At 36.6% G+C, this 576,716-nt stretch overlaps 2 protein-coding genes across 6 annotated transcripts; one reads left to right on the top strand and one right to left on the bottom strand.

Annotated features, from left to right (window-relative positions):
• Nucleotides 1–137,936: 137,936 nt before the first annotated feature.
• Nucleotides 137,937–306,516, top strand: IMPG1 (interphotoreceptor matrix proteoglycan 1). Its single transcript, XM_044003434.1, has 19 exons — nucleotides 137,937–138,019; nucleotides 139,888–139,909; nucleotides 140,993–141,056; nucleotides 166,070–166,303; nucleotides 173,159–173,325; nucleotides 173,591–173,619; nucleotides 189,129–189,199; nucleotides 192,217–192,317; nucleotides 193,689–193,844; nucleotides 205,966–206,024; nucleotides 213,837–213,857; nucleotides 216,639–216,883; nucleotides 221,784–221,860; nucleotides 223,258–223,618; nucleotides 254,020–254,561; nucleotides 259,989–260,208; nucleotides 292,254–292,464; nucleotides 299,045–299,125; nucleotides 306,411–306,516. The coding sequence occupies exons 1-18, from the start codon at nucleotides 137,937–137,939 to the stop codon at nucleotides 299,082–299,084; spliced, it is 2,703 nt and encodes a 900-aa protein (XP_043859369.1). The 3' UTR covers nucleotides 299,085–299,125; nucleotides 306,411–306,516.
• A 5,663-nt stretch (nucleotides 306,517–312,179) lies between these two features.
• On the bottom strand, nucleotides 312,180–529,657 carry MYO6 (myosin VI). Of its 5 annotated transcripts, XM_044003763.1 has the most exons (35): nucleotides 529,437–529,657; nucleotides 437,234–437,376; nucleotides 426,472–426,541; nucleotides 421,932–422,005; nucleotides 416,943–417,072; nucleotides 414,779–414,884; nucleotides 411,408–411,463; nucleotides 406,339–406,436; nucleotides 403,115–403,279; nucleotides 399,354–399,434; nucleotides 397,701–397,709; nucleotides 396,289–396,469; nucleotides 391,498–391,642; nucleotides 383,600–383,757; nucleotides 379,918–380,009; nucleotides 376,653–376,725; nucleotides 374,696–374,823; nucleotides 370,489–370,584; nucleotides 369,846–370,019; nucleotides 366,394–366,432; nucleotides 363,518–363,611; nucleotides 360,550–360,680; nucleotides 360,375–360,452; nucleotides 354,244–354,373; nucleotides 350,970–351,060; nucleotides 349,978–350,128; nucleotides 343,675–343,883; nucleotides 343,007–343,085; nucleotides 338,613–338,773; nucleotides 332,830–332,868; nucleotides 331,584–331,687; nucleotides 323,756–323,887; nucleotides 320,216–320,242; nucleotides 314,642–314,860; nucleotides 312,180–313,080 (listed from the first exon to the last, which is right to left on the bottom strand). In XM_044003763.1, the coding sequence occupies exons 2-35, from the start codon at nucleotides 437,348–437,350 to the stop codon at nucleotides 312,881–312,883; spliced, it is 3,837 nt and encodes a 1,278-aa protein (XP_043859698.1). In that variant the 5' UTR covers nucleotides 437,351–437,376; nucleotides 529,437–529,657; the 3' UTR covers nucleotides 312,180–312,880. The 5 variants fall into 5 exon arrangements, 4 of the variants coding, with proteins under 4 accessions (XP_043859698.1, XP_043859699.1, XP_043859700.1 ...); XM_044003764.1 differs by lacking the exon at nucleotides 332,830–332,868; XM_044003765.1 differs by lacking the exons at nucleotides 332,830–332,868; nucleotides 397,701–397,709.
• Between the last annotated feature and the right edge of the window lie 47,059 nt (nucleotides 529,658–576,716).

The following is a 576,716-nucleotide window of genomic DNA, read 5'->3' as shown; positions in this document are numbered from 1 at the left end:
ATAGAAAACACAAAGTATTCATTCTAGTTCACAAACTCCTTGATAGAGAACTGAACCTGGGGTTGCTATTAGGGAAACATCCTGAGAGTCTAGTGAAATCCATCACTCCACTCCCTAAAAAAGATAAATACTTCTAAACTGTTAGAACAGGCAACCCCTTTGCCATTGGTGCTGCACTGTCAGATTCCCTCCTTCCTCTCCATCTGTCCACATAGGGAATCATACCTTTATTTGTTGGTGCTCTGCCCAAAGGAAGACAAATTTGATTGTGGAAACCTCAAAAAGATATGTTGGGGTTTATGGGCTAGATTTCTTTTTTAAAGGACTATGCCTTAAACACAAATTATTCTGGCTCTCATTGATTTATGCTCTGTTGGTTCAGAATGTAAATAGCAATTGTTTCTGTTTTGGCCAGAAACCCTGAGGATCTTCCCCTCCCAGATTGATTTTTTTTTTGACTAGGTAAAAGTGACTATTTTTTGCCTCATTTCTTACCTCGCCTTAACCCCTCTCCCTCCCTCCCTCCCTCCCTCCTTCCTTCTCTCTCTCTCTCTCTCTCTCTCTCTCTCTCTCTCTCTCTCTCTCTCTCTCTCTCTCTCTCCCTCCCTCTTTTTTTTGTGAGGCAATTGGGGTTAAGTGACTCGCCCAGGGTCACACAGCTAGTGTTAAGTGTCTGAGGCCGGATTTGAACTCAGGTACTCCTGACACCAGGGCCGGTGCTTTATCCACTGTGCCACCTAGCTGCCCTAGCCTTAATCTCTTAATAGGTGTTGCCTCAGACAAATTGAGACCTGGGAAAGACCTTAGCTTAAAAAACTCAAGGTATCCCACTGCATCCTGGGCCCTCTCTGGTCATCCTGATCTACATCTTGCCACTGGACCCAGATGGCTGTGAAGGAAAGAGTGAGGCTAGTGACTTTGCCCTGCCTCACTTAAATCCAATTCATTTGCAAGTTATGACACCACCTTCCCATTGTCATGGTCCTCTTCAAGAACAACTGGGGTAATAGCAGAGTATGATAATCTCTTACTCCCCCTTCTCATGGATTAATCCCTTCCCTGCTAGTCCAGTCATAGAATCAGGGGGTTGATTTTCTGCTTTTTCTAGAAGACATATGGTTTAGGAACTCTCCCTCTCTCAGATTCTTAACCTCAGATTTCAGGACATCTGTAAACCTGAGTGCAAAAACGGAACTATTCACACCTATGAGAGCCTGTATCCATGCAAGCATCAAAATTTAAATATTAGCATAAGAGAGAAGGCAGTAAAGGTGAGCTAAAGGGTAGGAATACAACCAATGCAACTATTGTGCAAGAAACATACACTGCTATTTCTACCCCCAGAAAGGCTATATTCAGTTATCAAATTTAACTAGGGAAAGTCATTCAATATTGTTGATGTTTTTCTAGGCCAGCCTTCATAAATATACACATGCAGAACAATTAAGTATGTAGAGAGGAAAGGAGGGCACTATGTACTCAGAAAAGTTGGCTAAAATTTTAGTGGACTACTGACAGAACCACCATCAACTCATTGCGAACAAAAGTTAGCAACTTGGTGGGGGAAAGGGGGATCATTGACAATATTCTATTTTGAGGGAAATGAGAGCTTTTAGAAACAAAAAAAAAAAACTCTTTAGGCAGAAATGAGTAGCTTATGGCCAAAACATTTGTCGTCTTGGTCTTAAACACAGGACAGAAGAAACTAGGATCATAGGATCATAAATCTGTAGCTAGAAGGGACCTCGCAGATCATTTAACACCAAACTCTAATTTTACAAATTCAGAAACTGGGATTGTGGGAGATTTGGTGGTTTGCCCAAGGTCAGATTAATAGGAAACATCAGAGGCAGGATTTGAACTCAGGTCTTCTGAGCCAGTGTTTTTCTTTGTACAAAATGAGATAATATATGTAAAGTGCTTTGCAAATCTTTAAGCACTATAAAATATAACATTTCTGGGGAAGCTAGGTGGCTCATTGAATAAAGAATCGTCCCTGGATTCAGGAGGACCTGAGTTCAAATCTGGCCTCAGACACTTGACACTTACTAGCTGTTTGACCTTGGGCAAGTTACTTAAACCTCATTGCCCCACCCCCCAAAAATAGTACAAGGGGCCTTTGTTACTACATGGTTAAATTTTCACATACACAGAGAAAGAATCATACTTAGGATACAGTTAGAAACTTGACCTATGATTTCACCAGTATCAGGAACTCCCATGTGAGGAAACTCCTTCTACCAGTGCAGCTCAGCACCTTCTCTGCAATTTAGAGTTTTAGAGAGCTCCCTAGAGCACTGGTGAGATTAAGGGATTTACCAAAGGTATTGGTTCTTTGCTGTTCAATTATTTCAATCATGTCCAACTCTTCATGACCCCATTTAGGGTTTTCCTAACAAAGATATTGGAATAGTTTGCCCTTTTCTTCTCTACCTCATTTTACTGAAGAGGAATTGAGGTAAACAGGATTAAGTGACTAGCCTAGGGTCACACAGCTAGTAAGTGTCTGAGGCCAGATTTTGATTCATGAAGATTAGCCTTCCTGACTTCAGAACAGGCACTCTAACCATTGTGCAACCTAGTTGTCCTACCCAAGGTTACACAGCTAGTATGTGTAAGAGGCAAAATTGAAACATCAATTTTCCTGATTCCTAAGTCTCTTCTATATACACTATATCATACTGTCCCATTCCTTTTGCTGTGTGCGTGTGTCTCCTCTTTCACAAATATTTTAGAAAACAAACTTTATGCAGCAATTTTTGCATAGAATCCCCTCTACTATAATACTAGGCAGTAATGTACTGCTTGGTGCCACTGTAACTGGTACCCAGAAAAGGGCTGAGAGAGTTGAGATGGACCCTGCAAATCATTATGTAAAGGCATAAGCCCTGTGGCAGAGATGAGGCTGAGAAGTTACAGATAAGAGATTTGCTCTAAGCAGAAACCAGGCAAAGAACTGAAGCAGAGAATTCATCATGAGGGGCATCCCAGGCCTGAGTAGCAGCCAATTAGGGACTAGTAAGCAAAGGAAAGTGTGGACAAAGTATATAGGCAGCTTTCAAAAATTTGAGGCGCATTCCTTCAACTTTTCCCTAGCTTTCACTATCCTACTCCAAAACCAAGAGTTGGACTCTGGACGGTATCATCACCCCCTACTATTACTTTTTCATGATCTTTGGTGTGGGGAAAGGTTCAGGGATATCAGAGGGCAGTGTATCCAAATAAGTATGCCACAATTTTTCCATAACATTTTTGTTAGGTTTTTAAAAGCATAATGTGGCTACATACAGTTGATCCCTATGTAGTATAAAGAGGTAGTTAGTGGGGTGGGTAGGTGGCACAGTGGATAGAGCACTGGCCCTGGATTCAGGAGGACCTGAGTTCAAGTCCGACCTCAGACACTTAACACTTACTAGCTGTGTTACCCTGGGCAAGTCACTTAACCCCAATAGCCTCACCAAAAAAAAAACAAACAAAAACAAAAAAGAGGTAGTTAAGATTTAGCTAGGGGGCAGCTAGGTGGTGCAGTGGATAGAGCACCAGCCATGGATTCGGGAGGACCTGAGTTCAAATCCAACCTCAGACACTTAGCACTTACTAGCTGTGTGACTTTGGGCAAGTCGCTTAACCCTCACAAAAAAAAAAAAACCTTAGCTAGGAGAGTTCCCAGATGTGGAATGGAACCAAAGCCACAGAGATTCAAGATTCAAGAGAATACATAGATGCATACATGCACATATATATGTGTATGCATGTATACACACACATAGAGAGAGATACACCTCAGAGCTGATGGAAAGTAATGCTAATATTATATGTGTATACACATATATGCAATACACATATGTGTATGTATGCATGTATGTATATGTGTGTGCACATATATATCTATACATATCTATCTCTATCTGTTTATCTATGTTAGCTTTGTTTTCCATCAATTCTGAAGCAAGACTACAGACACCGGCCAGAGAATGTTACTTCTTTGCCAAGACATTTGAAGCCATTTGGTTTGAGAGGGCAAGTAACTCAGGTAAATTAGAGAAAATTTCTGGCACATGTGTCAGAGAAACTTTGATGAGACCAGTGGGATGCTTACTTGAGCATAACATCACATAGTAGGCAAGTTATATATTATATTTCCTGACAAGTTAGTTAATAAAGCAACATCTTTTCTGTAGACTTAAGAAAGTCAGTGCAAGAAGCCATATGGGCTAATACTGCAAGACCTCATTCCACAAAACATACTATCAAGCACACCCAAAACCCCTACCCAGGTAACACAATTCAACTCCTAATAGTATGCACCATCATTTTACTCTTCCTGCTATCAACAGGAGGATGGCCAAGAATTCTCAAACAACTCAGATATTCTGCCACTCAGAGCTTCGTTTTCATCTCAGCATAGAAAGGAAGGAAGGAAGGAAGGAAGGAAGGAAGGAAGGAAGGAAGGAAGGAAGGAAGGAAGGAAGGAAGGAAGGAAGGAAGGAAGGAAGGAAGGAAGGAAGGAAGAAAAAAGACAGGAAGGCAGGAAGAAAAAAGAAAGAAAGAAATGAAGGAAAGAAGGAAAGAGGGAGGGAAGAAAGAAAGAAGAAAGGGAGAAAGAGAGAAAGAGAGAAAGAGAAACAAAGAGAAAGAAAGAGAGAAAGAGAGAAAGAGAGAGAGAAAGAGAGAAAGAAAGAGAGAGAGAAAGAAAAAAAGAAAGAAAGAAAGAAAGAAAGAAAGAAAGAAAGAAAGAAAGAAAGAAAGAAAGAAAGAAAGAAAGAAAGAAAGAAAGAAAGAAAGAAAACAAACAAAAATTGAGGGGATGATATTGAAACAAATAGTAATTCTTGTTGGCATTTTTTGGGCCACCATTTCTTGAATTCCCCTCAAGCAGACCCTAAAAAGCCTCTCTTCTCCTTCTGTTCCTAAATCACTAATAAGGACTTCTTGATTCCCCCATGTCTTCATTAACATTATCTTCTACTGCTTCTTAATGGATGGAGAAGAAGTAGGAAGGATGAAGAGAATTGGGAACTCAATTTTTTCAAAATAATTATTGAAATAAATATAATTCTTTAAAAAAATAATCTTCTATTCCTCCCTTCCTCATCATGTACTAAGAAGTTTCTAACATAGAAACTAATCATTGTAAAACTGCACATCTTTCCAAATTCTGGATCTTGATATCACAAAGTATGATTGTAAAAAAAGGTTGAGCTCATTTATCAGACTGGAACACATCCCCATTCATTTGTATGAAATAAATAATAATAATAATAATAATAGATAGAAAGAGAAAATTAATATTCAACAAACTTGATTCAAGACATTTACTGACTACAGGTGTATGACATATTGAATTGCTAGATTTCATAGGGAGGGACAAAGAGGGAGGGAAGAAGAAAATTCAGAACACAAAGTTTTAAAAAGTCAATGTGAAAAGTAATGATGAGCAGGAGGAGTTCAGAGAAACCTGGAAGGACTTACATGAACTGATACTGACTGAGAGGAGCAGAACCAGGAGAACATTGTACACAGTAACAGCAACATTATGTGCTGAACAATAATGAAAGACTTGGCTCTTTTTAGCAATGCAATGGTCCAAAAGAATTTCAAAGAACTTCATGATAGAAAATGTTCTCAACATCCAGAAAAAAAGAACTGTGGTTTATGAATGCAGATTGAACCATACTGTTGCTACTTTGGGGTTGGTTTTTTTCCTTTTTTGTGAGGTTTTCCCCTTGGGCTCTGACTCTTCTTTCACAATATGACTAATGCAGACATATGTTTACTGTGATTGCACATATATAACCTATATTAGATTGCTTTCTGTCTTGGGGAGGAGGGAAGGAAGGGAAGGTGGAAGAAAAATTTGGAACTAAAAATCCTATGAAAACAGATGTTGAAAACTATCCTTATATGTAACTGGAAAATAATACAACACTGAACTAAAAACAAAAAACAAAAAACAAAAACAAACAAAAAAGACATTTACTGAAGTCTTAAAGGAGATGGGCTCACTGAGTCCATTTGCACTCTCTCTAGGAAAAATGTATGCTGACTAAATGTCTACTTGCCCAAGTGATGGTGACCAAGTGGTACCTTTGGCATACTGACAGTTGTTCTGTATCATATAATTCTGGTTATTTAACAAAGTATGATCCCTCTCTAAATTTTACTTGGGAGACAGAATAGACTTGTTCTGCTTGATATCAGAGGGTAGAATTAAGAGTCATAATTGCAAATTACAAAGAGGACAATTCAGGCTCAATGTCAGGAAAATCTAACCATTAGAGCTATCTAAAAGTGGAATGAACTCTTCATTGGAAGTCATAAAGCAAAGGCTAAATAACCACTTGTCTGTTATGTTGTAGACAGAGTCCTTGTTTACCTGTGGATTGAACTAGAAAGGTCTCTTCCCTTCAGACTCTGCAGTTTTATAACATTTTCTCCTCATCTGTAAGTGAATTATATCTAATGCAAGCTACTGTTAAGTCCTAGCTACTCACTCACATCCTGCAGGTAACAAGCATCCCAGCTGAGAACAGTGTATAAATATTTCTTTAAAGCTTTAGCATCAACTATAATTAGTCACTAATGACATTAGATTGTTAAACTAATAATTTTTTAGTGAAATAGACTGTCAGGAAGAAACTATTTCTTTTGTAAGTAGCTATACAAAGCTGTGGTTTTAAGTAACCATCAAACCACCACATTAGAGGAATGTCAAGGTCTGTACTTGAATCCTAATTAAGTTATGAAAATCAAATATACATGTCAAATTCACAGAAACCTCCAGTGGTCAACAAAACAGCAATATGCCCATTTTTTTCCAAATATTATTCAGATAACTCCCAAATATCAACAAGACCAATACAGAGAAAGGGCATAAAGCAGAGTGAGTAGTAATTAGAGCCAAAGGGACTAAGCTTTCCCAGAAAAAATTTAATCTCAATATTTTCATTCCTGTATATAGATGAGAATATCTTGCCTTAGATACACAGTCACAGAGAAAATACATGTTTTTTCTTTTAACTTACCTCACTTGGGAAGAGGCTGAAGCTTGTCTCTGGTCCCACTACTTCTACCTGAAGAAGGGTAGAATTTTAATTAGTGGTGAGACTGGTTCCATCTGAAATTCCCTCTTATTTCCTGAAGTTCTCAGCACTGATCACAGCTGATACCAGCAGCACTTCATTCACACCTCCACAGATTCCCAGCCCTAAGGGACTAATTTTTAACCCACTTAAGAGTCAGGATGGCTACAGGTAACTTAAGTTCTGAGTTCTGCCTGTTACAATGCTCAAACCATGCCTTGGCTTCATATGTAACATTTGTCAAGTGAAGGAAGATGAAGCAAGAGAAAAAGCAGATGTTGCCCAGTACTCAAGGAACTCAAGGAAAATCCAGAAGCTCTGAGGTAAAGATTACCTTGTAGAGGTTTAAATGGGAACACTACAGGGGAGAGAGTCATGTACAAGAAAGGCCAAGAAATTTCCATCTGTATTTCCTTCCATGTCTTCTCCCATATAAACCAGCCACCAGAAAAGCAAAACACACAACAGACCCATTGAAGTTACCTGTACTTCCTAGAGCACCCCTATAAATCAATAAGAAGAATTTATTAAGCACCTGCAATGTGCCCAGCACTACATTAAGAGCTGGGGATGAAATGGTGAAATAGTCTCTCTTTCAAGGAGTTTACATTCTAAGACCTATAACCAAGAGTAACTGGGTGCTAAATGTAAAAATAGCTAGGGAATCATAGAAAACCCAACTCCTATAAAAAAGCACACATATTTACACTCAAAGGACCCTATCTATCCAACTGTGGTCTCTTCTATTGGACTAGTTTAGCATTCCATTTTAGCAATATGCAGCTATGCATTGTTCCCTAAAGAGGCTGTGAGTATCCCTGCTTTAATTATTTATGTCAAAAGCATCATCCACTTTCCTAGTCTCCCATATTCAGAACCTTGGCATATATATGAATAAATGTGGGTGTGGTTATGGGTTTATGTGGGAGTGTAGGTGTTTGTATACATACACACACACACACACACACAAGCTCATTGAGCCACCTCCTTTAAGATTTCAGTAAATGACTTGAAGCAATTTTTTCTATTGAGTACTTATTTTCCTTTTCTATCTCTTTTATTATATAGTTTATACAGGTGAATGGGGATGTGTCCCAGTCTAACAAATAAACTCAACCTCCCACACACTTACTCATATGCTTTTGTATAAAAAAAACTTCGTATGAAAATAAAATCTGAGTTAATTCCAATATTTTGTAAGTTTGAAATAAACACCAATTTGGTTTTATTATTGAGTTAATACCTTACTCTCCCTTATGCCACACAAATATACTGTTGTGATCTCTTTGGATCTGACTCTTTTTGCTACTGTAACGATTGGAATGACGCCACGTGCTGGAGACTTAGTGTAGAAGAGTTCCACCCATGAAGCGAAGGTCTTTGAGGGCAAGACCAGGAGTCTTTTCTTTGGGGTCAGGAAGTGACTTTGGCTAGTGGGAGGAAGAAGGAAGAGCCAGGTGCTCTGACTCGCGCTCTTTCCTTTGGACTCTGGTGGAGAGCGGAGCTAGAAATGTGCTCTCCCTTTAATAGATGAATGTAGGCCTTTCTCTCTCTCTTTACCAAATTCTTATTCTCCTTAATAAATGCTTAAAAGTCTAACTCTTGCTAAAGCTTATAATTTATTGGCGACCACTCATTAGATATTTTAGACAGTTTAGCTAGAATTTTAGCCCTTAACACTACTCACATAACTACCCACATAATTCAGGTCTTCATCACCTTTCACTTGGATTATTGCAACAGCCATTAGGTGATCTCCCTGCCTCATACTTCTCCCTACTCTAGTACACCCTATTCACTGCACTATACACGGTGATTTTCCTTAAGCAAGGAGCTAACCTTGTCATTTACTTACTCTATCTCTAGGACAAAATACAAACTCTTCAATTTCATTTGTAAAACCCTTCACAATCTCACCCTAACCTATCTTTCCAGATTCATTATTCCCCTTGCCATATTTTGTGATCCAGCCAAACTGACCTTCTCTTTGTTCCTCACATAAGACACTCCATCTCTCATCTCCATGTCTTTGGTCTGGCCATTCTCCATGCCAAACATGCATTCACCCCTCACCTCTACCTCATTGAATCCCCCTTCCTTCAAGACACAATTCAAGCTTCAATTTCTACAATAAGCCATTGATATTTCCACCACTCCAAATGCTAATGACTTACCTCCCAAACTATCTTGTACTTAATTATAAAGTAGTTATTTGCAGCTAGGTGGTGCAGTAAATAAGAATGCTGGGCGTAGAGTCAGGAAGACTCCTCATCTTGAGTTTAAATCTGGCTTCAGACATTTACCAACTGTGTAACACTGGACAAGTCACTTAACCCTTTTGCCTCAGTTTCCCCATCTGTAAAATGACCTAAAGAAGGAAATGAGAAACCACTCCATTATCTGCCAAGAAAACCTCAAATGAGGTCATGAGTATTTGGACATGACTAAAAACAAGTGAACAACAAAAAAGCTATTTGGATTTATTCTCTTCCTATTTATTCTGTTCTCTCTCTCTCTCTCTCTCTCTCTCTCTCTCTCTCTCTCTCTCCCACACACACACAAACACACATATACATACATACACATGTAAACATACATACATATGTACACACACTTAGGTAGAGAGAAAGTGGTGAAATACAGGCCAGGAACCAGCTGAAATCCCCCAACATTCTCCTCTTAACAACTTTAAAATCATGCTTCAAATAAAATTCTTATCTGAAGCAGAGCCAACAAAGGTTCAGAGAGACCTTTTTCCAGCCTAAGACAACTTAGGAGGGCCACAGGAGAGGTCGATAACACTGAGGCAGGTACAGGCTTGAAGCACAGCAGGAGCACAAGCAGTGGGCCTTGGAGGCAGCCAGGACAGCAATAGAAGCTTCAGGAGCTCTTAGCCCAGATACAGTAAGGGGTTCAGACAACTGGTGAGAACAAAAGATTACAGGGAATCCTTTGCTGGCACTTGGTGCAGCTGGTGCTAATTGGCAACTGTATTGACAATAAGTAGTTCTGGGCTGTAATTCCAGGATAGCAAGGCATACTTGTGATCAGTCACAAGGAAGCAAGAGCCCCGGTCATAGTTCCTGGGCCAAGAGTAGTATGTGTGCCTGCAGGAGAGAAGGGAACCTAGTCACAATTCAGAACGAAAAGAAACACTAGTACTTGTGGCTACAGAGGACCAGGGATCCTTCCTGGGCAGAGGCTAGAACATGGACCAGAAGAACAGTAACCATACCTCTCCAAGGATCATACTAACTTGGAAGCACCAAAAACTTGCAGACCCCTAGAACTAGCTATGAAAACAACAGCACAAAAAAGCCAAACGTTTAGTGCAGTATCTCCCAACCCCTAGGTGAGGATAACCCAACTTTAACATAATTTTTTAAATGAAGAGACAGTCTAGGAAAATGATCAAACCACAAAAAAATAATTTGACCATGAAAAGCTACTCTGATGGCAAGGAAGGACAAGATATAAACTTAGAAGAAGAAAAAAATATAAAAATGCTACAATCAAAACCTTAAAGAAAAATGCTAATTGGACCCAAGGTCAGCAAAAATTGTTAGAATAGTTAAAGAAAGAGATAAGAGTAGTAGAGAAAATTGGAAAAAGAAATGAGAGTGAAAGAAAATTATGATAAGAGAATTAACAGCATAGTGAAAGACCAAAAAAAGGTGCTGATGAAAATAACAGTTAAAGAGAATTGTTCTAAAGTTAAAAGAAGCACAAAAATTCAGTGAAGAAAAATAACTTTTTTTAAAAAAGTAGAATAGGCCAAATGTAAAATAAAGTACAAAAATTCACTGAAGAAAATAATGCCTTGAAATTAGAATTGGGCAAGTGAAATCTAATGAATCTATAAGGCTTCAAGAAAAAAATAAAACAATGTCAAAAGGAGGAAAAATAGGAGAAAATGTGAAATACCTCATCAGAAAAACAACTGACCTAGAAAATAGATCAAAGAGAGAAAATTTAAGAAAGTTTTTATGAAGAAAATGGCCTAGATATCATATTTTAAGAATTTATAAACTGTGTGACCCTGGGTAAGTCACTTAACCCTCATTGCCCTGCAAGAAAATAAAAGAGAAGAAAAAGAAATTATAAAGGAAAACTACCCTGATATGTTAGATCCAGAGGGTAAAATAGAAATTGAAAGAACATACTGATCACCTCCTGAAAGAAATCTCAAAATGAAAACTCCCAGAAATATTACAACCAAATTTAAGAACTCCCAGGTCAAGAAAAAAATATTGAAGGCATTCAGAAACAATTCAAATATTGTGGAGCCACAGTCAGGATCACAGAAAATGTATCAGCAGAAGCTGAGGGCTTGAAATATGACATTCCAGAAGGCTAAGGAATTTGGGATTACAACCAAGAATAACCTATCCACAGCAAAACTGAGTATAATACTTTGGGGGAGGGGAAGATGGATATTTAATAAAATCAATGTCTTCCAAGCTTTCCTCATGAGAAGGTCAGAGCTGAATGGAAAATCTGACATTCAAACACAAGCCTCAAGAGAATCATAAAAAAGCATGAAAGAGTAATCATAAAGATAAAGGGATTCAATGGAATTAAACTTTGTACATTCCCATATGGGAAGGTGATACATATAACTCCACGAACTTTATCATTTTTAGGGCAGTTAAGAGTCTGCATAGACAGAGGGCACAGGTATGAGTTCATTATATTGGAATGATGTCCAAAATATGTATGGAGAGGTGAAAAGGGGAGATGCATTAGGAGAAGGGGGAAGGAGAGGTAGAATGGAGAAAATTAGGATGAGCTTTTATAGTAGAGGAAAAAATGGAGGGGGGCAATGTTTGAACCTCACTCTCATTGGAATCAGTTCAAAAAGGGAAGAAAACACACATACACATAATTGGGCATAGAAATCGAATATACCCATTAGGGAGATAAGAGGGGAAGAGGATAAGAAATATGGGGGGAAGGGGTAATAAGTTGGAAGGTGAATTGGAAGAGTCAGTCATTGGAAGCAAGACAGACTTTTCAGGAAGGACAGGATAAAAAGAGAGAGAGGATAAATAGAGAAGTTCTCCACCAGCCAGCATCACACCATCCATACTTGGAACCATTGGTTATAGCAAATGGAGAAATTTTGAATTCTGTGGATAACTCCAGTTATCTTGGCAGTATACTTTCCAGGGATGTCCACATAGAGGATAAGATTAATGCACCCATTGCCAGAGCAAGGCTCCAAAAGAAAGTGTGGGAGAAAAGAGGTATTAGACTGCCCAGCAAACTGAAGTTCTACAGAGTCATTGTGCTGACTTCATTGTTGTATGCCTGAGAGACCTGGACAGTATACCAGCACCAATGCATGAAACTGAACCCCTTCCATTTGAATTATATTAAGAAGATTTTGAAGATTACCTGTCAAGACAAGGTATTAGACACTGAAGTCTTCTCTTGAACTGAACTGTGAAGCACTCAAACTCTACTCCAGAGAATGCAAATCTGATTGGCTTGCCATGTTGTTAGAATGCCAAACACACACTGAACTAACAGACTATTTTACAAACAAGGCAAGTGCTCACATGGAGGTCAGAAAAAGCTGTACTAGGACAGCTCTCTGAAGAACTTTAGTATCAGTTTTGAGACATGGAAGATGCTGGCACAGCATGTTGTACCTGCATTAAAGAAGGACCTGTGTTATATGAGCAACATAGAATCTCAGCAACTCAAAAGAAACACGAGATGCACAGATTTAGAGACATCTCCATCACAAATGTTCATAGAGACTATTCGTGATCAACATGTGGTAGAATTTTCCATGCTCATATTAGACTCAACCACAGCTGGACACATGATGCCTTCACCCCAATATTTTGATGTCATTGGTCCTCTTTGAGTACTGTAACGATTGGAATGACGCCACCTGCTGGAGACTTACTGTAGAAGAGTTTCACCCATGAAGCGAAGGTCTTTGAGGGCAAGACCAGGAGTCTTTTCTTTGGTGGGAGGAAGTGACGCGGGTGAGTGGGAGGAGGAAGGAAGAGACTGGCGCTCAGTTTCGCGCTCTTTTTCCTTTGGACTCTGGTGGAGAGCGGAGCTAGAAATGTGCTCTCCCTTTAATAGATAGGAATCTAGGCCTTTCTCTCTCTCTTTACCAAATTCTTATTCTCCTTAATAAATGCTTAAAAGTCTAACTCTTGCTAAAGCTTGTAATTGATTGGCGACCACTCATTAGATATTTTAGACAGTTTAGCTAGAATTTTAACCCTTAACAGTACAAAGGATAAACAATAACAATATATAGCATAAACCCATGTGTATATATGTATGTATATTATACATATAAAGATACACACAATAGATATTATACATGTGCAACATATATACAAATATGTTACATGTAGACAACAAGGGAATTTGTTTTGGTTGACTATGAGTATTTGTTACAAGCAATTTGTTTTTCTCTTCTCTCCTTTTTTTTAAATAGGATAGGGTGTGAGAGGGAGAGAAAATAAATTTCTCTTAATTAAATTATTAATTAAAATTAAAAATTAAATTAATTAAAATTAAAAAAATAATTAAAACTGTTTCTCAAATAGAGAGGTGAGGAGATATGACAGATGTGGAATGTTGCATGCACTTTCAGATAAGTTGACTATATTGTTAGTTTTACATAATTGTTTTACTTTGTTATTATCACAAAGGAATGGTAGTCTGTAAAAACAAATATATCAGTAAAAACTTTTCAAAAGTCAAGCCACACACACAAAAATATACTATGTGTATATACATTTATCTAATAGGTAGGTAGAACATAGTAGGTGCTAAATAAATGCTTGTTAATTGATTGATGTCATCTTTCATGTAGTTAGGTGACACAGTGGATAGAGCACTGAACCTAGAGTCAGGAAGATCTACATTCAAATATGGTCTCAGATAATTATTATCTGTGGGACACTGGATAAATCATTTAATCTGTCTTTCTTAGTTTCTTCTTCTATATAATGGAGATGATAATAATACTGTGGTAAAAAGTGAAAGTTTTTAACAGTTGGTTAGGATAACTGAAGGACTCCAGTTTTTTGAAGGACCACCCTTTCAGGGAGGAGACCGTGATGAACCACCTGTGCTTCTGCTAAGCACTCCACTTCCGGGGTGTGAGCTTAAAGGCAAGGAGAGAACGGAAGTGATGTCTTTTTCTCTGCTCACCCGCTGACTTGCTCTGCACACACAGATGCTGACTCAGGTTCGACAGCGTGGTCCTTGGTGATCGGCCTGGTCCTCTGTAACAGCACGTGCTTCACGCGGTTCTCAGCCTCAGAGGTGGCCTTGGGAATTTGGTGAGTTCTATACGGAATATAGACTCAGCTTAGATCTAAGACTATTTATTTGTATTTCTATTTTCCTATCCCTCTAATCAACATCACCTTGTTTTGTTGGCTAATTAATTCCCAAACAATAAAAGCTCTAACTAAAGCTCAGAGGCGTCTTTCACTTACTGGTCTGGGAGATATATAAGGGAAAGGTTAAAGGGGAGTTTAATGCTCTTGTATCCAATTTTAAATCTCACAATACCATCTACTTTTGAGGATTGTTGTGAAGATAAAATGAGATGATATTTATAAAGCACTTTGGAAATCTCAAAGCATTCTAGAATACAAGCTATTATTAATATTATACAATTGACCCATTCTAAAATGCCCTGACTGCTCCTCTCTCTTTATCTAAGTTCTACCTTTCCCTCAAGGCCCAACTAAAGTCTACTTCCATTTTCTTACCTCCCTTGCCTTCAAATCACTCCTTCCTAGGAACTTCTGGACCATTCTGGACCATTAATTCAACAAACACATATTCATATAAACCTGCTTTGTACACGAGATAAAGTATGTGAGATAATTTCCTAACATTATTACTATTTAAAATTAAAAGAAGAAAAAAATCCTTGAAGATCATCTAATTCAATCCCCTCATTTTATAGGTGAGGAAACTGAGTCCCAGAGAGGTTATGAAACCCATCCAAATTCACATAGATAGTAAGGTACAGGGCCAGGATTGGAACCCAAACCTATTGACTCCAAATCCTATTCTTTTCCCACATTACCATGCTGCCTTGGAATATTATTATTCCAATTTTAAAGATGAAAAAATTGAGACCCAGAGAAGTTAAAGGGCTTCCTCTTTGTTAGATAGCCAGTAAATGACTCAACTAGTGTTCAAGCCTCATTCTCCTAATTTCAAGTTCATCATTCCTTCTCCTGTACCAGCTTGTGCCTTAAAATAATCACTCATAAACTAGGTACTACTTGGATACTATCCCTTACTGCTCTATAGTTGTTTCATGTTCATAAGTCTAGTCTCTCTAACCACATTGTTGCTCCTCCAGGGTAATAATTATGCCTTATACTTTTATTGCAGGTACTTGATAAATATTTATTGTTTCTATTCAATTCAACAAATATTTATTAAACACATACTACATGTTAGACACCAGGGATGCTGAAAAGAAAAACAACTCAATTCCTCCCCTCAGGAACTTATAACCTACAAGAGAAAAATAAAGGTAATTTTATCCTTTATTCAAGAAATTGAGCTGTTTATCAGCCTAATACAAATAGTAGTGGTTTTGCCAAATGAAACTCATCAGAAAAGGGGCCCCCAGGCCTAGGAAGTCACACATCCTGTGTTTTCAACTTATCCATGGATGACTGACTGACCCACCTTTACTTGTTCCAGGTCTCCTTGGAGCCAAATACAATTACATCTACAAGATGGTTAATCAGGTTTGGAATATAGCCTGTGGCTTTGAAACTGATAAAAACTAATTGGTCTTTGACCTTAATTTAGGGGTTTTAACCTTTTTTGTGTCCCAGACCCTTTTGGCAATCTGGTGAAGATTATGGATCACTTCTCAGAATATTTTTAAATGAATAAACTAAAAATACATAAAATTACAAAGAAAGATTAATATATTGAAACACAGTTACCAATCTTTAAAAAATAAGTTTGCAGACCCTGAGTTAAGAACCCTGTATTAATTTCACTAACACCAGGTCCTCATCCACTCAACCAATCTAGTGTATCCAAGGAGATAAACCTGAAATGTTCAACTGGAAAGTCACTGGTTATATTTATATATAAATATACCCTGATGCACCTCAGCCTCAGAAAGAACCCTAGAGGCTTTCTAATCCAATATAATTGTCTTCTCCAATTAGAGTAATCTCTTTAAGAGCAAGAACCATAAAGCTTTTTTTTTTTAAATCTGTGTCTCCAGCACTTAGCACACTTCTTGGCACATGGAAAGTACATAATAAATAATTTTCATTCATTCAATAATTCAAGAATTCTCCCCAACAACATACCTTGAAAGTAATCGGCAAGTTTTTGCTTGAAGACTTCTAGGAAGGGGAAACTTACTACCTTTTCAACCAACCTGTTCCACTGTGACAAATGAAAAGTCAGAGAGACATAATTTCTGGGTAATTAGTCATTTTAGTAATTATGTTGAGTGAATAATTAATAAAAAATGGTCATTTGGCTTTCACAAACCAAAGTCCCCTCATGGAGATCTTAAGTCTTCCAATACACTTGGAAGAGTGGGTGTTCCTGACAGATGGGAATCAACTCTGATTGGTTAACAATTAATGAGAAAATTAATATATTAATGAGGAGGTGAGAAAAAGTCTTCAGTTCCTCCTGTAGAGAGTGCCACCTAATCATGAGGCTGCTGCCTAGAGCAATCTGGGCAAAAGAATCCATCTCTACTGTTAAGGGCTAAAATGCTAGCTAAACTGTCTAAAATCTAATGAGTGGTAGCCAATAAATTATAGGCTTTAGCAAGAGTTAGACTTTTAAGCATTTATTAAGGAGAGTAAGAATTTGGTAAAGAGAGAGAGAAAGGCCTACATTCATCTATCTATTAAAGGGAGAGCAAATTTCTAGCTCCACTCTCCACCAGAGTCCAAAGGAAAGAGCGCAAGTCAGAGCACCCGGCTCTTCCTTCTTCCTCCCACTAGCCAAAGTCACTTCCTGACACCAAAAAAAAGACTCCTGGTCTTGCCCTCAAAGACCTTCGCTTCATGGGTGGAACTCTTCTACAGTAAGTCTCTAGCAGGTGGCGTCATTCCAATTGTTACACTACCCAAACCTCACTGGTTGGTTTTCCTTTTCATAAGCTTAGTCACCCTAAATTCTAATGGAAGATTCGAGGGATAGACAATGGGTTATTTACTAAGGGCAAGATCTCATTTATATTGGATTCTGTTTGTAAAGTCTGTTAGTTGGGTGAATTCCTACCCAAGATCAAAAAGTATGTACCCCAAGAATTTGGGCAATCTAGTCTATCAACAATGTCCTACAGATGCTGGCTGAATAACCTACAAGGAGCTGATTTCTGAAAGAGGGAACAGAAAACGGAAAATCTTAATCTCAATTAATAATTGGTTATTAATATAAGAACACCTTTTATTATTGGGGAGTTTATCCTGATGTTCAGCCAAATTTGCCTATTTTCAATTTTCATCCTTTGCTCCTAGTTCTTTCCTCTGGGACCAAGAGGTAGAAATCTGATCTTCCTTCCATATGACAGCCTTTCAAATGTTTAAAGACAACCATCATGCCCCCTCTAATCATTCCTGTCTCTAGGCTACACTTCTCTTTTTTTTCCCTTTTCCTTTTTCTTTTTTTGGGGGAGACAATGAGGGTTAAGTGACTTGCCCAGTGTCACACAGCTAGTAAGTGTCAAGTGTCTGAGGCCCAACTTGAACTCAGGTTCTTCTGAATCCAGGGCAGGAGTTTTATGCACTGTGCCACCTAGCTGCCCCAAAGGCTATACTTCTCAAGCACCTTCAATCAGTCCTCCGACAGCATAAAAGCCCTTAACCATGCTGGTTGCCCTTTTTTGGACACTGTCCAGTTTATCAATGCCCTTCCCAAAGTGTCATATCAATAAGGTCATCTCCACATTATTTAAGATAATAAGAAATTTTGGGCATAGCCCACTCAAAATAGACTTTGATTTAAAGCATTTGCTTATATTGCATTGCTTTGTGAGCTGCTAAGCTTTAGTGAAAAGAGTGATGAAGTGGAAATCTTGTATTTTAGTCCTGACTCTGACACTAGTTAGCTGTCACTTAATTCCTCTGGTCTTCACTTCACCTGAAAAATGAAGGAAGTGGGACTTTCTTGTTTATACAAGGCCTTATGATATAATGGAAAGAATAATAGACAAAGATTCAAGGTACCCTGCTTTTAATCTTGATGTCAACCTGAGCATTATGAGCAATATTGATCAAGTTACAACTTCCTTGGGCCTCAATTTTATGAACACAAAATGAATGCTCTTACATGTGTTGAAAGGCAGCTAGGTGCAATGGAAAGAGAGTTAACATCAGAGTCACTAGCACCTGGATTCAAGTTCCACCTCTGAAATACTGACTCTATAGGAGCAAATTACTCAACTTTTTACTGTGGGAGAGACCTTAGAGGAAATCTAGTTTGATCCTCGGCTTTTGAATTGGACTGAACCAATTATTTCATTGGGGCAACTAGGTGGTGGAGTAGTTTGAGTGGTGGGCTTTGAGTAAGGAAGTTAAAATCTGGCCTCAGACACTTACTAGCTGTGTGATCTTGGGCAAGTCACTTAACCCTATTTGCCTCAGTTTCCTCATCTGTAAAATGATCTGGAGAAGGAAATGGCAAACCACTCCAGTGTCTTTGCCAAGAAAACCCCAAACAGGATCATAAAGAATCAGACAAGACTAAACAAGGACTTAACAACAAAGTGGCCCATTTAAAGCTCTGTTACTTTTATAGTCCTCTGGAGAAGTCCATAACCTCCCTCAGTCCTTTATAAAAATATTTACAAACTGCATACTGTCAGAAAATCCTTGCTCATATCAAACTAATCTTTTCAGCATTTTAAGCTTTCAGTTAAACCTCTTCATGTAGGTGGTGCAGTATATAGAGTTAGGAAGATGGATTCAAATTCAGCCTTGGACACTTACCTTCTGTATGATCCTGGCTAAGTCGCTTAACCTCTTTTTGCTTCAGTTGCCTCAACTGTAAAAAGAGAATAATATCACCTACCTCTCAAGGTTGTTGTGGGGAACTAAACACAGTGCTTGACACATAATAGGCACTATGTAAATGCTTATTACTTCTCCATTCATTCAGAGTTTGTCACAACCATTTCCAACTATCTGCTGGAAAAAGTACTAATGCTTTTTCCTAATTGTGTCTTTACACTTTAAATAGATAATCCAAATATATATATATAAAAGGAATGTTCAGGCCTGATTTAGACCAACCTGATAATTCAGGTACCAGATTGTAACAAAACAAGATATTTGCCGATCACCTAGCAATTAATGAAAGGAGATTTACTTAACCACAGAAAGGATTTTCAGCAAGGATATACAATTATCCCTTCCACATTACTACTTTCCCAGTTGCAGGTTTGATAGGTCAGCATAAGAAATTAATTGGGAATTTTGGGGAAGTTTTGCAGAAGCCACAGATGATGCTTGAAAGCTAGTAGATGACACAGAAAAGGTTTAGAAACTCAGAAATGCATAAAATGTGTGTAGTATTGTATAGTATCATCATAATTTATCTTTTAATACCATAATAATTCAGACTTCTTCTCTGGTATGAAGGGAGAGCCAAAAATTTTATGCAGATTTTCCAGATCACAGGGATTGGTGGTGACGCATCAGATCCCCAACCTCCATGATGTGGAAGGAACAACTGTATATAACATCGATTCACATGGGCAAAGCTCCCCAGTTTCTTTCTTTCCCATGATGCCACCCAGGGGGAGAAACATGTGTCAAGTCTAAGGCACTCCCTTTTGAAAGACCAGGAAGAGATGTCAAAGGTTTAAGCCTTAGGGTCCCATAGCAATTAAATCTCCAGGATCATTTCATTACCTTTTAAGGAAAAACTAGTATCTCCTGCATGGGGTAGGTATTGATCCTGCAAAAAAGCACATCGGAAAAAAAAATCTCTAACTTCTTTGTTCTCCCAAGGCATGTAACAAAACATTACAAGACAAAAGGAACAAGGAGAAAATTAGCTAGCTCGTGGTAAGTCAGTAATAAGGTTTTCACAGCCATTCCAAAATCAATAAATAAAGAAGCTCACCACCTATAAAAGAGTTATTGCTCTCTGAGAAAGCTGATTTAGGTTCTCCATAGATTATAGTGTTGACCTCCTTTTTTATTTGCACTGTTCCATCTCCCCTGTTCACTACTTACTTTAGATAGTAAATACCCCTGAAGATAATTTCTATTACTGTCTGGGTCACTACAGGTCAATTAGGCCAAAAAGTAATCATTGTGCCTTTTCAATTCAACATTGATAATCTGAGTCCTTTGAGACTTAATGCAATTAATATGACCTAGTCAGGTGTTAAACTGTCAAAGTCTTACCAGAGAACAAGGAGAGTTTGTTAAAGTCTAGTAATAAACTCATTTCCTGAGAGGCAAGATCCATCCATAGGTTGGCTACCTCTTGAATTTTAAAAATCAGAAACAATTACTTAATGTCACCCTTCATTTAAAGCTCTATATATTCATCATGAACCAAGACAAGACCTAATGAAATTCATTAAAGTGCTTGCAATACACAGTTAATGCTTCTTTCTAAAAGTGTTTTTCCACTAAGAATCTTCCTCAATACAATCAGTTCCAATGTATAAAAATCACCACTCTATGCAAAATTATTCAATAAAAACCACAAGACTTACTTAACATAAACAAGAGAATGACAAAACATCATATGAAAACAGCTAAGAAGCACAGTGCAGAGTGCTGGACCTGTTATCAGGAAGACCCCAGTTCAAATTTGTTCTTAGATGCTTAACTCTGTGATCCTGGGTGAGTCACTTAACTTCAATTTACTCATCCATAAAATGAAAATAATAATATCCCCTGCCTCCCTAGGTTGTTGTAAGGCTAAAGGAATGAGACAATATTGTGCTAGGTATTAATAAATGCTTTGCAAACCTTAAAGCATCATAGAAATGTTAAATTTTATAAAGAAATTTCTAGTTTTCGATTTATGATCCTATCATTTTAAATACAGGTTCAATGTATATACATATATGGGGGGTACATGTGTATATGTACACACACAAATATTTCTGTATATACATATATGTGTGTTTGTTATTATTGTTCAGTCATTTCAGTCATGTTCGACTCTTCATAACCCCATTTGGGGTTCTCTTAGCAAAGATAATTGCCCAAGGTCACACAGCTAATAAGTGTATCAGGCCAGATTTAAATGCAAGAAGATGAGTCTTTCTAACTCAAGGGCTGATGCTGTATCCATTGCACCACTTAGCTGTCCCTCGTTACTTTTCTTTTTTTTGGTGGGGCACTGAGGGTTAAGTGCTTTGCCCAGGGTCACACTGCTAGTAAGTGTCAAATGTCTGATTCCAGATTTGAACTCAGGTCCTCCTGAACCCCAGGCTGGTGCTTTATCCACTGTATCACCTAGCTGCCCCACCTTACATTTTAGAGATGAAAAACCTGAGAGCCAAGGACATGAAATGGCTTACCCAAGGTCCTAAAAGTACTAAGTGACAGAGGCAGTATTCAAATCCAGGTTCTCTGACATCAAATCCTACATTTTAGCTACTATACCTCTCTGCCTGAAAAAATGAGATACCATTTTCTTGAAATGAAATAATAAAGTAAAAGTATATCAGATATATTCATCACTGCCTAAATGACTGGCAGCAGGTGGTAATAACAATAAACTTTCATTTATATAGCACTGTAAGGTTTTGAAAAATGCCTTGTAAATATTATCTCATTTTATCTTCACAACCAACCTGAAAGGGAAGTGCTATTATATCTATAAAAACAGAGATTCTTACTGATGAAGAAACTGAGGCAGGTGGTAGTTAAGTGACTTGCCCAGGGGCACACAAGTTTGTAAGTATCTGAGGCTAGATATGAATTCAGGTCTTCCTAAATTCATCTTTTTATGGACTCACTGTGGTATCTAGCTTCTCTAGCAGATGTCATAATGCAAAGTAGTCTTTTTTCCTTAGCCAGTAGATTATAATTCCATAAACCTTAAGCCCAAAGTCCAGAATCATAGTACCCTATTCTTCCAAAGCTCTAAACTTTCTGATCTTTGTTATATCTAGGTAAGTTTGTACATAGATAAATCTGCCATAGCAGTAAGGGACTGGAGTAGACCAGAAGTGTCAAACACTCAGGCCACATGTCAGAACAAGATTAAAATGCAATTGGGAAATATTTAACAAAAGAAATAAAAATACAACAAAACACGGATAATATTACATTTTAAATATAAGTCAATATGGAGCCCACAGGTCCCTATTTCTATTTGAGGTGTTCACCACTGGAGTAGATGACCTCTAAACTCCTTTCTACCTTCAAATCCTATGAAAACTCTTGTAAATTATACTGGTACTTGTCTTAATCTTCCTATTCCTTTCTCTCCTTTTCTTATTTTTTACTGGTACCTTCTCAGCTTCCATCTCTATAACAAACCCTATCACCTTGTTTTTCTTCATTCTTTCTAAAGGTGGAGGGGCTGGGGTAGAGAGCTATCTTAGATGGAGGCATAGGAGAGAAAGCCTAGAGTCCCTGGAAAGGAATGAGGCATGGCTGGCCTGAAAGCCCTCTTTAAATGGAGGTTATAAGAAGAGCCATCCCATCAGAAGAAAAGACCACAGGGACAAAGAGTACTTCCAATTTTACTGAAAAATCAAAACCCTACTCATTGGACAGACACTCTATGAGTATCTCACTAACCTCTGCTCTCCAAATAGGATGCTACTAAGTAATCATGTGGACTATTCACTTTTTTCGCCAAGGAGCACATGGTTTTGTTCTCAAAGTAGGAGGTTAAGCCAGAGCTACGTGAGTCAACCTTTTCTTTCTCCAAGTAGCATGCTGCATCAGAAAATCTCTAGAACAGTTGGAGGTTATGAATATTATCCATGAGCTATCTTCCCAGTTCATGTGTAAGCCCAGACTTAGCGAAGCCATGTGTTTGTGCTGTAGATCAACATGACTAATTATAGCTAGGAGGTTGAGGGAAAAAGGTAATAGAAATCCCCTACCTTCCCTTCCTAATCTCAAGAAAGAAAAAAATAAAAGAGAAAGGAGGGGTTCTGAAGAACAAGAAAGTAGAAGGATGGGGGAATTTACTTTTATAGAACTCAGAGATGGGTAACTAATTTGTACTCAGAGCCTCAGTCTTTGAAATCCAAATAATAGGTCACCAAATAATAGATCACCAGTGAGCATATTCTGATCTAGTTTCTTTCTTTTTTAATTTTTTTTCTGTTTAGAATTTTATTTTCCAAATTACATGTAAAAACAAATTTTGACATCATTTTTTAAAACTTTGTGTTCCAACTTCTTTTCCTCCCTCCCTTCCTGCCCCCCACCCCCAAGAACTCAAGCAATTCAATATAAGTTATAGGTGAATAGTCATGGAAAACATCTCCACATTAGCTAGGTTGTGAGAGAAAACAGACAAAAACAGAACTTCAGATTAAGGAACTGTCAAAAAATATATGCTTCAGTCTGTTTTCAGATAATCAGTTCTTTCTCTGTAGATGGATTGCAATTTTCATAAGTCTTTCAGAGTTATATTGGATCAATGGATTGCTGAAAATAACCACATCCTTCCCAGCAGATCTTCTTACACTATTGCTGTTGGACTCTTCTTACAGCCCCACATGGCTCCCTCTAAGCTGTCTTTGGATGGAAAATAATCTCAGCCTGTCTTTTTGTGGGTTTTGCTGCTCCAGGGGTTGATTTATTGCTCTTTTGGGGGAAATTGTGTAAGGAGCTCTGTTCATTTAATGTCTTTCCTCTGCCATCTTTGCTCCACCCCCAGAAGTCCTAATCTAGTTACTTTCAAACCATAGTATATGTCCTATGACATTACTGGAGTGATGATGACCCCCCCAAAAAAAAAACCTTCTTATAAAACAAAGAAAAAGGTAAACCAAACCAACTAACAAAGTGACTGCCTCTGATAGCATATGTGAATTTCCACACCGATAGTGCCCCACCTATATACAAAACTTCCTGATTTTTCTAAGAATTTTCCCAATAATTATCTCATTGTAGCTTCACATGACCCTGTGGTTAAAGTAGAATGGATGTTCTTATTACTTATTTGGGGGGAAACCAAGCCCAAAAGGAGTTGTTAAGAGATAGCTATACACCATAACCAAAATAGTTGACTTCCAGTCTTGTCCTTTTATTACTGAACCATAGTACCTCATAAACCCATGGATTTTCCCTACTTCTGGCACCCCTAACATAGCTATACAAAAATAAACATTGATCAGTTGTATTTTAGCTTCTGACCAAAACTGTAAAAGTAATCAAATAACTATTCATTACTACTCACCCATTATAGGGTGCTACTTGATCAGTGTAAATCTCCACTACTTACTGTACTTTTCAAAAAGCAATGGCAACTTTCAAGGAACTGGCCTTTAACTTTGAGATAAAAGGGATATGCCTATCTGGGGTTCTCCTGAAAACACTGCTTTTTATAGCTCATGTTAAGAGAATTGTTCCCAGGAGAATGGCAGTATTGAAAAGAGTTAGCAATTTGCTAGTACAACTATAATACCAATGGGTATTTCCTGTTGTTGTAGTTTCTTCTCATACCTAAATCTTAAAAGAAGTTTTCTTCATCAGTTATTAAACTCAAGGCAGGAAGGATAACAAACAATGTGGTCTTACTAATCTATTTTTGCCAGCAAGTTATTTGAGATTAGTTTTATGGGGACTGTGAGGCCATGCAGAGCAGTGGATGAAAGGATAGGCATGGATTTGAAATTACATGGGTCCAAACAGGATACTTATTGCCTGTCATTCTGGGAGTTCCTTTTCTTTATTCATGTTATAAGAGTTCATTACACCACAGATATAAAGATTAAAAGAAGCAAAGCAATGATCTAGTTCAACCTTGTAATTTTACAGATGAAGAAACTGAGGCCCAGAGCGTTTAAGTGACTTGCTCAATCAAGGTCAAACAAAGTAAATGACAGAACTTAAATCTAAATCCTCTGATTTCAAATCTAGCACTCCTTCCTAGCTCAACTGTGCCATGAAAGAAATTTTGAGCTATTTATCTATCTATCTATCTATCTATTTGTTTGTTTGTTTGTTTGGGGCAGGGCAATGAGGGTTAAGTGACTTGCCCAGGGTCACACAGCTAGTAAGTGTCAAGTATCTGAGGCTGGATTTGAACTCAGATCCTCCTGAATCCAGGGCCGGTGCTTAATCCACTGCGCCACCTAGCTGCCCCAATTTTGAGCTCTTTAGAAGAGAAATGTATCTTAAATACACTTTGAATTTTTCAAAACATTTTCACATCCTACATTTCATTGTATATCACTATTACCCCATAGGAGATCTAAAGAGGTATTATTTTTCCTGTTTTACAGATGAGGAAACTAAAGTCCAAAGTAGTCTAGAACTATTTTTATACACAATCCAGATCTGTGATAATAGTGTTTAATCTTCACCATAATAGAAGTAAATAACCACATGTATTAAACTAGAGGCTGATGTAGAATCATTAAGAACTCCTGATAACATACGTAAAGTGCTTTTTAAATCTTAAGAATATATAGAAAGGATAGTTACAAACTACTCTCTTTCTTGAAGGCACCTGACCACAACTAAATTTTGACACCCCTTGCCTACAATTAGTAATTAGTAATGGCAAAACCTAAGATGTATGGTACGAGGTAAACTGGAGAGACCTAATGCAACCAGGAGTCATATAGTTAATAATATTATAATCACTAAGTCCTTTTGGCAGAAGAATAAATTGCAAAGATTGGTCAGTCCACAAATATAGCTTGTACTGCTGTGAAGGTTGGCAATTAGTGGCAATACCTACAATTTAATCACATCCCCCAGGCATAATTCTCTAGGTCACAGAATTCATAATATTGCTTTAGGGGAGTTAAGGGGAAGGAAGCATCCAGCAGCTATGGACAGGAGAGGAGCTGAAAACAAAAGTTAAGCATACACAGAGATGGGCCCAATCAGATCCTTTCCCAAATGATGCTTGTGGAACCATAAAATGGTTGAGTTGAAAAGCAGTTAAAAGGTAATCATCTGGGGCAGCTATATATCACAGTGGATAAAGCACTGGCCCTGGATTCAGGAGGACCTGAGTTCAAATCTGGCCTCAGACACTTAACACTTACTAGCTGTGTGACCCTGGGCAAGTCACTTAACCCTGATTGCCCCACAAAAAAAAAAAAAAGGTAATCATCCACTCCAAATACCTCATCAAAATTTCTGGATAGCTCAAATTAAAAAAGGACATTGACAAGATAGAGATTGTCCAATAGTACCCCACCAAGATGTTAAAGGGCCTTAAGTCAATGGCATATGAAGATTTGCAGAAGGAACTGGACACATTTATCTTGGAGTAGTGAAAATTCAGAGGGAATATAAGAGCAACTTATATTATATAAGTATCTGAAGGACTATCTATCATATGGACTGGACAGTTTGGGAGCACAGTGGATAGGGTGCCAAATATGGAGTCAGGAAGAATCATTTTCCTAAATTCAAATTTGGTCCTAAACATTTACTAGCTGTGTGAAGCTGGGCAAGTCACTTAACCAGGGTTGCCTCAGTTTCCTCATCTGTAAAATGAACTAGAGAAGGAAATGGGAAACCATTCCAGTGTCTTTGCTAAGAAAACTCCAAATGAGGTCATGAAGTTGAACATGACTAAACAACAGTCATATGGATTTATTCTACTTAGCCCCAGAAAGCAAAACCAGAAACAACAATTGATGAACATTGCAAAGAGGTGAGCTTATACTGGAGATCTAGAAAAGATCCCTAATAATCAAAATGGAGCAGTCTGCCTCTAAAGGTTCCCTCCCCTTGAACAGAACTATTGTCAGAAGGTAAATGCCCACTTGTCAAGTGTCATAGTGTAGATTCCCTTTGTGTATGGGTTGGGCTAGATGAGCTCTAAGTTCTCTTCCAACTCTTAAATTCTATCATCTTACAGATGGAGAAACTGAAGTCCTTAAAAGTTATGATGAATTGCCCCAAGTCACAGAATAGTAACATGGTCATATCATAAATGACAGAGCTAGCATCAAAAAAAGCTGGACCCCTGATATCTAACCAAGGACTCACTGAGCCACAATGCCAGAGCATCATCTCAGGTCACAGCTGACAGGCTTACATGAGATTCCTTGGGGATGTAGGCATAGCCATTCTTTTTTTTGGCTTGACTTTTTGTCTTATTACACACAGAAATGTTTTGGTGGAAATCATGAATAAGTTGATGACTCCTTTATTATGTTGATAGAACAATATAAAAAATATATGTCAGGGCAACTTACCATGGAATGTGTTTGGAATACTAAAATGTTAAGTTGTCCATGTGTATGCAAAAGAGATAAAAAGCTTAAAAATCACCAGAGTAGTTTAAAAATACAAACAAAAATTTGTTTCCTGGGCACTGTGTTTGTACCAAATTGTGCTACTGATGCCAAAATGATGCTTTCCTAATCCAACATAGCAATTTGCAATGCCAGTGACCACATCTTCTCCCCCCCAACTTCTCTAAGCTTTATCTAATGTCTTCTGGCAGTAGTTTTTTTTCAAGCAATTAGAATTCTGATCATTTAAATGATGATTTATAATTGCTTAAATATTCATAAGAGGATGATCCACTCCGATGTCCTTAGAATTTTGTGTCCAAAATTATACACAATATGCATATGCAGACTTTATCTAAGTGTTTTACTCTATATCTATACAGGACATGCTAAGAAAGTGAATACCCTAGAAATGTGTTGTATATTAAAAGAACTTCCCTGAATTTCATCCCAACCACTCATTCATTCCTTTCTTAAGAGACTCCTTAATCCTGTGAGAGCACTGTGCCCCTCAATATTAATTCCCATTTTCCCATTTAGTCAGGTAACACTTTTATTCATTCATATATGCAATAAATATTTTACACCTACTCCATTTATGGGACAGGTAGGTGGCTTAATTGATAGAGTGCTAGGCCTAGACTTAGGAAGACTCATCTTTCTGAGTTCAAATTCAGCCTCAAAAACAGAGTCAGCTGTATGACCCTGGGCAAGTCACTTAACCCTGTTTTCCCCAGTTTCCTCATCTGTAAAATGAGCTAGAGAAGGAAATGGCAAACCACTCCAGTGTCTGCCAAGAAAATTCCAAATGGGAACACAAAGAATCAAACACAACTTAAAATGAATGAACAATAAAATAAAAACTCCATTTATATGTATGGAAATATATGGTTTTATATATATTATATTATATATACACATATATATGTACATACATATATAGAGAGAGATGTATAAACTCAAATATGCGTCAGTTTATCAGAGGCCATGATTAAACTTAGGTCTTCAGTTTCTAGATATATGGGCTCTTTTCACTCTATCACATTACCTACATGATTTTTCCTGAAAAGAATTTCCAAATCATCATAGAATCAGGGAATCTATCTGGAAAATTCATTAGAAATTACTCGGTCAAAACTCCTCAAAAATTTATATGAACTGATGCAAAGTGAAGTAAGCAGGACAAGGAGAACATTGCACACGGTAAATAATCAACTGTGAAAGACTAGCTACTGTTGACAATGATGCACAATTCCAAAGGACTCATGATGAAAAATGTTTCCAAAGAGAGAACTGATAAACTTTGAGTGAAAATTGCATCATATTTTTCTTTATTTTTCTTGGGTTTTGTTTGGGGGTTTTTGTTTGGGTTTTGTTTTATTTTGTTTTGTTTTGTTTTTCGCAACCTGGCTAATGTGGAAACCTTTTACATGATTTCATTCATATAATACGTATTGTTTTTTCTCACCTTCTCAATACATGGGAGAGGAACTAAAAATAAAAATAATTTTTAAAAAAAAAAAGAAAAATCAGGGCAGCTAGTTGGTGCAGTAGATAGAACACTAGCTCTGGATTCAGGAGGACCTGAGTTCAAATCCAATCTCAGACACTTGACACTTACTAGGTGTGTGACCCTGGGTAAGTCACTTAACCCCAATTGCCTCAACAAAAATTTTTTAAAAATAAATAAATGAATAAAAAAGAGAAAAATCTCCTCCCCAAAGCAAGTGTCCTCTCTCTACACCAGCAGTCTCCAAAGAGTGGTCAGGGAGTCCATGAGGTCAAATTCATTTTCATACTAATTATAAAATGTTTTAATTTCTAACACAGTAAATATCAAAAGATATACCCACAAAAACAAAAGCTCCTGTGAATAGGGATAATTTTTAAGAGTGCAAAAAAGTTCTGAGAAGAAAAAGTTTGAGAATCACTTCTCTACATTGTCTAGGACATGTAGTCATTCAACTTCTCTTTGAACAAAAATCTTCAGTGAAGAGCTTAAAGTTCACTTTCTCCCAAGTCAAGTCTTTTCCATCTGGGTCTACTTTGATAATTAACAACAAGCATTTAGTAAGTACCTACTATATGCCAAAAACTGTGCTAGCTGAATTATTAGCATGTACAGCTGATAACCAGTTGTTAAAGGCAATAGGCTCTGGATACAATTTTGCTGCTACGTGGCACAGTGCTGGGCCTGGAGTCAGGAAGCCCTGAATTCAAATCCAGCCTCTGGCACTAACTAGTCATGTGACCCTGATCAAGTCACTTAATCCTGTTTCCTTCAGTTTCCTCATTCATAATATGAGTTAGAGAAATAACTGACAAATCACTCCAATATCTTTCCCAAGAACATCTGAAAATGTGGTCACAAAGAGTCAGACATGATTGAAACAACTGAACAACAACAAAGAACTTCAAAAATAAGAACACTCTGGAAATGCTGTAAAATAATAATAACTGAAAAGGTAATAATAACATTAACATAGCACTTTGTTTTACAAATGACTTTATATTCATCATTTAACTCTCAAAATAGCCTTTTGAAACAATTTATTACAAGCATTATTTTCATTTCATAGGTAGACAACCTGAAATTCAGAGGAGTGACATGGTAGATATATTGTCTTCTCATCTTAGTTCTTTTAATTCATAAAATCAAGTGAAATCATCATATTTAGAATAGAGCATCAGGATAATATCAAATATAAGCATCTTAACATCATGGTAACAAATGAACTAATCAATACTTCAATGACCCATGATTTTATCCAAGTGAATATCTCTTCTACTGACTCATAGAATGTTATAGTGAACAAAGTATTTGATTTATCCTTAGGAAGTTCTAGGTTCAAATCCTGCTTTAATATTTACTAACCATATAATCCTAGGTAAATCATTTAATTTCTTGGAACCTCAGTTTTCTCATTTGTAAAATGGTATAACACCTATGTCTTATATTACTGTGTAGTAATCTTTTAATATTATTTTGAAAATCAAATGAGATAATGAATGCAAAGTTCCTCATAAGCCTTAAAGTGATATGTTCAGCCAGTTATTATAATATTCTATTCAAGAGTTGATGAGGCAAAAAAAAATCAATAACCTGTTGTTAATGCTGCCTCTGCAACCATAACTAGGCTAGTCCTTGAATGAAAGGCATGCAATCTTTTCACCAACCTTGTAAGAAAGGACTTAATTTAAAAGATTACTCTAATCAGGTCCAATTTTGCAAGATGAACAGTTATCTCTCAATTGTTTACAGGTTGATCACCCACTTTGTGTCAGTTTTTCATTTCAAACAAGCTTCTTCATAGCACCTAGAATGTCTGGTCAATTCCATACATTAGGGCCATCAGGGGACATTTTAGGAATATTTTAATAATCACAAATAATTGAATTATAAATGAATAATAAAATAACTATTTTAATCATGGTTAAAACTAATATAAAGGGAGGTAAGATTATCAGCTCAAAACTTAGAAAATGCTTTCCAAAGCCAAATACAAATGGTTCTTAACTGTTGGTGTTATACTTAACTATTGATCTGCTACACTAGCACAACTCATCAGGAGAGGGTTCAGAGTCAGAGAACCTGCATTCAAACCTCACTTCTGACACTTACTATATTTATGATCTGTAGTAGCTGCATGCCCCCTTTGGATCCCACTTTCTTTATTTGTGAAATAAGGGAATTGGAATAGATGATCTTAAAGGAAGCATAGGCTATAATTCTTTGTTAGTAAAGTCTATCAAGGAATCATGGAAGGGACCACCGAGGGTATCTACCCCAATCTTCCCATTTTACTGATGAAGAAGCTGAGGCCAAGAGAAGTTAAGCAGCTAGCTCAAGGTCACCTAGGCAGTAAGTGATAGAAGTGAAATTAAAATCAAAGTTCTCTGACTCTAAAGCCAAGAACCAACCAGAGTAAAATATGGAAATGGTTGATGATTTCAAAATTGAAAATTTATTCATTTATTCAAAAAGGATTCCTTGGACATCAAAACATACTTCCTTGGAGACTGTCCTTATTAGTAGCATTTTTTTTTTTAGTGAGGCAATTGGGGTTAAGTGACTTGCTCAGGGTCACACAGCTAGTAAGTGTTAAGTGTCTGAGGCCGGATTTGAACTCAGGTACTCCTGACTCCAGGGTTAGTGCTCTATCTACTGCACCACCTAGCTGCCCCAGTAGCATTTTTTAAACCAGTACTCCTTATGGTCCCAAGTTTTCATTATTGGAAGTGGGTTCACACCTTTTCTCCTATGTAGGATCTTCACCCCTCCCATTTCTATCTATAATCATATTAAAATACTCTTGATCACCATTGATCAGAGAAATGATAATTAAAACAACTCTGAAGTATCACTTCACACCTATCACAGTGGCAAATATAACAAAAATGGAAAATATTGGATGTTGGAGAAGATGTGGGAAAGCTGGGGAATTAATCCACTGCTGGTGGAGTTGTTAAAAGATCCAACCATTCTGGAAAGTGATTTGGAGTTATTTCCAAAGGGATATATAACTGTGCATACCTTTTGATCCAGCAATGCCACTGCTAGGTTTATATCCCAAAGACATCCCCAAAAAGAGAAAAAGACCTATTTGTGCAAAAATGTTTATAGAAGCTCTTTTTGTGGTGGCTAAGAATTAGAGATCAAAGGAATGCCCATTAATTGGCTTAACAAGCTGTAGTGTATGATGGTGATGGAATATTATTGTGCTATAAGAAATGACAAGCAGGATGGTTTCAGAAGGGCCTGTGAAGACTTTTATGAACTGATATATAATGAAGTGAGCAGAACCAAGAGAACATTATGCACAGAGAGAGTAATATTATTGTTTGATGAAGAACTGTGAATGAATTAACTATTCTCAGCAATACAATGATCCAAGACAATCCCAAAAGACCAATGATGAAGCATACTATCCACCTCTGAAGAACTGAACACAGACTGAAACATGCTATTTTTTACAAAACTTTCTAAGTTTTCCTATACAAAATGACTAATATGGTAATATTTCACATAATTGCACTTGTATAACCTATATCTGATTACTTACCACTTCAGGGAGGGGAGAGAGGAGGGAGGAAAGGAGAGATAAAAATTGGAACTCAAAACTATAAATAAAAATGTTTATTACAAGGAAAAAAGAAGCCAGTAGATATGTTGGGAGCCAGGGGTTCTCTTCCCCCAAGTAAAAGTTGTTTATGAAAGCAGCCATATTGATTTTTCTCAACCCCACGGCATAGCTTTCTGGACTAGAGATATATCCTCATCTCTAGGACCTTTATAAAGCCCACCTTGTCTTAGCCTGATAAGACTTATGGAAATTAATACCAACTCTCACTCTCTCTGTCCCTCTCTCTGTCTCTGTTTTGCTGTCTCTGTTTCTTTACCTTTATGTTTGTGTGTCTGTGTGTATGTGTGTGTGTTTCCATGTTTTTCTATCTCTTTTGATTCTTGGTCTTTGTTTCTTTATCTCAGTGTCTCTGTGACCTCTGTCTTCTTGTCTCTGTACATCTCTCTGTCTCTATATCTCCCTGTGTCTATCTCTCTATGTCTGTTTGTGTTTTTCAGTATTTCCTCCCTGTCTCTGTCTTTTTTCTATTTCTCTATCTGTCTTTTTCCATCTGTCTCCCTCCTTCTGTCTGCAACCCAGCTTAGCTGAAAATTTTTTTCAAGGTCTCTATCTTTAAGAAATTGGAATGCCTTTTTCTTTTATCTCTTGACAAATTCAATAACCACAGGAAACAGGTGGGATTTATTTGGCAAATAATTTCTTTATAAATAACTACCAGCTAAATTGTATAAACAAAATTAAACAGGGAAATCAAAATTGTCAGTGCTGGATGAAGCAGCAAGGAAGGGAAGTGGGAAACAGAAAGTGATGAAATGCATTGGCAAACTGTAAAATTCAGCTTCTCCATGAAATAAGACAAGAAGGTTGAGGTGGTCACAACTGCATCCTCCCAACTTGGGACCTGAGCTCTTAGTCAATGCCTCTACCAACTAAGGCTCCTGCCCACTATTCTCTTTCATGCTCATAGATTACATTCTAACTCTCTGTCAGGCCCATGTGGCAAACTTTTTGAAACTTCCTTTCACAGTTTCTATCTTCTTCAGAGAAATTTGTTCAAGTACATGGTCAGCACAACTGAGAACTGTGGATATTCTAGGCAGGTCAAGTCAAAACCATAGAAACTTGGAAATTTCTCAGTAGTCTCTCTGACAAACAGGCAGGAAACTTAGTCCTTGAGAATGTCTTGACTATGCCTTTGTGAGCATTCCAAAAGGAATACTATACATCTCATGTTTCCCTACCACCTCACCTATGCCATTAATTCTTTGAAGTCAGAGACAATGTCTTCTACTTCTCAGTATACTCAGAACCTTGCACAAAGCTTTGTACATGATAGGCTATCAAAAACTGTTTGAGGTGATGATGAGAAGTCATGTCTAGACACACTAATGTATATTCTGCCATAAAAGTGAACTCTGAGTTCTGACATCTGTAAAGATATCAACCAATTGCCAATTGCTAAATACTTTTATTGAATACAAGACTGAATTGATATATGTTGGATATCAAGAAATAAAAAACACAGTCTCTATCCTTGATGAGCTAACACTCTACTGGAGAAATAAGGCATAAATGCAGGATGATTTTTTTAATACCAGGCAACAATAGAAGTGTCATCACAAGTTTAACATCCAGGTGACTTGTCTAGACAAGAAATACTCCGAGTCCAGAGAAAGGGTAGATCTCTGTGGGGAGTCATGTTGAATACATGATTTATTGAATTTGGCATGTAATTCAAAATTTTTGTTTTTCACTTTCTTAATTAGAAGTTGTCCAATACTCCTTTGTGAAAAAATGCCAATAAAATGACAGCTTCCTGTCATTTCTGGAAGAGATTACATTGCTCACCATTCTGTTTTAGGCTTGCACATAATGTACTTCTTTCATTCAAATCAACTCATCCCCAGCAGCAAGAGACCACGGAGGAATTTTACTTGTAGTTCTGCTTCCCTCATATGTTATGCAATTCACTAGGCTGTGCTGCCAGGGAGTATTTGAGGCCCATCATCTAGCTACTTTCTTCCATCTGGCTTCCTTTTAAAGCAAACAAATGCACTGTCTTTGGAAGAAACAGAATGTAGTAATGGTCCCACACATACTGATCCTGACCTCATAGCAATGAATGATTTTAGCTAAAAATGTATGCCCATAAAATGCCATTTCAAAAGTATCCTTACAAAGCAGACCTGAGTTTTAAAACTGATGGCCTGTCCATGGCCCATTTATTTTAAGCTTTACCTAATACAACATAATCCTACTATTTTTTTAAAAGTTCATGATATCCTTTGGAATTTTCTCTTGAGTTATAATCCCTCATCATCATTTACCCGTTCAACATTTCAAACTATATGACCCATAGACATTGTTATTATTATTTTTTTATAAACAAGCCTTTGTTTTCTCTCCTCCTCCTCTCCCCATCACTGGGGGAAAAACTTGTAACAAATACATATAATAAAGAAAAACAAATTACCACATTAGCCATGTCAAACAATGTGTCTCATTCTTCCTCATGAGTCCTTCGCCTTTCTGTCAAGAGGTGGGTAGCATTCTTGATCTTCAGATCTTGAGAATCTGAGTTAGTCACTGTGTTTCTCAAAGTTATGAAGTTTTTTAAAGTTGGTAATATAGTATTATTGTATAATCCAGTAAACTATAAGCTCCTTTACATTGGGTACTGCCATTTTCTTTTTATATTTGTATTCCCAGTCTGGCACATATAATCAGTCCTTAATAAGTGCTTTATAAATCTATTGTCTAAATTGTTCTCTTGGTTCTGCTCACTTCAGCCTTTATCAGATAAAACTGACATTACTATTTCAAAGATGAAGAAAAATTAACAAAAAAACAACACTCATTAATGCAAAAAATAACAATAAAAAGGATTTAAAAGTGTAGGTATAGAAGGGCCCTTTTCTAAAATTATGAAAAAAAAGCTTTCTTAGTACAAGAGGAAAACAAGGAAGCCCCCTCTCCCCACCATTATTTTACATAGTTCTAGAAGTGATAGCTATACCAAAATGACATGAGACCAATATTAATGATATCAACATCAGCAGAATAGAAAAATATGCCTACATTCAAATGGCATAATGGCATGTATAGAAAACCCGATAGAACTGAAAAAAGAAATTAATCAAAATGATTAAGAGCTTCAGCAATAAAAACAAACTCAAATAGGCTATAAGTACTTCAGAGCAAGGCTAGCAAAGAACTGGAAAAGGCAGAGAAATTCTACTGAGAGAAGTTTATCTCAAGGTAACAAAAAGGATATTTGAAATTTGACTTACCAGGATATATATGGGATTCATGTGGATACAACTTTGGAGCACTCTGCAGAAACTATAGGATAGGGTAGGGACAAATATGAATATTTCAGCAGGGGGGAGGGGACATATCCACTGAGTATAGGTGGACAGTAGTAAAAGCAATGATTGAATTGCAGATTTCATGTTGTACCATTTGGATTGCTGAGGAGATACTTTTTTGCAAGTGAATGGGATATCAGAGTTTATTTCACAGATGTTAGGCTGTATTGTCAAGCAGTGGTCATGGATACTATATGGTGCAATTTGAGGAGCAGTGAAATGAATCAACAAAACAGACTAGATGGGCAGAAAATAGGGACAGTAAAGAACAGTGGTCCATTGTTTAAGGCATTCAAGAGCTGAATTGCCTGGGGAGGTACTTTCTTTTTTGTTAAGTACTTGACTGTAGAAAAGTTTGGCAGAAATTTGTTTTATTTTGGACATGTGACAGCTGGGCCACTAAGGCAATCTTTGACAAACTATAGAGAACAAAAGAGGTGAGATAAGATTAGAAAAAGATGAATGTTATCAGAAAGTAATTTTACACGATGTTCCACAGTGGATACATGACATGGATGGGAAGGGTGACACCATGGAAAAACTGAAGGGAAATGAGATCAGAAGATTTTCATGGCTATGGGTGCAGAAAGAATTCTTGGCTAAGCAGGATAGAGGATATCATAAAACAGACTAAACACTTTTGACAATATAGAATTGAGAAGCGGTTGTATGAATAAGTCAATAAAGATGCAATTAAAGATGAGGCACAGTGGAGTAGGAGGGAAACTTTATATAAGTATCACCAATGGGGCTCTGATGTCAAAAATCTAGAAAGAGTTGAGATGGTGTATAATACCAGCAGTCATTCTCCAAGGAATGGGTGATTGGGAGGTAGAGATGTTAGTTTTCAGGGGAGGATTTGCAAACTATGAATGATCACATAAATGACCATAATAATAGTTCCAAATCACTGGTGGCCTAGGGAGATGAAAGTTGATATGACTCTAGGGTTTCCCTCAATTTCGTGCAAGCTGGAAAGGATGCCAAAAGATGGAAGAATTTAATATTGGACATACTATGGGAACACAAACACACCAATTTACTGTTGTAGCCATGAGATGGTTTGGCCACTCTGGATGTCAGTTTGAAGTTGAAGAAAAAGAGTACCGAGGCTGCCCATTCTCTTTGACTCAGTAATCACTTTGCTGGGAAAACACTCCAGAGCTGTCAGAGAGATGAGGGTCCAATAATTATCTAAATATTTACAGCAGGGGCAGCTAGGTGGCGTAGTGGATAAAGCACTGGCCTTGGATTCAGGAGTACCCAGAGTACCCAGGTTCAAATCCAGCCTCAGACACTTGACACTTAACTAGCTGTGTGACCCTGGGCAAGTCACTTAACCCTCATTGCCCTGCAAAAATTAAAAAAAAAAAAATTTAAATATTCACAGCAACACTCTTCATGGTAGTAAAGAACTAGAAACAAAATGAGGGCCTATTGAGGGAATAAATTTTTAAAAGACCAAATTATGACATATGAATGTAATAGCATATTATTGTGAGGTAAAAGTTATGTATGTGAGGAACAAAGAGAATCATGGGAAGCTTTGTGGAGACTGATGCTGAACAAAAAGAAGAATGAACGCGATGGTTACAATTTAAATGCAAAGTAGAACTTTGAGTAAGTGAAAAACAAACGAAGGTTCTAAAGGAAAGATAATAAAGTAAGCTTCCTCCTACCAATAGAGAGGTGGAGGACTTGCTAGGACTAAATATTTCAAACACTGTCAAATTCAGTTACTGTGACAGATATTTTCCCTTATTTTTTTCATAATGAGATAGGGCACCTAGGTGGCACAGTGGATGGAGTGCCAGGCCTGGACTCAGGAAGACCTATGTTCAAATCTGGCCTCAACAATTCCTAGCCATGTGACTGTGGGTGTCACTTAACCCTGTTTGCCTCAGTTTTCTCAACTGTAAAATGAGCTGGAGAAGGAAATAGCAAACCACTCCAGTATCTTTGCCCAAAAAATCCCAAATGGGGTCATGAAGAGTCAGATACGACTGAAAAATGACTAAACAAAAAAACAACAAAAAAGGTTAAATCTGAAGGAGGAATTGAAATGACTGAGTTAAGAAAAAAAGGCAATAAATGTTGTGTTTGTTTTTTTTAAAGAAACAAGAATAGATAACTGAGGATATATACAAAGAGTGATACAGTCCTTTAAGGATAGTTCTAGGAACACAAAGAAGAGGATAAACTGAAGGTAACAATCAATAAATGCAAAGAACACTAAAAAGGGCCTTTTTAAAAACTATGTTGAGAATAAGAAGGAAGAGGACTAGCATTACCACTCAGTGAATGATAGATAGAGATAATTGATTAATGTTCAGTTTCCTTGTCTTTGTTATCTGTACTGAGGAGAATGACTTCCAGATTAGGAAGTTCAGAACAAAAATGGTTGACTGTGAATCAAAATCCAAGCTGAGTGAAGAGGTGATAAGACACTATTCAGATACTAGCAATAAGTTTCCATGACCAGGCCCACCAGGTCTCCCCATAGTTTGAAAAAACTGGAGATGTCATCGCTGGGCCACTAAGTTGATCTTAGACAAATTCTAGAGAATGAAAGAGGTGGGGTAGGATTTGAAAAGGATGAATGTCATTAAAAAGTTTAAAGAAAAATAAGATTCTTGAAAAAATAGACAAGTGAATTTGATTTTTCCTTTATTTCAGTCTTCTAAATGATGGTGACTCTTTTAAAAATTTAATTGAAGCTTTTTGTTTTTACCAGTCCTTTCTGGAAATAACCAAATAATCCCCTTTCTTCACCACCACCACTCCTTCTCCACCCCCCCTCCCATCACACACACACACACACACACACACACACACACTCCTCCAGGTAGAATTCTTCCTTGTAACAAAGAAAAAGAAGAAAAAAATATCTAAAAGGTTTATGTGAACTGATTAAAGATGAAATAACAAGGTAATCAAAATACACATAACCAGCATTGCAACAAGGAAAACAGAAATTATAAATTATACTGAACTCAGTGTAATTATAATGAACAAGATTGCTCATAAAGAAGAGATAAGCAAATGTACCTCCCTGCCTGTTTTGCAGAGGTGAGGGACTATGGGTGTGAAACAGTGCTTATGCTGTCAGACTCAGTTAATATGGTAGGGTTTTTTTCTTTCTTTTTTTCTTATTTTTTGTTACAAGGAACAGCACTCCAGGGAGAGGAGAGAAGATGAATATATTTGAAAATGAATGTGATGTAAAAACAAAAGATATTTAAACAATCAAGTGGAGATGGGATCTCATTAATTCAGGAATTACTTTCAGTGATATAGATCAGGATTAACTAATGCCTGCCCATTGTGTGTGACTTATAGCCAAGTCTTCCCAAAATTTCACCACATTGTGGGGGAGAAGTCTACCAAAAGTGTTCCTTCTTTATTTTCTCCTGATATTATAAAGGTACTACTGCAACACTCTGTGCACCTGATATATAGATATAGATACACATATAGATGTATGTATACCCTAATTATATATATATGACCTATTTTGACATATATTTGTACATATATATATATACTTTTTAAGAAAAAATTATTACACACATCTGACAATATAGACTATTTTCTCCTAGTAGTACCCCATATATCTGTCCTAAGAATGGGCATATGTCCTTATATGTTTTCTGAGAAACTGGATTTTTCAGTTATTAAGAACTGTACTTCCTTTTAATTATATTTTTGTTTAAATTATTATAGCAATCGTGTATGTATTTCTTTTGTTTCTGCTTCTTTTACCTAGCATCAACTCATACATATCTTTCCATTTTTCTCTGAATGACTTCTGATTTTTTTTGTTCAGCATTTTATTTTCCAGTTACATATAAAGATAGTTTAAAACATCTGGTTTCATAGGATTTTCAGTTCCAAATTTTTCTCCTACCCTCCCTTCACTCCCTCCTCCCCAGGACAGGAAGCAATCTAATATAGGTTATATATGTGCAATCACATTAAACATATTTCTCCATTAGTCATATTGTGACAAGAGTCAGAGCACAAGGGAAATAACACACAAAAAGCATTAAAAACAAAACCAGCCCAAAAGTAGAAACATTATGGTTCATTCTGCATTCCTAAACCACCGTTTTTTGTTTTTTTTTCCTGGATGTTGAGAACATTTTCTATTATGAAGTTCTTTGAAAATGTTTTGGACCATTGCATTGCTAAAAAGAGCCAAGTCTGTCACCATTGTTCATCATACAATGCTGCTGTTACTGTATACAATGTTCTCCTGGTTCTGCTCCTCTCAGTCAGCATCAGTTCATGTAAGTCCTTCCAGGTCTTTCTAAACCCCGCCTACTCATCATTACTTTTCACATTGATTTTTTAAAAATTTTGTGTTCTAAATTTTCTTCTTCCCTCCCTCCTCATCCCTCCCTATAAAATATAGCAATTCAAAAAAAGTCATACATGTGCAATTATGCAAAACATCTTCTCATTAGTCAGGTTGTGAAAGAAAATAGAAAAATTACCTGTAGAAAGCGGAGCTGACAAATAAAATCATACTTCAATCTGTATTCAGATACCATTAGTTCTATCTCTTTCGATGGTTTGCATTTTTCATATGTCCTTCTGATACCATTCTGTTCATCATTTCTTTCATGATTACTATTGTTAACTTTATTACCCTCCAACTTAATCCCTCCCCTTGATAATTACTCTATTATCTATCTTTCTTCACCCTATCCCTCCTTGAAAGTGTTTTGCTTCTCACTGCCCACTCCCCCATTCTGCTCTTCCTTCCATTGCCTCTCCCCCCACTTATCACCTTCCCCTCCCACTTTCCAAAGGGCAAGATATAATACTATCTCCTCTTGAGGCTGCAAATTATTCCCTCTTTAAGCCAATTCTGATGAGAGTTAGGTTCATTCACTCCCCTGCTCCTTCCCTAACTTCCCCTCTACTCCATAAGCTTTTTCTTATATCTTTTATGTGAACTACTTTTTCCCAATCCTCCTCTCCCTTTCCCTTTCTTCCAGGGCATTCCTCTTAACCCTTAACATTATTTTGAAGATGTCATCATTTGTCAGATAGGTAACACAGTGGACAAAGAACCAGCCCTGGACCCAGGAGGCTTGAGCCCACAACCATCCCCAGACATAAGCCACCCTGCCCTGCCTGCTCCACAAAAAACAAGGATATACAAAAAAATAAATTCTTTATAGATATCATCCCTTCATATTCAATTCACACCTGTGCCCTCTAAGTATATTCCTTTTAGCTGCCTTAATACTGAGAAAGATCTTATGAGTTAGGAGTATTACCTTCCCATGTAGGAATGTAAACAGTTTAATCTTTTAATATCCCTCATAATTTCTTTTCCCTATTTACCTTTTTATGCTTCTCTAGGATCTTGTATTTGAAAGTCAAATTTTCTATTCAGTTCAGGTTTTTTTCATCACAAGTGCCTGAAAGTCCTCTTTTTCATTGAAGTCCATTTTTCCCCTGATAGATTATAATCAGTTTTGCTGGGTACATGATTCTTGCCTGTAGAACCATTTCCTTTACCCTCTGAAATATCATATTCCATGCCCTCTGGTCTTTTAATGTAGATGCTGATAGATCTTGTTTTATCCTTACTGCAGCTCCACAGTATTTGAATTCCTTTTTTCTAGCTGTTTTCTCCTTGACCTGGGAGCTCTGGAATTTGGCTATAATATTCCTGGAGGATTTCCTTTTGGGATCTCTTTCTGGAGGTGATTGGTGGATTCTTTCAATTTCTATTTTACCTTCTGCTTCTAGAATTTCAGGGCAATTTTCCCTGACAATCACTTGGAGGATGGTGTCTAAGCTATTATTTTGGTCATGGTTTTCAGGTAGTCCATTGATTTTCAAATTATCTCTCCTGGACCTATTTTCTAGGTCAGCTGTTTTTCCAAGGAGATATTTCATATCTTCCTCTATTTTTTATTCAGTTGGATTTGCTTTACTGTTTCTTGGTTTCTCATAAAATCACCAGCTTCCATTTGTTCAATCCTAATTCTTAGGCAATTATTTTCTTGAGAGAGCTTTTCTATCTCTTTTCCCATTTGGCTTTTCAAACTGTTGACTTTTTTCTCATCACTTTCCTGCATTGCTTTCATTTCTCTTTCCATTCTTTCCTCCATCTCTCTAAATCTTCCTTCTATCTCTCCTACTTTCTCTTCAAAGTCTCTTTTGAGTGCTTCCTTGGCCTGAGACCAATTCATATTTTTCTTGGAAACTTTGGATGTTGGAGCTTTGACTTTATTATTATCTTCTTCTGAGGGTATATTCTGGTCTACCTTTCCCCCAAAGAAGTTTTCAATGGTCTGCTGCTTTCTCTGCCTGCTCATCTTGGCCACCTATTTCTTGGCTTTTAAGTCCTTCTTAAAGTGTATTGTTGCTTCCAGGACACATTGTTCTGAGCTACAGCTTGGCTTAGGGGGTGATTGGGCATCTTCTCAGCTTGCCTGGCCTGTGAGTAATCATGGCCACTTTCTCTTTGACCCAGAAACAGAAGTCTGATTGAACTCTGATTCTCTATGGTCAGAAGCTTGGCATGTCTGTGCCCTTCCCCCACTGGGCCACCACCACTCAATTCAGCCCGCTGGTTCAGAACCAGGGTGTTTCACCCCAACTCCAGCAGAGACTGCCTCCACTTCACACTGGCTTACAGGCCTACCAATGAACACCCTCACCAGTCCACTGTCTGAGCCCCAGAAGAAGGCATTGCTGGTGCTGAAAACTTTGACATGCGCTAGAGACACTGTCTGTTCCTGGCTGGGTCTGGACCATGCGCTGAGCTATTCAGCCCAATCAACAGGTGATCGCAATTGCCCTCTTTTGCTGAAAAATAGTCTCACTCTGTTCTTATGTGCATTAGGCTGCTCTGTTGTGTTTTTTGTTGTAGTTGTGGTTGTTGTTTATTAGGTTTGGCTTGGTTTGGGGTTTTTTCATGGCATTATTTGAGAGTGAGTGGACAGGTTTATCTGGAACTCATGGGAGTCATAGCCTCTCCTCCACCGTCTTCATGACTTCTGATTTTTAATTGTTTGCTATGCTGTTAACAAATTAAACCTAGGAGATTGAGGGGGTTGATATTATATATGTATATACCTGGAGAGAGAGGTAAAACATTATGAAAAAAGAAGTTTCTCCAGTTCATTTATTAAATAATATTTCATGACCTGGGGTGAGGATTGAGAGCTAATTAATTACTTAATGAGAAAAATGTTCTAATTTTAGGCATTTTTATGAGAATATTTAGCAATTTACTAAGAAAATATTAGAACATACTCCTTGATTGCCTTAGAACACAGGAGAATAACTAGGTAATGAACCAATTAGCATGCTGAAAGGTAGGGATTTGTGTGCTTGGCTACTTTTATAGCCAGCCCTATCAGCCATGAACTTCAATCTAATACACATACATCTGTTGCACATAAATACTTAAATACACACAGAGTCAAGCAAATACACATATACATGAAAATATTCATACAACTTGCCTTTACTTCTCTGCTTTTATGTCCTTTCTCCCTTTCAATATCAAAAATGTCTTCAAAAGACTTAAGTTGGAAAATCAAGACAGCAGAAAAAACAAGGGAGAAACAATTTAGAGATTATTGGCAGAGAATTCAAGACATTTCCACAATTTACTTTTATATCACATGAAGATCAAACCTCTTAGTCACTTTCATCAAGTACTGTGAGCAAGCTCATATGCACAACATAGCCAAAGTTGAAATAAAGAATGCCCTCCCCTTCATGTTTCTTTCATATTTATTCCCTGTGGCTCAGTTTTACTCATTCTTTACATATAAACCATTCTGGATGAACATATTATGAAGCCCCTCAAAACAGCAGCTGTTGACAATAGCACTGTCTAATATAAAGATTAGTTAAGCATGAAAAATTTAAAGTGATACAGAGTTGTGATTTTGGTTTCTTTTCCACAAAAGATTTTGTTTCTAATACATCCTAACAGACAGGTTGCCATGGAGACATCTACTCACTTAAGATATTCACCAGTGTCATGGGAGATACCCACTACAACATGAAACAATTTCAACAGAACAAACTGAGGTAGCTTGGAAAGCTGGGATTTTTGTTTGGCAGGGAAGGGGAATGGAAGTATTTCTGTAATCCTGTATTATAGTTCATGTGTACTAGGCTTTCTCTTATCTGGACATGCCTACCCCAATCTCAGGACTCAAACTCACATTTTGGACCTCTCCACATCTGGAAATATTCATTCTAGACTCTGCTATGCTGAAAATGTCTATTTCCCATGCTACACCCAACTGGTCCTCCTAACAAATGCTTGCCATTTCCTGGCCTGTGATTATCAAAGTCAGGATATTAATCAGATGGATTGTCTAGAGATATTCTCACCCCCAATAAAACCCCTAAAACTAGTCCGTATACTTGACCTCTCCTATTTACAGATGAGGAAAATGACTTGTCCAAAGTCAAACAAATGGCAAACCTGGGATTTGAGGGATGAGACATCTTCACATTGAACTAGAAGGAGTAACAAGAGCCTGACATACCTGGTTACTGGTTGTGCAGAGCACTATCTCACAGGATCATCAACCCCCTCCCTCCTCCTGTGATGGTCCTAAGATCATTATAAAACTGAGATAAAAATGTAGTTGCATCCTTGTCTCTACTGACTGAAATTAAAATGCATCCCTTGCCCAGAATCCTTCTTTCTTTGCCCTCTCTTTTTCCTCTCTATGTATCAAGATAGGTCTTAAGCTTTCCCTTTGGTTAGTTAAAAATTGGGACTGGATCTGTGGTTTCACTGGTATAGCAGGTAGATGAAGAAACTCACTCTACCAATGGAAATCAACTCCTGCTCTGCTCTTGGAGCCTTTGGGAGATCCATGGGGCACTGAGAAGTTAAGGAACTTGTCCAGGGTCATATGACCAGTATGTGTTAGAAGTAGAACTTGAGCTGAGGTCTTCTTGACTCTGAAGCCAGCTCTCTCTCAGATTCACTGATTAGGCAGCTAGATGACACAGTAGATAGAGCCATGGGGCCAGGAATCTGGTAGACTTGACTTCAAATCTAGCCTCAGATACTTACTAGCTGTGTGACCTTAGTCAAGTTGATTAACCTCTGTCTGCCTCAGTTTCATCCTTTTTTGTTGTTGTTAATCCAGTCATTTAAGTTACATCCAACTCTTCATGACCCAATTTGGGGTTTTCTTGGCAAAGATACTGGAGTGGTTTGTCATGCCCTTCTGTAGTTTACAAATGAGGAAACTAAGGCAAACAGGGTTAAGTGACTTGCCTAGGATCACACAGCTAGTGAGCATCTCAGGCCATATTTGAACTCAACAAGATGAGTCTACCCAACTTCAGGTCTGGCACTCTATCCACTACACTCCCTACCTGACCTTCATCATCTGTAAAGTGAGGTTAATAATAATAATAATAATAATAATAATAATAATAATAATAATAATAATATATATATATATATAAAAACAACTTCAAAGGACTGTTGTGAGGATCAAATGAGATATTTGCAAAGTGATTTGCAAACCTTAAAGTTCTATATAAATTGTAGCTATTGTTGTTGTTAATGTTATTATTCTGCACTATTCTACCTCTCACATGTTAATAAAAATACTCATGATATAGGTCTATTGTTTTAACATTTCTGGATCACCTACTTCTTTTGTGAAAGCCCCTAAGTCCCTAAACTAGCTGGAAAAGAGTAGGATATTTGCTATGTTTGTATAATAATGAATACTACTGTGAATAAGACATTTTATTGAGGCTAGAGCAACAAAGGAAAGAAGGAAGGAAGGAAAACAAAAGAAAGAAAATGGACCTTGGTCTCAAAGAATTCACATCTGACTGAGGGAAACCAACATTGACTGAGAGAAGTAGAAATAAGGTAATTTGCAGAACAAGGATGTAACAATGAAGCGACCAGGGGCAGCTAGGTGGTGCAGTGGATAAAGCACGGGCCCTGGATTCAGCAGAAACTGAGTTCAAATCTGGCCTCAGATGCTTGACACTTACTAGCTGTGCGACCCTGGGCAAGTCACTTAACCCTCATTGCCCCACAAAACAACAACAACAACAACAATGAAGTGACCAAATGAAGGATTGCAATTTCTCTAAATGTTCCCATTAATATATAATAGCATATTAATTACTTTGAGACTTAGAACTTCATAAAGCCTCTTGAGTAAAATCAACAGAAATACAAAAAGCAAATAAATCTATCCTTTTACATAGGAAAAAAAATAAATGAAAAATTAGACAGCCATGCAACTAACTAGATGTGCAACTTGTCAAATTAGTCAAAATACATCTTGGATAGGCTCTGCAAATGGATAACAAGCTGGACCCAAAACTTAGCTGAAAGTGACAAGGATGTATCAAGTTTAACAAAATATGCAGGAGTTTCAATGACTTCAATTATGTTTCATGGCTATGATCATGGAAATCCTTGATCTTAGAAGAATAAATTCAGTTTGACTCAAGATGAATTTAATTAGCACCTCTGAAAAGCAAGGTACTGTACTATCCCTCCCAGATTAAAATTGTAAATAAACCCAAAAGCCAATACAAAAATGCAAGGTCCTTATAAGTGATTTACAGTATGTTATCAACCATCACTGAGTGCGTAGAGTAGAGTGAAAGAGATTATTTAGCACCTGTATGAGAAGGAGGCAACCAGTCATTTGGAAAAGATGAAGCATTATAGAAGGACAGCCCAAATGGAGAGGAAGGCTTAGTGTGTTAGGTATATAGTCTCTACAAGAACTATAGAAAAACATTGACAATTGAATATGAGAAGCAGAGAGGTTTCAGTCTGCATTAGTTGAGAAAGTATTCAGACTTGTGATGTTATGGATAAACCAAAGGACCAGAGTATTATCAGGTAGAATATGTATAACATTGAAATAATTAGTTCAAGGAGTTTACAAGCAACAGAAGACTGAATAATATGTAAAAAGAATGCCACCCTAACTCCACATTAGTAGCTATTTCTAACAGTCTGATAGAAAATTATCAGCATCAAAATACAAAAATTAATTAGATGAGAAATTCATCAAACTGTTATGGTAGGGAACAAGAGAGAATGTTAATCTGTTAGTTAGGAATAATTGAGTCCAAGTGCTGCCACAGACAACCATCAGCTGTGTGTTCTTGGAAAAGTCATGTGTTCCATCACTGTATCCAGGCAACTCTCTAAGATAAAGATGTGTTGAAATATTAGTCAAGAGATTTTCCTCCCAGAGAATTACCTGATGAAATTATAGGTTTTTATTTTCTCTTTTTTCAGAGGTATAGTGGGAGAGAGGTATAAGAGAGAGGGGAAATAGATTTCTATCATTTTTTTAATTTAATAAAAAGAGGGGTGGGAGGGTTACATGTATGTAATGTTGCATACATTTTCAGATGAGGTCATTTTGTTGTGAATTTTGTTTAACTATTTAACTTTGTGACTAAAAAGCTTTCATGTGGTAAGGTAATCTGTAAATGTCTGCACATCAATTTGAGGTTTAGGTTGTGTGGGTTTTTTGTTTTAAATTACAGGTCCAGAGACCCTGCCTGAAATGGCTTTTCTGTTCAAAAGTAAAGATAACTACTGAGAAAGACAGAATTTATCATCTTAGGCCCTTTACAAATTGATAATGGACTCCATTCCCCCGTCTTCACGATACAGAAATTTTCATCCCTATAGAAAGGTTAATAAAAGACCCTACAAATCCCTTGGTCCAAAGAGATGATGGCATTTAGAGCTAAAAGAGACATTGGATGTCATCTAGTCCAACTGTTGAAGAATCCAGGGCCCACAAAGTTAAACAAGTTACCCACAATATCACAGGTAGGCAATGGTAGAGCAGGTATTCCCAAACCAGATTCTCTGATTTCAAATCTAGTACTCTTCCTACTTTATGAAGGATCCAGTGTCAAAAAAACAACACTCTATCTCTAAACATGAAAATGACTGCTCTGATGATCCTTCTAAATTAAATAACATTTCTATACATGGATGTGTATATACATACTGTCCATTGATATGACAGACAAGGTAGGAAAGTTTTTCTCTCTCTTTTGCCCTTCCCTTTCCTTTTGTTTTTAAATTAACAAGTATTTATTTTCTCCCACTTCCACCACCTCTCCTCCCCTTCCCTCAAAATAAAATTGAAATCTTTGTAACAAACATGCATAATTGAGCAAAACAAATTCCCATTCTGACCATGTCCAAAATATGTGTCTCTAATACAAAATGTAAAATAGATAATTTTGATTATGTAAAATTAGAGTTTTTGCACTAACAAAACTAATGTAACCAAGATTATAAGGGAAGCAGAAAACTAGGAAAGAGTTTTTGAAACAAGTATTTCTGATAAAGGCCTCATTTCAATATAGAGAAGTGAGTCAAATTTATAAAAATACAAGTACTTTCCCAATTGATAAATGGTCAAAGAATATGAACAGGAAGTTTTCAGACAAAGAAATGAAAGCTTTCTATAGTCATATGTAAAAATGCTCTAGATCACTATTGATCAGAGAAATGCACATTAAAACAACTCTGAGATATCACCTCACACCTATCAGAGTGGAAAATATAACAAAAAGGAAAATATTGGATTTGGAGTGTATGTGTGAAAACTGGGATGCCAATCCACTGTTGCTGGAGTTGTTAATCCAACCATTCTGGAGAACAATTTGAAACTATGCCCAAAAGGCAATAGAATTTTGCATACCCTTTGACCCAGCAATACCACTGCTAGGACTCTATCCCAAAGACATCCCCCAAAAGAGAAAAAGACATATTTTTACAGAAATATTTCTAGCAGCTCTTTTTGTGGTGGCTAAGAATTGGAAATCAAGGAAATTCCCATTAACTGGGGAATGGCTAAATAAACTGTGGTATATGATGGTGATGGAATATTATTGTGCTATAAGAAACAACAAGCAGGATGATTTCAGAAAGGCCTGGAAAGACTTGTGTCAACTGATGTATAGTAAAGTGAACAGAACTAGGAGAATGTTGTACATGGTGACAGCAATATTGTTAGATGAAGAACTGTGTATAACTTAACTATTCTCAGCAATACAATGATCCAAGACAATTCCAAAGGACTAATGATGAAGCATACTATCCAAAATTGATTGAACACAAACTGAAGCATGCTATTTTTCAATTTCTTTCATTTTTTTCTTTTAACCAAGTTTTTTTGGTACAAAATTACTAATATGGTAATGTTTTACATAATTGCACATGTATCAACTATATCTGATTGCTTACAGCCTTGGGGAGGTGAGGGAAAGGGATAAAATGTAGAAGTCAACACTCTGAATAAAAATGTTTATTATTTTTAAAATTCTCTCATTTTCTATATTTACTTCATCATATCTCTGCCATAGGATTTTAACCATATGTCCTCTGTAATCATGGTTAATCATTATGTTAGTCAGAGTTCTTAAGTCTTTCAGAGTTGTACATCTTTACATTGTTACTATTGCATCAATTATTCTTCTAGTTCTGTTCATATCACCAAATCAGTTCATACAAGTCTTCCCAGGTTTCTCAAAACCATCCCTTTCATAATTTTTATAACATGCTAAAAGGTAATTAATTGCTTTCCTAGACCATAATTTGTTCAGTTGTTTCCCAATTGATGGGTATTTCCTTATCCTCCAGTTCATTGCCACCACAAACAAAGCCCCAATATATATCTTTGTGTATTTAGGACCTTTTGCTCCCTTTTTTATTTCCTTGGGGTATAGGCCTAATAGCACAATAGTTGGGTCAAAGGGTATATACAGTTTAATAACTTTTGAATCATAGTTTCAAATTATTTTATTTTTTTGTCTTTTGTTGACATTTGGTTTTATATCACAATTTCAATTATTATCACTCTGTCATGAGAGCTCTCATATAACAAGTTTAGAAATTTAGCAAAATTAATAATGCAGTGACTTTTTGTGAAATTACTACAACATTCCACATCTGTGGCATCACCCAACCTCTCTATTTTAAGTATTTTTTAAATTAGTAAACATTTATTTTCTCTCTCCCACCCTCCACCCAAATGTAAAAAAAAAGAAAAAATACTTATACTAAATATACATAGTCAAGCAAAACAAATTTCTTCATTATGTGCATATAAATATTTACATCCAAATATAGAGATATGTGTTATTGATCTTCTGGGATCATGGATCTTTATAATGTTTGATCATAGTACTTATGGTTTTCAAAGTTGTCTTTATAGTGTTATAATTATTGTATAAATTGTTCTGATTCTGTTCATTATATTGCTTTTAAGTTATAAAAAGTCTTCAATGTAATTTATAATAATATTGATGCTATAGGATAAATTGTTCTGGTTTTTCTTATTTCCTTCTGCTACAGTTCATAAGTCTTTCTATATTTCTTTGAAAATCATTCATTTCGGGGGCAGCTAGGTGGTACAGTGGATAAAGCACCGGTCCTGGATTCAGGAAGACCTGAGTTCAAATCCAGTCTCAGACACTTGACGTTTACTAGCTGTGTGACCTTGGGCAAGTCACTTAACCCTCATTGCCCCACAAAAAATAAAATAAATTTATAAAAAAAAAAGAAAATCATTCATTTCTTCATTTCTTATAACACAAGAGCATTCCATTGCATTTACAGGCCACAACTTATTCAGCCATTCCTCAGTTGATAGGCATCCCTTTAGTTTCCATGGAGTTTTGGTACCACAAAATGAGCTGCTATATTTTTGTACATATAGGACCTTTTCCCATTTCATTTATCTCTTACGTATACACATGTCATATACTCTTCAGTAATATTTTATGTATATCTTTGCATTGTTTTCTAGAATGGTTGTGCCCATTTACAGATCCACCAACAGTGCATCAATGTGGTTGTTTTTCCACAGCCCTTCCAGCATTTATCATTTTACGTTTCTTCATCTCTTTGTCATTCTAAGTATGAAATGAAATCTCAGAATTGCTTTAATTTGTATATCTCTATTTAATAGTGATTTAAAATATTTTTTCATAAGGGTATAGAAAGCCTGAATTTCTTACTTCGAGAATTATTTACTCATGTTATTATACTATTTATCAGTTGGAGAATAGTGACTCTTTTTCTTATAAGTTTGAAACAACTGCTTATAACTATTGGAAACCTTTGTAAGAGAAACTTGTCACAAGGATTTTTTTCACTTTTAATACTAGCTTTGTTGGATTTAATTTTTGTGTAAAAAATATGTAATCAAATTATCTGTTTTATCTTCTGTAATACACTCTATCCTTTGTTTGGTCATGAATTTTTCTCCTATCAATAGATTTGATAGGTATTTTTCTTTCATCTTTTTTCTGAGACCTTTTATATCTAGGTCACCTATTCATTTGAAGCTTACTTTGACATATAGTGCAAGGTGCTGGTCTTAATCTAATTTCTCCCATACTGCAACTCAATTTTACCAACATTTTTCATCAAGTAATGAGTCCTTATCCCAGTAGCTAAGATATTTGTGTTTATTGAATACCAAGGTACTATATGCATTTGCTTCTATGTAACATATACCTAAGCTGTTTCACTGAAAGATATCTTTAATTATTAACCAGTACCAAAAATTTGAGAATTAGTGCTTTGAAGTATAATTTGAAATCTGGTATTCTAAGGCTCCTTTTCCCTACTGAATTCATTATCTCCCTTGAGATTTTTTTAACTTTTTGCTCCCATATATATCTTGGGAGGGGTGTGGGGGGGTATTTGTTTTTTTATTTCTATGATCTTTTGGTAGTTTGAGTAATATGTCACTGAAAAAGCAAATTAATGCAGGTAGCATTAAAATTGTATTATATTGATTCATTCTTCCCATGATCAATTAATATTTCTCCAAATATATAGTTCTATATTTCTAACAAAAGTGATTTGTACTTATATTTATATCGTTTTTATTTTTATCTTAGTAGGTAAATTCTAAGGTATTTTAAACACTCTCTAGTTATTTTCAATGGAATTTCTCTTTTTATATCTTTCTTTTGGGCCTTATTTGTACCATATAGAAATATAGATAATTTGTATAAATTTACTTTATATCTTGCAAGTTTGCTCAAGTTATTAATTCTTTCAAGTAATTCTAGTTGATTCTGTAGGGTTCTTTAAATACATCATCCTATCATCTGCAAAAAGAGTAGTAATATTGTTTCTTCTTTACCTCTGCTTGTTGTCTCAATTTGTTTTTCTCTTATTTCTATTTCCAGAATTCCTAATACTATGTCAAATAGAAGTTATGACAATGGACATCTTTGTTTCACCTGTGACTGTTGAAAAGGACTCTAGTTTATCTCTATTATATAGAATGATAACTCTTGGTTTTAGACATATGCTATTTATCATTTTAAGGAAATATGCTTTTATTCCTATGATTTCTGGTGATTTTAATAGAAATTGGTATTACATTTTATCAAAAGCTTTCTTTGCATCTAATGATGTTGTCATATAACTTTTATTGATTTTGCTACTAATGTGGTTAAATTTATAGTTTTCCTAATATTAAATCAACTGTGCAATCCTGCTATAAATTGAACTTGGTCTTGTTGTATAATCTTTATGATTACCTTTTTGGATAAATGTTACTTAAATTTCTTGCATCAATGTCCATTAGGGGTATAATGGTCTATAGTTTTCTTTTTCTCTTTTGACTCTCTCTGGTTTATGTATCATGACTATAGCTATGTCATAGAAGGAATTCAGTAGGATACCTTATTTTGCAATTTCTTTTGTTTTGGTTTAGTTTTGGTTTTTTGGCAGGGCAAGAGGGTTAAGTGACTTGCCCAAGGTCACACAGCTAGTAAGCGTCAAATATTTTAGGTCGGATTTGAACTCAGGTCCTCCTGAATCCAGGGCTGGTGTTTTATCCACTGTGATACCTAACTGCCCTGTTATTTTGCTATTTTTGTAAAAAGTTTATGTAATACTGGGATTAATTATTCTTTTGAAAAATGATAAAGGAAAGGGAGCAAAAGAGATAGGCAAGGAACAGATATAGCATATGGACACAGTAGGAGCAGGCCACGTTTCCTCTGAGATTCAGGTATTAATTAGGAAGAAACAAGGGTTCAATTTCCCAAGGGTTATGCAGCCGAGGAACCGGTGCTCATTGGTGGAGATAGGAGACTACTGTGAAGAAATGAAACAATCTTGAGGAAGAAAGAAAAAGCATTAGAAATTAGGAGGTTTTCAACATTCCACCCCAGTTACAGAAAGTCAAGCCTTCTCTCATTTGGAGGCCCTGAAAAAGTTTGAGACCCAAACCACAAAGAGAGGAAGAAGAATCAAACTTTACACTGGGAATATAGACTATGATTTCTGTTCCCTTGCTTTTCATTTCTGCCCTGAATAAATATTCTATGTTTCTAAACTTAATGATATCCTTGGTTTCTTAGCAAACATGAAATTGAATACTCTAGACACACACTCACTAGTGGTAGCAAAATGTTATTAGTTACTGAGAATTCCCAGAGTATCGGCCCAATCTGTCCTGTTGGAGGGAAAAAATCAGGAAAATTAAGTTATAAGTATATGTATTATATGTAATAAAGCCAATATTTTAAACATCAAGTAATCATTTTGTACACATCACTATGATTTAGGAATATGCACTGTATAACATTACAGTAGCCAAATATAACTAAGTGTATTTTTAATAAAATATAAATTTTAAAGTCATGTGCTCTCTGGGTATTACATAAATATATTTTGAATGACAGATTGCCATTCCAAGTTCTAATTGACCTCACTCAGGCTAAAGAAATCTCTTCCCTTTAGTCTAAACCTAGTCTCATTCCTGTTAAATATAAATAAGATGTACAGATCATCTTCTTTATGGTAACTTACTCAATTGCATAAAAATATTTTATCTAATAATAATATATTCATTTTCATAGTAATTCTTAGTTTTCATTAAACTTTCCTTTCCATTATCCCATTTGATTTTCATAACAACCCTATGAAGTAAGATGTCAGATATCATTATTCCCATTTGATAGATAAAAAGTGTGAGGCCCAGAGAACTTAGATGATTGGCCTCTTATCACATGGTTTATTTAGAAAGAGATAGATATAGGGGTATAAAAAGCTTTTCTAGTGCAATGCTTATTCCACTCTGTGATGAAGTAGAAAAGGCTATTATAGGGTATAATTATGCCTTTGGGCTGCATCCATGTCTATAGAACCAGACATACCTCTTAGATTTCTCTAAGCAATATTGCTCATAGGGTCTGGAGCTAGAAGGGACATGAGATCATTTACCTTAAGGGAACTTATATTAAGGGTCAATGGATACATTTTAGGGAACCCATGAATTTGAAACCTTTGATATTTTAAAAACTATATTTCAACAATGGTTTCCTCTGTAATCCCATATATTTTATTTTACTCATTTAAGCATTTTTTTTTCTGAGAAGGGGTTCATAGTTTCACCAGATTGCCAAAGGGATACATAACAAAAAGAAGGTTAAGAAACCCCAAGACTCTATCTTCTCCTCATATACACACATTTAATAGATATGGGACACTGAACCCTAGAGAGAGGAAATGATTTTTCTGAGGTCATTCAGGTTGTAAAACCAAATTTGAAATCAAATATCATCTGACTCCAAATCTCCTGCCTACAATCCAATGGTGGGAGTCAGGGAAAGGAGGTAATATACAAACATCAACATGTGTGACCAAAAGAAGAGAACTGTTTTGTAGCTAGCAAAGGTCATGCTCACATTACAAGGCTGTAAAAAGAAGAGCAGAACATGTGGCAGATGTAGCTATTTTCTGGGGCCACGAATGATGACCTTGAATTAAAACATAACAGCCCTGGACTAGGAAATTAGACCTCACTCCAAGTATCTCCCGTAGGCTTCCTTAGTCTTCCATGTACTTCTTAGAAGTACAGTAATACCTCACTGATCTTTGTTTCACATCCTGCAAACCTCTAGTATGCGAAATATAACCCCAAATCCATGAGTACAAAAACATAAAAAGATGAACGATACTTGAAAACTATATATAAACATGTAGACAGTTAAATAAATTAATGATAAATAGACAAAAGCGCTGAGCAACCAAAATATATACAATAACATCCATGCATAAAAGATAAAGCTTATTGATGAGAAGAGTCTTATTTTAGACAAAATTTAACAAGTTTTGTTGTCTTCCAATTAACAGAAGATTAACAAAACAAAAAAAAATAGATAAAGGGGGTGGGATGTAGGAAGTGAAATGTAGTGAAATTTTAGATGATTATCTTAATGACTCTCCTTGACCTTATTCAGAATCATTATCTGCTAAAGCCCCCCTCTCCCCCCCAAAAAAAATCTTTTCACCCTGCTACTTCTCCCAGGGTGGAGCAGTGGGTAAGGCCTGGAGTCAGGAAGACCTGAATTCAAATATGACCTCAAACACTTTGTAGCTATGAGACCCTAGACAAGTCACTTAACCTTGTTTGCCTCAATTCCTCATCTGTAAAATGAGCTGGAGAAGGAAATATTAAACTATTCTAGTACCTTTGCCAAGAAAACCCCAAATGGGGTCATGAAGTGTTAGACACACCTGAAACTTTCTCCCAGAGTGACATGTAGGACAAGCTTATTGTCAGGCATACCATCATCCTACCCCACATCATAATGGTAAAAGCAGAGATAGAACTTCATTCAAATGAATCAACTCACGGTGTCTTCATGTTCAATATCCTTCCCCTACTATAGCTAAGTAAATCTTTTGTCAACTGTGTTAATAAGTGTCTGATTCCATTCCAATATTAAAGCTAAGCTATACACTTGAAGATCTCCCTAGGGGAAACCCAAAATGTTCTGAGGCAGCTCATTGCATTTTTGGAGAGTTATAATTGTGAAGAGTTTTTTTTTTTCCTGGCACCAAATCCATTTTTTTCTTTGCATCCTATTGTCCCTGTTTCTACCATCTGTGCCTAAGCAATATAAGCCTAATTCCCCTCCTAGATGATAGCCCTTCAAATACATGAACATAATTATTCTGACCAACACTCCCTGCAGCCTTCTTTCTCCAGGTTAAATATTCCTAGTTCTTTAATTTATACTCATATGGCATGAACTTGGGGCCCTTTATCATCCTTATTTTTCATCTTTTGGTTCCTCTCCAGCATATCAATATCCTTACTAAAATAAGATCCCAGAGCTGAATACTATGTTATGTCTTTTCTACAATATTAAAAAAGGATTTTGTTAAATTTAATGCTAAAATTTAGGTAAACTATGACCCTAGTGATAATGTAGCTAGGTGGCACAGTGCATAGAGCACTGGAGTCAGGAAAATCTGAGTTCAAGTCCTGCTTCAGACACTTACTAGCTGTGTAACTCGAACAAGTCATTTAAAAACCTCTGTTTGCCTCAGTTTATTCATCTATAAAATGGGGATATTAATACTAACTACCTCCCAATGTTATTGAAAGGATAAACTGGTATATTCATAAGTGCTCTGCAAAGCTTTAAGTTTCATATAAATGAAACTACTGTAATTAATGTCGTTTCACGGTCTTGCTCAGGCTACATCTAAAATACTCTGATCATTTCTGGGTACTACATTTTAAGAAGAGCATTAAGAAGCTTTTGGTTGTCTAGACAAGGGTAACCTGGAGGGTCAAAATCCTTCAAATTGTCCTTTCTCTCCATACTTGCTGATCCTTAGTTCTCTTTGCTTTTTGCCAATAAGTCCCTCAGATAACTATAATGGTAACATGTTTTAGAGAATATTAGATTTTGGAGACGTTGCTTTCATTCCTACCTTTTTAACTCCTTAACTCATTGACTTTTTTTTTTTTTTGGTGGGGCAATGAAGGTTAAGTGACTTGCCCAGGGTCACACAGCTAGTAAGTGTCAAGTGTCTGAGGACAGATTTTGTGTAATTTAAGATTCTAAATGTGGTTTCTAATCTGTTCCCCCAGTTTTGGGGGAAACTGACTAAAATCACTGATAAAATGAGTTTAGGGGTTTTTTTTGTTTGTTTGTTTGTTTTGTTTTTGTTTTGTTTTTTAGTGAGGCAATTGGGGTAAAGTGACTTGCCCAGGGTCACACAGTTAGTAAGTGTTATGTGTCTGAGGCCGGATTTGAACTCAGGTACTCCTGACTTCAGGGCCAGTGCTCTATCCACTGTGCCACCTAGCTGCCCGGAGTTTAGGTTTTTAAGGGTTTATTGAAAGATAGAAAGAGAAAGATTGAGAACATAATTCCAACAGCATGGCAATCCTATCTTTTCTCAATTTTCCTGTGAAGTCCTCTACCGCCACCACCACCACCACCATGAAGTCAGGAACCAAAAAGAGACAGACCTCTCCGCGCAGGCCCTCCTTCCTCCTTCCTGTCCCCTCCCAGAAAATGGGAGGCTCCTCGAGTTGATTGGCTGGTAGCCTTAATAGACAGTACCCATGCGCAAACGTTACTTCCTGATGCCAAAGAAAAGCCTCATGCCCTTGCCCTCTGAGGCATTTTCCTCATGGTGGAACTTTCCTATAGTAAGTCTCCAGCAGGTGGCATCATTCCAATCATTACAATTTGAATTCAGGTATTCCTGAATCCAGGCCCAGTGCTTTATCCACTGTACCACCTACCTGCTCCCACTCATTGACTCTTGAAAGCCACACCTCCTTCCCTTTGTCTTCTTACTCATTTGTCCTGTCTTATGAACTCCCTTCTCTTTCTCCCAGAGGCTTCATCATCAAATTCTTCTCTGCCTATTGTCTGTTCAAATTTTTTCTTCCTTTTTTTCTCAGATTCTTATCCTTCAGTTCTAGCCTTTGTTATCTTCCTCCAACTTCTTACCAAGCCCTTGAAAATTCCCCTTCACCAAATTCATAACTTTAAGCCTCTCTTCCTTCACAACTCCTCTTTTTCCTTTTTCTTCAGCTCAAATCCTTTTCACACACAATCTTCTTCCATTGAAACCAAAAGTAGAATTATATTTCCAATGGTAACCTATAAGTTGTATAATGGCTATCATCCAGGGAATATCAAACTGACAAAGGAAGTAATCTGATCATGTAGTAAGTTCAAAGGCATATCATTCTAGTAGGCAGAATCAGTGCCTAAGTTAGCATTAAGGAAGTGACAACATAACATATGTTGAATTGTAGAGTGAAGTAAAGCTAATTTTATGGCTATCTAGTATTAGGTATCAGGCAGTAGCCCAACCAGCCATGAAAGACCTAAAATCCCAGATTCCCAAATACTAAAGACATGGTAGGTCCCATCAATGTATAACTAGGAATGTGCAGTAACAGTCTTATGTGAGGTCTATTTAGAAAACTAATGGTACTGCCCTCATAACATCCTTCAGGACAACTTTGTGCTTGTACTTTGAGAGGAATTTGGGGAACAGAAGATGCTTATGACATGAAGGATGGGAGTTATCTCTAGAAAAATACTTTGAGGGGCAGCTAGGTGGCGCAGTGGATAGAGCACCAGCCCTGGAGTCAGGAGGACCTGAGTTCAAATCTGGCATCAGACACTTGACACTTACTAGCTGTGTGATCCTGGGCAAGTCACTTAACCCCAATTGCCTCACCAAATAAAAAGAAAAAAGAAAAATACTTAGGAACCAAGGGAAGCTAATTCCTGATAAATTGAAACAATCAGAAAAGCAATACTCAACATATGGGCATGTGATAGATAATAGACAACTCAATAACACAACTGCTGCCCTCTTCATATAAGATGACTGATAGATTCTTTACTGTTTCCCATGAATTTGAAAAAAATAACCAAAGGAAAGCCTCCAGAATATTGCACAAATTCCTTATAGAATATTTATAGCACACATATGTAACACATATGTATAGAAAACATATATGATGAGAAAATATAGCTGTGTAGTTCTCTGTGCTCATGAAAGGACTGCCTGCATTGATAAAATTAAAAATCCATTGAAATATTGAATTAAAGAATAGGGGGGCAGCTAGATGGCACAGTGGTTAAAGCACCGGCCCTGGATTCAGGAGTACCTGAGTTCAAATCCGGCCTCAGACACTTGACACTTACTAGCTGTGTGACCCTGGGCAAGTCACTTAACCCCCATTGCCTGCAAAAAAAAAAAAAGAATAGACTGCCACATCAAGGAATTTGGGGCCTTTAGCTGATTAATTTTTATGAACCCTGAAATAATCACAAATTTTCAGAGGCCTGACATTAGGCTGTAGGTCTTCAAGCATTTACTTCAATTGTCTAATGATCTTGGTCTTGATCGAAGGTGGAACCATGAAACTATGCTTGTGGAGTGTAAAAAGAGATTGCCTCTTTCCTTAATGCAAGCTCTCCAGTGCCTCCTCAATCACAAGATTGAGGAAATGGTATACATTGGAAACAGCTCTAGGACTTTGAGACTCCTCAGGAGGTTTGTTATCTATGATATGGGACACCAAGGAGACCTTGTGCTCAGGTGTTATGGCACAATTGCATCAAGGACCACAAGTTCACAAAAGAAAAGGAGTCAAATGGAAAGGTCATTGGGCTCAAAGTCTAGGAAGCTCTGGACAACCCCTACACAGTGAGCAAAGCAAACTTGGAAATAGGAATATAGCAATATTCTGCACTTATTCTCTCAACCCATATGCACACTAACAGGTTGGCTCCCAAGAGTTTGGCTGGCTATATCTCACCCTCAGGATTCTATGGCTAAACCTCAAATGGAGTTCTTCTACCATCAGTTTAAGTCCATATGCTAGTTCCCCAAAATATCAATAGCACTGTACATCTGTATCTCATCATCAATAACAGTGATTATCACCTAACTATCAATTTACTGAGATGATAGCTCCTCAATATCATAAAAAATTAATAACAACTTTTATAAAGGGATTTTTTACTGGAAAGATATAGCAAAATCCAAAGAACAAAAATTTCCCCCTCTAAACTTACACACAGTCTCTCTTCTACCACCTGCCTCACAGGGAAGAGTGGGATCAAACTTAAAGAGGTGATTGCTAAACATATGTCCTACCATGAGTTCATTTCTGGTTATAGGATAACCTATGAAAAAGTTGTTCCCTTGCTTGCTTCTGCTGCCATCAGTCAGATCAGTGCCCACAGTCAATCTCTGTCTGGTCTGGATCAAGCAGATCACTTGTCAAGAGTGACCCTTTCTGAGGCTTGGCCTCTGGTGGCTCTGACAATCTTTTTGATGCTCATGATATCTAGTCTGTACTATCTCCTACACTCAGCAGGAAATAATGAAACACAACAGGAACAGAAATATAGCAGGGTCACGTTTTTTACAGCTTCTTGTGAGCTCTTGGTAGGGAGATAAGGGCCCAAGGTGCCTCCTTCACCTACTTGCCCATAGCAATTATTGCCTCACTGGCCACCCAATGAGGTTTCCCCTTGAAATCTTTTATAATCACTCTCAATTCTGGCTCAGCAGCCAACAAGGTACTTCTTCACCATGCAATGGATAGAAAGGAAATATTCTGATATCTGCACCTGTTCTGACGGTAAAGCAGGCCTTTTCATAACATGCTACATTTAGCACTTCCAGAAAAAAGGCCTATCGAACTCCTCAGATCAGTTGGCAGCAGGCAAAGCCACCTGCACATGCTCTGAGAATTGAACTGTCCAGCCCTCCACCATCGACCAGACCCAGTCCCATTACAGAACAAAGGAGAGAAAAGATATGATAAACACTGCTGAGAATGGGGAAAAGAAAGAGAAGAGAATGTATGTGGAACAATGAAGCCCTAGAGTCCCCAAACACAGGAGACAAATATCCTGATGATGCCAGAACCAAAGGAAGAAAACAGCCAGTCTCCATACTGCCCCAAAGCTTCAGAAGTTCTGATCTACATCTCCCAAGAGAGAGCCCTAGAAAAGCTGCAGAAGATAGTCACTGAGTCAAATGTCTATGTTGCTTGGAGAAAGATGCCAATACAAGCTGAAGATAGGAAATCACCATTTATGGTAGTCTTAAAAACTTCCTATTTGGAGAACCCCTTTGAGATCTTTAAGGCATGACAGGCTGCCTCAGCTCTACATATGCATGGCCCCTCTTCCTCTCTTTCCTGTAATCTGCTATTTCTTGAGTTTCTTAAGCCCCATAAAATCTAGGGAGCTGGTAACTTCCTACCTGTGACATGAGGTATGAGAAATCCATTAGATGTGACTGAGTGAGCCCTTGACCCTCTCTATAAAACCTATGGCTTTCACCCTCACCATTGAGCAACCTTCCTGATTATATCGAAGAGGACCCATGAATTCTTACACTAGGAGAACTGACAAGAACTTGGAGTAAACTTAATTTGAGCTTTAGAAGGTTTTTTTGCAGAATCAACAATTTCTTTCCTTCTCTTCCAGCCTGAAGGTTTTCTGACCTGAGATTTGACAACAACCAAGTGGTGGTTTGTTCCAACACTTCCAGCAGCTAAATTATAGATACATCCTGTCCCCTCAAGTAACTATTATCTACTTATGCAATTCTCTCTCCAGCAATTTGATTCCCAATGTATCTTCTGTCCTAAAGGCCTCCTTCCTTCCCCCTCCTCCCCTTCTTCATGAACTTCAGGTACATCAAGTTAGGCCAAAAGTATAACAAAGCAGATAGCATGCTATGCCTTGGACTCAGGAAAACCAGGATTCAAATCCCTCCTCTGTCACTTATCAGCTATGTAATCTTGGGCAAATCACCTAACCTCTCTGAGTTTCCATTTTCTCATCAGTAAAATAAGAAGGCTGGACCAGATAACCTCTAAAATCCCCTTTTCAGCTCAAAACTGATGATCCATTATAATATTAACTCAGGGATTATTTCATTTTTTTGTAGTATAGTGCCTGATACATAGTAGGAACTTGTACTTCTTGATTGATTGATCCTATCATCTTTATGCTTTCCCTTTTGTGAATTAAAGCATTTCATTTAATTATAAAGTATTCCAAATAAAGACATTGTTTTAGCATTACTAGCTGATCTGTCTCTTCTGTGAAAATCTCTACCTCTCAAAACCCACTGCAACACATATATAACTTCTATCAGAGATTGCTTTCTGTCTTAGGGAGGGGAGAAGGGAGGAGAGGAGGAAGGGAGAAAAAATCAGAAGTAAAAACCTTATGAAAACAAATGTTGAAAACTATTTTTACATTTAACTGGAAAATAATAAAATATTTTTATGTTTGAAAAAAATACAAAAAAAAAAAAAACCACTGCAACAGCCTGGGACAGTAATTACCCATGTTACTCCCCTTAAAAAATTAATCAAAAACTACACTTATTAAGCATTTACCCTGTGTCAAGGACTTTGAATTTTTTCCCTCTTTAAAATGTTCTAGCACTCTTACGGCCTTCATAAGATGATTTTATGAAGAGAATGAGAACTAATACATGGATAAAATGTTCATCAGATTTTAAGAGTTAAAAGGAACTTTAGTATATCACCAACCCCCTCACTTTACAGATGAGGAAACACACCCAGAAAAAGTAAGTTACTTGCTCAAGGTCACACAAGTAAGAAGGGAAATAGTGCAGCCTGGTTATAGGGTATCTATTTTTCATCCTTAGAGAAAATACTTAATGTTAAAAGCAGTCCTTACTTTTTTGTCATGCCTCATTTCAGATGACATACACATATTCTTCAATATATTCAAAAGCAAAGTTTTAAAGTTTATGTTCTATTCTGTGTTTTATTATTTGGACATTTCCCAAAATATTTCTCATCTGTTTCCTTTTTTAGTTCTCTGTGACCAGATCCTATGAATTGGATTATCAATTTCCAGGGTGGGGGAATGTAAATTGTGCCTGATTGGACTGCTGAGACAGCCTGAACAGTGGCACAACCTCAATTTGAAAACTGCCTCAGGTGGACCCTTTTCATACAAAATTGCTTCAGTCAATGTGGAATGCTCTTTTGCAGTCATATGATGCAGCTTCTCTCTGAATCATCTTACCAAAAAAGATTATAGAGCAATCTTTTCCTTTTTCTTCTGTTTTGACTTTGAGATGCACCATGCGGAGAATTGATTTTCTATGTCATTTTGTAGACATGAAGCCAAAACAACTGATCAGTGACACAAGTGTAAATTGTAGTTCCCCAAAATAAAATATCATAGTTGGCTTCCCTCTCTCCCATAATCCCCAGAATCAATCCTATTTTTCTTGGGAACCTATGGCCCAATGAGGCTGCCAAGGCAACAAAACCATAACTAGGACAAATAGAATGGGGCTTTGACTCAGGTCATCAAAATTCAGAAAGAAGCCAAAAGAACATTCAGTTTCCTCATAGCATAGAAACATCTGAGCATTAACATTGAGTTAGCAAGAATAATTAGTTAAATTAGGAAACCACCTGATGTTTGTTTCCTCCTCTAAGTAGGATTCCTGATACTATCTCTTTGGGCTGCCCCCATCCAGCCACAACTAAATTGAGATTCATTTCTTTGGGCACAAAGTTTGCTAGTTATAGCCCTAAAGAGCAATGATTATGTTCATTCATTCAATATTCATCATCCAATATTTGAGTTTCTACTGTCCTCATCTCTCCTTCCTAGGAACTAATTTGTATTTACTGTGTCTATACACACATATAGATGTGGGGAGAGGGGGGGGAAGGGAAGGAGAGAGAGAAAGAGGGAGGGAGGGAGAGAGGGAAGATCTACTAAATGCAATACACTATACCAGGTACTGGGGGAAATACAATTATAGAGTACAGATGGTCCCTATCCCCAAAATGTTATAATCCAGTAAGGAGAATTATACTTTTACACAGATATTTTTATATGCTGAAGGACCTATGATCTCATCAGTGTGGGTACTCTCTCCAAATGTGTAGATCATATAGTCCTTTCCTTCTATACAACTTTTATACATACCCTTCTAAAATCATCCACAAGACTCTACTCCACCTGCTGGGGATCCTCCTCTAGAACTCCTGACCTTGCATGGATTCCAAAAGAATATATAAACTTTCTGAATTATCCCTTGTTCTGGCAACATTTGCAGCCCACCTTTTCCTGGAATACATTTCTCTCACAATATATTTTACTCCTCTTCTCCCAAAAAGTTCTTCATGAGAAACATGTTGTAACATAATCCTGCCCACTATGCATTTCTCTATTGCCCTTTGAATGATCTACACCTTTTAGCACTGGAGATTATAGAAGTCTATACTTCACAACCAAAAATCAACATGTTGAGAACACTGATGATAAAGCAATAGCTTGAGGTACTGGAGGCCTCATTGAGGACAAAAAAATGAGTTCATGGGGGGTCAAAGAATAAAAGAGGCAAAAGGACAAGGGATTAGGATCCAAATTCATTTTCTTGAGTAATATCTAATAGTGGCAAAAAGTCTTAGGTATGGCCATGTAATGATTAAATGACAATAATCCATCTAACTGACCATTTGCTGTCACAGGAATAAAACCAGATGAGAGAATGCTTACCTTTAAATCAGCTGTTATTCTATGTCAATAATCTGTGCCCCAACTATAAAAATAAGGGGATTGGAATAGTTGACATTTGAGGTCCTTTCCACAGCTTCAGATCTAAAATCCTATGATCCTGATTGACATCCATCACTATTAGACATGCTTACTTGTCATTTGATTTAATATCATTTTCAATGTGTTAATTTTCCAATCAATGGAGTTAAATTAAATCTCAAATTATAACCTACATCTGATTGCTTGCTGCCACAGGGAAGGGAGAGAAGAGGAAGGGAGGAAGGGAAGGACAGAATTTGGAACTCAAAACTCTAAATAAAAATGTTTATTACTTTTTTAGAAATTCTAATCTAACACTCAATTTTCTTTATAAAGGTCAATACATTCTATGTCAATACTGTTTGCTTTTTGATAGGAATCCTTTTGAGTATCTTGAGGCACAGCATGGTACATCATAATAGCTGTACTATAGTAACAACAGCAACCATTGTAATTGGCTATATTGGGAGAGATTTTATAAAACAATTCCTATCCATCACGTAAGGCTGCCATGTGCCATGATTACTACCCCTCACACAAATGCATTCTGCTCCAATGAAAACCTGTAGCCAGTTCAGATCTGATACATTTCAGATAAGAAGTATTATTTGCCATAATCTCAGTTATCATAATGGTTTATTCCCATATTGGTAGTTCCTCAATTGGAAGTAGTAGAGATTTTGTTTTCCTTTCATACACAAATTAATTGAACTAATAAAAACATGATGCAAAGAGAATTCTTCACATATATATTCCATTTAACTCCATGATCCAAGCACTTCCATTGCAGAAACCACTTTTAGGCAGAAACTGATGATCTACAGAGCTGTTTTGCTGACTCCATTGTTGTATGTTTGTAAAACCTGGACAGTAGACCAGCAACAAACCAGGAAACTGAATCACTTCCATTTGCATTGTCTTAGGAAGATTCTGAAGATCACCTGGTAAGATAAGGTACCAGACACTGAGGTCCTTATTCAAGGAGAGCTACCAAGCATTCAAACTCTACTGCAGAGTGCAGCTCCCATGTGCTCACCACATTATTCAAATGAAAAAAATACATTTGCATAAAATACTATTTTATGGAGAACTCATACAAGCACTCATATGGAAATCAGAAGAAGCAATACAAGGACACTCTCAAGATCTCTCTGAAGAACTTTGGAATTGATTGCATGACATAGGAGACACTGGCTATATATCACGGCATGCCCGCATCAAAGAAGGGCTATGCTCTATGAGTGAAGCAGAATTGCAGTAGCTCAAAAGAAATGTGAATTTCAAAATCTGAGAGACATATCCACTCTAAATGTTCATGTGGACTATTTGTGCTCAACTTGTAGAGCCTCCCAAGCTCATATTGGTCTCACCATCTACAGTCAGACACACTGTTTCTTGATTTCAACATAGTGGTGTCATTTTTGTTCTCTTCAAGAACAAAAGACAAAAACCAAGTCACTTAACCAATACATACCAATATCCTTAGAGAGCTAAAAGCTGGGTGAACTGTCTGGAAATTTATCTCTAGATTTCCAATAATTAGGAGGAGATATTAAGAAAGCTCAACAAATGGTTTCAGAAAATCCTGGGAAGACTTATATGAACTGATGCAGTGATGTGAGCAAAACCAGGAGAATATTGTGCACAGTAACAGCAATATTATAAGGATGATCAACTATAAAAGACTTAGATACTCTGATCAAGGCAATGATCCAAGACAATTCCAATGAACCCATGATGAAAAATGCTATCCACCTCAAGAAAGATAATTGGTGAATTCTAACTACAGATTGAAACATAGTATTTTCATTTTCTTTATTTCTCTTATGTGTGTTTCTGTTTGTAACATGGCTATTGTGGAAATGTTTTACATAACTTCAGATATACAATTTATATCATATTGCTTGCTTTCTCAAGGGATGCGAAAGGACAAAAAGGAAGAATTAATTTGGAACTCCAATTTTTTAAAGTGAATGTTAAAAAAATTTTAATGCAATTGGGAAGTACTTAACAGTATTTTTTTTTTATTTAAAAGTTCAAAACACTCCTAGAAAGAGAGGGGTTGTCTGAAGATAGGGGTTTTTTTAAAGGTAGCCACATACAACAGATAGAGAATGAGATCATACTCTAGTTCTAATAGTACAAGAGCAAGGATTTCATTATGCTGAGCTAAGAAGCTTATCAGGTGAGTACCTATATCCCCCTGTGGAGGAACCATTTAAGTTCTAGATGAGGAATGCTTATGAGGCACCACAGAATTGGCAAGAGCTTTATGGGGAGAGATGGAGGAGGTTATGAAAGCCTCAAGAGAATAGCATTAGACCTCATATGCAGTCAAATATCACAGGATCCTGAAGTCAGTATCAGAAAGAATACAGAGGTAATTTGGGGAATCAGGGACCCTGAAGTGAACCTAGTCCCAGTTCATCAATACCTGTCAACATAAAGAGTGGAAGTGCTCACATTTTGTGCTAGGTATGCACAGGCTGCTCCAAGAGCTCATCATCAAAGGAACAATGAAGCCAGAAGATGAAGTCAGAAGGTCATGGAAAGTCTGCTGAAAAGTTTATCAGTAGCAAAACTATTCTCATTAGAAAGAAAAAAATCATGAAACCAAAAGTTATAGCATCCAAAGTGTGGTAGGAGCAACAACTATTATTAGTCTATACGTATGGAATGAATTTTTGGGATAGTTGAGCAGTCCCATTTTCAGAGCTAGGGCTGGAGAAAGAGAGGGAGAAGAGGGAAGAGATAGATAGACATAGATAAATAGATAGAGACAGACAGACACACAAAGACACAAAGAGACATATAGAGACATGGAGACACATACAGATAGAGCCACCCCACACACACACACACACACACACATGGATACACAGAGGCAGAGAGAGAGAGAGGGAGAGAGACAGAGACACAGAGACACAAAGACAGAGAGAGACAGAGACACAGAAAAGGACACAGAAACAGACACTGAGAGAGATAGACAGAGGCAATCTATAGTAGCAGAGGAAAGAGGATTGAATTTGGAATGAAAGGATTTCCATTCAAGTCCAGGTTCTGCTATTTTACTTACACTTAGACAAGTCACTTACCCACTCTTAGAACATAAACGAGATGTATGAGGATATTACAGTGGAGGTACCAGGAAGAACACAGACTTTCAAAGGATCACAAGTCAAGTTGTTTATTACTCCCAGGCATACACTTATATAGTTTCCAAGCTCTTCATGTTGAGGAGAGCCAGGAGGTCTAGGTCTCTGCCCTTCTCTGATTGGTGTTTTTTTTTGGACAGATTTATAGGGAATGAGTGAGAGGATAATTTTAGCGGGAGTCAATCAAGCAACCAGCTGATGACTTGAATTGAGGACCTCTGTCCCTTATCAATCACAAGAGCATTGTGATTAGGAAAGTTTGCTAACCATGCATACCTGAATTAGATGTAGCTTGAGAAATTGATTATAATCGGGGGAGATTTGCATGCCTTCCCTAAATGAAGCTGACTATACCAGTACTGTATGCTTAGGAACTTCCCAATACATAGAGGATTCAATGGGTGATCAAACATGGTGATCAAACTTCTGTCAAAGTCTAGCAATAGGCCAAACCTCAGAATGGGGTTAAGTAAGGTCATAGACTAAGACCCAGAAGAGATTTTAGAAATAATCTAGTAACCTTTAAGAAAACTGAGGCCAAGAGAAGTGAATAATTTGCACACACTCACAAAGCTAGTAACTAGAAAAGCTGATATTCAAATCCAAACTCTCATGCCAAAGCCATCACTATTTCCATTAAAAAATTATTTCTGTGGTTCCTTTCAGGTCTCAGTGCTATGATTCTGATAGAATTAAATTTCCTATATAAATGAAATAATTCCAAAAAACAAAAAATTAAATTAAAATTTAAAAAGAATTGGAATCATTCCTCTTCTTCCCCAGATATTTTAAAATGGTGGGAGATCAATAAAGAGAGGACTTTTCTGGGGGCAGCTAGGTGGTACAGTGGATAGAGCAGTGGCCCTGGATTTAAGAGGACCTGAGTTCCAATCCAGCCTCAGATACTTGACACTTACTAGCTGAGTGACCCTGGGCAAGTCACTTTAACCCTCATTGCCCCGCAAAAAAAAAAAAAAAAAAGGAAAGAGGACTTTTCTTGTCTGCCCCTCCCAACCCAATCCTATACTCTTATAATCTCCAGAAATGTATTTCATCCTTGCAACCCAGAGAGATAGTACAATCCCCATCTTTACAAATGAGGAAATTTCTGAGGCTAATGAGGCTAATTAAAGTGAAGTTTTATGTCCATGTTCACACAACAAAACAAATGTCAGGCTTGAGTAGAAAGCTCACTAAACTTGAGATCAGAAATCCTCCTATTTTTGGAAACTTAACTTCAACCCCCTTTAATTATTAACTATATGACCTTATGCAAGTCACCTAATATCAATGAGTCTCAGCTTCCCCATCTGTATAATGCATATATCATATGAGAATTAACTAATACAGTCTCCATAAATATCCTTATATTTAAAAAGCACTAAAAAAAAGTAAGTTGTTACTTAGAAAAGTCAAGTCTCAGTAGCTTGATTACAATTCTATTCTCCTTGTCTCTATCAGATATGCCTAATTATGGTGATCCTTGGGTATCTATACCAATGAAGAGAAAAAGAGGCTGGGAGAGTATTGAAAGAGTCATGTAAAATATATTTTATGAATCTATTCTCCTCTGTAGGTTTACCCTTCCAAATTTTGCTTGCCTTAGGCTGATGTTCAAATGCTTGCCTTCCATGGGAATAAAAAGAGGAAAAGTCAGTGACTAGACTTGTGCTATCTGTGACAAAGATTAAATCATGGATTACATATTTTTATAGATAATACAACAAAAAGTTAGAGTGTCACATATATACTCACAATCAATAGAATCATATTACTTGCTCCTTGCCCCAAACTTGCTTATTATGGTGTTTATTTATTTCTTTCCACTATATAACTGTCATTCAAGCTTTCCAAAGGAAGATGGAATTGTATTTGTGCCAGGGCCATAGAGCCTTCAGATATGTCATAACAAGGTTTCTTGGATTCTCTATCAGGTAGCCCAGTCTTCAAAACAAGCTTTATAGCTGGGCTTTCTTTCCACTTGGTGTGGCTGAGATAAATGGTCTCAATGAATATTTATATCTTAAAGAATGCAACTTCAGTAAGGTTTCTAGTTGAGAAGATAAGGCACCTTGGGAACTTGAGCCCTTCAATTTGCTCCTTGTAGGAGTGATCCATCATCCTTTCTTAGGAGAAGTTTACTTTAAAGCAGTTATATGCAAATTTGTAGCCCCCATTAAAACATCTGTTTCAAAGCACCTTACTGAGAAACTGGAGGACATACACAGGGAAGATGTGCTTTGAGTACAGAAAGAAGACAAAGGAAGTTTTGATGATTAGGCCCAGTGCTTGTTAATACTATGTTTTATTCTGAGACATTTCTCTAAAAATCTCAAAGTGCTTTGAAAAGGAACGATAATTAAGTTTCTGGAATGCTGCTGGTAAGATAGGGGATAGGTGTTAAAGTCTGTTTTCAGTTAACTCACTTCCCAAGATAACTCTGCCTCTCATACAAGGAGCTAAAAAAATCAACATGATTTCCTTCTTCTCTTTCCTACAAAAGAAGATTATCAATGAGTAGAATGGCAGCTAGACTATTGATATAATCAAGGGAAGTCTCTGTTCCAACTTGACCACTCAACATTTTGAATTTAGAACAAAGACATTAAAAAATATAAAGGACTTTATCTTGGAAATCATTAACCCCAACAACCATATTTTACAGGTGAGGAAACTGAGTCCCAGAGAGCTCAAATGTCTTATCCAAAATCACAAAGCCAGTAAGTGGAAGAGTCTAGACTGGAACTTAAAGCTTCTGGTTTTCAACCTATATAACAGGAGTTCCAATTATTTAGAATGTTGAACTCTAGGCTTTTTTCTGTGTCGTTTTTCCTGGGCCCTCTTTAACTTGAAAGTCAATTTTCTTTCCATTCAAATGAAGTCTGTTTTGTTGCTGTTGTTGTTGTTGTTGTTTTGTTGGGCAATGGGGGTTAAGTGACTTGCCCAGGGTCACACAGCTAGTAAGTATCAAGTGTCTGAGACCGGACTTGAACTCAGGTACTCCTGAATCCAGGGCCGGTGCTTTCTCCACTTCACCACCTAGCTGCCCCCCATTGTTGTTGCTTTTTAAATGCAACTGATGAGCTTATCTAATTGTCCTAGCCAGGTCATTTGACAAATATTGATGGAAAGCTAAGGATGTATATTCCATCCCTATGTATATTAATAAGTATTTCATGGTCGGGGTGGGGGGTTAGTGAGGGAAGAGGGAGGAGTTTAGAATTTAGGACTGGAAAAGATCTTAGACACAATCCAATATTATTATAATAATAGCTACATATGGCTACAACCATCTCATTTTATAGATGAGAAAATTAAGAAATTAAGTGATGTTTCCATAGATAATAATAGATCCAGGATTGGAGTTAAAATGCTCTGAATACAAATTCAGATAGTATTACTATAAACTTAGAGCTGGAAAGGGCTTTAACAGTCATCAAGTCTTATTTCACAGATGAGAAAACTGAGGCCCACAGATCTCTCCTCCTGGACTGAGATAATTCCTTTGACATCAATCAGCTCTGATTAATATGTAATTGGTGATAATGAGGACTAGCTTAAAGAGTAAGAATGAATCCATGGAAATACATAGAAACATGCAGTTTTGCTGCCCTTACAAAATTGGAAGCAACCACAGAGATTGAATCCAACCATTTATAGATGAAATTCAAAAAAGTGAAGTGACTTCTCTGAGCTCAGAAAGTAAGTGATAGTAGCAAAGTCCAGATTTCTCAACTCCTAACCTAGCCAGTCCCCTTTTCAGTATGCTACACTGACTCTTACTTAAAAACTACTAGAAAAATCATTCAAGGCATGTTACGTTGATGGAGCCATATATAATGTCACAGGATCTCAGAAAAGAAATGGCCCACAGACATCATCTAGAACCTGTGCCTGCCTGAGAATCCCTTCTGCAATATCCCTAGTAAGTGATTCTCTAGTTACCACTAGAATAATGATATCATAATTAGGTAACTGGGCTTGGCATCTAGAAAGCCAGGGCTTATGTCCTACCTCAAAGCACTTGATGTAGGCTTCTTGGGCAAGTTACTTCACATTGCCAGGCCTCAGTTTCCTCATCTATAAAATGTGGGGGTTAAACTTGATGATCTCTGAGGTCCCTTCTTGCTCTCAATCTATGATCCTGTGACCTGAGACAGGCCATTCCATTTTATTTATAGTTCTAATGGTTAGGAACTTTTTCTTAACATCCCTATGCTTAAATTTGCATCTCTTCAACTCCTCTCCACTTCTACTAGTTTAGGGAACATGGAACAAGTCGATTCCTCCTTCCCTATGACAGCCCTTCCAATACGGGCCAGTATACCAGATAGCCTACCATCGTACCTCAAAAGTAAATGTAGGGGCAGCTAGGTGGTGCAATGGATAGAGCACCAACCCTAGAGTCAGGAGGACCTGAGTTCAAATCCGGCCTCAGACACTTAACACTTACTAGCTGTATGACCCTGGGCAAGTCACTTAACCCCAACTGCCTCGACCAAAAAAAAAAATCACAAAAAAAAAAAGAGTAAATGTAGTTGCAAAGCTATTAACTATTTCATAATGGATTTCCCTAGCTTGCAAAGCAGTAGCTGCTCAGACTTCCTGCCGAAAATAAGAGTCAGCATTATTCTTGCTTACCTTCATCACTATATCAAGTCTTCTCAATATAGCCTCATTCTTTGCCCATCCATGCAATCACCAGAAATTTTAATTCTACTTCTTGGTCTTTGAGCTCTGAGAGATGAACCTTTTAACTTATCTTACTGGGAATCAAGCCTCCAAACTATTTCCTACAAGCTCCTGGCCATGTCTCAGTGCAGTTATTCTTCCCTTCCTCTATACCTCCATCTTTCCAAAACCCCTTTATGTGCTGTCTTTCTCCATTAAAATATAAGCTTTTTGGGGTCAGGGCGTTGTCTTGTTTGCTTGTGCCTAATACTTGATCGACTCTTAAATGCTTTACCTCCCTGTCTTTTATTGGAGACATAGTTTCTTGAATTTGGCATCATTTTAGGGTAATCCATCAGATAAGAAGCTATGTCTTAAGATACATTGGAGTTTTCATGAAGAACATCTAATTAGCATTCATTCTTCTCAAAACATTTTTGTTTCTATAGAATCTGATTGAACAGATAGAGAATCTCAGACACATCAAAATGGAAATGTCAAAAAGCATGGGTTAAAGAAGCCTGGCATATTTGAGCCATTTTACAGGATTATTAAGTCCCAGTTCTATTTTTCTAGCAGTGATCTTGGGGACTCTGGCACAATTTGCCTTTGGTCTTTTGTACCTTTTGCGGCAAAAAGAAAAATGAATTTTAAATGGAAATTATTATCCAATTGGACTTAGTGTATTAGAATAAAAAGCAACGAGTGATAAATAATGAAACCCAAAAAGGAACACAGAGTCCTTGTCCATGAAATGGGTCACTTTCAAAATTGGCATTAATTTTTGGAGAACTCCACATATACAGTATAGAAAGGAATGGATTAGACAGCAGTTTTTAGAGCTTATACACCAAGCCAGAAGCTTCTAAGGCAACCTACATGGAACAATTTAAAAACATTAAGAGGCTTCATCTGCCTAAAGGCCTGACATGACCCTACCTCCCTCCTACCTAATGTGAAATTCTCATTTCTATATGTTTTACAAATTAGGAGACTGAGACCCAGTGTATAAAGTGACTTCCACAAGAAAGACTGGAACCACAATCTCCTGACTCCTGCCACTCTTTTTTTTTTTTAAGTGAGGCAATTGGGGTTAAGTGACTTGCCCAGGGTCACACAGCTAATAAGAGTTAAGTGTCTAAGGCCAGATTTGAACTCAGGTACTCCTGAATCCAGGGCTGGTGCTCTATCCACTGCACCACCTAGCTGCCCCCCTGCCACTCTTTTATGAGATAGATAGATGATAGAGAGACAGACAAACAGACAGATAAACAGAAAGATAGGCAGATAGATAATGGAAATAAACATATATACATACATATGTTTATTTCTATCTATGTATATATATATGCATATATATATGAAAATCCTCTTATACTGATATACATTGACAGCTTATCAATAATTTTATAGGCTTAGAGAATTTCCTGGGGTCACTGAAAGGTAAATTTTAAAATATGAGAATGTTAATATGCAAGCTCCTTGACAAGAGAGATCATTTCATTCTTTGTATTTGTATCCTCAGTGCCTAGCACAGTACCTGGTACATAGTAGGTGTTTATTAAATGCTTGATTAAGTGACCTCCCCATAGTCAAAGAGCCAATATATCTCAAAAGCAGACCTCTATGCAATAAAATCTGTCCCACCACATGTTTTTGTATAGCCCATGTTTTTGTATAGCATGGGTTTTTTTTACATTTTAAATATAACAAAACTTCATTTTAAAACTGTAAAAAAGATTCTTAGCTCAGACAATGCAAAAACAGGTGGCGTACCAGATGTCATTGGCCCACCACCTATAGTTTGCTGATCCCTAAGTCTATACCATGCTGACTCCCTTACATGATTATACTAATATAAAGGTCCTAATAGGTTCCACAGCCAAGGGGAAGTATACATTATCTCCAGAAGACACTGATACTTTAATCCATGAGATCATCAATATGGGTACTCCCCCAGCCTGGTCAGATCTCAACCTCTCAACGTTTTTCTTATCCTATGCTATCATTGTCCATGTCTTCCCATTAATCTTTCATAAAATACCTACACAATGCTTACTCTTGTCCTTTTTTTGTTTTTAATTAATTAGATGTTTCTCTATTGTTATCTATGCCAACACAACTAACCTTATTCAACAAACCCCAGAGTGATTATTAATATCTTGATGAGGTATATAACAGAAACACATGCTTACCAAATATGTTTACAACTTAAATAGATGAAATGTGGTCAAAGTTCAAGTTGAAGAGAGATTCCCTGTAGACACTCACCAGATGTTGCTGCTTACACATGACATCATGTTGTTTTGATCAAGCCCCAGAGCATTTCAGAACCTCTTTAAAGAAGTGTCAAATCACTAGAGATTGGCCTTCTGTGTGTGTGTTGTTTTTCTTTTTGCTAAAATCTACTATAACCTGATTTATAAATAATTCTGGCTTGATTTTTTAAGATAGCATTATCAGGAGATACTATTTAAAATAACTGAACATATTTCATGTTTTCATTCATTTTTATTGACTTTTAAGTTTTGAGACAAAGGGTCCTTACATTTTTCATTGTATAACTTTTTAAGGATTAATATATTCTCCATTTTTATACTATCTAATTATAGTTAAAACATTATGATTGAAAAGATAGTTATGCCACATCATCCCTACAGGAAAAACTAAATGGATGAAGAGCATCTGATATATATGATATATAAATGGAAGGACAACCTATAGAGATCACCCATCAGCATATAAAGTGTGCCTCAAAAGTCTCAGTGCAATTTTAAGCTTTAATAATTTCAGAAGTATAAATGCTATACACATATAAACTGCATCATTTGAAAGTATCATTTTCAAAATTTGCTGTGCTATGCTTATGTACTTTTGTTTCCTGACAAAGTTTCTGAATGACACTTTCTCAGTCGTCTTGCTTGATCACCTTAGTCACCTGACATACTACCATTAGACTGTTTCCTGCGGGGTCACATCAAAACTATCATGTATGCATAAAATTCTCATTCTTTGGATGAACTTAAAACATTGGCAAAAGCCAATGAAAGTTTTTACATGGTTCAAAAATCAGCTAGAATGATGTATAGCACAAGACCACTGCTATTGTTGAACTCTAATAATAAACAGCAGTGTTTTCTAATTTTACATAATCATCCTTTCAAGTGTAGTTTTTGTAAGTTTGCATACTTATTCTTTGAATACTTCGTTATACATAAGTCTGTCTATACTTCTAAAATAATTAGAGATTAAAACTCCACTAAGTCTTTTGGGGCAGGAGTATTTCTTGGTTCAACCCCACAAATTGACAATGAGCTAAGCCCAGTTCTTAAAATGTGAAATAAAACAAGTTAAGTTGCTATTAGGAACTCAAAATCTTTTTCTAATGATCCTACTCTCCTTCCCATCTTTTGAATACCAAGAGTATGGAGTCATAGACTTGCAGATTATCTCAAAAACTGCAGTCTAGGATTACTTGAAGGACAACAGAGAGGAACATGTAGACATAATCAGAATGTAATGCATCACAAAGATGGGATTCCACAATATTATCTATTCAAAAGGTGTCCAAAAAGAAATACACAATTGATAGAGAACCTCTCTTTGCCTCGGTGTCCTCTTCCTTAAAACAGGAATAACAATAGCATCTACCTCCTGGGGTTGTTGTGAGAATCAACTGAGATAGTAATTGTAAAGTGCTTAGCACAGTGCCTCCAACATAGTAGGCATTATATTAATACTGGCTATTATCATTATTATTAAGACTGACATATTCTGAACTGTAAAATGGCATTGAGAGAAAGTATATTGCAAACTTTAAGAAAACATTATATAATTGTGAGTTATTCCAATTTTTCATCTTTACATACATAGTAACTAGTATAATGTCTTTCACAAAATAGGTGCTTACTGTTTGTGTAAGAGATCAGTTTCAGTCAAGTTTCATGGATGGAAATGAGTTTGTGACTGAGGAATTGAGTAGGTAGTCAGGATATAATTGAATTTTACATAAAGTATTCTTTCTACATATGATTATGATAAGGTTGAGAGATGCTATGTTAGCTTGAAAGGATAGAGGGTCATGAGTAAACTATGTGTTGTGATAGGAATACTTAGAAAGTTTGAGTATGAATAGGAAGAAGTCAGTAGGGTAGTCAAGACTGAAGATGCAAAAGAGAGAAAGTGAGTGATGCAACAAGATCCCCAATGAGTCAAGAGAGGTTGGAAAAGGCACAAGTAGAGGGATTGGCCTTAATTAAACCAAGTTCACCTCTTTCTCTGAGACAAGGACGAAAGAGAGAAAGGATATGATAAAGACAAAAAGGGAAAAAAGTTAAAAGAGCTGATTCATGTTATCAAGGGGGTCATGATTTTCTTAACAACATAGGAAGCAAGATCACCTACTATGTGTGAAGAGGAACACAGGTAAAGTTGGGGTCTTGACCATCCAATTTCCATTGGAAAAACTTGGACCATCCTCTATGAGGAAAGGGAGAGGAAGACAATAATAGGTAAATGAATGGATTGCTGAGTCAAAGAAAGGGGTAATGGTTAAATAACGAGAATTTGTACTGGACCTGATCAATTTGGTTTCATACTTTTCCCAGCAAAAATTAGCATCCTGGGACCAAGAATGAAGACAGAGCATAGTGGGTATTGCTCCAAGACAGGGAATTATCAGAGCTAAGAATGTGAGGAATTCTAGGGTAGTGGTACATTGCGATAGGAAGCAGGGGAAGAGACAGACTAAAAGAAGATTGATGGGACCAAATGTCATAATGACATGAAAGAGGAAATCAGCAGGAGTGAGGGGAAGGTTGAAGAACTGTGGCCTGAGTATCAAGCAGGTATCCAAAATTCAAAGAATTTTGTCCCACCTCTGCCATAATCAATGAATAGCATCAGGCAGAACATTTCATGTGCTTCCTACCTTCCTGCTATAGGAATGATCATGATGACAGCTATATGATACTTTGAACTTTTCCTCCCTCAAACTCTGTCTGTAGGACAGCAATCTCTTTTTGTGTGATCTAATGCCTCTGTTCCTTTCTCTCCAGGTGAACTGTTCTGCTTATATTCAAAATACTAATTCTCCATTGTCCTTCTGAGAATGAAGGACAATGATATATTTTGAAACATATGGGAGGGGGGTAATAAAGAGGAAAAAACCAAAAGTCCACAATTAAATGTATCTTCTTTCAATGAGCTAATTAATAACTTGAACAAGGATGTGAACCTTAAAACCCCCACTCAATTTACTTTCAGTTAATTAACACATATGTTAATTGCATATTGGAAATTTAGTTTTCCCCTTTTGTTTTGCACTCTGGTGAAGAAACCCAAGTGAGTGCAGGACCAGAGAGTAATCATGGCACAGCTCAGAGAACAGGCTATCACTTAGCAAGAGGTCCTAGTAGGGAAAGGGGATTCATAGCTCAATGATTACGTGAAAATACAAATTCAAATAAGCAAATTACTTATCTGGGAAGAAAAATGGAAGCTGATAGGAAAGTGTGTCTGGCACAGATAATGGTGGAGATAATCAAATAAACAAGAGCAGGAATCAAATAGGAAAGGGAGAGGAAAACTAAAAAGATTTACAGGAATGCAAAGCTCAATTCCTTCAGGAAAAAGGAAAAGAGACTGGGTGGAGCACAACTGAAGAGGAATAGGGGGTGGCAATGCAAAATATAGCAAATAGTATGGAAAGATATATACTGAGTTAACATTTAGAATTGATGCACATTTCTCCAGAAGCATTATCTTTTCTGAGAAGAGAGCACCTCAACCACACACCTCTCTCATTTCCTTACCTCCACATAACTCTACTTGATTTTTTATTCATTCAACAAGCATTTTTAGCCTACCTATATGTTCAAGACATTGTTCTTGGTTGCTGGGGGAATAAAGACAGAAATGGAATAGCTCTCTGATACCACACAACTGTGAACTCCATACAACTGGAACAATAGAGTGACTACCAAGCAAGGTAAATATGAGTTCAACAAAAGTCAACTATTGAATAACATTTGGACTTTGCTTTCTTGGTCTTCTCTGAAGAGAACGAGGTTAGAAAAGATCATAGGATTATAGATCTACAGCTGGAAGTGGCTATGGAGATCATTAAGTCCACCCCCCTCCCCATTTTGCAGATGAGGAAACTGAGGCTTAAAATGATTAAGTGACTTTTCCAAGGTCACACAATGACAAAATTGGAATATGTACCTAGGTCTTCTAACTCCAAATCCAGAATTATTTCTACTATAAAATGTGTATGTTCCTTTATAGGTTACTAAACCATTAAATGGAATTTTCCTTTATCATTTCATTAATGGTATTAGAATTGTCACCAAATAAATTGTGTGAAGTACTAATGAGAAGAGACAGAAAAAAAAAGAAGAAAACAATCTGGCCTTTGGCATCCATTTCATGAACCTGAAATTCCAAATCAATTTATATTCATTCAACTAATATTTATTGAATACCCACTCTGTGCCAGAAATTTTGCACTAGATATAGTGGAAATACCTCTCCCATATATATTTGCCCTCTGCAGGTTTATTCTCTCAGAACAATTAGCCTATCTTATACTCCAAATGTTCAAATGGTGATGTTGCTCATTAACTCAGAAAATGGTGGCTGATGCAATTCAATTTCATGAAATAAATGGTGTAACTAGTTTGGGGAATTCATATCAACATGAATCTGTCCAAAATGCATTTAAAGTTGCATATTTATTTGAATCAAGTCAACAAACACATTGATTCTTGTGCATTTTAGTGCAAAAGTGAAGATGAGGAAAATAGTACATGTCAAAAAATATGTTGGATTGCATGGTTCATTATTAAAAAATGAAAGAGGCCAAAGGTTTATAAATTAACCAGAAGTATCACACTTACAAAGCATAAATACTTTCTTCAAGAATGGACTTGGACTACAATAATGTAAATAAATGAAAAGATCATTGACAAAACAATTAAAACTAAATTCTACAAATTTATAAGGGATATAGTTGGTCCAAAGAAGAGATGAAAAACACCTCTCCCTGCTTCTTGAAGGGGTCAGAGCCCACAAATATGAAACACTGTACATAAAGTCAGATTTTTTGATGTGTTGATTAGGTTTTTACTTATTTTTGTTCTTCATCTTTCTTTCTTAAAAAAATTCTTTGTAATAAGTAATGACATTCTAAGAGAAACAGGGAGAAAATACAAAAGGGAATTTAGATGATGTAAAAACAAAAAAATCACCAAAACTTATTTTAAAAGAATACAGTTGGTTTGGAAAGCATTTAATACCACAAAGAATAAAACTGGCTAAATCATAACAAGTAGGAGATGTCTGGTTTGCATTTAAGTGACTGAAGGGTCATCCATCTATATGGAGTAAGATCATTAACTAGTTATCTATCTATATCTGGGATCAGCAAAAAAATTTTATACACACAAACTAGACTTTAGTAAAGCATTTGACAAAGTTTCATGTTATTTTTATGGAAAATAAAGAGATGTGTGTTAAAAAAAAAAAGATGAGTAGGGCTAAGTGGATTTTGAACTGATTGAAAAGCTAGATTCAGAGAAGTCAGTTGTGGTTCCATTTCAACTAGGAAGTGGTCTTAGGTAGAATGTCCTAGGGATATGTGATTGGTTCTGCATTGTTTCACATTTTCTCAGTGAGTTGGACAAAGATGGCATGCTTATCAAATTTACATATTTGTACATCTATGAAGGTGGAAGGAATAGCTAACATACTAGATTACACTGTCAGAATCAAAAAGTTCTTGGTAAGCTGAAACGTTAGACAAAACCTAATAAGATGAAATTTAATAAAGTCTTATATTTGAGTTAAAATGGAAAAGGTATGACTCAATAAAAGTTTGTGTGGAAAAAAATCTTGGACCTTTATCATATTGCAAGATCAATATGAATCAATAGTGAAACATGTCACTCAAGAAAGCTAATGTGTGGGACACCAATGCACTGTTGGTGGAGTTTTGAACTGGTCCTAATATTCTGAAGAACAATTTGGAACTATAGCCCAAAGGGCTATAAAACTGTATATATCCTTTCACCCAGCAATACCACTACTACCTCTGTATCCTAAGGAGATCAAAGAAAAGAGAAAAGGACCTGTTTGTACAAAAAATATTAGTAGTAGTTCTTTTTGTGGTGGCAAATAATTGGAAATTGAGGAGATGTTCATCATTTACGGAAAAGCTGAACAAGTTGTGGTATATGAATGTGATGGCATACTATTATTCAATAAGGAAAAATGAGCTGGATGGTATCAGAAAAACCTAGGAAGACTTACATGAACTGATGCAAAGTGAAATGATCAGAACCAGGAGAACATTGTGCATGGCAAAAGCAACGTTGTAAGAATGATCAACTTTGAAAGAGAGCTACTTTCATCAAAATCCAAGACAATCCCAAAGGTCCCATGATAGAAAAAAAAAAATGTTATCTATCTCCAAAGAGAGAAGTGATGAACTCTGAGTGCAAATTGAAGTATATTTCTATTATTTTCATTATTTTTCTTGGGTTTTTTTGGTGTTTTGCATAGATTCACATCTATTTGTTATTCAATCATTTCAATTGTTTCTGGCTTTGTGATCCCATTTGGGTTTTTTTTTTTTTTGGCAAAGGCAGTGAAGTAGTTTGTCATTTCCTTCTTCATCTCATTTTACAGAGGCAAACAGGATTAAGTGACTTGCCCAGGATCATAGAGTTAGTGTCAGAGGCCAGATTTAAATTCAGGTCTTCCTTGACTCTAGGCTCAGCACTTTATCCACTGCACCATCTAGCTGCCCTTCACATATATAAATCTATATAATATTGTTTACCTTCTCAAGGATTGGGGAAGAAGCAGGAGGAAGGTAGGAAATGTGGAACTCAAATTTTTCAAGAATTAATGGTAAATTTTTATTTGTAATTGGGAAATATTTAACAAAATTTTAAAACAATAATTCAATCTTAGAATAGAGTAATTCAGTCCTAGACCCCAAGATTAGGGAGATAATAATACTGTTGTATTTTCTCCAGATGAGGGTGCATCTCTAGCATTGTGTGTCTAGGCAACATTGTAGAAAGGATATTGAATGGCACATAAATGGGCATGACCATAATGCTGAAGTGCCTTGAGTTCATTTATTATGATATGAGGTCAGGTTGAGGGAACTTCAACTGTTTGTCCTAGAAAAGTTAACACTGTTGGGGGCATGGTAGCTAACATCTTCAAATATTTGAAGGTCTGTCAAATGTATGAGGGATTTAAGTAGTTCTATTCGGTCCCAGAGGGAAGAACTAGGAGCTTATACAGGAAAATCTGAAAATTATATAGAGACTTGATTTAAGAGGTAAAACCATTGTCCTAATACAGTGATTGAAAGGTAAAATGGAGTCCCTTGAGAAGGTCTGGGTTCCCCCTCACTAGAGATCTTAAGACAAAAACTAGATGAGTATTATTGTATATACTATAAAGGATATTTGTTTTTAGGTATAGATTAGATTATATGCCCTTAGAAGTCCCTCCCAATACCAAGGTTCTCTGATTCTGTTTTTCTGTTCTCATGCCATACTTTTTGAAAGGTCATTTCCCCTGTTTTGTTTTCCATTACTTTGTAAGTCAATAATGCTTGTTCCATGCTGTTTTGAAAATGAACTTGTACTCTAAACCAGTGTTGCCCTTGGTTTCCATGTATCTCTGTCTGGTGAAGGAATCAACCATTTTCTGGCTAAGCAAATGTCTGGACTTTTTAAACTTCTTTGTACTTTGCCCAAGTCAAACTATCCTAAAAGATAATGGTCTTCAATCAGTATCATTACTTTCATCCTTTTTTAGTCATTTATTTGCATGGATCATCTTGAAGCTACTATAATCATATGCAATGTCATCTCATTTTTGTCCTGCCTTCTAATTTTGTGTGACTTTTGCCCTTTTCTCTAATAAGACATACATGCATACATACATACATACATACATACATAAACTTGTCAATGATCTTACTCAATACAGAGAAATGACACTGTAGTGCCTCAAATGTTAGAAACCAAACATTTCCCACTTGTTATGGATTAGTCATAAGGCAAAAGAATTTATACTTGCCATCCACGAGGAAAATCCAAGTGCATAAGGAATGTTGTTTGTCTAGATGATGACATTCAGTAAGATGAAAAGTTTAAAAGTTTCAGCATACAGAACTTGGAGAAATAACAAAAAAGAAAAAGTGAAATGGGCTCAGAATTCAAGAACAAAAAACTGGGCTGGATTGCCTTTAAGGAAATTATAGAGCTCTTTTAATGATCCCTAAGGTAAAGGTCCATCATTTTAAGACCAATATCCTAACAGTGTTGTGAGTCATACAATATAAACTCCAAAGAAATAGAAATTAGTTTCATTCAGAGGGCAATGGAAAGGTTCATGTTGGGGGTGTGTAGGCTTCATCACATAACAAATAATGAACCAGGGGCAGCTAGGTGGCGCAGTGGATAGAGCACCAGCCCTGGAGTCAGGAGTACCTGAGTTCAAATCCAGCCTCAGACACTTAACACTTACTAGCTGTGTGACCCTGGGCAAGTCACTTAACCCCAATTGCCTCAAAAAACAAATAAATAAATAAATAAAATAAAATAAACAAATAATGAACCACAAAGAAGAAATTGAATAAAGAATGTCATCAAATAATTAAATGAGCTAAAAATAAGGTAGGTTAATAAAATGGTAAGAATGAGGAATAGCTGAGGCATTGCTCACCTACTCCTCTGATAACATCTCATGATGTTAAGGGACATAGAAGAAAGTCCTCATATTGGGCAGAGTCCTCTGTGTTGACCTCATAGGAGAACATGAACCAGGGTTCCACAGGATAGGCTAAAATGGATGGGTTGCAATCTGCATCACTGAAAGGAACATCTATATCCATGAGTTCATCGATCCATTTAAACATTTTTTTTTTCATTTAAGCATTTTAATTTCTTTTGAATGGTTCTGGAGATACATTTCAGTCATGGGTCTCATACCACCAAATCCCAGCAATATATTTGAGAACATATTTCCATCTTTATATCAACAGTATATCTTGCTCATTGCCATACATTGTGCATTTGTACATAGGGCTCTTAGACAGTGGGTTTTATTACTGACTCATTTCTTAGATTTTGTCTTCTGTGAAATTCTTATAATTTCTACTATTATTTTGTTTGTACATTGTAGCTGCTCCCTATAATATTTAGCTTAGTGAATGTATGAAGGCAGTTCTCTACCCCTACCCCTCTTTGTCCTTCTAAAAGGCAAACTGAAAATCAGTAAAGCATGTGTTTATGAAAAATGGAGAACAATGAATAGATGTAAAGAGGAACCAGTTTCCAACCTTTCAATAGCTATCCTTTCCCATCATCATTGACACAGTAGTAAAACCACTATACGTGGATATGACCACTTCAATACCTAATGTGTTATATGAGAAAATGAGAATGAAAGTTAAGAATATCAAGTCAGAGAAAATGGTTAACCCTAACCATTAAATACAAAAAGTGTAAATTTGTGCTTGAGGTTAGCCAAATTTAATGCCACTCGGTGATCCATTTTAAAAAGTTTTCAGAGAAGACAATCCTGAAAGAATAGAAAAGAGAACGGACAGTATAATCCCTAAAAATACTGACAGTGACTGAGAAAATATCAATAAATATTAACAAATAGTCTGTTTTCTCAACCCTATAAAATCTATTTGTGGAAAAATCTGTGCACTTACTGAGAATATCTTTGATGAAACCATATAAAGGGAATAAGTAGCATGTCATAAGCAATTTGTTATAGTAGATAACATCTATCAAGTAACACATTTGGCTGAAAGCTGCTAAGAATAGAACATTCCAATGTGGGTATTGTTTATTGATTACAAGAAAGCATTTCACTGAGTAAAACAAAACAGAACCTTTAAGGTTCTTCTGACAAAGTGTCTTCTAACAAAGTGTCATACATAAACATCATATAAGATTCCTTCACATATACAATCATAGACATAACTTTTTTAATGATCCTCATTCAGAAGACATCAACAGAAGAAAAAAAAGTAAATGAAAACGTCCTCTTGCCATATGTACGACAAAGAGTTGGATGAATAGGCTATTTAGTTAGGTTAACAGAATATATATTTTTGACAAATTGGACTCAGAATTTAATAGAAAGATGAAATCATGTTGGTTCTCATTGGGATACCACATGTTACTTTTAGTGATACCACACTGATCCTTAGTACAAAAGCCTATCTTTTTGAAACCAATGTTCTCCTAGAGCTATTCTAAGTATTACTAAGAATCAGAGAACAGAATCTCAAAAGAAGCAAAATTGGACACAACCCAAAGAATAGTACAAAGACAAATGATGTATCTAAATAGGTCACATAATGTTCCCAATGATGAATTAGGTAAAAGTGGCATAAAAGACATCAGCAAGGACAATTATAACTAGAAAAGTAGTTGAACAGCTATGTACTGAAATTGAAGAATAACAGATGGCCAGCCCAAATATTGTACTGAAAAATAAATATTAAAATGCCTATATGAGAGTCTTAAGGTCAGTGGGTAGATCCTTTAGGGAGGTACATTGATAACACTAGCAGAGAATAAGAAGCATGAATGAGTTGTGATCTCAGTAAAGGTAGTACTCACATTGATGAGACCAAAGACAGATATATTCATATGGACCACTTACTGCATGATAGAGTAATGCTACTAATAAGGGTTAAATAAGTGAATGAACAAGTCCCATTTTCCCCTTTTTACTTTAATTTTAAGATAATTGTGGTGTCCATGAATGTGATGTTTAAAATCTAATGTGTGATAGCCTTACCTGCCCCCGGGGCAGGGGAGGCATGGGGAGAACTAGCTAAGTTTACTGATAAATTTGGCAACAGTTTAGACTTTTAAGTACTTATTAAAATGCATCAGAAGTTAGTGAAGATAGAAAGAGTGAACACAGGACTCTAAAAGAATGGAAAAACCTAGCTCTTATCTATGAGGGAAAGACAGAGAGAAAACTCACCTTCACCAAGCAGCTCACACGTCCAAAGAGGGCAAGTCCTAGCCGCTTCTCCCAGAAGCCCCCTGTGGAACAGGAAGCAGGGCAGTCCCCACACATAGATCCAAGCTACTTGGCTGGCCCATTGATTGACATGACTTACAGGCAGTCTATGAATACAGTTAACTTCTGGATGCCAGGCAGCTTCCAGACACTAGTCACATGCTTTCTTATCAGGGAGGCATCATCCTGGTTCCCACAATGTCTTTCTCAGCAGGGGGTGGCACCCTTGTTCTCTCTTTGTTCACCTCTAATATATTTTAATAAATGTTTAATACCTAAACTGTTAACCTGTTGTCCTAGTTAGCTTTCCCCAAAGGGGAGCAGATAGGGGAACCATACACATTTAGTTTTACCTGTCACAATGAGCAAGGTTTCAATGGGCTTCTTATTTAGTTAATTGGAGTAAGAACCTGTCAAAGTATAGAAATGGGATGTGAATCAAGGTGTAAGAGTAACAACACATCCTGCAAAACTGTTAACACTAAGATGAGGAAGAAACCTCAACCCTTGCTCCAGTCATCCCATTGACAGGACAAACATTTTTGCAGCCATAAATCCATTAAGGAAGAAAATAATTCTGACGAGAAACAAAATAGGAAGTTGTATAAAAAGAACGATACGGATGCACAGAGAATGTATTGACCAACTTTCATCTTTAAAAGACTTAAAGGGGGCAGCTAGTGGATAAAGCACCAGCCCTGGATTCAGGAAGACCTGAGTTCAAATCCAGCCTCAGACACTTAACACTTACTAGCTATGTGACCCTGGTCAAGTCACTTAAACCAAATTGCCTCACCAAAAAACAAACAAAAACCTAAATAAATAAAAGGCTTAAAGAAAATAGCAGCAAAGACAGGTAATGGAGGACACATGTGTACAAGGATGGTCCTTACCATCCTTCTTCACTTAGCTTTTATTCTTGCCCAAATTCATTTGCATGCTAATAAAAAAATCTTTTGGAAGTGAGATTTCAATATAACTGTCTGGGTTTTTAAGGCATTAGACCCCCAAATAGTTTGTAGGAACACAGGATCTCAAGCAAGCATGCAACAAAAGTTAAAAAGAATGTCCCAACCCCAAGTCAGATATTTGTCTAACCATATATCAGCAGAAGACATGAAAATTTAAAAGAATAGACTTCATTAATCCAACTTGAAGTATTCTGTAAATCTTTATTAGTTTTCCCTAGTTACATGTCTTAGCTTAGGTAGAATCTTCAAATTAGAGGCTAACAAGACTTTTACAAGGAATATTGTTTGTAAAAGTACAGTGATGACTAATAAGTGTCAATACAGCTTCTTCAAGAACTGGTTCTTCTGAACTAACTTTATTTTCTATTTTAATGGGATTACCAGATTGCTATATCAGAGGAATGTCATAAATATAGTATAATGTACCTGAATTACAGCAATATATTTTACAAGGCCTTTCAGACAAGAAAAATGGAGAAATGTAAGTTGTACCACAGTACAGTTAAAAGGGTTAAGAACTGATTGAATGATAAGACCAAATGAGTGGTAATTAATGGTCCAATGTCAAACTGGAAAGAGGTCTGTAGTAGAGTTCCCTGGAGATCTCTCCATGACATTTTGTTGTTCTTCATTTTTATAAATTAACTGGTTGAAAACAATGACATATTTAATAAATTATCAGATGTCACCAAACTAGGAAGTTTAGCCAACAGAGGGATGAAAAAGACACTGTTGATCATGATGGGCTACATTAACAAAGCAAAGATAGTAATATGTCATTTAATAGAGCTAAATGTTAGATAAATTTAATAGAGATAAATGTGAAGTTTTAATGTAGGGATCAAAAAATATGAGTCAAGAATTAAAGAATCTTTTCAAAGCAGTTCTTTGTATGAAAAAGACCATGGGAAGTTAGGGCAATAGTGGACTGCAAGTTCAATATGACTTAGCAGTCCAACAAAGCATCCATAAAAAAGCTAATAGAAGTTGATTGTGGCCAGAACAAGGTAGATAAGAATCCAGCTACACTCTGCCTTGGTCAGATCAAATCTGGATTTTCTTTCAGTTCAGGGTGTAACAAGTTGAGAAACACTTTGAACACATATTACTTATGTTAAATTGTTTACTGTCTCAAGGAGGGGGTAGGTGAGGGAGTGACAGAGAAAATTTAGAACAAAAATTTGAAATGAATGTTAAAAATTGTCTTTACATGCCACTGGGATGGGAAATAAAATATTATTTTAAAAGACCATCATGGGGGGCAGCTAGGTGGCACAGTGGATAAAGCACTGGTCTTGGATTCAGGAGGACCTGAGTTCAAATCCAGCCTCAGACACTTCACACTTACTAGCTGTGTGACCCTGGGCAAGTCACTTAACCCTCATTGCCCTGAAAAAGAAATCAAAAAACAAAAACAAAACAAAAATACTATCACTACCTCATTAACCACCATATCCCCTCAGACCCCAATGGAGGTAGCCTTAGGATCCTTAACCTAAGAGCACCCAAGACCACTGATCCTGCTTCCAATTTGGACCCTCCAGCTATCATTGGGGAAAAGGGGCCCACCTTCCTTGCCATCACCAACCCCAGATGCTTATTAGCTGTCGCCAATGGATAAGGAAGCCCAAGATTCCTAAGGGGGAGGAGTAGCATGCCCCAAACCACACATCCTGCTTTTGATTCAGCCCTCATAGCCATTATCCTGGGAAGCAACCCCTGTGGGCATGAAGACCTAGAAACTACATTTGCAGTTGCTGCAGCTATAGCTATTGAAGACCAACAAAAGAAAGTTCTTTCCACTAAAATCCTTGGCAGTGGTTCAGCATCAAACGTCTGATTTTTGATGGAAATTACATTAAAGATGATGCAGTACCATCTGCTTTGCCACTGCATCCTAAGGATCATCTGATCTTTCCATCCACCTTGCAGCTGCCACCTCTTATATATTGTCTTGCCCATTAGAACATGAGCTCCTTCAGAGAACATTGTAATATTTTTTTCTGTTTCTATCCCCATTGCTTGGCACATCCCTTTGCACATACTAAGTATTCAATAAATGCTTTCCATTCATTTATATGAGGTTTGGTTGCAGGAGCTAAAAACCAGCTCAGGTGTCACCTTCCCAGATGCTCCAAGTTTTTTATGATCTCTCTCTCTCTCCTCACATTTTCTTATATCTTGCCTCAATCTTTCCTTTGCATTAATCACACTCTTCTTCCTATCATATTTATTTGTACACATATTCTATCCTTCTTTTAAACTGCAAGCTTCTTGGGGACAGAGATGGTGTCGTTTTTTAATCTTTGCATCTTCAATGCCTAATACAGTACCTGACACAAGAAAAAGTCATTTGTACATTCTTGTCCAATGAATGGGCCATGATGCACAATTCATCAAGCCATCTATCCTGTGTACTTTGTCATCTACCCTACCACTCTTGTTTTCCCTGCCTGGAATAGTACTCTCAGAACCAGAACTTTGGAAACCATGCCCTAAACTCCCACTCCCTAGGAGAATAAATATACTCCAATTTGAAATGATTAATGAGTATGTGAGTACAGCTCACCTAAACTACTAAATCCACCTAGGAGCAGACCATGCTTCATGTCCTGTCCAGCCATTTAACCTGGGGAATTTTGCCATGGTGAGTAGATTCTCCCCTCTCATGCTCTCACTTCAAATTTCTACCTTTTACTCTAGAAATGGTAATTAAATCAATGTTATCATTGTTTCTGGAAAGACCATAATAATAACACATCAACAATAACAGTAGCATTTATGTTACGCTTTAAAGTTTACAAAGCACTTTAGATATGTTATCTCATTTGATCCTCAGAACAATCCTATGAGGTTAATAAAATTATTATATTTATTTTACAGATGAGGTATCTAAGGCTTTAAAAAGTTAAATGATTTGCCCAGGGTCACACAGCTAGTGTCTGAGGCAGGATTTGAACTCAGAGTTTCCTTACAAGCAACCTTTCTGCACATGTCACAAGTGACTCTCCTATGATTCCACCCAGAAACCAACACTTCCCAAAGCAAAACCCTCTTCTTAGCCTGTACTTTCTTACTTGTGTTGGAGCCTTAAGAACAGGATCAATCTCATTTTTATATTTCTATTCTTACCTTCTAGTGAAGTATCTGGTACACAAATGTTTTTTATGCATCTTATTCATTCTTTTTTTTCAAAATGAGGCAATAAGAATAGATATAAATACATATAAACAAAAGTAAAAACTTTTCTAAAAAACAAGACCTATTTTTCACTGATATAGGGAGTCCCCATTTCTTTTACCAAAGCAGATAGGCATTCTCTGAAAAAAATTGCCTGGTACACTGAGATTGACTAGTCTATAGTGATAAGGCTAGGATATGATAGAGACACGATTTGAACCCAAGTCTTCCTAATTCTAAGACTGGTTCTCTATCTACTGTGCCATGTTGCCTTTCAACAAAACTCTATCTACCTAACAATAATAAAATAATTATATAGCATTTTACTTATTAAGAAAACAATGGAGTGAGCTCCCAAACTCCTGACATGATCACTCCAAAAAACATCCAAATAAGGTCATAGGAAAATGCCCAGAGCAGCAAAACTCATGGAAGAATGTGCTGAAATCATCTTCTAAACAAGAATGGCTTGGAAGGGCAGAAGGAGGGAGCTGCTGTGCTGATACAGGAGTCGGGCCCAAACCCACGATCACCCTGACACAGATCCAGTCTCATGAAGTCCTCACCAGAGAAGGAGACCCCCAGAGCCTCTGAATCTGCTGAAGCACCAGTGTCACCTGGAACTAAGCTCACAGTCTGGTGAGTGGGCTGAGCCCTGGGCAGGGGAGAGACTACAGGGGTCTATGCTAGTGCTAAGGCAGAACTTGAATTTTACACCCCTACTGAGAACCAGGTGGTAGGCTCGAGTAGAAGAGGCCCAGGTGGGGGAGGGGCAGATGCTCGTCAGAGCTGACAACCATAACACACAAAACTGGTTTATTAGCAAGTTGGTCTGGGGTCATCTAGGACCAGGAAACAGGCCAGGTGAGGGAAGAACCTGATTCTCCTTAAATCATACCACCTGGGACTTCTTAAGCTTGGGATACTGCAGCCTAGAAACAGTGCCCCACTTTAAGGAGCTAAAAGTCTAGTAAAGGAAAGGCAAGATGAGCTGACAGAGAAAGGTGAGGACCATAGAAAGTTTCTTCAGTAACAAGGAAGACCGAGGGGCACCCTCAGAGGAAGATGTCAACATCAGAGCCCCTATATCTAAAGCTTCCAAGAAAAATACGAATTGGTCTCAGGCCATAGAGGTGCTCGAAAAGGACTTTGAAGATAAAATTAGAGAGGTAGAGGAAAAAATGGAAAGAGAAATGAGGGTGATGCAGGAAAGACATGAGAAAAAAGTCAACAGCTTGAAAAGTCAAATGGAAAAGGAGGTACAAAAGCTCTCTGATGAAAATAATTGCCTAAGAATTAGGATTGAACAAATGGAAGCCAGTGACTTTATGAGAAACCAAGACACAATAAATCAAATCCAAATGAATAAAAAATAGAGGGCAATGTGAAATATCTTCTGGGAAAAACTGCCGACCTGGAAAATAGGTCCAGGAGAGATAATTTGAAAATTATTGGTCTACCTGAAAACCATGATCAAGGAAAGAGCTTAGACACCATCTTCCAAGATATTCTCAGGGAAAATTGCCCTGAAATTCTAGAAGAAGAAGCTAAAATACAAATTGAAAGAATCCACCGATCACCTCCAGAAAGTGATCCCAAAAGGAAAACTCCTAGGAATATTATAGCCAAATTCCAGAGCTCTCCGGTCAAGGAGAAAATATTGCAAGCTGCCAAAAAGAAAGAATTCAAGTACTGTGGAGCCCCAGTCAGGATAGCACAAGATCTAGCAGCTTCTACATTAAAGGATCATAGGGCATGGAATATGATATTCCAAAGGGCAAAGGAAATGGGATTATAACCAAGAATCACCTACCCAGCAAAACTCAGCATTATCTCTCATCAGAAAAAAATGGGACATTAATGAAAAAGAAGACTTTCAGATATTTGTGATGAAAAGATGTGAACTGAATGGCAAATTTGACTTTCAAATACAAGACCCTAGAAAACCATAAAAATAAAAATTGAAGCTGGGGAACATACCTGGGGTCATACAGTGGGCGACTGTCTTGTGTCTGAGGCCAGGTTTTGGCTGAGATCCCCATGGGCCCAGGGGTGATGATTTGTCCACTGTATCACTTAGCTAGATGATAACATCTTTAGGGTTAAATTGAGGGGTGAAGGGAATTCATTGGGGGAGGGGGAAGGGCAGAAGCAAAATACTACATGAAAGTAACAGGAAAAGGCTTATGGAGTGGGGGAGGAGATGGAGAAGAGCAGGGCAGTAAATGAATTTTACACTCATCAGAAAAGGCTCAAAGATCTTAAACTCATCAGAGCTGCCTCAAGGAGAGACTAACAGACACACCAAACTGGGTGGAGTAATCTATTTAATCTGGGCAGGAAATGAACCTAACACTCATCAGAATTGGCTCAAAGACCTCAATCTCATTAGAATTGGCTCGAGGAGGGGATAATGTACACACTCAATTGGGTGGAGTAATCTCTATAACCCTGCAGGAAAATAGGAGGGGAAAGGGATAAAGAGAGAGGGACAAAAGAAGGAAGGGCAGAGTGGGGGAGGGGACAGACAGAAGCAAATCCCTTTTGAAGAGTGATAGGATGAAAGAAGATGGATAATAGAATAGATATCATGGGGAAGGGAATAGGATGGAAGGGAAACAGTTAACAATAGTAACCATGAAAAAGAGAAAAGGGGGGGAAAATTGTACAAAAAATATTTATAGCAACTCTTAGTAGAGGCTAAGAATTGAGAATCAAGGGAATGTCTATCAACTGAGGAATGATGGAAAAAGCTGTGCTATATGATTGTAGTGGAATGGACTTGTGCTACAGGAAATGACAAACAGGATGATCCCCGAAAGACCTTGAAAGACTATTGAACATCAATGTATAGTGAAGTGAGCAGAGCTGAAAGGACATTGTGCATAGTGACAGCAGTATTGTTCAATGAGTAATTGTGAATGACAACTACTCTCAGCAGTGCAATGATCCCATACAATCCCAAGGAACTAATGAGGAAGCTTACTATGCACCCCTATAGAAAGAACTGATAAAAAGAACACTTGTGGATCGTACATACATAACCTAATTGTGATCTTGTGGAGGGGGGAGGAAAGGGAGGGAGAAAAATTTGGAACTCTCAATCTTATGAAAATGAATGTTGAAAACTACCCTTACATGTAAATTGAAAATAAAATAAATGTTTGTTGAGAAAAAAACAAAGAAAACAACAAGGGGGTAGCTAGTTGGTGCAGTGGATAAAGCACCAACCCTGAATTCAGGAGACCTGAGTTCAAATCCGGCCTCAGACAATTGACACTTAACTAGCTATGTGACCCTGGGCAAGTCACTTAACCCTCATTGCCCCACCAAAAAAAAAGAAAAAGAAAAAAGAAGCCAATGAGGTTTTATCTAGCCAAAATACATCACCAGCAGCAAGGGGATTTTAAAGATAGTAATGTAGGTCAGATGGGTAGATAATGAAACTTAACTTACTTCTTTTGTTTCACTTTCATTCTGGATCAAATTCATTTCCATGCAATGCCAGAGGGGACACTAGAGAATTTCTAACCCTAAGTCAGCTAGCTGTATGGAATAAAGGACTCTAATTTATCCCCAGATTTGAAGGATCAAAAAAAAAAAATAGGCAATCTTAGCCAAAGAGTACTTTGTCTGGGTGTTTTTTTTTTTAAACTAAATTAGTTATTCATGATCTCTGGATAGAACCAAAGAACTGACAGCCTATTCTTATCAAGGAAGGGTTTTCTAGTCATTGTATCATAACAGATGGGAGGTGAGACTGCCAAAATGTCATCCTGAAAAGAAAACCTCTGATGCTAGAGCTGGGAAAGGTTGAATGGCCCTGCAAACAATGGAAATGCTCAGAAGAAACCAACAGAGCAATGACTAGCAGAGACAATGCACCCAGCAATGACCATAAGACTAGCAGCAACCATGAAGACAGCAGAGGAATAGACCCAAAAGAGTGCAGAAATGCATTTACCAGCAGAGAGGACTTTAGCAGCCTTGAAGTAATAGAATCATGAGTTGCCCTTCAAGAGTATGAGTATGCTAACTCTGTGTATATCCTTGTACATTATACCTAGAGGCACCCATCCTTTCTGCTAATAAAATACTTATATATGGGAAAGTGTGCCCTAAGCTTACAGGGATAAGGGTCTACTTATTTTTTTACTATACTATTTCATGAAATTATTTTGTTTTGAACTAATCATATCCTTGGGCAGGTAGGTTGTGCAGTATATAGAGTGCTCTGTCTAAATCAGGAAGACTCATCTTCCTGAATTCAAATCTGGCTGCAGACACTTAGTAGCTATGTGATCCTTGGCAAGTCACTTGAACATTTTTGCCTCAATGCCTCATCTGTAAAGTGAGATGGAGAAGGGAATGTTTGCCAAGAAAACCCCAATTGGTCTCATGAAGAATCAGACATGATTGAAACAACTAAACAACAAAAAATTGCATCCTCTGATTATTTATTGGCCAATGTGTTTCCAGGGGCTCACAAATTACAGTTCTGAGTGGATAAAGATGCACAAAGCACCAGAAACCTACAGTATTTCCCCCCATGGGTTCTGAATTCCAAGAGGATGCTAAACAAGTGCTAAAATATAATGATTTCATTTGAGCCTTAAAACAACCCTGTGAGATAAGTACTACAGATAGAATCACGTCCATTTTGCAAATAAGAAAATCAAAGTTCAATAAAGTGAAGTGACTTGTCCATGGTCATGCAACCAGTACTATCAATATTAGAGATAAGATTTGAACTCAGGCCTGCTTGATTTCCAGGATCCTCTCTACAATGTCACTTACTTCTTTTGCTTCACTTTCTTTTTTTTTTTTTTTTTTTTTGGTGTGAGGCAATTGGGGTTAAGTGACTTGCCCAGGGTCACACAGCTAGTAAGTGTCAAGTGTCTGAGGCCGGATTTTAACTCAGGGCCTCCTGAATCCAGGGCCGGTGCTCTATCCACTGCACCACCTAGCTACCCCTTTTGCTTCACTTTCATTCTGGTTTAAATTCACTTGAATGCAATAGCAGAGGGGATGTCTGAGAATTTCTAGCTCTAAGTCAACTAGCTATATGCAGCAAAGGACTCTAATTTGTCCCCAGATATGAAGAGTTATGTCACATTGACACAATCTGCAGCTGTACAAAGATTCCCACTAGTGCTGAGAAACAATGAAGTTGAAAAGAATATAGGACAGCATAGGAACTGATTCCAGTTGAAGGATGCAGGATACTAATCAGCTTTAGGGGTGAAAGACTGTTACAAGAAAGGCCACAAAAAATATCCAGAGAGAAGCCATAAAAGAAATGATTTCTCCCAAAAATGACCACATTTTAACATGTTTCACTTCCAAGTTTTCAGTCTCAGAACACAAATAACTAAAGAACAATTAAATGGTGCACCTGGAGTTGCTACATATATTGCCAGAATTTTTTTTTACCAAGTTTGTCACTGGAGTGCACGTACAGCACAAATAAAAATAATGCCACAGGCAGGAAAATGTATCCGTGCAAGATAGAAGAAAGTCAAGGACACAGCCCTAGGGAACTGCAGGGGGAGGGGGGGGGGGCACGGAACATCAGCAATGCTGAAAATAGAGGGGTGAAAGTACTGAACTGCACATAGGCAGGAATATGATTTAAATTATGCTAGTGCCATGCTGTATAAACCAATAAAGGAGGTTTAATCACTGCAACAAAAGTCCAAGGTTAACAGAGACAAACTTCACCAAGAGATCTGCTGCAATAATCCTATAAAAGATGACTTGGGTCAGCAGATATACCCAGACTATTCTCTAAACCAGGAAAACTTCAATGGAACAGACTGAAAAGGACTCAGATACACATCTATCTAAGGGGAGGCAGGAATAGGGAGAAATGAGCTCTTAGACAGACAGATGGTATTCTTGAAATTATAATGAAAACCAGCTCCAGGAGGAGAAAAAAATCTTTGACAGGAAAAAAGAGGAGAGAATAGGCTTATTATTAACATAATGGGTCCCCAAGTCCAAGTACAGTCTGGGAAGCACAAGGTGTACAGTAAATTTCAAAGAATCCACTAACTTGAGCAACAATGAACTTAAATTATATTTTAAAATTCTTGAATCTAATGAAGTTGAAAGGAATAAATGAGCAATAGTTAATTCCAACTTCCTAATGACCTTCTTATTCTTTTACGAAGAGAACTCAGAAAAGGGAAATCTTTCCACTGGACAGAAGTAACTATAGGAAAAGGAATTTAGGCCCTTCCATAGTGGGATGGAAAGAACTACAGAAAGATTTCCTCCCCACCCCCAGCAGCATAGGAGTAGGCAAAAAAGAAAAAGAGTTTCAATATGTCTTTATCACCTTCCATTGCTGCTATGATTAATAGAATAATGAAGATTGATCTTATTTTCAATAAGAGGTATATTTGTGTATTCTTTTTGATGTTTTGCAAGCCTCTCTATTCCCTCTACTATGTCTACTCCTTTTCAAGGCAATGTTTGTCCTTTTCGGGACAACCCATATATCAGAAGCTAGACCATGATGGAGCCCCCAGTTGGGGGCAATGATTTGGAGACTACATGGGGAGGCAAGTGGCTGCAGCTCCCCATGGACTATTTAGGAAGCAACAGAAAAGAGGAAGGTGCTGATGGTTGTCATATTAGAGACAGAGCGACTAGCTAGGACAGTAATTTTACAAAGAGGAAAAACATTGTGGTTGCATGTAGCAGGGAGATTAATGAGTCATTAAACATCAATATTCAATAAATACTTATTAAGGGCCTGATAAATGCCAGGGATTATGCTAAATGCTGAGGATACAAATAAAAAGAAAGACAATCCTTGCCTCAGGGAGTTTATAATCTAATGAGTAAGGACAACATACAAAGGAATCTGAAAGGGGAGGAAGCAGAGGAGGTCCCAGATGAAGAGACATGATGGACAAATCCAAAGAATTCAGAAAGGAGTACCACTGACAGAAAGAGTGAAGGAGATTTGGAGAGTGATAATTGAAGAGAAATCTGTATGAGGGTAATTTTAGTGAGGGGGGTAGTGAGGTAGGATGGGGGAAAAAAAAACAAAGAAAGAAATGAAGAATCAGAAAGCATAGGATTGGGGCATAGAGCTGGTGGAGCCCTGAATGTGCATTTGAATTAGGTGTAAGGCAAGCTTTGTGTGAGATCCTTGGAGGTAGTATAAAATATTCAGTTTTGTGTTAAATGCGGTATCATGAAGAACTAAGTTCAAATCCTGTCTCAGATACTTACTAGCTGTGTGACATTGGACCTCAGTTTCTTCATCTGTAAAATAAAAATAATAGCCCCTACGCCACAGAGTTGTTTTGCTATAAAATGATATTATACTACTGTCTGCTCACCCAGTCTAAATACCAGAAGAATAAACTGTGAGCAAAGACAATAAGATTACATTCTGTTTCTTCTCTAAATCATGGGTTCCTGAGCTCCTCTTAGTGTTTGCCTAAGAAGAGATTGAGGGAGACAGGGTGATCAAATTGTAGGGCTCTTATCTTCTAGCTTATTAAGCTGTTTCCTTTGTTGTTTTGTTTTTCTTAAATTATACTATCATTTTTATAGTGTTGTTTCACAAAATGCACCTTGTTTAATGAGAAATGTGCTGGTTTTTAATGATCTCCTTATTTCATTCATTATATGGGTACTCTTCAGTGGTAGGCCTGCCTCATTTTCCCATCCTACAATATTATTTTTTTTTTCCAAAATTCTCCCTCCACAGGGTTTCTCCATATTCCTAGAAGTTTGTTTTTTTAAAAATATTATATATGCATATAATATTAAAGTATGTGTATATATGTCTATTTTCCTATAATATATATGAAATCATATATGTGTGTATACATACACATACACATATATATATACATACATACATATTTCAGGGTTTGCAATAGAATACTTCGACTGTACGCAATTGTATCTTGGTCTTGAAAGATGAACAAGCTCCTCATTTTACAGTCATCCACGTCCCAAGTGTCAGATCACTCTATCCACTGTACCACCTGTGTGCCCTGAAAGCATCACACTGCTTCCCAAAACGTGATTCAGCCTGATCTCTCCCTTTTGTTCTATTCTGGACTTGGCTCAGAAAACAGAGTGATACTTTACAAATTTTGATATTTTCATTCATATAATAAAATTATACATCAATATATCCATGATCTCATTGTTGATAGTAATCTCTCTATTTGGCAGTTAGATGTTGCAGTGGAGAGAACGCCTGCCCTAGAGTTAGGAGGACCTGAATTCAATTCTGACCTCAGATACTTCCTAGCTGTGTGACCCTGGGCAAGATATTTAACCCCATTTGCCTCAGTTTTCTCATCTATAAAATGAACTGGAGAAGGAAATGGTAAGTGACTCCAGTATCTTTTCCAAGAAAACCCCAAATGGGGTCATGACTGAAATGGTCCTAGATTGATGAGACAGTCACTGACTCATTTATTACAGACGCATATCCCATTTATTATATCCCTTGGCTTCTGGAGCACTTGACAGATTGAGCTTCCTCTGAAGCGGTATGAGCATAGCCTATACCAGAGTCTCTAAGAGCATCTCTGTGTGAATCATCCAGCCTACCTTGGTGGAAAAAGCTAAAGTTAAATTATGCCTTTGTGGACAACTCCAACCTGACATCCTGAAAGCAAGGCAATTTTCTTAGTAATACAAAATTAGCTCATCTGTCCCACCTGGAGCCTCCACAGTGACATCAGACAGACCTGACAGCCCATCAAGGGTATCTTCTCAACTCCAGGAAAATGAAGAAATCCTCCAAGTCATAAAAAAAAATTTTCTATATGTATACCATAAAACAATACTATCTAAGTATCATGATTTTTCCCCTGAAAGAAATGTAGTTTTGGTGTATTTTATTACTTAAAGTCAAAAAGTAGGGCAAAAAATAATTAGCATATTCATTTATAAATGCAAATGTACTACTTAATTAGCTTAGTATTTCCATTTATTTGCTTAGCAAACTTTTATTTTTACAGATACAGGTGAAACTGTATTATAAGAATTCTATATAAAATAGTTGAATGCCCCAAGTGATGTGTCATGGCCATAGTAACAGTTCTTTGTTGAGTCAGTTACAACAAATCACAGAATTTTGTTTTGTTTTTTGTTTTTTTGGTGAGGCAATTGGGGTTAAGTGACTTGCCTAGGGTCACACAGCTAGTAAGTGTGTAAAGTGTCTGAGGCCGGATTTGAACTCGGGTCCTCCTGAATCCAGGGCCGGTGCTCTATCCACTGTGCCACCTAGCTGCCCCCAAATCACAGAATTTTAAAGCTGACACATGTGTAATGTCCCCCTTTGGACCCCTTTAGAGCTTGCTCAGCAGACATACCATACCTTTGGGATAGGCCTGCTTCTGGGTATGTGTAATGGAAGGCCTCATCTCCTCCAATCTTCTCATTTCAGAATAGTTGCAGATATCTTCTCACTGCTTCTTGTTGGCCATGATGACTCAGGAGTTTTTACTGTATGATGATGAAAAGTCTTTAAATTGGTTGCTGAGCCAGAACTCTGTGGATATACTAAAAGGGAACTCCTTGCCTTTTGGGCTTCTTCTTCTTCCTACCAGTTTTGAAGGACAAGGATAGTAGGGAGTGCACTTCCCCTCATCTGGCTGGCTTTGAGCTCATTGTCTTCTAGTAAAGTCTATGCCCGAGATAGGGCAACTGACTGGTGGTGTCTTCTTCCCTGGCATCTGAATATCAGGATAGCAGCTACCAGAACAGTTACGGTAGCAACAACAGCAAAAATAGGTTGAAAGGAAGAAAGCAGCCCACACAGAGAGAGACCACCAGAAAGAAAGAGTCCATTTGGCATTGATCAATAGTGCAGGTAAAAGCTAAAATAGCTAATTCGCAGTCTTGAAAGGAAACTGCCCATTTCCCAGGGAAGTTTGAATATTAGTCTCTCAACTGATTATTCTAGTAGTAAGTTGCTACACACTGTTCTAATCATTCTATGATGATTTATTATTTATCATTTCCTTTTCTGTGTGGTAATAAAATTACTAATTCTATGCCTGCTGTCCTTAGTATACATTTTTTTTTTACTTTCCCCCCATGCTGGGGAAGACCCTTAGACTAGAGTAAAAAAAAAAATCACTTTTCTTTCAAGAAGCCAGTATGGAAGCATGAATCAATGAGGAGAATACTTCTCCTACTAAGTGGTCAGGTTCCCTAAGTTGAGCATGGACAAACCTCAAGGGCAAGCAAAGAACAGTAAAGGGCACAAGTCAAAGGAAGAAAGGAAGGAATGAGGAAGTCAGAAAGGAAGGAATGAGGAGGTTGGGAAGGAAGGCAGGAGGGAAGGAAAGAGGGAGGGAAGGAACCTTTTTATTTGTCAGAGGCTCCCCTAACATGAATGGCCCAGGTACACTTTGGGGATCTTTTACTTTTCTGGTTCACTGACTTAAAATGAAAACTGGAATCTTTGTTATCTGGAACTCCTTTGAGGCTAGTTCCCTCTGTAAGCACTCAACTGAAGATATTTCCTCAGTCCTTATTTTATTGACCACCTGGTATATACTTGCTCCCCAATGAGAGTTCTGGTCACACTATTATCTTCTTAATCCTCCTACCCCTCTGAATGTCCCTTCTGAGACTCTTTTGTTGACTAATCATCTATATCTTTCCTTCCGTGTGTGTTCCTTGGGCTCAAGGATCTGCCTAAAAAAGTTCTTAATAAACTGTCCTAAAACTATTATAAAAGACGAATCTTAAATCTTTGTGCTCTAAGCTAGCAGAGCCCACTCCTTATCTTTCCGGGGGAAATTAGCTCCTTAGCTAATGACTTTCAGCTGAAGCCTGAAGTTTAAAGAAGAAAGAAACTCTGTGCATCATATCTCCAATGAATCCATTCCTGGCCACAAGCGACAGAGCTAAGTGACTTGCCCAAAGTCATGCTGGAGCTAGGATGTGAAGCCCTGCCTTCAAATCTAGTTTCAATTCTACCACTTACTACGAATAGTATAAAGGTAAATATGGGTCTAATAAACAAAAAAGACTTAAGAAAGACAAGGATGAAACTCCCTGGGACAACTCATACTGAGAAATTTTGAAAGACATCCTAAAACTTAATATTCTCTGTTTTTTATTGTGCATACCAATAGGGTTTAGAATTCCTATAGAGTAACTAAAGACTTGTAGGCTTACCTCAGAGTACAGTACATATGGAAGGAACAATAAGACTGCCTCTTAATCCACAGTAAACCAAAGAAGGACATAAATGCAGATCTAGAGCAGAGAGTTGAAAAGGAAGTAGGTAGGCCAATTACTAGGTTCCACAGAAAGAGAGAAGCAGTAAATAGGATATCTGAAGGTGTTTTCCCTTAGAAACATTGCTCTTCATGGTGGTAATTTCACTAAAACCTAAATTAGTATTGTTGATATGCTTCAACTATGTTACAATTTTGTTTGACTTTTGTGAAGTGATCTAAAGACCAAACAGAATGATGCATTGTAAAGAGTGATGTGTTTTGGGGCAGCTAGGTGGTGTAGTGGATAAAGCACTGGCCCTGGATTCGGGAGGACCTGAGTTCAAATCTGGCCTCAGACACTTGACACTAGCTGTGTGACCCTGGGCAAGTCACTTAACCTTCATTGCCCCATCAAAAAAAAAAAATAAAGAGTGATGTGTTTGGATTCAGGTGATCTGATTTTGGATGCCAGCTCTGACCCCACCTGTGGGAACTTGATTTCCTCTTTGTGTTTCAGTTTCCTCTTCTGTAAATTGAAGGGGTGGACTCAATGGCCTCTAAACTCTCTAAATTTCATTCAATAAGGAAATCCTAGCTTTACTATTTATTACTTGTGTTTGTTTATATCATTTAAATTTTCTTTAAATTTTGTGTTTTTTTTTATATCAGTCATTGATTTATCTACCACCTTTCATGCCCACCATTAAATTCTCTCCTATAAATGTGACAGTGGTGGTAGTTGTATATTGAGTCGTAGAGAAGGCAAGCAAATATTTGCATTGCCATTTTTGTCATCCAAGCTTCTCCTGTCCTCAGGTATTACTCTTCCATCTAGGGAATGATTTTCCATTCAAATCAAGCCCATGAAAATAGCAGGTGCCCATCCTCAATGACATGCTGTCAAGTCACTGCCCTACCATTGTTACTAGCTTATTTTGCTAGAGTAACCACAATATTCCCCATACTTTGGAAACCTATAAAATTAAAACAATAATTCATATCTACCTCTGAGCCCCCAGCCAAAGCATGCACTCTGGCAAAATACTGCAGTTTTAAATCTCTCCCCTCCTGATTTTCTCGGTTTATCCATTCAAAGCTGCATTAGAACATTTTAGCAATTCAGGCAGTTAACAGCTTTATCATATTTTCCAACTTAGAAGATGGAGTAAAGTTTAAACACAAAGAGGTAAATAAACTTAAAAAAACATCAATAAGCCTACCTATCTCCAGTGGCAAATATTACTCATACTCTATTAGAGAGGAACAGAAATAAGAAAGAAATTGAAGAATCATTGCCTTAATATGCAGTTCTATAGAGTTTCTGAAACATAGGTTCTCCTTCTGCATGCCTTATGCATGTATCAGAGGATATAAGCACTGGCAACCTCATAACTATACCCCTTCTTCCACTTCTATGCTGTCTATGTCTGCAATGTTCCCCCTCTCCCAGATCTCTCTGCTTCTTCATTTTCCTCTTCCTACAACTACAAAAACCATTAGGGGCTAAATTATGAGTCCAAGTTAACCTGTCTGACACTCCCAAGTTCAGGGAAAAGTGCCCTGAGGTTTTTCTCTTTGAGATATAAGGAGGAAGGGGCAGCTAGGTGGCGCAGTGGATAAAGCACTGGCCCTGGATTCAGGAGTACCTGAGTTCAAATCCGGCCTCAGACACATAACACTTACTAGCTGTGTGACCCTGGGCAAGTCACTTAACCCCAGTTGCCTTACCAAAAAAAAAAAAGAGAGAGATATAAGGAGGAGAACACTAGGCCATTCCTTCCCTATCAATAGACATTCCTCTGTAGTGGCCTAATTTCCTTGGAAATTATGAGAAAAGCATGGTGAAGATAGCAATGTATTTTTTTTAAATCCTCTAAGGATTCAAAATGTTGCATATTCTAGCTTTCCTAAATCTATCAAAAAGAGGAAAATATGTTTCATCTTCTGCTCTTTGGGAATAAGACTTATCATTCCAATTTAGATTCAACTACTTCTAGGAGTTGTCTTCATCTGTATTATTATAGTTATTATGAATTTCCTTGGTTCTCCTTAATTTGCTCCACATCAGGTCTAACAAGATTTCTCATGTTTCTCTGAAACCTTTATTCCTAATTTATTCATAACACAACAATGTTCTATTACACTTCTAGTAGATACAGGATGGACTCAGTCAGAAAGATCTGGGTTCAGTCCTGCTTCTGATATGAGCTGTATGACCATGACAAATCATTTATTTCTCTGCAACTGAACCAACTCTCTGACTATACATCAAGGATACATTACCAATCTATATTGGTTAAGTGAATTTCAGCCCCAGTGAGTTCACTGTACCTATAAAAAGAGATATAGATGTATAGAAAGATAGATAGATAAAGATTAGATTAAACGATTTATTTGGTCCTTCCCAAATCAGTGAGTCAATAATTATTTATTAAGTGCTTACTATGTAAGCATACAGCTAGTACTATATAAACATTAGCTGTTATCATTATTATGTATCACTATTTTTAGATACTTGTTTTTTCTACCAGAAAAAGTGCTATTATGAATATTTTGGTACATGTGGGACCTTTCTATCTGCCTTTGACTTCAGCGGCATATATATTGGGGAAATTATTTAATATTTATAGGTCTGAGAGAAGAACCAAGATGTTAGAGAAAAGGCAGGAAGTTACCTGAGTTCTCCCTAGTTTCCCTCAAAAGAACTTTAAATCAAGCCTGAAATGAATTCTGGGGTGGAAGAAACCACAAAAGTATGGGGGGAAACAAGTTTCCAGCCCATGATAATTTAGAAGAACTGCAAGAAAGGTCTGTCTTGGTCTTTTACTTGGGTAAAAGGGGAGTGCAGCCCAATATAGATGGTTTGGGGGCAAACCAGCAGGAGGGCCCTAGCCCCAGCACAGATCAGCAGCTGAGACCTCTTGGTCCTGACTCAGTAGCCTAAAGGTACAGTGGACTAGCTGTGAGGTCTCCAGTCCTAATGTAGCAGGCCAGGTAGGCCTGGTGGCCTTGACACAAAAAGTCAACAACTTCGCAAAGGAAGTACAAAAAAAATGGGAAAAGAAGTACAAAAATTCACTGAATAAAACAACTGCTTAAAAAGACAAATTGACCAAATGGAAAATGAGGTACAAAAACTAACTGGAGAAAATAATTCCTTAACAATTAGAAGGCGGGGGGGGGGGGGGGCAGCTAGGTGGCACAGTGGATAAAGCACCGACCCTGGATGCAGGAGGACCTAAGTTCAAATCCAGCCTCAGACACTTGACACTACTAGCTATGTGACCCTGGGCAAGTCACTTAACCCCCATTGCCGCCCACACAAAAAAATTGAATTGGTCAAGTGGAAGCTAATGACTCTGAGACATTGAGCATCAATCAACCAAAATCCAAAAATTGAAAAAAAGTAGAAAAAATGTAAAATCCTTCACTGGAAAAACAAGTGATACAGAAAATAGATCCAAGAGAGATAATTTAAGAATTATTGAACTACCTGAAAGCCATGACCAAAAGAAGAGCCTGAACAGCATCTTTTAAGACATTATCAAGGAAAACTGTCTTGATATCTTAGAACCATTGGGGCAGCTAGGTGGCATAGTAGATAAAGCACCAGCCCTGTATTCAGGAGGACCTGAGTTCATATCGGACCTTGATACTTATTAGCTGTGTGACCCTGGACAAGTCACTTAACCCTCATTACCCTACCAAAAAAAAAAAGAAGAATCTTAGAACCAGAGGGTAAAATAGTAATTGAAAGAATCTACCAATCACTTTCTGAAATAAATCCCAAAATGAAAACACTCAGGAATAATACAGCCAAATTCCAGAATTCTCAGGTCAAGGAGAAAATGCTGCAAACAGCTAGAAATAGTTCAAATATCAAGAAGTCACAAATAGGATTACACAGGATTTAGCAGCTTCTACATTAAGGTTTGGAAAGCTTTGAATATGATATTCCAGAAGGCAAGTAGCTTGAATTAGAACCAAGAATCAACTACCCAGTAAAACTGAGAATAATCTTTTTTGGCGGGGCGGGGGGGGGGGGGAGGGACGTAGCACAGAATATTCAATGAAATTGGAGACTTTCAAATATTCTTGATGAAAAGACCAGAATGGAACAGAAAATTCAATATTCAGATACAAAACTCAATACAAGTATAAAAAGGTAAATAGGAAAGAAGAAACATATTCAATAAAGTTAAACCCTTTACATGCCTACACAGGAAGATAATACTTGTAACTCTTAAAAATAGTATCTCTATTAGAGAAGTTAAAAGGAATATGGTTAGACAGAGTGTGTGGGTATAAGTTTACTTTGATGGCATGATATAAAAAAAATTAAGGGGCGGAGAAAGAGGATTGTACTGGGAGAAGAGGAAAGGGAGAGGCAGAATGGGGTGAATTATATCACATTATATCAGGCAAAAAAGATCTATTATAGTGGATAGAAAGAAGGGAAGGGGATGAGCATTGTTTGAACCTTACTCATCAAATTTGGCTCAAAGAGGGAATAGCATACACACTCAGTTGGGTATAGAAATCTATCTTACTCTGTAGGAAAGTAGAAGGGTAGGAAAAAGTTCTCTTAAAGGAGAAGTTAAGTAAGTTACAGGAAGAAATAGGGAGCAAAACCATACCAGTGGAGGACCTCAACTGTCTCCTCTCAGAACTTGATATATCAAGTTTAGTTTTTATAAAAATAATAAGCAAGAAAGACATTAAGGAGAAGAATGAAATCTTAGAAAAGTTAGACAGACCTTTGAAGAAAAATGAATGGGAATAGAAAGCAATATACATTTTTCTCAGCAGTTTATGGTACCTTTACAAAAACTGACCATGTATGAATGCATAAAAAACACAAAATAAATTATAGAAAGGCAGAAATATTAAATTAATCCTTTAGGGATCACAATGCTATAAAATTACATTTGAAAAAAAAACAGTGGAAATAGATTAAAAATTATAATTGTAAACTAAATAATCTAATCCTAAAGAACAAGTGGGTCAAAAAACATATCATAAGAAAATTTCATTAAAACGAATGACAACAATGAGGCAAAATAGCAAAATTTATGGGATGCAACCAAAGCAATACTTGGAGAAAAATTTATTTCTTAAAATTTTTACATTAATAAAATAGAGAAAGAAAAGATCAATGAATTGGGCATACAACTAGAAAAAGAGAACAAATTAAAAATCCCCAATCGAGCAACAAATTGGAAATCTGGAAAAACAAATGTGAGATTAATGCAATTGAAAGTAAGAAAACGGGGCAGCTAAGTGGCGCAGTGGATAGAGCACCGGCCCTGGATTCAGGAGGACCTGAGTTCAAATCCGGCCTCAGACACTTAACACTTACTAGCTGTGTGACCCTGGGCAAGTCACTTAACCCCAATTGCCTCACTAAAAAAAAAAAAAAAAGTAAGAAAACTATTGAGCTAATAAATAAAATTAGGATCTGGTTTTATGGAAAAAAATAATAAGATAGCTAAGCCACTAGTTAATTTGATTTTTTAAAATAAAGAAGAAAATCAAATATCCAGTATCACAAGTGAAAAGGTTGAATTCACCACCAATGAAGAGAAAATTAAAGCAATAATTCAGAGCTATTTTGCCCAATTGTATGACAATCTGAGTGAAATCAATGAATATGCATGAAATTATTAATTGATCAGATTAACAGATAAAGAAATAGAATACCTAAATAACCACATCTTAGAAAAAGAAATTAAACAAGCCATCAATGAACTCACTAAGAAAAATTCCCCAGGGCAGGATGAGTTCACAAATTAATTCACCAAACATTTGATGAATACTTGATTTCAATACTATACAAAGTATTTGGAAAAATAGGTAAATAAGAAGCCTTAGCGAGTTCCTTTTATGACTGAAATATGGTGCTAATAGACAAACCAGGAAGATTTAAAACAGAAGGAAATATATGTATTATGTATATATGTGTGTGTATGTGTATGTAAAATTTCCCTAATGAATATCAGTGCAAAAATTTAAATAAAATACTGTAAGGAGATCACAACAATATATCACAAGGATCATATACTATGGCCAGGTGGGATTTATATCAGAAATGCAGGGTTGGTTCCATGTTAGTAAAACTATCATCATACCATATCAATAACAAAACCAAAAGACATCATGTAATTGTCTCAATAGAAGTTGAAAAGGCATTTGACAAAATATAGCACCCATTCCTATTTAAAAAAAAACAAAAACAGTATAGAGCATAGGAATAAAGGAAGCATTCCTTAAAATAATAAGCAATATCTATCTAAAACCATCAGCAAGCATTATCTGCAATGGGGATAAATTAGCAACCTTCCCAGTAAGATCAGGGGTGAAGCAAGGATGTCCATTATCACCACTATTATTCAATATTATACTAGAAATTTTGGCTTTAGCAATAATAAAAAAGAAAAGAAAAAGAAGTAAAGGAATAATAGGCAATGAGGAAACAAAACTATCACTCTTTGCAGATGTTATGATGAAGTACTTAGAGAATCAAGTAAAAAAAAGCTGCTTGAAATAATTAACAACATTATCAAAGTTGCAGAATATAAAACAAACCCACATAAAGCATCAGTATTTCTATATATTACCAATACAGGCTAGCAGCAAAACTGGAAAGAGAAATTACATTTAAAATAACTGCAGAAAAATATAAAATTCCAGGGAGTCTACCTACCATTACCAACCTAGGAACTATATGGACACAATTAGAAAAAACTTTTCACACAAATGAGGTCAGACCTTAACAATTTTTACAGTAAGTATCTCTAATAAAGGCTTCATTTCTCAAATATATAGAGAATTGAGTCAAATTTATAAAAATACAAGTCATTTCCCAATTGATATTCAAAGATATAAACAGGCAGTTTTCAGATGAAGAAGTCAAAGCTATATCTAAATCATTATTAATTAGAGAAATGCAAATTAAAGCAATTCTGTGACTTGTTTGGCTAATATGACAGAAAAGGAAAATGATAAATGTTGGAAAAGAGGTGGGAAACTTGGGGCACACAGAGCTGTGAACTGACCCAAGCATTCAGAAGAGCTATTTGAAACTATGCCCAAAGCACAAACTATGTATACCCTTTAATCCAAAAATACTACTACTAGGTCTGTATCCCAAAGAGATCATAAAAAGGGGAAATGGACCTACATGTACAAAAATATAGCAGCTCTTTTTGTGGTGTCAAAGAATTGGAAATTAATGGGATGCCCATTAATTAGTGAATGGATGAACAAGTTGTGATATATCAATATAATGGAATACTATTGTGATATAAGAAATGATGAGCAAGCAGATGCCAGAAAACCTGAAAAGACTTACATGAACTGAGGCAAAGTAAAGTGAGCAGAACCAGGAGAACATTGTACACAGTAATAGCAATACTGTGTGATAATCAACTGTGAAGGACTTAACTATCCTTGACAATATAATGATCCAAAACAATTTCAAAAGACTCATGATGGAAAATGCTATCCAAATTCAGAGAAAGAACTGATGGAGTATGAATGCAGATCAAAGCATAATATTTTAACTTTATTTTGTCATGTCTTTTCATTTTTGGTCTGTTTCATTTTTATAACACGTGTAAAAAATTAATTGTGATTTGAGGTTTCTATGACCCCATCTTTGCCTAAAATTAGAAACCCCATGTGCCCTGACATCACTCTGGCATGTACCCATGTGCCTGCATGGGTCTGGCCAAATTATAATGAGGGTAGCCCTGCTATGACTGGAAGCCGGGAGAGGGCAGTCAGATGACCTCCTGTGTCCAGAAGCTGAAGGGGGGCTGGCAGTTGTAGAGTGGCTTGTTAATTCTATCAATCAGGGCTGCTGGCCTATTAGCTTGGGGCTGTGTATCTGTCTGCCCTGTTTCCTGGGAGCCCCAGGGGTTGCTGGTAAGAAGAAGGGAGGAGTTTCGCCATTCTGGCTTGGAACTGGAAAGAGAGCAAGACACAGCTGTGTGTTCTACTGAGCCCTGGGCAGTGGTGTGATGCAGGTTGTATTGTTTTCCTTCTCCCATTCCTTTTTTTTTCTTTCCCTTAATTCTACTCATCTTACTTGTGTTTTTAAGTTCGCTCTTGTTAATAAACCCTGTTCTGTTTTTGAAAGAGGCTGTTAATCTCTTTTCTTGCCCCAATATTGCAAGGAGCAGCCTAACTAACACTCCCCAATTAAAATTTGGCCCCTATGCATGACTAATATGGAAATATGTTTTACATGATTTCACATATATAACTGAGGTCAAATTGCATGCCATTTTAGGGAGGAAGGGAAGAAGGGAGGGAGAGGAAAAATTTGGAAATCACAATTTTATTTAAAATGAATGTTGGGGGCAGCTAGATGGTGCAGTGGATAAAGCACTAGCCCTGGATACAGGAGGACCCGAGTTCAAATCCGGCCTCAGACAGTTGACACATTACCTGTGTGACCTTGGGCAAGTTGCTTAACCCCCATTGCCCCACAAAAAAAATTATAATAATAAATCAAATAAAATGAATGTGAAAAAATGTCTCTACATGTAATTAGAAAAAATAAGATACTATTTAAAAATTTTTAAAAATATAAGACTCAAGTTAATTCATCTTTAAAATAAGGGTGTTTGACTAGATAATCTCTAAAGAGTTCTTCCAGTTCTAAATAATATATGATCTATAACCTAGTTATCACATGTGACATCTTCAATGGGTCCTCAGTTGCAAACAAATTGTTTCAGAGGAAGCATAGTATTGTGTAGCTAGTCTTGAATTTACAAAATCTGGATCCAAATCCTGCCTCTGACACTTATTAGCTGTGTGATCATGAGAAAGCTGCTTAACCTCCTGGAGCCTCAGTTTACTCTTCTGTAAAATAGAAATAATACTCTTAATACCTACTTTGCTGCACTGTCATGAGGCACAAATGAGATAATATGTATAAAAGTGCTTTACAAATTCTAAAGTTTGTCAAATATTATTGGTAAATATGTCAGATATCATTTGTAAATATGAACTTCAACTTATTCGCAATTTGGATACTTCCTGTACTATTTCCCAGTTGCTAAGTAAGGGAAATGTTTAGGCATTACCAGTGTTTACAACTTAATAATTGTCACCACCTGCAGATCAGCTCCTGAGCCCGGCTCAGTAACTGGCCTAATATATTCTAATATATTATATTCAAGTAATAGAAATACCTGCACAGAATTCTTTACTCAAGACATTTTTACCTTTTCTGTATAGAGTTGTCACTCCCATATTACATCAATTTAGAAGCCAATTCCTTCATGTTTCCCCTTGTCTTTTATCCCTGCAGATAAAAAAATAGGCTCAGTCAGCATAAGTATATATTCTGTGCCTTAGAACATATTAGCAGAGCCAAATACAATAATAGAGGGAAAGAAGGAATGATGTGGCACTCACATCTGCAAAACAAGAAGAAGTCTGGCTTTTACAGGATTTATAGTCATAAATAGCTGCCAATTAAAGCACTTGCCCAAATACTTGATTTGATCCAAAGCTATTATTTTGCTAAGCATTGGGAATACAAATAAAGGCAAAAATGGAAAAACTGTCCCTGCCTTCATGGAACTTATGTACTATTGAGAAACATGAAAGGGAAAGGCTCTTATGCCTCTAGGGTACTGGGAAGGCACCTTGCAGAAGGCAGTAAATTTTAATTGTGTCTATAGAGGTATCAAGAGGTAGAGGTGAGGAAGATCATTCTAGGCATGGGAGAGAGACTGTAAAACCATGGATACAGGAGGCAAAGTACCCTATGAAAGAAACAGCAAGAATAATTAGTCTACAGAATGTATATAAAAGTAAATTAATCAATAAACATTTATAAAGCATCTACTATATGTCAGGCACTATGCTAAGCACTAGAGTTACAAAGAAAGGCAAAAGACATTCCCTGCCCTCAAAGGGTTCACAATCTAAGAGGAGGGGAGGGTCAACATGCAAACAACTAATAACAAACAAGCTATATACAGGATAAATAGGAAATATTCAATAGAAGGAAGACACTGGAGCTAAGAGGGATTGAGAAAAGCTATCTGTAAAGGCAGGATATTAGCTGAGACTTGAAGCAACCCAGGAAAGACAGAAGGTAGAGATGAGGAGGAAGGGCATTAAATGCATGAGGGTTAGCCAGTGAAAATGCCTGGAGAGGGAAGATGTCTTGTTCAAGAAGAAGCAAGGAGGATAGTGTCATTGAATGAGAATATAAGATATATATGGGAGAATGTAAGGTATAAGAAGATGAGAAAGGTAGGAAAGGGCAATATTACAAAGAGCTTTTGACAGCTAACAGGATTTTAAAATTTTGACCCTGATGATTGGGAACCACTGGAGTTTATTGAATAGAAAGGTTACATGGTCTGAACTGCACTTAAGGAGGATCATTTTGACAGCTGAATTTTGTATAAACAGGAGTGGGAAGAGACTTGTGGCAAGCAGACCAACCAGAACACTATTGAAATAATTCATACATGAGGTTATGAGGGATTGCTCCAAAGGAGTGGCAGTATCAGAGGAGAGAAGTGAACATATACAAGAGATGCTACAAAGATAAATCAATAGGTCTTAGCAAAAGATTGGATTGGTGGAGGTCGGGGGGAGGAGGTGAGAGAGAATGAGGAATCAAGGAAGATACTTAGTCTGAGAGCCTGGGGGATTGGGAGAATGTGGGTGCCCTTGAGAATAATAGGGAGGTTTGGAAGTGGGTAAGCTTTGGGGAGAAAGATGATGAGTTCAATTTTGGACTTGTTGAGTTTAAGATTTCTATAGGACATCTTACAATTGTATATAGTCTACATATTATGTTTACAATTCAAGATGTCTAATAAGCAGTTGAATATGTAAGACTGTAGGTCAACAGAGAGGTTAGGGCTGGAAAAGCAAATTTGAGAATCATCAGTATAGAGACAATAATTAAATCCATTGGAAATGAGAGGATCACCAAATAAAATAGTATAGAGGGAGAAGAGGGCTCAAGACAGATCCCTAGGGGACACCCACAGTTAATGGAGATGACCTAAATGAAGATTTAACAAAAGGGACTGGAAATGGATCAGTGAGATGGGGAGGAAAACCAGGATATAGTAGTGTGCTAAAAACCTAGAGAGAAGAGAACAGGGTTATTGACAGTGTCAAAGGCTTCAGAGAAGTTAAGAAGGATGAGAAAAGGTCATTGGATATGGCAACTAAGAGATCATTAGTAACTTCAGAGAGAGGAGTTTCTGTTCAATAATAATATTTGAAGCCAGAATGTAGAGAATTAAGAAGAGTGAGAAGAGAGGAGAAGCGCTGATTGTAGCCAACCTTCTCAAGGAGTTTAGCCACAAAATGTTGGACAGATGTGGGGTGATAGCTGCAATAAATGGATTATATAGGAGGTGGGTTTTTTTGGGATGGGGTATAAATGAACATGTATGTAAGCAGTAAAGAAAGCAGCCAGTAATAAGGGGCATATTGAAAATAAATGACAGAGTGGAGATAATAGAAGAAGCAATCTGTTATAGAAGACAGGATAAAATGTGTTTACTTGTGCTTGTAGAGTGTTTAGCCTTGGCAAGGAAAAGGGATACCTCTTCATATAAGCTAAGGGTAAAAGAGGAGATAGTGGTAGATGGCATCTGGGTGGTATAAGATGAGGAGAAGGGTAGAAGAGGGAGTTCTTAGTGAATAGTCTCAATTTTTTTCAATAAATATGAGGCAAAGATCTTAGCTGAAAGGGTGGAGTGAGGGGAAGTCATAGGAGGTTTGAAGAGGGATACAAAAGTTTGAAAGAGTCCTGTGGAGAGGGAGGTGGTGAGTGAATTAGGGAGATATAAAAAGATTGTCTTGCACCAATGAGGGCCAATTGAAGTTATACAACACTTATAGAAGATCCAGTATAGAATCAGCTAAGCCCTTTTCAGGGCTGCTCATCTACCTTTGGTGTCCACCTTCATCCAGCTTAACCTGTGGCCTCAAAAAGAAGTAGCACATGCAGGAGCAACACCCTGGTAATTAATTTCAGCAGATGGGCTAAACCAGATTGAGGATAACTGACAGGCCTCAAACCCATCGGTGAGTTAGTGGAATGTCCACCTGAAGCATGTGAAGACTTCTTCCAGTGGAATGGAAAGATGAGAACAATTTGTTCCAATGGCCATGAAGGCAGCTGAAGCAGGCTCTGTAGAGCACTGAGAGCTGGGTCAGACATTGCAGATGTGAAAGTCATCCACTGCATCCTAAGCCATTTCCAGTCATTTTGACTTTTGTCTTGCCACTGGACTTTGATGATTCTGGAAGAGACAGTGGGGCTAAGGACTTTGTGACACTCTGCCTCACTTAAATCAAATTCATGCACAAGTCATCACCCATCATCCACAATTTTGACCCAATATTGAAATGTCATTGGTCTTCTTCAAAAATGAAGGACAAACAACAAAAACAGTCGATCCCACCAGCAGAGTTTCCTGATTTTCTCCACTTTTGTTCAACAAGATAAGGCAGTGGTTAGTGAGAATGATCCAAAGTTGATGCTTGGTACAGCAAGATTGTTGATAAGATAAGAGGATGAAGGGAACAAGATTCAAAAGAAGAAAATAGTATAGAGTTAAACTGCTTCACCAAAGGATCAAGATGGGGACAGGAGAGTATAGCTAGTGCAGTAATGGCCTGGGAAAGAACTGAGAGGTCAAAAGATTAGAGTTCATGGTTCAGACAACAAACAGGGTTTGGTTTTGAAAGGCAGAAGGATTGTGATCAGATAATAGAATTTCCAAGTTCGTGAACAAGGAAGTGATATCTTTGTGGGTGGTAGCAAAATCAAGAGTATGACCATCTAAACTGTTTACATTCCTGTGTGGGAAGATGATACATCTAACTCATAAGAACTTTCTCAGTATTAGGGCAGATGATAGGAATAAATTTAGACAGAGAGCACAGGTGGGAATTGATTATGAATGGATATCTGTAAAGCATTTATTTTTTGTTTATCAGGTTTTTTTGGGGGAGGGGTGGTCAGGGTTGGGTGGCATGCCTAGAATCACTGAGTTGGTGACTGTATTGAGTCTGAGGCCAGATTTGGGCTTGGGTCTTCCTGGATCCAGGGTGGGTACTTTGTCCATTGTGTCACCTAGCTGCTCTATGATGACATCTTTAGGGTAAAATTGAGGAGGGAGAGGATTGCACTGGGGAAGAGGGAAAGGGAAAGGTAGAATGGGGTGGAATCTCACGTGAAAGAAGCAGGAAAGGGCTTATGGAATGGGAAGAGAGAAGAGGGAGGAGTGGGAAAGTGAATGAGCCTTACATTCATCAGAATTGGCTAAAAGACCTTACTCCCATCAGAGTTGGCTCAAGGAGGGAATAACATACACACTCAACTGGGTGGAGTAATCTATCTAACCCTTCAGGAAAGTATGTGGGGAAAAGGATAAGGAGGGGGAGGGTGAAAGAAGAGAGGGCAGAATGGGGGAGGGGTAGTCAGAAGCAAAACATTTTTGAGGAGGGATAGGGTAAAAGAGGATAGAAAATGGAGTAAACATCATGGGGAGGAAATAGGATGGAGGGAAATAGTTAACAATAGTAACAAAAAATTTTGAAGCAGAGGCAAGAGTAATGGAAGATGATGACTGATGAAGATTGATTGATTGATTGATTGAATGATGATGATGACTATTGTGAAGAAAATTCTTTATCGGGTATAAGGTACTATATAAATGTTATCTATTATTGTTGTTGCAATAATCACCTCATGGGTTTATTGTAAGGAAATCTCTCTTTAAAGTTGTAGTTTACTATTAAAAAATAATGATCAGGGGGCAGCTAGGTGGCGCAGTGGATAGAGCACCAGCCATGGAGTCAGGAGTACCTGAGTTCAAATCCGGCCTCAGACACTTAACACTTACTAGCTGTGTGACCCTGAGCAAGTCACTTAATCCCAATTGCCTCACTTAAAAAAATAAATAAATAAATAAATAAATAAATAAATAATGATCAGGATGCTATCAGAAAGACCTGGAAGGACCTGCATGAGCTGATGCAAAGTGAAATGTACTGTATACAAAAAAACAGCAATATTGTGAGATGATATGCTTGTGAATGAATTGGTTATTTTCAGCAATGCAATGATACAAGACAACTCTGAAGGTCTTATGAAAAATGCAATCCATCTACAGAAAGATAACTAATGGATACAGATTGAACCATAATATTTTTGTTAGTTCATTTATCTGAAGTTTTGTTTTTGTCTGTTTTCTTTCACAACCTGGCTAATGTGGAAATGTTTTGCATGACTGCTCATGTATGGCTTATGTTGAATTGCTTGAGTTCTTTGGGGGTGGGGGGAGGGAGGAAGAGAATTTGGAACACAAAGGTGTTTTTTAATGATGTTGAAATTTGTATTTTACATGTAATTTGGGAAAATAAAATTCTAAATATTAAAAAAAGAGTATGACCATCTTTATATATAGCCAAGGTAAATCATGGGAAATTATTAAGGTGAGGAACTTAGAAATGAGGGTATTCAAGGTAGTGTTAATATGTATTTTAAAGTTGGTTAACATGAGGGCAGGAGTAGAGAGGAGAGAAAAAACTGTGTCAGGACACAATGTGTCACTGTAGGAGGAAGGGAAGTATCCTGGAAAACAGTAGACAACAGCTTCCAGAATTTTGACTGGATTATGGTTAGAAACTGAGTGAACCTCAAATGAGGAGAGATTAATGAGTAATGGTTGTAGGGAGAGAACCTATAAGTGGCACCTATGATCAAACAATTCTCCAAGTCACCCACCTCAAAGAATGAGTCAGGGAGAATGAGTTCAGCCAGTACCTGAAAGAGTGGCCTGGAAGGCTATGTCTTTAAGAGGGAGCCAGGTCTCAATAAGAGCCAGAAGATGGAAAGAGTGAATTGCAAAAAGACTAGAAAGATAGGAAAGCGCCAGGTTGTAACGAACTTTACATGCCAAACAGACAACTTTATATTTGATTCTAGGAAAAATGGGGGGATTAGAAATTATTGAGCAGGGGGATGACATATGATTTAAAATCACTATGACAACTCAGGGAAGGATATAGTGTAGAAAAGCTTGAGAGAAGACCAATTAGGCTATTCTAGACAAGAGGTGATGTATAAGATGGGTTGTATAATTGGAGAGAAGAGATGTCATGAAAATAGAAATCACAAAATTTGTCAATGGGTTGGATATGTAGGGTGAATGAGAGAAGTATACCATAGTTGCAAACACAGGAAACAAGGAAAATGGTTATTCCTTAAGAATAATTGGGAAGTTTAGAAAAAAAGGATGCTTTGTGGGAAAAGAGGGTTTCTGCTTTAGACATGTTGAATTCAAGATGCCTATGGGACATCCACTTTAAAATATCCAATAGATATTTGGAGATGTGGGATTAGAGGTCAGAATAATTAGCTAGGTGACTTCATGGATACAGCACTGGGCCTGGAGTCAGAAAGACCTGAGTTCAAGTCCAAACTCAGATATTTATGAGTTGTAGGACCTTGGGCAAGTCATTTAACCTGTCTGCCTCACTTTCCTCAACTATAAAATAGGAATAATAATATCACCTACATCATATGGTTGTTTTGAGGATCAAATGATACAATACTTTTTAAATGATCTGAATAAGGGCTTGGCACAGAGTAGATATTTGAGTGCTTATTCCACCCATCCAAACTCGGACTAGATATATAGATCCTGGAATCTTCTTCTGCATAGAAATGATTATTTATTCTATGAGAGCTGATGAGATCACCAAAGGAAATAATAAAGGGAAAAGAGAACTGAATTCAAGGCAAAGCCTTGAGGGACACTCAAGTTTCGAGGGCATGACAAGATTGAAAAATTTTAAAAAGGAGATAAGAAGGTGTGGTTGGGGAGGAGGAGAACCAAAAAAGAAGACCATCACCAAAAGCTAGAGAAGAGAAAGTGTCCAGTAGGAGAAGGTGATCAGTCCTATCAAATACCGCAAATGGGTCAAATAATGAGAATTGAGAAGAGGACATTTAGACTTAAAAATTAGATCATTGGTAAATTTGGAGAGAGTGATATCAATTGATTGACAGAAGGGGCAATTTGCAGAAGACAAGGTTGTATGGGATTATGTAGAGGGGGCACATGTAGAAAGGTTTGCCTTGGCAAAAAGGACAAATCTTTTTCAGAGATAGGGGTGAAGGAAGAGAGAGAGATGATGTCAGAGGGATAGGAGATATTGTTGCCATTGTTGTTGTTGGTCCCTCATTCTCAAAGAGGACCCAATGACATCACTCAGTGAATTGGAGTTAAGGGAGGCAAGGTTACACAAAGTCAACAGCCTCACTATGTCCTCTAGGGTCATCAGAAGTCCAATGGCAAGACAAAAGTCAAGACGACTGGTGATGTCCCCTCAGGATATGAGATCAGCAGAAGGGAAGAAGAGAGAGCATTTATCCAAAAGCCTTAGCTTTTTTTGGTGAATATGAGTCAAGGTCCTCAGGTGAGAGGGTAAGGGGAAGAGTGCTCTGGGAAACGAGGAAAGATGAGACAGTAGTTTAGAATAGTTACTATGGCAAGTGCTATGATATTCTGGTAAATGTTTAACAATTGACTGGGGAGGTGGGGAAGAAGTGTATCTACAACCCATTTAAATTGAATCTGCACTATTAACATTTTCTCCATCACTTTTTTAAGTCTAAACAATTAACAAAACAATAAATAATTCAAGCACTGATTTGTAGTGTTTCCTCATTTCTGAAGTATAAATGCTCAAGGTGAAAATTTAATAATAAGCTGTCTCATAAGCCAATACAAAAAGATTCTAGTAAATCCCTGGTTGAGTTAGACAGAAAATCAGTGATAGAAGAATGACAGGTTTGTGTTGCTATCATGAGGGTTCAGTTGCAATTAGAAAACAAAAATCTGAAGTGGATCTGATTAGCATAGCTTCATGACTTCATGAAACTACATTTAGAAGTATGAGAATAGGGGTTAAGGAATAATCTAAGATTGGGGTTATGAAAGTCATAGGCACTAGGACAAGAAGGGAAGGGTTTTGAAAGTAGAAGATAGTGTAGAATCGAGCTGAAGCGACAAGAGGCCAATATTGAGAAGGGAGGAGAATGTAACCAGTACAGGAGACATGGCCTGGGAAAGTATTTAGTGGGGAAGAGCTTGGAGGTCTCACTGAGGATGATGAATGGGGATAAGGATTGAAAGGCATAGAGAAAGCTGAAATAATATATATAAAATCAGGTGAAGGAATTTCAAACTTTATGAACATGGAAGTAGAACATTTGTGAGTGATGAAAAGATCAAAGTATAACCATCTGTATTGCATGTAGCTGAGACAGAGTGGATGTGCAAATTAAGGAACTTGGGAAATTAAGACTATTCGAGGAAACATCAGTAAGTATGTCAAAGTCCTCTAGTATGGGAACAGTGGTTGGGGATGGTGAGCCATGCGCTGAGTTCATTGATAAAGAAGGAGGAATGACCCCCAGAATCTGGATTGAATGATAAATTTGGAACAGATAGGAGGTTTCTTTTATTTCACTTCAGTAAGGCTCTCTTCAAGAAGCAATGTGGCACACTGAATAGGGAAATGACCTTGAAGCCAGGAAGACCTGAATTCAAACCCCACTTCCACATGTACTAGCTGTGTGACCCCAGGCAAGTACTTCTCAGTACTTCATGCATTTCTCAGACATGTTGCTGACCTGTATTAACAAGAAGTTTCCTCATCTGTAAGTTCCTTATACAAATGAAATCATAGGTCCAGTCTTTATGCCCCAAAGTTCTTTCAAGATCATAGGTTTCCAGGTACAAAGGACCTTAGAAGCTTTAGGAAGAATTCTATCCCCTCATTCTACATATGAGAAAACAGACTCAGAGATTAAGTGACTTGCCCAAGATCATCCAGGTAATAAGTAAAAGAACAAATCCCCTGTTCCAAAAAAAAGGTCTATTTGTAGCACAGTGTCTTTCTTGAGAGAGAAAAAGGCAACCTACCAAAATAGTAGCGGGCAATAACCAATCTTGATCCCTGAAGACAGTTGATGGAATACATTTCCTCCTTTTGGCAAAAAACTGAAGCACAATTTGAATATTGCATCCAATATAGCTGTTCTTGCTGTCCTCACTGTGTTGCTTAATCTTTTTTGATTGTTACATGGCAGGGGAAGACTGAGGGATTATGGTGCAAAAAATATGTCATTAGTAACACATTTTTTAAAAAGGTGAAAAAAAAAAAGGTCTCATTCTCTGTAGTTTTAAGGGGCTTCCAAAATAATAGGAGGCCATGTGTGAGGAAAATAAAAGTCAAAAATACATCTGGACAGGCAGATTTATCTTCCTTATACAGTCCTAATCTCATAGATTAAGGCCCAAGAGAGGTTTCATTTACTACACAAAATTCAGTTTATAATGTGTCACTGAACAAGATTATTTCTAACTATTTCAAGGACTCAGACACTAATGCTTCTGGAAAATCCCAGACCAATACAGAAGGGAGATATCCCATTAGGACCAAGTGCATTGATAGAGCTATGTATGGTCCCATAATCAGAATGCTAAGGCAGGTTTGCTGATTGGATTGCCAATACATAACTAAGAAAGTATGAGAGCGGGCTCAGTCAGTATTGTCCCTAAGTGTCTCATTTTCACTGTAGTGGTCTAAAAACAATTCCATTTAAAGCTCTCAAAAATTAGCATAAGCAGATGACTAATTAAGAATTCAGTGCCTGTGTCACGCACCTTCGCATCCCACTGGCTGCTATCAGAGGTGAGCTTCTTGCTAATGAAACATCAGCCTGAGTGAGAAACAGAGAGACCCTGGCATAGCCGACTAAATATTCATTTGTTCTTGAAGATGTCTGTGGCTCCCACAAGGGCTTTGGAGAAAATTAAATGTCAGCTGCATTGGCATCAAGTTTCGCAACACCATCATTTTGAAACCTTTTGTTTGCCCCAGATTCAGGTTGGTTCTGTAGCAGTTGCATTTAATGGTCCATCCACTTCTTGCTGATGCCACAGAAAGTCCAGAATTTCAGTGTAATTTCAGGGGCAGAAGAATTACAGTAAAGCCACAATCATGAGAGATGTGATATAAGGTAGTGAAGAGAGCAGTGAAGTTAAGCCAGAAGACGTGGGTTTGAGTCCTGGCTCTGTCCCTTACTAGCTTGTGAACCTGGGCAAGTCACTTACAGCTTTTCTGAGTGTTCATCTATACAATGGGCACAAGAACTCTTTACCTCCCCATCTCCATATATTTTAAAGTTCAGACCTGTGGTTTCATTGGCATAAAGATTTCCTAGTGAGGAAAGTCTCTCTACCAATTCAGATTGTCAACTGCTCTGCAACTTTGGGAGTTGCCTGGGTCATTAAAAGGTTAAGTGGGGGGCAGCTAGGTGGCGCAGTGGATAAAGCACCGGCCCTGGATTCAGGAGTACCTGAGTTCAAATCCGGCCTCAGACACTTACTAGCTGTGTGACCCTGGGCAAGTCACTTAACCCCCATTGCCCTGCTAAAATTTAAAAAAAAAAAAAAGGTTAAGTGACTTGCCCTGAGTTATTTATCCAATATCAAAGATAGTGTCAGAGACTGGAATTGAACCTTGTTCTTTCTTGATCCAAGATCAGACCTCTAGCCACTGTACCACCCTGCCTCTTTTTTACATCCTATGCCACAGAGTGGTGTGAAGATTTTAATTGTCAGGGGAACTATGAAGGCTGATCATAGGATCATAGATTTAGAACCAAAGGGGCCTTAGATACCAATCTAGCCTAACCTCCTTCTTTTACTCATGGGGGAGTTGAGGCCCAATGAGGTTAAGTGACTTGCAGGTGTGAGCTCTATTTCTTGTAACCTGTAATACTAGGCAAATTATTTAACTTATACAAATCTCATTTCCCTCATTGATTAAAAATAGAGGGAAGGAAGGCAGAAAGGAAGGCAGGCAGTCCGGAAGGAAGGAAGGGAGGGAGGAAGGGAGAGAGGGAAAAGGAAGGGGGAAGGGAGGGAAAAAGGAAGTAACTGAGAAAGTGAGCAAAGAAAGAAGGGAGAGAGGAAGGGAGGAGGAAAAGAATGAAGAGATGAAGAAAAGAAGGAAGAGAGTGAAGAAGTAAAGGAGGAGGGAAGGAAGGGAGGAAGGAGAAAAAAGAGAAGAAAAGGAAAGACAGGAAAAAAAAGAGAGGACAAGGGGAAAAAAAAGAAGATTTGACCAGATCTGGTCCTCAAGTCTAAGATACTTTCTCTCTCTAAATCGTAGAATCCTAGGATCAAACTAAATATTGTACATAAAGGCACTCTGTAGTCCTAAACCACTGTTAGCACAATAGTAAGGACATTGACATTGACCATTGAGGGTATCTAGGGGAAGGCAACAAGACAGTGAAGGGTCTTGAGTTCATGATATATGAGGATCAAGGAATTTTAAGTCTGGAGAAGACAAGACTCAGGAGTCACATAACAGCTGTCTCAAGTATTTGAAGAGCTGTCAAGTAAATGAGTGATCAGACCTGTTCTGGGTAACCCAGAAAGACATAATTAGGATCAATGGGTGTAAAGTGCAACTAGGCAAGACTCTGGATTCACATCAGGAAGAACTTTCTAACAATTAGAACTATCCAAAAGTAGAATGGTCTTCTTCAGGAGCCATTGAGTTCCTTCTCACTTGAAGTCTTCAAACAAAGACTTAGATAAGGCTGCTTCAGGGGACTTGTTTGGAGTGTTACAGGGGATCTTTTCACAGGTAGGGGTTAGTGGAGAATGACCACCGAGGTCCTTTCCATGTCCTAAAGTCTGCAGTTTTTGTGGTATTGCTCCATGTTTTTGAGAACTAAAGCTTAAGTCTCTCTCATTGTCTCAGTCACACTATGGGAAGAGAGCACTGGCATGAGATGGAATGGTGATGTGACAGAAACCTTGTACAAAAGTGGAAGCAACAAGGGACCTGAGTCAGAAGACTAGTTTCAAGTCCTCATACTACTCATTACTATCAGTATGTCCTTGCTTAATATCAGTATGCATTTGCATACTATCAGTATGAACTTGCCCTTTCTGAGTCTGTTTTACTCATAAAATAGGGATAATATTTAGTCCCACCATTTCCATCACAGGAGACATCATGACATAGTGGATAGATGTCTTCAAAGGTGGGGTGGGAAAGAAGGGGAAAGGGAAGAAAAGAAGCATTTATATAGTGCTTTCTATGTGCCAGGAACTGTGCTAAGTGCTTTTCAAATATATTATTTGATCCTCACAACAACCCTGAGATAGGTACTATTGTTATTCCCATTTTACAGTTTAGGAAACTAAGGCAAACAGAGGTTAAGTGACTTGAACAGAGTCACACAGCTAGAAAGTGTTTGTGGCTGGTTTTGACCACATGTGTTTCTGACTCCAGAACTATCGCTCTGTCCACCAAGCAACCAAGAGGACCTGGATTCAAATCCCACCTCTGACAAATAATGGTTATGCCATTTCACTCAAATTCTCAGCACTCTAGGAAATAAAGTAATCAAGTACCTATTAAGCACCAGGCACTGTGATAAGAGCTAGGTAAGACTATAAATTGCAGAAAACTTCTGCACTGGTAGGAGTTTAATGACCTATACCAATGACATCACAAGGTCTAATCCCTATGCCTAGTAACTTCACAGGATTATTGAAAGAATCAAGTGAAATAGAAATAATGTATGTTACCACCATATTTTGAGTTCAGCTTCCTATATATTTGCATATGTATTTCTGTGTATATGTATGTGTGTGTATGAACTTCTGATTACTTCATTGGCATGTTGATTTTAAGGAAGTTCAGTTTATTCAGGGCTATTCCTGGGAATCAGTTTGAGGATATATTCCCATGCCCTACAGAGGGAACCATGTGAAAAGTAATTCAAGGAGGTTACCGAGACCCCAACATAATGTGAGGGATGCTGCTAGGAAAAAATTATAAGTTCTATATTACCATGGCTCAGAAGGACACCTTAGGGGAATATGAGAATGATCCCAGCATCTGGAAATAGTGATGAATGAGACTTGACAGATGCTATATCTAAATGGCATAGTGTGAAGTCCCCATCAGAATCTCTGCAGAAGAACAGAGTACCCATCCTGCAGGAAGCTGACCCAGAGCCAGAGGTTCAGAGTGTGAGTAAGCAGGTCATTGAGAAAAGTGGCTGTTAAGAAAGTGCTTTGGGGGCAGCTAGGTGGCGCAGTGGATAGAGCACTGGCCCTGGATTCAGGAGGACCTGAGTTCAAATCCGGCCTCAGACACTTAACACTTACTAGCTGTGTGACCCTGGGCAAGTCACTTAACCCCAACTGCCTCACCAAAAAAAAAAAAAAAAAAAAAAGCAAGTGCTTTGTAAGTCATAAAGCACTGTAGGAATTTGAACTCGAATGAATTTTTTTAAAGACTAAATTTGAGCCTGGGCTACTCTGAGTAAATGTAAGATAGATGATAGATGGACTGATAGACAAATAGACACATATACATATATACACACATACATATATATGGAATACATTTAGATTAATTTTAGACTATACCCACACATACACATATATTTGCAGTCAACTCTAATCATAGCTAATACATACAACAACAAAAGGCAATGTGCCATAGTGACTAGAGAGTCAACCCTGAAGTCAGAAATACATGGGTTCAAGTCCTATCTATGACACATACTGGCAAGTCCCTTGAATTCTGAGTGCCATCAGACAACGCTATAAATTTCAAAGCAGACACTAATCTGCATTAATAGAGGGAATTTCCTATTTGAATGGAATCACAGGTTCAGTTCCTGTCTCTAACACACACACACACACACACACACACACACACACAACTTGTCATAAAAACCCACTAATATAAGTGAGTTAAAATTTGCAGAGTACTTTTCATGTTATCTTACTTGAGCCCCATTTTCACAGATAGGGAAATTGAGGCTCAGAAGTGGTGAGTGACCTGCTTTGGCTCACAAAGTTGATGAGTCAGAGATGAGATTTTAATTGAGATCTCTCCTGACTTCAGGTCAAGCAATCCATCCATTCCTCCACATTGCAGTTCATTTTTTTTTATATCCATAAATCATTATGTACTTTTAAGGGTGTCTAGGGGAAAAGAATTATACAATTTCCTGCAGGATCTCTGCATTTTGGGGGATGGTGTTTAATCTCTTTTTCCTTTGAATTGCTATTTCTCACAGGACTTACTCCATTGTGAATGATAATGAATGATATCTCTGTGTTTTATCACCTTAGACTATGAGTTGTGGAAGGACAAAACCAAAGAGCTGGTTTTTTGTGTTCTCTGTAACTCTCTCAACACTTTGCTGCACAGTGTAGGGGGGTGGCTGATTTTATGATCCAATCAATGTGGTCCTACAAACCACAGCATAAGGTAGTGGGCATGTGCTGGGGGTTTTGTTCCATTGGTCTATTGTAACAGTTGGCAATATGTGCTTACAGTTTCCCAGTTTTACCTCTAGATGGCAGTTGTGTGTTAGGTGAAGTCATGGCCAATAGAATGTGATTGGAATATCCCCAAAAACCTGAAAAAGGGCAAAGTAAAAGGGCACTATCTTTCTCCCCAAAAGTGATTTCTTAAGAATAGAAATACTTGAACCATTGAAATATATTCTCAGATGAAAATTTAAGTGGTCTAAACAGGCCATTCTCATCAGTGGTCATCATCTCTAAGGATCTGATAAAGTCAGGCAGTAACCTCCTTCCTTCCCATTGTCTACAGGCAAGAAGAATCCCAATTCAGTTTTCCCTAGTGTTCTAGGAGCACAAGTACAGAATGTTCAAGTAAAGATGTTCCCTGGTTGAATGTCAATTAAATTGAAGATCATAAGGGACAAAGATAGAGACAGAGAAATGTAAAGGTAAGGCCTTTTCAGGTACAGATAGGCTGTGCCTTTGAATAGCTCAATTGAATTTTTCTCCAGGGCACAGCTTGCCTCTTTAACTCTAGTCCCAGCCACAAGTTTACCAAATAGGAATCTGAGAAATTTAACTAGATGGTCACTGTAAGTTAGGTTAGGGTTCCTCACCAAGGGAACCAGTTCTGAAGATGAAAGAATTGTCAAACAAGAAAGACAAAACCTCTTCCACCCACCTCCAAATACTGCCCCCTCCAGGTAATAATAATATCAGAACCAAGGTCCTGAGAGAGATAATCTGGAAAGGTTTCTTCCAATCCTAAAGTAAGGGGCTAAATCGTTTCTGAAAGAACACACTAGTTCTCCATCTTAAAATTTCTTTTTTTTAAAAAAGTACTGTAAAACCTCAGCTGAAAGAGTAGAGTAAAACCTGAGCCTGAGGATAGAAGTTGTTGGGAATGAAAAATAAATCAAAGTAGCCTAGTTCTCAGCAATACAATAATCCAAGACAATGCCAAAAGACTCATGAAGGAAAATGTTCTCTACATCCAGCAAAAGAACTATGGAGTCTGAATGCAGATTGAAGCACACTATTTTCACTTTTGTTGTTATTGCTTTGTTGTTGTTGTTGTTATTGTTTCTTCTTTCTTGTGTTTCTTCCTTTTGTTCTGATTCTTCTCTCATCATATGACTAATGTGGAAATATGTTTAACATGATTGTAAGGTATAACCTACATCAGATTGCTTCCTGGCTTGGGGAGTGGGGAGGGAAGGGAAGGAAGGAGAAATATTTAGAACTCAAATCTTACAAAAGTGAATGTTGAAAACTATCTTTACATGTAATTGGGAAAAAAATATATTATAAAAAATAATAATAATAAGTTCAAGTAGTCTAGTGAATTAATCCATCCAGCACAGATGGTTACCTTGTGAAGAGCCAGCCCAGCAGCCAAACAACCTGCCCAGACCATTCTTGAAGCAGAGCTTTCTCCTATGAGGAGCCAGCCCAAGGGGTGAGCAACTTGCTCAGCCTAATAAATCCAGCCAAAATGCTATGCTTTCTGAGCAGCCAGTCCAGAGGCTGAGGATCCTGCTCAGCCCTAGGCACTGAATTGACCTGTCCAGAAGTCTGTGCCCTGCCTATAACAGGCATAGCTGAGCCACTTTGTCTAGTTAAGATACCCCATGCTTTGTAGGAATCCAGCCTAGCCTAGCAGCACAATGATTCATTCAGCACCTACACCAATTCTGTTATCTGAAGTGAACATCATGAATGCTTCCAGAAAGAGGACCTTAAAGCCCTACTTCTCTGTCCGTTGTGAGTTGCCTTAGCCACATATATTTCCTACATTTCACAACTATTGAACTTCAAGTTTACACCTACTCTCCCTACTCTGGATTTTGTGGGCCAGGTTTAGGGGGACCCTGCATTGTAAGTAGTGTTCTGCTATTCTATTTAAGGAATGTCCTTTTTTTAAGATCTAATTGAATCTCCTGGCTGACTGATTATAAAAGAAAAGTACATTAGTGTAGGCTCATTAGTTAACAGTATTCAGAGTAGTCTTCAATCAGAGTGGTCATTGTGCCTGTAGTCATCTATAAGGAGGTGGCAAGCCTCCTCTTGGGGACCCACCCTCCCATTTCAAGTGTACCTTGGGAGAGAAAAGCCAGAGGGGTTCCATATACATATGAAAAGATATCCAGGCACAGTGGATAAAGTGCTTGCCTTGGAGTCAGAACAACCTGGATTCAAATCTTGCTTCTGATAATTAGGAGCTTTGTGATCAAGGTCGTTCACTTAACCTCTCAAAATCTCAGCTTACTTAGCTGTTAAACAGGGACAATCATACTGGTAATACCTCTTTCTTGGGATTGTTAGGAGATTCCAATGAGCTAATATACTCTACAAACCTTAATGTCCTATATAAAGGTTAGTCATGATAAGGGTGATAATAATGTCCCGTCTGTCAGTCTCAAATGAACTAACCCAATGGACTCACATGAAGAGTGAGGGAACTCTCAATGTGAGGGAAGATCTCAAACACTAGATGAAGGGAATTGTCTGGTAATTGTCTTATATTAGTATCTTAGGTGTGATGGTGAAAATAATTACAATAGACACAAGTTGGGGTAAATAAATTATCAATTTATCAATTTCTACAGGTACAGGATTGATCAACCATCTCCTTAATTCTCGTGTTCCCAAGATGGCACATGTGGTCCCCCAAAGTTAGCATTTGATCCCGAGAGAGTGAACATAGCTAACTGTTGAAGTTTTTTATTCCTTTTTGAGAAGAGGTGGGTCGTTATACACCAATGAAATCTAACTGGGTTATTACACATCAAACAAATCTAATTGGTCAGTACCATTCAAATCCAATTGGCCAAAATGACTTGAGGGTGGGCTATATTAAAATGAAGTCTGAGGATGACATGAGAAATAGGAATGCAAGACTTCCACTCCAACTGGCCAAGACAAAATCCATTCATCTAGGTGTGGTTTAATCTCATCAGTAATTCCTTGGGCTATCTAGAGAAAATAATCTAGCTCTGCCTAAGGATCCTTTTATGAGCTTTGTTTAGGGTTGGGTTTGATGTGGATGAGATTTGATGAAGTCTCTCAAGGAAACCTTGTCTTTGGGTGGAGGGACTAAGAGAGGACTAAAAAAGAGATCTCTGGGTCTCCCAAGATATTGATTATTAATAATTATTTCTCAAACAAGTATAAATGTGCAGTTACAATCCTCTTTTTAAATTTATTTTAAATTTATTGAATAAAACAAGTATTTCTATAACATAGTACAATAAAAAGATGATTACATATATAACTGCAAATCTATTATGCACAACTTGTTTCTTTCAAATATACAACAAAATTATCATGTAAATTTCTTTCTTTTTTTCCTTTTTTTCTTCCTTCCCCCTCTACCCTAGAGATAACTACCATGAAATTTAAATAGGGGTGCATGTATGTTTGTGTGTATGTATATATTATATATGTATATGTGTGTGTGTGTATATATATATATAATTCTATTTACCAGTTCTTTATCTGGATGCAGATAACTTCCTTTCATCATATGTCCTTTATAGTGAATTTGAGTATTTATAATAGACAAAATAACTTATTCATTCAAAGTTGTTCCTAAAACAATATTGTTGTTACTGTATACAATGTTCTCTCAGGCCTGCTCATTTTGCTCTTCATTATTTCATAGTATTCTTTCCATGTTTTTTCTAAAATCCCTGAGATCATCATTTCTTAAAGCACAGTAGTATTCCATCACAATCATATACTACAATTTATTCAGCCATTCCCTAAATGACGGGCATCTCTACAATTTCCAGTTCTTTGTCACCACAAAGAGAGCTCTCAGTAAGAACCCATCTCAGAAATATTGACAAAGATGGCTAGATCAGATCACTAGCACTGAGTCCCTAACTTTGGTCCTAATAGGCACATGTTATTTGCCTCTATCAGGGACATCAGCTTATGAGTAAATGTTAGAGCTGCATCACTTGGGCAATTGCTTTCATTTTGGCACAATGAAACCCTTACACTCTCAATAATCACATGGCAATATCTGGGTTATCAGCCTATGACCACATGATTGCAGTAGTTTTTGTTGAGTGTTCCTGAGTTTGTTTACTTCCTGAAGAATTTTCCTTGTGTCATGTCAAAAAGCATTTATTAAACACCTACTAAATGCCAGGCACTTTGCTAAGTTCTAGGGAAAGGCAAAAGGCAATCCTTGCTCTCCAGGAGCTCACAGTCTAATGGAAGAAATGGCATGCAAAAGACTATGTTACAAACAAGTTATGTAAAAAATAAAGAATAAATAGGAAGTAATCATCAGAGAGAAGGCACTAGCATTAAGGGTGACCCAGAAAGTCTTCTTGCAGAAGGTAGGATTTTAGCTAGAACTCAAAAGAAGCCAGAGAAGCCAGTAATCTGCACCCTAAAGCTACAAGGTATTTCCTTAATGTCAGATTTGCATCATTGACACAGAAGAAGGTGAAGAGAATGGGAAATGGGTGTTGATAAAAACAGAGCCAAATGAGGTAACTGGCAAAATGCCGAGACACAAAAGCTGGCACTTCTACTATATGGTTTTGGACACAGATCCAAGTGTTATCAATGATGATTAATCAATCAACAAACATTTGTTAAATGCTCACTATGTTCTAGGCACTGTACTAAGTGCTTGGAATGCAAATACAAGAACCTTACATACAACTGCCATCTAGAGGTAGAAGTGGGAAACTGTCAGTACATGTTGCCAAATGTTTTGAAACAGACCAATGTAACAAAAACCAGCAGATGCTCAATCAACTTTATGACACCACCTTTATGATCTACTTTCCAGGACCAATGATTAGATCATGAGATCAGGGATCATTTACACTACATAGCAGTGTTATGAGAGTTCAGAGAACATAGCACAGTGGGTCTTTGGTTTTGTTCTTTCACAGCTCATAGTCTAAAGGTAGCATAAAGATATCATTAACTGTCATTAACAATGGAGCAAATGTCTGTGGGGAAAAAATCAATTCAAAGGAAAAAGAAATTAAACATTATCCCAAATAATTCAGAGGTCCTGCAGGGAATTATCTAATTATTTCCCCCAAGAGAAGAAATTAAATGATTCCAGCTCTCAAACAACTCACATTATGATAATGATCTTGGCTTTATTAAGGCATAGAAATGGGTTCCCAGCATATGACTTCCCACACCATTACTGTTCAGAAGATCTCAGATAAATTGACAATGCTAACCCAGAATATGAACCTTCGCTCAACCAGGCTTAGACCCTGACCCAGATTCACCCACACTGGAAAGATGTGTTTCTCTTCTGCAACTAATGGGTCATTTCTGTGAAAACTAGGAATTCTTCAATTCACCTCACCCAGGATAATTTTGTCCCAAGTAAGTTTGTTCCCAAAAATCTATGTCAAATAAGGTATCACTACACTTAGCACTTTAAATTGTGTAATTGTTCTGGTGCTAAATATGAGATAATAGAATGAAAAATGTGTACTTTGTGGTCTTACGAATCCTTTGATTCATGTAAAGAAAAAAAGAAAGGAAGTCTCACAGTCTTTAAAAAGATAGATACATAATCAGGAGACATGGGTTCAAATTCTGATTCTGAATATATGTAAACTTGGGCAAGTCATGTATTCTTAGAGTTGAAAGAGTCCTTATATGCCAGCTAGTCCAAACCATAACCACAAAAGACCACATACCCAACAAGTGTTCCTCAAAGACCTGAGTGAGGTGATACACACCAGAATGAGGCAGCCCATTCTACTTCTAGCTAGCTCCCCTAAGAAATTTTTTCCTTACGTTGAATTTAAATTTGCTTCTTGGCAACTTCCATCTCTTCCTCCCAATCCTGCCTTCTGGGGCCAAATCTAATTTCTCTCCCAAGTGATAACCTTTCAAATGTTTGAAGATACCAATCACATCCTCCCAAGTCTTCCCTTGCTCAAGCCAAGCCTCACTAGTTCCTTCATCCTGATCTTTATATGGCATGATCATGAGGCCATTTGCCATTCAGGTTGCCTTTCACTAGAAAATCCAGTCTATTAATGTCCCTCCTAATCTGTGTTGCCTAGAACTGATCATAATATTCCAAATGTGGTCTGACCACAGTAGTATACAGAAGGAGCCACAAAATGGCACTTTGTATTATTCTAATAATACAGTGTTTTAAAGATTGCAAAGTTCTTTATATATGCAATCTCATTTGATCCTCACAACAACCCAGTGAAGTAAGTGCTATTATTATCTCCATTTTATAAATGAGGAAACTGAGGCAATCAAAGATTAAGTGATTTTCCCAGGATCACACAGCCTGCAAATGTCTGAAGCAATATGGGAACTCAATTCTTCAAGACTCCAGCACCATACCCACTGCACCACTTAGCTGCCTCTCATATCAGCTACCAATTTGCTCTCCTATTGTTCTATTTACAATTATTGGTGTCAGAAAAGGGTAAGGCCCAAGTCATTTCATTTCTACTTTGATTCCTACTGAGGTTTGAGGGGGTTGGATTGCTTGTGGGTGAAAAATCAAAGGCCAAGCTAGGGTGAGCTCTGCAGAGCTAATGCTGGAGTGAGGGCTGACCTGCAGACCTGCTGAATCTCCAGAAAGGGGAAAGTTCTTTGTTGTCATCTCAGTCCTGCTATTTGGAAGAACCTCAGGAAATAATGAGGGTGGATGAGGACATTGGTCCTTTCACTCTTGGTTGCTGTGATTAAAATGGCCACTTCTTTGCTTCTGTCTTGCTGAAGATGGGACTACAGCCAGCTTTTCTCAGATTCTATTCTTTGCCTGGTTCTCTCTGCAGACAGCTTTTATGTGCGATCTTGTAACTGTTTGTTGATGGGAGAAAGGAGAAAGATCAAAAGGGTAAGCTCTGAAGGTCTGTCCCTACCTTAGAGGGCACTGCTTTAAGTATTACTGCTGCTCTCCCCCCTTCAATTGCTTCTCTCTCTGCTCACCATGTGTAAGTAATAACGGCATATGAACTGTCTGAGATTTGTGCATTGGAACATTGGGTGATACCTTGATTAATAATGAAGGAGCTTAGCCAAGGCCACAAGAGATTTGACCTTAGACATTTTGTCTCTGTCAGAGGTGATAGGACATCACCTGCCTCAGGCTTCAGCCAAAGCAAACAACTTGCAACTCTGCTCATTTTCATACTTTTCTTAGTATTGTTATCTGCGTCTGGCATACTCTCCCTGCCTTGTTTCCTTGCCTCAACATGCACATTTCCATCAGTTAGAATCCTTCAAGATCCCACTCAAATGCCACCTCCTCCAGGTGGTCTTTTTGGATCTCTCAAAATAGAATGTATACTCCCTTCCTATGAATCCAGTGTCTTGAATTGAGTAGACAGCTAAGATATCGTTGCTGAGTCTAGTTGAAACGAATCTTCACCGAGGCTACAATTGGCTTAAGGTAACAATAGAGTGAACAAATTTTGAATTTCCTGAATTCAGGAAGACCTGAGTTCAAATCCGGACTCAGACACTAGATATTTACTAGCTGTGTGACCCTGGACAAGTCACTTAACCCTCATTGCCCCAAAAAATAAGAAAGAAAGAAAAAAACAAAAGAAAAAGAAAATGTAAGTGGAAGGCCATTTACAGTGACCTTTCAGAACCTAGGGTAGTGCCTTATACATAAATAGTCCCAAAAAATGTTTGTTTAATTTAATTTTGTCACAAAACAATAATTTTGCTGGCTCTATGGTTTTATAGCCTTTTTCTTTCTTTTTCTGACAAGAAGAAAAAAATTAGTATTTTCTTAAAGCCTACTTTTTTAACAAAAAAATATAAAGTTCACTCTCTTAATGATGCCAGATGGGATGTGTGAAAGTAGGTGTTTCTGTATGGTGGTCATTAAGGGCTCTATTTGACCCATTTAGGTCTACTCATTTGGAATTATTGCTGCAGCATCAAAAAATCACTACCCTATCTATGCCTTACTTGTACATTTTTAGTGCATTATAGGAATTCTACCAGATTGGAGAAAAAGAGGAAGAACTTACCCCTTTAAGAATCTATGATTTGGGGCAGCTAGGTGGCGCAGTGGATAGAGCACCGGCCCTGGAGTCAGGAGTACCTGAGTTCAGATCTGACCTCAGACACTTAACACTTACTAGCTGTGTGACCCTGGGCAAGTCACTTAACCTCAATTGCCTCACCAAAAAAAAAAAAAAAAGAATCTATGATTATTGACAAACAGAAGAAGCACTTCTGAATTAATTAACAGTGAGTTGCAATTAAACACAAAAGCACTTAAAGGAGTTAATGTTGGTCCCTGAAAACACTGGTTGAGGTATAATAGATGTATATCATTCCTGTTTGAGAGACACTTCTCAAGGTTAGTGATCATGTGTTGTAATTAAACAGAAAAATGCATAAAGGTGCTACCACAACATGAAAAATGGCTTAAAGATCAATTAATAACTATTGCCATTTATTTGGTTGTTTGATTGTTTTATTCAAAAGCTGGCACATTACCCTTTAGGTAATATATTTCACTAAGAAGGACAGTATGGTGATGTCATTTTCACTAATTTAAAATTTATTTTTTTTCTCTCCATTTAAAGAAAAACTAAATTGATCATAAAGTATGTTCCTATTATATCTCCTTGAAGATGAGCATATACTGTATTACATGGACCCTCACTGCCTGCTATATAGCCTCAAGCACATATAATACTTAATGTCTCTATATCATGGACAAAATAGTATGGGCAGAGGAACTGGTAACTAAAGTATTTCTCTGGAAAGCTCAATGTAATAAAGTATCTTTTCTCAGAACTTTGCAATAGCAAAGTTAAAGTTCAAAGTGCCATGATTTTTTAAAATGTGTTGTTGTCAGGATCCCGGGAAATTCAGGATAACTATCATCATTTCTTTATTTCTTTAGAAATAGATGCATTGAAAAACATGGCCATTAATAATTATAATAGGAAAACCTATTTTCAGCTAAATAAAAGAGAACAATGTGAATAAAATAGAGAAGTATTAAGGACTCTGCCTCCAGTAATTTTCCAAAAGAACTTGTCTTTTAAAAAGGGATCTCGACCTTCAAAATACTAATGTGTGTTGTGAGATTGGATTCTGTGTCTCTTTCCCAGTCTGTCTGTCCGACACATACATACACATACACAGATTTTGTTGTGCTTAGCAAATGAACAGGTGGGTTAAAATGTACAGCAATTAACTTTGTTGATATTTTAGATCAAAAACAAATGTGCTACCAATGTCCAGGCTCATGGACTAGAGCTCATCTCAGAAATGGCCCTAAAAGATCAATATCTCTATGCCTCGTATTACTCAGAATTTATAGCAGAAAATTCCCCAAGATGCTGAGATCTAGGTTTCTGAGATTGTGGGTAACAGAGTACCTAGCTACTGTATTTTACAGGCACTCAAGGTAACAAATGTACATCAAGTAAAGGACTGCTTTTATTGTACCCCATAGAAAATGCTGAAAATAAAAGAGATTCACCAAAGCCCATAGAAAACACATAAAGTAGAAACTTTTCTTTAAAAGGAACTGAATTTGTCACCAGGAGGACAACACTATGGCATTTCAGTGATATCCTTCTCTTCCATAGCATCTGAAACAGTGTTTCCCAGACTCATAATACCTCCTTTTCTACAATTGATGTTTCCACTTCCTTTCCTCTTACTCCCTTATTTAACTCCCTACTAATCATTCAACTGAAATTGCTCTCTCAGAAGTTAACAATGATCTCTTAATTACTGAATCTAATGGCCTTTTCTCTGTCCTCATCCTTCTTGAGCTTTCTGTATTTTTTATATTGTTGAACACTTTCTTCTCTCTAGGTTTTTGTGATATTGATATCTCCTGGTTCTCTTCTTACCTGTCCAACCTCTTTTTTTCAGTCTCCTTTGCTAGATCTTCATCATGTTTGTTAAATGTAGGTATCCCCTAGGTCACTATCCTTGGCTCTCTTCTCCATTCACCTCTATACTATTTCTTTTGATGGTCTCATCAGTTCCCATGGATTCAACTACCTTCTTTATACAGATAATTATAAAATGTATGTCTGGCTCTAACCTCTGTCCTGACCTCCCAACTTGTAGGTATGTGAACCTCAACATGTCCAGAACTGAACTCATTATCTTCATGACCACCCCCAACCTTCCCTTCTTCCTAACTTCCCTATTACTCTCCTCCCAGTCACTCAGGCTCACAAATTAGATGTCATTCTTGACTCCAGAGTCTAGCCCTGAATATCCATTAAGTTGCTAAGTCCTGTCATTTCTACCTTCATAACATCTCTCATACATATCCCTTTCTCTGCTCTGACACTGCCACCATTCCAATATAGTATCTCATCATTTCATGCCTGGATTATTGCAATAGCCTGATGGTTTGGTTTGGCTGATTTGAAATCTCTCCCCACTACAGCCTATCTGGACTTTTGTTTATCTATATTGATTTTCCCAAAGCATGTCTGACCATGTCAACCTCACACACACACACACACACACACACACACACACACACACACACACTTCAGTCAACCTCAGTGGTTCCCTGTTGCTTCTACAATCAAATGTAAAATCCTCAGGTGCAGCTACTTGGCACAGTGGATAAAATCTATGGCCCTAGATTCAGGAGGACCTGAGTTCAAATCTGGCCTCAGACACTTTACACTTACTAGTTGGGTGACCCTGGGTAAGTCAGTTAGCCCTCATTGCCCCACAAAAAAAAAAGTAAAATCCTCTATCAAGTTTGTAAAGCTCTCTATAATCTAGGTCCTTTCAACCTTTCTAGTCTTCTGGTCTTGTATCTCACACCCCACCATGTATTCTGTAATCTAATGTTACCTGCCCCTTTCTGTTCTTCATACACAACATTCCATCTCTGGTCTCCATACATTTTCACTGCTATCCCCCTTTAGAATGATCTCCCTCCTCATTTCCACCTCCTGCTTTCCCTGGTTTCCTTCAAGTATCAGCTAAAGTTCCACCTTCAGCAAAAAGCCTTTAGAAATCCCCCTAAATGACAGTGAGGGAAGCTAGGTGGTGCAGTGGATAGAGCACTGGCCCTGAAGTTGGGAGGACATGAATTCAAATCTCGCCTCAGACACTTACTATCAGTGTAACCCTGGGTAAGTCACTTAACCCCAATTGCCTTAAATATCCAGGGCCATCTCCAGGGGCCCTGACCTATATCTCATCACTGGACCCAGATGGCTCTAGAGAAGAGAATGAGGTTAGTGACCTTGCATAGCCCTCCCTCACTTAAATCCAGTTCAGTGCAAGCCATGATATGAAGGACAAACAACAACAACAACAACAACAATAAATGATAATGGCTTCCCTCCACTGATTATCTTCAACTGAACCTATATGTATCTTGGTTATACTTAGTTATTTACACGTTGAATCCCACATTAGACTGAAAAGGCTTTGAGAAGGTACCGTAATTTGCCTTTCTCTGTATCCCTAGTCCTTAGTACGGTGTTATAAATTGAGCTTTGAGAGAAGCAAAGGATTATAGAGGCTCAAGTAAGAAGGGAGCACATTCCAGGAATGGGACATCTTTGTTGTTCAGTAATTTCACTTGTGTCCCAATCTTCATGACACCATTTGGGGTTTTCTTGGCAAAGATATTGGAGTGGTTTGTCATTTCCTTCTCCAGCTTATTGTACTGATGAGGAAACTAAGGCAAGCAGGATTAAGTGACTTGCTTGGGGTCACACAGCTAGTAAATGTCTGAGGTCAGATTTGAACTCATGAAGATGAGTCTCCCTGACTGCAGACCTAGCACTCTATCCACTGTACCACTGCTAAAACTGGGAGTCAGAAGAATAGAATGCAAGTTCAGTGAACAGCAAATAGGCCAGTTTTTCTCATGCATAAAGTAAATGAAAGGGACTATGTGAAATAAGTATGAAATTAGAATCTGACACCAGACTGTGTAGGCCTTTAAATACCAAAAAGAAGAGTATGTATTTTATTCAAGAGGCAATATGCAGTTCAACAGAAGATAATTGGATAGGAGGGTGACATTTATAAAGCATCTTAATAATGCAGCATTTAGTGCAAAAACCACTTGATTTGCCCTTTTAGGATCTGAGTTCTAATCCAGGCATGTTGATGATTTGAATTATTTTTTTATAATTTACCATAATTTCTCCAATCCAGGCAAATGCATTTCAAATACAAACAATTACAAGCAAGTATTATAATTTTATTTTGAATTAAAATTTTAAACTATATTTTCTTTGCTTTATGTGTAAAAAAAATTACAACGAATCAATTGTTACATCTTGTTCCTTCAAAGTATTCTTAAGTCTAGTGTTTTAATAGCTACATGACTTTGGACAAATCACCTTATCTCTCTGGGCCTTAGTTTCCTCATCTGTAAAATACTGCAGTTGTACAAGCTGATTTTTAGATTCAACCATCTCTGAACACACAATAATATAGAAGGATTATTTATGTAACAAAGGTAGGGTAAAGAACAATTTATTTCATTGTACCTCTCTACAGCTATCCCTTGACCTATTCCAGCTAACAATGATTTCTCTCCCTGATATGTGATCTTCAGTTTAAAATGACTGCTCCATCTAGTATCATTATTAGTTAAGTAATGATTTTTTTAAATTGGCTAAAATTTGCTTCTCCTATTGGTTTGAATAAAAGAAGGACACAGGAACTGTCATTTAGTGTGAGGCCTGAGAGAGTTCACAGATCTCTAGAAGCAGAAAAGGCAGATATTTTTCAGGGAAGCAACTTTCATCTTCCAATTGATTATTCTGTATTTGTATCATTTTGGAAACATCTTACCCTAAATGTCAACCTTCCTTGACATCTGACAGAATCTCCATAACTCTGTGCCACTGGATAGGTGAAAAGCTTTAAAAAAAGAAAAAAGTTGTCCCTAGCAGGATGATTTCAGAAAGGCCTGGAAAGACTTATATGAACTGATTTATAGTGAAGTGAGCAGAACCAGGAAAAAATTTTGCACCATGACAGCAGTATTGTTTGATGAAGTACTGTGAATGAATTAACTATTCTCAACAATAACAATGATCCAAGACAATTCCAAAGGACTAATGATGAAGCATACTACCCACCTCCAAAGAAAGAACTGATATTGATTGAACACATACTAAAGCATGCTATTTTTTACTTTCCTTCATTTTTTCTTTTATTCAAAGTTTCTTATACAAAATGACTAATGTGGTAATATTTTAAATAATTTCACATATATAACCTATATCTGATTGCTTACTGCCTCAAGGAAGGGGGAGGGGAGGCAGGGAAGGAAGGATAAAATTTGAAACTCAAAACTTTAAATAAAAATATTTATTATTATTATTTTTAAAGTTGTCCCTTCTGTCAATGGCCACTTTTTAATGGATTCCAGTGCCTTATTTATAATGGATGTCCAGGAGTCCTGAAACTGAGGTTGACAGATGCTACTCCAGAAGGTTAATAGGATGACAGTTCTTCCACTGGTCCTTAAGAAGGGATTATGTTTGAGCAGAAGATGAGCAGATTATTCCAGAAACAGAAACTGACGGCCTTTTCCCAGAAACCAGCACACCTATTTGGTCTTTTGTGATAGACCGGAAAACCTAGAAGATTGGTGGTTCATGATCTATACTTTGGTACCTGTTACACTGATTCCTCCTCAGGACTTTGACATAGACAAATGCATGAATCAATAAGCTTCATAACAGGAAGAATTTAAAGAAAGACTTCTGTTGGCCATTTCAGTTATTCTTTTGCTTTTAAAATAACACCCATGACAGGAATAAAAGGGATTTTTTTTTCCAACTGACTGTCATCAGAAGTAGCCCATGATCGATAACAAGAATGCATTTGGAAACTGGACTGATATTTTGTATTTTGGGACTTTGTCTCCAAGTTCAAGGATTCCAAGGTAAGTTCTTATTTAAATAATTGGTGTCTATGCTAATTATTTTTTTATATAAAGTCTTATTGGAAACAAACATTTAAGGTAAAAGAAGCCACAAATTATTTTGAACTGGTTGAACATTCACAGCAAAACCTTAAGTTAAATTGCAATAAGCATTAGTTGCTTTAAGTTAGAAGTTACTTGAAAAGGAGAATTGACTCAAAAAACCTTGCATTATGTGATTTTACTGCAGACAATTCTTATTATAAGATGCCGAATACATTTCAGGCATGCATGACAAGTAGCAGTAGCAATGTTATGTCCCTGAAATAGATACTTCTTGGTTTCTTTGTGAAGACTCTAAATGTGAAGTCTAAAAATATAATTTATATCATTTGAAATTGCTCATGAACAGGCATCACAACCTTCATCTAATCAAATCATCTGAAATAGGAAGATTTCTGTCTAAAAATCCTTTTTCATTAAAAAAGGGGGGGGTCTCCCACGATTGCAACTAAGATATGCTCAAAAAGATTTTTTTTTAGTATATATGGAAAGAAAGCACGCGCGCGCACACACACACACACACACACACACACACACACACACACACATACACACACACACAGTCCTTAGGGCTAATCTGCAAATGCCTAACAAAAGAAAACACACAGTTCTTAGGGCTAATCTGCAAATGACTAATAAAGAAAACAAGTCTAAGAATTAGCCACAATATAGAAAAAGAAATTATGTATACTAGCAGACATCTGTTTCAGGATATAATTGTTTTCTCCCTCAGTATGATCCCTGTGATTAAATGGTTCACAACCTTTTGAAGACATCTGGAATAAACCATTTTTAAAATCTATTGCAGTGATTGCATGTCTTTAAGAAAACTGCAACAAAAAACAGAACAGATTATAAAGCATCTAAGAGAAAGCAAAAGCAGACAGTACCTGTCTGGGTTAACTAATTAATACCTGCAATTACCTCTAAGCACCACTTTCTTTTCAATCATTGTCTAATTTCTCTTTGACATCATTGAAGAACATGCAAGTTATTTTTTTTTTAATCTGGATAAGTTTGTGGTTTACATTTCCTTAATCTTTCATCATTGATATAATCTATTTAAAATTCATGTTACAGGGGTATTTTTACTACATAAGAAAATAGCCTACCTACCAAATAAACAATTCTTTCCAATTAATGTTGGTGCATTACAAATAGTAAAATTTCATTATTTAAAGATCAAGATGCCATGAAACATATCTAACATGAGCTATGCCTGTGTGTGTGTGTGTATATATATATATATGTGCAAATTAGTTTGAGTTGACACACTGCACCACTCAAATCAGTTTTTAAAAAATAAACTCTTTAGCTTTTAAAAGTAACATAGCTTTTGTTACTTAAGAAAAGTTATATCAGTGCTTTGAGGGATTTTTGCAACTATCATTTCCCAATACAACCTTCTCCAGTAGAACCCTCTTTTTTAAAAAAGAGAGATTGTTCAGCAAAGTCAAATGATACAGCAGTTATGTGCCATAATATCCTACTCCCCTTCCCTCCAACTCCCACTAAGAAGAAAATGTGTTTCATCATCTGTCCTCTACGACCAATATTAGTCATTGCATTAACTTGAGATCAGTTTCTTTTTGTTGTTATGTTCATTTCACATTATTGCAGCCATTGTATATATTGTTTTCCTTTCTTCACTCTGCTTCAGTTCATACAGGTCTTCCAGTTTTTCTCTGAATTATTCATTGTCATTACTTCTTATGGCACAATGCTATATGATATTTGTATACCACAATTTGCTAAGATATCCTCTTAGTTGAATGGTCTTTTAATTATCTATCACATCTCTTTTGACATACAATATTTGTTGACAGGTATACTAAGAAATCAAATGAGGTAAGTTCATGAAAAAATATAATTTATAATATGCCTGCATCATATACAAAGTCTTAAGATGTATCAACTGTCCTGACTTTTATACTCTAAATGAAACTTGAATTACATGCCTGAATTAATGAAATTATATTTATTCCAAAACATACTTTCCTATGTGCGATTAATTGTTGGGTATGGATGTGTCTACACACAGAATGGCTGGGGAAAATGGGGGATAGAAAGTAAGGTTAAATCATTAAAATAACCTTTTTTTAAAGAAATTAATTTATATAAGCTTTAGCCAGGGTCATACTAGTAGGCTCCAACATTTTGAAGGCTTTATTTAGGTAGGTCAAACTCTAACTATAGTTTCATAAAACCATAGATTCAAATCTTTAGTCTTTGGGGTTTCAGAATTTTCCATGAAATGAAATTACTTTTAGCTTTCCAAAAGATGCATAGTTCTATTCATTGTCCCAGAGAACAATGGTTTCAGTACACTTCTAAGACCCTTTTTTTCCCTAGGAAAACATGAGTTCCCTAAATACCAATGTTAGTGGCCATTGATTTTTCAAAGCACCCTCCACTCTGCTCTTATCCCTCCATTTCACATAAATCATTTCATTTAATTGCTTATGAGATTCTGTGGAGTTTTCCTCAGAGAGGAAGAGATCAAATCCACCCTTGCCAAACCCAGTCAAGGAAAGTGTTTATGAAAAGTTTGGGCCTTTTGTATCACATTTGGTCAGAATACAAAATGAAACCTTTAACTAAGTTATTATTAGTTCACAAACTGCAGAGTAATTATTTTAGTAGCTGTGAAATGCCAGAAAATTTGCATGGAAAGATACTATGCTGCCTTCTGATCCAATACTCCTGGGACATGTTCTCATTCCATAAAATTACATGGATAAGAAAAAAAGAAATTTTTCTCATTGTTCCTCTGAGTATAGGTCATAATCCCTGTTCCAGAACTGGCAGCAGAGCAGTCCTTCTGAAAGGTATAGATTAAGACAGATCCAATCACATTACCTCTGCCCCCCAACCCCCACCCCTTTTGCTGTCTGTTTGTGCTTCCCATTCTGGCATGGTGTGTCATTTCAGAGCCTCGAGGCAAATAGACAATATGGCACCTTCGAAGAATCTCGCTATGACCAAAGGAAGCCAGGTAAATGAAAGGTTCTTTAACCATCTGTCCACTAATCTGTGGCAGCACACCTGAAACCACTCAAGAGACTTGAGCCTTTCTTTAAAAAAATACAAGTAACAAAGGCAGCTAGATAGTGAGGTGGATAGAAAACTGGCCCTGGGAGTCCAGAGGACCTGAGTACAAATCCAGCCTCATACACTTACTACCTGTGTGACCCTGGGCAAGGCACTTAACCCTTATTGCCTCAAAAAAAGGAAGGAAGGAAGGAAGGAAGGAAGGAAGGAAGGAAGGAAGGAAGGAAGGAAGGAAGGAAGGAAGGAAGGAAGGAAGGAAGGAAGGAAGGAAAAGAGAAAGAAAGAAAGAAAGAAAGAAAGAAAGAAAGAAAGAAAGAAAGAAAGAAAGAAAGAAAGAAAGAAAGAAAGAAAGAAAGAAGGAAGGAAGGAAGGAAGGAAGGAAGGAAGGAAGGAAGGAAGGAAGGAAGGAAGGAAGGAAGGAAGGAAGGAAGGAAGGAAGGAAGGAAGGGAGAGAGAAAACAAGTGTCATGGCTACCTGGTGGCCCCATATTATATTAATAACAGAATAGTAAGCATATGGGCTAATTATGTAACGCTGAACTGACCTACTGCTTTCCACAGTCAATCTTCAATCCTGAAAACCTGGCTGCCTTCTATATCCCCTATATCTGAATATTAATAATCCTCTGAAAACTTTTCAGGTTATAGTAATTGCATAGCATCTGCTTCATAAATTTGGAGATTAATTAGACTGTCGTGGGGGAGTAGATTTTTTAAAAGAGATAACCTATGTGGGGGAGGATGAGCATTAGATTAGGAGTCAGAAGCTCAGGGTTCAAATACTAGGTCTGCTACTTATATGACCTTAGGCAAGTTATTTCCCTTTTCTGGGACTGTTTCCTTGTTTGTAAAATGACAGGGGTTGGACTAGATGACTTCTAAGGTCCTTTCTAGGATTCTATTACATAATAGTTGATTATACACTGGAACCAAACAGAGCATGTATCACAGAAACCAAAAATAAATGGCACCATTTTGTTTATTACAAATGGCCAGGGGCAGCTAGGTGGCACAGTGGATAGAGCACCAGCCCTGGATTCAGGAGGACCTGAGTTCAAATCCGGCCTCAGATACTTAACACTTACTAGCTGTGTGGCCCTGGGCAAGTCACTTAACCCAAATTGCCTCACCAAAAAAAAAAAAAAACACACAGAAAAACAAAAACAAATGGCCAGCACTGTGTAACAAACTGTTGGTCATTTTGTCAGGATCCAAGGTTAAACTCTGCAATCACCATGGTTTCTCCTCTCATTCCTGCATCTCTCTTAGAGGATCCCAAACTTCTTTCTCCTATAAGAAGTAGAGAAATGTTACCACTGGGGTTGGGGATGTCAAGACAGTTTGGTGTAAAGAGTAAGGGGTCACTGAACAACATTGAGTTTCCACCTTAGAGACCAAGAGCTCTACTTATGGTGCCTGTAGTACATGTGGTCAGACAGAAGGAGGGAACTTTGAATCTTAATTTATGATTTCAGCCTAAATAGCAAAAGAGACCCAAGTCAGCCAAAACCATTGTAATTGTGGAAGGGATGGAGGAGGGGAGGAGAACAAAACTTGAGAGGGTATGTACCTCTTCTCTCAGTCCAAGGTAAAGTACATGCCAAAATCCTGCTTAACATAAATTATTCTGCTATTCTTCCCAAACCCCCCCCCCAGCAAAAATTAGAATTCATATGTGGAAATGCTACATCAAGTTCCTAACTATAGCATGGCCCTCTATAATTATTTATTGAAATCCTACTCCCACTGCTTGTACCCCTACTTGAGTCACAAGGGATGGAGAGCTATACAACAGTGATAAATGTTTCTAAGTATGCATTTTTATTCAGCAGACAAATATTCTCCCTTTTATATTCAGTCATTCTTTAGGAGACAAAGCCTTCCTGTGGCCCATTGTAAAGTCATCTTAATTCATTTGGTATCCTCCCCTCTCCATTCAGCCATGCCTATTCTCTTTAACAGAATGAATCTCCCACTTTCATAATTGCCCTTCAGAGAAGGCTTAAGAAAAGACACCAAAAGGCAAAACTGAGGAGAAAAGCCAGGACCACAAATTAATGAGTCTTTTCCTCTTCAGAAATCTATGTATTTCTTACCCCAAATGCCACTAATTGGGCTAATTTGGCGCCATTGTTATTCCTGCTGTGTTTATGAACAAACAAAAGACACATTCAGTTAAATACCACTCTGAAACATAATGGACTCATTACTGACACTTAATACTCAGATCCACACAGAGCAATCAAACTGTTCTGCAGACATTAATAATACTTTCAGAAGCCTTAAAAATGTATTGAGTACTTTTCTATATACAAGCTGAAAGGGGCTTTTACTTAGTTCATTACCTCCCAAGGTTTTTCCCCATTTTCAGACAGAGTAACTGAGGCCAAAAGTGCTAAAAAAAAATGTTCAGTCATACAAGATAAAAGTGGTGGAGCCAACACCCTAGATAGAATAGAACCCTGGAGAGCTGCCATCCATCTTGTGCTCCATCTATTAGAAAAGACTCATCTCTCCATCCAACAGCAGACTCGTGTTTAGAATTAATCCTTTTCCTTCTTCCACATTCAAAAGCAAATCTGTGCTGCCATACAGGTGATTGTTAAAGAATGGTCCTGGATCATATTTGCTGCCTGATCTTCCCATCAAAGTTGTGCATTAGGAACCAGGAGACCGAGATCTCAACACAGTGATTGCCCCCTGATTAACTGAATAACCTTGAGCACATCTCACAGTGCCCCTCATCTATACGATAAAGAAGATAGCATCACCCCATGTACACAGAATCATTATAGAGCAATTAGGAAGCTTTATCAGCTCCTCTGAGATACTAGACTATTATATATTTCTGTGGTTGTTTTTTGTTTTTGTTTTTTTTCCTGTGGTTGTTTTAAATACTTACCTCCTGCTGTGTCATAGAACTCCTGGACAGTCTTAAACCTAAGCCAAATTGTGGTTTATTTGTTTTTCTCAGATCTGTGATTTCATTAGCCCAAGGAAGTCCAAGTGAGGAAATTCCTTCTATCAAGGCAGTCAAGCATTTGCTCTACAACATATAGTCTTAGAGAATTGTCTGGGATATTATGCAGTGACTTGCCAAGGGTCATGTAACTAGTATGAGCCAGAGATATGACCTAAGCTCAGCTCTTCCTGATTCTATGCCTTGATCTCCATCTACTACTCCATGACCACCCAGACAGGCATAAATCTTGATGATTTATTTGCTTTGAAGTAGTAGGAAATTGTTCTTGGCTCAAAATATGTGTGTCCTATCCCATTCCACCATTCAAGGTTAAAACAATAATAATATCACAGGTACTTATGTAAAGCAAATGCAAGAATTATAAACACATTTTAGTGTATACAAATCCCCCACTGAAAAGAATAGGTGCACACTTATAGAAACCTGAAAGCAAAACACATGAGCATAGAAAACTCATGTGCTTAGGGTAATTCACTATTCTAGAACTGTAAGCGAACTTCAGTGTATTCCTTCTATCTTATAAACTGTCCGAAAAAGTTCCTTGATGAACAGAACTTCTGTGTTAACTAGATTTACCCCTCAACAGTATCATTTCCAGTTTCTGGCTTAGCTAATGCCTGGAGCTGAAATAGTATTATGCTTCTTTAGAAAAAGGCAACTTGTATCCTAAGATGGGCAAAAGCCTCTCCAACCCTGCTCCTTTTCAAGATTCTTCTCCTCCTTCTCTATCTTCCACAACAAGTGACAGACAGTGTAGAGAATCATCTTCTGTCTTTTCTTCTCAGCAGAAAATCACTAACAGACAAAAGTATATTCTATTTCTTATTATTCTCTCAGCAGAAGGTGGCAATAGAGAGCATTCCAGATTCTCATTATCCAGCCAATCTTCCCAGCAATGTGACAGGACAGAGAGTGCTGTCTCTGTTTAACAGAATTCTGAAATCTATCATTTCATCTCTTTCTCAGCCCTCTCTCTCCTCTCTCTTCCTCTAGTTCTTTACCCCTTCTTTCCTCTCCTCAGGTTCAAGATATGTAAAGAACCTTAATTTAGCTGATTGTTTACTAACCAAATTATCATCTTCTCACATAAACCACATTTGTCCTACAGCATAGAAAAATTATCATGTCCATGTTTGCCCAATTATTAAACCAAAAGTTCCCCAATTCATCATATAGAGATCAATGAGGCATACATTTTCTCCATTTACCCCAGCATGCTACTTGAATAGTCAACTTATTAGATTCAAATGAGCAAATGCTGTCTTAGAAATTTTAGTAAGACTTGATGTCAATAACTACTTTTTTTGTAAGGCAATTGGGGTTAAGTGACTTGCCTAGGGTCACACGGCTAGTAGGTGTCTGAGGCCAGATTTGAACTCTGGTCCTCCTGAATCCAGGGCTGGTGCTTTATCAACTGCACCACCTAGTTGCCCCCAGTAACTACTTTTCTTACAACTTTGAGCCAACCCATGCCCCAGACAAGAAATGGTCAAGGCAGGTGTAATTCAGCAACTACTTTTCTCAGAAACAGACTTATACTATCAGACAAATTGACATGGGTCCCTCCCTTGTAAAAAATATATATGAAAAAATGTTTAATAAAATAGTTTAATACAAAAGACTGAGGGCTTTTAAGGACAAAAATGAAGACCAAATATAATTTTAGTTTCAAAAAGTAAACTGTTATCTTAATGTGATATAGAATTAGTGATGATGCCTAAATATATATCTTTTCTATGAGATTTTTCTGTAGTATCCATTCACATGCCACATCAGATGGCTCTTGTACTAATTCCAAGAAGCCCTGAGGGGATACTGGGAGAGGAGAGGATGAAGAGAACACAATGAGTTAAGGATTAGGTCTGTTAGTCAACAAGTATTTAATAATGTTTACTATCCTCACTTAGACTCTATGCATGCACTAGGGATACCCGCCAAAAAATGACAAAACCATCCCTTGCTCCCAAGGATTATACATTTGAATGTGCAGTTAACTTGAAGGGAGAGAAAATCTGGGAGGCTCCTAGAAGTAAAGCTTTTATTTGCCAACTTGATGTAATTTGTAAGATACTAAAAAATCCTGCTTGACCAAAAACATCTACCCTCACTTCTGCCACGCAACCTGAAATTGCTGCTTTTAACCGCTCCTTTTTTTAATTGTGTTTTTAGAGCAAGGATTCCTAACCTGGACCCCAAAGGTAGTCTGTGGATAGATTTCTGGGGTCTCTAAACTTGGATGAGAAGAAAATTTATTTTCACTAAGCTTTAGTTTCCTTTGTTATTCTATGTATTTTGTTTTATGCATTTAAGAATATTATTCTGGGGGCAGCTAGGTGGTGCAGTGGATAGAGCACCGGCTCTGGAGTCAGGAGTACCTGAGTTCAAATCCGGCCTCAGACATTTAACACTTACTAGCTGTGTGACCCTGGGCAAGTCACTTAACCCCAATTGCCTCACTAAAAAAAAAAAAAAAGAGTATTATTCTGAAAAGGGGTCCATAGGCTTCATCGTACAGCCAAAAGGTATACAGACAACACAAAGTGTTAAAAAAAAAACTCTCTGGAAAGACCCTAATACTAACAATTTAAAGGAGGCCAATTAATACTTTGGTGTATTTTTAGACCTTCTAGGTAATTTCCACTCTAAGTCTATAATTAAATAACTAGCCCCTTGCAATGAATGAGTAAGTGAGCACTTAATAAGTGGATAGTATGTGAAGCACTATGTCAAATACTGAAAATACACATAGAAAAGCTAGACAGTCCTTGCTCTCAAGGTGCTCCCATAGTAATAAGGGGAGATAACACATGTAAGAAGTTCCAACTACAAGTCAGACTGAAAGGGTGTAGCATCAAAGTACATTGGTAAGGCATCTGGAAGTGTGGTGCTTGAAAGCAGAGAGCAAGCCTTACAGGAATAACACAGTAACACAGATCAGGTAAGTTTAGATGGGCAAGACAAAGAAAGAAAATGGTCCTGGTTCATGTGGAATACAACAATGAAGAGTCCTAGACAAGAAGGGAGCAACGTGAGGACACTGGCTGGCTATTGATGGGGGCCACAGAACATGGAAGAAGACTCTATAAGGAGTGGTAGGATTAATACTTTACTTCCATAATAATGAACTGAGATAAGCCTGCATTGGGACTATTAATCAAAGAGCTTGGTGAACAGCTGATTTACATCTGTAATGAGATTTGAATTGATGCTAGAATAAATAGATGCAAATTATAAGAACAGAAATTCAGTTTAGGTGGCATTTGTGTATATAAAACATCAACTTAAGCAGTTCAAGGCAAAAGTGTTTCTCTCAGTCAACTCATTAGACCTGTATGATTCTAAAAATAAGCTGTTTGGCTGATTTTTTTACACAGTTCTGCTTAAAGGCAGAAGTTGTTTTAAAGACCTCCAGGGTCCCCTTTCAGCTCTGAGATCCTGTGTCCCAAATATGAATTTACTTCTTCAGGACATTTTTTCCCCTTAAAGTGATTCATTAAATATAATCTTTGTGTATTGGCCCATGATGTTATAGTCATAGGTAAAGAATTCCCTCTTAGTCAACAGAAATATCACCTTCTCTTGCCCATTTGTACAATGCTCAAACTCTACATTAAACCAAAAACACGTACATGTTGGTTCTTCTAGGTATTCTTGTTTAAATAAGGCTATCTGGCCAACTAACGTTCTCTTAGTCTCCCTGGGCCTTATCAATTACTATGCAACTGCAACTTTAAGACTACTCGGGCCTTTTTATTGACTCTGCAGCTGGACCCATCTTGCTTCAGCTTTGCCTCCTCCAATTGGGGTAGTGAAGTAGTACAGTGGATAGAGCATTGGACCCTGAAGTTGGGAGGCATCTGAGTTCAATTCTACCTTAGACACTTACTGGCTATGTGACTCTGGGCAACTCACTTATCCCCAATTGCCTTAAACATCTGGGGCCATCTCCAGTCATCCTGATATATATCTTGCCAATGGACCCAGATGGAAGCCCTCTTTCATTAATCCTATTCCACTGCAAGTCATGACATACCTTCCAATGTCATGGTCTCCTTTGAGAATGAAGGACAAACAACAACAAATTCAATAAGAACATGAGTTCCTTGAAAGACTATATAACTTTTCTATTGTATCCCCAGGGCTTAGCACCATGCTTGACATATAGAAAGAGTTTAACAAATGCTTTATTCATTTGTTCATTTATTCATTCTAGTTTTACAGAGTGCCTGAAAGTGGTTAAGTTTCGTGGCCCAGGTCACATAGTCAATATGCAGCAGAATTCACCCTTGAACTAATGTAATATATATACCTTATTCTGCCTTATTCAATACAACACACTGGATTAGACTCAGTTCTGCCAGCAAGTGTCTGTATGACCTTCACTAAGGTATTTATCCTCTCTTTTACCATCAGAAAAAAAATAAGCCTGGAAAGTATTATTAAGGATTATGCAGTTATGGGCAAGACTGTAAGAGCAGTATAAAGTAATCTCTATGATACCTTCCCTACTTCTAAAATTGATTCCATTATTCTGTAATTTAACCTTTTCTTGGACAAATAAGGGTCATCATCATGAAAAACCTTCTTGTCTTCGGCTTGCCAATGCCCTTGGTGCCAGCTCCTCCTTCATAGCTTGGTTCATAGACATATGTGACTACTATCCCTGCAGCTCTGAGTCCTACCTGTTCCCACTATCTGATCCTCCATATCTGTAGAGGTGGGCTAGGAAATTCAGTCATTAAGTGTGTAAAGATTGTTGAATAGGGTTCTGAGTAAAGGTTTAAGAAATAGCAAGCCTTTCTGACAGCAACTTAGGGTACTCAAAGGTCTTTCTCTGGTTTGATTCAAGTTTATCTGCTTCTGGCTTAGAACTACATTCTAGAGTTTTCTGACCTCCTAAATACATTGGGTGTTTCTACAGAGAACCTGCTATAACAACATTTATTACATAGATTCAATTAAATTCATTTCCTGAAGTGATATTATATTGATGTGGGAATTGATCGTCAGGCACGCCAAAGAATTACACAACCCAGTGACTCCATTTCTAAGTTCTATTAAAAAACTGTAAGGCCACAGAGAGAACACCAAGGAGAAAAGTGTCTCAATTAGGGAGATGGAAATGGTTATATTTATAGTGAAAAAGGTAGGTTATTTCCTCATTATCTTAGTCTCCTCATTGTGGGAGGTTCATATGCAATTTTGGAATTCTTGGGGTCCTAAGACATTCCCCAAGGCAGGTACCTTTTTCACTAGGGATATGTTTTTGGGGTTTAAACATCATAAGGTGAACTTAAGGACACATTTTGTCCTTCTCCACATGTTCCTAAAACTGTTTTAAACTTGCCAAATCCCAAGGGTTTCTCTTTAGAGGATATCTTTGTCTTAAGGTCTGGTTTCTAGGTAGAGTTTCTGTTTCCTGTCATCCAGGAATGCCAATTTAAACATTCCAGTTATTAATGACTATTTAGGATCCCTGGCTACTGTTTCCTTAGGATTCTGTTGATAGTGTTTGTTGATAAGAACTTGAACCCTCTGGTTACCATTGATAAGAACTCAAGTCTTAGTTTCTCTGTTAACCCTTCTGGCCACCTCCATCACTGTCATATCATTGTATTTATTTAAATTATGGGGTTGCCAACTGTTTTTAGTTAAATTATTGGGGGACTAGGCTACTATTGCTACTTATATATTAATTGCTATTGTACCTGTTTGGGCAATATTATTAAACTGTATTAAATATTAGTAAAGAATTGACTGTGTGGTATTTAATACAAGCACAAAAACCCCCAGTGACATTTTGTCTTATAACAAAGAATACAAGAGCATACACATGACCTTCTGATATATAGCCAAGCTGGGCATCAGTTTTTTTTTTTCCTGTTCCATTGATATGCTATAGCATATATAAAATCAGACCAGGAATTGGTCAACTCTACCTTGCCTACAGATGAGTGTAAGGATCTCACTGCCCACCATTGATCCCCAAAGGTATTCTTTTATAGAGATTGACAAACTACTGAGACATATTTTCTAAATATCATAAGTAAGCCAGACAAGAATGCCACCAAGAACTAAATAGATTTACTAGTGTATTATATCAAACCTCCAAAGAATAATTAATTCCAATATTACTTAAATTGTTTGAAAAATAGGAAAGAAAGGATTCTGATGAAAATTCCTTCTATGAAACAAATATACTCTTGATACCTAAACCATAGTGAGAAAACAAAAAGAAAGGAAGCTATATATCAATATCCCTGATCAATGCAAAATATTTTAATAAAATACTAGTAACAGAGCTATAGGTTATATATAATATAAATTTTATTTATATATATGCAAAAGATTATATAATATAACCAGGTTGAATTCATACCAAGAATTCAATGTTCATTTAACATTAGAAAGACTATAAATATAATGGGCTATATTAATAAGAAATACAATAAGACTCACATTATTATAATAGGTACAGGAAAAGCATTTGACAAAATTCAATACCTATTTCCATGGAGAAAAAAAACACTAAAAAGAATAGAAATGAATGGACCGTCCCTAATATGGGAAATAGTATCTCTCTAAAATGAAAAACCATCATTATTAGTAATGGATATAAACTAAAGTTTATTCCAATAAGATCAGGGATAAAGCAAGAATGTCCATTATCATCACTTTTATTTGGTATAATATTACCTATAGCAATAAGGCAAGAAAAAGAAATGAAGGGTATAAGCATAGGCAAAGAGATAAAGCAATTATTTTTTATTACTGATAACAAAATACAAAGGTTTTTTTAATTAGAAAGTCAACTTTAGCAAATTATCAAAGGATAAAATAAATACATGCAAATCATTCACCTTTCTGTATATCACCAACAAAATTCCTTTCAAAATAATTATAGAATGTATGAAATATTTGAGTCCACCTACCAAACCCCACACAGAAACAACTGCAAAACACTCTTTACAGAATAAAGACATATATAATTGAAGAGATATTAGTTGCTTGTATTTGTGGCCATATCAAAATAATTATGATTATGATAATAACCATTATTATTTAATGCCATATCAAAAAACAAATTAGATCTAGAAAAAATAATAGAAGAAGAAAAGTTCAAAAATCTCAAAGGAAATAATGGGAGGGGAGATGGCAGTGAAGGGACCTAGCAGTACTAGATTCAAACTACTAATCATCAGAACTATTTGTTACTGGGTAAAAAGTAAATCACTGAAACAGATTGAAAATTTGTGAGAGAAGACATAAAAGGCACAAGTAAATATAATAGAGATGAAATTTTAAAATATAATAGGGATAAAAACAAGTGAGTAAATATGAGAATATTAAAAAACATAATAGGGATAAAAATAAACTTATGAGTAAATATAATAGGCATAAAATAAAAATATAATGAGGATAAACTAAAAATCCTAAAATGAGGTTGAAAGTTTACAGAAAATTACAAAAACTACCCAAATAGTGAAAGTACAGAATGTGACTAGGCATCGGAAAGTCATGAAAAAGCCTTGGGGATTTTAATGTACTACAAGTTCCGTATGAGTCAACATTGTGATATGGCAGTCAAAAACACTGCTTTAATAGAAACATAGAGACCAGAAAAAGAGGGATGATAGTTTCTGTATACTCTATCCTGGTTAAACTACATGTCGTGTTCTGTTCCAAGTTCCACATTTTAGTAAGAACCTTGATGAGTTACAGAGCAGACAAAGAATGGAAGCCAATATGGTGAAGGGCTTTACAATCATGCTGTTATATGGGAGGGTTGAAGGAATGAGGGATTTTTAGCCCGGAAAAGAGAAGGCTCAGGGGAAGCACGATAGCTTCTTTCAATGATTTTAAGGCCTGTAATGTGAAAAGGGGATTAGACAGAAAGCAGAACAAGGAGCAATGAGGGGAAATTGCAGAAAGACAGATTTAGGATTGATGTAAGGAACACTATTAGAGCTTAGAGCTGTTGAAAATGGAATGACTGAGTAAGGGAATAAGTACAAAGGAAGAAAGATAATTGAATTATGGGACCTCTAAAAGCCCTCCCAATTCCAAAATTATGTAAATTAATGATTATATGACTAAAAAAATCTATGCACAATAAAATCCTTCTATAACAAGGCTAGCCTATTAGGTTGGTAGAATTCCAATACAAGTGACTTAAAAGGGTCCCAATATACTCTCATTACCTAACGAGATTTTTACCAAAGAAAATGCAACCATTTATTTATTGAGCACTTTTATTTTTATCTAATTCCAATTATGTCTTTCATCTTTGAATAATACTTGTCTTTTAATTGCTAATAGTCATAAGAGCATTATGCTTCAGTTGATTCAAATCCAACCGTTGAGGTGGAGAAAGGCCTTGTACCCTGAAGGATCTAATTTACTTTTTGTTTGATTTCTAAGAAATTATCTTTTTATTCTAATATTATTTAGGCTTTAACAAATTTAGTCCTGATGTTATTCTTTATCTTTCAAAATAAATGCAGCATTGAAATTCCACATATTTCCATTTTTAAAGTTTTCTTTTTAGCTCTTAAAAAAAAGTCCCTCATTCCAAATCAACACAACTTAGAAAACCAGCTATGGAGATAATGTTTTGTATAGGTTAGGAAATACATTTATATGTGTATATGGGTATATGTATGTATATGTGTGTGCATATACAACATACATATACATGTATAATGTGTGTATATATAACATTGTAATGTTATACGTACATGTTTTATATGTGTGTTATATACAGTATATGTTATTATATGATATGCATATTATAAATATATAACATATTTTATATACTACATATAAATCATATGTACATGTCACACATGTACATACAGAAATAAATAGCAAAGAGGATATCAAACATGAAGTCACAGGATCTGAATTCAAATCCCTAATCAATCTTTGCCACTTAATAACTGTGACTTTGGGCAAGTGGCATTCTCCCTTAGCCTATTTCCTCATTTATAACATGAGGAGATTGGACTGGATGGTCTCTGAGGTTCATTCCAGTTTTGTGTTTAAGCCATTTAACTTCCTGGGACTCAGTTTCCTTGTGTAATTTCTAAGGTGCTTTCCAGTTTTAGATCCCTTGAAAGCAAAAGGACTACAAGTGAGAGAATATCAGAATCAACAATAGAAAATTAAAATATCAAACAACAAAACCTAATTGGAATTAATAATAATTCACATTAATATGATGCCTTAAGCTTTACAAAACACTATATACTAATATGTGTGTATATTTATATACACATACACACATATGTAATATGTTACTCTATAGTATATGTATAATATAATCTTAGTATTCTTTAAAATGTTGCCATTTGACTCATACTAAAGAGCTTAATAATATCTCATTTGATGCCTCAGATTAAGGTGTTTTTTTTTTCCATATAGCTGGGGTATTTATTGTCATCTAAATAAATGTTTTCCTTTCTTTGTAATCAGTTTCCTACATATCTCCACCCCTATTTCAATTAATCTCTAAATTCATCTTCTCAAATTCCTCCACATAAACCCAGCAGGCAGCTAGACATCAGCTTTTTATCAGGGTCTTAGTAATTCAGCCTGGAGAATTGTGTGGACTTGTGATAACTTCAGTCAGAGGAGGAAGACCCTGGGGAGGTATAATCTCTGATGCCTGAAGTGCAGTAGCTTGCTCCTGCAGTTAAAAATCCAAGCTCCCCCACCTCACCAACACTACTGCTAGCAATAATCAGGATTTGTCTCTCTGCCTCCAAGAGTCAACACTTCACCTGCCCTGTCTTCCCCAATCCAAACCCTACACTTGAAAAATGAGCTCTAATCAACACATGAATCCAGAGAACCAATGATGAAGAATACTACTCACTTCTTCACAGAGAAGTAATAAACTTAAAGTACACAGTATGATATACATTTTTTAAAAAATGATCAATGTAGGAATTTGCTTTGCTTACTATGCATATTTTAAAGAGTTGAATTTTTCTTATCTTTTTGTAAGTGGTGAGAAGGGTGTGGAAGCAAAAGAAAATAAATACTTGAAAAAAATTTTAAAGAATGAATTCTAGGCAGCATCCTCACCTTATCTAGTCCAATCCCTTCCCAGAGAGAAAAAGTAACTTGACCACAGTCACACAAGTGGTAAATAACAGAACTGTGAATTTGAGCTTATGTTCCCCTGGCTCTAGATCCAGTGAAATTTCCACTATGCCAAACTGTACCACTGTTCACATGGCCCCACAGGGATGAATTGCCATCAGTACCTTCAAGTGTTTACAGGCCACACTGCTGGTAAATGGATATAGGGGGTTGGAATAGATGACCTATAATTAGGCCCGTTCCAGTTTTAAATTCAATGATAAACAGATACATTTGCCCCCTGCCTTCCCCTACCCAACTCTTACAAATTCTTATCTCCTATTAATTGAGCATGAGATAAATGAAGGGAATGAAAAGTCCAAGAGACAGACATTCTGGGTAATTAATAATCAATTTATTAATTAGGCTAGCTGATAATCAGCAGTTTCTCTCAGTAACAAAGACACCTAATGGAAATACAGAATGCCTTAATACACTTTTAGAAAAGGGGGTCAAGACAATCCCAAAGGACTATCGATGAAACATACTATCCACCTCCAAAGAAATAGCTGATATTGATGGAACACAGACTGAAGCATGCTATTTTTAACTTTCTTTTATTTTTTCTTTTATTCAAGTTTTCTTATACAAAATGACTAATATGATAATGTTTTACATGTAATGATTGGAATGATGCCACCTGCTGGAGACTTACTGTAGGAAGGCTCCACCATGAGGAGAAGGCCTCTTCAGGGCAAGGCCATTCGGCTTTTCTTTGGTATCAGGAAGTGTTTGCTCGTGGGAAGAAGAGGGGGCGAGCCTGAGCCTGACACTCTGGCTCTCTTTCGTCAGGACGCTGGTGGAGAAGGGAGTGGGAAATGTGCTCTCCCTTTAATAGATAGATGAATCTAGGCCTGTCTCTCTTTGTTCACCAAATTCTTATTCTTAATAAATGCTTAAAAGTCTAACTCTTGCTAAAGCTTATAATTTATTGGCTACCACTCATTAGATATTTTAGACAGACTAGCTAGAATGTTAGCCCCTTACATACATAATCATACATATATAACCTATATCTGATTTCTTACCACCTCAGGGAGAGGACAAAGGAATCTATTTCTACCCAGACCACTCTGGGTGGTTTTCTCCTTCATGTGCTGGGTTCCTCTAGACTCCTATGAGGGGCACAAGGGCATGGGCTTAATGCTTTGGGGCCAGAATTCACCTAGATTAAATACTGTTTATACTGTAAACAAAAGTAAGGTCTCATAGTTGTGTGAGGTTCTCCCCAAGATCATGGAGCACATACCCTGAGGATCAGGCAGATCTCATCTCTCAGCCTTGTCCTTTGAGACTGCCTAAATGACCTACAGTTACTGGTCCCTGAATAAGGAAATAGAAAAGAAAAGCCTCAATTCTAATTTAATAATTGGTTATTAATTTAACAGAAAAATAATCACTTCTTTCAGGAACTAGGGGAAAATTGACTATCCCCATCAAATGGAGCTATATAGTTTTCATTTTTATGAAATAATCACAATAATAATGGTTCATGATTTGTGGCAAGCTATTGATTAAGCATTTACAAAACTGTTTAGGTATATTATCTCATTTGAATCGGGGAGGCTAGTCAATCTATTTGGGGGAGTGGCAGGGCAATGAGGGTTAAGTGGCTTGCCCAGGGTCACACAGCTAGTAAGTGTCAAATGTCGGAGGCAGGATTTGAACTCAGGTCCTCCTGAATCCAATACCAGTGCTTTATCCACTGTGCCACCTAGCTGCCCCAAATCTATTTCTACTGAACATACCAACCATCTTGCCAATCTCACAGGTTCTTAACCTAAGAATTATCCTCAAAGCCTCATTTTCCCTTACTACACATTTCCTATCACCAGATCTCATCATGCCGATTTCCATAACATTTCTTGTATCTTTCTCTTTCTCTCCACTTGGCACCATATAAGTTTAAGACCTCATCACCTCACCTCCATTATTGCAATGTCTTCCTGATTGGTCTCCTTGCCTCAAGTATGAGAGAATGGAAATCATCTTTCTGTTATTTCTATGTGTCAAAAAGGAAAGAAAGCTAGGATTTCAGAGACCTGGGCTCAGATTCTGACTCTGATGCTTATGAGCTGTGTATCTATCATTGAGTCACAACTTCTCTGATCCTCAGTTTCTTGACCTATAAAATTGAGATAAAAATGGCAACTTCACAGGTTATTATGAGGTTCAAATTAGATAATGTATGTGAAATACTTTACAAATCTTAATTATTTATTAAATACCTAATCTGGACAAGGCATAATGCTAGGTGCTAGAGATACAAAGACAGAGGAAACTACTGTCCCTGTTCTCAAGGAACTTAATAATATTTCAACAAACTAGATCTCAAGAGAAAAGGGAAAAAGATTTACAAATGCACTAGCTTCACTTTGTTTTTATGTATAAACCAGAAAGGCTGTCTCCAAAATTTTTTGATCATACATCTCTAACATTAAAAAAAATGGGCCCACATCCTCCAATATGTGTGTATTAACTTATTAATAAAAGGCTGAAATCACAGTAAAATAAAATTAATCCTATTGTCAACAGGGAGAGACTGGGGATTATTGAGTAGGGAAGTGGCATAGTCAGACCCACACTTCAGGAAAATCACTGTGAAGGGATGGATCAGGAAGGGAAGACCAGAAGTAGGAAAACCAATTCGGAGGCTATTAACATAGTGTGGGTGTGGGGCAGCTGGGTGACACAGTGGATAGAGCACCAACCCTGGATTCAGGAGGACCTGAGTTCAAATCCAGCCTCAGACACAACACTTACTAGCTGTGTGACCCTGGGCAAGTCATTTAACCCTCATTACCCTGCAAAAAAAATAGTGTGGGTGAAAAGTGATGAGGAACTGAATTGAGATGTTAAGTGTGTGGGTAAAGGGAAAGGGATGGATACTACAGATGTTAAGGAAGTAGACATGACAAGATCAGACAACTAATTGGGTGTATGGGATGAGGGGAAATGAGGACTCAATGATAACTTCCAGATTGAGAACCTGGGTGACTTTGTTGTTCAGTCATTTTTCAGTTGCATCTAACTCTTTGTGACCCCATATGGCATTTTCTTAGCAAAGCTAGTGAAATGGTTTGCCATTTCTTTCTCCAACTCATTTTTATAAAGGAGGAACTAAGGGCAGCTAGGTGGCACAGTGGATAGAGCACCGGCCCTGGAGTCAGGAGTACCTGAGTTCAAATCTGGTCTCAGACACTTAACACTTACTAGCTGTGTGACCCTGGGCAAGTCAGTTAACCCCAATTGCCTCACTAAAATAAATAAATAAATGAGGAACTGAGGCAAAGTTAAATGACTTGCCATGGGTCACACAGTTAGTAAGTGTCTGAGGCCAGATTTGAACTTAGGAAGATGAGTCTTCCTGACTCCAGGCCCGGCACTCTATCCCCTGTGCCACCTAGCTGCCTCTACATGTTCAACAAAAAGAGGGACATTGTAGAGAAATGGCAGTTTAGGATGGAAAATAATGAGTTATGTTTTGGACAATCTGTTGAGCTTTAAATGTCTAAGGAATGACTAGGTAGAAATGTCTAGTTGGTAATGTGGAAGTGGAGTTTAGGAAAGAGGATTAGGGGTGGATATATAGGTTTGGGAGTCAAGTGCATAGAGATAATTAATTAAAGCCATGGGAGCAAATGAGTTCACAACAATCCAGAGGTGAGAGAATGATTATCCAGGTGGAATAGGTAGCAACAGTGCCAGATACTGTAGATAGGTGAAAAAAGGATGCAGACTAAGAAGAGGCCATTAGAGTTGGCAATTAAGAAAACACAACTAACTTGGAAGAGATCAGTTTCAACTGAGTGAGGAAGAAAGTTGAGAACCCAAAGACTGAAAGAGGGAAACTGGGGAACTGGGAGACAGACTGGGGGGGTAAAGATATGACTACACCCATCCATGCCTACTCATCCTGTGTTGCTCATGCTTTCCCACATAAAGATGAAAAGGAATGAGGGGGTGGGTGGATGGAACAAACAGGGAGGGATGAGTAGTAATTCACCAATTACTACCACTGGACACAGAGCCAGCAGCTAAGATCTAGAGATAGGAGATGAGGTAGAAATCTGTCTGTACAGTTGCTAGAGGTGACTGAGTTGGGTTACAATCCTTCCTGCCCTGAGGATCCCACAACCTCGGAAGTCAAGAAAACTGGTGGGGGAAAGGGGATTGGATTGGAGACAAGTTCATGATTGGCTGGTGAGGGAGAGAAAGAAGGAAAAAGGGGAATGTGGGGACAGTAGAAATGTGACCTATATTCCTACCATCTGATTGGTTGATCACCTCCTGCCTTTGGGGTCAAGTTATGGCCCTTGCTTGGGACAGCACCAAACTAGAATATAGACAACAGGGGTGGCAAGCCTGGGGGGGAAAACTGTCTGACAAAGTTCTGACCCCCTTTCTTTCTATCCAGTCAAAGGTGTTGGATAGCATTTATTCTTCCATTGGCATCCTCGGAAGAGAGGTTGTTGAATGTTCTAATTCTTGGGCAGGATTCAATAAGAGAAACTAATTTAATTCCTATCAGCTGCTGGGGCAGGGGTGGGGCCTAACCAGCACTGATTCTTAATAGTATGGTTGAACAAGTTTCCACAGGAGATGGTCAATAGCTCTAACCAAGAGTTATAGGACAGATAAGGGTAGTATCCAGCCCCATGCCAGCTAAAAGTGGGCCTTTGGGCCTGAGCTTGGCAGCGTCTCATATAATTACTTTTCTTTTCTTTTTCTTTTTGCGGGGCAATAGGGGTTAAGTGACTTGTCCAGGGTCACACAGCTAGTAAATGTCAAATGTCCAAGGCTAGATTTGAACTCAGGTCCTCCTGAATCCAGAGCCGGTGCTTTATACACTGTGCCACCTAGCTGCCCCTCATATAATTACTGTAGTAAGGCTGGATTGTTTGTCTTGTTTTGTTTTGTTTTTTTCTGATTGTGGGGTTTTCTACAAGTGATAAATTTTTAGTCAAGAGATCTGAATTCAAATCCCAGACTACCTGCATGATGTTAGGCAGGTCATTTTCCCTCTCTAGGCCTCAGTTTCCTCAATTGTTAAGTGAGGGAATTCAACTAGATTCCTTGAATGTCTCTTGCATCTCAAAATCTGTGATCCTCTAATCCTACTTCAATAAAAGTAATTACTGGAAAGTCCCTTAATTTTTGAAGTCCTATTTTGTATCACTTATGCTAAAATACTCTATCAGGCCACAGATTAGGTTAAGTCAGGTTAAGATTCAAATTTACTGGGACCCAGATGGAGGAGGTATAGGAAGCAAAGTATACTTGATGCAGAACCCAAGTAGCTTTTCCATGGCATTTCATTTTGAACTGCCTTGAACAAGGTATTCAGAAATCTGCATAATATGTTGATACATATTCAGGTATGTTAAGCATTCAAGACATTTAGTTGGCTTTACTCTTTGGTGAAAATTTTTCAGGTGTGTAATTGAGAATTTCTGCTAATGTAGGAGGAGGACAGGGATCTAATGAATCACAAACAGGCAGAGAGTTTGCATAAAGACTGTTTGGCACTTAACTCTTTTTCAGTTAGGCCAGGAAAATGTATGCAGGATTGAATTATTCCTTTGCAAGAGGGCTGATCATTAATCACTGGTCCAAAAATGTTATCAGCTTTTCCTCTGTGGTCCATTGTTCTTTAAATGAAGAATTTCTCCCATAGCATTGTCAGTGAATTTTCTCTCTGCTTTGATTCTTTAATTAGTTCATCAGATATTGAGACTTTTTCCTTTAGTAATCACCCAGTGGAAAAACCTCCAGGGTAGTGAGTAGAGAGCAGGCTTTGACATCTGAAACACCTGGGTCCAAGTCTGACCTTGGGTATGTATTACCTGTGTGAACATGGACAATCCTCTTCACTCTCAATATCTCAAGGCCTTTCTCTCTCTCTCCCTCTCTCTCTCTCTCTCTCTCTCTCTCTCTCTCTCTCTCTCCTGTTTTATTGATGTGTTTTGCTTTTGCATTACATTTACAAATTACTCTTACTTCAAGTCTTTTGTAACTTAATAAAGCAGTCAAGTATGTGTAGGCCTCCATCAGTCACAGACGACCATGGTTCAGTGCCTTGAAGAGCCACAGGCCACAGTGTGGCTATGCAGTCCGATACAGGAGCCGCAGCTCCTGAGTGACTTATAACCAGTAACTGCTGCATCCTGTGTTGTATCTACCCCATGAGGAGTAGCTGGAGTGTCCTCTCCAGGGCACTGGCCTGGGCGGATCAATTGGAAAACAAGCTGTTGCCCATGCAGCAGGTTTTCCCTCTCCACGACATTGGTGGATCCAAAGGAGAGGCAGAGCCAATACAGTTTGGCACCAGTGCCCCCACAGGAGTTGCCAGAGGGATGTGATGTCCAACATCCAACTGCCTAAGGGACTCCAACTCCTGATTTTTCCTCGGGGTTAACTCCCGAAGCCTTTCCCATATACGGCTATAGCCGCAAGGCAGTCAAGTAAAACTATTAATATGGTGACCATCAGAAAAGTATATGTAGCATCTCATATGTATAGCAACCTCCCACCTCATTATTGTTTTTAAATTAATAGGAGGCTATTTTCTCTCCTTCCAACCCTCTACTCCACTTAAAAGAAAAAGAAAAACACTTTTTGCAATGAATTTAATAATCAAGCAAAACAAATCCATTTAGTGATGATGATAGATGGATGGATGGATGAATGGATGGATGGATGACAGACGGATAGACGGACAGACAGCTAGATAGATAGATAGATAGATAGATAGATAGATAGATAGATAGATAGATAGATAGATAGATAGATAGATAATCCATCTCATCCTGTGTCCTATCTCTGTAACTTCTCAGTAGTATGTTTTATCATCACTCCTCTGGAATCAAGGATGGTCATTGACTTGATTATAGTTCTTAGCTTCAAAGTTGTTTGTCTTTATAGTGTTGTTGTCATTGTATAGATTGTTTTCATGTTTCTGCTACCTTCATTCTATATCCATTCAAACAAATCTTCCCATACCTTTTTGAAGTCATCTGTTTCCTCATTTCTTACAGCAAAATAGTACTTCAGCATATCCATGTACCACAGCTTATTCAGTCATTCTTCAGTTGTTGGACACATTCTCTTAATTTCCAGCATTTCTCTAAGTTAAATAAAAATGACCAATATGCCTGATTAGAGGCACAACTCTCCATCTGATATAGATGTATATGAAACCAATGGATCATACCTATGTATGTATACATGCATATTTGTGTATGAAACCAATTAACCATATATATATGTATATGTATATATAAGTATATATGCCTCTTTATATGTGTGTGCATATATACAATCACCCTTGTTACATATATAAGCATGTTGTATGTGTACACATGTAAATATATATTGCATGTATATACACATGTGTATATTCAAAAATAATTTATTAAAATGTATATTTATATATCCATCCAAACATGTATATGGCCCCTTGCTTTCATACACACGCACACATGCCTACATATGTAGGTATATATGCATTCTCATGTATTTATATACCAGGCACTATGATAAAATTAAGGATTAAAAAGACAAAAATAAGTAAATCCTTGCCTGCAAAGGTTTGTTATTGAAAATCAGCATATATATGAATATAGGAAATTAAATGCAACATAAATTCAAAGTAATTTCCAGGGAGAAGGTACTAACCACTGGAGGAGGGAAGAGAGAAAACCAGTAAATGTTTTACATAGGAAGTAGCAATTGAGCTAAGCTTTGATACATAATTTAAAATTTGCAAAATTCTTCATATATATTATCTCACCTGAACCTCACCAATGAATTCAAATTAAGAAAATTAAGTCACAGAATTATAGAATATTAAATTTGTGCACTAGCCAGCTCCTTAAACATCTACTCCAGTTGTTTTACATTCTGGGAAATTGAAACCAGAGCTGAAGAGCAAAGTGTCCAAAGTCATCAGAACTACTAGAACCCAGTTTTCATAAATTTCATTCCGAGTATTCTTTCCATGTACAAGTTTTCCAGAATGTTTTCTGTTTCTATTTCAATCTTCTTTTTCTTCTCCAATGAACTTGCATCTCAAGTTCTGGCCTAACAATTATTTCCTTGTCTCTTCTGGTATTTGCCAAAATACTCTTCAAACATAAGATGGCATATAAATAGAAATAATTCTGTGATGTACTTGACCAATGTTTCTCATTCCCATTTACTCTGGTCAATTTTTTAAAAATTTATTAAACATACTTTCCCTTTTTCTTCTCCTTTGCAAACCTGCACTACTTCCAAAAACAGTTGACTGCAGCCAATTCATCATCATACCGGCTATGTTCACATTTTGTCAGCTTCTTAGAGGAATATTTTCTGCCTTAAAAATTTTTCCAATTATCTATTAAATTTGCTCCCTTTTTTCATATCAGATCTTTCAACTCTCAGTTCATTCTCATTAAACTTCTCCGCACTCCTGAATGCCTTGTGAAATAAAAATATCGATCTCATGAAAATGCATCCAAAGAGCCTTTCAGAGCTGTCTAATATCAACATTATAATTTATGTGGCCATGACAAGCAATATCTAATATGCTCTAATTGATTTTCCCAAGGGTTTCTTCATTAACACCAACAAAACTCCACTCTTTTCACCTTATTGAAACTGATAATATCCATGTTCAAATTCTGTAAACTTTATTGTTTTGCATGGGGTAGGAAAAAAAAAAAGAACTTGACTGTCAGAATGCTGACACCAGGTTTTACTCTTTCCTAATTGACCTGAGCTATCTAGCAACATTCACACTTCTCTACCTGATATTTAAGGCCTTCCACATGTTGCACCACCCTACTTCTCTGTCCTTATTTCATGTTACTCTTTCCCTACCACCAACACCATGCATACAATCTATGGTCCAATGAAATTAGATTATTCTCTACCTCTATAGTAGACCTGCAATTGCTCACCAACATTGGTTTCTTCACATAGTTCCCTATGCCTGAAGTGTCCTTCTTCCTCACCTTTGCCAATTGGACTTCTACCCATCCTCAAATTTACCGAAACTCAAATGCCACCTCCTCCACAGAGCCTTCCCTGATTCTCCCATTCTCAACATTCCTCTTCAGAATTTGCATGGTACATTTTTTTTTGCATCTCTCATGCTTCTAACTTGTATATGTTTTTATTAAAATTATCCCTAATCCTATATTATTCTTCTACTAGACTGGGCTCTTTGAGAGGAGAAACCCTATTTAATCTACATTTTGTATCTTTTCTAGCATTTAGCACAGTGCTTTGCCCTCAGTAGGTACTTAATAAATGTTTGTTGTATTATATCATTAGTGTTTCTCTTCACTGGTTTTTCATGACGCTGCCTTCTCCTGATTAACTCACTCCTTAGACTCAGCTGGATCATCTTCCATAAGCTGTTCCCTGTATATATGGGTAATCCAGAGCCCTCTCCTGGGCCCTTTTCTACTTTCTTTTTCTACTCTCACTTTTATGGCCCTCATTAGCTCCTAGGGGGTTCAAGTATCATCTCTATACAGATGACTCCCAAATCTACAAATTCAATCCTCAAATCTCTCCTGAATTCCAGGCCCATATCACCAACTGCCTGCTAGATATCTACATTTAAATGACCCATACACACCTCAAATCCCACATTTCCCAAAAAAAAAAAACAACCCTCAGGATTATTAGTACTAAACAAGAAGGTGAGATAATGGATAAAATGTTAAACTTAATTTATAAAGACAGAGGTTTAAATTCTGATTCAGACATTTAATACCTTTGTAATTCAAGATAAGACATTTAACTTCTCTCAACTTTAGTCTCCTCATTTGTAAGATGAGCATAATAGCACCTGCCTCACAGGATTGTTGTGAAAATCAAATGAGATAATAAATGTAAAATGCTCTGCTTACATTAAAGTATTATATAAATGTGTTATCATCATCACCATCAAATTTATGACTTCTTCTAACTTCCTTATAAAGTGTATACAACTTCAGAATCATCCTTAATTCTTCACACTCTCTCACTGTGTCCAATTAGTTGCCAAATCTTTTCCATTCTACTTCGAGGACATCTCTCCTTCATCTACCTCCTTTTTCTCCATTCATTTCACTTAGTCATTATGCTAGTTCAAGCCTTGTCACCTCTCAGCTGAACTATTGCAATGGCTCAGTCTCCCTGCTTCCAGCCTCTCCTCTCTCTAACCCATTTTCCACACAGTTGCCAAATCAATATTTATAAAGATAAATTCTATGTCACTGACTTGTTGAAGAAGCTTCAGTGAATTTCTATTACCTCTAGGATAAGTTATAAATTTCTCTTTTCACATTTAAAGCCCTTTATAAAGGATACATCTGGATACTACCTGCTTTTTACAGACTGATTTCATATTTCATATCTCATCACACATTTGACATTGCAATCCAACTGGCTAACTTGCCCACTTCCAAGTCTTTACTGAGGCAATCCCTCATGTCTACAATATCTATAATCTATCTCTTTAATCTGAGCATGAGGTTTTTCATCAAGAAACCACTAATGGCTGTCTCAGGTCAAGGAAATGTGGGAGTTATGTATGTTTACCCATAGCTTTCTGACCAGAGGTCAGAGGACCAAATTTCCTGAGGGTGAGCTTTGCTAGCTGAAGAGTATAATAGTAGAATAAATAGAATCCCTTTCAATGAAAAACAAGCTGGAGTTGTCGTGTCCTCTAAACAAAGTACCAAATTCAATTTTCAAGCTATTCAGGGGAGAGTCCTCCTGCTATTAGCTCAACACATAGATCAGGGATACTTACATAAGTCAAAGAATTAGAGATTGAACCTAGGTCCTCTAACTCTGAATCTAGAACGATTAGTGGCTGTTGGTATCATTCTATTCACTGAGGAACATAATACCGTTTGACAAAGTCAGCAAATGTAACATCAGATGTTTATCATCATTATTACTGAACACTGAACTTTATAGTAGTGGCATGGTGTAGTGGATAGATGGCCAGCCTTGGATTCAAGATCTAGTTACGAGACCTGCTTGTGACATATAATAGCAGTGAGAAGAATCACTTAAATCCTCAGAACCCTAAGTAACTTTCAACAATTTACATGGGTAGAGTTAGAGGAAGCTACCACACAGTAAGCTCCTGAAATTGATCAAGGAACTCACCAAATGGATCAGGCATACCCCTGATCAACTTCCCTTATACTTACTACTTATGTGACTCAGGCAAGTGATTTCAGTCTTTCTGGGTCTCTCTTGTTGAACAAGTTGTGCTCTGAGGCCCCTTCCATTTCTAAATCTATAATTCTAAGAAACATTAAGGACAATCCCTTCAAAATAAGCACATTTAGGTACTGACATATTTTGGGACACATTCAATCTAATTCAATTCTATTTTTTTTTTTGGTGAGGCAATTGGGGTTAAGTGACTTGCCCAGGGTCACACAGCTAGTAAATGTTAAGTGTCTGAGGCCGGATTTGAACTCAGGTCCTCCTGAATCCAGGGCCGGTGCTCTACCCACTGCGCCACCTAGCTGCCCCAATTCTATTTATTTTAATAAATACATAATAATATTTGTAAAGCACAGTGTCAGATAGTGCTTTAGTATCAGAAATCCCTACACCAATAAAATCACAGAGATTGACTTTCTCCATTTAATACTTCCATCAGTCCTATGATTTACCAAAAAAAAAAAAAAGATCACTATGCCCATTTTAATTAGAAAATAAAGTGACTTACCCAAGTCTCTACGGCTAGTAAATAGAAAAAATGTCTAGATAGTGTACCTGTCTCATATACAGTTATTTACTCACCAGGTATCGATTTTCTGCTCTTTCAGAACCTTCCATTAAAGAAAACTATGTCAAATCCAAGTACATGGAAGATGTCTTCAGTTTTGACAATACAAGAAGAACAGCAAAGGTGTCCAGAGTATCAACCATCAGAAGGATATTTGATGTGGCAAAGCACCGGTCAAAAAGATCCATAACCTTCCCAACAGGGATTAAGGTCTGTCCACAAGAGTCAATGAAACAGATCTTGGCCAATCTCCAAGCTTATTACAGACTAAGAGGTGAGAACACAAATGATCCATGCAAAGTCTCCATTGGCTTTCCATTCTCTTCCATTAAACTTAGCCATGAGTTTATCGGCTGTCTTTAATGTTAGTTTAAGGCTTTGGAACTGTATCCTTTACTCTTTGATCTTTACAAGGCACCTAGACAACTGAGCAGTAAGTAAAACTAGGTATTGTCATGTAGTGCATAGAGAGTTGGTCATGGAGTTGGGGAGACCTTACTTCAAATATGACCTCAGACATTTACCAGTTATGCGACCCTAGGCAAATCACTTAACTACTCTGTGCCTTAGTTTCCTCATTTGTAAAATGGGAATAATAATAGCATTTAACTTCCAGGGTTGTTGTGAGGACAAAATATGATAATATTTGTAAGTTACTTTGCAAACATTCAAGTACTATATAAAGGCTAACTACATCCATGATAATAATAATAAAAACCAAATGTATTTGTTTTATTCTATTGTGAGTCTTCATACAGAGTGGGGATAATCTGCAAATATAAAATCAAAACACATCAATAAAACTTTAAACAAAAAAATTACAAAGGTAAAAGAGCGTGTGTTGTTTAAAATAACAGCTCATGCAACAAAAACCATTAGGTCATTTAGCAGACAACAAAATTGCATTGCCATTTAGAGATTCCTTTTAATTTTGTTATTATGTAAGCAAAAAGTTAGATTTTTCACGTTGTTCTCATAAAATGAAAAGCACAAAATGTTTGCAGGACTGAGAAACTAAGCAGGCTGATTTTTAACTAAAAGTATCAGTTCCCCCCTGCCAAAAAAGCAGTCATGTGACTCCTAATACTATTTGGTGGAATATACATATGGCGGATCTAGCAAAAACCACTGAAGTTTGGAGACCTGGAGGAACATCTGAGAACACAGAGGTGTTCCAAATTAGCAGTGGTGAGCAGGTGATGATGCAGAGGTGATAACAGAATTTACTAGACAATTACCATTGTTTCCAAAGGAGTTACAGGACAATTATTGCCTGCAAGAGGTATACAACAGTGATGGATATCATATAATGCCCTAGAAATAATTATGAGATTTAATCACCCTGCTATGAGTGCCTTGGGTGATTTCCAAAATAAGGCAAAGGTATCTCATTTTGCCTGAGCTCCAAACCTATATCATCTTGCGAGTTGGAGATAAAATGTCTCTCCTATCTCAACCTCAGAAATTTACTCCCATCATAAAATGGACACTGTCATCCTGCTTTCTTTCAAGTCCATGAACTTGAAACATCTGGTGTAGGCTCCATCAGCATATGGTAGTGGGTGTTGATTGACATGCAGTTGTAAACCAAGGTAAAGAAATTTCAGAGCACTAGCCCCTTGCCATGTTTCAGAGCATCTGATTCTATGATACTATCAAGAAGTGAATTAATTTAGGGGATTCGTGTTGGGTTTTAGAGACACAATTAATTAGCAAAGTCACACAGAAAAAAACTGAAAGCCTTGCAGCACTTACAGGTTTCATTTCATTGAGAGATGAATATTTCATATGTTTACTCTCCTAATGGGAAAAAATTCCAACTCCAAGCACTTACAAATGCTAAGTTTCTGGACCCAATTTAGAAGAGCCCCGGCAATTGAGAATGAAGTGCATGATATTAGCTAGGGCTGTGAACTCTGGATCCCTTGTTTTCACAATGATAATTCAAAGGAATTTTCATATATATGCATCTGAATCACTCAATACACTGTTGTGAACCTTCTGTGCACTTATACATCTTCTAATATTTAACAAACAATAATTTATTAATGACCTGCTAGGAACAAGGCATCATGCTAAATGCTGGGAAGACACTTACCAAAAAAAGGAAAAGAAAAAAAACAGTCCTTGCCCTCCAGGTACTTAAATTCTAATGATCTATGATAATGATCTACCTGTCATCCCTTCTACTAAATTATGAGCTCCTTCAAGGCAGAAGCTAGGTAATTTTTCACCTTTGTATCCCCAGAGTCTTCCACAGTACCTTGCACAAAATAAGTACTTAATAAATGTTTATTGATTTCTTTTGGTCTAGATGTATGATTCTATCAGTGTAGTCAACTTCTAGCATAAAAACTCCTTCAACCATTACAGGTCAATTCGTCTATAACTTTTACACTTAAAGAGGTGTCTTGGGGCCTACCACCAATATGTATTCGAGGCAGGACTTGAACTCAGGCCTTCCTGACTCCAAGCTTGGCACAGCCTACTATGTCACACTGCCTATCTTGCTAAAAAGCTCAACTGAACTAGAATGAATTGGGTTTGGAGGATAACACCTGGTCAATTCCATATTATTTTTATAGAGACATAAACTTATATAAGCTCATGGTATCAGAGTCTTAGAACTGAAAATGAACTCCTAGTTCATCTGGTCCAACTCTTTCATCAGAACAAACTGAGGCCCAGAGAGATTATTTGACTTACCCAAGGCTATACATGGAGGAAGTGAATGTTACATTACCCCACCTCGGGATAAATAAACATAAAACCATCAACCACTGTTTTCATGTGCTACGATCTTATTTATGAGAGCCACAACAGCAAACTGAAGCAGCCCTTGTTAGTTGCTTAAGGGAAAAGTTATTCTTTGCAGCTGCTGAATTTCTGCTACACAAAGTATTCATTCTCATCTCACCCTTGATTAAGTTCCCATCATTCACTCTCTGGTTTCTCTGGGTAAAACAAACCACGGTGGAGATATTTTCCACAACAATGATAACCATTTTGGCTACCCCAGGTTGGAATATGATTTGATAATCAGTATGGAGTTTCTTTGCATCTTAACAAATTTACTCAGTAAGAAATGCTCCAGCTCCAAAGGGCTGTTTCTTTGACAGTCACTCAGTGATTGTTCTCAGATCTCCTGTCACACTATGATCTGTTCAAGTTTAAGAATCACGTCAAGGTTGCAATTGAGTCTGAGTTCCCATTGTTTGGGCTTGGGGAAAACACTTTGACAGGCCTCAAAATCAAAGGGGACATGAAAATGACTTTTAGTTACCTAATGAATAAACATGGTACACATTACTCTCTAACAATCTCTAATACACATTATAATGTTTAAATACTATTCCTAGAGCCAGGATTAGAGCTAGCAGTAGGCAAAATTGCAAAGAAGGCAAAGCTTGTTGTTGATACCTTCCCAATCTATACTGTTTTCCCCCTCTGCAATGCCCCCTTCCCCTCCGAAAGGGCTAGTACATCTATGCTCTATCTTCCTGCTGCCTGATTCACTTTTGGCTCTTTGTCGGATCTATAATTTCATCCACGTAAGCATGCCCTCCACCTGACCAGTCTGTAGTACACATATCATTTCATGTGATATTTATCCATGTTCTCCCATTAATTTTCTTTAAAGGATAAACCCATCACACCTACCTAGAAAGACCATGGTTCTCCTCCCATGGAAAGTTAATCCACTCACCTTGTGATTCCACCCTGCTGCTGGGCTGTGAGTTGTGAGAGCCAAATTGGATATACGGAGCATTAATCTTCCCCTTTAACTTTACCTAAGAAAAAGGAGCCACTGAGCTTTAATCTGTGATGGGTCAGTTTTGTATTTTATTGCTTGGGAATTAATTATACAATAAGAGCTGAAACCAATTAGGGAAATAAGGAAGGAGAAATACAAATGAATAATCTTAGATCTAAGCTTAGTCTATTCCTTTACAAAACTCACCGAATCCCAAACTGCCCGCAAGACCATAAATCCCTGAAAAGACCGAACACCAAACCACATGCACTCCTGTCAATCCCGCTCCGTCACTGCTAAATTTACGGCCAGAGAAAGAGAGAACTTCCATTCCTGCCCTCGCTTTTAAGTCCGCGTCCCGGAAGTTCCTCGCGTTCTCCTCCCCAAAAAAGGAAGTCCTTCAAAAGCCGCCTCAGTAGCATGCACAATCTCTCAAATGATTCAGCTAAAACTTCCGATATATATCTTTACCACAAATAATTTTTCCCACATTTCCACCTTTGTTTCATTTGAACAACGAATGAGTTTGCTCAATGAAACAGCCAAAAATAATTTCCTATGCTAACTAATAATATGTCAATATCAATATAGAAAAGGGAAAGAAAAAAGTTTTGTCCAGAGGGGCAGTCCCTTATGAACACAACGCTTTGACATTGGTCTTGCAGAGGGAGGGCCTCTGCAGAGAGTACATATTACAGATGGTATATAATAACAGAAGGAGATAACAAAAACCAACAAAACAAAAACTTTTCATATAAAGTCTCTGAGTTCTCTTGTCTTCTTGAAGTGGTAAGATGTCATCGGGAGGAAGCTAGATTCTGGTCTGGAAAACTGGGCTCTGGACTGAAAAGCTGGATTCTCTTCTTTAACTGTTTGAATTGCTGGATTTTTTACTAAACCTTAGCATAGTGTTGTCAACGATCAAATTAATAAAATCCATTACATTCCCTCCTTTATATAATAGAGGATTGAGGTAGTTATGCAATCTGTAACACTTCTTACCACCATGTGTCTGGATCAAAGCCAAATTTAGTAATGTGTTCATGACACCTGGAAAATGTTATGGAAAGGTTATCATAGCACATCTCATGGTTTCGAGACAGCCAGTGATTGTGCTAGGCCACATGTGTTTAGACTAAGGCAAAAAGTAAACAAGTTCAGTTAAATTAGGTTATATTAGGAGGGAGAGAGGACAAAACTGGACTGTGTCTAGCAATTGTGCTCTACATAGTCTCCATCATAAGCAAACCATGGACTTATGTATACCTGTCTCTCCTTTTGTTGCACATATATTCTCTCCAGGGCCTGCATTAAAGTTCACAGTAAGTTAGTCTCTGAAATGATAAGTTTCCATACTTCCTAAATCTCATATTAATTTCACCAAAGACAGTATAATGATAAAAATGCATGCTACGCTGCATAACTTAACAAGAACTGAAACCAATTAGGGAAATAAGGAAGGAGAAATACAAATGAATAATCTTAGATCTAAGCTTAGTCTATTCCTTTATAAAACTCACCGAATCCCAAACTGCCCGCAAGACCACAAATCCCTGAAAAGACTGAACACCAAACCACGTGCACTCCTTTCAATCCCGCTCTGTCGCTGCTAAATTCACTGCCAGAGAGAGAACTTCCATTCCTGCCCCCACTTTTAAGTCCATGTCCCGGAAGTTCCTCGTGTTCTCCTCCCCAAAAAAAGAGGTCCTTCAAAAGTTGCATCAGTAGCATGAGCAATCTCTCAAATGATTCAGCTAAAACTTCCGATATATATCTTTACCACAAATAATTTTTACCACAGAGTGAATGAGTGATTGCAAACTCACCAAACCCATCCATGTAGCAGCAATACTCAGACTATGTTCCACATCCCATTCAATCATACAGGCAACTATCCATCTACCAGAACCTTAGTATCTTGACATTTGATGATGCTCCTGCGCCCTTCCTATCCCCCAATGACCATCTCTTGCTCTAAGAACAATAATCAAAGGAATATTGACATAGCTCCTGGAAAGCATGTACTAATCAACTGCTCTATGGTTCCGTAATGATTTGAATGACGCCACCTACTGGAGACTTACTATAGGAAAGTTCTGCCATGAAGTGAAGATCTTTGAGGGCAAGACCAGGAGTCTTTTCTTTGGTGTCAGAAAGTGACGTTTGCTTGTGGGAGGAAGAAGGGGGGAGACTGGCGCTCTGACTGGGGCTTTTTCCTGAGGACGCTGGTGGAGAAGGGAGCTAGAAATGTGCTCTCTCTTTAATAGATAGATGAATGTAGGCCTTTCTCTCTCTCTTTACCAAATTCTTATTCTCCTTAATAAATGCTTAAAAGTCTAACTCTTGCTAAAGCTTATAATTTATTGGCGCCCACTCATTAGATTTTAGACAGTCTAGCTAGAATTTTAACCTTAACAGTTCCATATACCATCCCTCTAACTCCTCAGATCAAACTTCCCTTCCTTGACCACCATGCTCCTATATATTGATTTACTATTCCATCTACCACAGTGACTTTTCCAGATCTTTCCATTCCTCCTCAGACCTCCCATGGCTCCCACCTCCCCCCCCCCACCTTCTCATCTGAGAATCTTGCCTCATATTGCCCTAAAAAAAACATTGAGGCCATTCACAGAAAGCTCCATTTTCTCCCCTTTCTTTCATCATATTACTGAGATGCCTTCTGTAACTCTCCTCCTTTATACCTTTACAACCTTTAAAAAAGACCCCAGGAATAGCTGTGGGGCACATTAAACATAAAGAACTTTGGGGAGGGTCTCCACTTAAAGCTGAGGCATCTCCAAATGCCCAGGTATAGTTATGGCCCTGGAATAAGGGTCCTGAATTGGTAGGATTGAAGGAAGAGTGTCACTGAGGAAGAAAAAAGCCAGAAATGCAGGCAACAGAGATAATGATCACCTACATTCCAACCTTGATCAGACCCTGGACCTAAAGCCAGTGATTTTTCCTCTATACCACAATACCTAGAAAGTGAATATCAACAAACAAGAAAAAATTGGGGGGGGGGGGGATCAACACACTCCTGAGAACAAAAGAGTATTCATGTAAGCAGTATGTGATACAATGGAAAAAAACATCAGTTTCAGAGTAAAGGGACCTGAATTCAAATTCTGACAGCCATTTGTCTACTATATAACCTTGAAGAAATCACATAACTTCTCTAGGCATCAGTTTCTTCATCTGTAAAAAGAAGGGGTTGAACTAGATGACCTGTAAATCTCTTTCTATCTCTAATATATGATATTATCCTATCTTATGAAACCTTGGTGTAGGTGGGTATTGGGGATTAATTTGGAAGGAGAATTTTCCCTCATCCTGGGCCAAGTTTCCATGCTTGACCACCTTCTTTTGTAGTCTGTCAAGAAGCTGTGTGGGAAGCCTATCGAATCTTCCTGGACCGTATCCCTGACACGAGTGAGTACCAGAATTGGGTCAGTGCCTGCCAAAAGGACACTTACTGCATTTTTGACATTGGAGAAACCTTCATCAATTCTCAGGAGCTCCAAGAACTTCTACAGCAGGTGAGAAGAGGAATAGCTCTCTCTTTTTCAAGCCTACCTAAAATGAATTTTTTCCCCAAGATCCTCCCATCCCTACCTCTTTTAAGCTAAACAGCAACTGTCCAACAGGACAGGGTTGGCAAGAAAATCTTTGTTCTCTGCAAAATGATTACTTGGAGGTGGGGCTCTGGGGGGTAATAGCAAAGTGGGCCACAGATAACAACAGAACTGATGTTGGATTGGCCTTGTTTTCTAGCAAAATGACTTCTTTTATCTTTTTTTCCAGCGATTAAAGCATCATCGTTTCCCTGAGAGGTGAGTAACCCAAATGATAACTCACGTATATAGAATCATAGAGTTTACAGCTAGAAAGGACTTTGGGGATCATCGAGGCCGGGGATGATTAACAATATTTGTGTCATGTACCCCTTTGGCTATCTGATGAAGTCTGTGGCCTTTCTTGGGACAACACTTTGAAATAACTGAAGGAAAAGTTAAGTTCCACTTAGATGTTTAGTAAAAATAACGGTATATCTTTTTCCGCATCAAAGTTCATAGACCCCCTAGAAATCTATGGACTTCAGGTTGCCCAGAGAGGCAAAGTGTGAAGTAGGATTCAAAACTAGGTCAACTGATTTTAAGATCATAAATTTAGAGTTGGAAGGGATAAAGTCCCTTCCCCTTATTTTACAGAAGAATAAACTGAGGCCTAGAAAGACTGACTTGCCTATGTTGACACAGCTAACAAGGTTTTGGGGGGGGGTTGTTTGTTGTTTGGATGGTTGGTTGTTTTTTTTGAGGGGCAATGAGGGTTAAGTTACTTGCCCAGGGTCACACAGCTAGTAAGTGTCAAGTGTCTGAGGCTGAATTTGAACTCAGGTCTTCCTGAATCCTGAGCAAGTGCTTTTTCCACTGTGCCACCTAGCTGCCCCACTAACAAGGTTTTGAGGCAGGATTTGATGGGAGGTCTCCCTGCCTCCAAGCCCTATCTACTCTGCACTGCTATCTGTCTACTATCTAGGTATTTCATCTCCTCCACTATGACACAGAGACCCTGAAATAAATGGCCTTGACTCACAATTATAGATTTTGAGCTGGTGGGACCTTGGAAGTCATCTGCTTCAACTCCACTCATTTTCCAAATGAGAACCTTGAGGCCCAAAGAGATTAAGTGATTTCTCCAAAGTAATACAGTAGTAAAATAGTAAATAGTAGGGATGAAATTTTAATTTAAGCCCTCTAACTACAAATCTAGTGGAGTGGTTTGTTGTTTTTTTTTTCAATTAGACCACGCCATCTTCTGAAAACAATGTTAGAATGATGTAAAATTGAGTTATTTATATTTTAATAAGATTTTGTTGTTCAGTTCCGTCAGTTATGTCTCGCTTTTCATGACACCATTTGGGGTTTTCTTGGCAAAGATATTAGAGTAGTTTGCCATTTCCTTCTCCAGCTCATTTTACAGATGAGGAAATTGAGGCAAAGAGGGTTAAGAGACTTGCCCAGATTCACATGGGTAGTTAGTGTCTGAGCCCAGATTTGAACTCAGTAAGATGTGTTTTCATGATTTCTGGCCTGACACTTTATCCACTATGCCACTTACCTGCCCCATTTATAAGATTAGGTTAGCTATTATGAGCTTTGTATTTAAGAGACAGGTGGAAATATGTTCATTTTATATTCTGCAAAACATTCATGTCTCACATGAAATTAATAGAGCACTCAGGTCTATTATCACCTTAATCAGAGCCAGGACTAAGAATTTTTCACCAGAGCAATTCCACAAGCTGTGCCCAGGGCAAGCAGCACAAATTATGCCAAGTTCAGGGCCTCTGCCAGGGGAAGGAGTGGGAAGAAGATAACCCCAACCTGCCATTAGTCATCTTCTTATTTTAAGCAATTATCCTTGCTAAATAGGTCCTTAGCTGGGTTGTTCCTATACTGCTAAAGGACTATAAATACAATGCCCTGGGACAAAGCCCCAGAAGTCCCACCCTTGTTATGATTCTGAATTCAGCGAAAACTAAAAATCAGGATATGAGAAAAGTAAAAGAATTTTTACGTCATGGAAAATAATGAAAGAACATAACCCACATCAGTGAAGTCAAACTCAAAGAGAAATAGGGATCAGAAAACCATACATAAGGATTCCTGCAGGTCACATATTGACTTAGAAACCCACACATTAATATTATCTGTGCTTTATTGTATTTTTATTGATTTTGTTAAATATTTTTCAATTACATTTTAATCTAATCAGGACCATACTTGGGAGTGTTGTGGGCCACATGCATGTTTGATGCTTCTAAATGAATGAGAAATTCAGAGAACCAAGATTATTCACATTTTGGAATAGCAGAAATGCCCAAAACAAATATAAGGGAGACTCAAAAGGAGTTGTATAAGTCATTGCTGATTCTCTGTAATATCTTTCACAGCCACCCCTCACTTTTCACATTGTTACCATTTTAAACCAAGCTCGTGGCATGTCGTATAACAAAGAGTACAATAGCATTCTAACTGATCTCCCTACCTCCAATGCACCCACCCATGTTTTTTACATTTTACTCTCAATATGTTACTTCTCTATTCTAAAAGTAACTCCGTATTACCTACAGGATAAAGTACAAATTCATTAGCTTGGCATTCAATTTTTTTTAACAATACTTTTCACTACTCCCCATCCCAGTCAGTATAGTCTACTAAATGATTAAAAGACACACCTTATTCATTCCAGTCTCCTGGAGTAGAAAAAGCACTGGATTTTGAGTCAGAAGATCTAAGTTAAAATCCTGTCCTGGATACTTATTGGTGACTTTGGGCAAGTCATTTAATTTCTCCAGGTCTCAGTTTCCTCATCTGTAAAATAAGGGGGTTGGACTAAATGACCTTTAAGATCCTTCCACATCTAAATCTATGCTCTTCTGATCACATATACCCCCTTTCCACCTAATGAAAACTAATAGTGCTTCAAGACTTCCTGGCATGCTTAATAAGTGCCAGTTGACTTGACTTGTCTATAACTGAGAATCTCTGATGAATTTTCATCACCCACCCAAGCCTGATGTTGTCCTCTACATCATTTCTGGTTTTGCTTTTGGGGACCAAGCAAAACAAACCTCTTCCTTTATGGAAGCCTATCAAATTCTTGAAGAAAATTATCATGTCTCATAATGCCCTACTCCACCCCCATCCAAAGTCTTCTCTTCTCCAAACTAAACTTTTCCAGATTAAACCAAACTAAATTAATGTATTTATGTAGCATGGTCCCAAGATCCCCTCACCATCTTCATTGTGTTAAGGGCTAAAATTCTAGCTAAACTGTCTAAAATATCTAATGAGTGGTCGCCAATAAATTATAAGCTTTAGCAAGAGTTAGACTTTTAAGCATTTATTAAGGAGAATAAGAATTTGGTAAAGAGAGAGAAAAAGGCCTAGATTTCTATCTATTAAAGGGAGAGCACATTTCTAGCTCCCTTCTCCACCAGAGTCCAGAGGAAAAAGAGCGCGAGACTGAGCGCCAGTCTCTTCCTTCCTCCTCCCACTAGCCCGCGTCACTTCCTGACTCCTGGTCTTGCCCTCAAAGACCTTCCCTTCATGGGCAGAACTCTTCTACAGTAAGTATCCAGCAGGTGGCGTTATTCCAATCGTTACAGTCCCCCCTGTTGTTCCTCAAGAAACAAAATGTTTCCTTGACGGAACAGTAAAAAGAATATAATAACTATTGCTAACTAATAATATGTGAACAACAATATAGAAAAGGAAGAGAGGAAAGTTTTGTCCAGAGGGGCGATTTTTTTTTTTTTGTCCTCATGAACCGACGCTTTGACATTAGTCTTGCAAAGGGAGGGCCTCTGCAGAGAATACATGTTACAGATGGTGTATATTATAACAGAAAGAGAAAAAAAAACAACAAATCAAAACTGTTCATTTAAAGTCTCTGAAAGTCTTTTCTCAGATGTCCTCTAGGTGTAGTCGTGGAATGGAAGTCTTTTCAGGGGTTGATGTGTGGATACTGGTAATCAGCCAGGAAATTTCCTACAAAATTGAGCTTAATACAACTTTAAAATAGCTTTGTCAATAATCAAATCAAACAATGAAAGTTCTCAAAAACATGTCTAAGGGAATACAGAATCTTAGTTGTTAACACGTGAAACATACAATAAAACAAAAATTGAACCATTCTTTAAAATTACATTATTATTATAGTCCCCCCTTATGGAGAGTAATTGAGAAGACAATTGCTGCGATATTAATTTTTAAAAATAATTTTTATCTTTGTTTCATCACTTTTTGCATCATCTGCCTAATTATCCTCATGCCATTATGAGAAATTAGAAAATCTAATATAATTGGTAACAGGTGTCAAGGCCAAATTCAACACTGTTATTTATCATGACACCTGAGATAATTATGGGGGTTACCATAAAAGAACAGAGAAATGATGGGATATGAGCATTCCCACACTTGAGCAATATGTACTGTCCATGCAGTATGCCAGGCTTAAAATAGGTGGATGGAATATATGTCCATGCCACCGAACATATTGGAGGAAACTGAGTCAGACTTAATCAGATGCATGGGATTGAGATGTCCATGGCATCAGGCATATAGGAGGGAGCATAGAAGCCAGGTGTAGGAGTGAGATGGGTAGGATGAATACTTCCAGCCATCTGTACAATATTGTGGGGAAAAATAAAATAAAATATTAAACCAAGAGAATCCAACCTCAACATTAGTCAAAAGCTGTTCCCTTGGCCATACCTTGACTTCATGCATTTCTCCCCTCATGTGACAGTTCAGTGTCTGCAATGCATGTATTCCTCTTGTGATTGGATGGCATCTTGGCCAACTGGCATCTGATAACTCAGAATAAAGGCAATTAATGTCTTAAATGATAAGTTCCCATAATCCAAGTCTCATATGGATTTAAAAATTGAGGATAATAAATGATTGCAAAAAATGTGAATACATCTTGACTCAGAACACAATATATAATTATGCAACAATTTCAAATAATACCCCTTTTTTAACTTAGTATACAATTACTTTTTTGAAAAATCTGAACATATTTAAATACAAGTTAAAGCACAACAGAATCTCAAAGAAAACTTTTTTTTTTTGAAAAAAGAAAACTTTTACAAATGTTCCCCTCTTTTTTTTTTTTTTTTGGAATATGCTTATCAAAAATAATACTTCTAGAATCAATTTACACTTGCCATGGCAAACAATTTGCCAGGGAAATGCTTTAAAGAGTTTGATCAAATAATCAGTTGAGAAAAAATAACAAAAACAAACTCCTCAGAATATGGGAGCACAATACTCCTAGAATTAACATTGTATTATGAAATCAAAACCATGTTTCAAAATTAGATAGATGAATGAATAGAAGAAAATACACGTGGAATAATAAGACAATGAAATTCAAACTAGGGAAATCTAAATGAATATGAACTTAATATTAATAAGAGTGTTATAAAATATAAACTTGATCACATGACTATAAAAAGCTTTTACAAATATTCTCCTTGTTTTACAAACTAAGTATAAGACACAATCTCAAAAGCCTGAAAATCTCTATGAAAATAAACCCATACCATTAATTTCAAAATGTATATGTAATAGCATAGAAATCCTATGTAACCTCTGAACTGATACTATCACTCTGAATGAATTCAGAACACTTTTGATTCCGATATCTAAAATCCCCAATACTCATATCAATACCTTGCTGTTTACTTCTACATTTCTGTAAAATATATATACTTCCATGGCAAAAGAAGCGGAGTCTTGAACTATGGTGATGATTGTCATTCTTATTCAGCTTAAGTTTTTCTTCTTTAACCCCTCTATATTGTCTGTCAGTCTTTTCACCATACAAATGCTTTATAAGATTACTAATTAAAGACAAAAGCAGGTTAGCAAAATTATGAACAAAACGAGCATATCTGGAATTTAAAGGGTTTTCTAAGGTTGTCTCAGAAGCACAGCCAGGCTGGGGAAGGGCTGAGCCTGAAGCTGCAAATGTAGTTAGAGAAAGTTGAGCATGTGCATTAGATCTTTGGACTTCCCCCGGCAGGGGAAGCAATGGGCTTGGCCATGGGGGGAGTAGAGGGTGGGGTCTGGAGAGGAGGGGAGGGACCAGCACAATTTGAATCAGACTTGATTTTGAACTCAGGCCTGGATTCCTCTTCCCCCACTTTGCCTCCAGGCACTACGGGATTAAAAGCTTCTAGAGGGTGGGTCATTGCCTCCAGGAATGCAAAATTAGAGCAACAATTAGTGTTAGAACTGGGAAAAACTGCAGGAATCTCTTCAGGTTTCTCTGAAAAAGCATGGTTGGGAGAGGGAGAGATATTTCCTTGTGTGAGTATGTTGCTGGCTCTTTTAACAAAAATAAAAAGAAAAATAGAAAATCCACAAAAACAAAGCATTAACATGATCTTATCTCCCATTTGTCTGGTTAAACAGACTAAACTCAAAAATAGGGTAATTAGGGAGTTTGAAAGGTCCATTTGAAAAAATTTAAAGGGAAAACACCAGGCAGTTCAGCAGTACTCAAGATTTAAAGGGTTAGGGTAGGGGAAATTTCTTACCCAACCGAAAGATCAGAAGTGAGGTTCAGCTTTCCTCTTCGTGGTCAGCCATCTGTTAAGGGCTAAAATTCTAGCTAAACTGTCTAAAATATCTAATGAGTGGTCGCCAATAAATTATAAGCTTTAGCAAGAGTTAGACTTTTAAGCATTTATTAAGGAGAATAAGAATTTGGTAAAGAGAGAGAAAAAGGCCTAGATTTCTATCTATTAAAGGGAGAGCACATTTCTAGCTCCCTTCTCCACCAGAGTCCAGAGGAAAAAGAGCGCGAGACTGAGCGCCAGTCTCTTCCTTCCTCCTCCCACTAGCCCGCGTCACTTCCTGACTCCTGGTCTTGCCCTCAAAGACCTTCCCTTCATGGGCAGAACTCTTCTACAGTAAGTATTCAGCAGGTGGCGTTATTCCAATCGTTACAATTGACATCTTAATAGTCAATAAATTGTCAATATCCTTCCTAAAGATTTGCAACCAGCACTGACCACAGGATTCCAATGGTGGCCTGGCCAGGGAAAAGTACAATCAAGTGGTTTAAAAGAATGATAATTTTGCTGATTTATTTTATACTGCTTTTGGTGAGCAGTTTTCCTATGCTAATATGCTTCAGACCCACCATATACTTGTTGACTACCCTTTGGATGGCCCCAAGTTTAATCTTTCAGAGAATGACATTATATGATTCACAATTATGTAGCGTCATTAAAAAGAATATTGAGGGGGCGGCTAGGTGGCACAGTAGATAAAGCACCGGCCCTGGATTCAGGAGGACCTAAGTTCAAATCCGGCCTCAGACACTTGACACTTACTAGCTGTGTGACCCTGAGAAAGTCACTTAACCCCCATTGCCCTGCAAAAAAAAAAAAAAAAAGAATATTGAGGGGCAGCTAGGTGGCGCAGTGGATAGAGCACCATCCCTGGACTCAGGAGGACCTGAGTTCAAATCCTGCCTCAGACACTTAATACTTACTAGCTGTGTGACCCTGAACAAGTCACTTAACCCCAATTGCCTCACCAAAAATAAATATTGATCTTTAAAATATGCACCCATCACAAAAATTATAATAAAGAGTAACAGACACAAGGCTCTGAGTGTGACTAATTTGTAGCAACCCTAGCAATTGTCAATAAATGGGATTCAAGGCTCCTCAGCAGCCAAGGATGCAAATGACAAGCAGAGCAGATATTTAACTGAAACGGTAGCTGGTTATATAGGGTATCAGAAATAGTTCAGTGCTATAAACTAAACTAAGACTATGATTGGTCTAACACAAAGATGGAGGGTCAGCTTACATTTGGCTTAAATCACAATGGGGATTTCCAGAACTCATGACAAAAGGAAAAACATAGAGTTGACTAACATCTTTTAGAAAGTTTTCTGGTGGGCAAACATCCTATTAACAGGTTGGCTCACATTCCCCTATGGTCAGCTCACAGATTTTGAATCTCTGTGGTCAGGTTATAGTTCATAGGAACAGAAGAAGCAAACTTTTATAAACTCTACCACTGAGACCTATACAATCAAGTCCCAATCTGTCAGTGATTAGATACAATTCTCAATCAATAACTAATAAGTAATACAAAATAAAGTGGGGTATCAATTTTCAATTTCACAGTTTCAAAGAGAAACTTAAAGTCATGAAAATTACTGTCCAATTCCCAGATACAATCCAGCTAATTTTCTGCCACCAATTCAATTTTGAACTTAGTTCTTTATCTATCTGGAGTGTCTTTTTGAGATATATTTACTGATAAATTAATACCACATATCAATCCAATTACATATAATAGTCTAGATAATATGAGTTCTTCATCCACTTGGTTTTTCCTGTGTGAATTAAGCTTACAATCTTTTTAGCGGTTATGAATCTTATTTAGGATTCTCTGCTCTGCAATGCTCTGGGATTTATTAGTCATTGAAATGTCATCTGCAAAGACAAGTACTGGTTGTTCAGCATAAATTAATTAATCACCAAGTATATATTAAGTCCCTCCTATTTGCGAGATGCTATGCTGGGAACACAAAGACAAAAATGACAGTCTCTACTCAATGAATTTGTATTCTATCAGGAAAAAATCATAGCTAAGTATTGGGCAATAGCTGAAAATAGAGAAAAGATTCTTGTGCCAAGGATAATGACTTGTCATGTAAAAGGTGAAACAAAAATGACTAATAAAGAGTTGCTATCCAATATATATATATATATGGAGAAAATGAAAGCATATCTAGCTACCTTTGTTGAATTCAAGTAAGCTGGCCCAGATGAATCATATCTTCAGGTACCAAAAGAATTGTTATATCTAATTGATGAACCACCATCATTGTTTATTAAAAGATGGCATTGTATACAGTAATAGCAATATTGTTTTAAGAATACTTTTGGGCAGCTAGGTGGCACAGTGGATAAAGCACCAGCCCTGGATTCAGGAGGACCTGAGTTCAAATCTGACCTCAGACAATTGACACTTACTAGCTGTATGACCCTGGACAAGTCACTTAACCCTCATTGCCCTGCCCCCAAAAAACTACTTTTGAGCAAATAAGTCATTTTGACTATTATAAATGTCCAAATTAACAGCAAAAGACAAATGAAGGAATATGCTATAGAAGTATATATAGAATTTTACATCTTTTATATATATTTTGCATATGCATGTTTGTGTCTAATGATAGTCATCTCTAGGGCAATGAGGGGAGGGAAAGGGGGGAGAAAATTCATGTGCATAACCTTTTTTATCATATGTCATGGAAATTCTTGTTTTATTCCAAAAATTAAAAATAAAATAAATACATTTTTTTTAAAAGAAACAAAGCAAAGAATGGGAAAGCTTCCATAGAACTGAAGGAGGGCAAATGCTACCTGTTTTCAAAAAAGAGAAGAGAAAATAGTTTAGAAATTGTAAGTCAATGAGCTTGACTTTAATTTCTGGGGAAATTCTAGAACAGATTATTAAAGTGAAAATTAGTGAATATCTGGAAAGGGAGGTAGTGATCAAAAAGAGCATGACCTCATGAAAAACAATCATGACATCTTAACCTTAGTTCTCTTTTTTTGACAAGGTTACTAGTCAGAGGGATCTTATCAATACAGTTTACTTAAATATAAGCAAAAATGTTTGATAGAGTATGTCATGGTGTTCTTGTAGAAAAGACAGAGAGGTATGTGGGCAAGAAAAAATTAAGCACAATTAGATTCAGAGCTGTCTGAGAGGACAGACTCAAAAATTAATCTTTAATGATTTGACATAGACTTTGGAGGAAGTCTCCAGTGGAGTACCCTAGAGATCTGTGCTTAGACCTTGTATTTTAATGATGTGAATAAATGCACACATAGCATGCTTAGAAAATTTCAGAATAACACAAGCAAAAGAGAGGTAACACAATATTTGACAGAGTCCATATCCAAAAAAGTCCTTTATGGGTTAGGACATTGGGCTGAACCTAACAAAATTAAATTTAACAGATAAATGTAAAGACTTATTCTTGGGTTCAGAAAGAACATAAGATAAGGGGGATACAGCTAGACACCAGCTTACCTAAAAAAAAAAATATGAGAGTTTTAATGGACTTCAATTTCAATATGAGTCAACAGTGTGACATGGAGGCAAAAAAAATTAATGTGATCTCTCTTCTAAATCCTAAACTTTTGGGGCTGAGGACCCTTTTACACTCTTAAAAATTATTGAGGTTCCCAAAGATCTTTTGTTTATATGGGTTATATCTATCAATATTTCTTGCTTTAAAAATTTGAAATACATTTTAAAATATTTAATTCATTTTAATTAACAAGAAACCAATCATATGTTAACATAAAAACATTTTTATTAAAAGTAACCATATTTTCAAAAAAATAGTTAAAAGAGTAGCAATATTTTTGCACATCTCCTCCTAAATGTCTGGCTTAATAAAAGACAGATGGATTCTTTTATCGGCTTCTTCATCCAATCACTCACAATATGTTATTTTGGTTGATGTATATGAAGGAAACCCGGCCTTATTCAGATATAGAGTTGGGATATAGAGAATTTGAGTAGGAAAATGATTTCTTAGTATTATTATGAAAATAAATTGACCCAGGGGCAGATGGTTGGCACGGTGGATAAATCCCTGGCCCTGGATTCAGGAGGATCTGGGTTCAAATCTGGCCTCAGACACTTGACCCTTACTAGCTGCATGACCCTGGGCAAGTCACTTAACCCTCATTGCCCCACCCAAAATAAATAAATAAATAAATTGACCCCCCTGAAGAGTTTCAGGACACTCAGGAGTCTACAGACCACACTTTGAGAAGTGCTAATCTAGAAAAAGGGAACAAAGTGGTAGTGTCAAAGCCCATGCCTTATGTGAATGAAGTGAAGAAAGTAAAGATATTTAATAAAAAATAGAAGAATGAAGGAGAAAACAGTAGTTGTCCTTAAATACTTAAAGTATTGTCATGTGGAATAATAGTTAGATTTGTTCTGGTTGATCCCAAGGGGAAAAACAAAAAGTAAGGAATTGAACTTGTAAAGAGGAAATTTAGATTCTATGACAAGAAAACTTCCTCAAAATTAGAGCTTTGCAAAAGTGGAATGGGCTTCCTAGAGAGTGGGGTTCCTTTTGATGGAAGTGTTTACCAATGACTGGAAGGGTTTTGGTTATGTTATAGTGAGAATTCTTTTTTGGATATGGATTGGGGTATTTTGGCCTCTGAAGTCCTTCTGATCTTAGACATGCTGAGGTTTCATGAGCATCTTGAGGATGTCACCATCTTTCTATTTGAACTCAGCTGGACCTCTTACAACACAGTATCAATCACCTGTAATGATTGAAATGATGCCACCTACTGGAGACTTGCTGTGGGAAAGCTCCGCCATGAGGAAAATGCCTCAGAGGCATTGTGGCTTTTCCTTGGCATCAGGAAATGATGTTTGCTCATCAGTGCTGTCTACCAAGGCTACCAGCCAATCAACTTGAGGAGCCTCTTATTTTCTGGAAGGAGACAGGAAGGAGGAAAGGGAGCCTGCACGGAGAGCTCTCGCTCTTTTGGGTTCCTGACTTGATGGTGGTGGTGGCAGCAGAGGACTTCACAGGAAATTTGAGGAAAGATAGGAATGCCAGGCTGTTGGAATTCTCTTCTCAATCTTTTTCTTTCTATTTTCCAATAAACTCTTAAAAACCTAAACTCGTTTTATCAGTGATTTTAGTCAGTTTCCCCCAAAACTGGGGGAACAGATTAGAATCCACATTTGGAATCTTAAATTACACACACCCTTGGTGAACAACCTCATGGCTTTACTCCTCACTTGATACTGATGATCAAATGGTCTAGAATAAAGTAATTGGCATCATCACATCTTTCAGGAAATAAAGTATAATTTGAACGCTTTTAGATGAATGTGTCATTTTGTTTTGCTAAATTGAATGCTTTCTTAAAGTGAACAAACAGTAAACACAGTAGGCTCTCGTCTTCTCAGAATCTTTCAGTTAACTGTGTGATTTTTGAAATGCAGGCCACTCTTTTAAAAAATCAATTGTGAAAGCTATTTCAACAAGGGTTCCAATCTGCATTTGCAGATTGTTCTCATAAACAGTTTGAAAAAGTGGAAAAGTAGGTATATCTGTCAATAAGCACTTTTTATATGTCAGGCACTGTTCTAAGCATTGGGCTAACCAGTTATTACTATTTTTTTATCACCTTGCTTTGTTAATGTTCCATGATTCTTTTCTAAGCATATGTTATCAAGTCAAGTCAACAAACATTTATTAAGCTACAACTATGTGCTAGGCACTGTAAAGAAAGACAAAAAAGGAGACAGCTAGGTGGTGCAGTGAATAAAGCACCAGTCCTGGATTCAGGAGGAGCTGAGTTCAAATCTGAATTCATACACTTGACACTCACTAGCTGTGTGACCTCGGGCAAGTCACTTAACCCCCATTAGTCTTCCCCCAACAACAAAAAAAAAGATTTTAAAAAGTCCCTATTCACAAGGAGTTCAGTCTATCTAATGGGGAGAGAATATACAAACAACTCTGTACAAACTAGATGAATAACTGGATCAATTAAAGACTATCAGCAGAGGAACGACACAATTATTTAGGAAGATAAGAAAGGCTTTTTAAACAAAGTGAGGTTGTTAACTGGAACCTGAAGGAAGTCATGAAAATTAACAGCCAGAGATGAGGAGGGAAAGTAGTTCAGGCTTTTTCTCATATCTTGAGAATCAATCCCTCAAGACCCTCAAAATTTTATCACATGTTGCATGACGTTCCTCTCTATATTTTGGCTGATCTTTGTTCTTCCTATCTTTGTTTATTTTAGTATAGTGCTTACTTCCTCATATAGCACTTATAGGAATTGTGGTATTAAAGGCTAAATAGATCACTTCGATTGGTACAAGAAAGAACTTACTATAGTAAGATATTTTCTCATTTTTTTTCTGTTGTCTTCCTTTGAGTTTCATCTTTAAATGTTATTGGGATTATATCTTAATTACGTTTATTGCCAGGCTAGTACTTGTCTTTCTTCTATAACACAATATTACTTATAGCCTTCCACTATCTTTATCTATAAAATTTTACAAATTAGTTTTTACTCTAAACCAGTGTTGCCTTTCACTTTCCTTTCTCTGTTTAGGAAATCTATGGGGTTTTTTTTGCCTGAGGTCTTTTCTAATTTCCTTTGGTGAATGATTTACACTTATTATTCTTCATTGTAAAGTGGTGGTATTCTGTGTCAACATTTATTCCTTTGTCCTCTTCTGGTTTTTCACCATTTTCTGCTTATTTAAATATATCTGGATGGAGCTATTTTAACAGCATATTATAGGGGCAGCTAGATGGCGCAGTGGTTAAAGCACCGGCCCTGGATTCAGGAGTACCTGAGTTCAAATCCGGCCTCAGACACTTAACACTTACTAGCTGTGTGACCCTGGGCAAGTCACTTAACCCCCATTGCCCCGCAAACAAAACAAAAACAAAAACAAAAACAAAACAGCATATTATATCTTTTCATTATATTACTTTTAATTTGGGTCCTGTGTAGTTCTGTTGTATCCTGAACATCATGGATCTTAACCACTAAAAAACTGTCATCTAAAACATGGAAACAAGATTCCAAAGAAAAAACTATTGTAACTATAGTCAGAATAAAGTCTATTACAATCATGGACAGTGCTATGCAGAAATATTCATATATGACCCTATGCAGGATGATATAAGCAATGTTTTCTACCTCCTTCCAAAATATCTCCATCACTGTTCCATTACCTTGCCACTCTCCCATCCTGGATGATTCAAAATTCCTACCATTGGAATAACTATGTTTTAGTTACTCTAAACAACAAAGGCAAAGGTGCTGGCTGTAGAAGGTCAATGCTAATATAAACAGACTTCATCAGACATTTACAAAAGTCCTAATCCAGTGTCTTATTGCACCATTCAAGATAGAAAGGGTTCTTAAGAACTCAGTGAGCAGAACAAAAACTTTTGCAGATGTTAACTGGAAGGTTTTGCACAGAAGTCAGTTGAAAAATTATTTTGACCACATCACCTCATGAAGACCATCTGCTAAGGCATGTGTAACGGTGAGGATCCATTGGGTAAATCAATCAAATCACCCTACCTCATTTAAAATGTCTAGAAGCTAACCCCAGATACATTCATCAGATGAGTACACATATTGATTATTAACTATATATAAACAAGATAGGTGGCTCAGTGCACGGGCCTGGAATCAGGAAGACTCATCTTTCTGTATTCAAATCTGGCCTCAGACCCTTAGTAAGCTATGTGACCCTCAGGTGAGTCACTTGACCATGGCTGTAAACAGTAAGAAGGATAAGGAAATGGCAAACCATTCCAGTACCTTTTTTTTGAGGCAATCAGGGTTAAGTGACTTGCCCAGAGTCACATAGCTAGTAAGTGTTAAGTGTCTGAGGCCGGATTTGAACTCTGGTCCTCCTGACTCCAGAGCCAGTGCTCTATCCACTGGGCCACCTAGCTGCTCCTTATTCCAGTATCTTTATCAAGAAAATCCCAAATGGGGTCCCAAAGAGTCAGACAGGTCTAAAAGTGAACAACAATGAATAAGACCTTGACATCTCCTTGAATAAATCAAAGATATTTTAACTAGGTGCAATAGGAAGTCTGTTTTGATTAGGTAAGGGACTCTATCACATCCTAAGGATGTATAAAAGGAAAAGCTAGTCCAAAACTGAGGAGAGATTTTTCAGGTATGGGACTAGAGATGGAGTTGGGACATGAGGAGCTGAGATAGTAAAAATCAGCAGTACAGAGGCAAACAGAAAAAGAAGAAAGAAAAATTAATACTCAGCTGCAGCAGAAAAGGGAGTGACTGATGACAGCCCTTGGTGCTACAGGCATTGTAGATCGGAAGAATCAATTTGATATGACCATTTATACCCACTTTCTCAAGGACTGAGGGAAATTCCAAGGAAAAAAAGGTCTGTTCTTTCCTCAATTTTCCTTCCCCATGTCCATTTATCAACTCCGATGTTCTTCACCCAAACAATTTGGATAAACTGAATTTTGCTTCAAACATAAAGAAGTCAGGGGTTAACTAGATATACATATGAACAAAAATTAAGACAAAAAGCTAAATATGCCTAAATATTAGGGATTTTTCTAACTGAAATTATGATGGTATTCCTAACTTTTCATTTAACATAAATTCCCTAATGCAACAAAGAAAGAAACCTCATGCAAATAAGGGGCCATAATATAATTTCTAGATTTAAAATAAGCTAGCTAAAGTAACAGTGTTACACATTGAAGGTTTGGGATAAATGTCACCTAAAGGGAATACTCAGAATGATGAAATCATGGGTCCTTAAAATGTACTGTTACCTGGAAATCAATCAATTTACAAGCACTTGCTAAGTACCCATTAAATGCCAGGCACTATGCTTGGTACTTGGAATCAAAATACAAAAAGTAAAACACCAAATTTCTCCCATCATATTAACATACCAAAGTTGGAAAGCTAGAACCCCGAAACAAGTCTCTTTAGGGGGGACAGTGCATGAAAGGACAACTTTTCTGACTTTAAAACTTTGCTAAAGGTCAGCCATAGCTGTGCTGCTCTCTAGAGTTTGAGTGAAAATATCTTTCTTTAAAATAGATGGTCTTGAATTTAAAACATAATTTAACTTAGAAGCAGATTTTCAATTTATTCCCACTACTGCCATCCAGTGCCTATTAATTGTTATGTCTTTCATTTCTATTTTACTTCTAGAAAAGATGAAATTCTCACAGAGAAGACAGTAGAAAGTGAAAAGTCTGATGAAATCCCTATGCTTCCTACAGGTAAAGTTAGATTTCTTTCTTGAAACATTAATTTATAATATTTTATACTTTGCACCCAAATTCCCATAAAAATGTGGCATTTTCAAAACAGCCTTTTTTAGAAATCCATAAATAAGAAAAACCACTTTTTAGTAGCTCACAAGCTAGAAATTATGTATTGATGTGTATATGTGTTCAAATGTTGACAAGAATATGTTTCAGGTTCTATATTTGAATAGAGGTTCATAAAAAAACTGTACCTTAGAATCTCTACATATTTTACGTCTTTATATCATGACCCAGCAAGTTTATCTTTTCAACTAGCTTATCTTTTTGACCAATAACTAATGTGGATACTATACTGGCTCAGTGCCAATTATGAAGATATTACTTTATAGAACACATTCCTTAAGAGTTTTCCCCCCAATAGTCTTAGAAGGAAATAGCTACCTAATTATTAACATTACCAACAGCCAAAGAACATTGACTTCTAATATCATACTTCATTCAGAGGAATAGTATTAGAAGAGAAAATGCTATATGAAGATGATCCATGATAAATTTATTTCTTAATGTTGTTAAAATTTAAAGTAATCATTAGTATATAATTGAGATTCCTACTTTGAAAAGTTAGTCAGTACATTTAAACTTTAGTGGCATTTTTGTCATACACACAAATTGAATCTGCTAGTAATATGTATAATATCATTTGATGAAAATCAAATTCAACTTTTTTCATATAAACTCTTTCCCACTTAGTTTAAGTCCTCATTTATAAGAATTCTGAGAAGCAAATATCTTCCTTTCTTCCCAATTCATATACACCTGTTTATATGTACACATGTATCGCTATATTTATGTTCATGCATGTATCTGTGTATGTGATGCATCTATATGTATATGTATATGTGTATGTATATGTGTATGTGTATTATATGTGTATGTGTATTATATGTATATGTGTATGTATATGTATATATATAGCCTAAGAGGTCTAACCTTAGAGTCGAAAAGACCTGAGTTACAGTTCTGCCCCTAACACAATACTGTCTCTGTCTCATGGATAAGTCATTTAACCCTTCAAGGCCTCCAGGCAGCTCTCTAAGACTGTAAATTACAGAGAAGTTCTGGTAAGCATCACTGGAGGGAGTTCCCACAATGTATCTATATGTAGTTTTACACATATATGTAAATCATAATACATGGATATTTTGAGTTATTCATTTACCAGTCTTTCAGACTATTTCCCTAGTGGTCCTGAACTAAGATGAATGAAGTTCATCCTATACTGTAAGACTCACCCTTGGTTGTCCATAAACACCAGGGTTGGGGAGGATTCTGAAAGACTGGCAGACGGAGATGAAATGTTGAGAACTATTAACAAACATGCATACATATGTGCACACATTTATGTATATACATGGTTATCTATATGTAACTGCATATAAAAATTTGGTGCTAGGGATCAGATCTTGTGATTTCACTGGTTTAGGGAGTTCCTGGTACAGAAATTCCTTCCCCTGATGTAGATGAGCAATTCCTCCATAATTTATATAACATAGAGTCTTAGAGAACTATCTAAGCATAACACAGAGTAAGAGGTCTCTGATGTTACATGATTTCATAGGCACAAAAATTCATGTTTTCAAATTATGGCTTTGTCCCTTTTTCAAATGAAAACAGAAAACTAGAATAGAAAGTAAAGGTATGTAAACTGTGTATATGTACATGTATGGGTATGGGTATAGGTATGGGTATATGTATTTGTATGTGTATGTATAAATGTAAATTAATACATAGCCTACCAGGTATAACCTTAGAGTCTGAAAGACCTGAATTCCAGTCTGGCCTCTGACACATACAAACTAGTTCTGCGGTCATAGGCAAGTCAATTAACTCCTCAATAATTTACACCCCGATGTGAATGAGTTCATCATATTCTTTCCTAAAACAAGTTTGGATAGTGCTGATGGGGCACAGAGAAACCAGACATCTGATGTAGGAATGAGGGGGGAACAAAGCCTTGTTAACAAAAGAAGAAAAAGGAGAAAGAAGAGAAGGAAGCTGGGTATGGCAGAAAAAAAAAATCACTTACTTTACAATGTTGTCTAGAGTTAGTGTTTCTATTGTCTGTAAAGTTGATTCAGTCCTCAGTCAGCCCAGGTGTCTATAGTTCCACATATGGTACAGTTCCATGAATACTGGTCGGAAAAATAAGGTTCCCTCAGGGACTACAGGATCCTCAATCAAAAAAGACAGATTCCATAACATTCTGTATATTCTGCTTACTACACCTAGACATTTTCAACAATAAGGTTTGAAAGCCAAATTTTCTTTCTGGTTAACTAAGTAAACGAGAAAATTCAATTAACTGAAATGTTCTACTCCTCGGGCTTTTCAGATAAACAAGGTTTTACTGTATAATTTCACACGATGAAACAGAACACATTTATTTTCCTAAATATGATTATTTTCTTTGGCTGCAAAAGAGTCCAGAATCTCCTTTTTGGAAGGCCTTGAAAACAAGAAAGATTGTCTTGCATCTGAGATAGTTTTTAAGTTGGTGCAGGCTCTAGGGTAGAGATCATTAGTTGGGCCTAAGGCCCCTGCCAGATCCTTGGTTCATTGAATTATAGAGCATCCAAAAACAATTCACATATCAAATTCAAAGGCCATGGATAGCATCCAAAGAAATGTTTCTGAAAAACCAATTTCATATTGTTTTAAGTATGTGCTCCCATTCGATATTCACAAAAAGAGAAATTAATTGGCCCTCATTAAACAAAGTTATCTTACAATGTATATCCCAAGGACTGTTAAACGTGGGTTCTGGGGAGAAAGGAAGGAGAATTTCAATGAGGGAAAACTTAGAGCCACATTTTAACTCAGGAATATGCTGATGTTATCTTTTTTTAATAGGTTGAAAATGCACTTACCAACAGTGGGTATTGGAGTGACAGGGAGACTCCATGAACTTTTGCCCTTGTTCTAATTTAAGCTCTCTTCTAGGGTGTTCATGTGTGTGATTTTTTTTGAAGTCTCAGCAGGTGCTGCTAGCTTCTCTCCACTTCCCTTCACATCCACTCCTAATGGCTCACTTCTCAACAAACTTTTCAATGACACAAAGACTCCTGTGAAGGTGAGGATGTCCTGATATCTTATCTAGCTGTTCATTTTGCCTGCTTTTTGTGCTTTAGAGGAAAAAATGGATTGGCAATTCACAACTATTAGTGATGCCTATTTGTTCCCTCAATTAAAATAGGAAGATTTTGTTCTGTTCGCTAATTATATATATATATTTTTTTGCTCATGACTAAGAGAAAATTAGGTTCACTGTACTTGATTTGAAAGGAAATAACCATAGAGGAAGAATAAGAAGCAACTTCACTATCATATCACCCTATCATTCAATTTTGGACTGATAAACCCCACCCCAATGTTATCACAGTGCCTTAAACATAGCCAATATACCTGAGATCTAAGAAAATGCCTTCTTTCAATCTCCAGACGCCTCTCATTAGATAGGGCTTAAACAGGGGTATAAATCATCATATTTCTTTCTACTTACCTGTTTTATCTTCATATTTGTATACTCAGGAGCTGGTATATAGTATACACAAAAAATACTGCTGATTGAATGATTGATTGATTGATTCCACTGAGAAAAAATTAGGTACTGCTTCCATGTTTGACCCTCATATACCAAATTTCAGGGGGGCTTTTTAAGTTTTCTAGGCCTTCTCAGATTGAGGCATAAATCCAATGAAATCATGGTTACTGCTTAAGCTAACACTTTTGCAGAATCCTCAAGCATATAGTTCAACTTTTCAGGGAAACAGTGTTGATCTCAGTGATCTGCTAACCAACGTCCAATGCCATATTCTTAAGATCCAACCCCTGTCTTGCTCTATGCCCTAGAAAGCTAATGGAATCACAGAGCAATGAGAGAACCACGCCAGTTCCATATCCAAAGGTAGACCTACTTGCTCAGAGGTGTGCTGCTATTTTTAGACACTCCAGCCAAAGCTTCCAGTTGTGACCCAAATATGCCATTCTCCCTAAGAGTGCCTTTTAAGCCAACTTTTGACTTGAAGGTGCTTTACAGCCAATTTTAATATTAAGTTCAAGTTTGAACAGTCTCATTATATAGACCCAGGCTTCTCTTTCATTTGCACAGTGGTCCAATGTAATCATCGTTACAGCATAAGCAAACAGTATTGATAAAGCCTCAATGTAGACATGACTATACCGGCTTCTACAAAGGGAATAAATCTATTCTCCATTAGCTCTGAATCACAAACAAATTACATTGCTCTCTAAAGACAGCTAAAAATTATTCCAAATTCACCCCCCCCACAACAAAGTCCATTTCTCATTCCACAGAACTCCATCTCTAAGTCCACTGAAGTTTCTGGAATTATTTTTTTTCTGACCACTCCAATATTTAGAGCCATCCCAAAGATTTTGCTGTTGGTTTATGCTAAACAAAATCTACCTCTTTTTTCCATAGGACATAGAAACTGAAATCACTAATGTCATATCAGAAGAACCAGAGGAAGAGATGTTAGAATTTAGTGTCAACCTAGCAAATCAGAAGTTTAAGGCAGAACTGAATGACCCAAAGTCCCCACATTACCAGGAATTAGCAGCAAAATTTCAGCACCAGGTAAGTAGGTTCACCTTTTAGTGAATCACAGCTGATAATATAACAGTTAGAGGAATAGGTTTTTACCATAGACCAAATACATAACATTCCAAAGTTATAAGGAAAGAGATGGGGGGAACTCTAGTGTTCTTTTATTATAAGAAATTAAGTATATTTTATTTGAAGAAATATTCTAAGTTAATGGAGAAAGTTTGGAGGGAGGTCCACAAATACCTATATTTTCCTTTGTTTCAAACATCTTGGGCTTTGTGTTATGGAATCAAGTCAACTCAACAAGCAAATTTTGATTTGGTTCAAATGGTTTTTAGTCATGTCTGATTCTTTATGACCCCATTTGGGGTTTTCTTGGCAAAGATACTGGGGTGTTTCATCATCTCCTTTTCCAGGTCATTTTTAGAAATGAGGAACTGGAACAAACAGGGTAAAGTGACTTAGACAGGGTCCCACAACTAGTAAGTTTCTGAGGCCAGATCTGAACTTAGGAAGATGAAACTTTCTGACCCTAGGCTCAGTGCTCTATCCACTGCACCACTTAGCTGTCCCTTCATATTTATTAAAAATGTGTTGGGGGCAGCTAGGTGGTGCAGTGGATAAAGCACCGGCCCTGGATTCAGGAAGACCTGAGATAAAATCCAGCCTCAGACACTTGACACTTACTATCTGTGTGACCCTGGGCAAGTCACTTAACCCTCATTGCCCCACCCCCCCAAAAAATGTATTAAGTGGGGACGGCTAGGGTGGCGCAGTGGATAGAGCACCTGCCCTGGATTCAGGAGGGCCTGAGTTCAAATCTGGCCTCAGACACTTGACACTTACTAGCTGGGTGACCCTGCGCAAGTCACTTAACCCCCATTGCCCCACAAAAAAAATTTATTAAGTACTTACTATAAGCCAAGCATTTGTCTAAGAATTGGGGATGAAAACAAAGGCAACAAGGAGTCCCTGCTTCAAGGAGTTCATATTTTAATAGTGGAAACAACATGCAAACAGATAAGTATAGATATTACATATATATATATATATATATACACAGAGAGAGAGAGAGAGAGAGAGAGAGAGAGAGAGAGAGATGAAGACAGAAATGATAGAGATGGAGACACAGACACAGAGAAAGAGATAGAGACACAGAGAGAGACACGGAGAGATACACTGTCAATAGGATACATTGGAGATAATCACAGAAGTAAGGGATTGTAAGATTAAGAGGGACCAGGAAAGATTTCTTGTAGTAGGTGGAACTTTAGCTGAGATTTAAAGGAAGTCAGGAAGTAGGGATGAGGAAGGAAAGCATTCTGGGCTAGGGAGTAGCCAGTGAAGCTACAGAGTTGGGAGATGGAATGTTGAGTGCTGGGAAGTACAATGAGCCCAGTGTCTCTGGATCATTAAGTAAGAAAAGGAGAGAGAAAAGGCTAGAAAGGTGAAAAGGTGTTGCATTGCATGTCTATCTTCCCAAGAAAGTGTATGTTAAATTCCACCTAATGTCCTTGCTTAAGAATAAAGTGATAGGACTTAAAGAGTAGCTTTCTTAGTCTAAGAATAAAATTATTCCTAGAAAGGAGAGAAGAACTATTGATTAAAGAAATGTAAACTAAAACAACTCTGAGGTGCCACCTTATACCTTTCAGATTAGCTAATATACGGAAAAGGAAAATAATAAATTTTAGAGAGGATATGGGAAAATTGAAACATGAATATGCTGTTGGTGGAGTCATGAACTGATCCAATAATTGTGGGAAGAGAATTTGGAACTATGTCCAAAGGGCAATCAACCTGTGTATACCCTGTGATCTACTAGGTCGGTATCCCAAAGAGATCATAAAAAAGGGGAAAAGACCTACATGCGCAAAAATATTTATAGCAGCTCTTTTTTGTGGTGGCAAAGAATTGGAAATTATGGTGATGTCCATCAGTTGGGAAATGGCTGAGCAAGTGGTATGTGATTTTGATGGAATACTATTGTGCTATAAGAAATGATGAGCAGGCTGTTCTCAGAAAAAGCTAGAAAAACTTACATGAACTGATGCAAAGTGGAGTGAGCAGAACCAGGAGAACACTATACACAGTAATAGCAATATTGTATGATGATCAGCTGTGAATGACAGCTCTTCTCAGCTATACAGTGATCCAAGACAATCACAAAAGACTTATGATGGAAAATGCTATCCAAGTCCAGAGAAACTGATGAGGTCTAAATGCATATCAAAGCATATACCATTTTCACTTTTTTCACGGTTTTTTCCTTTTGATCTGTTTCTTCTTTCACAACTTGACGAATATAGAAAAATGTTTTACATGATTACACATATATAACCTATATCAAATTGCTTGAAATTTTAAGGAAGGGAGGAGGTGAGGGAGGGAGAGAGAAAAATTTGGAACTAATTTTTTTAAATGAACATTAAAAATTGTATTTACATGTAATTGGGGAAAATAAAATGCTATTTTTAAAGGAGGGAGGAAATAATCCATTAAAAAAAACAACAAGAAAATATACTTGCTCTCCAAAATAGAGAAATAGGTACAGAATTTGCATCTGGTTTAACAAATGTGCCCAAAGCGGTCAACCCAGAGGAAGTCCTAGTATAACAGTTGTCTTCTGTGCTCTGCTAGTAGTACCTTGCAATCTATCCAGTCAGTTTGATATATCTTATAAACTTATTTGGCCATGCTTTCTGTGTGGTAAGTGGAAGACAGGCATATTTCTCTCTATTTTACTCATTACCAAGTAGAAGTAAAAGAGGCAACATATATTAAGTTTGGAGTCTGCAAGACCTGATACATATTAGTTGCATAACCATGGCATTATTTACCCTCTCAGTATCCAGACATTTTAGGAATATACATTTGAAGCAAATTGTTAATCTGTAGTAATGTAGAGAATGTCCATACTGGGAATTCGTTATACTATATCACAAGTCTTAACCATCCCCTTCCTCCATCCTACAAAAATGCTAGCTCAGTGGCACACTGAAAAGAGTATTGGGCTTGGAGTCAGGAAGATCAGAGTTTAAATTCTGACTCATACACTCACTGTGTGACTATGGGCAAGTCACTTAATGTCTCTGGACCTCAATATCCTTATCTGTAAAATGAGATGTTTGATCTCAATAATTTCAAGGTGCTCTAAATCTATAATATTATGATTTAACTTGCTGAAGATTTCCCAGTGACTCAAAAAGTATTCTATAATTTATACTGAAGCAGTGAGACTCCTTAACCATTAACTAATAGTTTCTAAATGTCTACGGTAAATAATTGCTTCAATAGGGCTACCAGTATATGATAGTAAGAGGATATTTGCTCCAAGCTTTTCCTTCTTAAAACATCAAAGGCTAGTAACCATTCAACTACAGGATAAAAGGACATGCAGAAGAATCTGACATTCTAAACTTTATTCTTTAAGTTACTCACTTGCTTTTGGCTTCAGAAAAAAACTGCAAAAAATAATTCAAAATGCATTTGTTGGCCCCTCCAACTATACTATTATCTCCAACACTATACTATGATCTAGGAATACAACAAAAATATTGGAGGAATTTACTTTCCACTGGCACCACACATACACAGTTTCATAGATTTTGAGTCGCAAAGGACCTTAGAAGTCATCTAGTCCAACCACTTCATTTTATAGTTGATGAAACTGAGGCCCAAAAAGGTTTAATGACTTGCCCAAGGCCACATAGGTAGTAAGTGGCAGTTCCAGGATTTGAATCCAAGACTTCCAAATCTAAAACTAACACTCTCTGGTGCACTACACTGAAAACAAAATTAGGCTGCATTATCAAGATGGACCAACAGCTGAAATGCAGATTGAGCCTTGAAGGAATATGAAGATACTGAGAGGCAAGAATGAGGAGGCATGTATTCTAGGCATGAGGAAGGGCTTAAGAAACCATATGGAGATAGAGTACTGAGTTTGGAAAAGAGATAATAGCCCTCCTTGTATATTTAGAATGGAGAGTCTGAAAAAGGGGATTATATAAAATCTGGATGGAAAGGCATCAGGCAGCCAGACTATAGAGGCCCCTAAGTGCCTGCCTAAGTATTTATAGTCTTTCTTATAGGCAATGAAAAGTCACTGATAGTCCTTGAATAAAGAAGTAACATAGACCTGTATCTTGAGAAAATTATTTTGATGACTGTGTAGAAGACACATTAGATAAGGAAGAGACTAGAGGCAGTGACACAAATAAGGAAGCTCCTACAGATGTCAACATGGCTGGTTAGATGGAAAGAAGGGAAAGTTGCAATAAAAAGTTTCATATCTGATTGGACATAAAGGGGGAGGAAGACAGAAGAGTCGAGGAAGACTCCAAGCTTATTAATTTGAGTGACTAAGGGGATGGTTATGCCCTCAATAAAAATAGGGAAATTTGGAGAGTTTGTGGGTAAAATAATGAGTTCTATTTTGATTTACAAAATACTTATAAGGCATTCAAGAGAAGATATTCAACATATAGTTGATGATGTATGGTTAAAAAGGTCAGGAGAGAAATTGAGGCTGGACATCAGATTTGGAAATCAATTGCATAGATTTGATACCTGAACTGAAGCTGACTTGTGAGATAGGCAAGGAAATACACATAAAAAGAGAAGAGGACCTGAGAGAGACCTGGGGAACACCCATGCTAAAAAGACAGGCATTTACATGTAACTTCTAATTCCCTAAAACTGAATGTATCTAATATATGTGCATGATAAAACAAAGTATGGATAGCAAATTAGTAAGACAGGGATAGAGCTTAGCAAGAGAAGGAGAAGGAAGTTTATTGTGGCTTTCAAGGTACCTAGGAAGTGAGGAGAGTGAAGATGCCCATAGATTGCCAGGACATTTGTCCAAGGGAGTTAATAACAATAAAAAAAGACCAAGAATTTTGCTTCCAGCAAGTATGGAGAGTACAGAGGATTTTAAAGTGATTTTCATAGACTGTGCAATGTTTATATTTCTGCTATTGCCAAGTAGCTTTTATCTCTTTTCAATACACAGGCAGGTCTACCTCCTAGAAGAGACTGGAGGATCACAGATTTAAAGTTGAAAGGGACCTTGGAATATATCTAGCCCCACCCTTTCATTTTATAAGTAAAATGATGTCCAGAGAAGTTAAGTAACTTGCCCAAGATCTCCCATGAAGTAAGGGGCAGAGATGGGATTTGAACACAGGTTCCAAATCTCTCTCTTTTTCTACAATGAACCACTCACTTCCTTGGTTTTCAGAGAAAATGAAATAGTCCTTAAAACTGCAAACATAGACACACACACACGTGTGTGTGTGTGTGTGTGTGTGTGTGTGTGTGTGTGTGTGCCTTTACTATTAAAACAAAGAAAAAGGATCTGAAGAGATCAAAGGAAATCCTTGCCTGTGTGAAGAGGTCTAAGAGTGGAAGAAGCATACACAGAAAAATGGAACTACCAAGCACTTGGAGTTGAGAAACAGATATAAGATTCATCCTAGAGAAGAACCAGTTGTTTGTCCTTCCTAGAATGATAATTTAGATCCACAGATGCAGTCCTATAAAAGATTATCAAATAAAGATGAGAAGTATAAAGTAGTCTTAGTTATAAACTCATCTTTCAAAAAGTGGAAAAACCAGGAAGGAGAAATTATGTTCAAGATTTGAGTCTTTCCAATAAAGAGGAACTGTTTGCTGGAGTGTAAATGATGGGAAGCTTAGGGGAAAGTGACCACTCCACTTTAGAATGTTGTGTTAGAAGAGAGAAAAGTTGGGCATAGTCTGAAATGCATCTTAGTTTTGGGAAAAGTTGATTTCAAAGCATTCTGATATAGAGTAGGTAGGATCTCACAGATTAAAATTCTACAGGGGAACTCAACCTAGGAAGGATGGATGATAAACTATCAAGAACAGAAAATCTGAGGATACATAGGAAATTCATCAACCAGGTTAGATTTTTTTTAAAGATATGTATAGAAGATAGAAGTAAGGACAGGTAATGAAAGATAAATATCAAGTGTGACACCATCTTCTAAGCATAGTATCAGCAGTACTAAAGCTCAAAATGAGCTGAAGCTGATGATGAAAGCTAAGGATAACAGAAAGGGTTGCTAGGGTCAGGAGGATGGATTATGTCTATTGAGGAAGATCAAAGAAAGGAAAGAACTCTACCACTCTAGGGTTGGATGAAAAGATAATAACTGTCTACAAAGAGAAGGCAGAACTGCTGAACTCTTTCATGGCTTCTGTTTTCCTGGGTAAAGATAATGACTTCTTGACTGGAAAAGACTGAACAAAAATGGCTAATAGGAAATTGATAACCAAAATAAGTTAGCACATAGCAAGAGAATACTGATCTGCCCTGGATAATTTAAAGTAACCTAGCTCAGAAGTAGGGGACTGAAAGAATGGGCAGATGGGAGTGCTAATGCTTTGTCTTTGATCTTTGAGGGATCATGGAAGACTGGAGAAGGACATATGTTGTACTAGTTTCCAAAAAAGGGAAGAAAATGGAAACTGAAAAGTATAATCAGGGAGCCTAACTTCAATTCCTGGAATAAATTTGGAATTCATTACTTTTTAAAATAAATTTTATTGCTATATTTTATTTTTATATCGCCTTAATTTCCTCCTGTATTCCTCCCACTCCCTCTTCCCATAGAGCCGCTCTTTATAACATAGACTTTTTCTAAGGAAAAAACTAAAAGAAGAAAAAGAGAAAAAAGTCAGAAAACTAATCAATATATTAAAAAATGGACAATTTATGCAATATTCTACACCTGTGGACCTCACATACACATGTACACATATGGAATGGGGCTGGGGCAGGAGTTGTATCATTTACTTGAAGGGATGGTTAGAGAATATATGGAAATGGTGATCAATCAATCAAGAAGTATTTATTAGATACCTACCATATATCAGGAATAGCGCTAGGTTCTAGGGATACAAATAGAGTAAATAAAAGCAATCATATTTACAAGGAGTTTAATAGGAGAGAACACAAGGATATACTTAGGTATATACAGAATAAATATGAAGAAAATAAATTCAAAGTATTTGTATTATAGGAAGACAGAGGACTAAAATCGAGAGGTTCAGGAAAGGCTTCATGTCAAGGTGGCACTTGAGATGTGTCTTGAAAGAAAAGATGGTTATTATCTTTTTGATCAAATGCTTGCATAGAAAGTCATAGCTCTCAGATAATGGTCTTTTTGTACTTTACCTTCATCAGGGCACATCAGCTGTATTGAACTCAGCTCTGTGAAGGACATTGACAAACGAGAGTGTCCAGACAAAGGCAAACAGGGTGGTAAAGGGGCTCTTTCATGTTGAGGGAATAGGGATCTTCAAGTTTCCGAATGCAATCAACTAAAAGAGGTATTCAATTTTTTCTACTTGGCCCTAGAGAGCAAAATTAGGAATAATGAGTACAAGTTGCAGAGACAAACTTAGTCTTCTTGTAGATCAAAAACTTTCAATTAGTCCTATGCAAGAGTAGAATGAATTGCCTCAGGAGGTCATGGGTCCCTCTTCACTAGGGATCCATCAGTTAAAGTTAGATGACTATATTGTATAGGTTGTATTATATGTCTGTATACCCATAGACACATAGAAGAAAGGAAGGAAGAGGGAGAAAGAGAGAGAGGGAAGAAGGAAGGAAGGAAAGAAGGAAGGAAGGAAGAGAGAGAGAGAGAGAGAGAGAGAGAGAGAGAGAGAGAGAGAGAGAGAGAGAGAACTTTTACAGGTAAACTGTAGAGGCAATTCCTATTCAGGGACTTTTTGAACTAGATAACCTCTGAAGCACCTTCCAACTGAAATTCTGAGAGGCAGAGAATTGATCCACAAGTATTTATTAAGCATTTACTATGTACTGGATACCATGTTAAGGGTGAGGTATAAAAAGAAAACAAAAGTCTTTAGCCTCAAGTAGCTGACATTCGAATGGGCGAGCGGGGGGGGGGGGGGGTTGCGGAGAGAATGGAAGGTAATGTCAGAAGGAAGGCGCTAGCAGTACTAGGGACAGGAAAAAACCTCCTATAGAAGGTGAATTTGCCCACCGACTTGAAGGATGCCAGAGAGGCTGAGATTTGGAAGTGAGGAGGAAGGGTATTCCCGGAATGAGGAATTGCTAGTGCAAAGGCATTAAGAGAGGAGATGGAGCCTTTGAAACAGAAGGGTTCCTGGGACAAGTCCAAAGTATCTGGTGCAAGGTCCTCAATGCAAGGCCTTCTGTACCACAGGGAATACATAGTAAGTCCTGGCCAGAATAGTGACTGATTAAAAAATGGCCAAGTGCAGCAAAAATCTTGCCAGTAAAAGATGAAAGCAGTGACCATTAATGAGGCATTGGCAAACATTGGGAGAACACTGGGTTCCCAGGCAGGTGCTTGGGTTGCACTGCCCAAGATAAATTATCCTTTTCATTCAGCCTGATGGCATTTAATTATCATCCAGACAACTCTTGATGGTGGGATAAAATGAAATTCCTTTCCTGAGTCCTAGAACCTAGAAAATAAGGAAAATGGGGCTAAAAAAGGATTTTCCTATCAAAGTATGCCACTGTTAGAGAAACATCATGGTGTAGTAGAAGACACTCAGAGTTAGAAGAGGTGGGCAGGATTTTTCTCCTCCAATATTTCTTAACTATGTGATAGCAGCAGTCTTCAAAAATTCAAAATTGTGTCACTTGCAAGGAGATTTGTTCTCCTTGAGCCCAGGGAGCAGAACTGGGAGTCAGGCATGGAAATTTCAAAAATGCAAACTCAGAGTTAGGGGAAGGAATAAGCTTTGCCTAGCTAATATAAAAGCAAGCAAGATATCCCTGTGATGTTCTCAACCATACAATAGTTGACTCCCGATATTTGCTGTTACGTGGAAGAAGAATGAGACTTTTTTCAGCTTGACCTCAAAGGGCAGAACCCAGAGCACTGAGTGGAAGACTGTCTCTGGGATTCCTTCTAAATCTTGAGATTTCTGTTACTTATCAATCATAATAAGCAAACAAATACCCTGAGCCACCAGTGAAGAAAATTAGTGGAGCATGGTAGAAAAAAGAATAGACCGAATCAGATGACTTAGAGTCTCCTAATTCTGCCACTAACTGGATGTGTAACTAGATGAGGGTTAAGGGACTTGTCTAGGGTCACACAGCTAGTAAGTATCAAGTGTCTGAGGCCAGATTTGAACTCAGGTTCTCCTGAATCCAAGACTGGTGCTTTATCCTAGAGTCTCCTCATTCTGCCACTAACTAGATGTGTAACTGGACTAAATCAGCTCCCTCCCGTTTGCCTCAGTTTTCTTATCTGCAAAATGGAGGGACATATCAGATGAACTCAGTTTTAGCTTTGAATCTATGGAAATGCTCCTGTATGGATGTCATTTTTTAAAAATTGTTATTAATGAGGGAGTGTTGTTTTTGTGCACTCTGAAAACGCCACTAGCTAAAGAAAGGAAAATTCTGAGAAATCCAAAGAGATGTCTTTTGCCCTCCCCCCTTTTTCCTTTTATACTATCATTGACACACTCATAAAAAAGAAACCCTCTGGCTCTCAATATCAGTTGCCCTCCCAGATAGGTCAGTTATGTCAACATGCCCCACATCCCTCAAAAGCTGGATAGTAGAAAGCCAATCAGCTTAGCATTAGCCCCACTGCAGCATTGGAACAAGTCATCTGAGCCTAATCAGGAATTAATGGACAGCATTTGGTAGTAATTTAATTTCCATAACAAACCTAATGAGCAATTTGATACAAGTGCCCAAAAGGAACTGGCAGCTATTATCTGGAGGCCCTTACTTTCTTCACAAGTTCACCCAGCTGCTTCTTCAGGTCATCTTGTCACCAGTTATGATTTTCCTGTTGCATAATAAGTAGAAAATAGTAATGAAAACAATAATAATAATAATAATAATAATAATGGCTCACATCTTTATCCTATACTTTTGAGGTTTTCAAAGCACTTTTTCATAAAAGTAAATATAAGTGGTACTGTTGGCAGGTAGACCGCACAATGGATAGTGCACTGAACCTGGAATCAGGAAGACCCAAGTTCAGATCTGGCCTCAGACACATACTAGCTGAGTGACTCTAGTCAAGTGATGGAACTTCTGTCTGCCTCAGTTTCCTCTACTGTAAAATTGGAATAATAATAGCACCTGCCTCTTGTAGTTGTTGTGAGGATCAAATGAGATATTTGCAAAGCACTATATAAATGTTGACTGTCATTATTATTGTTGTTGTTGTTATTACATATTATAATATTATTATTATCTGCCTTGTATTTTCCACATTTTACAGATAGGGAGATTTAAGCTCATAGAGGTTAATGATTGTCTCAGGATTACACAATTATCAAGTATTAAAAGTAGGATTCCTCAAACAGGTCTTCTTTAATCAGTGACTTATTTTTCCACTTACAGTATTATTTCGAGGGGAAGAAGAGAGAAGTGGAGTGTAGAGCATATGAATCAGCCCAGTGATTACATCCAAATTGAAAGCTCCCAATGAGGAATTCCATCTACTGACACAGATTTTCATTTTCCCTACAACATACAACATTAGAAAATTGTCTAGGGGCACTGAGAGACTAAGCAACTTAATCAAGATTGCATAGCCAGTCTATGTTAGATATACTGGGAAACTTTTCCAGATTCTGGGGCTCACAGGTGGTCAGGATGGGTCAAATAGGTGAGCTTTCACCTTATCTTGCCAGGGCCCAATACTCCACTTGACAGTAGTCAATTTCTCCTCTTCCTTTCCAGCATTCCATTCTGTTTTGTCATCCCCTGTTAGAATATAAGCTTCTTGAGGGAAGGGACTGTCTTATTTGCTTGTGTTGGCATGTCCAACATTTAGCACAATGCTTGACTTATAGTAAGCATTTAATAAGTACTTTATCTGAGGGTCTACATGGAAAAGCAAAGAAAGGTGCCAAAAATTCTTCATGGCCTAGATTTGTCATTTATCTCAACTCCTCTGAGTCAATCTCCAAGCTCTAAATCCTATCATAGATATAATAAGCAGGTTAACATTCACTCACTTTTGTTCAGCACTTCACATGTTGGGGTATCTTTCATCTGTAAACTGGACCAAGAGGCAATTACCAGATTCTAGAGTGTCCTAGAACCTAACATACAGGTCAGTTAATATAAATGCAGTCTGAAGTTCAAAATGTATGACTTGGGGATTAGCTGCATTACTGTTCTGTTCAAGCAGCATGGATAATTGAGAGTGACTAATTACTCATTTTGGTAACAATGCAGCCTCCTGCTGTTGTGTTTGCAAACACTGCAATGAGAATGAAATGATGATATACACAAAGGATGGTGAAATGTCAAATCAATTAAGAAAATGCCTTACAAAGTACAAGGAAGCCAAAATTCCAAAGTTATTTTCCACAGCATCTGATATCACTGAGCCATATTTTTTTTTTATGTTTGGTATACATCTCCACATTAAGGCGAGTTATAACAACACATAATTATTCTAGACTTAATAAGGGTGATTCTCAGAATATTATGCCTATCTCCTATGTATATAAATAAAAACCTAGTAGCCAAGCACCAGCAAGAATCACCTATAAATGTATTCATAGCTTATTCAGAAAAAAACATTCCAGAAGACCAGGGCAGATCATAGATTACTCAGAGAATTAAAACAGGAAAAACAATAGCAAGGAAAAAAAAACCTTTGGACTGGATTTGGAAGAGTTATAACAAATCCAAGTGTTTTGGACTTAAGTATCATATCAGTTCTCCTTTCCTTATTGATTTATTATGCTAATGATTATGTAGTTGTTGTTATTTGTCCTTCATTCTCTAAGAGGACCATGATACCAGGATGATGTTATGACATGCTAATGATAGGACCTACCTCTCAGGATTGTTGTTGAGATAATATTTATAAAATGTGAAACACAGTACCTAGCACATAGTAGGTGCTACTTATATGCTTATTTCCTTTCTTCCTTATTTTGCCTTCCTTCCTATTAGATAACTTTCCAAGAGTTATTTAAGTCTTGCATCTCCCTAAATCATCCAAAAAGTTCTCCAGGCAGGTGTTCCAAGTTACAGGAGGCTTAGAAGACTAAAAGAAGGATCTCACAAAATGATTCTCTCTCTCTCTCTCTCTCTCTCTCTCTCTCTCTCTCTCTCTCTCTCTCTCTCCAGATGCAAAAAATATTTAAGACACTTCCAGGATTCCAAGAAATCCATGTATTGGGATTTAGGTAAGTATGAAAATCTAACTCTCTCATTTAGTGTTTTCCTGACCTTCTCCCTACTTTTTTTGTGTCTGCTTTTTTCTAAAAGCTATATCAATACAAAACACACATTATTCATTCCAACATTTGGATCAGTCTTATCTTAAAGATAAGATGCATTCTGGATAGCTAGATTTCCACAGAAGAACAGGAGTCTGGGTCACTTTGATATAAACTGAGTTCCTTCTGCCCTAAGGAAAGCACTCTATCTAGACTTTTCAACCATGATATCCTGGCAATATTCTTAATGATCCCCCTATAAAATTGGCTCATATGAGATGGCTCAAATAAGGATAGGAAGGCCTCTTTGGCCTGTAGCTTGGAGAATTATCATGCAACCAGATTTTCCAAATCCCTTACAAGAATACCACCATCTGTAAGTCCCATCAGGCGAAAGGAAAGGATGAAACCATCTTCCAACTGCCCTCACCATCAGCATTCTGGCGCATGGACCCACAGCTGATGAAAGCAGCCTTGTTTCTATCCATTAGTATCAAAACACACTAATGTAGTGGGTGGTTTTGGGCAAGACTTTTTGAAGCCATTCATTATGCCAAGCATCCATCTCACACCACCCCTCAGATGGGTTCACAATTTGCTATTTTAAAAATCCACTGCAGGTTTACAATTCAGCTCCAACATGAACTGAAAATGATTCCCTCTATCTCTCTAAGGTTAACAACAGGGAGAAGAGAGATTGAAGGTAGAGGTAAAGTTCCTTCTTGGCACACTCATTGTCTACTTTTTTAAAAGCCACAGGATACACCAAGTCAGCAGGAATAATACAAGCTCATAAATAGTTTTCTGTGTGTGCTCACTTGGTTGGTTTATTTCTTTCTAAGTTTCCATGCCCCACTGATTTGTGTAACTTCTAGAGAAGGCAATATTAAAAAGTGAATGTAATAAACAGTGAAATCCTTAATATTGACAAAAGTCGCTCATTTGTCTTCATTTCACGATGCTACTCTGTTGCAGTTCATATGAAATTATATGTACGAAACCAAAATAAAAATGGAAAGAATAAAATTCTGAATGTAGGCAAGCTGTTTCTAGACAAGTGCTGCAATGAAATTAGCAGATTTTTCATTTAAAGTTGTTATGGATGGCATAATAAGAAGGAGTCTCATAGGGAACTCAGATATATTGAAGTTGCTAAAATTATCTTCTCCAAAAAATGAAAAAATCATAAAAATTGATAGATAATAATAATAATAATTAGCATTTACATGGCATATAATACCACCTTGGTATATAGTGAATAAAGCTCTAACTTTGGGATCTCTGAAATATACTAGCTGAGTATTACTGGAAAACAGCATTTAACCTCTCATTTTCTTGGGCAAGTTTCTGTTAAGTTATAAAAAAGTTGTCATTGATGGAGAGAGTTTCCGTACCTAGAGTTCCTCACACCATAAAATCACAGACCCAGTCCAGATACACACACACACACACACACACACACACACACCTACAGACCTTTCAGTGCTCAAATATGTGTGTTGTTGTTTGTCCTTCGTTCTTGTAGAGGACCATGACATCAGAAGGTGATGTCATGACTTGCAGTGAATTGGATTTAAGTGAGGTAGGGCTATGGAAAGTCACCAACATCACTCTCTCCTCCAGAGCCATTTGGATTCAGTGTCAAGATATATATGAGGACTATTGGAGATGGCCCTGGGTGTTTAAGGCAATTTGGGTTAAGTGACTTACCTAGGGTCACATAGCTAGTAAAAGTCTGAAGTGAAATTTGAACTCAGGTCCTCCCAACTTCAGGACCAGTGCTCTACACAGGGTGTTCCAAAAGTCTTAGTGAAATTTTAAGCTTAATAGCTTAAGCCTTAATATCTTTAAATTTAATCTTTAAATAAAAACAGAGAAGGAGAACATATGAGAGTATTTTAGAGTTTGTAGAATAGTCCATATGCATTATCTCATTTGATCCTCCAAACAACAGTCAGGTAATACTATTATTCTCATTTTACTCTTGAGGAAACTAAAGCAAACAAAAATTAAGTGACTTGTCCAGGCTCATACCCAATGGGGCTAGATTTGGATTCAGGTCATCTTGACTCCAGACCCATAATTCTATCCACTGTGCCTTCTAGCTGCCTTGAAAAATCAAAGAATGAAAGAAGAAACTTAGATAACAAATTAATATACATATACATTAGGCTACAACTTCCCCCTATGGGATAGAGTCTTTTTAAGAACTAGATATGATTCTTAAAATAGGTTGTAAAAAGAAATGTGAAGATTTTCCTTTGAATCCCATTTTCCTTTGGCCACAGCTACTTTAAAACTTTGTGTGGCAAGCCTTTTAAGTCATGTACTTAGAGAGAAAATGATAATTGTATCTTTGTTTGGGGGGGGTTGTTTTGTTTTTGTGGGGAAATGAAGGTTAAGTGACTTGCCCAGGGTCACACAGCTAGTAGGTGTCATGTGTCTGAGGCCGGATTTGAACTCAGGTCCTCCTGAATCCAGGGCCGGTACTTTATCAACTGTGCCACCTAGCTGCCCCCAATTTTATCTTAATTAATATAAGACTAAGAGAGAAAAAGAATATTAACAGAAACCTCTCTCTTTCATTAATACTGAGTACTTATTCAAGTTATGGGCACGACCCCGTCTTCTCAAAGGCATTTCCAGTGTAGCACAAGCTCTGGCAGCTCTCACTGAGCTAGGAAGGCATGGAATATTGGCCCCTTAATGGACTACATGCCTATAATGTTCAGGCCAGGTCCTACCATCTGCAAAGGCAGCATGGGACTGAATGCCTGTTGTCCAAAGACGAGCCTCACTAATTCCATAGAATCTCACTCCATCATTAGGTTGCCCACAAACTGATGAATTTTTCAAGCAAAGCATCCCAAAAGAACAATTAAGCCAAGGAGGGTTAAAAGCTATATAGATGAAATTATAGCTCATAGGATCATAGACTTCGAGCTGCAAGGGGACATGAGTGGCCTTCTAACCTACCCTCTCACTTTAGATATAAGAAACAAGTAGAGATTTTAAGGCATTTGACCAAAAAGACACAGGTGACAGATCTGGGACTGAGACCCAGGTCATCTGACTCCAAAGCATTCTCTTGGGGTCAGATCCACCAAGAGACATTACACCAAGTAAGTTTCTTAGTACTTTAAATATAGAAAATTTCATTAATCTCATTTTCTAGCATCATTAACTATTCTTTTTTTTCCCAAAAAAACTCCAGGCTTCATAAACTGAAAGGGACTAATCTCATGTTTAGCATTTCATTCCCTACTGATGTCTCTTAATTGTTGAAATGTTATCTCAGTCAATCTACTTATTTGGTATCCTTTGTAAGTTCTTTTTCTAGCAAGGAAAAAGAAAACCAATCCTGCTTCCTTTTATTTCTGGTCCCCTGCTAAATTGGAGCACGAGCATCCTTTTCACTGGATTATCAGAATCCTTTCAATAATGTTTCTGCAGATTCAGATAACTTCATACTAGGTTTCCTTTGAGCATGATAAGCCCATATTCCATAATTATTCACTCAAAAGGAATAGAGGTTTCAGTTACACCTGAAAATGAGGCCGTGGGAATTATTTCATCACTCCCTCATCTGCTGAAAAACAGTAGTCAGCAGCAGAATTGGGCTTCTCTCACAAAACAAGCCAGACAGACCCTCATTCCTGTAATCAGGAGGCAAAACTCCCAGGAGAGCAGGCTAGTGTCATTTGTCCCCCTCAATGGAAATGAGCAAAAGTACAGATTAGCCCCAAGACCACTGCACAGGTCTGACCATGTCACCCCACCTACTCGATAAACTCTACTGCTTCCCCTACTGCCTCTCAAGGATCAAATGTAAAATCCTGTTTGACTTTTAAAGCCCTTCACCATTTGGCCCCTTCCCATCTTTCTCATCTTCTTTTTTTTTTTTTTTTTTGGTGAGGCAATTGGGTTTAAGTGACTTGCCCAGGGTCACACAGCTAGTAAGTGTTAAGTGTCTGAGGCCGGATTTGAACTCAGGTACTCCTGACTCCAGGGCCGGTGCTCTATCCACTGCACCATCTAGCTGCCCCTTTCTCATCTTCTTATACCTTTACCATCTCTACTAACTATGCCATCCACAACACTGGCACCTCTCATTGTTTCTCACATGTAACACCCAATCTTCCAATTCTATTCATTTGCATTGTCTGTCCCCAAGTGCCGGGAATTCTCTCTCCTCACCTCCCCTTCCTGATTTCCCATACTTCCTTCAAGACTCCACCCAAATTCTACCTTCTGCAGGAGACCTTTCCTGGTCTCACTCCAACTCCCCCCACCCCAATATTCCTCCTTCCCACAACCAAGTGCCTTCTGTCTGTGATCATTGTTGTTCAGTATTTCAATCATGCCTGACTCTTCGTAAACCCATTTGGGGTTTGCTTGGCAAAGATATTGGAGTGGTTTCCATTTCCTTCTTCAGTTCATTTTACAGATGAGGAAACTGAGGCAAAGAGGGTTAAGTGACTTGCACAGGGTCCCACAGCTAGTAAGTGTCTGAGGCCAGATCTGAACTCAGAAATATGAGTCTTCCTAACGCCAGTCCTGGTACTCTATCCACTGTGCTACCTAGCTGTCCCTAATCTCTGAGATTACCTTCCACTTAGATATCTTCTATGCACAATTTTTGCAGATATTCCCCAATTAGAATGGGAATTCCCTGAGGGCAGGGACCTTGCTTTTGCCTTTCTTTGTATCCTCAGTCTTTAGCACACTACCCAGCACCTTAGAAAATGCTTAATAAATACTTATTGGTTGACATGCTAGATAAATGATCCGTGGTCCTCTGGGGAGAGGTGGGAAGGCATTTCCATCCCTGTACAACAATCCTCATTACTATACATGTTCTCTAGGGAGTCTTAACAGATTAAAAGTTAGAGTCCATAGAGTTGACTTGAGTCCTATTTTGCTACTGCATGAAAGGTATATACTGAGAGCCAGGTGCATTTAGTACATTCTACTCATAAAGTACTGAGCTGTTGATCCCTTAATATATAGCATAGTCTTTTCCCATCTCCCTCTGTCATTTGAAATACAAAGGGGTAAATTGCATGTGTTTTTCTCGACTGAATGGTCATAAATGGCCAGAGTAATTTAAGTGAAATCAACAATTTCATTGTCCATATGACCATCCTTTAGGAGCTAGTAGTCATTGAGTGCAGAGCTCAGGTTCATGGTGAGCAGCCACACACTACCTAATCCTGCTGATTGAAAAAAACAAAAAATAAAAGATATGAAATAGCAAATAGCTATTCCTGTGGTGAGGCCGAGGTATGAAAAATTACTCTGAAAACAAACTGCTCACTGTATCAAATCGTAGGATTTCAGAGTGGGAAGTGACCCAGATCAGGAACTCTTAACCTTTTTTATGCCATGGACCTTTTTAGAAGGCTAGTGAAGCCTGTAGACCCTTTCTCAAAATAATATGTTTAAATCCATAAAATAAAATTTATAGGATTATAATAGAAACTATATTGAAATATAGGTGTTTTTTTTTATTTAAGTTCACAAACACCAGGTTAAGACCACCTTTTCTAGACCAACGTTTCCCTCATCGCAAATCCCCTTCTAGAATATCTCAGACAAGTACTCCCGTAAGTCACTGCTATAATACTCCCAGTAAGAGAGAATTCAAGGGCAGCTAGGTGGAGCAGTGGATAGAGCCCCAAGCCTAGAGTCAGGAAGTCTCAGTTCAAATCTGGCCTCAGACACTTACTAGCTATGTGATCCTGGGCAGGTCACTTAACCCTATTTGCTTCAGTTTCTCCATCTGTAAAATGAGCTGGAAATGGCAAATTGCTCCCATATCTTTGCCAAGAAAACCATAAATGGCATCACAAAGGGTTGGGCATTACTGAAACAGCTGAACAACAAAACAGAGAACCCACTACTACCTTGCTACTCCATCTCAACACTGAAAACCCATTCCATTTTTGGACAGTTCTAGTTATCGGAAAGTTTATTCTTATACTGAGCCAAAATCTATCTTCTTAATTATTCCACCATTACTCCTAATTATGCCCTCTGGGACCAGAGCACATTTAATTCATTTTCTTTTTTTTTTTTTTAAGTGAGGCAATTGGGGTTAAGTGACTTGCCCAGGGTCACACAGCTAGTAAGTGTTAAGTGTCTGAGGTCGGATTTGAACTCAGGTATTCCCGACTCCAGGGCTATTACTCTATCCACTGCGCCATCTAGCTGCCCCTAATTCATTTTCCATATCACATCAGTCCATCATATGTTTAGCATCAAAAATAAATAGCTAGAAGGGATTTAAGAGTTTGAATTCAACCCCCTCATTTTACAGATGAGGAAACTGAGATACTAGAAGATTAAGGGACTTGGCCAAGGTCACCCAGGTAGTTAGTGTCAAGAGTAGGATCAGAACCCAGATTTTCTGACTCCATTGCTAGCACTCTTTTTTTCTTTTTTCTTTTTTTTTTTTTTTTTTTGCGGGGCAATGGGGGTTAAGTGACTTGCCCAGGGTCACACAGCTAGTAAATGTCAAGTATCTGAGGCCGGATTTGAACTCAGGTATTCCTGAATCCAGGGCCAGTGCTTTATCCACTGCGCCACCTAGCCGCCCCCATTGCTAGCACTCTTATACCATATACCATGCTATCTCCCTTAAAGGCAGTTATGATTTCACTTCTTAGTCTTCAGACTCAACAACCCCTGTTCCCTTCAGCTGATACTCATATGGCATGGTCTCTAGTCCCCTCACTTTGCTGGTTGTATATGTTCTGTACATGCTTCAGCTAATTAATGTCATTTCTTAAAATGGTGGTACTCAGAACTGAACCCAACACTACTATATTGTCTGAAGAGGACAATATAAAGTAGAATTATCACTTCCTTCCTTTTGGGTACTATGTTTCTATTAATATAGCCTAAGTCTATATTTGGCTTTTGGACTTTGGGGGGGATGAGGAGGAGGGGGAATGTGGTTGCCATGTCACAGTGTCAACTCATATTGAGTTTGCAGTACACTAGAAACCTCAGATCCTTTTCACATGAACTACTAAATCAATGAACATTTATTAGGCACCTACCATGTGTCAGGTGCTGGCCTATTGCCAGGCCCCATTCTGCACAGTTGATTATTGGAACATAAATATAGGACACAGAGAGGCTTTCCAGAATACCAATAACCTCTGGTGTGTTGTTGTGGTTGTGGTTTTGGTTGTGGTTGTTGTGGTTGTGGTTGCTTCTGTTTGTCCTTCCTTCTCAAAGAATACCATGAATTTGGGATGATGTCATGACTTACAGTGAATTGGATTTCAGTAAGGGAGGGCTATGCAAAGTCACCAACCTCACTCTCTCCTCCAGAGCTAACTGGGTCCAGGGGCAAGATATGTATCAGGACTACTGGAGATGGCCCTGGATGTTTAAGGCAGTTGGGGTAAAGTGATTTACCCAAGGTCACACAGCTAGTCTGTGGTGAGATTTTAACTCAGATCCTCCCAACTTCAAAGCCAGGGCAAGCAGCAGAGCCAGGATTTTAATCCGGTCATCTGCTTCCAGATCCATTGCTCATTCTATTACCCTTGTTGGTGTCTTTACTTTTATCATCTAGTTTCAAGTTATTCTCAGAAACTACTTAAAGGCTAAAGGCCATGAATATCTTTCCCTCATGGAGCCAAAATGGAGTTGACAGAAAATAGGGGAACTCCATGCATGTATGCAATGTTCATTCATCAGTCTCTATAGCTCACACAAATCTTTTTTTTTCTTCACATGTTCCCACTTGGGGGTGATGAATTGAAGACCGAAGAAGGAAAGAGATGGGTAATTTGCATTGTTTCTTTTGTATTTAGAAACCCATTTACTAAGTATCAACTCAAAACTGGGCATTGTGTTAGGTACTAGGGACATGCAAAAAAAAAAAAAAAGGAAAATCTCTGTCCCCAGGAGCTTATGTGTCACTTGAGCAGCTTCCAATGAATCTATATCCTGGGGCAATAAAGTAAGCCAGCCCTTATTTCAGATATAGAACCTGAGTAAGGCAATGATAGGCCAATGTTTTCTTTGCAAGTTGAAGAAATCATTTGACTGTCACTGGCATGGTTTGGAGGAGGAATTTTTTTTAGCCTAAAAACATTCACTTATATCAGATAAATGGGCAAATTGAACCAGCAAATCAATCTATCCATTGATTAATAAGCACTTATTAAGCACCTGCTATGTGCTAGGCATTGGGTGCAGAATTGAGAATACAAAGACAAAATTGAAGATTTCTGCCTTCAAAGAGTTTTTATTCTAATGGGGCATTTATTCTAACTTACTTAACAAGCTAAACTTACCCTATAAAACTCAAGGAGTATTGAGAAATATTGTTGTTGTTGTTGTTGTTTGTTGTTCATTCCGGAAAAGGGCCATGACTTCAGGAAAGTGATGTCATGCCTTGCACTGAATTGGTTTTAAGTGAGGCAGGGCTGTGCAGTCACCAGCCTCACTCTCACCACTAGAATCGTTTGGGTCCAGTGGCAAGATATAGATCAGAATGACTGGAGATGGTCCCAGCTGCAGTGGGAGACCTTGACCTTTTTAAGCTAAGGTCTTTCCCCAGGTCTCAGTTTGCCTGAGGAAATTCCCATTCAGTGATTAAGGCTGGGTTAGAAATGAGATTGATATGTCATTGTAGAATAACATACCTGAAAAAGGCATCTGTGGTATAGGGAATTGTCCATCTGCATCCATAGATATGCACCCTGAATTTGAAGCGGTACAGACATTAATTTGCTATTTCCATTCCAAGGTCCGTTTAAACTGTTGAAAAACCTACTCTGCCTTGGAGAGCTCTGGAATAAGCAACCAGCTCCTACAATGAATTAGAGAATCTTGTCTCATAGATTGTGTGATCCAAAGAACTCCAGAAAATACCTATGAGCTTTTACTTAGGACCCTTACAACAACTCCATAGAATTTTGAAGGGACTTATTGTATAGAAGAAAATTTGACAACTGCATGATGATAAACTCCAAGAGGTCAGAGGACAGATTTTTTCCAAATAGAGTATTTGTAGCCCAGCTTCATGTAATATAAGACACTTCATTAAACCCCAATCATAACACTGAAGGTGCCTCCTTCTCAACATTTATTCCAAGATGACATAGAGAAGAAATAACTGTCTAGCTATTTTTATTTTAATTATAAAATTTTGCTACTCGAGAAGAGTAGATGATTAACATTCCTGGACACTAAATTACCCTTCTTAATTACAATTTACATTAATGGAGATATATCCTGCTGCCTTCTTTCCTTATACACATTTCAAAGATGAGCTCTTTAAAAAAAAAAAAAAAAAGACTGTCTGACTTTCATACTGATCGATTCTCTTTAGATTCGTTCTCATAAAGCACCAGAAGTGGGTATCTGAAAAATGGGCACTTAAAACAAGAAGCTACTGTCTATTACTAAATGAGTACCTAAAACACCCCTCAAATCAATTCTTTGTCGGTAATATCTATACTACAACCTATCATAGATCCTACAATTTAGGGACTTTAGAGGTCACCATTCAATTTATAGATGATGAAAGATGAGAACCAGGAGTTCAAGTGACTTGACCAAAGTCACATTGAGCTTAGTAAATAATAAAAACGACAGAGTCAGGGTTCAAACCCAGGTCTAATGACTCCAAATCTTGAACTCTTAGATCATTCTCCTGTGGTATCTTAAAACTCCCAAGTCGATGTTCCATTTAAGAACTAGTATTTTAAACCAACTTTTCAAAATCTCAATGGATATTTGAATATTTGTTATCTCTTTTTTAACATGTCCCTCTATCAGCAAAATTACAGCTGGTCAGAAGTTTTTAATAGTTTTGGGGAAAGGTAGATTAAGTATAGGAATTCCCTCCACCAATAAAAAAAAATGCATTAGGTAACTTACCTTGTGTTGTGCTCTACTAAGTGCTGGGAACACAAGTGAGAGAGAGGGGGGGGGGGAAGAGAGAGAGAGAGGATCCTTTTCCTCAAGCAACAATTTGTATGCTACTTACAGTGCCAGAGAGTTGCCTGGGGCAGTGACAAGTCCAGTAACCTGCACAAGGTCACCTGGGTAGTATGTGTCAAAGGAAGGACTTGAACCAGGTCTTACTGATTCTAAAACTGGTCTTTTGGCCACTATATCTCTCTATTCCCAATAGTACATCTACAATCACTGTATAGGTATCTAGTGTCAGTCTTTTTTTTTTTTTTCAGAAAAGAGAGAGAAAGATAAAGATGGGAATGACTTGAGGCATGGGTATACTCAGGGTCAGTAGAGGCTGAGGTTTCTTTCCCTCTCATGGCAAGGATGTGAATTGGTAGGTGCAGAAAGGGGAGAATAGATACAAAGAAGTTGGCATGGGAGTTGGGGAGATTTTAGCTGAAACTAAAACTTAGGAGAGTGGGATCCCTGAGGACTGGGATCCTATTAGAAATAGAAGCATAGCCCTTCCCTCAGGGAGTTCCCAGTCACAAGCAGTCAAGCACAAGTCTCACTTGGAGGGGCAACGATCTTTGAGAATTTTCTTGGCATGTAACAGATGGCTCTTGGTGGGTCATGTCTTTTCCTACCCTACAGCTCAAGCAGCACAGTTGCTCGACAGCTGGTGATCTTTAAGAGAGACAGCTCAGAAAGAGGAAGACCCAGCGGCAACCTGTCAACCATTCACCCTAATGAAATTGAAAACGAAAGCAAGAAGCCTCAGAGCCCGGAGGAGGAGGAACTTCAAGAAAGCAACCTCACTTTAGGACTGCAGCAACTAATTACCACAGCATTAGAGGAAGACAAGTCTCTGGAATTGGGGACAATTCAGTTTACTGATGGTCAGTCAATAGTTATAGCTGTGGACTTAGCCGGTAGATCAGCCATAAAATGCTACAGCTGGAAGGGCCCTAAAAGAACATCTAGTCCAACTTCATCCTTTTATGGATAAGGAAACTGAGGACCAGGGAGGGTCAGATGACTTGCCCAAGGTCACAAGGAATTAGTAACCTCATTATAGCAACATCTCATATATACAATACATAATTAGCAATCACTTGTCCTTTTCTAGGTTCTATAAGAACTAAGAATCCTTCACCTAATTCTTCCAATAGCTCACATGGTAGTCTTCCCAAAATCTTCACTCATACAGGACCGGGAAAATATCGAGTGATTGCTAAACATATGTTGTATATATAAGATGTTGCTATAATGAGAACCCCTGAAGAATCTGAGTCAGTAGCCCGGGAGTGAGGGGAAGGGTTCTGACTTGACCTCTCTGCCAGTGTCTATGAGATTAACCTTTGTAATTTTCATAACTTTATCACCACCCTTCATACTGAGATCAGAGATTTAGAACTGTAAGGGACTTTGGAAATCATCTATTCTAATACTCTTATTCTACAGATAAGAAAAATGAGGTCCAGAGAAGTTAAGTAACTTACCCAAAGTAACAGAGATAATAAGTGGAAGAAGGAGAATCTAAACCTAGTTCTTCTGATACCAAATCCCGAACACTTGTCATTGTACAATTTGGTTTCTAGCCCACTACTTCTCCTGGACTGTGACCTATTGATGTGGCAGATAGTAGAGCACCTGTCCACAATGCTTCTGCCACCTATTACCACTCAACCTTGGCTCTGCACCTGAAGAGGCATGGCAAGAAAATCTAGGGCTATACTCACAATTCATTCTAGTCCTTGGTCCATCACGCTATTGCAGAAAAAACCCCGGAGGCCAACCAATTTAAGAATCTTCCTGCCTCCATGCCTATGGTATAGTTCATGGAAATTCACAGGGACCCTAAATCAGACCCCCGTGGACCACCAGGCTCCATTGATTCAAATGCTTCAGGGAGACCTTCATTAGCATGATCACACCCCTAGAAATTCTCCTTCACTAAAGCTATCCTAGGTCCAGAACTGAATTCCTAATTAATTTATGGAATTGTTCAGTGGAGCAGGCATGCCTAATTCTTTTCATACTCACCAGGAAATGATGACAGTGGGGAGTAAAGTTTCAATCATGTTTTAGTAAGGCACAAAGGGTGAAGAGGCAAACAGCACAAAGAGTACACAGACAAACAGGGGTTGGGGAGGAGAGGTGGCCATACAGAGACAGTTGACTTGGTGACAGGGATGGAGTGGTGAAGGAAGGTAGTCATCATGGGAAAGACAATGCAGAGGAGCAGAGTCACTTATATAACCATGGATTAAAGTGAGGAGCATTCAGCTATATGGACACAAATGGAGATGGAGGAGTGCTCTGGGTGTAGGAGTTTGGGGTCTCATTTTATAGGGGTTTTGTCGGGAATAGACTTACCAGTGCCACCTTGGGGTTAGTTCATTAACATATCTGCATCATCTAAAAATTATCAGCAACATTTGGTGCTCTGCTGGTCTTGCTTAAGATTATAGAGTTTATCTGAAGCTTATAGACAACTACAGCAGGACCAAAAGGCTCTTAACTGGCTTTCTCTGATTTATCGTGTTTTCTAAGGATGTGGTTTTTAATTAATATATGATATAGTTTGTAAGTAACTGTTACATTCCTTTGATCTATGGAACAGTCTAAGTTTCAGTTCCCCTTTATAATATTTCTGCTATTGGGGAAGCTAGGTGGCGCAGTGGATAAAGCACCAGCCCTGGATTCAGGAGGACCTGAGTTCAAATCCAGCCTCAGACACTTGACTAGCTGTGTGACCATGGGCAAGTCACTTAACCCCAATTGCCTCACCCCCCAAAAAAATAATAATAATAAAACAATATTTCTGCTATTGTTACTTTATACTGGCTCTTATAAACTTACTATACTTACTATAAAGGGAGAGAGGTAGTCACAGGGAGCAGAATAAGATACAATTTTAACATAGGAGTCTTGATCCAAAGCAATTGTCTCAACTGTTAAACATTCCCTAAGAAATGGGTAGAACAGTGTCAGTTGGCTAGACAGCCAAAGATCTCAGTGTTTTTATTGAAATAATTACTACTGAGGGCCACTAGGTGGCGCAGTGGAGTACTTAGTTCAAACCTGGCCTCAGACACTTTTTAGCTGTGTGACCCTGGGCAATTCACTTAACCCTCATTGCCCCACAAAAACAAACAAACAAAACCAGAAATAATTACTACCTTATCCCCCCAAAAATGACCAGTCATTTTAGCAGTGTCTCAGATGCAATTTATGGTGTAGGGTAGGTGGGCATTGTATGTCAATCCCTATTTCCTCTATTAGTTTCATGGGTAGCCATAAGAAAATAATTCATCTCTCCAATAATGCCTTTATGGTGATGAACTCTTTTATATTAATCTAGGGTAAGTAGCCAGACAGAAGACTCAGTCTACTTCCAAGACTACACATTCACCACTTTATACACAGCCATTTACAGTATAAATTTTCCCTTTCATGGTATTTTATGTCCATTTTTTTCACTTTATGGATTTCTACCTTTACAAAATTCCTTATCATGCTGATAGATGCGATTAGATGGTGAAATGGATAGATTTTTGAACTTGGAATAAGAAAGACCCAAGTTTGAACCCTTAGATATTTACTAGCTTTGTGACCCTTGGCAAGTCACAACCTCTTTTAGCTTGTTTTCTCAACTATAAAAGGAGGATAATAATAGCTCCTACCTTGCAGGGCTTGTGAATATCAAGTAAAATGCTTTGTAAACCTTCAAATGCCATAGAAATGCTAGCTATTATCATCATCATCATCATCACTGTCAAAATGATAAGCAAGAAAGACTGACCTGTCAGTCATTTCCTGAGGGAGAGGATCTGTCAGTCCAGAGAACTTGCTGACCCCTTCTTTTGTGTGATTGTAGCTTCCCTAGCAACTCACTCCTCTTCAGAGATATGGATTTATTTTTATAAACAACTCATTCCTCATTCTTTCACAGGGGCATAGCCTTTCTTCAAACTCAACTTGCCAAATGGTTTCTTCCAAGGAAAAGTGAAATGCCTGCTTTAAGTTCACTCCCTGACTGAGAGCTTTTTAAAAAAAAAACTAGCTGTGTCTGGGTTTCATATTCTTTTGTCAGAATTGTAACAGTCCAATATAAATGTATCCCCTTATTGGCAAAGAGGATGATGGGAAGTAGTTTCCCAAAGCAGGAAAGGTAGACTCGAGAGGCAATTGCCCTGTCAGTATATCTAGAATTTCATCTCAGCAGCCAATTAGAAGTGTCCTCAGCAGACAGGAAGAATAGTCAGAGGATGTGGACAGCACAGCACTGAAATAGGGAAGGGGGGAGAGGAGCAGGGTGGAAGGGAGAGCCTCTCTATCATGTATTCCCAAGGTGGTACTCCCCATATTGTCCTGACAACCTCCATCCTGGTTCAGCCAACCCCCATATGTGGACCAAATTCTTCTTTCTTCTAAAACAGGCAATAGTCTCTCTTTCCCTTTAATCTAATTACTTCAGCTCTAAGTAATTGTCTAAGATAGCTTGGATTTTTGTTGGCCAATATTTTTATCACAAGTTAAAACCTTAGAAACTAAATTGTGCATTTAAAACAAAGGCAAAAGCTACCTTTGCCCAGAGGGAGGACGGGAAGTTAAGGGAGTAAATTACCCATGGCAATTTTCAGCTACCTACCTGGAGAGAGAGGGGAGGTAGAGAAATAAGGTGGCTTCAGTCTCTAACCCTCTCTGCCCCAGCTCACACATCTCCCACACTCTGTATTCATAACTCTTACTTACAATGATTTCTTCATTCCGCCTGCTTGCTAGGCTTCCCCATTCTTCTAGGAACTTTCCAGTGGAAATAGTACTGAGAGTCAAAAGAACATGATTTCCAGCCTGCCTCAGAGTTTTACTGTCTATATGACCTTTGGCAAGTCACTTAACCTATACGGGCCTGAGTTTCTTCATCTGTAAAATGAGGGTGCTAGACTAACTATTCTGTGAGGGTTCCTTCTAGCTCTAGATCCTCTGATTCTACCCATAATCCAAGGGAGGGAAGGCAATATTTGGGAGTCCAGGTCAGCCCTCTCCTTGAATCAAGTCCCCTTCAGGTATGGCCACAGGCTATATAGACTTCTGCCTTACAGAACATTTTTATGGCAAGGGTTGGGGCACACAGTAAGCCTTTCCAATTTGAGAGAACCATTCAGAATTTGAGCTCCCCTGGCATAACTTCTGAAAACCCAGGGTTACCTCTGTGCTTCCTACCACAAGATTAGGATTTTCCTGGAGGTGTGCATGTAATTAATACCTATAAATAGATCTTTGGGGGCTAAATATAGCACAGTAAAACTCTAGGCCACAAGAATTGAAATACAGACCCACAACACAATGGAAATGCTCTCATCCTCTGTATTGTATTTATTGTTACTATTTTCTAGATGTTCTGAAAAAGTCAACCAGGGCTTGGTTCCACATGACTCAGTCTGAAGAATACTTGATCCCAGTTCTTATCATTCTACTTTTGTTCATTGATAATTTAGGCCCTTTTGCCTGGCCACCTGGTTTTTGTGGTACCTCCTGGATTTGTAACATAGAATTAAACAGTATAAATCTCCACTGTGATGGCTGCTCTTCCATAAACATGAGGTCCTTTCCATTCACATCTGTTTTTCAATTAATCATTTAAATTAATGATAGTTAAGTTTGTATTAGATTTGTTTTAAGTCCTTATATCAGAGTCCTACTGGACTTTAACATAAGTTTGTCCTCACATTTTTCATCTCTGAGAGTTTTACTGTCCTACCCCAAATGCATCATGTTTTTCCTCTGCAGAGAGTGAAAAGCCTCCAGAGAGCTTGGAACATGACATCCAATCAGTAGTGACTGCTACCCTTGCTGAACATTCATTGGTAAGTGACCTCAGTTCTTTAAACAAGATGTGAAGCATTTAAAATCTTCTTACCAAAAAATTAAAACAAAAATCACTACCTCACAGACAGGCTAAGCAGAGCACTATGATAGAACAAATGAAAGGTTCGGTTTTAAATTCAGGTAATTTCAATATTTGGTTTTAATACCTGCCGTAGCTGGAAAAAAAGATTCCTTCTGAAGATACAGTGATCCAAATGGAAGAAGTGCCTCATTGGTTGCTCTTACTAAATCACGAAAATTCATTATTCACCAATTATGCAATCATTTTTGTTATCATTTAGCTAGTAAATTTACATTTTCCATGATGTCATTCAGTTGTTCCTGCAAATTAATCAGAATGTGTGGCATTTTTTTTTCCATTTTTAACAAATTTTATTTAATCATAGATATCTCCGAAACCAACATGTTATCTAAGTTTGGCTCTGAGCATGAAATACAATCTTGTTTATAAAATGCATACATATCTTCATTAACTAATGACCCCTATGGGTCTTTAACTTTAAAAAAATATAAGTTAGAGGAACAGATGCTTCCAGCATAAATGAAAGCAATATTTTAAGGATGAACCTTTGTTGTAGAATTTAAAGAAATGAAACAAGATTTGGCTGAAATTATGTACAAGTAGATTTTAAGTTAGTCAATCAACAGAACATTTATAGAATGCTTACTATGAGCTAGGCACTGGAATAAGCACTGAGAATACAAAGAAAGGCCAAAAAAACCCACCAAAGAACCACTCTTAGAAATCACTCTCAATACAGTATGTTCTTTTTTTTTCCTTCCTCCCTTTCTTCCTTCCTTTTTTCTTTTTGTTCTTTCTTCCTTCTTTTTTTTTTTTCAATATTGGGTCCCCCCAGCTCATTAACACTAGAAAGGCAGGGGCTAGTCAAGGGTCCAATTCCATCACTGATCTTCATGGAAACTTGGACCTACTCCATTTCCAACTTGGGCTGGCTGCCTCTTCCATAGGCAACCCAGAGACTTCCTCTCACTTCTGCCATATACAGTGTGTATACCTGCTCAGTATAGCCCATGGAAGGTCAGAACTCCCAAACTCAAGAGATCTGTCAGCCTCAGTCTCCCTGGCAGCAAGGATTACAGGCATGTACCACATCTAGCTAAGAAGTATATATTCTTTTTTTTTTTTTTTAGTGATGCAATTGGGGTAAAGTGACTTGCCCAGGGTCACACAGCTAGTAAGTGTTAAGTGTCTGAGGTCAGATTTGAACTCAGGTACTCCTGACTCCAGGGCTGGTGCTCTATCCACTGCGCTACCTAGCTGCCCCTAGTATATATTCTAATAGAAATGGTGGGAATGAAAGCTCATCTTTACTCTTTATCATCTTTACTCTCTCTTTCTAAACCCATTTTCCAGGATGCTACCTTGAATCTTGGGTTTACACTTGGTCATCCCAAATCTGAGACAGAAGAAAGATCAGAGCAATATTCATCAAGTGAATTTTCTACTGCAGTTGATGATGCTCTTATGGGATCTGAGAAGTTAACTCCACCGACCCTTCTGACTTACGAGCAATCAGTGGTTTCTGAAGCACCTGAATCTGGAAAGGAAACTATAGGCGAGGATGTTTTGACTGATCACCATTCTGAAGGAGTTCCCAGTCCTGTAGAGAGTACTAAAGGTCCTTTCTTGATAGACCAAGAAATAGAAGAGCCAACAATTGGCATCACAGAACTACCTCTTCTAGGATTCAGTACTGAAGGTTTATCTGGACAAGGTAAGTCATAAAGCCTACTCTTCTGAAAAGTAATAGTAAAAGTTATCTACCACAAAAGGTAAGCCTTGCAGGTCAGGGAGAGGGAGCCTGAAATGGGCAAAGCAGTAAAAAGAGCTGATGGATTCTAAAATGATTTAGATTATGCATAAATGAATATCTGTATCATATAAGCTACTATTTTGCATAAACTGAGATATTTGGTAGTTTCCTACCAGGACTTCTTAAATTTTTTCCACTCATGATCCCTTTTCATGCAAGAAATTTTTACACAACTCCAGGTATATAGGTATATAAAATAAGTATACATAACCTTTTATTGTTGTCAGATTTTTTTGTGACATCCACATTCAGACTCACAGTTTAAGAAGTTTTGTTCCTGTGCCTCTCATATAAGATGGTGGCAATAATGGAGATAGAAAAGTGATTTTACTTTTACTATTTTAAAAAAATGTTGTATATAAGTCCCATAATGCCTAGGTCTGTGAGTATTATCTGTCAGTCTGTGAGTTCTAGGGGACAGATGTTCTGCCCAAAAGAAAAGAAAGTCCAGGGGCAGCTAGGTGGCGCAGTGGATAGAGCACTGGCCCGGGAATCAGGAGAACCTGAGTTCAGGTCCGGCCTCGAACACTTAACACTTGCTAGCTGTGTGACCCTGGGCAAGTCACTTAACCCCAATTGCCTCACGAAAAGAAAAGAAAGAAGGAAGGAAGGAAGGAAGGAAGGAAGGAAGGAAGGAAGGAAGGAAGGAAGGAAGGAAGGAAGGAAGGAACGAAGGAAGGAACGGAAGGAAGGACGGAAGGACGGAAGGAAGGAAGGAAGGAAGGAAGGAAGGAAGGAAGGAAGGAAGGAAGGAAGGAAGGAAGGAAGGAAGGAAGGAAGGAAGGAAGGAAGGAAGGAAGAGAGAAAGAGAAAGAAAGAAAGTCCTGAACAGGACAAATTCTGAGATGTCATCCTGAATCACCTGGGTTTCTAATCAATGTATTTACTTCAGGAAAGAGCCGGGAAAGAAGAGGGAGGAATAATGGTAATTATTGTTCCCCAAGGAACTGGAACTTTAATGCATATGTAAATCACAAAAGAACCTCACAGCAGGGAGTGATGCAAGGATCTGTTGGAGCCAGCTTGTACCAGTTTGCAAAAGCTGATTGTTAAATTTTCAGTCATCATTTCCCCTTGAGAACTGGATAGCACTATAAATCGATTTATTGTTTGTTTTTTTTATTGTCTAGTCTTAAGAAGGTAATAGAGAAAGTGTTGATCATGTATATTAAAACTAAAAGGTGTGTCCTGTTTTTGGAGTGCTTGTTATTAAACACTCATCAACACACCACTAGATAGTGGATAAGTGAATGAACAAATGAATGAAAATAGTCATTAAGTGCTTATTATGTGCTAGGCACTGTGCTAAGCAATGAGGATTAAAATACAGAAGTTATAAATCTAGGATCCAGAATTGGAAGAGACCTCACAGGCCTTCTATTCCAGCCCCTTCATTTTACAGATAAGGAAATTGGGGCCCAAGGAGGTTAAGTGATTTGATCAGTGTCACACGGGTATTTTCAGAGTTGGAGTTTTCACTTAGGGCTTTTGATTCCAGCCAATGTTCTTTCCACCACACCAGAAAGACAGTCCCTTATGAGAAGTATATATTTTAATGGTGGAGACTATATATGGGTGGAGTGACCAGTCATTCAATAAGACAGTTGTGCTAGCTAAAAATGTATACATCATAACTATCAGTAAAACCTAGAATTTATTTAAATAACTCCAAACAATGACAACTCAAGATTAAGTGATTGTTGGTAAGATTTGGGAAAACTTACAAGAGAAATATAGTTGACCTGGGTAAAGAACTGAAAATTGTGGTTGGCACACTCGGGTTTCCCATTCAAGAGGCAGGGGAAAAGTTCTGGCAAAGGGAATTTTTTTATTGGCTTGTTAATTATGAAATATGAAATGGCCTAGGAAATCCATGAAGAAGAAATTTAGCTAAAGGACAAAGAGGTTTGTTCTTTAGTTTGGAAAATATAGACTGAAAGACTTCCTGTTAAATTTTAATCCCCAGCCACAGTCCCTACTTGGGCATAGTTGTTTAGTGTTTTGTTTTGGTTTGGTTTGGTTTGGTTTGGTTTGGTTTTTTTGTTTTGTTTTGTTTTGTTTTGTTTTTTGAGTTGAGGAACCTGACCTGTGATTTCTTGGATATATTTCTTGGATGTGATTTCTTGGAGAGTTTCTGGTGAGGCACTTCCTCCACCAAGGCAAGTCAAATCCTTTCTCCAATTAATATTCTTAATGAGTTGTCTGGAAGCACTGAGAGATTAGATAATTTACTTAGGGTAATGCAATCAGGGTGTGTCAGAGAAGGCATTTGAACTCAGGTCTTCCTCACTCTAAGGTCAGTTCACTATCCATTACACCACACGGCCAGCTCTTGACCACAGTCCTTATCCTAATTAGATTTCAAAGATAGTTGTGATAGCCCTTTGGGTTTTAATAAACTACTTTAAATTGGTCTTCCTCTGCTAAATCCATTGCATTTATGAGCCTTTATTATTCTACTTTACCTGTCCACACCTTAGTTTCCTTATCTATACAATAGGGGTGGTAATAATCTAACCTACTTTATGGGAATAAAAAGCACTTTGTCAACCTAAGAGTGTTATTTAAATGTAGATGGGTATAATAATTGAATATTCACAAAGTATCAGTTCTGGAAGGGACATCAGCTACTATCTCTGCTCCTCGCCCTACCTGGACATGAATGTTCTTCCTCTAGGTAATTCTAAACAAGTCTCTAGTTGAAAACTCCTAATGAATGTGCCCCCACTACCTCCTAAGGCAGCCCATTCTACTTTCAAAGAGCCTTAACCAGAGGTCCTCTGGGAGTGCCAATCAGCTCTCCAAAGCCAACGGTTAAATTTTCAATATGAGCATCTTAACTTGGAAATAGGCAAATATTACAAAGCAAGGCTTGCTTAATTGTTTCATTGATTGTCTAGACTTAAGAAATTGTTATAGAAAATGTCAATGATGCAGATTAAATTTTAAAGTGTTTCAAGCACATATTTTTTTTTTCCAGCCCATCCCCTGGCTCTAACTATAATAAAGATTTTCCTTACATTGAGTCTAAATGCATCTCTTTGGAACATCTGCCCAGTGATCCCAGTTCTAGTCCCTTCTTGGGACAGAGCAGAACAAATTTCAAATTTGAGTCTCCCACTCCCACTTCCCAAGTCTTCCCTTCTTCAAGTTAAATATCCCTAGTTTCTTCTTGGGCACCATGTTCTGAAAACTCTATAGTATACATATAAAAGAAGCATTTGAAGAAAATTTTTCAGGTGAGGGTAGAAAATACAATAGGATTAAGAATTTTATTACTGCTAACCTTTCTAATCAAACAATATATCAACATAATTCTTGCTGTTGTTATTATTCCATCTCTCCTAAGATGAAATGTGCAAACAAAAGACACAGTAAGGGGGATTTACATAAGAAAGGTCTCCAGGGACAGCTAGGTGGCACAGTGGATAGAGCACTGGCACTGGATTCTGGAGGACCTAGTTCAAATCCAGCATCAGACACTTAACACTTACTAGCTGTGTGACCCTGGGCAAATCACTTAACCCCAATTGCCTCAACAAACCAAAGAAAAAGAAAAAATAAAGAGAGGTCTCCAAACAGTTACCCTTTTTTCCCTCCATTTACATTGCCAATTTACTTGGGGTATTTGAACTAAAATTATAAAATGTTCTATTTGGAGGGAGATCATGGTTTCTGTTTATATAGACAAGCTTTGTGTTCAGTCATTCAGTCATGTCTGACTCTTTATGACCCTGTGAACCACAGCATGATAATACTGTCCCTGGAGTTTTCTTGGCAAAGATAGTGGAGTGGTTTCCCATTTCTTTCTCCAGTGGATTGTCAAACAGAGGTTAAATGACTTGCCCAGTGTCACACAACTAGTGTCTGAGGCCAGATTTGAGATCCTTGAAGATGCAGAATACAGATGAACAGATGAATGCAGAAGTCAACAGTCAGTCAATAAAAACTTATTAAGCACCTACTATGTGCTAGGCACTGTGCTAAGCATTGGAGATACAAAAAGAAGTTTTAAAAAATAGTCCCTACTCTCAAGGAGCTCACCTAGATTGCCATCACATATATATATGGGCCAACACACAGTTAGATCCTTAGAACAATCTGAATACAAGTGAAAAAATGCTAGTGAGTGAACAATACGGGCTGAGTGGGGTTTGTTGTTTGTTGTTGTTGTTGATGATGATGTTGTGGTTGTTACTATTGAAACATATCTGATAGTAGCCCCAAGTTCCCCAGTACAGGTTTGCTTCACTTCTGCTTTTGGGGTGTCTGAATTTCATTCTTCCTTCCATGCCAATTTCTTGGAGTCTCCAGAAATGTGCTGTTAAGAACTGAATTTTCACTTCCCAGGCTCTAGCTAAAAGGTCAGCAGTTCGGATGCCACAAGCAACCCAGCATGCTCCTTCTTCCAATTCCCTGACAGGTGGGACTCCGTGTCCTGAAGGGACACAAGCCCTTCCCAGATTGCGTGGAGGCAATTGCTGCTCTGCTATTTCTTGTCACAAATCCCCTGGTGCTGAAACAATTAAAACTGTAGCTTGTCCCTCAGGATCAGCTCCAGAGGTAGAAAGTTTGAAAAATAAGAATCAGTTCTCTGCATGAAGAAACCCAATCTGAAATTAAAGCCATCCATGGTAATTGTAATAAAGTCTTAATTTTAAAACCTATTACGCAGTTGTTTTGCACAGAGAATTGCTCATTTGCTTTAGAATTTTCCATCCTGGGCTTCATCCAAAAGCAAAGGTGGGATGAGTACAGAGAGGAGGGACTAAGGGAGTCTGGAGGAAAAGTTCACCTCAAAAAATACTTGGTTGTCTGACAAGCACATAGCATATACTCAGAGAAGGAAGAAGGAATGATGTTTTCCTTTCATTCACTCATTAATTCACTTGTTCATTCATTTGGTCTTCCAACAAATACTATAAGACTCCTACCATGGGCAGAGCCCTATGTTGTTGTTCAGTCATTTCAGTCTGATTCATCATGACCCCATTGGGATTTTCTTGGCAAAGACACTGGAAGTTTGCCATTTCCTTCTCTAGCTCATTTTACAGATTAGGAAACCGAGGCAAACAGGATTAAGTGATTTCCCCAGTGTCACATTAGCTGGCAAGTGTCTGAGGCTGGATTTAAACTCAGGCCTTCCTGAATCCATGCCAGGCTATAATAATAGCAACTTACTTTTCTACAGTGCTTTAAATTTTAGAAAGGGAAATATTTCCTCAATAACAACCTTGCAAGCTAGAGAGTATACATGTTAGTCTCTATTTGCACATGAGGAAACTGAGACTCAGAGAAAAAATAAATGGCAACACCACCAATAAGGACCAGATCTTGGCTCCCAATTTCCAATGCCAAGATCCTTCTTAGACTCACAAACTTAGAGTGAAACTGAAGCTCAGATAGGTGAAATAAATGGTAACACAACTAGTAAAGGCCAGATCATAAAACCATAGATTTAGAGCTGGCAGGTACCTTAGATGACACCTACCCTAACCTCTTTATTTTACAGATGAAAATACTGAGCCCAAGGGAGATTAAGTAATCTGCTCAGAATTACATAGGTAATTCTGATTCCAAATGTATTGCTCTTTCTACCACATGGCATTGACAAAGGCATTTGAACCTAGACCTTTAAACCCTAAAACCTTTTCTCTTTCCACTATAAAACTCCAGTGAATATTGTATAGAATACAAAATTGTAAGGAAATTGTAGGTGAGGGTGTACCAAGGAGTGTAAACACAGAAAGGAACATGAGTCATACAGTTTATTATTCACAAGTATATAGGTGTATAGCTCCCCAAACCTATAATGCCTTAAGCATGCAAAGGAACTGTGGGGTGAGTGCCATGATTAAAAGCCCAGATCTCCTAAGTCTGTGCCCTTATAGCTGCTTGTTATTTCTGGACAGATTCATAGGGACTGAGTAAAAGAGGGACCTCTATGGAAGTCAATCTGTGAGTAGTCTAGGCTACAACTCCCCACCCCACCACTGACCACAAGGGTATTGTAATTAGGCAAGGTTACTAACCTTCTACACCTGGATTAGATGAAGTCTGCTAAATTGATAGTTGTAAAGATCTGAATGACAGCAGGTTTTTTTTTTTTTAATTCAAGTTCCACATCTATTCCTCTTGTTGGGAAGGAAAGGCCAAGAGATAACTTATGACCAAGGAAGAAAAGGTCAAGAGATAACAAGAAAATATGGCATGTTCAATTGTATGTTGCATCTGCCTTACCTCATCCCCCATATCCATTACCCCAAATTCCAAGTTTGTGGTGAGCATGGGTCAGCTCATCCACTCACACTTACAACTCATGAGCCCCTACTAGTGTGTTTCTTTTACCAGCCAACCAAAAACATATTCATTCAGAGGAAAAGACATTTATTTTAAATAATTGACAAGACAGATTTCCCCCATACACATAAGGGTACACTATCTTACTGATGATTATAGTGACAGTGGAAGAAAAGAAACATTTTGCTTTAAATATCTATCTTATATTCTATGTTATTGAAGATTAAAGAAGCTATCAAATATTCACTTAGGAAGATCAGACTTACATAAAATGGATTTTGTGATGTGAATGATTGAGGTCTTCAGTGTGATGTGAATGACTCAAGGAAGATTGTTCTGTGTGGCAAGTTGGAAATGGCAGACTATATTTTTGCCAAACAATCTCTTTGCCAATCAGAGATCCATGCCAACCAAGAATAACAATGCTGTAAAATACAAACTAATCTTTAAAGCATTATGGAGGAAGAGGATGGAAGAGATTATGAAGATTATCACTTCACAAAACAGTGAAAAACTATTTAGGAAACAAAGAGCTGGCAGTTTCCTCATCTGAAAAATGAAGTCTATAATAAAAGATCTCTAAGTTTCCTTCTATAGCTAAATCTATGACCTTAAAATACTCTGGCCCTAACATTAATCTGGCCGTGCCTTAAATGATGAATTGTAGAGATTTTCATGATGGATTGGAATGTGAGCTCCTTGAGAGCAGGAAATTTATTTTTGCCTTTCTTTGTATCCCTACCTTTTAGCACAGTGCCTGGCGCATAAGAGATGCTCGAGAAATGCTTGTTGTCTTGACTTAGCAACTCAGTAAATGATCATATTATTGAGAGAAATAAGGAAGTCAGAAGTTGGGAGATAAAAGAGATAGCAAAGATAAATAATTTGCATTGTGCCACATAACTAGGCACAAGGTGATATTTGAACCCATGCCTTGCTCGCTCTAACTATAGTGCCCTGTCCATTACACTACACTGCTTCTGACACTATTCTACCAATTATTCTTCAAGGGATCTACAATGTCTTCATAATGGAGATAAATTTCTATCAGTGCAGAACACACCCCTTCTATAAGTCAGTAAATGGTCCTCAAGAGTCACCACAGCCAAAATATTCACTGTGCTATAGCCTACCATACTGAACATTTCCAAATCTAGCTAGGCTGGTCCTCAGACAAAAGAGATGCACTGTGAATTTTGAGCATTCTGTGAAATCTAAAAAAAATTAACAAAAATCTTTAATTTCTTTCCTACCCCATGAACAAGGTAGAAAAAATGGCAACATACTATTTACTAATGGTTGACAAGCTCCCTGTGTTGTCAGGTTCCTGAAATCCTTGCTAAAGTGTGCATATTCAAGTGAAATATGTTGAAATGTTGAGATAAACATTAATCTAAACTGTGTCCAGAAAAAACATAATAAATACTATCTGTAGATACAGAATCAGATTTTCCAAAATATGGTGACCAAAAGTAATTGATGCAAATAGACCAGGTTAAGACATAGTCAAATAGTGCATTATAATGAGTGTTGGCTTTGTAGTCAGAGGAAAAGGGTTCAAGCCTCACTTCCATCCCTGCCCTTCTGCTACTTCTGTGACCTTGTCCCAGTTTCTTAACCTCCCTGTCTCACTTTCTTTATCTATAAAATGAGGGGGTTAGTCTAAATTACCCCCAAGGTCCCTCCTAGATCTAAATCTATAATGAAGGGCTCTTTTGTTTGTTTTATGGGGAGGGACTTTGAACTTAAGGAAAAACATTTCCCTTCAAAGTTCCAGGCCTGATTTTCCAGTCTATACAAGAACAAAACTTCTAGTGACCTAAGCACCTGATTCCATCCTCACAAAGGAGCAGACCTTGCAGTTTCATTTGTCCTAGGGCAGAAATTTACTGACAAGAAACAGAACAATAATGGAGCAGACAAGCTGGTACTGATAGAGATGGCAGAGAGGGCAGAAGGCAAATGTGAATGAAAAAAAGATGATTGGAGGAAGGGCTAAGAGAGGGTGACAGGAAGACTGAATCAACTGGGGAAAGAATTGAACTAATCAAGTCATAAAGTAAAAGTATCAGACTGAAGAGGTGAGGGAGACTATCTGCCTAGGAAATATATGACTTGTCAAGGGAGATTTCTAGGCGCAGGACCCAAGGAAGATCTATTGAATACCTCTGAGCATCTAGGGTCTGTTTACGGTCAGGGATTGCTTTCTCCCACTTCTATGCTTAAAGGGAGCTTCCCACTACCTTTAATCCCAAATTCTAATTTCTTACCCTAGAATTGAAGGTCATCCAGGACACAGCCTGAGCTGGAACCTGACAGGGGAACCTAGAGAACAGGCCAGAAACCAGACCTAATGTGCTCAGTTGGACAAAACTGCACTGGGTTATATGTGTGTCTGTTTTTCCCAACATGCATATAGTTTGTACACTTAGCTCTTGACTCTTTGGTGAATAAGTTCAAATCTAAACTAATTTTTTTCTCTAGAGTCCCTTGCCCCCTTATCATATTCCAATTCTTGTCCTACCAAGCCTTAGCCTTTAGAGTACTCCCACTATCCATTGTCTTCACACTTATTCCTGTACTGTTGAACAAAGCAAAAGAAAATCCTAACACCAGACTGCTGGTTTAACTATCTATAAATTTATGCTTCATAACCCCAAAAAGGGCCCTCACTGCAGCAAGGCAAATTTTTAATACCTCCCTAATTAACTTAACTAGGGGGCAGCTAGGTGCATAGAGCACTGAGCCTGGAGTCAGAAAGACCTGAGATCAAATCCGGCTTCAGACCCTTAGTAGCTGTGTGACCCTGGGGAAGTCATTTAAACTTTGTTTGCCTTGATCCACTAGAGAAGGAAATGGCAAACTACTCCAGTATTTTTCCCAAGAAAACTCCAGGGTCATTATGGTTACACAGAGTTGGACACAACTGAACAACAACAACAAACAAAATCCTGTTCTCCACAGAGGCTTTTCCAGATCTTTTCATCCCTCCTCAAACATGCCATGGTTTCCCTTTTCCCCACCCCCTCAGCTGAGAACCTTACTTCATATTTTACTGAAAAAAAAAATGAGGCCATCTGCCAAGATCTCCCTCTTCTCCACTCTTCCACATCTCACATCGCCTAATGTCTCATATGAAAAAGTGGCCTGAGACAAACCCCTCTGCATATGGTAAGTAATATCATTTTCACCCCATCTTTTCCAGTAAATGTTTCCTCTACTATCCCCATGCTCTCACTGAGCTTCAATCTCTCCCTGTCTTCTGGCTGCTTTCCTGCTGCCTACAAATGTGCCCATATTACACAGACAATAGATAGCAGAACCAGGATTATGACCCATATCTTTGGATTCCAAATCTAGTGCTCTTGCCACAAGATCCCCACCAGTGGCACTGCCACCAACATCCTTGTCACCCTCATCTTCAGGTGCTATCAGTGGGGAAAAAAAGCTGTCATGGAGTCACTTGTGGATGATGGGTACTATCTCATCACAGGTTTTTCCTAGAAAGAGTTACCCAGCTTTATTATGGTTTGGTGTATTCCTAGAACTCCTTCCCATTTAAAAATTCCTGCCTATAAACTATTTTCTCTAGCAATACTATCAGAATTCAGCTGTAATCAGAGAACAAGTTGGACAATATTATAGCAGTCAGTGCTCCCTCAACCTTGCTTTTTAAAATTGTTGAAACGAACCCTCACTTAGACACGGTCCACCTTTTGGGGTCCTTTACTCGTAACTAAAACAATGGAACAGTTTTGGAAATTCATGCTTCTGATTTCACATTAAATGTCTCCCTTCTAGGGAATTCTGATTCCTTGGTTCATTGAATTCAAGTAATAGCTATCATTTGTATAGGACCTTACAGTTTACAAAGTACTTCACATACCTTATCCCATTTTTATGCTCACAACAGCTCCATGAAATAGGTGCAATTATTGTGACCATTTTATAGCTAAAGAAACTGAGGTTGGCAGAAACTAAGTGTCTTACCCTGGGTCCCTCAGCTGTTAAGTATTTGAGGAGGAATTTGAAGCTAGGTCATCCTGGGTCTATCTGTTATACCACCTTACCTCCCATAAAGACTGAAACAATAGCCAACATTTATACACCACTTTAAGGTTTGCAAAGAGATAGATAGGCAGACAGACAGACCTCAACAACCCTGTGAGGTAAATGCTATTATTATTCCCATTTAGCAGATGAAAAAACTCAGGCTGAAAGAGATAAAGTGGCTTTGCTAGAGCCACACAGCTTGCAAGTATCTGAGGAAGGATTTAAACCGAATTCTTCCTCACATCACATTTGCCTCTTTTCCCACTATATCATGCTGCCTTCCTTGTGAATTCAAAGTATAAAAAAAACCTTCCTTTTTTCATTTGGGTCATTTCTTGTTTTAGGCTGGTTTTCTTTTTGGAAGTTTTCAGCCCTCATTCACAAACTAATGAATTTCCTTACCTTTTGTTTCTTACCTTCGGGTAAGAAACATTTCTGCCCCACTGCTGTTGACTTTTTCTACTTGTTCCCAAAGTACAGAGCTGGGCACACAATCCAATTAGATGTTCAAGGTCATTTAAAGGTAATTCTGGACTGGAGCTTTCAGATTTCATTATCAGTGTCCGGTTTGGTTTGAGAAGAACATATACTATAATCTTCATTTTGCTCCAGGCCTACTGTTCTCCCAATTAAAAACAATCACCATTCCCCCCCTTAAATTGTCTTGCAACTCCATTCTCTGCCTTGCAGCTCACTCTTTCCAAACTCACATTTTTAGGAGTCTTGCCACCAATTATCAAATAATTCATCAGAACCACATATAGCCATCTTTCCTGTAAATGTATTAACCGTTCAAACTACTTTCTTTTCTATTCTCAGGCCTTTTTTGTCTAGTCTGTCCCGTCCCCTATATTTCTTCTTCCATGTTTTTCCATATTGACTTTACCTTTCTCTCATTTTTTCAATTCCTATCTTCCACCCATCAGCAAAGAACATTTTTAATTCATTCCACTCCTCCCAGTGAAACCTTTGTTGGTTTTTCTTACTTTGGGACTGAAGAGATCTTAATCTTTGATTACATTGACACAAAAAATTCCTGGTATTGAATCTACTTATTACTTGGAGTAACTTAGAGTCTGAGAGTAGCAGTGACCTGCCTCAGGCAACACCTATCACTTGGGCTTCAGAGAAAAAAGAAATCAAGGAAGATTCATGGAAAGAATACCCTATGAATTAGATCTTGAATGATGGAAGAGATTTCTACATATGGAGATGAGGTAGAGATATGCCTACTTATGTGGATCTACCCTATTGCCTGAGCATAGGAACTATTTTTTTTTTTTTTGCAGGGCAATGAGGGTTAAGTGACTTGCCCAGGGTCACACAGCTAGTAAGTGTCAAGTATCCAAGGTCAGACTTGAACTCAAGTCCTCCTAAATCCAGGGCTGGTGCTTTATCCACTGCGCCCCCTAGCTGCCCCCAAATTTTTTCAGGTGATTCATTTTTTTTTGTTTTTTGTTTTGTTTTGGCTGGGCAATGAGGGTTAAGTGACTTGCCCAAGGTCAAACAGCTATTAAGTGTCAAGTGTCTGAGGCCAGACTTGAACTCAAGTCCTCCTGAATCCAGGGCTGGTGCTTTATCCAGTAAGCCACCTAGCTGCCCCTAAGCACAGGAACTATTTCATTTTGTCTTTGCATCCTCAGAATTTAGCATAGTGCCTGGCACACAGTAAGTGCTTAATAAATGCTTATAGATTGAGTCACTTAACTTCCTTGAGCCTTAATTTCTTCATCCATAAAATGAAGGAGTTGGATTAAATGAATTCTGTGATCCCTTCGAGCTCTAAATCTATACCCCAAGGATCAATGGCAGGTGGAGTTCATGCCAGGTATGGAGGGATAGCACAAACAAAGGTATGTGAATGGGAGAGAACAGGGTGAAAACTGAGAGCAGAGAGTAGAATACCAGAAGGGGGGCGTTATGAGAATAAGGATAAAATGACAGAAGCAATCAGGTAAACTTAAATCTTGGCTCTGATATTTACCAGCCATGAGACATTGGAGAAGTCATTTAACCTTTCTGATCCCCCATTTCCTCATAAGTAAAAGAGGATAATAATACTCATCCTACCTATCCCACAAGGCTGTGATGAAAATCAAATTATTATATAATATATATACATATATATATTATATATAAGGAAGCAGCAAAGTAAAATGGAAAAAGCCTTGAGCCAACTCCATAGTTAGCAGGCCTGATATGAATGATGATCCAGCAAAGGAGAATGAGTAGAATTCAGACAATTCATTCCAAGCATGAAAGAAAGCCAGTGCAAATATATAGAGGTGTATATAAAGAGATCTCTCGATCTGTCTGTCTCTGGACATGCTGTCTCCCCTATTCAGTTGTGAGCTCCTTGACAACAGAGACTGTCTTTTCTCTTTATTTCTATCCCAAGAGCTTAGCATAGTGTCTGACAGATAGTAAGCATTTAATATATTTTTATTAACTAACTGTAATTCTAATGAAAGAAGGTAGATTCAAATTCTTTCTCTTTTGTTTACTAACTACATAATCTTATGCAACATACTTCCCTCCTCTGTGAAAATAAAGGTTTTGGACTAGATTACCTCTGATCCCTTTCTTCTAGCTCTATAAACTCTAAAATCAATATGCAAACTTAGGGATGATAATGCTATTTAATGGTATTGGATTTGAAATATCATGCTGTTGCAAAGCCATTCTCCCAGAAGATCCTCATTCTCATAAAACTCAATAGATCTAATATAGTCACAGATGCAAGGGTGTATTCCAATTCATAGTATCATTAACTAGCAGAGTCCTTTATAGGCCTTAGTTTCTTTAAATTGAAGGGAATACAATCTCAAAGATCCCTTCTATTTCTAATACTCTAAGATTTTCAAATTCCTTATGCTTTCAATTTACCAAAGTGCTGAATTAAAATTGGAAATTGGTGATTGACATAGTGAGATCTAAATGTATTTTAGCATTCTTTACAATGGGTGTGCTGTGGTAAGTCTATGGATATTTTCTTAGAGAAAGATTAAAGGCCTCCCTAGGGCCAGATGGATTTATAAGTGAATTCTATCAAAGATTTAAAGAACAATTTATTCCGTTATTATAGAAACTATTTGAGAAAATAGGCAAAGATGGAGTCCTACCAAATTCCTTTTATGATACAAATACAGTGCTGATACCAAAACCAGGAAGAGAAAGAGTAAATGCTCTGTTTTAATCAGATGGTTAATAATAATCTTTTGCTTAAATTGTTGAGACTTTTCTCTGAATGTTCACATTTATGCTGTCAGTTTTTTCAGATTGATGTAATGCTTCCAACACTTTGGCCCTGCAATATGTCCTATAGAGTTTTATTTTTCCTTTATGAACTGCTGTTAATATATGCTCTGACTCTGAATATTCCAAATACAGTTCATTACCCTTACTAAATCTTGCAAATGCTTCTACAAAATCTGCTACACATCTAATGTCGGATCAAAGCAGACGAAATAACTTATTGGGGGGAGGGGGAAGATCATCAAATTCAAGGGCATGAAATTAACCAGGCATCCTTTTCTAAAGACAGTTCAACTATTCCTTTTGCTTATCAACTAGGGTAGTGAGATGCTTAGAAATTTGAGTGAAATGGCTTCAACTGGAACCATTAAAACCATACACTTTCCCCCACCATGCCTTAAAACTGACATTTAAATTTTGTGTTTTTTTTTAAAGTGTCCTCATCTGTACCCTCTGTGGTCTCTAATGGTTCCTTCCAGCTAGTAAAGTATAATCTACTACAATAATAGCCTGAAAAGGTGTATTTCTAGAAAAGACACACATAACTCGACAAGATGGCCATTACTGTATTTTAAATGGCTAGAAATAAAATATTTGCTACAACTATAACCTGGCAAAAGCCATTGAAATCTGTACCAGTTTTCCAGCTAGGAGAGATTTCTATTTCATTAAAATATAAGCAAGTAAAAGTGTTAACCATCTGATATGAAGTGATAGTGCTTTGTAAATACAGACATGTCAAAACTCCTTTCCTTTAACAGATTCTTTTGGTCTATGGCACAGTATAGCATCATGCCTCATTTTCAGATTGGACACAATAGGGAACATAAAGGGCATCTTCAAAGTCAAGTAGTCAGCCATTTATAAGAAGACTGTAGGAAGTAATCACATTTGGGTCTTGAAAGCAATACTTTTAGAACATCGAGTTCTCAGCCCAACTTTTAATCTTCTTGTCCTTGGTTGGAGTCATTCCAAGGCAGATCTTCCATATTATTTGGACACTGTGTAGATTTGGGTATTCAATATAAACCCTAGGAAAGTGCACAATTTAGAGTCACTGGATCTGAATTATAATCCCAATTCAGATATATCACAACCTCTCTGGGATCAGATTTCTCATCTGCAAAATGTGGAGTGTGTAAACTAGATGATGTCTAAGTACTTTTCCAACCTTAGATCTATGACCCCATGATCTGATGAAGGCAAACTGTAATGAAAAATTAAGGCAATTACCTGGATAGCTAAGGCATGAACACAATATAAAACCAACAATATACAGATGGAAGATACCTCAAAGACCATCTAGTCCGACTCTTTCATTTTACAGATGAAGAAACTGAGGCCCAAGAAGGTGAAGTGAATGTTCAAGGACATGCAGTAGCCATCCTCAAAAGTGAGATTTGGGGGGCAGCTAGATGGCGCAGTGGTTAAAAGCACGGCCCTGGATTCAGGAGTACCTGAGTTCAACTCCGGCTCAGACACTTGACACTTACTAGCTGTGTGACCATGGGCAAGTCACTTAACCCCATTGCCCCTAAAAAAAAAAAAAAAAAAAAAAAAAAGTGAGATTTGAACCCATGTCCTCTGACTATGGAACAATTGTTTTGTTTTTTTCCATTGTACCACACTGCTGCCAGGCTTGCATCTGGAGTAGTTGTAGACAGATTGGCTATAAAAACTGACCACAATTTCCAGACATTATTTAGCTTATCACTACATTTTATATGTAGCCAAAGTGAACTCTATTCCCCATGAGTTCAAATTTGGTGAATTCAAGCAGATGGAAGAGATGATAGAATAACAAACTACGCAAATATCAACCATCAACTGCATATAAAGTACAACAGCAGGCATCAGAGAGAGAAAGAGGTTACATAATCTAGGGGTAATCATACCCTTACAAAGTCTGCTATTCAGTTGGGGGCAAAGACATCAACACCTACAAAACTATACACCATATTATACATTAAGGGTCATTAATAAGAGCATCGAAGGGAGAAGGTCATTTACTGACTGGGGGGGCAGAATCAGAAAAGGCTTCTGGTACAAGTAGCATTTGAATGGGACTTTAAAAATTGGGAAAACAATGGGGGCGGCGCTAGATAGCACAGTGGATAAAGCACGGCCCCTAGATTCAGGAGTACCTGAGTTCAAATCCGGCCTCAGACACTTGACACTTACTAGCTGTGTGACCATGGGCAAGTCACTTAACCCCCATTGCCTAAAAAAAAAAAAAAAAAAGTGAGATTTGAACCCATGTCCTCTGACTATGGAACAATTGTTTTGTTTTTTTCCATTGTACCACACTGCTGCCAGGCTTGCATCTGGAGTAGTTGTAGACAGATTGGCTATAAAAACTGACCACAATTTCCAGAAAATTATTTAGCTTATCACTACATTTTATATGTAGCCAAAGTGAAACTCTATTCCCCATGAGTTCAAATTTGGTGGATTCAAGCAGATGGAAGAGATGATAGAATAACAACTACCGCAAATATCAACCATCAACTGCATATAAAGTACAACAGCAGGCATCAGAGAAGAGAAAGAGGTTACATAATCTAGGGTAATCATACCCTTACAAAGTCTGCTATTCAGTCGGGGGCAAAGACATCAACACCTACAAATACTATACACAATATTATACATTAAGGGTCATAATAAGAGCATCGAAGGGAGAAGGTCATTACTGACTGGGGGGGGCAGAATCAGAAAAGGCTTCTGGAACAAGTAGCATTTGAATGGGACTTTAAAAATTGGGAAAAAATGGGGGCAGCTAGATAGCACAGTGGATAAAGCACCGGCCCTAGATTCAGGAGTACCTGAGTTCAAATCCGGCCTCAGACACTTGACACTTACTAGCTGTGTGACCCTGGGCAAGTCACTTAACCCCCCATTGCCCCACAAAACAAAAAACAAATTGGGAAAAAATTCAAGAGATGAGGAAAGATAGGGAAAGCGTTTTAGTTTAGAGGGTCAAAGTGAACAAAAGAGTAAAGGAAACAGTTTGTCTAGAGCCTTGTAGCATGTGGGGAACATGAATGATAGGAACAAACAGAAATTTCCTTTTCATCAACCCTATAAACACCCTTAAAACATGTCACCCATAATCTTGGCATTTCAGAGTTGAAGCGACCTCAAAAAGATATTTTAGTCCAACTCTCCTTTTTTTAAAAAAACCCTCTTCTAAGGCATTTTGGGAAGTGATTATCCAGTCTTACTTCAAGATTTCCAAGTAGAAAGAAATTGCTATATTTCCAAAGGCAGCCCTTTCGACTTTTGCACATTTCTACATAGCAGATAAATTTTCCCCCTTACTTCAAGCCTAAATTTGCTTTTCCTTCATTTTCCATCCATTTCTTCCACATCTTCCCTAGGGAGCTAAGCAAACAAACCTAATCCCTTTTCACAAGATTGCTTTTCAAATACTAGAAGTCAGTTACCATGCTCTGCCCCCCAAGACTCCCTCAAAAAATATTTTCCTAGTTAATCCCAGTTCCTTCAAAACTAAATTCTGGCCATGTTTCCTTACAAAATCTGATCACTGATTAATAATGGTTATTGCATTAATGAGTAAGCACCTTTATAAAAACAACAGATTCAACCAAGTGATATATTGCCTTTAATCTTAACTGCACTGACTCATTGGGTGTGGCTTGAAAGTCCCTAAAATCATGTCTGTTAAAAGAGTTGAATCAGAAATTCTATAGTTTGAAGTTTTCTCCTTTGGTCAAAGAAAGTTTAGATATGATACCCAACCCAACTATGTTACCTATTTATTATTCACATAAATTATGATATATTTATAGACATATCAGCATATTTGATATTTTGCTTTAATGTTTAATATAGACTATTAGAGTTCAAGGTCATCAAGTCTAACATCTAGAAATGATGTAAGTCCTAGACTGATTTATATTGGCTTCCCAGGCTAGTGATTTTCTTTTTTTCTTTTGCCAGAAATGAGGGTTAAGTGACTCACCCAGGGTCACACAGCTAGTAAGTATGAAGTGTCTGGGGCTGGATTTGAACTAGGTCCTCCTGAATCCAGGGCCGGTGCTTTATCTACTGCACCACTTAGTTGCCCCCCTGATTTATCTTTTCCTGGTATAAGATATACATGTTTGTTGCTGAGGAGAGTCATCAATTTTTGGTAAAGAACTGGACCATAAGTAGCTGATTTACTGACTTAACCTTTGCCCATTTCTACCACATCACTTAGGCCATGAGGCCTATTCTATCTACCCTGCAGCTCAACTTTCATTTCTATATTGTCTCCCTTCAATTACAGTGTTAACTCCTTTACTGAAAGAAACAGTCTAATTGTATTTGTATCACCAGTTCTTATCACAATGGTAGGCACACAGTAAGTTATTTAATAAAATTCATTCAAATGGACTTTGGGGCTAAACCATGGTCCATTCTTGCCCCAAGTCTCCTGAATTGGTAAATTGTCCTGAAGAAGGAGATGGTATCGAAAGCCCTGGAAACACTTCCCTAGCCCATGCACATGCTTATTTGTAAGGCCTATGTCATTGGTCAGGTATCCTATATGCCTAACCTACCTTGTAAATGGATTACAAACAATTCCTGCCTTGACACAGCCCTCACAGGGCTCTTGTAAGGATCAAACAATAGGATATATGCAAAGATTTTTCATGAACCTAAGTGCTATATAGATATTATCTCTTATTATCTTGAAAGTAACTAGTAATGTTTATTTGAAATAGATTTACTATGACCCTCACCTAGATATTCTTGCACAATAGACCCAAACATGCTTTTTCTCTACTATTCAGTCTTCATATTTCTACTGGTATTTTAAATCCTTGAGTTTTTAGGGTATTTTATTCATTCTCTGATTAAATTCAACTTTCAAGGCATCCCTCAGAGCATCCACACTGCTATTTTCTACTAGATTCTATCCCATGTTCTAACAGCCTTTCCCTCTGTTTACTCCCCCAAAACAGTCAGAGCAGTCCCCCTCTTCTGAAGTGATTCAGTACTCCTCTTTGTGGCCCTACTCATGCTTTTTCTAATCTATTCATTCCATCAGCCTCTGAAACTACCCTTGCTGTGTCTGAAACTACCCTCGTTTGAGACATATTAGGCTGGGCTCTAGGAGCCCCCACTTTCCAGGTCTTGCTGTCCCCCCAATCTTCAGAAAGAACAGAGGCTGCTAATCCTCCAATATGGTTTGAGTCAGATTCCTATTACTTAGAGTTGATTCAATTTGACTGTCTCATAGCCAAGTGCATTGGACACCCTCAGTCTTTCAATTTCTCTATTCAGCTCATTAATTTCAAATGCTATTTCCCTCCAAACCCAGTGTTTAACACCTTGTGCTGCTCTTCTGAGGAGAAGGTTATTGCTGGTAAATACAATTACTTTTTTATTTTTATAAAATTTCATGAGTAATACATTCGAGCCTTTAGCTTAGGCATCAGACTTGGGATTGTTGAAATGTAACTGGCAGAATTTCCTTACTTGTAATTTCACAAACCTGGGGGTTTTCATGATAAAATGGCCCTCTGTGGAATCTTCCCTTCCCAATAATTCTATAGTCAAGAGGCAGCATGGTATCGCAAAGCATGGGTTCAAGTTTTCCCTCTGACACATGCTAGCCCCACCGACCTCAGATAAGCCACGACCACCCCCACTTCACGCCACTCTAGACTGCAAATTAAAAGGACCTTCAGCTACTTTCTAAAATGTAGTCATGCTTTAAGTTGCTGATCTGCATCAGGGAAAGGTACATCAAAGAATATCAGATTTTGAAGAATCAAAATCTTAGGTTACCTGGAGGCTTAATGACCTTATATGCAAGAAATGGCATAAAGTGAGTTCATTCAGAAAATGTATGATTGGAAAAGGAGACAGACCTATCATATAGCAAGAGTGAGAGATGATCAGTGGACATCCCAGGATAACACTGGAACTCATGAAATATGAAAAAGACTTAAATGAAGACCTTCAGAAAATTGGATATCCTATATGGAGGATTTAGGGAAAAGAAAGACAAAAATATAGGTTAAGAAACTGTGGTCTGTATCAAGCAGAGGGAGTTCCTGCATAATTGAAATCATTCAATTATCCATTAATCCCTTCAGGTCCTAAGAAAACACAGTCAAATCAAGCTTTTAATTTTTAACCTGTTTTTTCGTTTCTCAAATTTCTTATTGTAATTCTTTTCTGAGCTTCCCCCTTTGTCCCAATTAGAAGGATAGGGGTGGTTTAAAAACATTATCTCTTGCATCCATCGTGTCCTTTTAATATGTTTTACACAAAATGGATGTCTAATAAATAATGTTTGTTGAACTGAATTTTCATTTCTTGTTTCCCGTAGTTTAGACCAATTCTTCTGATACTTACATATTAAATAAAATTTATTTTTGCTTTCCTATAGAATATTTATGCTCAAAAGCTGCATTTCTCCCCCTCCTTGAGATACTTCATTTGCTAGCCATAGCTCAATCATCTCTATTGCTCCTCTCAATAATGTTGTCCATTAGAGGGTGAGCACTCTGAAGGGACGTTAGGGAACACTTACTTACTTGGAATCTCTCATTTTACAGACACACACACCATATACACATACAAACCTGCATGTGTACATATATATGATGAGCAAATATTTACATGAACCCTCCTAATCGCCCTATGAAATGGGAAGGAGAAGTGGGTCCCATTTTACCATGATACTTTGATAGACGTATGATTTCATCAATGTGGGCATTTCTTCTCACATTTTATTCTGAAACTCCATTTATATTTTCTCATTCCTGTGTAACTCTTGTCCATGTCCTACCATAAATTCCCCCACAAAGGTCCATCCAACAAAACTGGAAAACCTCCTTAGCTCTTTTGACATTTTTTTGGTTTTGGTGAGGCAATGGGATTAGTGACTTGCCTAGGGTCACATAGCTAGTAAGTGTTACATGTCTGAGGTCAGATTTGAACTCAAGTACTTCCCTGACTCCAGGGACGGTGCTCTATCCACTCTACCTAGTTGCCCCAGCTCTTTTGCTATTTAATAGATACCAGTGGAAACACACAGAACACCCATTAGTTGTTTTCAATTTCAATACATGGCTAGGCCACCTCCTTTTCCAGTCATAAATCTCTCTGATGATATTCTCTCTACATAGAAAAAAACCCAACCTATCCATAGTATAGTGAAAATAGCACTGTGTCTAAAGTCGGTGGATCAGGGATCAAATCCCAGTTATTTATTACCTGTGCAACCTTGAGTCACTTAGCTCCCTTTGTCACAGTTTCCTTATTTGCAATGTGAGAGGATTAGACTAGGTGATCTCTGAGATCCCTTCTAGTTCTTATGATCCCATGTCTAATGCCTCTTTTCTAAGATTATGCTACACAACTAGGGAGATAGTTCATAGAGCTAGTTCCTCATTAAATGTATCTTGGACAAGCTATAGCTGGACAATGAACTGTGCCTAGAATTGAAGAGGAGGAAAAGAATGGTGTGGATTGAATTTGGGATATTTTGTTGTGATTTGACAAACATACTTTCCCCCTGGAACAAAGGGCTCTCAGTTGAACAGAAATATTTTCCTCTGGATGGATTTGCTCTAGCCAATGAATTTATGATCAAATGGCCAGCCAACTGCTGAGAAGCCCCTCATGCTCAACTAGCCCTAGTCCTTAGAAAGCGGACACGATTCATTGTCTGGACCATATGTGAAACCTTCTCAGCTTGGCTGGAACCTCGCTAGTATGGTAAAACCTGTCTGAGATTGCAATCCATTGGTTGACCTTCAAGAATTAGGGTCACAGACAGTCCTTAAGACATGGCCCCCAACCTACCTTTCTAGTCCTTGCTAGATATTATTTTCTACACAGTCACTACAGCCCAGCCAAGCTGATACTGCTGTTCTTCACACACAGAACTTGTGCATCTTTGCACTGGAACCTCATGCCCTGGAATGTACCCTTTTTTACCTCTATCTCTCAGAATCTGGAGGTTTCCTTTAAGGCTCAGCTCAAATGTCACCTTCTACCTTAAACTTTCCTGTTCCCCTAGTTGCTAGGGCCTCTCTTCTTCTACCAATCACCTTGCATTCATTTATTACATTTTGAATTGTAACTGTATATTTATATGCAGTCTTCCCTGCTAGGACCACTACATCCTCCTTGAGGGCAGGTACTGTTCTTACTTTTGTCTTAGTATTCTCAGGCTTAGCATAGTGCCTGGCAAATAGAAAGGGCTTAATAAATGCTTCTTGATTGATTAATAGGGAAATCTCAGTATATAAACTCGTTTTGCTGATGCAGATCAGCAACTTAACCATGACTAACAATTTTAGAAAGTAGCTGGAGGTCCTGAAGGGTCAGTGACTTGTCTGAGGTCATAGGGCTATTAATACCCCCATTTATTGTGAGACATACTACTTATAAAATGTTTAGTATAGTGCCTTGTATTTTGTAGGTGCTTAATAAATGCTTCCCCGTTAGCAGTCTGGTGAAACTTATGGACCCCTTCTCAGAAGAATGATTTTAAATGCATAGAATACCAAGGAAACCAATCATATTAAAATAAAGATATAATTTTCCACCCTGGATTCAAGTGATTAGCCAACTATGGCACAAAACCTAGGAATCCACACCAAAAAGCATAAGCAGGAGGTGTTATGATTTGTGAAATAACTTCAAAATGGCTTTTACTGAGTGATTGCTCAGTCTCATGAGGTTCTCTGTTGTAGTACCATAAGGCTATGACTACATAACAACATCTGAACAAAAGATTAGGCATCACAATAGGGTCCCTCCAGGGTTTATATGTTCATTTTATATGTCCCTTTTGCTTATGAGGTTATCATAATGTTACAAACAATGTCCAAAAGTTGACAGCATAATTCCTTGAGAATACATGGTCTCACACAGGATGCAACTATTTCCAATTATAGACAAGTTTGAGGAGCTCACCTGCCACCATCAAATTTTAGAAATGCTGTCATCCAATCTCAAAAAAAAAAACCCCAGTTAATAGAAAAGAAAGGAAAGTTACTAAGAAACCGAAAAGTTATTACATTAAAGAAAGCTTAAGGAATTTGCATTATTTAATCTAGAGGGAAATATGATGGGCCACTATTCTCTTTCTACATTGTGTATGAGATAAGAGGAAATTAACTTCCATGTTCTTATAAATAAAGAATGGATTTAACTGAGAAAACATTTAAAATGTCCTGAATAGTTGAAAGAATTCATGCAACTTCTCTAAAAATCTTTTAAACTATGAGACAGACATCCAGTCCATATGGTATATGATCATCTTTACCTAAAGATGGTAGGATCAATAGCAACCAGAAGGCTACTCTTAGCCTGTGGTCCTGTCTATCAGAATTTCCATAGGATCTGAGAGCCTAAAGGGACTTTATCTAAATGTTATCTATTACAATACTAACCCCAAAGCTCCAATATATCCAATATCTTCTATTCACTTGAAGTCCACCCCCTCACCTCAAGGAGTCTGCAGATAATTTCAGGGAGTCTGTGATCTTGAATCCAGGGTGGAAAATTATATCTTTATTTTAATATGATTGGTTTCCTTAGTATTCTATGCATTTAAAATCATTATTCTGAGAAGAGGTCCATAAACTTCACCAGACTGCTAACGGGAAAGCATTTATTAAGCACCTACAAAGTACAAGGCACTATACTAAACATTTTATAAGTAGTGTGTTTCACAATAACGCTAAACAGGGTATTAATAACCCCATTTATAATTGAGGGGACTCAGAGAGATAGAGGTTAAATGACTTGCCCAGGGTCACACATCTAATAAGTGTCCAAGGCTGGATTTGAACTCAGGTCTTTCTGACTGCAGGACCAGGAATGTATCTATTACTATTATCTATTACCTAACTGCCTGAAGGTTGGGGGTTGAGGGGACTAGGCAGGCATCCATGATGCACAAAAAGATTATGAACCCCTGAATTCTAGCCTCCATCTTTACATAAGAATATCATTCTTTGGGGGCAGCTAGGTGGCGCAGTGAATAGAGCACTGGCCCTGGATTCAGGAGGAACTGAGTTCAAATCCAGCCTCAGACACTTGACACTTACTAGCTGTGTGACCTTGAGCAAGTCACTTAACCCCAATTGCCTCAAAAAAAAAAAGAATATAATTCTTTGATGAAATCCAGGTATATTCTATCTGAGGCATTCCCCCAATCTATTTACTACTAATTTAGTAACTGTCCAGAATAAAAAGGAAATTAAATAAGACTGACATAATTTATTCTTCATAAACCCATGATGGGAGGTGTTGTGCTATGATCACCTATTCCCTTTCCAAGTACTTACAGTCACTTTAATGATCTTAGAATTTTACCATCAATCTACATCAAGTCCACCAGCCTATCACTTGATATACCCAACATAATAATAATTGCTGTTTGTTTTTAATTTGCAAAGACCTTTATTATTTTATCACACATGAACCTTACAATCACCCTGTAATACAGCTAATGCAGCTAATGATCATCCTAACTTTGCAGATTAGGACAGACTCAGATATGTTCAGTGACTTGTCCATGGTCACACAGCTAAGTTGGCATTGGAAGCAGGAATTGAATCCACGTCTTTCTGGTGGCACATTCGTTGGTTGTTGTCCGTCCTTTGTTCTCAAATAGGACCATGGCAGATAGCATGACTTGCATGACTTGCAATAAATTGGATTTAAGTGAGGAAAGGCGATGCAAAGTTACCAGCCTCACTCTCTCCTCTGGAGTCATCTGGATCCAGTGGTAATATATATTATCAGGACAACTGGCAATGACCCTGGATGTTTAATGCAATTGAGGTTATGTGACCTGGCCAGAGTCACATGGCTAGAAAGTGTCTGAGGTCAGATTTGAACTCAGTTCTTCCCAACTTCAGTGTCAGTACTCTATCCACTGCACTACCTAGCTGTCCCTGTGGCACATTCAATACTTTGGCCACTATACAATACAACCTGTTTGTGAGATTTGAGGTAATATTTATCTGCCATCTATTCCTTAGTAACCCTACTACTCCCCATTACCTCTCAAAGCTCATGGATAGTGATTTGACAATTGTGTCAGCGAGCCGTTTCAGTGCACAGGAATATAGTTCATTCAGACCAAGTGACTTGAACTCACTGATCATAGGTTTTAATTCTGTTAACCGTTTCTGCTCCATCCTTCCCAAGCTGAAGATCATTTACCTTGTCGGAGAAAAGAGGAGCAAAAAAAATTTGAATTCTGTCTTCACTACATCTTCCACTCTCCTCCTTAGGGACCAGCCCTAGCTATCTTTCCAATGGTTTTCCTCTTACTCCTAACATAGGTTTTTTTTTAAAAGCCTTTTTGTTCCCCTTATTGCATTTTTTTAAAAGGAAACATTTACTTTTAATGGCCTTCTGCATTTTTTCATAGGACTTTGCCACTCTTTTGTGTTCATCCTCATTTATTGGTGCTGGCATACATATTTTTAAAAAGTTAAAAAGTTAACTTTAAAAACTTAACAAGAAACACAAAGTGAATTTCTTGTGCAACCACATCTATCTCAGAGGAAGCTAAGTGGCACAGTCAATGGAGTGTGCCTGGAGTCAGAACGACTTGAGATTAAATTTGGCCTCAGACCCACTTACTAGTTGTATAACCCTGGTCACTTAACCCTGTTTACCTCAGTTCCTCATCTGTAAAATGAGCTAAAGAAATAGCAAAACACTCCAGTATCTTTGCTGAGAAAACCCCAAATGGGATCATGAACAGTTGAACATGACTGAACAACATCTGTCTCATTAAACACCTTACCCTTTTCTTCTTCATTAGAATCAATTATAATTAAAACACTGGAATTTCATTCTTGAAAGGCTATTATCTACTTGGTCAAGTCCCCTTTTTAGTGTTAGTATATTAGGTTTTACCTATTGTATCTCTGAACTCATGGAATTATATTCTCTTAAAGGCTAGCACATGTGTCAGATAATACCCACTATCTATCATAAATTCTAAAGTGGCATGATAACTGCCAAGTTTCCTGTCATTTCCAGTTCAATCAGTTCCTCTTTTTGTCAGAATTGGGCTTTAAACAACCTCTACCTACTGAAAGAGGGTAAAAAACTGTCAGCAAAGCAAGTTAGAATTTATCATCTCTGCTTCTAACACAGGGAGAGCAGCAGATGTCCAAAGAGTTGAAGTCCCCCAACACAACTATATCCTGATTCTATGCCAGCTTTGTGATCTGCTTCAGGAACTCATCATCCAAATCCTCCAGCTGGCCTGGAGGCCTGCCATGCCAAGCATTACCACCAGAGCTGATATTGCTTCTATTCTGAGTCTAATACTGACTGCCAAAGCTGATAATCCCACTGTGATATTGCCTCCCTTCCTCCATGTTTTGATACTTGAAATTAAAAGTAGAATTATTAACATGAACTTTTGTTGAAAATATTCTACTGTGCATAATTTTGTCCAAGTAACAGCCATAAAAAGGAAACCAAAATTATGCTAACAGGAGTCAAAGCTCACATAAGAAAACAAATGGCCCTAGCTTGGCTCATTTTGATTTTATTATTGCAACATAAAACTACATTGATATTTTCATAGGGGTTTCTATGGTTATATCAGACTATGACATAAGAATCAAATAAAACTATATCCAATATTTTAGTTTATTTTCTACTCATCAGTCTCTAAGCATTTATTAAGCACCTTTCATCTGCCAGGTATGGCAGGGAAACAAAGAAAAATTAAATAAGCCCTGCCCTCAAAGATATTTCATTCTATAGCAGAAGGCAACATTTATACATATAACTAGAGACAAAATAAATACAAAATATACTTAAAAACTAAATACAAGGTAATGGGGAGAAGCAGGGCAGGGTTAGGACAAATACTAGGCTTAGGGGATCAGGAAAGGTATCATATAGGAAGTTATGTTTGAGTTTAGCATTAAAGAATAGTAAGGATTCTCATAGATGAAGATGAAATTACAGGTATGAAAGATAGTCTTAGCAAATGCACCAAGATAGGAGTTGAAATATCATGTGTGAGGAAGAGCAAGATCAGTATGGCTAGATGGAAAAGAGAGAAAAGAAGGATTATGTATAATAAAGCTAGAAAAATAGGGTAGAGCCAGGTCATGAGGCATTTAACTGCCTCACAAAGGAGGCTATATTTGATTCAAGAGGTAATAGGAGACTCACTAGACCATTGAGAAAGGCAGTGACATATTCGGAACTGTTCTTTAGTAATAACCCTTGGCAGCCATGTCGACAATAGCCTTGAGAAGGGATAGACTTGAGTCAAGGAGACCAATTAACAGGTTATCACAATAGAAGGCCAAAACCAGAGTGCTAACTATGAGAGTAGAAAGGAAGATAGATGCAAGACACATTGAAGAGGTAGTATTGAGAAGACTTAGCCATTAATTGACTCTGTGGGGAAAAGAAGAGTAAAGAGTCAGGGATGACTTTGAGCTTGCAAACTTCTGTGACCAGAAGGATGGCAGTGTCCTTGACAGAAATATTGAAGTTATGGAGAACAGTGGGTTTTTGAAGGAAAACCTAATGCATTTTAGATATATTTTAGACATGCTAAGTTTGAGATGCCTACAGAAATCTAGTTCATAATGTCTAATAGGAAGATAGTGATATGGGACTGGATCTCAGGAGAAACCACAATTGGATATCTATAGATATGAGTTGAATATGTATGGAAGATAACTGAACCCATGGAAACTTATGAAGTGACCAAAAGAGAGAAAAAAAGCCCATGGCAAAGACTTGAGGAATATCCCCACTTGGGGACATCATATACATATTGTTTTGGGGTTTTTTTGCAGGGCAATGAGGGTTAAGTGACTTGCCCAGGGTCACACAGCTAGTAAGTGTCAAGTGTCTGAGGCCGGATTTGAACTCAGGTCCTCCTGAATCCAGGGCCGGTGCTCTATCCACTGCGCCACCTAGCTGCCCCCCATCATATACATATTAACCTAGCAAAACCATGAATCTCTCTGGGTCAATTCCTCTTTTCTTGCTTCAATATTTCAGGTTACGAGAAGGAGCAGTCACATAGGTAGCAGAAGTATCACAAAAAGCCAGTGAGGCCAGTGTATGTAGGAAGAGAGGGTGGTCAGCTATATCAAATGCTATAGAGAGATCAAAAAGAATAAAGACCGAAAAAAGAACATAGTTTTGGCAATTAAGAGATCATTGGTAACTGGAGAGATTTGTTTCAAGTTGAAGGTTGGAAGCCAGATTGTATTCATCCCTATTACCTGTCCTTGCCAGATTTCAAGGCATTAGTTAAAGAGTTAATGAGTGGAAAGGAAGTGAAGGAATGGAATATGGATGACTTCTCCTAGGAGTTTGGCTGTGAAAGAAAGGATAGATAGAGGGTGATACCTTGAAAAGAGACCACAGCTTGATAAGGTCAAATGATGGCAGTTGCTCTTGATCTTGTTTTTTAAACATGGTAGAAACTTGACCGTGGCTATAGGCAAGAGTAGTTGAGGCAAGATTTGCCCAATTCTTTTTTACCTAAAGAGAATTGACCACTTTTTGTACCCATAACTTTGATCTGAATCCAAAATGAAGTGTAATGAGCCTTGGTTTAATCATGCTTAAATAACTGAATGATCTCACTAAGACAGAGAAACAGCTAACCTTTGGACCTCTTTAGATGTTGCCATTTAAAGACTCAGATTATAAAATGAGGTGATGGAAGTTACTTATGAGCAGAATATATGACATAATGGAGTATTTACTTGAGAGTAGTCAGAGGCTATGCGTTATATAAGATACTCCAGAATGATTCAAAGCCTAGCAAATTAAAGTCATGCCCATGCAAAAGCAGGGTGATAAAGTCAACAGCAAGCATTCTAACTGCCACAAACTTCACCAACCCAAAGCATGAATAGAAAGGACCAAAGATCATATTCTGACAAGGGGGAACTAAACACAGTTTTCTAAGGCCCAAAGAAGCCAAAGCAAAATGCTGATAAGTCACAAAGCATTCCATTTATTCCTAATGCTTTTCCATAGGGGTTTGAGTGGACCTCTAGTATCAGGAGGTCCCCAAGGATGGTTTATCTCATAAGACTCAGACTTCCACACACTGCTGAGTAAATTCCAAAGGTGAAGACATTCCTCAGTCCCATAAAGTGCAGAGGTGAATGAGCAGGGTGTCACTCTTTAGGCTGTGCACAATAAAGAAATGGGCAGTGATTTGACAAAAATAATAACCACTTATATTATTTTACCCTTTGGATCTATTTATCACTCAAAATCTCAGTTTTACAGATATCACTGTAGTAAATTAGCTGACAGAAGATGCCAAAGATTGCATCACTGAATTCAGACAGTCCATTCATCATGCTTAGTATTTGGACTTCAACACCATTTCCCCAGTTATTTGCCAAGTTGCTCCTACAGCAATAACAGAAATCCTGCTATTTGGATCCACCCAATCCTTTACCTGTATGCAGTGCACTTGATTTATGAGTGCTGGCCTATTTTTCATAACCCACCACATCTTTCTGGGAGAGCTTTATTTAACATTTCAGGCTCACAGATAAATAGAATTGACTCAAACATTGCAATATCAGGGGAATGCTTTTCAATGATCCAGTAAAAACTGATCAAAGGCAGCAACTCAGAACTCCTTCTGAAATTTTCAGTCAATGTCATATGACAGGGTCATTAAATGTTGAGAAACCCAGATGGCTCCTTCACAAAAGTTATTTAGGAAACATAATAAGAGTGAAAGGTAGATTGGTGTAATGGGTAAAGGACCAGTCTTGGAGTCAAGAACACCTGGATTTGAGGTATCCTGCCTGTGAGACATACTAGTTATGACCCGGGGGAGGCATTTAACTTCTTAGATCTACTAAGCAACACTGAAGATGTTTCAGAACAAGTGTCCCTTTGCATTGGTAAAGGGAGTCCCTATATGAATGAAATCGTAGATTAATTTTTTTACGTTACAGTAGAGTGATTGCTGACCTGCAGAGGTAGGCAGTTTCCATGTCAGGATTTCTCTACTTTGAAGAAATCAGATTCAAACTAAATAAAAAAAAGTCATATTTATTCAAATATGCATAGCACCCACACATTCACACATCCTCAAATTCCCATCTGTGGGGACAATATTCCAATTGAATGTTATTATTAACTTGATAGAAAAACAAGCAATTAATAAGGATTCATTAAATACCTAAGTGTTAGTCACCACACAGGGTAGTCCTGGAACTAAGAAGAAACCATGTCTGGATATTTGGATCTAGGAGTCATCTCTGTAGAAATGATAATGGAGGGGGCAGCTAGGTGGCACAGTAGATAAAGCACCAGCCCTGGATTCAGGAGTACCTGAGTTCAAATCCAGCCTCAGACACTTGACACTTTCTAGCTGTGTGACCCTGGGAAAGTCACTTAACCCCCCTTGCCCCGCAAAGAAAAATAAATAAATAAATAGAAATGATAACGGAATCAAGGGACATGATGAAATCACCAAGAAAATATATATAAATAGAAAGGAAGAAGCCCAGGATAGATCCTTGGTGAATGTACACAGTTAAGAAATAGGACATGCATGAAAAAATATAGTTGTTCTACTTTTTAAACACTTTTAAATTTGATTTTAAAAAGCTTTTGTATTTTAATATAAAACTGACTTGAATTGTTTTTTATTCCTTTTCTGTTCTTAGGGGAACTTCCAGATATAATGGAATCATCAGGTGATGCTTCTGCAGAAACCATAGACAATCTTTGGTCTCCTTTTGGCTCAGCATCTCCCACCCAAATGGAATTTTTGCCATTTTTCACTGGTTGGAGTGACTTCTCTCAACCTGAACAAGCAGGCATATTTCCCATTGATCAAACAACCCTGCTTCCAGTGGTAGCCAGTCCCATCTATGGCCAATCTATTTCCAAAACCACAATTTCCTCAGGGACTTCAGGAAGCAGCATACACATTTTGGGTACCCAGGACAGTGCTCGAGAGCTTGACAGAATGGATGAGGTGACGGAGAGTACTGGCTATGCTTTCACCCCAGAAACCAGCTCAGCAGATACCACCTTAACCACAACTGTGAAATACATCACCACTAGCTCTATGACCACAGCCACCAAAGGGAAAGAATTGGTGGTGTTCTTCAGCCTGAGAGTCACAAATGTGCCCTTTTCTAATGACCTCTTCAACAGGAGTTCTCAGGAATACCAGGACCTGGAGCAACAATTCATACAGTTGGTGAGTGAACTCCTTAAAATGCCTTTCATTGCTTTTCCTCTGTTGTTTTGTTACTTTATAATATAATCACTGGCTTGGATAGCAATCCAGGTTAGAAGAGACATGCTTCTCTGACAGCTGCTGCTGGAGGCATTCAAATGGAAGGCATTTTGATCAGATCAGTCCAGTGAGCTTCCTTGTAAACAGCCAGGGCAGGTTCTGTCTTCCAGTCTAATGAGACGAGATTCATACTTAAGACTATTTAGTAACACTTCTGCCTAGCTTGGCTTCCAGAAAATAATCAAAGCTCTCCTAGTGAACCAAGCATGGGATCTAGAAACAATGCTTATAAATGAGCTTTTCCTAATTTGTAATGCCACAAGCTGGCTTCAGGAAAATCTGACAGAAAGTGTTCAAAGCTTGATTGGACACAGCTAAATGCATACTTAATGGTTCTTCCAAATTTCTGTCAAACAAAAAACGGCTCAAATGGTCGCTCTCCTTGATCCATCATGCAGACCTCAGTGAAGATGGCAACACAGACACTGGGTCATAAAGCATCTTAAAAATTTACCTGGTTAGTCAGGTTCACACTTTCTTTGGGGATAGGGATAAGAAATAAAACCTCTGATTTTACTAGGATAGGAAATTCCCACATGAGGAAACTCTACCAATGAAAGTTTTCATCTTCTCTGAAATGTATAGTTTTAGATACTTCCCTAAAGTACTAAAACAATAGGTGATTTGCCCAAGTTCACACAGCTAGTATGTTAGAGGTAAGATGTGAGCCCAGGTTTCTGAGACCAACTCCCTAACCTTTACAATCTCTCTTAATTTGTCTTGACACAGTCATTAAGAATATTATTTGAAAAATTCAAGTCAATTCAACCATCATTATTAGCCTATGTGCAAAACAGAGGTAGCATGGTGTATATAGTGATAGAGAGCTGACTTCAAAGTCAAAATGGCCTGAGTTCAAATAATACCTCAAATTCATAATGAGTGTGTGAATGTATTAGTACCTCAGACAGCTCTCTGGGATTATACATTATAGTTGCAGATTTGCATCACTAGAGTGAATTTCCTACCCTGATGAAATCTTGGATTAGTACCATCCTAATCCCCTCTTGTCAAAGAATGTGCAAGGCATTGTAGCCCTCTGAAAATATAAAAATGGATTAATTCCTGCTCTCAAAGGCATTATATTCCACTAGGAAAAAAACAGCAATAAGCTATGTACAAAGTGCCAAATCCCCAGTATTTGGGGGAGGGCAGGGCAATGGGGGTTAAGTGACTTGCCCAGGGTCACACAGCTAGGAAGTGTCAAGTGTTTGAGGCCGGATTTGAACTCGGGTCCTCCTAAATCCAGGGCCAGTGCTTTATCCACTACGCCACCTAGCTGCCCCCCAGTATTTCTAAAAATAATAAAACCAACTCTATTATATAATTCAAACTAGTCAATTCACCATAAAAACAACAACCTGGATAACAGCAGGTTCTGCATATGGATACTTGTATTTTATGAAATGGCTTCAGTTTTTAAAATGTTTTAAGGAACATTTTTGAGAGATACAGCATAAGGGAGTGTAAAGAGTCCTAGACATACACAGGTCAGGGAACCTGGATTCGAATCCTAATCCACATATTTACCAGTTGAGTGATTTGGGGCATGTTATTTAAACTAGAGGGAGATAGATGGTATAAGGAATAAAACCTAGAGTCAGAAGACCTGAGTTTGAATCCCACCTCAGATACTTCCTAGGCATGTAACTCTGGGTAAGTTACCTAACCTGTTGTTGTTTGTCCTTCATTCTCTAAGAGGACCAATGATATCACATGGGTGATGTCTTGATTTGAGCATGAATTGACCACCCTCAGTTTCCTCAAGTGTAAAATGAAGGTAATAGCACTTACCTCCCAAGGTTGTTGGGAAGACCAAATGAGATAATATTTGTAAAGTGCTTATCACATTATCTGATAAATAGTAAGCACTTAATAAATGCTCATTTCTTTCCTTACTCTCTGAGTTCAATCTAAGCTCTATCCAATGGGTATTATAATGCTTGTGTACCCACCTCATAACTATAGTGAGAAAAGTACTTCATAAACTTCAAACCAGTATGTAAATGAGATTTTTTTTTTAAAGAAATAGACTCTAAAGGGGATTATATTCTGTACGGGACAAATGCTACATTTGATATGGATTTGGACAATATTTTTTTTTCTGAAAGGACATCAACTTTTAGATATCTTAGAAGTCAAAATAACCAACTTTGTTCTATAAGTGAGGAAAGTGAAGCCCAAGGGTCTATCCAAGGTCATACAGCTGGTAATTGCTAGGCCAGTGATCTTTCCAATGATAATAGGATCATAGATTTAGAACCAAAAGGGACCTTACAGGCCATCAAGTCCCAATTATGAAATGGAATCCTGTGGAATGGAATGGAATGGAATGGAATGGAATGGAATGGAATGGAATGGAATGGAATGGAATGGAATGGAATGGAATGGAATGGAATAGAATAGAATAGAATAGAATAGAATAGAATAGAATAGAATAGAATAGAATAGAATAGAATAGAATAGAATAGAATAGAATCAACACAACCTTGCAGATACAAAGCTAACTATATTAGTCAGGGAAAACTGAGTGCAAGCCCTGACTCTAAGACATACTGGCTATGTGACCCTGAAGAAGGCAATTATCCTCTATGTTCTAGGCAATTCTCTAAGAGCAAGTAAGCCACAGAGAAGGTGTTAACCTGCTTTGGTAGAAGGGGGAGTCTTCTCATCAAGGACTTCTCTATAACAATGAAATCACAGGCAAAGTCCCTACTCCAAATTAAGAAAAGATATGTACAATTCATAAAATGCTTTCTTCAGAACAACCCTTCAAGGGGAGCACATGCAAATATCATTCTCATTTTGATAATGAGGTCCAGAAAGTTTCAGTGACTTACTCAAGGCCACACAGAACTGGTCAATGGAAAGAACTGGGATTTGAACCCAGTATTTTTCTGTGTGTTCTATGTGTTGTCAATCACTTCACCATTCTGTTGGTTAAACACAAAAATACAGCACCTCACACAAATACTAGAGTCCTTAATACTACCCAAGAGACTTCAAATGTAAATTGTTAAAGCTTGGTTGATTTTAGAATATTTCCAAATGGATGCTTCTAGATATATTGTGCTTCATTAATTTATTCATGAAGCATTTGTTAAATACATATTATCTTCAAGTAATGATCATGTCATAGTAAATAGAATTATAGAATTTGGGAGTTTGCAGGGCCTCCAGCAACTATATAATTTTGTTGTTCAGTCTTTCAGTCAAGTCCAACTTTTTGTTACCCTGTAGACCATAGCATGCCAATACTGTCCATGGGGTTTTCTTGTTAAAGATACTGTAATGGTTTGCCATTTCATTCTCCCATAGATTAAGGCCAACAAAAGGTTAAGTGACTTGCCCAGGGTTACACAGCTAGTAAGAGTCTGAGGCCATATTTGAACTCAGATCTTCCCGATTTGAGGCCCAGCACTCTATCCACTGAGCCACCTAGCTACCTCAAGTTAGTCTTACACAACAGGAATCCCTACTTTAACATTCCTGACAAGTGATTGTGCATCCTCTGCAAGAAGACCTCTAAGATGAGGCAAACCACCACCTCTTATGAGAGGCCACTCCACTCTAGGATAGCATCATTAGAAAGTCTTTCCTGACATTTAGCCTAATTTGGCTACTTTAAAGCTTCCTCCCATTGCTCCTGGATCTGACGTCTGGGGCCAAATAAAGCAAATTGAAGCCCATTTCCACATGATGGTCCTTAATCAATGCTATCATGTTCTCCTGACTTTTCTCTTCCCCAGAGCAAACAAGCCCACTTCCTACAACTGGTCCACAAATACGTGGACTCAAGGACCTTCACCATCCTGCTTGCCTTCCACTGGACCCTCTCCAGCTTATCACTGTCCTTCTTAACACACCCACTGAACAGAGTCTTTTAAATAAGGTTTGATAAGGGAAGAATTCAGTGAGATCATCAGCTCCCCATTCCCAGAAACTATGTGTCTTCATGTATCCCAAGACCACATTTAGTTTTGTTGACTGCCACATTACACTTCTGACTCATACAGATCATTCAGTCTACCTAAGTCCTTAGACCTTTTTCAAAACAACTGCTAGCTCTCCATACCTCCTCCATCTTGTACTTGTGGAGTTGATTTTTTGTGCCCAAGTACAACACTTTACATTTATCCCTCTTGAAGAACTTATTAGATTCAGCCCAATGTTCCAACCTGACAAGGTCTTTAATAATCCCAACTCTGTCATCCAAATGGGTAAGATTTCCTCCTAGGTCTGTGTCATCTTCAAAGTGAGCAAGAATACTATATATGCCTTTATCCTAGTCATGAATAAACATATTGAATAACACAGAGCCAATCACAGATGACTGGGATATTTCCCTGGAGACCTCCTGCAATGGTGACACTGAACCAATTACTCTTTGAGACTGATCATATAACCAGTTCAGAATATATCTGATTGTGTTATCATCTAGATAGTGTATTTGTCAAAAGTTTTGTGAAAATTTAGGTAAACCACATCATTCCTGAAATTCTGGAAACAAAAGAAATAAAGTGAGGCTGCTGGGTTCAAGACCATCTCTGAAATATATGTTTTTGTTCTTTTTTTTTTCAGGGCAATGAGGGTTAAGTGACTTGCCCAGGGTCACACAGCTACTAAATGTCAAGTGTCTGAGGTCAGATTTGATCTGAGGTCCTCCTGAATGCTTTATCCACTGTGCTACCTAGCTGCCCCCAATCTCTGAACTATACTAACTGGATAACAGTGAGCATGTCCCTTAACTCTTGGGAAGCTCTCTAAGATTTCAGGGCAAGTAAAAAGCATTGGTAAAGGGAGTTTCCTCTTTGGGGGTTCCTAAAACAATAAAATCATGAGTACAGTCTAAAGAAAAATGTACAAATCATTGTGTTAGATTCTAGGAACACAAAAACAATAATGAAATTGTGTCTGCTCTCTGAGTTTACTTCTGCTATGTCCCATTCACTTGGGTTTTAAGTAATCTGGTCTTCTGCCTCATATGGTACATGTAATTACCTGCTTGGCTATATCTTTAACTGAATTTGACTTTCTAGTTTTGATTCTGTATTTTCTTTTTCCAAAAAAAAATTAAACTTTACTCAATGCAATCTATCATGAAAACTGCCATCCATCTATCTCCATATAAAAAAAAAAAACAGGTAAATATCGGGTATAATCATGGCAAATGGAACACTAAGTGACAGTATTCAGTTCTAGTATCAACTCCCAGAAAAAAATAACTACAATTTATGCCACAGGTAATGAAAAGTGAGTGTACATGGAATTAGCAGCATCTGGGCACTTAGAAGATAGTTAAAAGCAAACTCACTTTTTGCCTTGCAGCTGCTTCCCTATCTGCGCTCCAATCTTACAGGATTTAAGCACCTTGAGATCCTCAACTTCAGAAATGGGAGCGTGATTGTGAATAGTAAGATGAAGTTTGCAAAGTCAGTCCCTTACAACATCACAGAAGCAGTGCACTGCGTTCTTGAGGAGTTCTGTTCCACTGCAGCTCAGCAGCTCAATATGCACATAGACAGTTATTCTCTCGACATTGAGCCAGGTAAGAGCTTGACACAAAACATGGCAGAGAAAGAAGGTAATGTCACACAGTGGAAAGAATGCCCGGTTTGGGTTCAGAAGACCTAGGTGAATATCCTGGAATTGCCACTAATAACTTAAGTGCCTTTATGACCTAAGTGGCCTCTCTGGCGTCCAGGGTCTTCAATTGTAAAAATGAAGGGGTTAGATCGGATGACCTTCAATGTCTCTTCTAGATTTAAATAGATGATCTTTTTGTTTTGTTTTGTTTTGTTTTGTTTTGTTTTGTTTGATGATCTTTTTCTAGATCTAAGATCTATGGCCTTTTCTCTCTACTGAGATAGTCCAGTAATCATACTTGGCAAATCATATCTCTATAGCTATGGCTAAAATAATTACAAAGAGAAGAAATGGCATCATGCAAATAAAAGCTTTACTACATTAAAAAGGAGGGGAGAAGAAAAACATACTTGCTGCTTCACAGCCTCAGACCTTTAATTTTCCCTCAGAACTAAACTTTTGCAATACACAGTAAAAATCCAAAATATGTAGCCTTTAGCCATGGTCATTTACATTCTGCAGAAATTCCAAAGCTCCCTTCTCTGAGGGCACCAACCTGGGGGCTCATGCCAAAGAAATCTTCCAAACACAGGTTTACAATTTCACACTAAAATTAACAGGATAGCCTTTTCATAACACAATTCAGTATGGAATTGGCAACATCCTGAGGAAAGAAAAAATATTCATTGGAATTCAACCCTCAGAAAGTCACCTGCATCTTAGGAGAAAATGGGATTTAAATTTTGACTTCCATTGTGCCCTAAAGTCTGCATCCATATAGAGGCATCAGTATATAGGGCTCCTATGTGCTCTGAGGATTCATTGGCTATGCCTATATGCCTACACAATAGCAAATAAGCATTTTGCCAAGGAATAAATAAACCAGGGTGTGCTGCTGCATGAGGAAGTTGTCTAAACTGGGACTAGTGTGAACTTTGTTTAAAAATTGGGGGATTATATTAAGGGAATATCTGATCAAGAATGCTGTGGGCACCATCTCTCTGCACTGAAACTTTCATACCAGCTAGCTAACTTTAAGGAAATCAATTAATCTGTCCATTCCTCTGTTGCCTCATCTGTAAAATGAAACTAAAAATATTTATACTACCTATCTCAAAGGGTTGTTATAGATTCATAGATTTAGAGTTGGAAGAGAATTTTTAGGCCATCAAACTTATAGGCCATTTTATAAATGAGGAAATTGGGACCTGGAGAATTTAAGTGACTTTCTCAGGATCACCTAGCTAGTAAATGTCTATAGCAGAAAAATAAATAAATAAAAAATTTTTAAATGTCTGTAGCAGGATTCAAACTCAGATCCAGTGAGAATCATCACAGATGCAAATTATATTTCCTTCTGCTTAGGTAGAAAGCAGATCAAGTAACTATCTCCTCCCCTCCCCCCCAAAAAAAATAGAAATCATCACCTGGTAAGCAGCCTTCTGGAAATGAGCCTCTCTGAACCTGGCTGGGCTTTTCCTTGGAAGAAAAGACCCACAAGCCATTATCATATTCACAAGCTAAGCCTTCCAGTTTTGTAGGACCTGCCAGAGCTTGTGACATGCTGGCATAGCCTTGAGAGTCCACAGTCACCTGAATGCTAGAGTGAGGCTTTGGAGAAGGACTTTAGTGGAATAAGTAAAAACATTTCTGACTGGCAATGAATCATTCCCAATAAGTCTCACAAATCAACAGAAGTTTCTATTTGGCTATGAATTAGTCCAGTGATGAGACTTTAACAACCTCTCTATTTCACTGTTGACTAACAATACAAAGAAGGAGGTGGGAGGGGATGAGGGAGAGATGCCTTGGACCAAAGCCAGAATGTTGGCTCTGTTGGGAAACACTTTACCTTGAGCAGAGGCAGCCTTTGTGCTGCCTTCTTTTAAATGCCACAGCATTTTAGTAAACATAGCTCTTAAAAATCCAGCAAGATATATCTGAGCATTCAGCATTGGAATTTGGTTTGCTTTCCTCCAAATGAGAAAGACCCATGAGGAAAAGTCACCCTAAAATGAGCCTAAAGGGGCCAGCTAAGTGGTGCAGTGGACAGAGCACTGGCCCTGGATTCAGGAGGACCTGAGTTCAAATCTGGCCTCAGACACTTAACACTTACTAAACTGTGTGACCATGTGCAAGTCACTTACCCCTTATTGCCCTTCCAAAAAAAAATGGGCCTAAAGACCATTAATATTATGACAATTGTCTATCACAAATATGAAACAAGGCAATTGACTTCAATTCTTTAATTAATCACCTACAATGTGAGGGATAGAGAAAAATATAAGTAGCCATGCTCTAAAAAAAAAAACCTTACAATCTAGTTGGCGAGAAAGCAAATAGAGATATTTAAAACATAATGCTTCAAGAAAGTTGATAATTGTACAGACAATAAATGCTGAAGCAGTCTAAAGGAGGGAGAAATCATTATGACCTTGGACATCCATCAGACAATGCTTCATGGAGGAGGTGGCATCTGAGTTAAGTTTTAAAGGAAAGGAAACATTTCAACAGATGGAAATACAAGGGGATAGGAGGTGAAGTTTAGGGCCTGGGAAGGCAAGAGCAAAAACATGGAGACATGAGAGAACAGAATAAGAATGGGGGAGACAGATAATAGTCCTGGCTGGCTAGGACATAGAAGGGGAATAGCATGATATAAGATTAAGTATGTAGGCTAGAGAGATTATACAGGACCTGGAGTATAGCTAGTAACCTGGGAAGCTCAGGGAAGCTCAGGAGACAACCAGGTTCCAATTCATGGGAAGAAATGGGATAATCATAGAAGGAAGAGCCCCCCCGATAATGGAGAGTTTGAAGGATGGAAAACAAAATAAAAAAACTCACAGTGGAAGGAAAAGATAGTAGATAAAAGGTACTAAAAAAAGAATAGGGTCAGGATAATATCACCAGGAGAAGAGGGTAGTAACAGCAGATTTGGGCTTGTGAATGCATTTTAAAAGCATCTATTGAGTACTTACTGTATACCAAAATACTGCACATAGGGAACATGGCTAAGTGAGCTTAGAACTACTTACTCTCAAGTAAAGCTTATCCCTTTATTCTTCATGTGGTTTATCTGCAATGAACATAGAGAAGGCAAGGCATGGTAATCTGTCATCTCAGCCAGGGAGGCTGAGGCTGGCGCTCTGAGGAGTTCTGCACTGCTGTAGGATCTACTAATTAAGTATCTACACTAATTTCAGCATTAATATGATGAACCTTGGAGAGAGTGGGAACCACCAGGTTGTATAAGTTGGTGTGAAAGAGCCCATATCAGAAATAGAGCAGATCAAGCCCCTGTGCCAGTCAGTAGTGGGATAGGGTCCATGGAACTCTATTTCCATAGTTGACAATGTTGTCCTAATCGTCATTTTTATAACATAAGCAAGTAAAAATCTGTGAAACAGGAAACCAATGAGAAGTTACATGAAAAACCATTCAGGCACAGGCATACCTCGTTTTATTTTGCATTGCTTTATTGCACTTTGCAGATACTGCATTTTTTTTACATATTGAAGGTTTGTGGCAACCCTGAATCAAGCAAGTCTAGTGGTGCCATTTTCCAATAGCAGGTGCTTACATTGTGTCTCACATTTATTTATAACCTTATGCAGCAACTCACCCTCTATGCAGTGCAAGAAACTAGGTGGTACAGTGAATAGAGCACTGGACTTAGAACCAGGAAAACCTGAGCTCAAATTCAGCCTCAGACACTAACTAGTGTGTGGGTCACTTAACCTCTGTTTGCCTCAATTTCCTCATCTATAAAATGGGAGTTATAATAGCACTTGCCTCCCAGGGTTGTTATGAGGACCAAATGAGATATTTGTAAAGTGTGTGGTATCTTCCTAACACATAGTAACACTATATAAATGTTAGTTATTGCAATTATGATGATGATGATGCACCAAACTTTTCATGAATTCTTTCTTGTACCCTGCCACTACTAACATCCCATCCCTACCAGGTTACTTTGTATCTGTTTGAATATGTATTGAACATAGCTATACATGTGGTTTTTGTATCTCCTAATAGAATATATGCTCCTTTAGGGCAGGGACTGTTTTGCTTCTACACCGTATTCCCAGTATCTGACACTCAGTAGGTTCTTAATAAATGCTTGTTGATTGATTGTAGTGAAGTGGGTTTGAGGAAAGTTCTGGGACAGCAGAAATGGTTCCAGTCCCTTCAGTTCAATTCACTTATCTATTAAGTCCTACTTTAAACTAGGCACTCTCTGGAAACATCATGAGGAATTGCCCCAACTGCATGACCCAGAATCTGTTCTAAAGAGACATAATATTAGATATCAGAAAATAATTAAAAACAAGGAACTATTTTAAAGGGAACCTATATGTACCTTATACAGATCACCGCTACAATCCATGAAATTTGGAGGTGAACTGGAAGCCAGCGTAATTTTCTTACCAGAGAAGTGGCATGAGGACTATGTAGAGTGGTTAAAAATTATTCTGCCGGGGGCAGCTAGGTGGCACAGTGGATAGAACACCAGCCCTGGAGTCAGGAGGACCTGAGTTCAAACCTGCCCTCAGATACTTGACACTTACTAGCTGTGTGACCCTGGGCAAATCACTTAACCCCAATTGCCTCACCAAAAAACAACAAAAAACAACAAAAACAAACAAAAATTATTCTGCCAGTGATGTTGGGCGTGGTGAGTGAAAATACATACAATAGTAAAATGAAGGGAGAAGATCTGCCAAGAAGATATTCATTTGGACCAGCTGGGACATGAGTAATGCATAAACCCCAGTGTGTGGTGGCCAGTAGAGCTAGAAAGTAATGACTTCTAGAGAGGATTGTGTTGATTCTTCTTAGTATATCAAAAATGATCAATCCAAAAGAAAGTAGAATATATGGAAATACCTAGAATTCAAGAGGCCTTCTGGTACAATAGAAAGGGTGCTGCATTTGTAGTCAAAAGACCTGGGATCAAATCCTCATCTTGACACTTACTACCTATAGGATTTGACTTGATAAATTGTCCACTAAGATAAAGTGGCTATGATTCACATAAGTGATAATGACTCTCATGAACAAAACCCTGGAATTGAAATCAGAAAGATGTGAGTTCAAATCTTGCCTCAGACACTTATTAGCTATATGACCCTGGGCAAGTCATTTCACCTTTCTAGGCTTGTTTCCTCATCCATAAAGTGACTGAGTTGAACTAGTTGATCTCCCAATTCTAATAGTCTGTGATTCTTAAAGAGCCCCCCCCCCAAAAGACCATGAAATCTATCCCCTTCCCTTCACAGAGATAAGGTAATCCCACTTTCCAAAATTGCATAGATAATAAGTGATAGAGAGAGGACTAGAACCCAGACCTCTTACTCCCTACTTTCCACTCTACCTATTGCCACAAAGAGTCACAACAGCATCAGTACAAAAGACAGTGAAGGTGGCTTTACTTATCATTTCTATTCTTCTTGCTTCCCGGAAGGATTTGAGGGAATTAAATAGGAGGTAGGAGTTGAAGACCTTAAAGAGGAGAGAGTCCATAGTGGTAGAGGCAGATAAAAAGGGTCCCCATTTTAAAGAGGCATCATGGGATAGTTAGGCAGCTAAGTAACACAGCAGATAGAGCACTGGGCTTGGAGTCAGTAACTGAGTTCAAATTCAACTTCAGAATCCCTGTGGAGAAGGGGCCACCATCCTCACCGCCTTCCACACCAACCACTGGCCAACTGCCAAATAAGTAGGCAAACCCAAGAACCTCCCTAATGGTAGACCACTGATCATGTTTCCAGTCAATCCAAGAAAACAACTCATGTGAAGATGCAAACTTGCAGCTGCATCTGTAATTACTAGAGCCCTGATTTCCTTAGTAGTCACAGCTACTAAAGACAGGGAAAAAAATCTCAAACTCAAAGTCCTGGGTACTGTCACATAGTTCAGCATCAGGGGCAGATAGTTTTATCAGTGGAAATGTTTCTAATGAAGATATCTTACTATCTGCTTTGTCACTGTGCCTTAAGAACCACTGCATTTTTCCCTCAGATTTGCTGCTAAACCCCCTCAAATGCATTGTCTCCCACACTGGAATATGAGCTCTTTGAGACAGTCTGTCTCCTCTTTTCTGTCTGTGGCTCCAGCACTTAGGATAGTGCTTTGCACACAGTATGTGCTCACTCAACATTCATTGTCTCCATCTGCACAAAGTGTGCCAAAACTAAGTAACTGCAGTATGCAAATAAAGATCTATCTCAATCAATAAACATTTAAGTGCCTGCTATGTGTCAGGCACTGTACTAAGCACTGAGATTATAAAAAGAAGCAAAAGGCAGTCCCTGCCCTCAAGGATCTTACAGTCTTGTGAGGGAGATAACAAGCAAACAATATATACAAAGCAAACTGAGCACAGTATAAACTGTAAATAATTAGGAGAGGAAAGGCACAGGAATTAAGAGTTAGGGAAGGCTTTCTGTAGAGGTGGGATTTTAGTTGGGACTTGATGGAAAGCAGAGCAGAGGATGAAAAGAGTTTCGGCCATGGGGGACAGCCAGAGAAAATGCCCAGAGCCCAGAGATGGAGTGTCTTGTTCATGGATCAGCCAGGAGGTCAATGTCACTGGATGGAAGAGTATAAAGGTGTAAGGTATAAAAAAGACTGGAAAGGTAAGAAAGGGATAGGTTATGAAGGGTTCCGAATTTTCTTTTGCTCCTGGAGGCATTAGAAAGCCACTAGAGGGCAGCTAGGTGGCACAGTGGATAGAGCACCGGCTCTGGATTCAGGAGGACCTGAGTTCAAATCTGGCCTCAGACACTTAACACTTACTAGCTGTGTGACCCTAGGCAAGTCACTTAACCCCAATTGCCTCACCAAAAAAAATAAAACAAACAAAAAAAATAAAACAACACAGAAAGCCACTAGAGTTTACTGAGTAGGGAGGTGACGTCTCCCTCCTAGAAAGGACGGTAAAGGGGCCACAAAACATAGCTATCTATTGCCCCCTTTAAAAAATGAAAGATAGGATAAAGATTTTAAAAGCACGAAGGAAATGTATTTGAAAAGACAAAAAGGAATCCTGATCTGAGTCAGGGGATTAGAAAGTAAAAGAATGTGGATGCACATGAGGAAAGACAGAAATAATAATGATAATAAATAACATTTATATAGCACTTATGATATGCCAGGCACTTTACAATTATTATCTCATTTGATCCTCACAACTGCTCTGGGAGTTAGGTAATATTATTATCCCCATTTTACAGTTGAGAAAACTGAGGTTAACAGAGGTTAAATAACTTGCCCAGGGTCACACAGCTAGGATGTGTCTAAGGTCAAATTTGAACAGAAGTCTTCCTGACTCCAGGCTTTGTACTCTAACCACTGTGCCACCTAGCTACCTGATACATAAGGACCACAAAAATACTTGGAGCTAAGGGGTAAGTAAATTATTTTTCCAAAGAGGGGGGAGCTGGACCCTCCAGGAAGGAAAAAAAATTCTTTTGCTCCAAGGAATGACGTGTATCAACAGATTCCATTAGGAGAGAAGAAATCCATCAGTGTGCTTCCTACTCACATAAACTCAGTCACCATGACATCATTAATCCTTAGACATAAAATATTTACCTAATGATAAGGCAAAAGCAAGAATAATTACACTATTGTTGCATTGTTTCAGTTGTATTGACTTTCCATGATCCCATTTTACAGTTTTCTTAGAAAAGATTTCAGAGCGGTCTGTCATTTCCTTCTCTAGCTCACTTTACAGATGAGAAAACTGAGGTAAACAGGGTTAAGTGAATTGCCCAGGATCACACAGCTAATAAGTGTCTAAGGCTGAATTTGAACTCAGGTTCTCCTGACTCTAGAGCTGGTGCTCTATCTACTGCGCCACCTACCTGCCCTAAATCATTACACTATAATTATCCAATATTAAGGCAAATGAAAATATAATCAATACTTCACAGTCCTTACATAAACTTAGGCCATAATTTCCCACCTTTAGTGTCCATGGGAGAAGAGTGGAAGGAGCATTGTTGACCATTGTTAGGAGTCAGGAAGCCTAAGTTTCAATCATAGGTATGCCCAGTAACTAGCTTTGTGCCTTTGGGCAAGTCACTTCATTTCTGTGGTTCAGTTTCATAATCTATAAAATGAGAGGTTTAGACAAGATAATCTCTGAGACTCCTTCCAGTTCTGACATTCTATGGTTTCTCATCACCACCACCACCATCATCTTCTTCTTAATAATCTTCATTATCATTATTCTTATTATATGATTCAGTGAAGGTGCCTCAATGATTTACTCTAATGGGAAGGAGCATATAATCCTTAGTTCACATTTATATCCACAGAGCAGTTTAATGCATAGAGATTCAGATGCATACTAAGATACAGATGCATAAAAATGAATAGTCACACACCATCTCTATGCTGTTATGCATAAGACTTCTTTCTGCCAGCTTTCTGCTATCATCAGTGTTATATCTGTTTGGATGGCAAGCGAAAGGAGACCCAAAATAATCCACAGAGCAGACTACTCCTGGCTAATCAAGCACAAACTATATTGCCAGTTCTGGACAAGAATATACATATAAATGTGTGTGTGTGTGTGTGTGTGTGTGTGTGTGTGTGTGTGTGTGTGTATAAAACCAAACAGACCCAGAAGTATCCGGGGCTATTGGGCCATATGTCAACATTTGAGTGGGGAATGGATGAATATTTCCATTTATCTCCTCTGTGAGATTTGAAACAGAATTCTAAGGAAATATGTCTGTATAGATATTTATAACACAGGATTTCAAAAAGTCAGTTTTAATTTCTGTATTTTCCTAGTTTTTAAAATGTATAGATGAAATTGGGTTTTTCACGATTGAAGAACTAGATACATTTTTAGCTAAATGAAAGTTGCAAATTTTTTAAATGGAGATTTTTGAAATCTTTTTTTATTTGGTCGCTAGGACATTTCCAAACTTTGATTAACTCTGCTTTGTTCTTTAAATATGATCATCTTTTTAAAATGTTAATGCTGTGGATAGAGCACCAGGCCTGAGGTCAGGAAATCCTGAGTTCAAATCCAGTCTCAGATACTGACTATATGACCCTGAGCAAGTCACTTAACCTCTGTTTACCTCAGTTTCCTCATCTGCAAAATGGGGATAATAATACTACCTACCTCCCAGGGTTGTTTTGAAAATCAAGTTAAATAATAACTATAAAACATTTAACAAAGCACCAGGCATGTAGCAAGTGCTATATAAATGTTAGCTATGATGATGATATTCATCCTATATAACACTCCATCTCTTTTCCACACTTTTCACTGGTTGCCCTCCATCCCTGAAATGTACTCCCTCATAATCTTTGTCTCTTAGAATTTCCCTCTTCTAATGTAAGCCTTTCCTGATCCCCTGATCCAAGCTTCCAATACTACCCTTTTCCCTAAAATTACCTTTTATTTTGTATATAGTTTATACATACATTAATATATATTAACATATATATACAGACATATATAAACACATGTACATACAAATTTATAGAAACATGTCTATACATGCATGCATACATATAAATATATGCATACATAATACATATATACTTAAAACATAGTACATACCTTATCTGATAGAATGGAAACTTCATGGAGAAATAACTATTTCACTTTATTCTTTGTGCTTTTTGGTGCTTATTAAATACTTGTTAAATGGTTGATTAACGTATTTAACCTTAAGACAATGTTCTGATTTGTAGAACAGCTAATTAAAATATCCTGCTATTATCCCTAAGATAAAAATAAAGGTAATTACTCAGTTTCCTTAAGAATAAGATTCCCCAAAAAGAGACTAAATCCCCCAATTCCAATTAACAAGAATTATTGCCATAATGTATGCCTAATCATTGCCAGTTTTGATGGTTATGGCTAATATGCAGTCATGTCAATCCAGCCAACTCTTAATTATAAAGTATGTAGTAATACAGGCTTGGGATAGAACAGATCATTGCAATGCCAAAGAATCCCCAAAGGTTATTGTAGCAAATTCAGGAAACCCTCCTGATTCCTGGATTCTGGATCTGAAGTTGGAAGGACTCCCTGCCTCCTGTTTGCTAGTGCTAATCCAACTTGTTCCTGAAACCCTACTTATTAGAAAAAAAAAAAGGAGATTAGTAGGTATTAAAAACCACTAGCCGGGGGCTGCTAGGTGGCGCAGTGGATAAAGCACAGGCCCTGGATTCAGGAGGACCTGAGTTCAAATCTAGCCTCAAACACTTGACACTTACTAGCTGTGTGACCCTGGGCAAGTCATTTAGCCCCAATTGCCCCATCCCCAAAAAAACCCCACTAGGTGCCCCTAATGACAACAATCTCTAGTGTTTAAGTATAACTTTCTCCTCCAATATAATCAGAAGGCTATAGAACAATGGATAAGAAATTATCCCCAAGATGACTGACCCCTGTGACCTGGAGGCAGGGTGATACAGCATAAAGAGAATTGTCCCTGGGTCCTAATGAGCTGGGATTTAAACCCCACTCTGACATGGACTACTTCTGTCATTTTCATCACCCCTCTGACCTCAGGTTCTTCATCTATAAAATGAGGGGCTTGGACCAGATCACATCTGACCACTCAATTTATAAGTCACTCAAACTCCCCAGATCTCATTTTTCCCAACTGTAAATTTAAAGGCTAAAATTCTGATTATGAATTGATAGATAATTTTAAAAGGGAGATGTGGAGAGACAATAAGCACCATTCCAGAGAATGTTGGCAACAGATATACTTTGGGAAGAGATCTCCATAGCCTATAGCTCTTCCCTTCTTCCCACTGCCCACCCCCCCAAAAATGGGGAGGGTATCCTATAACTTAACTATTTCCCACCAAACTGCTTCTCACACACACCATAATTAAATGGTTTGATTTTTCTTGTCTTCCCCTTCCCTTGCCAGCTCTCTGGCTGAAGTACTATGAAAAGGCAAAACTGATGCAAGCAAAGTTTATTTCCTCATCTTTACTTTCAGAGCTCTTTAAAAATAATTTTTTTATATTTTTAATTCATCTCAATTGAATTTTCATTTTTAAATTTTGTTATTCTCAACTTAACATGGACATGAATATTTTTACCAACAAGGAATAACAGAAAAAAGGATTATAAGTGAATCCATAAATCTCTACTATGTAATCAACCAATAAACATTTATTAAGTACTTACTATGAGTCAGACACTGTGCTAAGCACTGGAAATACAAAAAGAAGCTAAAGACAGTCCCTGCCCACAAGGAGCTTACAGTCTAACAGGGGAGACTACATGATAACATATTTGAAAAGCAAACTACATATGGGACAAATAGGAAACAAGAAAGAAATTAGTAATAGGAAATTAATTAGGAAGGCAATGGAATTAAGTGGGATTGGGGAAGGCTTCCTTTAGAAGGTAAGATTTTAGTTGGGACTTAAAGGTAGCCAGGGAAATAAGTAGGCAGACTTGAGGAGGGAGAGTGGTCCAAGCCAAAAGGACAGCCAGAGAGAATGCCCAGAGTTGAGAAATGGAGTCTCTTATTCATAGAACAACCAGGAGACCAGTGTCACTGAATTTGAGAATACCTGTCAGGGAGTAAGGTATAAGAAGACTGGAAAGGTAAAGAGCTCTACAAAGAACAAGTAGGAGGATTAGCTCTAGTAAAGAGTAAAGCTACTTCATCATGTTATTTAGGGATAAAGAAGGAGATGGTAGCAAAAGATATCTGAGTGATAGGAGATGAGGAAGAGGTGAGCTCTCTTTTTGTAGTGGCTAAGAATCGGAAATCAAAGGAATGCCCATCAATTGGGGAATAGCTAAAAAAGCTGAGGTAGATGATTGTGGTGGAATATTATTGTACTATAAGAAATGACAAACAGGACAATTTCAGAAAGGCCTGGAAAGACTTATGTGAACTGATGTACAGTGAAGTGAGCAGAACCAGGAGAATGCTGTGCTCAGTGACGGCAATATTGTTTGATGGAGAACTGTGAATGAATTAACTATTCTCAGCAATATGACCCAAGACAATTCCAAAGGACTAATGATGAAGCATACTATGCACCTCCAAAGAAAGAACTGATATTGACTGAACACAGACTGAAGCATGCTATTCTTTATTTCATTTTTTCTTTTATTCAGTTTTCTTATACAAAATTACTAATATGGTTATGTTTTATATAACTGCACATGTATAACCTATATCTGATTTCTTACTGCCTCAGGGAGGGGGAAGGGGAGGGAGGGAAGGAGGGATAGAATTTGGAACTCAGAACTTTAAATTAAAATACTTATTATCATTTTAAAAAGGAGAAGAAGAGGGAGCTCAAAGCAAATGGCTTCTATTTTTTCTGCAAAATATGAGGCAAGGTTCTGGCTGAAAAAGTGGGGGAAAGGGTGCCATGGGAGATTTGAGGAATGATGAAAAGATTTGAAGAAAGAGTCAGTGTAGAGAGTGGGATAGTGAGTTGATAAACTTGGTTAGCTTGGAGGGTCTCTTTCAGGCATTGTCAGTCAGTCAATAAGCATTTATTAAGTGGTTATCAAGAGGCAACTCAATGGCACAGTGGATAGAGAACTGAGCCTGAAGTCAGGAAGACCTGAATTCAAGCTTTACCACCTTCTTTCTGAGCCTGAACAAGTCACTTAACCTCTATTTGCCTTAGTTGCCTCTACTATAGAATGAGACAATAAAAAACACCTCCCTCAAAGGGTTGTTGTGAGGATCAAATGAGATAATGACTATAAAGTAGTTGGCATAGTGCCCAGCACATAGTAGGCACTATATAAATGCTCGGCATAGTGCCCAGCACATAGTAGGTACTATATAAATGAGTATTCTTTTCTTTGCCATGCTAAGCACTAGGGATACAAAAAAGGCAAAAATAGTCCCTGCCTTCAAGGAGCTCATATTCTAGTGAGGGAGCAACATGTAAATAACTAGGTAGAGACAAGAAAATCTCAGAGGGGAAGGGTGAAGAGTAGAAAGAGGAACTACAGGAAGCCAGAAAAGCCTCCTACAGAAGGTGAAATTTGGGCTGAGTCTTAAAGGAAGCCAAGAACACTAGCAGTTGAGAAGAGCAGCACATCCCAGCATGGAGGAGGGGAAGCCAGGGCAAAGTCACAAAGGCAGGGGATACAGCATGGTGTACAAGGGACTACAAATGAGGTAATGTAACTTTCCCTCTCCTCTCCCAGTTATCTCATGCTACACAATCCCTGAAGGACCCGGGTCCACTGTCCAGAGTAGTGTCCCGTGCATGTGTTCAACCCTCCAAAACCTCAGTGTCACATTTTTCCTGGATTTTGACCCCTGCTAGTTGCCAATGAGAAAAAAAAAAAAAAAAACAAAGCAACCTTCTCATCTTGAAACTTCACTCCTACCTTGGGGGGTCTTTTAAACCAATAAAAATAGTACCATCCCTTGCCACACTTTCTCCTAATTAGTCAGTTGCTCTCCGCCTCCATTATTTTAAGGAAAGTACATAGGCCAGCCATGTTTATTCCTTCATTCCTCCCTGGGCTTCCATTTGGACTTCTTTTGCCACCTTGCTTCAGCAACCTTCTTATCCTATAAGATTCCTCAGCCCCTCTACTCTTCTCACTGGAAGATCTTTCTATTACAGCCCCTTTCTCTGATTGGTTGTTTCTACCCAGGACCTTCATTTTAAGAATGAAGCCCCAAGCCAACCATTTTTAAGCCTTTCTTTACTCTCTAGTCCCCCTTCTTGACTGATTGGATTTTTTTTCTCTACCATACCCTCACATAGGCACCTTCTGTCCCTTTTACAACTTTTTTGCGTGTTTTCTTCCCTGACTAGAAGAATATAAGCTTCTGGAGTGCAGGGACTAACTTTATTTTTGCTTCTATTTATACCCCCATTGCTTAGCACAGTGCCTACTTAATGAATGCTGATCATCTTGACAATAATCATCTCCAGAATGAGGCAGCTAGCTCATTGTGAGTTCATGCTTCTACTATATTTTCCATGAGATTTACCCACACTTACTAACCCTTTACAGAAAATAATGTCCAAACCCAGTTAAAATGAACATAGACTTAAATGTCCCTTAACGAGTGACTTACATGGTAGAAATTTCAGGCAGCTGGGCAGATCATGAAAAGAATGCATCAATTGTGCCTTCTAAAACCTCCAAACACACAAAGCTAGCCCCATCAAAGAAATATAATCGATCTTCAAAATTACAGCAGCTTTACATTGCTTGAAACTGGGAAGGTAAAATTTTTTGTTTCAGGGTCTGATGCCCAACTTCTTATAGATATGCTCAAATGTATCTGTTTAACCCATTGATTATCCATCTAGGAGTGATAGAGATATGCAATGTGCAATATAAAGTTAGAAGTAGATTGAGATCAAATACAGGGATACAATTACTGCATATTATTTATTTTATTTTACCTATACAGATAAAATATCTGAAAGACAACATATCATAGCCAATAAGGAACTGACCTTGGAGCCAGGAATATGTGGCCAGATTCAAGTCTTTCCTCTGATATATCCTGGCTGGGTGACTCTGGGCTTAACTTCATAACCTCTTGGTGCTTTAAGCAATTCTCAAAAACCAAGTTGTAGAACAGGTTCTGACCTACATTGGTAGAGGAAATTGTCTTATCTTGAAATTCCTTATATCAGTCCAATCATAACTCCCAAATCTTTCCTTCATTTACTAAAGCAATCTCCAAGTGAGGGCTCCATATAGTTTATCTTTTTTCTCTCTATTAGCAGGAGAGTTTAGACTTAGAAATAAGATAATGGGACTTGCCCCCTGGAGCACCAAGTACTCAGACCAATACAACTACATAATCTGTTAGGTGGGATGTACCAATAATAACAAATGTAATTGACAGAGATTATTGAAGTAGAGATTGCTCTAAGAGACTGTTGTAAGGACTACCTCTATCATAATTGCCAAAGGGGAACAAATATATAGAAGGAAAAATTTGATATTTTCGAGTGTTCACAGTCCTTGGATAATTGAGACTTGGGTATTGGATGCCCTCAGCTCCCATATATAATTTAGATCATATTGACATATAAATTCATGGAAATTTTTTGTTGTCTTTTTTTTGGGGGGGGGTTGTATTTTGTAGGGCAATGGGGGTTAAGTGGCTTACCCAGGGCCACACAGCTAGTAAATGTCAAGTGTCTGAGGCCGGATTTGAATTCAGGTCCTCCTGAATCCAAGGCCAGTGCTTTATCTACTGCGCCACCTAGCTGCCCCCAAAATTCATGGAAATTAAATGCATATTTGTCCCCAAATTGGTGAGACTATTTGTAATGTTGTTTTGTATCCATGCTCTCATTAGTTCAGATCCTCCCACTAAGCTAGCTACATTTTTTCATCTTTGAGAAATTCTTGTCCAGTTCTTTTCATAAATCCCCTAAAGAAGATGCGTTTATTATATATATATATATGCATATATATATATATATATATATGTAAAGTATCCTTTTGTTGTTTTTGTTCAATCATTTCATTTGTGTCCAATACTTTGTGACCTAATTTGAGTTTTTCTTGACAAAATTCTGGAATTTGCCATCTCCTCCAATTCATTTTACAGATGAGGAAACTGAGGTTTCCAGATCAAAAAGTGATGTGCCCAGGGTCACATAGCCAGTAAATGTCTGAAGCTGGATTTGAAATCAGATCTTCATGACTCCAACATTTTATTTAAAACTTTGAGTTCCAAATTATATCCCTCCTTCTCTCTCTCCCCTACCCCTTCCCTGAGGCAGTAAGCAATCAGATATAAGTTATACACATGAAATTATGTAAAACATTGCCATTTTGTATAAGAAAACTCAAATAAAAGGGGAAAATGAAAGAAAAAGTGAAAAATAACATGTTTTCAATCAATATCTGTTCTTTCTCTGAAAGTGGATAGTAAGCTTCATCATTAGTCCTTTGGGATTGTCTTGCTAAGAAAAGTTAAGTCACTCACAGTTCTTCATCAAAAATTACTGCTGTTACTGTGCACAATGTTCTACCATTTCTGCTCACTTCACTATTCATCAGTTCATATAAGTCTTTCCAGGCCTTTCTGAAATTATCCTGCTTGTCAATAATATTCTATCACCATCATATGCCACAGCTTATTTAGCCATTCTCCAATTGATGGGCATTCCTTTGATTTCCAATTCTTAGCCACTACAAAAAGAACTGCTATAAATATTTTGTACAAATATGTTTTTTCTCTTTTTTGGCATTTCTTTGGGATATAAACTTAGCAGTGGTATTGCTGGATCAAAGGATATGCACAGTTCTATAGTCCTTTGGTCATAGCTTCAAACTGCTCTCCAAAGTGGTTGGATCAATTCACAGCTCCACCAACAATGGATTAGCATCCCAGTTTTCCCACATCCTTTCCAACACTCGACATTTTCTTTTTTTGTTATATTTGCTACTCTTTTAGGTATGAGGTGGTAGCTAAGAATTGTTTTAATTTGAATTACTCTGGCCAATAGTGATTAAGAACATTTTTTCATATGATTATAGATTTCATATGATTTCTTTGTAAACTGCCTGTTCATATCCTTTGACCATTTATCAATTGGGACATGGCTTGTATTTCTATAAATTCGACTCAATTCGGGGCAGCTAGGAGGCACAGTGGATAGAGCACCGGCTCTGGATTCAGGAGTACCTGAGTTCAAACCCGGCCTCAGACACTTAACACTTACTAACTGTGTGACCCTGGGCAAGTCACTTAACCCCAATTGCCTCACTAAAAAAAAAAAATCGACTCAGTTCTCTACATATTTGACCATTTTTCAATTAGGAAATGGCTTGTATTTTTATAAATTTGACTTATTCCTCTCTCATATATATATATATGTGTGTGTGTGTGTGTGTGTGTATATATATGTATATATATATGTATATATATATATATATGATACTTGAAAAATTCTTTTCTAGTTTTCTGCTTTCTTTATAATTTTGGTTGCATTGGTTTTGTTTGTGCAAAAACTTAATTTTATATAATCAAAATTATCTATTTTCCATTGTGTAATGCTCTGTATATCTTCTTTAGTTTTAAAATTGTCTCCTGTCCATAAATGTCAGTTAAACTATTCCATGTTCTCTTAATTTGCTTATAGTATCACTCCTTACGTGTAAATCATATACCCATTTTTACCCTATTTTAGTATATGGCGTGAGATGTTTGTCTAGTTGGTGTGGTTTTTAAAAGAGATTCCTGCATGTAATATTCATTCTCTGAGAATTCTAATACACAAAGATAAGTTATTATAAATAAAATTAAAGCCTTGTGAATATATTTAGTAAGAATGGGATAAGCTTCTCTAAGAGTTCTCCAAAAATTTTGTAATTTCATTGATTAGAAATCAGTTTGGAGTTTCTGGCAACTGCAGAAATTAATTTGTTTATCTTTCACTATTTCAATGCTATTGATTTTTTGTAGCTCCATATGAAGAGGTGTCTTTTTTATCCAAACCTTATTTATTTACTTTTGATTAGTAGAAGTATTTCTTCAACTGTCCCTTTCAAACTTTTCAAATGTGTTATAACATTCCCTTCTCACTTTGCCTCCTCCTCACCATTCTCTCTAATTCACATTTTTTTTAATTACTATTACTACTTTGAAATATTTCAATAAGACAAGATTTATTTTGTGAAAAGTTTCTCATTCCCTTGAGGGATATATGTATCTCTAGAGGTACATACCGCTAGGGTCAGTACTACTAGGGGTACATATATCAAGATTAGAAACTCCTGATCTAAGGGAAAGCTAGGTGGTGCAGTGGAAAGAGCACTGGCCCTGGATTCAGCGGACCTGAGTTCAAATCTGGCCTCAGACACCTAACGCTTACTGGCTGTATGATCCTAGGCAAGTCACTTAACCCCAACTGCCTCACCAAAAAAAAAAGAAAAGAAAAAGAAAGAGAAAAAAAAAAAAGAAACTCCTGATCTAGTTCAAACCTCCAATTTTATGGATTAGGCAGCTCAGATACAGAAAGGCTAAGATATTTGTCCCAAATCATACATGGTAAGTGCTTGCAGTCCTCCATGTATAATTCCCTAAACTTCCTTTTAAAAGTGCAGAAAAGTAGACTGCTGTTGAGGGACAACGACGGAGAGAGTGAAAGAATATTATTGCTCCTTCTAACTTTAAGAGAGAGAGAGAGAGAGAGAGAGAGAGAGAGAGAGAGAGAGAGAGAGAGAGAGAGAGGGAGGAAAAGACATTACCATTTTAGTTTCCTTCCAAATTCTGACAAACATCTGAATTGTTTTTTGTATCCTCTTACACTGTGGGGGTGAGCTATATGTTTCTCCAAATGCCACCTGTCATAGGACTGATACAAAGTGAATGTGGCATATTCCTTTGGTTACTTTGGATTTATAATTCACCTTCTGCAAACCTCCTGAATGATTGTATCCATAATTTTAAAGGTAAACAAATGTTAGAACTTTGTGATTCATCATTGAAAAACCAAATAAATCATGGTCAACTCAATATTCAGCTGGCATCCCAAGTAACCAAAGCCCTCTTTCATTCGAAATGTAATGAAAATTCTTCAGAAGCATAGAATTTTTCTATGCCAGTTATCTGTGCAAGTGGAAGGTTTCTGAAATGCAAACTCATACATAAGTTATCTTTTCCTTGCATTCGGAAAAAAAAACCTCCTAAAACCTATGCACATGAACCATAAAACTAGTGAGTGAGAAATTTTTTAATTAATTATAGGCTCACAGCCAAAGTAGGGATCAACATTCTTGCTGATATTTTCATCAACAAATTCATCATTTCTGGAAAATATCATATCTTCAGAACTAATCTACACTCCTAGAAAATGGTTATAAAGAGTCGCAAAGAGAAATTGTACCAGCATTCCAATCCAATAGATTTTATCTGCTAAGGAATAGTTATACTCAAATTCATTTTAAAACTGTCTTAGAAAGAGTTTTACCCAGGTAAATATTACAGAAAATTAAGTTTCTTCTCAATAAAATTTGCTATGTTCTTAGAACGTGAGAGCTATTCACTCATAAAAACAAATGCAGGCAACCCAAATATTCAGATGATCACTTTATAAACATCTGATTTTCAAACATCCCATAGAAATGTCCCATCTGAGTTATAAAAGTCAATACGGGTTCTGCATTACTGCTCTGATTTTTTCTCTTGTAACAGGATTAATGCAGAAATAGGATTAATGTTATTATGTGTATATATATATGTGTGTATATAAATATATATCTATATGTATATGTATAGAGATATATAGATATAACCTATATCAGATTACCTGCTGTCTAGGGGAAGGGGGAGGGAGGGGAGGGAGGGAGAAAAATATGAAATTGTAAAGCTTGTATAAACAAAAGTTGAGAACTATCTTTACATGTAACGGAAAAAATAAAATACCTTATACATAAAAAAAAAAGTCAATACGGAGAGGCGCTCACCTATCCAGCTGATACAAAGGAAAAATATCCAATCCAAGCTTCCCGGGGTTTGTCTCCTTTGCCACTGCTGACCCTATCTTGCTAAAGACTTCACCTTTCTCAAGCATCTGGACCATAAGAGGCTTTCTTCCTCATCTCCCACACCTCTCCTCAATCATTCACTTCTACAGATCTACACTACGGCTAGGAAATATCTCCACCTTTTACCTCCCCATACCCAAGATGTTAGATAAATAAGGTGGTACTATAGATGTTAAGCCAGTACAATACTAGAATGGGATTTGCAGATGACAACTTCATGGGTAAGGTTCCCAGTCAATACAAAGAGAATAGAGGAGATGAAAGTATGACTTTCCTACTAAAAATTCAACAACGAATAGCTTTAAAGCATTTAGCCAAACTTTGCCTTGTCCCCTCCTGGGCGGGGCAGGGAGGGCAAGAAGGGAATGAAAAGGGTCAGATAAACAGGGCCTGCATCAAAGGGGATTTCCTCAGAGAGATGAATTTCCATTTTATTAACCAGAATAAGCTATGGTTCCATTCTCAAAACTTTCACCCATGTATCATTACCTAAATCATATCATTACAGATTCATCCTTTTGACCTATGGCAGCCTAAATTCCAAATGTCATTCTTAAAAATGAAAATGCTCCCAGAAAGGTATCATGCTGTCACTGTCATGCATTAACTCCATAGCATTAATCAGACCAGACTAGTTTGAGATTTGAAGATGGAAAGCTTTGATAGGAAGAAAGAAAGAAAGAAAGAAAGAAAGAAAGAAAGAAAGAAAGAAAGAAAGAAAGAAAGAAAGAAAGAAAGAAAGAAAGAAAGAAAGAAAGAAAGAAAGAAAGAAAGAAGAAAGAAAGAAAGAAAGAAAGGAAGGAAGGAAGGAAGGAAGGAAGGAAGGAAGGAAGGAAGGAAGGAAGGAAGGAAGGAAGGAAGGAAGGAAGGAAGGAAGGAAGGAAGGAAGGAAGGAAGGAAGGAAGGAAGGAAAGATGAAAAGATGGGCTTACAGCTGTCACTGATTGGAGAAATCATGACCTTTGTCTTCGGTCTTTTCCAACATCAGGATCTTCACCAATGATTCCTCTTTATGTGACCAAAGTACTTAAGCTTCAGTTTTAGCATTTGACCTTCCAGTGAATAGTCTGGATTAATTCCTTTAATTATTTACTGATTTGACCTCCTTGCTTTCCAAAAGACTCTAAAAAGTCTTCTTCAGCACCACAATACAAAAGCAACATTCTGCAGTGCTCAGTTTTCCTTATAGTCCAACTCTCACAACCACACATTGCTACTGAAAAACAACAACAAAAACATATCTTTGACTATACAGTCCTTTGTCGGCAAGGTGAGGTCTCTCCCTTTTAGTATGTCTGTCCAGATTTGCCATAGCTTTCCTTATAAGGAGCAAGTGTCTTTTAATTTCTAGTGTCTTTTTCATTGCTGCAGTTGCCATCTGCAGTGATCTTTGAGCCCAAGAATATAATATCTGACACTGCTTCCATTTTTTCTCCCTCTGTTTGCCAGGAAGTAATGGGACCAGTTGCCAAGTTCTTAGTTTTTTTGATGTTAAGTTTCAAGCCAGCTTTTACACTCTCCTCCTTCACCCTCAGGAGACTTCTTAATTTCTCTTCACTTTCTGCCATGAGAATGGCATTGTCTGCATATGTAAGATTGTTGATTGTTGTGCTCTATCCACTAAGCCACCCAAAATAATTATTGTTACATTACCTTATATAGAGGAGACGTGGCTTACTCAATAGAGAGCTGCGTTAGGAAGGTCCACCTTCAAGTCCTACTTCTAACAGATACCCACTGTATGACCTTTCACTAACTCAAGACACTCTCACAGACTCTAAATTACAAAACAGTAGCTGATCTACTAGGAGGCAGCTAGGTGACTCAAAAGTGGATAGAATTTTGGTCCTGGAGTCAGGAAGACTTGAGTTCAAATTTGGCCTTTCTAGTTGTATGACCCTGGGCAAGTCACTTAACCTCTATCTGACTTAATCCACTGGAGAAGGAAATGGAAAATCATTCCAGTATCTTTGCCAAGAAAACCCTATGGACAGTATGATCCACAGTATTATCCACTGAATAAGCTGATCTACTCTGGTAGAGGGATTTTCCCCAGGGGAGTTTGCTCACTGGGAGTTCTTTACATTCATGAAATCACATGTCTAGGCCAATCTTGTTGTTGTTGTTGTTCAGATGTTTCATTCATGTCCAACTCTTTGTGACCCCATTTGAGGTTTTCTTGGCAAAGATACTGGAGTGGTTTGCCATTTCCTTCTCCAACTCACTTTACAGATGAGGAAACTGAGGTAAGCAGGATTAAGTGACTTGCCCAGGGTGACATAGCTAGTGATAGCTTAAATTTGTAAAATAGTTTAAATGATCACAAAATCAATGTGTATTATATCACTTAATCCTCACAGTAATAATATAAAGAATGTGAGCATTATTTTTATTTGCCAATGAAATTACTGAGATTCTGAGATGTTTACTTGCCTGATGTCATATACATAGTAAAATGCTAAGCTGTAGAAAAGGGGTGCCACAGATATATTCTGGGCCTGGAGTCAGAAAGACTCAAATTTGAATCCAGCCTCAGGTATTTACTAGCTATGTGACCCTGGACAAGTCATTTAATCTCTATCTGACTCAGTTTACACAACTGTAAAATAGCACCCACCTCCCAGGGAGACCCTTGGAATGAATTCATCAATGGGAGTAGGGGGCCAGGATGTTGGAGAAATGTTCTAGGATGATTTCCTTGTCTTCACAATTTACTGTGACAATATATACATATATACACATATGTGTGTATGCATGCATATATTTGCTATGACTACATGTGTGTACATATACATACACATACACAAATACAGATACATATATATTCACTTGATGACCGACCTCTTGGTGTTGGACCTCTCCAAATTTATCTGGAAAAATCCTCTGAGATAGATTTACCATCCATCATTAGGACTATAACTGAAGTCTTTTCAACTGAGTAAAATCTGTCAGAGTTTATAGCCCATACCTACAGCTTTCAAGAATCTAGGGTCACCTACAATGCCATGATGGGTCAGTAGAAGTAGAATTTAATGGAAAATATAAGGAAATAATCAAATAATAACTTCCTCTGTATCTTACCCTTCTGAGCTAAACCATAAGCAAACTATAAATTAGTGTCAATCATATATGTATGTATGTATGTATGTATGTATATATATACATAATTCTGAAATTAATTTAAACATCAGTCATTTTTTAAAGTCATCTACTCCAGTAGAATGTATGAATGTTCCATAGTCATCATTAGTTAGCTTCCTCTATAATCCATTTTGAAAGTCTCTTTCTCCTAGTAGAAAAATACCTTAATACCAGTTACACAGACAGAATAATACCTTAATACCAGTGGGTCCTTAGCCACATAATCAGCTTCTTCCTGAACAGATATAGCAGCAGAGTGGCATAGGCATTACAATTATATACTGTAAAGAATTGTTATTTGACGCGCCTTCCAGCTTCCAGCTAGAATACCGGAGGGGGCAGGGGGGAAAATCCCTTCTCCCAGCACCCCCACACAGTCCACAGCCAATTAGCTGGCCACTCTGACAGTCACATGACTGCCCTCACTAGGCTTCCAATCATTATAATTTTGCCAGGCCCATGTAGGTGTCGGCAAGTGGTGATGACATGAGGTGTCAGAGCTATGGCAACAGCTACAACCAGTGGGTGGAGCACTGTGCAGTTTGCGGAGCCCCAGGCCAGTGCACACGGGAGGTTTTTCTTTCAAATTCTAGCCAAAAGATGGGGTAATAAAAATCTCAAATAACAATTAATTATTTACAATACATAGATATTAGATATGCAACAAACTGAGATGCAGCTACTGAGTATTTCTATTTGCCTGAGGTCAATCAGTATATACACATATACATATAAGTATACATGTACATTTACATAAACAGAGAGACAGATTCTGATTGTGGGAACTATCAACAAGTATATATTAAGGGCCTACCATGTGTCAGGGGCTATGCTATGAAGTGGGGATACAACAGAAAAAAAAGACAAAGAAACTTATGCATGAGTTTGCATTTCAGAATCAGTAATCTATTCATGGGAATTTTTTTTATTCCATCCAGGAATTCAAAACCTACATGTGTAATATCTCCCACATCAATGCTGAAGCATTTTGGGATTTGTAGTCTATTGGCTTAAAGCAGTCTCTTCTTAACCCAGGGGGGAAAAATGGATTATCCGAAGATTTAAATAGCAGAGGGAAATAAGAAAGAAGTCCTTGGAGTTTGAGATGTTGCAGAAGAGTTGAGCTTTGAAGGAAACTAGGGATTCTTAGAGGCAGCAGGAGGTAAAAGGATGAGTCTCCTCGATTCAGCAAACCTAGATTAAATGCCTTCTCTGTGCCAGGCTCACAAGTGCTGGTCCGCAAGCTCCTAAAACTGTCCGGGTTCCATGAAAAGGAAAATTCCAAATTGTTATAAAGTGAACAGGCATGGTCGAGCTGTCTAGGAGATGCTTGCCAGCGGGAGGCAGATACACTTTACACAGCCAAGCGAATGTAGAAGATCAGGCACCCAGCTTATGGGCTCTGCAGCAGCTCTCTCTCTAGCTAAGGACAGGAGACTCCATCCTCCCTCCTCAAACACTGATGGGACAATGCTACCTCCCATCCCCTAACATTCCTAGGTCCTTTTCTCCCTGCAGCAGTCACATAGGATACAAGCACAAGACTCCTCAGGTTCCCTGATTGGGTCCTGCTTTGTCTTATATAAAATCTGGACACTAATAATACATGATTCTATGCTACACTTGGAACCTTGCAGCCTTCTAGAAATGCTAGTTGCTGGAACTCTCATAGTAATTTAGAAGGCACTGGATCTGCTTGGCTGTGAGACGATATCAGGGACTTTTGCATGCCACTATACTTGGCAAATCCTAAGAGACTGTAAGGATGGACTTATTCAAACACAAATTTCAACAGCTGGGAAGTTGCTGAACAATTGTAATCACTAGGTGATAATGATTACATCAGCCTTTTCATAAGAGCTACCTTCTGCCACGGTGCATATTCCTTTTCTCTGGTTTCATTCCCCTTGCCATTACCAATGATTTTTTAAGGTCACAGAAATCAGTTCAGGTACATAAAACTTTTAAGCATGATCTTAAGGTAATTTCTGAGTTTCTTTTGAAATAGAGAGCCATCTAGTGTACGTTAAGCATCAGTACAAGGGGGAAAATCTATAGGGCAAACCAGGCTCCAAAGCAACATGCTTAGGTTTTTAGAGTTTAAGATAATGAACACGGCAAACCTCCTTATAAATATCCAGGTGTCTGGAGACTCTACTAAGGAAACATCAATAAATTGGAGCATGTAGAATACTGGGCTGAGATGAGGAGAAAAATTTCATTCTCCTGCCAGCTTCATTGATAAAGAATTTTTATTTTATTTTATTTTATTTTTTTAGTGAGGCAATTGGGATTAAGTGACCTGCCCAGGGTCACACAGCTAGTATGTGTTAAGTGTCTGAGGCCGGATTTGAACTCAGGTATTCCTGAATCCAGGGCCGGTGCTTTATCCACTGCGCCATCTAGCCGCCCCTGATAAAGAATTTTTTCACACAATATCTAGCCCATAAGAAATTCAATTCCATGTAATTATATAGTAAGTACAATACAGTTTTCAAGAGTATGGATAACGGAGCAGTTGGAATGGAAGAAAGACTAACAGACTGAATCAGGATGCCTGGGTGCTAAGCCTACTCTCTGCCAGACTAGTTTTATGACCTTGAAATAGCCACTGCCTTCTTTAGGCCTCAGTTTCTACAATCTATAAAATAAAGCCATGGATGTGTTCTAGGACCTGATGTTTTGTAAGGCCCCTTTCCACTCTAACATCCTTTGAATCTCTTTAGCTGCATCCATAAAGTGCCATATTTAATTAAACATCTTTGATGGACTGATTAATGTTCCAGAAGTATCCTCTGTTCTCCTTACAGTGATTATAATATTTTAAAAACTTTGAAATTCATTTATTCATTTATTCAACAAGTATTTTATTAACTACCAACTATGTCCCAAGCAGCATGGTAGGTGTTAAAGATATGAAGATTAAAAACAAAACAGACTTTGCTTTCAAGTAACTTGGGATGGGGGAACAACATCAGAGGGATAAGTCAATATTGTTCCTAAAAGCTAGGGATACAAGAATAGGACTTGTGTAGGCACTTGAGGTATTTTCAAGGCACTGGGCTTTAAAAGACATCATACGTATATGTGTCTGTGTGTAATAAGGGTTTGAAAACTGACAGACAAACTGATTTTGTGGAATGGAGTGACAAGCATTCCCTTTGAGATCTGAGAGTAATTTTAACAATTTTGAAAGACTTCAGAATACTGATCAGTACAATGACCAATAACAATTTCAAGAGACTGAAGATAAAGTATGCTCCCCACTGCTGACAGAAAGATGATGGACCTGGGGGACAGAATAAGATGCATCTATTTTTGGACATGACTAATGCAGAAATTTGTTTTGCTTAACTATGCATATTTTTATAAGGGCTTTGTTTTTCCTTCTTTTTCTCAATAGGAATAGGGTAAGGTGGGTGGCAGAGAAAATAGATTGTTAATTAAAAAAAACAAATTTTAAAAAGAGTATAATTTTGGACTATCAAGATTTTTGAGCTATGAAGCTGACTTGAATCATATTTGGGAGTTTTTAAAGAAACATACACAGAGCCTACAAGAGAGACACCAAAAGGAGCAAGAACATGAGCAACAGCAGCTCCAGGAGAGAGGGTATCTCCAGTCCTATCTAGGACCTATGAGCCAAGCTAGGAAGAATTGGTGTCCACCCTGGGAAATGGCGTCAAAAGAAGTCCAGAAAGTCCAAAGCAGCTCAGGGAGAGAAGTGGAGTTAACATGGCTGCCTCCTTTAACATTAAGGTTCCTGGAATTAGCCTATCAGAGGAAGGAGCTATAGGGATGGAAGGATCTCACTTTGGAGGATGAGAAGACTTAACAATCTCACGCTAAGTACTGAGCATGATCCTGGATGGGGACAAGAGGTTTGTGAGCCCATCAGGTAGGTCATGTAGTCTCACTAGGGCCCAATTCAAACAACACTGCTTACTTCCATTAACAACACTATCTCCTTGCTTTTGTGGTGCTGGATCCCAGACCAAAAGGATCTCTGTCCAGCCTCACAGCCCAAGAGTTCTCCTGGCAACATCAGGAGAGGCAGGAGCAGTGAGTGGGTGGGCCTCCTTCAGGGCTCCTGGGCATCCACCGGAGAAGTCAGACAGCAGGAGGGCACATAAAAAGCAGTGCAAATGGCCAGACGCAGTCATAAGTCCCAGGTACCTGAGGATGTGATGAGTCAGAGTCCCAAGGCAGTGACAGAGGTGGTGGCTTTGTGAGTCACAGTGTGCAGTCTGAGGCTCCTGGAGCTGTGACATCTGTCCTTTTGGGGCTCCCAGAGTTACATGTGTCCTTTCATCTGCTCCACATGAGGGACTTATTGGGCCCTAGGAAGATACCTCAATTTAGACTAAATATGCCAGTTGTGATTTTACCTTCAAGAACTGAAAGAAGTTCTAAAAAATAATCCCCACTGCAATTTCTCCTATCCATGCCTTTCCATTAACAGGCACATAATATATTTGATTCTTTTTTTCCACCTAAAAGTTTTTTGTATCCTGATTTGGTTTCAACAATATTTTGCCTGAAATAATGACAGTTTGTGAGAACAATTTGATTAACTATGCTTCATTGTTTTTTAATATCATGGTTTAACACTTTTTAATGTAGTGATTTGAAGGTCGAGTTCTAAGTTCAATTTATTTTAATATTTGTTTTTCATGATTGTCACAGAAAAAAAAAAGATACCTCACAAAGACACATAGATGCAAATGGAAGGTTTGCATCATTAACTACATTTAATAGATCATGACATTCAGTTTTCAATCCCATTCACCAACTATCCAAAGGTTTTGGTTGGACTTCAACTAGTAAATTTCCATTTTCCTTGATGTCAATCAGTTTGTTCAAACTAATCAGATGGCATTTCACTTTTACATTTATAACAAATGGGTTCAAGATCCACTAAAATTCTTCATTTAGATTTTTTATGGTTAGAAAATTCTACCTCCAAGGTTTTGTAAAAGTGTGCAGATATCAGCATTTTATAAACAACGTATCTTCCTCATATGGGGCAACAAGAAAAAAATAACCTAGAGATGGAAACAGAATGCTCTCTCTATAGCATATTTCTCTCAAAAGAGCAGTTATTTTCTCACTCATTAAAAACATCAAAAATATCTGCCAGGTAGCACTCTAGTGATAGACACTTGCCATCACAGTAAAATTTGGCAAATCTGGAACGCTATTTCTTCTTATAAAAGAAAAGTCTAAAAACTATCTTTAAGTTGGATGACTTTGCCACAAGATAACCAGTAAATCTCTATTATTAATTCCATCTGACTTCTGGCCAAATATGATTAGAGCTACATTGGTTATAACACCATTGCTGGCAAGAGCTTATTAGGAATAGAAATGTCAATTCTGCCATCTTATTTTTGCCTGTTATGTTTATATCATTAATGATATCTTCTAAATGTGGTTTCTTTGCAGGTTTCTTTTTGGGCTTCCTTCCATTTTCTGAGGATTCATTTAGTTAAAAATCTATCAGGGCAGCTAGATGGCACAGTGGATAAAGCACCGGCCCTGGATTCAGGAGTACCTGAGTTCAAATCCGGCCTCAGACACTTAACACTTACTAGCTGTGTGACCCTGGGCAAGTCACTTAACCTCAATTGCCTCGCCAAAAAAAAAAAATCTATCATAAAATCCACAAATCTATTTAATCTGAAATACATCAATAATGTCCTAGAACTAGCTCATATCTGCTTAAGAAATCCAATTGTTAAATTTTCAGTGTAAGGATTTACACCTTGGAAATTTGAAAATCAAGACTTGATTGATTGTTTTGATGATTGACTAGATTAAAAGAAAGTGTTAGAGAAAAATAATGTAAATTAAACTTTAAAATGTGTCATGCAGGGGCAGCTAGATGGTGCAGTGGATAGAGCACTGGCCCTGGATTCAGGAGTACCTGAGTTCAAATCTGGCCTCAGACACTTAACACTTACTAGGTGTGTGACCCTGGGCAAGTCACTTAACCCTAATTGCCTCACTAAAAAAAAAAATGTGTCATGTATATATTTTTCCCAAGAAAGGCAATTGTTAAATATTTACCATCACAGATCTAAATATATCACAATACACTGGAAATAACAAACAAGTGAGAACACCACTGCAATCTCTCAATATTAGAGACTGACTCTTCCTTCAGGATACGTCATGTACTATATTGACATGTGACAGCATAATTTTAAAGGCTAACATTCTAGCTAGTCTGTCTAAAATATCTAATGAGTGGTCGCCAATAAATTATAAGCTTTAGCAAGAGTTAGACTTTTAAGCATTTATTAAGGAGAATAAGAATTTGGTAAAGAGAGAGAGAAAGGTCTACATTCATCTATCTATTAAAGGGAGAGCACATTTCTAGCTCCCTTCTCCGCCAGAGTCCCCGGGAAAGAGCCCCAGTCAGAGTGCCAGGCTCCCCGCTTCTTCCTCTCACAAGTAGATGTCACTTCCTGACGCCAAAGAAAAGACTCCTGGTCTTGCTCTCAAAGATCTTCACTTCATGGTGGAGCTTTTCTGCAGTAAGTCTCCAGCAGGTGGCGTCATGCCAATCGTTACAATAACATATGGACAGACCCAAGGCACTGGGATCAATCCATATTGTATCCTTGGTACTAAGACTTTTGGAATACCCTGCATTAGTAAAACTTAATTTCTTTCTTTTTTTTTTTAGATTAAAGAAAATAGAAATAGTTTTGTGTTGTTCTTCCTAGTTTCCCACCTCCACCATGGCCAGCCTTGAGCACCCCACTTTGGAGATTTTTTTTTTCATCTTTAGATAGATTCCTAAATCAATCTCTCAATCTCATGGGGAAAATCAGGGAGGGCATGAATCAATCCACACAGCTTTAGTGTGTTTGTACTTCAAAATACACCCAATTCTGTTCTACAAAATGGAGGGATGATTCATTTATCTAATTTATCCATCTTCCTCCCTGGGAGGCAGATGGGCTCAGCCCACTCTGCTGCGTCACTTTTGTGAATGTAAGTAGGCCAAGCTGTTCAGAAAGAAACAGCTCTTTCTCTAAGCTAAAGATTCAATTTTAGTGAAAACTTATTCAATTGTCATGAATTACATGTACTAACTAGCAATGAAGAATCAATGCAGAGTCTACTTTTTAAACTAAAAGGTAGTTCTCAAAGAGATGTGCGATGGCAAATATTTAACAACTGCCTTTCTGGGGGAAACTGTATGCATGATACATTTTAAAGTTTAATTTGCATTATTTTTCTCTAACACTTTCTTTAATCTAGTCAATCATCAAAACAATCAATCGAGTCTTGATTTTCCAATTTCCAAGGTGTAAATCCTCACACTGAAAATTTAACAATTGGCTTTCTTAAGCAGGTATGAGCTAGTTCTAGGACATTATTGGATGTATTGCAGGTTAAATAAATTTGTGGATTTTATGATAGATTTTTAACTAAATGAATCCTCAGAAAATGGAAGAAAGCCTAAAAATATCTAGCTAAGGCTGCTAGGTGGTGCAGTGGATAGAGCATTGGACCTGGAGTCAGGAGTATCTGAGTTCAAATTACCTCAGACACTTCCTAGCAGTGTGACCCTGGGCAAGTCACTTAAACCTCCCTCCCCCCCTCCATTTCTTTGAAAAGAAGAAGAGAGAGAAATATTGCAGAAAGGGTAAGGAAGCAAGTTGCACCATCCTTCTGACTTTTCCTTTTAGGATCAAAGCATTTGATTTCATATTTATAGTTTCTGGTGCCTTTTATTTACATAATAGTCTCAGAATTCAAATTCTCCTGGCTGACAGTTGAGAAAAAAATTGTTCTTTCTTACATCTGGCATAAGTACTTAAACAGAACTGGTCTAAGGCAAAACTATGAAGTCAGCAAAGGATGTTAAGCTTGTTCTACCTTATTGCTATCAAAATCAGAAGCTCTCAGGAAAGGATCTAATGAGCTCCTTCATACTGAGGGATAAATGATCAATAATAAAATAATATATCAATCACTCTACCCAGGGATGGCCACTGTACTGTAGTGGAAAGAATACTAGAATAGGAATCAAGCAAACCCAAGTTCTAGTCTTGGCTCTGTCACTGAGCAAGTCACTTTTTCATTCTGGGCCTCAATTTCTTTTCAAGGGGAAATGCACTAGATGATCTCTGAATTCCTTCTAGTTCTAAAAATCTATCATTCTGCCTATTCAGGAAATTTGGGGGTATGTAACAGGTATGAGATAGAGATATTACTAATAAAATAGATACCATGACTATTTGAATGTAAAAAGAGACATGGTGAGAATAATGGCTTAATACAAAGGAATGATTTTCTAATGGAAGCATTTCTGAGATTAGCAACAGGCTATGGTTGAGAGGAAAGAGGAGGGAGATTATTTTTTAGTGGAGGACCTACCTGGGATCTTCCAAGAATAGATTTGAAATGATTGTCATACATACATAAATACATACATGTATATATATACACACATATATACATATGTATATATGTATGTATATGTATGTGTGTATATATATATATAAATATATATATAAACACATACACATAGGGTTAATCTTATACCTGGGCAGCTAAGTGACACAGTGGATAGAGCATAGGGCTGGAATCGAGAAGACCTAAGTTCAAATCTAGCCTCAGACACTAGCTGTGTGTCCCTGGGCAAGTCACTTAACCCTATTTGTCTGTTTCCTCATCTGTAAAACGAGCTGAAGAAGGAAATATCAAATCACTCTATTATCTTTGCCAAGAAAACCCCAAATGGGGTCAAGGAGAGTCAGATATAACTGAAACACCTAAAAAACATCAGAAGTCCTATTTCTAAATACCATACCCTGGTAGCTGATTATATGTATTTATACAATTAGATGATTAAATGCATTTTCAGTAACAAGTTACAGGTTTATAAGTCATTTCTATCAAAAATAACTAGGGGGCAGCTAGGTGGCGCAGTGGATAGAGCACCCGCCCTGGATTCAGGAGGACCTGAGTTCAAGTGCGGTCTCAGACACTTAACAATTACTAGCTGTGTGACCCTAGGCAAGTCACTTAACCCCAACTGCCTCACCAAAAAAAAAAAAAAAAAAAAGAAAGAAATAACTAAAAGGAAAAAAACAGTTTTACAAATAGTCAATCATAATTCTATTTAAAGCAAAATGCATTATTTTTGTCTATAAGTCTCAATAGCCTCTAAGTTTTTTCAAGTGCAGTTATTATTCCACCACTAGGAAATATGCCACAAATGTGGTGATAGCAGATAGATTTTGATCCCTTGGCTTCAAGTTCAGCCAACTACATTGTTTATGCATCATTGCATCCATTAAAACATTTCCTTCTTCTTACAGCTGATCAAGCGGACCCGTGCAAATTCATGGCCTGTGATGAATTTTCACAGTGTATAAAGAATGAACAGACAAAAGAGGCCGACTGCCTTTGTAAGCCAGGCTATGTCAGCCAAGATGGACTGCCCTGTCAAAGCCTATGTGACATGGATCCAGGCCTTTGTGTGAACGGAGGAAAATGTGAACTGGTTCCAGGAAAGGGAGCAGTTTGTAGGTAGGCAAATCAATTGAATTGAACACATTGTGCTAGAAATCTTGACTTTTGAGAGGCCTGTTGTCCAGGGCAATTAATGTAGCATTTCTTTTCAATCTTTCAGCAATACTTGCTGCAGACCAATGACTAAAGATTTCAGGCCAATTTCACACAGTTGTACTATCATTTATAAGGCAAGCTTCTTTTTTTTTCAGCAAAGTTGCAGGACTACAATTTATTTTTATGTTCAAAAAGTTCAAGTAATTAAATATACCAATGTAGAGAGCCCTCAGGGCACAGTGAAAAGGGCACTCAATACTGGACCTGGAGTTAGCAAGACCTGGGTTTGAATCTTACCTTCTGTGACCATGTGTAAATCACTGAAAGCTACAGTGGTCACTAGGTGGTGCAGCAGATATAGCACTGGGCCTGAAGTCAGGAAGATCTGAGTTCAAATTTAGCCTCAGATACTAGCTATGTGACTGGGCAAATCACTTAACTGACTCAACTGTAAAGTAGAGATAACAATAGCATCTATCTCCCAAGGTTATTGTGAGGATCAAATGAGATTATAATTATAAAGCATTTGGCATAATGCCTTGCACATTGTAAGCACTATATAAATGCTAGCTATTGTTATTATTGTTCTAAAGTTTGGTTTTCTTATCTGTAAAATGGTACTACTAATGTGGTAGTACCAACCTCCCAAGGAGAGACGGTAAAGCGTTTTGCAAACATCAAACTACTATAAATGGTAGTGTTTAATATTATGTAGACCATAATAACTTTAAAACCTTCTCAGAAATCAATCATGGAATCTACTGCCTGCACTTACCTAGACTTAAGAGTCCAGGGATTTCTGAAGTCTCTTCCAAAGCAAGTCACTTAGCCTTTGTTCTGACATGCAACCTGCCTCCAGCCTTCCATGGTTGTTATTGTGTCCCTTCAATGACTAGCATATCCCCCCCTTTATACTCTGTTCAAGGATAATTGCTTCAGTCCCTTAAAATTTCTATCCGACCTGTGATACTTACTACTTATACGTGACTTTGGACAAACCTAACTTCCCTGAGAGGGCAGCTAAGTGGCACTGTGGATAGAGCTCCAGGCCTGGAATCAAGAGGACCTAAATTCAAATCTAGCCTCAGATACTTGCTATCTGTGTGACCCTGGGCAAGTCACTTAACCCTGTTTGCCTCAGTTTCCTCATCTATAAAATGAGCTGGAAGAGGAAGTGGCAAACTGCTTAAGTATCTTTGCCAAGAAACTCCCAAATGGAGTCATGAAGAGTCAGACATGACTGAAATGACTCAACAACAACAACAAATCTCCCTGAAACTTAATTTCCTCTTTTGTAAAATAAAAGGATAGGAGATGCATGGCCTCAGGTGTCCCTTCCAACTATACTTCTATAATTTTCTGATCCTAAGATTCAAACCCATTTCTTTTCTCCTCTTTTGACATGAATGCCCTCAATGTTCCTGTTCACTTCAATGACCCTGAGCCCCAATCCCCACATTATTCCCTCAATGAACATTAATAATCTGTCCTTCTCTTGATCATTATCTTACATGAGACACGTTTCAGAAACATTTCTAGAAATTACTTATATTTTTACTCTTACAAAGTAAATGTCTTACAAAGTCTTACAAAGTCTTACAAAGTAAATATCTTGGAAACCAAGAAATCAACTAGGGATATAATATTTGTGAATAAAGATTTGTTTTCTGTCTTATATTAAATGGCATCATTAAGATTTTGTGTTCTTTATGGTGGAAGGTATTGTGATAGTTTAAAACATTTATTTCCCTTGAAAGTAAGATTATCTTAAATTCAATTATGTCTTATATTTAGGCCAAGGGGGAAAAGCCCTGGATTTGAAGCTAGTAGATCTATTTTTTAATCTCAGCTCTACTATTTACAGTACTCTGTGACCTTGGACAACTCAGTCCATCATTTTGTATCTCTATTTCTTCATCTATAAAATGTAGCAGTTAGAGAATAGGTGTTTGTAGACTAGATTTACTTTTAAATAAATTATGAGGAAAGCAAGAGACATCTTTACTGTTACAATGATATTGATAAATATAGCTTGAATTCAGTCAATAATATTAGTAAAAACATAACAGCGGCAAAACTGATAGAGTGTCAAGCCCAGTCAGGAAGATCTAAGATCAAATCTGGCTTTAGACACTTACTACCTGTGTGATCCTGGACAAGTCACTTAACCCTATTTGCCTCAGTTTTCTAATCCGTAAAATGAGCTGGAGAAGGAAATGGCAAACCACTCCAGTATTTTCGCCAAAAAAAAAGATCCAAATGGGGTCGTGAAGAGTTGGAAATAACTGAAAACAACTTCCCTTACAAATGTGAGTCAGAAATTTTTACTCCTCATACCTACTTCCTGGCTCTGGAAGATGGCTATGTCCTCCTACTTGCTTTTATAGACCACAAGGAAAGATAAAGCTGATTTTCAATCATCCAATTACTAGGAATTCCCTGTGTCCCATCAGTTGCTTCCAAACCATCTTTACCCCAGTCATTTTTAGCCCTGCCATTGTTATTCTTGTTGCTTTACCCTGAATACCACTGAAGTCCATGACTGAGAAGAGCTAAGCCACTCAGTTCTGTGCTCTCTAATACCATGAATTTCAACATTCACCATTTTCCAAATTCTACTACACCTTTCTTGCCCCTTTCCCTGCTTTCCACCTGGATAGACTGCTGGGCCTGGAGTCAGGAAGACCTGAATTCAAATCCAGCTTCAGTCATTTACTAGTTGTATAACCCTGGGGAAGCCACTTAATCTCTGCCTCAATTTCCTCAACTGCAAAATAGGAATAATAATAGCACCTGTGTTGCAATAATATCAAAAGATATTATTTGTAAAAGCACTTAGCACAGTGTTTGTCTTATAGTAGATTATATAAATCTTAGCTCCTTAAACTGTTGGTTGTTACACAACCCATCTGGGGTTGTGTAACTGAATGTGGGCGTTGTGAAAAATTTGGCAATAGTAAAAGGTTATGTATACCTATTTTATATGCCTATATACCCAGGATTGCATAAAAATTTCCCAGGTGAAAAGGGGTCGCAAATGGAAAAAGTTTAAGAAGCCCTGATATAAATACTCATTCCCTTCCTTTCCTATTCCTTTTCTACCTCTTATCCAAAAACTGTAATCAATTCATCATTTTCATTACCTATAGAAAGCACATACTAATAAATTTCATTGTTCTACTCAACACCATTTTGACTTCTCAGATCATAAATCTCTTCCATGGCCCCTACTCCCCACATGTATATTGTCTGTTGCATTAGGATGTAAGCTCCTTGAAGTCAGGATTTAAGATAATTAGTTCATTTTAAATTTAGAAGCAATATAATGGCCCCTAATATCCACATTAGTTCCCTCTGCTCCAACTTTAAGGAGTTTAGTTTAGGTTAAAAATTATTAATTCTATCACAATTGCTCTAAGTCCCCACTTAGGAATGTTCATAACATATACATATATATACACACATATATACACATATCTATATTTATCTATATATCTATATCTATCTATCTATCTATTTTGTTGGGCTCTCTGCTTAAATTTACATTTGTTTCTCTACTTAACTCCTTCAGGTGGTTGAAGAAAAATACAGTTAACAAAACAGTAGATTAGAGTATGAAATCTATGGATAGACAGGCATCAGGAAGGGAAATTGTGGAAAAGGGCAGACCTTTTCTCAAAAATTCCCTCAATCCTTGAGGAGGTGGGTACACATGCGGGTTCATCCTGGGTCTTTTGCTCCAAGATTCCTATAGAGGAAAAAGACCTTCCTCAATATCTACCTTGTCAGCCACAACTCAGTCTACATTCTCTTCCTCTTTTTATTAATTAACTTGGGTCTGATAGTTCTTGGATCAACTCTGTATGACCCTGATACTTCTCTGTTTCCAGACCTTGGAAGTTTTTATATGGTTCTATGACAGTTCCTCTCTTTTATGCAAATCCTTTAGATCATGACTAGGGGCAGCTAAGTGGTACAGTGCATGGAGCACTGGCCCTGAAGTTGAGAGGACCTGATTTCAAAACTCACCTCAGACACTAGCTGTGTGAACCTAGGCAAGTCACTTAACCCCAATTGCCTTCAGCATCCAGTTGTCCTGATATATATCTTGCCACTGGATCCAGATGTCTCTTGAGGAAAGAGTGAGGTTGGTGACTTTGCACAGTCTTCCCTCATTTAAATCCAATTCACCTGCAAGTCATGACATCATCACCCTGATATCATGGCCCTCTTCAAGAGTGAAGGACAAAAAACAAGTCTCTCAACCAAGTCTCTCACCCCTTAGCCTGGATTGATTTAACAAGGTACATAGGCCCTATTCACACTCTATTCTGATTGATTGATTCAAACAAGATGCAATTTTACCTAACAAAGATAATTACTTTCAGTTGGATGAGATAATCAATAGAAGCTCACACTTACAAATAAAAACAGTGATTGACATTTCTCCAAAAAGAAAGAATTGAATTTACATAGAATAGTAAGAAGGGGGGCTCTTTCTAGCCATTCTCTGATTTCTCCCCATCCTCGCCCCAATCAGTAAGCATGTATTAAACACTTACTATGTGTAGCACGGTGTTAACTACTGAGATACAAAATCAAAAGTGAAATAGCCCCTCAAGAAGTTTACATTCCTCAGAGAAGAAAAGAAAAACAGAATGTGGGATATTTTCCAAGGTGGTTTATCAGCTCATTTTCCATTTGTGTAACTGAGTCGACTAGTCAAGAAAATTAAAACAGCAAAAATGAGTGGAAGTGAAATATTTGATTCAACCAATATAATTACTGTGCATATTGATTCTGATCCACAAAGATAGTTTTGCTCTTCACTTGTCATGTCTTCATAGACCATCAAAATCACCTTTTCCTTGGGCCACTCTGACATTAGGTTTTTCTCTTGCTCTCCTTACCCCAAAACCTTGGTTCATTTTTTAGTTCATATCCCAAGACTAATTCCTTAATTGTCCATTCATTTTGAGCCAGAGAGAGTTGTGGAGATGGCTATCTTAATCTCACATCTACAGTGTGCTAAATTAAGGGATGATTCTGAATTGCTATGGTTATGACTTCATTTGACTATTATACACACACACACACACACACATATATATAATATACAGAGTATCCCAAAAGTTTTAGGTCAGCTTTAAATTTTAAGCTTACCTAAGACTTTTGGGACACCCTATATTTAATTCAACAAAAAAGAATTTCTGCAATTCTGAAAATTTTATTTAAATGGCTATCATCTAGGAGATTTCAGTATTAACAGAAAACACAGGCCTATGAGGAAAAATCAAGACTTGTCTCCCTACTTATATGATAAACCAAAATTTATTGGAAAATAAGTGTAGGCAACCTTAATATTATTTACATGTGGACACCATTTTAAAATCCATAAACTCATAGCATTTTCGAGCTGGATCATCTAGTACATTACCTTCATTTTAACAGATAAGGAAGCGCAGAGCTGTGAGGTGTCTGGCCAAAGGCCACAGAGTATTGGTTTCTGTCTCTACTTAAAGGAAAGAACTAGTAAAATCCTGTTGGAATGAGTGCCCTAGGGCAAAGTTGTGTCTGTTTTCACCGTATAGGCTATTTAGGTTGATTTATTTACTTCTGATTCTATTTCAAAGTCATTGCCATTCATTGTATTTCTTAACCTTTTTATTTTTTCCTCTAATCTTGTTCAGCATTAAATATTTATAAATATACTTTATACATTTTTCACTTCCCTCATTGCAGATGACCTGTATACAGACACAGGCTGAACAAAGGTTTGTACTTGGCAAAATTCCCTCCAGAATTAGCAAATCCCTTCATTTTCAGAGTGCTTCATTTTGAATGAGATGATCCTGACTCCTTCTCTCCCCATCATCTTTCGGATCATCAGGCAAAGGAAAGACTACAAAAGCTCATCTAATTTGCACTAAAAGCATTTATACTTCCCCCCAACACACATACAAATATTTTAAATTTTGTCCTTGAATTCCACAGTGTTGAATTTTTTATGCACAAAATATTTTCCATTGTGGAGATATTGTCAGTAACTGTAAACTGGAAACCTGCCATTAACTCCCACCCACCCCCCTTTTTTTTAGCATGTTGACCTGCACACATCTCTCCAGTGGCATCATGTCAATCCTAGAGAGATCAGTAGTCATGGAACATTACACAAACACAAAATCTCAACTCAGTGCCCAGGAAAAATGTACACTGTTCCCCCCAGCTCAAAGGACAGGTACCCCCAAAGCGATGCCACTCTCCATTTTCATGTGCCCACATTCACTTCACAACTAAATTGGTGTGAAGCTTCTTCAGTCTCCTTTCAATCTCAGTTTGGGGAGTAAAACCACCCATTTGTCCAAGTCACTGACCTTCCTGGTTCTGTAACACTTAGATTTCAAAAAACCATGAGAACAGAACTGTTTCCTCTCAGAACAACTGAGAAAGCTTGACAAGGCTTGGAAAACTATTTTAATTCTCTAAATGTTTATCAAGAAAGAGGTAGCTAACCAACCATACTCTTCCCATATTTTTGTAGGTCACCAGATCATTCTTTGAAACCAGAACTGACCAGTTAAGATCAGGAATGCTGAATTTCAAGCAACAGCAAGGGAACAAGGTACAATCATACCTGCTGGTTTTAATTATGATGTTTGTATTCTGTGGCTACGTGGGGATTTATCTGTGCTTGAGTCATTTTACTGAATGGCAAATAAATACACCTTCCTTTGATAACCAGGTCTTACTATGCAACCATGCTTTTTTTTTAAAAACCTGGATTGTGATTTCTCTTGAAATCTTGAGTAGGGAATCAAGGTAAGAAAATTACCTGTATTGACAGAGAACAGGTATTCCACAATTTATCATCTTAGAGAGTTTCCTGGGGCATAAATAGTTTAAGCTACTTACTCAGGACCACAAAGCCACTGTTATAATAAGAGCCAGGATTTGAACATAGGTCTCCTTAACTCTAAAACCAACCCTTAGTCTAAAACTAAGCTTCATGCACATACACACACACACACACAAGACCATCACCACCACTATCTCAGTGAGGTAAATGAAAGTCTGTTTTCTTGGAGAAATCAATCAACAAGCATTTATTATTTTCTACTTTGTGAAAGACATTGTATAGGGTGAGCCAAAAGTCACAAAGGGGTATGATATTTTAATAACTTTTTGAAAATTATTTTTTCTTTATTTCCTATAAATCTTCATGTATTTCCTATATATACTATAAACGATGCTATGGTATTATAAATAAAAATAAAGGAGTTATTAAATATTGAAACCCCTTCATGATTTCATGACTTTTGGCCCACTGTTTATTAACTTAAGAGAAAAACAAAAACAGCCCCTCAATATATTCTGAGGAAACAATATATGCATAAATAAGTAGACACAAAATATAAACAAATAATCTGGTTGGGGAGGGACTAGAAATTGGGGAGATTAGGAAAGGCTTCTTGTAGGAACTGGCTTGAATGGAGCTTTATGATTGTTAATTTTTTTTTATTATTTTTTAGCAGGGCAATGAGGGTTAAGTGATTTGCTCCAAGTCACACAGCTAGTAATTTCAAGTGTCTGAGGCCAGATTTGAACTCAGGTCCTCCTGAATCCAGGACCAGTGCTTTATCCACCTCGACACCTAGCTGCACCTTGAGTGGAACTTTCAAAGAATCTTGGGATTCTTCCCAATCACAAGGTCTCTTATATTCAACCTCTTCTCTCCCCTCACACAGCTACCACCTTAGCTCAGGTCCTCATCACTTCTCACCTAAATTATCACGACAATGTCTAATTGGTCTCCCAGTCTCAAGTCTCTCACAATTACAATCCATTTTACACATTGTTGCCAAAGTAATTTTCCTTAAGCTCAAAACTGACAATATGGCTCCCCTATACAATTACTCCAGGAGCTTCCTATTACTTCTAGGATAAAATATGAATTCTTCTATTAAGCTTTTAAAACCCTTCATCACATGCTACTCCCAATTTGTCTTTCCTTCCAACTTCCTTGGATTTTAACCCCCTCTCCTGTCCTCTGAATCCAACCAGACTGGTCTTCTATCTGCTCCTCACACAGGAACTTTCATCACCACAGCTCTACATTGGTTATCCCAAACATTTAATGTAATCCTCTCTTACCATAGAGTCCCTCTTATTCTTGAAGATTCAGCTCAAGTACCATGCTCTGTGTGGAGTCTTTCTTCATCTCTTCATCTTCAGCTGCTAGTTCTTTCCCAAACTATTTTGTAATTAACTATCTGGGATGTGTGTATTTGTGTATATGTGTAAATATATATATATATGTGTGTGTGTGTGTGTATAAATATGTATATATGTATGTATATATGCATATATATCTATATAAAAATATCTATGCACGCACACATATATATAATTCATGTGTATATATTTTTATATATACCTGTTGTTTCCTCATTAGGATGTAAACTCTGAGAGTAGGGCTGCTTCATTTTTTGCACTTTGATCCTCAATTACACAGTGCTTGGCACATAGTAGAAACTTAATACTTGATTGAATGAATAGTCTTGTTGCATGAGCAGTTCCTCTCAGAGATAACTTTTGGGAGTTAAAAGAAAATGAAGGAAAGGCTCTCCTGGACCTTGATACCACCTCTACTGGGCTTGGCGTGGTCTTTCTAGCACCCATACTTCCAATGAGGTTAACCTATACAGAAGGCAGCTAGGAGCTGTCTGCTCCATTATTGGAACTCTAAAGCACACTTTCCTTAAATAAGATCTCCTGCAGGATTCTGTTATCACATTCATCCGATAGCATTCCTGCCTAGGGAGATGAGGAATAAGGGTGGAAGGGTAGATTAGGGACACATGCAGGCCCCATTTCTAATGTTATAGTTTAGGTGGGGAGACTCTTCTCAGCTACCACGTCAAAGATTTCGATCTTGTTCATTTTAGATCACTCATCCAGTTCAAGTAAAAGTATTTCCTCAGTTTACCCATTTCAGGCTATATGCAACATCTTCTTCCAGTCCTTTTGCCTTAACTGGCTAAGATCCCAAGGTTCTTCACTGGTTTGGTATCCAGCACTCTTGTATCAGTAGAACTCTGGAATTTCAATGGTTTTACTATTTCAGGGGTTACCAGGGGCTCTTTGTTCTAGTGGGACTTTAGCTCTGTCCTTTTTTTGTCTCTTTCAAAAGTTCTTGGTAGCTATGAATGACATCTTTTGTCCTTTCAATACATGCATTTTAAGGGCATTTCCCTCTCTGGTTCTCTTAACAGTCTGTCTCTCTTTCATATTTTATCAGATGAGGAAAGTGAGAGCTAGGAAAGTTAAGTGACTTGGCCAATGTCACACAGGTAGTAAGCTTCAGAGGCATTGATTCTATAACTAGTATCCTTTCCCACTATACTAAGCTACCTAATATACACAGGAGCATGTTTAGGGAGGTACAACATAGCACCATTTTTCAAGACCCCTACACCAATATAAAGATCTTGGTGATGCTGTCAAAATTCTGGACCTTTCCACCATGATCCAAGAAGCTTTCCAGGTCTGTGAGGAGCTCTTGGGGATCAATGGAGCTTGAGTCTAGGATGGTAACACTATTCAATGTTGGTTTTTTCCATATAAGCACCTTAGGCAGGGGATAGGAGGGTAAGTGAAACTGGATAAAATAAAACAACCAACCGGAACCTAAAACTTAGTTACTTGGGGAGGATCTCATTGAAACAAAAGAAAAGCATTTTCTAAAAAATAAATCAAACTCAGAATTTATTTCTCTTTCCTCTCCCACTCCTTCTCAGTTTAAGGATCTTAAAAACAGTTACACAGAGACAAAAAAATCTTCAGTGTATTCAAAAAGTAGACACTAAATGTAATATGGGGAGGAAGATGCAAGTAGGAGAAAATGTAGTTTGTTATTTTTGATAAAAAATGATTTGTGGTCATGCTCTTTCACCCCCCATCCCCAATTTAAGTGCCAAGTAGCATGTTAGAAGAACAAACTGAAGATGATAATACATAAATCCAACATCCACCATAAAATGCTTGATACATTCAAATAGTCAAGAGAAGAAACTACTATTTTCTACTTTCTCAATTGTGTCTTTAATTCAGTTCAACCTTCATTAAGCACCAGCTACATATAAGGCACTCTGCTAAGATCCTGGGGATACAAAGACAAAAACAAAGCAGCCTCTGACCCCAAGTATTTAACTTCTTCTCAAATTAAATTATATAATTTTATGAATGTATTTTAAAAGCTGACTTCCCAAGGAATATTTTACATTTCTATGGATTGCATATATTTATAATAATTCAGGCACTACAGTTTTTCTCAAGGACAAAGAATAATTCATTCATGCAAAATTGTGTGGAAGAGTAAGGGTAGAATATCAGAAACTCTTCAAATTTCGCTATCAGATAATCACTTTTCTGCCATTTTTCCTGCAAACTATAGATTAAAAAAACCCTTTTCCTATAGCTTAATTTTTCTGAATATTATTTTGAGAAGAAAATAACTTCTATGGAACTTTGCGCATTATTTACACAGTCATATAAGTTGGCTGTGTACATCTTTGTGTGTATATAATCATTCATAAAAATTAATTACTCTTGTCTCTTGGTGATGGCATGAAAAAAGCATCTGGATATGGAATATTTATGGTCAATTATAGCTCTATTTACTGTGTGGCCCTGGGCAATCACTTAACACCTTTGAGTCTCAGTTTCCTCATCTGTAAAATTATATTAGAATAGATGACTCTAATGTCCCTTCCGATTGTAACTTTATGATCTCTTGATTCTAATCTAAGATAACAATGTTTAAGTTAAAATTCCACAGTGAACAAATAGCCAATATTCAATAGCCAATCAATGTCTGACAAAATCTTAAGTGATCAACTTGGGTTCCTCACAAAAACCTAAATCCAGAAAACATCTACTTGAAGGATAAATGGTTCAATTCATACCATATCTTATTGATTTTATCAATCAACAAGTACTTATTAAATTCCTGCTGTGGACCAGGAACTATGCCATTTGCTAGGGATCCAAGTACAAGAAAGAAATGATCCCTGTTCTAAATGGAAGTGCCAAGAAGTACACATAGATAAACACACAACATAAACATAAAATGAATACACACAAATGGGTGTGTGTGTATATATGGGCTATATATTTATGTATACACACAAATATTATATAGTTAAATATAAGGAAGTATAGGAGGGAGACCACTAGCAAGATTTCATATAGAACATGGTGTTTAGCATAAAGAGGACTTTATGTAGTAATAAGAAAAGAGTGCATTCCAGGCATATGAAAGAGTCAGTGTAAAGCCAGAGATATGGGAAAGGGGGTATCTTGTCTGAAGTACAGAAAAAAGCTCAGTTTGGCTGGATGACAGAGTATAGGAAGTTATATAATGTCCAATTAAACTGTAAAGATATGTTGGAACTACATTGTAAAGGGCTTTAAACCTGAACAGAAACATATTTTATCCTAGAAGCAATAGGAAGTCACAGGAGTTGAATGAGGGGGAGAGTTAAATGTTCAAGTATGAACTTAAGGAAAATCACATTGACAGCAGTGTATAGGATAAACTAGAGTGGAAAAGAGACTTGTAGGAGGGAAAACAACTGGGAGGCTATTGTAAGTGAGAAGTAGTGATGACCTGAACTCACTAGAAGGAGTTAACGTCCAGTCAGAGGTAGGCAGAAAGCAGGAATGGAGATCTTGATAAGGATGAAGAAGAGGTATAGGAAAGTCAAAATACAGGTAGAGATGGAAAGACAGGAGGTTATGATCAGATGAGGGAAAGTTAAAGTTTCTAATTGGGGAAGAGAAAAACTTATGGATAATGGTGAGAAATAGTATGTGGCTTAATCTTAATTCCAGGTATATCCACACATACTCTGTGCTATTCTGGTTGCTTTCATCTCAAGAAAATATTTAATCTAAAATTACCAAGGAAATATATATATATATATATATACATATATATATATATATATATATACAGTGTGTATATATATATACACACACACACACACACACACACATATGGGGGGACAGGGCAGTGAGGGTTTAAGTGACTTACTCAGGGTTACACAGCTAGTAAGTGTCAAGTGTCTGAGGCCAGATTTGAACTCAGGTCCTCCTGAATCCAGGGCCAGTGCTTTATCCACTGCACCACCTAACTGCCCCAAGATTATAATATATATATAAAAGAAAAATGGCATGAAAGAATCTCTTTAGAGAAGGAGTAGCTGGATTTTTTAATTTAGGAAGGAAAAATTGCATCTTTAATTCAATATAATTCAATTCCTTTGTAATCTTATGTATTTTCTTTTATGCATTTAAAAACCATTTTGTTATAGTCAGTAAGCTTCACCAGACTGCCTGCCGAAGAGGTCTATGACATTTAAAAAAAGCTTAAAAACGCCTGCTTTAGAAAGACCATTTGAAAAAGTATGAGATCAAAGTTTATAAAATGATGTTATTCATCACATTCTGAAATATTAGAACTAAGACATTTTAAAGCTTAAAAGTAGTTTTGGGGGGGGGCAGCTAGGTGGCACAGTGGATAAAGCACCAGCCATGGATTCAGGAGGACCTGAGTTCAAATCCGACCTCAGATACTTGACACTTACTAGCTGTGTGACCCTGGGCAAGTCACTTAACCCTCATTGCCCCACCAAAAAAAAAAAAGTAGTTTTGAAACAAAAAAAGAGAGCTACTTTATGCATAAAGTAGAAAACATGGTGAACTTGTTACCCTAATAGGTGCTACAGAATAAGAAGGTCAAGTACATGAGTTAAAGTAGGACCATATTCATATCCATGACAGATTCAAAGTTAGAAATATTTAGGATACAGTATGACCTTCTGAAGCAGACAATAAGGATTTAAGTGCTTAGTATGTGCCAGACACAATGCTGCCCATGAAATAAATTTAATAGAGGGTAATTGTCATCCCCAAAGTCTCCTTAATTCACACACTAGCATTTATTGAGTGGCTACTATGTGCCAGGGACAGATGCTGGGGATACAATGCCTGCCTTCAGGAACTTAGAATCTTGGGAAAGGGGAAGGAGAGATGGGACAACATCCCATAGAAGGAAAAGTCTTAAGTGCAAACCCTATACAAAAGAAATACTGAGTAATTTTTGAAGGCGGTGCTAGCAACAGGGACAATCAAGAGAGGATTTGTATAGGATGTGACATGCATTGAGTCTTGAAGGAAGCTAGGAATTACATGGAATGTCCCAAAAATCTTAGTGTAATTTTAAGCTTTAATACCTTAAAACTGTAAGATTTTTAGGACACCCTGTATAAGATTAAGGGAAAGAAGGAGTGAATTCCACACAAGCAACAGCCTATGCAAAGGCACAAAGCCAGATGACAGAATCTCGAATCGCAAGTAGGAGGATATTGTGGGGGGAGAAGGGGAGAGTATGAAGAAGAGTAATGTGCATTAACCTAGAAAAGGAAGCTGGATTTGCAATTGTATAGGAATTTAAAGACCAAACAGTACAGTTTGTATTTTATCCTAGAAACAGGAGAAAGCTAGTACACTAGAAACTTCTTGAGTAAGGAAGTGACATGGTCTCTCAGATATGTACTTTAGGAATATTAATTTGGCAGTAGTGCCTGTTGGATGGATGGAATAGGCAAGATACTGGAGACAGGGAGGTCAATTATAAGATTATCACAGGAACTAAGAGAGAAGTAATGAGGATCTAAATTAGGGTAGTGGCCATGAGAGTAGAAAGAAGGGGTCAGCTTTGAGAGGTACTGTGGAAATACAACTGACAAGACTTTGTCCATCTCTGATAGAGAAAAGTAAACTGGAGCACTGATCTTCTCTTCATGGCAAGGATGCCTCATGTTCTTAATCTTTTTCTCTTTCAGGTATTCAGAGAACCGAATTTTACATTACCAACCTTAGGATAGAAGATTCAACCATCTGATCTACAGATGAAAGAGCTTGTACATTTCAATATTTTTCAACACCCAGAGACTCTGTGTGTGTGTGTGTGTGTGTGTGTGTGTGTGTGTGTGTGTGTGTGACTTTCACCAATGCAAAACACACTGTAACTTAGTTGACAGTCAATTCAAGAATTGCTAAAAACTTCACCTGGTGGCCATCCAGCTAGGTTGGTAATTTGACAACATATAGTCAAAATATATACCAAGTGCCCCCCTCTCCACAGTGAAAGTATATCCATTCTATCAACAAAGGAAGTAGGAATTATTTATCACCAAATTTCTAATATAAATCCAACATTAAGAAATAGAATTTGTACAGTATTGGGTACATAATAGGTATTCAAATAAATTCTTGATGTTTGAGAATGATAAGAATGAAAGTCAGAAGACCTTGGTTGTAAATGACATTTTGTGCATGACCTTAAGTAAGGAATTTGACCTCTTTGGGGTCTCAGTTTCTTTATCTGTAAAAGGGGGGGGTCAGAAGTTAAAATGAGTTTTTGGGACACTTAGCAGGTCTAGAATTAAGTTTCTAATATAATGCTTAATATAGTATTTCCAAAGATCCTTCAGATTACCAATCCTTTTACCAATTACAGATCACAATCTATTATTGGATGGTGCCCAAGAATTGCTATGGTTAAAAAATACCTAATTTAAGGGCCAAATTCAGAAATCATCAGAAAACTCTATTAAATTGGTCTTCAAAGAATATGAAGTCTACCAGAAGGTGAAGATTTTGTAGCTAGGTAGGGCCCACCAGAGTTTTGGCACTGGCATAGCATAGCCATAGGGAACCCAGTATCAGCTCCATGATATAATGAAACAGAGTAGAACTTTATAAAGGTGATCAGTATTAGATTAAGAAATAACAAGAGCTCACATTTATGTAATATTTTATGAAGAACTTTCCTCATAGTATCCTCATTTTGTACATGAGGAAATTGAGAGAGGTTAAGTAACTTGTACACAATTGCACACCTAGTAATGATTAGAAATAACACTTGAACCCAAATCTCTTGATTACAAACCTAGTGTTCTTTTCAGGGTATAGCAGGAAAAAAAACATACATATAATTATACACACATGTGTATGTATGTATTTTACAATACAAAGAGCTAAATATTTGCAAGATCTATCCTAGAAAAGAGATGACTCTTCTGCAGTGCATTTGCACACCTTCCAATTTATATTCAGTAGTTTAAAGTATATACAACTCTACATAAAAGAAGCTTAAGCACCAAATACATTTAGCTTCAGTCATTTCTGGGGTATTTAAAAAAAGTAATTGGGACATTTTAGACTCAATTAGCAGAGAAATCCCACTTGTCCTGTTACTCTATGTGCAATCCTATTTTCAGAGATTACACAATTAAAACCTCACACCATATTAACATGGAGACTATATTTGCAGTAGATAAACCATAAATGAAACTTTATGAAGCTCTTCTTTCAATTAAAGAACATAGTATATGAAATGGCACATTTTTCTTATTTTTGTATGTGTTTGCATACTTCTTTAATCTCAATGTTAACTAGTCTCATAAGCCTGTTTTAAATTTGCATTTCAATGACAAACTGATCCTCATGAGCCCTTATCAATGTCCCTTATGAACAACTTCCAAATAAATTTGTTATAAATAGACTTTTCTTTCAATAAAATATGATGCTTGTTTATTATGGATTGGTCCATTTGTCTTGAACTAATTATTGACTTGTTTTATTTTTGGCTTTTAATGATAATTTTAGACAAAAGTTTTGGAAACCACTGTAGTCAAAAGACAATAAAATATTAAACAGCAACATCAACATTTTCAACTAAAATACTTATAAATGAAAGCAATAAAATCTTCCTAGTCACACAATCCCACTTTAGAAAAGTCTACTTTTATACAAATTTCTTTTCCTCTAAAAAGGGATTATAAATGCACTGAGAACACACATAATACAAGGCAAGGTTCAACATGGGATGCATTTATTATTTGTAATTTTCAGTCCATCAGTAAAATAATTTTAGGAAGCATCTGTTTTGATACATACTTTGAAGACACAAGGATAAAATTATATGATTCCTGAAATTGGAAAGGAAAAAATTTATCAGTGGAAAAAAAGGTAAATTCATAAATTGCTATTTGTGTTTTGAAGGTAAGCTTCTGAATAGGTCTGCGGACTTAAGTCATGTGATGGAGTTTCTACTTTTTTATATATAAATTCCCTTGAATATGACTCCTAATTTTATCGATTGAAAAAGAAATTAGATACCTAATTTTTGAGTGTGTTCTAATGGGAGAAAGAGAGAAAACATTTAATTTAACCTAAATCGCATTCAAAGCTTGACCCTAATTCAAGAAAGTATCTATTCAGCTACAAAGAAATGGAGTGCTTTCAATCATCCTTTCCCCCAGTGATTTACTGAGTCATGTACTTTTGCTAAACGTCATTTGGACAAAGACCCATTTGGGTCCTCAAAAGTAAATCTTTTCCACGAGGTGATAATCCAAATACCAATTTCTTCCTACTCTGATTTGAAACAGTGATCTCCCACCTACACAACCTTTCTAAAAAGTTATTGAAGAAAACTTAGAGGCATATTCCTTTAGCATGTTTTTCAAAGTGAGGAACCAAACCAGCAAAATCTCTTTTTCTTATTGTTACTACTGCCATTTTCTTGGCCATTTAAACCTCTCTTCTTATACTAGCTCTTATTTTCATATCCCTTTTCTACTGTTCTATTTAAAAGCATATCTCCGGAGAACAGTAAGGATAAATGATAATTCCAATCTCACATTTCCTATACCTATAAGATGGCAACTAAATAAATGTGATATTGTTACTGCTTGATAGTATAAAAATTCTCCCACTTTTTTCTATGTTTCTTAAAGGTAAGTAGTGGCATGGTAAAGCTGAATAAAAAGGTGGCAAAGTAGTAGAAGCCATAAAAAGAAATTTGAAAACTACTGCTCAGCTTCTTTTGGGATTGCAAGCAGTGGTTCTTAGGATCTTAGATCTATAGAGGTGGAAGGGACCTCTGTGGCCATCTAATCCAACCCCTTCAGTTTGCAGATGAGGAAACTGACACCCGATAAGGTTAAGTGACTTCGCCAAGGTCACATAGGTATTAAGTGTTAGAGGCAGGTTTTTTTTTTCTTTTTGTTTTTTTTTAGTGAGGCAATCGGGGTAAAGTGACTTGCCCAGGGTCACACAGCTAGTAAGTATTAAGTGTCTGAGGCTGGATTTGAACTCAGGTACTCCTGACTCCAGGGCCGGTGCTCTATCCACTGCGCCACCTAGCTGCCCCCAGAGGCAGGTTTTTAAGCAAGGTCCTCAGATTCCAGAGCCAGGGTTTTTTCCACTGCATTACACTATGGTCCTGTTGGAAAGAAACAGGAAAGCCTACGCTTCTATATAACTAGAACTAAATACTCTGAAGGAACTTATGACCTTTTTTAGTTTTGACTTCACTGAAAACCATGGAAATCATTTTTAGAAATAGAAATAATTTTTAGAAACATCAAGTTTTAGAAACACCTACACACATATACATATGTATATGTATATATGAAATCCTAATGACAATTCTCCTACCCATAATTTTCCAAACCACAAGTTGAATTTCTAAAAACACTTGAAATACAACAAAGTTTCTCAATATTCTTTGAAAGAATGGCATACAAGTGAAAAAAATCTCTGAGTAAAATGTATTCTAAAGGGTAGCCTCCTTTCAGTGTACCCTGGAGACACAATAATTTTTCTAATGAATCAGAAGTAGAAAACATTTCATCTGTTAATTCATTAAGCTGAAGTCTTGATTGGAACATATTTTTTTTCAACTTTTTCAAGAGTTAACATATACCCAATTTCATGTATATCAAATAAATATGTAGTCAGGCCTCAAGATAATCAAGCAGTAAGGATTCAGTGCAGACAAAAAGCCCTTAAAATACAGATTACTCAGAACAAATTTATTGTAACAGCCTCAGCTAAAGTAAGTAGTTAACGTATGAAATGATTTTCCTCCATTCCCTGTCATCCTTCTCTACATAAGGGGACTAGTTTATCTGTGAATTACAGGGAAACAGCTGCATCAAATGTCCTTTGGAATCCTGATTCACTGCTTCTACAGGTATCATGCCCATGAGAATAAATAGTACAGCCTAAAGCTCTAGCAATGCTCTCACTAGCTATCTTCTGTTCATGTTAGCCTACTCTGTTATGTAGGTTACTGAAAATCAATTTGAATTAGGGTAACTCTCTTGGTAACCAACATTAACTCAGGAGACCATTCTAGGCAAATAAGTTTTGGGACAACTGCAGGATAAAATTAGAAGTAAGGCTTTATTGGATTTTTGTTAGGTGATACTAAAACTGAGAAAAGGGGGGAAAGGTGAAGATATTGCAATGTTTCTTGTCTTTGATTACAATACTTATGTCCTTTTTAATCATTTTATGTAGATATCTACTACTGTATCAGGGAGACTACCATCGGGGTGGGGGAGAACTGTTTCTGAAATGAATACTAAAAGAAGGGAGAAAATAGTAAGATGTCATTCTAAAGAAGTCTTAAGAGTGCTGAACTTTTTTTTTTTTTCAAAAAGTCTCATGGTCATTTAATATGAAACTATTTCTCTATGTTCAATTAAAAATATCTTATTAAAGACAACAAATACAAATTTGAGTGGGATGGGATAAGAGGAAGAAGGTAATTTCATGTCCTAACCCCACCTATCAACTTAAGGGACCAAATAATATAAGATTAAGGTGAATTGATGAAGTAATAAAGCCTTCAAAGAAACCTATAATACTAGCATTTTCAATCAAAAATTCAACAGAGCTCATTTCCTTACTGTAAAAGAAGTCAATCACTTGCACAGTATAATCATAAATAAATATTTTTGTACTAAAACATTTTCACACATATTATAAGAGTAGTTCTAAAAATAGTGACTCTGGCAACACAAACACTATATAATCAGTTAGGAAATATTTTCCTAACTATAGTTTTCTTTCTAAAATTCATTTTGAAAGCTAAAGTTTCAATAGGAGTAAAGCAAAGTGTTCAGAGAGGCATTTTTTCTAATTTTTAATTTTCACTACAGCCAAATAAGATTTTTGACTTCTAAAAAGAATGTCAACACAATCCAGACTATGTCACCTTTCCTTCAAGTTTCTAGTATGAATATCATAAACAACAAGTTTTACACTGCTGATAATTGTATCAGAATTCACACAATAAGAAAATGTTTTTATAATTATTTTAGACTTAAGAAATTAGCAATTACTGAGCAAAATAGTTTTTAAATTATATAGCCTATAAAACAATGCTACAGTTACAAAAAAGTCTCAAAGGCAAAGTCTTGGGCCTAAAAAAGAATTAAAATTATTTGAAAAACAGTAGTCAAAAATTACATTAAGTGACTTTTACAAGATCTTGACAAAAAGTAATTTTAACATTTTAATCACAGCAGAGACAAAGCAGAAAAGATATATGAATTTAGCCTAAAACATTCCAGTTATGCCATAGTTTATTTTTTCCTTATGTTTTTCTTTTTTCTAACTCAATTATCGGCCATTTTTTTCTATTCAATATTTGTATTAACTAAGTGCATATTTTTGTCTAAGGAAAATAAAACTCTTGTTCTTCAAGAAACACGTATTTCAGATTCCAAAAAAAGAGAAAACTGTGCAGAATATCAATTTTAGTGTCTCCTTTATTATATAATACATCAAATACACTTAAGATCTTCCCAAAATTCATAAAGAATTGCCTCACTTAACCTAAGGCTCAATAATAGGTAGGGAATAAAGTTTCTAACTTTAGGGGGAATTTTCAAGAGTTCCTGGAATAGTTAGTGAGTTCAGATACTAAGAAGCCTCTACACTAAGACATCAAGGTCTTGATCATGTTCCTAAATGCCTAACCTTCTCTGTATGAGAAACTAAAACTAAGGCCTTACAATTCCAGTTAGAAGGTATAATAGACCCTCATTTTATATGGTTTTAAAAAGCCAAGGATTTTGGATATTTTTAAAAAGGGCAACCATGATTACTTAAATAGTATATTGCCAAAAGATGAGAAATGCCAGAATTGGTTGAAGTATGCCAAGTGTTAGAATTCTGAGAGGCTTTTAAAAGAGGGGACACTAGACTAATGAGACAGAGATGGAAAAAGACTGGACAAAAAAAAATTTTTCCAGCTCAAAATTAGAGTTCCCTACTGAAACTAACCCTCAAAAAGTACAAATTAACAAGCCCCCATGATTAATAAAATCTGTTCACTTTATATTAAGCCTCTATAGCATGATTATGGAATGTTTAAATCCTCTGGAGAACAAAGGAATCCTTCCTTTGTATTCCTGCCAGAGTTCCCAGCTCTGTACTAAATGTGCAACATTTATTTTAACAGGTTCTGCAACATGGCTGTTGCATATGTAGGCCTAGCCTGTCTGCTTTCAATTGCATTCTGAAGATACTGGATGCCCCCACAGCGTTCCCAAATCTCTTCAAACTGTCTGGGCAAAATCTCAGCACCACGCTTCCGAGTCAGACCAGTCTCTTCAAGATTTAGCTCACACATCTCCATGTCATCCTTACCTATACATTGTGGAGAAAAATGAAAATCATAATTCAATTTCAAAATGATTTAACATATCAAACAATGAGTATCCTCTTCATGCCCACAGTTATATTATTGTTTAAAAGTCATCTCTGTAGCATATCATGAAAACTGCAACTCTCCCCAAAATTCCACAAATCTGGTTTCTCTGAAATAACAAATAGTCCAATAAAACACCAGATAAGCTATTATTATAGAGAGCTACTTCTTGATACATGTGACTCATAATTAACAGCTCTATGGAAGGTATTTAGAATTTCAGAATTGTATATCTGTTAGTCTAACCCTATCACTTGCTACATGACTAACTTGGAGACCAAGGAAGAGAAGTATATTGCCTAAGATCACAAATACAACTAGTAGCCAAGCTGAGACTAGAATCCAAGTTTCCTGACTCCCAGTCCAGTGCTTTTTCCAGAACTCCATACTTTGTCCTGGACTCCCAGACTTTTATGATTCCTTTCGGTTCTGAAATTCTATGATTACTCTACCTCATTAGATGGCATCAAGAAAAATCTTTCTTCTGAAAAGGAGTTTCCATTTTTCACTATGCTGTAAAGGTTTCATCGTAGAGCAGTTTACATGAATTTTATTGTCTTTAGATACTTAAGATTTTTAGAAATTGCCTTAAAAATCCATCACTGTGATGATAAATCGTAAAGTGTGCCTGTAACATATTTCCCTAATTACAATTTGCTGAAAAATCTAAATTCTTTGTTAACCCAGAGACAATCAATTAAAATAAAAATCCTTGACTTATTCAATAATAATTTTTAAAACTTTAAGAGCAAAAAACCCAGAAATCACAAAGAAGTCAAAAAGACTCAAAAATCTACAACTGAGTTTCCTTATCAGAATAATTTCATAAATAAATAAATAAATACCTAGAATTACAAAGGAAAGTATATTAAAATAAAGATATTTGTTCCTCAGCTAAGTTGACAGACTCCCTGGAATCTATCCATGGACCCTCTTGAGAGTACATGGATCCAAGTTTAAGAACCCCTGTTCTAGGGTTTCATTTTGTGATTAAAAAAATCAGAGACAACTTTATATTCAAAGCTTTTCAAAGAATGTTGTCATTGTGGTTAAACAAACTGGTTCCTAGGCAGATTTATAATTCATAAAATACCCTATTTCTAAACACACACCCACTCCTATAAATGCATACATCTGAGACATCTAAATGTACAGGTCACAGAAATCAAAGGATTTGGATTTGAATGGAACCTTAAAGATCACTATGGCCAAGACCTAACCCATACAGCAATCTCTCTTTTAACATCACTGACAGCTAGTCATCAAGCTTTTGTTCAAACATGTTTACTGATGAGAAACTATCTTATACAGGAGTATTATTCTTTCAATAGAGAAACTGATCCACTTTCAGCTAAACTAAACTTTTATTTAACATAATATTTTATTTCCAACTAAATAGATTCTCTAAATTTTCTACCATATAAATATACTTTAAGATATGATGCAAGCTATTGTTGTTTTTAAAATTTTTTTTTTAATTTTCATATAAAACATACACACCAGCTACAAGAAGGATAGGTGGTTTGTCAGGATGAAGTTCCATTTGTCGGGCAATCCAAGGTCCATCAAAATGTGCATACCACCAACCTTTCTTCTTATTCTGAGGATCTTTGTATTGGTCTGCAGGGCGAATGAATGGAATACGGAAATAGCGTTGCTGCCGACTCATTTCAATCTCCTGATGTCTGGCAGGAAGCTGAGTTGTTGGGTTCTGCTGAGCTATTATACAAAATGAGGAAAGTGACAATCAAGACAGGGAAAAAGAGACAAGACAACAACTTTAAATTCACAAAAGCCTTCTTTAAAAAAAAACAATTATTCAGTATAATTTGAATAAAAGATTTACCATAAATAAAAACTGAAATAAATAACATAAGAACTGAAGTATGATTTTTTTGTATTTTCTCTTTTCAAAAAATGTAGAAAAAAATCTCCTCTCACCTACACAAGAAATTATATAAAAGGTTCACATAGACACCAGCAAGAAGAGAATCTGTGCATTAATACATACCTATACTTGCAAAACCCTGTTCTCTTCCTTTGCATTTCTGAACTGTGGCCAAGTTAATTCCACAACACACCTCCCCCACCCCACCCCCAGTCCCACCCCAACTGTAGAATGACTACTTTATTGTTTTACAAATAGAGGTCATTTCACTGATTATAGAGAGAAAAGTTTGGGGGCAGTGAGTGAGAGTTCCAAGACTTGCACTTTGGAATAGTACTGGCACTTAACCCTTTCCTCGCTCATGAAAAAAGAGGAAAGTTTTGTGTGTGCCAGGAAACAACTAAAAGGTAACTGAGTCTTACTGGAACATGTAGTTAGATATTTAAGAAATCACACATGCTAAAGTTAAATATTGATCATGTAAAAGTAACTTTTTAAATTGGTATGTGCACCTTAAAGTTAGAAATTTTGCTAAAACTTATATGATATTCCTATTCAATTTTGTAATAGATTATATGTTCAATCTTAAGAATTGTCTTGTTTCTTACCCATAAAGAGGAGCTTATTTAAGAAGCAACTTGAAAATGCTTCATGTTACTTTTGTGAATGATATACTAGAACTTAACTGTTATTTAAAGAGACCAAGTTTGGGGAAGATGTTAAAGAATTTTATCAGTTCTAAAAGCATCTTAAAGAATTTTGGTGCTTCCATCTATTAATAAGTAACAGAAATGTTAATAATTCAACAGTTTAATTGTAATAGGCATATTAATAGTCAATATTGCACCTTAAGAATCAAATTCTTTAAGAAGTCATTATTTTGGGGCAGCTAGATGGCGCAGTGGATAGAGCACAGGCCCTGAATTCAGGAGTACCTGAGTTCAAATCCGACCTCAGACACTTAACACTAGCTGTGGGAGCCTGGGCAAGTCACTTAACCCCAATTGCCCCGCAAAAAAAAAAAAAAAAAAAAAAAAAGAAGTAATTATTTTTTATTTAACAACAATGTATACTACATTTTTAAAGAGAAACTGAATGAAGTAAAATTAGAGAATAACAGTCTGAGACACCATTGGAATAAGAATGTAGGTAGTGCACAAAATAAAGGAAGGTTTGAGTGAAGAATCTCAAGGTGATAAGGAAGGCACGGGTTTTTACTGAGGACAGTTTTGAGTATGTTGACAGAAAGGGTTGAGAAAGTTTGGGCTTTAAGTAGAGAGGTTGTGTGAAACTTTATGTATTTATCTTATTGGGAACTACAGATTTGAACTCCGTTAAAATGTGCTCTGAAGAGGGATGACTGGGGTATATTAAACCTAAGACTGCCACTTTGAAATTCTTTGGCAGTGGAGTGGCTAGAATTAGTGATCCCCATAATATTTTATGCTTGGAATAAATAGCGCTTGTATAAAAGACATACCAAATAATTGAAATTATAAATTGAGATTCTGTGTGATGCCATTTTAAATATAGATCCAGATGTAGTTGAATTTATTCTGGTCTTATTTTAAGTAAATGTGTCTCTCTTAATATGATGTTTATGATACATCAGAATTTATTGAACTATTTGGCATTAAGATAATTTGGGAAAATTCATGCATCTGATAATTTGTTAACTGGCTGAATCTAAGCAAATTATCTTATGTCTGTTTACCACAGTTTACTAATCGAATAGCACCCACCTCCTAGGGTTGTTGTGATCACATAATTGTACAGTGCTTAACACAGTGCCTGGCATAGGGCAAGCACCATGCAAATGCCAACTGCTATTATTCTTTAATTAGATGCAATTGCTTCATACTTTGTAACTCTGTGTGTCCTTGGGAGTCAAGACAGACACCAGTCAGTCAGTCTGTACCAGAATGAGAAAGTGTCTGTGCAGCTTGCAGATGAGCAGACCATCTATCTTCATAGTCTGGTAGTTCCCAGGAGAAAAGAATGTGGCTTTTGCCATCATTTTTCTCCTCCCCTTTGGGAAAGGATTAGTCCTCTTCCCCCTTACCTATAATATCCCCTTTTTCCTGTAACTTAAATACCCAAAGTTTTCTCTGTACCACTGAACTCCTTGCACCTGTATAAGAGTTCCACGTGCATATTCATCATAAATCTAGTTGCAATACCTATCTAATGGACTTGTTATACTTTTTGGTCATTACCCCCCTCCAAATCATTTGATTATACTTATATTTTTCATCCAAACAATAAAAAATGGTAGCTATAGTAAAGTAAATAATATGACAGAGGAGTACCCTTGGTCTTTCTTTTTTAATGAAAAGCAATTTGACAAATCTAAAGGATGTAAACACTGTCATATATGTCCATTTCAACTGATGAGCATATCAAAAACTGCTCTTTGATTAAGTGAACATGTATTATAAAATGTTAAACTGACTCTAGCTAGCTTAAATAACAGACCTGATTTAAAATAATGCAAATATTATGATGTAAGTAAATGGCATACTATAATGACAGAACTTTCCTCTCAAATAACAATATTTCCCCCATATTTTAAAATCCAATGAAGGAAATAAGTTTAAAATGTTAAATTATCTCCTGAGTCATGATATATCATTGGAGTAGGGAAGAATACTTGCTTTTCTGCTAGTCCAGGAAATTGAGTTCACATCAATTCTTCTTCCACTGTTCAGTTTTCATACTGAACAGTTGGACTTTTTTGAACAGCATGCTTAGGATATTTCCCTAAGGTACAACTTTAAATCTTTAGCAATGAGCTTTTAGTTAACCTGCTGAATACACTTTATAGTCACAACTTAAAAGAGAGACCCAAATCACTTTCTCAAATTAAACTTGGAGTTCTCACAGTGAAAGGATATGTAAAATTTTTTAAATAGTCTAAGAACAGATATTATAAAAGCAGCCATATAACTTGCTTAAAAGGTACTGAATGTGTAATAGATATTCTTATTTAACTTCTTACCAAAAATAAGAGAAAGAATTAATCAATGGAATGTTTCTTTAGAAACCACACAAAAGCAAAAAGCAACAACTGTTAAGCAAAGCCCAGAATAGTCCAAAATATAGCTCCAGTTTTGTTAATGAGTTGAAAAAGTCCCAGCACCTTTTGAAGAGAACCCAACATGTTAACAGAGATGCTCATTATTTTTGCTTTGTTTTTATGCCCCCAAAATACTACTTTCAATTTTGTGCTCAGATTTCAGGATTTTAGAAACACCTATTATTTTGCAAATCTTGGGAGAAAGAACAACTCTTTAGCCCTTTTAAGTATTACACAGAAATACAGCATCAAGTTTTCAGAGGATGAAGAATGACTTTTCATAAATCAGATGACCACCCCATAATCAACCTAGCATTTCATATGCCTTTCAAGTTTCTAAAGAAATGAGGAGAGAGTGTGTCCAAGGACCTTGATTTAAATTCTGGATCTGCCACTTATTACTTTTGTGACATTCAGCAAGTCACTTCACCACACTTGGCCTCAGTTTCCCCATCTATAAAATAAAGGGTTTGGATCAGCACCCCTCTAAATTCTCTTACAGTTCTCAGTCCATTTTATATGATCTGATCAACTGGCAGCCTTCAGAAAGGCAAATAAATTGATAAAGGAGACATTAAGAAACAGAACAGCAAGTATTCAATAGCTGTGGTTTTGTGTCTTCTTCATCCTCAAAAAACCCTCACTAGGGGGCAGCTAGGCGGTGCAGTGGATAAAGCACCAGCCCTGGATTTAGGAGGACCTGAGTTCAAATTTGGCTTCAGACACTTGACATTTACTAGCTGTGTGCCCAGGCAAGTCACTTAATCCTCACTGCCCCCACAAAAATAAATTAAATTAAAATAAACTGACTCCTTCCTTTCCAGTCTCCTGCCTTACTTCCCTGAGTATACACTGTGATCCAATGATACTGGCCTCCTTGCTGTTTCTTACACATGACACTCCTTTTCCTGACTCAATGTTTCCTTATTTCCACCTCCTAGTTTCCCTGGCTTTCTGCAAGTTTCAGTTAAAGTCTCACTGTTCCTAGTTCTCTTTAATCTCAGTGCCTTGTGTCTGAGGCTACCATTGCTTTATCTTCTCTATATCTTGTTTATACATAGTTGTTTGTATGTCATCTCCTCCACTGGACCATGAGCTTCTTGAAAGCAGAGACTGGTAGTTTTTACTCCTTTGTATCCCAGACACTTAAAAGGCACTTAATAAATGCTAGTTGGCTGATTGAATGACTAATCTCAGTACTCAAATTTTTCTGGAAGCCTAGAAAGCAATCTCCATCTGGAAATCTAGCAGTGCAGATACTGAAAAATCACAGAATTAATCTTCTTTCAAATTCATTTAATTTTTTGTAGAATAAGACACATTTTATATCCACTACTATAAATTATCAGGAGCCCCTTTTAAAAAATGCACACAAAACATATCAGCAACCCAATATGGCATCTTGTAAAAAAAAATCATTTTCACTGATTTTGAGAGAAATTTGCTAAATAATGAGCCGAATCACTGGTTTTATGTTATCTAAGAATGCATATTACAGAAAAGGAAAAAATAAGAAGGAAAAACTCTTCCTGATCAATCCATCACTGCAGTCTTTTTTTCACAGGAATTGGTAGATGTTCTTTCTAATCCTGAGCACGTGTATTAACATCCAAAAACTGTATCTAATTAAAATACAGCTTATTGGAGTCAACTTTTATGTTCTAATACCATCACCTAGAAAAAGATACTGTTTAAGAGCCATCACCTAAAGTTAGTTCTGATTCTAAACAAACAACTGTTATATTAAGATTACAGAGTTTTGCTACAATAGAAATAATAATACACACCCATGGCATAAAATGCTTGTTACTTTTTTTAAAAGGTAGTGTTATTAAGCTAGTAAATAGTAGATAAATGAATTTAATTAAATTTACCTCAACATATATATTTGGTTCAATGAGGAAGGTAAACACACAAGCATTTTAAAGTTTTAATATAACTACAAGTAAGCTTTTTTTCATTTCAAAAGGTATTCTATTAAAATTAAATTAACAATATCATTGTACTATAATTTAATAGAGAAGTGTAGCAAAACACTGATTGACTGAAGTTAGAAAGTTTAACCCAGCTTCCAGTTAATTTATAAATTAGTTAGGATCTTCCCACTTACGTGAATTGTTCAAAAATGGTGCAAAATCTGTGAACAAATATTTCATATTGAAGAAAATATAAACATGCCATGATAATGAACATTTTTATAATTCATTAAACCCATCCTTCTTTTCAGGTGACAGGGAGAATTCCAATCTGGTATACAATGGTGGTACTTCTGCTAATTAAAACCATAGGTATGTGTTCTGATTTTTTTCTAAAAAGATATTTTGATTAATCAGGTTTCAAGAATTTCTTCTTGCTTCAAATATGCAAAGAATTGAAAGGAAAAAGTAATATTTGTTGTTAGTGGGGACAACTGAAGTGTACAAGACAAAAACATATCAAATGTACTACAATTAATGTTTGATCCCATAGTACCAAAAAATTTCATATAAAAAGGAAATTACAGCTAAAATTTCCAAAAATTTTGTAGTCATTAGGGATGAAAAAATGTACTATTTTAAAATAATGAACTGTTTGCTCTGTTTTTTTCAAATATCCTATGTCATAAATTTATGCCATTTCTCATTCCAGAGGTCAACTAAATAGTAACTTTCAAGTTACCAGTTTTGAGCAAACCCATATTTCTGAAATAAAGTAACTTGAAGTACATCTCTTTATGAATTTAATAAAACTAATAATATTTAAGAAATTACAGAGTAAGAAATTTTTAATATTAATACTACGTTAATATTACAAAGATTTAGTAAAACTTTAAATTTGGTCTTATTTATAACTAGAAGAATTTACAATGACATTTCATGATGAAGTCACTAATATCAAACTGTGACATTTTTATTAATCATGTGTGGTAGTCATGCTCATTTTCTATTTTTTTAAAGTTTAGGATCTAACCTTTCAAATAAGGAAATATATATTTTGTTTTGTTTTTTCAGATTTTTTGTGTGCGCTGTAAGGTTTATTCCAGGGTGCTTCAGGCTTTTCCTTCATTGTTTCTTTTCTCAGAAAATTCCACTATTTCAGGTCAGCAGAGAACTATTTAAGCACAGTGCTTTCTCAAATAGGCCATAAAGTTTTCTAGGTACTTTACTGTAAACACACTCTACATTTCTGGATTTCAATCAATTAAGTACACCAGGAAATAAAGAGAAAACTGTAAAGAAATTTCAAATTTAATTTAAGGTAATTTAAAAGAAAAAATGTAGTTTTAAAAGTATCAATAACAAAACTTCATCTTGAAAATTGACAATGTTCTATGAATAGATCAAACAGTATTCTAATAATATATTACTACAGTTATTGTGGAAAGGGAACTTTTTTATTTTAAAATTTAAAAGAAAAAATGAAAGGAACAACACTAGTAGTCAACAAACCTGGATTTTAATTCCAGTTGAGAAACTAACAGCTATATAATCTAGACAGACCAGGAGGACTGCCTCGGGAAAGGATTTTCCTTTTTTATTGTAAACAAGCTGTTAAATGGCATATAGCCATCTGTTTACACAACTCAAGCAATGGACTTGGTTTGGAGGACATTGAATTCCTTCAATTCTTTCTTTTTTTCCCTGGCTCTGTTACTTTTATTTTTTCTGAGAGGAATATGACTCTTTGTTCCTCATACAGAATAGCAGCACTGCACCTGGAAAATTCTGCCATTTGATCACCATACCTCAAGGAAAACCTAAAAGAAAAGTTTCTGGCAGGGTATCTAACATACTCAAGAGGATGGAGAGAGACTTAAAAGACTGTGACTTTAGTCAGAAAAGACTACAACAAAGCAGAAAGTCATCAATATCCACAAACTCATGAAGAGTATAAATGGCATAAAAACAAAACCTGGAACACTAGAATTAAGTGTTATCTCTGATATTTAGAAGATGATTTTTTAAGAAAAAAAGGAATAGGGGCAGCTGGATGGCGCAGTGGATAGAGCACCGGCCCTGGAGTCCGGAGTACCTGAGTTCAAATGCGGCCTCAGACACTTAACACTTGCTAGCTGTGTGACCCTGGGCAAGTCGCTTAACCCCAATTGCCTCACTAAAAAAAAAAAAAAAAAAAAAAGAAAGAAAAAAAGGAATAACTGGATGTGAGTACATAACAGGTGTTGAAATGCCCACAATAAGCATCTCCCCATCCTTAAAAGAAGAAAAAAAAAGAAAAAAAATTGTAATTTGACCCTATCATTCCTTCAGGATATCCTTCTGTTATTTCTTCTTCCTTTCACAGCCACAATCATAAAAAGTCTGACCGTGTCACCTCTCCCAGCTTCTGTGGTTGGCTATTGCCTTTTAGGGAAATTAGAAACTCCTCTCTATTCAGCAATTAAACCCCTTCACAAGCTAGCTCCAGCCTCCCTTTCTAGGCTAATTATACATTATTATCCGTCATATACTTTCTGCTTCAGTCAGCTTGTCTCCTGGTCACATCCATTTACTTTTGCACAGGCTCCCCACACCCATGCCTGAAATGCTCTCCTCTCTTCACCCCTTAGAACCCCTAACAATTCTCTTCAGTGGTCAGTTCATGTGGTACCTTATTCACAAAGCCTTTCCAGATTCCCCAATTTGTTAGTGCCCTTTCAAGTAGCTATGTATTTCCTTTTCTATGTCTTCCATATTTACTAATCTGTGAACATGCTGTATCCCTTTGTATAATGTAAACTCCTATGATAGCAGCAACCATCTCACTTTGGTATTTCTCTCCCCTAAGTACCTAGCATAGTATCTAGCATATATAGGTGCTTGTAAATGTAATTAATGAGTTATACAGGATACCAATACAAATTGCTCTAAAATTATTAGGACAAATCTATAGATAATGAAATTTTAAATATTAGTAAGGCAAAGGTAATTTTGAGGATCCCTTTTGGATACAATATTATAAAAGGTAACGACCATGACTTGATGTAATATTTAGAAATCATTTAATATTACTGAATCTCAAGTTTCCTTATCTATAAAATGTAGATAATACTACCTGAGGTATAATATATCACCGGACTGTCATAAAGATCAAGTGACATATGTAAAATGCTTCACAAAGTTTTGAGTGTTATATACATATTAGTTATTATTATTATTATTAAAGATATAAATGAGATAATAAGTTCAAATATATATTTCTCTTGATCAACTATATTTAGAACACTATTGGAAGCAGCAAGGTGGCACAGTAGATAAAGCCCTGGCCCTGGATTCAGGAGGACTTTAGTTCAAATGTGGCCTCAGACACTTGACACTTATTAGCTGTGTGACCCTGGGAAAGTCACTTAACCCTCATTGCCCCTCAAAAAAACAAAAAACACTATTAGTAAAACTGGACAAACTATATCATTTTCAAAGGAAATTCCTTAGCCCTTGAAAACAAGTAAAACAGTAATTATATTTAAGTAATATAAGGTCTTCTTAATTAAAAATCATGTATTTAGTGATTTAAAAGTCACCAATATTGGAAATTTATATCAAATCTATTACCAAAATATACTAGTCACTGATCTACAGCCAGGAAAAATAACCATAATAAGCTCTGGTATAAATTTTTAGCTTATCTTGAAACTCCTTTGGGCAGATTCTTCAAAGTTATAGCAAGGTCCTACCATAATCAGTGACTGATTTTGGTGCACGTTGCTCTGTTTCTGTATTGCGCTTCTTGTTCTTAGATTTCCAAGCATGGTAGACCTTTAGTCTTCTATGAAACTCTTCTCGACAAGCTGCCAATAGTTCGATATCTAGCAAGTATAAACAATAAGGAAAAAAGAAAAAGAAAAAATTTAATTCCATTTTCTCACAGTATAATTCTAAGACAGAAAGGCAGAATGGTGTAGTGAAGAGAAACAGTCAGGAAGAACTCAGATCCAGCCCAACTTCTCACCCATACTGGCCATATGCCCCTGGACAAAGCCCATAAGTCAGAGACCCAGGAAACTCTCTAAAACATTAAACTGCAGAACAGCTGCCAACCTATAATGGTAAAGGAAATTTCTTTACTGGAGCATTTCCTGCACTGATGAAATCATAGATACGGCCAAAAAAATGATCTAAGAGAAATTTAAAACAGCTACAAATTCAAGGATAAATTAAGTAATCTTTAAGTTGATTCTTTCAATGTGTTGAAACATCGGCTGGGATATCTAGCTAGATTTGGTTCAATGAGACAACTTTACTATCACAGCTCAATAACAACTAATAGAAAAAAATCATACACAGTACTCTAAGGTTTGCAAAGTCTTAAACACACATTATCTTATTTGATTCTTTGGCCATATTTTGCTCAAAATTTTAATCAATAACTTGAATGATTACACAGACAACATGCTTATCAATTTGAGAATCATGTAAAATCAGGACAACTGGCAGTACAGTAGATAACAGACATGGAATCCAAAAGGATCTTAATATGTCAACTGAAAGAGTAGGCCAAGGCAAAGAAGATGGAATTTAAAGGGATAAATGTAAAGTCTTGCACTTGACTTCAAAAAACAATTATACAAGTAAAGGACTGAGATGGGGAGGAAGTGATTCATATGAAGAATTCTAAGAATTTAGGAAAACTTAAGTTCAATATGAATCAACAGACATGACAAGGTAAGCAAAAGAAGAAACACAGCTTTCTTTCTTTCTTTCTTTCTTTATTTATCTATCTATTTATTTATTTTTCAATTTAATTAAGCAAGAATTTAATAAGCATTTACTATGTTCCAGTCACTGTGGATACACATAAAAAGTAAAAAGTCCTCGTTTGGAGATTGTAAAATGAGGGCAAAATGAGTTATTTTGTATTTTATTCAAGTCAAATGGTTGTTCTATTTTAGGAAGAACAATGGAAGGCTGAAACAGAAATGGATAAACAGAAGGGTAAAGGAACTTGAAATTGGCCATAGGAAAATCATTTCACAATGCATTTCACCTCAAGAAGAAAAAAGTTGAGAGGGAGGAGCCAAGATAGCAGAGGAAAGGCAACAACTCCCTTGAATTCTCCCCAAATCCCTTCCAAATCCCTTTAAATAATACCATATGACAGTTCTTAAAGCAGCAACCCCCACAAAAGGACAGGGTAAAATAATTTTCCAGTGAAAGACAACTTAGAAGGTCAGCAGGAAAGCTCTGTTATATCAGGGTAAGAGTGGAACACAGTCCAGCACAGGCTGGACCAGCACAGATTCGGCCGCAGCAAACCAGGAATAGGCTTTGGAAGCCACTAACTCAGAAGAAACAGCAGCAACTGCTTCTGGAACTCTTAGCTCACAGACAGTAAGAGAGAACTGGTCAGAAGCAGATTACAGGGGGCAACTAGGTGGTGCAGTGGATAAAGCACTGGCCCTGGATTCAAGAGAATCTGAGTTCAAATCTGGCCTCAGACACTTGACAATTACTAGCTGTGTGACCCTGGGCAAGTCACTTAACCCTCACTGCCCTGCAAGGAAGGAAGGAAGGAAGGAAGGAAGGAAGGAAGGAAGGAAGGAAGGAAGGAAGGAAGGAAGGAAGGAAGGAAGGAAGGAAGGAAGAAGGAAGGAAGGAAGAAGAAGGAAGAAAGAAAGAAAGGAAGAAAGAAAGAAAGAAAGAAAGAAAGAAAGAAAGAAAGAAAGAAAGAAAGAAAGAAAGAAAGAAAGAAAGAAAGAAAGAAAGAAAGAAAGAAAGAAAGAAAGAAAGAAAGAAAGAAAGAAAGAAAGAAAGAAAGAAAGAAGGAAAGAAACCAATTACAGGGGTCTCTTTGCTAACACTGATGGTAGGACTCTGTTGCTTTGCCCATACTCAGCTCCAGGTTGCAGTTCTAGGTGGCAGTCCCCAGGTAAAATGGGCTAGAACACCAGAGCTTGTGGCCACTATGGAGTGGAAAGCTCCTCACAGTTCCAGGGCAGAAAAGAGGGCGTGTGATTGCTCACAGATCAGAGCACAGGCCAGGAGAGGAGTAAATATGCCCTCTCGTTAGATCATACCACCTTGGGAAAACTGAAAACTTACAGGTTACTGGAAGAATCTCTGAAAACAGCTGCACAAAACCCCTGAAGCTTGAGACAGTACACCCTCCACCCTGGAAATAGAGCCCTAGTTTAACAAAGAGTTAAAAGTCAAAAAGGAAGCTGGGAAAATGAGCAAACAACAGAAAAAATTCTGACCTTAGAAAGTTACTATGGTGACAAGGAAGATCAAAACACACACAGAGAAGATAAAGTCAAAGCTCCTACATCCAAAGCCTTAAAGAAAAATGAATTTGTCTCAGGCCATGGAAGGGCTCAAAAAGGTCTTTGACAATAAAGTTAAGAGAGGCAGAGGGAAAAATGGGAAGAGAAATGAGAGCAATGCAAGAAAATCATGAAAAAAAAAGGCAACAGCTTGGTAAAGGAGAGACAAAAATAACACTGAAGAAAATAACACTTTAAAAAATAGACTTGGGGAAGCTAGGTGGCACAGTGGATAAAGCATAGGCCCTGGATTCAGGAGGACCTGAGTTCAAATCTTGACACTTACTAGCTGTGTGACCCTGGGCAAGTCACTTAACCCTCATTGCCCCACAAAAAATTCATTAATTAACTAATTAAAATTTATTTTTAATTTTTAAAAAATAGACTAGGCCAAATGGTAAAAGAGGTACAAAAAGTCAACGAATGCCTTAAAAAGAAGAACTAGCCAAATTGAAAAGGAGATATAAAAGCTCACTGAAGAAAATAACTCCTTAAAAATTAGAATTGAGCAAATGGAAGCTAATGATTATGAGAAATCAAGAAATTATAAAACAAAACTAAAAGAAGAAAAAAAATAGAATACAATGTGAAGTATCTCACTGGAAAAAGATCTGACCTAGAAAGTAGATCCAGGAGAGCTAATTTTAAAATTATCAGACTACCTGAAAGCCATGATCAAAATAAGAGCCTAGCCATCATCTTTCAAGAAATTATCAAGGGAAAATGCCTTGATATTTCAGAACTGGAGGGTAAAATTGAAATTGAAAGAATCCATCAATCACTTCCTGAAAGAGATCCTAAAATTAAACTCCCAGGAATATTATAGCCAAATTCCAAAGCTCCGAGGTTAAGGAGAAAATATTGTAAGCAGCCAGAAAGAAACAATTCTAATACTGTGGAGCCACAGTCAAGATATTCTAGATGAAATGATCTGAGGTCTTAGAATAAGATACTCAAGAGGGCAAAAGAAATGGGATTAAAACCAAGAATCACCTACCCAGCAAAAATGAGTATAATCCTTCAGGGGGAAAAATGGTTATTCAATGAAAAAAGAAGACTTTCAGACATTTTTGATGAAAAGACCTGAGCTGAATAGAAAATCTGACTTTCAAATACAAGACTCAAGAAAATTATAAAAAGGTAAACAGGAAAAGGAATTCATACATTCCTACATGGGAAGATGATAGTTTTAACTCCTAAGAACTTTCTCATCATTAAGGCAGTTGGAAGGAATATATAGACAGAGGGCACAGCTGAATATGAAGTGAGTTGAATTCAACAGTGAGTTGAATATGAAGGGATGATATTTATTAAAAAACAAAATTAAGGGGTGAGAGAGGAACACAATGGGAGAAAGGAAAAGGGAGAGGTGGAATGTGGTAAATTATCTCACATAAAAGAAATAAGAAAAACCTTATACAGTGGAGTAAAGGTGGGGGAGGTGAGGGAGAGTGCGTGAACCCTACTTTCATCAGAATTGGCTCAAAGAGGGAATAACATATACACTCAAATGGGTGTAGAAATTTATCTCACCCTGCAGGAAAAAAGTATAGGAAGGCAATGGGGGGAGGGGAATAGAAGGGATGGCAGATTGGGGAATGGCTAGTAAGAAACAAAACACTTATGAGGAGGAACAGAATGAAAGGAGCAAGAAAATAGAATAAACAGGGTGGGGGTGGGAATAGGATAGAGGGAAATACAATTAGCAATAGTAACTGTGAAAAACATTTTGAAACAAGTTTCTCTGATAACAAGTTTATCAAACATATAGAAAACTGAGTCAAATTTATAAAAATTAGAGCCATTTCCCAACTGATAAATGATCAAAAGACCTGAACAGTTTTCAGATGAAATAATCAAAGCTATCTATAGCCATATGAAAAAAAAAATGCTTCAACACACTACTGATTGGAGAAATGCAAATCAAAACAATTCTGGGGTACTACATACCTATTAGAATGGCTAATAGGACAGAAGAGGAAAATGACAAAATTGAAGGGGATGTGGGGAAAATGAGACATTGATACACTCTTGGTGGAGTTGTAAACTGAGTCAACCACTCTATAGAGCAATTTGGAACTATACCCAAAGGGCTATAAAATCATGCATACTCTTTGACCTAGGTCAGTATCCAAAAAGAGATAAAAAACAAAAAAAAGAAAATGACCTATAGGTACAAATATATTTATAGCAGCTCTTTTCTGGTGGCAAAGAATTGGAAATTGAGGGTATGCTCATCATTTGGGGAATCACTGAACAAACTGTAGTATGTGGTTATGATGGAATATTATTGTACTATAAGAAATGATGAGCAGGATGCTCTCAGAAAAACCTGGAAAGACATACAGGAGCTGAAGCAAAGTGAAATGTACTATGTACACAGTAACAGCAATATTGTAAGATGACTTAGCTATTCTCAGCAATACAATGATCCAAGACAACTCTGAAGGACTTATCAAGAAAAATGTTATCCATCCGTAAAGAAAGAACTGATGGTGTCTGAATACAGATTGAAACATAATTTAAAAAAAAAACGAAAAAGAAAAAGTCGAGTAGATAATGTCCGTTTTCAAATATTTAAAGGGTCATTATGTAGAAGAGAAATTAGACATATTCTGCTCTCCCCCAGAAGACATAAGCAGGACCAAGGGATAAAAACTACAACAAAGCATATTTGTGTTCAATGAAAAAAAAAAATCTAACAATTAGGACCAGTGAGGTGACATAGTAGATAGAGTTCTGGGCCTGGAGTCAGGAAGACTCATTTTCCAGAATTCAAATACCACCTCAGATACCTACTAACTGTGTGACCATGGGCAAGTCACTTAACACTATTTGCCTCAGATCCTCATTTGTAAAATGAGCTGGAGAAGGAAATGGCAAACCACACCAGTATTTTTTTTATTTTTTTTATTTTAATTTTATTTTAGTGGGGCAATGAGGGTTAATTGAGTTGCCCAGGGTCACACAGCTAGTGTCAAGTGTCCTCCTGAATCCAGGGCTGGTGCTTTATCCACTGCACTACCTAGCTGGCCCCTACCACACCAGTATCTTTGCCAAGAAAACCCCAAATGAGCTCATGAAGAGTGGAACACGACTGACACAACTGAACAATAACAACAAAAACAACTAGAACTGTGAAAAATGGACTCTGCTTTAGAAGGCAGCAACTAGAAGTCTGGAAGTGGATATTGGATGACCATCTTCTAGAACATGGTAGTAGAGGCTCATGCTTCAGATAAGGGGTGAACTGCATGTCCTTCAAATCTTTTTCAGCTACAGCTATGGAACTCCATGGCTCTATTCTCAGTATCTTTAATAAAGCTCAGCAAAAATGAGGCACTTTGGTTCTAAAAGATAAAATCTCTACTTAAGGTAGTGCTATTTAATCAAAGAAGCAATGCAATGATTCAATTAAATTCAACAAATATTTAGGCAGCTAGGTGGAGCAGTGGATAGAGTGCTGGGCTAGGAGTTCAGAAAGACCTGACCTGGTCTTAGGTACATAGTAGCTGTGTGACCCTGGGCAAATCATTTGAATTCTGTTTGCCTTAGTTTCCTCTGTAAAATAAGGATAATAGTAGCACCTATCTTCAGGGTTGTTGTATCAAATGAAATCATAATCATAAAGCTCTTAGCACAATGCCTAGCACAAAGTAAGTGCTAAATAAATGTTCTTTATTATTAAATACATATGTAAAACTGGGCCCTGAGTATATAAAGCTAGATACAATATAGACCCAACTCTAAAGACATCTATCTAATAGGAGATGAAATATGTATACAGAAGTAATTATTATAGAAAGGATAATGGTTGAGGAAAAGAACAAGAAACTTAAAGAGGAAGAGATCTCTTTAAGCTGGGGTGGTAGAAGAAGGACAGTCAGAAAAAGCTTCCTAATGAGGCAGTATTTAAATTGGGCTTAAAAGGGAGAGATTTCAACAGATGCCAAATGGATGGTAAAACGGAAAAAGGAGAATCCACTGCAGATATGGGAAATGATAAGAACATTAATGATGAGACAGAAGATGGCAGAACAAGAATGGGGGATAGAAAGTAGTCTAGTTTGGCTGGAATGTAGAAAACAAAGGGGAACAGAATGTGAATGAAGGTTAGAAATATAGGATAATGCCAGAATATGAAGAATCTTAAATAAGGAGCTCATACTGGATTTAACAGGCAGTGAGTAGAGAATAATAGCATTAGGAAGCAGGAAAGAGAAGTGGATTGGAGAACAAAATAATTAGAAACAGGTAAACCATTAAAGAGGTTATTTTTGGAAGAAGATGCTTAATTTAGTTTTGAGCCATGATGAATTTGGGTTGCCACAGGACAACCAGGATGAGCTTTCCACTGATAATGGAAATACAGGACTAAAGCTCTAGGGATAGATTGTGACAGATATAAATTTAGGAGTGGTTTTTATTAAGGTGATATTTAAATTCATATGGTTGTATAAGACTGCTAAGATGGTACATATACAGAAAAAAAGGATAAAATCAAGGAGAGAATCAGTTTTGTATTACGGAATGAATGAGACAGCAAATCTACCTATGGAAGAGATTCTTGGGAGGCAGGGGAAACCAAGAGAATGCGATGTCATGAAATGATTCTGTCTTACATCATCTTAGTGCCTTCCCTTTAAAGCTATTATCAATTTATCATGAATGTAATCTTGCCTGGACATAATTGTTTACATGTTCTCTCCCCCATTAGACTGTGACCTCCCTGAGAATAAGGACTGATTTTTGCCTTTCTTTGTATCCCCAAAGATCCCCAAAGCTTAGCATAGTGCCTAGCAAATCGTAGGAGGTTAATAAATGCTTATTGCCTGATTGATCTAAGGAAAAAATAAGGCATGACTTTAAATGTTCTTTGGGAAGAAAAGTAGCAGAGACTTTCACATAAGAGTACTAAATTTATTTTTCCCTCTGGAATGAAAGTAAAAGACTGAAGTACATGGGCAAGCAACTATCCTAATCAACATTATCTGAGTATCTCATATTTAATACAACACTCCAGTGAAGCCACATTTTTCTAATTCTCTTCCTTATTGACATAGGCAATTTCTCTTTCCTTTTAATTTCTTGGAAATTGCTTTAGGGGAAAGATTAATAGAAAGAAGAGTTTCTAATGGTTCACACAAAAAGGTTACTTTAAACCCAGATACTATGTTCAAGCTATGTAGCTTTTATATATATATATATATATATATATATATACCTTCTTCCTACAACTTACCACAAGAGGTATTAATTGTATCACGGAGTTCTGCATACTTCCATTTACTAAGATCATATTTCTTTGATCCAGCTGCTGCTTTGTTGGCCTGGACTGCAGGACCTCTGTAAGCATATTTTTATATGTTAGAACAAGAAATGTGTTCTATACCAGCAAAGAAGTAAATATTAATTAGTGCCTTATATATAATAGGTGATTTATAAATGTTAGCTACTATTATAACAATCACTATTATTAGAGAAATAAGAAAAACTGCCATCACGATAGTAATCACTTTTGTTTCATAGAAAGATTGGATTTGAGAATTATTGGCCAATGTTAATAGACATAAGTAAAATTCCTTACAAATACATCAATATGTTGTTTGAGCAAATCTTAGAAAATTAAAATTAAAATGCCTTTTTGGATGTAAGATTTTATAAGTCTGACAAGAAGCATGTGCTGCGGAGTCAAAGACCTGGGTTCAAAACTTTGGACCTAGTTATAAGCTAGGAAGTGACTTAACATCTTTCAGCCTCAGTTTTTCAAACTGGAGACAATACTATCCATAATTCATTGGTTTGCTATGAAGATATGGTCTATAAACCATAAAGCATCATTAAAACCATTATATGTTGAACTGTGAATTTAATATTATAATGTAAAAATTTTCAACAGGAAATGCGTTCTAAGAAATCATAATAAAAGAGAAGGTTTTATTTATAAACCATTAGAATTTCTAACATTGGCTAAAGCTAATGCTGGAGAATGAAAGTTACTGAGCTTTCATTCAAGGTACAACTTACATATGGTTTATATTCAATAAATGTAATCACATAAATGTCACAGTAAGGTAATTACAAGATTGACTTTTGATAGAAATTATGCTAATTACTAATTTCATCTTCCTGACTCTATACATATGCGTTTCACTCTATAATTTTTTAAACTGACAATTAAAATGTTATTAGCTTATATTTAGATAAACATGATAGGCCAGATTCTGCCAAGTGAGAAAGCTTTTTCCTTTGGTTGGAAAATTAAATTCAAGAGCTGGAGCAATATTTAAGTATTTTAAGGCAATTTGCATAAAAGAATTCCTAAGGTATTGAAGGTATAAGCTGATCATTTCTTGGAATGCCAAATTTAAAAACAAGGAGTAAGTTAATCACATGACAAGCTCTGGCTTCAATAAATCAAAAAAAAATAATTTGACAAGTTGATTTCATTGAACTAGTCATTTTTCTAGAAATTCTACTGCACCAACCTAGCCAAAAGTTCTGACATTTCTTTGGCCATTTGTTCTCTACAAGAAAATCATTAATATAACAAAAATGAGTAAAAGAAACATATTTTTAAATACTTTTTTAAATTCCAAAAGTAATATGCTATATAACAACTTAATTTTAATAGTTTAAACAAGTTTACTGATTTCACTTTTCCATGAAATAAAATAATAATTTACATTCTCCCCAAAAACTATATAAGCTCATAGAAATTGCTGCAACATGACTCATTAACACATAGCAAAAATTCGATTCAAAATTCCTTAAAGTTAGTAGAGCACTTCTTACACATTATTATTATTATTATTATCATCATCATCATTATTTTGGTGAGGCAATTGGGGTTAAGTGACTTGCCCAGGGTCACACAGCTAGTAAGTGTTAAGTGTCTGAGGCCGGATTTGAACTCAGGTCCTCCTTACTCCAGGGCCAGTGCTCTATCCATTGAGCCACCTAGCTGCCTCATAAACATTTTTCTATAAATATTTTTAGATGAAATTCTGTCTCTACTTTTGAATGATATATATATATATATATATATATATAATTCTTCAAAATGAAATCTCTAATAGACAAAGTTATCAACATGGATATGGATTATATACTTTGCCTGCTGAACTTTTAATCCTTAATATTAAACAGCCAGAACATACATAGGGCAAATGACTATATTTTACAATGTGATGATTCAAATAAAAGTCAGTTTTTGATGAAAATACTATATTTCTAAATAAAGTATGCTTAAAAAGAGAATAATCTTCCAAGCACTGACTATAAAAAATGAATGATTCTGACCTTGCAAGAACATTTTATAAGGACTAAAAGGTCTACTAAATGCGTCATTTGGATGAGTAATTATCTGTATTGATAAGATCCATCGAAGTATAAAAGTAAAGTGATCCTTTACTACAGAAATTAATTTCTTCACAATTTGTGGTATAGTATTTAATTTTGGAAAGACGGATGAGAATTTAACTGTTTACTCAAAGAAAAGAGCTCACTTGTTCATTTTTCTATTTTCCTGCCCTGGAATGTTTTTTTTCCTTCAGTTTTCAGACTTCTCATATTTCATATCTACCATATGAACTCATGTAGCAACATATAGTAACTTGGTAACTAAGTATCTAAATGTCTTTCAGAGATATAAATATGTACAATTCTTTGTGGTAACACTAACAACCACATAAACCTCAGATGTAAATTATTTTGTTTATTATAGAAACAGTTTGCAAGTTAAATAATGTTAATTATAGTTTTGGGTTTTCAAAACTGATATCAACATTCAAAACTAAGTTTTCCTTCATAATTTAGCTTAATAAATCTAAGAATCATTGCTTTTTAATTATAGCAATATTTTCAGGGCACAAGCAGAGTTTGTTGGATTGCTATCATCAATGAAGAGATTCAACCTCCACAGAGTATCTCAAGAGGGCAGAATGCTTCCTTTGTTCTATTCCTCCCCACAACATATAACACTGCCTTGAGGTGGCAATACAAGCTCATCCAAACAGGCTAAAAGTAATCATAGATTTATAAGCCAGAACCTTTTTTGCAAAAAAATGAGTTCCCAAAACTTAAATAAGTAAAATAAGCATTAAATAAAACATACAGAGTTAAAAGAAACAGATATTTAAACAAATAAAGTTTCATCTAAAAATAGTTTCTTAGGCTTTTCTAATTCCCAAATTTTAATTTTATTAAATTGTGTTTATTTTCTAGAACAAACTGCTTCTCAGTTTGTATCTCATAGTCCACAACAGCTTTTTTCTGAACTCCTAAAACTCTCCACAATTTTCCTTAACCTGAAAAAATTTATTGGCCTCCAACCTCTTTTATGGTTTATCTATCTTATAGACAGAGCTGTTTAGATGACAATTACCCATCTAAATAAATAGTAATCTAGTGTGTGCGTTCAGAAACCTTACCTGTGATGGTGACCTCTTTAATCTTACTCCTGATCCTCTAATTGTGGTTTGAGATATTGTTCAAGTATTTCATCATGAGGATCAGACCTAAATTTTCTCTCCATCCCCCATAAAAGTTACTCACTGATTTATTCTATTTATAAAGCTGAAGAGTTGAAAATGCAGCAACAGAAATAAGGATTTAAATTTGCTTCCTCACAGACAAAGATGCTAATATTAAAATCTGCGTAAATACTATTTAGTAAGTAATTTATTAAGGAAACACATGTTAAGTAAAATAATGCCCATTCTAATTTTTGGTCTTGAAATAACTGATGTCAGTATTCAAAATGAAAGTTAATATCTTCTTAATTTAGAGTTTGGGGAGAGTGTGCTCAACCCTTTAAAATAACTTGTGAATGGCCATGATTAAATAGCATTTAATTTCCACATGGTAGAAGGTATAGCCAACAAATTTAGCAAACATACTTGCTAGAAAAAGATGTTCTTTCTCTAAGTTAGATGTATTCTGTTCACACACATACAAGATCAGAATTTTTCACTTAGATTTTAGATGTAAAAATTAACTTATACTCAAATGGAAACAATGAAACTCATAGTTTGGGGGCTTTTCATGATTGAAAATGTATGTATTTTTCAAATGATTATTGAATGATGGTATAATTATAATAACCTTACTTTGGTCGTTTTGCCAATGTGAGGATTTTCATAAGAAAATGTACATTCATTAATATTAGTAAAATCAGTTTCTGAGATTTTAGTTTCAGACTGACTTTTAACAAACTGTAGGTAGTCTGAGTTATCATATACTAAAAAACTGATCTCTAATAACTTAAAACTGATGCTATTAAATTATACTAACTTGAAAATCCATTCAATTTAAGAGAAAAGGTGTTATTGCTTCCATGAAAATAATTAAATCTTATAATGCCAAATTCTAGAAGTTAACAATTAGAAAGACTAAAATTTAACAATACCTAGAAGTACTAAGCTATGTTAATTGAGCAGCACATCCATAAGGCAAAGAAAAAGGAGATAGTAGGATGAAAATGTTTTTATTTCAAAGTAAACATATTTTTGCCTCAAATTATGCTCATGGTCCTTCTAGTGTTAAAAGTGAAAATTATATTGTCATTTAGGCTTTAATTATAAGCTGTCAAAAATGTTTTTATTTATGCAGGTTTAAATTTTCCCTTTCTTTAACTACCAAAATGAGTATTTCAGCTCCTCCTATTTTGAGTCATTATCTTCATTTCATGTAGAGACTAAAGCAAATTTCCCTGTATTCATTCATTCATTTGTTTCAAATCTTCAAAGGACTAACATAATTAAAAAAAAATAAAGAAAACTTTATTCAATAAAATGGAGGTGAGAAACTTCATCTTTACTGGCAAATTTACATTTTGCTGTAAGCTGGCATTCTGTTTTATTATAATAGAAGTTATTTTATTATTTTAGGCAATTTTATTTTATTCCTCAGGATTATAAATTCAACTGATTTATTCATTCTACATTTTAAAGATATCACACATGTGGATGAATGATTCTTATCAGTCACTGAACAGGAATCATTCCAGAGATATTCATATACATTTACAAATGTATTCTTCAAGAGGTATGGTATAGCATCATATTGTAAACAATATATTGCATTGATTTATTTCAATAGCTCTTACAGGCTAGCATTTAGCTATTCCATAACCATAAAAAGTTATGGAAAGCATTCAGTCAAGGGCATGACCAAATCAAAATGGTATATAATTAAACACTAAATTGTGCTTAATATAATGCTGAATATAACTGCTACACGGTTCCACAAGGACTGAAGTACTTAAGGATGGCTCCATAGAGGAGAAAGAGCAGGAGCATCAGTAAAATTTAGATAAAGAAAGAAAGGAAAGCAATCCAGAAAACAGGAAAAAAGGAACCAAGATGATCACAACTATTATTTCTGACCTAAGTTAAGGAAAAACCAAACTTCCTTTCCCAAAGGTAACAAATTCTGCTGCCATTCAAGGGCACCAGAGCCTGAATCTGAACTTCCTCCTAATGGGGTTTATTGTTTTTCTGAGTATCTCAAGTCAAAAATAATAAGGCATTTCTAAGTATACTGAAATGTCATTTGACTTTGAAAAACTCTAAACAGCTCTCCACACTCAGAGGAGAATCAAAAGAAAACAGTACATTTTTTACCCATAGGAACCTGAACCCATAAAAGTTTTTGGTACAGATATGCAAGGATTTGTCCTTCATAATCAGATAGAATGGAATTAAATTTCTCTCTCTGTTGTATGTATTGATTTAAACAAAAAACAATTTCATGTCTCTTTTCTTATCCTGAGCAGGTAAGAACTTGCCACATTTGTTATAGATATAATATAGAATAAAATATCTGTTAAACAAACCACTAGGAATGACATAGGGTTTTAAGTCAGTCTCTTTCTTCTCTATCACCACTCAATTTGCTCAGATGTTCAATCTTTTCAAAAGCTGACTCAAAACTTCTCACAGCTTATCAAGGCACATGTGCCCAGCCCAAGGATGGATAAGATTAGTAAGAATACATAGCAATGGGACTACTGCCAGCAGATAAATCCACTAACCAAAGCCTATGGTAAGGCTAAAAAAAAAATAGTGATTTTATTTCAAAATCCTGATAACAACTACAATAACCAGGAAGCTTGTAATTCCCATCTACTAAGAGAGCCTGACCTTCTTGAATCTAACTCAAATCAGGAACTAAATTGAAGGTAATCCTATACTTTCATCATTGTCAACTGAGGAAAAAAAACTGGGTGTTATTCTGGGAAGGTGGAGCTGGGAAGATGTCTTATTTTGAATACAAGTTCTATTTTTAAAGGGTTCTTAAGACCTAGGGAAATGATGCCATCTTGTGGTTCTATTTTGAAATTTTTACTTAAAAATAAAAAGTTTTTAAAGACTTCTGAAATCCTGGGAAGCAGTGACACATGGTATGTGTAATATAACGAGGTATGTTTAATGTATATCATACACACATTATTATATTTGTGTTTATACATATTGAAAGATGGTGAGAGTCTCTCATATGCCTATGAAATGGACCACTTCAGAACTCTATCTCACCACCACCCCTAAAAATTCCAAAATGCTATAATTTCCAGGCCTCTTTAAAAAAAAAATGCTATAAACTTTAAAAAAAGAAAAAAGTCCTAAAACCTTTCTAATAATAATGTCCAAATTAATATCACCCCAAAAGAAGTCAACATCTCCAGAAAAGAAGGTTAAATATTTCAATTCAATTTAACAAATACTTCCTTCTCAGAGAAAGGAAACGGCTTCCTTTTCATTTCATGTGAAAGTGTACATATGAACACCCTGCACTGGGAAATATTTAAATCCCAGTTTCAAAGCTGTTAAAATATATTATGGCTTGTAGTAGCTGATTTCCATGACAGAGTTTAATGCAATATATTCAGCAATAATATTTCTCCTTAAGTTAAATTTCCATAAAATATAGCATACATTCTAGGAAAATTTACTAATAAAATGAAGCATTTACTAAAATATGAGATATTTACTAAAAAATGAGGCATTCACTGCAAAAATGACAATTCTGAAATAACATTTCTTCACAATTAAGTAACTTGTTAGGAAAAAACAAAAATTAAATACTTTATTCTGAGTATAAGATATGATGCTTATAGATAAATGTAAAAATAAAATTTTAAACTAGCTAAAGAGAAGGAACCAGTAAGATTTTTGCTTTTGTTTTTTTTTCCATAAGAGAGAAGATAGAAGAGAAAATGAGAAGAGTAGAGACATTTATTTACATTAAAAATAAAACCCAACAAGAGTACCTGCGTAATCCTAAATCAAGCTGTGCTTCTTCACTGATGAGCTCTGCTTCATTCTGAACAATTCTCATAGCAAGCTCACGGTCTCGACGTTCTTGTTCAAGCACTGCCTGCTGTTGGGTTTCTTCTTCACGCTGTCTTGCTAGTTGTTCCTCCACCTCAGCCTGTAATGCAGAAACAATTTTTCCAATTCTCTTTCTCTTTTTTATCCACTAAAAAGGTACTTCCTACATCGCAAGCTGTTAACATAAAACTAAACTACATGAAACAAAATTTGATTGCTTGTTCAATTGGGTGGAAAAGCAAATGGCACTGTGACTTCAACTGTCTTATGAAATATTAAGGAATGATATTGTGACAATATTGTTTTCAGAAGTCAAAGACTTAATTCTTTTTAGTAATAAAAGACTTAAGTCCAAGGAAGAACTGTGTAAATTGCAAACTACTATTCTTATTACTTTAACAAGAAAAAAACAAAATCAAGAATTTTATTGAGACCATGTTTTTGTTTTCTAAGAGGAAAAACTAGTATTGTCAGTATCATATTCTATTAAATTTTAAAACCATCTGCAATAAAGAAAGTTTATGGGGGTAGATAGGTGGCGCAGTGGACAAAGCACTGGCCCTGGATTCAGGAGTACCTGAGTTCAAATCCAGCCTCGGACACTTGACACTTACTAGCTGTGTGACCCTGGGCAAGTCACTTAACCCCCACTGCCCAGCAAAAAAACAAAACAAAACAAAACAAAAAAAACATTAAAAAATAATAAAATAAAGAAAGCTTATTTACAACACCGAGAAGCATAAATATAAATTAAACTAAAATGAGTGATTCTAATGCAATGCTATGTGACATCTACAAATTTTTAAAACATTAAAATTGCACTTTCTTTTTTTTCCTTTTTTAAAACTTGTTTCTGTTTATTTGATTTTGGGTCTTTTTAGTTAGTTTTTTTTTTTTACAACTTTGTTTTGTTTTGTTTGTGGGGAAATTGCCCAGGGTCACACAGCTAGTAAGTGTCAAGTGTCTGATGCAAGATTTGAACTCAGGTCCTCCTGAATCCAGGGCTTTGAACTCATGTACTCCCAGCTTCAGAACCAGTGCTCTCCACCTAGCTGTAGCTACAGCTAAATTCAAAGGACCTGAGTTCAAATCTCATCTCAGACACTGCCTAGCTCTGTGACACTGGGCAAGTCATTTAACCCCAATTGCCTTAAACATCCGGGCCTATTTCCAGTCATCCTGAAATATATCTTGCCACTGGACCTAGATGTCTCTGGAGGAGAGAGTGAGGCTGGTAACCTTGCAAAGACCTGCCTCACTTAAATCCAATTCATCACAAACCATGACATCGTGACATTACCCTGATGTCATGGTCCTCTTTGAGAATGAAGGACAAACAACAACAATCTAGGTACTAAGGGGTCCTAAAACCCTACTAGATTACAAGCTTTAGGAGGGCACGACACTGTAAAAGTGGGTATTTAAGAAATATTTGTTGAACAAATTAACGTTTAAAAGAGTAACCACACTATATGCTACTGTAGTTTGAAAAACAGAGCTTGCCATTGTAGACACATTTCTCTCCCTCCTGGATTATAAACTCCAAGAAGGCAGAGACCATTTCTTATCTTAATCTAGTGTAGAGTTCAGAATATATGCTAGTAAACCTCAATAGGGCCCTTAGACCGACAAAGACAAAAACATAACTAGTTTCTTCTTGCCACACATCATATTAAGCATATTCTCAAATAATTGTTCCATCTTTACTTGGGGGAAACCAAGAAATTATTTCTGAAAAGTAGTGGGAAAAATACTCAGATGCTAGTTTAGTCTGGCCTTTGCCAGAAATTTACTCTAATCTTTGTGAATCTCAATTTCATCCCCTGTAAAATGAGGGGATAGGACTAGGTGATGTTAAAGGTTCCTTAAATTTGAAAAAATAATTCAATCTAATCTAATGAGCAATTAATTATTAAGTAAATGCGAGAGGCACTGAGCATACAAAAACAAAAAAATAACACAAAACAAAAACAAAAAAAGAAACTGCCCCTGCCTTCAAGAAATTGAGATTCTACTGGAGGGAAGCAGCATATTCAGAGGAAAACAGAAATATATACAAAAATAAATTTCTGATAGAGAATACGAACAATGGTAGAAATCATAAAAGGTCTGATAAAGCTAAGGTATGCTTTGAAGGGAGATTAGGATTATAAGGAACAAGATGTATAAGGAATGCATATTGTGCAAAGGCACAGGGATGTGTGAAAGAATGCCATGTGTGATAAAGGGATTAAACTCAGTGCACCCAGAACCAGATTAAAATGTAATTGGGAGGGGGCAGCTAGGTGGCACAGTGGATAGAGCACCAGCCCTGGATTCAGGAGGACATGAGTTCAAATCTGACCTCAGACACTTAACACTTACTAGCTGTGTGACCCTGGGCAAGTCACTTAACTCCAATTGCCCCACCCCCAAAAATGTAATTGGGAAATCTTTAAAAGATAAATAAAAACACAATACAACATAGATAATGCTAATTTATGGTTTTCTAAATCAAAACAGAGATCCATTTCTATTTGAGTTTGACACCACTGATGTCATGTCACTGCCTAAAATGGAGAAAATATCAAGGAAAGCAATATGAAATATGGCCAGAAAGCTATGCAGGACCCTGAATATGGAAGGTTTTAAATTCCAGCACCAGGAGTTCATATTTTCTCCTTCAGGCAAAAGGAACCCACTGAAGATTTCTTAATAATGAGTGACGTACTTTGATTTGTATCTTAGAAATATCATTTTGGAGGTTATGTGGATGTTGCAAGGGAGAAGGGAAAGACTAGAAAGCAAGATGATGAGTCAGGAAGCTATTGCAATAGATTAGACAAATAGTGACACTTACTAGCTGTGTGACCCTGGGCAAGTCACTTAACCCTCATTGCCCCCCCCCCCAAAAAAAAGATAAAAAGAGCTGAGGTTGCCTGTTCTGAATTTGTGAAAAGCACTACAGTCTCTAAGACATATATTATAATATGCAACAACAAATTTATAATTTTATCATAAAGATATTCATTTACTTTTTGGATTCATTCTTTAAAATGTACCTTAAAGCATTTATATTATGACCTATATATTGAAGTTTTCCCATTTGCAAAATAGTCCTCCAGTTCTTCTATTGTAGCTTACCCTAAGGCATCAGTAAAGGAAAAATAGCTGGAATAGCAGAAATATGTGCCTGGAGATCTTGGCAGTGGGAGATGAAAGGGGGCAAAGATGTAAAGTGCTATAGAAATGTAATCTTTTAATGTATGGGACAAGTGTAATTTAGTAGAGAGTTAAACAGTAACAAGAAATTGGCTTAAATCAGGGAAATTCAGAAATACATTGGGGAAATGTTGGGGGAAACTGACAAGAAAACAAGGACTAGAGTTTGGGGATATTGCTGGGGTATTTTGGATAGCGGGCATATGAATGTACTAATTTTACTACTGGTTATTCAAGCAGCAGCAAGTTGCTAGTACATATCTCATCTTCCTCACCAGAGGGAGAACATTTGGGTCCTTCTCAAAAGTGCCAAAGTATATAAAAGCTTTTCTCTGTCCCATTCCAACTCCTTCCTTTCCACTGCCTTCCTAGCACCCAAAGTACCCACACTGCTCTACCAGAATTATTCTTCCCTAAGTAAACTATTGTACAAAATTAGCTCTTAAAACTACTGCAGATAATTAGAATGTTGAGGGGTTTTGAAACCATGTGACAAGAAGTTTGACTAAAGGAACTTTGGATTGAAGAGATGTTTACACTAAGGTAAAGAAGATTAAAGTAAATGTCATTTCTGTTTTAAAATAGTTAAAAGGTCGTTACGTTAAGAGAATACATTTATTCTGCTTAGCCACAGAGGGCCAATGAATAGAAAGTTTAAAAAATATATATTCCTACTGAATACTAGAGAGAACTTCTTAAAAATTAAATGTGTCTAAAAATGGAATTAGAGCTAACCTTAGTGAGTTCCCTGATACTCAGAGTATGCAAGCAGACCCTGGACAAACACATGTGGGAAATATGATATTGGATACAGTTGAAACAGAAGGCCTCCAAAATACCTTCCAAATATGAGAACTCTGATTCTATGGCTGCAGCTACAAAGATGGTGAAAAAGAAATGGGAGATGCCTTTGCAAATGGGGCTTCTTGTTTTTTGTCTACTCAGGAAATTGGCCTGCTTCAACAAGTTGGCACATGTACGCAAACTAGCACATCATTTCTTAAAGTAGTTCTGCCTGAAAATATAATAGAAATTAGCATTGTGAAAAGTAGAAAACATGAGATAAATCCTAGAATGTGAACACATCCTCGTGTTTGCCATTTCAAGCAAACCTAAACAATTTCTTTCATACCTGTATACGTTTTTCATCATCTTCTCTCTTCTTTCTCTCCTCTTCTTCTTGTTTTCTCTTTGCTTCCATTTCCAATTTCCTAAAAAGGAGGGAAAAAACAGTTTAAATATAAAGTGGGGAAAATATAGAGTTTAAGTGTAGAAGAACAAAAGTTATGGAGAATTGCATGGTTCCTTGATCATATTTGCTTAAATGCAATTTCCAAAAAATAAAACTGATTTTGGATAGTAACATACTAGGAACATCTTAACTGAAATAAAAATAGACAAATAATTAACATCTAAAATCTGTAACGTGTAGATTTTGAAAAAATATTTGAAAAAATAATTCAATCTAATCTAATGAGCAATTAATTATTAAGTAAATGCGAGAGGCACTGAGCATACAAAAACAAAAAAATAACACAAAACAAAAACAAAAAAAGAAACTGCCCCTGCCTTCAACAAATTGAGATTCTACTGGGGGGAAGCAGCATATTCAGAGCAAAACAGAAATATATACAAAAATAAATTTCTGATAGAGAACACGAACAATGGTAGAAATCATAAAAGGTCTGATAAAGCTAAGGTATTAGCTTTTAAAAGAATATTAATGAAGATTAATTAATACCAACCATTCACTTATTCTGCTAATCTCTAAGTCAAGGTGTAATGGTAAAAATCACTCACATCCGCCTTTCTTCTTCATCTTTTTTTCGGCGTTTCTCATCCTCTTCAAGTCTTTTTCTTTCTTTTTCCATTTCTTCCTGAATTTTCCTCAGTCGTTCTGCTTCCTCTTCCTGTTGTTTCTTTTTCTGTAATGCACTAAGGAGTTGCTCAGAGCTTTTAACTAGTGCATCATATTCTTTCTGTATCTGTTCCCTTGTCATCAGAGTGGACTGGAAAAAGAAACAATAAAAGAATACTTCAAAAATATTTCTTGTTCCATTATTTGGTTTTTTCTATTATTCAAGAAATCAATTATCCACATATGTTTAAGGAGTACCTACATATAAGAAATTATCCTTACATTAAACACCGAAGGTATTTCTTCAATTTTAAAAAATTTAAAATTAATAAAGTATAGTCATTAATAAAAATATCTACCAAAGAATATTCATAAAATGACTTGCAAACTTCTAAAGTGAACACTTCTTTGGAATTTCATAGTATTAAACTTAGCTACTACATAAGACAACAAATTTTAATCATTTACAATGCCACGTATATATGGCAAAATTGTAGTCAGCAGAGTTTTTCTGCAGCATCCTTATTCTCTTCCTAGGGCTTTACTGCTCACCCCTCACGTGCCTGCCTTCACTACAACCCATTACCTGCACACCTCCATCCAACCTCACCCCAATCCCAAACAAGCATTTAACACCTTTTAACAAGCTAAAGTGGTAAAAATATACTATGAATAGTTAAGAAGCAAAAATAATTAGACCCTTATCTACTCTCTCCTCCTGGGTAACATGAATGTATTTTAACAGTAGCACTGTAGAAATAATAGTTTCAAATAACAAAGTAACCCTAACAGTAAGGGGCAACTTTCTGATGTTGTTCAAATAATTAATAAATCAATCTATCAATCAACAAGAATTTCTTACTATGTGTATAGGCAAAATGCTAGGTGCTAGGGATCCAAATTCAAAGATCAAACAATACCAACTCACAAGGACCCTATATTCTAATGGGAGATACAAAACATACATATAAAATATAAACAGTACCAACAAAAATTTAATAAATACAAATATATGCCATGTAGTTAAATAAAAGGTCTTTTGGAAGAGAGGTCACTAATAGTTGAAGGCTTCATGAAAGGCTTCATGCAAAGGACTGTGTCTGAGCTTTGTATTGAAGAAAAAGAGGAACTTGATGAATAGAAGTAAGGCACAAGCATATTCTGGGCATGTGGGACTACAAGTGGAAAAGCATAGAGTTGGAAGATAAAGAGTCATATGTGAGAGAAGGCCAACAGGGGCAGATTGTTTAGGTCTTTATAAGCTAAGGAAGGGCCTTTATGTTTTATCCTAGAGCTAATAGGAAGCCCCTGGAGTTGGTTGAATAGGAGAGTCACAAAGTCATATACATTTTTAATGAAAATTACTTTGGCATCAATGTGTAGGATGTTAAGTGTAGAATTGTAATGAAAAGAGACCTGAAGCAGAGAAACCAGTCAAGAAGCTGTTGAAATAATCTAGAGATGATGAAGGCCTGAAGTAAAGAATTAGCAGAAAGAAAAGTTTAGATGCAAGAGATCTTGTGAAGGTAGAAATGGTGAGATTGCTATCTGACTGCATATGCAGGAGAATAAGGAGTACAGGATAATATTCAGGTCATGAAACTAGGAGACTAAAAGGATGGTTATTAACTCCCACAGAAATAGGGAAGTTGGGAAGAGAAGGGGGTTTGGGGAAAAAGATTAGTTCAGTTTTGGACAGATGTCATTAGGATATCCAGCTTAAAATGTCCTACAGGCAATTGGTCATGTAGAACTGAAGTTCAGGAGAGAGACCTGGAATTGCATATATAGATCTGAGTCATCTGCATGGAGAGGATAACTGGGTCCATAGGAGCAAATGAGGTTACCGGGACAAAATGAATAGAGGGAGAACAGGGATCAACACCTTGGAGAATACCCAAGGTAAAGTGGACATATAATGCAAATAGATAAAAGGTGAAGGAGAAAGTACTATGGAGATGTGCTGGAGCCAGCTTGTACCAGTTCATGAGAGCCAATTGCCACATTTTCAGAGTGAGCATCTATACCTCAGAAATCAGTAAACACTACCTATCAGGACTTGATTTATTATTTTGTTTAATATCTAGGCTCAAGACAGTGATGGAGAAAAATTTAATAATTCAGATTACCCTCTATAATACATTTTCAGAGAGTTGGTCGTTAAATATTTACCAGTACACCAAAGGAGCTGAACTACAAAAAAAAACCACTGAGGAAAAAGTATTCAGGAAAAGAGGATGTTCAACATACAACAGTGTCAAATGGAACAAATAAGAAAAATACTAGGATGAAATCAACAGAATTGGCAATTAAGATATCATTATTAATTCTGGAGAAAGTAGTTTCAACTGAAAACATACTCAAAAGGATAAGAAGTGAGAGGAGAGGAAGTGAAGGCAACTAGTATGGCTGTCTCTCATGCCTGGAGTGCTTTCTCTCCTCATCATACCCTCCTTGCATTCCTGGCCTCTTTCAAGTACCAATTAAAATTCCTTTTCTAAAAGAAGCCCTTCCCAATAACTAGTAATTATAGTGCCTTCTCTCTGTTAATTATTTTCTTTTTATCTATTATATAATTTTGTACATATGTGTTTGTTTGTTCACTGTTGTTTGTTTGTTGTGTTGTTTGTTCACCGACTCCCCCATTAGTTTATGAGCTCCTTGAGGGCAGATAACAACTAAGCCCAGCCAGCCATTGTAACCAACAATGGGCCAGAGAAATTTGCAGCCTGAAAATCTCTGTATATAGAAACAGGAAGAAGAAAGGATCTCCCAAGAAAAACCCAGGAAAGTCAGAAAGTCCCTTGGTGAAGATATGAGAAGAAAACATGACCAATATATTGCCATAGTTCTCACAACAGCACTGCCCATGCCCAGGGGCTTTGAGGTCCTTAACATTCAATCCTGAGATGCAACTGAGGGCCCCCAAAGCTCCAGAGTGGTATTACCCTAGGAGGTAAAAGTGCAAGAACCTAGGGGACCCAATGATGTAGGAGGCAAAAAGGGGCTAATAGAAAAGCCTAAGACCCAAGCTCTAATTCAGATATTAACTCTAGAAGGGAGTCAGACCCCAGTTAATGGATAACTTATGCTAGGTTCTCATACCCACATAAATCAGTACCCATAATGGGAACAAAGGGACCTAGACCTTGGAGACCTGAAGACAATAAAGGAAATGAAAAGGGTATAGAAATTCTAATGAAAAATGGAGATATTTTGAAACTAGCCATGGGAATCAGAAAGAGACATATGCAGAAAAGGCCAAATTTGTTCCCAGATTCACCTTATAACGTGTGAACCCCCAAAACACACCTCCACTGAAAAAGGTACATGCCTCAGGGGCTGGCTTAGGACCCCAGGAACTCCAAATTAGGATAAGCCCTCTCCTGAAACATCCCAAGGTGGAAAATATTAAAATGAGAAGGACAGGCTCTCCCCTGTACCTCCTCAAGGTGGAGATTATTATAATGAGACTGATAATCAATTTATCCATACTATAAATATAACTATCTTTCCTTTCACTATTCAAGAGTTACCTTTCCACTATTCTGGTTCTCTCCCTGTGGTCATTCATAGTATTGCAATAAAACTTGGGAAACTGAGTCACTGAGTCTTGTAATTTTTTTGGGACAATCAATTTGACCCCTAATTCCATCCCACATCACAAGCATCCAGAAAGACAATAAGGATCACATAAGACCTGGCAACTTCTACTACAAATGACATCATAGAATACACTATTTCAAAAGGGAAAATATATAAGCTTACAATAAAAACTTACATTGAAAGGGGGGGGAGGGAGGCAGAGAGGGGATATAGATTTTTAATAGAATACAGGACTTTTAAGAGTTTCCGATGAAAAGATCAAAGCTAAGTAGGAACTTTTAAATATAAACATAAAAGAAACTTAGAAATATAAATATTCATATATATTACATATACATACACACGCACATATAAATGAGCAACTGAAAAGGGCAGTACTTGATGATGTAGTACTAACATTCTAAAGGGGGGAGGGGAGAGAAATAAGTGTTCCTTCAGAATCTTAAGGTCTTCAAAGAACACTGAGGGAGGTTTATGAGAAAAATAGAAAATCTGTGGGTGGAATCATTCTGTTCTGAGGGTTTCAAAAGGGTAAAATTAATACTGTAGAGAAGAAAGAAGGAAGAAAGAGGTGGGTGGAACTTGCTATTTTTCCTAATTGGAGTGTGTAAGAAGTATACAAACAAGGAGGAAGGGGCAGGGGAGTGGTCATCAGATGAACTTCACTCTTATCTGAAACAGACAAAGGAAGGATTGTAGACAAGCACATTTTGGTGTAGAAATACATCAAACTTAACAGGGAAAGAAGAGAGAATGGAGGAGGAGTTAAGAGAAAAAAACAATAGGAAATAGCCACTGTTGTGGGCCCATAGCACCCCAGAAGTTCTCTGGGGCACATAAAAGAACCTTCTCCTTGAGAAACTAAAGCAAAGGACAGACACACCTAAAGAGATAAGTGGAAACAGATGGATTGAGCTAGCTCCCTTCATTCTAGTCTCCTCCAACCCTGGAGAGACAAGATTAGGTGTGGCTGCTGCCATTGTGGCCTGAGGAGGAAAGAGAGATGGCTTGAAAGATCCGAAGCCACCCCTCACCCAATTCCCCCAGCCACCACCAGAGTGGGGGTGGTCCTCCCTCAATAGGGGAACTTTCCACAGTCAAACGATCACCTCATCGGAATACCACTGGACCTCTATAAAAGTATCTGCCTGTCTCCTGCTCAAGGAGTTTGGTATCTCAGAGCTACACTCTGTGCCATGCCTTTCTCCCCATGAGAAGAAGTCCAAGGATTTCTCTCTCAGTTTCCTTTCCCCTGCCCCTAAATAAACTACTATCTTATTCTATTGCTTTTGTGTGCAAGAGGGTGTAATTCTTTAAAGAGGAATTCCTAAGGACCCCAAACCCCTACCCCTTTCCCTAACCCCCTACTATTTTCCCCACATCAGCCACAATCATAACAAATTATCCTGATCCTAAGGGGTGGGGGATATTAAAAGGAAAAAAAAGTAAAGAACTAAAACCTAAGGTACCCCGAAATTGAGAAATTGGTTGAATGAATTATGGAATATGAATGTAATAGAATGTTATTTTATTAAAAGAAAATATGAAAGAGATGATCTCAGAAAATCCTGAGGACTATGAACCAATAGTGTAAAGTAAGCTTCACCAGGAGAACAACTTATTTAAGGAAATAACACCAGAAAGAATTGAACTTTCAAAAACTCAAGGACTCTAATCAATGAAATGATCATATACATACATCTACAAAGGCTCTAGATTATTTTTGTTGAACTATGCTTATTTGTTACAAGGGTCTTTTTCCCCCCTTCATTTTCAATTGAAAGGGGATTGAGAAAAGAACTTATTAACAAGGATAGAAAAAAAGAGTCATTTAAAACTTTTTTTAAATGCACAAAAAAAGAACAAAAGGAAGTTCAGAAAGTAGCATAGGCAAATAGGACAATTTTAACAGCATCATGTGAAATGGAGATACTTTATTTCACGTATAAGCCTTTTATTGCATTCTGTTATGCTGATGGAAATGTTATTTTTTCTGTTGTGTTGGTTTGTTAGGGTTTTTTTTTGGTTGTTTAGATAAGAATTTAAAAAAAAGAGGCCACCCTAGTCTTGACGTAAGAAAAAACATTCAAACACCTAAAGCTATCCAAAAGCAGAATTAGGCTGCCACCAGAATTAGGCTTCCAGGAAAAGCTAGATGACTACTTATTGGGTAGGTTGTAAAAATTCTTATGAAACTAGATGGTCTCTGAGGTCTCTTCCAACTCTGAGATATTGCTATTCTTTGGAGTTTCCAGACGTCACAGGACATTTCTGTCCTACCTTCTCATCCCAAGCTCAGAAAAAAATACAAAAAGTATAGGCTCTCTACCTCCAAGCTATTTTTTGCTGTGTTTTGCCTATATCTTTCAGACATACTTTTCCTTCTCAATTAGAATAACGGAAGAGAAAAAGAAAAATACAGATTACACAAATGCCATATTAACAGAGCCCTACTGTTTCCAGTTAAAACTGGACAATATGGTCAATTTGTACTCATCTTTTCAAGTTCTTTGTTATGCACAATGCACAATTTTAGTAACTACTTTCGCAGTCAAAGTTTCAACAACAAATATTATCAATTATTTCAAAAAATATCAAAACATAAAATAAGGAAAGTCATCTGAACTGAAATTCCATACCTTAATTTTGGCTAACAATGCATCAATAGAAACATCAAGATTCTTGATCTGCTTGATCACCTCTGGTTTTCCATCTTTCAAAGCATTCACTACTTCATTAAACTTGTCAAGTCTTTTTTTCAGTGTGCGCACTTTGATAAGACCGTCAATGCTGGGAAAACAATCCTTCATTAGAGTTTAATGTTACTACCTAACAAGTAATAAAAATTTCCATTAACACTGAATGATACTCTTAAAAGGTTTCCTTTTCTAATTAATTTTTCCCTTTCTAATATGAAGCAAATAAAAACAATCTATACGAGGGACTATATAACACAGGCCGGCAGCAATGGGAACAGTAAAACTCTCTTGAGGTAACAGTTTTGAATTCTGACCACTTTTCAAATAGATTAAAAACCTTTAAAAGGGGCAGCTAGATGGTGCAGTGGATAGAGCACCAGCCCTGGAGTCAGGGGGTCCTGAGTTCAAATCAGGCCTCAGACACTTAACACTTACTAGCTGTGTGACCCTAGGCAAGTCACTTAACCCCAACTGCCTCACCAAAAAACAAAAACAAAAAACCTTTGAAAGAACTTAGGTAATCAAGAGCTATTTATATCCCAAAAGTTGTAAAGGTCAAAATTAATATAAGAGGTTCAAATAAAAACACAACTACAAGCTATAAAGAAGACTTAAATATTATTATTATTATTCCTATAGGGGATCTTGCAACTATGTTGAACAATTAGTAATTAAACAATGATAGTACGTTTAACTTTGATAAAGTTTTCTATTCTTAACACTAAAAAAAGTTTCAAGGTACATGATCTACCAAAACAACCTTAGTAAAATAATATTTAAGTAAATATTAAAAGGTAAAAAGACTGTATCCTAAATATGAAGTTAGAAATGAGGAAATGCCTTTAGTTTTCAGTTTCCATATTTTTTATCATACTAATTCATCAAGTTTTAGCTATCCGTTTGTTATTGAACTTAACCAAAATTTATCTTACCGTGGTTTGTGCCTTCTTTTGCAAAGCCACATTCGAATAGTTTTCTGTATTTTAATGCATGCATCAGCACGGTATTTTATTTTGTTTTTCACTATAAGAGTAAAAATAAGATAACAGAAAATTATCATTTTACTTAGACAAGACACCATTAAAATATATTCATTCCTTTCAAAGCACAAGCTCAAGCAAGAAAAATGCAATTTTTAATCCAACTATAAAATTGCAACAGGTAGCATCATTCTAATTCTTTACAATACTAAAAAACAAAAAGTAATGAAAATGGGGTTAGATTCTTATTTTAAAGAAGTTATTATTATCATGTTACTCTAAGTTAAAACGTAATTTCTATTGTCAACTTTAAAAGGTTTTATATAACCTAAAAAGTTATTGGTTCAAGACAAAACAATTTCCAATAGGAAGGAATGCGCCAAAGTTATTTTTTAAAAACTATACCAATAACTATGGTAGGATTTTTCTTATAAAACTGAGAAGAAAGAGGAGAATAATTATCCAACTACAAACCAACTCTGCATCTTTTACTAGGACTTTCTAAGTACATCACTGTCCCCTGAAGACCTGACTTTTGGTAGAACAGAAATCTTTCCCCGCCCAGTTTTAATCATTTATTGAGATTCTTATTAGGCAGCAGAAGGTACAAAAGTGTAAGACTCAAGGAGTTTAAAAATTTTGATAGTGACATGAGGCTTAGGATAACTCAAAAAAAATTTCTCCTGTGAGTAGCAAGACCAAAGATGACCCGATAACAAACAAGACAGACCTATGAAGGAATCAAGGGACTATTAAAGAAAGTTTAGATTAACCAACCCCTTCTGACTCTCAGGGATATGACAAGCATTCCAAACTACCCCAAAAAGGAACTTTCCATTTTCAGGTGGACACCCTATCTATCCTCTATAAAAGCTTTTGCCTTCTTTCTGTTCTAGGAGGAGGATGTTGCTAATTCACCTTCTCCCTATGGGTGAAGTCTTTGACTTCCCACAGGGGCACTTTCTCTAGAGCCAAATAAAAGATCATTTTAATACTAACTGGACTGTGTTAAAGAGTGTAATTCTTTACAGTGGAATACCTAAGGACCCCCACCCTTTTCCCCCATAACAAAAGAAAGCAAGTCTTAAATATGTGAAACTTTTAGAGAATGAACTACTCATTTGGGCAGGGGGGAGCATTTTTACTTGTCCCCATCAAGAGACATCTTATTTTAACAAAATAAGAGCCACCTTCGCAAAGGCAGTTCTCATCTTAAAGTACTTGTAATTTTTTTTTTAAGTGAGGCAATTGGGGTTAAGTGACTTGCCCAGGGTCACACAGCTAGTAAGTGTTAAGTGTCTGAGGCCGGATTTGAACTCAGGTACTCCTGACTCCAGGGCCGGTGCTTTATCCACTGCGCCACCTAGCTGCCCCAGTACTTGTAATTTTTAAAATGAATTTTCAATGAACAGGCAGCTAGCTGATATAAACCAAAGCTGCAAAAATAAATGAAGGTCAAAGACTAGACGTTTTCTCCAATCCTCAGATTTCTCAAAATAATAAATATGTGCAAGAAGTAAATTAATTACATCTGTATCCACAGGCTAAAAATCTAAGAAGCCTAACAAGGTAACAATCTAATAAATTTCAGAAATCTGCTAATTCCTAATCCCTGAAACACTCAGGAGCACACTTACCCAAGAGTCCCCCATACTCTGGGAGGACAGGAACACACCCATACCCACTCCCCCCTCACACACACACGTAAAGGACATGCAGGAAGAAAGAACTAAAAAGCAAAAAAAGTTTAAATCCTCTCTATACAAATAAAATGTATAGATCTCAATGATAAGATGTATGGTGACTACTTAAAGATTATGTCTTGCAGAAGCACACAAAGGATCAAAAACCTAAACACTTTCATGCAAGAAATAACATGAAAAACTGACCAGAACTTCTGAACACAACTGAATCAACAGATTGCCTCAAGAAAAAAGAAATCTCTATACTGCAAACTCCAGAATAGATAGTGACAGATTTAAGAATTCCAATGTTAGATGACAAATTCTGCAAAGGACCAGAAGAAAAACCTTCAAGTATAAGGAAATGAAATTCAAACAACACAAGAGTATTCTACATCCACCAGAAACTACCATAGGGAATGAGATAATGTGTTTTGAACAGTAAAGGAGATCAAGAAGTAATCCAAGGTGACATAACCTGCAAACCTGGGTCTAATCATCAATGAAAAAAATGGATATTCAATAAGAAAGGTATTTGAAGCATTCTTATAAGAAAAGAAGTGGGGGAGTTAAGACATAAGTCCTGCCGTCTTCATGCTCTTTTGTACCTGATTTTCAACTTAAGTTTTGGTGACAGAACAGAAAAAGAAATATAGAAGTAAGAATAAAGGGATGGTCTTTACTATGCACAGGTTAGTTAAAAAGCAGAATGTATAGGGAGTTTCATATGTGTACTTCAGGTAGTCACAAGGCAAGCTTGAATATGGGCATTTTAAAATAATATCCCATTTAAATGAGAAGCCCTCTCACGATTCCTATTCCCCCAACCCTACTCACCCTGAATATCGAACATGTTCTTCTTTTCTCCTATGGAATCCTTTATCTTCACTCTCAAATCACCAACCTACTTCAGCTTCCTAAAGCCCCTCCCCAGGACTACCACAAGAGTCTTCTGTCACTCTGCCTTAGTTCTCCCCATTACCAATCATCTTCCACTCAGCTGCCAAAGTGAATTTTTCCTAAAGTACAATCCTGACTCCGGGGATTCCTTATTGCCTCCAAGATCAAATATAAAATCCTCTGTTTGGAATTTAAAGCCCTTCACAACCTAGTCCTTTCCCACCTTTCTAGTCTTTTCACACATTACTCCTCTCCACACATGATTTAACTACATTGGCCTATTTGCCATTTCTCACACATAATACTCCATCTTCCAACTTGTAGCACAGGGCTTAGCACAGAATGCTTAATATAAATACATTTTTGTAAATTTATTCATAATTTTGAGCTAGTTTTAAGGATTATGAATTGATTTATTTAATTTACCTAAGTCTATAAAAGTATTTATTCACATAAAATTATAGTTTATTTTATTCTATCCCAAAGCTATTGTATTGGTATATTCAGCAAATTCAGAAATGTTAGTAATCATTTCCATTCACAGATACTTCTTTCAGTTTATGACTATAAACTCAATCAAAAATAACCCCCCCAAATCTCCAAAAATATACACATAGAGGAAGAACACTGATGGAAATACCTACATTTGATGACTGAAAGTGAACACCACTGAACTTTTTTCCAGCGACTGCAGACGAGCCAATAATTGACTCTTTTAACAAGTTCAGCTAAATGATCAGGATCTGATTTCATTATCTGATCAAATTCTGCAAACTGAAAAGATCAAAACAGATTTTATTATAACCTCAAAGAACAAGTTTTAAAATAAGAAAGTATGGAAGTGAATAAGGTACAGACCGGACAAACTACAAAATTTGCAAGTCACATGCATATGTCAATTTCATTGTTCACATCTCATTACTAAATGAGACTGCTGCAGGTTATTTAAAGATTCTGTTTCCTTTCCTTCCCTCAGAAACTGGCTTAACTTTTGGCTGGTTGCTAATTGTAACCATTTTCATTATTAAAAAGGGGAATACAGAAGAAAAATTAAAAATTGAAATTACACATTTCTGCTTTTGTTGCAACAAAAAAAGTGAAAGGAAAACTTAATGGCTTATTAACTAAATAATCTTTCCTACAGAAACCCTGCAATTCTTCTTCTTTCATTAATTAAGAGCAATATAAATACAATATGCATTTAAAAAAGTTTCATGTAGAGAAAAAGGTATAGAACAGGGATTCTTAATCTTTTTTACACCATGAACTCCTTTGGTAGTCTGGTGAAGCCTAACAATCAGTTCTTAGAATAATGTTTTTAAATGCATAAAATAAAACATATAGGATTATGAAGGAAATCAATTATATTAAAAAAGAATTATCAAAATTTATTTCTAAACAATTTCAGAGATCACAATTGAAGAACCCTGCTGTGGAAAGTAATGTTCTCCAAGGAAGTTTCAGAAATATTACCTTCTTTTTTTAATGGGAGATTAAAACAATACTTCCTAAATATCTGTTGCATTAAAATGTAAGGAGGAAAACATTACAGCATTAAAGAATAAAATAAAGAAATCTCTTGTGAAACATCTAAGGAGAAAACAACTGGAATTTTAAAAAACAATTCTGACACTAAATTAAATAAGTATTCTTGTTTTTCCTTTGACAAATTAACCTTGTGCTTTCTGTCATACAGTTATTACATTAAAAACATTCCTTTGGCAGCTAAAATTAAATTAAAGATGATCATTTTAAGATTAATGAGCTTTGAAATTCTCATTAGGCTTTCTTCTCTTTTAGGTTATTTGTCCTCAAGAAAACCCATCAAACAATAAATATTTAATTGACCATCAGCTAGCTCCCCTACTGATCAACACTTCTTAATTATTGTACCTATGGGGAAGGGGGGAAGAGCATATGATAATTATGTAAGATGTCATCTAAAGGTATTTCACAGATTTTCATCTTATTACTCCTTTTCTTTTTTCTGGAAGGTGATCTAGGCCATCTGTGATAAGAATGTATGTAAAATAGCAATAATAAAGTGCACACATGGTGAATATTTGGTGAATAAAATCAAATTTAAATTCAATCTGATTTTTATTTGAATTAATTTTGTCCTCAAGGCATTATACTTTTGCTTAGTTGGCCAAAATTATTGGTTTTGGGGCAGCTAGATGGTGCAGTGGATAGAGCACCGGCCCTGGAGTCAGGAGTACCTGAGTTCAAATCTGACCTCAGATACTTAACACTTACTAGCTGTGTGACCCTGGGCAAGTCACTTTACCCCAATTGCCTCACTCAAAAAAAAATTTATTGGTTTTGCTTTAAGTTCGTGAACGACGTCTAAAATTTCACTAGGCTATGATTGTAGAGTTACGCAGTAATATGGTTCCAAGAATGATTTCATGGATATAATTCATGAATTTTAACACTTTTAAGTAATATTTAATTTAGTCATATAAGTAAAATATATAAAAACAAATTAATGTTTTATAGACCAGGGGGAAAAATAATTTTCAGCACAGTACAAAAATTTAAACACAAAAAACCACAAAAAACCCAAAATAGTAAAATATATAATTTAGGCATGTAAATTAACATGGATCCTTTAGGTTCTATGTCTTAAAAAATTATACTAAGCAACAAGGAAGTTAAAGGAAAACTGAGCAATATTTTTAATAAATTAAAGCTAATTAGAATATTAAAACATGATGAAATTTCATCTCCACTCTACTTTTTAGGAGAAAGAAGTGATGAACAAATAAGTATAGATCCTAAAGATTGTTTTTGAGTGTCATAATTTCAGTACAATTTCCAACCAATATCCTAACCGTTCTATAGTTATAGTATCATACAAAAAAAAAATCCTTCCTATTTCTTTTTATATAACAACTAAAGCAATCTACTTTAAAATTTTACCACACAATACAACTTGATTTTTTTTCCTTTTTCCTTTTTCTTTCTTTCTTTCTTTTCTTTCTTTCTTTTTTTTTTTTTGCAGGGCAATGAGGGTTAAGTGACTTGCCCAGAGTACAACTTGATTTAAACTTTATTTTCCATCATAATTTTCCATTGATTTACAAAAATGATCAGGTCTCCCTAACCCTAAAAAAAAAAAAAACCACCTTTGCCTTAATCATAATATTATAGCCATGCAGTATCCTTTATCTCTTATCACATATCTCTCTCTCCTCCTATTCACTACCAAACATCTGGAATAAAATGTTTATAACTGAAGCCTTCACTTCATCACTTTCATGCATCTAGGCTTCCATCCCCAACAATCTACTGAAATTACTTTTCAAAGGTCACCAATGTCCCAACCACCAACTCCAGTGGTTTTTTCCAGTTCTTATCCTCCTTCACCTCTCCAGTATCTGACACTGTTAACCACTTCCCAGCTCTGGATACTTTCTCTAACTCTCCTAGATTTCCTCCTACCTTTCCAACTGGCCTCTCTTGATCCCTTTTGCTGAGTCCTAATCTTCTAAGAAGATTCCGTCTGCTATAATTTTCTTTTTCTACATTTCCCTAAGACAATTTCATTTCCATCTAAACTACCACCTTGATATAGATGGCACCCACAGCTCTATCTCCTACTCTGATCTATCTTCCAAATGCTTTTTTCAACTGCCTTCAGGACCTCTCCACTAACACATAAAATTCAGCACATTTTGAATCATGCCTATTATCTTTCCCCTGTAAACCAAATTCATTTGACCACCATTTCTGTCAGTTTGTGCACCATGTTAAGTTTCCTATATTTGCAACCTTGAGATTCTCTTTGGCTGTTTTCTCTTGGTTAGAATCCACTGATAGAGTCTGGTGAAACACAAAGCTGTAAGGGGAGCGACTTCCCACAAAGGGTAATATGTGGTCTTGTGAAATTGGCCTAATTCTACCTGCTCCATGATCTTAATAGTCAATAAGGACCTTTCCCCATAAAGCTTGTATAAACAAAGGTTGAGAACTATCTTTACATGTAATGGAAAAAAAATAAAATACTTTATTAATTAAAAAAAAAACAATGTGTTCACACATTTGAAGTGCATTTATTTTACGTTAATATCTATATGTCTTATGTGTGTACTAATGCAGAGAGAAATGAAGGCACAATAGAAAGGGCACTCAGTACTGGAGCTGGAATCAGCAGAGACCCAGGTTTGAATACCACCTTGAACACTAGCTCTGTAACCATAGGTAAACTGATAAAAGATGGAGGGATGGTTAGGTTGTGATTCAGCTACCTAGATTCCGATAAGATTGACCTAACACTCATTACACTGCACTTGAGTGTTATTAGACATTCACTAAGCCTTCTAAAATAGACTAAAGCATATAATTTTATTTTTTTCCTATTTTTATATTACCTTTGTGAAAAGATAAAAATTATTATTACCTCTGATTTCCACTGTATTGATTTTACAATGTAATTTATCTTACGTTGTATTGATTTTTATAATTGTGTTTGCATCTACCTAAACTCACCTTATACTTTTCTAGTTAGAAGTAATAAGGTGTAGTTGAAAGGGAATGTTACTAGCACTCAGGCTATTAGCCCTGGGACATCTGCTTGTTGTCTGTTAAGACTCAACTGGCTGGGGCAGCTAGATGGCGCAGTGGATAGAGCACTGGCCCTGTGGTCAGGAGTACCTGAGTTCAAATCCGGCCTCAGACACTTGACACTTACTAGCTGTGTGACCCTGGGCAAGTCACTTAACCCCAATTGCCTCACTAAAAAAAAAAAAAAAAGACTCAACTGGCTTAACTTCGTGCCACCCCACCAAAAATCAAGTTGTCTGTGCTTGCCTGTCCCTGTGAAATTAGAGGAGGCTTGATTTCCCCAAGAGGACAACAAACTTGGTGGTCCTGGTCCCCTAACAAAGATGACAAGAGGCACATAAATCCCATAAAACAATTAATATTCTTTAATTATCAGGGGTTTGTAATTAGCCATACCTAAATGCCAACCCACTTTCCACAGTGCAGCCAATTATTTTCACAATTTATGGCTTAGTTTTGTTGGTTTTTTTGTTTTGTTTTGGTTGGTTGGGGTTTTTTTTGGTGAGGCTATTGGAGTTAAGTGACTTGCCCAGGGTCACACAGCTAGTAAGTGTTAAGTGTCTGAGGCCGCATTTTAACTTAGGTCCTCCTGACTCCAGGGCCGGAGCTCTATTCACTGCACCACCTAGCTGCCCCTTGTTGTTTTTTTTTAACCTTATATTCAGATGCTATTTAGGATACACAGTGATAGAAGTACCTCATTATCACCTCTTTATAACTCTCTCTAAGGAATTAACATCTCAATTCATTCTTAGTTTCTCCAGTCATACCTACAAAAAGATAAGCCTTGAATAATTATAACCTAGAAAATGAATCTCTGATTCAATGCTTCATGGATATATCTTCCTCCTGTATTGAAGTGACAAATATGCCAAGAAAATGGTAGGCAGCATTAAAATCAATACTGCCAATGCAAAAGAATGAATAATCTTGTTCTTATACATAACGATAGCTTGTTCAGAGTTACTATATATCAATTCTGGCTAATGAACCTTAGGAAACATATGAGGATGAAAAGTGTAGATGCTGCCACATCTAGCTAGGGAAGGCATTGAGTGGAGACAACAAGAAAGGAATAATCCCCCTTTATCAAAAGGGCCACTGTCTCAGGCTGCCCTCCACCTTTAACTCATGCAGAAATAGTGCTTAAAGCATTATATAATCATATGCCAGAATCACCAGATTCTTAATATGTCTTGTAAATAGAGTTCTTTTTTTTTCACTTGTTTAGTTGGGGGGTTTTGTCTTGACCCATGAGTTTAATGTAGAAAACTCCTGTGATAAAAATTTCCTTCACAGATGCAAATCAGCAAACTGTCTATAAGTTAGAGATTTGTAACTCCAAACGACTTGCTCCTGGTCACAAAGCTAGTCATGTGGGCAAGACCAATTCTCCCTACCTCCAAGACTTAACCTCTATACTCTAGGGTTGCTCAACTTACTTTTTATCTGATGAAGCAAAAGAAAATGGACCTAAAATGTTTGAAAGAATGCCATTGTAGAGAGATAAGCATTGAAAAAACTAAATTTAATTAAATTTGCAGAATGTTACAACTGGTTCTTTTAAATATAATGGTTATACAGAGAAGAAATACATGTACTTTAACAAAATACTCCATAAAGGTATATAAATTGTGTGATTCCTGAAAAACAAGAAATTCAGTGTACATATTTATATATACCAGATACAGTGTTTGTGTATGAGGGAAGGAAATTATATAATTTGTGAGCCATTAATACTTAAAATTAAAGACACAAAAATAAGAATACATAAAACACTTCATTTCTATATTCAGAGTATCTTAAGATTTAATCTATTTTTGAGAGCATTTTTTTGCAGGGCAAAGGGGGTTAAGTGACTTTCCCAAGGTCACACAGCTAGTGAGTGTCAAGTGTTTGAGGCTGGATTTGAACTCAGGTACTCCTGAATCCAGGCCCAGTGCTTTATCTACTGTGCCACCTAAATGCCCCCTCATTTAATCTATTTTTAAAGAAGTGAACTTAATAGATAGGTGGGGGACTATGGGAGTGAGATGATGTCTACAAAAGCTGTCCAATGTGAATGCTTTGTTGGTTTTGCTTTACTATATTTATTACAAGGAAAGGCTTAATGGAGTGAAGGCAGGGAAGCAAGTATGTAAAGAAATTATCAGGATATAAATAAAAATATAAAGCATCATTTTTTAAAAGCAAAGATACATTTATTTACCTTTCCAGGTCTAAAAAACACTTTTGTTAATCCAAATTTGTAATCATGTTCATTTAGGCCCAAAGCTTTAAAAAGAGCCTAAAAAAATAAAAGAAAACAGTTTATAGTTAATCATTAACATTTAATAAACTTTTAAAACAGTAACAGGTGGTTTCAACATATATGTCACTAATACCTTGCAAAAGAGTCTTGGATCCAGTCGAGCAAGTTTATCTGGCATGTATTTCTTGTACATGTTATAGAGCTCATGAAATGAGGCACGTGATGGAAAACCACCCTGCATCAGGTCCAAAACAGACACCATACCTACATACATAAACAGACACAAATTACTACTAATGTAATTCACAAAAGACTAAGGATCACTTTTAAATTAGCAAAACCTTTACATGAAAATAATTCTAACATGGCAATTAATAGAAACAAGATATTTATAAGTAAAATTATACTGCAAAATGAATATTTCTGATAAAACCACATATTTCCTCCCAACATTTCCAATTAGTAACTTTAGCAATAATATATGATACATTTAATTTAGAAGGCTAGATTTTTAAAACTACTTTAACAGAACTTTGTTTAAAACAGGGGTTCTTAAACTATAAGCTTATTTTTAATTAATTTATTTATTTTTAAAGTAAGGCAATTGGGGTTAAGTGACTTGCCCAGGGTCACACAGCTAGTAAGTGTTAAGTGTCTGAGGCCGGATTTGAACTCATGTCCTCCTGGCTCCAGGGCCAGTGCTCTATCCACTGCACCATCTAGCTGCCCCTTTATTTTTTTTATTTTTTTTTTTTCGGTAAGGCAATTGGGGTTAAGTGACTTGCCCAGGATCACACAGCTAGTAAGTGTTAAGTGTCTGAGGCCGGATTTGAACTCAGGTACTCCTGAATCCAGGGCCGGTGCTTTATCCACTGAGCCACCTAGCTGCCCCCCCCTTTATTTTTTAAATATCATAATAACTATATTTCAATACAATTGCTTTCCTTTGTAATACTACATTCAAAGACTTCACCTGACTGCCAAAGAGGTCCATGACAGAAAATGGGTTAAAAATACCAATTTGAAGCATAGTATTAATTACTTACTAGATCTTTAATCTTAATTAGCAAGTATATAGCTATAAATACTTTAAATTGACAGAGAACTAAAGGTGAATATATTGAGTTTTGTTTTCTACTAAAAGCTTATAGGCTTTTATACCCCATTCACAACAAATCAACTGACACAGGAAATTCTATTACTTTCAAATATGGATTAGCCTACTTCCAAAATCCCATTGCTATTTTCAAAAAAAATATATTGTTGCTAATTTTAGAAAAGATCTAAAATATTCTCCAATAAGGAAATGTCCACATGCACACGTAAATAACAGAGGTTCTCAGTAGAAAATAGAGAAGAAAAGGTCTATATCTCTTCCCCATTGCACTATATTCCATCTTTATCATCTACTTAAATGAACTTCAAGTCTACCACAACTCAGGATGGGGATAACTCACTCTGAAACCCTAATGTCCAATGGAGCTAATTTTTATCTGGGAGTGAGTGTTAACATGACAGTAAATATAAGCAAAATACTGGTAGAGAGAGATTCAAGAGATCTGACCAACAGGATCTGTCTTTGTAACAAGACCTGTCCTTAAATTACCATGGCCAGATCTCAGACAAAACTAGAAAAAATGTAGTATTTGTCTGGGATACTAGATGGGTCAATATGCCAGTATACCTCAATGTTAACACTGCTTTCATTCCCATGTCCCACAAAAAGCTATAGAGAATCTGAAATATATTGTGTGTGCATGCATGTGTGTGTGTAAAATATTGTCCTGAAGTTTAAATTAACTGACATTTAATAAGATAATTCATAGTCCTTGTGTTTAGCTATTTATCTACAGTTCGGAGTCTAGAATCTCTTTCTCTGGGTATAAAAGTTTGCTAAGAGTCTCTGGAGTAGGATTCCTTTCCTGAGTTTGTAAGGATGAACAAACAGCCTTCTCAATGAAGATTTGACCTGAGCTAATCTGTGACTCACTTCACTCCTATCCTCAACAATGCTCCCCCCTCCCCTAGCCACCTCAACTATCTAGCTATAGACTGGTAACTGAAATCTTGCCTGAATGTTGGAATCCTCTTTCACCTTTTTACATTAGATAGTCATAATAAGGTCATTTCAGGCAAAAAATCTGTCTGAAGTAACTTATGATATCATTTTGGTTTTGAGACATTAACATAAAAGAAACAAGTGAAAGTAAAGGAGAATAATTTTCAATCTTAATGTACTCACAATAATATAGGAATCCTGATCAAAAAATAACTCTGGACACAAAGTATAGTTTTATCATGACCTGACAACTGTTTTTGCCAAGACATTAGAGCCTAGATTAGGAAATTTTTGCTTTAAACTGAACTTACAGAAAAAAACTAGTCGCCATTAAGATACCAAAACTAGACAAGGATAAATGGAAATGACCCAAAATTATTTTTACTTCTGAAAATTCTACTGGTTAACTGTAATAGTAATAATTATTTTTGAAACACTGTGGATTTTTTAAATTTTCATTTTATTATGCCTTCATATCTACTATGATGAAAGGTTATAAAAATTCTTTACAAAACACTTTTTCACTGAAAATGAGTCTAACTCAAAAAGAATGTGAATTTCCAGAGAACTGGGCAACAACTTTAATCCTCTATCTTATATTTTAAAGTATCTCTTCAACTGACATTACTCTTGGAATGGGGGGGGGGACACACAATGTAACATTATTATATTACACTTATAAATATTACATAACTGTATATAGCTTTAAGACATGCCAAGCACAAAAAAAAAAACATGAGTTCAAGAATCCCACCTTAGATACCTAACTGTGTAAACAAGTCACATGACTTCTTAGGGCCTCTGTTTCTTATCTGTAAAATGAAGGCATTGGATTCAGAGGCCTTAAGGTCCCTTGTAGCTTTAAATCAATGATTGCACAAGTAATAATAGCTACCTTTTATAGATAAAGGAGGGCTTGAGAGATTAAGTGATTTTCTACCACCACACACAGCTAGTAAATATGTAAGAACCCACCTCCTTAGTCTATGAGGAAAATGTTAACAGAGATCACAGACAAAAGTTATCTAAGTATAAAAAGTACCTGAACATTGAAGTTGAGACAAAATCTGAGCACCTTCGAAATGGTGACTTGTCATCTTTAAATTAGGCTTGATGCAACGAATAAAGCTAGATCCCTAAAAGAATGACAATATAGTGTTATGATACAAATATATCCTTATTTTTACACATTGCAGGAAGCAGAATTGAAGAACAAAAAATAATAATGTTAATTACACAAAGTTTTTTTTAAACAACAGCTTAGATAACAAAAGTATGTGAATCCTAATAACTTAGAAAATTCCTTCAGATATCAGTGGCCAAAAATGTACAGCTTAAAAAAAAATACAAATCCTGTGATGAATTGTTTCAAGTGTAAAAATACTTTATATGCTTAAACATCAATCAAGTCTTTCTTATTCCTAGCATATAATATTGATTGTCCTTCTATGTAAGAATAGGGATGTGCTGTATTTCTTTTATTAAAAACTATTTCATGAGAACAAGAACAAGTTAAACTTCTCTTTCCTTAAATTTTAGGAATATAAGCTATACTCCAAAACATCTCTTCCTTTAGATGAAAATGTCAGCAGACAGTAACTCTAGATCAAAACATCTTCTACAAGTTAAGCTTCTACATATTAAGCCCCTCAGAGGGAAAAACAAGCTATATTATTTTTGTCTTTGCATCCCCAGTACCTAGCATAGTGTCTTACACAGAGGAGGAAATGAATATTTATTGAGTTGAATCTTACCACAGTATTATCATAAAATTAAAATTAAACAGTAGCTGCTTTTAAAAAAAACAATTTCAATAGAACTCATTTAGAATTATGTAAATTAATCAAATCAGATCAAATGATGAAAATAAAGAATAAGTATTATACAATATGACTATAATGTCACTAATATCTTACAATTATACTGGAACTTTCACAAATGAATGTAAAAGTAGTTCTTTAAAGGACTCTTTTTAAGGGGTTCTGCATAGATAAATTCAATTCTCAAAATAATTTACTAAATTTCACTTCTGGAATTTTCTTCAAAGGTAATTTCTTTTTTTTTTTTTTTTGGCAGGGCAATTGGGGTTAAGTGACTTGCCCAGGGTCACACAGCTGGTAAATGTCAAGTGTCTGAGGCCAGATTTGAACTCAGGTACTCCTGAATCTAGGGCCCATGCTTTATCCACTGCGCCACCTAGCTGCCCCCCAAAGGTAATTTCTAAACAACACGAGATTGCCAAACTTTGCTCTAAATTACTCTTTGCTTTTTCCAAAAATTATAATAATTCTTAAAGGACAAAATCTATCATTGAGGATTTTAAAAATGTGATATAGACTCTGAAAACAAAATTTCTAAATATTTCCAAAACATTTTATACGATGGTATTATCATCATAATAATTGCATTATCTCTCAGAATGACTGTACTTGGGCAGGGCACAGGAGGATAATATTCATTTGGAGCTAAAATTCTGGCATTATTATTAAAACATAAGTCTCAGGACTTGTGGTCAAGCTTTATATGTGGAATTAAATGTAAAAAATGGTCATCTTTTCCATGATATGCCTGTTAAAAATATCTGCCTGTCATAAAAGGGCCCAAAGGATTCTTAACTATTTTTCCACATCAACACTATCCATAAATAAAACCCATGCAGTGACACTCAAAGGGAGAACATTACAAAGTAAGAAATTCAACATGGGAGCACTAATGAATGAATTAAAAAGCAGTTCTTAAACACTTAATTATGTTCCATGAAGTGTGCTAAATGCTGAGAGATACAAACAGAAATGTGAGACAGTCCTGGCTTACAATAAGCTCACATTCTAAGTGAAAGAGACAACATATATAGGAGGATTCAGATAAAAGGCAAATAGAAGGACCTACTGATCATAAGGATGAAGCTGTAGGTCAAATGGAAAGGTTCTGGGGTATTCAGGGTCCCCTGGCAGGACCTTAAACCTAAAATCTACATTTTTCAAATCACAATTAGTCACACTATCTCCTCCACCTATTTAAAACTATATTGTTATTTTGCCAAATCTTCTTGTAAAATCACATCAGCTCTGGAACTCATAAGTCAGTACCCTCCCTGGGTAGTCACTAGAGTTCTTCCTTCCTCCTGATTGGAGGGGGTAGAGGGTGGACAATGTAGATTTCTTCTCAGATCCTCCATTTAAGGAGGGGGCACAGGGCAGCCACCTCATAATTTCCAACCTGGCTGCTCTCCTGGACTTCCTCATTGTCTCCAGAAATTCATCTTCCTGCAAGATCACATCAACTCTGAAACTCACCTCCTCAGTACCCCTGCCCCTAGGGTCCCTCTCTCTGATTGGAGAAGGTGGAAAAAGGCCAATGGAGAGCTCCTCCCAGATCACAGTTGGATCTCATCGTTTCCTACCCAGCTGCAGACCACTGTTCCACTCCCAGCAACCATGACTTTTCCTCCCCCTGTCCCATTCCCACCACTTTTTAGTTTCTTTTTATGTGTTGTCTTCCTCCATTAGATTATGAGCTCCTAGAGGGCAGGGGCTGTTTTTGTCCCTTTGTAAAGACAAAAGGTCTTTATAAAAAGATATTTCATATACCCAGCAATTATATACAGTATTTGTCTGGGACATGGGAAGCACTTAAAAAATGCTTGTTGATTGACTGACCTGGGGAATGACCAGTATGTACAAAACGAAAGATAATTATAAAACATTTTGAAAATTATTTATGATAGGATTTACTACTCGGAATTCAATTCAAGCATTTATTAAAAATTCAACACTTTGCTTGGTACTGATCCTAAGGTATTAGCAGATACTACTAATAATAGTATTGTGGGGAATTTCGACAGAGAAACCCATGGATAAAAATATAAAGCTGTGGAATGAAGGGGTAAAAAACTATGTTGTCTTCAAGCATACTTACAGTGCTACGCAATTTTTCCAGGAGCAAATTTAACTGTGTCTGTAAAATAAAAAAGTGTGTTTAGTATATAAAAAAATAAAAGCACATAGATGAATATTAGCTAATATCAAGGTATGCTAAGACTATTATCACTGTTTTTTTAAAAAAGTAACTTATTACAATTTGATAAGTGAAACATGCAAAAGGATTTGATAAAACTTCATGCAACATGCCTTGTATAACACCAAGGAAATTAATAACTATACTTGCACATGATATATCAAGTGTGGAAATAATTACCACTGCTAACTATAATCCCCATCTTTTAAAACTTATATGGAAAAAAAACAAACAGTAGGCTCAACAAACAAAAGAAATGTTAAAAGTGAGATATGTTAAATATGTACATGGCTCATGGAAACTACATATAGCTCAATAGCAATTCAATGAGCAAAGCAGGCTATACTTAAAATGAGTATGAAAATAAATGGCATATAAAAGTGTTTTAGAGAACATTTATAACTGATAATATATTCATAAACATCTGCAGAAGTTCCATTTACTATTTTTCAACTACCTTGGAGGAAAATACTTTTAATTTTAGTTTAAACTTTGGCAATATTTTATATATAAAATAATTCTGACAATAAACTCCAAAACAATGACTTAATACCCCTATTATTTAAAATGCTGTGATGATACAGTTCATCTTGCCTCAGTTCTAGAATTAAATATTCCATCTACTTTGTCAAGAAATTATAAACCCTGGATGCTCTAATTATGATTCTGCCAAGCACATTTTAATAATACTGATATCTGGATTCTTTCATATTCTCCCTGCAAAAAAGGTTTCATTTTAAAACTTTTATTAATACTAATAATGCATAGTACCTATCTTCACCACATTAATACAATTTATATTCACTTAAAATAGGCTTTAGGAGGTCTTGGATATACTTCTAACATAGAAGAGAATTCAAAGTTAAGGATACTAAAATGATTTATCAATTTGACAAAACGTAGTTAACCCACTTTTTTGGAGATGAGACTTCTGACAACTTTCACTATCTGATGCACTAACAAACCCACAAAAGCTAAAAAAAAAATGTCTCAATTAGGGAAAGAAATAATTACTAGAAAACCTATGCACTTTATTTGATGAGAGTAGCATGGAGCCACCTTTAGGATCTGAGCATAAATAAAACAAGGCAGCCAAATGAACGATGAAAGCATGTGACAGCTGAGAAAGAAGAAAGAACTATAAATGTATATCATCCAGGATAAACAGCTCTCTATAAAACAATAACTCCTGTACTACAGTAATGTTCATGATACTCCTCAGCCATTATGTAATGATAAACATGTTCAATTTTTAAAGTCAGGGAAGCATATAAATCCATTTTTTAAGAAAAAGTCGTTTCAAATTGGGCCTTTAAAGTGTAAGCTTCAGTTATCTGGAAAGGTACTTCTATAAAGCCCTTAATTCACTAATGATTCTAGATAATGAGGCAGTTCTATGTAAGCTACCCAAGCAGTTATAATGACTTACTAAACTTTAATTTGAAACAAAGAAGTACTATAGAATTTCTTGGACCTCACCTCTGTACATGCCTCACTCTCTCTTTTATCATAGTATTTGTGTAAATGTCTTTTATATGCTTAATAATCTAAGCTCAGAGAGAGAAAGGCTGGTGCTACATATATCTTTTGTGTTTCCCGCATCTAGCACAGTGCCTTTCACATATATCTTTTTTTTTTTTAATTTTTTTTAAGTGAGGCAATTGGGGTTAAGTGACTTGCCCAGGGTCACACAGCTAGTAAGTGTTAAGTGTCTGAGGCCGGATTTGAACTCAGGTACTCCTGACTCCAGGGCCAGTGCTCTATCCACTGCGCCACCTAGCTGCCCCTTTTCACATATATCTTAATGCATTTTTGCTGAAATTTACAATTATATTATTTAATTATATATGGCAAAGCAGTGTCCTAAGCACAAGAAATCAGTGCAAAATGGTTTGGAGAAAAATGTGTGTGACAATATTTCTAGAAAATTGTTCCTAATTAGTTTAACTTTGACTGGCAAGAAGTTTTGCAGATGCAATAATATATACTGCTGGGAAAGACAGAAAGACATCAGGCAAATTATGAATGAGTTTTGAAAAATGTAAACTTATTAAAAACCCCTCTTTGAGAAATAGCATTAAATTTGTGAAAATTAATACATTTTTAAAGTTCTACTTATATGAATTATGAGCAGTTAATATTTGTGAATACAAAAAAATAGAAGACAAAATGATTGAAAATGGCAAATTTAAAATTCTTGTTTAAAGGTCATTATTTTCCATTAAAATATTCTGAAACAAGCAACAGAAGTATCTTTGCTGTTGTTTCTAAAAATGCTTTGCATCAAAAGTTAATATATCAAAGTTATAATATAGATAATTATGTTAAATTCATATCTTTAGTCCTAATACTAAAAAGTAATAATATAGTTAAAGTCAAAGAAAATTAATCTTCTAAATTCATAAGAATTTTTCCAACATATATGCAAAAGACAAAAACAGTACAATTTCCCGTGGAACTAGTGTAAATAATAAATATACTACACTGTAATTAGTTCTTCATTCATCAAATTTTCAGGTAAAAAACCTATATTACATGTCTTGAGCATGGAAATCGACAATTAGGATCAATGAAAGGTTTTCCGTTTTTAAGGTAGGCTTTTTGAAAAATTATTTCTCTTGCCTCAAACAATAAAAAATTCTTAATTTCGATATGAGCACCATTAAATCTGGCATGAAACATCTGTCGAAAGTAAATAAGCAATTTGAAGCATTTAGTACTTGCTTTTAAATAATATAGTTATTATTTTAATAATATATTTTATTAATAAATAATATAGCCATTCATGTAATATGAACATTTACATTTGCCACAGATGACAGAAAACATCGAAAAGAAATTACAAATTGCTTTGAGAAGGGCTCTTACTAAAATGGTAATAAAATTTATAAATACAAATCCATAAAGGTGATCATTTACCTGAAGCCCCTGGCTGTGCCTGCTTTTCCTCTCTCAACTCAACTAGTCCTTTCTAGCCATCCTGAGCTGGAATATCCCAGCTAAAATAAAACTGCTGAATAAGGAAAGGAAACAGAAAACATGTGGAGAAAGTAAGGTTTTGAATGTCAGCTTGACAGTAGGCAGAAGAAAGGAGAAAAATTAGAAAAAGTAATCAGATATTTTGGTTAGGCACTAATAAAGGAAGCATTTAGAAAACTGCAAGTATTTTTGTATTTGCAATTCCTCTCTGTCTCATTAAATTTAAAGTTAAAAAAGACCTGTTTAGGTCAGCTTTTACATTAAAAAATAATGGATTTCTCCCAATGGCTTGGTTTATATCTATTTTACTATATAAAATTTAAATATTTTGAATGCAGGAAAAACATATAAGTTCTTTAAAAGCATTTTAATACCTTGAATTTGTTCCCCACACTGATGAAGCTAAGTTTTCCTGCTTTTTGTTTAGTATCTCTGTTGTTGTTTGTGGAAGACTCAAATAATTCCCGAATAAATTTATCCCTGGATTCACATATTAAGGATTCAAGAGACATATGCAAAGCATCATTGTTTTTCTCAACGAACTGAGTCTGAAAAATAAATAAAACAAATTTGTTTAGAACAAGCAAACTTCACAATATTAAAAGAGTCTTCTGGTATTGAAGAAATACAAACATCTCAACCATTTTTGAATGTTTTATTTTTGGAGACTCTGATTGACTAATCAAAACACACCACTTATCACAAAAAGTTTAAAGAATCAGTCATGGAGAATGCCTTTCTTTCATCTTAAACTTTTATCAGAGTATTAGCAAACAGGATGATTAAACCAGTGTTTCTTAACATATAGTCTACAGACCCTTAAAGGTCCAAGAATACATTTCACAGTGTTCATGAATTTGGGGTATTTTTTTAATACTTTGGTAACTTTATTTTATATAATTGGTTTTCTTTGCAATTGTGATTTTATTTTATGTGTTTAAGAAAATTATTCTGATAAGAGGTCCATAGGCTTCACCAGATTGCCTGGTTGGAATATGACCCTAAATATATACTCACTGTTTCATAGCACACGGCTCCTGCAAAATGCCTGATGATAAAACCTTCATCATCTCTGATGTTCCTGTGAATAGTCAGTTTGGATTTCCTGGGAATCTGTAAAGGAATCCACAGGTCTTTAATTTATAAAATTATTAAATAATGAATTACATAATCTGTGACTGAGTCCTTAAAGAAATAACTCAAATTCAGAAAGTCCGTCTACTTTTCAGTAACACTTCTGAAATGTCAGATAGTTATCAAAGCATTCTTGAATTATATATTAAATATAAAATATTAAGATATCACACTACCATAGACAAATTAAAGAGAATGACTAACAGAACATGAAGACCACACTGAAGCACAATGTGCCTTTTGTAAGACTAGTTATTTATCATAGATTATCACAGATTTAGACCTGGAAGGTCATTAGAGATCATATAATTTAATCCCTTCTTTTTACAAAAAAAGAAACAGAAGCCCAGGAAGATAACTGACTTGTCCAGGGTCCCAAAGTCACCAAATGTCTGAGGTAGCCTTCAAACCCACGTCTTTTTTGATGCCAAGTATGGAACTCTAACCACTATACCATGTTTAGGATAATGTTGCTATCAGCCTCAGAAAATTCCAAATAACCAATGAAGATTTCATTAATCCCATTCCATGTAATAAGTGCTACTCAGGCTCATTCAAAGCATAAAAGTTACCACATTGAGATTGTTTCTATATAAAATGTATTATTCATTTTTGGTACTGCACAGTATCTTCAGTAATTATTACTTAAATTTAGAGAATTGCATAATGTGAACATAAATGATCATCTAATTTAATATTCTTATTTTACAAATGAGGTCACTGATACCCTGTAATCCAAATTATCTTGTTCTTGTCTAATTTATCAGTGCACTAATTTCAGTGCTTTGAATTCTATTTTTCAAAAGAATCTTTGAGCCAAGCAGGTCACAGATTGATACTTCTTTTTTAGAAATGAGGAAATAAACTAAAGTTCACCTGGTATAACATATTACCTCTTATTTCCAAATAATCACAATTAAAATTATTATAGGATGGGAAAAATAACAAAAGTAGCAACTAAACAAATCTTAAATTTTAAGAATAGTTATGAGTAGAATGTATTGTTCATGGTGGGTGTGAGCAGAATACAACATATAAATAAGAAACAACTTGGAAAAAGAATAGGAGCAAAGATCATCATCAAAGAATTGTATGACAGGAAGAAGAGGCCACGTGGTAAATAAAAGAAAAACAGGTAAGTGGACAGCTCTTCCAGATGTCAGACAAAGCAAAGAAGGGCTCTAGCATGTTGGGTGGGTCTCTTGCAGTAAACTTTGAGGACAGCAGAGATAACTCACAAAGGATAGGTAGGGTTGGACTGGTTGCAATCTGCATCATTACAGAGAATTCCCAAATCATTGAAATCACAGATCCAATAGAGTAGAAGATAAAATTTAGCTAGTCTCTATTCCCTTTAAAAAGTTACAAAGTACTACTCATATGGGAGTTTGTCTCCTTTACCCAAGCAATTGAATCTCAAGTGAACTTGACTGCCTCAGTAAGAGATATAAGAAATATAAGAGATATACGGCAATTAATGTTCCAGCTACAGGAAAGAGCATAAGTAAAACACAGAAGCAGAAAACTGAAGGGCATATTTCAAGGGCAGAGAGTAGCCTAGTTTTGGCATAAGCACAGAATTTGTGGAAAGTTACTTTGCAGAGGTGTTAAGTTCTGAGTGTGCAATTAAGAATGTACTGCTGTCAGCTGGAGGGCTGATCCATTTACTAAACTGCTTTTTTTTTTCTTTTCTATTCTTCATTACAAGGGAGGAATGGCTCGTTAGATGGCAGAAAGTTTACAACAGGAACTTAAGGCAATGTCAAAACAAAACATACTAACAAAAACCATTTTTAAAGAATAGTTTGAAGCGGTGTGGTACAAAATAAAGCTGGAAAGATATGGTGGAGTCAGATTGTAAAGGTCCTTGATGCCAGGGAAAGATTTTTCAATTCAAATTAACAGATTTAGTAGTCATTCACTATGTACAAAGCACTAGGATATATGTGAATACTTTTTCTTTTATGCTAGACAACAGAAATAGGAATACATAATTAAACAAATCCTGCCTTCAAGTGCATACATTCCACTAGGGAGAGAAAGAGCTCAGATTGTACTGTTTAAACAATATATAGCACCTCAATGGAAACTTGTGAGCATATAAGTGGGAACTCCTCAGTCTATGCAGAAGGAAAGGCAGCCTTAACAGTCGATGTAGAGGCCGAAAGGAATAAAGGTACTAAGTTCAGTTATGACAGAATACTCTTACTTCAGATGGTTTACCAGGAAGGCCTGTACTACTGTGTTAATGACAATGGAAAGAAAAAGCCCAGAATAAGTACATGAAATTCCAAAAGTACAGATAACCTTTACAGGATGATGGGTAAGATGGACATGTGAATGATTACTGTGAGAAGGATGCAACATATAAATAAAGAGCAACTTGGAAAAAGAATAACCATAATACCTAGGTATCAAGAATAGAAGACGGGGTAGCTAGGTGTTGCAATGGATAAAGCATTAGCCCTGGATTCAGGAGGACCTGAGTTCAAATTCAGCCTCAGACACTTGGCACAGTCTAGCTGTGTGACCCTGGACAAGTCATTTAACCCTCACTGCCCTGCCCCCGCCAAAAAAAGAGTTCATCAAGAATAGAAAACAGTAAAATAAGTGATGTTTCCACTGACAGAAATAGTTCAATAAAAAGGTGGATTAGATTTAAGATTTTAAAACATTGCATACTCTGAGTTTTGTAATGGCTGCAAACATTAAATTCCTCACCAATTCCCCTATACTTTTGTCATTGTGAATTTGCCTTTCCTGGCAGATAATGTCAGTCATTTAGACTGCTGGACAATCAAGGAAATACATGTCACATTATTTCAAACTAAGTACAGTGAACTGAAGAGATGTTTTCTTGCTAAATCCTTTAAATGATGATTCATGAGTGGGAGAGTTTTTCATCTGTTTCAATGAAACTTAGTATCTCCATATGTAAAATGAGGGGGCTGGTATGATTTCCATGATCCTTTTTAGCACTAAAGTTCTATAAAGTCTATGAGATAGCCATCGATTTTAGAAAGTTGAACTGCAATTTCCTTTAGGAATTATTAACAGTGGTAACAATAATAACTAACATTTAAATAGTTCTTTAAGCTTTATAGAGCACTATTAGAGACAGTGATAGAGAAAGAACCAGACAGACAGAAACAGAGACAGAGAGAGATAGAGATAGATACATATGATTTCATTTGATCCTCACAACAAAAATGGAAGATATTATGACCCCCATCTGTAAGGACAGTGATGCTGAAAAGGGTTAAGTGATTTGCCTAGATTTAAAGCTAACAGTATTTTAATTCAGATCAAGCCTGGTCTTCCTAACTTGAATTGCAGGGCTTTTATTCACTGTACTAAGTTGTCTCTCTAGTTAAAGGGTTTTCAACAAAAATCATCAAATAATGTTTACTTTGAAAGAAAACTAGAAGAAAATCTGTGATTTCAACAGCATGAGGAATTGCTGGTGAAGTAAACTCCTACAACACAATGTGCAACACATCTGTAATGTAGTAGATAAATGCTAGGGAGTTACTGAGATTCAAAAACCTTAAGTGATTTGTACAAGGGCACCCAGCTTCTAAGTATCAGAGGTAAGACTTGAATCCAAATCCTTGATGATTCCAAGTAAAATACCTTATTAGCTATGTCTAGCAGTCATTGTTTTACATGACTATATTAGAAAGTATGTTAGAACTTCTATTTTCAGTCCAACTGTACAAATAAATAGAAAGAATTAATTGAGAACAGGTATTTGTGCATCCTAGGATGACTCAGAAAATTACACACATGCCTTTCCTATTCATTGATCCCTCCCCAAGTGGAACAAATGAAAATTGGACTCCAACTTTAGCCCTTTACTATAACATATAGTTTATCACATAATAAATACCCGTGTTAAATAAAGAAAAGAATTTTCTAGTTTATTTTCAAAGTGTGCATTTATGAAAAGCAATATTTAAAATGTCCCTTGATACAGGCATGTCCAATCAACAGAGTTCCATTAAGCATGTTCAAAAAGATGAGCACTTACTCTCTTCTTCACTACACTGCCTTCCCTGTAAGACTAAGAACTTTCTAACAGTAAACTCACAGTAAGGCGAAAATGGTCCTTGTGCTTCTGATGAACTGCAGCTGTAAAGTGCTGATCACTTGGTTGAGGAAGACGATTTTCTTCATCCAAAATATCCAGTACTCCCACTAATTTTGCTTCAATTAAATCTATTTAAAGGAAAAAATAAAGCATTCAAAATAATGTCAACTTTAAGCATAAAGTTTATAGCAGTAAAATAAATATTAACACACTGATCACAAACAGGAACAACTTAAGAGTTTGGGGAGGGGGGTGGAGCCAAGATGGTGGAGAGAAGCCAGTGAGTTGCCTGAGCTCTCCTTCAGTTCCCTCAAAAAGGAACATTAAATCAAGCCTCTGGATGGATTCTGAAACTACAGAATTTGCAAAGAGACAGAGAAACACAGTCTTTCAACCAGAGATAATTTAGAAGACTTCAGGAAAGGTTGGTCTCACTCAGCAAAAGGGAGGCTCAGCCCAGCGCATTGTGAAGGGGGTTGGGACAAGACAGCAGGAAGCAACTGAGGCCCCTTGATCCTGGCTCAGCTGGCTAGTGGTGCAGTGGACCAGTGGTGAGATCCACCAGCACCAGCTGAGAGGGCAGGCTGCCAGCTAGGGGGCCACCCACAGGACAGGTGTGACCAGGCCTGTCTATCCCCGCACGCACGCCGCAAGCAAGCCCAGGGTGGTGAGAAATCCACAAGCCATAGAGGCCTCAGAGCAGAAAGCCAGCGACACAGCCCCTATCTCCCAGCACAAGAAGCTTGAAACAGTGACCCCGGTGCCTGAGGAGTGGACTTCAACCTTAAAAAAAGTAATAATAAGCTGCAATACGAGCAAGAAACAAAAAAGAGCTCACACTATTGAGAGCTTCTGTATCAACAGGGAAGAGACAAACACACACTCGGGTGAGGACAATACTCTCAAATTGCCTACATGTGAAGGCTCAAGAGCGAAGATGAATTATTCTCAAGAACAAAAGCCTTCTTGGAAGAGCTCAAAAAAGATTTTAAAAATCAATTGAGAGAAATGGGGAGAGAAATGAAAGCAACACAAGAAAATTATGAAAAAAGAATCAGCAGTATGGAAAAAGAATCACAAAGATTGACTGAAGAAAACAATGCCTTAAAAATTAAAATTGGACAGCTAGAAGATAATGACTAGATGAGACACCAGGAATCAGTCAAGCAGAATCAAAAGAATTTTAAAAATAGAAGAAAATGTGAAATACCTCATTGGAAAGACAACTGACCTGGAAAACAGATTCAGGAGAGACAATTTGAGAATCATTGGACTGCCTGAAAGCCATGATCAGAAAAAAAGTCTAGACACCATATTCCAGGAAATTATTAAGGAGAATTGCCCTGATGTTATAGAATCAGAGGATAAAATTGTCATTGAAAGAATCTACTGATCACCTCCTGAAAGAGACCCCAAAATGAAAACCCCAAGGAACATTGTAGACAAATTCCAGAATTATCAGGTGAAGGAGAAAATACTCCAAGCAGCCAGAAAGAAGCAATTTAAATATCATGGAGCCACAGTCAGAATTGCTCAGGACCTGGCAGCTTCAACATTAAAGGACCGCGAGGCTTGGAATATGATATTCTGGAAGGCAAAGGAGTTTGGATTGCAGCCAAGAATCTATTACCCAGCAAAACTTATTTTTCTCTTTCAGCGGAAAAGCATTTTAACATAGTAGCCACATAAAAATTCAAAAGCACTAAACAAGATTAGAAAAGCCTTGAGAAAACTTTAAACTAAAACCAAAGAGGGTTAAGTAAGAAGAATCCCTTCAAAGAAACATTAGAAAAGGGAAGCTTTTTTCAATTACCAATCACCTCTTTATTTCAGCTAGCTAAAGCGTTTAATAGGCATAGACTAGAAAAAACAGCAAGATGAAGTATCAAAATCCATTCTAAAGAAAATTAATTATAACCTGCCTCATTTCTCAAAAATATAGTCAAGTAAGACATACCAATACAGTCCTGATTGTCCACATAGTGTACTTCATTGACTCCTAAGCCTTCTTTTTGATAGAGTTCTTGTTCCTAAATAAAAATGAAATAATTATAAATACGTATGTCTCCTGAGGTGTGAAATTGCTTCAGTGTTTTGTGCTAGTTCTGGTAAAATTAGTAGTTATCAAGTCTTTATATTACACGAAGTAACAAAGGGTATCAATCAACAAATATTTATTAGGTACTTACTATGTACCAGGCACTGTTAGGTGCTAAAAACAAAAAAAACAATAAATGAAAAAACCCACACTTGCAAGGAGCCTCGTGGAAGAATGGACCACAAAACAGTGAGCAAAAATAGAAAGTCCTTGCTCTTAGGGAGTATATAACCAAGCATACCCCCAAGGAAATTGAGTAACTAGCCCCCAAACAACTATAGTATATGAATCACATACAAAGAAACATATTCATATGCAGATTTATACATTATCTATCAGTCACATAAATATCAAGTAACTAAGAACTTAGGATAAGCAAAATAAACAAAACAAACTCTCTGCAAAGTACTTATAAGCCTACAAGATAGAATTATACTGATTTTATAGAGGTATCATCCTTTGATGGCATTCAAGAAAGAAAAAGTATTCCCATTTTAGACTAAATATCTTAATTCTACTTATCTCAAATGAACTAATTAGGTTTTTTAGCAACCCTGAATGTTTCTCTAAATTTAGGCAGGGACAGAACTAATGAAGTGCAAGTTATCTTATCATATATATATATTAGCAAAGGGGATGTTTCCTGTATATGGATTATAGCATACACTGGATGACTATATACATATTAACTTGTATGTATGTGTACGGGTATCTGTGTATTTATACACATATACAAATGTACATATATAGTGTGTATATGTGTATGCGTGTATGTATATATGTACACATAGTATATGTATGTGTTAATATATTCATAAGTGCAAAATGCACAAACACAGACAATAAGGTAGCATAATGGATAGTGCTTGACATAAGAGTCAGGAAGATGAGTTCAAATAGGACCATTCACATACTAGCTGTGTGACAGTGGACAAATTACTTAACCTTTGTCTGCTTCAGTTTCATCATCTATAAAATGGGAATAATAATACTACCTACCTCCCAGGATTGTTGTGAAGATAAAATGAGATAATATTTGTAAAATGCTTTGCAAACTTTAGAATGCTATGTAAACACTAGCTACAGTCATATATATATATATATATATATATATACATATATACATATATACATATGTATAATTTTATAAGCTATTAGGTGAAAACGCAAATAAATTAAGCCTTTTTCTCAATTGAGTGTGTGCTTCTTTTTTAAATGAAAGAAAGTTTCATGACAAAAGTATGACCTATGCTTAAGCCAAGAATGTATATGCATATGTGTGTGTGTATATATAAAAGACTGTTCCAAATAAGTATCAGCCTAGGTAAATGCTTAAGAATACTTATCAGGAGAAGATTAACCACTATGTTATCCTGTGAAAGAAAAGAAAATACAAACAAGTCCTTAGTTCTTGTGCATGCCCTTTCTACTTCTATAACAAAAGTGACTGAATAGCAGAAGGAGGAAGAATGTACTGAAGATTATACTATCTTAAGACTATGTATAAATAATAATTTAGAAGTTGCTTATCTAAATATAGAGTTTTGTCCAATGACCACCATGCTGATATAGGGCTGAGGAAATAGAATTATATCAATATTGACACTAGTTAAAAATGAAACCAGAATTTCAATTGATCAATAACTATTTTTTTTATTCTATTTTTTGTGGGGCAACGAGGGTCACACAGCTAGTAAGTAAGTGTCTGAAGTCACATTTGAACTCACATCCTCCTGAATCCAGGGTCAGTGCTTTATCTACTGCACCACCTAGCTGCCCTGATCGATAACTATTTATTAGGTATCTACCATATGTCAGACATTATGCTAGATACAGTGGATAGAAATCTAATGAATAAGAAAATCCCTACTCTGAAGGACCTTATATTCTATCAAGGGAGATACCGTACAAACACAGATAGAAGATTAGATAGATGGATAGATGGATAGATGGATTGATATAGAGATAAAGATATGTATGTATGTCTATATATGTGTATATATATATATATAAGTGTATGTATATAGAATATAAAATACAAAGTAGTTACAAGCAAGGTATTTAGGAAAGACACTTGGGTGAAAAACTTTGTGTATGAGATGGTGTTGTTTGAGTTGCCTCTTCAAAGATGAGAGAGATTCTGTGAGGTGGAGATGAAGAAGTTTATTCCAGACATAGGGGACAGTCTCTGTAAAGGAGGAAAGATAAGACAATGTAATACCATGTGTGAGGAACAGAGAAGGGTAGTTGGAAGCAAGGAATGCATGGAGTAGCCAAGTCGCAAATACAGAAAAGAGGCCAAACAGAATGAGGAAATTTAAATTTGGAAAATAGAGTTAGCCACATAACCAAGACAAATAATAACATAAAGACAGCCCAAGTGCCACACTCTTACACATGCAATGTAAAAAAAAAAAAACCACACACATCTAGAAGCTGACTGCCAGGACTTTACATAGATTCTCTATGGAGGATATAAGGTAGGGCATAAGAAGCATGAATGGGTTGCAACCTGAAACAGTTGAAAAGATATCTATCTAGGGGCAGCTAGGTGGTGGTGCAGTGCATAGATCACCAGCTCGAGTCAGGAGGACCTGAATTCAAATTTGAGCTCAGATATTTGACACGTGTGAGCTGCGTGACACTGGGCAAGTCACTTAATTTCAACGGCCTCACTGCTCCTCCTACCCCAAAAGTTTGGACAGACAGAAAAAAGGAAGGCAGGAAGCCTATCTATCTACACTGATGATCCTAAATCGACTTATGTAATTAAATAGTGAAGTATTTATATCTTTAGAAATTTTTATCCCCAATAGGTGGTATACTGGAGAGTTTTGTAGGAAAAGTTTTACCACTTGAATGCTTTACTAAATTTTGAATATAGATTATAAAGCACTGTTATAAAAATATAAAAACACAAAGAATATAGAAATCAGATTATTAAAGGTCTTAAAAGGAGAGAGAGGAAATGTGTTACAGGAAAATACATAGAGTATTATACTCAGTAGTTATGCTGAAAATCAATAGTAATATGTTTAGCAAATCAAACAAATCAAAACCACTTTTACTTTTTTACTCTAAAAATCTATATTATAACTGAACCAACAGGCATATTGTATATTACCTCCTTCAAAATCCTTTCATTGAAAAACTGTTGTAGTTTTTCATTGCAATAGTTGATGCAAAACTGTTCAAAACTGTTGTGTTCAAAGTACTCTGAAAGAGAAAATAAAAAACTACAGTGAATAATCTTTATCTGACCAGTTACATCAATTTTTCTTAAAATAAATTTTAATTGCACCAAAGACAAATCCAGATTAGACAAAAATCAATAGCTGTAAATAACATTCACTTTTCTATACTACCATATAATACTTCTCCTAAGGTTTTAATTCTATTAAACACAAACTGGTTAGAAAAAGATATGCTACATTAAATTTCTAAAATAGAATACTTTAGAAATAGCTGTATTGTATAGAGGTCTTATTCAGCATAGCACTGGGTGGGTGGGGGAAGCTTTTTTTTTTTTTTTTCCACAGAAAGATACAAAAGCCTAATATAACTGCTGAGCTGCATCATTTCCCACCTGGCTGCACTCCTCTGGACTTTACAGAATCTCATTACCCTGCAAGATCACATCAACCCTGAAACTCTCATCTCAGGTCCCTGCCCCTGGTGCCAACTCTCTCCCTCTCCCTGTCCTTCTCCCTCTCACTGGAGAGAGTACAAAGTGGGCAGTACAAAGTTCCTCTTCCATTTCAGGAAAGTACTCTGGGCAGCCATCTGTTCATTTCCCACTCTTCTGGACTTCATCGTGCCCCCAGGATGTCCTTTCCTTTTCATCCCCGCCCCCCCCCAGCTTCTCAGCTTCATTTTATGTGTTGTCTTCCCCCATTAGATTGTGAGCCCCTTGAGTGCAAGAACTGTTTTCTGCCTTTCTTTGTATTCTCAGTGCCTGGTACACAGCAGCCACTTAATAAATGTTTGACTCAGCTACTGCCTAGGAGTAGCGTCATGCACCATATGGTAAAAGAGCACAAAAAGTATTCAACTACCATTAGTATTACAGTACTTTATATGATGTAGAATATCACTCCCATAACAATGATTCCTCACTCTCCCTCATCCTTTGTATCCAGTTAGCTGCAGTTTTGTCAAGTTTATATCCATAACATCTCACATCTGTCCCCTTCTCTCCACTCACATGCCAACACCTTAGTTCTAGTCCTCTTCACCTCCTAGATTATTGTAACAGCCTAAGACTGATCCACTTGCCTCTAAGCTCTTGCATCTGGGGCTCTTCCCTCCTCTGACTGTAGAAGGTAGGGTGTGGGCATCTGGGAGTTCCTCACAAATCCTCCACCATTTATGGAGGGGGCCCAAAAATTCGCCTGATCATTTCCCACTTCATCCTGAACATCATGATCTCCACAAACTCATCATTCTGCATGATGAACCTAATTCTGAAACTCTAACCTCCTTAGCCCAGCTGCAGGACATCATCATGCCACAGAGCAACTGTCTTATGCCTTTCTTTGTATCCCCAGCATTTAATATAGTGCCTAGCACATAGTAGGCTTAATAAATGTTAACTGACTCACTCTTACTGACTGAATACAATAAGAGAGGTATAGATGCATAGTTAATATCAAGATGATTTCAAACAACATATACAATAAACACAAAGAACCTACTACATTTCAGTCACTGTGCTAAGAGCTATAAATACAAAAAGGGTAACAGATAATTCCAGCCCTAAAGGAGCTCACAATCTAATGAGGACATAACAAGCAAACAAATATGTTCAAAGCAGTAATTTACAGAATAAACAGAAAATAATTAACATAAGAAAGCCACTAGAATTAAGAGGGTCTAAGAAAGGGTTTCTTGGAAGATGGGACTTAAAGGAAGCCCGGGAAGGCAGGAGGTAGAGGTGTGAAGGGAGAGTATTCCAGGCATGGGGGAGAGCCAAATAAAACATCTGGAATCAGAAATAGTTTCTTGTTCGTGGAACAGTAAGGAGGTAAGTGTCACACTTTACTCCTTGACACAAACTCTTCAATTCAGTAAGAAAACCGGAAAGTCAGGAGATGGCTGGGTTGTGACGGACTTGGTTATAAGAGGACTATGGGAAGATTTTGTATTTTACCCTGGGGGTGGTAGGGAGACACTGGAGATTACTAAGTAGGAGGGACAGACAGGGTCTCTGTGCTTTCAGATATTTATTTTGGTAGTTGAATAAAGTTTGAATTGAGTGAGGAAGGACTTGAAGCAGATGGACTCACCAGCAGGCTACTACAATGATCCAGACATAATGTGATGAGGGTCTGCCCTACAATGGTGCTATTGTCAGAGGAGAAAAGGGGGATTTTTTTGTCTTTTTTTTTGGGGGGGGCGGTTTGTGAGGCAATGTGGGTTAAGTGACTTGCCCAGGGTCACACAGCTAGTAAGTGTCAAGTGTCTGAGTCCGGATTTGAACTCAGGTCCTCCTGAATCCAGGGCCAGTGCTTCATCCACTTCACCACCTAGCTGCCCCTAAAGGGGGCATATTTGAAAGATATTGCAAAGGTGAAACTGACAGGCTTTGGCAAGAGATCGGATGGGGGTAGTGAAAGAGAATGTTCCTCCCTGAGGAACAGGGAAGATGATAGGGAAATAAGGAGGAAGGGAGAGTTTAGGAGGGAAGAAAATGAGTTCAGTTTTGGACATGTTGAGTTTAAGATGTATATTGGATGTCCAGTTCTAGATATAATTAAGTCATTGAAATAAGTTGTCAAAATAAAAACAATTCCTACAAGTCTTTTGAATTTTTCATTTGTGTACCATCAGCTTGCTATTTAATTCATAAAATAAAAATGTAAATACACATAAATAAGAAAATAGTGTATTAAGAAAAATATATAATAAATAAGAAGAGTCATGGTTAGGAATCTTATTAATGAGGCAAATTCAGCCAAACTTGGGAGGAACAGCATGTTGGAGGTAGGAGGAGAGGGAGCAAGGTAAGAATAGATAAAATAATTACTCAGGTTATGGAATGTGAGAGGGCTAAGGAAAAGAAAGGATAGGTCGTTAAAAGAAGAGAGAAACTAAAGTGGAGAAAAACTGAAGCAGTTAGTGGAGCTATAATGGATCAAGGATTTGGACAAAATGGAAATAACTTTAAAGGAAAAGAAGTAGTTGAATAGTCCAGCAAGTGGATATGAAAACAGCAGGAAAAACAAATATCCCTACTCCGCTGAGCCCAGTGTACCAAGAAGTATGAGAGAAAGAGCAGGCTTTGAAGCTGGTGCCAAGAGTTATCTTCAGGAGAAATCTAGGTTTCAGTGAGCACCAGGGATGAAAAGAAGCTGAAAGTAAGAGATCCAAGTCTACAGGGCCACAAATATGTAGCTAGAAAGGACCTTGAAAACTATGTAGTTAAAACCCCTGAGGTCCAAAGAGGTAAAATCACACAGGCTGTTACCAATGGCAGAGCATGGATTTAACCTCAAGTCCTCTGACTCTAAACCCCACATTTTTCCCTTCTACCACAAAGGAGGATGGTTCTCATAGAGCACAGATGAAAGGTAGGGCAACAGAAAATTGGAGAGAGATAGAGCCAAGTTTACTGGTGTCAGAGGTGGGGAAAAAGAAGTAATCACTGCTAATTCCCCCAGGTGATCTTTTGCTGATCCCAAGAATTTCTCAGGAGTATTCCTCAAATAATAGGGGAACTTAACAGTCTAAACTCTAAGGTACATAGTGACAGCATGCCAGAAAAGGCATGGGAACTTTAAGAAAATATAAAAGTATATCAAACTTACCAAAACCAGCAATATCTAGCACTCCGATAAAAAATGATGATGTTTCAAAAGGAAAGCATTGATTTACTCTGTTCACCACATGATCAAAAAGATGACTATAGACAGTTTTTGCCAAAGCATCACGTGCATTGTTGGCTTGCTCCACCTTCAGGGGTACCCTGCAAAATCAATACAAAAATGTTCAAACATTTCATAAAAATAACTTGAGGCATACAATATGACAGCCTTGCATTAGGTTCACAAATGTAGAGTTAAGTCAATAAATAAAGCCATTTAAATGTATTAGGCTAGCATCAATACGTAAAACTTACATTTTTGTATAGGTCTATCATACAATTCTCCCACCAGGTCTCATTTCAATGTCTCAGTGTGGTGTTGAGGTAACGCTGGATTCTCAAGATCTATGTCAATAAAACACATGCTCTGGCACATTCTATCCTGCCAGAAAGGTTTCAAACATAGCACCCAGCAACAGACCTACTCTGCTTTCCAAGGACCAGCTCAGTTATACCTAAGGAAAGTAAAGCACTAAATAAGGTAGGCTGGGGGGCAGCTAGGTGGTGCAGTGGATAAAGCACTGGCCCTGGATTCAGGAGGACCTGAGTTCAAATCCAACCTCAGACACCTGACACTTACTAGCTGTGTGACCCTGGGCAAGTCACTTAACCCTCACTGCCCACCAAAAAAATTAAAATTAAGTTAAAATTAAAAAATAAGGTAGGCTGGCTACCTGGTGAAGCATCCCTTAGCCACGGTAACCCATAAAACCAAGAAAAATGCAAAATGGTCCTCAGTCTTGAGCAGCCCCCTTCCATTTCTTCAGTGACAGGGACAGAGTAGCAGAAAAGGGAGAAGAGAGTGGTAACAGTTGTTAAACATCTATAAACCACAACTTGGCTGTAGGTACTGTAAATATGAGCTCTTTTTTAATAGTCAATCACTTAATCAATAAGCATTTATTAAATCTTTATTATATACCGAAAACTGTACTCAGTGATGGAGATAGAAAGATAAAAATGCAACAGTGCTTGCCCTCCAAAGAGATTTCATCGTTATAGGAGAGACAACGCATATATAAATATATGTGTGTGTGTAAACATATATATATATATATATATATTTGTCATACTAGTGGAAGAACTGAATTATATCAATCTTAATATTCTCACTCTAAAAAGTCAGAAGAAAAATGTTGCAGTTAAGTGTATAAATTACTTAGGGATATTCCATGGAGAAACAAAAAAAAGCTGTCTGGTTTTTTTAGTACTCTCAAAGGGAACAAGAAATATTATTTTATGGGACATATGATCATCTAACATTGCAATACTCATGGTTAAATATTTGCAAAAAGGCCACCAGAAAAATAGTTGCTGCTTTTGTACTAACAACCACAGAGTATAAAGAGAACATCAAAAAAGTAACTTGTATTTAATCCTTGCGGTAATAAAGAGCCAGTGTAGTTACTGAATGTGGGAGTAGCCTTGTTAGAAATTAAGAAATTCAATTTGGTGGCTGTGTGAAAAATGTAAGGAGAAACTTTAGGAGGGAGGAAGAATTAGAAGGTTACTGAAATATTTCAGGCAAGAAATAATGAGGGCCTGAACTAGGATGGTGGCTGTGTGATTGGAAAGAAATGCAAGTATGTTGTAGAAAAGAAATCACAAGATGTGAAAAACTGGGTATGTGAAATCTGTGAGATTGAGGATTCAAGGAAGATATCATAGATGTGAACCCATGTGACCAGAAGAATGATAATGTGTTTGATAGCAGGAGGGAAGTTCAGAAGAGTGCTAAGTTTGGGAGGGAAAGTATCGAGTCCTGTTTTGGACAGGTTGTGTTTGGGGTGCCTATAGATCATAGAATCTGAAATGTGTAATAAGCAACTGGTAATTCAGGACTGGTGTTCAGGAGGAAGTCTGGAGTTGGATAAATCAATCTAGGAATCATCACAACTATCTATCTATAATGCTTTAAGGTTTGAAAAGAAATTTACAGATGTTACCACATTTGATCTTTACAATCCAAATGATAAATGAGTCCACAGAAGCTGATGAGATCACCAAGTGAGAGGGTATAGTAAGAAAACAAAAGAGGGCCTAGAACAGAGTCTGGGGAGCACTCATGGAAACATGCAAGAAGATTCAGCATAGAAAACTGAAAAAGAGTTAACACACAGGTAGGAAAAGAACCAAGAGAAGGTAAAATCACGAAAAGTCCAGAGAGGAGAGAGTATCTGGGGGAAAAGGTGATCAACACTAGCAAACACTACAGAGTCAAGAAGGATGAGGATTTAGAAAACATCATTAGATTTGGCAATTAAAGAGATCACTGATAACTTGGGAGAGAATAGTTTCCATCAAGTGATAAAGTAGGAATCCAGATGACTTTAAAAAGAGTGAGAATCAGTTAGAAGACAGGTACTGATAGATCATAAAGTATATGAAAACTAGAAAGATAGGAAGGGACCAGTTTGTGAAGAGTTTTAAATGTCAAAGAGAGGATCTTATATTTGATCCTAAAGGTAATATGGAGCAACTGAAATTTACTTAGTAGGGGTATAATATAGTCAAATCTGTGCTTTAGAAAGAGCACGTTAGCCTCTAAGTGGATAGAGTGTGGAGAGCCTTCAAGCAAGGTAACTAGCCAAAAGGCTATTACAATAGTTCATCACCATGAGGGTGGGTGTGCATACACAAGATCTTGCGAAGGTAGAAACCAAAACATTTGGCAACAGATTGAATATGTAGAGTGTAAGAAATGAGTTAAGAATGATAGCAATGTTACAAGTCTGGGTGACTGAGAAGATGGTGGTACCCTCAAGAGCAATAGGAGAGTTTGAAAGAAAGAAGGGTTTTAGGGGAAAGATAATAAGTTGTGTTTTAATTAGTTTAAATTAGTTAAATTGCTTTCTCAAATTAAACTGAAAAGAGGAAGGAAGCAATAGGATGATAAGTAACTTTGAGCGGAGGACCTAGTAAAGGATTTTTTTTTTTAAAGATAAGAGACATAGGGGCAGCTAGGTGGTGCAGTGGATAAAGCATCAGCCCTGGATTCAGGAGGACATGAGTTCAAATCCAGCCTCAGACACTGGACACTTACTAGTGTAATGATTAGAATGATGCCACCTACTGGAGACTTGCTGTGGGAAAGCTCCGCCATGAGGAAAATGCCTCAGAGGCATTGTGGCTTTTCCTTGGCGTCAGGAAATGACGTTTACTCATGGGTGCTGTCTATCAAGGCTACCAGCCAATCAACTTGAGGAGGAAGGAGGAAAGGGAGCCTGCGCAGAGAGCTCTCTCTCTTTTGGGTTCCTGACTTGATGGTGGTGGCGGCAGAGGACTTCACAGGAAATTTGAGGAAAGATAGGAATGCCAGGCTGTTGGAATTCTGTTCTCGATCTTTTTCTATTTTCCAATAAACCCTTAAAAACCTAAACTCATTTTATCAGTGATTTTAGTCAGTTTCCCCAAAAACTGGGGGAACAGATTAGAACCCACATTTAGAATCTTAAATTACACACTAGCTGTGTGACCCTGGGCAAGTCACTTAACCCCAACTGCCTAACCAAAAAAAAAAAAAAGAAGAAGATAAGATATATAGAAAGATATAGAAAGCAGAAAACAAATGAGTAGATAGGGAAAGATTGAAGATGAAAGAGGGAATGGACATAACAGTTGAGGAAACATGTTGGAGGAGATGGGAAGTGAGATTGAGGTTACATCTACTGTTATCGGCCTTAGAAAGCAAAAGGCCAGAATGAGGGAAAAATAGTAGGGCTTGATGTCAGAAGGATATAATATGAAGAGGAAGCTCTCAACAAACATCCTCAATTTATTTGTCTGTGAAATATTAGGCATGGTCCTCAGCTGAGATAGTTAAGGGAAGGTATCACATGAGAAGCTTAAGGAAAGAACAAAAGGTTTGGAATGGATACTGTGGTGAGGGAGATAATGAATAAATTAGGGAGGAAAAAGAGAACTGGCTAGCTGCTGTGAAGACCCAGTTGAAATTAAGTAGCATGAATGTGTAGTGGCCACAGTCATCTTTGTTTCATGATATCCTACATTTCCATTCGCTAGCATGTGAGTAGGATCAAAGAAGGCAGCTGGTAGGAATAGTCCAGGTAGTAGTTCTGTCAAGGAATGATGGGTGACACAACAAAGGAATAAGTGACTCAAGACCAAAGAAGAGAGTTTAATTAATTGACCAAGAAATTAAGATTGGTAAAAGACAGTGTAGACGCAGCTGAGGAGATGGCCTAGTACAGCACTGAAGGATTAAGGAACTAGAAATCAGAATGAGAATAAGAAGTAGATTTAGAAGGAGTAAAGAACAAGGATAAAAAAAATCATATATGGGAACTTCAGATTTCTCAAACATGAACATGAGAAGAGCAAGGCTATAACCATCCCTGAGTATGGCTGAGGTAGAGTGATGCCTTAAGTCCTGAAAGTTGAGCAAAGTGGGGAAATAAGAAGTCAGAGTGGTAGAAAAAAGGAAGGTTGTGAGCCTGGGACTCAATTCACTAAGAAAGGAGGGAAACTATCCTAGAGGTCAGTAAAAAACAGCCACCAGGATCTGAATTATTTGAGAAATTTAGACTGCATGACCCTCAAAAGAGAAGTTGCTAAGTGATCAAAGTAGAGAAAGAATTTCGAAGTAGAATTTGGAAACAAGGAATATTCCAATTCCCCTTCACCACAATCATAAAAGGTACAGGGATGCAAGGTCATTCAAAGGAAACCAGGTCTCCACAGGTACCAGAAAAGCAAAGGGTAGAAGTGGTACAAAATTCACAACTGAACTATTACAATTTCTTAAAGATTCATCTAAAAAAGTTATTGGAACTTAAAACTTACAAGAATTAATATGCTTTTACATATGGAAATCTAAAGGAAGAAGCACTCTTCCCAACAATTTCTACTCTAATTTTCCCATGAAATCATTTATTTTAGATATGCAAGAGACCTCAGCAATAATCTAGACTAACTCCTTCATTTTACAGATGAAGAAACCAAGGTTGAATACCACAATTAAGCAAATTTAACTGACTATGTTGGGGAGGGTCTATGACATGGCTGCTGTTATTCATGAATGAGGCAGACAGAATGAGGTAGATGAGAGATCAAAGGATATGAGTAAACTGATAAATCGGGAAGCCAGTGTTTTCAAAAGAGGTAAATCTATAGATAGGGACACAGAGTCATCTTTAAAGGAAGAAATGTAGCTGCTGAGTGATGGTGACTGGGAGAGGATCTGAAAGTAACAGTGGGGATCAAGGAGTATGACAATTCTTCCTCTATGCCCTGTATCAGAGAGGGGGCCAAAAGATGTTTTCAGAAGGATTAATTTCATGAATATGAAAATATGGAAGGAAAGTGAGAGGTAGAGATTTAGGGTAAAGAGAAGTATGTTAACAATAGAAAGTACCAAAGTGAACAGATAGGGACTGGAGAGAGCTATGAGTGAGGAGGGGATGGACAATATGCCACTGACTCCTGCGCTTGATGCTGCCTTCCACCCCTGAACAAATGATTTCACATTGATTCTGGACTTCCCATATGGCATAGGTCCCAAGGCCAATCAGCACATCAGCATGAGTCTACTAGGCTAGAACAGGGCTCCTTAAACTTTTTCTACTTGCAACTCCTTTTCATCCAAGAAAGTTTTACGTGACCCTGGGTATGTAGGTATACATAACCTTTTACTGTTGCCAAATTTTTTGTGACCCCCACATTCCATTACATGGCCCTATATACGGTTGCAACCGACAGTTTAAGAAGCTTTGGGCTAAAAGACCCTAAAGGTAGGCAGCCTGGGTAGGCAGAGTATTCTTCAGTAGGAAGAAATATACCCTTCCTCCAAATGTCAGTGCCTTGAACAAAGCTCAGCCATCCCATCCTAGTTCCAGTTGTGAGATTAAACTTATGTACAGTCCTGAATTCTCTTCTGTGTACCCTTTAAATAATTTTACTTTGTCTTCACCTAAATAGCTCACCTTTATTCCAGTCTCAAAGGAAGAAGTATCCCATTTTCCTTGACAAATCAAACCCCTTCATCCATGACCCTGGTCCTATATTCATTTTTTATTCTCTTATCTTTTGCCCTTTTCATCAAAATTTTTTTGGAAAAGGAATCTATACTAGCTGTCTCCATTTCTTTACCAACTATTTATTCCTCAATGTCTTGCAATTTAACTTCCTCTTCAAATATTATAATAAAGCCTCTATAAAGTCACCAATTATCATAGATCAAAGATTAAGAGCTGTAAGGGATATCGGAGGCTAATACAGATTTTATAGATGAGAATACTGAGTCATAGAGAAATTAAGTGACTTCATTTTCCTCCAGAAGCACTGCTTGATGTTGACCACCACTACCATCATCCTCTCCCCACCCCCTTATAAGGAAAAGCTTATCACCAAGAAAACAATCATGGAGATTGCGTCAGCTTTGGGACTCCAAACTCATCAGTCCCCTAAGTTGCCTCTGTCCTCTTTGGAGGACTAAAAGATGGCGCAAAAAACCCTCCTCCCAACCCTCTTATCCCACTCCTTTTCACCTTCTTTTTGTGTGTTGTCTTCCCCCATTAGACTGTAAGCTCCTGGAGGGCAAAAGCTCTTTCTTTTCCTTCATTGCCTGGCACATAATAGGAGCTTAATAAATATTTATTCTATTGTATTGTACTTGCCCCAAGGATCCCAGAGGTAGTAAGGATCAGAGGCAAAATCTGAATCTATGTCTTCTGATTCCAAAGCCAGTGTTCTTCCTAATTTTCATCAGCCTATCTTGGGCATCATTCTCCTTGACTTCTCTGTAGTATTGGATTCTATGGATTCTATCTTTCTTCTGGACACTGCACTTTCTTAGCTTCTGTAACACTGTATTTTCTGAGTTCTCCTGTACATCTCTAACTGCCTTGTTCCCCTCCTTTGGGTCTGCTGCCTATATAGGCATTACTCAAGGTTCTGTCATTTTCCACCTTCTCCTCTCTTCCTCCTTCCATTTCATCTAACTCCTAGGAGATTGGGCTGAATGTATACTGACCCTCAGGCATAACCTAGAGGTAGACCTAATTTTGCTTTTTAAAATGAATCTCTGAGGGCAGCTAGGTGGTGCAGTGGATAAAGCACTGGCCTTGGAATCAGGAGGACCTGAGTTCAAATCCAGCTTCAGACACTTGACACTTACTAGCTGTGTGACCCTGGGCAAGTCACTTAACCCCAATTGTCCCACCAAAAAACAAAAAAACAAAAAAACACCAAATAAAATAAATCTCTAATTCAGGCTTGTTTTTGTGATTTGGGTGTAAGGTGGTGTATACCATAATTAATCAAGGTTTTATAAGATATTAGAGATAAATGACTGCTTCACAAAGGCTGAAAAACAGCCAATTCTCTTTTTAAAAAAAATACATATTTCCCCTACAATACTGTGTACACTTTCAATTTTTTCACATTTTATAAGCAATTTAAGAAACTTTCCCACTGTAGTCGTCTGACACTTCATCTGACACATTCTACAATAAAAAAAGCAAGCTATGTGTTTATTTTGAACCAAACCAAAGCTGTCTCCAATAGCTTTTTTGTTTTAGTTATTCACTTTAAAATACCAGCTATTATGCTAAATTCCTACTTTTAGTGCCTTATAAAGGTGACCCTGGATTCTTGGAAGCCTATGCCAGGTCTTACTCAACTATATTTTTTGAAATTTTAAATGACTTCAAGGAACATGGCAGTCACCATTTATCTTGGGAAATTTTAAAAAGCATAAAAATTCAGTTCTGGAATAATTATAAAAGAAAGAATGAAAGTAAGCAAACTATAAAAAGCAACACATTTGCAAGAAAAAAATTACTCTGAAAACTTTGAGACATATTTGTACATTTAATAACTTACTTTATTACTGTTCCTTTGGTGCCCCCTGCTGTTGTAAGCATGACTCTTGTGGTTAAACTCACTCGAAGATCATCTCGATCCAAACCCAGCAGCTCGGCACAGCACTCCAAAGACTGAGTAGATTTGTTCTTCAAGTTACAGCCACCTAATCAAATACATCACATTTTTAAAATATCAATTTATTTTTAGTGAATAATGAATTTTAGGAGCCATTTCTCTACAGTTCCTTTAATTATGGTTGTCAAACCAGACCCCCTGCAAAATTATAAGGCAGACAAATTCAACTAAAGAGTTTTTAAGCATTTATCGTGTGTAAGGCATTGTGCCAAGCAAAGAAAAAATGAAACAGTCCCTGCACACCAGCAGCAATCTAGCTTTGACAAATAAATATGTGACCACTGTAAGGTGGACCTCTCAGTGCCTCAGGTGACAATAATAAATTACACAGCAGGTTTTGATCTACACACTAGTAGAGGGGGTTTCCCAATTAACCAATTCTCTTCTCATTCATTAGGGTAATTTTCTTTTCAATTCCATGTAATAAATATTATCTATTATGGTATAGAATATAGACCTAAATCTATTTTATGCCTGAATGCTTTCCAATTTTCCTAGTAATCTCTGCCATAAGCTCATATCCAGGTAGTATATGTTTTATAGCCTACCAAACACTGGGTAGGTAATTCAGTCTAATTATTTCTGATTCTTCCTTGCCTAGACTGTTCCACTAATTTTTTTAACCAGCTCCAAATACTTTTGATAATTAGTACTTTATAATCTGAGACCTGGGAGGGTTATTCCCCCTTCATCACTGTTTTCCCCCCACTATTGCCCTGGATATTCTAGATCAGACTGTGTGGCAGTTTGGTGAAGCCTATAGTCCCCTTCTCACAATAATTTCTTTAAATATATAAAATGAAATGCAAGTCCAACCTACTGAAACTGCTTTAGGAAGATCACTTTAGCACCTAAATGGAGGACAGAATGAAATGAGGAGATGCGTGAGGCCATGGTGGCCCACACCATAGTGCCGACAGTGTCAGAGAAGGGGAGTATAAGACAAATGTACTGAAGGTAGAATTGACAGAGGTTGACAAAAGTTTTGACATGAGGGATGAGAAAGGGGAACTGAAGACACCTAGTAAGATAGGAATAGGATTCCCTTTTTCCTTGCGACAAAGATAAGTTTTCTCCAGAAGAGAACAAAGCACTCCCAGAGGCCTGATTGGCCCCTGCCTCCCTTGATTCAGCTTCTTGGTTACCTTAGGACATAAAAAGCCCCACCCAAATTATTAGAGCCCCTCTGACTTGGTGGATGTCTGAAGACCATAAAAGTCACCATACCCTGCCCTGCTGGCTAGAGTTAGGATTAATGTTTCCATATAGAGATGGAAGAGGAAGTCTATAAAAGCAAAATGCCATTGTAAATTTGGTGTATATCACTATTAGGTTAAAATAAAGCAAACCGCTTTTTGTTAACTGCTCAATCACTTGGGAGTGCCTCATTTCATCCCAACATCAAAACAGAACAAACAGAGTACTGGTGTTAGCCTTGCCCCTAATATCTAGGTTTTGAGCCTGGATGCCTGAGAGAATGGTGATTTCCTCAACAGTAACAGGGAAGGCAAGAAGGGGAACCGAAGGGAGGAGACATGGAGGAGAGGAAGGCTAATGAGCTCAGTTACAGACAGGTTGAATTTAAGATGTGTATAGGGCATCCAATTAAAGATGTCTAAAATGTAGTTAGAAACACACGACTAGAAGTCATTAGATAAGTTTAGAGCTGCACAAGAAAATCTAAGGGTCATCTCTAGAGATGATGATTGACAGCATGGGAGTTGATGAGATCACCAAATGAAATAATATAAAGAAAGACAGAGCCTTGGGAAACACTCACTGTTAGCAGGCATGACACTAATGAAGATCCAGCACAGGAGACAGAGAAGGAATGTTCAGACAGATAGGAGGGAAACTGGGAGAGAGCAGTACCAGAAAAAGCTGCAGAGAAGAAAGTGTCAAAAAGAAGAGGAAATAGAAAATGTCAAGGAGAAAAGGAAATGGAGACAGATTGTATGTAGATGGCCTTCTCAAGGAGTCAGCCACAAAAGGGAGGAAGGTTATAGGAAGACAACAACTAGAGGGAACGAATAGACCATGTGTTTGTTTTGAGGACGGGGGAGACATGAGTATATTTGTAGACAATAAAGAAACATTCAATAGATAGGGAGCAATTGAAGATGTCACTTCTATTACTAACTTGTAATCTTTGAAAAGTCATTTAACATCTGAGTGTTACACTTTCCCATCTATAAAAAGATGTTCTAAATCGATGATCTTATGTCCCAATTAACTACATTTGCTTAGCTGTCAGCATTGCAAAAAGGGTTACCTAGAGAAGTCTCACTCAAACCATTCTGATGCAGCTGTGGAATTAGATAGGCACAAGCTGGTATCCAGCCATGTTCCAGCTTATTAAATTTCCTCCCTGGGTCATATGACCCAAGATCATTACCAAATCATCTCTGAGTAAAAATTTTAGGCATCTCATTGATGAGAATCTCCTTTTCTCCAAGAAGCACAATGAACAATCATAGATAAAACGACTCGTTGCTCACCCAATTCTGTTGTCCTTCCAGCATCCCTAGGCTGGAGTTGATGGTATTGATTCCCCAAAAACCCAATCTCCTATAACACTGTTTAGAGGATGGCAAGTCATCAAAAGTGTTCCCTTAACAGACACTGGAAGAAGGCAGTCAGATTACCAAGGATACCTACACAAGTATCTAACACAAAAAATAAACCCCATGCTCCCATTAGAGCACATTCCCTTGGAACATGTGTTCTGAAAATCACCACTCTTCTCTTTCAAGAGTAGGACTCAAAATTATGAGGCTTGAGGATATGGGTAGAAAAATGAGACTAAGTGTCAGGAAGGAAAAACTTTCACCAAGGAAAGATCAGATCTCAGACTGAGACTCTAACAGCCAAATATTCCCTATCTTCCAACTCTCCTCACCCTAAAAATCTATGTCTTTTTACTCTTAGCAAACTCCAACCCACAACTCATTAATACACCTAAAAATCAAGGACTCTATATTCTTGTTCAACAGTAACACAGAGATAAAAAGCCTTGGATCAATTGAAAGGACACTGACTCTGGAATCAGAGGACATGCTTTCAAATCCCAGCTCTGCTGGGATTTACTATATAACTTGGTCAAGGCACTTTACCCAATTGGGTCTTAGTTTCTTCATCTATGAAAGAAGGAGATTGGACTAGAAGCTGAGTTTGAGATGTCTATGGGGCATACAGTTAAAAATGTCTAATAAACAATTTGTGATATGGAGCTATCAGTTTAGGAAATGAGGGCTGGACACAGATCTGAGAATCATCAACATAGAGATAAATAGAAAATAGTGACAAGACCCCGTGTCCAAAGGCCTTGAAAATAAACAACATCACCTCTCTCTCTATTACTCCCTGCCCAAACCACCAGTCTTGCTTCCAGTGTGATGCATGCAGCCATCTTTTACGGAAGTAACCTGTGTAAAGAAAGAGACTCACAGGCTGCACACAAACACAAAACCAATTGCCCATCAATTGCAACCAATGGAGAAGTAAGCTCAAGAGCTCTGGGAATAGCAAGAGTTCCCCAAACTACCAGTCCTACTTCTAGCCCAACTCCTAAAGATATTATCCAAGGGAACAGCCCTTGTGGAGATGAAATCTAGCAACCATCTTCTCCAAGTGCTCTGCCTTCTCAGTAGCCACAGCTATGGAAAACCTGGAAACAAAAGTTCTCACCACCAAAGTCTCTGATGTAGTCAAATGGCTCAAAAACTGATATGGTTTTGTTTTGATGCTGCACCCTAAGGACCACTGAGCCTTTCTATCTGACTTACAGTTGAAATTCCTTATAGGTATTCTCTCCCCTTATAAAAATGTGAGCTCCTTTAGAGCAGGGACTGTACTTTTTCTATCCATATCCCTAGGGTTTCTCACAGAGCTTTGCACAAAATGGGTATTTAATATATGCTGTTTAATACATTCATTTATTTAAGAGAACATATATAAGCATGTTGAAATCCCTTATCATAAGGACAAGAATAGGGATAGAGTGGGATACTATAAGCCAGGCAGTGAATGAAGCAAATTTAACCTCAAAATTATCAATGAGATTTATAGGATGGGAATTTTTATTGCAGTATGGCTATGGAAGAGAATCTCATCCAAAAAGAACAGATAGATAATGATAGTGAAAAAGAGAAAAAACAAAAATCAGATATAGAAATTCATCTATTTGGAATGTGTAAAGGTATGGCAACCAAGTGTTATGACGACTAAATGAATGCTGACTTTGGAAATCTACATAATTCTCCCATTGTGTATCAAAGGTTACAGCATTAAACACTACCAAGAAATTTATAGGAGAGGATCATCTATACGTCACAACTACATGACCTGAATTTTGCCCAAGCATAGTGTAGGTATTTTATGGATCACTTCAAGTGCTTTTCAGTTCACTGATTAAAGGAATATCACAGACATGTATATACATCTAAAAATAACCATGAGGTTTTGATTGTAGGTGCCAGAATATCACAAATAATTAAAAGACATCAAGCCTATAAGCTGTGTATGTCTTGTCATTTCTTCTATCCACTAATGCTTTTTTTGGATGAATTAGAACTCCAAATTTCATTTTTTCTGTCAGTCGTTTTCACTGTATAGCAACTAAAATTTTCATCTTATGACTTAAAATATGCAATAAAAATAATTTGATTTAATAACCTGAGGTGCTGCCAGTTTCCTCAAAATCAATATTTCCAAGATGCAGGACGCCAGCTACGACCCTGAAAAGATCAAGTTTCTCTTCATCACCCAAACCAATCTTTTTCATGGCAGTGCACATCCTATTGAAATCACCATGGTCATCTAAGAGAGGATCTTTCAAGGAACCTGCTTTAAGGTACTACCAAAAAAAAAAAAAAAAGACAACAATTATTTCACCTTGAATTTTTAAAAATTATGGCAAATGATAACAGCTATTTAAAATAAAGCAAAGCAGTGCAAACACATGCAAAATTAAATATTTTTAAATTACCAAGATTTTTTAAAAATTAATTCAATAAAATATTTTCCAATTAGTTTATAATTTTTAACCAAAAGCATTGTAATGCTGGGAAACTGGGCAAGGAAGAAGTAAAAGACAAGAACATTAAGTGATTCAGCTGTAATCACACATTATTGTGAGTGTACAGACTTGAAAGAAATTAAGCAAAAAAAAGGCTATTGTAAGGAAAGTGCCATCAACATTTTAACACCAAGTCCTCTACCTCTAGGTTTTGTACATACACTACCACTTGTGTCAACATTGACACCAGTAGGCAAGGAAAGGACTGATAAAGCTTCTCAAACCCTAAAACATCTTGAGGGCTAATACTTTTTTTTTTCCACCTTTTTATTCAAGTGGTATGTGAAGACATAATGTTTACTATAAGGATGTACTGAAAAACTTTTTGGAAAGATTTGTATCTAAATGTGCCTGTCAATTAAAAGTAGTACCATGAGGTAAAAAATTGAAAAGAATAAAAGCATACCTTTAAAGATCATGGAAATACATAGCATAAAAGTTGCAGAACGTTGGAAGATAAAATAACTATGTCTGGGAATTTTCCAGAAGTTGAAAGTAGATAAAGTTACTCAATCTCACTATAAAAAGAGTACTTTGTTGCCAAAATGTCATTGGTGAACAGCTTAAATATAGTTTCACAGGAAATATTGGCTGACCTAAGAGTTATACTTTTAAAAATATATATGGTTAATACATATGAATCTAAGGCCAGGAGAATAAATTCAAACAAAATAATATTTCATGGTGATTTCTGGAAAACATCTAGACATACATTACAATGCAAGTCTATCATAGTGACTTGGAGAGGGGCAAAATAACAACTTCATGCAGAAAAATAAATAGAAAGCACAAATTACATTACTATGTCTTTTAGGTAAACTGAGAAATGCTATAAATTAAATGGTATTTGCTTTAATAAAAAAAGTTCTTGAAATTAAATATAAATGAAAACATTATTATAACCATTGCAGACTAAAAATACTGCATGCATCTAAAAAGTAATCACTTCACACAGACTGAAGAAACACCAAGAATTAAACTACATCTTCTAATTATTCAAAATGATCACCTCATCTTCCTGATAATAAAAAAAACAAAAGGTAATTTTAAAACATTAATCCATTATCCATCTATATTTGTAATCACACATATTATCAACAAGTTTTGGTACAGGCAAAAATAAGTATGTTCTCTAAAGAACTAGAAACATTATATTTTTCTCTTTTCTTCAAGTAATGAAAACCATGTTTTTTCTACTCTTCTCCCATTTATGTCTTTCATTCACAAAACTAAGATTTCTAATCCTAACATCTCCTTTAGGGACCACAGCAATGGAATAACTGAATTTCTATTATCTCAGGGAAAACAACCTCTATACAATAGTAAGAAGTTCTAAATATGTCCCTTTGGGGACAAAAGATTACTAATAACAATCAATTGAGCTCTTTATGATTTCCTATTCAAATAAGTCATTAATTTTTTTTCTCTAGACCTATAATTTCATCAGTATGAACTCCCAATACAGAAAGTCCCAGTCTTATAGAGTTGCCTGGGACACTATCAAGTGATTTGCCCTTGGTCAGTCACATGGCTAGTGCATGTTACGGGTAAGACTTGAACCTGTTTCGCTAATTCCAAAGGTAGTCCTCTAATATGCTGTCTCTCATTTTCTATTTATAAACTTTTCCTTTTTTTAAATTTTATTTTGTTTTTTCCCAATTAATAAATATTTATTTTTTCTTCCTCAGATTTCTATTGATTTACAAAATATATAAGTAATCATACTGTAAATTACATAGATATCACAATTATTTGTAACTTGAGTAGGACATTTTTTGTTCTCTTTCCCTTGTTTTTGTCATAGTAACCATTATCAAGTGAGTCAAAAAACTTGAACTCATATTCAAATTTATCTACAAAAATGTTTAATCAAGTCCTCAATATGAATCTTTCAGTAAATTATTAGCAACAATGGAAATGAACATTTTATCTTGATTTTCAGGGTTCTGTAAACACTTTGAAGAGATATGACTTTAAATCATTATATAACTTAAGTAAACTTTGACATTAAGACCAAAAAGACTATACTATTTCATTTCCTAAGTTCAGCTCTTAATGCTTTAAAAATTGTACTTTAGAGTGAAAATGTTATCAAAAACATTTTCCCCCAGGGTATAAGACAAGATAATGATTGACATGCCTATAAAACATTATAAAATATAATGATTATGGGACTTTTTTGAGAAGTTCTAACAATTTAGCACAATTATTTCATTGTATTATCTTTATACATCAATATCAGATATGCATAAAAGCATTTTAACAAAAGTAATTAAATTACTCTAGTGGACAACTAATGAAAGTCAATTTGCATATATTCTACACCTTTTACTGTCTTATATAGCTATAATTTAAGAGAGTACTACAGTAAGTTCTGCACTGTGTTATTAGAAAATAATTTGGGCAGTTTACCAAAATAAATAAATAATTTGAAAAGAGGTCTGGTCAGGCCTAGTTACATGAATACCCTGCGTCCAAGTTTTTATACTGAAATAACTACTACAATGTTACAACAATCATTTTTTAGTAAATCTTTGCCCTGTAAAAATTAGTGAATATAATATTATGACCAAAGACAAACTAACAGGCTAAAATCATGACTAAATATATTATTACTTCTTGTCAAGCATTAAAAAAAACTTTTAAAATGAGTTTACTATACCTCAGGACTTTTGCGGTTCTGTAAAATCTGTTTGTCTGTATCCTTATTAGCAAAGAACCTAGTGCAGCCTCGATTTAAATACTATAACAAAGAAATATTTTATATTATAAATTGATAGAGAAAATCCCATTTTAACTTTTTCAACAATTAATATGTATTTTCATTTGAAGAACATTTAGTTTTAATCCAGTATGTCACTTATTCACCACCTAATACATAAACAATTTGGTTTTTCCCCAGTATCACTAGGACCACAGATGCTAGACAACTAAATACCAATATCCAGCTATAAATAGAAAGAGATTAACTGAAGCACTAAAAATTTTTAAAAAACAATATCACAGACTTCCTATACTTGATAAACAGTAATACTGAAGCTGAATAGTCAACATGACTTTTTTTTTTTTGGCAGGGGCAATGAGGGTTAAGTGACTTGCCCAGGGTCACACAGCTAGTAAGTGTCAAGTGTCTGAGGCCATATTTGAACTCAAGTCCTCCTGAATCAAGGGCCAGTGTTTTATACACTGTGCCAACTAGTGCTCCCTTCAATATGACATTTAAAGTGACAATATAATGCATGATCTGTATCTTTTCTCTAAGATAAACCTCATGATGAAATACTCATTTTAATCTACATTCAGCAAAAAGAGAATTTTGAAATACACTTTGGTGAACCTTTCCTAAAAAGATTTAAAGAGTCAGGATTAAGAACCAACAGGGGTGGGGCAGCCAGGTGGCACAGTGGATAGAGCACCAGCCCTGGATTCAGGAGGACCCGAGTTCAAATCCAGCCTCAGACACTTGACACTTACTAGCTGTGTGACCCTGGGCAAGTCACTTAACCCTCACCGCCCTACCAAAAAAAAAAAAAAAAGAACCAATGGGGGAAGAATAAAACGTCAAATTAGTTGGCCTCTCAGAACCTCAGTGACAACACATTTAAAACACAGTTTAATAATAATACTTGCTGTATTTATCTTAGAGGTTTCTACTTTACTAGACTATAAATTCACTGAAGGCAAGAACTGTATGTTTCTATCTTGCCTATGCTACCTATCTTGTACCTAAGGCACTTAATAAATGTTCATTAAAGGTTGGTCTTAATGAACCTGTAATCAAATGAGATAATTTACATAATGGTACTTGGAATTGAGTAAATGATATAAAAATATGGGTTACTGTTATTTTTCTACCCGTATAGGGAAACATTAACAACGTTAGCTTCTGAAACGAACAGTAAAACACTGAATGGAATAGAAGTCAAAATGTATATACAACTGAAATCTGCCTTCAGCAATGGCTTCCTTCAAGTCTTAACTCGCTTTATGCAAGAAGCCCTTTTCTAGTCCTCAGGCTGCTAGGTGGCAAAATGGATATTGCACCAGGCCTGGAGTCATCTTCCTATAACACTGTTATAGGAATTCATCTTCCTGAGTGCAAATCCAGCCTCAGACACTTAGAGCTGTGTGACTCTGACAAGTCACTTAACTTGATTTGCCTCAGTTTCCAAAATGAGCTGGAGAAGGAAATAGCAAACCACTCCAGTATCTTTGCCAAGAAAACCACAAATGGGATCATGAAGAATCAAGCGGGACGTGACTGAAATGACTGAACAACAACAAAGACTCCCTCTACTGACTATCTACAATTCATCCTGTGTAAAATCTCATTTGTGCATAGTTGTTTTCATGCCGTCTCTCCCATTAATCTCCCTGGAAAAGAGAGTTGTCTTTTCTTATTCTTTGTATCCCTGGAGCTTAGTACAATGACTGATTTAATAAATACTAGCTGATTTGACTTGTACTTTTATACTTGCTTGTATTACAGGAGCTTATTTGCATTAGAGGTACTCAACCCTGAAGTGACTCTATGTAAATGTAGCTTTGTTAAATTTCAATAATTTATTTAGAGCAAAGATTTTCAAGAGGTTCCCTAAGTAGTGGCTATAGTCAAAGAGAACTTTTTGTATTAGTTTGAGAGCTATTTTCAGCATGTATGGGAGGACAGGGAAGAAGAATTGAAAGAGATGGATAAATTAAATAACTATTTAGTTTCCTCTAAATCTGATCAGTATGCCTTCTGTATTTTGTTTGGAATAAATTTCCAGATTATTGACCATCAACCATTCTCAGGTTGTTGACCATTAGCCATTCTCAAATATAAAAATAAAAACATATCTAAAATAAAATATGAGTAATTTGGGATATCAACCCTTTTTCATATTATGCATACTTATTCAATGACTTATAATTGGCTATGCCATTAAAATGAGATAATGGAAATAAAAAATATCACTAGGTATTCTAAAATCTGAGGGGAAAACAATCATATCTACAGAGATGAAAACTGCAATTTAAAATGTAAGTAAAGAGCTTTTGTTTTGTAAGGCACTAACATATTATTTGACAATATAGTAGATTTCTAAAGTGAATATTTCTCTTAAAAATATTTTTGAATGGAAGTTTTTCCTCTCAATTGCTTCTGTTAGACAAATATTTGCATTTAAAGTTAAACCCTCAGAAGGCCAAAGTTTTTGCCATCATTTTAACAAACTGACAGACCATACATATCCTTTCCCCTTTTCCAACTTTGTACAAATGTGGCAATTGTCTCCTTGATACACTTTAAAAATTATTTAAGAAATCTGAATGATTCTAATACTTTGAATTTGCTAAAATATGCATTTAATTAATTTAAATGTTGTCAAACAGGAATTTGTCTCTTTCTAATTAATGCTTTATTTGCTAATATAGATGGATTAGGTAGAGCTCAGGGGGACAGAGCCACTGCAGCAGCAGTTTTAACCCATCTAAAATAGCCTGAGAGAATCTTAAGTCATAGATAGACCCAGTGAATCTGAAATACAATTGTAGAATGATAAATATAATTACAAATACTTTTTCATACATTTTCTGGCTATTGTAAGGCTATTTCATAAAAGGTTGTAGATGTGATGTTAATTGGAGAGTTTGGGAATGATGGATGTAATAGAAATGATAGATGATCCCAAGGAAATAAAACAGCAAAAAAGGAAATCAAAGAAATAAATTAACAAAAAGCTAGCATAATCATGGGTTTGATTATAAACTCCACTTCTAAAATGGTTCCTTTAAAAAATTTACCGACAGTTCTGAAGAAGACCAATAATTTACTTGCTTTGTACATCAAACAATTTTCTCCTCAAATTAGTCAAAGTTTAAGTTTAAACCAGCACGTTTCAATTATTGCATATTCCTAAATTGTGCAACTTGAACAATATGATTTTTACTTGTACATATCCCACAAATTTACCATCATTTTCACTCTTTGCAAAATGAGAAAAAATTCAAATAGACTTATTTAGTACACCTGTGATTCTACCAAGGTGAGTGAGAAGATTAAGAACTAAACCTTTGATTTTATGGGTATAAAGAATTTTCAGGTGAGGGAATTTCTTCCACCAATACAAATCAGGACCTTTTCTGAAACTTAGAGTCTTAAGAGAATTGCCTAGAGCACTGAGCAGGCAAATAATTAGCTAGAGTCACAAATATAGTATGTGGAAGTGGAAGAACTTGAACTGAGTTCTTCCTGGTTTTGAAGCCAGCTCTCTATCCACTATACCATACCCCTCAATTTGGTGGTTCTACCATGTTATATTTAAATTGTATATAATGAACACTGGACTAAAATATGTCTGATATGTGATCTTGAATCCGAATAAAACAAACTACACAGTAAAATTAGACTATGTTATCATTAGAAGGATGTCTTCTTCTTACCCGAAAATTATCTGGGGAGCTTAAATGAAGCTTTTCCCTAATATCTTCAGAAGCACCAGCACACAGCCGGTAAAAGATATGATAATTTCTTTCTTCTTTGCCTTGAACACAGATCCTAGATTTCTCTAGAAGGTAATGTGAAACAAATCCACCAACAACTGCGTTCTAAATAAAAAAAGAAAATATGTTTTTTCTTTTTTTTTTTTGCTATGTACTTGACAAACATCATCAAACACTAACATTTTCACATAGCCAAAACAGAAAAAAGAAAATTCATGAAACCATAAATCTCTATTATGTCCTGCTTGCACATTCAAAAGAATATAACAAATTAAACATGATTCAAACCTATCCTGCTTGTCTTCAGGTCCTTCTGTTCCATTCTGTGCGTTTTTTTAAAAAATGCTATGATGGCCACCTTTTTCTTTCCTTTGCGTTACTTTTGTAGAGGGAGAGGTATCCTGATCACTAGTTCCCCCCCTTCCTTCCAAACTCCCCTCAACCTAAAACAAGCCCTTTCTTATAAAAAATGAGCATAATAAAGCAAAACACATCCAAATCCACACATTGGCCATGTTCACAAATACTTCAATCTCCCCCTCATCTCCCACCTCTCTGTCAGAGGGGTGGCTAATATGTTTCATTATTAGTCATTCGGAGCATATGCTTGCAGAGATCAGCAATCTTAAATCAGGAAATTATTTTTTACAAAAATACATTAATTTATAAAGAAAATATATCATCTTTTCTGATAAACTGTCCCCACAATTATCTGTGCATGAACAAATATTCCACAAAAGACCCATTTCAATGTCTCATTGTGGCAATCAGTTCAGGTGACCTCTGGAAGAATAAGATCCTAGCAATAAACTCTGTCTGCTGTCCAAATCCTAACCTAGCCAAGACCATAGAGGTTCAGCTGCAGCAGGATGGCAGCCAAATGAATAATTTTTTGATCATAGTAACCTATGAAACAGAGTGGGAAAATGTTTAATGGCCCTTAATCTAGTGTAGCTCCTTTCTGCTTCCACAGTGAATGGTGGTAGGAGGTAGAAAGGCAAGGTATGAAGAGTTAAAGAAACTCTGTAATCTCCTCAAAATCAGATTAACATATAAATTGATACTTAATGATTTCAGTACACAGACAAAGATAAAAAAAAAAGTTTGAAAATACGGTTCTGGTGAGGCAACTAGATGGTACAATAAATAGAATGCTCGACCTGAAGTCAAGAAAAGCCTGAGTTCAAATGTGACCTCAGACATTTATTAGCTATGTGACCCTGGGTGGGTCACTTCACCTCTGTCTACCTGGGGACAATAATAACATCTATCTCATAGAACTGTTATGAGGATAAAATGAGATGACATTTGTAAAATGCATTGCAAACATTGAGGTATTATATAAATACTATTATTACTCATATACTAAATTATAAAATAGGTAAAAATAGAATTAATAAATTACATATCTTTGGGTCTTTGTATCATGAATATTCTCTTTGAGAAGAGATTATGAAGGCACAGACTTTGGCAAGCAAGGAATATTCCTTCCCCCCTCCAACCCTACCTACAAACACACACACAACACACACACATACACACACACACACACAGGCATGCACACACACAGGCATGCACACACAATTGACTATATTTGAACAGACAAGAAAGAACTGGCTACTGATGCAGGAGTCCATGCAAACGAGTTGTCTGTGTGAAAACTTGACTAGTTACCAGAAAGCTACAAACCAAAACTGAATGAAAAGAAAGGTTAGAGAGACAATACCAAGTGAAATTAAAAGAGCAAAGACTGAAATTCCTTGAACTCATATATGACCATCTCATTCTGTTCAAATAATCTCTTGGATCACTATTATCTTTAAGTAAAGATAAAAACTCTTCTCTTTGTTATTTAAAGACCTTCACAACCTGTTTCCAGCCTCTTTTTCAACAGTGATTCCACATCACGTACTCTATGATCCTGTTTGCTACTCCCCATAAAGATCATCAATGTCCTTTCTCTTTGCCTTAGCCTCACTTTCTCTTATAACCTGTAATATGTGCCTCCCTTAAAACACTCTTTTCAAGTGCCGCCTCCTTTAAAAGGCCTTTCCTGATTTTCTTAGTTGTTACCCTTTCACTATCATTGTTTATTTTTTCAAATATACTACTTATTTGTAAATAAGTCATAGCCTGTTAATAGAATGTAAGCTCCTTTAGAACAGGGAACTTCACACTTGTATATGTATTCCTGTAATGTAGCACACATGCTTAACATGGATCTTCCTACAAAAACTGGTCCCCTTATACTTGTTCTTGCTTTTTTTGTTTTCTCTCCATACATTCTCCATGCCAATCAAAGTGATCTATCTGCAGTTTGCTAATGTGGCATCCTATCACCTCTTTCTGTGCCTCTACTCTGGGCAGAACTAACCCTTTCCATTTCTGCTTCTTAGAATCTCCATCTTCATTCAAGACTGTGCTTAGGGGCACCTCTTATGAGATACCATTCCTTTTCTCCCAACACTGTTAGTGATCTCTTTCTCCTCAAATAATCATGTAGATGCTTCTCAGCTGACAGACTTTCCCTCTTCAACAGAATGTAAATTCCTCAAGGGAAGAGGATTTTCTGGGGTTTTGTTTGCACCCAGCATAATATCTTCACTATAACATGTGCTTAATACATTCTTGTTGAATTAAATTAGGGGCCATTAACAGAAATCACAAAGGGGTAACAGGTTTTGAGGGAAAGAAAATAAGTTCAGGATTTCACATTCTAAGGGATATAACAAAACAGAAAAGTTAACCGTCTCTAATAATAACAAAACCACCAATGATTCTAATTCCAAAATATAATAATGTTACTATGCTTTTTCAGCATTATAAAAATAGAGGATTAATTCAAGTTTATTTTATTTTAATGAGTTTTCAATGTTATATAAAAGACTCTAGCAATATAATAATGGCTACTCTTAAAATGAGCTTTAGCATGGGCTTTCTAAAGTTCATGATAATATTATTTAGGTGCTCTCAAATTACCTAAAGGCAAAGGAGGTATTAAATAGAAGTAGTAAAGGTATAATTATATCTCTCTATTTTCCAGGAATACAATCGTTGCCTGAATTTATCAAGAAATGAGGAAGAACTCTAAATCTTTTAACATCTTTGCACTTATCACAATCATACACCAATATAACATGCCATATCCAAAAATTTCATCTTACCTTTTCATTGAAATGTATTTCAACAAATTTTCCAAAACGGCTGCTATTATTGTTTCGAACAGTCTTTGCATTCCCAAAAGCTTCTAGCAATGGATTGGCTATTGAGAAGGATAAAAGTAAAACAATTTCATCAAAAGACTCACTTGCAAGAAAATTTTAAAAACGAACTAGTACCTTTCACCTTATTTACTCATACCTAATAGCAAAAAGAAGCGGTTAAAAATAAATGTCAGGGCAGCTAGATGGCACAGTGGATAAAGCACTGGCCCTGGATTCAAGAGGCCTCAAGTTCAAATCCGACCTCAGACACTTGACACTTACTATCTGTGTGACCCTGGGCAAGGCACTTAACCCTCAATGCCCTGCCCCCCTTACCCAAAAAAAGTTATAAAAAAAATTAATGTCGTCTAGTCAATATTATCATTTTTAGTGCAGTATGGAAGATTTTATTTTTAAAATAGGTTACACAAAAAATGAGTTTTTTCCATCCCCCACAAATCAAGAAATGACTTCAACAAAAAATTGAACAAGAAGCTCTAAAAGCAATAATTCCACAGTTCAAACACATAAACCTGCCTTAAAAAGTTTTCAAACAATAAAATAAGATTTTCATGGCAAGATAAGGGGGAAATATTTAATTCAGAACTTCCCCCTTTCTAATTTTCTCACTTGCAAAAATAACTTTTAAAATTACTTTCTTTGTGTTGCCAAGATAATGGCATGAGATAGATGAAATTTGGCAGTAATCCACCTGAGTGGATTACTGGTTGATTTGACTGGATTAGTAGTTGACTAGATTCTAAGCACATCTGGCTGGTAATTGAGGGTACTTAAGAAATCATGGTTCTCAGAATCTAAAAATACTTTGAACTTCCGGCCCAGTCACCCAACCAGCTTGAAGAACCTCCCATTTCTGGGAGGGGACTGGAAGGAGGTAGGAGGCTTGCGCAGAGAGCGCTGTCGCTTTTTGGTTCCTGACTTGACTGTGGTGGAGGTGCGGAGACTCCTGAGGACTTCACAGGAAAATTGAGGAAAGATAGGATTGCCAGGCTGTAGGAATTCTGTTCTCAATCTTTCTCTTTCTATTTTTCAATAAACCTTAAAAACCTACACTCGTTTAATCAGTGATTTTAGTCAGTTTCCCCAAAAACTGGGGGAACAGATTAGAACCCACATTTAGAATTTAAAATTACACAGTGTGAATATTAAAAGACATCCAATGGAGTTGTGAACTTATCCAACCATTCTTTTTTTTGGGGGGGAGGGGGTTGTTTTGGGGTTTTTTGCAAGGCAATGGGGGTTAAGTGACTTACCCAGGGTCACACAGCTAGTAAGTGTCAAGTGTCTGAGGACACATTTGAACTCAGGTACTCCTGAATCCAGGGCCAGTGCTTTATCCACTGCACCACCTAGCCGCCCCGTATCCAACCATTCTGGAGAGCCCAAAGTGCTATAAAACTTTGCATATCCTTTGACCCAGAAATATCACTACTAAGTTTGTACCCCAAAGAGATCAAAGAAAAAAAGAAAAGGACCTATATGTACAAAAATGCTTATGGCAGCTCTTTTTGTTGGTGACAAAGAATAGGAAATTGAGGGGATGTCCATCAATTGGGGAATGGTTGAACAAATTGTGGTATATGATTGTGATGGAATACTACAGTTCTATAAGAAATGACAAGCAGAATGCTTTCAAAAAAACCTAGGAAGATTTACATGAATTGATGAAAAACGAAATGAGCAGAACCATGTTCTCCATGAGAACACTGTACACAGTAACAATACTGTATGATGATGAAATGTGAATGACTCAGCTCTTTTCAGCAATACAGTGATACAAAACAATTTTGAAGGATTCATGATGAAAAATGCTATCTACCTTGAGAGAAAGAACTGATAGCATATGAATGCAGACTGAAGCATGCTTTTTTTACTTTATTATTCTTGTTTTTATGGTCTGTTTTCTTTTGCAACATGGTTAATGTTAAAATGTTTTTCATGACTGCAAATGTATAATCTATATCAAACTTTTCTTTCTCAAGGAATCTGAGACTAAAACTTTTTTAAAACAAATGTTAAAAATTTTTTGTTTACACGTAAGTTAGAAAATAAATTTAAAAAGCACCAAAGATGCCTTCTCATCTAATAATTACAGTATTAAGATATAATAAGTAGATATAATTTTTTCACTTTTACAATATGTATCATATACTTAGAAAACAAAATCAGAAAGAACTTTTTTTTTTTTGCAAGGCAATGAGGGGTTAAGTGACTTGCCCAGGGTCACACAGCTAGTAAGTATCAAGTGTCTGAGGCCGGATTTGAACTCAGGTACTCCTGAATTCAGGGGCGGTGCTTTATCCACTACACCACCTAGCTGCCCCCAGAAAGAACTTTTTAAAAGCATTCTATTTACAATTGGGATAACACCCAAAATGTCTAAAATATTTATCTTTTTTAGCTTTCTTGCAAAAAAAATTTCATATTCCATTCAGTAATCTAATTAGTGTTCCATAACTGCTTGTGCTGAGACATTTTCTTTGATGTCATTTAATGCTCATTCCTTTTAGTCTATCCATAATGTAATGGGGCAATAATTCATCCTTCACTATCATTGCAAACATTTCTTAGTCATTTTGCCTATATGTTTGCCTAAATGATATAATCATTAAACTTGCCTTCAAAGGTTCTGCTTTGAATCTTTTCAATCATCACAATCTGTCTTCCTTACTCTGCCCTCTAAAATCATCCTCTTTTTATTTACCAAAGTTTAAAGACCCCAAAGTAGCAATTTAGTAAATTATTTTAAAATTACAATAAAAATATAGTTTTTACTCCTGAAAATACCCTCACTGTAAATACAACTTATGCAAATTCCCTTAAAGGTATATTTTGAAAAGTGCCTAAATTTTTTAATATTAACAAATGAAATATTTTTGCACTATTTATAAAGTGCTTTTTTTTCAGAGTAACTTACAGATAACTCATTTGATTCTCACAACAATGCCACAAGGGAGGTGCTATTATTATTCCCATTTTACAGTTGAGGCTGGGGCAGGAAGAGGTAAAGTGACTTGTCCAGAGTCACAAGCTTGTATGGGTCTGAGGTCACATTTGAATTCAGATCTTTCTGACTCCTAGTCCATCACTGTAGCTACTGAATCACCTATTTAATTAATCACTGCCCACAGCCAGCACCCCAACCCAGAAGCAATTCCTGTTGAGAAGAGGCCAGCTACTCCCTCCCAACTACCACATGCATGGCAGACAAGCCAGCTCAGTTCAAATATTGAAGCACCCTGAGGGAGAGACAGGATGTAGCATATGCCAAACAAGTCAAACTACCTCCATCAACTCCACCACCACATCCTTTCTCTCAGATCCTGATGGAAGTAGCCCAGCATTTTGAACTCAAATACAAGTGCCATTCCCCCCTACTCTCCCCCCAACCCTGACTACTTGCCCTACTTCCAGATCAGGTCTCATAGCCACCACTCAGGGAAACAAACCCTGAATAGATAGGACGTAACAACTGCTTCTCCAGTTGCTGCAGACCCACCTCTTCAGCAGCTACAGCTACTGAAGAGCCAGAAAAGGTTTTCTCCATCGAAAGTCCTTGGCACTGGGGCAGCTAGGTGGTGCCCTGGATTCAGGAGGACCTGAGTTCAAATCCAGCCTTAGACATTTGACACTTACTAGCTGTGTGACCCTGGGCAAGTCACTTAACTCTCATTGCCCTGCCCCCCCCCAAAAAAAATCCTTGGCACTGTCAAATGGTTATGATATAGATATCGATATGATCTTATCAGTAGAAATAATTACCATTTGCTCTGCCTAGTGCTTTGCACTAAGGACCATAGCTTTTTCTATTTGATTTGAAGCTGACCCCTCTTATATGTATTTTGTCACCCATTTGAATGTGAACTGTTTAAGAGCAGGGATTATCTTGTTTTTCTACTGTAGTGCCGGTATAGGGTTTTGCTCATAGTAAAAATTTAATAAATGCTTTTTAATTCATTCATTCATTCATTCACTTGGTTTATCACCTAGTAAGTCGCAAGATAGTTAATTTTGGCTACAACAGTTCCCAAAAATAATCTATTACATTATAGAGGGACAATGATTTGCTTGAATGGAAGAAGCTCACACTGATGAAATTACAGATCTTTAAAATATTGAAGCATTCTATAAATTTATTGAAAGGGTACCTTATGCTGAATTAAAAAAAATAAAATTATAAAAGAAAACAACCAGAGACATGACTTAGTCTCTTTAAGAAAAAAAGTCCAAAGTCAGATGCATAAAATAATATATTCTGAAATAAACATGTGCTATGTACATAGAAGGTATTTAATAAATGCTAGCTATGTAATAAATGTCTTGAGAGGAAGTTCAATAGCTTCCATACTTAGTCAATGTAGAGATAAACACTTGACATGACTTATAGGAGGAAACAGAGAGTTAGGATTTAAAGATGATGTTGATAGCCTAAGAAAAGAAAATGTTCACCTTTCTAGCTAATAATCTATTTTGTTTTGTTTTTTTTAAAGTAATCATGAGACAGCTAGGTGACACAGTGGATAGAGCACTGACCCTGGAGTCAGGAGGACCTGAGTTCAAATCCGGCCTCAGACACTTAACACTTACTAGCTGTGTGACCCTGGGCAAGTCACTTAACTCCAATTGCCTCAACAACAACAACAACAAAAAGTAATCACCACAGTCTTACCATGAAATATACCTATACCAACTTAATAGCTTTAAGACTATTATCAACATTTTGCCAAGAGAGGATTAAATCATTTTTCTTTATTACTTAAAAAAAGGGATAAAGAGAGACAATATGGATCCTAGACACTCTGGTTATTTAAAAAAATAAAATGACCAAATGTTTCACACTAATTATAACTTCAGTGAAAAACTAATGAGACTAGTCATTCTCCTCATTAAAGTAAAATAAAAATATCTTATATAAGTCTTACACTAAATGGCAAGAGATAAGGATTCCACTTAAGTTACTTTTAGTAAATGTCATAAAATAAAAACTGGATTCAACTTTTTAAAAGTACCTTCCACAATTCTATCATCAATATCTTGGCCTGTACCATAGGATTCTGTGAGATACCTGTTTAAAAAAACAAAATATAAGAAATAGTATTTAGATAATAATGAAATATTATATTCATAATTGTAATAACATTATTAATGTAGTTAAAACTAAAACTTAGATCAAGAAAAATGAAAATTATAAAAGAATGATAAATGATAGTGAATTTAAAGATTATGATTTTGAACTTTTTTTATATGATTGTTGATGGTTTAGTTTTCTTCCCTTGAAAAATTCCTGTTCATATCTTTTGATAATTTATCTACTGGGAAATGATTCAGTCATAAATTTGAGTCAGTTCCCCATATAGCTAGGAAATGAGGCCTTTATCAAAGAAACTTGACAGTAAGGTTGTGGTTTTTTTTTCATTTACCTTCTTCCCTTCTAATTTTATCTATATTGGTTTTGTTTGTACAAAAACTTATTAAGTTTATGCAATCAAAATTTTCCATCTTATCTTCTGTGATTCCCCCATATTACCTTTTTGATCATAAACTATTCTACCCATCGCTTGGAGATTATGAGTTTTGGTTATGGTGACATCGATTAAAAACATTTTAAATACTTAAATTATATAATCAAAATTGTACATTATATCTTCTGTGATTCTCTCTGTCTCTTGTTTGTGCAAGATCTCCTCCACTATCCATCGATCAGAAAAAAGTAACATCCTTCAAATTGGTTGTGTGTACACATAAAATATACAGTAATCTGAAGACTATAATAAAATTAACCTTTTGTTAATAAGTTCTTTAACTAAAGTCCTATACCAAAGTTTCATGGTGCCATGGAAGTATTGTGGCATTGTCTAAGGCTACTCAGTGCAACACAAAGTTCAGGCTAGAAAGGGTTTGAGTTGAAAGACAATATGTCTTTCAGATATAGACTAGCCTACATAAAGAGAGGTTCATCAGGACAGCTAGGTGGCACAGTGGATAGAGCACTGGCTCTGGAGTCAGGAGGACCTGAGTTCAAATCCAGCCTCAGAAACTTGACACTTACTAGCTGTGTGACCTTGGGCAAGTTACTTAACCCAATTGCCTCACCAAAAAAAAAAAAAAAAAGAAAAAAGAAAAAAAAAAGAGAGAGAGGCTCATCATCAAAAGTTTGGCTACTAACTAATAAAATTTTACTTAACCAGAACAATTCTTGAAAACTGACTAAAGAAATGTTGATTGGCCAGGTCCTTCCTGACTCTAGTGCTAGCCATCTAGCCACCAATATCCCTTTAAATGAACAAAGATGAAGCAAACTCATTTACAAGTCTGAATGTGGTTTCTCTTTCCTCTCTCCCAAAGCCAGCTAAAAAATTCAATTTTGAGAAATGTAGATGTCTATACTAATGGAAAATACAAATACTCACAAAAATCTTTTGAATATTAATGTGTTAAAATGAATCATATATTTGAGAAAGAAAAAAAAGAGCACATTAAGGAACAAGATTTGAAATAGAAAACAAAAACTAGACACCAGAGGTTGTTTTCATCTTTATTATTTTTTTTAAATGTTAGAACTCTAAGACAAGTACTGCTCAAAATTACAGCTCTTTTAGAAATAATATATTGAAGCTTACTACTATGTCCTAAAATATGTTGTAGGCACTTGCCTGAATCAGTGAACTGTCACTAGAAACCATACAGGTTGAACTGGATGCCCTGAGAGTACTTGGACCTTAAGTATAAATATTAACAACTCGGTAAAGGAAAAATCTCTTGATACTTTGCTCTACAGGTTCCTTTCAAACAAAAAACTTGCAGTAAGGAAGAACTGACCATTTTCTAAATGGTGAAAAGGAAGCTATGAGTGAAACAATAACAATCTGCCATTTCAAAATCTGAAAACAATTAGTCATTTCCCAGTATATAAAGAAGAGCAAAATCCTAAAAAAGTATTTTCAAATTTTCATGAACACTGTTTTAAATTCAACTTAATTCAACAAATATTATAGTATGTATTAGCAAACAGTGTGCTAAGAGAATTGTGATATAAAAATGTCACACGTGCCATAACACCTGTCTTCATGTAGCTTAAAGTTTACAAAGTAACACAACACAATCACTTCTTTGTCCTAGTATTCACCTCAATCATTTAATATTTGCAATACTATCTATGCTGCTTTATTTCAAAGAGAATAGTTTCTAATTTCCATAGATTGAAGGCAGCTAGGTGACACCCTGGAGACAGCACTGGAGTCGTGAAGACCCATGTTCAAGTTTAGCTTCAGCCACTATAGGAGCTGTGCGACTCTGGGCAAATCATTTAACCAGCCTCAGCTTCCTCAACTGTAAAATGAGGATAATAATAGCACTTACCTCCCAGAGTTGTAAGGAAAAGATGAAATAATATTCGTAAAACACTTAGTATAGTACCTAGCACACAGTAGGCACTATATAAATGCTAATAGTACTAGTAACAGCAGCAACAGCAGAAGTAGTAATAGTAGCAGTATTACAAATATTAAGATAGTCGTAAAAGATAAATAGCTGACATTCACCTAGTACTTTTAAGGTTTACAAAAGTACTTTGCATGGGATTTCATGTGATCCTCAAAAGAGCTCCCTCTTATTATTATTATTCCCATTTTAAAGATGAGAAAATGGTAGCTCAGACAAGTTAAGTAATTTTCTTATGGTCATAAAGCTAGTAAGTACCTAAGGCAGATTAAAAACCAGGTAGTTCCTATGTCCAGACACTATATCCTATCTTTAGGGCCAAGTGTGAACTAATTTACAGGTGTCAATGTGTCTTCATTATCCCTAAAGCTAGCAGAAATTATTTTATTTTAAGAAATACAGATTAAGAGTAAACTATAGGGGCAGCAAGGTGGCACAGTGGATAGAGCACTGGCCCTGGAGTCAGGAGTACCTGAGTTCAAATCCGGCCTCAGACACTTCACACTTACTAGCTGTGTGACCCTGGGCAAGTCACTTTACCCTCATTGCAAGAGAGACAGAGACAGAGACAGAGACAGAGGGAGGGAGAGAGAGACAGAGACAGAGAGAGAGAGAGAAAACTAGAGCATAAGGGGGAACAACAAAAAGGTATCATGGGGGGGGAACAGGGTGGAGGAAGAAGGGAAGAGGAAAGTTGAGAAGAGAGAAAGAGGGAAAGTGGAGAGGAATGGAAGCAAAGAGAAAAAGGGGGAAAGAAGAAGGAGAAAGTCAAAAATAAACATACAATCACCAGAATCATTCTGGTAGCAAAGTTTTTGTTGTAATTGTTGTTGATGTTATTCAAATACTACCATAAGCATTTATATATCCAATCCAAAGTATGCCCCAAAACACACATCAGTCTAACAATAGTTGTTTAAGTTTGCAGCCAGATACTCACCTAAGAACAAATTTAGTATTTTCAGTTTTGCCAGCACCTGATTCTCCAGACACAATGATCGACTGACTCATTTTAAGTACCTTCATGTCCCGAAAAGCTTTGTCAGCTAAGACCAAAATAACATGACAAATGAAGGGTATCCAAAACTATGTTCACCAAATTTATCTTATGTATAATACTCTACTTTTATTCTAGAGAAATTATATTTTGACAAAACAAGAAATACAACATAAGAGAAAATATATCGTGAAATTCATAAATGCATTTTGCTGTTTAAAAAGCTCCCATACTTTTCACAGTTTAGTAAACATGAAATACAAACAACTACACTATTATTTGTGTACTACAATAACTCTATTGTGAGCTGTACCAAGGATTTCTACCACTAAAACTAATCTCCACAGACAATGCAAATACATAGTAAAGAATGTTCAGTACAACATAGTGAAGTTCCCAAATAAAAAGGGGCATGGAAATGAGTTGTTAATTTCAAAATTCTATAATGTAAAAGGGTATTTAGGAAACAGTGATAAAACTGAAATCAAACTGAGGAATTGGGTGTTTTTAAAAAATTTTATTAGAAACTCAGTATAAATATCCAGAAGTTAGCATTTCTAAACTTCTAGAATTCTGCATTCTAGAAAGTAAAAAAAAAAAATCACTCTCTGAACTTCCTTAAATTTATTGCTATTATGTATTCTTCACACTGCTCTGCCTAATCCAACATTAAAGCTTATAAATTGCATAAATTTTAAGCCTATGTCAAAAGAAGTAACTATAGACTTAATTGCACATTTTGTTAAATAAATTCTAAATAATCATAATCCAGGTTCACAAAAGATTGCTGGAAACCTTGATTTTATGACTAGGAATCTATTTATCTTATGTCAATCATTACTAACCTATAATCTGCCCAAAACAGGCATGGTATTTCAGTATATGCTTCAAACTCTCAAACACGAGGCTAACTTGAAAAAGTATTCCTATTCAAAGTGTATACCACAAACAGTTGTGCCTATTCAACAAGGATATTACTTGTAGAAAAGTTCTAAACTCAGGTTATTGTGTCATAAAGACTTTGTTAGAGGGTTTCAGGGAAGACTTGTAAAATGGCAATCAAACTTGGCAAAGTCTCTAGAATGGGTAAAAATTATTCACTTCTCAAAAAGCTCCCTTGAAAGTAAACCAATATTTTAAAGTAGAGTAGCCCTCATGCTATAACATTAGATTCTGGATGCCTTTCATGCTTCTTTTTAATTAAATGTTCAATAAAATGCTAGAACTATATCCTCCTGTCAAGATTACAAAAGAAACAAAGGCAAAGATGAAATATGAAGGAAACACCAGCACCTGGTTAAGGCTCTGCTGATAACACCTAATAGCTCTCAGACTGGCTTATGTCTGAAGCCATGAAAAGTAAAATTGTAACCTTGCATATGCAGTGATCACAAGAGGCACAAGAGGAGAATCCACCCATCCGGGTATTTATTGACTAAAGTAAAATCATTTGTGTCTTAGTAATACTTAGAGGGGAAAAAAGGAAACAATTCTCTTTGACACATGGAATATATTATACATGTTGCTTTCAATCTTATTTCTCTACAAAACCCGTTTGCAAAAAAAAAATTGTATACATTATGATCTCACAGTTCAAGAACCTCATAACATTATATTCAATGGTTGAAAGACAGCCTAGGCAAGAATAGCATAATCCCCTTAGAAGTGGAGATTTAACAGCCTATGCCCAGAACATTATGAAGGAAGGTATTTACGAACTGTGTCTAATGCATGTTGAGAACCCCAAAAGTCATTGGATGTCAAGCTCTCATAATTAATTTTCAACTTAGAAGAACTGTCTAAAAAAACATGGCATATTTCAAAATTTATGCCAAGGATGGAAGAAGATATATAACCATATGCTATAATTTCAGAGCAAAGGTATGCCTTGCTGCATGAGGCAACTTGTAAAAATGTTTCCAAGATGATACATATTTCTCAAGTAATAGCTTTTCTGAATCACATATTGAAACACTAAAACTCTTCTTTATCTGAAAGGGTAAAAGGTAAAAGATTTGAGTACATTTCTACAATAATAAGAAAGAAATCATTCAAAATACCTAGTTCATGAAAAAATAAATTAGCAAATGATTCTTAGATTACATACCAACTGCAAAGACGTGAGGTGGCAATACTCCAAGAGATTTTCCTTGATATTGCTTAATTGTTTCTGAAGAATATATTTTAGGTATGTCAAAGTATGGGTTCACTGCAATCAGGATGTTGGCCACATACGTCTGAAAATTTGAAAAATAATATGTCTATTAATGCAATAGATTTTAATCTAAATTAAAATGAAATGAGTTGCTTTTAAGAATTCACTCATTTCCATTTTTAATGACATCAAAAAGACTACAGAATGAAATCAAAACTACATGGAAAACCATTAGATCACAATGACATAAAGTTAGGGATATTTTAAATAAAGTTACGTACTATTTGACAAAATGCATTGTCCATATGTTAAACATTAAAAATCAACAGTTGTCTCTAAGTTTACAACACTAGCTGGTATTTTTAGAAATCTAAAAATAACCTTTTTGTGCAAAGTGTTTTTTTGTTTTTGAAGATGCAGGTAATGGACTTTTATCATTTTGCAGTCATACTATGCTAGTATCATAATAAAAATGTATGGTAGGTTTAACTTAAATCCTAATTAAAGATTATGCTACATATATAGTAAAACAAAATGAAATGTCACCTCCAGAAGCATCCAGAGGATGTAGTCAATGCTTCCAGACATAAGTAGCATTACACAAAGGAATAATGGATCTAGATATTTGAGAAAACAGCATGACAATGGAACCCAAAAAATTATAGGGCTTAAATCGAAAAGTAGCACCCCTACATTTATAATTTTTATCTTACCCATTTGGGAAATTACCTAAATGCTACCAAATGTCCACAAAAGAAGAATGACAATTTACAGGGCTCTGTACTAGTGCTATCATCAAGTCATGCTTCAATTTTGGTCAATTTGACAATGATCAGATATTCTGCAGTTTGAAGCAAATTTAAATGCTTCGATACTTTTAAAAATCTATTTTAAATACTAACATAAAATACTTAATATAACTCTAGTAGTTTAGTATATACAGCAGATACCAAAACACAAATACATAATTAAGCAATACACACAGTAATAAACATGGTGAGTTAATCACTGCAATACTGCCAAGCACCAAAACCCTCTAGGACACCAAAGGCTCTAGAGATTCATGGATCTCTACAAGAATTTGTTATAACTTTAAGACTTTGCCATCATCAAATTCTAAGGCTTACTTTGGATTCTGCTGTAGTCACATAGCCCTAAATTTCAACAGTACTACTACTGCCACCCACTGCCAAGTATACTTTATAGTGTTTGATGAGCAAACTTAAGCACCATTTTAACATTTATAATTAACCGGTGACTTTAAAAGGCAGAGACCTAAGAGAGTCAGGCAAGTGAGGGCATCTTTCCCCTATGACTGGAAGAAAGGATAGTTACAGGGAAGGAGAAGTCAATATACCAGCAAATATGGGAGGGGAGTGTATCCACACTCACACAGATGACTGTGTGTTTTTCTTTTGCTTCTAGTCATGGAAGGGCAAAGTTCAGTAATCCTTAGCAGTAAATTAGAAGTTCAGGAAAGGATACCGAAGGCATTTTCTGGATATAGAAGGGGAAAAGGAATTGATAAGAGTGTTTTCCTAAAGGAGTAAAAGAAAGTTTCAATGGTTTTTACATCTAGTAATGTTGCATAGAGCCTGAGGGAGTGTCCAGTTCCAGGAAAGGTTCAGTCATTTGAAACCTTGTAAAGTACTTAAAGCTGAAAGAATACAGGTGAAGGGTGTCTATCAAATGGACAATGGGTGAAAAATTGTGGTAAACAAATATTACTGTTTTGTGGGAAATGATGAAGGGAATGGATTCAGAGAACCCTGAAAAAAAATTGTATGAACTGATGCAGAATTAAGTGAGCAGAATGAGGAGACCAAGTTATATAATAATTACAACGTAAAGGGAAAAAAAACTTGTAAAGAACTCTGATTAATCCAATCATCAATCATGATACCAAAAGATTGTTGGTGAAGTCTGTTTCCCATCTCTTAGAAGAGAGCAGACAAAATACAGATGCAGAATGAGAAATATATAGACCCTGGAACCCACACTTCTTTAGTACCTGTTCCTGGGGTTCCTCTCTCCCTCTGATTGGAGAAAGTGAAGGGTGGACATCTGATAGTTTCTCCAAGATCCTCCATTTAGGGAGGGCCCCCAAGCCAACTATCTCTTCAATTCCCAACTGGCTGCATTCTTCTAGACTTCATCATCGCCAGAGATGGGTACCCTCCCCCCATCCCTTTTCAGCTTTCTATTTATTGTCTTCCCCAATTAGATTATGAGCTCCCTGAAGAAAAGAACTATCTTCTGCCTTTCCTCATATCCCCGGCACTTAACACAATATCTGGCACAATTTAGGATCTTTAAAGATTTGACTGGGGAGAAATCCTTGGATATCAATTAATTGACCATTCAGACATTGAGGGAACTACAAATGATGACTAAGGAAGAAAGGGGTAGGAGGGGGTAGTTGTTGATTAGCAAAACCAAATACATAAAATGTCAGCTAACATCATACTTGTAAAGCTAAAACTTCCACTACACACATACCAAGACAATTTTCATAAGCAGCATGTCATCATTGAACCATTGATCAAGAACCAAAAATCACTTAGGTTGGCCAAAGAAAAAAACTGCAGAACCATTTTAATGGAAATTATAACCAATACTATACTGATTCTGATACTAATTATCCCCACCATGAAATGCACTAATATTTCAGGACCATATACAATGGAAAGCCGGTGAAAGCTACAGGGCTCAGGTTAATATGTAAACTTAAATGCATTAACAAATTAATAAAGCTACCCTCAGAAATGTTTCTGCAAAAATTATGGCACAAAATGTTCTATTCCAGTAAAATCTTAATTTACTGGAGGAAACTTCTACAACAATTAAAAGCTGCTTCATATAAAATACTTCAACAATATTAAATCAGAAAACAATAATCATGAAAACAAATGACAATTCTCCTTCTTTAACCATGTCCTTTCTACTATTTTTTTCATTTTACCTCAAATATTAATATGAGAATTAATTATGATTACTGGGAATGGAAAGGTTACATCAAAAAGAAAATTAGATAAAAATCTATAAAAGCAACTTTCAGAAAAACAGCTAAAAGGAAAATTCTTAACCAAATAAGGTATAAAGCATATCACAAGAGATAAAAAAAAGATCATTTTCATTACATGAAACTGAAAGATCTCTACATAAAATCAATGAAGCTAAGAAAATGGAAATCTATACCTTACATTCAAAAATAAGCATAAATATAAAGGACCAAGAGAAAAATCTCCCCCAGAAAAAAGGTCAAATGATATGAACAAATAGTTCACAAAGAATAACAAACTATAAAGAATCATAAGAGCTTCCTCAATATCATTCATAAGAGAATCAAAACAACTCTAAGGTTTTGCTTCACCTCTACAAATTGGCAAAGACGAAAAAAAAATTAAAATAGCCAATGATGTAAGCTGTAAGAATACAGCTCGCTAACACACTGCTGGAAGACCTTTGAACTGACCCAGACTTTCTGGAAAGAAATTAAGAATTGTGCTTTAAAAAAATTGACTGACCCAAAGACTCAAAAGAGATCAACGAAAGGTGCCACATGTGCCAAAATTTTCATGGTAAACATTTTTGTGGTACCAAAGAACTGGATACAAAGTGTCCATTGATCAGGGAATGGCTAAACAAACTGTGACATAAACAAATAATGGTATATTTCTATGCTAACAAGAAAGGACAAATACAAATAATTTGTATAAATATGCAAAGGCTTATCTGAACTGAAAAAAAAAACAGAATCAGAAAAAACATATATAAAGCAACTACAAGTAATATGTGTAAATTAAGAAACAATGAAATTAAACTGAATGCTGTGTAATTTTAATGATTGCAAGAAGCTGAGAAAATGTATCCAAAAAAAAAAAAGAAAAGAAAATGTATCACCCTCCTTTTTATACAGAAGTGGGAGACTATAGATGAGTTCCACTACATAAACTTTCAGAAGTGGTAGAAATACTGGTTAGATAAGCTCAACTGCTTTTTTCTTTCTTCTTTAATCCCTGTTACAAGGGAAGGCTCAATGGAGAAGGAAAGAGGGATATATTTGGAAATGAATGTGATGCATTTTAATGTAAAAATTAAAATAATTAATAAAATTAAAATTTTTAAATATGCCTAAGACATTTACTTTGGAAGTGAATAAAGCCTATTTTAAAGTGTATATTAGAGTTGTAACATTTGGTTTTATTAAATATACCTTTTATTTTGTTTTATCCAAAACAACTAAATTTAACCTATAAGTATTATCTTAAAGCTATTATATTTTTCTTGGCATAAGAATGAAAGTCTTCTTTAAGAAGAAAAAAATTAGGCTGCATAACTAAATAATTGAAAGCTAGTAGGTGGCATGTCTTGGTAAAGGCTAGATTAGTCCTGTTTAACAGCTGTCACTGTTTGGGCAGATGGCAAAGACCAAGTGTAATTTAGTCATAATTAAGTAACTACAAATGGCAAATTGATAGCAATATAAAAGATTAAGATGGTCATTTGATCCAGGAGGTGTCAAAGAAGCCATGTGTTTTCTTCGTTCAAAAATAATGAAGAGAAAGAAGCTCATCTTTAGTAACAGCAGAACTTCCAGCAAAGTAATTTATCCACAGCCAGGGCAGTAATTTACTTCTAAGCCCATATACAGAATTAAATCAAATTAATCACTTCATTCAGAATTAAAAGTACAAGAAGACAATGTCTTAGTAATGTATTGGTATACTGGTATATAGAAAGTATTAAATACACGAATCACTACAAATGTACTAACTTCAATTTGAATCATTTTAGTAATAAAATAATGATAAATTTCAATTCCATAAATAAATGTTCCATTAAAATTATTTTTGTAAACAAAAATAAAACTATATGTGATATAAAATAATTCACTTACACATAAAATTCCAAACTATTAGATGCATTTGTAATACTTACATAAATTCTGTCTTTACTATATCGCACTTTGATATTATGGAGGAGAGTGGCTTCATTTAAGTACATCAGTGAGCCTAAAACGGAAAATTTGGAAATTAATTTATCTTAAGAAAAAGAGAATTGAAACTAAATAGTCCTGACCAATACTGAAACTGATTTGTTAACTCTGTTAATCAAACTTTTTTAAATCATGGGGGAGTGTAACTTGATGCAAGAATTGGTTTTCTTTTAAAATAAATAAATAAATGAAAGTTCTCTATTAAGTTATTATTTGCACCATTCATTTTAAAACTAGGCTACATTTTTTTGTCCAAACTAGTGATTTTGTCAGTATAGGAAATTCCTTTCACCAATGGAAAGGAGAGATTTTGCTCTCTTTCAGTCAGTCAACAAGTATTTAAGGGTCAGGAACTTTGGTAAGGGTTGTATAAAGGCCTCTTACATCATTTCATTATGTGTAATGATAAATAGTTGTTGGTTAAAAGTTTAAAAAAATTAATGAAATTAAAATATCACAATAGTGTTTGTGTATTCAAATTCAAATTAGGTTGGGTTATAGAGAGATAATGAAATGGAGAGAGTGCAACAGTTGGAGTCAGGAGAAATGTGAATTGGAATACCATTTCCCATGCTTACTAGCTTTGAGAATAAAGGCAAATCACAATTTCTTTGAGCTTCACTTTCATCATCCATAAAATAAGGATAATATCCATGGTACCTACTTCACAGATTTTTATGAGGTTCAAATGAGAAGGTAGGGACAGTGTTTTACAAACCTTAAAATAGCATATAAATGTCTGCCATTAACAGTAAGTGAATGCCCCCAGTAATTTCTCAACTTCCCTATATACAAAACTGGACTAATTTCCATTCCTGTCCCAAATGCAAACCCACAAACTAGTTCCTGCTCCTAACTTTCCTATTTTTGTTAACGGCACAATCATTTTGCCAGTGTCCCATGTGCAAAAATCCTATATTTATCTCTGATTTTCCCTTCTGTTCTCTTAACCTCCCACATCCAAGTCCTATCAATTTTGCTTCTTGATATGTCTTGCATTTCAGGTAGCAAGATGGTGGAGTAGACAGAGTATTAGTAAAGTCAGGAGGACCTAAGTTCAAATCCAACCTCAGACTTTTACTATCAGTGTGCCCCTGAGCAAGTCACTTAACCCTTTTTGCCTCAGTTTCCTCATCTATAAAATGAGCTGGAGAAGGAAATGGCAAGCCACTCCAGTAAATTTCTTTTACTCTAGTACCTTTGCCAAAAAAAAGTCCAAATGGCGTCACAAAGAATTGGACACAATTGAAATGAGCAATGAGTGTACCCTGAGTTTTCCCACCTACATACCTATATTGAAGCCATTTCCTCTGACTGAAATACCTTCCCATTTCAGCCTGTTGAAATTCTATAAATACTATATCTTCCATGAAGCATTCCCTAATCTTCCTTTCCAGCTCAAAGGAATCTTTTCCTCCTTTGTACATGTTTTTTGGTACTTGCTATAATACACATAGCCTTCTAATATGGTTATATATAGACATGTATTCTCTCCCCTAATCAATTATAAACTCCTTGAGGGCAAGAATTATCTTTGTATATCCCACAACAGAGTACACAGTACATTGCAAATAGCAGGCAATCAAACATTTGTTGAAAGTAATTGCTGAGGGTCAGCATGGCACAATGGATAGAGCACCAAGCCCTGGATTCAGGAGGACCTGAGTTCAAATCTGACCTCAGACACTTAACAATTACTAGCTGTGTGACCCTGGGCAAGTCACTTAACCTCAATTGCCTCACCAAAATTAAAAAAAAAAAGAAAAGAAAGTAATTGCTGAATGAAGTCTTTTTTGGAAAGGAGGCTGAACTATATGACCCCTTCAGCTTCAACCTCCAGTAAGTAGAAATCTATTAATAAGATTAATGACTGATATATAAGCATTCATACATAGATACATATAAGAGAGATGGAGGGAGAATGGGAGAGGGCAGTGGAAAGTGAAAGAGACAGAAACAGAAAATCTATGATTTCACTGATATAGAGACTAGTGAGGAAACTTCTCCTTCAATAATGATCACCAACTGCTCTTCAACTGATTAGAATTGCCTGAGGCATCAAGATGTTAAATGACTTGCCTGGATTCATATAGACAATATGAATGAGAGGTGAGATATGAACCCCAATGTTTCTGACTCTTGAGTTCAACTGTCTATCATCTATACTATACTGTGCACATTTGAGTGTTCATGTGAATCTCACAATTAATATCTTAAAATATCATTTTCTTTGAAGGAATACTACATATGTTTATTATAAAATCACTTCATATTTTAATATTCCTTGATTACTAACAATCAACCAGAATAAACAGAACCATTGTACTAATCTCTATCAGATAAAGTGCTACAGAAAGCCAAAAATCTTCTTTCTTCAAAGCACAGAATTGAAAGCTGTCAAGGAGTTCCAAATGGCGATAAATGTAATTCTATTTCAAAAGAAGGGGTTTTTTTAGACTTTGAAGTACTTTACAGACATCATATACTTATTCATTACAGTATCACATTGAAGCAGATAAGAGGAATTCAGTCTAGTATTCACTCCATGAGGAAGCAGAAAACAAAGCAAATGTATCTCTTGGCAGACAACCAGACAGTCTGGCATCAAACTTGAGACAAAAGATCTAATGAAGTAACAGAGTCATCTTGTCAGCTGTGAAACCTGGGCCTACCCATTGAAAGCATGTTCGTCTTCCTGAAAAGTTTAGAGTGAACCATTTACATAGCCTATGATAGAGTTTCCAAATAGAAATTATAATTATATATGCCACACTTAGCATAAGTTGGTTGTATAGACTGGCTATAATAAAGACAGCTGACAGATATTAAACAGTTACTATACACACAGCATCATAAAAGAGGACATTCACCTACATGGAATACATAGCATAAAGCTACACACTGCTGTCTTGAGATCATAAGTGTAGCATTGTAGGGAACTTTAGAAGTTCAATTTTCTCATTCTAGATAAAAAGTGGACCCAGAGAGGTTAAGTTATTTGCCCAAGGTCACATGCAAAGCTGTGATATGAACCTAGATTCTCTGATTCCAAGTTCAGTACACTTTCCACTAAACAATCAGGGAAATAAAGTAATTATACACAAACACAGGATAAAATAAATAATCATACAGGAGACTTTGACAATGTAAATTAAATCAAAGAAAAATATCTTAACCTCATGTAACCAGTTTGCAATTTATAAGGTGCATGAAGATTTAGAAAATCACATCAAAGCACTGAGTTTATATGAAGCACAAAAGTGAATTCCTTCTCTTGGGTTTTTTTTTGTTTCATTTTTTGTACTGAACTATGATTTCATGGCTGTTGGAAACTACCTCTGTGGAAAGTCTCTCCATTGATACAGATGCAGCTTTATAATCAGTTACCTGAGGTACTGAAAGGTCAACTAATTGTGCCCATAGTCACAGTGCTAAAAGGTATCAGAGAGGGACTGTAAACCATGCCTTAATGATTCCAAGACAAGACCTCTTAGGATTGACTGTCAATCCTAAGTACTCTTAACAAATTTTAAGGGAAGAAAGATTTTTCATTTATTCTTTCTTCTCTATTATTAGTTAAGGTTTCTTCATTCCCCTTTCTTTTTGCTTTTACTTCTTTGCACAAAACATTCTCTGATTAGAACACAACTCACCCTCCTAAATTTATCTCCATATTTTCTCTTATTTCTTGGAAACCGAGTTATTTCCCTCAGTCTTTAAATTTTCTATGCTCAGTCAAATGTGATTTTTATAAAAAGTTAGTGAAACAAAAATATTCTAAGATTTTTGTACACTGTTAATATTAAAAAGATCATGATACAAATACTATGATAATTTTCTAATACAGTTCTTAAGTTCTTACAGAATAATTTTTGACTCATCTTGGGGGAAGAAATCATAACCAGCTGACTAAACACCAAATCATCTTTCCATGCAAATCAAACCATATATAATTGATTTTGTGTTGCATTTCATATGTACAAAATGCTCTGACGTTAATTACTAGTTATTATATAATACAAACTAGATTTATGAGCTGATTTTTATGAAGTTTAATTTTTCCATCTAATTTAGCATTCAAAATTACTGAACTGGGGGCAGCTAGGTGTCAAAGTAGATAAAGCACCAGCCCTGGATTCAGGAGTTCCTAAGTTCAAATGCAGCCTTAGACACTTGACACTTACTGGCTGTGTGACCCTGGGCAAGTCACTTAACCCCCATTGCTCCACAAAAAAAAAAAAAAAAAAAAACCAAAACCAAAATTACTGAACTACAGGTACAACTTTTAAAATATTCACTTTGTTCAAGATAAAATTTCAAAATGACTCAAAATTTAAGTTCAAGTATGGTGAAATATTAACATCCTAAACATTATTACCCAGGATAAAAAGCACAATAACCTAGTAAAAAATAATTGACTACTTTTTGTCAACATCTACTATCTTATTTTATTTTATTGTATATTTTTTCATTATTACTTACAGTTATCTTCCACATCCTTTTTACTATCCTCTTCTGCAGGAAAAACTTGATTTATAAGGGCCAAAAACGTCTACCAAAAAAAAAATTATTTTAGATTTTGAACTACATAAATAAAAGACAACACAAAAAATGACACGCTTTTTCTTTCAATAATAGATTGCTTTGTCTGATACAAAACTTTTTTGTTTAACAAATTAACCAAAGAAATTCAAATATACTATTATTAAATACCAACACTATAATAGAACAGAGGCAAAATAAGGATGTAATTTTTAAGAAAAATCTTCATCAGAACATTATTTAATAATTCACCCCCAAATATAATAAAATATAGAAAATGTAAATATATTTCATTATACATGCAGAAACTATCTTATTTTAAAACAAAGGGGGGAGTAAGAAAGAAAACAAATAACTTAGATATATTAACATCAAATTTTAAAATGCTATCCCTGCAGTTTAGGGGGAAAAAACCTTTTGTTCAAACATTTCTCAGAGTAGATAAAATATGTACCAAAGTATTTGTACCATAAAGCATTACATAGTTCATGGTCAGAGTGAATTTCTGTAATACTTAAATGCTACAGTTGCCATTTTGATAAAAAGATATGATGTGATGAAGAACATTTGATTTCAAATACCAGACCCTGTACGTCTAAAAACAATTACATTTTTATCTAGGCCAATCTCAAATGTTAACATTCAAATTGATGCTTTTCAGAAAACACTGCCTCTTTAGGTACGTTTGGTCAAGGAAAATTCTGTGAACGCATCAGTCAACCATTTTATGTCATGTGAATAATTGCTATGGCTCTATATACATTTGCATGAAGCCAGGAAAAAGTTTCACCTTTCCCATGAGTTTATACTGTGAAATTCCATGTTCCTAGAGTTCTTTGTATAGTTAACCCCCAACTCAAAAGCTTTCCCAAACCCAGATGTTCCAATAGAAACAATGTTATAAATAGTGGTTAGGTTCTCATATCCTTCAAATGCCTGGTTAGCTCCTAATTTAGCTGAAGATTAACATTGAGTGTGCTGATACAACAAATATTTGTTTTTTTAATGTACTATTCTAAACAAAGGTGAGATACAAAATCTAGATAAGATATTCCATAATATTGTATAGATATTCATTATAACAAAGTTATAATCCTACAAGTGTCTCCATTAACCATCTATGTCTATTTAATATCCATCATCATCCTCCTATCACTAATATACCCCTTCAGTTTACCCAACATACCTATTCCACTAAACCCTATACAGATGCACCACACCTAAGCATAAATCCTTTTCTGCAGCTACCTCTTCACTCCCATACTGATTCTTTTTCATCTTCAGTTCTCCCCGACCAATTACTATCTTCTACTAACCCTTTCCCATTGTGCCTTGATACCCCCTCCTATTCCACTGTTAAACACTTCCTTTACCCTTTCCCTTTTCCCTTTACCTTCCCTTCTTAATTGAAAAAGTGGTTTTCATTTTGAATTTTTTCAACATATTGATCAAGTTTGTTCATTTTTCCCCTCTTTTTTGTCTTTAAATAATATCACTTGTTATATAATATGGATTTGGGAGGGGAAATGGAAGGGATACTGGGGATAACTATGATGATGTAAAAAAGGTATCAATAAAAATTTTACATTTAAAAAGTGGCTTCTGAATGTCATGGGAGGATTATGGGCCCCGGTTACCCCAACAATTCTCTGGGGGGTTCAAGGAACTTTTTCCTTGAAACCTCAGGGGTTTTCCCTTGAAATCAAGTAGGCCTCTCCTTGAACTCAATCAAGGACACACACACACACACACACACACACTCACCTAACAGAGATAAGCAGCACAGATCGAACTGAGCATGCTCCAGGACCATCACCCTACATTCCAGTCATCCTGAGCACCTGGATGAGATAATCCAGGAGAAGACCACCTGGAACTGCCCATCAGCAGACTACTTAGACCCATCAGGACAAAGTTGACACCCACCACCAGATCACTCACGAGGGATTCCTCCTACCCCAGCACAACGGGGGGAGACCACCAGCCCCTCACCCAATAAGAGACTCTTACCCACCCCATCTAAATGCTATAAAATGGCACCCCACAAGTTAGCCAGGGAGGAAAGCGTTTTGTTCATGCAAAACCTTCCTCCCAGCCGGTTTCTCTTGTACCCCAATAAACCTGTTCTTTTATTCCTAATTAGGTCTTGTGAGAGAGTGTAATTCTTTACAGAGGAATCCTAAGGACCCACGTGCTTTCTTCTATCGGTTTCTCCCCGATGTCATGTATGAGGATTCTCTGGTAAACTTCACCGAAGTTGTTCCCCTCTTTTCCCACTACCCCTATCTCACAGAACCTATAGGAAGAGTTTTACCAAAGTCCTTGTTTCCTATACCCAAAGACAGGTTCTTGCTCTACATCATCCTCCAATACCACATCTTGCTTTGAATGTTAAGACACCTAACATACTAACTTGAACACTGTCGATGACATGGGCCATGCTTTTCTCTCCCCACCATGATTTGAGCACCTGGGCTCATGGTCTTCTAATCTTCCACTTCTCTTAGAAACTAGCACTACAAAAACAGTCCCTCTCCTCCAGAAACTAAAATTCTCCTAGGCAGAAACAAAATGCAGGCAAATAAGTACATACAACAATATATACAAAGTAGGAGAGGAATACTAAGAGACAGGACAGTCAGGGCAATGGGGACAGATTATGCTATACTAGTGGACCAACTCTTTCTGCTGTCAATCCAACTGCATTTGCATTCTGGACAAGGATTCTTTTATCCATTTGGTTTTTCTTTAGCGGATAGTCAGGCCCAACTCTTAAATAACTAGGAAACTCATTTAGGGGGATTTGAAATTTGTTTGAGGGTCCAAGGCAATTGGCACAGTATTACCTTTTTTTTTCTGCAGGGCAAGGAGGGTTAAGTGACTTGCCCAGGGTTACACAGCTAGTAAGTGTCAAGTGTCTGAGGCCATATTTGAACTCAGGTCCTCCTGAATCCAGGGTTGGTGCTTTATAAACTGTGCCATCCAGCTGCCCCCCAACTGGCACAGTATTACTAAAGGAGATAGATAATGAAGTGGATAGAGTTCTGGGCTCAGAGTCAAGATCTGAATTCAAATATGGCCTCAGACACTTACTAGCTGTGTGGCCCAAGGCCAATCTCTTAACCACTATCACCCTCAACATCCTCATTTGTAGGGAAGGGAAGGGAAGGAAGGAGAAAAATCTACAACACAAAATCCTATAAAAACAAATGCTGAAAACTATCTTTACATATAACTGGAAAAAATAAAATACTTTTAAGATTAACAAAATAAAATAAAATAAATCTTCATTTGAAAAATGGGGCTAACCACACCTATTTTACAGGATTGTTATGGAGATCAAAGGGGACAATATATGCAAAGTGCTTTTCAAATCTTAAAACACTTATATATCTGTAAACTAAAGCATCTAAAGAACCTTGCCACCTAAAATAAATCTTTCTTCCATTTGAATTCTGAAACAGGCATTCTCCATGACAGAATTACAAACACCTTCAACAATTATATCACCTTGTTTAATTCCTTGTCTGCTATCAATAGAGGGTGAAAATTCTCTCTGTTGTAACATTTTTCAAGGAATCTTGAAAATTTATATAATTTTGACATTTGCATGAGAGACACCTTGTCAGAATAGAGCCTTCAAGGTGGCATTATGATGGACTGAATCAAGTTTATTTTTATATTCAACAAAAAATAAGCCCATGGAATGTGATTTTTCTCTGTAACTTTCCATCAATTTTGCAACACTAAAAATGTGGTCAGATGTAGACCATCACTTGTGAAAATATTCCTGTTCCCTTCTCATACTTTTAACAAGTATATCTTCAATGTATGTATAGATTATTGTCCTAAAATGTTTTTTGTATGGTAAAACAGACATGTACTATGTCACCTTCACCTACCGGCTTTCCTGCTCCCTTAAAGTCCCTAAAACCCCATATTTGACAGAAAGCCTTTCACAACCCCTCTTACTTCATGTCTTCCCTTTGTTAATTATTTCCTAGTCATCCTATATATAACTTGTTTGTATATGTGTTTGTTTGTTGTCTCTCCCATTAAACCATGAGCTCTGTTAGGGCAGGGAGCTGTCTTTTGCATTTCTCTTATCTCCAGCACATAGCACAATGCTTTGGCACATGGGCACCAAATAAATTTCTACTGATTGATTGACATTCTCCCAGTAGTTTTTTTAGTAGTAATAACATGATTTTTTTTCCCTCAAGCACCAGGTATTCTCCTTTTTCAGATATCTTGAAAATGGACTCCTCCCTCAAAACTGTACACCCAGCATGGGTCTCTCTGCATGATTCACCTAGTCTAATTGATCTTTCCCATCTTAGTTTTCTTTAGTGCCATATCCAGTTCTCTGCACAGACCACTGGAAACTATGATTTTAAAAGTCCAAATGTGGTATTTTCGCTATTATTCTCAATGAAAAGAATTTGGTTTTTTTTTAATTTTTATATATCTTTTCCCTTCTTTCAATGTGTTATCGTCCATTCAGCTTCATTCTTAAATATTCTCAGGGAGATTTTATTAGTTGGCTCTTGTCAAACTTTCCATAAGCTTATTTTTACTTCAGTTGCATCTTTCTGTTTTATGAGGCAATACTGCTCATAATTTTTCACCATTTTCTCCTGTAAAATATTAAAAATGTCTTGATGTTCCAAATCAGTGCTGCCCTTGCCGACCATCTCTCTGTGTTTAACAAGGAGGTCAAATGTTTATGGACTTATTCATTTTCCAATAGTTAAGTGGTCAAAGTATATTAACCAAAAGTTCTTGGAGGAAGAGTTGCAAAGTATTAATAGCCACATGAATAAATGTTCCAAATCATGAGTAATAAGGGAAATATAAATCAAAATAACCCTGAGGTTTTAACTCATACACTGCAAATTGATAAAAATGATCCCAAAATGGCAACACTAACTGCTGAAGAGGTTGTGGAATGACAGGCACAACAATTCCTTGTTGGTGTAGCTGTGAAATGGTACAGCCATTTTGGAAAGCAATTTGGAATTATGCAAAGTGACCAAAATGTCCATAACCTTTGAACCAGAGATTATGGGCTTATATCCCAGTGAAGCCACAGATAAGAAGAAATTTCCCATCAACACCAAAATATTTGTATCAGCACTTTTTTTTGTGACAGCTAAGAACTGGAACTCAACTGAAGAGATATGAGAGGACACCCCCTCAACCTACACCCTAGTGGAAGGAGAAAGTGCACAGGATTTATACACTGCTCATGTTTTCAGGCTTTTTTAATGCATTAAATAGGTTTTTATGATTTTCCCCTCTCAAAAAATATCATTTGTTATATGGGATGACTCTCTGGGAGGGGGGAGGAGAAAGAATACTTGGATAACCATGATAATATAAGAAACAGAAGACAGCAATAAAAACTTATTTAAAAAAACATGTTTACTGGCTGAGACTCCTCATTATACTGAATGACTTATATGAGTTAAATTTAATTAGTAAATGGTGATAGTCTGTATCAATATGTTTTTACTCATTTCCCATTTTTGTACATCAACAGCTTGTTTTAAGAGGTTAGACTAAAGTAACCTCAATTCTATTCCACAATTCTTATTTTACTATTTTTCATATCATAGTATGACAGGATCATATTTAAAGCACTGGAAGAACCAAAAGAGGTCAAGTCCAACCCACTCATTTTACTGACGATGAAACTGAGACCTGGGGAAGTTATATGATTTGCCCAAGATTATGTAGGTAGCATATGTAAAGAAGCTAGACTTTCTATTTCTGCTTCGATAATATCAAGTCATTGGCCTGACTATACAATGACAATTGATTGGAATCATATTTCATTTTATTGTATTATTTGGTATATGCCATGTCTAGGACCTCCTCATTTTTTCTCAAAGAAAGGATTAATGAATGGTGTATAGGGATGAGGCTCCCATACAGTCAACAAACCTTAGGCTTCTGTCAATTCTTATTCTGGAGCAATAGTTTCCAACATATTTTTCATCTTCATCCCCCTGTGCTGATCTATAAAGTCACTACTGAGTATTACATATACTAATTAAATTTGGAGTATTATCAACTTCTTTATAAAGTTTCTCTACCTCTTTATCCTATTTATCTTCAACAAATATTGGCACATATGCTGACATAGCAATATCTTGTCAAATGCTTATCATAAGCATTGCACTATGAGATGAACAATTGTCCCATGAAATTGTTTCTTATGCCCTTGGTCACAATAAAACCAACCCAATTAATGCTTTTATTTGCTTCTCCTCGAAGAAACTGAAAGCCAGTTTTCACTTATCTTCAAGTTAGAAAACATGTCAAGTATATTGAGGGGCAGCTAGATGGCACAGTGGATAAAGCACCGGTCCTGGATTCAGGAGGACCTGAGTTCAAATCTGGCCTTAGACACTTGACACTTATTAGCTGTGTGACCTTGGGCATGTCACTTAACCCTCATTGCCCGCCCCAAAAAAGTATATTGAACTGAAAAAATATATAGAAAGCATTTGTAAAAATTATTCTATTTTAAAATCAGAGTTCCTGCCTCAGATGACAAATATTACCCCACCACAACAGTAAGAGTGGATTCATACACAGTAGAGGTTTAATGAATATTTACTGAATATAGCTGGATACTTTTAAATAATTTTAGAACAATATAAGATACTTCAGTGATTTACATATAATTATAATTGTGCCTCTTTATATAAAAACATAGACATAAAGAAGAAAATTAAAGTTCTAATAACTGACAGCATAATATGAATGCTAAAGATTATTCTTCTAGTCTGCTTGCATTATAATTGAACTAAGGAAAGTAATTAAGACAGTTTCATTATGACTAGTTTTTCGTTTTGTTTTTTTAAATTGCAGGTTTTTGATCCCTACCAAGTCAGGCTGGAAAAAAAGGGTTAAGATCACTTAATTAAGCCCAATGTTATATTTCTGTTTGGAAAAAAAAATCTAATGGAAATAACATTGAATTTGGAGTAAAAACAAACCCAGTTCCACAAGTTTTTGCCTGTGTGAACTTGGACAACTCAACTGTATGCTTCAGTTTCCTCATCTATATAATGAAGCTGTCAGAAGGGATCATCTCTTGGGTACCCTTCCTAGATCTATGATCAATATGCAACAAATCTATGATTCTACAAAATAAAGACACAGGGGCCCTGAATAGGCTTCCTCAAAGTCACACAGCAAAGTAGTGACAAAATATAAGGGCTAGAACCCAGGATATGTTCTTTCTGTTATGCCACACTGTAGCAGCAGCAAGGCTCTGCTAACAAGAGATTTTTGTAGCACTTGGACAAGATTTTTTTCTACTCCCTCCTAAAAAAAATTAATTACCACTCCCTAATGAGCAATAGCATAAAGTAAACATCCCAGATCATGATGAAAATGGAGTAGAAGGGCAAACTACTGGCTGGGTATACAGAAGAGGGTAAAGATTAAAGAAAAGGAAGGAAATGCCCAGTGATGGAAATAAAGAGGAGTACCTTGAACAATCCTTTTAGAGCACATGTTTACACAGAAAGATGTATCTCAAATCATTTGTCATATACTCCCTTAAGGAATGAACTGAGTATATAATACCATTTTAACAACTGCCCTGTGAGAACAATGTTAATAGAAATCACAGAGATAACATAGAGGGTGGAAGTCTCAGAAATCAGGTCTTCACCCTTCCACAGCCAGAAGGGCACAGTTCCATAATACAAATAAAGAACTGGATCATTCTAAAAATATGAACATATTTTGCAGTAATTCAGAAAGTGACTACCTAGCCTACAAATTATCAGATTAAGTCCTCCACATATGTAATTTATTTTTCTGCCTATCTATTGCAGAGGATCAGGGCTTTAATCAGAGAAAAAGATGGGATATAAGGAATGGACTGTGATTTCATTAACACCAGACACTCCCAATGAGGAAACTTTTTCTATTAATGAAGACTGTCACTTTTTTGCCACTTACGGTCTCAGTGAGTTATGTGAAGCATGGGGTAACTTGCCCAGATCAACACAGCTGGTATGTGTCAGACATAGTACATGTACCCTGGTTTTCCTGGCTCCAAGGCAATTTTATCAATAAGAGCATATTCTCTCAAATACATAAAAGTAAATTAAAACTAGATTCAATTAATTTTGTCACTTGTTATAGCACAAATGAAAGGCTTATACTAAAAGACAACTTTTGAGGTCTTATTATTGGTGGATCTCAATTATTCATATTAGTTTCCATTTCAGTACAATGAATAATTTAAAAGTGGATAAATATGTATTTGCCTAAACATATCTGGCAAAACTGCAAACCTACAGATTAAGGTTTCTGCTTGTTTAATAGGTAAATTTTTTGTTTTTTGTATAGTCAGAGTTACAAAATTAGAGATGTCATAATTTGACTAAGGAAACAAATGTTTTGAGGAGACAATGTCCATTCTTTTTTCAAAAGTCTTAATTAAATTTTGGATTTAATGCTCTAGTTTCAATATAATAATGAAATATATAAATTTAGCTTAGTTTTCTTTCATTTGGAATAACTCTATCATATAAACATGAACTTTTTATGGAAAGTAGCATGTTCTACTGAAAATAACATGATACCTGAAGTGTAAAGACAAAGATCAGATCCCAGCTCCACCGCTTACTCTGTATATGACTTAAGCTTTCTGAGATTTGGTTTTCTTACCTATAAAATGGGATGGCTACCTTCACAGAGTTGTTGGGGGAAAAGTGCTTTGTAAACTTTAAAGAGAAAAGAAGTGTGAAGTATCATCTGTATCCAAGCTCCTTGAGGACAAGAACTTTTACTTTTGACATCGCATTTCTGGTGCCTCACACATAGTAGATACTTAGCAAACACTGATTGACTGATGGAAGAACTAAGGAGGTTTCCACACAAAGTGTCTTTTATAGTCATTAAATCACAAATATGAACTAAAAAAAAAGTAAAATCCATGAGCAAAAATCAATCATTGTATTTTAAACAGTGATTTTTTTATTTTATTTTATTTTTTTGGTGAGGCAATTGGGGTTAAGTGACTTGCCCAGGGTCACACAGCTAGTAAGTGTTAAGTGTCTGAGGCCGGATTTGAACTCAGGTACTCCTGACTCCAGGGCTGGTGCTCTATCCACTTCGCCACCTAGCTGCCCCTAAACAGTGATTTTGATACGACATTCTACATCTTCATGTAGCAAAATACACTGAAATCTAGATGCATAAACCTAATTTTTTTCTTTAGTTTATATTTTTTAAGACCTTCTTCTCTCTGTGGCTCCTTCATCTTATGCATATATGTGATTCCTTTAGTTGCCTGATGGTATAGTAGAAAGTACTGGGCCTGGAATCAAAGAATCTAGGTGTCAGTCTTCCTCTGCTACCTTTGTGACCTTAAGAGCAAATTAATCTTTCTGGTCCTCAGTTTCTTAATCAGTAAAATAAAGAATTGGACTAGAACACACAGAAAGTTCTTTCCAGATATAAATCTACAATTTCTTATCTTTTGATTTCTGAGAGGAAAAATTATTTTCTGAAAACGACCATCTTTTCTCAATTCTGGCTTCATAAAATTGGCATCTATGGTGCCACTATAGATGTGCATTTAATTTTGTAGGTTGTTTACAGTAACAGAGTATTTTTCTTCATGAGAAAATGTCCCCATGAGACATATGCCTTGTTTTTGTTAGGTTCCCAAAAGGAAAGCAATCATACTACACTGTATTAATTATGTTATTAGACTATAAATAATCCAACACACAATTACAAATTCTAAACTAAGTAGAACTAATTAAACAAAAATTTAACTCCCAAACAACTGTTTTAAGGCAAAGATTCATTAAACTGAAAATTTGGAAGTTCTATCACAAAGAAAACAACTAAAAATTTCTATTTATAATAAAGATCTTATTTGTAACTGCCAGTTCCCAGTCTCTCCCTTTTTCCAACTCCTAATTTGTAATACTGTCTAGAGCAAAAATGATTTTAAGGTTTAAAGATATATGATATAAATATAAAACTATCATGCACTTTTATTCTTTAATAAAAAGGGTAAAGTTTAAATTAACATGGAGAGGGTAGAGTTAATATACAAACAGCCTTCAATTAATACAAGTATCCTACTAATAAAAGGAATTGAATAATAAAACCATAAATTCATTCTTACGAAAAGAAATTTGAAACTTAAAGAATCTAGAGGGAATTCCATTCCACTAATTTCAAATAATAAGAAACTGCAAAGGAAAAAGAAAGCTTTGATATAAAATTTTAAGACAGTGCCTGATACTGAACAGTATTTTCATGGAGTATTTTATAATATATTATATAATATATTGTAACATTATTATATTATTATATTACTATAATATGTAATATATTTTAGTATATTAATATTTTCAATATGCATGTTAATCATTACAGTATCTAAAAGTTTGTTTTCCTTATGAATGTTTTTTACACTTTTGCTAAACACATTAGTATGGTTCTACTAATTCTAGAAGCTCTAATTATTCTAAGAAAAATACATCTTTGATTTTATAATAGAAGTCAAAAGAAAAATACATTTACTTAATTAAAATTTACTTCCCAAGAAATCTTCCTGAAATGCATCTCTTTCATTAAAAGAAAGAAACCTTTGCAGAAATCAGACTCTTTTAACTATCTAAGGAATTATCATCATCTATTTTTAGAAGCTCACCTTCCCTTTTTGGTTTAAAGGTTCAATTGTTAAACTGTCTGGACCAATATCCACAATATTGCCCATCTGAAATCCTTCTGTGGGATGTGGAGCCCAAACGGGCTTTCCATCTTCCATTTTTTTGAGGATCTATCCACAGTTTCCTGTAAAGAAAAAAAGGTACATTTTAAAGATTTTTTTCCAAATAAGACAATATACACTACTTAAAGGGAAATTTGAATTCTTCAGAGATGTCTGCAGGTAATTTTCAAAGACATAATAAAAATGGGAAGTGTTTCAATTTTTAACTCTTCTTCTATTTATGTTACCTTGGAAAGAGAGTTACTTAAGTTTCTTCAACTGTAGAGATAACTGCATATCTACTTCCCAAAATTGTTTTAAGTAAACTCCGTAAACTCTAAAATGATACGTCAATGTTATTATTCAACCCCTGACCTTTAAAAAGCCTCCCATTTCTCTAGAGTTTTATCACACCTTGTTACTGTGGCACAATCTGCCAATTTTTGCCTTCATCCCTTCATCGAAGAGAAGATACAGACTACACAGAGAGGTAGCAAGGTTCTTCTTCAAAATGAAAGAAATATCTCAATTTTAAACCTCCAAGAGAGGATAAAGCAAAGAGAAAATTACTTATTAGGGCAGGTAAGTACAGTTTCTGCCTATTTCCAAACCATTCAGCCTGCACTCTGACCATCATTTCTCAGCCTATTCCCATAGGAACCTAGATTATGCCTCTGGGCCCCTAGGCCCTGATAAGTGATCTTTCTCTTATCTTGATCATAACAAGGCCTCTACATCACGTCCTGGCCCTTCTAAACCATGCTATCTTCTTCCTTCCAGCTGTCCTTTATGTGTTATCATCATCCAATGGAATGTGAGCTCCCTGAAGACAAAGGTTATTTTGCTTGATTATATTTGTATACCCAATGCTTAGAATGGTGTCAAGCACATAGTAAGTGCTTGATAAATGTAGTTTTTTTAATTCACTCTTTTAGTCAAAGAAGAGCAAAAGATGAAGTAAAACTGATAAAGGTAAAACAATAAAATTTCAAGAACAAAAACTACAACACAAGACAAATTGCAGAGAAAAATTAAATTTAATTATTTCAATAAAACTGGCGATCTACACTAATATGTGTAATTTCCAACTTATTAATAAGTTATAGGATCACAAATCTAAAGCCATAAGGGATGTTAGAGAGACCAGCAATCAATCAAAAAGTAGAGTACAGAATAAAGAACAATGGCTCTTGAAGTCAAAAGACCTAGGTTTAAAATTCTAACTTTATTACACTTATTACCTATCAAATCTCAGGCAAGTCACTTCCAGCTCCCTGGGTTTCAGTTTTCTTGAATATAAAATGAAGGAGTTGGGGAAATTGGTTGGGGAACGGTTGAACAAGTTGTGGTATATGAATGTAGTGATAGTATTGTGCTATAAGAAATGAAGAGATGGCAGATTTCTGAAAAACTTGAACAGATGCTGAGCCAAGTAAGCAGAACCAGGAGAACACGATACATAGTAACAGCAACATTGTGCAATGATAACTATGCTAGACTTAGTTCTTCTCAGCAACATGACGATCCAAAATCATTCCAAAAGATTCATGATGGAAAATGATCTCCACATCCAGAAAAAGAACTCTGGAGACTGAATGATTAAAAGCATATTATTTTCACCTTTTGGGTTTTTTTTTTCTTTCTTGTGGTTTTTCCCTTTTGTTTTGATTTTGCTTTCACAACATGACTAATGTGGAAATATGTTTAACATGATTGCTTATACATAATCTATATCAGATTGCTGTCTTGGGGAAGGGGGAGAGAAGAGAGAAAGGGAGAAAAATTTGGAACTCAAACTCTTACAAAAATGGATGATGAAAACAATCTTTACATGTAATTGGGGGGGAATAAAATAATAAAAATACTGGTTCTCTTTCTACTTTTCTTTTTCCGATCCTCCTCTGGTATTTTCTGTCATCTTTTCCTTTATCATTTCCTTCATCTTCTACCTAAACACAGTCGATCTCAAAGAATCTCTCCTCAGGCCTATGTCATTTCCAACTCTCCCAAATCAGCTCTTCTACCTGACATGACTTGTTAATGGGATCATCAAGCTTCTAGTCATCTATGCTCAATCATATTTCACCTTCCTTCACTCTCCATATCCAGCTTTCAAAATCTATAGATTCTCTATCCCTAGTATCTCTTACCATTAGTCCTGCTCCCTACTTTCTATTTCTACAGTTAGCACTGAAATTTAAGTCTTAATTTTCTCTTCCCTGGACTATGGGGGTGTTAAAAGTTTTATTGTTATCTTTTGCTTTTATATAGCCATGATTTCCAAATGTGTCCCTCCTTCCTCTCCTCTTCAGAGAACCCTCCCCTTCATTCCTTGAAAGAATTCAAAAGAAAAATGTAATTCAGCAAAATTACCCCAAGTCTGACAGTATAACATATCCCCAAAGTCTTATGACTTTTGGAGCACTCTGTATAACAGAATGTTCTACTATCAGTTCCCTACTTCTACAGCAGAGGTACATTTTCTTCTTTCATCTTTCATGTCAAGTTTAATCATAACTACAGTATTTTGACTTGGGTCTTTTGTCCTTTGAAAACTGATGGGTAGATAAGATTTCACTATGTAGAAATGGTGTGGACTTTAGTCATTATAAATGCTATATTCTAATTTTGTTTGTATCAGTCCATATAAGTTTTTCCATGATTTTATATGTTTTCTCTTTATATTTATTATTTCTTACACTTGTATGCCACAATTTGTTTAGTCATTCCCCAATGAAAGGGCATCTATTGTTTCCAATTCTTTGTTATAAAAATGTTTCGTGACTAAACTATTATAATGGCTCCCTAACCAGTCTCCACATGCCTTAATCCATATTGTATATCATGACTAGATTAAATTTATTATCAATGTATCAAACAAGCAAGTATTTCTTCATCTACTGTGTGCCAGCACTAGGGATACAAAGATAAAAAAAAAGAAATATTCCCTGTCCTCAAGCAGTTTATATTCTAAGTAATGCAAATCACTCAGCTATTAAAAATTTATCACATTATTCACCACAAAAGGCCAGACACTTCATTTTGTTCAAATATTTTATTTTCTAATTCATGGGGGGAAATTTAACATAATTTCTTTTAATTTTGAGTTTCAAATTCTCTCTCTCCCTGCCCCCTCATTGAGAACTCAAGCAATCCAATATAGTTTATACATGTGCAATCATGAAGAACATATTTCTATATTAGTTATGCTGTGAAAGAAAACACAGACAAGAAAAAAATACAAGAAAAATAGAGTAAAAAAAAGTATGCTTCAATTTGCATTGAGATTACAGCAGTTCTTTCTCTGGAAGTCGATAGCATTTTTCACCCTAAGTCCTTTGGGACTGTTTTAGATCATTGTATTGCTGAGAATAGCTAAGTCATCATAAATATTGCTATTATTGTGTACAGTGTTCTGGTTCTGCTTACTTTACTCTCCATCAGTTCATATAAGTTTTTTCCAGCTTTTTCTGATAGCATCCTGCTCATTTCTTATCTATCACAATCATATACCACTTGTTCAGCCATTCCCCAATTGATGGACATCCCCTCAATTTCCAATTCCTTGCCACCACAAAAAAAAAGCGGCTATAAATATTTTTGTACATATAAGTACTTTTCCCTTTTTGAAATCTCTTTGAGATACTGGCATAGTAGTACTATTGTTGGGTCAAAGGATATGCACAGTTTTATAGCTTTTTAGTACAAACACTTTAAACTAGCAATTGAAGGGCTTCTGACAATTTCTAGCCAAAATAGTAAATTCCATATTCCCCAAACAAGTCCTATGCTTTCCCACTTCTATAATTTTGTTCATATAAGTTCTTCTTCTTGAAATAGGCTCTCATCCTCTATTTTTTCCTGTTGAAATCTTACCTAGCCTTCAAATCTCCCACTAAAATGCTATATTCTATGAAATCATACCTGACTGATCTATGCCTCACTGCCTTGCCATTACCCCCAAATAAGTCAGAAAATGATCTCTGTTTTGTTTTGCTTTAGTTTTCAACATTTGTTTTTATATCTAGTTTCAAATTGTCTTCCCCCTCCAAGATAGCAAGCAATCTGATATAGGTTATATATGTACAATCACATTAAACCTATTTCTGCATTAGTCATGCTGTGAAAGAAGAATCAGAGCAAAAAGGAAAAACTTCAAAAAAACAGATGAGCAAAACAAAAAAAAACTAGAAATAGTATGTTTAATCTGCATCTAGATTCCACAGATTTTTTTTCTGGATTTGGAGAACATTTTCCATCATGAGTCCTTTGGAACTATCTTAGACCACTGTATTGCTGAGAAGAGTCAAGTCTATCACAGTTGATCAACACACAATGTTGTTGATACTGTGTACAATGTTCTCCTGGTTATTCTCATCTCACTCAGAGAAACCTTCCAGGTTTCTCTGAACTCCTCCTGCTCATCATTTCTTACAGCACAATAGTATTTCATTACATTCATATACCACAACTTGTTCAGCCATTCCCCAATTAATGATCTCTTTTTGCTGGGAACACTTTGCATATATGATAACACAGTTATCTAATATTGTCCTTATTTTCATCCTTCACTCTCCTACTAAACTGTAACCCCTCAAACTCAGGGACTTTTATTTTTATCTTAGTATCTTCCTCAGCTGTAGCACACAGTTTTATACAAAAAAACTTTAAAAATTACTACTCACATGTTTTTGAAGTGTATGTAGCTCAAGTTTATTATAACTTGATTCATATAATGTATTTTCAATGTGTTATGGGAGTAAACTACAAAAGAAGTCAAACAGTATGGTAGAAAACCTGATGTTATAGCTGCTTGCCAAACAGAGAATGATCCAGTAAAATTCCAGGAAATGGCATCTGCCACCCATAGGCATAGATTCTAGTATGAAAAAGTCCTTTACTTTAGAATTTATAAGTAACATTGGAGATGTTGTTCGAGCACCAGAATTTATGACTAGGATTTGCCTCTTGCAGAGTTTAACTCAGCATGTATGTAAATGGGAAGCTGGTTGTAGCCTGCCAGATCATAAAGAGATTCTCCTTGGTTTCTCAGTGGGAGCTTGAGCCAATAGACTAAAAAATAACTCTGGACCTTATTGCCATGGGTAGCTCTCACACAAGGGTTTCATACAAAATGAAAATCAAAACTCCATAACCTAATTCTACCAGGTCTTCCAAAACAAACAAAAAAATACAAATATGATATTCATTGAAACATTTTAAAAGAGTACATTTTTAAAGAACATTTTTCCAAACAGTAAAAGGCTATCCACTATGAAAGGGACACCCTGTATGCCAACATAACAAAAAATACCAAGAAACTTCATAAAAATTTTTGATATTTAGAAATTTAAGCAATTGGGGGGACCTGGATTATCTAACTAGTTTTAACAGTGTTGAAGCTTCAATAAAACTGCCAGTGGTGGAGAAAGAAATGGTAACATAAAGGTGATATGAAATAAGCATACTAAAATATACCATTAAAAAGTAGTTTGTGGAAATAAGCAGCTAGGCACCAATATAAAGTCCAGAAAAAAATTATTGTAACAGGAGACCACAAGGTAAATCTCCATTTTAAAGAAACTAAAAGCATGAATATAGGTGGCTTAAATAAAATATGAGAAAATAAGTTTTCAGTTGAGACTATATAAACACACAAAGAATCCACTATCTTTTTTTTCAACTTAAAGTTCTAAATGAATGCATATTCACAAGTATGTAAATTCATTCTGTGATTACATTGCTTCGCTTCTCCATGGGTTGATATGTGTGTGCATGTGTGTATATATCTGTGTGTATAAAAATATATAGATACACACATATACATCTATTCACATTTACACATATGTGCATTTATACACATAAACATACACATATATATGAAATCAACAGGAAAAAAATCCCAAAACCTTCCTTAAGTAATACTTTGTACCTATTCCCCTCTGAAATGTTTGTGTAGAGGTTGCTGGAGAAAAAAAAGATAATAATAAATTATGAAGCCAATAGTCGAAATTATAGATAAAATCAAGAGGTATTCGATAATGGTAATGGAAATTCAACTAAAGGCTGTAAACTTTATTTCCTTTACTATTTCTCATCTTATGACTATTTGATATATTCTGTAAAAAATATTTTGTTTGGAATATTTCCTCAACCAGTCTTTACAATTGTTTGCACTAAGCTGAATGCACAAATAGTGCTCAAACATGTCACAGATCAAGCATACAATACCCTGGAATATACCATCTACAGATGGATTGCCCCAACTACTTTTCTCCACCATATGCCTACTTATACTAAGAGTTGATAAGGAAGGATTTGGGAACAAAACCCAGCTCTGCTATGTACTACACCTTGGCCAATTCATTTAACCTGGAACCCAGTTTTTAAATGATGAGGAGGAGGAGGAGGAGGAGGAGAAGAAGAATAACAAAGTTTTAGACTCAATGTCCTCTAAGATTTCCTAGAGCTTTCAATCTATGATTTTAAGTCTTTAAGGAAAATCTACTCCAGCTGCTCCTAGCATTGCAATCTCTTTTACAATATTCTGATAGATTGATTCATTCCCTGCCAGAACATTTCCATTAATGAAAAGCTAACCATTTCAATACAGAATCCATTTCATTTTCAAAAAGTTTTAACTGTTGGCAAATAATTCCTTAAACTGAGTTGAAATCTGGCCTCCAAGTAACTTCTCTCCACAGATTCAACATCTGCTTCTTTGGAGAGGGTAAATCTAATTGTTCTTCTATATCAAACTACATATTCTAAATCTTTTCTTCATCACACTAAACGCTATCATTTCCCTCGATTTTTCATGTGACAATGTTTTTCAAGACATTGAGAAAGGGAAATGTTGAGAACCTTAAGACAAACTAAAAGACAGTTACACCCAGTAAAGGGAAAGTAAGGTTCTTTGCCAAGAACCAACCTCTAACAAAATTTCAAATTGTAAAGAATTGATCCAGAAGAAGCTTCAATCCTCTGGCCTTTTCCCAACTAAAGAAAAAAGAAGGCCCAATTGCCAAGCTGACTCCACCTTCCCTCCCAATTCTCTGGATTATATTAAAATTAAATAGTCATTTAAATGAACTACTTCCATTCAGTTCTACTTAACAAACATGTATTAAAGTCCTACTATAGGCAAAGCCCTGTGAATGAGGGGTGAGGGGAGGGATATATAAACACTAAAAAGAACAGTTCTTGCTCTTAAGGTATTTACATTAGGGGGAGATACAAGCTGTAACATTCAACAGATAATTTAAAGGGAAAAGAACACTAACAACTGAAGGGAAAAGAAGAGGAAAAAGAAACTGTTCCAGAAACACAGGAGGTAACTGTGTTTTTAAGGAAGCTAAGGCCTCTAAGGTAGAGATGAAGGAGAAATGTATCAAGGCTGGAGGACAGCCTATCTAAAGATATCATACAAAAATGGAATGTACAGTTGAGTTGTCATAGGCCAGCATGGATAAAATAGAAAGTAAATGAAGAAAGTTAAGTTACATGAAATATCTGGAAAAGGAAGCTGGCACCTATTATCCTAAGAAATCTGAATTACCAGAGAGCACAATATCTTGCATATCATTAAATGTCATTAAAGGTAGATAAGCAAAATATTTTGAATGTTTATGAAAAAAACATGAATTTCCATGTGTTATTTACAAAATAAATTTTAAAATATAGGAAAATTAAACACTGATTGTCAAGTCTCCTCCAGAAAGAGGAAAAAATGCTATTGTGAAATTTTAAAGGTTAATTCTACTGGTTTAGTAATTTAAAAGATAAGAATATCTTAGTTTCATGAGATACCTAATATTTTTTATTTCAAAATATACGGAAGGCATTTCTTAAAATTGATGTAAAAGATATGTTTTATGTATCACTGATGCAGGTTCAAGATTTCCCTTGTAATATGATGGCATTCTCCCACATGATTATGTAGGATTTTTTAATATATTGATTTTTTCCCCAATACTGGACAATAAATGGACCTTAATTTCTGTTTCTATACTTCACCGTTTTCAGAACACAAATTTCTTTGTTTGTCATTTTACTTCTACCATTATTTCAATAGCAGCTTTGAAACTAAACTAGTAACATTACTTTCCTATTTTTCTGGTTACCAATTTTAAATCAAGTCATTTTTCTTCCTGAAGTTTAAAAAATAGCCTAAATTTTATCCTTTTCCTAAATCCTTTTTCCCTATCTAACCAGGAGAGATTATCATTTCCCCTCTCTTCCAATTACTAACCAAATCTAGGCAATATACAAAATTACTCATTCATCAATACATTAAATATAGTCATCCCTTTGGTTTTACATAATGAAAATATAGTAAAATATTGGCAGAGAAGGGCAGGGAGGACAGAGTTGGCTTCATTGGTTATATATGCTTTAGATAAATGGCCAGAAACCATTGTGGGGCATCAGAGTTATTGCAAGCAACCAATTCTTATAATCATGTCAGTGTGCAGTTTCTCTATCACTAAATAATAATAAAACTCCTATCAGGAGTTCTCAGAAATCTTGGGTACTAAAAAGGGATCTTCATGCTCAAAACAACAGGTGGCAGGGATCATGACTTTTCTCTCTTCATAAAATATGTATCATGAGCATGTTATCTCTCAATATTTTTTATAATATAGAGTATCTTCTAATGGCCCTTCCCACCAACACATAAGAATTTTCTCACAGTAAACACTCTCTCTCTCTCTCTCTCTCTCTCTCTCTCTCTCTCTCTCTCTCTCTCTCTCTCTCTCTCACACACACACACACACACACACACACACACACACACACACACACACACACCCCTCTCTCAGGTCATAAAATAGGTACCACTAATTCTACTCCCTGGGTACTAAGAAAAGTAATTTACTCTCCCTAAAAGACATCCTAAAATAACTGATAGAAAAGGCTTTAGAGGTTTTTTAAAGCTATAATCTCTTAAAAAGGGAAGTACAGTGTCATCTTTTCCTCAATATACAGTACACAGCTTAACTTGTTGATATGAATCTTCCACATTTATTAAACTTTCCATTAAAAAAACAAAAGGACACATAGCACAAGACCTCCAGTCAGAAAGAATTCAAGTGGAATTCAAGTACTGCTCAGTCGCTTACTAGCTATGTGACTACAGACAAGTCATTTATTTAGCCTATCTCCCTCAGTTTCCTTATTTGTGAAATGGAAATAATAATAGCACCTACCTCACAGGGTTGGAGTGAGGATCAAATGAGATGAACATATATACAGGACTTTTAAAAACTAAACTGATAGGGGCAGCTAGGTGGCATGGTGGATAAAGCACCAGCCCTGGATTCAGGAGGACCTGAGTTCAAATCCGGCCTTAGACACTTGACACTTACTAGCTGTGTGACCTTGGGCAAGTCACTTAACCCTCATTGCTCTGCAAAAAAAACACAAACCTAAACTGATATATAAATGCTACTTATTATTATAATATTAAGATGTTACTGACTTTCAGAACACACTAAAAATAATTAACTGATACCCACAAAAGAGGAAGCATACCATAATGGATACAGAGGAAGCCCTGAAATTGGTTTCAAGACCTGCCTCTGACACATACTCTATCACTCTGGAAAAGCAATACCTTTAGAGAGATAGAGTCAAGATAATGGAGTAGCAGGAAGAAGCACAAGAAACTCCCCGCTAAAACTCCTCCAAACAGATTTAGAGAATGCACCAAACAGAATCATAATGGGGAAATACAAAAAAAAAAAAAAGTCACAGAGAGGCATCTGTTGAGCCCAGGTTGGCATAGGTCTGCAGACACAGGATAGGATCTGGTCAGAAGCATGTGGTCCAAAGCACTCCTATATAGACAGAGGCCATATACAAACCCAAGTCACAGATCCAGGGTAGCATAAAGAGGGGACTTTTGCCCAGGGATTGTATAAGGAGCAGTTACAGACCTTCAGCAGTATATTAAGAATGGAGCATGTTCAAAAGCAAGCAGGCAATTGCCTCTGACACCAGGAGAAGGGCAAGGTTTCGGTTTCAGTTTCTAGCCCAATCTGAAAGTTTCAAAGTTATAATTAGGACAGGAATCTTGGACCCAAGGGAGGCTTGGAGTTCCATCATTCTGAATCAACCAAGCTTTCCAGCTGGCTAATAATGGCCAAATCCAAAAGGATTAAATTGTTGTTGAAACCCAAACCCAGGTCAGGAACTTTGAGAGATCAGACCAGGGAAGCAGTAATCAGATTCTACCTTGGATCAGACCACTTTGGGAAGACTGATAGCTTTCAGCATCCCAGACTGAGCTGTCTGTGACAGCATGGAATAATACAGCACTCAATAACAATAAAGCTGTATCAGGACCAATCCAGACCTTCCCTCCACAAGTGCCCAGAGCCTTGTCATAATATCAAGTACAAAGTCAAGAAGTAGCCTGGAGGAATGAACAAACAAAAAAGAACTCCACCATGAAAAACTATCATGGTGACAAGGATGCTCAAGACACAAATCCAGAAAAAAAAAACAATGATTCCAAACCATCTATGAGCAAAATCTCAGAGAAAAACACAGTGTGAGCACAAGTTCAACTTGAATACCTCAAAGAGATGAAGATTTTTTTAAAGAGTAAAAAATTGTTTTTATGAATGAAATGTGAATGCTCAAGGGAAAAGCTGAAAAAATATAGCTATGGAAGAAAGAATTGGAAAGCGAATTAACACAGGTTGGCACAAAACGTACAAAACTTTGTCTAAGCAACAAACTCCTTTAAATTTTGAATGGTCCAAATACAAACTAATGATTCCATGTGACAACCAGAAATATTGAAACAAAGTCAAAAGATTTAAAAAGTAGAAGAAAACGTAAAGTGTCTCATAGCAAAAACAAATTACAAATTAAAAAAAAAAATCAAGGAGAAAAAAATGTTTAAATCATTAAACTATCTGAATGTCAAAGGTCCTAGACTTCATCTTTTAAGAAATCTTAAAAGAAAACTGCCTAGATTTTATAAGCAAAGGGCAAAATGGAAATTAAAAGAATTCACCAATTACGTCCTTAAAAAAAATCTCCTGAAAGAAAAACTCTCAAGAACCTCATAGCCAAAAGTCAGTTTCCACATCAAAGAAAAAAATAATGCAAGCAGCCAGAAAGAAAAGAATTCAAGAACCAAAGAACCACATTCAGAATCACACAAAATTTAGCAGCCACCACTATAAAATAATGGGAGAGTTTAGAATATAATATGTCATATGGCAAAGTACCAAGAATGCGTCACCAAGCAAAAGTGAGTATAATCATATGGTGGGGGGGGGGGGGAGCAGAGATGGACCTTTAATGAAATAAAGGACTTCCAAGAATTCTGGAGAATAAGAAAATCTGAAGTTAAAACACAGGAATCAATAAAAACAAACAAAATCCTAAGGGACTAAACAAGGATAAATTGTTTACATTCTAATACAGAGAGATGATACCTGTGTCCCCTCCAAACCCTATGATCATTAAAGGTCATAGAGCGAGTTTATAGACAAAAGACCTGGGAGTTGTTCTATATATATGCTCAGAATGGGAGGAGAAGACGAATGTACTAGAAGAGAGAGGAAAGGAAGGTTAGGGGATAATAATCTCACATGATTAGGGTGTACAAGTAGAAGTCTGTATAAACAAGGAGGAATGGGTGGGGAAAGTGGCTGACAATTGAACCTCACTCTCATGTGAATTAGTCAAAGGAGAGAATACACACCCAGAGAAAGATAGTTCACTCAAGAGGGAAACAGGAGAGAAAGGGAAGATGAGAAAGGGGGGAACTAGAGGGACGATAGATTAGGGAAGGGATTAATCTTAACCAAAACAAATTCTAAGGATGTACAAAAATATTTACACCTTTTTTTTGAGGTGAATGAGAATCTGAAGAAGTACCCATAAACTGAGGAATGGATAAACAAGTTATGTTATATAAATATATAATAGAATTTCTATAAGAAATGATAAAAGTGATGGTTTCAGAGAAACTTGGGAAGACTTCTATGAAATGATACAAAATGAAAAGAACCAGAAGAACAATTTATATAATATCAACAATATTGTAAATACAAACAAATTTGAACAACTTAAGAACTCTAATCAACACAATGAACAACAACCACTGAAGAAAACTAATGATAAAATATGTTACTCAACTCTTGATAGGCAATGAAATACTCAGAGTGAAGACTAAGACATATATACATATACATACACATGTATACATATATGTAACATTAATTTTTTTATTTTAGACACGGCCAATACAGAAATTTGTTTTGCTTGACCATACATGTTTGTAATATGGAGTTTTCTTTCATTCTGAATTGGGGGAGGGGGGGAAGGGGTAGAGAGAAAAGAAGGTGCATTTTTTTTTTATTGGAATAAAAAAAGTCACAACCACATGCCCCTAAGACAACACTAAGCAGTTTGAGATGCCTGTAGGACATCCATTTTGGTTACTGTAAAATAACCAACAGGCAACTAATTATGCAAAGCTAGATTTTCAAGGCCTGGTCATCTGTGCAGCAATGATAAATGAACCTATGGAAACAGATTAGTCACAGAGAAAAATAAATGAGAAGATGGCCCTGAAGAGAATCTTGGGGCAGGAGGATTTCTACATTTATAGTTTGGGGCATATACCAAGAAACAACAAAGGAGTTAGACAGGAAAGGGTGGGGGAACTAAAAGAAAGCAGTGCCACACACACACAAAAAAAAACATAGAAGAGAGAATATTTCAGAGGAGAGAATGGTATAGTGGAATAGAGAAATGGTGTCAAACTCAAATAAAAATAGGTGCAAATAAACTATATATAAGGATCCCTGCAGGTGCATATTGACTTAGAAACAGCATATTAACATTATGTTTTATTTTCTTTTTATTTATTTTGTCAAATATTTCTCAGTTACATTTTAATCTGGTTCTGGCTACTTGAGAGTATTATGGAATGCATGTTTGACATTTCTAGTATGTATAGAGGAACTGCATAATTCTTGATCATGGAAGTAAAAAACTTACAGGTGACAGTGAGATCAAGTATGTGATCATACTTGTGTGTGGATGAGGTGGATGTTGAGAAGACTGAGGAACTGGGAAGTCATGTTTGAGGAAATATAAACAATAAGTTGAATCATAGGGTCAGGCTTTGGACTCGAGAAATCCAGGTACTGGACTCCCTAAGAAAGGTAGGAACTTTATTTATAAGCAATTATAAAAAGAACTGCCACCAACATTGGTACCCAGGCCATTCTCTCACACCTCTCATGGAGCTCAGTACCTAACTCACAGACTCATTCTTCACTGTTGCCTTTCTATTAGGAGACCACCAATATATACCATTTATGTGTGTGTGTGTGTACAATACATACATGTATATATAAACATATGTACATATATGATAAGCATTCTCAAATAGATTTGTAGTCTCATCAATTCAGAACTTTGCAAAGATTGGAAATAAGTACCTAGGCAGCACAATAGATAGAGCACTAACTAGACTCAACAAAAACAGAATTCTGGTTTCAAATACTTACTAATTGCAAGATACTGGTAAAGTCAATTAACCCCTGTCTACCTCACTTTCTTCATCTATAAAACAGAAATAATATCAACTACCTCACAAGGTTGTTGTAAGGAAAAATTGGGATGATATCTGTAAAGCATTTGCTTTATGAGATGATACTGCTCATAATGGTCCATCCTCCTTTTTTGTTAAATGTTATAAATGAGTTTATATTATAACCCAGTATGTCTCTTCATCTAAAAAGAAAGCCCAATTACAGTGTTTTCTGGTCTCTTTTGGTTTCTTTGTTGAAGCAATAATGGGTTTTTTTGGTGTTTCGTTTTGTTTTGTTTTGTTTTTTGCAAGGGGCAATGGGGGTTAAGTGACTTGCCCAGGGTCACACAGCTAGTTAAGTGTCAAGTGTCTTGGGTTGGATTTGAACTCAGGTCCTCTTGACTCCAGGGCTGGTGCTCTATCCACTGTGCCACCTAGCTGCCCCACAGCAATAAATTTATATTGGTTGAACGTCTGGAAGAAATTACTATAGCACTTTCTATTTCTATATTACTATAAAAACTTTCAATGTTATTTCTGTTGTCTATTTCCCACTTCACATTTTAAATTACTTTTTTAATAAGTCAAGGTTAAGTCACTTTAACTATACATATTTTAATTCCCATTATTATTCTGTCTTCATTATTCTGATTTCTGGTCCTAACTCTGAAAAGCTGGTTGTCTAACTATACACAGACAGCTGACTCAAGAATAATTCCCTCCAAAAAAAAATTTTTTTAAAAAAGAATAATTCCCTCCACAAAGTCTTACTCTCATGTCTAATGATTTTTCAATAGACAAAATAAGGGACATTTAATAATAAACACACAATAACATTTCTTTGATAAAAATTCTTGACAGTAAAATGAATGCAAACAGTTTTTATCTCCATGAAGTTCTTGATGACAATGAACACAAGTAATCTTAGTGGCCTTGTACTCTGAGTGTACTTTGCTCTATGTGTGGAATTTGACCTATGAGGTTTTTGAAGTAATACAAAGTATATCATTTAGTCAAAGAAAATTATTTTCCCTTTCTTGGCCAAAGTCCTCCCAAAGTCTAGAGCTTTTCAAATTAATCTGAAGACCCCCCCCCAGGATACTTATATATAAATGTATATGTCTACATACATATATGTACATTTATGCATAAATGTATATATATGAATGTTTGGTGCATACCCATTTAAAAGCAAGAAAATTTCATTTTCATTTAACAAAATCCTACAGCATTTGAATGTTAATAAATAAAACATAAACAGGAAAAAATATGTATTATCTAGTTTTTTCCAACATATACAGAGTGAAAAATTATTCTTCAATAATGAAGTTTGGTTCATCAAAGCAATCTGTAAAGATGAATTTTTAGACAAGATACTATCTACCAATGGAAAATCACTCAGGCAACTAAGAATAATCTCAGAACACAGATACCTTCTAAAAGATCTACAAGTTTCTACATTCCTGGAATTTATAAATTGCCTTCAATACATTAAAGGCCTAAGAAATTTACAAAATAACAAGAAAGACAAATTAATAAAATTCAAAATATAAGTACTTATTGTATATTCACTGATCAGATGCAAAAGAAAAAGTGATCAGTTAAAAAGGGTCAATTAAGAAAACCAAAAATTCACAAGTATTTAAAACAAAGTAATTTTAAAGCTAGGCTTGGAAAAGAGAACAACTATTTTGTTTTTAATTTACCCATTGTAGATTCAGTATTTTCTGTATTTCTAGGATGTACTTACTTGACAGTTATTACCACCCTCAGGATATACCAAGATAGACTAGAAGACTCCAAAATATGTTTTTTTTTTAAATAAACTACAATCAATAAAAACATTAGCTGCTTTCCAGAGGAAACATGACATATCTTCCCTGGTAAACACTACCTCCCATCCTGAGAAATTTCTTCCTTATGAAGTAGCCCAGTGGGAACAGTTGGAGGAACACTCCCCTGGGCCTCGGGCTCCTAGCAACCAAGCAAATGGATAGTTGGGAAGAGGGGGTTAACATTTTGCATACAACACTAGGCACTGTGCCCAGAACTGGTTTTATCAGCAGAAGAAATAAGAAGCCCCAAGCCCCTCAAATATAAATCTCACTATCTATCAAATAATTTAAGAATAACTTTTTTTAAATGAAAAAAAAAGTAGAGGAGTGGGAAGCATATCAATTAGACTCCTTTACCAGATAAGAGATTAATTATTATTTAATACATGACTAGCTATCAGCTAATGCTTTCTAGGACCAAGAAGACATAGTTTAGGCAATTGAAAGGTGATCAGAAAGGGGAAAGAAACTAAGAAGGAAGAAAGGCACACTAATGTTGATGTAGGAGACAAAAAGGGGTTAATAGAAAAATCTAAAACCCAAGCTCTAGTACACATATTAGCTCTAAAAGGGAGTCAGATCCCAGTTAATGGATAACTTATGTTAGGTTCTCATACCCATAGTGATCAACATCCATAACGGACCAGAACAGGTCAGGTCAAAATAACAATAAAGGAAAAAGACAAACTATAGAAATTCTGATGAAAAATGATTATATATTTTGAAACTAGCCATGGGAATCAGAAAGAGACATACTCAGAAAAGGCCAAATTTGTCCCCAGATTCACCTTATGATGTGTAAACCCCCAAAACACACCTCCACTGAAAGAGGTACCCGCCTTGGGGGTAATCCAAATTAGGATAGGCCCTCTCCTGTACCTCCCCAAGGTAGAGATTATTATAATGAGACTGATAATCAATTTATCCATACTATAAATATAACTCTTTCTTTTCCTTATTTGAGAGATACCTTTCCACTTTTCTGGTTCTCTCCCTGTGGTCACCCACAGTATTGCAATAAAACTTGGGAAACTGAGTCACTGAGTCTTGTAGTTCTTTTGGGACAACTCACAATCAATTTGACCCCAAATTCTAGCCCACATCAAGAGGAAAGGTGAAAACTTTCAAAAACAAACTTTTACCTATTTTTTTCCTAAAACCAATCCTAGCTATAATACCCAAAATCATTTCTATCACTCTTGAGATAATGATCTATAAAATGTGCAAACTAAACAGTCAGGTAGAAAAGAAAAAAGGAAGATAAAAGCCCATATCACACTGTACTCATTACACTCCATGGTCAAAAGTATTTAAAAACATAAATTCAATTTAGTTACTAAACACTTCGAAAACTGATATCAGAAAAAATGGACGTCTCTTCCAGTTCTAGATCTAGGATGTTTTGATTATCTGTGTAGAAAATAAAGAGAAGAGGGGAATATTATTAGTGCTTATATCAACTCCATTCAATGAATCTTATTGATCAAGTATTTCATTTAACTGTGGGAAAGGCCTAAATCTGTCTGCTGGCTTCAACTTTCCTTAAGAGAAAGAACCTAAAGATGTAATGTTATCAGCTATATTTCTTAAGGTTTTTTTTTTAAAGTCCAATTAATTTAAGCAAATGATGAAAGTTTTGGATAAGCAAAGATGGGAATATTATCCTTGGAAAGAAGATACTAGAAGTAACCTAAGAAAGCCCAATATGATAGTCATTTTTTTTTAAATGAGTCAATCCTTTATTCTTAGAAGTAGAAACCTCCAGCTAACTCTACAAAGGCTCACTCTAACTAAAATGTAATTAAAAATAAAAATAATGTTAATTAAAAAGGAAGAGTTTTGTAAAACTGGTATGAAAGACAAGCAATATAACTTATCTTTTTTTTTTTTTTTTTAGTGAGGCAATTGGGGTTAAGTGACTTGCCTAGGGTCACACAGCTAGTAAGTGTTAAGTGTCTGAGGCCAGATTTGAACTCAGGTACTCCTGACTCCAGGGCCAGTGCTCTATCCACTGCGCCACCTAGCTGCCCCAATATAACTTATCTTAAAAAAAAATTATTTCAAAACAACCATTAAGTTATGAATTGATGCTAATGCCATAAAATGAGAATTGTGGAGACCATTTAAGAGTTTTCAAGAAGAAAATGATAACTGTGTTTGAAATATGCAATGCAAAAATTACTATCAGTATAATGTGATTTGCAATTAGGAATTATTTCCATTAAGGTATATAGATGACTAGATACAGACAACTAACTAGATCTGAAAGTATAATTTGGGGGGGGGGGGAACCTACATTTCACAGAAACTGAACATGCCAACATTTTTGTGTCCTTGTAAGGAGCCTCAAAATCTCTTTCATAGATGTTTACTTACAATATGCTGCTGTATAGTGTCAAGCTAAATATTTGGTTATCATTAAATAACTACATTAGTATATCATTCTCCAAAATTTCCTCAGCTTTGAAATTCAGCATGAAATTCAACTCCTAAGAAAAGCTTATTCATTTTCACAAGATATAAGAGAATACTTTTACCTTTGTTTTTTATTTCCTCCAATACAAAACTGGCCTCTCAAAAAATAGTAAAAAAAAAAAAATCAATCATTCCTTCTGCAAGGAAAAGAGGACAAATCAGTCTAAATCAGAGTATGGCAACATTTCCACAAATTCTAACTACACAATTTTCCTACTCTGACCAATGTATCCAGCCTCCTAAACAGTTAACTTGCTTCTATATCCACGGCTTTCCAATAATACACTGCTTTCTTCAAAATGTTGAAATAGAGCATTATTTCAGTGATGTAGGTATTTTCTTTAACAATGGAGATGACAACCCTTCCTTGTCTGCTCCTCAAATACATAACTCATCCATATCCTTCAATAAACTGAACACAAAGGGCCACCCCCAACATGCTGGAGACTATTTTCTCTTGAGATAATGAGGTTACCAGTGTAACACACAGGCTATGCATCTGTTTATGCTTCATTCTGTCCATACACTAACTCATCTTATTTTTCAATCATATACACCTAGATAAGATCTCTTTATTTTGTTTCTCCTTAATTAACTGTGTGTGATGTCTCACTACTCCTTGGAGTTTGAGCCACATAGCTTCAGTAGGCTTCAGAACTTGCTCTTCTCTTGGTAAAGCCTATTGATTGGGTGGTTGTTCAATCTTGTGTGATCCTGATTAGTGCTCATCAGTACTTGAATTCTTTTTTTCTGGTTGCTTGCATTTTTTTTTCTTTGACCTGGAAGTTCTGGGTTTGGGCTATAATGTTCCCAGGAGTTTTTGTTTGGGGATTTCTTTCAGATCGTTGGTGGATTTTGTTTTCACTTTGTCCTCTGGTTATCTAAGATCTGGGCAGTTTCTTGTTATGTTTTCTTCAAAAATGAAGTCAAGCTTCTTTTTTTTGGTAATGACTTTAATCCAATTATTCTTAAATTAGCTCTTCTTAATCTGTTTTTCAGAGCTGGTTTTTTAGGGGGTTTTTTATATAATCTATACATTCTTCTACTTTAAGTCTTTGGACTTTTAATAACTGTTGTTGCCTCACAGAATCATTAACTTCTATTTAGTCCCTTCTAATTTGCAAGGAGTCTATTGCATGGGTATGGCTTTACACTTCTTGTCCCATGCTAATTCTCTTTACAATTTCTTTAAAATAATCCATTACTTCTATTTTTCCTAGGGCTTTCATTTCTTTTCCAATTATTTTTTCTAGTACTCATTTCATTTATAAAATCATGTTCAGCTCTTTAAAAAAATCTTGCTTCATCTCTTTCAAAAATTCTAGATGAATTTGTGACCAAGTTATGCTTTTCTTTGGGGCTTTGTTTATAGATATCATGAAGTCATTCTTTTCTTCTCTGTTTGAATTGAGCATTCTGCACCATAATAGCTCTTTATGGTAGGATTCTTTTATGTGTGCTCATTCTTCAAGGCTTATATCCTATCAACTTACTATCACACTGTCCACGGTGGTTCATCTAAACCTGTTTATTTCTATTCAAAACTCCCATGGATCCTTACTCAACTCTCTCATTTGAGAACTTTGCCTCATATTTTACAGAAAAATAATTAAGGCCATTCACTTTGAGACCCATTTTCTTTCTTCCTCTTTTCATATCATTCGAATGCCTTGTGCCACTATCTCTTCCTTGAACCCTGTCTTACATGAAAAGGTTGACCTACTCTTTACCAAAGCAAACCCCTGTCCCTGCACAAGCAATACCATTCTATCCCCTCTACTCCAATAAAATTTCTTATATGTCATCCCCAAAGACTGATTTAAGTCTTTCCCTGTCTACTGGCTTCTTCCCTACTCCCTTCAAACATGCCCATATTTCCCCCATCCTCAAAAAAACTTCACTTGTGGGGCAGCTAGGTGGTGCAGTAGATGGAGCACTGGCCCTGGATTCAGGAGTACCTGGGTTCGGATCCGGCCTCGGACACTTAACACTTGCTAGCTGTGTGACCTTGGGCAAGTCACTTAACCCCAATTGCCTCACCAAAAACAAACAAACAAAAAAAAACTTCACTTGATCCTTCCAACCCCATTATCATCCTAAATCTATTTTGCTCTTTGAGGCTAAACTCCTCAAGAACACTATATATAATAAGTGACTCTACTTCCTCTCCTCTCACTTGTCTTAACTCCCTACACACCTCATCATGCCAGTGCAACAATTCTCTCCAAAGTCACTAGTGATCTCTTAATTGCCAAATCCAATGGCTTTTTCTCAATTCTCATTCTTCCCAACCTCTCTAAAGCCTCTGACACTATGAATCACCTTCTACTTGATACTCTGTTTTCTTTAAGTTTTTGGGACACTGATCACAGCTAGTTCTACTCCTACCTTTCAGACTGCTCCTTCTCAGTCTTCTCTGCTGGATCCTTATCTAGATCATGCCCACAATCTCTTCTCACTCTAGACTACTTCATTGGGTGATCTTATAAGCTCCCATAAATTTAATTATCATCTCTATGCTGCTGGTTCTCAAATCAATCTATCTTATCCTAACCTCTTTGCTGACCTCCAGTGTTACATCTCTACCTGCCTTTCAGAACTTTCTAGAACTGGATGTCCAGTTGTCACCTTAAACTCAAATTCCCTATACTATAAAGGGTACCACTATCCTCCTAGTCCCCCAGGTTCACAACCTAGGCATCATTCCTAACTCCTCATTATCTCTCAGCCCTCTATATCCAATCTATTGTCAAAGTCTGTCAATTTCACCTTTGCACCTTCTCTGGAATATATCCCCTTCTCTCCTCTGATATGTCTACTACCCTGGTATGGGAGGCCCCCAGCACCTTACACTTGGACTGTTGCTGGTAAGTCTGATGACCACAAGTCTCTCCCCACATCAATCCAACCTCCATTCAGTTGTAAAAGTAACTTTTCTACAGTACAGGTCTGATCATGTCACCTTGACTTCCTATCACCCTCCAGGACCAAATGAAAATCCTGTTTGGCCTTCAGCCCACCCCTACCTTTTCAGTCTTCTTACACCTTACTCCATGCCACATACTCTAATACAATGACACTGAGCTCCTTGCTGTTCCATAAACAGAACATTCCATCTCTAAGCTCCAGGCATTTACTCTAGTTGTTTTCCATGCCTGGACAGTTCTATCTCCTCATCTCTGCCTAGTGGCTTCCCTGGCTTCCTTCAAGTCTCAATTAAAATTCAAACTTCAAAAGGAAGTCTCTCCCAACCCCCTCTCAATTCTTGTGCCTTGCCTCTGTTAATGATATCCTATTTATTGTGTATATAGCTTGTTTGTACACTACAAACTATATGTTTGAAGAGTCAGCTAGGTAGTACAGTAGATAAAGCTCTGGGACTGGAGTCACCAAGACAACTTCAAATCCAGCTTGAGACACTTACTAGTTGTGTGGTCCTGGACAAGTCACTAACCTCTGTCTGCTTCAGTTTCCTCACCTGTAAAATGGAGATCATAATAGCACCTAACTCCCAGGGTTATTATGAGGATCAAATGAGATAATATTTGTTTTTTAAAAAGTGGTTAGGACAGACCCTGACACGCAGAAACACTATATAGAGATAGAGATAGAGATAGAGATAGAGATATATAGAGATAGAAAGAGAGATAGAGCTAGAGCTAGAGACAGAGACAGAGACAGAGATAGAGATGATAGAGATAGGTAGAAATGTCTTCTGCTACAGTAGGAGCTGTGAGCTGAGAAGACCTAGTCAGCATCACCTCCACCCCCACCCCAAACACCCTCTTCTTCCTCTGTTGTAAACTGCCCAATTTGTTGGGGCTCAGGCGAAGCAGCAGTCCAAGGCTGCAAAGGTGGCCACTTTTTATAGTAGTATTTATGTTTCTTAACCAATTAACATGTATAAAATTCTGTTGCCATCTTTATTAGGTTTCTTTCTTTTTTTAATGTGGCAGTAATTAAATTTTTGTACACTATACACCTAGCCCCATTTTCTCCATAAACTCTATGGTTTTACCGAAGCATTCTGCATAGCTCAGTGCTTTTTGGTGATGTGGTAAATAATGGAGTTTGGCAGACTGATTGGGATGGGCCACACCTGACCTGTCCTGATTGACGTATGCTGCTGATGTCAGGAGGAGAAACCACTCTCCACAGGCAGTTTGAAGGACCTCCCCTTTTGGGGAGGGAGAGTAAACGCTCACTGAGGGGAGTTCAGTCTCTTTCCAAAGTCATTTTCTTTCCAATGGTATGAGCTGCAGGAGCAGGCAGAAAGAGGTTTTTTTTGCTGGCAGTTTGTCCTGTGGGCCCTGAATGCAAAGCTGTTTCCCATTGAAGCTATGGACCCCAGGTGATGAGTTAATATACGAGCCCTGCTCTTTTGAATTAGTTGAACCGGAAGCAAGTTTGAGGATTGTATAGACTTAGGTTAGAGTTAGGGGGATTATCCATTTTTCTTTTTCCCTATTCCCTTGTCTTTGATTTTATTAATTTCCCTTTTGCTGTTTATTTTATTCCCATTAATAAAACCTGATTTGTTTGTGGAAAAGAGGCTATTAGGCTCCTTTCTTATTGGCCTGGGAGAAATATCTAAAAAGGCAGTTCAGAGGTGAGGGAGCTTTGGGCCTAGAGGTCCCTCATTATTTCCGGGACCCCAATATTACAGCAAGCCACTCAATTAACTCTCCCTATACCAAATTTGGCCCCAACAGTGATAAACATGTCACATATATCGAATTATAGCAGAATGTCCCATATTTATTTGCTTGATGTGTCCCCCACTGGACTATAAGCTCTTGAGGGCAGTGAATATATTTTCTGTATACTCAACACTTACCATAGTACTTGGCATATTTGTTGCTGTTGTGTTGTTTGAGTTGTGTCTGACTCTTCATGACCCCATTTGGGTTTTTTGTGGCAAAGATACTGGAGTGGTTTGCCATTTCCTTCTCCAGATTATTTTACAGATGAGGAAACTGAGCCAAACAGGGCTTAGTGACTTGCCTAGGGTGACACAGCTGGCAAGTGTCTGAGGACATATTTGAACTCCAGTCTTCCTGACTCCAGAGCCTTTGCTTGGTATAAAGCAAGTACTTAAATAAATGCTCATTGACTGACTGACTTCAGACTTTGTGCTAGGACCAAGCTGTGGATATTTCTGAAGAGAATGGCTGAGCAATACTTGGTCCTATTTGGTGTCCTCTTGTTGCTTTCTAAGAATATAGTCGACTAAGACTAAGGATATGCAAGCTTTCAGTGCACCCAAAGTGGTATGATTCAATGTGAAATCTGAGCCTCTGACCTGAATTTAGGTCTGAGCAATACAACTATGTGTTTGCCCCTCCTTGGAGCTTCAGTAGACAATTACTGGACTCAGTCACAAGCAAAAGAAAAAAAGCCTGCTGCACTCAGCATGAAAACTTTTAAAGTTCAAAGTGAAAAATCTGTAAGGCTTCCTTTTCCTAGTTATTCTGTGGCTGGCTTCAGAGTGGGCTCCTATAATGAGAGAAACACAGCTTTGGCAATTGTTCCTTTCTCAGTACAGAGCCTATCATTCACAACCACTTTCTGGTAGGGAAGGGAGAAGGGAATAAGCATTCATATAGCACCTCCTATGTGCCAAGCACTGTTCTAAGCACTTTACAAATATTATCTCATTTGGTCCTCACAACAACCCTGAGAAGTACGTGATATTATTATTATATTAGTTATTATTATATTAGATATTAGTTGAGGAAACTGAGACAGCATACTTAAGTGACTTGTCTAAGGTCACATAGCTAGTGTCTGAGATCAGATTTGTACTCAGGTCTTCCTGACTCCAGGCCCAGCACTCTATTCCTTGCTATCTGTAGGAGGCCCTAGATAACCACACTTAGGCACAGGTTCCCTCCTCAGTCTACCATGGATCTGTGATCCAGTACTGGGTGGTGAGTGACCATTTCTGGTTGGCACTTGTTCCTCTTCCCTGAACAATGTCAAGTCCCTCTGTGCCAAATCTGAAACCTCTTCTTGTTCTGGTGCACAGCTATGGGTAAGCTTTCATTCAGTCTTTGTGCTTCAAGGCTCTATATCACTGCTACTGACTACATACCCCCCGCCACACTGTCCACAGACCCCACTGTCCATCTCCCTATGCCAGCTAGAAGAATGATATACTGATTCTTCTCTTGGATTTCCTGATCAAGAACTGATCCAAGATATTTACCAGATCTTTGTAGAAGAGTTGTAGAGGAGAGTTCAGCTCTACTACTTCTACTATGTCAGCTATCCTATTTCCTTCTATTTCCACCATCTTAGCTGTCCTCAACAATAGACATTCTTCATCCATTTAGTTCCTCTTGGAAAGACTTCATCATCCATCATCCACAGGGAATCCCTTTTCAACTCAGACTCTACTCTGGATCTTTTCATTAGTAATGGAACATACCTTTGAGAACATACATCTCTGTTTTATGCTTCATCTAACATTCATGATCTCAGGGTGAATGGATAAGTTTCTCCATTGTTTTTATGCTTCTTGTTTATCAAGGAACCTTACATACTTATAGCACATGACTGGAGGACACTTAATTGAGGAGTACCTCTAAAGAGGCATTCTGCTGTACCAAATCAAATGTTTTCACATGGTCAAGAAACAATAAGGTAATATGATCCTGTAATACAGTTGACTTATTAATACATTCATCAAGGATGCCTTCAATTACTGTGTTGATTGTTATCAAACAAAGTTTATAGAACTTAGGAAGCAGGTATACAAGTCAGTAGGTATTAATTTTATCCTGGTGACTTCTTTCTTGCCGGCAATAAGGTGAATTTTGGGGAAGCATTTCATGTTTTCCCATTCTCCAAATTCCTTGAGATTCAATCCCACAACATCCTTCACCCCCAGCATGGATTTCTTCTGTACATAATTGCTCTAGTCCAGATGTTCTTCCCACCTTTACACTCTATCATACCATTTCTATATCCTTATATATGCACACCCAGAACTATAATGTTTGTGTGGGGACTTCACTGTTACTGATCATGAAAAGAGCTTGTTATAAAGAACTTGGCAGAATTTTTCCATCTTTCATCTGTTTGTCCTTCTAGCCTTATCCTTAAATGCCCTGGGGAGGACTCTCATTAATTAGATCTTTCCTCAAGCTTTCTCTAAATAGGTTTTAACCACCAGCATCCCTCAATGTTTTAAGGTGACAGTGCTCATAATATTCCACCATCCTTCCCCATAAGATTTTACAAAGACAATTACAACAGCAACATAAATGGAAAGACAATAATAGAAACTGAATGCTTTGAAATTATGATTCTTATGGATTTTCACTGTTCCATTAATATTCACTCACTACCCCTACCCCAGTCCTGTCTGTGACCAAGGGTATGTGCAATCAAAAAGACTGATTAGTGATAGGGATATAATCTAAAGAAAAGTTAGCTAGCCCACAGAGTGTAAAAAAAAATGGTCTTATTAGCTAACCAACTGAGCTAAAACTTAGCAACAAGTCTCAGGTGACTCAACATTGCACAAAGTAAGAATAAGTGACTGCAAAGGAGTGATTTCATCACAGTGTATAAAATTCCCTACATAGAAACTACCTCCATCAAAACAAACTGCAACCCATCTCTCATTTAGTATACAGTACATGTACCTAGAGAATTTTCAGGGCAGATAGGTGGCACAGTAGATAGAGTGTTGGGCCTAGAATTAGGAAGACATGAGTTCAAATTCAGATCCGGACACTTATTAGCTGTGTGACCCTGGGCAAGTCACTTAACCCTGTTTACCTCCATTTCCTCACCTGTAAAATGAGCTGGAGAAGGAAATATCAAACCACTCCAGTATCTTTGCTGAGAAAACCCTAAATGGAATCACAAAGAGTTGAACATGACCAAAAGAAGTGAACAACAACAAAAGCAAATTATCTGAGGCAGGATTCGAACCCAGCTCTTTCTGATTCCAAGATTTCATAAAAACAAATCTATGAGAGGGAAAAAGTAAATGCTTGTAGTCTGCTATACAATTTTTTTTTTTTGGCAGGGCAATGGGGGTTAAGTGACTTGCCCAGGGTCACACAGCTAGTAAGTGTTAAGTGTCTGAGGCCGGAATTGAACTCAGGTCCTCCTGAATCCAGGGCCAGTGCTCTATCCACTGCACCACCTAGCTGCCCCTGCTATACAATCTTAAGGAGAACTTTTTAAAGTTTTGTATTCATACAGCTAAATCTGAGACATAATCAATTATTGCTTCACGTGCTACTGATATCTAGTGCTTTGCTAATGCTTGCATATATATTTTTGGAAGTAATTAAGCAATAAGATATAATCTCCTCCCATTTAATTAAAATTAAGTATATATCATATTCTCTATATTTATGTATTTGACTGGTTGGTTATTTATTTTAAAGGAAGCATGGTACAGTGGAAAAGGCAATGGTTCTGACGGTTTTGATTCAAATCTCCTATCTAATGATTACTAGCCTGTAAGACTTTTGTCAAGTCATTTAACTCTAGTAGTCATCTAATCTTCTCCTTTTCCTCCTCAGTAAGTAAGATAGGGAGGTTGAACTATCTGACCTCTAAGCTCCCCTCTATCACTATATCTATGATTCTATGATCCTAAGTAAAATCAATGAAACCACTAAGCCTTTAATTTTCACCAAAAAGTCCGAAACAAATAAAAAGAAGTTTTTATCAGTAACTATTCATATATATACATACATATGTATTATACTTGACAATTCACAAAGGCCATTCTTCACAATAACTATGAGAGTAGTTCAAGTGCTATTACAATCTACTTTATATATGAAGTATTAAATTTTATTATATTATTTCAAATACAACTTCTTTTTAAAGCTATTGTCATTTACTTCCTAGGAGTCAATTTTAAAAATAAAATATTTTTAAAAGGAAAGAGCTCATAAAATAGCAAAAGAATTTAAGAAATACTTTTCAGATCTCAACTGATAACTTACAGACAAAGGCAATAAAAACACTAAAAGAATAGTTTCTGTCAGCTGTATGAAGCACTTTCTCCCTCAAAAATATTAAATCACTTAATATCTAGCTATTCCCACTATTATAAGAGGATCATACTTAGCTAATGATTGTAATGTACTTGTAAATATAAAAAACTACCTAAAGAAAGTTAAAAAATACAAAATATGATTACAAGCACAGCACAGATATATCAAACCTTCCCAAACCAGACTTACTTTATGACTTATTTACTTGATTACATATAACATTGTTATTTACTACTGTCAGATTTTGAAGGTTTGTTTTGGTTTGTTTAGGGGAGGGAGTGTTGTGGAGGCAATGGGGTTAGGTGACTTGCCCAGGGTCACACAGCTGGTGTCTGAGGCCACATTTTAATTCAGGTCCTCCCAACTCCCAAGAGATGCTCTATCCACTGTACCACCTAGCTACCCCAAATTCTGAAGATTTTTAACAAGAAATATAACATTATTAATTCAAAGACAACCCTAAATAGTACTAAAGAAGGAATAGGACAAAAAATGAAAGTGTCCAAGAGAGGGTAAGAGAATGATACATACACATGAAGAGGAAGAGGTCAAGATGGAATGGGGGGGGAGGGGAGTATTAATTAAAGAAATTAAATTAAATTAAAAAAATTAATTAATTAAAGTTTAATAGGTTCTGAGGTATATACCAGTGGAGGTGAATTAATTTTGTCAGATGACTGCTAAGTGGGTTTCAGAATAAATTAAACAAATTATCCCTTGATATTTCTGGCTTTTGAAATGCATATTTTCTGATTAACCTTTTATTAAAAAGTTTCAACTTTTCTTATCCTTAAAACTAGGGCTGGATAGGGGCAGCTAGGTGGCGCAGTGGATAAAGCACCGGCCCTGGATTCAGGAGTACCTGAGTTCAAATCCGGCCTCAGACACTTAACACTTACTAGCTGTGTGACCCTGGACAATTAACCCCCATTGCCCCGTAAAAAACAAAAAACAAACAAACAAACAAAAAAACTAGGGCTGGCCCTAGGCAAAAATAATGAAGTAGATGAATTGTTTTATCTCAAAAGGAAAACAAATTCCTTTTTTAATAGGCATGTTCCAGGGGCAGCTAGGTGGCACAGTAGATAAAGCACCAGCCCTGGATTCAGGAGGACCTGCATTTAAATCTGGCCTCAAACACGTGAAATTTACTAGCTGTGTGACCCTGGGCAAGTCACTTAACCCTCATTGCCCTGCCCCCCCCCCAAAAAAAAACAACAACAGGCATGCTACAAGAGAAGAGTCATTAATTTGGTTAGAGGACCACTGTCCCTACTAACTTGAAACAACTCCCACAGTTTGCTTGTTCTGTTCCCAGAACAACTAAGTATTTCTGGAAAAATCAAAAAACTGATGACTGGGCCCAATACAAAGTCATGCTAATTCATGTTAAATACCTCAGCCAAACCCTCACTGCAGTCTGGCAGTCTTTTTGACCGAGTCCTGATAAATCCTTTCCACACTGCTCACAGCAATTATTCCAAACTTTACCAATTCTCCTTTTTCTAAACAGATTACATCTCTTACTTTCCAGGGAAAATCAAGGTCATTCAATGTAAACTCCTTTAGCTTCCCTCTTCTGCATTGCAGTCTTGATTCCTTAAGATCTTCAGTTAACCCCTTTCTCTATTATCTTCAATATCTCCCTTTTTATTGGCTTTTTTCCTATCTACCCAACATGTTCAAATTTCCCTGGATTCCCCACTCCCCCCCAAAAATAACCCTTCAATACTGCAACCACCTCTCTCTTCATTTACCAACAAACATCTCCAATTACTTGAAAAGTCTCTTTCGTGGGGCTGAAGTACACTAAATTAACACAGTTGGTAAGATTCTGAGTGGAGGCTAGAATGTGGAAATTCTTAAAAATATTTTTGGAATTGGGCTAGCCCAATCTCCTAATGTATTACTAAAGATGTTCTTTTTTATAATTTTTCTTTCCTGGATTGCACATACATCCCCTTCTGACTACTTATGGCAAAATAACTGACTGTATAAAGGACATATCCAGACAAAAGCATTAAGAACTACACATTAATTTCAAAACAAATAATTGTCTTATAACGAGATTCACTGGTCATTTTGCCAAGGTAACAGTTTGTAGTGATTCATATAACAGTACTCTCATTTTTGGAATAAAACAATCCTAATTTTTTAAAAGATTCATTAATATGTCACAAGCAGAATTACAGAGTAGCTAGCCATCCTAAAATTGGTAACATTATCTACAAAATGTATTGCTACTTCTCTGACTCCTAAAGCATGACAATATATCAAAAGAATGTCAGTTATGAGGTTAAACAGTTTCAGCTTCCCAAAACATAGTTAAATAAAAACATAATATTTTTAAAAGCTTATTTAGAACTCATAATGAATTTACTCTGCCCTACTGTCTTTTTTGGCATCTTGCCTTTAAAGCAAGCTTAACTCACAAGGCTGTGAATGATTTCTTCTTAAGTTCTTCCTTTAAGTCCATTGAGCCCATAAAAATCCAACATGTGGTTTATAATTATTATGTTTATTTAGAAAGTCACTCACTTAGACCAATGAATTATAAAATATTTTCCTTTTCTCCAAAACAGACATGGGCAATAAGTCTATGCTGTTTTTTTTTAAATAAAGTAAATGGTTATATGTACTAAATTCTTATTCCCTTTACTTAATTACAACAGGCATTATTCAACAATTAAAATTCAACTCAGCTTCAACTTGGTCTAAACTCAAAATAACTGCCATCCTGGAATGGTGATGTTTGAGCTGCCAAGAACTTTTCACAAACTAAGAATCTGCTCTCCCTCACTTTAAGCTTGTTCCTTTTTCAGGTTGTTTTTTTTTTTAACAGCTCCTTTTCTTAATTCCTCTAATATCTTCTAAGTAGTCAAAAGATCTTTCCCCATAAAAGTGAAGGGGAAATAACTGAGTTTAGAGTGTTGAAGCTAAAATCACAGGGCCTGAGTTCAAACTCACACTCTGCCCCTTACAACCTGTTTTAACCTGAATACAGTATTTAACTACTCTGGGCCTCAGTTTCCTCATCCATAAAAATGGGTAAATTGGAATTGATCTCCAAGGTCCTGTCTAGCTCTGGATCTAAGAACTACACAGTTCCAAAAGCTTCAACTAAACAGGCTGGTTGGTTTGTTAATTTTTCCAAGAATAAACCAACTTCCTTTTGTTTTTTGTTTTTCAACTTAATTCCAAAAACATTTGGTAAGCAAATCCTATGTGCAGGGGGGCACTGTGGTACAGAGTTCTAAAAGACCTGGATCCCTACCAAAATGTAGTTTACATTCTAACAACTGTTAATTTAGAAAAATTTCGATTAGTTTCATAAGCATTTTTTAACCCTTTGTTTACATATATGCAATATTTAAATTACTTTAAAACAAAAATTCAATACAGATTTTATAATAAAAGTCACTCTCAAATTCAGTCATTTTTCAGTCATATCTGATTCTTTGTGATCCTATTTGGGGTTTTCTTGGCAAAAATACAAAAGTGGTTTCCCATTTCCTTCTCCAGCTCATTTTACAGATGAAGAAACTGAGATAAACAAGGTTAACTGACTTGCTACAAGTCAGACAGCTGTGTCTAAAGCCAGATTTGAACTCAGGAAGATGAGTCTTTCTGACTCTAGGCCCAGAACTCCACTATACCACATAGCTGACGATGACTCTCAAATACTGGAATATAAAGTGAATTTTCATCAATGAATGTCATTTTTCTATTGATTCTTGGTCACTTTCTATGGAACAAAAGCATATTTCAAAATGCTATAACATTTTTAAACAATATTATTCAATTCAACAGTGTTAATAATTTAATTATTGTGTGAAATGCATAGTAATTAAAAGAAAGTAATTTTCCAACATAAAATACAAAAGATTTAAAATATTACTCTCTGTGCTGTGTTAAAAATAAGGCACAAAATAAAAAGATTTTTAAAATGAAAATATAGTACAGTACCAAATACTCTGGCAGAACAGTCATATAAAGAAGTGGAGTGCTGCTTAGGTGTCTGACATATTAGTTCTGTGGCCCTTATGCAAGTCATTTAACCACATAATACCCCTATGCAGATCTCTACAACTATAAATTGCAGGGGGGGGGGGGTGAGGGGAATATCAGGTGCATAACCTTTCCTCACATATTATCTACACTTACAGGATAGGCAATCTGGTCCAACCCCTTCATTTTACATATGAAGAAACTGAGGCTGAGAGAGGTCAAATGACATGCCCAGAGTCACAAAGTATTTTTGACCAAATTTGAACTCAAGTCTTCCTGACCTAGATGAAGCCCAGTGCTTCATCTTTTGCATGACTCAGAAGACCTATATAAAACAGACCCTAAGATTGAACAATTTGGCCTTTTTAGCAAATTCAAACTTAGTGTTTCTCTGCAGAAGTCCTATCAAACATTCCTATAGAAATCCATATTTTTAAAATCCAAAATTCTGAAGAAAATCAGTCAACAAATAAGGAAAAAGTATAAAATTCTCTTGAAAGACTTAAAGGCTAAGAATCCATAGAAAGACATTCCTGGTCCAAAGGAATCCATTGACACTGAGTTGAAAGCAATAGCAGGAAATTCTGACACACAAAATTGAAAGATACAATCAACATTTCATCAGGAAAGGAGCACATGGAAGAGAAGTGGTCCCCATCTAGTCAGTCTTGCTTTGTCACCACACTACAAGCATGTGTTTGTGGTCTTGTCTGCTACTAACCCTGGGTCATGATTGCAACTAAAATATTAATAAGTTCATATGTACAGTATACTTTATACAAATCCTATGAGTGGTAGTCCAGTAAATAAGTTTTGGAAGCAAAATAAATCCTTAAAATAGCAATTTCAACATACAATTCTATACAGTACTGTTAACCTTTCTAGGAGATCTGAATGTTACATTATTCAAATATTATGCAATAATGTTCATGGACATTTTCCAGTGTTTGAAATTTTCCTACAGGCTACAATTCTTTATAAATACTACTAAACTTAATATTTCTTATTTAAACACAATTTAGATATCCATAATAATGAGTAAAAGTATGAACAATGTAGGAAGTATTAAGAAAGATCAAGGAAATCAAATAGCTTTGCTGCCAAACAGGTTTTAAATAATTTTCACAACATATTTTTATAATAAAAAAATCCACAAACTTGTTATTAGATATCTTTTTCTTTATAGTAAACTTGTGAAAATCTGAATATGTCTATCACAGAAAAAGTATTTATCGTTTGGTATTATGACCATTCATTATTATTTAAAATAATAATTAAAATATTACTTAAAGTACAGAATAATTTGTCATTTCAAGAATTCCCAAGAAATTCTGATTTCTCCTTCCTGAATCCCTAAGATTAATATACACCAGGAATTTGAAACACTATTGTTTAATCTATCTTTATACTTTAAACTTTCCCACAAACTTTTTTTCCTTTGGGAAAAGGACCAGGGGCTAAGGTTAAAAAAGCGAATTAGTATGGAAAAAGAAGACACATTTTACTTGAAATATATGGATTTTTCACAGGCATTTTTCTTGCTTATAATTATGAAATGATTTATAATAATATCCTTGGACAAAGGGAGACAATAAACTGAGCAACAAATTAAAAGCTCCAAATTGAACTTAACAGAATTATAAAATCTAAGAATCAGAAAGGAATCCTCAGTAACTTCAACTCTGTCCACAGTTATCTCAAACTCATTATGTCCAAAACAGAACTCACTATCTTCTCCCTCACCATCCACCCTTATTCCAAATGTTCTTATAACTTGGAATCATCATTCTAATCACACAAGTCCATACTGTTGCTATTATCCTCAACTCACTCACTGCCAAATCTTGTCATTTCTACTTCCACATCTTTCCACTCATAAAGCCAACATCCTAATTTAGGCCCTCATCACCTCTTGCAACAACTATTGCAAAAGTCTCTTATTTGTTTTCATAGCCGTGTATTTCTCTATTCCAACCCATCCCCCACAGCCAACAAGTTCATTTTCCTAAAGTGCAAGTCCAACCCCTTCTCAAACTTAAGAGGTTCCCTATTACTTAGACGACAAAATACAAACTCTTGTCTTACATTTAAAGATCTCCAGAGAGGAGGCCAAGCCAAGATGACTGAGTAATAGGAAGTACTGCAGTGAACTCAACTCCACAAACTTCTCCAAATACAGCTAGAAAATGCACCAGACAAAATACTGATAGGGAAATACATGAGAAGTCAAAGTAAGTCATTTGTCCAGCCCAGCTTGACATAGGGAAAACAGATAAGGAGGTCTGCAGATACTGTGAACACTGGGGACTGGTTAAAAGCAGGAACACCCCATGTGCAGAGCACTCCAGAGCCCACATAGAGGCTAGGCACTAGGGCAAGAGGAGGCCCAGATCCATATTGGGCTACCATGACAGGGACAGGTGACAATTGCCAGCTCTTTCACCCACTACCCAGTTTTAGGTCACAGATCCAGGGCAGATTGTGAAGGGGACCTGAACAGGAAGTAGCATTCCAGCTAGGTAGGCTCTGGATTGTGTGTGTAGAAGGAAGAAATTCAAAAGTCAGCAACGGCAGTGTGGCTCAGACTCCAGGCACAGAGCAGGGTCTCACCTCTAGCATCTAATACAGCCTGCGGAAGAATAAGCAAGGCAGGAATCCCAGACCAAAGTGAAACCTACATTTCTGCCACTCTGAACTATGTTAGTTCATAGCTTCCTAGCTGGTTGATGAGGGCTGAGTCCAGCAGCAGTCTACTATTGTACATAACCAAACGCAGGCCAGGAAATTGTAGAATTCAGACCTGGTAGAAAGCAATCAAAATGTGCCCTGGATCAAACCACTTTGGGAACACTTAAGGAGCTTTAAGTTCTCTAGCATTTCCTGAGATCATGGAATAACACAACATAAATAACCCATGAAAGCAGAAACAGACCTTCCCTCTCAAAATGTGTCGAACCCCAGCCCCAACATCAAGTTCAAAGTTAGGAAGAACTCCATCATAAGGAAAAAGAATAAGCATTTCATAGAATCCCTCTTATATGCCAAGCACTGTATTGAGCACTTTATGAATATTATTTCATTTGTTCCTCACAACAACCCTTTGAGGGAGTTTCTGTTATTTTCCCCATTTTGCAGCTGAGAAAACTGAGACATCACTTTTGCCTCTTGGAATCCCTCATTTACTTCAAGAATCAGATCAAGCACCATGTTTTATAGGAAGGCTTTCCCATAAGCTGTAAGTGCTGGCCCAACAAAGATTGCCAGTGTTTGTTTTGTATGTTTCTTATCTATACCTAGATATATACCTTTCCCCTGTTAGAATATAACCTCCTTACTATGTCCTAAAAACTATTAAACTGCATTTTGATCTAGTGATACTACTACCAGAGCTATACCCCAAAGAGATCAAAGAAGAAAAGGATTCATCTTCACAAAAGAAGGAGGGGCCAGCTATGTGGCACAGTGGAAAAAGCATTGGCCCTGGATTCAGGAGTATCTGAGTTCAAATCCAGCCTCAGACACTTGACACTTACAAGCTGTGCGACCCTGGGCAAGTCACTTAACCCCCACTGCCCCACAAAAAAGAAGGAGAGATCTTAATTAACTGCCTGATGGGGGAAAAGAGGGGAAGCATCACATAATTACAGAAAAGGAAGAATTGGTAATCAGTGAATTAAGTAAAACACTATAAGCAGGGAAAGGGTAATTAATGGAAGGGCTCTAAAGCAAGGGGAAGAGAGCCCATGGGAATATGGCCAAATGAAGATTTATTAAACAAAAATAAGTAGAAAGACAAAATATTGTCTTAAAAGAGGAAAAAAAGGGCAGCTAGGTGGCACAGCGGATAAAGCACCAGCCCTGGATTCAGGAGTACCTGAGTTCAAATCCGGCCTCAGACACTTGACACTTACTAGCTGTGTGACTCTGGGCAAGTCACTTAACCCCCATTGCCCCACAAAAAAAAAAAAAGAAAAGAAAAGAAAAGAAACAAAAACATCCTAATCCAAAAAAAGCAATATTAGGGATACAAATAGAAGAAAATATAAAACTAACCCAATTAAAAAGAAAAAAATCTAAACAAAATAGCAAACAAAATGAAATTAGAACAAAGCCAGAAAGAATATAAAGAATTATCAGAAAGTGTAATGTACACAAAACAAAAATAAGAACACAAAAGGCTTAGAATACCTTCAAAATGTAAAGTATTCAAAATGATTCATAAATTAAAAAGATACAACCTCAGAAAAGGAAAAAGAACTAGTTGTAAAGAAAGCACCAAAGAAAAAAACTCCTGATCCTCCTATCTTCATAGTTTAGTAGTTCCCAAGGGGCTTTGTGCCATCAACTTACTCCTCCCCTTTGGAAGGGGTTACTAGACCTTTCCCCTCCTATGCCATGCCCCTTCCTATTTTCTGCTCCTCCTTTTCTTGTATTGTCATAAATATGCAAACTTCTCTAAGGACTATGAACTCTTTAAAGTCTACATGCAGGTTCATTTCTCTTGTAATAAACCTGGCTTTCACATAAATCTCATTATATGATTGCCTGTTGACAATACTTAAACCAGGGCATGATAAAGCAAAGAACTATATACCAATGTTATGAATGAACATTAATTATTAAATTTTAAGTAAAATTAAATTCTGTAAAAAAGAATATAACAAAATCCAAGAAAGAAACCACTTATTATGACCAAGTTGGATTTATATCATGGATGGTTCAACATTAGGAATATAATCTCAATAGATCTCAATAGATGCAGGAAAAGCCATTGATAAAGCACAAACACAAAAGTACTAAAAACTCTACAAAAGATAGATATAAAGGGATCTTTTTATATCATAAAAAGCATCCACATAAAATAAAAAACATATATCATATATCATGAGGTATACTAGAAATTTTCCCTATAAATAAGGTAAGGATTCCCACTTTCCCCAATCACTGAAATAGTTCTAGAAATATTAATAATAACAATAAGACAAGAAAAAGAAATTACAGGCTTAAAGAGGAAATAAAACTATCCCTACTTATTGATGATGTGAGGTTCCTTAGGAAATCCTAGAGAATCAGCAAATATACTAATTGAGATAACTTCAGCAAAGTTGCAGGCTACAAAACCCCCCAAAATCAACCATATTTCTATATAGTAATAATAAAATGCAAGTAGCAAGTAACAGAAAAGGGAAGTCCAATTCAAAATAAATAAAAATACATTAAATATCAGGGAATCAGTCTACCAAAGCATATAAAATGCTGATTGTATACATACATTCAATGACAAAGAGCTCCTTAAAGAAATAAAGAATCTAAACTGGAAAAATATTAACTGCTCATGGGTAGGCCAAGGCAATATGATAAAAATTACAATCCTACCTAAATTAATGTATTTATTTAGTGCCATACCAATCAAACTATCAAAAAATGTTATAGAGCTAGAAAAAAAATAACAAAATTCATCTGGAAAAAAACAAAAGTTCAAGGGAACCAATGAAAAGAAATGAGAAAGAAGGTGGTCTAGCAGTACCAGATCTCAAACTGTATTACAAAGCAGTAATTATCAAAACAATCTGGCACTATATGAGAAATAGAGTGGTGAATCAGTGGAATAGAATGGGGATGAATTACACTATAGTAACTGACTATAGCAATCTAGTATATGATAAATCCAAAGTTCCAAGCTTTTGAAATAAAAACTCATTATTTGACAAAAAGTACTGGGAAAACTGGAAAACATTATGGCAGAAACTATGTATAGACCAACATCTCACACTGTATACTAAAATAAGGTCAAAATGGGTACATGATTTACACATAAAGGGTGATACCATAAGAAAATTAAGAGAACACAGAATAGTTTATCTGTCAGATTTACGAAAGGGGAAGAATTTAGGACCAAAGAAGCTATAGAGAGAACAATAATTTTGCACAAACAAAACCAATTCAAACATAATTATAAAGAAAGCAGAAAACTGGGAAAGAATTTTTGAAACAAGTATCTCAAATATATAGAGAACTGAGTCAAATTTATAAAAATACAAGCCATTCCCCAATCAATAAATGGTCAAAGGATATGAACAGTTTTCAGAAAAAGAAATCAAAGCTATCTACAATCCTATGGGAAAAAAATGCTCTAGATCACTAGTGATCAGAGAAATGCAAATTAAAGCAACTCTGAGGTACCACCTCACATGTATCAGAGTGGCAAATATAACAAAAAATTTAAATGTTGGATGTTTGAGGGAATGAAGGAAAAGTGGGAAGCTAATCCATTGTGGGTGGAGTTGTGAATTGATCCAAGTATTCTGGAGAACACCTTTGCCCAAAGAGTTATAAAACTGTGCATACCCCTTGATCCAGCAATACCACTACTAGGTTTTTATCCCAAAGACATTCCCCAAAAGAGAACAAGACCTATTTGTACAAAATATTTGTAACAGCTCTTTCTGTGGTGGCTAAGAATAGAAAATCAAAGAAATGCCTATCAATTGGGGAATAGCTAAACAAGCTGTGGTATATGATGGTGATGAAATATCATTGTGCTATAAGAAATGACAAGCTGGGTAATTTCAGAAAGGCCCAGAAAGACTTATGTGAACTGATAAGTGAAATGAGCAGAACCAGAAGAATGCTGTACACAGTGACAGCAATATTGTTTGATGAAGAACTGTGAATGACTTCACTATTCTCAGCAATACAATGATCCAAGACAATCCCAAAGGACTAATGATGAAGCATATCATCCACCTCCAAAGAAAGAGTGGATACTGACAACACAGACTAAAGCATGCTATTTTTCACTTACTTTCATTCAAATTTTCCTGCACAAAATGACAAATATGATGGTTTATATAACTGAACATGTATAACCTATATCTGATTGCTTACTGCCTCAGGGATGGAGGAAGGAAGGGAAAGAGGGATATAATTTGGAACTCAAAACTTTAAATAAAAATGTTCATTATCAAAAAAAGAAAAAAGGAATAAAGAACAACTTAAATAGCTGAAGGAATATTCAGTGTTCATAGGTAGGCAGTGCTATAATAGAAATGACAGTGCTATCAAAATTAATTTACAATTTTAATACTATACCAAACTATCAAAGGGATACTTTTTTTAAAAACTTGATAAAATTACAAAACTCACACAGAAACAAAAGATCTATAATATCAAAGGAAATAACAAAAAAAAGGTAAAAATGAAAGAGGATTAGCACTTTCAGACCTTAAACTATATTACAAAACAGCAATCATCAAAAACTTTTTATATTGGTTACAAAACAGAGAAAATCAATGGAAGAAACTAGACAAGAGAATCAGAAACAATGGAACTCAGCAATCCAGTGTTCAATAAAATAGAAAACATAAGTTATTCTGGAAATTATTCCCTATTTGATAAGAACTACTGAGAAAACTGGAAAATAGCTGCAGAAATTAGGTGTAGAGAAACCAACATCGAACATTATATTCCATAATAAATTCAAAATAAATACACAACTTTAATATTAAAGATCATGCCATAGAATAAATGAAAGGAGAAACAAGATCATATACTTTTCACAACTATATGAGGGATGTATTCTACTGTATATCTCAGACTAAACAGTTTCACCTTTATAATAGAACTTTCCACACAATCCCCATGAGTAAGTAGTGAAAGTATTATACTTATTTTACACATAAAGAAATTAAAGATAAGAGGAAACTAAATGGCCAGGTGAGGTTTCCTCTAGTAAATGACTAGTAAGTAGCAAAGTAAGGATGAGCTAAGTCTTTTGATCCCATTTCCAGTGTACTTTCCTGAGAACTACTACTGTTTATATACTACATTTTAAGCCACTTCAACTTCTCACAACTCCCTAATCTCCATCAAGACTCAATTCAAGTACAAACTTCTTACATGAAGGTTTTCCTGAACACCCAGTGCTAGTGACGTCTCACCCAAAATCACCTTGTATCAATTTTGTACTTAGCAATAAATGTATGTCTTGGCCCCCAATACAATGCAAACTACTTGAGGGAAAAGTCTATCTCTCTTTTGTCTTGGCAGGCTGAAAACCTCATGCAGTGCCTGGCAAAAAGGAGGAACTTAATAAATGGCTTGATTGTTTTTTTATCAATTCATTTTATGTTCATCAGTTTTCACGATGTTACAACAAAATGTATACATTACAGTATTATCTAAATAAAAATTTATGTAATATGAGATTACATTAACCAAAGTGAAATTTACAGAACAAAGAAAATAATAATCTGTGGCAGAGCCAGCAAAACTTTAACTTCTACAATGCATTTTTTCCTCTTTTTAAATTTAATTTTTTTTTCAATTAATAGAATCAACTTCTAACAAATCCCTGTATTGATCATGTTCAAAAAACATGTCTAAATCTGTACCCAGGACCATTCATCTACCTCTGTCAGAAGATGTGCAGCATGTTTATTACATGTATAAGGCTATGGTTTTGCATCTTAGATTTTCATAACTGCAAGTATATGCCTTGCCCCAAGACATAAAAATGAATTAAAATTGCTTGCTACAGAATGTTAATATCCCCTAGTTTTTAGGGTCTTTGTAGATCGGAATTTTATTTCTCCTCCCATATGGATTCTGAGACAGCTTTTCACATATATATATAATCTTATGAAAACAGATGAAGACACCCCTTTGTCCTTCCATGGGTTACATTCATCTGAAGTTCTTGTCCCCACTAAATGAGAAACCTTATCAATCTTTCTTAAGTTACCAAATGCCAATATCTTGAACTCATGTCTTTTTACGAAAAACCTAAACGATTTCAGTGAGATACCTGGGTAAATATTTAAGAAGGAAATCTGAGATCCTAGGAAAAAAAATTAAGGTAGTAACCAAACAGTGCAAAGTTACCTCAATATAATTAAGGTAATTACCTAACTCCACCCTTAAACAGCCTGAATTGTTTAGAAAAATTATTCTTCAGCACAAGTTGATATTTTTAGTGACTGCTATTCTGTCTAATTATCCAAAATTTTTTGTTACACTGCTCTACCTAGTTGTGGAATTCTGTCTTTGTTTGGGAATACTATGAATTTTAACTTGAAACTCACACCTAAACAAGGAGTTTCTCTATAACATAATCGACACTCTACAGTGAGGGAAAAGCAGCCCATTCCACTTTGGAATATTACTGCTAGGAATCGTTTCTTTATATCAAGTCTAAATTTGTCTTTTCTGTCCACTGTTCCTACTTCTGCCTTCTGGACCCACAAAAAACAAATCTAATCCTTCTAGATGACAGCCTTTCAAATATTTGAAGACAGCCAGGCTATCGTGTACAAATCCCATTCCAATACAAGTCTTCTCTTTGCCAAACCAACTCTACCCAGGTCCTTTAAGAAATACCAATATGATATAAATTTCCCATCCTGGTTGCCCTCCTCTGAACATAATACAGTCTTTCCCAAAATGAACACAATACCCCAGATGTGGTCAGCTGTTGTACCAGAACCGGTTACACAGCTAAAATTATTAACTCGCTAGTCTCAAACACTATCTTACTGCAGCCTAGGACTTCATTCACTTTCTCAGCTACCATATTCACAGTAGCGGCTCATAAGCTATCAGTCGACTAAAACTCCCAAATTTTACTACTATCTAATCGTTCCTATGACATATTGAACTTGAAGCCGATTAATTAAATTAGTTTGTTTTGTTTTGTTTTGTTTTTTGCAGGACAATGGGAGTTAAGTGACTTGCCCAGGTTCACACAGCTAGTAAGTGTCAAGTGTCTGAGGCCGGATTTGAACTCAGGTACTCCTGAATCCAGGGCCGGTGCTTTATCCACTGTGCCACCCAGCTGCCCCCAGTTTTTTTTTTTAAAGAAATTGTTGTTTAGTTGTTTCAGTTAAGTCTGACTCTTTATGACCCCATTTGAGGTTTTCTTGGCAGAGATACTACAATAGTTTGCCATTTCCTTCTCCAGTTCATTTTGCAAATGAGGAAACTGAGGCAAACAGGGTTAAGTGACTTTCCCAAGGTCACACTATTAAGTATAAATATAATATTTTAGGGGCAGCTAGGTGGCACAGTGGATAGAGCACCAGCCCTGAATTCAGGAGGACCTGAGTTCAAATCCGGCCTCAGACACTTGACACTTACTAGCTGTGTGACCCTGGGCAAGTCACTTAACCCCAATTGCCTCACCAAAATATATATATGTATAATATTTTATAAATATTCTTATTAAATTTCATCTAATTGGAATCAACCCAATGTTCCAGTCTACCAATATTTTTTATCCAATGACTTCCCAACTTTGTGTCATCAGTAAACATGATCAACCTTTAGCCAATTCATTGGTAATAATGTGAAATACCACAAGCCAAGCACAGATTCACTAAGGCTCTATACTAGATATTTCCTTCTAAAAACCATTAATAACCCCTCTTTAGGACTAACCATTCAACTAGCTTCAAATCTACCAAATTGGCAGCTACTGTGGTATAGGATATAGAGGGAAGACCTGAGTTTATTCTGGCCTCAGACACTTACTAGGCGTGTGGAGACTTTAGTAAAACCTCTACAAAATTTAGGTAAATTATATCTACAGCTTTCTTCTGATATATCAGTTTAGTAACTTTTCCTAAAAAGAAAGAAAAAATAATCTAGCATGATGTGTCTTTGATATTAGTTTTTTGTAACTATCACTTGCTTGAAAGGATGTTTACTAATCATCCTTTCAACGCATTCTTCAATTTTACCAGAAATCAAATACAAGACTCTATTCCTATCCCTTTTTTGAAAAATGAGACATCTGACCTTCTTCAATCATGGGGCATCTCTCTTGTTCTCCATGATTTATAAATATCACTGATACACTCAGCGAGCATATCTACCAGTTCAGTATCTGAGCAGCAAACTATCCTGTTACCATCTCCTTACTTAACTTGGGTAGGAACTGCCTACTGGGGAAGAAACAGGACCTTTTACCTAATCCTAAAAGATATTTAACTGCATGTAGATATTTTGATGTATAATATATATATACACACATATATGTATTTCCTGAATCATGTGCATAGTTTCCTATTTAAAAAATAAATACTCCCCAAGAGATATTACTGATGTTTTTGATAACTGATAAAAACACTAACAGAATCCAACAATTTATATTTTCCTCAACTTTTTTCTTAAATACAATTAGCAGAGAAAATTTTGCAAAAGAAAAATAATTTTGGATCTATTATATTCTTTGTATCTCCTTGGCAAAATGCCTTAGACAGAGTAGGCACTTAATTCTTACTGAAATGAATTAAAAACATGAAACCATGAAAATATTTTTCTTTAAAATAAAGTGCTATATCCATATATTCTCTGAGTTGCAAATATCTTGTATGAGGAAATGACCCCAAGGATGCTCTATAATCCTCCACATAGCAACCAAACTGTTCTGGACCAACAGTGCCTTCTGGTGCCCTTGAGGAATTGCAAGGACAGGAGACAGATTGACAGGGTGGGGCAAATAGGTCATTTATCAACCCTGATCCCATCTCTTCACCTTCTAATCAAGCTAATGCTGGAAGTAATGTTCCAGAGGAGGAAAAGTGAAAGGAGTAAAGAATGGAGAAAGAAGAAGGACTATACTCTATATATAATAAAATAGATCAAGGGGGTAGAACACTGCATTTATGGTTGACCAGAACTGGACAATATGCCAATTAATTTTGATTAACTGTTTTTATTTACTTTCTTTTTTATCTTTTTTTTTAAAAAGAGATAGCTCTAATAGAGGAGCAAAGGGACGATAGGCTATGAAATAAAAATGATATAAAAACAAAAGATATTAAAATGTTACTCAAAATAAAAAATAAACTGTGGGGAAAGAAATGGTGACAAAAAGAATTTATCCATCATCCCATTAAAAATAATGATTCAAAAATGAATAAAAACATTTCTGGGAACACAAGTTAAAGCATATATATATATATGTGTGTGTGTGTGTTTGTTATATATACATCAAAAGCACTAACATCAATACTATTCTCACAATGTGAATTTTGTAGTTAACCAAAATGACATGAGAGTGAAGATAATTAAAGTAGTGTCTTGTCTTACTTGTACATATACCTCTACCTCACACACACAAAAAAAATCTATCTGCAAGATATAGTCTTTGTCTAATTATAATATCAATCAGTATTATGATATGGGAAATGGAATATTTAAAACCAAAATAATAAATGTAGTATCAAATGCCAACACAAAGGAGGAAATGAAGTCTCTTGTAAAATATCTCAGAAATAAAGGATAAAAGAAATTATACAAGGTATAATATGAAAGGTGCCCTTAACAAGGTTATTGGCTTTCCTATGTGACTATTTGTTCAATAAACACAACCATGTCACCAATATAATACTGTCCATTTGGGCAGCTTGATTAGCTAAGTTTCAATCTTGTCATTCAAAGTACCGGTTCTCAGAATTAACTATAACAAGATTTAGTAAGAAGGAGAGGTTCTAACTGATAAAAAGATAAATTAGAATTCTATCCCTTGACTAGTCTTCAAAAAAAGTCAAATTAGTCATTTCTATCACAAATAACTAGCCTATGAATCACCATTTATTATTCTCTAAATATCATTAATAATTAATTATTCTCTATGAATCCTTTGTAGATTTTACAAACCATTAGCAAAACATCTTTAAGGTAGCATAAAAAATTATACATTGATATTTTGGGACAAAATGAGATCTCAAAGTATGATATAGCCCTTTCCTAGAGAGCTTTGCAAACTCTACTTAGAAAGTCCAATCTAAAACATGAAGAGAAAAGAAGAAATACGTTCAAGAGATAGCTTTAATCATAACATCAAGACCACTAGTTCATATTTTTCAAAAAGTAAAATGACACTAGAAAAACATTTTAGAAAAGGTATACATCAGATATGAATCTGAAGACACTAAGATTACCTACATTAACAAAAATAAAGAATCTATTTCAAACACTGGAGTTGTATGAAAGGAGGCAGCTAGAAGTGACAAGCAGTGAAGAAAACAGCATCATAAGTACTAAGAATATAAGATGAAAAGAAAGAATGCACACAGTAGTAAAGTAGTAATTCAATTTCAAAGTAAACATGAGAAGCTGAAATTGAAATTGGAGTAAGAATGTGAGCCAAAAGATAGACTTAAGAAGGTAATCTGATTACAGGAAAAGGCATAAATAAATTGTTTCAGGAACAGTATTTTAAATTTAATGAAGATTTGGCTATCCTTTAAATTTAATGAAGTGGAAACTTATAATGATTAAAACTTAAAGTAAATAAAATATGAAAAAGTTTCACTAGATGGTAAGATAGGAACAAAATTAGATTCTATCGAATACAGGGCAACGGTGTGTGTCATCTGCTTGTGTATAAAAGATAATACCCAAAGTTTCCTAAGCAGTTTACACATATATAATTCACTTTAAACTCATAACCACCCTGGGAGGATGATAGTATTATTATTTTACAGATGAAGAAACTGAGGTTGAGAGAGATTAAATGACTTGCCTATGATCAGACAAATCCTGAGAAGAAGGGAAGAAAGTTCAAGATACATGCATAGGGAGAGACTAAACCAGTGAAATTAGTATAGGGAACTCCCAAGTGAATAAATTCTTTCTACCACTCAAGATTAGCACCTTTTCTAAATTGTATTAACCTTAGAGAGTCACCTATGGCATTCAGAGGTTAAGTGACTTGCTCAGTATGATCACTATGATCAAAGGCAGGTCTTTAACCCATGGCTTCCTAGAGTAGAAGATGGCTCTGTATCCACTAAGCTATGCTACCACACTATAAGATAAATCTGTAGGAAGTTTAAATTTGGTACTTTTCTACTAAAATATTAAAATTCAAATTAATAATTCAAAATTTTCTTATTAAATGCATTTAAACCTATCAATAAAGTCTAACAATGCTAAGTACATTAGATTTCTTCATGTTTATTTAGAAGAACTCCATTAAACAAAGAAACCACTGAAATATATTTCCACATTATCTCCAGTATGCAATTTAAACTTTATAAGCTACTTAATCTCACTTTAATATTTGGAATAAGGTTACTCAGAAGATTTTAACTTCATTCTGAACTCCAATACAGCTCCTCATCTGTCCATGAGTTTTAGGTAACACCTCAGTCCTTCCATCTCTTTAACTTATCTTATCTTGAATAGAAAAAGTTTCTCAAAGTGACACTGGATGATACACATTCAATCTTGAAAATCTGGAAAGCCAAGTACAGATCAACATATCAACTGCATTTTGGAGATGGAGAAAGTATCCCTCTCAGTATATTGAAAGACTCAAATTCTCAAACGATATCTTCATCCAGCAGGTAAAATAAGCAGCTGTAAATACAAAAAAACTCCCATAATCATTAGGGACCAGGCTAAAAAAAAAACTATCCCCCCAAAACCTTGCCAACTATAGCACAGTCTATATGACATAAAAATTTCAAAGCATGACCTTTTGTTATTATGAATTTATGCTTGTTCTGTTAACAACAATGGATTTTCTCTTTTCTTAATGATCATCTATAAAAGCAAAACTTAATTACAAGATTTTTCAAAAAGGTAAAATGGAAAAACTTAAAACTGATTATGATAAACCTTAAGCATTATGAAGATCACATCTGACAACTTTTAGGCAGCTAGCTAGTGCAGTGGATAAAGCACTGACCCTGGATTCAGGAGGACCTGAGTTCAAATCTGGCCTCAGACACTTGACATTTACTAGCTGTGTGAACCTGGGCAAGTCACTTAACCCTCATTACCCCACAAAAAAACGAAAACAAAAACAAACTCCAAAAACATATCTGACAACTTTTCAAATTAAACGATAATTATATTTTGTTTTAAATTTTCAGAAAATGTTCCCAAGGACCATTCTCTGGAAACTTAAAGCCAAAAACTATTTTTGACACTGTGTTGCAGTTCCTGTAATATGAAAACAATAAAAAATATATGACCAAATAATTGGTCAATCTAATTCAAATACCTCTTTCAGATATTCATCTAAGTGCCAAGTATTGTTGGTTCTATCTCTTACATCCTCCTCTCTACAGTAGCTCAGGCCTTCATCACCTAAAGTAATTTTCCTGAGATCAAGGTCTAAATATGTTAGTCCCCTACTCAAACTCCAAAGGCTCCTTATTGTCTTTAGGATCAGATAAAATCTCCACTGTTAGGTTTGTAAAACCCTTCATAATTATATTTCCAACCTTATTAGTTTCCTTTCCAAAAGCTATAGTGCTAAGAAATCTTCCTTCTTGCTGTTCCTAATACATGATGCTGCATCTTCAGGTGTTTTTTTTACTTTTGGGTTGACATTATGCTATGAATGAAATGTATTACCTCCTTACCTACACCACTAACAGTCCAGTTTGCTTTAAAATTCAAGTTCCAACTTCTACATCAAGTCTTTCCTGAACTCAACTGCTAGTGTGCTCTCCCCCAAAATTATCTTATACATATTTTACACATACTTATATATGTATGTCTTCGCTGAAAGAACTTAAGTTCCTTCACGTAATGACTAGTTCATTTTTATCTTTGTATCCCCAGTACTTGGTAGACATTTAATAAATGCTTGTTAATTGGTAACTCTGTAAACTACAAATTAAAAGTTTTCCTAATTATTTTAAAGACCTTTTTTTCAAATAAATTCCAATATATAGATGGAGAATCATGGAAGAACAACACATTCTCTATCCTTTGTATTTGCTCTTGATTTACAAAGTGAACAGCTTTTTAATAGTTCATTTCAAGCATATTCAGAAAGTTTCCTTTAAAAAGACTGTGTTGGGGCAGTTAGGCGGCACAGCGGATGGAGCACTGGCCCTGGAGTTAGGAGGACCTGAGTTCAAATCCAGCCTCAGACACTTGACACTTACTAGCTGTGTGGCCCGGGGCAAGTCACTTAACCCCAATTGCCTCACCAAAAAAAAAAAAAAAAAAGATTCTGTTACTGAAAGGCAGCATAGATAGGCATAGGTCATCAAAACAAAAATTTTATTTCTTATTTTTAAATTAAGTTTTAATTGTCAGGGACAGCTAGGTGGCACAGTGGATAAAGCTCTGGCCCCGGATTCAGGAGGACCTGAGTTCAAATATGGCCGCAGACACTTGACACTAACTATGTGACTCTGGGCAAGTCACTTAACCCTCATTGCCCTGAAAAAAAAAAGTCATTATTTATTTTTCTCCTTCCAAATTTCTGCTTCCCCCAGACACATACACACACTTTAAAATAAAATCCTCATAACAAATATGGTCAAGCAAAACAAATTCCCATATTGGCCACATACAAAAATGTATGTCTCATTCTATATGTTAATCCATCACCTATCTGTCAAAAAGTGGGTATCTTTCTTCATTATTAATCCTCTGGAATCATGGTTGATCACTGTGATGATCAGAGTTCTTACATCTTTCACAATTTTTTCATTTTTTAAATATTAAAAAATTGTTCCTATAGTATAAATTGTTCGGATTCTTCTTACTTCTTATCAGTTCAGGAAAATCTTCCCAAGTTTTTCTGAAACCATTTCTTCACTTCTAATAACACAATAGTGTTCCAATACATTCATATATGATAATTCAGCCATTCCCCAATTGATTCCCCATTCTTAGTTCCTCTATTTCACTACAAAAAAAGAGCTGTTATAAGTATTTTGTACATATTTGGGTCCTCTTCCTCTTTCTTTGATCTCTTTAAGGTATAGTTCTAGTAATGGTATCCTTTGATCAAAGGATATGCAGAGTTTGTTAACATTTTGAACAAAGTTCCAAACTTCTTTGCAGAATGGCTGGACCAATTTACAGTTTCACCAACAACATCTAAATGTGTCTGTCTTCATGCAGTACCCTCAGTTGCTTTTTGCCCTCTGAATGGAGGGTTGGAAGGTAGAACAAAAAATTCCTCCCATAGCCTTCCTTTACAGAGGACTCAAAATCTCTTCATGTGCCAACAGTTGCTCTACTTGGTTTCTACTTCAGCATTATCATGCCACTGAGCTGGGCACAATCTGGTGCCCCTCCCCTTTGTTCACTTTGATGTTGTATATTGTCTTCTCCCATTAAACTGTAAGCTCCTTAAGGGCAAAGGGCCCTGTGAAATCAAAAGACAGGATGGAAATATGAAAGCAGAAATCACAACCTACCTACATTGCATAAATAAAAAGTAGAACTGAAAAAATTTAATCCAGTGACAAACCTCACCAGAGAAACAAAACAACTGTTTGGAATGTAAATCTAGAAAAAGAGAAGCAAAAAGCAATTATATTAAAAAGAAAACCATGACAGCCATACAAGGAAAAACACAGGTAGTGCAGTAGATATGTACCAAAACCACAACAAGTTCAGAAATAAATAGCAGTTGCATGGCTCTGACATCAGAAGCAGGGTTTCAGTTCCAGAATCTAGCCAAGTTTGAAGTCTACTGTGGAATAACCATGGAAGGGAAAAATTGGAAGAGAAATGAGAGATTTGGAAAAAAGAATTGGAAAAACTATTTAGCGTGTCATAAGATGTACAAAACCTTGCAAAATCAACAAACACCTTGAAAATTAGAACACACAAAACAAATACTAATGAATCCATGAGATAATAAAAGTACTAAAAAATGTAAAGTGTCTCATAGCAAAAACAACTGACCTGGAAAACAGATTAAAGAAAAAAAATTAAGAATCATTAGACTATATCTATCGAGAAAAATCCATGAGCTATATGAACACAATTACAAAACACTTGTCACCCAAATAAAGCCAGATCTAAACAACCAGATTAAAAATTGTTCATGGGTATGTTAAGCTAATATAATAAAAATTACTATCATACATAAATTGATCTATTTATTCATTGCCATACCAAAGTATTACTATCAATATTTTATAGAGCTAGAAAAAATAATAACAAAATTCATCTGGGAGAACAACAGGTCAAGAATATCAAGAGAATCAATGAAAAAATGTAAAGGAAGGCAGCCAGCCAAGCTGTACCAGATCTCAAACTATATTATAAAGCAGTAATTAACAAAACAATCTGGCTAAGAAATAGAACGGTAGTGCAGTAGAACAGATTAGGTACACAATGCATTGTGTTATATGACCAAAGTAATATAATGTTTGATAAACCCAATGTTTGGGGGACAAAAACTCATTATTTGACAAAAACTGGTAGGACAACTGGAAAACAGTACAGCAGAAACTAGGTATAAACCAACATCTCATACTGTATACTAAGATAAGGTCAAAATGGGTGTGTGATTTACACATTAACAGCAATAACATAAACAAATTAGATCATGGAATAGTTTACCTCTCAGATCTATGAAGAAGGGAAGAATTTAGGACTAAACAAAATATACAGAGCATTACAATATGTAAAATAGATAATTTTCTTTACATTAAATTTGAAAGGTTTTGCACAAACAAAACCAATGCAATCAAAATTAGAAAGTAAGCAGAAAATGGGGGGGGGGTATTTTACAGCAACTATCTCAGATAAAGGCCTCCTTTCTCAAATATATAGAGAACTGAGTCAAATTTATTAAGAACACAAGTCATTCTCCAATTGATAAAAGGCCAAAGGATATGAAGAGGCAGTTTTCAGATAAAGAAAGCAAAGCTATCTATAGTCATATGAAAGAAAAGCTCTAATCATTATTGATTAGAGAAATGCACATTTTAAAACAACTCAGGTACCATCTCACACCAATCAGATTGACTAATGTGACAAAAAAAAAAAAGGAAAATTATAGATGTTGAAGGGTATGTGGGAAAACTGGTACGCTAATGGACTATCATTGGAATTGTGAACTGATCCACCCATTATTGAGGGCAATTTGGAACTATGCCCAAAGGGCTATAAAACTGTGTATACCTTTGATTCAGCAATAACACTGCTATGTCTATATACCAAAGAGGTCAAAAAGGGAGGGGGCGGGGCGGAGATCCATTTATAGAAAAATATTTATAGCTGCTCTTTTTGTGGTGGCTAAGAATCAGAAATTAAGGGGATTACCATCCATTGAAGAATGGCTGAATATGTTGTAGTATATGAATGTAATGAAATATTATTGTGCTGTAAGAAATGATGAACAGGCAGGTTTCCGAAAAACCTGGAAAGACTTACATGAATTGATGTTAAGTAAAATGACAAGAAACAAGAGAACATTGTACACAGTATCAACACTGTGTGATAATCACCTGTGATATACTCAACTCTTCTCAGTAATACAATGATCCAAGACAATCCCAAAAGATTCATGATGAAAAATGCTATCAGCCTCCAGAGAAAGAACTGATACTGAATACAAATTGAAGCACACTTTTTTACTTTCAATTTTTATTTGAGATTAGCACAAAATGAATAATATGGAAATGTTTTACAGGATTGCACATGTACAACTGATATCAGATTGCTTACCAGAGTCTCAGAGAAAGGGGAGGGGAGGGAGGGATGGATGGATGGAATTTGGGACTCAAAATTTATTTTAAAAAAAGAAAAGGAAAGAAAGCCACAAATGTTAAATTTTGTTTTTACATGTAATTGGGGGGAAAATAAAATATTATTTTTAAAAGACTCATTATGCTATCTAAATGCCATGATCAAAAAAATAAAATATCTAAACATCATATTTCAAGAAATCTTGAAAGAAAACTGTCCAGATAACTTAGAATAACAGGGCAAAGTATAAATAGAATCCACCAGTAACCTCCTGAAAAAAAATCTCAAAATGAAAATTCCAAAAAGGATTAGAGTCAAAAGCCAAAATTTCCAAGTCAAGGGAAAAATATGCAAGCACCCAGAAAGAAACCACAGTCAGTATCACACAAGATTTGTCAACCACCACTATGAAGAAACAGAGGGCTTAGAATATGATATCCCAGAATGCAAAGAAAAATAGGCTTATAACCAAAGATAATTCATCCAGAAAAACTAAGAATAATACTTACATTAGGAAAAATGGACCTTTAATGACATAAAGGACTTCCAAACATTCCTGATGGATTCCTGATGGGGAGAGTGATTTAAATTTGAAGTACACCCATCTGAAATGGTCAAAGGATAGAAGAATACATGGACACAACCACACACAGAGTTGATTAAAGGGCACACTATGTTTGTTTTATTCTAGGTCAGTGGTTCTGACTCCTTACAAAATTTAGAGTGCATGATTAGTTTCTGAATATCTAGAAAAGGGAGTGGTGATCATTAAGAACAAACAGATCAAGGTGGATTAACCTCATTTCTTTTACAAAAATGTTACTAGACTGGTAGATCAGGGGAATGTTAGAATTATAGTTTACCTAATTAAGTTTTCAAAAACAGTTTGAGAAAGTTTCCTGGTATTCTTGTAGTCAACAGGGAGAGAATATGAAACAGGGAAACAAGAGGAAAATAAAAAGGCAGACAGGGGACTTAGAGATAGGGTAAATGAAGGGAGGGATGAATCCTAAGAAAAACAACTCTGAAAGATATAGGAATTATGATCAGTGGATGGACAAATAGCTGTGTGACCCTGGGCAAGTCACTTAACCCTCATTGCCCTGCCCCCCCAAAAAAAACACACAAAAAACCCAAAGAATTATAGGTCATTGGATTCTATACATTCATTCTGTGAACCCTCTGAAATGCTTCCCCAAAATCTACAATGCATTCAGACATCAGACTATCCTCTCCTTTATCACAAATACTAATATGAAATGATCACTTCCTCCCATGATTTCCATCATTTAAGTATTTGGCACCAAGACTTTAAATACAAAATGAAATAACACCTACTCACAGCTTACTGTATGAGGACAAGAACATATATAAACATAATACAGCATAAAAATATAAAGTTAATAAATTCAAATATATGCCAAGTAGTTAAGTACAAGCTGATTTGAAAGTGAGGTGACTGGAGTGTAGATAGATCAGGAAAGGCTTCATGTAGAGGATGGTGTTTGAGCCATGCCATATAAGAAGAGATGGTCTTTAACATAAGGTAGAGGAAAAAAAGTAATGCATTCCAGACATGTGACACAAGCTAGAACATGACACAGAGACAGAAGATGGAGTATTATGTGTTAGATATAGAAAACAGGCTAGTTTGGCTGGATCGTAGAGTGTGGGAAGGAGAGTCAATGTCCAATGAGGCAGGAAAGATAAATCAAAGTCAGGTTGTGAAGGGCTTTAAAGCTAAACATAGCAATTTATATTTTATAATGGAGGCAACAGAAAATCGCTTGAGTAATAGTCAGGTGGTCAGCTCTGAACTTAAGGAAAATTACTTTGGCAGCATTGTATAGGTAGACTGAAATAGTGCGATAGGGAAACTGATTAGAATGTATTGCATAAAACAAAGCAAGTGGCAAAAAAACCCTGAACTACAGTGGTAGCTGTGTCAGTAGAAAGAAGGGGTAAAATATGAGAAATTATATGACGGTAGAAATGGCAAGATTTGGCAACTGACTGGGAATATAGGGTAAGAGAGAGTGAAAAGTCTAATATAATGCTGAGGTCATAAATCTGAGAAACTAGACAGATGATAGTGCACAGAGAAATTTAAAAGAGGGAAGGGTGTGTGTGGTATTAAAGATAATGAGTTCTGCTTTAGTTGTGCTGAATTTTAGATATCTATGGGACATCCAGTTTAAAATGTTCAATAGGCATTTGGTGATACAGAACTGAAACTTGGGAGAAAATGGAGCTGTTATATAAATCTGGAAGTCATCTGCATAGAGATGATATTTAAAGCAATAAGAGCTGATGAGGTTGCCAAAAATACAAAGAAAGAAAACAAGAGGACCAGGACAGAATTGGAGAGTATTCACTATTGGGAATAATATTGACAATGAGCCAGCAAAAGAGACTAAGGAGTCAGGTAGAGATACAAAAGAGAATAGTGTCACAAAAGCCTAAAGAGTAAAAAGCATCCAAGAGGAGAGAGTGGTCAACAGTGTCAAATGTAACTAATATGTTGAGAAGGATAAGGACTGGGGGAAAAACATTATATTTGGCAATTAAAAAATCACTGGTAACTTTGGAGGAAGCAGGTGAATGGTGAGGTTGGAAGACAGGATATAAGGGGTTAAAGATTGAATTTTGAGAAAAGAGGATGTAGAGGCAGTAATATGTTTTTTTCAAGGAATTTGGATTTTTTTAAAAAGGAGACATAGAAGTTAGCTTGAGGCAATGGTAGGGTCCAGTAAAAGTTTTTTTAAGGACAGAGGGGATACTTGGGCATGTTTGAGGGCACTAGGGAAGGAATAAAACCAGAATAATAGCTCCTTTCATTGTTTCCTTCCCCTTCTGAAGGATGAAACTATCATTTAGGCATTCCATGAAATTGTTAATACCTGTCTTTTTGTCAGAGAGCTTCAGTAGATGTCCTAGTAATTAAAGTCCCCCATCACTACTATCATACTTCAGTACCAGGCTTTTGATCTGTTTCCAGAATTCAACTACTTCCTTTTCCTATCCAGGTAGTCGAAAAGCATAGTCCAAGGAAAATATCATCTCTGTTTCTCTCTTCATTGATTTCACTAGTGTTCCCCACTCTATTTCTTCCCAATCTCATTCACATGTTTTTTTTAAATATGTATTGCTACTCCAACCATCTCCTTTTTATCTTTTACTTGTCCTTTTGAATAATATATATCCTTCAAGAGTCATAATCCATTCTCTTGTCTCAGTGATGAGTTCAAATTTGCCATCCTTCATAAGGATTTCTCCAGTTCATATTGTCTGTTAACCTTATTTTTTGTATTTCTTTATACAGATGTCTATGTGTGCATAGCCGTCTCCTTTGTAAGATTTTGTTTCCTATAAATTTCCAGGTGCTTATAATGCTATTATTTTTCTTCCATTACAGCTACTCTTTATGGTCTCTAGCTTGGTGCATTTATCTAGGCATTTTTCTCTTTCTCCCTTCCTCTTCAACTTTTAAATCTCTTTTGATATAATTGACAAGGCAACAGGCAAATACATTTTACTAGTCCTAATTAGGTGCACCCTAAGTCATATATTTTAAAACAAAGGACTCCTGTAATATTGCTGTTTTTAAGCCATTAGCCATAAATCTAAATTCCATTCTCAGATATTATCTTTTAAACTAACAGTTCAATTCCCAAATTTTCATCTCTCTTCTAAGTCCTTTTCTTCAATCAGCAAGAGTGATGAAAATATCTAAGGTCTTAAGGTTTCTTGTCCAAAATTTCATCATCCTTAGAAATTCTTTCTAGATCCATTCAGAAAATATCATTTATACCTAGGTAGATCACCAGAAATGTACAACAATCATCAGGTTTGACAAGTCTTAAAAGGTTTTTCTCATATCCTAGATACATAAACTAGATGAGTTAACAGGTATTGTCAAGTAAAAGAAGTTGAGTTTAAAAAACTGAATTCTATCCTAATTCATTTGTGCCTATTGATGCAAGCTTCCCCCCCCCAAAAAAAAAAGTAATAATTGTAACGATTGGAATGATGCCACCTGCTGGAGACCTACTGTGGAAAAGCTCCGCCATGAGGTGAAGGTCTCTGAGGGCAAGACCATGCGTCTTTTCTTTGGCGTCAGGAAGTGACGTTTGCTTGTGGGAGGAAGAAGGGGGAGGCTGGCGCACTGGCTCTTTCTCTTTCCTGTGGACTCTGGCGGAAGCGGAGCTAGGAATACTCTCTCCCTTTAATAGATAGAGGAATCTAGGCCTTTCTCTCTCTCTCTTTACAAAATTCTTATTCTCCTTAATAAATGCTTAAAAGTCTACCTCTTGCTAAAGCTTATAATTTATTAGTGACCACTTATTAGATATTTTAGACAGATTAGCTAGAATTTTAGCCCTTTACATAATGCATATTTAAGAAAATAATGGCTAATTTATATTCCTATCACCAAAGAGATCTTCATCTAAACCACAGCAGAAATATAAACACCTCCTCCAAAAGCCCTTGGTAGAAGAAACACATATACAGCAACATTTTCCAGCATTTCATTCACACATTAATATTAAATATTTATTAAATACCTATTAAGATACATAGTACTCAACCAGATTCTGGAAAAGAAACACAAAAATAAATCAGAATCAAATCTGCCCTTAAAGAGAGTACAATCTAATAAAAGAATTAAAAATGCATAAAAATACATACATAGACACATAAACAAAAGATAATAATAGTGCCTAAAGTATAAACAAAATTTTGCCAAAATCATTAATGAGAAATTAATTCTGGCAGGAAAATCAAGGAGGATAGCCAAGAGAATTTTAATTTCAGTCTTGAATTACAAGTAGCATTTTAACAGGCAGAGAAAAGGGGACATTCATATATAACAAAAAACAGCACAGCATATATTTTTCTTTTTAAAATACAAGAAAAATCCTTCCTATTCTAGATAAAACCTATCTGTCAAATTATTAGTATACCTAAATGTATATTTTAAATACTATATGCATTGCATATATAATATACATTTCATATACAATAAAGCATTATATTTCTTTAGCACTTCAAGAATCTACATAGTAACTCCCTCTACCAACACTGATCACAACGCCTTTATGGTTAACAAATGGATTTTTAGATTTGCTGTAGCTGAAAAAGTATCTTGAGGCCAACCTCTTTGAGGTTAGTAGATGAAAAAGTAATAACCTTGAGGTGATAAACTACTTTGAACTTGGCCTGGCTTGTCCTTGGCGGACTGACATCCATCACTGACTTCTATTTAGAATCATTTTCAGTTCAATAGGACCTGTCAGGATTTGTACTATCATATCCTTCAAGAATCCCCCAGTCACCTTTATATCATGATGAAGTTGCCATTGTACAATACAAAAGGCATATGCTAGTTTTAATGACTAGTTATATTCATTACTTCACAGTTCTGCCTAATAGCAAGAGCAAATTATCTACAGACTCTGGCAAGTCGTTCAACAATTGTCAGCTGATGAGTAGCACAAATCTGAAAACGGGGCACAAATCTTTTTTACAGGATTAATCCTCAATTTGCCAGAAGACTTCCTGCTCCTCCTTCATTCTATGCTTAGCTGACAAGCTAGGATATACTTGGAATTGGAGAAGATATATTTCCAAACTGGATAACAGCCAGAAAAATTTCTTATCAGAAGCATCTTGGAGGAAAGTCTACCAACCCAGCACACATGATGGGAACAGAAATAGTAGTGTTTTCATTCATGCTGGGTGGTACAATAGTGTTCTTCAAAGTCTCTCTGCTTGATTCAGGCAATTATTCTGATCACCATGCAGAATTTTATTGTTATGTTTTAGAGACAAGCAACCAAAAATTCTGAGCACTGGGAGCAGGGATGATCATATTTATTAAAAGCAGCTTATTGGGAAAAAAAGCATCTTACTAGTATTTGGAGATATCAGTATTGTGAAGGAAGTAAGCATCCCCATTGTTGTTTACCATTTATAACAATCAACATAAAGCAAAAATATAACTCATAAATGTTAAAATAGTGAACAGTCTATCATAAATTTTAAGTGGTATTTTACAATCGCAAGAGAAGTTATAAAACTAAGTTTCCACTGATCTCATCAATTATCAAGATAGCTTAGGAAAATAGCAATCACTTCTTTAGAAATACATCAAAGGATTCCAGACATTAATTAAAAAACATCAAAAATCAATAAGCAGCAGACTATAAATAACATTTGCACAGCAAATACAATGAATGCCTTTGGCTATTTCATTATTGAAAGCAATCACCAGTCACACAAAGTACTAAATGACCTTTCCTTTCAGTAAGCAAAGAAAAAACTGAATAGACACTAAAAGGACAATCAGATACCTAGTAGTGAAACACACATGAATACACAAAATAATGCAGCAAAATATAAAGGATAAACCTATTCAAAGATTTTTGGAATTATGAAGAAAAAAGTCTGTAGCAAATTAAAACTCAAGTGAGTTCATGTAAGGCAGCAAAGCAAAAATAATTATCATTGGTTATTCTGTTCAATGATTTTGAAAATATACAGCTTTAAACTGTTGAGATTGGAAATTTTTAGAAATAACAAGTTGTCATATATAATAAACATCTCATCTGTAAACTACAACATAACTGCTTTATAAATAAGAACTTAAAATATTTGTATTCTTCAGACATCACATATTGTGCAGTAATATCTTGACATGATTCTTCAAGAAAAGTGGCTACAGAAAATGCAGAATACTAAGGGCAATAATCATGCTTTAGCATGCTACCTATCAACTAACAGGTCATTGATTCAAAGTGCAGGAAAAAAAAAACATTTTCAGACTCAGCCAATGTGTGGATTGGTTACTGTGTGTGTGTGTGTGTGTGTTTAATCTGAAGGTGACTGAGAAGTAAGCTATCAATAATATTTCAAAAAGAGAGAGAGAAGAGGGTCATCAAAATTTTTTTCTTTAATACACAAAAGAATAATAGTTCAAAAAGGAACAGGGACAAGTAAGGTAGCTTTGAAACTAAAGTGCTGAATTTCACTCACACACACACTTACTTTTTGAAGTACAGGACAGAAGGGAAGCTAGGTGGCACACTGAATAGAGTGCCCACTCTGAAGTCAGTTCAAATACAACCTCTATTGCTTATTGGCTGTGTGTCCCTGGGCAAGTCATCTGTAAAAATGAGCTAAAAAAGGAAATGACAAAGCACTCCAGTATCTTTGCCAAGAAAATCCTAAATGAGTTCACAAAAAGTTGGACAAAATTAAAAACAACTGAACAATAACAACAAAAGTATATAAAAGATTTGTGGTTCATATACAATCTTCTTTTTCTTTGTATGCAGAAATATTCACAATGGTGTTTAATCGAGTTCTTTTAAAATAACAGAAGAAAAATCATGCTTCAGCTTTTAAAAAAAAAAGGTAAAAGAAAGGGCCACAGTTATAGAATTTAAACCCTCTCAAGGCTGACAGGGGTCTTGGAATACCTATTAAACCAGGTACATTTTCTAAAGCATCTCAAGTCAAGCCAATAAGCATTTATTAAGTGCTTACTAAACATAGTAAGCTTATTCCAGGCACCGTACTAAAGGTTGTGGATAAAAAGAAAGGCAAAAACAGTTCCTCCCCTCAAGGAACTCAGGATCTAATGACAAATAAAGATCTATACTGATTCCACAGCCTACTCTGATGCTTTACAATTATGGCTGGATGTTTTCTTGAGTGATTGGCCTAAACTTTTCATAATGCTACTTAAAAATAAATTCTTATTCTTGCCCTTCATACACATAAAAACATTTAATAAATTCTAATTTAGTCTTTTCTTATTCAATCTGATTAATCCTAGTTTTCTTAACTTTTCTTAAAGGCTTGTTATTTCAACTATTTATCATCTTTGTTGCTCTCTTCTAAATTTTCTTTGATTTCTTTACACTCATGGGATCATATTTTTAAAGCTGGGAGGGTCCTTATAGGCCATCTGTCCAAACTCACTTTACAGATGAGGAAACTGAGGCTCAGAGTAGTTGTGACTCACCTAGGATCACATATCTACTAAATGTATGAGGAAGAATTTAAACCAGCACCCTATAATCTAGTTATGGAGTCCAAAATTGAGCATCTTATTATAGTAAGAAATAAATTATTATGGAACACTCATGGTTATGCACATTTGTGATAATGAGCAGCATCCAATTTACAAAGGTTGCAAACTCAAGTCAATAGGGATTCTTTCCGCCCATCCCTTCCCATCTTACCCCACTCCTCTACTCCCCATTCCCAAAGTTCATTTCCCCAACCATAATTTCCTTTCCGCTAAGACTTAAGAACAAAGAGGACCAGAACTTGTTAACAGTACACACATACTAATAGTATTTGGACAGCTAGGTGGCATAGTGGATCAAGCTCAGGGCCTGGAGTTAGGAAGACCTAAGTTCAAATCCAACCTCAGACACTTACTATAGCTGTGTGACACTGGGCAAGTCACTTAACATTGTTTGCCTCAGTTTTCTCATCTGTAAAATGAGCTAGAGAAAGAAATGGCAAATCACTCCAGTATCTTTGCCAAGAAAACACGAAATAGGGTCATGAACAATCAAACATGACTGAAAAAAACTCAACAATAACAACTAATAGTATTATTTCAGCTACATTATGAGCTCAATTGAATTTTTAGGTTTGGCCTAACAAATTAATCAGCCTTTATAGTTTCTATCAAAAAAATGTGTGCCAAGTTCCAACAAGTAACAAACAAATTTCTAAAAGACAAACCTACCATCTAGGATTTCTGTTATGGTACTTAGTCCAGCTTCTTTACCTTCCATTCGCTAAGTCATTTATTCAACAAACACTTATTAAGCAGCCATTAACAAAGGCTAAATTAGCTGAGTTAGATTAAACTGGGAAGAATAAAACTGGGAACAGTTTTACATTAGTAGAAATTTTATTTTATAGAACTGTACAAATTTTGTTAATTGAATAAATTTTATATAATTGGTTAAAAGCCTATTCCAATCAACATGAAGCTCATAGACCAATACACATTTTAATATAATTCAAAATCCCAATCCAAAACCCCATAACAATTCATGAGTATTAGTAAATGAAGTATCTTCTTCCAATCCTTTCAAACAAAAACTGAAACTGTCATTTTTGTAAATTGTCATTTTAAGCTGTCATTTTTAAAATTAAGAACAACAAATGTGTCTTGTTTTCCTTAAATTATAAAATATATAAGCAAGAAAAATCACCTTTAACATTTTATATTATGGCAGCAAATAACTAAACAATATTATGCAACTGTTCTCTATAGCAGTATTCCTACTACTAAAAAATACAATTGTCGGGGCAGCTAGGTGGCGCAGTAGATAGAGCACTGGCCCTGAAGGCAGGAGGACCTGAGTTCAAATCCGGCCTCAGACACTTAATACTTACTAGCTGTGTGACCCTGGGCAAGTCACTTAACCCCAATTGCCTCACCCCCCCCCAAAAAAAAATACAATTGTCAAAAAAAGAAAAAAATTAATTGTGAAGACCTCTATGACTGTTACAGAATAAATTTAGGTGAACAAGAACAATTTACATAATTACAACAATATTAGAACTCTGATCATTATAATGATAAACCAAGAATCCAAAAGGGCTGAAGATGAAACACACCCCCGCATCCTTCCAGATAGAAGATGAATTTAAAATACAGAATGAAATAGATAGACCGATGGACAGGCAGATAGGCAGGCAAGCAGGCAAATATTTTACTATCACCAGCCTGGGACTCTGTTTTGCTGGACTATGCATATTTGTTGCAAGAGTTTTCTTTTCTTTTTTTTTTTTCCTAATCAATGGGATGGGAGGCCAGTGGGAGAATGATAATAAATGTTTGTAAAAATAAATAATTTTAAAGGCTAGGATCAAAAAACAATCTGACAGTTCAAAAGCATCACTCAAAAGTTAAATTTATTACAAGAAAATGGAGAAAATAAAGTAACAAGACTGCTCCTTATTCAGAATACACTTTTTCAAAATTAGAAATATTTCAAATCATTTCCAACTATCCTTTAATCATATTTCTTTTCCTTCCAAGCTTAAAAAAAAGAACTCTGGAAAATAAACATTAAAATTTAGGGATATAATATTCTACTTTGCCAACTTTAGAATTTTAACAATTCAAAATGCCATTTTGTTAAATGAAGATTTACATTTTACAAAATGCTGTCTATGACCAAACCAAGTGCCTGTGTTTCTTGGTCAAAAGTAAGGAAGGTACTATGTAAACAACTTTGACAAAGGCATCCAAAGACAACCGGGTGCATCTGGCAGCCTGTAAGTTAACTTTCTCTTTTAGCAGTTTTTAAAGAGCAAGGAAATGAAATTGTTTCTCTAAGGACTGAAACTATGCCTAGTGACCATTCATGATGGGAATCGGACATGCTTTGTGGAGAGAGTCTAATTTGATTCTTATCAAATTCATAGGGTGAAGGGTCAGAACTATGGATGTGGAAATGCAGTATGCAGTATATGGAGATGCAGACATGGTCACACAGATGTTTTCCTTTACATTTATGCAAAAGTATTTACATTTTCATTATTATAACAAAGAATTTGATTGGGATTGGGGGAAGGGAGAGGAATTAAGGAAAATAAAAATGAAATTAAAAAACATCAGAGGAACATGCCACCTAAACACACTCTGAAATAAATTATTTTGTGATGTTACTATTCAAACATGACTCCATTTTAATAAATTGGGTGATAAGTATCTTTCATATTTAAACAATCAAATATCAGCAGAGTAACATTTTGCATAGAGTAGTACCCAAATAAAGTTATGTATAAATTTTCACTTCCCCACTTCATGGAAGCAATTTAAATATTTCCCAAAAAGCATAGAAAATATTCTAAAAATATAATTAAGCCAGCAATGTAAATAACTGAACAAACTTCTGGTGATCAATACTCTTTAAAATTTCAATAATTATTAACATTGTACAAAATTTTCTCAAGAAAAAAATGTAGTATTTCATCTTCTACATGAAGTTAATAACTGTAGAATTAGAAAAACAAAAAAGTTTTTAAAATAAAGCTTTAAATAAGATCTGTCTTACCTGACAGTGCTAATTACAAAGATGAAATTGAAATTTTCAAAATGAAGATAAAAGTTTATCAAAAATCCCATTTATTTTAATTAAAGAAGTCTGTATCTCAATTTTTTTTTTGCTTTTTTCTTGGACATTTTCTAATACTCACTCACATAAATGGAACACAAATTAATAATTTAGAAACCAGACAAGTTTTCAAATGGCAAAGTTGCAAAGAGTACTAGATTTGGAATCAAAACACCTTTTTAAAATCCTGATTCTATTAGCTTGCTATCTGTTTGACCTTCAACAAATCAAAATTTCTTGAGTCCCAGTTCCTATATGTAATATTTTCTGGTTGGTAGATAACCTCTAAGGCACTATAAGCCTATGAAACTCACAAAATTATTATATCTAGTTTTACCTGATGTTGAGGAAAAAAATTGTTTCATATATGCTGAATGCTGAACTGGTCTAGTGTCTCAGGGGAGGGACTTACCAAGTCAGGCTCAGGATAAATAAAGGGTGCTTGCTTTCAGCATTTGGCACTCACTAATTAGCTTTACTGTAGGTGCCCCATTCTCATGAGAATGCAATAAAGGCTTTTGTCATATCAGAGCTGCCCTCTGAAAGAACTTATTTTAAGAAGATGGTCTGCACCTGGTTTCTCACACCTGGTGTTGAGGAAAAAAATTGTTTCACAAATTAATTTCCAATGCTGAACTTATGATGGATTATCAAAAATAGTGATTAGAAACAGTTTATAAATCTTTGAGGAAAGATTTAAATAAACTAAGAAAGTAAAATAGAGAATCTTTAAATACACTAAGGATTATATCCACAGAAAGCAATTTCAGATGCTTTGCCATTCCAAAGTACAGAATTAGAATAAATAAATATAAACTGAACCCAACAAAAATTTGGGTTAGACATGTAAAAACTTTTATTTGAAAGTGCCTACCTAAATAGGTTATGGAAACTTCATCTCTAGAGATCTTTTTTTTTGGGGGGGGGGGGGTGAGGCAATTGGGGTTAAGTGACTTGCCCAGGGTCACACAGCTAGTGTCAAGTATCTGAGGCCGAATTTGAACTCAGGTCCTCCTGAATCCTGGGCCGGTGCTCTATCCACTGCGCCACCTAGCTGCCCCATCTCTAGAAATCTTGAGGATTAGGACAGACAGGGGACTGTTCTCAATGGTTTGGGTGCACCTGCCAAAGGACAAGAACTTCAACTAGATGACCTTTTAGGGTCACTCCCAATTCTCCAGTTCTCAAAACAACAATGGGAGGGGCAGCTAGGTGGCACAGTGGATAAAGCACTTGCCCTGGATTCAGGAGTACCTGAGTTCAAATCCAGCCTCAGACACTTGACACTTACTAGCTGTATGACCCTGGGCAAGTCACTTAACCCCCACTGCCCCGCAAAAAACAAAAACAAAAACAAAAAAACAACAGCAATGGGTTCAAGTCATGAGAAACAGTTTTAACTGTAGCTTACATTCTACTGCTCCATAATTCATGCCATAAATTTTAGTAAATAGTTCAAAACAGTCCAAAATTATTTTATTATTTTTACACCAATAGTTATTTTTTTCTCTCACCAGAATTTTACTTTAATGAAATACATTTGGAGAAAAAAACTTTAAAATCCATTTTCAAAGACACTCTAGTTCAGAATTTTATAATTTATGACAGAACAACTAAAATGAAATTTCTTCGTTATCGAATAGACTCACAATTGCTTGGAAAATAATACAAAACCCAACTCGTTGGTGCTTGTGAACAAAAAGGATTTCATATTATCTCATGCCATTTTAGAAATAATTTTTTATCGAAAACATTCGATAGATATAATAGGAAGACATGGATTTTAGTTAGTTCTCAAAGTGACCTAGACCTAAAGCAAATCAATTCTTTTCCCAGGGCCTCAGGTTTATCAACCATTAAATAAGAATGCTTCACTATATTCTTAGATCTCACTAAGGTTCCCCCCACTTCTATATCACAGGAATTTTAAATAAACTCTTGGCAGAGAAACATGGGGAGACTTGTCCAACAGAGTTTGCAACATTTCACACCCAGACATACATCTCTCCAACGAAAAGAAAGGTAAATCTGAAGATTAAAAAGATGTCTAGAAGCCCTGTAACCCACACAGCATCAGAGATCTGGAAGGGATCTCCTAAACCATGTTCATGAACTCTGAAATTCCTTTATTTTATTGTAATATTTTATCTTTCTACCTTTTTCCTTCTGCCTCATAACTTTTAACCTTGTTCTTTGTCCTCACTGTGACCTCTAATCCCTCCTCACTCCCTGTTCTTTTCCAGTCCATCACCCCTGCACTAGTCACATTCTCCTCCCTTCTTTAGCTCAACAGCTTGGTGAATCAGTTCAACTCTACACTATCCTTTATATTCAAGTCCCTTGCTCCCTTTGTACTATTGTCAATCATGCCTTCCCAAGAATCAATCATCCACTGCCTTTGTTCTAGTGCTGTTGAACAGTACTAGAGAAAAATCGCCCAGTAATGCTGGCTGGATCCAATGCATATTTATGTTACAAAATCTCAACTGGGCCTTCATGACAGCAAAGCAATCTTTTTGCACCTCCCTAATCAATTCATTATCTCAGTCATCACAGTAGCTATTCAAAACTTTTCATCCCATTTCCCATGACACCATACTACCATCATTGAACATCTTACCTCATCACTGAAAAAATTGAGACTTTCCTAAGAGCTGCTTCATCTCACCTCTCTCATGTCTCCCCCCCAACACTATCTCTTACTTCACTCATCTCACATGAAAGTCCTTTACGTGCATCCTTGATCTCATTCTATCTTATCTTTCTCCAGTAGATTTCTCCCTCTATAATCTTTAGTCTTTCCCTAGCTACTGACTGCTTCTTCACTGGCTATAAACATGCTCACACCTCTCTAATCCTTAAAAAAAAGAAAAAAACTCACTTAATCTCCCATTAGCTATCATCCCCTGGTTCTTTCCATGACTAAACTTAAGAAAACATCTAAAATTTGGTGTCTTTTCTTCTCCTATCACTTTCTTGTAAACTCTCTAGTCTGGTTTCTGACCTTAGCATGCAACTGAAACTACTATCTCCAAAGTTGCCAGTGATCTAACAGTCAAATTGAATAGCCTCTTCTAAAGCCTCATCCTTCTTGACCTCTCTGTGCCCTATAACACTGCACATCATCCTCTCCTTGAGATTCTTCATTATGACACAGCACTCTCTTGGTTTTTTCCTGCCTTCCTGTCTTTTCTTCTGACCATTCTCCTCCTTTTCTGGATCTTCATCTAGGTATGGCCCCAAAGGGTTGTCTGACCTTGTCCTTCCTCCTCTTCTCTCTCTATATTATCTCACTTAATTTCATCAGCTTCCATTTATTCCATTAGCACTTCTCTGTATATGATTTTCAGATCTATTTATCCAGTCCTAATCTCTCTCCTGACCTCCAGTCCAGTGTCTCCAAATGCTTATTGGACATCTCAAACGGTATAGTCTGTGGATCTCCAACTCAACAAATCTAAAACTAAACTCATCATCTTTTCCCCCAAATATTCCCCTTTCCGAACTTTCCAGTTGATACTAAGGGCACCACTATCCTCCCAAGCACCTCTCACTTCCCCTATATATTCAATATGTTGCCAATTCCTGTTGAGTCTACCTTCGAAACATTCCCATCTCTCCTCTGACATAACTGTCACCTTGCTATAGATAATTGTAACAGTCTTCTAGGTCATCTCCCTGCCTCAATTATCTCCCCACTCCAATGCCAAAGAGATCTTCCTAATGTGCAGGTCTAAGCTTGTCACTGCCCTATTTCAATAAACTCCAGTTCCCTATGATCTCTGGAATTAAATACAAAATTCTCTGTGTGGCCATTATTTTTTAAAATAAACAATTTTATTTAAAGTTTTAAGTTCCAAATTTTATCCCTCCTTCACTCACTCCCCTCCTGCCTTCCTGAGACCGTAAAGCAATCAGATATAAGTTATATATGTGCAAATATGTAAAACATTACCATGTTTATAATTTTGTACAAGAAAACTCAAATAAAAGACAAAAATGAAAGAAAGTGAAAGATAGCATGCTTCAGTCTGCGTTCAATCAATACCAGTTCTTTCTTTGGAGGTGGATAGTATGCTTCATCATTTATCCTTTGGGATTGTCTTGGATCATTGTATTGCTGAGAAAAGTTAAGTCCTTGAGAGTTCATCAAGCAATATTGCTGTCACTGTGCACAATGCTTCCCTGTTTCTGCTCACTTCACTATGTATCAGTTCATGTAAGTCTTTCCAGACCTTTCTGAAATCATCCTGCTTGTCATTTCTCATACCACAATAATATTCCAATTACAATGATATACCACAGCTTGTGTAGCCATTCCCCAAGTCATGGACATCTATGATTTCCAATTCTTAGATACCACAAAAAGAGATGCTATAAATATTTTTGTACAAATAGGTCTTTTTCTCTTTTGGGGATTGTCTTTGGGATATAAACCTAACAGTGGTATTTCTGGATCAAAGGGTAAGCATAGTTTTATAACCCTTTGGGCATAGTTCCAAATTGCTCTTCAGAATGGTTAGATCAGTTCTCTGACTTTTAAAGCTGCTCATAAACCTGGCCCCTTCCTGCATTTCCAAGCTTCTTATTCTTACACTTTACTCTCTATATACTCTACAATTCAGCTACACTGGCCTTCTTGCACATGACACGTTATATCTTGCTCGCATTTTCACTGTCACCCATTCCCAGAAAACTCTCACTTGTCATCTCCACCTCCTCCTGGCTTCCTAGGCTTCCTTCAATACTCAGACCTTAGCAAAAGCCAGACACATATTAAGCACCAAATAAATGTCTGTGACTTTAGTTCACTGCTATGGCCTCCAGTTTCCTCATTATGAGGTTGAACTAGATGACCTCTAAAATCTCTTGTGCTCTAGATCTATGATCCTTTAATAGTTAACTTATTTTTGACTAGTCCTTTGATTTTAACAATGTAGGGAGTTCCAATGAGGAAACTCCCTCTGATGCAATTCAACAACTATTCTGTAATTTAGAATTGTAAAAATTCATAGAGAAATATGTTTTACATGATTGTACATATATAACCTATATCGAATTGCTTACCAAGTCAAGAGGGAGGGAGATTAGGCAAAGAAGAAGAAAATTTGGAACTCGAAATTTTTAAAAAACTAAATGTTAGGGGGCAGCTATGTGGCGCAGTGGATATAGTGCCGGCCCTGGACTTAGAAGGACCTGAGTTCAAATCCGGCCTCAGACACTTGACACTTACTAGCTGTGTGACCCTGGGCAAGTCACTTAACCCCAATTGCCTCACCAAACAACAACAACAGCAATAGCAACAGCAACTAAATGTTATGGGATATAACCAAAGCAGTACTTAGGAGGAAATTTACAACCCTAACTGCTTACATCAATAAAATAGAGAAAAAGCAGATCAATGAATTGTACATGCCACTAAAAAAACTAGAAAAATGAACAAATCAAAAAACCCCAATTAGATAACAAATTGGAAATCCTGAAAAATCAAAGGAGATCAGTAAAACTGAAAGTAAGAAAACTATTGAATTAATAAATAAAACTAGATAGAAGCTGGTTTTGCGGGGGGGGAAACAATAAAATAGACAAACCATTGGTTAATTTGATCAATAAAAGGAAAGAAGAAAACCAAATTACTAGTATCAAAAATGAAAGGGATGAACTCACCACTAATGAAGAGGAAATTAGGACAATTATTAAGAACTATTTTGCCCAATTATATGCCAATAAATTTGATAATCTAAATGAAATGAATTAATATCTACAAAAATATAAATTACCCAGATTAACAGAAGAAATAAAATAGATAAATAACCCAATTTTAGAAAAAGAAATTGAACCAGTTATTAATGAACTTCCTAAGAAAAAATTCTCAGGACCAGATGGATTCACAAGTGAATTCTACCAAACATTTAAAGAACAATTAATCCCAATATTATATGAATTATTTGAAAAAATAAGGGAAGAAGTACTAGCAAATTCCTTTTATGAAAAAATATGGTATTTATTGATAACCAAACCAGGAAGAGCCAAAACAAAGAAAATTATAGACCAATCTCCCTAGTGAATATTGATGCAAAAATTTTAAATAAAATACTAGCAAAGAGATTACAGCAATATATCACAAGGATAATACACTATGACAGGTGGGATTTATACCAGGAATGCAGGCCTGGTTGAATATTAGAAAAACTATCAATAACAAAACCAACAGAAATCATATGATTATCTCAATAGATGGAGAAAAAGCCTCTGACAAAATTCAGCACCCATTCCTATTAAAAACACTAGAGAGCATAGGAATAAATGGAACTTACCTTAAAATGATAAGTAATATTTATCTAAAACCACTATCGAACATTACCTGTAATGGGGATAAGCTAGAAGAGTTCCCAATACAAACAGAGATGAAGCATGGATGCCCATTATCACATCTATTATTTAATATTGTACTAGAAATGTTATCTATAGCAATAAGAGAAGAAAAATTAAAGAAATTAGAATAGGTAATAAAGAAACAAAACAATCACTCTTTGTAGATGATATGGTGTTATACTTAGAAAATACCAGAGAATCAACAAAAAAAAAATTGAAATTATTAACAACTTTATAGAAGTTGCAGGATACAAAATAAACCCACATAAATCATCAGCATTTCTATATATTACCAACAAAGTCCAGCAACAACAGATAGAGAAATTCCATTTAAAATAACTATAGACAATATAAAATACTTGGGAGTCTACCTGCCAAGACAAACTCAGAAACCATATGACCAGAACTATAAAACACTTCACACAAATTAACTCTGATCCAAACAATCGGAAAAATATTAATTGCTCATGGGTAGGCTGAGACAATATAATAAAAATGAAAATCCTACCTGGTAATTTATTTATATATGCTGTATCAATCAAACTATCATAAAATATTTTATAGAGTTAAGAAAAACTGATTTGGAAAAACAAAAGCTCAATGATATTAAGGGAATCAATGAAAAAAAGCTAAAGAAGGTGCTCCGGCAGTAACAGATTTCAAACTGTATTATAAAGCAGTAATTATTAAAACAATATGGTATTGGCTAAAAAATAGAGAGATGGATCAGTGGAATGGAATAGGTACAAATTACACTATAGGGAATGACTATAGCAATGTAGTATATGATAAACCCAAAGATCAAACTTTTGAAACAAAAACTCATTATTTGACAAAAAGTGCTGAGAAAACTAGAAAATAGTATGGCAGAAACTACATATAGACCAACATCTCACACCATATACTAAAATAAAGTCAAAAGGGGTACATAATTTACACATAAAGGGTGATAACAATAAGCAAATTAAGAGAGCATGGAAGTAGTTTATCTTTTAGATTTATGGACGAAGAGGAATTTAGGAGCAAAGAAGATATAGAGAGAACAATACAAAATATGAAATAGATCATTTTGATTATATAAAAGTAAAAAGTTTTACACAAATAAAACAAATGTAACCAAGATTATGAGGGAAGCAGAAAACTGGGAAAGAATTTTTGAAACAACTATCTCTGATAAAGGCCTCCTTTCTCAAATATATAAGGAACTAAGTCAAATTCACAAGCACAAGTCAGTCCCCAATTGATAAACGATCAAGGAATATGAGCAGGCAGTTTTCAGAAAAAGAAATCAATGTTATCTTTGGTCATATAAAAAAATGTTCCAAATAACTACTGATCAGAGAAATTCAAATTAAAACAACTCTGTTATCACCTCACACCCATCAGAGTGGCAAATATAACAATAAGGAAAATGTTGGATGTTGGAGGGGATGTGGAAAAAATGAAAAGCTAATCCACTGTTGGTGGAGTTGTGAATTGATCCAACCATTCTGGAGAACAATTTGGAATTATTCCCAAAGGGCTATAAAATTGTGTCTACCCTCTGATCCAGCAATACCACTTGTAAGGTTTATTTCCCAAAGACAGCCCCTAAAAGAAAAGACCTATTTGAACAAAAATATTTATAGCAGTTCTTTTTTGTGGTGGCTAAGAATGGGAAATCAGAGGAATGTTCATCAATTGGGGAATAGCTAAACAAACTGTGGTATATGATGGTGATGGAATATTATTTTGTTATATATAAGAAATGATAAGCAGGGTGATTTCAGAAAGGCCTGGAAAGACTTGTATGAACTGATGTATAGTGAAGTGAGCAGAACCAGGAGAACACTGGGCACAGTGACAGCAATATAGTTTGATGAAGAACTCTAAAGGACAACTATTCTCAGCAATACAATGATCCAAGGCAATCCCAAAGGACAAATGCTGAAGCATACTATCCACATCCAAAGAAAGAACTGCTACTGATTGAACACAGACTAAAGCATGATATTTTTTCACTTTCTTTCATTTTTTTCTTCTTTTATTCAAGTTTTCTTATACAAAATTACTAATATGGTAATGTTTTACATACTTGCACATGTATAACCTATATGATTGCTTACTGCCTCAGGCAGGGGGAAGGAGAGGGAAGGAAGGAGTGATAGAATTTGGAACTCAAAACTTTAAATAAAAATGTTTATTATTTTAAAAATAAATAAAGTTCATGTGCCTCAGGTTTAATAACAATAACAATAATAATAGTTTAAAATTATCTCTACATGTAATTGGGAAAAAATAATATATACATGTATTTTTTTTAAAGTTAAAACTTATAGAGTTGAGAAATTAAAGAACTTGCCCAAAGCCACACAACTAGTATGTGCCAAAAGTGGACTTATACTTTGAAATCAGCCCTCTATCCAGTAGGGAGGGCACAATGCTAAGGGGGGAAGGGTATGTTTTTAAGTTTGAAAATAGTTTTTTTATAGTAAGCAAAAAAGTACATATATTTTAAGGAAAGAGTTTGTACTCACCATTTAAGTCCCTTTAGGGGAAGGGTCTAATTTGTCTTTTGCATCGTATCTCCAGTGCCTCAACATAAGTAGCCATTTAATGTTTGTTGAATTGAATTGCTGAATCAACATGCAAGTGATTAGAGTAGCATATGTGAGTCACAAAGGTCAACATTCTCATTCACAAATATGCTCAGATTCAGTTCTTCAATAAATTATAACATATTCTCAATAGTCTAATATTGCAGGTAGAAAATTATACCTTAATAAGACAGGCATATTCTTATGTCACTTTTAATATAATGATTGTATTGAGCAATTACATTAAGAATTAATGAGGGCAGCTAGGTGGCGCAGTGAATGAAGCACTGGCCCTGGATTCAGGAGGACCTGAGTTCAAATCCAGCCTCAGACACTTGACACTTACTAGCTGTGTGACCTTGGACAAGTCACTTAACACTCACTGCCCCACAAAAAACAACAAAACAAACAAAAAAGAATTAATGATCACTTATTAAGCACGCATTAATGCCACACACTAAGACATGCATTGGACATACAAAGAATGAAACAATTCCTATTTTCATGAGAGACAAGTTCTATCTTGGATGCATGAATTCAAACATCATCATTCCATGTCCTATGAAGTTTTTGAAATGATATTTATATTGGTAGATTTCTACTATATTAAGCTTATGTGCTAATAATCAAAATACTATCTTCAAAATTAGATCTCAGTATTTCCTAAAACAGCTTTTTGCACATTAACCACAAGTAAATTAAAGAAAATAATTTCTAAAAAAATACCAAGTGTAAAAGTATATCAAATCTAGTCTATTTCCTGAAAATTTAGATGAATACATTTTAAATGAAAGCTGCAAAGTGTCAACATATACTATCAAAACCTTCAATTTTTCATTTTTACAAATATTTATAGATAATTTATAGACCAAGATGATGACACTGATTCTACCTAATAGCTATGTGACCATTTAACTTTCCTAAGCCTCAATTTCCTCAACTGTACAATAGAATACACAGCCTAACAACTTCATATGATTGTTGTAAGAAAGATACTTTGTAAACTATAAAGCATAACATAAACTGAGGAAATAGAGCTAGGTTATTATTAGTAATTACCATTAGTTGGACAATATTATTTTTAAAGTTTTTTTCCAGTAGTTGAAATGGATTAATATGAAGTCATCCAACGACTTTCTGAATCTAAGCTTTCTTTATCCTACAGTATGTAATTTCATGAGAGGTATTGTTTAGTTGGCAACCACGTAACAAGAAGAAAACAACCCTGGGATCCTATGCAATACACCTATTGTTTCTTCCTCAAACCAAAGCTCTATGTGAGATACATCTGAAATCATTCCAGATTTTATTTCTCTACTACAGGACACAATATATAAGCATTTTTATTGAAAGCTAAGCAAGATGAATGTGATATAGTATAAGAAACTGGGACTAGGAGCTGAGACCAAGATTTTATTTACAATACTACCACTAATCATCTGTGTAACCTTGGGCAAGTCACTCTACCTTTGTTTCCTCACCTGTAAACTAAAAGGACTGGACAATATTATTTCTAAAATCCATTCCAGCCCACATGGAGGAGACTGTACCCTTGACTCTTTGGCCTTACTAAAATGTTTATTCAGACAAAAGCCACACAAAGTAATCATCTAATATTATTCCACTTTTACCCATAACTCAATGAGAAAGAACCTTTCATGTCAATCTTTTGTTTTTATAAATTTTTAGATTTAAAATATTGGATATTTAATGTACAATTGATGTTTCTATAAATTTCCGGAAATATATTTTAAGCAGTCTAATCCAAGAGGCATTAAGAGTGGCAGCTAATGTTGGAGTGAGTTGATGTGCTTCACCTTCAGACAGTTAAATAGCTGTGTGATCCTAGGCATGTGATTTTCTCTCTCTAAACCTATTTCTTCATCTGATAACTACACAAGCTTGTGAGGATAAAACTAAATAATGTAAGCTACTTTGTAAATCTTAAGTGTTATGTGAACAATTATTTATACTAATTATTTTAATTCTACTAGCTATTACTAGTATAGCCTACTAGGTGTTAGGCACTGTGTTAGGTGCTGGGTATAGAAGTCTAAGTAAACAACTATCAAAGCAACAGAATTATAAATATAGCCATTATCTCTCATCTCTTTCCTTCTATTTCTCATCACTCTTCACCTTCCCTATGACAATCCAATGAAGCAGTGGCAGCAAGTCATGGCTTTCTGCAACTGATGTTACTACTGCCATTAGGGAGAACCCCCAAACATGGTATTAAAGGGAGCAGTGTCTGTGTTCTGTAAGTCAGACTTTTTCACCATTTCTGATGCTACTCTAAGAAAAGTGGAAAAATTCTTCATCCTACCCACCCCAATTCATAGCCCAAGCTTCTGCACTGGTAAGCTATAAAGAAAGCAGAGATCTGGCCTTCACTAAATAACACAGAGAAATTATGAGTCTACTGGTAATAAAATTAAACTTTTTATACATACTATTATTTGGGGAGGATGTGGCTAATGCAGGAATTTGTTTTGCATGAATATACATATTTGTCATGGATTTTGTTTTTCTCGCCTTCTCCATGACTGAAGAAGAGAAGAGAAGGTAGAGAATTTGAGACTGAAAATAAACTAAATAGGATTGTTTTTTTAAATTATACATGCCAATACTATTCCAGATCACTAAGGTACTAGAATGGTTTAGTATACATTCTAGTTCAATAGATGAAGGTTTATAACAAAACCACTAGCAACCTAGAAGAGTCAACTTGATATGCCTCTGCCTGAAGCAATAGTTGTATTAATTTGGTTCCAGGTTCTCAAAGAAAGAGGTTTAAACAGGCTGAGGGTATGGTGCAGGGAAGAGGAAAGCCAAGAAAATAGCTGAGTGGAGTGGATGGGAGATAAAGCATGAATGTGGTATGATGTGGAGCTGTCTAGCCATAATGTAACACGAATTTATGCTCAGTTACTCACTCGCCAATCAGGCCAGCTTGATCCCAGGAAGGATTCTAAAGCTGTATGGTTCAAGTCCCTCAGAGCATTATCCCTGGAAGTCCAGTGGTCCAGAGGCTTTATTGCCAGACAATGGCAAGAAGACTGAGGGCTGGACAGGCTATGAAGCATGAAAATTATCTATTGCCTTGATCATGTTTTACAATTAAGGAAGACAACCCACAGAGGTGGTCCATTAGTACATATATCTTGAACAGAAACTGCAAATGAACAACAAATCGAATAGGACAAAAAGAAAGGGCAGGATTCTATTTGAGAAACGGTGGATGCTTTAAATGACCCAAAGCTTTTCTGTGAAAAAGAGGCCTATCTTTTTAATATGAGTATACTTCAGGTAATGAATGCAGTACCAGCAACAGTCCCCTTCTGGGCCCTCTGCTTCCCCTTGATTCAGTGTAAGATCACATTAGCTTTTCTGACAGTCACATCACACTGACCCCTGAAAACCCCAGGTCTTCTTCACATGAAGTGTTGTCAAGTCACGTGTCCTAATCCTGTATTTGTGAAACTTACTTTTTAAACCCAAGTGTAAGACTCTACAGTGTCCCTATCTTCCTCTTAGAATTACTTGTTTCCTTCAAAACTCAGCTCTCCTGACACCTTCTACATAAAACCTTCCCCCTCAAAATTACCTAGTATCTATTTTATACATATTTTATATAAAACTATTATCTGTATGTTTTATCTTCCATTGTCCAGCTATTCCCCCATCAATGGAAACCTACTGATTCAAGTTCTTTGCTACTACAAAAAATGCTTTTCTAAATATTTTGGTGAATACAGGAGCTTTTTATTTACTGAATGTCTATTTCAAAGCACTGTAGTCACAAGACCAACAAAGTTATTAACAGTTATTTGCTTTGGACCCTTGGCTTTCAGACTGTATCAAAACTATCCTGTATAGATACCTCATTGGCATTTTGATGGGATCTGTGATCTCATTCCCATTGGTTTTTCTTCTAGTGTGTAGATAACAACTCTTGCAAACCTTATTATCCTGTACGGCTCTTGTCTATGCTCTCCTACAAATTCTCCACAAATAGTCCTACCCACATGTTGGTTTTTTTTAGGGGGAAGGGGAGCACCTTCCTCTATCCTCCTGTAGATAAAGGGCTAAACTTGGGGGTGCTTTCATAGATGCCTAGGAGTTCATGAACTTGGTATGGGAAAAATTACTTTTTTGGTTTTGCTAACTTCTAATTGAAATTTAGTATTTCCTTCCTATTTAAAACATTATTGTGAAAAGAGGACCATGACTGCCAAAGGGATTCATAACACAAGAAAAGTTTACAAAGGCCTGCTCTTGATTTCTTCACATTATATCTCTAACAGTAGAGCACGCTGGTCCAAAGAACCTGGATTCCCTTGCTCCAAAACAAGCTTAGCTAAGCTTTTCTGGTAGTAGAACCCTCTGATATCTTTTAGTTGTTTCTCCAGTGTATTTCTTTTTATTTATTTTCAATTCCCAATTCTCTCCCTCACTCCTATCCCTCCCCCACCCACTGAGAAGGCAAGAAATAAGATACCCACTATACATATGAAGTCATGCAAAACATTTTCACATTGGCTATGTCAGTACAATTCTTAATTGGTAATATGTTATAGCCTACTCATGACCACAATACTTCCTCTCCATTACCCTTTCTATGACTTGCTGAAACTTTAATTCTTACCATTTCTACCTTCACAACATCTCTTGAAATCATCACTTTCTCTCTACTCATATTGCCACCACCCTACTTCAAGTCCTTATGACCTCTCTCCTGGATTATTGCTATAGCCTCCTGAATGGCCTTTCTGTCTCAGGTGCCCCCTAACTCTAATCCATTCCTCACCTCCCAAAGTTATTTTCCTAAATTTAACCACATGACTCCCCTAAATCAATATACTCCAATGGTTCTCTATTGCCCTTAAGAACAAATAAAACTACTCTGTTTAGCTGTTAAAGTCCTTCACAACCCAGCCCCAATATACCTTTCGAATGTTCTTATTCATTACTACTGTTCCTACATTCTTTGATCCAACTAGACTGGCCTTCTGGCTGTTATACACACACACACACACACACACACCATTCTTGATGAGAACATTAGAAGGGTGCAGATATTATTTCATTATTCTACAGCATCATATATTTATGATAAAACAATTCAAGACATATACTCACCAAAAATATTTATTCCTACCACAGAGGAAATCCACTGTAGAATCCAAGTGGAAGAGAGTCAGAGAAAATAAACATTTTTAAAGTGTGTATCATGTGCAAACCACTGGGTTAAGCACTGGAGATACAAAGAAAGGCATAAACAATCCCTGCCCTCAAGAAGCTCAAGGCTAAGGGAGGAATTTAACAAAAAAAGTAAGCTGAACAGGGGGGAGAAGAAGAAGGTTTGAGGGCATGATGAACTGCACCATAGGATGGAAATGACTGAAGGAAGTTTGAGTTAGAGTCAATTTCATCTTGCAGAATGATGAGTTCCTGGAGATCATTAACTCTAGAAGCACAGCAAGATGGAAAATGATGAGGTGATTTTTCTCTTTAAATGGTCAAGGTTTAGAGAGGAGCTCTCCAAATGTCCAAGCTCCATCCACTCCAATCAGAAGGAGTGAGGGGTCCCAGGATCAGGGGGTGCTGGGGAGGCATGAATTTCAGAGGAGATTTTAGAGGGACTTCCTATTTGGTGAGTTATTCCAGATTTTCCTGTTTGTGGAGAGCACTGTGTTCATTTGAGCAAGCCCTGGAAAACTACTACTACCTGCATGAAATCTATAACCATTCAAAAAAAGCATGGCTTAACCACCCATAAAAGAAAAATCAAGGGGCAATCATGAAAATTATTTTATACTGGCTAAGAAATAGAGGGGCAGATCAGTGGAATAGGTTAAGTACATAAAACACAGTAATAAATTACTATAGTAATCTACTGTTTGATAAACCGAGACTCCAGCTTCTGGGATAAAAACTCATTGACAAAAACTGCTAGAAAAACTGGAAAATAGGATGGCAGAAACTAAGTATAGACCAACATTTCACACTATATACCAAAATAAGGTCTATAGTCGCATGAAAAAATATTCTCAATCACCATTGATTAGAGAAATGCAAATGAAAACAACACTTCACACCCATCTGAATGGCTAATGTGACAAAAAATGAAAAAGATAAATGTTAGAGAAGATGTTGGAAAATTGGGACACTAATGCAGTTGGTGGAGTTGTGAACTGATCCAACCATTCTGGAGAGCAATTTGGAGCTAAGCCCAAAGGACTATAAAACTGTGCAGACCCTTTGACACAACAATACCACTCACTATGGGGTCCATATCCCAAAGAGAACATAAAAAATGGAAAAGGACACACATGTACAAAAATATTTATAGCAGTTCTTTTTGTGGTGACAAAGAATTGGAAATTGAGGGGATGCCCATCAATTTGAGAATGGCTGAACAAGTTGTGGTATATGAATGTAACTGAATACTACTCTGTTATAAGAAATGATGAGGGGGCAGCTAGGTGGCGCAGTGGATAAAAAACTGACCCTGGATTCAGATGGACCTGAGTTCAAATTTGACTTCAGATACTTGACACTTATTAGCTGTGTGACCCTGGGCAAGTCACTTGACCCTCACTGCCCCACAAAAAAAAAAAAAAAGGAAAGAAAGAAAAAGGAGAAAAAAAAAAGAAATGATGAGCAGGCAAATTTCAGAAAAACCTGGAAAGACTTACACGAATTGATGCTGAGTGAAGTGAGCAGAACTAGAAGGACTTTGTACACAATATCAGCAATATTGTTTAATGAAGAACTGTGAATGACTTAACTATTCTCAGCATTACAATGATCTAAGGCAATTCTAAAAGACTTATGATGGAAAATGCTCCACATCCAGAAAAAGAATTATAGAGTCTGAATGCAGATTGAAGTATGCTATTTTCAATTTTGTGTGCTTTTTTTTTTCTTTCTTGTGGCTTTTCCCAATTCTTCTGATCCTTCTTTCACAGCATGACTAATGTGGAACTATGTTTAACATGATTGTACATATATAAGCTATATCAGATTGCTTTCTGTCTTGGGAGAGGGGAGGGAAGGGAGGAGGAGAAAAAGATTGTAACTCACAACCTTACAAAAATGAATGCTAAAAAATATATTTATATGTAATTGGAAAAAAATAAAATACTAAGTGGGGAAAAAAATAAAATTTTAAAAAAGGAAAACCAAATGGATCAAGAATTCTTATTACTGAGACATGACATGCAATTAGATGGACAACCTAAAAATACTTTGAAAGGACAATGTATTTAGTTAAACAGGACAAAAGTGACCACACTGTCTTTAAGAAACTAAAAAACTGGGAGCAGCTAGATGTCACAGTGGATAAAGTACCGGCCCCGGATGCAGGAAGACCCGAGTTCAAATCCGGCCTCAGACCCTTGATACTTTCTAGCTGTGTGACCCTGGGCAAGTCACTTAACCCGCATTGCCCCACCAAAAAAGAAAAAAAGAAAAAAAAGAAACTAAAAAACTCTTATAATGGCAAACTTCTTCCTGAAACAAAGCTCCAGTGCTCTATTTTCTGTACCACTTAACTGCCAAAGCCTCCAGTGAATTAATACTGAATATCGGGGGCAGCTAGGTGGCGCAGTGGATAAAGCACCAGCCCTGGAGTCAGGAGTACCTGAGTTCAAATCCGGCCTCAGATACATAACACTTACTAGCTGTGTGACTCTAGGCAAGTCACTTAACCCCAATTGCCTCACTAAAAAAAAAAAAAAAACTGAATATCACTCAAAAGGCAATAGAGAGGCACATAACGGTTGTAAGTAGAACTCATCACATAACAAATAAGAACTACAAAGAACCATAATAAAGGGTATCATTAGGAAAAAGTATGATTGAGGGGCAGCTAGGTGGCGCAGTGGATAAAGCACTGGCCCTGGATTCAGGAGGCCCTGAGTTCAAATCCAGCCTCAGACACTTGACACTTACTAGCTGGGCAAGTCACTTAACCCTCATTTCCCCACCCAGAAAAAAAAAGTATGATTGAAAAAAATGGACAGTCACATGGCAAGAGTAAACAATCCCAAACTCTCCAATGATGTTCTAAAAAAATCAAGAGAAAATAAGAAAGGCCTCCATGTTGGATGGACCCCCTATAATGAACTTATAGGAAGACAAAAGCAAGTATCACACAAAATGGGCTGGGATGACTATGTTACAATTCTGCATCATCTGATATATCCCACAAAAACAAGATCACAAATATATTTAAGTATGGTTTAAACTAAATGACATCTGTCCCTTCCAACTCTCAGATTCTCTGAAGTAAAATTACCTAGTAACACAGAAGGCTTATAGGATAGTTCCTTTTGAAATAAAACTTTAACTGGTTTAGCACTGGTATTCATTTTATCATATGCTTATGTATAGAAAAACCTGTACAATTTCAAAATCTCTTTCAAGACACCTGGACAGCCTTTACAGAACTAACACAATGATGGGATATCAGACAGTCAATGATAGATTTAACAATTATAGACAAGCTGGTTTTTTGATCTATATACAAACATCTTTTCCAATTTCAGTGACCAAACCAAATCATGGTATTATTTAAAACCTCAAAGACAAACATATTAAATATACAAGATGTCCTGTCTCTCATCTGCAAAGTGAGGTTTGTTAAACATGAAATGAAGAGAAAAATCTTTTTTCAAGAAATATCTATATTTTGTCCCATAGGCACTAAGATCACAGTGTTTGAGAGAATAACACAAGGTACCCACAAACCAAAACACAGCTGGTTGATCTAATTTTAGAACAAATAACAAGGGAAGAGACCTCTCTGGAATAACCCCATCCACATTTCAAAGGAAATTCAAATAACCAACATAAAAAGAACAACAGACTTAAGATGAATATCCCTCAGGACAGAACTTTCTGTGTCTAAGAGTAGCTCAATATAAATAAACATTATATTTTTAAATAGGGCTCAAGAGTTTTAGAAATTCTGATTTTTTTTAAAGAATAGTTTACAAAACATGTTGAAAGTGAGCAGAAAATGCATTTTTAAATTATAACTTTTAAGAAAGATGATTTCAAAAATGTTATAAAGGTTACTTTCCTCCACAGTCTATTAAAATCTAAGTCTAAATGCACAGTGACTCACTTATAAGTGTTGTTTTTAAATTTCACTTTGTTATACTAAAACTTTGGTCAATCTCCAATCTTTTTATTTCCTATTGACCATCACAATCAAAAACCAAAAAACTAGATTATGATTTTAAATGTATATATAAAAGATGTTCATATTCTTAAGTTTTCATTGATCTACATTCATTAATTTATCTTCCTGTCCAAGCAAACATTCTTCCAACAAGCCCAAGAGACCTAAACCTGGCCTAACAGCCTCTTACTCAACAAAGTGTTTCTCTCTTTTCCTGGGGCTCTTTTGAGGGCAGAATGGAGGCTCGCACAGATGGAGGAAGGGGGCAGGGTAGACACTAGACAGAGAAACAAGATAGAACACTTTCCCACACTGAAAAGGTCTCTCAGCCTGGACACTGTAGAAAGTCTTTCTCCCCTCCACACAGTTTATATTATCCTTAGGAATGTACTCCTGACAGTGAGAATAAGCCATATATGTGTCATGGGTAATGCCTAAAATTTAGTTCATATTAAGATAAACTAGAAAATAGTCAGGAAATGATCAAAAGAAGAATAAATGGCAAAACTATTCATAAGATCACAGGACTTAGAAGTGAAATATAACTTGAGAGGTCAAGTTATTTTATAGATGATACTGAGGCTCAAATAGGTTGTGACTTGCTATAAGTTACACAATAACTGGGATTCAAGCTTAAGTACTATGACTCTGAATCCATACTTTTTCTACTACCCCATGTTGCTATTTGAAATACTAAAAACTCTATTTTTTTCAAGTAGCAATTAAATATTACAATCAACCATCTTACTTGTAAATAAACTGATACCACTTCAAGTACAAGGTCTGATGTTCTCTTACTGTTGCATGATGAAGATATCAATCATCTCAAAACTTCAAGTAGACATAACATTATACCATATCCACTAAACCACAGGACTAGGGACAATTTTAATCCCTATATAGAATAGGCTTTTAATTCTACTGGAATATGTAATTACTAGTTTGTTTTCCCCATGGAACATTCAGCTTTGTAGGAACATGTCTATTCCACGCAACATCAATCAATAACTATTTTTTAAGCGCCCACTATATTCCAGGCACTGGACTAAGAACTGGGGATACTAAAAGAGGGAAAAGATAGTCTCTGCCCCCAAGAAGCTTACAATCTAATGGGGGAGACAACATGCAAACAAATATATACAAATCAATTTTTATACATGATACACAGAGGGAAAACAATGGAATTAAGAGGGGAATTGGGGAAGGCTTCCAGCAGAAAGTAGGATTTTAATTGGGAATTAAAGGAAACCAGGGAAGTCAGTAGTTGGAGTGGAGGGGGAATGTTGGAGGTATGGGGGTAGCCAAAGAAAATACCAAGAGATGTAGTTTCTTGTTAGTGGAACAGCCAGGAGGGCCACTGTTACTGGATCAAAGAATACATGTGGAGGAATAAGGTATTAAGAAGACTAGAAAAGTAGGAAGAGGATAGGTTATAAAGTGCTCTGAATGCCAAACAAAACGTTTTAGATTTGCTCCTGGAATCAATAGGGAGTTAGTGGAGTCTACTGAGTAGGGGAGTGACATGACTGAACGTGCATTTTAAGAAAATCTCTTTAGGAGCCGAATGGAGGATGGATTGGAGAAACTTGAGGCAGTCAGATCCACCAGAAGACTACTGCAATTGTCTAGGTGTGAAATGATGAGGGCCTGTGTCAGTAGAGGGAACTGCCCTCTACAATAATAAAAAAGAAACAAACTTTATATATCATCTAGTATGACCCTTTCATTATAAAATAAAGGAAACAAGGCCCAGAGTGGTAAGATAACCAAAACCAAAGAGCAACAATTTTAGTTATGGAGCTTTGACTAGAACCAAGGGCTCCTCTTCACAAGAATGAGGAACTTTTTATCATTAGTTAGCCAAAAGTGCGATCAAGAAACCCTCATTACAAAATTTAGAAGAATTGGAAGAATGAGGAACCCCTATTAGAGATTTCAGAAGCTAGAAAAAGCCCTTAAAGCTAGATTATCTATTCCATTTTACAGATGATGATACTTTAGCACAAAGACCTTAAAAGACTTGAATCCACACACAACGCACCTGTCCCTGCACCACAGATATCTCTAACTCAGAATGTGAAAATTACACACACAATGTAAAGCTACTGAATTTTCCCTATAACACATAATATAGAAGGAAACAGTTTAAAAAGTTGACCTTTCACTTTTAAGTATCTTTAATTACAAAGAAGCAAAAACAATTTACTTTTCTTTTTCAACTGCTTGTTATGAACTAAAAAACTGATGCTGGTTCCTGTACTGTTGTCTTCACCTTCTTTTTTTTTTAATACTTTTAAGTTTTGAGTTCCAAATTCTACCCCTGCTTCTCTCCCTCCTTTACCCCCTACCTGAGGCAGTAAACAATCAGATATAGGTTATACATGTGCGATGTAAAACGCACATTAATAATTTTGTATAAGAAAACTCAAATAAAAGACAAAAATGAAAGAAAGTGAAAGATAGCATGCTTCAGTCTGTGTTCAGTCAATATCAGTTCTTTCTTTGGAGTTGGATAGTATGCTTCATCATTAGTCCTCTGGGATTGTCTTGGATCACTGTATTGCTGAGAATAGTTAAGTCATTCACAATTCTTCATCACAATGTTCTCCTAGTTCTGCTCAGTTCACTATACCAGCAGTTCATCTAAGTCCAGGTTTTTCTGAAATTGTCCTGCTTGTCATTTCTTATAGCACAGTAAAATTCAATCAACTTCATATGCCACAGCTTGTTTAGCCATTCCCTAATTGATGGGCATTCCTTTGATTTCCAATTCTTAGCCACCACAAAAAGAGAAGCTACAAATATTTTTGTGCATGTGGGTCCTTTTCCCTTTTTATATTCTCTTTGGGATATAGACCCAGTAGTGGTATTGCTGGGTCAAAGGGTATGCACAGTTTTATAGCCCTTTGGGCATGGTTCCAAATTGCTCTCCTGAATGGCTGGATCAATTCACAACTCACCAACAATGGATTAGTGTCCAAGCTTTCCCACATGACGTCCAAAATCCAACATTTTCTTTTTTGTTATATTTGCCCCTCTGATAGGTAAGGTGGTAACTCAGAGTTGTTTACATTTCTCTTATCGATACTGATTTAGACAGATTACTTGCTGGCTTTGGGAAGGAGGAGGAAAGGGAAGGTGGGAGAAAAATTTGGAACTCAAAAATATTTACATGTAATTGGAAAAAGTTTTTAAATAAAATAAAATATTTAAAATAATGATTTAGAGCATTTTATATGACTATAAATAGTTTTGGGTTTTTTGTGGGTTTTTTTTTTTTTTGCGGGGCAATGGGGGTTAAGTGACTTGCCCAGGGTCACACAGGTAGTACGTGTCAAGTATCTGAGGCCAGATTTGAACTCAGGTCCTCCTGAATCCAGGGCTGGAGCCTTACCCACTACACCACCTAGCCACCCCCCAGACTATAAATAGTTTTGATTTCTTTGTCTGAAAACTGCCTGTTCATATCCTTTTATCATTTAGGCAATTGTCTTCACTTTCAACAAGTCTTTCAAATGTGTAGTCATCATTTGAGCTTACACCACATTTTGATTCTAGTCATATGTAAAAACTTTATTTATAACAAGGTTCTTAAATTGCATGGGAACCACTTTAAATGCAGCATAAAGTTGCTATAAATGACACATAAAATTCCAGAAAAATCAGAACTATTTTACTCAACGACAAATCTATATTCACTGCTTTATCAAAATCTCATCCCCATTTGATTATGTTTATGCTGCAACAAGGGTCACAAATGGTCATATGAAATCAAAATTTTCCTACCCCTCTCCACACACAACAAAAAATGCCAATGACAAATTTATACATTTTAAAGTTTACAAAACATTTCCTTTACAACAACCCTGTAATACAAATGATAAACCTAGTGTCACCACCATAGAAAATGGATAAAATGGTCTCAAAGAGGTGAGTCTTTGTGCCTGGAGTCACAAAGCTAGTAAGTGAGAACCAAGATTAGAATCCAAATCTCTCCTGACTGTAAATCCAGTGCTTGTAGGATCACATATCTGAGGCTGGAAGAGACCTTAGAGATTAGGCCAACTGAGGTTGAGGATGAAGTGACTTGGCCAAGGTCACACAAGAAGTGGAAGGGTTGAAACTTAAACCCTGGTCTTCTGGTGTTCATTCCACTAATCAAAGTACCTCATTGTCTTTTCTTAAAAATACAGAAAATATCAAAATACTATAAATAAAAGGCCTTCTCTCTCTCTCTCTCTCTCTCTCTCTCTCTCTCTCTCTCTCTCTCTCTCTCTTTGCAGGGCAGTTGGGGTTAAGTGACTTGCCCAGGGTCACACAGCTAGTAAGTGATAAGTGTCTGAGGTCAGATTTGAACTCAGGTCCTCCTGAATCCAGGACCGGTGCTCTATCCACTGAGTCACCTAGCTGCCCCATAAAAGGCATTTTCTATAGTCATTAAACAAGCTTGGCAATCTAAAATAGTCACTAAAAAGTTTAATTTATATAATGATACTTTCAAAGTTTAAAAGAATTTTCTCCAATCCATTCCCCATCATTTTAAAGCAAGGTTATGCATAAAGTTCAGTTTCTATCAACTGGTGCTATTTTTATTGGTTCTACAAAAAAAGAAAAGCATTTGAAGCACCAGGTGGTATAATGAATAGAGTTCTGGACATAAAGTCCAGACAACCCGAGTTCAAATCTGACCTCAGATATTTAATAGCTGTGTGGTTCTAGACAAGGCAGATAACCTCTGTCTGCCTCAGTTTCCTTGTGTGTAAATCATAGGGTTGTTGTAAATAAAAGATAACATAATAATTGTAATGTACTTTGCAAATCTTAAAATGCAGAAGTTCTTAAAAACAGTCATCTAATTAAAACCATAAGATGATGGTTGTGCACAAAGTACACACACAAGAACATAAGTCATAGGTCATTTACAATAATCTGAGTAATGTTAATAACTGAGAATATGAAAGCTGACCAAGATCGTGTACTAACCTGTACCACAGATATCCTACTAATGGCCCGAGATATTCATCAACAATATTATTTTGACTACATAGTAGACACTAAATATTACTAGCTGAATAATACTGTGAAAAAAGCAAAATATAAAACCAAATATTTAAAAACACAGAATTGCCAACGAGTTCCTAGAATACAAACTATTTCCAGACCCCTTGAACATAACTAGAACATAACTTGAACATGAACATAACTGTGGTATAGGTAAGTTAGGTTGATATGCTTACTACTCATATTTTTAGTTTTGAACTAAAGAACCTCCAAATGTAAATGCAAAAAATTACCCAAATACACAAGTCAAAGAAGAGTTTTAATGTTCATTCAGAAACACTCTGCTGATGGATGACATATCACTTTCTACTATTCAATCCAGACTATGACCATCTGGTTTAACCTAACTAAAAAAACAGAATAAAAAACAAGGTTTCTTCCAAACTTAATATTTCCTCTATTTTACACTCTTTGGATTTAAATGTCCTACTAAATATGGTAATTTTTCAAAAGAAGGAAAGATTCACTTGGAAAGCAGTCTCTAAAAGCTGAAAATATGAGGTCTACAACTCGAATATATGAGATTCCATGTATACTCTCAGAACCTAATCCCTAAGCAAAATTGTAGCATTTGTTTTTAATGTCCTCCTAATTCTCTTTGAACCCCCTAAACCTCCTGACCTCCCCAGAACTCTATATCCCTTTCCCTCATCCCTAGCCTGTATCAAAATCTGTCCTATGTCTCATTTTCTCACAGCCCTATTCTGACAATGTGATAATGAAAGATTCTAGCTGCTACCTCCACCAGGTAATAAATTTATATTGTAACAAGTGCTTCCTGGAGACAGTGACAATACAAAGAAGTGATTCTAATAATGAGTATTTCAGCATCCTGAAAGCCAGCAGGGGAGATATCTGGAGCAGGCAAGATTTTCAGGGTTCAAGCTCACCTTCAAATCAGTAAATACTTGTGGCAGTCTAATTCACTGACTGGTAGGTCCAACCTTACTTAATACTGATTATTATGTGAAGTATATAATTAAAGAACCTGAAAACAACAGTAAAATGTTATTCAGCATTAGAAATATGCAGACACACCCCTTCACCTTATTCATTATTGATATCTAAATATAAAGACAAAAATATAATTATAATCAACAAATATCAGGGTGCATGCTAGATACCAAAAATATTTTTCAAAAAACATGTCACTTTTATAATGCCACATATCACAGTCATAAAATGACTTTTTAAAATTTAATTTTAAAGTGATGCACCCAAAAAATAAAGGAAATCATCAGTCTCACCAAGAAAGCTGACATGCCAAAAATAAATCATCTAGTACCTCAACTATTGCTCTCCAATTAAAAATAAAAATTTGAACATTATATAAACTTCTAGCTATTAAATATAATTCCCAGAATAATGTTAATGCCCTGATTTTCAAATATTCCTAATTCAATATAACTGACACAAAACAAACATAGTTTGCCATAAGACACTATTAGGAGGTTAACACTAATAACTCTGTGAAACCTTCAGCATGAGAAGTACCAACAAAGCTATCCAAAAGCATAAGTGACTTCAGTAATTAAATTCTATCTAGTACTTATCTATTTGTGGTTATGCCTTTTTTCTTCCAACTATATTATAAATCATACATGTCTTTAAAACCCTAACATCTGACCTAAGACACGCTCTCAAAAGTTTAACCATTCTACTCTTCAATTTGGTAGTCAAGGCCTCACAATGGATTCTCAATCTGTTTCTGTCCTTATTTCCCACTACTCCTCCTTACACATACTCTATGCTCCAGTCAAACTTGCCTACTACTTATTCCTCAAACTTACCATCCTTGATCATGAGGTTCCTTGTACCTGGAATGCTTCCACCCACTCCCACATGTCAAAAATCTTACTCATTCTACAAATTCCATCTCAAAACCCACTTCCTTCACAAAGGTTTTCCTGATCCTCTCAGCTACATAAATAAAGGAGTAAAAATAGTAAGGAATTCATTCTCCTTTACTGCTACCTCTATTTCGACCCTTGTCTTATTCTTCCCTGTACCATAGTCATCTTACCCTGTCCCTTATACTCACCCCAACTAGATTTTACCCTACTTGAAGACAGAGATCAATTTTCTCTTCTTTGAATCCTCCACATGTTCCATTAATAATTGTTGAATGACAATGGATAGAGAGAAACTTGACCTTGATAATAAGGAATACCCAAATGAAAAATTTGCACTACCAAGGCAGTTTGGCACCTTCTGTGCAACTGATAATCTTTGAATAGAGGTTCTTAATCTTTTCTGTATCATGGATCCCCTTAGCAGTCTGATGAAGTCTAATGGATAACTTCTGAGAATAACATTTTAAAACACTTCAAATAAAATGCATAGGATTTAAAAAAAAACAAAAGGTAGTAAAAAATAAACATGTATTTTTTCCCTTCCAAATTCATGGACCCCTTAAAATTTATCTATAGATTCCATGAAAATCCCTGAAATCCAGGTTAAGAAGCTCTGTGTTAAGAAGTTATCCAGATATTCATCAATTTTATGAAAAAGTCATGAGATAGAAACAGGCTAGGAACTCTTCTCTCCTTTTGAAAAGAGGAAAAAAATATATGAATTGATTATGGGAACCACTTGTATTTGAAAAGCATATATGGCTATTTACTGGTTGGGGCAAAGGAAGAAAATATTCAAAATTAAGGTGATATAAAAGCTAGAAATATCAATAAGGGGAATAGATTGGGGAGGAAGAAGAATAAGTAATAGTAGTAGTGGTGGTGGTGGTGGTGGTAGTAGCAGTAGCAGCAGTAGCAGCAGCAGCAGCACTAAGTAGCAGTACTTGTAGCAGGACTTGTAGCAGTAGCTGTAGCAAGAACAGTAGTAGTAGTTGCCTGAAACACTGAGACATTAAGTGATTTACCTAGGGTCACACAGGTAGCCAGTATGTGTCAGTCCAAACTTGAACCCCTCTCTTTCTGGCTGTGAGGCCAGCTTTCTATATACTATACCATGTGTACAACTACACTACTGATGACCTACTTTAAATTCCTATCCCAATAAAAATTCCTGCCACATGCAACACCTGGCTTTACAAAGATTAACTTGTAAGACTACATACCAAGTGAGCATACAGCATATGCAAAAGATTTCTATGGTTTACAATTACTAACTCCTTCCTTTGTACATCATTTAGTGGCATCATATGAGTATACAAAGAAGGAATGCACTACACTATTTTGGTTTCACTTGAGATATATGCTTTCTACATAACAAATAACTTCCTCTCTGGTACTACAACATTTAAAAAAGACAGATGGGTCACATAGGTTCTTCTAGTTATGTTTCGAGTGGTTTGGTATTATTGGGTGTATATTTTTGACATGCTACTTTTCCTTGTGTTACCATTTATGTCAATGTTGTCCTCAAGGACAAATTCCATTTACTGACTGTTGTCTATTTAAGTTCACCACTTACAAAATTGTGTAGTTACTACTGAAAATTTTTTTAAATGCATCCTTTAGAAAAAAATCTCCAATAAGAGAATTTAAAAGTTCATCTTAACTCTATTCAATTCGATTGCGAAAATACAAAAATATTTAAGCTTGGGAAGGCATTTCTTATAAACTTACATTTATACTATATAAAAGAAATAAAAATATGCACTTACATTTATATATGTCTTAAGAATTCATAATACTTTAAACAAAATAACAAAGATCCCTATTTTAAAAAGGCAAAAAGCTTCCTCTCTGCATTTTTGCCTGATTCTACCTATCTCCTATTTCATTCATGAACCCTGATGCAAAAGATGCTAGTCCCCAAAGCAATGCATTGCCCTTTCTGCACACTGGTTAGCTCACATCTTCCTAAGGACAGGAAAAGACACTATACACTATTTTGGACTAAGGAGTTTTCCCTTTCAGTTCCTGTTTGCCTAATATAAGCAAAAGAAAATGGGGTGGGAGAGAACTTAATTAAGCAGTTCTGTTGTTCAACAACAATTAAGCACTGCAAGTAGCAGTGAAAAAAAAAACTTTTGAAAATAAACCGTCTCTGAAAGAGAAGAGATCTGGCTGAATAGTATTGAGAAGGATACTTCACTTTTATGGGCAAAAACTTTTCTCTTAAGGAAATTAAAACAATATGTGCTAACTAGAAGCAACTTACTATTCATTTTAGCTCCAGTGAAAACTGATAGCTTTACTCATCTGCGTAAACCAGGGATGAGGTTACAACAAACAACATATCTAATTCTATGCTCCATAATCTATACAGTCCATTTTAGTTAAGCAATAATAATTTGTGAAAAGATGAGATAACATGCTATGCTTGATATTGTTTAGTACTGACTTGTTATCAAAGAAAAAAAGAGGAATTTAGTTAATCAGAAGCTCATATCAGTATATACCCATATCAAAAATCAAATTACCCTAATACAATGCCAGTTCTTCAGGAACTTTAAACAATTCTCTCTACCAATGGATGGATTCAAAAGTATAACCACATTGTTCCAAGTATCATAAAGCAATTAAATTATAATCTACCAAATGTTAGTCTTTTTAAAGAAATTTTTATCAAGTCATTTATGGATATGAAATGCAAATAAGCAATTTCCAAGTCACCAAGGTTCAAAATTTCCATTTTGGATAGGCATGTTGCATAAATTCAAGATTCTCTTAAATATAAAAAAGTAGTTAAAACTAGATAACAATTTGAAATGTTTCAGATACTGATATTTATTCAAATCAGTCATAATCTTTAAAAGTTGTTTCCAGAAATGATAGTTCCATTGCCCAATACAGCATAATTGTCTAAACAATGGGTGACATAATATTCAATACACATTAAGCACATTCACAACAGGATGAAACTTCGGCCTCTCTCTCACTTCCTGACTACTGTTCTTTACAAACTCTATCATTCAAACGGTTTGTGTTTTTTTATATTTTAGGTCAATTTATGATAGATACTGAAAATAACCCAGTGAAATAACTGAAATAAATTATTTTATGTCATCTTAGAAGTAATGAAAACAGTATAATTTGAGGATGTTTTTATGTCAGAAAAATGTTTTATATTTTTGTTTTTATATTTTCTTTCTTATTGTTATGAACTTGAACATCAATAAATATAATTATTTCTATATATGAATACAAAGAACAGAAAAATTGTGTAAAAACCACAAATATCCACTATGTAATAGCTTTTTAAAAGTATATAATTTAATACTATTGTTTTGAAACCATCTTGCTTGTCTTTTTGAACTTCCTTCTGCTCTTTTCTATGTATCTTTTTAAATGTTTCCATGATACTCTTTTCCTTCTTTTTTCTGACATCACTACTCCCTTCCCTCCACCTACCAAAAAAAGATTACTGATTTTTACCAGTTTATGAAACTTAGGGAAGGAAAAGGTTTTATATAAAAGTGAGTTTCCAAATTTACAAAACGTTAAAGAGACATTTGTTTAGACCTTACCTATAAATTTCTATATAACAACTGTCTAAAATAAGTTTAGTCCTTATTATTAAAAAGTAAACTTACAAAAAACATTATAGATTAAAGCTTTTATTATTTTTCCCTCTGACAGTGGCCCACCACATAATATTTACATTGCTTGATGAATGAAATATAATTTTACTGAACAGGCCCTAATCACCAAACTGCAGCCCAAGGACGACATTTCTTGAAATTCAGTTAATTTGTGCAAAAAAACCTCTCCTTTGCTGTTAACCTTTGTACCCTGACCACTACCAACTCAAGTTCAAGATCCACATTTTATGGCAAGCGTAACTTCTGCTAAACTTTGAGATCACAATTATTTAAGAAGTTATGCTAAAATCTTGTTTCCTCCAGAAGAAATAAATCCCCAATAAATTCTGACTAGATATATTTTACCTATATCACCAAATCATGAGAGCTTCAAAAACTTATGTAAGTTTCAGTGGTATTCCTCATTTGTGAGTTAGTATTTAAATATTTCCTCCATAACACTTATTATGAGGACACTAAAGGATATAAAATTCAGTGTATTCTCATTAGTGATTGGCTAACATTAGGGAAAGGAGTTAACAAACTACAACTTCCGTGAAATCAAAATCAAGGCAACAGAAGGCATTTTTACCCTTATAGGCATATAAAGTTTCTTTAAAAGTAACTTCTATTATTTTTAGAGCAATGAGATACTGTTTTGATTTTTTAAATCCTTAACCTAATCACCTACACAACTATATTATTATTAATACAAGTTGATTCTGTCACTTATAGAACAGATTTACTAGATGTGTTTGCATTTTTTTAGTCATTTAATCAAAGAATAAGATTTAGTGGAGATCAGGGAAGAGTTAAGAAAATGAAGCTCTGGCCATTCATGGTATAGATGGGAAACTACAGGTGTGGAAAAGTTGCATAGGCCGGTAGCCTAGGCAAATGTTTGCTAATTTTACTCAACTGCATTTCTTTTCTTTCTTTTTATTTTTTGGATTTGCTAGAAGGGATGAATGGGTATGTGGGCGATATATTCGTAAATGAATAGGATGCTAAAAACAAAAAGCCTCAATTTTTTTCAAATATATTTATGCTAAAAATTAAAATCTATCTTTGTACCCAAAATAAAAGATGACTGGCAGGATGTTCCCTTTGAACAGTTTATTCTCCAGTTTATCCTGCCTATATCTTGTTTGAGCATGGTTTGTACATAATTGTTTATGAGCTCCTTGAAAGAAGGGGCTATTTTTGCCCTTTTCTATGCATCTCCAGCACTTAAGCACGGAGCCTGCACGTAGTAGGTGCTTAATAATAAATGCCTGTTGCCTTGGCTTGATTACTGGAGGACAATGAATTATCTGGCTACACAAGAGCGCGGACGTTTTCTTAATGACAATGAAAAAGGAATTTATTAAGTGCTTACTAATCAACTCACAAATTAAAGTTTGGGTTTTTTCCTCCCAAACTGGTCCTGCCTTTTACTGGGAGCGTCAGAGACAACCCCTGGGGCAGAGACAGCAGGTGGTTCCAGCAGAAAGAACAAGGAACCTCCCAGCTCCGTCTTCATCACCTTCGCACCCAGCCATTCACAGGCCGGACCCACAGCTACAGAGCGAGCAGGCTGCCTTCCGGCCCGGCCCGGCTGCATCCCCCTTCTTTTTCCCCTTCTCTCCTCCAGAGATCGGGGGAAAGGGGGAAAAGAGTCCGGCCGTGACGCCTCGCCTTTCCCCAGGGAGACCCTAACTTCCCCACCGCACCCCCTGCAGATGATGAGGACAATGAGGCTGCTGCCCCGACTCCGGGGCAAAGAGTGGGGGCCCGCAGTGGACACAGGGAGGCCCAGGGCTGTGCTCCCGCAGCCCCCGGCCCCCGGCGGGGATACAGGGACCAGAGCCTCTGCGGCTGGCCGGGGCACACTGCTGCCCCCCGGTGTGTGGACACTCCCTCCCTCCCTCACTCACCTGGACTGGGAGGCAGGTGAGCCGCGGCGGCGGCGGGCGAGGTGTCCCGGAGCAGAGACGGCCGGGAGAGGGAGAAGAGGAAAGGAAAAGGAAGGAAGAACTGAGCGGCTGCCCAGAGGGAAGGAAGGCAGGGTGCTGGCGCCGGGCTCCAGGCGGTGACGGCGGCGGCGGCGGCTCCCGGTCCTGCTCAGCTTCCTGCTCCCAGCGCAGCTGATCCCAGTCTCCGCCTCCCCTTCCCTCCCTCCGCCCGCCGCGCGGAGCAGAGTCCGAGGGAGGAACTCCGCTGAGGCTCACGTCACTGGTACCGAGAGCCCGAAGAGGCGGAGGCGGGGGCGCCGGCGCCGGCGCCGCGGGCTAGGGGAGGGATGGAGGGCGCGCGCCGCTCCCAGGGAGTGCGGAGGCAAAAGGGGCGCGCGTCACTCTTGGGGAATGGGGAGGGAAAGGAGGCGCGTGCGGGAGGGTAGGCGGGCGCGCGCCTCTCTGGGAGTGTGGGGAGCTGGCAGTCACCGTGTGCGCCCGCGCGTCCACACTCCCTGGCTCCCCCTTCAGTCTCCGAGGTTTGCGTGCCAGCCTTGCCTGCTCCTGTCCCGCAGCTCCACACCCCCATCACTCCACCTCTCTTCCCCCTCGCCCCGACTCTTGATCCGATAGATAGACACAAGTAGGCTGGGGGAGAAGGAGCTACCGGAGTCGGGGGAGGGAGAGAGGTCTCCGCTCTTTCCTAGCACGGCGCTAAGCAATTGTCACTGGAGAGTTTCATAGGATCACAGATTTAGAGCTGGAAGGGACTTTAGTGGTCATTCAATCCCGTCGCCCTCATTTTACGGATGAAGAAACTGGGGCCCTGGGAGATTAAGTGACTTGCCCAGAGTCACAGCAGTGACCTGTCTCCCTTTATGGAAATAAGTGGCAAAGCCCGAAGGGGAGCCCAGGTCTTCAGACAATACTTTTTTTTTTGGGGGGGGGGGGGGAGAGAAACTGACAGGACCAGTCTGTATTTCCTGCTGTGAAAGAGCTTCCTCCGCATTTTGAGTAAACTGGTTTCCAGCATCAAGAAAGCAAGTGTCTACCAGCTCTAAAACTACGTGCTTAAAAGAAAGAAGCCCAGGGTTTCTGGGAAGGAAACCAAAAATGTTGTGGGAAAGAGAAGGGAGGCTTAAAGTATCCTGTCACAGTAATTAAGTCCTCTATATCAGTGCCTTTCAGCAGAACTGACCAGTTTTGTTTTTTTGTTTGTTTTTGTTCTAGCTGGATCAAGCCAAGGGCTATCAAATAAGTACGAAGTCTGAGGGAGGCTCTTCCTTTTCTCCTGAAAGCAGGCTACTCCTGAAGTTTGTTAGCCCCTACATTGTCTAACTTGTCCTGAACGTCTAGAAACACTTCCCCTACACACACGCGCACACACACACACACACACACACACACACACACACACACACGCTGTATTTATATTTGAAATCCTGCTTTTTTTAGATTTGTATATGAAGTCGGTGGCCTACTTTTTTTTTCTTGGTGAGGCAATTGGGGTTAAGTGAATTGCCCAGGATCACACAGCTAGTAAGTGTCAAGTGTCTGGGTATGGATTTGAACTCAGGTCCTCCTGAATCCAAGGTCCAGTACTCTATCCACTGCGCTACCTAGCTGCCCCGGTGGCCTACTTTCAAACGTATTTGTCTCTATAGGAGGCAGAGGGGAGGAATATTGAATTTCTACTTGTCCTCACCCACCCTCTTAAAAAGCCGCGAACTTTAAAAAAAAATACCCTACTTTTAGCTTGTCATTTTCCGTAACTTATTTGTTTGAAAATAATTTTTAAATCTGAATACGTAAAAAGGGCTATTCAAACAGGCATTGCTTGATCAGTCTTTTGTCAGAGGTACCATTGAACTTGAAATCAGCTGAGAATTTTACTCTCCATTAACTGTATGATCCTGGTCAAGTCATTCATCTGCTCAGCCTCTGTTTCTTTATCTGTAAAATAGAGATTATGATATCTGCATTGCTTCATAGGCTTGTTATGAGAAGCAAATAATTCATAGGAAAGTACTTTTAAATTGTAAATTGATATACAAATTCGGCTATTATTATTATCGTAATCCTTTCTGAAGTAATGTTTTCAGTTTGGGGGAAATTAAATTCATCCAAGATGCTGAATGTTTTTATGGGGGGAAAGTAGCGAAATAAGTTTTGTTTGAAAACTAGATTTGTTTCCCAATACATCAAAGTAGCAACTTTTAAAATTCAGAAAATTCTGTATAACCTACAAATATAGCTTTTGCAAAATGAGGAAAGAAGAGAGTCAGTGTTACTTCTAACAGCCATCTTTCCTGGAATTAGGCAAAAAGTCAAATTCAAATGAGGTACTTTAGGGGGAAACCACCACAATAAATTATGAAGAATGAACTAGGAGAAGGAAGAAAGAGGAAGAGAAACCAAGAAAGGAAACAATTTGCTGGAACCACAGACATTTAAAGCTAGCTAGACAGGAAGTAAATGTTAAATAAAAATACCAAGGAAAAGGAATGAAGGCGGAAAAACAAATATTAAAACACTGCTGTGACATCTCATGCCTTTCTTTTAACTACATTTTGAGTTCAGAATATACAATTCAATTTAAAAGATTCCTAGAAACCATTAGAAGCTAACACATCTTGAGAAGGGTAGTACATATATGACTACTGATTTTGCTATGATTGACAGCAGAGGGAAAAAAAAGGAATGTTTTATATACTTCGGTCTCATTCCCTTTTCTAGTTAAGCATGATGTCTGAGCTGTCTGTTGTTCACTGAAAAAATTCTCCAAAACCTTGTTCTTTCTCTGGAGTTTGTTTCACCCCACCACCACCACCATGCCCCCCACCCCCAAAATAGAAATACTTCCCTTGTTTCACAGACTGTGAAAGAAGTAAAATTTCCTCTTCAATGGGATAGTCTAGTGCTTTCCACAGGTGATGCATAATATTTCGTACAAGGAACCTCAGTTTTCTCCAGCTGTAACTTTAAAGGTGCATCTAATTTGACTGTGATAAGACTCAGATCACAAGTGTAGCACTGGCATCCACAAAATCTCAAATGAACTAGAGAAATAGATTTATGGAAAGACATGGACAAGAATCACACAAGATCAGAAGAGTCAGTCAACAAACATTTGTAATGCACCTACTATGTGCCAGGCACTGTACTAAGTGGTGGGGAAACAAAGGCAAGACAGTCCTGCTTTCAAGGGATTAGGAGTATAACGAGGAGACAATATACAAACAAATATGTACAAACAAGCTCTTTACAGGACAAATTGGAGGGGATTGGGAAAGGCTTCTTGTAGAAGGCATGATTTTAGCAAGTATTTAAAGAAAGCCTGGGAAGCTAAGAAGTGGAAATGAGGAGGACATAATTCTAGGCATGGGGGAAAGCCAGTGAAAAACTAGTCAGTATATTATTGAGTGTCTAGAGCAAGGAGCAGCATCCTTGCTGTGTTATTGGAGCACGAGAGAGTCCTTAGGGGTGAGGTATAAAAAGACTGGAAAAAGGGAGGCAGGATGGAAAAGGCTTGGCATGACAAATGGAGAATTTTATATTTGATCCTGGAAGTGATAGTCATTAGAATTTATTGAGTAGGGGCCTGACATGGTAAAACCTAAACTTGAAGTTCACTCTGACAGCTGAGGAGAGGTTCAATCAATCAATCAATCAATATTGAACTAGAGTGGGGAGGGAATTGTGACTCAGAATGTGATGTATAGAATGCCTACAACAGGGTAGTAGTGGTAGTGTCAGAGGAGATAAGGGGACATATATGAGAGATGCTGAGAAGATAAAATCAACAGAACATAGCAACAGATTAGATTTATGGGTAGGGGGAAGTGTGGAGGAGGGATACCAGGAGAGTCTAGAGTTGAAGATGATACCTAGTTTGAAGTTTTAAACCTGATTTATACTTGATTGAAAGTATGGTAACATTACTATCAATAACAACACTGACGTTATTAAGGAAGTTTGGAAGAAGAGAATTTGGGGAAGAACAATAATGAGTTCTCATTTGTACATGTTAAGCTTAAGATGTCTGCTGGATGGACACATGTCCAATAGGCAGAGAAGTGAGACTGGAAGTAAGCAGAGAGAGTAGGGCTGGATAAGTAGATCTGAGAATCATCATCATAGAGATAATATCTGAATCCATGGGATGCAATGAAATCACTAAGTAAAATAGTATAGAGGGAGAAAAGAAGGTACAGCCCAGAGCCCTATGGGAGTAACCAGTAAAGGAAGGGAGCAGATAGGTAGGAGTACCAGGAGAAAGTAGCATCACAGAAATCTAGAGAAATGAGAATATCAGGGAGAAGAGGGTCATGTTTAATGTAAAAGGCTGCAGAAAGGTCAGTAAAGATGTTGTTATTATTTGTCCTTTCTCTAAGAGGACCATAACATCAGGGTGATGTCATGACTTGCACTGAATTGGATTTAAGTGAGGCAGGGCTGTGAAAAATCACCAGCCTCATTCTCTCTTCCAGAATCATCTGGGTCCAGTGGCAGATATATTTCAGGACATTAGAGAAATGCAAATTAAAACTACTCTGAGGTACCACCTCACACCTATCCAATTATTATCTAATATGATGAAAAAGGAAAATGATAAACTTTGGAGAAGATGTAGGAAAATCAGAATACTGATGCACTGTTGGTAGAGCTGTGAACTGATCCCACCATTCTGGAGAGCAATTTGGAACCATGCCCAAAAGGCTTTAAAACTGTGCAGACCCTTTGACCCAGCAATACCACTACTAGATCTCTATCCCGAAGAGATCATAAAAAATGTAAAAGGACCCACATGTATGAAAATATTTATAGCTGCTCTTTTTGTAATAGCAAAGAATTGGAAATTATAGGGATGCCCATCGTTTGGGGAATAGCTAAACAAGTTGTGGTATATGAATGTAATGGAATACTACTGTGCTGTAAGAAATGATAAGCAGACGGATTTCAGAAAAACCTGGAAAGACTTACATGAATTGATTCGAGTGAAATGAGCAGAACCAAGAAAACATTGTATACAATATCAACAACATTTTTGTGATGATCAATTGTAATAGACTTAGCTCTTCTCAGCAATACAATGATCCAAGACAATGCCAAAAGACTTATGGTAGAAAATGCTCTCCACATTCAGAAAAAGAACTATGGAGTCTGAATGCAGACTGAAGCATGCTATTTTCACTTTTGTTGTTGCTTTTTTGTTATTGATCTTATTTATCTTTCTTGTGTTTTTTCCTTTTGTTCTGATTAATGTGGAAACATATTTAACTTGATTGTAATATATAACCTATATCAAATTTGCTTGCTGGCCTCAGGAGCAGGGAGGGAAGGGAGGGAAGGAGAAAAATTTGGAACTCAAAAAAATATCTTTACATGTAACTGAGAAAAAATAAAAATAAAAAAGATATATGTAAGGTGAACTAGAGATGGCCCCAGATGTTTAAGGTAATTGCGGTTAAGTGACTTGCTCAGGGTCACACAGCTAATAAGTGTCTGAGGTCAAATTTAAACTCAGATCCTCCCAGCTTCAGAGCCAGTTTTCTATCTACTGCACCACCTAGCTGTCCCTTGAATATGGATGTGAGAACCAGGGCACCCCCCTCCCCCACCCCCTTTCCAAGAAAGACATGAGGTGACCTTTCTGCGATTTTGAAGGTCAGATTGGTGTCCCAGAAGTTGCCTCTATTCATAAGACTGCCTTTAAGTCATGTCAATCAATGCACTTGAATTCGACCAGTCAATTAGCTTGGAGCTGTATGTGTGGGGACCAACCCCTCTTCCTGTTCAACAGGGGTCTTCTGGAGGAACATTCTTTCAGAGGCATGTGTGCTTGTGCTCGTGCGCGCTCTCTCTCTCTCTCTCTCTCTCTCTCTCTCTCTCTCTCTCTCTCTCTCTCTCTCTCTCTCTCTCTCTCTCTCTCTCCTAACTTCTAATATACTTTAATAAATGCTTAAAAGCCTAAACTGAAGCTCCTGAATTTATAATTAAATCCTAACTAGTTTCCCTCCCACTGCGGTGGGGGGCAGGTCAGGACATACACATTAGATTTTAATCATCACAGTTGGTGACCCACAAAGCAGAATGCTGAACCCCTCAATGAGGATGGAAAAAGGCCAGTAGATTTGGAGATTTAGAAATCATTGGTAACTTTGGAGAGAGAAATTTCAGTTGAATGATTAGGTCAGAAGCCAACTTGCAGAGTTAAGAGAGAGAGAGGAAAGAAAATGAAGGCACTCATCATGGACTACTGTGTCCTTAAGGAGTTTAGCCATTCAAAAGTTGGAGAAATATGGGATAATAGCTAGGTGGCGTAGAAAGATCAAGTGAGGGTTTTTTTGTTTGTTTGTTTGTTTGTTTGTTTGTTTGTTTTTAAGTGAGGCAATTGGGGTTAAGTGACTTGCCCTGGGTCACACAGCTAGTAAGTGTTAAGTGTCTGAGGCTGGATTTGAACTCCTGACTCCAGGGCTGGTACTCTATCCACTGTGCCATCTAGCTGCCCCAAAGTGAGGGTTTTTTGAGGATTGAAGAAAGATGGACAAGTTTGTAGGCAGAAAGGAAGCATCAAGTAGACAGGAAGAGGTTGAAGATATGTGAGAGTAGGGATCACAAAAGGGGCAATCTGCTGAAGTAGATGAGATGGAGTCGATGTTCATGGCTTGTGATGGATCCATAGGCATATGCAAGCAACTTTTACCACAGGATGTCCAACAGAGGATTTCTTTTATTAATCCCATGGGTAATCTACTTTACTGTAATTAACCCTACAGAGTTTATAGAAAAAAAGCAAAGCACAAGTAAACAAGCTTATGGTAAGAATCTCATTTTAAAAGCAAATTCTAGGGGGCAGCTAGGTGGTGCAGTAGATAAAGCACTGGCCCTGGATTCAGGAGGACCTGAGTTCAAATCCAGCCTCAGATGCTTGACACTTACTAGCTGTGTGACCCTGGGCAAGTCATTTAACCCTCATTGTCACAAAAAAAAAAAAAGCAAATTCTAAGGTAAAATTTGGAGATACTTTCTATAACTACAGTGTTTTATTATGATTATTGATTTGCAAGTTGCTCAACCATTAACAAACTTATCCACTATTCTATACTTACTATATCAAAGTAACTCAGCTTGGTTAAGATTTTCAGTAACAAAAATGAAATTAAAATAAGGTTTCTAGTGAGGTCCAAGTTAACCACAAAACTCACCAACCAAAAGACATTTTCCTGAATCTTCTAGTTAATTGAAATTCTACAGTGGTTTCCCTCAAAAAGACAGATTGCATAAATACTTATACACTAATTTACTGCAGAATGACCCTGGAGGAAGTTACACAATCATGCTGACTAGATCTACTACAAATCTGTGTTATCTAATCTCAACTGGGTCCCTATTGCTGTAGGGTCAGTTCTTTCATTTTTCCCTAATTAACTACTGAACTCTCTACAACAGCTATTCCAAACCTCTTCTCCCTTCAAGCCACCTATCTTATGAGCAAAAGACCTTGTCACAATTTACTGAGAAAATGAAGCCTCTTCACACCTCATATCCCTTGAACATTTTAGTTTCCTTTGTTCCAGTAGTCTCTGAGGAAGAAGTAATAGTTCTTGCTAACTCTAACCCTTCTACTTTTGTCCTTTACTCCCTCCCCTCCCATCTCTTCCTGGAACTTGCCCATTATAATCATTCTCTAGCTTTCGGATATTGAATTCCTCCTTTTCCTGCCCTTTTCTCCCTGATGCCTCTGAACATGCCCAGATCTTCCATATCCTAAAATCTTTTAAAAAATTAATAAGCTTTGCTCGATCCTACTATCCCTTCAGATGATGATGACAATGATGAAGGGGAGGAGGAGAAAGAGAGACAGAGAGAAATACAGGAAGAAAAAGAGAGAGAGAGAGAGAGAGAGAGAGAGAGAGAGAGAGAGAGACAGAGACAGAGACAGAGAATGAGAATCTACCTTTTACAACCCAAATCCAGAGGAAAAAACTCATCTATACTTCTCTCCGTTTCCTTTCTTCCAGTTCATTTCTAAACCACTTAAAGTCTGGATTACTCTCTCCAAGGTAACTAACCATCTTTTAAATGTCAATTCAAATAACCTTTTTTCAGCCCTTACTCTTCTTGACTTCCTTGTAGCATTTGATATGGGTGACTAGCCCCTCCTCCTGTGTTCTCTTTTTTCCCCTGAGTTTTCATAACACTTCACTTTGCTGGATTATCATCCATGTCCTGCCTGGATGTAAGCAAGGATTCCAGTATAAATCATCTTTTCACTCTACATTTGTCTTAATGATTCCATCAAGTTTGATTATCACCTCTATGAAGATGACTCCCAAATTTACATGGCCAGCCCTTGTCTCTCTCCTATGCTCTAACCCCATATCACCAAATGGATAAGGGTAGCTAGGTGATGCAGTGGCCCTGAGGTCAGGAGAACCTGAATTCAAATCTCACCTCAGACACTTACCAGCTGTGTGACCCTGGCCAAATCACTTAACCCCAATTGCCTTAAACATCCTTGGCCAATTCCAGTTGTCCTGATATATCTTACCATGGAGGAAAGAGTGATGTTGCTGATTTTGCATAGCCCTGCCTCACTTAAATCCAATTCAGTGCAAGTCCTGACATCACCCGAATGTCATGGTTCTCTTTGAGAGCAAAGGACAAACAACAACAAAATGGATATCTCTACTTTGATAAATATTTCAAATTCAATATATCAGAAATGGAATTAATGATCTTTTCCACTAAACCTGCCCTTCTCCCACATACCCCTATTCCTGCTAAATTTACTTCCAACCTTCCGGAAGCACAGGTTAGCAATACAATATCTCTCACATCTGTTCCCTTTTATCTGCTCTCAATGAGGCTCTTCTCACCTCTCATATGGCTATTGAAATAATTTCTTAATTCATCTTCTTGCACTGAACCTCTCCAAAAAAATCCTCCACAAAGCTGCCATATTGATATTCCTATAACACACACATCTGACCATGTCACTCCCTCATGGAGCTTTAGTAGCTACTATTGCCTCAAGGATAAAATATAAATATAACAAATATAATAAATTCTTGTCAAGCATTTAAAACCATTTACAGACTAATTTCATATTTTGTTCTGGCTAAACTGGCCTACTTACTGTTTCCCATTCCTTCCTCAACCCCCTCTCAGCTGAACAATCTGGACTCTGCCTCTGAGGTCCCTGGGCTCTGATAGATGAACTTCATTTGCAAGGCCCTCGTCACTTTTGGCTACATCAATTTCTAGTCAACTTACAACTTATTATTGTAGCTCTTCTTTCAGTACTATTTTCCACTATTGGAATATAAACTTCTTGAAGTCAGGGGGAGTCTTCCTTACTTCTATTACTTAGATAAGCATCTAAGTACTTGGTACAATGCCTGGCACATAGTATGTGTTTTATACATGTTTCATCATTCCTTCATCATTCATAGCGTTCCATCTCTCACTTTGCACTGACTATATCCTATGTTTGGAATACTCTTCCTCTAACTCTTGTAATGACTATGGTGGTGGTTGTGGTAAAATTAGCATCTATATAGCATTTTAAGTTTTTCAAAGTACTTTATGTGTATTACTTCATTGGAGCTTCACAACAACCCTACAAAGTAAGTGCTATTATTATCCCCATTTTACAGATGAAGAAACCCAAACTAAAACAAGTTAACTGACTTACCTAGGGTCCTAGAGATTAAGTGTCTGAGACAGGATTTGAACTCAGATCTCTCTGACTCCAAATCTAGGCACTCTCTATGCCCAATTCATAAAAACTTGTTAGAGTAATTGGCTTGGTTTAAACATAGGGTGCAATACAATAACCCCCAAGATCCATGAGGTTCCCTCCTTCAAGGCTTTAGGAAGTTTATTTTAAACAAAATATTATGAGTTCACATCAGAGCTGCCTCAAGGAGGGACTAATAGACATACCCAACTGGGTGGAGTAATCTATTTAATCTGGGCAGTAAATGAGCCTAACACTCATTAAAAAAGGCTCAAAGACCTCAATCTCTTTAGAATTGGCTCAAGGAGGGAATAATGTACACACTCAATTGGGTAGAGTAATCTCTATAAACCTGCAGGAAAATAAGAGGGGAAGGGGATAAGGAGAGAGGGGCAAAAGAAGGAAGGGCAGAGCGGGGGAGGGGACAGACAGAAGCAAATCCCTTTTGAAGAGTGATAGGATGAAAGAAGATGGATAATAGAATAAATATCATAGGGAAGGGAATAGGATGGAAGGGAAACAGCTAACAATAGTAACCATGAAAAAGAGAAAAGGGGGAAAAATTGTACAAAAATATTTATAGCAACTCTTGGTGGAGGCTAAGAATTGAGAATCAAGGGAATGTCCATCAATTGAGGAATGATGGAAAAAGCTGTGTTATATGATTGTAGTGGAATGGACTTGTGCTATAGGAAATGACAAACAGGATGATCCCCGAAAAACCTTGAAAGACTAATGAACATCGATGTATGGTGAAGTGAGCAGAGCTGAGAGGACATTGTGCATAATGACAGCAGTATTGTTCAATGAGTAATTGTGAATGACTTAGCTACACTCAGCAGTACAATGATCTAGGACAATCCCAAGGAACTAATAATTTTTTAATTAAAAAAACAAAACAAAACAAAACAAAAAATATTATGAGTTCAGTCCCAATTTCTGAGCCCTCGGTTAGAAATCTCTGTCTCCTTTCAAGGCTCATCTCAGGTGCCACCTTCTACACAAGGCCTCTCTTCACCCATCCTATATGTTGTTGATGCCCTGTCACCCAAATTATTTCGAATTCATTTTGTTCATACAGACTATATAAATTCAACTAAGATTTTGGGGATACTCTGTATCCTAACCAGGGGCTCAGAATGATGGCGACTGAACTCATAACTTTTTGTTTAAAATAAACTACTAAAATTTTAGCTATTAAAACTTAAAATTGCACAAAGACTTTTAGGACACCTTGTATTTAGTGCAGTGGGGTCTGGTGCATGCACAAAATGTATCAAATAGCATCTCCCTAAATGGAAAGACCAGGAAGCCTGCTTCTGAGAAAGTTATAGTGATGGGCAGCAAGGTGGTTCAATGGATAGAGCACCAGACATGTTTTCAGGAAGACCTGAATTCAAATATGGCATCAGATATTAGCTATGTGACCCTGGGTGAGTAACTTTACCTCTGCTTGCCTCAGTTTCCTCATCTGTAAAATGAGGATAATGATAGCACCTACTTCACAGGATTATTTTGAAGCTCAAATGAGATAATAATTGTAAAGTCTGTAGAACAACCGTAGACATGGTAAATTCTGCTCTTTGTCTTCATGGATGGAATTGGGGACATTTTCAAAAAAGATTGAACTTAAGCCTAGTTTGTTTTGCCTCACTCTTTTAATTTTTCCCCCACTTCCCGATCTAAAGGGTGTCAGTTACCTCCCAGGAGCTCAGATTCCCCTTTTTCATGGGCCGGAAGAATGCTAGGGTACTAAGCACCAAATCTATTGTGGAAATTTATTTTGATTTGGGGACCCTACCTTTAGGCTGAGATTAGAAAGCCTTAGGCCCTCAGGGTCTCTCCCCCTCCTCCTCAGCTTCAGCTGAGCCAAAAAGCCCCGTGGGTTGTACAAGACGCCAGGTCAGACAGCTGGCGGGGAAAAGCCCCAGCTGGCTCCGACCTGAGCAGAGGGATCCAAGAGATACCGGGTTTGTCCAGGCGGGGCTGTGCTGAGACACGAGCTGCACAAGCACACACCCCCAGCCCCAGCCGCAGCCCTGACTGGCAGATTAGCTTGGTGTGTGGGTGCAGGAAGCCCTGAGATTTGAGTGGAGAGAAGAAAAGGTATATATAGACCTGGGAATTAGACTCAGGGAGGGGCTGAGGAAATTAGAGAGGAAAGGAGAGACGGGACGGGAGGAACAGCAACGCAGGACTAGGAGCAAAGGTGGCAGAAGACAGACTGAACAGGAGGCAGCAGAGAGCATAGAATTGGTCAACACAGGATATAGGTTGGAGAAAGTGAAGATTAAGAGGAGTTAGAAGAAAGTAGCTGAGCAGGGAAAGTGTAGCGTGTCCTGAGGCTGCAGGCAGCTAAAGCCCTTATTGTATTCAACAAGTTTGAAGCGCAGCAGGTGGGAAAGAGATGCAGTGGAAAGAGACCTCAGGGAAGCAGTCAGGTTGTACATTTTATTTCCCTGTATTCTTAATTTAAATAGTATCACATAAATAAACTCTGCTTTGATTATTTAGTTAAGAGCCTTCTTAATCTTTAGTTTATCAATTTGGGAGCAGTGTGGTGGAACTTTATAAACGGACCACATTAAATTAACGAAGTCAGATAGTCAAATAGTCAAAAGTCCCCAGATTAGTCTTCCATAGATCAGTCCCCCCAAAATCAGCCCTAGTTAACAAAAATATTTCTACACTTGAATGGTGACCACGAAGGGACTTACGGCCCAATTATAATTTCTCTAAACCTATAATTTTTCATAAATCCAATTATATATAATTTTCCAGGTTCCTTATAGATTATAGTTATTAATAATTAATTTTTGTACACTATGCTGATTATACCCATTACAAGGTCCTCATGTCCTTGAACATGATGGGGGCAATGGAAGAGGGAGTGCTGAGTGAGCTGGTTAGTGACTAACATAGCCTACTTTGTAATAAGTTTATTGAATTGTTACTTCGTTGGTATTCTAGACCAGTGGCATCAAATTCATATAGAAAGTATGCATGTAGGCTTCAGATCGATTTAGAAAACTACAAATTAACATTGTTGAATTGTATTTTATTTATTTTGTTAAACATTTCCCAATTACATTTTAATCTTGTTTCTGCCTTATTGGCACTCTGAAGATTGACATTTCTGTCCTAGCCCATAGAGAATGCTGAAATTGCTTTATCTTATGCATAATTCTAATACTGGAGTGGTATGAGATGGCACGAGGATCAGAGAAAATGTTTTGTCTTCCATCTTGTTAGTCATGTCATCCAGAAGTTGCCTCATTCTCATAGACTGGTTCTGGTAGTTTTGATTCATGCACTAAAAGTATCAGGTGAGGGACAATAATGTTAAGAAAGAAAGGGGTGGGGCAGCTAGGTGGCACAGTAGATAAAGCACCAGCCCTGATTCAGCCCTGAATTCAAATGTGACCTCAGAAACTTGACACTTACTAGCTGTCTTACCCTGGGCAAGTCACTTAACCCTCAATGCTCCGCAAGGGGGGGGGGGGGGGGCGGGGCAGGCCTTGGAGGTCTTCTCTTCCTCAAAGCCCTGTGGCCTGAGAAACACAACTCAATCTCTGGTGTATCCCCAAGATGTTCAAAACATTTCTAAAACAGTTCATGCTAGTACTTTGAAGTAAATATCTATTTGTAAAAGCTAGTTGATGTTAAGTGGTTAAATGGAATTGGGGTTCTACTCACTGGCAACTAACAAGGTGGGGAACACAGGCCCAATCCCATGGCAGGAGAGAAGAGGCCCCCACCCAACCAACTCAGGATACATTAGAACCATGAGGGGCATATGTAGCCAACTGGCTCTGGGATAGAAGGATAGAGAATACTCATTGCATTTGAATTTATTTATCTTGATACAAATTGTATCCCCCAGTAGAATATAAACGACTAGAGGACAGGGAATGATTTGTTTTTGTCTTTGTGTTCATATTACTCAGCACAATGTGCTTTGCAAAGGGGAGGCTAAATGCATGAAGTGAATTGAATTGAATTGGTTTAATTGTAAGAAGACAAAAGCAGTAAAACAAGTGAAAATAAACTAAACTTCTAAAATTATCATAAACTCTTTAAAATTTTGTTCTATTATGTCTTTGCAAACTTATCTGTGTGAACACAATACATAACATATATAAGTATATACATTATACACACACACACACACACACACATATAGGTAGCAAAAGACTTGAATAAAAACTATTTGATTAAAATCATTGTTAAACATCCCTCTGCATGATGTTGTTAAAATAAACAGAAAGAGTAGGAGGTATTTGGACTCCAGTCCTTAAAGATAGCAATGTCTTGGAACAAGTCAGAAAAATGTGGAACTATCACTAACCAGGAAATGTTTTACTAAACTGGAATTAGAGTTAAACATTATCAGAAGGTTAATAATAAACATAAACTTGAGAAGAACAAATCACTATGTAGAGTCACATCAGCAATCTCTAGGGTTTTTATTTTATACCCTAACTAAACATGATACTTTCAATAGTTCACTAACATCTCAGTCATTTACTCTTTGAAAACTCTGAAATTAAATTCAATTTCATTAGTGAATTTAATTTAATTAGGTAGTTGACACTATTCAAAACTAAAATATTGTGAGGAAAGCTTTAAAGTCATTTAAAATATGGTGTACTCCTCACAGATAAGATCATGGATCCAATGAAGTATGTGTTAAAGAAGAATTAATAACATTAAAATAACTAAAGTTTAGTTAGTTTAGTTTAGATGTAATTCTTTTTTTAGGAGATGGGTTGGGGTTGATTTGGTTTTTTGGTGGCTTACATTTTTAGGTTAAACATTTAAGGATACTTGGATTGGCTTCACTATCCAAAGTTAAGGATCTTAGGCTTCAAGTATGAGACCACTTTATGAAAATATGAAAGCAATGACCACCTTGGAGATTTTTAGTGAGTAGCAATTAATTCAATTTAACTCAGTTAATATCTGTTCCACATACTTAATTATATGATAGGCAACATGCTACGCCCTGCCCATGACACAAGCTGAATATTGTCCATGCATTTAAGAGGTATACAATCTAGTAAGAGAAATAGCTCAAATGCATTCAGATAATGTAGGATGCACCTTGGAGATAAAACATTGGTGGTTGTGTATATGAATGAATGAATGAAGTGTATAAGAATGCTAGAAATAAAGGGGGAGGCTAGGTGGCACAATCGATAAAGCACCGGCCCTGGATTCAGGAGTACCTGAGTTCAAATCCAACTTCAGACACTTGACACTTACTAACTGTGTGACCCTGGGCAAGTCACTTAATCCCCATTGCCCCGCAAAAAAAAAAAAAAGAATAATAGAAATTGCTATAGATTTCAGAAGAAGGTGGGATCACACAGCTGAGTAGGCTAGAAAAGGATACATGCAGGAAGTAACATTTGATTTGGGAATAATTTTATTATTTTCAATTAACAAAAATCTGTTTTTTCTACTCTGTCACTGGGGAAAAAATAGAAAAGAAAAACCCTTGAAAAAAGCCTACATAATCAAGCAAAACAAATTACTACATTAGCCATGTCCAAAAAATGCCTCATCTTGTATCCTTATCTCATCACTTTGCCATCAGGAGATGAGCTACATGTTTTAACATTTGTGTATGAAACCATTATTGGTCATTCCATTTGTCAGAGTTCTTGTGTTTCAAAGTTGTTTATTTTTATAATGCTGTTGTTATTGGTCTTCTATAATTGTTCTCCTGGAGGGAAAGGGGTGAAGATGGGTGTGCAACTTGGAGAGAATGTAATAAGAAAAGAAAGCAGAACAGCAAGAAAAGGTGATCAGATGTTGGGATGCATGAGTTCTCTAGCTTCATTTCAAGACAGAGTCCTACTAAATTCCTTTTAGGACATAAGCATGGTGCTGATATTAAACCAGCATGAGCTAAAACAGATAAAGAAAACTACAGACCAATGCCACTCTCACTCCAGTTTCTTGAATTTTCTCTCTTCTAAAGTCATTTGGTAATTTGTAGATGATCCTAGGTCTATGGTCAAGTTTCCTCAGCCTATCCAAGCATAATCCCTGTGAAAAATTCCAAGACCTTTTCAATTTAATCTAAGGTCTCTAGATTGATTGATTGAGATATGTTCATAATTACTCAAGGTTTCAGGACTAAAATATGGTATGTGTGTGTGTTTGTATGTGTGTATGTATATACACATGATATCAAGAAAGGGAAGTGATGATTAGTTCCAGCCATAGGTATAATTATTGTAGTTACTTTAGGCTTGGAGTACTCATGGCTGTGGTAGAAACATATCTGGTAGAGGTGAATCATAGTTATGAAATATTATGTACATTGCCAAAAGATGTCACTGTGTCAGTTGGTCTTAACTGTTTTTCTTTATTACTAGAAAAAATTCTGTGTCAGGAGGGAATGTTTTTCAGGACATGATCATGATTGTAAAATCAAAAAATATCAAAAAGAGAAGAAAAAAATAGTATTAAGAGGTCTAAAATTCAGCATGAACCAGGGATAACGAGGAGAGCCAAGGATAATAAAAATTTTTCTCTTGTTTCAGTTTGAGCTATATTAGAGAAGAGAGGAACATCAAAGGATAAGAAGATTTCTCAGAAAGCTAGCTCATGGTTTCCTTTTGTTTTCTGTGCCAAGAAGAGTGATATTTGGGTTGGAAAGGACTGAATGAAAATGACTAATATGGAGATGAACCCAAGCTATACAGGGGGATAATAAGAGATTACCTGGATGATCTTGATGAGTTCAGATCATTAGGCTTAGATAAACTACATCCTAGAGTACTCAACTGATAAATATTATTGCTGAGTCACCAGTGATCTTTGTTGTTTTTTGTTTTTTTTAGTGAGGCAATTGGGGTTAAGTGACTTGCCCAGGGTCACACAGCTAGTAAGTGTTAAGTGTCTGAGGAAGATTTGAACTCAGGTACTCCTGATTCCAGGGCTGGTGCTCTATCCACTGTACCACCTAGCTACCCCACCAGTGATCTTTGAAAGACTGAAAAATGGGAAAGAGGCTAAAAAGTCTGGAGAAAGGTAAAAGTTCCAACTTTCAAAAAGAATGGAGTTTTCACAAAATATAACACTGAGATTGATTTTAACTTCTCAAAAAAAAAGAGTTCTAGAACATCTTATTAAAGAGATTTCTAGACACCTAGAAAAGGAAGTGTCAATCACAGAAAATCCACACAGCTTTATAAAGAAGTCATGTCAGACTAAACTCATTAACCTTTTCTACAGGACTACTGGGCTGGTAGAAAAGAAAAATGCTATAGGTGGTTTCCAAGTTTTTAGTAAATCCTATGACAAAGTCCCTCATATTGTCCCATGTTGTAGGATGAAATGGAGAGGTGTGGCCTAGATAATAGGTCAACTTGGAATAAATTGAATGATTGGACCTACAAAGCAATCATTAATGGCTAGAAGGAAGCAGACTATCTTGCCAACTATGTCAAATGTAAGGGGCCCTAAATTCACCAATTATAGGGTGACATTTTCCTTTTTTGAGAGGTGGAAGGAAAAGAGGGAAGGGCAAAGGGAGGAAGGAAGGGAGGAAAAAACAAAGGAAGCATTAATGAGTATTTTTGTTGTTGTTCAGTCCTGTCTGACCCTTCAAGACTGCATAGACCATACTGCCCATGGGGTTTTCTTAGCAAACATACTATATGGTTTGCCATTTCCTTCTCCAGTAGATTAAGGCAAACAGAAATTAAATGAGTTGCCCAGGATCACATAGCTAGTAAGTGTTTGAATCCAGATTTGAACTCATATCATCCTTACTCCAGGTATACTGAGATACCAAAGAAAGAGGGGCTCATACCAACCTGGTTATTAGTGGGTTTTATTAGGGTTGATTAGGTTAATTGGGTGAGATATACTTACAAGACGCCAGTTATTCTGAATGGCAACAGGACAAAGAAACATCATGGATCCCCATAGCAGCACCGGTCTGGGTCAGGTATTATATAGAAATAGAACAAAGAAGACAGTGCCAGGATGGTCCAGGGCCACGTGCAAGTTTTCCCATGTGTGGTGAGTAAAACTAAATCACCTTACCTGCCCCCAGTGTGGGGGAACCTAGCTAGGATTTACTTATAAATTAGAAACTTCAGCAACAGTTAAGCATTATTAAAGTGTATTAGAGGTTAGCAAAGAGAGAACACATGTCTCTGAAAGAATAGAAAAGCCTAGCTAAGATCTATGAGGGAGAGAGAGGAAAAAAGCCTCCTCCACCTAGCAGATCACACTACCAAGAGAAAGATCCCGAGTCTCTCCAGCAGAAGCTCCCTGAAGGACAGGAAGAGAGGTGGTCCCCACACACAGCTCCAAGCTAATTGGGTGGTAGCATTCAAGTCCATTGATTGACATGACTTGAAGGTGGTCTATGAATTGTGAGGTAACTTCCGGATACTGAATCGACCTCAGAAAGGTCAACCCATGTTCTCTTAACAGAGGGCCCCTGGTAATTATATTCTCACACTCCCCCCTGTACTTCATTAAGAAACAGGGTTTCCTTAAATGACACAATAACATTACAGATACTTGTGACTGATAATGTAAAAGGAATGAAAAGGGAGAAAAGAAATTGCGCGACGCACTGACAAAAACTAAAAGGGATACTCCCCTTTAGTAGGTAGACATTACAAACAAAGAAAAACTAAAGGGGGCAGTCCCCTTTAGGAGGTGAATATTACAAATAGTGTAAGGAATGGGGAAAAGGAAAACAGGACAATGTCCATTTAAGTCTTTGAAATTCTTATCTCAGATGATTCTTGGGATGTCACCTGTGTATAGCTGTGGATTCTGGCTCTGGATCCTGGGCATGGTAGTTGTAAAACAGTCTCTCAGGTGTTTCAGATACTGATGATCAACTAGAAAGTCTTCTCAGCTGGAAAATTTCCTACAAAATTGATCTTAACACAACTTTAAATAGATTTGCCAATAACCAAATGAAACAGTGAAAGTTCTAAAAAACATATGTCTAAAGAAATTCAGAATCTCTTAGAGATTTTACACATGAAACAGATATTATAAAAACAAAAATTGAAACTTAACATTATTGTAAACACCCCCCACCACCACCACCACCATGGAGAATAAATTGAGAAGATGTAACTTCTAACAAAAGTGGATGTTTCCTTAAGTTACTTGTAAGAGAGTCCATAAGTTATGCTTATATACCTTCTTTAATACAGGGCTAAGTCAATTGTGATATCAGTCAAGAAAAGAATTGTGGGGGGAAGTTAGGCAGCTCAGTTTATAAAGCACTGGCCCTGGATTCAGGAGGACTTGAGTTCATATCCAGCCTCAGACACTTGACACTTACTAGCTCTGTGACCCTGGGAAAGTCACTTAACCCTCATTGCCCCACAAACAAAGAAAAAAGAAAATAATTTTTATCTTTGTTTCATCACTTTTTTGCATCATCTGCCTAATTATCCTTATGCCATTATGAAAAATTAAAGAATCTAATTTAACTGGTAACAGATGTCAAGGCCAAATCCAACATTGTATTTATCATGACACCTGAGATAATTACGGGGTTACCATAAAACAAGAGAAGAGTACGAGAATGTTGAGGGGAAACTGAGTCAGGCTTAATCAGATGCATAGGATTGAGATGTTCATGGCAACAGGTATATTGGAGGGGGAATTGAAGTCAGGCATAGAATAGTATGGCATAGCCCGGCCATCTGGTGATATGTTGGGGTGGGGGGCGGAATTAAACCAAGAGAATCTAACCTCAATTTTTGTTAATGGCCATTCTCTCAGCATTCTCCAAGGCAGTGCAGTACCTGGACTTCATGCATGTCTCCCTTTCTGTGACAGTTCAATGCCTGCTTTTGTATGTATTCCTCTCATGGATGGCTGGCATCTTGGCTGCTCTGATCTGATAACTCAGAATAAAAGCAATTAATGTCTCAAATGGTAAGTCCCCATAACCCAAGTCTCATATGGATTTAACAACTGAGGATAAAAATCACAGCAAAAAATATGTGAATTTGCTTTGACTCAGAATATAATATACAATTATGCAATAATTACAAGTAATAACTTTTTAAAGTATATGATTACCTTTGTGAAAAATCAGAAAATATTTTAATACAAGTTAAAACACAATCTTAAAAGAACAAAAATCTCTGTTAAAATAAAACCATACTATTAATTTCAAAATGTAGATGCAATAGCACAAAAAAGGAACCCTTATGTAACATCTGAACTGACATTATTTATCTGAGTGAATCTAGAACATTTTTTATTTTGATATCTGAAATCCCCAAACCTCATATTATTTTGCAAAATATGTCCCTGTTTATGGCAATAGTAAATTTGATTACATGAATATGAAAAACTTTTGCAAATGTTCCTCTTTTTTTAAGCTTAGCAAAAATAATACTTCTAGAATTAATTTACACTTGCCATGGCAACCAATTTGCCAAGGAAATACTTTATAGAATTTGATCAAACAATCAGTTGGAAAAACAAACAATTTAGAATATGGGAGAACAATACTTCCAAAATTAATATTGTATCATGAAATCAAAACCATCTTGAATTGGTTCAAAAATAGAGAGATAGATGAATAGAACAAAATACACATGGAAGAATAAGAGACAATGAAATTCAATAGTCTACATGTTCTGGTACCAGTTTTATGTGAGAGCAATGGATCCAAAAGTCCTTCTCTTTGATTTTGATGGCAGTCAGAGTTATTAGCAATACCTGGAAGGGGCCTTCCCAAGCTAGCTGAGTCCCACTAGTCCGCTGAAAATTTTTTTTTATATTCTTTTTTTTTAGACTTTTATTTTCCAAATTACATGTAAAAGCAAATTTTGACATCAATTAAAAAAAAACACTTTTTGTTCCAACTTCTCTTCCTCCCTCCCCTCCCACCCCCACCCCAAGAACTCAAACAATTCAACATAAATTATACATGAGCAGTCATGGCAAACAATTCTACCTTATCTAGGTTGTGAGTGGAAACATTAAAAACAAAACTTCAGATTAAGGAATTGTAAAAAAAAAAAAATGTGTTTCACTCTGTTTTCAGATACCATCAGTTCTTTCTCTGTAGATGTACTGCAATTGATATATACACTGTCTCCTGGTCTCAAATCATGTAAAGAGAAGTCCAAGGGGCCAGCCTGTACTGCTACTCCTGCCTTGTGGAGTTCACATAGCCTGGCTTGTAATTCCTGTATATAGGAAGCAACAGAGGTATCTCTGCCTCCCCCCCCCCCCCAATGATGTATATACTGGGGGAAAAGGACTTAAAGGTGGTCCATGAATTGTGAGGTAACTTCCAGATGCTGAATCAACCTTAGAAAGGTCAACCCATGCTCTCTCAACAGGGGGCCCCTGGTAATAATATTTTCACACATGGGATAGATGGAGCTTGTTTTCCTGTTTATATTTACTCTAGGTAATTTACATTTTTCTGTGGAGCCATAGGTCACATTCCCACTCTGACCTATGTCCTTACAATGGCTCAATGTCAGCCTACTACCTACTATGTGATCTGTTGCTTATATTTTGGTTTTTAATATTTTTATCAATTGGTTGGATAATAGAATAGACAACATGTTATGAAATTTTCAGATCACTCCATCCACCAGCATCTATTAAATGCTTTTTAATGTACCATTCACTGTGTTGGGCATTGAGAAAACAAACAAAAAAAATTTATAACTCCTTATTCTTTTTCTTTCTTTCTTTTTCTTTTTTTGGTGAGGTAATTGGGGTTAAGTGACTTGCCCAGGGTCACACAGCTAGTAAGTCAAATGTCTGAGGCTGGATTTGAACTCAGGTCCTCCTGAATCCAGGGCTGGTGCTCTATTCACCGTGCCACCTAGCTGCCCCATAACTCCTTATTCTTGAAGAAATTTTATTCTAACAAGGGATACAAAATGTCCATGTATATGCATATAAAAAAACACAAAGAAAGCAAATGGCAAACTTGGATGAGGGAGGAGTACTATTTTTAGGAGGGACCTGGAAAGGCCTAACACAAAAGGTGCTAATTGAGCAGTCTTGAAGGAAACCAGGAATTCCAAGAGGGAGCGCATTCTAGTGCATTCTTTGCATCCTATGGGAAGGCATAGACACTGAAAGTAGTGGGTTATTTGTAAGAGACAACAAGAAAGTCAGTGTTATAGGTGACCTCTATAGCTTCCTGTCATATGTCTGCTGGAGCCCATCTCAGAAATGCCAAAGTTTGTGCCTCAGCTATCTGGTTGAACCTATACTCCCAGAAACTAAGATAGGCAAAGGAATTCTCCCAAAGTTATTATGTAAACAAGCTTCTGAATGCCCTTAGTATGATATGATTTCAAATAGAAAGAAATTTCTGTTGCAGAAAAACATATATATATATATGATTTCTGTGATGCTGTTTTTATAAAATGCTTTAATGGTGCTTTTGTCTTTGCTATCTTTGAAGTCCTTGTAATATCTCCAAGTTCCTGTTCCCTAAAATTATAGCCTTGGAGATCAGTTACTTTACCTGGAAGAGAGACAACTCAGGGTTTAAGCAGGTAAAGAAAAGAGAACTGTGTAGTCCCTAATCAATGTCAATGAATAAGAGATACATAAGGGGAAAGCTAATTGCCCCTCTAATACTTCTTCCATCACATGGGATGATTGGGTAGTGTTGATGTTTACATAGCTGCCAACAGTTGAGATGAGAATATTTATAGGCACAGAGAATTATGTTTTTCATCTGGAAACTTTATTATGGCATAGTGAAAGATGGCTAAAGTGGAATGGAAATGAAAGTCATTGGAACTGATCTGGTTGAAGAATTGGGAAAGCACCTATCAATAGAGTGGATAGGTGGGTGGAAACAAGATGATAGAATAAGGCAGACCTGTCTGAACTCACCTCCAAATAACTATAAAATAATCCCTCAAAATGAATTCTGGAGCAGAAGAACCAGTAAAAAGATGGGGTGAAGCAATTTTTCACAATGAGACAATGTAGCAGCTTGGCAGAAAAGATCTGTCTCACTTGGGTAAAAGGGGAGGTCAGTCTGGTACAGCTGGTGGCTGAGCAAGGGAGTAACAGGCCATACCTCAACAACCAGCACAATGCCCAAAACCCTGTGCAGGCCAGCTTTGAGGCCTTGAGCCTCCAGTACAGCAGGCCAGTAGCCAACTCTGAGCTCCCAGTGTAAGAAGCTTTGGACAGTACTCCCTTGAGTCCACCATAAGGGACCAACTTTAAAAATAGACTGTAGGGGCAACTAGGTGGCATACTGGATAAAGCACCAGCCCTAGATTCAGGAGGACCTGAGTTCAAATCTGGCCTCAGACACTTGATATTTATTAGCTGTGTGACCCTGGGCAAGTCACTTAACCCTCATTGCCCCACCAAAAAACAAAAAAACAAAAATAGACTGTAAAAAATGAGCAAAAAACAAAAAAAGAATCTGATTATAGAAAGTTAGTATGGTGACAGGGAAGATCAAAACACAAACTCGGGAGATGACAATAATGTCAAAATGGTTATATATGAAACCTCAATGAAAAATGGGAATTGGTCTCAGGTCACAAAAGAAATCCTGGAAGTGATGAAAAAGAATTTTTTTTTAATTAAATAAGAGGGGCAGCTAGGTGGCACAGTGAATAGAGTACTGGCCCTGGAGTTAGGAGGACCTGAGTTCAAATCCAGCCTCAGACACTTAACACTTACTAGCTGTGTGACCACAGGCAAGTCACTTATCTCCAATTGCCTCACCCCCCAAAAAAATTAAATAAGAGAGGTATAAGAAAAATTTAAAAAGAAATGAGAGTGATGCAAGAGAATCATGAAAAAGGAGTCAACAGATTGGTAAAGGATGCACACACCAAAAAATGGAAAAAGATGTAAAAAAAAAAGAAAATTCCCTGGAGAAAACAACTCCTTAAAAAGTAGAATTGGCCAAATGGGAAAGGAAGTACAAAAACTAATTGAAGATAATGATTTCTTAAAAATAAGAATTGGACAAGTAGAAGCTAATGACTCCATGAAACAAGAAGAATGAATTAAATGACAAAAAGAATTAAATAATAGAAGAAAATGTGAAATATCTCATTGGAAAAACAAGTAGCCATGAAAATAGATTGAGGAGAGAAAATTTAAGAATTATTGGACTTCGGGGCAGCTAGGTGGCGCAGTGGATAGAGCACTGGCCCTGGATTCAGGAGTACCTGAGTTCAAATCCGGTCTCAGACACTTGACACTTACTAGCTGTGTGACCCTGGGGAAGTCACTTAACCCCAATTGCCCCACAAAATAAATAAATAAATAATAAATAAATTTTTTAAAAAAAAGAATTATTGGACTGCCTGAAAGCTATGAATAAAAAACAATCCCTGGACATCATATTTCAAGAAATTATCAAGGAAAAGTTCCCTGATATCCTAGACCCAAAAAGTTAAACAGAAATTGAAAAAATCCACAGAACACCTCCTGAAAGAGATCCCCAAATGAAAACTCCCAGGAATATTTTAGCCAAATTCCAGAGCTCTCAGATCAAGGAGAAAATAATGCAAGCAGTCATAAAGAAGCAATTCAAATTTTGTGGAGGCACAGTCAGTATTACACAAGATTTAGCAGTTTCTACATTAAAAGATTGGAGGACTTGAAATATGATTTTCTGGAAGGCAAAAGAGGTAGGATTAAAACCAAATAATCACCTATCTAGTGAAACTGAGCATAATCCTTCAGGGGGAAAATGGAAATTCAGTGAAATAGAAGAACTCCAAGCATTACTGATGAAAAGACCTGAGTTGAATAAAAAAATTAATTTTCAAATACAATACTCAAAAAAAGCATAAAAAGGTAAACAGGAAAGAGAAAACATAAGGGATTAAATAAGGCTGAACTGTTTATACACCTACACAGGACAATGATACTTGTAACTCTTAAAAATTTTTATCATGAAAATTTTTTTTTTAATTTTAAAGATTTTTTAAAAAAAAATTTTAAAATTATCACTATTGGGGCAGCTAGATGGCGCAGTGGATAGAGCACCGGCCCTGGAGTCAGGAGTACCTGAGTTCAAATCCGGCCTCAGACACTTAACTCTTACTAGCTGTGTGACCCTAGGCAAGTCACTTAACCCCAATTGCCTCACTAAAAAACAAAACAAAAAACAAAACTATCACTATTAGGACAGTTAGAAGGAGTATATATAGCCAGAAAGTATGGGTATAAGTTGACTTTAATAAGATGTACTAGGAGAAAAGGGTAGGGAGAGGCAAAATAGGGTAAATTATTTCACATGAAGAAGGCTGAAAGACCTATTACAGTGGAATGGAGAGGGGAAGGGCATCATTTGAACCTTACTCTCATCAGAATTGACTCAAAGAGGGAATAAGATACATACTCAATTGGGCATAGAAGTCTATCTTACCCTATAGGGAAGTAGGAGGATAAGAAGATCATAGAAGGGAGGGGGCGGGACTGATAGAAGGAAGGTAATATTGGGGAAGGCAGTAGTAAAAAGTAAAACACTGGTGAGGAGGGACAGGGTGAAAAGAGAGAGAGAGAAGGATAAATGGGAAAATAGGATGGAGGGAAATACACAATTAGTAATCACAGCTGTGAATATGAATTATCATCCATAAAACAGAAGTGAGTAGCAGAGCAGATTAAAAATCTGAATTCTACAATATGTTGCTTACAAGAAACACATTTGAAGTGGAGAGACACACACAGAGCAAAGGTAAAAGATTGGAGCAGAATATATTTATACTTCAACTGAAGAAAAAAAGCACATAGCAATCATGATCTCAGACAAACTAAAAGCAAAATAGATCTAATTAAAAGAGATAAGGAAGTAAACCACATTTTGCTAAAAGGTACCATAGACAATGAAGTAATATCAATGCTAAATGTACGCACCAAATGATATAGCATCCAAATTTTTAAAGAAAAAATTAGAGGCAGCTAGGTGGCACAGTGGATAAAGCACCAGCTCTGGATTAAGGAGGCCCTGAGTTCAAATCTGGCCTCAGACACTTGACACTTACTAGCTGTGTGATCCTGGGCAAGTCACTTAACCCTCACTGCCCCACAAAAAAAAAGAAAGAAAAAATTAAATGAGTTACAGGAAGAAATAGACAGTAAAACTATACTAGTAGGGGACCTCAACTTTCTCCTCAAAGAACTAGATAAATATAATTTTTTAAATCTACAAGAAAGAAGTTAAGAAGATGAATAGAATTTTAGAAAATTTAGATATGATAACACTCTAGAGAAAACTGAGTGAGAATAGAAAGGAATATACCTTTTTCTCAGTGGTACATGGCATCTATACAAAAACTGACCATGTATTAGGACATAAAAATCTTATAACCAAATGAAGAAAAGCAGAAATATTAAATGCATCCTTTCCAGATCATAATGTAATAAAAATTACATTCAATAAAGTGCAATGGAGACAAATTAATAATTAGAAGCTAAATAATCTAATCCTAAAGAATAAATGGGTCAAAGAACAAATCATAAAAACAATCAATAATTTCCTTTAAAAGAATGACAACAATGAGACAACATGCCAAAATTTATGGGATGTAGCAAAGCAATACTTAGTGGAAAATGTATATCTCTAAATGCTTACATCAATAAAATAGAGAAGTGGCAGATCCATAAATTGGGCACTGACTCTGAAGTTGGGAGGACATGAGTTCAAATCTCACCTCAGACACTTACTAGTTATGTGACCCTAGGCAAGCCACTTAGCCCCAATTGCCTTAAATATGTGGAACTAACTCCAGTTGTCCTTATATATAACTTTGCCACTGGACCCAGATGGCTCTGGAGGAGAGGGTAAGGTTGGTGACTTTGCACAGCCCATTCACTGCAAGTCATGGCATCACCCCAATGTTATAGTCCTCTTTGAGATTGGAGGACAAAAACAACAGCAAGAGATTATAGCAATATATCACAAAGATCATACCCTATGACCAGGTGTTAGCTATACCATAAAGGGAGGTCTGGTTCAATATCAGGAAAATTACAAGCAAAATTGACCATATCAATAACAAAACCAACAGAAATTATATGATTATCTCAATACATAAAAAGCCATTGACAAAATGCAACATCCTTTTCTATTAAAAACACTTGAGAGCATAGGAATAAATGGAGCCTTCCTTAAAATGATAAGTAGCATCTATCTAAAACCCTCAGCAAGCATTATCTGCAATGGGGATAAGCTAGAAGCTTTCACAATAAGAGCAGGGATAAAGCAAGGATGCACATTATCATCACTATTATTTAATATTCTATTTGAAATGTTAGCTTTAGTAAGAAGAGAGGAAAAAGAAATTGAAGGAATTATATCAAGCAATGAGGAAACAAAACTATTACTCTTCACGGATGAGATGATGGTATACTTAGAGAATCAGCAGAAAAAAAAACTTAGTTGGAATAATTAATAACATTAGCAAAGTTGCAGTATACAAAATAAACCCCCACAAGTCATCACCATTTATATTACCAACAAAGTCCAGCAGCATGAGTTAGAGAAATTGCATTTAAATAACTGTAGACCATATAAAATACTTAGGAGTCTACCTGCCAAGACAAACCCAGGAATTTTATGAACATTATTACAAAGAACTTCACATAAATAAAGGCAGATCTAAACAATTGGAAAAATATTGATTGCTCATTGATAGGCTAAGCCAATATAATAAAAATGGCAATTCTACCTAAATTAATCTATTTATTCAGTGCCATACTAATCGGAGTACCAAAAGTATTTTATAAAACTAGAAAAAAATAGTAAAATTCATCTGGAAGACAAAAAGGTCAAGAATATCAAGGAAATTAATGAAAAAATGTGAAAGATTGTGGCCTAGCTATACCAGATCTCAAACTGTATTATAAAGTGGTAATTAACAAAATAAACTAGTACTGGCTAAGAAAGAGAGTGGTAGATCAGTGAAAAAGTAGTAAGTGATCATAGTAATTTAGTGTTAGCTAAACCCCAAAATCCAAGCTTTTAGGACAAAAACTCAGTATTTGACCAAAAGCTCCTGGGAAAACTGGAAAACAGCATGGTAGAAACTAGGTATAGACCAGCATCTCATACCATACATGAAAATAAGGACAAAATGGGTGTGAGATTTACACATGAAGGATGATAGCATAAGCAAATTGGGGGGGTCATGGAATAGTTTACCTGTCAGATGTATGGAGAAGGGAAATTTTTAGGACCAAGAAATAGAGAGCATTAAAATATGTAAAATAGATAATTTTGATTATATTAAATTTAAATGTTTTTATATAAATAAAACCAATGCCACCAACATTAAAATAAAACAGAAAACTGGAGATAAAAATTCTACCACAAGTATTTCCAATAAAGGTTTCATTTCTTAAATATGTAAAGCACTGAGTCAAATTTATAAGAATTCAATTAATTTCCTAAGTGATAAATGATCAAAGGATATAAACAGGCAGTTTTCAGATGAAGAAATCAATGCTATCTTTGGTCATAGGAAAAAATGTTCTAAATTACTATAGATAGAGAAATGCAAATTAACACAACTCTGAGTTATCAACTTATACCCATCAGAGTGGCAAATATAACAAAAAGGAAAATATTGGATGTTGAAGGGGATGTAGGAAAACTGGGACGCTAATCCACTGTTGGTAGAGTTGTAAACTGATCCAACCATTCTGGAGAGCAATTTGGAACCATGTCCAAAGACTTGTAAAACTATGCATATCCTTTGATCCAACAATACCACTTTACTGGGTCTATATCCCAAAGAGCTTTTTTTAAAAAGAAAAGAACCTAATTATTTAAAAAATTGTATAGTTGCTCTTTTTATGGTGGCAAAGAATTGGAAATTGAGGGGATGGACATCAATTGGGGAATGGCTAAACAAGTTGTATATAAATATAATGGAATACTATTGTGATATAAGAAATGACAAACAGGATGATTTCAGAAAAACCTATAAAGATTTAGATGAACTGATTCAGAGTGAAGTGAGCAAAACCAGGAGTACAATGTACACAGTAACAGCAATTTTATGATGAACAACTGTGAATGATTTAGCTACTCTCAGCAATACAATAATCTAAAATAATCTCAAAGGATTCATGATAAAAAAATGCTCTCTCCAGAGAAAGAACCGATGGCATCTGAATATAGACCAAAGCATACTTTTTTCACTTTCTTTTTTGCTTTCTTTTTTGTTGGTTTGAGTTTTCTTCCACAAAATCACTAATATGGAAATATGTTTTACATGATTACATTTATACAATTTATATTAGAAGATAGAAGGATAGAATTTGGAACTCAACAATTTAAAAAATGCTAAAAATTGTTTTTACATTTAATTAAGAAAAATAAAATATTAAAGAAAAACTGTTAAGATGGTTCTTGAGGCTTCTGAGAATCAGTTCATCAATAAGCATTTATTAAGGACATATTATGATCTAAGCATTAAGCAGAACAGAAAATCTGGGACATTCCCTGCTCTCAAGAAGTTTATATTCTATTGTGGAATTATGGCTGGAGAGTATATTGAGAGAAGTCTATTACCCAGGTTCTCCTGAGAACCAGGAGAACAGGTAAAGAAGCAGCCTTGATTGGAAAAAGTTTAAAAAGATGTGATAATGTCAGCAGGAAAGACAAGTGATGAAATAAATGGATAGAAAGTTGAATGGCAAGTTCAAGGATATTGGGGGTAGGTGGATTGGTTTATAATAGAAAAGGACCACCAAAGGGCAGAATGGAAGGAGCTCATAGAGCATTTGGTATATGTAGAAAAAATTAACTTGGCTCCTTTAACATTATCAGGAACAAACATTTATTGATGGCTTTTTGTGTAATATACTAGATTGGGCCTTGGGGAGGACCCAGAAGTTTAAAAGTCCTTACCACTTAAGGGGTTAATAACCTCACTGGAGAGACAGGAAATTAGATTTTTAAAAAGGACCACAGTTTATTTGTTTCAAAATGTTTATTTTAGTCCTACTATGATGCCTTTCTGGTGTCAAGAATGCTGGAAGGTTAGACAGTGGAGCACAATTCAGAAACTGACAACATTCAATTTCAGGCTAAGTAATAGATTATGATATAAGTCTAAGGACTATCTACCTATAGGCAGAAGTTTATTTCTGAAGTCTTGGTCACAAAGGGCTCTCTGTTGGAAGGACCATTGTGACCCTTCGAACAGAAGAAATACTAAGTATTATTCAGGTCTATGTGGCTCCCTTCTGTTTCTAAAATTAGTATGATGGAACCTTATTTAGCAAAACATCCTAAGAATTATACAGCTCAGGTTGACTAGAGACATTAATTATTGAGACTCAATATGTGATCTTTGTCTATTTGCCAAGATGAAACACTTAGGAATACAGTCCATATTTATATAGACATTTCTGATATAAATGAGACTAGAAGACAGAGAAGCTATAATTAAATGAAAGGGTAAAAGTTTTCCTAAGGAATTTCCTGAGGAATTAGAGGAGTTTGCTTTTGATATACAATAAAAGAAATATAATTTGATGGGTGTGTAATTTAAAATTCTAAATGTGGGTTCTAATCTGTCCCCCCCCCCATTTTTGGAGGGAAACTGACTAAAATCACTGATAAATGAATTTAGAATTGTTTTTAAGGGTTTATTGAAAGACAGTAAAAGAAAGAAAAAGATTAAGAAGAGATTTATTATAACATGGCAATCCTAGCCTTCCTAATCTCCCACTTCTGAAGTTCCCTGCCACCATGCCAATGTCTTGCAGCTAAAAAGGAAGCACAGTCCCACCAGCCTCTGCTTCCTCCTTCATGTTCCCCTCCCAGAAATGGGAGGCTCCTCAAGTTGATTGGCTGGTAGCCTTGATAGACAGTACCCACAAGCAAACATCACTTCCTGACACCAAGGACTTTGACCACATGACTTGCCCTCAGAGGCCTTCTCCTCATGGCGGAGCTTTTCTACAGTAAGTCTCCAGCAGGTGGCATCATTCCAATTGTTACAATCCCCTCTTTGTTTCTTCAAGAAACACGGGGTGTTTCCTTGATGAAACAGTCAAAAATAACAGAATATAATACCCTATGCTAACTAACAATATGTTAATAACAATATAGAAAAGGGAGAGAGGAAAGTTTTGTCCAGAGGGGTGGTCCTTCATGAACAATGCTTTGACATTGGTCTTGCAGAAGGAGGGCGTCTACAGAGAGTACATGTTACAGATGGTGTATATTATAACAGAAGGAGAAAAAAACAACAAAACAAACTGTGCATATAAAGTCTCTGAGCTCTTGTCTTCTTGGAGTGGTCATCAGGAGCAAACTGGACTCTGGTCTGTTAAGCTGAACTCTAGTCTGGACTCTGGTTTGTAAAGCTGGATTTGAACTCAGGTCCTCCTGAATCGTGGGCTGATGCTTTATCCACCATGCCACCCAGCTGCCCCCAGAATGGCTCTTAACTGCTTCATAGTTGTAGGGGCAGGTAGAAAAGCTCTGTGATGGGATTCTTGATGTTCTATCTCCTTGCAAAGTTCATGATGATTACAGACAGCATAAAAATTATTACATTTTATGCAGCATCATTTTTTTCAAAATGTTAATGCCTTGTTTTTTATTCCAATCATTTCCCAATAACCCCTTCCCCATTGAATCTTCCATTGTAACAAAGAAAAACAATCAAGAAAAACTGACCAGTGAAATGATCACATCTGACAAAATATGCAGTATCCTGTTCTCATATTCCCTCATGACTCTACTGAGAGGAGCAAAATGTGTTTCACTTATTCTCCTGAACCAAGATTAGTCAATTATGTATCAACAGCTCTTGTAAAGGATAAAGTAGAGAAATAGTATGAAAACCTTAACCAGAGACTCCAAACTGACAAAATATACTTTGATGTTTCAGCCAAACTGACCTCTTATTCCCTTGTAAACAACATTCCATCTCCCATCTCTATGTCTTTGTACAGGCTTTGCCTCCAGGGGTGTGCTGGTAAATGTTTAACACCCTACTCTCCAGAAGAAAAATGTAGTCAATACATTTTTAAGTTTAATTTGCCTTGCTAATATTTTCTTCATCACTTTAAGTCTAGACAATTGACAAAACTATAAATCATGCCCTGATTTGAAGCATGTGTTAATTTACAAGATTTAATGCTTATATTGAAAACCTGAATGTTACTTATATATCTTGGAAATGTGATCTTTGGTCTTTTTAGTAGGCCTGAGTGCTGTATTTTGTCAAAAGCTTTCTCTGCATCTATTGAGATAATTATATGATTTTGGTTAGTTTTGTTATTGATGTGGTTGATTATGTTGATAGTCTTCCTAATGTTGAACCAGCCCTGCATTCCTGGGATAAATCCCACATGGTCATAGTGTATTATCCTGTTGATTAATTGCTGTAATCTTCTTGCTAATATTTTATTTAAGATTTTTGCATAATATTCAATAGGGAAATTGGTCTATAATTTTCTTTCTCTGTTTTGGCTCTGTATGGTTTATGTATCAACAACATATTTGTGACATAAAAGGAATTTGTTAGAACTCCTTCTTCACCTATTTTTTCCAAATAATTTGTATAGTATTGGAATTAATTCTTCTTTAAATGTTCGGGTAGAATTCACTTGTAAACCCATCTGGCCCTGGAGATTTTTTTCTTAAGGAGTTCATTGATGGCTTGTTCAATTTCTTTTACTAAAATGGGCTTATTTAAGGATTTTATTTCCTCTTCTGTTAATCTGGTCAGTTTATATATATGTATATAATTTTTTCTTTATGTGCAACAAACATTTATTTTATTTTTTCCAGTTACAAGTAAGGGTAGTTTTCAACATTCATTTTCATAAGATTTAGAGTTCCAAATTTTTCTCTTTCCCTCCCTCCCTTTCCTCTCCCCTCCACAAGACAGCAACCAGGTTATATATGTACAATCCACAAGTGCTCTTTTTATCAGTTCTTTCTATGGGGGTGGATAGTAAGTTTCCTCATTAGTTCCTTGGGATTGTATTGGATCATTGCATTGCTGAGAGTAGTTAAGTCATTTACAAGTGCTCATTGAACAATACTGATGCCACTATACACAATGTCTTCCCAGCTCTGCTCACTTCAGTATATATCAATTCATGAGTCTTTCCAGGTTTTTATGGGATCATCCTGTTTGTCATTTCCTATAGCACAAGACCATTCCACCATAATCATATACCACAACTTCTTCAGTCATTCCTCAATTGATGGACATTCCCTTGATTCCCAATTCTTAGCCACCATTAAGAGTTGCTATAAATATTTTTTGTACAATTTTTCCCCCTTTTCTCTTTTTCATGATTACTATTGTTAACTGTTTCCCTTCCATCCTATTCCCTTCCCCATGATATTTATTCTATTATCCATCTTCTTTCATCCTATCTCTCTTCAAAAGGGATGCTTCTGTCTGTCTCCTCTACCAATCTGCCCTTGCTTCTTTTGCCCCTCTCTCTCTCTTTTTTTATAGTGAGGCAATTGGGGTTAAGTGACTTGCCCAGGGTCACACAGCTAGTAAGTGTTAAGTGTCTGAGGCCAGATTTGAAGGGCTGGTGCTCTATCCACTGCACCATCTAGCTGCCCCTTGCCCCTCTCTCTTTATCCCCTTTCCCTCCTATTTTACTGAAGGGTTAGAGAGATTATTCCACCCAATTGAGTGAGCATGTTATTCCCTCCTTGAGCCAATTCTGATGAGATTGAGGTCTTTGAGCCAATTCTGATGAGTGTCAGGCTCATTTACAGCCCAGATTAAATAGATTGCTCCACCCAGTTGGGTGTGTATGTTAATCTCTCCTTGAGGAAACTCTGATGAGTTTAAGGTTTTTGAGCCTTTTCTGATGAGTGTAAAATTCATTTACTGCCCTGATCATCCCCATCACTTCCCCCACTCCATAAGCCTTTTCCTATTTCTTTCATGTAGAATTTCACCTTTGCCCTTCCCCCTCCCCAGTACATTCCCCTCACCCCTCAATTTAACCCTAAAGATGTCATCATGGGGCAGCTAGGTGACACAGTGGACAAAGCATCCACCCTGGAACCAGGGGGATCCCAGCCAAAAGCTAGCCTCAGACACAAGACAGTCACCCACTGCACAACCCCAGGCATGTCCCCCAACTCCAATTTTTTATACTTCTCTAGGGTCTTGTATTTGAAAGTCAAATTTGCCATTCAGTTCAGGTCTTCTCACCACAAATACCTGAAAGTCCTCTTTTTCATTAAAGTTCCATTTTTTCCCCTCAAAGATTATGATCAGTTTTGCTGGGTAGGTGATTCTTGGTTGTAATCCCATTTCCTTTGCCCTCTGGAATATCATATTCCATGCCCTCCAATCCTTTAATGTAGAAGCTGCTAGATCTTGGGCTATCCTGACTGGGACTCCACAATCCTTGAATTCTTTCTTTTTGGCAGCTTGCAATATTTTCTCCTTGACCGGAGAGCTCTGGAATTTGGCTATAATATTCCTAGGAGTTTTCCTTTTAGGATCTCTTTCTGGAGGTGATCAGTGGATTCTTTCAATTTCTATTTTAGCTTCTTCTTCTAGAATTTCAGGGCAATTTTTCCTGAGAATATCTTGGAAGATGATGCCTAAACTCTTTCCTTAATCGTGGTTTTCAGGTAGAACAATAATTTTCAAATCATCTCTCCTAGACCTATTTTCTAGGTCAGCAGTTTTTCCTTGAAGATATTTCACATTACCCTTTATTTTTTTATTCATTTGGATTTGCTTTATTGTGTCTTGGTTTCTCATAAAGTCACTGGCTACCATTTGTTCAATCCTAATTCTTAGGGAATTATTTTCATCAGAGAGCTTTTGTACCTCCTTTTCTATTTGGCCAATTTGACTTTTCAAGTTGTTGACTTTTTTCTCATGTCTTTCCTGCATAACCCTCATTTCTCTTTCCATTTTTTCCTCTATCTCTATAAGTTTATCTTCAAAGTCCTTTTTGAGTACCTCTATGGCCTGAGACCAATTCATATTTTTTCTTGGAAGCTTTAGATATAGGGTTCCTGATGTTAACATCTTCCTGTAAGGGTGCACCTTGATCTTCCTTATCACTGAAGAAACTTTCTATGGTCATCACCTTTCTCTGTCTGCTCATCTTGCCTTTCTTTTACTTGACTTTTAGCACCTTAAAGTGCGACATTGTTTCCAGGTTGCAGTATCCCAAGCTTCAGAAGTCCCAGATGGTATGATTTAAGGAGGATCAGGGGGAAGCTAGTTGGCACAGTGGATAGAGAGCTGGCCCTGGAGTCAGGAGGACCTGAGTTCAAATCTGGCCTCAGACACTTAACACTTGCTAGCTGTGTGCTCCTGGGCAAGTCACTTAACCCCAATTGCCTCACCAAAAAAACAATCTTAAGGAGGATCAGGTTCTTCACTCACCTGGCCTGTTCCCTGGTCTATAGATGACCCCAGACCAACTTGCAAATCAACTAGCTTTGTGTGTTGTGGTTGTCAACCCTGATAAGCCTATGCCCCTCGCCCACCTGGGCCACTGCTACTCAAGCCTACCTCCTAGTTCCCAGCAGGGGTGAAAAACCCAAGTTCTGCCTCAGCACCAGCATAGACCGCTATAGTCTCCCCCCTGTCCAGGTGCTTAGTTCCAGATGACAGTGGTGCTTCAGCTGATTCAGAGGCTCTGGGGGTCTCCTTCTCTGGTGAGGCCTTCCTGGGACTGGATCTGTGTCGGGGTGACTGTGAAGTTGGGATCTGCTCCAGTGTCAGCACAACAGCTCCCTCCTTCTGACACTCCAAGACATTCTTGGTTAGAAGATGATTTCAGCACATTCTTCTGTGGGGTTTACTGCTCTAGGCATTGTCCTATGGCATTATTTGGATGGAATTTTTGGCAGTTTATATTTTTGTAAACATTGATCCATTTCATTTAGATTGTCAAATTTATTGGCATATAATTGAGAAAAATAGCTCCTAATTATTGCTTTAATTTCCACTTCATTAGTGGTGAGTTCACCCCTTTCATTTTTGATATTGTTAATTTGTTTTTCTTTTCTTTTTTTAAATAAAATTAACCAAAGGCTTATCTATTTTATTGATTTTTTCATAAAACCAGCTTAGTTTTATTAACTCTATAGTTTTCTTATTTTCAATTTTATTAATCTCTCCTTTGACTTTCAGAATTTCTAATTTAGTATTTAATTGGGGATTTTTAATTTGTTATTTTTCTAACTTTTTTAGTTGCATGCCCAATTTTATTCATGTAAGCATTTAGAGATATAAAATTTCCCCTAAGAAATGCTTTGGCTACATCTGATAAATTTTGTTATGTTGTCTCATTATTGTCATTCTCTTGGATGAAATTACTGATTGTTTCTGATTTGTTGTTTGACACACTCATTCTTTTTTTTTTTTTTTGGTGAGACAATTGGGGTTAAGTGACTTGCCCAGGGTCACACAGCTAATAAGTGTTAAGTGTCTGCACCACCTAGCTGCCCTTGACCAACTAATTCGTTAGGATAAGATTATTTAGTTATCAATTAATTTTCAGTTTTTCTTTCCATGGCTCTTTATTACATGTAATTTTTGTTGCATCATGACCTGAAAAGGATGCATTTACTATTTTTATCTTTCTACATTTGACTGTGAGGTTTTGACATCGTCAATTTTTGTGTATGTGCCATGTACTACTGAGAAAAGGGTATATTCCTTTCTATCCCCATTCAGTTTTTTCCAGAGGTCTATCATATCTAACTTTTCTAAATTTCTATTCACCTCTTTAACTTATTTATTATTTATTTTGTGGTTAGATTTATCTAGTTCAGATAGGATAAGGTCAAGATTCCCCACTAGTAGAGTTTTGTTGTCTATTTCCTCTTGTAACTCACTTAACTTCTCCTTTAAGAATTTGGATGGTATGCCACTTGGTACATATATGTTTAGTATTGATATTACTTCATTGTCTATGATACCTTTCCCTCTTCATATGATGTAATTAACCCCATTCCACTTCCCCTTTCCTCTTCTCCCCATATACTCCTTTATTCACCCCTTAATTATCTTTATATCATCACATCAAAGTCAATTTATATTGAACAACTTTTTTTTCCTGTTTACCTTTTTATATTTCTCTTGAGTCTTGTATTTGAAGATCAAATTTCTGTTCATTTATGGTCTTTTCTTCAGGAAACCTCAAAAGTCCCCTATTTCATTGAATGTCCATCTTTTCCCCTGAAAGAGAATGCTAAACTTTGCTGAGTAGTTGATTCTTGGTTGCAATCCAAGCTCTTTTGCCTTAAGGAATATCATATCAAAAGCCTTCCAATCCTTTGATATTGAAGCTGGGGGCAGCTGGGTGGTGCAGTGGATAAAGTAGTGGCCCTGGATTCAGGAGGACCTTAGTTCAAATCTGGCCTCAGATACTTGACACTTACTAGCTATGTGATACCAGGTAAGTCACTTAACTCTCACTGCCCCACAAAAATATACAAATAAATAAATAAATACATTTATAAGATTCTTTAATATTGAAGCTGCTAGGTTCTGTGAAATCCTGACTGTGACTCTATGATATTTAATTTTTTCTTTCTCACTGCTTCAGTATTTTCTCATTCACCTGATAATTCTCTAATTTGGCAGTTACAATATTCCTTGGCGTTTTCCTTTTGGGGTCTCTTTTAGGAGGTAATCGGTGGATTCTTTTTTTTTTTTTTTTTAGTGAGGCAGTTGGGGTTAAGTGACTTGCCCAGGGTCACACAGCTAGTAAGTATTAATGTCTGAAGCTGGATTTGAACTCAGGTACTCCTGACTCCAGGGCCAGTGCTCTATCCATTGTGCCACCTAGCCGCCCCCAAATCAGTGGATTCTTTCAATTACTATTTTATCCTCTGATTCAACAACATCAGGGTAGTTCTCCTTGATAATTTCCAGGAATATGGCTTTCAGGTCATCCAATAATTCTCTCTCTTTTTTTTTTTTTTTAGTGAAGCAATTGGGATTAAGTGACTTGCCCAGGGTCACACAGCTAGTAAGTGTTAAGTGTCTGAGGCTGGATTTGAACCCAGGTACTCCTGACTCCAGGGCCGGTGCTCTATCCACTGCACCACCTAGCTGCCCCTCATCCAATAATTCTCAAATTATTTGTCCTGGATCTTTTTCCAGGTCAGTTGTCTTTCTGATGAAGTATTTCACATTTTCTTCTATTTTTTCATTCTTTTGATTCTGTTTGATGTTTGTTTGTTTGGTGTCTCACAGAATCATTAGCTTCCATCTGTCCAATTCTAATTTTTAAGGCATTATTTTCTTTGGTAAGTTTTTGTACCTCCTTTTCCATTTGGCCAATTTTCCCCTCATTTGACCAATTGTATTTTTAAAGGAATTGTTTTCTTAAGTCATTTTTTTTGCTTCCTTTTCCAAGCTGTTGACTCCTTTTTCATAATTTTCTTCTGTAACTCATTTCTTTCCCCATTTTTTTCTTCTCCCTCTCCCATTTGATTTGTGTCCTTCTGAATTCAGGGCTAATGCTTTATCCATTGCACCACCTAGCTGCCCCCTCTCATTTGGTTCTTAAAATCCCTTTTGAGCTCTTCCAAGAAGGCTTTTTGGTTTTGAAACTAATTCAACTTCCCCCATGAGGCTTCATATGAAAGAATTTTGACAAATGAGGATAATAATCCTGATTTGAGTTTGTCTTTTGGTCTTCCCTGTTGCCATAGAAGTTGGCAATGGTAAGGTATCTTTTCTATTTCTTACTCATGTTGTAACCTATTTTTTGACTTATAAAGTTGAGGTCTGCTTCTGGGGCTATTGTCGCAAACTTCTTGTGTTAGGGGATAGGGGTCTGTTCACTGGCTTTCTGCTCTGACGCTTCTGTGGCCTGTGGATGCCTCACAGGCCTGGGCTTGCTCCCTGTGCTTAGATGACTTGGCTTAGTGGAGCTTGTCTTGTGGGTGGTTCTCTAGCTGGCAATTTTCCCTCTCATCAGGGGCTGGTTGGGTCTCACAACTGGCCTGCTTTACTACCAGCCTTCTGAGGCAGGATCGAGGGGACTCAGCTGCTGATCTTTGCTGTGGCCAAGAGTCTACTGCTGACTTGACCAGATCCCCTCTACACTGAGCTGCACCCAAGTGAGACAGACCTTTCCTAAAGTCTTCTAAATTATCTTAAGTTGGAAGATTGTGTCTGTCTTTTTGTAGGTTCTGTCACTCCAGAATCTGTTTAGAGGCTTGATTTAATGTTTTTGAGGGAAATTTGGGAGAGCTCAGGCAACTTCCTGCCTTCTCTCTGCCATCCAGAAAAAAGAACTGGATTCTGACTGCTGATCGAACCATACTGTTTTTCTACTTTTTTTTTTTTAGGTTTTTCCCTTTTGTTCTGATTTTTTCTTTACAACATGACTAATGCAGAAATATGTTTAATGTGAGTGCACATATATAACCTATATCAGACTGCTTTCTGTCTTGGGGAAGGGGGAAGGAAGGGAAGGAGGGAGAAAAATTTGGAACTAAAAATCTTATGAAAAAAAATGTTGAAAACTATCTCTACATGTTAACTGGAAAATAAAATACTTTTGTGATTTTTTAAAAAAGGAAATATTATCTTTGTCAGATAAACTTGCTGTAAAGATGGTTTCCCAGTTTACTGTTTCCCTTCTAATCTTAACTATATTACATTTATGTTTAAGTAATCAAAATTATCCATTTTTTCTTCTATGATCCTCTTTAGTTTAGCCATGAACTCTTCTTTAAATCTGATAGATTTAAAGAAGATCTGATAGATCTGATAGAAACTTTCTTCTTTGTTCCTCTCATTTATTTATGATGTGACCTTTTATAATTAGGTCAGTTTTTGTTGTTGTTTGTCCTTCATTCTGGAAGAGGATCATGTCATGACTTGCACTGAATTGGATTCAAGTCAAGGAGAGCTGTGCAAAGTCATCAACCTCACTCTCTCCTCCAGAGCCATCTGGGTCCAATGGCAAGATATATGTCAGGAAGACTGGAGATGGCCCCAGATGTTTAAGGAAATTGGGATTAAGTGATTTGTCCAGGGTCACACAGCTAATTTGAGCTGAGATTTGAACTCTGGTCCTTCCAACTTCAGGGCCAGTGCTCTATCCACTGTGCTACCTAGCTTCCCCGAATAGGTCATTTCTCCATTTTGGAGCATATCTTTTTTTTTTTTTTTCCGGTAAGGCAATTGGGGTTAAGTGACTTGCCCAGGGTCACACAGCTAGTAATTGTCAAGTGTCTGAGTCTGGATTTGAACTCAGGTACTACTCAATCCAAGGCTGGTGCTTTATCCACTGCACCATCTAGCTGCCCATGAATATTGTTTTTTTATTATAGTTTGTGATCCTTTCTTCTTAGGACCCCTTCTCACTTTTTTTCATTATTTCCCATGAGATTAAAAATTTTTTTTCTTCTAGATGAATTTGGTTGTTTTCTAGCAAATATGAAAGGCATATAAAATAACATTTTGGTAGTTTTGATAAGTATCCTTGTTAAAATAACTTATGTAGGGGCATCTAGGTGGAGCAGTGGATAAAACACCAGCCCTGGATTCAGGAGCACCTGGGCAAGTCACTTAACCTTTATGCGCCCCCCCCCCCACAAATTATGTAGAATAATTTTTATTGTACTAACTCCCCCTACTGATGAGCAATCAATATTTCTCCACTTATTTAGGTTGGTATTCAGTGTTTTGTAGTTGTATTCATATAGTTCTGTGTGTATCTTGGTAGATAGGCTCAGAGTATTTTATGCATTCTGTAGCTATTTTAAATGGGATTTTTTTTACTGATATTATATATTTGTTACTGTAAATGGCTCCTTCCTTCCTCCCTCCCTCCCTTCCTGGTCCTTTGCGAGAAGGAAGGACAAACAAGTATATTATCATATTAACCTGCAAAAAATGACAACTGTTTTTTCTTTGATTATAGTTGTTCTCTTAATTTTTTTTTTGTTTTATTGCTAGCTAGCACTATTTCAAACAAAAGTGCTGACAATGGAATTCTTAATTTACTTCTGATATTATTGGAAAGGCTTCTATTCCATTACATATAAAGCTGGTTCTTGGTTTTTGATATATACTATTCAAAATTGATAATATACTAGATACTATTAATACATTTCCTATTTTCTAGTGCTTTCAATAAAAATAGGTGCTCTATCTTGTCAAAAGCTTTTTTTTCCCCAATTGTGAACACATTTTGTTGTTCTTGTAAGATGATCTATTCTGTTGAGTTTTTCTAATATTGAACTGATCTTGTTTTCTTTCTATAAATCCAACCTATTCATAGTTTATAATCTTTGTGAAATTATGTTGTAGTCTCCTTGCTTATATTTACATTTTTGTATCAATATTAATTAGGCATGTTAGGCTATAATTTTGTTTCTTTCTGTTCTTTTTCCTGGTTTAAAGAACAAGACCATATCTGAATTATATAAAGAATTTGGTTAAAAAAACAATAACACAAACCCTCTTGATTTCCTTCTTTTTTTCAGATTACATGTAATATTGGGTAATTTATATTTAAATATAAGACAAAATTTATCATCTTTCATTGTAAATCCATTTTGGTCCCAGCACCATTTTTCTCTAAAAATTATATGACAGCGTAATTTTTTTCTTTGATGTGACCTCGTTATTTGTAAAACAACCACCTGTCATGTTCCTTAAAGGGTTTTTAGAATAACACATTCTATTTACTATACTTTAGAAAATACATAAAACCACCTACCGATTATATGTAAAGGACCATTAGATTACTTTATAATCCAACTATAAAAGGACTGTTAGTTGTATGGAAAGGAAAAAAAAATTAAAAAGGAAGACTCCCTTAGAAAGCTTATTATTATTAATTACAGTATTTTTTTTGTTTGTTTTTTGCAGGGCAATGAGAATTAAGTGACTGGCCCAGAGTCACACAGCCAGAATCCAAGGCCAGTGTTTTATCCACTGTGCCACCTAGCTGCCCCCAGGAAGCTTATTATTATTAAGCTGAAATAGTGTCAAGAAAAAGGATTAGAACTCAGATATTTCTTATGCTTCCCAGTTAATCCACTTAGACAAAACACTATATTACAAACACTTTAGCTTTGTATTCAAGGCTCTTTGCAATCTGCAGTTTTTCTGCTTCATTCCAGTCACCTTTCTGATCTTCCCCCAACTCTAATCTCAGAGTCCATTACTGTGTCCCCCAGCTCTGACAGGTGACCTTTCAAGATATGTCACTTTGGATCAATGATCAATATCTAACTTCCTTGGTCATTTCTTTACCATATCATTGAGCTTGTATACATACACACATACATATATATCTAGATATATATCTCTATCTCCCCATCTATTTGTATTTGTATCATCACTTAAAAGGCTTGGTATTTTGTAAACACTATCAGCTCCCACAAGTCTCCTGTCTAAATTAACTTTCTGCTCCAGCCAAATTAGCCTCCTTGGAACATGCCTTTGCCCAAACCATTGCCTTCACCTAGAATAACCTCCTTACCCACCAACATCTATTGAAACCCTACCCATCATTCAATGTCTAGATCAAATGCTAGTACTTTCACGAAGCCTTCCCTGATCATTCCTTGAAAAATGATCTTTTCCTCCTTTGCACTTTCCACCTATGCTACTCACTTGCATCTTGCCAGACAGTCTTATGTTTTAATTGTGTACTTTTTATATTCAATAAATTATAAAGGTCCAGGACATAAGGGGAAGTGAGTGCTTTACATTTATCCTCAGGATTGTTGTCAGGAAAGCACTAGATATATTATACACACATATTATATATATTTATATATATATGTATATATATAATACACACATATGTAGTGTATACACACACACAGGGTTGTTGTCAGGAAAGCAACACACACACAAACATACTTTAGAATGCTACATAAATACATAATCTGATTTCACAGTGAGTTACATAGAACTGGGACTCAGTACTTTGAATGAATACATAAAACTATAATAACCAGTAAGATAGTGACTGAAAGTTTTACAACAGTGGCAAAATAAAGAGCAGTTGAGCCAAGATGGTGGAGGAAAGGCAGTGAGCTCTTGAACTCATGACACAATCACTCCAAAAAACATCCAAATAACACCATAGGAAAATGCCCGGAGCAGCAAAACTCACAGAAGAATGTGCTGAAATCATCTAACCAAGAACGGCTTGGAAGGTCAGAAGGAGGGAGCTGCTGTGTTGATACAGGAATCCAGCCCAACCCCACAGTCACCCTGACACAGATCCAGTCCCAGGAATGCCTCACCAAAGAAGGAGACCCCCCAGAGCCTCTGAATCAGCTGAAGCGCCACTGTCATCTGGAACTAAGCTCAGTCTGGTGAGAGGGCTGAGCCCTGGGCAGGGGGGAGACTACAGGGGTCTATGCTGGTGCTGAGGCAGAACTTGGATTTTTCACCCCTGCTGAGAACCAGGAGGTAGGCTTGAGTAGCAGTGGCCCAGGTGGGGGAGGGGCACAGGCTCATCAGAGCTGACAACCACAAAACACAAAGCTGATTGATTCGCAAGTTGGTCTGGGGTCATCTATGGACCAGGGAACAGGCCAGGTGAGTGAAGAACCTGATCCTCCTTAAATCATACCACCTGGGACTTCTTAAGCTTGGGATACTTGCAGCCTGGAAACAGTGCCCCACTTTAAGGAGGTAAAAGGCAAGTAAAAGGCAAGATCAGCAGACAGAGAAAGGTGAAGACCATAGAAAATTTCTTCAGTAACAAGGAAGACCGAGGTGCACCCTCAGAGGAAGATGTCAACATCAGGGCCCCTACATCTAAAGCTTCCAAGAAAAATATGAATTGGTCTCGGGCCATAGAGGTGCTCAAAAAGGACTTTGAAGATAAAGTTAGAGAGGTAGAGGAAAAAATGGAAAGAGAAATGAGGGTGATGCAGGAAAGACATGAGAAAAAAGTCAACAGCTTGAAAAGCCAAATGGAAAAGCTCTCTGATGAAAATAATTGCCTAAGAATTAGGATTGAACAAATGGCAGCCAGTGACTTTATGAGAAACCAAGACACAATAAAGCAAATTCAAATGAATAAAAAAATAAAGGGTAATGTGAAATATCTTCAAGGAAAAACTGCTGACCTGGAAAATAGGTTAAGGAGAGATAATTTGAAAATTATTGGTCTACCTGAAAACCATGATCAAGGAGAGTTTAGGCGTCATCTTCCAAGATATTCTCAGGGAAAATTGCCCTGAAATTCTAGAAGAAGAAGCTAAAATAGAAATTGAAAGAATCCACTGATCACCTCCAGAAAGAGATCCTAAAAGGAAAACTCCTAGGAATATTATAGCCATATTCCAGAGCTCTCAGGTAAAGGAGAAAATATTGCAAGCTGCCAGAAAGAAAGAATTCAAGGACTGTGGAGCCCCAGTCAGGATAGCACAAGACCTAGCAGCTTCTACATTAAAGGACTGGAGGGCATGGAATATGATATTCCAGAGGGCAAAGGAATTGGAACTACAACCAAGAATCACCTACCCAACAAAACTCAGTGTAATCTTTCAGAGGAAAAAAATGGAACTTTAATGAAAAAGAGGACTTTCAGGTATTTGTGATGAAAAGACCTGAACTGAATGGCAAATTTGACTTTCAAATACAAGACCCTAGAGAAGTATAAAAAATTGGAGTTGGGGGACATGCCTGGGGTTGTGCAGTGGGTGACTGTCTTGTGTCTGAGGCTAGCTTTTGGCTGGGATCCCCTGGGTCCAGGAGTGATGCTTTGTCCACTGTGTCACTTAGCTGCCCCATGATGACATCTTTAGGGTTAAATTGAGGGGTGAGGGGAATGTACTGGGGAGGGGGAAGGGCAGAGGTGAAATCCTACATGAAAGAAAAAGGAAAAAGGTTTATGGAGTTGGGAGAGGATCAGGGCAGTAAATGAATTTTACACTCATCAGAAAAGGCTCAAAGACCTTAAAACTCCTCAGAGTTTCCTCAAGGAGGGACTAACACACATCCAACTGGGTGGAGTCTATTTAATCTGGGCATTAAGTGAGCCTAAAACTCAGCAGAATTGGCTCAAAGACCTCAATCTCAGCAAAATTGGCTCAAGGAGGGAATAACATACACACTCAATTGGGTGGAGTAATCTCTCTAACCCTGCAGGAAAATAGGAGGGGAAGGGGATAAAGAGAGGGGCAAAAGAAGGAAGGGCAGAGTGGGGGAGGGGACAGACAGAAGCAAATCCCTTTTGAAGAGTGACAGGATGAAAGAAGAGGGATAATAGAATAAATATTATGGGGAAGGGAATAGGATAGAAGGGAAAGTTAACAATAGTAATCATGAAAAAGAGAAAAGGGGGAAAATTGTACAAAAAATACAGCAACTCTTTGTGGAGGCTAAGAATTGAAAATCAAGAGAATGCCCATCAATTGAGGAATGATGGAAGAAGTTGTGCTATATGATTATGGTGGAATGGTCTTGTGCTATAGGAAATGACAAACAGGATGATCCCAGAAAAACCCAGAAAAAGACTAACGAACATCAATGTATAGTGAAGTGAGCAGAGCTGGCAAGACATTGTGCATAGTGACAGCAGTATTGTTCAATGAGAAATTGTGAATGACAACTCCTCTCAGCAATGCAATGATCCAAGACAATCCCAAAGAACTAATGAGGAAGCTTACTATCCACCCCCATAGAAAGAACTGATAAAAAGAACACTTGTGGATTGTACACATATAACCTGGTTGCAATCTTGGGGGGGGGGGAGGAAAGAGAGAAAAATTTGGAACTCTAAATTTTATGAAAATGAATGTTGAAAACTACCCTTACATGTAACTGGAAAAAATAAAATAAATGTTTGTTGCTTAAAAAGAGCAGTCAGAAGACCTAAAATCTAGCCCTGGCACTGCCATTACCAGCCATGTAGTTAGGAGCAAGTCACTTCACCTCATCACATTTCCTCATTTGCAAAGAATACGGGGTTGGGTTAGAGGTTGTAGGTACATTTCCTATTCTATCCTATAATTCTGTGATTTAGTGGCAAAAGAAAGCTGGTTGTAGTGATAGTTGGGGATAAAGTAATCTTGTAAAGGAGACCTAGTTCTATAATTACTGTTGCTTCTTTCAAGTGCTACTTTTCTGTAGAAAATAGATTGTGTCAGCAATAGGAAGAAGACCTATTCACTACTTTCCTGGCTAAGGTGTATAGAGAGACAGAATAAGACTGAGGTCAGCTCCCTGGCAGTCTGAGCCCTCAATTCACCTCTGCTTCTTACTTCTATCAGGCTGAGCTATATTAACTGAAAAAAGTGATTACAGTCTTCAAAATGGCATACATGGCTAAAAGGCAAATGCATAGGCAAGACTTCACAAAGGAATATTTGTACTATAAAATAAACCAAGATAATTGTACAAGATTTAAAGTGTTTCCTAAAGTAGTCATGAGAAACTATATACAATACTCCTAAAGAATAAGGATAGATAATAAAGTTCTGTAATCTAGATGCCAGAAAGCTAAAGAGAGAATCTAAAGCACTATCATTATTATTATAGCACCTTATCAATTCAGGGGTGACGATGAACTTCTGGACTGGCAATATTCCTTTTTCTTTTTAAATAACTCCAGGATTATGGATTTCTCATAACCCTCATATATACCAGAAAGGAATGCATATGGGTAGAAGTGATAAACCAAAAAGTCATCCTTTGATCATGTTACCCTTATTCCTAATTTGTAAATTTAAGTTTAATTTTACAAATACTTATGTTCCTATCCTCCCTTAAAGTCTTACTCCATTTGCCTCACTGTGGTGTGGTATCCTTGGGTTCTCAAAGGTTATGCCAGGAATGTGTAAATTCTGGCAAGACCTAAGTTAGGAAAGTTTTTAGTATAGATCCAGGAACACATGACTTTCTGAGGACTAGTTTATACAATTTTAGAAATGTTCATTAATGGTTTAGCTACTGGGTAATGAATTTTATATCCTGCCTAATGCCTTAAACTTCTGAATTCATAGTGGCAAAGTAGAAAAAAAATAAGACTAATAATTGAAATTTCAAGATACATTACTTACAACAATTCATTAGCACTTTCAAAAAGTTGTCCAATGAATTGACACACTTCTGAAAGAACTGAGGCACGTCTATACTGATTGACCATAAATGATACCAGGAAATAAAGTTGCAGTGAAAATGGTCCCCAAGTTTTTAAAAAGTATTATAGAACCCTAGATTTAGTGCTGGAATACACCTTTTGAGATCCATCTAATCTAGCCCTGAATTTTATGGATGATGAATCAGAGTTCTAGAAAGGTCAAGGTAATTTCTCAAGGTTACATAGGTAAGCAGAGGCACATCTGTGATTCTAACCCAAGCTAATCTAGTGTCCTTTTCATGGCATCATGTGTCCTTCTATATTAAGTTGTTTCCCAAAAGTAACAAATATAATTTCACTTGCCTTTGGTTATCTCACCTTACAATGATAACGATGAACATAAATAAATTGCCTACCCATTATATAACTGGTACTTACAAAGCTTCTTGCAGATCATATACAAATGTGTATAATCTGAA

The sequence above is a fragment of the Dromiciops gliroides genome, chromosome 4 (assembly GCF_019393635.1).
Source record: "Dromiciops gliroides isolate mDroGli1 chromosome 4, mDroGli1.pri, whole genome shotgun sequence".
NCBI classification, from domain to species: Eukaryota; Metazoa; Chordata; class Mammalia; order Microbiotheria; family Microbiotheriidae; genus Dromiciops; species Dromiciops gliroides.
This window is presented reverse-complemented; position numbering and strand designations above follow the sequence as displayed.

What these genes read in the sequence shown, in the direction of transcription:
- IMPG1 (XM_044003434.1), top strand. Translation starts at nt 137,937, where the DNA reads ATGATCGATAACAAGAATGCATTTGGAAACTGGACTGATATTTTGTAT. An exon ending in AGCTTATTACAGACTAAGAG is followed by an intron (nt 166,304 to 173,158) that starts GTGAGAACACAA and finishes CTTCTTTTGTAG; the next exon opens with TCTGTCAAGAAGCTGTGTGG. An exon ending in CCGAAGAAGGAAAGAGATGG is followed by an intron (nt 213,858 to 216,638) that starts GTAATTTGCATT and finishes CCTACCCTACAG; the next exon opens with CTCAAGCAGCACAGTTGCTC.
- MYO6 (XM_044003763.1), bottom strand. Translation starts at nt 437,350, where the DNA reads ATGGAAGATGGAAAGCCCGTTTGGGCTCCACATCCCACAGAAGGATTT. An exon ending in ACCAAAGGAACAGTAATAAA is followed by an intron (nt 383,758 to 391,497) that starts GTAAGTTATTAA and finishes TTGATTTTGCAG; the next exon opens with GGTACCCCTGAAGGTGGAGC. An exon ending in TTCACTTTCAGTCATCAAAT is followed by an intron (nt 351,061 to 354,243) that starts GTAGGTATTTCC and finishes TTACTCTTATAG; the next exon opens with TGAAAAACAAAATAAAATAC.